Source organism: Balaenoptera acutorostrata, chromosome 20, assembly GCF_949987535.1.
Source record: "Balaenoptera acutorostrata chromosome 20, mBalAcu1.1, whole genome shotgun sequence".
In the NCBI taxonomy this organism is placed as follows: Eukaryota; Metazoa; Chordata; class Mammalia; order Artiodactyla; family Balaenopteridae; genus Balaenoptera; species Balaenoptera acutorostrata.
The window spans coordinates 36,982,480-37,517,169 of NC_080083.1; the positions used below are offsets into that span (position 1 = coordinate 36,982,480).

Sequence of the window (534,690 nt, forward strand, 5' to 3'; positions counted from 1 at the left end):
TTTAAAGAAACCTGTACAAGGAGCTATTCTGCATTTTGTATATAAATTCTCCTTCCTTTGTTCGAAGATAAACGCAGTTGATGACAGTCATTTATTTCATTATTTAAAAAAACACTAGTGGAGGGAATTCCCTGACGGTTCAGTGGTTAGGACTCAGCGCTCTCACTGCCGAGGGCCCGGGTTCAATCCCTGGTCAGGGAACTAAGATCCCACAAGCTGGGCGGTGTGGCCAAAACAAACAAAAAACACTATGGAGTTAGAAACTGTACAAACTACCTACAGACAGGTGTCAATACTCACTGAATTGTAGGCTTAAAATGTGTGAATTTTAGTGTATGTAAATTATACCTCAATAAATCTGATTGAGAACATGCAAAGAAAATGTGAATTGGGGTTTTGAATCAAGAGAGCACGGTGGGGGGGGCTTCCCTGGTGGCACAGTGGTTGAGAGTCTGCCTGCCAATGCAGGGGACACGGGTTCGAGCCCTGGTCTGGGAGGATCCCACATGCCATGGAGCAACTGGGCCCGCGAGCCACAATTACTGAGCCTGCGCGTCTGGAGCCTGTGCTCTGCAACAAGAGAGGCCGCGATAGTGAGAGGCCCGCGCACCGCGATGAAGAGTGGCCCCCGCTTGCCACAACTAGAGAAAGCCCTCGCACAGAAACGAAGACCCAACACAGCCATAAATAAATAAATTTAAAAAAAAAAAAAAAAAAGAGAGCACAGGGGCACAGAGAGGTAAGCAGGGTTTCAGGAAACCCTCACTGCTGTCCCAGCTCTGTCACTTGTTAGCTGTGTGACATTGGGTAAGTTATCCTTTGAGCTTCACTTTCCTCAGCTGAGGCTCTTTTGCTTGTTCTCCCGGAACCACCCAACTTCCTTTTCTTATCTCAAAGCATAAACTTTCTCAGTGCTCCAGTCCCTCACCCCGCTTCCCCAACCTCCAGCTACCTGGGGAACGGGGTCAAATCTGAAGTGTTGGAAGGGAGGTCTGGTTTTCTTGACACTGTATTCAACAGGGGCCCTGTTTTCTCAGCACAACTGTCCCTAGTTCCTAGGGTCTCTCAGGCCCTCTTTCCAGCCAAGGTTCCCCCACCCCACCGGAGCACACCAGGTTCTGCTCTGTGGTTTAGGGGAGGAATGGACTCCAATGCTCAGCTAGATCCCTTTCCTGCAGGCCTTTCCATGGCCACATCCTGATCCCCGCCCCGCCAGAAAGGAAGGAAGTGGGGCTGGTCTTACGGCGCCATCTTCTGGACAGACCTGTGAGAGTCGATTCTACTTGCAGGCTTTCAGAGAACCCTGAGATATTTTTTGGTTTCCAAAGTTTTTAAAAATCTCATCTGCTTCCCCATAACCAAGTTCTGAATTCTGGACTTTCCCAGAATTCTGGACTTTCCCAGCCATTTCTTAGGAGAGACTGTTCCAGGAGCCCCCTAACCTTCCGAACACAGGGCTCGACCCTCCAGAGGGGTAGGGATGATCCCTAAACCATCGAGACCCAGAAGCAGCTGAGGCCAGTCTCTTCCAATCATTCCATCAGAGAACCCATGTCTCCACATATGTTCCCATATGTCCCCAACATATCCACCCCATGAATCCCTGTCAATCACTAAGAAGCTGTTGCCTGGAGGAAGGGACATTGCCTCCATGACTTTCAGAGTTCTCTTCTACCCTCAAGTTTTCCTGGATGAGGGCTCATTGCAGCCACGAGAATAAGATACATATTTTTTTTTAATCTTTTTTTTTGGGGGGGGGGACAGTTCACATACATGTAATAAGTTCACAGTTCACACTTTTTTGGGGCTGCGTTGCGTCTTCGTTGCTGCGCGCGGGCGTTCTCTAGCGGCGAGAGGGGGCTACTCTTTGCAGTGCGCGGGCTTCTCATTGCTGTGGCTTCTCTTGCTGCAGAGCATGGACTCTAGGCACGTGGGCTTCAGCAGTTGTGACTCACGGGCTCTAGAGCGCAGGCTCAGTAGTTGTGGCGCAGGGGCTTAGTTGCTCCACGGCTCGTGGGATCTTCCAGGACCAGGGACTGAACCCGTGTCCCCTGTATTGGCAAGTGGATTCTTAACCACTGCGCCACCAGGGAAGTCCTGATACATGTTTTCAATGCCTTAAAAATCAGGTGTCTCCCTCACGCTGGTCAGAATGGCCATTACCAAAAAATCTAGAAACAATAAATGCTGGAAACGGTGTGGTGAAAAGGAAACCCTCCTGCACTGTTGGTGGGAATGTAAAGTGATACAACCACTATGGAGAACAGTATGGAGGTTCCTTAAAAAACTAAAAATAGAACTACCATATGACTCAGCAATCCCACTCCTGGGCATATACCCTGAGAATACCATAATTCAAAAAGAGACATGTACCACGATGTTCATTGCAGCACTATTTACAATAGCCAGGACACGGAACTAATCTAAATGTCCATTGACAGATGAATGGATAAAGAAGATGTGGCACATATATACAATGGAATATTACTCAGCCATAAAAAGAAATGAAATTGAGTTATTTGTAGTGAGGTGGATGGACCTAGAGTCTGTCATACAGAGTGGAGTAAGTCAGAAAGAGAAAAATAAATACCATATGCTAACACATATATATGGAATCTAAAAAAAAAGAAAAAGAAAAAAGTTACTGATGAACCTAGCTGCAGGGCAGGAATAAAGACATAGACATAGAGAATGGACTTGAGGACACGGGGTGGGAGGGGGAAGCTGGGGCGAAGTGAGAGTAGCATCAACATATCTACGCTACCGAATGTAAAATAGCTAGTGGTAAGCAGCCGCATAGCACAGGGAGATCAGTTCGGTGCTTTGCGATGACCTAGAGAGGTGGGATACGGAGGATGGGAGGGAGGCTCAAGAGGGAGGGGATATGGGGACATATGTGTACATATGGCTGATTCATTTTGCTGTACAACAGAAACTAACACAATATTGTGAAGCAATTATACTCCAATAAAGATCTTTAAAAAAAATTTTTTTTAAAAAGGGTAAATTCCACAGTGTGTGAATTATAGCTCAATAAAGCTTTTATTAAAAAGAAAATCAGGGCTTCCCTGGTGGCGCAGTGGTTGAGAATCTGCCTGCCAGTGCAGGGAACGCGGGTTCGAGCCCTGGTCTGGGAGGATCCCACATGCCGCGGAGCGGCTCGGCCCGTGAGCCACAATTGCTGAGCCTGCGCGTCTGGATGTGCTCGGCAACGGCAACGAGAGGCCGCGTTAGTGAGAGGCCCGCGCACCGCGATGAAGAGTGGCCCCCGCTTGCCACAACTGGAGAAAGGCCTCGCACAGAAACGAAGACCCAACACAGCCATACATACATACATACATAAAAAGAATGTAAGCAGACAAGAATAGCATTAAAAAAATAAAAAATTAAAAAAAGAAAAAGAAAATCAGGTGTCTGGATAAAGACAGACTGTGCGTCTGATCAGAAGGAATCAGATCTCTCTTGCCATTTCTTTTTCTTTCATTTATTTGTGTGTGTGTGTGTGTGTGTGTGTGTGTCTGTGTCTGTGTGTCTGTGTGTGTGTATTTTTAGAGTGGGTGTAGGTGAGGGTGATAAGAGGGCACCAAATATATAAGCTATAAAGTGGATTTATTACTTAAAAAGTTTTTTATTGAGGTATAGTTGATGTACAATATTATAGAAGTTGCAGGTGTACAACATAGTGATTCACAATTTTTAAAGATTATACTCCATTTACAGTTATTATAAAATATTGGCTACATTCCCTGTGCTATACAGTATATCCTTGTGGCTTATTTATTTTATACATAGTAGCTTGTACCTCTTAATCACCTACTCCTAATTTACCCCTCTCCCTTTCCCTCTCCCTACTGGAAACCACTGGTTTATCACTTTTTAACATACTTTTCAGAACATAAATGTCAAATCATTGTCCCTAACAAAGTGGTCCTTTTGGAAGCCCTGTTGTGGAATGATTCCCTGCAATTATCTGAATTAATTCAAAAGCACTAACTCTTAAACTCTGAGTAGACTTGATTTTTGCCAGCTGTTTGGTGACAAGATGCACAATCAAGCTGGATGGCACTTTTTAGATAAAGAATGGGAAGTGACTATAATGAAAATGACTGCCTTGGGACTTCCCTGGCGGTCCAGTTGTTAAGACCCCGGGCTTCCAATGCAGGGGGCGCAGGTTCGATCCCGGGTCGGGAACTAAGATCCCACATGTGGCACGGCCAATAAAATAAAAATTAAAAAAAGAAAATGACTGCCTTCTGTAGGTCTTGCGCTGACCCTAGATTGTTATTTCCCTCTTCAGTAGACATTCCACGTTGCCGGCAGAGTTCCTTGCTCAAAACACAGAGTTGATATCACTTAACTGCTAGAAAATCTTTAATGGCTCCCTATCACCTTCAGAATACAAATCAAGCTCCGTGGCTGGGGCAAAGAGCAGTGGGCACTGGAGTCAGACCAGCCTGGGATTAAATCTCACCTGTGCCCTAAGGCAGATTATTCAAATTCCTGGGCTCTCAGTTGTAAAAATAGGTCTGACAGCATCTACGTGGTTAGGTTGTTTTGAAGACAACAGTATTTCTAAGGAGCACAGACTAGTCAACTCAGTAAACGGCAGTGATTTGTTAGCATGCCATTCAACACTGGCCTTGATCCGGTCACAACCTGTTTAGGGAGAAGCTTCAAGCTTCAGCATACCCGGACCTCCCCACAGAGATACACATCCTCCATTCCAGCTACATGTACCTACCTGCAATTCCTTAGACAGAGATTCTCCGCCTCTTTGCTTTGCTTACACACTTTCTCCCTTTGTGGTGTCTTTCCCCCCAGCTTCTTACTGTGAAATACTATGTAACACCATCTCCTTTGTCAACGTTTTTAATTTCTGACACAACTTTGTTCCCAGTCAAGTTGTGATCTCCTTAGGTCAGGAACCGTGTCTTCCAGTTCATCTTAGAAGCTCCCACCAACCCCCATTAAGGTGTTTGGTGGGAGGACTTCCCTGGTGGCGCAGTGGATAAGACTCCACACTCCCAATGCAGGGGGCTCGGGTTCCATCCCTGGTCAGGGAACTAGATGCCACATGCATGCCGCAACTAAGGAGTTCACATGCCACAACCAAGGAGCTAGCATGCCACATCTAAGGAGCCTGCGAGCCGCAACTAAGACCCGGCACAACCAAATTAATTAATTAATATATATATTTTAAAGGTCTTTGGCTCAGAACAGCCAGTTAATAAATGTCTATTGAAATTTCTATTCCAAAAGAAACTTTATTTTGCTTCTACTATTATTATTTTTATCAATACTGCTTTTCTTACCAAAGAGTCTGTTTTGAGGGATGGTACTCGTCTGTATATACAATATAAAGTCCACACGTGTTTCACAATCACTCTGATTTCTGTGGATCCTCATCTAAGGTATTTTCCAGTTTTAGTTGATAAGAGATGAAGAAGAGATTAGGAGACAGATGAGGACCACACAAATGCTGACGATAGAGTAGAACTTGGCAGCCATTTGATTAATTTACTTTCTTCGTTAAGAATGACTAACCTACAGGAAAGAACACAGAGCGCAAACTGTGAATTTTTAACACCACTCAGATAAAGGACACCGTTGGATTTTTAAAGGTATTTCTACCTTGAAATATCTCTCATCCCTTCTCTCCTTTCAACCCTCCACCCCCACCCCACTGCCACCTCTGGGCCCAATCACTTGCTAATCAGTCTCCCTTTCTTTCCCTAGTGCCAGGCTCCTGGCAAACACTCAAATATTTGAGTGAATGAATGAACGAGTGAACGAACAAATGGAATGCACGAATATTGTTAAATGAATGAGACCCAGTTTGGAGGGAAAGGGAGGTCCATAGGGTTGTGTCCAAACTGCTTTGGGTAAATTATTCAATTTTGCCTACATCAGGTTCCGGAGTTAAAGGGTATCTACGGGGAATCAGGGGTAAGATTTTTTTTCTCTGTAGAGTTTAAAGGGAGGTTGTGAGCACGGAAAGTTTGAGCCTTAGGCCGGTCTCCAGATCATCCACCTACCCACTCCCCAGGGCTGTTTGGTCCCACCTTAGCCAAACTGAGCCGCGAAGCGGACACCGTCTCGGCAGCTGTCCAGTCAGCGGGGAGCCATCCATCACTGTCTGGATGCAGACCAATCCGACCAGCTCTGCCTTCCTGCCAGCCAATGGCCGGAAAGCAGGGGGCGAGAGGAGCCAGAGAGGGGGCCACCGGCTCAGAACGGTATAAAGGGGGTCCGGGGGCCTGGTGATACTACCTCTGTGTCTCTAGCCCGGTCTAGGTGTGTCTATCGTCCCCCCTGCACCCGAGCCCCGGGCCAGTGCTTCAGTGCGCGTGCGCTCTCTGGCTGGGCCCGGGCCCCTGAGGTCTCGGTTTCTGACGTGCCCCGGTCCCAATTCGGCAGGAGGAAAGGGGGCGCCCTGAAGCCCCTTCCCCACAGATACTCGAGACCCGCCGGGTCGCCCACGAGGGCAGAAAGGCGGGGAGGAGCCCCAGGGTTGAGAGCAGACGGGAAGGCAGGCCCCGGGGCCGCTCCCGCCAGTAACGGCCGACTGCCCTTCCCAAAACCTAGGCCTGGGCAGACGGCGCCCCTGCCCCGCGAGCTGCGCGCCCCAGGGAGTGGGGGGTCGGGGAGGGGCGCCGGGGCCAGCGGGCAGAGCTCGAGGCAGACGACCAGACCCGTCGTCCTGGCGGCTCCGCGGGGCTGCAGGCGCCGAGAGGGGGCTGGGGATGCAGCGGGCCCTCCGCCTCAGCCCGGGAGAGCCGGGCCTGCAAACTTGGTGTCCGTAGGAAGAGCCCGCGCCCCCACCCTGCCGGCGCTCCCCGGGAACCCCCGCGGTTCCGCGCAGCCCTCTCCCCTACGCGGGCGTGGGTCGGCTGCTTGGCTGCAGCCCCGCTCCCCAGAGTCCTTTGGCCACAAAGAGCGAGGACACCTCTCTGGTGGCCTCCCCGCATTGCCATCCCCCCTCGGCTCATTCCTCCTAACCCCGTACTGTCCCTGTGTGGGCGAGGGGTTCGGACGGCCCTTGGGAAGGGAGCGCGGGAAAGCCACCTCGCTCCAGCAGTGCCCGCTCCTGAGTCCGGCTCTGCGGAAACTGTTGTAAATACTTAAACCTTTCAGAGCCTCGGTGTGCCTCTCGGTAAAATGGGGAAGCACCGCATAGTCCACAGCATTCGGTGAGCCAGTTTGTGTGACGGCCGGGCCTTCCCATTCCAGTCCCTGCACTACTGGACTTGCAGAACCCGGGAGGGCGCGACCGGGTTGCTAGGAAGCGAATTTGCCCCTCCGGTTCTTCCGGTCGTTTAGAGGCGGTGGATGGAGCTGGGCACCGGATAAGGCCGAACATTCGCCAAAGTATTTCTGGAAAATTTCTCATTTCCCGTCGCCACAATGACCCCCGAACTCGACAGCATTTAATTGCATACTCCTTTTTTCCCTTTCGGAGTTGCATTATTTGGTGGAATGGTTGTGTACAGAGTGTTTATAATCTGTTTACATAACTGTATATTTATCATTTTCTCTAATTGCAAAAGTAGTCATGCCCATTATAAATATCCAGTTCTGGAGAATTTTATAACGTACGACGTGATAACCCGCAGGGACTGCCTCTACTAACACCCAGGGTTCGCCACTTTCTTTCATCAGCGTCACACTGAAATTCGTGAGCAATAGCTGGAGCAGAGCTCGCAGGGCGTGTCCAGCCCGCTGGTTGCTAGAGCAACGCCCTGCCTCCGCGTTTGGAGGCCAGCAATTAACTCGCGGGAGCAGGGGTCGGTCCCCTCCCTGGGGGCGGAGTTAGTAGGGGGAGCGGGACCCGGAGGGAGCGCGTTTCCCACCTATCCCTCCAGGTGGCGCTATAGGATCGTGGATAAGGTCCGCTCCCCGCGGCGGGGGGCGCCGAGGGGCGGAGCCAGGGCGGGGCGTAGACTTGCGTTGCAGCTACCTAGGGATTGGAGGGAAACGAGCTGTGCCAGGCGGAAACGTTAGACACTCTCGGGGACTTATGTACGTGACGCAGAAAGTGTATATGTCTGAGAAAGAAAGGGAGAAAGGGGAGGTTCTAGAACGGGGAGAGAAAAAGGGAGTCGTGTCCCCCGAAAGTCACTCCATCCTTCCCATTTGCCTATAGAATGCCCCTCCGCCCGTCTCCCCCTTTGGACCTGCAATTCTTCACACCCTCGAGCGCACTGGGTGCTCTGGACACAAATACAAGGCGGGAGCTGGCCGGCGCTTCATCACCCCTAGTATCTGGGCCTAGCCATGGCAAGCTTGCAGGGCTCTAGTGCCCAGGGTATATGCCAGCAGAGGAATTCCGCGGCAATTTCCCAGGCAAGCCAAGAAAAACAGGCGTGCTGTTCCTCAGTTTGTCCAGAGGAAACCTTACACCCTTCCCTCCTGGAGGCCGAGAATGGAAAAAGCGAGTCGAAGAATCCCAGCGGGGCCACCATGTGTGTACCATCTTTTGCTCTCCTTTCCCCCACAAACGCACCATTCCTCCCATTATGACTCTTTTACCCTGTCACACAATCATACCCAGCCCTCCACACCACATATACGTCCCCAGTATCAGTGTCACACCCCCTCACTGTGTTAAATTGTCTCCTCTCCATTGACCCACCCCTCTCCCCAGTCACATAACTACAAGGATACACCCTGGAACTGGGCATCCGGGAGATGAGCCCCACAGAGTGCAGAAGCCCTTATCAGAACACACACACCCACACACACACATCCCAGGTCAAGAGAGAAAGAGACCATTGGCAGGAGACAAAAGCAGGTTTATTTGGGCTCTGGGGCCAGGGATGCCTAAGGTCTGAGTTAAGGCAGCTCAGCTGGTTCTCAAGGCCCAAAGGGCAGGCCAGGACAGTGAGAAGGGGTGACTCAGTGTTGAAGCCAAACCTCTGCATCTCAGAGTCCCTGGCCGGAGACCTCGGGAGTCAGTTCTGGGAAGGCCTGGGGATATAGAGGGGTCTCTGGTGTCCCCTGGGGTCTTTGTGCTTTTGCCAGGATTGGGGGAATGGTCTGGAGGCAGGGAGCCTTGAATGCACAGCCTTCATTTCAGTAACGACCATTTAATTTGTTCCTTGGCAGACTGAAGAACCTGGGTGGGGCGGGGGTGTGGAAGGTTGAGAGAATTACTGGGGAGGAATGACAAGTACATTAACACTGCAATGAGTCGGGGGAGGGGGGTCTATAGCCCCTCTCTACATGTCCCTATAATCCCCGGTCACTAGGTGGCAGCAGCTCATCTCTGCCTGCCTTAAGTGGGGCCGGGCGGTCAAGATGGAAAGAGCAGCCGTAACTGGCTGCAGCCAACAACCAGCCCAGGCCAGAGCCTGCCCAGCTCTCCGCTCCTGCATCTGCAGCCCTGGGTGTGGCAGCAGCCCCGACTCCCCACACCATGCCATTCAAGCTCCCGCCCACAGTGCCACGTCCAGGCAGAGACGGGCCCAGGCCTGACACTTCCTGTGCCCAGACACCTCAGCAAACCCCTAGCTCTGGCTTTGGCTGGCAGTAGGTCCTCAACACCCCACCCCAACCCACTGCTGATGTGGCACAGCTGGCAAAGGGCTCCTGGGCAGACTCTGCTGAGGGTCACCTGCACTCAGATGTGTTCACTCTAACATCCTGCTGAGGAAACAGCCTCAGCCCCATGTTTACACAGATACATACGACTGTGCACATACCATGCCAACATGGTGGGCACCCCAGGTATGTCCCTCAGGTTGTCCCTCCAGCCATCAAGCCTCATTCCCTTTCGAAGAAGGTCAATCCCACACTGTATGTCCCTTCCTCCTGCCCACTACCCCTCCTCTCTCAGGGACAGCCTGGCCCTGGAGTTTTCCTGCTTCTCTCGGCAAAAATTTTTCTCCTCGTTTCATCTCCCGTTCACTACCTGCAACTTCCTCGGTTTTTTTACTCAAGAATTCCATTAAAAGTGCGGTGCCTTCATTCCTTCCCCCTTTGGAAAACAGGATCTATGCCAAGAGCTCTCCATGCATTAGCTCATCTAATTCTCAAAATAACTCTATGAGGAGTGTCCTGTGATTATGTGAGGCCCAGAGAAGTTGAGTAACTTGCCCTAGGCCACCCAGCTTGTAGATGATAAGGCACAACATACATCCTGGGATGACTCACACCAGCACTCCTGTTCTTATCTGCTCTGCTCATTGCTCCTTAACCTCTTTAGCCCTGAAAATTGCCATGCGGCTGCATTCATCTCAGCAGGGTAGGAGGAGGCACTGGGAACTGGGAAGAGGGAGAGGCAGTGTGAGCACAAAGGGCAGTCACAGGAAAGTGGGCACCACACCTGGGGCCCCACATGGGATGGTACAGGCCCATCTGAGCTTGGGCCACTACAGCAGGAGGTAGTTAGTGCCAGGGCAGGAAGCTCCATAAAAGCAGGATTAGTCTGGGCAGACAGACCTGCAGGCAGACAGAATGGAGGTCAAGCTTGACAAGCAGGAAGTTTGCACAGCTGGGAAACCAGTCAAGCCACAGATCCAGAAACCTCACCCCTGCCCCACATGCACTTCCAGATAGGACCATGCAGGGGACTGGCAGGGGTAGACTTTTCCATAGTCAGGTCACTCGGGGACATGGTGGCAAGTGGTGAGAATTAGATCCCATCATGGATTTAAGGGTCCCTTAACAATCTCAGCGTGGACCCTAAACAGCAGGGGTGAGGGTTTGGAGGAAAACTCAATTTGGTATCCTTTCTAGGTTGGGGGAAGCATCAGAGGCCTAAGCCCCCAGATTGCTTTGGGGAACAAGTGACCCAGCCATCTCCAGAGTGGGCAGGTCATCCTGGGTTTTGATCCAACTATACCAAGCCAGGAAGGAGATAAGGTGAACTGCTAGGAAGGTGTCCATCATTTATTAATACCCAGCTCCACATCACCTAGGGGACCCTGGAAGCCTCCACTGACTGTCTCCAAGAGATGGCCTGACACTGTCATCCCTTCCCTCCTGCACCCCTGACTTCTCAGCCTTGATAGCCCTACTGGGTCCCCCTGGGATGCTCTGCTCTCCTCCCACTAACCCTTTTCTGGCCAAGGCAGATGGAGGGGGCCTACCTGGGCCACACTGTGCTCAGTTAAGCCGCTGTCATCCGCCTGCAGGGAAGCAGAGTCAGGGTGGTCAGGCCAGGGCGAGGTTGTTGGGTGAAGAAAGAGAGGCGAGGGAAAGGGGCTTGGGGGTAGTGGCGGCGAACAGATGCAGTGATCAGGGGATCCAGAACTGCACATGTATCACCACTTAGTGGAAGTCCCAGAGCTTCTTGTTTGGGAGCCCAGGGCCCATCTATGGCACAAGGTGAGTGAGAGAGTGAGGGAGAATAAAGATGAGAGGGAAGGTTTCATCCAGATATGAGAAGCCAAGCTGGGCTGGGAGGTTCTATCTATACACCCCCAAGGCCAACCTCAAGGCCAAGGCAGCCACCAGGTGTCTCTGTGAGGATTTATTTATTTCCCCAGTCTGTACTTCCCACTAGGGAGGATGGTGAGGTGTCTGTGATTCTACAGGGGGAGAGGACAGAGATCTCTTTTACTAATTGACACTCCTCCAAACTGTGGCCCCCCCAACAAGTGCGTCAACCCAGTGGTTGCTTCTGCTGGAGGAGCTTGGGTTCCCACCATCGGGGTTCTGGCAGCCCAGATACAGGGAGGACAGGAGGTGGAGAGGATGGGAAGGGCAGCCTGGAGGAGATGGGAGTGAGGGGGGATTCAGGATGACTCTTACCCTAAAATTCACTTTCTGGATCACTTGCTGGGGGTCACTCTCCAGAATCACACTACAAGATGAGAGAGAAACCGGGAGGAAAGTCAGCCACATGCTTCCCTCTGCCTCCGCTCCCTGCTAAGCCCTTCCCTTCCCCGTCGTATCCTACATTCCCCCTCCAAGGTACCTTCCTGCTGATACTCCTCAAGCCAGACCTCTCCCTCACCGCGGAGCACCCTCAGCTCTGATTCTCCCACACTTCATCATCACTGGGCAAACACTTAGAGATCAGGTGAGGGCAGTCCAGTCTAGAACAATCAGGTTGTCAAAAGCAGGGACTCAAAAACTGAGACCTCTAGAAAGTTCACTTCACCTCTGGGTCTAGGGATGGATTCAGATGCAGGGAAGGAAGAGAGCCCCCCCCCCCCGGGGTCCCTATCTTGTTTCACTATTATTTTATGCCACAGGGTCATGCCATACATGAAAGAAATGGAACTCCAAAAATCAGAATCTACCTCCCCTTTTTTTTTTTTTTTTTAAAGAGAGCGGTTGCTTGAGGATAAACAGCTAGTTTGTTTTTTTTTTAATTAATTAATTAATTAATTTATTTATGGCTGTGTTGGGTCTTCGTTTCTGTGCAAGGGCTTTCTCTAGTTGTGGCAAGCGGGGGCCACTCTTCATTGCGGTGCGCGGGCCTCTCACTATCGTGGCCTCTCTTGTTGCGGAGCACAGGCTCCAGACGCGCAGGCTCAGTAATTGTGGCTCACTGGCCCAGCCGTTCCGCGGCATGTGGGATCCTCCCAGACCAGGGCTCGAACCCGTGTCCCCTGCATTGGCAGGCAGATTCTCAACCACTGCACCACCAGGGAAGCCCCTACCTTCCCTTTTGACAGACCCAGTTATGGAGGCTTTTCTCGGCTAGTTGACACTCTTTCATGATGCCCTGGGGGTGTTCTGAAGCCAGGTGTGGGTGTGTGCAGGGCTGAGAGCCAGTCACTGTGGGTAGGTTAGGGCCCATGGGGACTGAGTGACTGCTCCTCCTCACCCAGTGAGGCTCCTCCAGGGCAGAAGGAAGTGAACAAACATTTCTTGAGAGCCTCTCCCAGGCCCATCACAGGGGCACTTGCAGCCCCAGATCCCTCACCAGGGGTCCTTTAGACAGAGCATCCTAGGCCAAGGCTCCAGTTCAGGTGTTGCCTCCACTGACACTTCCCTGATTTTCATTGGAGGGAAACTGTGAGCCCCTCAGGGGGCAGAAACTGGGCCATCTAGGGGCACAGACCGGAAGCTGATAAAGCTTACACCCTCCCTTTTGAAGGTCCTTCCAAGGCCCTGCACCTCATTTTGTATTCGTAATTGTGTGTGTGTGTGTGTGTGTGTGTGTGTGTGCTTTGCTTTCCTTAAAGACAGTCTACCAAGTTGTATATACAAATTGTATATTCCACAAAACCTGGTTTTATTCCCCTCACTCTTGGGTCCTAGCAATTAGCACAAGGCCTTGCAGCAGTAGCAGCAGGCAGTCAATAGCTATAGAGGAAAGGAGGGAGGGAGGAAGGAGGGAGGAACTCCACAGTACCCCACCTCCCAGAGCCCCTGTCCCCCAGCAGTGTAGTACAGCGCTGTGGAAAGAGCACAATCTCTGGAAACATGCACATGTTTTAGATCTTGGCCCTGCCACTCCCTAGCCATGTGACCTTGGGCACTTGAATCTCTGAGCCTCTATTTCCTCATCTATTAAATGGATGGAATGACAGAGGCCTGTGGATGTCTTTCAGGTGATCCGTTTCCATTACCCTTTGCCCCAGAGCCAGAACTTCTTTTTTTCCCTGAATATTGCACCACCCCCATGGAAATTCACAAAGCAACACTTCTCATAAGAGTTCCCACCCTCCTAAGACTATAATCTTATGCCAATAGTAGGAAACATTTATTGAAGGAAAACCATGAGCTTCACTTGCATCACCTTATTTAATCCCACACCCTTTGAGGCAGTTCCCTTACTGTCTCCATTTGAAAGATGGGAAAGTAAGGAAAGTAAGTAATTGGCCCAGGTCACGCGTCTAGTTGGTGTTGGAATGAATCTCTAAGAGCAGGAGGTGTAGCAGCAGCAGGGCTTGGCCTGAAGGAAGTCTTCCCAGGAAGGGGCAAGTATCTGTGCTGCCTGCTTCTCCTGGGCACTGGAAATCAAACCATCCCCCCAAACCCTGCCTAGTCAACAGTCAGCCATAGTTGGACATCAGATTACTTTCTTGTGTGCTTCTCTTTGGCTAACATTGAAGTCAACCTCCATCCTCATGAGTGGGGTTGGGGGATGGGACACCGGGAATATGCTGGGGGAAGGGAGGGAGAAGTTGGCCAGAGAGCCAACAGTGTGCTGGGTGCAACCTAGAGCCTATGACTTTCAAGGGCACCTCCCACTGTGAGTGTCCCTGACCAGCCCCTCTTCCCTCCCCTCCTCCTCACCCGCCATCCACAATCTCGTCCAGCACCAGAAAGGCTCCGTCCATGTTCTCCAGCAACCAGCGCTTCTCCACGTTCTTCCTGAAGGCGGACACAGCTCTGGAACCTCCCCATGGCCAGGAGAAGCCGGGTCCCTGCCTAGGTGAGGCGGACCCGCTCTCTCCAAAGATTGCCTCATTTCCCACCGCCAATCCCCCGCACAAGCACAGGGAAGGAGTAAGTCAAGGGCAGTGAGGGCAGCACCTGGGCAAGGGATCCCTGCCCAGAGCACGGGTCTGCTTCCTTAAGCTCCCCTTGCCCACCACCCTCACACTTTGAGCAGGGACCCTGTGCCCACCCTTAAGCATTTCATAGCACTTCAGGTGCTATAGCCTTACTGTAGTTAATTGTGTCGACTGTGAACATTTATTTTTGGGTTATCTGCGTTTGGTTTACCCAGGCCACATTCACTGGGGTAGATGCCAGATCACTGAATGGGGGTGGAGGGAAAATCACCCTGAGCTTCAAGTCAAAAAACCTGAGTTTGAATCTCCGCTCTGATATAAATAGATTGTAACCTCAGGCAAATCACTTAGCTTCTCTAGACCTCATTTTCTGGCCATACCATTGCTTGATGAGGTAAAGGGCAGGGTCCTTGCAGGAGGATGCTCTGGCTCCAGCCTTAGTCTTGTGGGGACTTCAGGAGAAAAGCAGGGAGGAAGGGTCCCATCTCTGTGATGTACCAAGGTCTGGGGGATGGGAGCCTTGGAGGATAGAGGACCTCACTCACCTTAACACATGGTTCAGGGACTCAAACAGGCAGGTAAGAACAGACATGAGCATCAGCTGGGGGTGGGCAGATATGGGAGGAGGAAAACGAGACAGCTTGAGGTTGAGAAGGCCAAAAGGAAACCTCAGAGCCTGACTGTGTGGGCAGCTGTCCCTCTTCAGAGAGGACATGGCTGGAGCCTGACTGCAGTTTGACCTGAGAGGGCCCCTCCACTCCCCGTGTTTGGGTTGGAAGCACTGGAGTGCCTGCTCTGGGACACTGAGTACATCCTTCTCCAGTGATGTTTAAGAAAGACACAGAAGCTCTCTGCAGAGGACTCCATTTCCGGTACCCAAGGAATCTAAGGAACATCATGGATATGCACTGTTCCAGAAAGAACCATTCTGGCTGCTCCCAGTTCTCCAGAGTCTAGAAGGAGGGGTACCAATGGTGAGCCTCCCAGCTTCTACCCCAGAATCCAAGCCTCCTTGTCATTCCAACCTCCTGAATTCACCTCGTTCTCGTAGGATGAGCCCACCACATACAGGAAGAGGTCAATGCTGCTCTTGTAGACGATGGTCATGCCCCCGAAAAATGCAATCTCACCTAGAAGAGCGGCGGGGGCGGGGGGGTCTCAGTTCTGGTCACCTCTGCCTGGCCCCTCCTCCCCGTCTCTAGCTCTGCACCTCTTGCCCTATTTCCTTCTTCCCCTTCCAGAGAACCCTTGCAAAGGAAATTCCCTGGCGGTCCAGTGGTTAGGACTCCGCACTTTCACTGCCAAGGGCCCGGGTTCAATCCCTGGTCAGGGAATTAAGATCCCACAAGCTGTGAGGCCAAACAAAGAACCCTTGCAAAGACTAGCACCCTTGGAAAGACGCGCACTAGGGACACTACCATTAGGCAACTCTGTGTCCCTCCCCCCACCCTCTACTCCATTCCTAGCACCTGACTGCCTCATTCTAAGAAGTCAACAAACCTGGTTCAAGGCTGACCTTTTGCCCACCATATGCAATGCCTAAGACCAGCCCCAGGCTAGTGCGGGCCCCTTCCACTGAGAGAAGTCCAGGCATGCCGGAAGCAGGAAGAGGGGGGGTTGAGAGGGAGGGGAGTGAAGGCTCACCGGAAGAAGAGAGAACAGCTGGGAAGGAGAGGAAAAAGCACCTCTGAAGAAAAGGGAATGGCCTGTGGGTGTGTGAGGCCAACGGGGACAGATGTGTCCAGATGAAGATGACGGTGTGCATCTGAAAGTTCTGCACAAGCAAGAGGCGGACACTTACTGTCAGTCCGGCTGGTCTTGTTGAAGACGTTTTTCTCGAAGGCCATCTGCTCCTTCATGGAGGGGAATGTGTCATCATAATACTAGGTGAAAGGGAAGGAGAAAAGGTGACAGCTGTTCCACAGAGCTTGGCTTCTCCCTGGATGCGTGGCAGGGAATGGTGGGTGCTGGCCAAGCGGGACCCTGCTGCCGTGCCCCATCTTCTCTTGACTGCCCTCTAGGCCTGTCTGCTCACTGTTTCCCCATAAACACAAATTCTGAGCAAAGAAAGTCATAAAAAGTAGAGGAATTTTGAAGCCTTCTTGTGGAGTCCTGCCCTGATTTCTTGAAGGCCTTTGTACATTCTGCAGATGTGCAGCGTGCTAAAGACCGTGGTGGTCACTAGGCCACACTGTTTCTACACTAACCTGAGTCTACAGGAAAGAAGGCAGAGCCAGGGGCCCTTTAACACAATAATATCACAACAGCTACTTTATTATCCACATTATATGGATGTGGAAACTGAGGCATGAAGTCAGGTAACTTCCCTGACATCTCACAGTTGTAAGGGACAGAGCTGGGATTGAACGCCAACGATGGTCTGACTTCAGACAAGGTTATGGTGAAGATGAAATATCTAAGGGAAAGTTCCTGGCACACACTGCCTAATTAAGTCAATGCTGTTTTGTTTGGGTTTGATGAGACTCTCTCTGACTCAGTTCCTGCATCTGAACATGGATGTGATCTGCTGGGAGGAGGCCCTGGAACTTTTGGTTGCCGAGCCACCTCTGACCAGCTGCGGCAAGAGATGGTCAGCTCAGCTTTCAATTTTTTGAATGTGGATTTTGCCACTTAGTACCCCATCTGCAGGCAAATTAGCAGTCTCCCTGCTGGCCACTGCTGTGGTGAACAAGCTCATTTCAATGTCATGAAGTCAAAAAGTTTCAACCCATACAAATGAAAAATCTATAATGCATTTCATAGCTAGTTTAGGTGCCATAGCCCTACTATAGTTAATTGTGTTGATGATAGACATTTACTTTTGGATTATTCTAGTTTGGTTTATCCTGGCCATGTTCACTAGCATAGATACCAGATAGTTGAATAGTTGGTGCAGTGAAAACCACCCTCCTGAGCTTCAGATCAAAATATCTGAGTTTGGATCTGCGTTCTGATATTACTACCTGTGACCACAAGCAACTCTTTTAGCTTCTCTAGACTGCATTTTCCTCAGTTGTGAAATGAAAGAGTTGGATTATATAGTCTCTAAAATCTTGTCCGGTTCTAAATCCTTAGTGTTTACCAAGTTGTAGAAGAAAAGTGGAGGTTCAGAATTTGCGGACTAGGACTCCGGGGTCCCAGGCCAGTGGAAAAGATGGTGAGAAGACATTTTAGGGAACATTTTAGAAACAGAGGAGACAGCCTCCCCCCTTTCAGGGGCCAGCAGTCTGACAAGGCAGGAGGATGGACAGAATGGCCTTTGGAGGGGTCTCAGCTGAGCTGCTCTGAGTCGCAGAGCCCACAGTGGGGTCCCTCCTGCCAGGAGAGGCAGCTGGGTGGGGAATTCTGTTCTTGGGCCTGTGGCACAGTGTCTTCAGGGGCCCTCCGGTGAGGGTGGGAGGTTACCTTGGCCAGCAGGCGGTGTCCGTCATTATCTAGGATGAAGACAGCCTTGATGGTGTAGAGGGAAGGTTCCTGCAACTGACACGGGGTGGGGTGGGGGGGAGAGCTCTGTTGGCCCCTAACTCAGGGCAGACCCCCTGTCATTGACTCTACGGGACCTGCTGGTCCCAAGAGTCAATCCTCAGGCTCCAGCGACCCCAACCCCAAAGATCCACAGCTGGTTCCGGCCCAACCCTATGCCACATGGGCCACTCGAGTGCCCGCTCCCCTCCCAGGCAGATGGTCCACTGCAGGCCCCGGGTGGGCGCTGTGCCCACTGGGTGCGTAAGGTCCGTCCGGGCCCAAGTTCTGTCATGCACTGACTGCTCCAGAGCCCGAGTCGGAGTGTATCACAGAACCTGGGCCGGGGGGACAGCGGCGCCGAGCCTCCTCCTCCAGCGGCCAGCGGCCGAGGCTGGACCTGCGCTCTCCGCGCGCCCCCAGCCCCCGGCCCGTCGGACTCCAGAAGCACGCACGTCAGCCCGAGGCCCGGGGCGGCCCCGCGGCTCCCTAACCCTCCGGGAGAATCGCAATCCAGCCCCGCCGAGGCGTCCCCCCGCCCACGCCGACTGCTCCAGAACTTCGCCCAAGCGGACGCCAGACCGGCCTCCTCCCGAGTCCGCGCGGAGGAACTTTTCTGCCTGCGCGGGCGCCGCCCCTCCCCGGCCGGTCCGGGCGGCACCAAGTTCCCCAGCGCCCAGCGGGCGATTTGGGAGCTGGCGCCGCCCGCTCGGCCCCCAGCGCCGCCCGCTCCGTACCCGCAGCCCCGCGGGCTCCCGGCCTCGGGCGGGCGGCGCCGGGCCCCCGGCCGGGGCGGCCGCGGCCCCCTCCCCCGGGTGCGGACGTGGCCAGGCCTCCGGCCGCTGCATTCCGCTCGCCGCCTCGCGCTGACAGCGCCGCCCCACCCCGCCCCGCGCCCCCCGGGGCCGCCGCCCGCTCCTCCCCGGCAGCCGCCGGCCTCGCGTCCGCCCCTCTCTGCCCGTCTGCGCGTATCCTTCCTTTCCCCGCGGCCCTTCCCTCCTCGCCCTCCCTCCTCTCCTCTTCGTTCCCGCCCTCTCCGCCTTGCGCCCACACCCCAGCGCTCCTTCCCCCACCTGTCCTTCCCCTCGCCCTTCTCGGCTCCTCAAAGCCCAGAGCTCCCTGCATCCTCCGTTTGTCCCAGGACCGGCCCCTCTTTCCCCTCCTGCCTTCTCTCTGACTTGTGGGTTTGCTTTGCACCGACGTCCGCAGGCTGTCCTGAGGCTAGCAGAAAACACAGTCAAAGTCCAGTTTGTCTCTTGACTCCTGGTAGGTACCGTTGGGACAAATACATCAGGTCATCCTTTGGGTCGCAGAGACAGGTTCTAGCAGTGGGAGCAGATGAGGGCAGCTCTTAGAGAGACCCCTCTGCATAGAAGAGTTTCTCCCACTCCTCTCACGCGACTTGGGTTAGGGAGCCATGGCGCCCGGACGCTGTGGCAGAAGTCTCCCAAGACACAGACACGACACAATCTGAAACAAGACAGATGCCTAGCAGCACAAAGGCTCCACCAGTGAATGGCATCAGGCGTTGCCATGCTTTGGTTCCTTTGGCCTAAGTACACCAGAGGACAAGCTTTAGCTTCAGCATCCTCAAGGCCAGTGGGAAATTCACACTCCAACGGTACAGAGTTTACAGTACTTACCCATTTACCCATCACAATACCAGGCATGCATTTTACACTTAAGCACTTTCACGTACATTATCTAATATAACTTACGCCTGTGAGGTAGGTGTTCTCATCCCCATTTTAAGCAAAGGGAGACTCAGAGTTTGTGTGATCTTTCAAGATCCTTCAGCTAATCAATAGTTGAATGGAGGTGGAACCCAGAAATTCAGACTAAGAATTTCTTCTCCATTCTTCTCTTCAGGTCCTTTTATGTTGGGTACCACACTCACTCATCCCAGGTGACTGGGGAATGGGGGTTTCCTCTGCTGAATGGTATCAAGCCATCTCATTCTTCATCTCAGCTTCAATGTCATCACCAAAAGGCCCTCTCTGACAACCACCGAATCTGACTTGATAGGTCTCTGCTGTCACATTCTCTGTCTCAGCACCCTACATATTTCTTTTGTTGTACTTAATCTCCAAATACCATTTTTACTAATTTGTTTACAAATGTGTGTGGTCCTTCTCTGCATCAGGCATTGTGTACTACAAAAATAGAGATAATGTGCCTGTGGAATCCCTGGTACCCCACACAGGACACATGACAGGTCCAATTAAACCATGTTTTATGTACTATACAAATATTTATTGAGTGCTTCCTATGTGCCAGTTACTTTTTTAGTCACTGGGACGCAACAACAGGCAAAGTAAACAAAATCTTCGCTCTCATGGAGCTTATTCAAGTGTTTGTGTGTGTGTGTGTTTGTGTGTGTGTGTGTGCATGCATTTCTGCGCAAGACATAATACACAGATAAATGAATAAAATAGATATTGTTTGAATTGCTGATAAGCACTATTAAGAAAAATATATCAGGAATGTGAGGGGTTGGGGAGAGGCAGGGAAAAATGCCATTTTCATTAGGGTCGTTTGAGAAAGCCTTCAAGAAGGTGACATTTGAACAAAGAGCTGAAGGAAGTGAGGGAGCAAGCCACACATGTCTGAGGAAACGTCTACTGAACCTCTTTTTATGATGATTTAGAAGGCACATCTGAATATTCCCTGCAGGCTACCAGAGTTATAATAATGAACATTAATCAATGCTATTTGGTATAATGGAGGAAAAGACAGTATTTTAATTGTTTGGATTCCAGATCATCAGAAGTTATGTCAATGGTCATGCCGGCTCAATGTTATTAAAAATACTGATTTGGGGCTTCCCTGGTGGCACGGTGGTTAGGAATCTGCCTGCCAAGGCAGAGGAAACGGGTTCGAGCCCTGGTCTGGGAAGATCCCATGTGTCGTGGAGCAACTAGGCCCGTGGGCCACAACTACTGAGCCTGTGCTCTACAGCCTGCAAGCCACAGCTACTGAGCCCGTGTGCCACGATTACTGAGGCCCGCATGCCTGGAGCCGGTGCTCCGCAGCAAGGGAGGCCACCACAGTGAGAAGCCCACGCAGCGCAGCGAAGAGTGGCTCCCACTCGCTGCAGCTAGAGAAAGTCTGCGTGCAGAAAAGACCCAAAGCAGCCAAAAATAAATTTAAAAAAAATACTGATTTGATTATTTCGATGCTTTAATATTTCTGTGAGCTAGTCCATTATTAGCTCATATTTACAACGACAGGACCGAAAAGCCTCCAGGGGCATTTCCTAGCCTCTGTGTAGCGAATGGTACCCACAGTGGGAGAGGGTCAGCTTGCAGAAGGAGAGGAAGACCTGGGAAGACAGGGGACTTAGAGAGCAGGAGTGGCTCCGGGGAAAGGAGGGGGAGGAGTTAGTTACAGGAGAGTGGCTGAGAGGCACTGAGCAGGGCAGAGGGGCTGGGGATGAGAGAGAAGGCCAGGGAAGGACGCTTAGGAACTGCAAAATCCTCAGCACCACCACCAGGGTTGCTATTGTTATAATCATCAGGATCGCTTTACAGCTTAAGTGCCGTGGTGAATAAGTAAATCCAGAGCACTCAAGTTGAACTTTTCAAGGAAGAGATTTCCTCCTATGATGGCTCCTTCCCAAACTCCCTCAACAGAGACCCCAGGACTCCTTTCCCTCCTCAGGGTCCCCCAACCTGGGGTGCCCCTTTAATGGGGATTCTGTGTAAACATACAAGTTCAGCGTGCATGGTGTCAGGACAATGTCCCGCACAGAGCACAGCCTTACAGTGTAAGGCTGGCAGCACTTGGGAAGCCTGCAAGTGAAGCAGAAAAGAAGCTGCTGGAGAGCTTCTCAGAATGAAGAAGCCAGAGCTGGGTTCAAAAAGAAAGCCGCTTGCTGTTTCCCTGTTCCCTCCTTCCTTGGGAAGGGGCGGGGTGCCCTGGGAGGAGGTGCTGTGCACATCTCTAAGCAGCTGGGGTCTGTGGAGAAGCTGGACACACACACACACACACACACACACACACACACACACACACACACACACACACACACACACACACACACACACACACACACGTCTCTGCCCTTTGGAGTCTCCAGGAGGTTAGTGATTCAAATAGGTTCCCCTCTGGGCCTTGATGTATCTTGAAGGTGAGACCATTCCATTTCCTCTGACTCACCCTCCTGCTGCCACATTTCTGTGCTGTCTGTCCTAGGATTTCAGCATCTGTTCTTGTGTGACAAGAAGAAACAGCTCCCTTGGGTAACAGCCTTTCTCTCTCCTTCCTGCTATAATGTCAAGAGGGGGAGGTGTGTGTGCAATGTGAGGTGTGGTTGTGTGTGCTTGTGGCATCCTCCAGAGAAAACGAAAGCTTCCATGCTCTGCAGGATGAGTTTCCAGTTGACCATCCTAAAGACAGCTCTCATTTCTTCAATGTGTTTGGCTTTCTCTGGGATAACAAGGTTGTAGCGTGGGTGGAGAGAGAGTTGGGCAAGAAAGGGACCTCACGCTTAGCTCTACCCATGCATGAGTGGCTTTATACACAGGATCTGATTTTTAAACTTTGTGAATATGTATATTGTTATCTCCATTTTAGCTCAGGAGGGCCCAATGAGTAAGTTTTTGAACGCAGCTCTAAGTCCAAAACACCCACTTTTCCCACCTCACAATAGCACCTCACTGACTGTGACATGCCACACTGAGAGCTATACAAAGAAAATTACCCAACGCTGTTTGGGACAACATGGTGAGACATACAGGACCACTGAGTTCAGCTTCATAAAATGTTACACCAAGACATGAATGACCAAAGAAGCATTTTCATTGGGTAGGTCCAGGAAGAGAACACGTTAGGACTGAGAAAGAGCACATCCTAAAATCAGGTGGTGATTCTGGTCTGTGCTCATGATTACCCCTGCTGTTCTTTTTTACTCAACTTGGATTCTTGCCCCAAGCTACTGATTCTCTACTCTGGCTGCATATAAGAATCACCTAAGGAGCTTTTACAAAATCCTGATGTCCAGGGCTGCTCTGGGGGACTCTGATTTAATTGGTTAGGGGGTGGGACCTGGGCACTGATATTTTTTACAAGCCCCCCAGGTGATTCTAATGTGCAGCCAGGGTTGAGAAGCAATCTTCTAAGACAGCCATGGGAGAGGTGCACAGGGAAGAGACTGGCTTGTAGAACCTCTTTTGATGGTTTAATGGTAACAAGCTTGCTAATGATGTTTACCATGTAAGAAAGGGGGTATTGACAGGATGTAATCCTAGAATCTCTCAGAAGGGCTGTAAGGAAATCTCAGGCAGTTATTTTATCCATTCCCCTTGATTAGTTGGAAATTGGAGAGTGAGAAATATTTATATAGATTAACAACATTTAAAAACATTTTTAAAGAAAAGAAAACTAATGGGTGACCAGAATAGCAGAAAGATTGGGTTTCCCCTTAGGGGAAAAAGCAATTCCTGCTATTCCAGAAGAACTCCAAACCACAGCCAGTCTGCCTTCCCACATGCCCTTCTCCGAGGGTTTCTGGGCAGGAGTCATCATCACAGGATGTTTGGAGGATGGACGTGCCTGCCCAATGGCAGCAACAGCTTTTCCTACAGAGGAAGGTGGGTCAACGTAGATATCACTGGGACGAGTAGGGATTTCAGTGTAGTTAGCTGGCTTTTTTTTATGACCCCAAATCCCTGTGCATTAGAACTTACCAACTTCCTGGCTTCCCAGTGCCTTCTCTTCTCTCCTGAGCAGCCTGGAGCCTCCCTGGCAAGGCCTGGTTCCACTGATGGCTCTCAGCCTCTCCCTCAGGGAGCAAGTGCATGCACTCACTTTTTCCAGTGGTCTTCTCAGTCTGATTTAATGGATATACCAGGACTGATGACACATCAGCATGGAATCTTTCTTTTGCTTCTTGGGTAATTGTCCTATTAACAGCTGTTCCCGGGAAAGGAGGGGGTGTGGGGGGGGTCGGGGAGGGGGGGGCTTCCTGGGTGAAGAAGGACACACCCTGGATTTTACAATGTTAATCAGTGGGTTCTGGGAAGGAGGTTTACACCTGCTTAGACTTCATCTGGAACTCTAGACAGAGTGGAAGACGGTCTTTTGATCTCCACTCCCTACACAGAGTACTATTAAATATCCTGGGTGCCTACACCCTGCCAGGCCTCACTGCCGGCTGCTGAGATTGTCTCTACGTCTCTATTCTCCTCAGCCCTTGCAATGGGCTAGCAATTCTTTGTCTTTGCCTTTTTTCTTCCCACCTTTCTGTAACTGCTAAGCTGAAAACTTTTTCTAACTACCATCTAGTCATTCTTTAACCCAATAACACAGTTCCTGATCCAGCTCTCTCCCACTGTACACTCAAATAATTATTATACACATTTAAACATAGTACTTGAAGTTGGGAGGCAAAAGAAAGGGAACAGGATAGTGTGGGCAAAAGACCTCTCCACACCTTTCCCACCGCTTCTCTAAGGATTTTTTTTTTTAAACATCTTTATTGGAGTATAATTGCTTTACAATGGTGTGTTAGTTTCTGCTTTATAAGAAAGTGAATCAGCTATACATATACATATATCCCCATATCTCTTCCCTCTTGCATCTCCCTCCCACCCTCCCTATCCCACCCCTCTAGGTGGTCACAGAGCACCAAGCTGATCTCCCTGTGCTATGCGGCTGCTTTCCACTAGCTATAGGTTTTACATTTGGTAGTGTATATATGTCAATGCCACTCTCTCACTTTGTCCCAGCTTACCCTTCCCCCTCCCCGTGTTTCTCTAAGGATTAACATGGAGCCCCTCCTATTCTCAGTGCCTGCAACTCTCGCCACACCCAGGACCCCAGAAAGGAGAGAAAGGAAAGAAGAGGATGGGTAACAGAGCCAGCTTAACAAATTTGTGAGTCATTAAAAAGCGACCAAATGAATTTAGGCTTTCAAAGTGATGTGAGAGTATCACACATCGTTATCTCCTCAGTGTGGCTGTCCCACCCACAGCTGCCGTTACAGTGAATATTTATCTTGACTTCATGTTAGTCTTTTTTTTTTTTTTTAATTTTATAGCTACTTTATTTATTTCTTTTTATTTTTGGCTGTGTTGGGTCTTCAGTTCGTGCGAGGGCTTTCTCTAGTTACAGCAAGTGGGGGCCACTCTTCATCGCGGTGCAGGGACCGCTCTTCATCGCAGTGCGCGGGCCTTTCACTATCGCGGCCCCTCCCGTTGCGGGGCACAGGCTCCAGACGCGCAGGCTCAGTAGTTGTGGCTCACGGGCCCAGCTGCTCCGTGGCATGTGGGATCTTCCCAGACCAGGGCTCGAACCCGTGTCCCCTGCATTAGCAGGCAGATTCTCAACCACTGCGCCACCAGGGAAGCCCCATGTTAGTCTTATATGTACTACATAACTTTATTTCTCATCCCAGGCACCTGGTACCCTGCTATGCAGCTCAAAAGAAACTTGTAAAGTACAAATGGACTGTCCAAAACACTTAGTTTTGTTGGTGCTAAGGTTCCCTGACTCCCCATAGATAAAAGGTTGCCCAGTTGTTTTTTCAGAACTGTGTCAAGGTTTAAAATTGTTCTCTATTTGCTGTGTCAAACAGATGGCCACTCTCAGTATGCAATCTCTCCTTCTATCTTCTCAAAATAGTTGTGTATTTTAGCCTGGTAACTTTAGTGTAGTCTTGATATCTTTTAGTGCTATGGTTTTAAAATATTTCCTTCTCAACCCCCTTGATATATTTTGAGTTACTGATTACACCTTAATTTCTCCTCTTTTCTTATCCAACAGCAGTATTTACCTTCATGGTCTTATTCAGGGGCTGAATGGTCATCCATTTTTTAAGATAATATGCCATATCCTTCAAAACCACACCTCCTCCAAGTATTGATTTCTGCTTTTAACAGGAACTTTTAATCACAGGCCTGCTTGAGTTCCCCTTCAGTTATTCAGCAAGTATTTTTTATTTATTTATTTAGTTTAAAAATATTTTATTTCTTGTATTTTGGCGGCATGTGGGATGGTTCCCCAACCAGGGATCGAACCCTGGCCTCCGCAGTGAAAGCGCGGAATCCTAAGCACTAGCCCACCAGGGAACTTCCATAAAATATCTTACTTATTTGGTAGCACCGGGCCTTAGTTGTGGCAGGCGGGCTCCTTAGCTGTGGCTTGCCAGCTCCTTAGTTGTGGCATGTGAACTCTTAGCTGCGGCATGCATGTGGTATCTAGTTCCCTGACCAGGGATTGAACCCAGGCCCCTCTCATGGGAAGTGCAGAGTCTTAACCACTGCGGCACCACGGAAGTCCCTTATTTATTTTTTAAAGTTGAAATGTTATTTATTTATTTATTTTTGGCCATGCTGTGGGCTTGTGGGATCTCAGTTCCCCGACCAGGGGTTGAGCTCAGGCCATGGCAGTGAAAGTCTGGAATCCTAACCACTAGAACTCCCGGGAACTCCCGGCAAGTATTGAGTATCTGCTATTGCAGGCACTGTCCTAGGTTTTGAAGACTCAACAGTTAATGCACAAAATTCTGGTCCTCATGGGGTTTATATTTTAGCATTTTCTGGGTGACAAATAGTAAAACGAATAAATAAAACATGTGCTCTCTGAACCCATCTTTTTTTTGTTAATTATTTATTTTTGGCTGCGCAACGGCTCTCTCTAGTTGCGGGGAACGGGGGCTACTCTTTGTTACTGTGCGCAGGCTTCTCATTGCGGTGGCTTCTTTTGTTGCGGAGCAAGGGCTCTAGGGGCGCAGGCTTCAGTAGTTGTGGCACTTGGGCTCAGTAGCTCCGTGGCATGTGGGATCTTCCCCGACCAGGGCTCAAACCTATGTTCCCTGCATTGGCAGGCGGATTCTTAACCACTGCATCACCAGGGAAGTCCCCTTAATCTGTCTTTGAAATGAGTAACTAGTTTTCTGAGGATTCAACGCTGTATACTCCTACATGGTGAAAGTGCGTTATAATCTGTGAACCACCCAGAATTAAGCCGCCTAATTCTCCAAACACATGATGGACTGGATGTTCTCATCAAATAAATTACCAGTTGGCCTTGTCCTTGGTTGTATGAGGACCAATGGCTCGCCCACTAGATCAGCAGGATCATCCAGGGAGTCAAGAATTTGAGTCAACGCCTCTTTTGTCCCACAGCTAGGAACAACTTACTACAAATGCCAACTTAGTGACTGCCTAAAAGTGGTCTTTGCACCAGCTGTATGAAACCTACCGAGTTGTTTAATAAACGGGCGAGGTTATCAGACTGCCACCCCAGGGTAAGAATCAGAACCTCTGGTGTGGTGCCTCAAAATCTGCAAGTTTAACAACTTCCCAAGGTGATGCTGGAGGTAAACCAATGTTTGGAAATCACAAAGATGTTGGCTAGAAGAGACTGGAGAACACTAGAAACTGAGAAAAGTTCCTGAAAAGCAAAACTAACCTGCGTGGGAGGCTGGGCGGAGGGGGGTGGGGTGGCGGGGGTTGGTAAAGACAGAGGAGGTGTTTGTATTATGACAAAAATAACTAATTATGCCACATCCCTCATAACCCCAACGTCCCACCACCGTCGTGGCAAACCGTCCGCAGGGTTTGCCTGAGACAGACGGCGTAAAGATCCCTTACTGGCAAGCGGCCCAACGCGCAGTCCGCACGGAGCGGAAGCTGGGAGAGCGATTTCCGCTGCCAGCACCCAAGATGGCGGCACGAGCGTCCCCACCACGCGAAACACATGCTCTGTGCCCCACCTCAGCATTTCAGGTCTCACTGGACTTTTGCAAGTCACCGTGGGAACCCTCAAGAGGGGGACCCCGCACTCCGGCGGCGATACCACCTCCCATTCCCAGCCCTAAGCCCTTATACCCTCGCCAAAGAATGCACTGGAAGCGCTCAGCCTATTAACTTCACTCCGTGCTCAGCCTGTAATACCTCCTGCAGCCGGCGAGCGGTGGGCGCACGGCCGAGGGGTCCCGAACGCCGGGCGATAGGGCCTTCGCCCCACTTTATTGGTGGGCCCATGCCGTGGGGTGGGCCTACATGCCCATTGGGCCGTGGACCGTGTCAGTCTTGGGAAATCGGTAAAGGGGAGAAGGAGGCACACTCAGCCATTGGGTTCTCTCTGCTGTCAATCAAAGCAACATCCGGCGACGGCCACTGTCTCCGCTCGTTGATTGGAGAAACGTGTTCCGGGGGAGGACGCGGAGGGCGGGCTTCCGTATGAGGTAGAAGGAGGGGGCGGGGAGGGAAGCGGAGGCTGGCGAGCTCTAGGCCGGCCGGCGGTGGCGGCGGCAAGGCCTGGCCTCGGGCTGAGCGCCTGCTGTGGCGGCAGCGGCGGACGCCGAGATCAGCAGAGGGTATCATGCACATTTCTTTCCCTAACGGGAGGGGCGCAGCGCCGCGGGGCCGAGGCTTACGGGGTGAAGGGCGGCGGGGTGGAGCTGAGGGGCAGGAGGCGGGAGCGGGCGGCCGAGCGGAGTTCGCGTCGGGGCCGGGCCCTGGGCCTGGCAGGGAGGGGCCGAGAGGCCGTGGAGAAAGCATCTCCGGGGTGGGTTGGACTGGGGAGGGCTGAGGGCCTGAGAAGGCGTGGTGTTAGGCCCGGGCTTGGGAGCGGGGTGGGGCCATAAGGGCGGAGGGCGGGGTGGGGTTTGGCCGTCAGGGTGGGTCAAGGCCAGGAAAGTAGCACTTGTTCGCTGCTGCCCAGAAGGCTAGAAGTCGAGGCGCCAGGAGCGGCATGGCGACTTGGTCCCAGCCGGACTCGGGTATCCGGGGCAGGGTGGGACCGGGCTCAGGCCTGGCCTTACTCGATCTTTAACGGTTTCTCGAACTTAATTGGCTCTTGGGAGGTTTTTAGTAGTAAATTGCGTGAGAACTGGAGGGTAGTGTAAGCAGGAATTCTGGGTCGCAGTTATGTTTACTCCAACCAGATAAGGGTGTGTGTGTGTGTGTGTGTGTGTGTGTGTGTGTGTGTGTGTGTGTCCCTCTTTCCCGTTAGGATGAAGTTCGTAGATGGGTCACAGCAGTGAACAGGAGAGAGCTATGTCGTGGTTTATGAGGTTAATGGAAGCTCAGAAGTAGAGACTAGAAAGTGAAAGGCAGCTTTACTCCCTCCCCACTTGGCTATCTGGGTTGAAGACTTGGCCATATCCTTCTGCTTTGGATCAGAAGGTCACGTGAATGAAAATAAAACCTGCCTATTCAAATTCTGGACCGAATAATCCTGCCTCAGGGCCCCCCATCTCGTCAGTACCCCCATTTTTTAAAAAATGTGAGAGTGATAGGAAAGGGAAATCAGATTTTAAAGTTGGGAAAACAAAAGGCGTTATTTTTTTCTATGATGTGGTGGTTGTTCTCTTGTCCTTTTACTCTCTCACCCATTAATAATCTCTCCCTCCCTTTTAGAACTTGAAGGCACAAGAATTGTAGGCAGTTTTCTCCTGAGAGATGAGAAACAAACTTTCTTTTAAGATAGGAAATGGACTTCTCACGCTAAAAATAGAAGCTGGGTAGTGTGTATGGGGTGGGGGGAGGGTTGGTAAATCAGACAAGGTGTAAAATATTTTGGATGCCCTGGGCATTATCTGCTTATCCAAAATGAGCTACCTTTTAGGGTACTGCAGAATTAATATCCAGAAACTGAGATCCCTTGTGAGCAATACCTTCCTCTCATAGTTGTTCTGTCTGTAACAGGTTTTCATGTTTTGTTTTTCTTGGAGTATAATAACTGATTTATTTTTAAATAAAAAATAAAAGTGGCCTTTTAATGTGTTTCCTACCTCTGCCTTGGTCATGGCATGAAAATTATGGAATCTTATCCTGTTGCTTTTGTGATTCCCATTTCAGGTTTCTCTGGAAACCCCCCTGGTAAGTGCGGAGGAGGCGGGACACTCTGACCCAAGACAAAAGGCCTGTAGCTCCAGCCAAAGGAAATAAACCTTAGGAGAGAGAAGGAAAAAAAAATATCCATCAGCTGTTCCCGAGAACAACCTGCAGTGAAATTTACAGAGAGGACAACTAATGTGAGTGAGGAAGTGACTGTATGTGGACTGTGGAGACAGTAAGTCACGTGGGCCCTGAGGGCCTGGACTGGGTTAGGAAACAGTTGTACTTTCGGAGGTGAGGTGTCAAGAAGGGAAAAGTGAATGTGGTCTGGAGTGTGGCCTTGGCTCCAAGGGGTGTGCTTTCCTCTGAGGCCGTCAGGAAGCTCAGCCCCTGTGTTCTGCCAGGGTGGGGTACAGGGTTTGGCACTGAGGAGGGTAACTTGCTGGCTGGAGCAGCAGAGCAGTGGCCTTGATTTGTCTTTTGGAAGATTTAAAAACCAAAAAGCATAAACATTCTGGTCCTTCAGCAATGCTTTCTCTGAAGAAATACTTAACGGAAGGACTCCTCCAGTTCACCATTCTGCTGAGTTTGATCGGGGTGCGGGTGGACGTGGATACTTACCTGACCTCGCAGCTCCCCCCGCTCCGGGAGATCATCCTGGGGCCCAGTTCTGCCTATACTCAGACCCAGTTCCACAACCTGAGGAATACCTTGGATGGCTACGGTATCCACCCCAAGAGCATAGACCTGGACAATTACTTCACTGCCCGGCGGCTCCTCAGTCAGGTGAGGGCCCTGGACAGGTTCCAGGTGCCAACCACTGAGGTTAACGCCTGGCTGGTCCACCGGGATCCGGAGGGGTCTGTCTCTGGCAGCCAGCCCAGCTCGGGCCTCGCCCTCGAGAGTTCCAGTGGTCTCCAGGATGTGACAGGCCCAGACAACGGGGTGCGAGAAAGCGAAACGGAGCAGGGATTCAGTGAAGATTTGGAGGATTTGGGGGCTGTAGCCCCTCCAGTCAGTGGAGACTTAACCAAAGAGGTTAGTGGCGACGTGGAGGGGAGGGTGGGAAGGGTCTGGGGTTGGGGGGGTGGGCTGGTCCTGAAGGAGTGTAGTAATAGTAGTAAGCCCTGTAAAGAACCAGAGAGGTTCCAGGGGGTCTCAGGCATTGTTCTGGGATAGGAGTGGGCTAGATTGTCTGACTAGGATTGGGGGTTGGGAGCATTTCCTTGTGTTGAACCATTGACCCACCTCTAAATGAACTGTCAGGGCAGTGGGAGGTCCTTAGAACATGCCTGTGTGTTTACTGCTTGGATTTCAACATGACTCCTGGAGGCCCAGGGTGGGGGAGGGAGTCATGTTGTGATGGGCTTTGATGCGGTGTATGTTTGTTGCTAAGACACAAATATTTTGTGGACTGTTGCCTTGTACCTCCCCCCACATCAAAACACACATACGTATCCTGAAGTTCTCCTCCTTTGTGGTCAGGCCTGTTGTGGTGGTAAGGTCCTGATAAGTCGCCTCTCCTGGGTCTGAGCCAAGGGGTAGATTTAGATAGTTATTCTTGGCCAGGAGAGGGCCAAGGCTCCCATTCTTTGCTAAAGGCCCACTGCAGCGCGTAGGGATGGGAGGGATGGGAACTAGAAGAGAAACCGCATTCTGCTGCTGAAGGCAGCTTGCTTTGAGCTGTCAGAGGTCTGAACTGAGGAGTGGCTGACACACTGCTCTGGGCAGAAGGTGATGCAGTCGCCTCTAACCATGTTAAATGGTTTCTGCTGCCCCTCCCCCACCAATGTGATAAGACTGCTTTGAGCTCTGCGTTTGGACCTGTCTTGCCACTCAGTCTTAAGGAGCTTGGAAAAAGGTCCAGTTCAGTTGCTGGCCGTTAGGGAAGGAGGAGGCTGGATTGCACTGGGCTGGGTTTTCCAGAGCTGAGTCTTGAGGCGAGGGTGCATGGGGGGATTGTTTGAGAAGAGGGGGTGTGGAGGTATGTTAAAAGTTTTACAGATGCTGTAGAACTTGGCTCTTTCTGCCTATCAGTCAGACCAGGTTTTGCCTCCCATCCCGCGTTGAAGCCTGTTCCTGAGCTCGGTTCTCTGAGTGTTAGTGACTGTCAAATCATGTGGCTTCCTCTGGGCCAGTGGTCCTCAACTGGGGATGATTTTGTCCATCAGGGAACATGTGGCAGTGTCCAGAGACAGTTTTGGTTGTCACAACTGGAGAAGGTGCTATTGGCATCTAGTGCAGAGATGCATGGGGTGCTGCTGAACTTCCTAAAAAGCATAGGACAGCCCCTAAATAACAGATTGATCTGGCCCCAAATGTCAGTAGTGCCAGGGTTGCTCTGTGCTTAGCTGGCTCATATTGGCTCTACTTTTGAGAGAGATAAGAATTACCTGAGTATGGGAGTCATGAGCACTCCTTGCCTTGCAGTGCCTCTTTTCTGAGATTCTTACAGTGCCACCTCTCTTCTGCTGCCTCTGTTATTTCCCGTCAACTGGGCTCCAGTCTTGGCACAGTGGTCTGAAGAAGTATGCCTCCCAGCCTCCTTTTCCATCATCCCACCCACGGTAGCTCCTCAAGGGGTGGATGTAATTGGGCTTGGGAATCCTGCTGCTGGTAACCCACCAGGCATAGCTTCATTCCTCTTCCTGCAGGGACCTCTCCTGGGATGGGGTGGAATGGGATGTTTTCAATGTAATTGGATGGGTTGGGGTGGGATGGGATGGGATGGGACTTTGACCCTGGTTGCCTCCATTTCTTGATCTTCATGAAGTTTGTGCTTTCCCTGACCACAGGCCTTCACTGCTCCCTCTGGAGATTGGGGGTGGGTTAGCATTAGGGGCCCAGGCTGGGTATGGGGGAAGGGAGGATTATTGTGTGTCTAGAACATTATTTCCTCAGCAACTCAGGGATAAAAATACCCAGGTCCAGAGCATGTGACAGGCACTGCTGGAGCTGGTATTATCCCTGGGGTGGCAGCACTCCCCTGCTGCCAGGCCTATTCGATGGACAGCTATAGCCCAGGCCCTTGTCAGGGATAGGATTCCCCTCGAGGTTGGCACTCTGCCCAGAGCAGGGGGTGGCCTGTGTACAGCTCTCTGCAGGCAAGGAGGAGCACTCTGCAACCAAGGAGAACATACTGTCCCTGACCTGACCTTAGGCTCAAGGGGAGCAGCAGTGAGGATGGGAGCCAGAATTGTGACCCTGATTCTGTCAGGGGCATTCTTCCTGCTTTAGAGATGTAAGCCGGGGCTCAGGCCGAGATTGCTCTTGAACAAAGCCTGGGGTAAAGAGAAAGTGGGGGGCGGGGGGGGACATGTTTGTGTCCAGGACGTTGCGGAGCACCTGTCTCCTTCAGTGCTGGCTTTCAGGCTCCTGTCTCCCTCCTCTTGCCTGGGGCTAGGCCTGGCCAGCACTGTGACATCCCTGCATATGTGCAGATGGCTTTCCCCCTTCCTCTTGTCTGGCTTGTTGTAGGGTGACAAAGCCCCTGGTTCCCAGTGGATCTGGGTGCACTGGGTTCCTGCCCAGCCTAGCTTTGAGCCTTGGGCTTGAGGACGACTGGCCACAGCCCTCCTGAGGAACGGGAAAACTCCTTACACTTCCAGGGAAGAACTTAGATTCCCGGAGAAGCTGTGGGAGGAGTGTCTGCCCAGTCCTGAGTTCCAGTCCTGAGTGGGCTGGGTAAGCAGGATGCGACAGGAGGGAGAGTGGCACCCCTTCCCCCCAGGGCTCTCTCACTGCGCCACCCCGGCTGGCTGACTGGGCTGGGTGGGGCTGCCCGCCCCTGGGTGCGTCTCCTTGAGGAGACGGAGGCGGCCCGGGGATGGGCTGGTTCCTTGCGGCAGCTTCTCCAGCTGCCCTGGTGCAGAGATTGGCTCCCGGCTGCAGCTAGGTAACAGGCGGTGGGAGGGGATTGGCTCCTTCCGCATCTCCAGCGGAGACTTGGGGGAGGAGATTGGCTCTCGTCGCAGCCTAGGTAACGACAGTGGGAGGGGATTGGCTCTTTCCGCAGCCCAGCTGCTGACCTGGGGGAGGGGATTGGCTCTCTGCAGCCTCAGCAGTGACCTGCGGGGTGGGAGGGGGAGGGGATTGGCTCCTTGCTGCAGCCTAGGTAACAAGTTTGGGGGGCGTGGGGAGGGGGAGAGAGGGAGGAGCGGGAGGATAGGCCCAGGAGGGAGCTTGCTTTCCTCTGCAGCTTGAGCACGGAGCATGGGGTGGGAGTCCCATCTCACTGCAGCCTCTGCGGTGAGCGCAGGGTGGGGGCTGCCGGGCGCCTGAGTGGAACTGGGGTTGTGAGGTGGGAGGGGGCTGCTCCAGGATGGAGGAAGGGGGCTGGGCTGGGCCGCCCAGGCAGCAGCACGGGCGGGGCACCCTCCTTGGGCCCCTCGGAGCTAGCAAGGGGCCACCCTTCCAGCCTGGTGTGCTCCCTGCGAGCCAAGAGCTCCTTGGAGCCCCCTGTCCGGCTGCCCAGCACCAGCTGCCCTGGGGCTCATCTCGCAGACCATGACCCGCCTGGACCGCAGCTCTCACAGTGGTAGGGGCCATGCCAAAGGGAGCCGGCCCCTTAACTCTTTGGTGGCTGGTCACCGGGTGGCCCAGCCCCCCTCTGCTCCTGGGTCCAGGGCTTCTGTTCAGGTTGGTATATGTGGGGAGACTGCAGGGAGAGGTGCACCTGGGAGGTCTTAGGATTAGGGAGGTTTACTGTGGGAGAGGGATACCTGGTCAGAGCTAGGGAGGTGGGTCTAAGCTAAGGATACTGCTTTCTGGAAAGTGTCTTTTAATCTCTGATTGGAAGGCAACAGTTCAGGGTTTCTTCAACAGCAGGGGGCGGCATGTATAGGAAACCCGAACGTCTCATATTTATTGGGGTTGTACGCTGGTGGCAGTGGGGGTGGCAGTTGGAGCAGGAACTAATCGGGAGCCGCCAGCGTAGAGTGAGAGGGAGGCGTTTTGGTGCCCGAGGCGGCAGTTGTGGCTGGGCAGTGATGGGGGCTATGTCCTTGAGTGGGTTGACTGATGGGAGTCAGTGAGTCCTGGGGTGTGGTAAGGAAGTGAGAGCACTGGTTTGTGGGGACACCGTGGGGCTGGCCTTGGCAGGGGTGGGGTGTCCAGTGAGGATCATCTGACTGCCTGAGGCTCTCCGGGGATTGAGGCAGCTTGCTAGGATCAGCTGAAAGTGGGCATTCTATTCTGGTAGGGATGGATCTTGAGGTGAGCCTGGACTGAGAATTGTGGGTGTTCAGCCGTACTCCTGCCTCATCCAGGGAAGGGGGAACGGCTGTAGGAAGGGCTGGATAGCCTGTCGTTGTCATTGGTTGCATCAGGTGGTTGCAAATGCAGGGATTTTCCTCTCCAGTCCACCCCACCCCTTTATGCAAATGAAATGGCACCACAGGCTGATGCAAGGCTGGCCACTGCGAAGCAATTTTGCTTGACAGTTCACTCTTGCTTGCCATGGCCGGCTTTCTACAAACCAAGTTTTAAGGGATTCCCATTCCCGAAATGAGAAGTGTCTCCTGCTTCCCCCTTCCTTCTTAAGTAGTGGTAAGATGGCCCTGCCTTTTGGCCTGGCTGTGCCTCTGGTCCAGATCCTAAGCCTGCAGACCGGTATGGTGATGGTTGTGCTAGTGGTTTTCGCTAGCTCTTTTTTTTTTTTTTTTTTGGAGGCTGGTGTCTGGAAATGGATGAATGAAGCTGTGCTGGTACGGAGGGGACAGGGGGTAGAGTCTGGCAGGTGTAGATTGGGAGGGGCCCCACCCGGGAGTAGTTGGGGTGATGCTAGGAGGAACCTCTGAGGGGCAGGACAGGGAGGGGCCCCTGGACCCCAGAGCTAAAGTCAAGGTGCTCTGTCTTTCAGGACATAGATCTGATTGACATCCTTTGGCGACAGGATATTGACCTGGGGGCTGGGCGTGAGATTTTTGACTACAGTCATCGCCAGAAGGAGCAGGATGTGGATAAGGAACTGCGAGATGGAGCAGAGCAGGAGGACACCTGGCCAGGCGAGGGTGCAGAAGCTCTGGCACGAAACCTGCTAGTGGATGGAGAGACTGGGGAGAGCTTCCCTGCACAGGTACTCCTGCCTCTGCCCACTTCTAGAAACTTCTCTTTAGAGAAGGCAGGTTGTGTCTGTGGGATGGGCCTGAATGTATATCTCGGGTTGGGGTTTCTAAGTCACAGTGGTGGCTGAGGAAGCGGGAGTAGAAGAGCAGCCGCAGCGGAGGGGCCACGCCTTGGTAACGAACAGCACACGGGAGGCAGAGCACCTAGCGGCTTTCTGCTTGTGTCAGAACCCCCCACTCTCTTCTCCCCTGGAGTTTGGGACTCAGGGCCAGCCGACAGCCTGGGAACGGAGGGAGAGTGTAGGCCTGCAACCATGCAGGGCCTCCTTCAAGCTTCCCCTTGGAAAGGCTGGGGAAGGGGCTTCGGCCCACAGGCAGCCAAGGCCCGGGTCAGTCAGACTTAACAGTTGCTGTTGCCACAGGTGCCTGGTGGGGAGGACCAGACAGCCCTGTCCCTGGAAGAGTGCCTTAGGCTGCTGGAGGCCACCTGCCCCTTTGGGGAGAATGCTGAGGTGAGCAGGACTCCAGGGAGAGCACACTGAGTCAGCAGGGCAGCCTGCACACAGTGTGTCTCTCTGTGGCTGCCTGAGGGGCCGGCTTTTGGTGTTGGCCTTGTCCTGGCTGCTGGGGGTGAATTCAGAGGAAGGAAGAAACAGAACCTCAGGTGGTAGTCTCGGGGAGGAAAGCAGAAGGTGGTCTTTCCTCCTCCCCTGTTAAACCCTCTGTGTTTTGCCCTAGTTTCCAGCAGACATTTCCAGCATAACAGAAGCAGTGCCTAGTGAGAGTGAGCCCCCAGGTCTTCAAAACAATCTTTTGTCTCCTCTCCTGACGGGGACAGAGTCTCCATTTGATTTGGAACAGCAGTGGCAAGATCTCATGTCCATCATGGAAATGCAGGTAGGATTATCAGAACCAGGCACAAACCTATCGGACTTTGTGTGGGGTGTTTTCATACTCAGTTGCTTTTCCACTTCTGGGAAAAGAGAGAGTAACACCTTTCTGATCCATAGGAAAGTGGGGACACTGAGAGGTAACTGTCCATGTGTCAGTAGGTGGTGGAGTCAGGATTGGGGTTTGGGTTAAAGCCCCGGGGCTCAGGCTTCTAAAGCAGGCCTGGCTCCTAGGTGTGCCTCCTTCTTTCCCTTCAGGCAGATAATCACTTGGCTGGGTGTTTCCTAGGTTTAGCATTAATAAAAGCTGACATTCTTGTAGTGCTTTACAGCCATCGTCGTCTCACTTGGCCCTCACGATCATCTAGTCAGCCCTTTATTATTTTAAACGTGAGGACACTGAACCTCAAAGAGAGACTGAGTGAAATGCTCCTGGTCTTACAGCAAGTGGTGCAGCTAGGCTTTCTTACTCCAAGGCTGGGTGTACTTTTCACTGTGCTGATTTTGCAGTGTTAGGTGCTTTTTTCCTCTCCTCCATGATGGGGGAGTCTGGGCCAAACATGACCTGGAGCTGATCAGTCCTGCCTTGGGGTGGAGTCCACAGGGAGGAACCCGTCTCTGCCAGGCATGATGGATCAAGCGGGGCCAGGAGCTGATGCTGTGGGCTGTGGTTCCCTGTCTCTTGCCTTTACACCCATGCAGCTGTGCCTATGTTGGGTGCCTGCTGTCGTGAGCCCCCAGCCACACCTGGGGATGGAGTCTGCGCTAAGTGAACGGTGATGCTCTTCTCCCCTCCCAGGCCATGGAAGTGAACACATCAACAAGTGAAATCCTGTACGATGCCCCTCCAGGAGACCCACTGAGCACCAACTACAGCCTTGCCCCCAACACTCCCATCAATCAGAATGTCAGCCTGCATCAGGCGTCCCTGGGGGGCTGCAGCCAGGACTTCTCACTCTTCAGCCCTGAGGTGGAGAGCCTGCCTGTGGCCGGCAGCTCCACGCTGCTCCCGCTGGTCCCCAGCAATTCTACCAGCCTCAACTCCACCTTTGGTTCCACCAACCTGGCAGGGCTCTTCTTTCCACCCCAGCTGAATGGCACAGCCAACGACACAGCAGGCCCTGAGCTGCCTGACCCACTCGGGGGTCTGTTAGATGAAGCCATGCTAGATGAGATCAGCCTGATGGACCTGGCCATTGAAGAAGGCTTTAACCCCGTGCAGGCCTCCCAGCTCGAAGAGGAATTTGACTCTGACTCAGGCCTCTCCTTGGACTCCAGCCATAGCCCTTCCTCCCTGAGCAGCTCTGAAGGTAGTTCTTCCTCCTCCTCGTCCTCCTCCTCCTCCTCTTCTTCCTCTTCTTCTTCCTCTGCTTCTTCCTCAGCCTCTTCCTCCTTTTCTGAGGAAGGTGCAGTTGGCTACAGTTCTGACTCTGAGACCTTGGATCTGGAAGAGGCTGAGGGCGCTGTGGGCTACCAGCCCGAGTATTCCAAGTTCTGCCGCATGAGCTACCAGGACCCAGCTCAGCTCTCCTGCCTGCCCTATTTGGAGCACGTGGGCCACAACCACACATACAACATGGCACCCAGTGCCCTCGACTCCGCTGACCTGCCACCACCCAGCACCCTCAAGAAGGGCAGCAAGGAGAAGCAGGCTGACTTCCTGGACAAACAGATGAGCCGGGATGAACATCGAGCCCGAGCCATGAAGATCCCCTTCACCAACGACAAGATCATCAACCTGCCTGTGGAGGAGTTCAACGAGCTGCTGTCCAAGTACCAGCTGAGCGAGGCCCAGCTGAGCCTCATCCGTGACATCCGGCGCCGTGGCAAGAACAAGATGGCGGCGCAGAACTGCCGCAAGCGCAAGCTGGACACCATCCTGAACCTGGAGCGGGATGTGGAGGACCTGCAGCGCGATAAAGCCCGGCTGCTGCGGGAGAAGGTGGAGTTCCTCCGGTCCCTGCGGCAGATGAAGCAGAAGGTCCAGAGCTTGTACCAGGAAGTGTTTGGGCGGCTGCGGGATGAGAACGGGCGGCCCTACTCGCCCAGTCAGTATGCGCTGCAGTATGCCGGGGATGGCAGCGTCCTCCTCATTCCCCGCACCTTGGCTGACCAGCAGGCTCGGCGGCAGGAGAGGAAGCCGAAGGACCGGAGAAAGTGAGCCTGGGGAGGAAGGGGGTTGACGCTCACCGAGATGGAAACTGGAGAAGGGCTGGGCCTGGACCTGGACCTACAGCGGGGACTTTAATGCCTTCTTATCCAATAGATCTCAGATGGGATGACTGCGGGTCAGTGGACAGGAAGAGGCAGGCGCAGGCGCTGTCTGGCTCAGCTTCCCCCACTGAGGGGGGTGGAAGTGGCCAGACTGTTTGGGTGGACAGGGTCCTCACCCCTACCCCTTTCCTTTGAGGGAAGGGTGGTGCTGGCATTGCTGGAGGCCGAAAAAGGGAAAGTAAGGGACTTGAGAGAGGAGAGGAAAGTAGTAGAAAGTCTCATTCCTGGAAGGAAGGAAGGAAAACAAAAAACCCAGAAAAATCAAAGCGGGAAGAAAATCAGAGGGCAGGTTAAGTTGGCTCTGGCCAGGATTTCAGGCAGCAGGTTTTAGAGGGGACTAGATCACTGGTGTGAGTAAACCCCACTTCAACCTAGGGGAGGGGTGGAACACGGAGTAGGTTCTGGGAGGGGCCTGTGAACTCTTCCTGCTCCTGCACTTTGGCATCCCTGAAGGGGAGCTCTTGGATGATACCTCCTGTGAGGTTTCCATCATAGGGGAGCCCCTGGGACCCAACACTGGCTTGGAGGGTTAGGATCAAAGGGTAGAGTCAACAGGCGGGGGTCGTGAGGCCTCATGTTGCAGCAGCCCCAACACCAAGCATGTCACTCACTGCCCTGCCATACATCTTCCTCTGTGCCCAGTCACCCCTGAGCTGAGGCTCCCACATCTCCATCAGAGCCTGCATGCGAATGCTGTTCTCTTCCCACCCGTGCGCCCCCACCACTCACCGGCTGCCTGGAGCTCTTCTGGAGCTGGGGTGCCGGCAGTGCCCACAGGGCTGGGCCTGCAGCCTCCTGGGAGCTGCTCTGAGGCAGGGGGATGGTGTGGACAAGCCAGGCAGTATTCAGCACAACACTGGGGAATGACCCTTCCCTCAGGCCTCCCCTACCAACAACTGGGCTTTGTCACTGGAAAGACAAAAAACTACAAAACCCAGCAGCAACAACAAAAACTAGTCCTCTTAGAGTTTCTTGCGCTTTGATTTTTTTTAGGGCTTGAGCCCTGTTTCACTTATAGGGTCTAGAATGCTTGTGTTGAGTAAAAAGGAGATACCAATATTCAAAGCTGCTAAATGTTCTCTTTGCCATAAAGACTCCGTGTAACCGTGTGAACACTTGGGATTTTTCTCCTCTGTCCCAAGGTCTCTGTCTGTCTTTTTTGGGTTTCTTTCTAGGAGAATGAGAAGTGCATGTAACGGGGGCTGAGGGTACCCCTCCCTCAGGCTCTTGGCCACAGGCAGCTTCTCCACACCCCCAGTTTAGCAAGGGCTCCTGGAGGACTGCCTGGGGGAGGCAGAGAGGGGAGCGCCAAGTGGCCGGGTGGTTCCAGGACCACAGTGTCTCTAACTGTTGCCACTGCTGTCCCCACCTTGGCCTGGGTCTGGAGCATTGTCTGCCCCGGGCTAGCAGGAATGAGTTGAAGGGGGGAAGCACTGATTCTCCTCCCCGCTTAGGTGGGGAGGCATTCTAACTGAGCAGTACAGATAGAAGGCACGAACCTGGGAAGTGCTTTTATAAATTATTTTCCTTGTAGATTTTATTTTTAATTTATCTCTGTGACCTGCCAGGGAGAGGAGAGAGAGATGCTGTGAGCACATGACAAAATAAAATAAAATAAAATGGATGATTTATTCTCAAGTGCAATTTTTCCCTATTTTGAATTTAAATTGAGAGTAAAGGAAACAGGCCCCATGAGGAGAGGACTGGCCATTGTGTAGCTAAGGCAGAGCTCTTAGGGGAAAGTGGGTGGAGAGCAGCAGAGATTGACAATGAAGAATTTAGAAAGACAAAAGTCTTAAATACTGTATTAAAGCTTCCAAACAGGTGTTATGTGCCTTTTTGTAGGGTTTGCCAGCTGAATCCTTTTAGAGGAAGGATTCAGAATCCTTTTTGGCCTTTCTCCTAGGGCTAGGCTAGGTGGGTGTTGTCACCTGGCCCAGCTCCTTACCTGTCTTCCTGTGGCAGACTGCATTTTTAATATTGATTGTGCTGTTATTTCTCTGGTGGCCCCACCTACCAACGGGGTGCAGAGCTTTGGAGCGTAGTCACAGTGACGACGGTGATGGCAGAAACCCAGGAGACCTACAGGACCGGCACATGCCAAGCACTTCACTATAACAGCAGGGCCACGGAACCAGAGAACAGAAAGCTAGACCCGAGGGTTTAAGGCATTTGAAAGCTCTCCAGCTGAGGTGACCAGGATCTGTTCTCCCTCAAAGTAATACAAAAAGCCTGTGAAGAGTTGAATGCTTTAAGGTACTGGATGGTTGCTGGAACAGCCACATGCGCATCTAGGGGTAGGTACTTAACAAATGTCCAAGTAATGAATGCCCACCTGACAGTGTCTGTGAGATTACCAAATGAAGTTTAGGACTGGAAGCTGTGATCCTCCTCATGAAACCTGTGATCTTGAACTCCCCATGTACCGCTGTGTGACCTGGCTTAGCCCAGTCCTTTAATGATGCTACTAGAGTTTATCCTATGGGGTGAATAGAATTCTGGGAGTAACACTGAGTTCTTTTTTGTTTCAATTTACAATGGCTTTTGCCCCCCCATCTAGTTGGAAGGGGTTGGTCTTATCAAACAAGAGCTCTTTCCTAATTAGTAATTAACTTATGACTGTAAGCCAAATAAAATGAAGATTCTTAAAAAAAAAAAAGGCTAAAAATTAAGTCAGAAAAACTTAATTTATGCTGATAAAGAAATACAAGTTATATACAGAAAACTGACATGTAAAATTCAGAGTAATGTTTTCGTATACTTTCTAGAAATGTGTATATATGTATTTTTGTTTAGTACACAATTAGGCTATAACTTTTGTTTTGCAACTTTTCAAACAGATTTTAAAGATTTTAAGAAAAAGTCCTCTCACCTCCCCCTTTGCTAGTGTTGCCTCTGGTCTGAGAAAGTGTGTTTTGGTCACCCCTTTCCCCCATGTCCCCTTATGGAGAGATGTACAGTTGTGTCTGGGAGCTTGCTGATTAGCTGGGGCTTTGGGCCAAGTTGGTCAGCACTGCTGTGGGGCTGACCTCTTTTTGCTGTTGGCAGGTGGAGTGGGTGTTCCAGCTTCAAGGCTTTTTCTGGCAGGAAGAAGATATGAGAACTCAAGTAAGGACTGTGAAGGCTGCTACACCTGAGACAGGAAGTGAGACGAGGTCCTAGATTTCGCAGGGAGATGAGCAGACCTCAGGACCAAACTTCTGAGACCGTGCTTGGGTAGGGGTCGAAGACTTGCTTTGTCTTGACTTTAGTCCTAGGCATCATTCAAACTGATTTTCCCACACATTTTAAATCATGTAAGGCGACGGAAGTAGATCCATTGTGGTTTTTTTCTTAAGGCTGCACCACATGGCCTGTGGGATCTTAGTTCCCTGACCAGGGATCGAACCCGTGCCCCCTGCAGTGGAAGCGCAGAGTCCTAACCACTGGACCGCCAGGGAAGTCCCAGATCCACTGTTTCAATCTCTGCCCCACACACGATCTCATCAGTGAAGCCAGGGCTATTTCAGAATCAGTAAAAATAGAAAAAATATAGAACTGAGGGAAAATAGATACCTAGAGACATGCTCAGTGTCATCAAGACCTGGCCTCCACGGCTGACTCCTTGCCCTTCCTAGGGAAAGCTGAACAGCAATTAAAAACAGCCAGTGAATGAGGAGGTACTTTCCATGGAGTCCTGCCTTCCTCAGGCTGCCTTCATCCCTGCTTTGACCACCCACAGCTACACCAGACCTTGCTGCTCTTCAGATCTGTTTGGCACATAGCTGGAAAACAAGTGCCTCGCAGAAAAAAGAACATCCCCACCACCGTAGTTCTACCTCATCCAGCAGGGACTGACCTAGGGCAACAGCTTCAGAAACTCAGACTAAATATGTAGTTTTAGGGCACTACCAGCAAGAGCCCATTTCCTTGATACTATCCATGTACAAAAATGGGTACCAGGTTGGTGTCTGCCTCTCTGGAAGTCATTTTCCCAACCAAGTGTAGCAAAATCTCTAGCAAAATCCATGTGTTTGATTATTATCATGAGTGGTTAAGCCTTGTTTTCCTATTCCTGATCCATCTGGGAAGTGAAAGGGAACCATAGACCTTCAACTTGTCATTTTGTCAGTGCACCAAGAACCTCTTTCACTTTTACTTCTCCCACAGAGGTCAGTCATCCTCCTTCCGTCTAGTTCTGAACTTTATAGAGAGTGAGTATGTGGGGACTCTGGGGATACGTGTGAAGCTTAACGCGTGATTTGAGTTCTGGTCCTTTTTCTGTCTAGGATTTCTTTGAAAGTTCATGCCTGCCTGAATTAGTTGAGAATCAGAATCTAGTGTACAAGTTGTCTCCGGTGGAGTGAGAATATGGGCCTTTGTGAAGAAGTGTGTTTTCAAAATCAGTTGGATAGAAATCCTCGTCTTCCTTTTTGAGTGTGCAGAAATATCAATAAAAGTCTTAAAGCTGGTTCTTTTCCAGTCTAACTGCAGAATGGAATAGGTTGTACAGTATTTGTTACTTAATTCCAGATGCTGTTTCAACCAAGGAAGCAAAACCTAGTTCACTTGGGGAGAGGTGGAGAAAAGACCAAGAGTGGGGCTCTGCCTTTTGTTTTAAACACAAATTTAATAAGGCTAATTCAGTTGTCTTAATAAACCTTCCAATCTTCAGCTAGGGGCTGAAGCAGTAACTGAAACTGTGGGCCCATGTCCTAGAGCCAGGCCCCAAAGTAGCCCAGCCTGACCTGTGACTATGCAAACAGTAAACAGGGCAGGATTGGTCAAAGTCAACCAGGATTTAAAAATCCATGTGGGGTAAACAGTGGCTTTGGTACTATCACAAGTAGTACTTTGGTAAATCACATGCAAACCAACAAGGTCAGAATGCAGACTCAAACCTGCTGGTGAATTAACACAAGCTATTTAATATCAACAAAAACTAGTCAGCATTATATTGTAAACCTAATGTTTCAGCCTTGCCTCAGAGTTCTGCCACCTAACTGACCTAAGCAAAAAAAAAAAGCCTTAGAAACAGACTCCTTACTCTACTTGCCCTATAGGGCAGGGCCAACTATGCTTTTCATCCCAGCAGGATGATTTTATTTCACATTTCATTTGCTTTCAATATTCATCAGTTTACTCAACGGGAAGTGCCCAAGGCCAAAGTCGATTAAAAGTCATCCATACGAGAGGTAAGCAACCCTGAGCACATCGGCTAGGAAAGCAGCAACTTTTGGAGAAAACCTCATTGCTGGACAGTCAAACCAAGGTGATGTGCAGATCAGAGACTGACAAGTTGTCTGAGGATCTTAAGCTCCTATATCAAACTTCTTACCTTCTTACCATATATCAGAACACCAGGATGTCTCTACCTATTGCTAAAAGGCAAGGTGAAGGAAGCCAAGACTCCTTCCTTTAATAAGCTGAATGCTGGCCTGGTAGTGGTATTTGTATTTCAGTCAAATTCTAGCGGAGGGGACTTCCCTGGTGGTGCAGTGGTTAGGAATCTGCCTGCCAATGCAGGGGATATGGTTTCGAGCCCTGGTCCAGGAAGACCCCTCTTGCCACGGAGCAACTAAGCCTGTGCGCCACAACTACTGAGCCTACGCCCTAGAGCCTGCGTGCCACAACTACTGAGCCTGCGCACCTAGAGCCCGTGCTCCACAACAAGAGAAGCCACCACAATGAGAAGCCCGCGCACTGCAATGAAGAGTGGCCCCCGCTCGCTGCAACTAGAGAAAGCCCTCGCAGCAATGCAGCCAAAAATAAATAAATTAAAAAAAAAAATTCTAGTGGAGGGAAAACACTGAGCCTGGATTTAGTTCATTCCTATCAGTTCTGAGTTTTATTTTTTTTTTTTTTTTTTTTTTTTTTTTTAAATTCCCTTTTTTTTTTTTTTTTTTTTTAAATTATTTATTTATTTATTTATTTATTTTTGGCTGTGTTGGGTCTTCGTTTCTGTGCGTGGGCTTTCTCAAGTTGTGGCAAGTGGGGGCCACTCTTCATCGCGGTGCGCGGGCCTCTCACTGTCGCGGCCTCTCTTGTTGAGGAGCACAAGCTCCAGACGCGCGGGCTCAGTAGTTGTGGCTCACGGGCCTAGTTGCTCCGTGGCATGTGGGATCTTCCCAGACCAGGGCTCGAACCCGTGTCCCCTGCATTGGCAGGCGGATTCTCAACCACTGCGCCACCAGGGAAGCCCCAGTTCTGAGTTTTAAATGAGAACATCCTCATGATGTTCATGAGAAGGCCCAACTTGCACATCAGAACATGATGTTCACGTTCATCCTCATGAGAAGGCCCAGCTTGCACATCAGATTAGTATGACTTGATCAGATAAATTTGATCTCAAACAAACAGAACTCAGCTCCATACATAGTTCAGGATTTGGAGCCATTGCAGAAATCTGGATTTCAGAGTTCCAATTCTACCAAATTATTTTGGAGTAGCGATTTGTTCTAGCATTCCCCCTTTCTCTATGAGGAAAATAATTACCTTGTAATACAGATTCCCAATGCCACAGGCCATAGACTATAAAGATGTGCTGTGTACACATGGTCAAACATTAAATAGCCAAGGGTTAAAATCAAATTGAGCAGAGTCTGAATGAGTTCTGGAATGTAAGATTATACCGGAAAATAAGCACTTAAAAATCAACTATTAAAAATTATTTAAAATTGGTAGTCAAAACTTTCAAATGCCATTGGAAAGCAGAAACAATTATTCCTGAGCACTGTCAGTTGACGAGTGTTTCTGTATTTACTGTATTAACTTGAAACTCAACTGAAGGCAGTGAAGGAACAAGGTATTTTCTTTGACTGGCTTTGCCAGTGTAGGACAGCTGATAGTGATTGTCACCAAATTAGTAAGCTCTTGTTCTTTTGTAATGGTAACTAAGGTACCAATCTGTATCTCCTCAACTCCTGGGCTAGAGGTCTAATATGATGCAATTTTGTTGAAGGCATCTGACAGACATGTTTTTGTATTTCCTAAAGAAATGCTCTACGAATACTTTCTGAAAGGAGACTTAAGATTTGTTGTGCCTATGTGTATTTTTTTCCCTGACATTTCTGCATGCATTTGTGGCTTCAGCAATCACTTGAGAAAAATTTATCCTTAACCCTTGAATCTAGAAATGTGTGATAATTGGCTTTTAAAGATAACAGAATTGCATATCTTCACTTCAACATGCATTATCAATTTCAGTGTCTTCCAAGGGGAAGAATGATACGGTTTTAAAAGAGCTCAGGAATGCCAGCAGTGACAGTGAAATAGGTTCCAAAGGTTAAGGCTAAAGCTGAATAGCAGCCCATCTTGGACAAGCACCAAGACTGAAGGCTAATTTCAGTGCATCTGTTGATGGAGAACAGAACCAGATATATCTGCCCACCCCAACTCTCTTAACTAGCTACAGACTGCTCTGCTGCTGCCAACTACAAGGACACACTCAGACCTCTGCAGAGGAAGACCTCTCCAGCTCCATTTACGTCTCCCTAAACTCCTAGGAGGCTTTTTGAAAAAAGTGTATCTACACTCAGTTTATTTGGAACAGATGCTTTGCACTAGTGCGTAGAGCTGAACTGATCTCAGTGGAAATCCGATTTCCCCTTTTATAACTGACAAGAATCTAGTCCCATTTTGGCTCTAGAATTATAGGCAGAAAATTATGTTAAGAAAATGGATGACATTTTAATTCACTGATCAAACACAGGACCAATTCCTGAAAAGTTTGGAGAAGCTGACTTTAGCTATGGTCACACAAATCTATGAAATACCTGAGCCAGGATCTAAACCTAACCCAAAAACCTGTGTTTCCAAATGTATCATATTTTGGAAGTGCTGTCGGGTCACAGAGTGCTGAACGAACTTTGAGCAGTATGAAGACAGAATGATGTGACAATCTTTATAATCTTTGTATCAATTATAAATGCTCAGTGTCAAAGATTCACACCAGACACTAGATTTTCAAGCCTACAGTATTTAAGAAATAAAACCATTCAAGTGTGGAAGTTGTTCCCAAAGAGGCTCAATCTATAAAATAATAAAAGGCAAGGACTGTTTCTGGCAAGACAAGACAAAAATCAAGGATTATAAATCTATAGTTTTATTAAGACAAAAACTGACAGTGTTGGTATGAAGTTTAACATTTAAACAAAAGTTTTCACAGAAACCTAACACATGCCTAAAAAGATTTTACAACGGAGTTCTAGATGCAGGTCTAAATGATGTCAAGAACTGATGGATCTCATGATCCAAGACAGCATTTTGGGTTTTAGTTCATTCTTAGGATTAAAAAAATTTGTTTTGTTTTAAAGTGAACCACTGCCCCAGTATGAAAATTTAATCTTCTCCTGAGACCAGGGCTTCAGAAATCATTCAACTCTTGAAGTGACTCAGTGAACTTGTGCTGTCAGTGACTGAACCCTGCCACCAGTGGTTTCAAAGTTCAAAAAACAGAGGCTCCAAGAGTTTTCCACCCTAAGAGCACCGGCCCTTGTCTTTGCCTACTCTCCCATCTCCTATACCACCCTCTGCCCTTCCCCAAATACTTCAGCCAGTGGCTTGGATGGAGAAGCTGATATTTATAACTTCAAAATTGGAAAAGAAAGGGTCTTCTTGTCAATTTCAAGAATTAGCACCTCTAAGACAGAATGATCTGCCTGTGTATACACTCCAATAAGACTTTTCCTCACCAGTTTCCATCCTCCAAATGGCAGCTTTGGTAACTTCTTAACTGGGAAGTTAAGTTACCAAAGCTTAATGCTTTTTGGGAACAGCATTAAGCTCAGGCAGGGCACACCTTGGCTTCTAAGTTTCAGGCATTCACAGCTTTTAAACAGTCTCTCACAGTCCTCATTTAGGTTGCCAACGACATTTTTTGAAAGGATGAAATATTCTGGACACAGAACCAAATCATCATTAGTTGTTCTTTCCTTTCTTTCACCATTTCCCCCCAACAGGCCCCAAATTTTAACAAAAATGATCCTAACCCATCTCCCTTCTTTCCCACCCCATCCCTCCCACCCCAAATAATACACCAGAAATAGCCAAAAACTACATACATGCTACGCTGTAAAAATGCAGAGTTAACACTATTGGGAAGAAGGCTGTGGGTTGTGGAGATGCTCTTTGAAGATCTATAGTATCTTTTGCTCTCCCACATCCCATTCTGCAAGTTTTGTCCTTCATAGAAGGCCCTTTGCTTTTCTCAGCAAAGTTCAGAATGGGTTGCCTTGAAACACTGACCCTCCTTCCCCTCCACTGGGATGGGTGTGCAAACTATACAGCATGGAACGGCTTTAAAGCACTTGGGCTGCTGTAGGGCACAGAAACTATACTGGCTCTTCAAAGGACATCTTCTCAAGCCCCCTCTACGGTATCAAGACAAGTAGAACTCCTTCTTTCCCCACTTGAAACCCACAGTCAGATGTGACAGGGGCTGGTACTCAGGACAGTTAATTCTTGTCATCTTTTTTGTCATCATCCTCCGAGGGGTAGGAATGCCACGTCAGCCTTTCCTCATAGAAGGATATGACAACCTGTGGGCACTTGACATTGGCTTCCTTGGCAGGGACCAGGTCAGCCTCATCAGAGTTTTTCCTGCAGAACAAAGCACAAAGAGACTTTGAGACCAGGTGCTAGTGGTCTCCTAACTTGGATCACCCAAGGGCTTGGGCTTTTAAAATATTAATTCCAGGCTTCCCTGGTGGCACTGGGTGGCAGGGGACATGGGTTCGAGCCCTGGTCCAGGAAGATCCCACATGCTGCGGAGCAGCTAAGCCTGTGCGCCACAACTACTGAGCCTGCAAGCCACAAATACTGAAGCCCACATGCCTAGAGCCCGTGCTCTGCAACAAGAGAAGCCACCACAATGAGAAGCCCGCACACCGCAACGAAGAGTAGCCCCCGCTCACCACAACTAGAGAAAGCCTGCACGCAGCAACGAAGACCCAACGTGGCCAAAAATAAATTTTAAAAAAAATTTATAAAAAATAAATTAATAAAATAAAATATTAATTCCAGAAGAGCAGGCCAGGGAAGGATGATAATATGGTGTAAGCATCATTTACTAGCAGCTTTTAGTCAAGTAATATCCTCGGAGATCTTCTCCCATTGAAAATGCCCTCTAGATATCTTTGTCAAAAGCTAACTCTGAACCCCTGGGAAAGGCCACCCACACACATACAAAAACATGACTCTCAGATTCTCTGAGGGAATAAGAGAGGCTACCATACTCTTCCAAAGCCATATCCCAGCTGCTAAAAGCCCATGGAGAGATCTTGGCTTGGTAATAGGATTTAATACCATGTTGGATAATAAATACCAATTTGGCACTGACGAGAGCCAATGCAGGTGGACACTTTCTTGCTTACTCCTAATCATACTGTTTAACACTACCAAATGCCATGCTCACACAGATAGGCCACAACTCCCAGGTGCTTTGAAATGGTGCTTCAAAACTGGGAGGTAGAAAATAAAGGAACTGTTACATAATTCTCTATTTTTTCTGAATTTTAAAATGTTCTCAGAAATTGAAAACCACATAGATATTACAAGGGACTTAGGGGTAAGCTCTATCTTCAGGTCATTGGGAACATCCTAGATGGAAGCAATAGCATAGGGCAGGCAGCAGATAGATATATATGATGGGATCTCTGACGAGACACTACCCCAAACTTCCAGAACTCCAGCAACAGGTACACCAAAGCCACACAGCCCCATAGAACCAGGGAAGAGTAAGCCAGTAAGGTATGTTTTTGAACAACAGACAAGAGAATGGGAGGGAAAGGAGTATAACAGTATGGGAACCTGAAGCAGGCTGCCCCTTGTTGACAATTCAACAACAGCCTTTGAAGTAAGAGTCCAGTCTTTTCACTGCACAGAAAAATAGCTACTTTGGGAAATGAACAAGTATCTCCATTCTCCAGGAAAATCACTTTAAAGTAAACTTGGTTTGATAATCAACATCTAATCTTATCTTAACTTGCAGAGTTACATTCAGCTACAATCTTTACACACACTAGTGAGTGAACCAAAGGAATACAGTGTCAAGCAATAACGAGGTGCTACCATTACTCAAACTGGTCACATGCAGCCAGAGAAAGTGTATTCTAGTTGGATTGAATAAGTCCTGGTATTAATTCCTTTCCCCCATATGCAGCACCTTAAAAATGAACTTTTCTCCTACAGGCTAGCAAAAAATAAACTAAAAGAAGGTCAGATTCAGTAAACACCTAGGGAATGCATGGGAAAAAAAATAGAGGTTTAGCCGGTTGTGTCATAGGCTTTCAGTGTTCAAGTTAGGCCTCTCCTGCCACCTTCTAAAGGAGAGGAATTAGTACAGATATGAGTTTCCGAGAAGGTTCTAGACTGACAAAAGGACAAAGCCCCTAGAATGCTGCCTTCTTTGGCACAGGCTTAGAATTATTCACTCCTAATTTATATTTTAAGGACAATGAGTGAGCTCCACTTTGGGGGGGAGGAGAACAAGCACTTCCAACAAGCAAGAAAAAGGGAAGAAAGCCTTCCTTTTGGACAGAGAATAGAGAAATTATAGAGAATTTTGGGTTAATTACAGTTCTTAAGATTCTCAAGACAACTGCTTTCATTAAGCTGTTTCATGGAGTACTACCACCACTGGTATTTATACTTATAATGGAAAAAAGCAGGCTTCTCTATGCTTAGTATAGTAAAGGGGCCTTGCTGACCCCTGCTGGCAGATACTGCAATTGTAGAATCTGCACAAACTGGAAAGGATCTAACAGTCAAGGACAAAGGAAGAGCTACAGAAATTCTTTCCTAACCCTGAGAAGTTAACAGAATTTCTGATCCTGGGGCCAGCCCGATCTTTATTAAGGAGGTGGTGGAAGGGGAGGGTGGTTCAATCACATTTCTTTTTTTCCCCCTTTATTTACATAAGTGAAATGTGATTCCTCCCCATACCCTCTGCACTCCAGATTGTCTCCCACCTCCTAAAAAAAAATGGGCAAAGATCCGAGAATCCTAAGGGCCCCTACCTGTAACTCATGAGTCCAGGTTGGCAGTCAGGCCGAGGGTCACTATCGAAGGACTATGCCATCTTAAAGATTTCACACTTGGGCGACTGGAATTTTGAAGGTCCAGCTCTTTTCCTCTGGTATGGAACAGATGTGGAGAAGAAAAAAACAACCACACAGAGCCACTGGCAGACTCACCATTTCATCAGGAACATGAGTTCTCCACTGGAGTCTGTAGCTCCAATAATCCGCTCCGGTTCCAAACCCCGGGCAAAGCCTCGTGGCTTTTCTGACTGTAAAAACCAGAGAGATGGAACAATTTTAACTATATGGGACTGTCCTCCGGACTGGGGCCACTCCTGTTTCTCTGACAATGTAATCAAACCCTTTTGCCAATATTTCACCAAATCTTTGGCTCTAAGTCACAAGCCTTTTAGAATCCTTCTAAGTGATTATTCCATCAAGTTTTGAAGTGCTTGAGGTTTCCCCATATGTAAAAAGGGACCCACATCTCAAGCAAAATAAATGTTTACAACTGTTCTTCACCCTCAAAAGGTACCTTACTTTACAGTATTGAATAGATTAAAACCTGTAATGATTAAAACATTGACAGCCATCTCCTCACAGGAATGAATTCCCTTGCACTTACTGTTCTTGAACCTAACAAAAAATAAGAGTAGATTATGTGGCTTCATGAGATTGAGCCCTCAAATATATATATTTTTTTAAATAAACGTATTTATTTATTTATTTATTTTTGGCTGTGTTGGGTCTTCGTTTCTGTGCGAGGGCTTTCTCTAGTTGTGGCAAGTGGGGGCCACTCTTCTTCATCGTGGTGCACGGGCCTCTCACTATCGCGGCCTCTCTTGTTGCGGAGCACAGGCTCCAGACGCGCAGGCTCAGCAGTTGTGGCTCACGGGCCCAGTTGCTCCGCGGCATGTGGGATCTTCCCAGACCAGGGCTCGAACCCGTGTCCCCTGCATTGGCAGGCAGATTCTCAACCACTGCGCCACCAGGGAAGCCCCCTCAAACATTTTTAAAGCATTAGCCTATCTAACATTCCAAAAGGATTGAGAGCCAGCTGCTGAGATCTAAGGAGCAGCAGACAAAAGTGCTTAAATTATCTGGCTTTCAGCTTCTTTGACAGCAGCATGAATTCTAGGCTAGTAAAAATTCTTACTTCGAGCCTTACCTCTTCTTTCTTCTTCTTTGGTTTGCTCTCCTCCCCCTTATCTTCCGAATCAGAATCAGCTTTGCGCTTGCCTCCCTCTGATTTATCTGTCTCGTGTGCTGTTTTCTGTGACTGCAGGAACTCAGCAATGAGGTCGGGGCAATCCAGGTTTTCTTCTGGCTCCCATGTGTTGTCCTCACTGAAACCAGAGGCACACGAGTCACACTTTCCACTCAAAGTTAGCACACTCACACTAAGGAGAAGCACAGGAGGACAAGAGCTGGTGTCCTTGGAACAGAGGAGTTAATGATAAAAAAATAACTGGATTCTGTCCAAGACCAAGAACTTGACAAAGTTGACATTTCTTGGGAGGCGGTAGGGGGCTTTTTAGTACAAATTGAAAGCTTAGAAACCTGCCTCCTTCAAAAGAAAGTTACTCTCTCTTTGCAAACTTGGATCAGTGTAAAGCCACACACAAAACTGCTCATCAGCAATCAGTCTTGCATGATAGCACTTTGTACATGTAGGTCATTTTCCTAATTAAACTATAAGCCATGAACGCCAGGCCTGAGTCACAATGTATCCATCAGAGCACCCTGGGTCATGCACATTACCAGTCTCCTGAGAAATAGTTGGTGACCAAATGAATGGATTTTCCTGGGTCAATGAAACTTACTCTGAGAACCCCTTCCACTTTAGGAGGTACTCCACTTTGCCCTTTACCACTCGACGGTCGAGAACTTTTTCCACCACATATTCTTCTTCCTCTTCTTCTAGCACCTCCTCCACTTTCTTCTTGTTTTGTTTTTTCCCCATAGTGCCCGCCAGCTTTCTGGTATAAAGGGTGACGCTGCTAAAATGATAAAGGAAATAAAAAGGACATTAGGGTACACTCTTCTTAGGAGAATATTTGGATAAGAAAACCAGGGACATCATAGATGAATTTAATAGTGCACGCTTGGGACTTCCCTGGTGGTCCGGTGGTAAAGAATCTGCCTTCCAATGCAGGAGACGTGGGTTCGATCCCTGGTCAGGTGACTAAGATCCCACATGCCATGGGGCCACCAAGCCCGCGTGCCACAACTACTGAGCTCGTGCGCCTCAATTAGAGAGCCTGCGTGCCGCAAACTACAGAGCCCACACGCCCTGGAGCCTGAGTGCCACAACTAGAGACAAAACCCGCACGCCAGAACTAGAGAGAAGCCCGTGCACTGCAACGAAGAGCCCGCATGCCTCAACGAAGATCCCGCGTGCTGCAACTAAGACCCAATGCAGCCAAAAACAATAAAATAAATAAGTAATAAATAAATCTTAAAAAAAACAGTGCATTCTGCTTCAATAAATGTTATGCCTATTCATCTTCAATACCCCACAGTTTTCTATGTTCAGCTAGAAAGTTAGTTTTCTAAAACAGCCCCAACTAATCTCACAGCAAAACTTCTTTATGCTTGCATATCCACTTAAAACTTTTATACCCATTCTTTCTAAGTTAAAAAAGCTCCCAATACCCCTTTACTTAACGGTATCTAAAATATTACCATTAATTTGAAAAAAAAGCAATCCTCCTAAAAATAAGGTCTATACATCAAACCTATATACATATAATCCTCTGATCCATACTTTTCTAATTCTCTGAATGTTTTTCAATTTCATCACAGTATTGGACTTGGATTTTTACTAAGGGAAATGGCTTGTCCTATTTATTAAACATCTAGTTTAATTTTCCCTTTTGTATATGCATATATAATATAAGCAATTCTTCTGCACTGTTAAACAATCTCTTTTGAGTCCCCTTAAGGTTCTTTATGTAGTCTTTTCTGAATGCCACCATTAATTTATAATTCTCAAGTTTCTTGTGAACTTTTTATTCTACTTTTTATTTCTAAGGCTGAGAAGGATTCATAAAAATGCCAGAATGACCATGGAATTCTCTAAACGAATTTGGAAATAAGTGGGGGGAAAAAGGTGGGTATCACAGATAACAGAACCTGAATTTATTCTTTTGTAAAATATATCATCAGGCTGGGTAACCTCTAAGGGTTTTTCCAGTGCTAAAATTCCAGTCCCCTATAAATCTATTTTCTTCAGTCCTTCATACAACTCTTGACTGTTGGTAAGCGTAAAGCCTTATGATTACAAATGTGTCAGTAGGTGGCGCCATAAGATATCTATACAACAACATTGATCTACAAAACTGGCTGCAATCTACAAATTGATAGGTCAGCTGCCCAGAAGGAAATACAAAGAATCAAGAGTATGGCAGATGATCGAAGACAAGAAAGTAGTTACTACCATGTTTCATGTTTGAATTTAAGGCAATGCTAATTGGGGTTTAAACTGGTTATTCCTAGCATCCTTGGGAAAAGGAGTCAGTGAAAGTAGGCTCTTCTAAATAGTTTTAAATTGGCACGTGTAGACCGAACGTATTTTAGAAAGAGTTCATCTATAGACTATATGAAATATAACACCTTTAATAAAAGTCAGGCTCATCAATATGAATCAGTTATAGTATCTACAGATGCTTATTTAGGTTTATACTCTGAGATATTCTCATGTCTGAGTATGAGCAATGCTGACTTACTGAAACAACAAACATTTGTTTGGCTACTAGAAAATTCTGGACATTGCTGGAGACTGGAGATTCAAGAGAGTAAGTAATGGTCCGTCTTCCTGAAACCTAATGTCTGGTAAGAAAAAAGTATAGATACCTCTTCCACTAAAGGTATTCTGAACTCTTGCTGAGTGGCACACACACACACAAAGTTTTCTGAGATGCTTTCAGTGTGGCCTAAGGCAACACCCAATGCCCCTGTCCACACAGTTCAAAACACACATCTGCGCTAAGACTGTTCCTCTCCATTTACACACCAAAGATTCTGCTTTCCTTCCCTCCCCAACCCATCTTTTAGTGCCATGAGTTTTCCTTTTTTTGTTACTGAACAGACTAATCAGTGTATTGAATGTCACCTTTTGCTAATTATTGGCTAGCTTCATTGTGCCTCTGATTCAGAGCCTGTTGCTTCTTCCTGGAGGGAGATACTTTCAGGTTTTCAGAATTCTGATTGCCATGACAAGTGTTATTTTATAAGGAAAGGAAAAAAAATCTAATTTTTCTTTTGGATAAATGCAGTAGTGTTTGCTCCGAAGAACAAGTGCTACTCCTTGCTTGCTTCCTTTCACTGTCAGTTGAAGGGGTAGCAAGATTCATGGATCAGTTAATGTGCAAAGAAAAATAAATTGACAATCACCTTTCAATAACAAAGGGTACCACAACTCCCTACATTAGTTTGGACTCAGAAATTGGAAGCTACTCCCTTTCTCAACAGACAGAAAGAAAACAACGGGTTACCGACAACCCCAAACCAGTAACTGTCCCCTAATAACCCCTCTCCCAAGTAATTAAATTTAAGAAAGTAAAGGAAAGGCAGTCTATCACTCCGGCTTCAGAATTCAGAGATATTGAAGGCTCTGTGTTGTCTACATTAATAGCTATATTTGTCTTACAAAAAGAAATAATACTGAATCCTGCCCATCTGATCCTGTTACTACAAAACAAAAAGGTAGGGACAGCTTCTAGCTCATCTCTAGCTACTGCAGGCCTCCCCTCCCTTTATCGTTAGCATGGCCTCAAGGAGAAGGAGTCATAGCATAAGAATATAATCCTTTAGGTTAGGTAAAGAAAACCCCCAAATAGGGAAATCTAGAGTGAGACCGTTTGATTTTCATCTTTACTCACTTAAATTCATTGTCCTAAAAGCAACTCAAATGAGAAGTGAAGAATGTAGAAAACACACTTCCATTTCTCTCTTGAGTTTTCTTAACTGGCTCATCCCAGTATTTATTTCCAGGGATTGGATTCTCTTTATATTGGAGACTCTCAGCCAGGCTTCCCAGTGTGAGTTTTTTCCTTATTTATAGGTACTTCTCTGGGGTCCTGAATAAACCATTTGTCAAAATCAGTAGAGAAGTGGATTAAATACACAACCCACTCTTCCTATAGAATCTATTGATAGCACCTTCAGACAAGCCAAGAGCTCCCTTAAATATGACAGGCCAATTATTTGCATATAGTTTCCAAATCGATTATTTCAAGAGAGACCACCTCTCCCTGAATATGGCAATCTCCTAATACTAGCAGTGACATCTGGAAGGAGGGCTTTCAACTGGAATTGCTTGGCAAGGATATCCAAAGTAACTCAGATCAGCGTAGTAGCACAATGGAAAAATGCCTTTAGTCAATGCTATTTGCCACTCTCCCTAAATATCCTGGCAACCAAATTATGGCATAAAAAGTGCCATAATCATTGAACAAAGAGTCAAGATATATACTAGAACATCACAAGATGTACACAAGAGCGAACAGTTCTAAATTAACTCAGAAATCTTAGGGACTTCCCTGGTGGCCCAGTGGTTAAGACTCCGCGCTCCCTATGCAGGGGGCCTGGGTTTGATACCTCGTTGGGGAACTAAGATCCCACATACCGCAATGAATCCCATGCGCCACAACTACTGAGCCTACGCGCCACAACTAGAGAAGCCCTTGCACCGCAACGAAGACCCAGCGCAGCCTAAATAAATAAATAAATAGATTAAAAAAGAATCCTTGGACAAGTCTTCTTAAGGGGGCTTCCCTGGTGGCGCAGTGGTTAAGAATCCACCTGCCAAGGCAGGGGATACGGGTTCGAGCCCAGGTCCGGGAAGATCCCACATGCCGTGGAGCAGATAAGCCTGTGCACCACAACTACTGAAGCCCGCATGCCTAGAGCCCATGCACCACAACAAGAGAAGTCACCGCAATGAGAAGCCCGTGCACCGCAACAAAGAGTAGCCCCACTCACTGCAACTAGAGGAAGCCTGCACACAGCAACGAAGACCCAATGCAGCCAAAAAAAAAAAAACAACACAGTCTTCTTAAGGCTCATCAGGATGTTTCAGACAAAAAAAACCTTAACCTAGTTGGGACTTCCCTGGTGGTGCAGTGGTTAAGACTCCACGCTCCCAATGCAGGGGGCCGGGGTTCTATCCCTGGTCGGGGAGCTAGATCCCACATGCATGCTGCAACTAAGAGTTCGCATGCCACAACTAAGGAGCCTGCCTGCCACAACTAAGACCCAGCACAACCAAATAAAAATAAAATAAATTTAAAAAAAAAAACAAAAAAACCTTAACCTAGTTAAGCTGCTACAATTTTTACCTAAATATTTACCGGGTCTGCCACATTTTAAGATGCCTAGAAAAATAATACGTTACATTTGTATTGCACTTTACAGTTTACAAAGTGCTACCCATGTTATCTCATTTGATCTTTGAAACAATCCTATAAAATAAGCCATTCAGATGTTATTGACACCTCAGAGATAACACAATAGATTTACATGAAATAAATCTTCTAAGGTCACACAATTAACAAAAAATACAGCACTTCAGTATGAACATCTCCCAGCAGGGCTGGGCTAATGGCCCTGTTGCACACACAGAACTAAGAGCTAGCTACACACTTACAGGGGAAATTTCCCTCCAGCCTGTACAAGGAAAGGACTGAAAGGTCTGACTTTAGTCCTCTCTACAATTTGTCATCAGTAAATAAGGAAGTGACGGATAATGATTTTCTTTCAAAAAAGACCTTGGAATATGTATAGGTGTTTAAAAACCAATGATTTTTCATTGGTTACTGGAATATGGAAGGTATACATTGTTAATTAAATCAGCAGGCAGTGACAAAGCTCTGGTTTTTAGGGCCCAGCAGTCCTCTCAGTCTTTTAAATTGACAAGTGCTAGATGGTGCAGAAGTTTTGAATTTTTGTAGCCTAGCAAGTAGGCTACAGAGAACTACTGAGAAAATGCGAATTTTAAGAACCCCAAATTCTTCTACAGTGTCCCAATAAATCCAGAAATAGTGTAAATCTGAAGCAAGAGTCATGAACTCATAGTTCTTTTAAGAGAAAAAAAGAGCACAGTTGCAATTCTCCTGGTTACCTCCTCCACTCCTACAGTTAGGAGCTAGAAAATGGAATGGAGGAACAATGCTACTTGCAGGCAGAGGCAGTGAAGTATCAGACACAGGATTAGGCATTCTGTTTTTGAATTCAGGCATACATCCAGACCCCTGCAATAAAACGAGTCTCACAAATTTTCTGGTTTCCCAGTGCATATAAAAGTTTACACTATATTGTAGTCTACTAAGCAATAATAGAATTATGTCTAAAAAACCAATATACATACCTTAAAGAATACTGCGAAAAATGCTAACCAACATCTGAACTTTCAGCAAGTCATAACCTTTTTGCTAATGAAGGAAGGGTCTTGCCCTGATGTTGATGGCTGCAGAATGATTAGGGTGGTGCATTCTGAAAGATGGGGTAGCTGTGAGTTTACTAAAATAAGACAACAATGAAGTTCTCCACACTGACTGACTCTTCCTTTCACGAACTGATTTCTCTGTAAGATTCATGCTGTTTGATAACCTTTTACCCACATAACTTCTTTCAAAATTGGAGTCAGTCCTCTCAAACCCTGCTGCTGCTTTACCAAATGAGTTTGTATAATATTCTATATCCTTTGTTGTCATTTCAACAGCCTTCATAGCATCTCCACCAAGAGTAGATTCTGTCTCAAGAAACCACTTTTTTGGCTCAGCCATAAGAAGCAACACACCTGTTGAAGTTTTATTATGAGATTGCAGCAATTCAGTCACTCTTCATACTGTGCTTCTAATTCTAGTTCTCTTGCTATTTCCATCACATGTCTATTTCCTTCACTGAAGTCTTGAACCCCTCAAAGTCATCCATGAGGGCTGGGAATTAACTTCTTCCAAACTCCTGTTAGTGTTGATATTTTGACCTCTTCCGATGAATCACGAATGTTCTTAATGGCATCTAGAATGGTGAATCCTTTCCAGAAGGTTTTCAATTTACTTTGCCCAGATCCATCAGAGGAATCACTATCTATGGCAGCTATAGCCTTACAAATGTATTTCTTAAATAATAAGACTTGAAAGTCAAAATGACTCCTTGATCCACGGGCTGCAGAATGATGCTGTGTTTGCAGGCATGAAAACAACATTAACCTTGTACATCTCCATCAGAGTTCTTGGTGACCGAATGTTGTCAATGAGCAGTAATATTTTGAAAGGAATCTTTTTTTCTAAGCAGTAGATCTCAACGGTGGGCGTAAAATAATATAACTTTATTGTGTGCAGCAGCCCTTTTCACACCAAGTATTAGTATTTCCATGTGAAATAAGTTAAGATTTAAAATGATAAAGTTATTGTTAAGGAGGTGCATTGGGCAATAGAAAAAGCTGAAGAGAGTTTTTGTCTGAAACTGGAAAACAGAACAGTCTGGAAAAAAAGGACCACACGTGGCTAAGCCCAAAAAAGGAGCTTGGAGACCATGCTGTAAACTATGTTGTAAACAGATGTGCTGTCATCCAGGCTTTGTTGTTCCATTTACAGAACACAGTCAGAGTAGATTTAGTAGATTTTAAGGGCCCTAAGATTTCTGGAATGGTAAATGAGCACTGGCTTCAACTTAAAGTCACCAGCTGCATTAGCCCCTAACAAGAGAGTCAGCCTGTCCTTTGAAGCCAGGCATTGACTTCTCCTCTCTAGCTATGACAAAGTCCTAGATGGCATCTTCTTCCAATAGAAAGCTGCTTCGTCTACACTAAAAATCTGTCGTTTACTGTAGCCAACTTCATTATTTTAGCTGGATCTTCTGGATAACTTACTGTAGCTTCTGCATCAGCACTTGCTGCTTCACTTTGCACTTTTATGTTATGGAGATGGCTTCCTTCCTTAAATCTTATGAACCAACCTCTGCTGGCTTCAAACTTTTCTGCAGCTACCTTACCTCTTTTGGCTTTCACAGAACTGAAGAGAGTTAGGGCTTTCTCTGGATTAGACTTTGCCTTAAGGGAACGTTGTGACCGGTTTAATCTTCTATCCAGGCCATTAAAACTTTCTACATATGAGCAAGAAGGCTGTTTTGTTTTCTTATCATTTATGTGTTCACTGGAGTAGCACTTTTAATTTCCTTTAAAAACTTTTCCTTTGCATTCATAACTTGGCTAAGCAGCGCCTACCTTTTGGCCTATCTCGGTTTTCAACATGCCTTCCTCATTAAACTTAATCGTTTCTAGATTCTGATTAAAGTGAGAGACAACTTTTCCTTTCACTTGAACACTTAGAGGCCATTGCAGTGTTATTAAATGGCCTAATTTCAATATTTGTTGTATCTCAAGGAATAGGGAGGCCTGAGGAAAGGGAGAGAAACTGGGGAAGAGCTGGCAGATTAAGTTTCGCCATCTTACATGGGCATGGTTTGTGGCACCCAAAAACAATTACAATAGTAATATCAAAGATCACTGATTACAGATCACTATAACAAATATAATAGTAATGAAAAAGTCTGAAGTATTGCAATTACCAAAGCGTGACACAGAGACATAAAGTGAGCAGATGCTGCAAAAATGGCACTGATAGACTTACTCGACACAGGGTTGCCACAAACCTTCAATTTGTAAAAAAATGCAGTATCTTCAAATAAAGTGAAGTGTAATAAAACAAGGTATGCCTGTGGTTGGTCCTAGTGAAAGGATATGATAAGGATCTGAGAAGACAATGTGAGCATAGCTCCTGCTTGCCATCACATACATGAATTATAAAGGGCTACCCCAGAACTTCCATACTGATTTCTTGCCAGCTTGAAAGGTCAAATTCCAGATGTGAGGACAAGGTAACAGCTACAGACCTCTGAAACAAACCAGTAGGCCTTTTTAGGTAAACACTAAGGTGAAACATTTAGAATGCTGGTCTGGTGAGATGACCATCTGTACTAAGAAAGAATTCACAGGAAAGCAGACCTTGAGTAGAGAACTTTCACCTACATGAGAATAAGAATCACCTACGGAGTTTATAAATACAGATGCCCAGATCCAGTGAGTCAGAGTGTAGGGTGTGTGTATGTGCATTATTTAAAAAAATATTTTGTTTTTCTAATTGTAATATAATACATGTATTCACATTCAATTAGGGAATCAAAGTTCCCTGGCTCAAAACCTGTCAAAGCTGTTCTTCTATATGTAAACTGACCCAGATGCACATATGTGAAAATAGATATTATAGTTCTATAATCTGCCTTTTAATATAATGTAATGCATCTCTGACATTGTTCCATAAAGGTCTCCATTCTTAAGCTGCATAGTATTCCATCTTGTATGGACATACCATACTCTAACCATCCACCTAATGATGAAAATTTGGGTTGTTTCCAATTTTTTATTATTGCAAACACTGTTGCTTTGACCATGGCAACTGCATCTTTAAAAGCTCCTTAGGTGATCTGATGCACTCCTTGGATATAAGCCATTGCTATAAGAGGATTGGCAGAAACTACATTCCTCAGGTGAAATTACATACATTATTGCAGACATAAATCAATTCTCATAGTTAGCTAAAAGGTAAGTGAACGTTTTACTTTCTTCATAAAAATTTAGAATAAGGCTGAACAGTAATAACTGATGTTCCTGAAAACAAAACTTCTACATCACATTCAACATCATTCACTCTAGACCTTTTTTGTACTAGCAATGAACCTGGAAGAGCACTGCCTGAAGGGTCCTCACAGTTCCTTTCACCAGAAGAAAGCTAGTATGAGCACCAGAAGCATGATATCTTTGCTGTCCTTGACCTCTCAAAACTTTATGCTTATAGGTAGTTATATATATTTACTGCATAACTCAGTTTTCTCATCTGTAAAATAGGTGTAACAACTCTCATGGAATTCCTTTGAGGTGAGCTTTTATGACCTTATGGCATTCATTATCTATTTACATATTTGCATATATGTCCTACTTCATTAGATTATTTACTGCTTTAAGCGTAAGGATAACTCTCTGAAATCCAGTGCATTAGGAACTCAGTGAGAAAATACCATTTTTGTTCTATGTATATGGCTGAAATTCATGGCTAGGTTTTTCTTTCTTTCTTTCTTTTTTAAATTTATTTTGGCTGTGTTGGGTCTTCGTTGCTGCACACAGACTTTCTCTAGTTGTGGCAAGCGGGGGCTACTCCTCCTTGAGGTGCGTGGGCTTCTCATTGCGATGGCTTCTCTTGTTGTGGGGCACGGGCTCTAGGCGCACAGGCTTCAGTAGTTGCAGCACGCAGGCTTAGTAGTTGTGGAGCACGGGCTTAGTTGCTCTGCGGCATGTGGGATCTTCCTGGACCAGGGATCGAACCCGTGTCCCCTGCATTGGCAAGTGGATTCTTAACCACTGTGCCACCAGGGAAGTCCCCTGGCTAGGTTTTTCAAAACAGCAGAGCAGCTCCAGAACACACTCAAGAAGGACCCAGGTCGGACTGGTATGAATGACCAATAATTATAAAACAGAAACCAAGATCTCGTTTCCGGAAGACTGAGATAGAAGAGCTGCCAGAAACGGAGAAATCACATTTCATATACCTAAAGTGTAGGAATTTCTTATGTTCTTTCTTTTGTCTCACCCAGGCAGCAAAACAAAGTAAGAAAGCCCTTGTAGTTAAATGGCAATAGGAATCTATGTTCCTATGAAGACAGATACGATAGGTGAGAAAAAGGAAGTAAATTCTGGATACAAACAATGGAAAATTTCAACAGAATTATTTACAAAAGGAATTTTAAGATATCTGAAGAACTACATAAATACCAAAAGTCAGTTTTAATGATTCACACAGTAAAGTTCTGTAACAAACTTCAGAGGTTGTGATTTCAGGCTCTAATTTTACAGATATACTTTTTAAAAAGGCCAATCACCCAATTAAATGAATGGTCTTTCTAAGAATTCATATAGCTTTTACTGAGTTCAAGACAAAATTATGACATTTTTGATTTCTCTCCACTCAAACTCCATATCTAGTCTCTTACTAAATCCTGTTGATTTTATATCTTAAATATCTTTTAATTTATACATTTGTCTAGTCCCACTACTACCATCCTATTCCAAGCAACCACCATCTCTTGCCTGGATAACTCCCAACCCAATTCATTCTCAATACTAGCCACTGATGTAAAAATGCAGACCTCTTCATACCATTATCTGTGGGCATTTGAGCTGAAGACCACTGCACCTAACCCTATCAATCACAATTACCTTGCCCTTTGCTCCATTCTTCACTTGACCAATTCCCTTAGCTAAAAAAATGTCATCATCAGAAGCTTCCTGAAGCCCCAGACTAGGTTTAGGTTAACTCTTCCTGTGAACATGCTCCTACAGTACTCATTCATTTAACAGTTATCTATTGGGTGCCTATTATGTGTGAGACACTAGACAAATAGGGTGAACAAGACAGACAAAATCCCTGGTCTCTTAGAGTTTATATTCTAATGTGGACAAATGAGTCAGCATGAGTGCGAGTGTATGCATGCATGCATGCGTGTGCAGAGTAGGGCACAGACAAGAAGAAAACATTAGTGATAAATGCTATAAAGAAAATATCTTCAGGGGCTTCCCTGGTGGCGCAGTGGTTGAGAATCTGCCTGCTAATGCAGGGGACACGGGTTCAAGCCCTGGTCTGGGAAGATCCCACATGCTGCGGAGCAACTAGGCCCGTGAGCCACAACTACTGAGCCTGCGCGTCTGGAGCCTGTGCTCTGCAACGGGAGAGGCCGCGACAGTGAAGAGGCCCGCGCACCGCGATGAAGAGTGGCCCCCGCTTGCCGCAACTAGAGAAAGACCTCACACAGAAACGAAGACCCAACACAGCCAAAAATTTTAAAAAATATATAAAAATAAATAAATAAATAAATAAGACCCGGCACAACCAAATAAATAAATTTAAAAAAAAAATAAGAAAATATCTTCAGATTAAGTAACATTTAAACAGAGACCCAAATGACAAGGAGACAACTCGGCAAAAATCAGAAAAACATACCAAATTTAAAGAATAGTGGGTTCAAAGTCCTAGGGTGAGAAGAGCTTGCTATATCTGAAGAACAGAAGTGTAGCCAGGTAGAAAGAGCTATATTGCGGGAGCAGCAGACAAGGACCAGATGATAATTACCGTGCATTTCACTCTCCACTTCATTCCTTCATCTAGCTCCTTTTTCCATTCCCTGTTTTCCTTACCCATCTTTTGCCTCCAGCTTAGGTTTAACACCTAGTCAGTAAATGGCTATAAAAGTTTATAACTACAGCTCTACTAGTTTTTAATTACCATCTATTAAAAAACCAAATCAAATCAATAAGGATTTACTAAGAGCCTGGGTGGAATAAAGGGTGACCAATTCATCCCAGCTAAAGCACTGAAAGCTTCTGAAAGTTCCACATCGCAGGATGTGGAACCCCCTCAGACCCAGGCAAATGGAACTGTTTGGCCAGGCTAGCAGCATATGCAGATTCACAGGAAGTACAGGCTTTTGAAAATCCCACAAGGACTAGTAATAACATAATAAATTTTACTGAATACTTAACACTTAATGCATAGAAAGGCACTTAATTCAATGCTCACGACATCTCTATTAAGCCCATTTCACAAACGAGGAAACTAAGGCTTACCGAAGCAAAGAAAAATTCCCCAAGTCCCCCCCTCAAGGGTAAGACACAGAGCCAGGACTGTACGATTAAAAACATACCAAAAAGGTACAAATGCAAGTGAAGTTCATTTCAATAGAAGAAATGACAGGAGTATGTAGTAATTAGCAAAAGAAATGTAAGCAAGAAGAAGTAGCCACCAAAGCACTACCAGGGCTTGGAAGAATAAATGGCTAGGGTGATTAGAAAGGTTTTGAAAAGCTGGGATTGAGGCAAGGTTCCAATAGCATTTGAAAAACTGGACTGGAGGGAGGCGATTTAGCCCAAGGAACTATTGCTAACAAAAGCAACGGAGGTAGACAGTGTGTAAACCAGTTTGGGTGGGAGTACACGGAATAGGAAAGTGGCAGGTAACTGCTAAAAAATTTTCTACAAAGTCTCCTCCTCCTTCCTTAAAAGAAAGGCCAAACTCCACAATTTACATCTAACACCCTTTAGATCCAACCATTCCATACTCCTACTTCCCTCACAAAACCTATTCTCCTGTCAAAACAGAAAAGTACAACCTGAACATATCCTGCACATTTCCTCCATGCATGGATTTGTTCATTATTAAGAAGTGTGCTCCCGTCCAAGACTAGTAGTCAAAATCCTACCCCTCCTTCAAGAGCTAGCTCAAATGCTACTTCTTCCATGATGCCTACCCAACTTAGCTAAATATTATTTCTCTTTTTCTTGTGGTTCCCAAAGCATTTTATTTCTATTTTTACTCAGACACTCAAAGGTAGGTCTGGACCCAGTGTAAGCTGTTGAACCCTATACGGGCAATAAGAATGGATGTCTCAGATTCAGATAACCAGGGAACAGAAGTCCAAAGCTGTCAGCTTTTTAGGGAATGATGAGCAAATAAATCGGATCTGCAAAGAAGTAAGTACCCTTGCTGAGCATTAGCAACTACATACCAGTCATCAAAAGGCAGGTGAAGGCATGTGTAGTATATTCAGTTTGTAGTCCTCCTAACTCATGTTTCTAAACTGCTTTTAGTTTGTTAGCTGTGGCTGTTTGTGAGGCAAATGCTTTCCAGATGGAAAACTTTACTGAGCAGAAAACAAGAACTTGTGCCACATACCCGGTGGGCAGGAGTTTCATTTTTAAAGAAATCCCGGTCCTCAAATTCCAGGATCTAGGACTAGAATACCAGTGTCTGAATAAAATTAGAATTTTATCTGAGACGTGTCCAGAAGCTTGGCTAACTCCTTTTCATGGTGCTGATAGAAATTAAATTATAGATATAGCTTGGGTTTAGAGGCCATAGGGATCTGTAAATATTAGTAGAACACAGTGATACCTGATGCAAATATTTTAGTTTAAAATGAAATAAAAGTGATTAGAAAGCAAGACCAGAATAAGAGCAGAGACCAAAGCATTCACAGACAACAAAACAAAACCAGAGTACTGACGCTAACTTCTCAAATACCATAGTTCTGTTAGGCCCTCAGTGTGTTAGCTATTATTAAAGAAAGGCACAATTTCACAGACAAATTAGGCTGCCCCCTTTTGGTCAGTAAATCATAAAAGCTTAAAAGGCAGGAAAGATTTAACAAGTTATTCAAATACTTACAGGATCAGAATTCTGTCCTCATTCAAACAACTTCTCCAATTAACCTTGGAAAGGCTATTCAATTTTTCAGTAGACATCACCATTGAGAAATACTTATTAACTCTATACAAAGGACATAAATGATTTTTCAACATACTTATATAACAGAAAATATTCAAAGTACTATATAGCTTGCTGTTTAAACGCAGAACCTGGGTCCTCTCCTAGTACTTGCCTAAGGTATTTAAAACTGCCACTTGCACAATCTGCATAGCTTTTCTGTATTTAATACCAGGGTGAGTATATTAAAAACATAGGCTAAGACAAGCATGCCAAGGGCAACAGTTTTACTCTGCCTAATGTCATAGAATAAAAACAGGCAAATTGATTACATAAATGCACATCAGGTCATTCTACTAATACGGGATTCTCAGAAAAGATCTCAAAGCCCTATCCATTCATTCAACAATATGAATGGTCAACTATGTGTCAGACACTTGAATGAACAAGAGGCATGGCCCCATCTTATATAGGCCATCAACTAGCCATTAGCATCTTATTCCAAAAACTCTTCAGCGAAATAACCTATGATGCAAAAAAGCCATCAAATCTAATGCAAAATCTGTTATACCACGAGAGAGAGTATATGAAAAAGGAAGATTTCAATGGATAAACTACTACAAAATGACAAAAATGCATCAATTCTCTTTAAGTGGTGTGAATTCAAAAAGAAACATTTTCCTAGTCTCTAAAATGGGCACCAGAAGATATAATGGTTGCTTCCTTTCTTTAGATGATTATAAAAATATTAGTATCCTGTAGTCAAAATGCAGAAGGATAGGGTACCCTTACTTGGTCTCCTTTAATCAAGAAGCTAGAAGCACCAAGCTACACAATATTTACATTTTTAGTGAAAAACAATTTAGGTTACAGCAGCCAATGAAGAAAATGGCACCAGAGGGAAAACTGGAAATGACTGAAGATTCTGAACTGCCTTGAAGCTTTATTAAGGTGTGGCCGATTCCAACACTGCACCGTTCAGTCATGTCACTTTCCATGTAAATATCTGTAAGCACCTTGAAACACAGGCACTAATTTCCCAATTGTATTCCTGCATCCATTCCAAAACCCTGGACCTTTTAGAACTATTCCAAAATGGTGACCTGATTCATAACACATTTGAGGAGGATAGCTTACCCCTGGCCAGAGGTTCTAGTATAACTGATCTTTTTGTAAATTCCACCTCAATTGAGCTCAACCAATACATGTCTGAATATAGCAACAATCCACGAAAAATCTTCATCGGAAGTTTTGGAAAAGGGGTAAAGTACTGCTCCCTTCGTATTCAAATTTTCCAGCAAGGACAAGCTGGCTAAAAAACTTAAGAGCCCAAGGAAAAAAGAAAACTCACAATCTCATGAACTTTTTCCACTTTCTCTCTCAACCTCCCACACCGTCTCATAATCTCTCACTAAGTTAACTTCATTCCTTAAATATGAACTCATCTACACATTTCTACAATTTCACCGCAGTGAAATTGTGACCAGCAACAATCTCAGATAAAAACTTATGGAACTAATTATGAATCAAAGCAAGAGCTGCACTTGGACTTTTTAACTCCCTAAAGGAATCAAGGAGTGAAGGTAGTAGAAAACCTGGAAAAGGGAAGAAAGTGTGTTCCATCTTTTCTTCACACATTATTCTTATTGCCGATCAACCAGGAAGCAAGGGGTGGCCAATTTCCCCCTTTTCTTCTTCACACCTCACAGAAAATGCTCTCGGGACCTCCGCCCCACTTGCCCTGACAGCTTCTCCCCGCCACCCCCTCGCCCCCAACCCGAGCCAAGCTAGGCAAATACTACCCCTCCTTCTAGCCCCTTCCTCGATTTATTCAACAGATCTCTTCCCCCAGTAGCACACTCTGGGCCGCCCGGCCCACCCTTACAATTTCCTCGAAGTTACCGTTCCCCAGCCCTGCAAGCGGAATTCCTCTGGCAGCCCCGGCTGGACCCAATATTCTCAGGTTACATTTCTAAACCTCGGGTCTCGCAGTCGTCAACCCTCCCTACGCTTGTCCAAGCATCCAGGCTGCCCCGTCCGTCCCCTTCCCAATTTACCCAGTGTTTTCTCTCCAACCCAATCCCGCAGCCGCCCACCCAAGCCAAGGAGCATTGTCTTGGTCTACCCAGGCCCGAAGAGCGACCCGCAAGTGCTCGGCCCACCCAGAATCACTTCAATTTCTGGCTCAGGAGACGCCGCCCCGCCCTCTCCATCCTTCTCGCGCCAGTCGTCCTACTCACTGAGCCCGGCGGAGGGCTCGGCGCGGGAAGGGCGCGGGATTCGGGCGCGCTCCCCGCTCCCGACCTCCGCCGCGAGCGCGCGGCCCCTCATCCAGGGCTCCCGCCGCCGCCGCCGCCGCGCGCCTCCCCCCCGCTTCCCCGCCTCTAGCGGCTCTTCACCTCAGAGCAGCGCCCACGAGCCCGAGAGGAATCGGTGCCGCGCTACTGGCGCGTCTTGTCGGGCCGGCCAGGGGAGTGGCGACCAGAAAAGCAACAAGCCGGTTGACCGCGGTTGAGCCCCTCACTGAAGCGGCGTACCGCAGGCCCCGGCCAACAGCCCTCCCCTCAGCCGAACAAAAGAGCCTCGCACTCTGCGCTGCCCGCCGGCCGCATCGCGCAGGCGCGACGACCCGCCGCACAGCGCTGTGGGACTCGGAGTCCGTCCCAGACTACAAGACCCGAAGTGCTGCGCGCCTTCCACGGTGCCACGCACAGTTTGCGAGGGTTTCGAGTTTTACTTAGTTCTTCAATAGCTAGTGCCTCCGAAGCGTCTGCAGTTTAAGAAGCTGCAACCTAGAAAATTAAAACGTGTGTTTTTACAAGCGAGTCTCATGCTTGGTGTGAAAAATCAACCACTTCTGGACAGTTCACATCCTTGAAAAATTTGAATCTTATAACAGGTTTCTCACCAGATCTCTGTAAGGCTCCTACTTCTCGGCGTTGAGATTACAGTACTTCCCTTTCGAGGCCTTCCCTGACCCCTTAGGCTAGGTTAGGTCCGCCTGGTAGGTGTCATCATGGTATCTCATTGGCTGCACCAATGGGTGGCTTTAGTGCCAAAACCCCCATTATCCATGAACACCCCTCCCTCACCCAGCCTCCCCAAAGAAACACAGAAATAGGCAAAAAGACATGTTTCTTATTCTTTGAGACAAGTGTTCTAGTTCTTTTAATATCAACTAGATTGCTGTCCCCAAACCTGCTCATGTGGAAATTTGGTCTCATCGTAATATTCACCCCACTTTATTGTCATGTCTGTCTTCTCTCTTGGACTCAAAACACCACTCCAGTAAGGGCAGAAACCTTGGCCCAGTACAGCCCCTAGCATACAGTAGTCAATCCCTAGCATTACAGTAGTCAATCAACATTTGTTGACTAAATGATTAAATGAATTAATATGTTCTTCTCCTACCTGACAGAAAATGTAGGTGATCAAGAGTTCCTTCATCTCTTTTCTTCACATCAGATTTGTAGGGTTTTTCGATCTCCCCCCTTACTCTACTTTTCCTTATCCAATCAGGAACTAAATAGAACTTCTACCACCAAGGTGATGTTTTCCCCCTTACCTGGAATTCAAACATCCTAATCAGAGGGAAAGGAAAAAGGCAACTAGTCTACTGCACTCCACCCCAGAATGCAGGAGTCTGCATTTATATAACAGTTTTGCTGAGCCAGGTACTGTGCAGGATTCTGGAGAATTGCCATGTAAGAAACCCAGCCCAGCAATATCATAAAAGAGTTTTGCTAAAAGAGCTGTGAGAGCAGAGAAGAGGCAGTTCTGGAGACATTTTTGGGTTGGGTGTCCATGAAGAGGCAAAAATTCATCTATTTGTTCCCTCCTGAAGTGCCCTATTCTGTTTTTAATAATTTTAATGATGAGAAACTTAGTTGTAATACTATTAGCTACTAGCTGGGAATTTTGTTAAGTCCTTGATTAATGCTATTTAATCCTGACATCAACCCCGGAAGGTGGAATTGCTATTTCCATTTTGCAGAAAAGTCTCAGAGGCTGTGTAACCCGTCCAATGTCATTCAGCAAGAAAGTGTTGGAATCAAGATTTGATGTTATTTCTAACTCCAAAACCATATTTCTGCCTGCATAAAATGCTGTTATCCCCAGTTCCTCATACTGAGCTGAATTCTGCTTCCCCATGTAAATGCCACCTATTTCCTTACTTCTGGCTTCTGTAGCAGCACACAGTTCTCTTCTGTTAACCTAATTCCTCTTTCATATTGTACTTCTAGTATTGAAATTCCACCTTCATGTTCCTTAAGTTCCTTCATGTTCTCTTTTCTAAGCTAAATGTCACCATTTTCTTAAACTGTATATCATAGAACAACAGTTTCAGATCTAGCACATCTAGTTTGTTAAATTCTGCCTCTTATAAGCATATTTCAAAGTAGAGGGAGCCATCATGGCCCTGGTGCTCTACATCATTCTTGAATTAAGTGAGTCAAAGGTCACCTTCTCTTTTTAGGTAGCAGAGCGACACCGGTTTATGCTAATCTTCAATCAACTAAGAGCTCTCTTGTTAATCATCTGTTCTGGAATTCTGCCAGGGATGGATGTCAAACTCTCAAGCCTCCAAGTTTCTGCACTAACAAAATCTTTTTTGAAAGTCTTTTGGGATTAAATGGATTTAGTTCTTTTCTCTTCCCATAAGAATGATGACATTTTAAACTATTCAGACCTTCAGGGTTTCTTTTCTTTCTAAGGGTAATGGCAACTCAGTCATAATGATCTTGCTCAAGACAACATTCGAAGTGACATTGCTCATGCCTAACAGGAAATATGTCTGTCATATGAAGTTTCCAAAATCACAGGAATTAGGGGAAAGGAGGAAGTGTGATGTTGCAAAAAAGAACAAGGACTTGGTATCAGGCTGAACTGGATTCAATTCTGTCTCTATTATTTGCCTGCTGTGTAACTTTGGACAAGCCGCTTAACTTCTTGAGCCTCAGCAGCTTCCATGAAAATCTAAAATATGAAAGTATTATTTAAGACCTAACATGCAGCATTTCTGTAGGATTAACAGTAATGTGTAAAGGGAATGGCACATAGCTGGCCCTCAGTACACAGTAGTTATTTTAAGTACAGTAGATAGCTGCTTCTGAAATGTGATTTAAGGAGTGGAGGAAGTACAGGACTTATAAAATATTTTCCTCTGCACTGTCTGAAATTCTTTGTTTAATTTTTTCCACAATTTAAAAAATTATGGTAAAATATATAAAACATTAAAAAAAATTAGATACATTCATAATGTTGTGCAACCATTGCCACCATCCATCTCCATAACTTTTTTCATCGTGTAAAACTGAAACTATACCCATTAAACAATAACTCCTCATTCCTCCCTTCCTCCAGGCCCTGGCAATCACTATTCTGCTTTCTGTCTCATGATTTTGACTACTCTAAGTACTCATATAAGTGGAATCATACAGTATTTGTCTTTTTGTGATGGGGTTATTTCATAAGCATAATGTTCTCAAGATTCATATGGACATATGGTATAGCATACGTCAAAATTTCCTCCTTTTTAAGGCTGAAGAATGTCCCATTTAAAAAAATAATAAATTTATTTATTTTATTTTTGGCTGCGTTGGGTCTTCATTGCTGTACATGGGCTTTCTCTAGTTGCGGCGAGTAGGGCTATTCTTCGTTGCAGTGCACAGGCTTCTCATTGCACTGCCTTCTCTCGTGGAGCACGGGCTCTAGGCGCGCGGGCTTCAGTAGTTGTGGCTTGTGGGCTCTAGAGCACAGGCTCAGTAGTTGTGGCGCACGGGCTTAGTTGCTCCGCGGCACGTGGGATCTTCCCGCACCAGGGCTTGAACCCGTGTCCCCTGCATTGACAGGCGGATTCTTAACCACTGTGCCACCAGGGAAGCCCCCACCGTTTGTATATATCAAATTTTGCTTATCCATTCATCTGTTCTTAGGCACTTGGGTTGCTTCCAGGTTTTAGGTAAACATGGGTGTACAAATATCTCTTCCAGACCCTGCTTTCAATTATTTTGGTTATACACCCAGAAGTGCAATTGCTGGATCATTGGTAATTCTATTTTTAATTTTTTGAGGAAATCCATAGTTCTCCAGTGGCTGCACCATTTTACATTCCCACCAACTGTGCACAACAGTTCCAATTTCTCCATACCCTCACACGTTTGTTGTCTTGTTTTTTGTTTTGTTTGATAGCAGCCATCCTAATGGGTATGAGATTCTTTGTTTCATTTTGACTACTACTTGAGATTCTATTGTTAAAGATTTTTATTCATTTGGGGTTAACAAGCATTCTCTTTTAAAAGGCAAATATACTTAAGAGCGATCTGTCTCTCTTACCTCCCCTGGTCAGTCTGATTCTCATGTGACTTCCAGGTAGTAACTGAACTCTAATTACCTATACTTCTCAAATCATGCACCCATAGCCCTGACATTGATTGGTTTTTCTCACGTGAGTGAAGGGATCACTGCTTGGAGTGCTGTGATTTGCTAGCATTTCAAGTGCAACAAAGATGGGCCCCATTATCAAGTATTAGAAATTAATGTTGTGGGGCTTCCCTGGTGGCGCAGTGGTTGAGAGTCTGCCTGCCAATGCAGGGGACACGGGTTCGAGCCCTAGTCTGGGAAGATCCCACATGCCGCAGAGCAGCTAGGCCCGTGAGCCACAATTACTGAGCCTGTGCGTCTGGAGCCTGTGCTCCACAACAAGAGAGGCCGCGACAGTGAGAGGCCTGCGCACCGCAATGAGGAGTGGCCCCCACTTGCCACAACTAGAGAAAGCCCTCACACAGAAACGAAGACCCAACACAGCCATAAATAAAATAAATAAATAAATAAAATTAAAAAAAAAAAAAAAAAAGAAAAGAAATTAATGTTGAAAAAATGAGCCAGAGATGGGGCACTGCCTATTTGTGAAACCTATATTTCATTAAAGTTATTTAATGAATTTATTTTAAAACACTTATTGAGTCAAGCTCCAGCAGATCAGGGTACTTTCCTATTTGGCTCACTGCTTTACTTTTAATGCCTAAAATAGTGCCTAGACCGTAGAAAGGGCTCAATAAATGTTTGTTGAATGGGTGGATATATTCTACAGATATATTCTGTGGTTCTCCAAGTATAGTCCACACACTCTGGGAGTGCCTAAGTTGGCTTCAGGGAGTCTGCATGGTCAAAACTATTTTCATAATGATATTAAGACATTATTTGCTCTTTTTCATTGTGTTGGTATTTTCACTGATTGTGTAAAAGTGGATGAAACTTCTGGCATATTAGGATGAATCAAGGCAGTGTGGCACCAACTTGTACTATACTTGTTGGTTTTTTTTTAAAATTAATTAATTAATTTATTTTTGGCTGTGTTGGGTCTTCATTGCTGCGCAGGCTTTCTCTAGTTGTGGTGAGCAGGGGCTACTCTTCGCTGCGGTGTGCAGGCTCCTCATTGTGGTGGCTTCTTTCGTGGTGGAGCACAGGCTCTAGGCGCGCGGGCTTCAGTAGTTGCAGCACGCGGGCTCAGTAGTTGTGGCTCGCGGGCTCTAGAGTGCAGGCTTTTAGTAGTTGTGGTGCACAGGCTTAGTTGCTCTGTGGTATGTGGGATCTTCCGGGACCATGGCTCGAACCTGTGTCCCGTGTGTTAGCAGGCAGATTCTTAACAACTGTGCCACCAGGGAAGTCCCTGTACTTGTATTCTTCACTGCCACACCTAGGCAGTAAAAGAATTAAGAAGCCACTTTCACTTAAGACTGTCCTTTTTTAAAAAAATTAGTTGATTAATTAATTTGGTTGTGCCAGGTTTTAGTTGCGGCAGGCAGGCTCCTTAGTTGCAGCACGTGGGCACCTTAGTTGTGGCAGTCAGTCTCCTTAGTTGTGGCATGCAAACTCTTAGTTGTGGCATGCATGTGGTATCTAATTCCCTGACCAGGGATCGAACCCAGGGCCCCTGCATTGGGAGCACGGAGTCTTATCCACTGCACCACCAGGGAAGTCCCACTTAAGACTATCCTTGATGAAGCAGTACAAATGATTAGTTTTATGAAATCTTTCTCCTAGAGTATGTGTCTTTTAATGTTCTATATGATGAAATGTGACATGTACATAAAGCACTTCTGCGAATTACTGAAGTACACAGTTGTGTAATTGTCTGAGATGTATGAATTGAACTAGCTGCTTTTTTTCATAGAATACCATTTTGTGGGAAAGAATGACAAAAACTATGGTTATTCGACTTGGGTATTTGAATGAAATGAAACTGTCACTTTAAGGAAAAGAAAGTATTTCTGCCAATGATAAAATTTGAGCTTTCAAGCAAAAATTAGAATTTTAGAATATGTGCTGAAGGGGAGCAGAATATGCCACCCCTAAATATGGTACTTTGGCATGTGGATTATTTCGAGCTGAAGGCAGTAACACCCAGCAGACTTAGGAAAAACTTTTACCTGTCCCTAACTACCTAATAGAATTTAGATACAGGGTCTGTATCAGAAAAAGAGCTACGACCAGGGATAACTTTTTTATCTGAAAGACTTACAAGCATGGTTGGGCAAACTTCTAATTACCAAATATCTGCTCTTCTTCTAGTCCTGTGAATTGCCCTCCCCCTTTTGAAGCCCCAGGCCCCTATCCCAGTCTTCAGCTCAGGATGGCATATAAGTCTCAATTGCCTAACTTGCCCTTGGGTCTCATTTTTATGGAGCTCCCCTAAGTACAAAATTGTATTTTCTCCTGTTAATTTATCTTACTTCAATTTAATTAGCGGACCAGCTAAAGAACCTAGAAAAGAAGGGAAAACTTTTCTGATCCTACAGGAAAATGTGGTATCCACCAGTGAGTTTGACGGCTTCACAAGAGGGATGAGATCAGTGATGATTTTAATAAATGTGATTTTTAAAATACTGAATAGGGACTTCCCTGGTGGTCCAGTGGCTAAGACTCCATGCTCCCAATGCAGGGGGCCTGGGCTCGATCCCTGGTCAGGGAAATAGATCCCGCATGCCACAACTAAAGATCCTCCACGTGGCAACGGAAGATCCCCCATGCCGCAACTAAGACCCGACGCAGCCAAATAAATAAATATTTTTTTAAAAAAGAATCTATCATTTCTGGAGTTTTGCTAGTATCAAATAAGATTATCCAGAGGCCCTGCTTGGGTCAGCACTGAGCTGCTTTGCTTTAAAGTGGCTCAAGTAGCTCTCGCAGCTCTGGCCATCAAAACGCACTTTTGCCTAGCCATAGCATCTTGCTGTGTCTCCGCTGATGGTCGAGAATTAAGCGCTCCCCCGTGTCACGATGGAAGAAGTGAGGAAGACCGCTGTCCAGATGCAAAGCCCTATCAAGACTGAATGGAATTCCTGCTGTGTCCTTTTCACCTATTTCCAAGGGGACATTAGCAGCTAGCAGCGTAGTGGACGAACACGTCTCCAGAGCTCTGGGCAATGTCAAGAGCCCACAGGGACTGAGCTCTTCCAGCCAGAGTGGAGATGCGATCCTGAGGAATGTTAAGGAAATCTATTTCCCCCTTGATGGTGGACCTGCCAGTACCAGCCTTGCAGTTGAAAAAAGCCAGCCTCCAGAGAGAAGAAAAGATCTGTTCTTTTACTGAAAACTTCGGTGTGAGGAAGGGAATTCTTTTTTCCAAACCTGCTTATGGTTTTCTACTGTGAATCTATAGGGTCTAGAGACATCTCTTTCTGCCATGAAAGAGCGCTGAGTCCAGAGCAAGTTTCTGTTCTCCCTGAAATTCTATACTTCTCTTCCTTGGCACCTATGCCCCGCAGCAGGGTTTGTTTGTTTGTTTTTTTACAAATTTTTTATTTTATTTATTTATTTATTTATATTATTTTTTGGGGCTGCATTGGGTCTTCGTTGCAGTGCACAGGCTTCTCATTGTGGTGGCTTCTCTTGTTGCGGAGCATGGACTCCAGGCGTGTGGGCTTCAGTAGTTGTGGCACTTGGGCTCCGTAGTTGTGGCTTGCAGGCTCTAGAGAGCAGGTTCAGTAGTTGTGGTGCACGGGCTTAATTGCTCCGTGGCATGTGGGATCCTCCCAGACCAGGGCTCCAACCCGTGTCCCCTGCACTGGGAGGCGGATTCTTAACCACTGCGCCACCAGGGAAGTCCCTGGTTTTTTTTAAAACTTGTTAAGTGAATCCTGAGCATATAAGATGTTTAAAAGAGCTGCTCAGGGGTGGGGAGCATAGAGGCTCACACCCCCTGCACTGACTGCCCTCCTACTTAGAAATCAGCCACCATCAGTGGGGCCTTCCACATCAAGACTGACCTTGTGGTACCCAATGGGGTTGTCCCACTCTTCCAACTGAATAGAGATTCCAGGAACAGCCTGATGCTTTCTAGCCCTAAGCAGACAATGGCCAACTTCCCTCTTGCCTCTAACAAAAGCAAAATGGAAATGGGGTGGGCAAGACCCACTGAGAGTGGCTGGAGGCTAGACACTCCCTGCATTCTCCAAGTTTGGAAGAATGCTGAAAAGGTCTCTGGCTGGCCCTAATGAATGAGATACTTTCACTCGGAAAATTTGATCCCTCAATTCCAAAAAAGTGTTCCAAATGAAATGGCTGAGCAATCTAAGAAGTAACTTGCAAGTTAGTAAACAAACTGCCCCATCCCAAGCGGGGCCTAGAGTAAGTTCTGTATCCAGAACACTTCTTCGATGAGTTTCATGACTTCCTGGCTGCCCTCCCTCTGAGGAGGAGGACGCTGGCACCCCACACCCCACAGGTGCTCATGCTCACCTGACAGCCTTCTGCAGGGGCCCACCTGACTGCCATCACCACGGAACCTTTCCTGTAGTTCTTCCACTGTTAGTAGCATCTGGGAAATAGTAACTTTCTTTTCAGCACAGAACCATTGGGGCCACCTGTGTGGATACCCACGGCATCTCACACGAATTGGAGGTGAAAGGCATGGCTGGCTCCAAGACTTGGCAGCAGGACCTTCCCTCAGATCGTTCCAGATAAAATGACAAATTTCTCCAAACTCCTTCATCTCTCCAATCTGGTAGACAGCCTGGTGTCCAGTGTGAGCTTGTACTTACCCCTGGCAACCCGGAAGCCCCTGCCATCAACGGTCCCCATGCACACCCCACTTGCTCCCATGTAACAGCTCAGAGAGTGACTAATAATATGACATTTTTGGATTAAAAAAGAAGAGTATCCACAATTATCAGAGAAGGCTAAAGATACTTCTCCATTTTCCGGCTATGTATCTGTGCGAGACCAGATTTTCTGCATTTCTTAGTCCAAAACAACAGCATAACAGAGCGAATGGGGAAGCAAATATGAGAATCCAGCTGTCCTCTATTAAGCCAAACATAAGAGATTTGCAAAATTGTAACATAATGCCACTCTACTCAATTTTTTTTTTGGAAAGTGTAGTTATATTTCATAAAACATATTATGTTCACATGTAATGGTTAATTATTAGTTTTAGGAGAATTAATAAATGTTTTTTAATTTCTCAATTTAAATTTCTAATCCGGTGAACATCCCACATAAACAAAAGCTCTTTGGGGTCCTTAATCTTTTGTAAGAATGTAAAAGGATCCTGAGAACAACACGTTTGAGAAAAGCTGCTTTGTGGTACGTGCACCTTACCTTATGAGCTAGCTCCACCTTACAGAAGAGGAAACTAAGACATAAAGATTTAAGACCAGTTTAAGGCCATATGGTCAGTGTAGTGCTGGTTATTGTACCCCGGTCTTCTAACTCCAGAGATTGTATTTGTGACTATAACTTTTTCCTTGAAATTACCTTTGCTAAAATTATCTTTAAGCAGATAGTTAAAAGACATTTCAACAACATTAAAAAAAAGTCTTCATCATAGTCAACGGATATTTCTTTCTTATTAAGTAGCTGCACGATCCTTCCTTAGGCTTGTATCGCAAGGGAAACTAGTGATTGTTGGAACGTCCTCAGTTCGGGTTTTGTTCGGACAATCTGGTTTTCGAATCTGAGTTGGCATCCCCTTGGTAACTCCGCCGGGGAACTGGCAGCTACGGGTTCCAGTTCCCCGGGGACTCTCTCCAGACTTCGCGAGGCTTCCACTCTCAGAACCCTCCCACGCTCAGCACCATCTCTGCCCTCAGACCCACTTTAGGACCTCTAGGGACGCTTCCTGGCCGCTGATTGGCTGGGCCTGACAACAATGGGAGGGACGCGGCTCCGGATTGGACGTCAGAGCCCCTTCTCCTCCCTCGCCCGCGTTCACCGAGCAGCGTCCCAAGTGAGAGGGGGATCCCGACTGCAACCAGGGCCTGGGCGGGGTCGAGCGCTCCGCCCCGGGAGCGGGGCTGCCACTAAGAGCCCGGGCCTGCGGGGGCCGGGCGTCCTGGGCACCCGGGATTGGCTTGCCGGCAACCTTCTCCCGTCGTGCACCGGGGCGCCGGCCGCTCACCCGGAAGGAGAAGCCTAGAGTCTTACTGTATGGTGGGGCATTGGCGGTGTCGCTGTGGGGAGTGGGTGCTGCTCTCAGGTGAGGGGGCGTGGGCGCTACGCTCAAGCTGCGGGCTTGAGAGTCAGCAGTGGCGCTTGGGTTGGCGACCTCGCTGGCCATCCTAGGGAACGAGCAGTCTCACCTCCCGGGATGAAGGCGGGTGCTTACTTGGGATCCAAGGAAGGAAACCCGGCTTTTCCATTTATTTTTAAAGTATAAAGCATCTTTCCTTCCCACTCCCCAAGCTTAGTAGGCAAAGGAGAATAAGGACCATGTGGCCTTTTTGCTCCTAGTTCGTTAGGAATACGGGGTGGGGGTGTGTGTGTGTGTGTGTGTGGCCGGAGTAAAAGAGTTTGGCTACATTTACCCAAACACTAGGACTAGGAGTAATGGCAGGTATTTTACGGGGACACAGAAGGCTCTTGTGCTAGATTGTGGTTGCCTTTGTTACTTAACCTGCAAGTGGAAAGACTGGCAAGTTACACATGAACAAAAGAATGGAGCAAAGAATAGTTGAGAATAGGCAGAGCTTGGTCAGACAGGGGATCTGCTTCTACCACTTGTGGGTGTTTCGGAAGGAGAGCTTTTTGAGTTGCCATCTGGCACCACAGGGCTGAAGAATGAGTAAGAAAGGATGGGAGTCTCGGTGGCTCAATATAAAAGTTATCACCTGATTTGTTTTTTTAACATGGCTCTTTAAGTAGTTTAAATGGGAGTGAAAATGGTGGAGCTAAAGCCTTGAACTGCTGCCTTGAATTGTTGAGACATAGGAAAGCTTTACAAGGAATCTACTTTGTAAACAGCAAACAGCTGGATTTTACCCGGAGATACTGGTGCTGGTACAGGTGGAGAAAGTAAAGGAAACTTCAGATATGATTGAAAGGGCCCAGGAAATGTAGCTAGCGCTGAGTGAGTTGCATAAGTAGCTGAGAGGATCACTGACTCTATCCTTAGTTGGATGACACATAGATGCATCTCCCAGATCATACTGCTAAAATTAAGAACTTCCTCCTTCCCCTCCAAGGGCAGAAATGAGCTTCATTTCCTCCTGAGGAGTGGCATCTACAGGGAGGAAGCTGATGGAGAATAGTAGTTGCTAGAAATTATTACTTGAAGTATAGGTTTTTGTGTTTGTTCCATTGTTTTTAAGGAAAGTTACAATTGAAACTTTTTTAGTGCCCTTTAAACTTAGTTTTAAGTATATAGCATCTTGGGAGGTCCTAGGGTTTTTTTTAAAGCCAGTTTATAGCTATTTGTTTCTAAGTGGTATAAGCCCCAAAGGAAAGGAGAGGAGCTTGCTTTCAGAGCCTTAGGCAAACTCTTCTTGAGCCTGAGAATGATGACCATTTAGTTACTAAATTATTGTTCTGAATTTGGCAAACCTTTCAAGGCACTGGAGATGTGTGAGCTCTACTGAGTGTGTGGATTTCCTTGTCATCATCTCTCCTATCGTTATTTTTGTGGAAAGACACTTCAGTGTATTTGACTCTGCTCCTGTGCTGGCAATTTACCAAATGCCTGAAAAGAGAAGAGAAAAAAAAATTTTGTTTAAATCTTAGGAGGTTGATTGTTCACAGTGAGTTGGCCTGCTCTTTTTGATCACAGCCATTTGCTTACAGCCAGGATGTTATACATCAGTTGTTACGGAATTGGGATTTCCCGCCTTTCAGTTCAGGACCCCTTTGCAGTGGTGATTGCATCAGCTGAAAAATCAGAATGTCAGCAAGAATACTGTTGAAGATGGCATTGCAATCACAAAATTTCCAGTTTGCTCGACTGTGTAGCCCAATTTTGTCCTATATCATGCAGCTTCATCTCTGCGTGCAGTGTCTGTGTGTGAAGAGACCTTCTGGTGTACTGAAAAAGACTGGAAAAGCTGTGTGCTCTGCTAATTTTATGGTGTAAATGAGTTCCCCTTCTCTTGAAATGTTAGCCGTGTTAGCACAACATAAAGTAGAAGGAAACTCATTACACACTCTTCTAATGGTAAGGCAGAACTAATAAGAGAATGTGTTTAAAATTAATTGTGGGACTGTAAAAATGAGTGGGTGTGTGAATGGGCATGGGGAGAGGAGAGGGAGAGCTCAGAGATAGTCTTGTTTTCCCAGGAGCCAGCCTGGATCATTTGTTGGCAGTACATATTGGCTGAACTCAGTTTTCATTTCAAGGTAAATTGGAAAGGGATATTAAACCTTATTGTTCCACTCTTGAGAGGAGAATGGGGTGGAGGCGGCAGCCAGAGTGGATGCTGTTGGAGTGGTTCTAGGAGTAAAAAGATCAGTGCTGTATTTTAACAGAAGGTGACATCATGGGCCCCTTTGGACTTGAGTAATCCTGTGCTGCAGCCTTCATGGTCCCCTTGTTGGAGTGGGCGATGTCGCTGCACATGTAAACTGCCACACTGGGGGAAATCAGTGGCTTAGGCTTTAATGAATCTTTGCAAAGGAGTGGAAAACATCCTGAGTCGACCTGTGCAGCTGTGGGGTGCTTGGGCAGTGGTATAAACTGCATGTCGAGAGAGGAAATGATCAGAACCATTGGCTTGGGTTCTGGAGATGGGATTAGATAAGGGAAGGTCACAACTGGGCAACCCACTCAGGTGCCCCCGGAACTCCCCAACTCTGAGATCTGCCTCTGGGGCGGTGACTGTGCTTAGCAAGACAAAGAGAGACTTAGGAGCAAAGGCGTTTGTGGGGTTTTGGTTGTCTCTAAACAGCTGGGAGGGGGCAATGTTAGGCTCACTTAGAGCTGTGCTGTGTGTGCCCATGGACACTGCTGTGCCTGCAGTTCTCAGGCAGAAAGGTTTTATGACTCAGCCTGCCTGTTCTGGCTGCCTGAGGCGACAGTGTGTAGACCTGAACATGTTTTCGCTAGATGTGGCCTGGTTCAGGGTCCCCGCCATGGTCTGAGAAGGGAGGCAAATCCCCCAGGGCTTTTAGCTTGGCACCTAGCTCATGTAGCGGAATTGTTTTGCTTCCTCTTAAGTTTTACACAAGAATAAAAAAGTTGCCTGGATTTCCCCAGGGGGGTGTCGATTAAAAATTTTCAGGGTTTTGCCCTGGCCAAGAGAGATAAGAGTAGACGTATACTAACAGTGATTGATCCTGTGTCTTCTGTCCCTCATCAGATGTTTTCTTCCAATGGGCTTTTGGTGTAGAATGTTGGAGAACCAAGAGCAGGAGGTAAGCATGTGGTCCCCGGGGAACAGGTGGGTAAAAGTTTGAGGGGATTTGGGAGATTCAGATATTGCTTGGTAGTGTTCTTCTGAGAGTAATACTTTGGTGGTTCTGATGAGCTCAAGGTCAAGCCAGGAGAGGGAAATCAGTAGTAAAGGCATTACTGGGAAATGAGGTTCCATTTTCACTAACTTCCATTCGTTGGAATGTACTAGAATGTAAGCTTCATAAGGACAAGGATTTTTGTCTCTTGTTCTTGTTCTACCCCAGTGCCTTAGCACAGTGCCTGCCACATACAGGGTGGTCAATAAATATTTGCCGAATTGAATGAATAAATGAACAAATGAATGAATGAAAGTTGGTGTTGAGTGGAAAAATCTGGCAACCTGTGTGTCGAGGCCGCCTTACTGTGTGGCTGAGCTGAAGCTAAAGGAGCCTTTCTTCCCTCCAGGAGGTGATCACCGTGCGTGTTCAGGACCCCCGCGTGCAGAATGAGGGCTCCTGGAATTCTTACGTGGATTATAAGATATTCCTTCACGTAAGTGCATCCGATTTTGATATTGGGGTCAACACCCTCCAGGGCTGAGGGCCAGTCTTGAGGCAGAATCTGTTTATGGATGTTTTGACAGAAGTAAAGGAGGGAGGAGAGGAAAGAGAGCCTGGGGTTTGCCTGTGAGTTGTTTTCAGGCTGCCTGGTGGCACCTTGCTCTGCTTGGAGCCCTCGATCAGGACTGTGGCCTGGTGGCTTGGGTCCTTAGTGAGAGTGACGATGGGGAGTTCATGTGAACTTGGGCTTTTCCCACTAAAGCCTTTTCATGTGCTGCCTCCTGTAGACCAACAGCAAGGCTTTTACTGCTAAGACATCCTGTGTGCGTCGCCGCTACCGAGAGTTTGTGTGGCTGAGAAAGCAGCTACAGAGAAACGCTGGTTTAGTGTGAGTTTGCTCTTGTTTTCTTCTTGTGTCTGAGACTGGCTTTTCAGATGCTTACTTGGCAATTGGAATTTACAATGAAAAAAACTTGGCAACTTGCCAGGTACTAAGGACATTGAGAAATGTATTCTTAAATTATGTTTTCAAGTCAGTGAAAAAAGTAAGACAGCTTTCTTATTTCTAATATTTTGACCTAACAAAGCCAAATAAATCTGAAAAATATTTTTCTTTTTTAACATGCATAGGGCTAAATAGTCTAGGGCTAAAGAAAGGTACTGCTGGCTTTTTAAGTGTGCTGCACTGGTTATGAGAAGCTTTTTAGCCTCTGGAATAATTTGACAGGTGGTGTTCCCATCCATTTGATATATAAAAAATTGTGATTTTTTTTTTTTTCCTTTTTGTGTAGAGACCTCTATCCAGAGTTATAACAGACTGAGAGCCTTAGGAAAAGCAGTATTGTTCACTCCTCACCTGCGTACTTCAAATAAGTCCTAAAACTTGAGACAGTTTAGGACAGTGATTCCACCACAGTGTGGTCACTGAATGCTCTGGTGACCCTGTTGATGACGTAGCCAGTTAGTTAACATGTGGGACTGATGAGGCCATTATCATGGGTCAGGCCCTAATAAGTTAGTTGGAACTTTCTTTGAACAGACCCTGCATCTTCTAGTCTGGCCTGCCATTTTTAATTAATTTATTTAATTAATTAATTTATTTGCTGTATTGGGTCTTCGTTTCCGTGCGAGGGCTTTCTCTAGTTGCGGCAAGCGGGGGCCACTCTTTATCGCGGTGCACGGGCCTATCACTATCGCGGCCTCTCTTGTTGAGCACAGGCTCCAGACGCGCAGGCTCAGTAGTTGTGGCTCACGGGCCTAGTTGCTCCACGGCATGTGGGATCTCCCCAGACCAGGGCTCGAACCCCTGTGCTCTGCATTGGCAGGCAGATTCTCAACCACTGCACCACCAGGGAAGCCCTGGCCTGCCATTTTTAAAGCATGTGCCATGCTTCACAGGAGAGGCTAGGGAGGCTTGAAGAGTTTGTGGATGATTTGCTGCAACTCGACTACTTTTAGAAAATTCCAAGCATGTGACCTTCCAGGGCTGGAGAAGGTAGTCTTAATTTACACAGAAGGACCCATCATTCTCCATGTCTCTGTGTCCAAGTTTCTTCCTTTTTCAGTAATAGGTGATGGTGGGAATGGGCTTTGTAAACAGTGTAATCCAGCAGCATGGAGTTTTTAAGTCATAGACTTGGTTCAAATACCAACTCTGCTGCTTACTTACTAGCTGTGTGACACGGGGAAATTTACTTAACTTCTCTGTTTCTATTTCCTTACCACTAAATTGGGGACACTAATATCTTTCTCACGGGGTTTTGGGGAGTGTTAAACGAAGTAAGGTTAAATTAAAACATTTACAGGGCTTCCCTGGTGGCGCAGTGGTTGAGAATCTGCCTGCTAATGCAGGAGACACGGGTTCGAGCCCTGGTCTGGGAGGATCCCACATGCCGCGGAGCGGCTGGGCCCGTGAGCCACGGCTGCTGAGCCTGCGCTTCTGGAGCCTGTGCCCCGCGACGGGAGGGGCCGCGATAGTGAAAGGCCCGCGCACCGCGATGAAGAGTGGCCCCCACTTGCCGCAACTGGAGAAAGCCCTCGCACGAACCAAAGACCCAGCACAGCCAAAAATAAATAAATAAATAAATAAAAAAAAAAAAAAAAAAAAACATTTACAGTACCTGACACACGCATGCAGTCAGTCGGTGTTAGTCTCCTTCCCCTGCCACCTTATTAAATGCTGTTTGTATTGATTTGCGCCTCTTTTTAGGGGATTTCCTTGATCGGGGACTGGAATGACTGTCTTGGATGTTACTTATCTTGGGCGTGTTACATTATGTGATCCCACAGGCCTGTACCTGAACTTCCTGGGAAGTCAACCTTCTTTGGCAGCTCAGATGAATTCATTGAGAAGCGACGACAAGGTCTGCAGCACTTTCTCGAAAAGTGAGTGGACTTGGCGGGCTAGCACTTGCCTCCTGGGGAGGGGCTGGGGGGTGAGGTGTGTGTGCCGGGCAGGATGGCCCCTGTGAACATACAGGCACATTTGTGTCAGATGCCTTTCTTGCACCCTTGTGCCTTCAGTGCTCACTCAAGCCACAAGGCCTTCAGAGGATGGGCTGGGGAGAGCCACTGCTCGGGGTGATGCTCTGTGTTGCCCTACCTGTGTTTGCCCCAGGGTCCTGCAGAGTGTGGTCCTCCTGTCAGACAGCCAGTTACACCTCTTCCTGCAAAGCCAGCTCTCGGTGCCTGAGATAGAAGCCTGTGTCCAGGGCCGAAGCCCCATGTCCGTTTCCGATGCCATTCTTCGCTATGCTATGTCAAACTGTGGCTGGGCCCAGGAAGAGAGGCGGGGCTCCTCTCACCTGGCTAAAGGAGACCAGCCTAAGAGGTAACTGAAGTGCTCTATTTTGAGACACCAGTGGCTAGGATTATTGTAACCTGGGCCAGTGACGTGTCCATTGGTAGGGAAAGCAGTAAGGTCACAGCGTCGGTGGCCTTTCAGAAGGGCCTCGGCCTCCTTGTGCATGGTTCTTTCATTCCATGCACAAAGGTCTTGTGTCTTTACTAACGCGTCCCTGGGGAGCGTGCTCTCCTATTGGAACCTGAGGAGAAAGAAGAGAAGGCTTTCTTATTTGTTTTGTTCTCTATCCTCTCCCCCAACCCCCGTTTTCTTTTACTTTTTTTTAAAAATAAAGTGCATTGTTATTTTTTTAATTAATTAATTAATTTTAAAAATAGCGTTAGATCTCTTTTTTTTTAATTTATTAAATTTATTTATTTTTGGCTGCGTTGGGTCTTTGTTGCTGTGCACGGGCTTTCTCTAGTTGCGGCGAGCGGGGGCTACTCTTCGTTGCGGTGCGCTGGCTTCTCATTGCGGTGGCTTCTCTTATTGCGGAGCATGGGCTCTAGGCGTGCGGACTTCAGTAGTTGTGGCATGCGGGCTCAGTAGTTGTGGCTTGTGGGCTCTAGAGCGCAGGCTCAGTAGTTGTGGCACACGGGCTTCGTTGCTCCGTGGCATGTGGGATCTTCCTGGACCAGGGCTCGATCCCATGTCCCCTGCATTGGCAGGTGGATTCTTAGCCACTGTGCCACCAGGGAAGCTCTAAGTTAATTTATTTTATTTATTTATTTTTGGCTGTGTTGGGTCTTCATTACTGTGTGGGCTTTCTCTAGTTGCAGCGAGCAGGGGCTACTCTTCTTTGCAGTGCGCGGGCTTCTCACTGTGGTGGCTTCTTTTATCGTGGAGCATGGGCTTTAGGCGCACAGGCTTCAGTAGTTGTGGCGCGTGGGCTGTGGAGTGCAGGCCTAGTAGTTGTGGCACACGGGCTTGGTTGCTCCACGACATGTGGGATCTTCCCAGACCAGGTCTCGAACCCGTGTCTCCTGCATTGGCAGGCGGATTTTTAACCACTGCGCCACCAGGGAAGTCCCCCATTTTCTTTCTTTCTTTCTTTTTTTAAAAATTAATTTTTTTTTTAAATTTATTTTTTGTTTTTGGCTGCGTTGGGTCTTGCTGTGCGCGGGCTTTCTCTAGTTGCAGCGAGCGGGGACTACTCTTCGTTGCAGTGCGCGGGCTTCTCATTGCAGTGGCTTCTCTTGTTGCAGAGCATGGACTCTAGGCGTGTGGGCTTCAGTAGTTGTGGCACGTGGGCTCAGTAGTTGTGGCTCGCAGGCTCTAGAGCGCAGGCTCAGTAGTTGTGGTGCACGGGCTTAGTTGCTCCATGGGCTATGGGATCTTCCCGGACCAGGGCTCGAACCCGTGTCCCCTGCATTGGCAGGCGGATTCTTAACCACTGGACCACCAGGGAAGTCCCCCCCATTTTCTTTAAATAACAACTTTATTGAGATATATTTACATACATAAAGTTCACCCTTTTAGTGTACAATTCAGTAGTTTTAGTTTATTCACGAAGTTGTGCAGCCACCTATCACCACAGTCAATTCTAGAATGTTTTCATCACCCCCAAAGAAACCTTGTGCCCATTAGCTGTGACTCCCCATTTTCCCCAACCCCCAGCCCTTGGCAACCACTGTCTACTTTACGTGTCTATGGATTTGCATATTCTGGACATTTCACAGAAACGGAGTCAGTCATACAGTATGTGGTCTTTTGTGACTGACGTCTTTCATGTAGTACATTTTCACGGTGTGTCCGTGTTGTAGTGTGTATCAGCACTTAATTCCTTTCTACGGCCGAATAATATTTCTTTGTATGGATAGACCTCCTTTTGTTGTCCATTCATTTTTGTTTACCTGTTCATGCCCTTCGTTTCCCTTTCCCACTCTTTTCCAGTTGCTGCTTTCTCCCAAGATCGGGCAGGAGGAGCTCTCTCTCACCGCCTCCCGGGGAAGAAAAGGACAATTTCGAGGTGTGGGCTCCTGTTGTTGACTCTGAGGCTCCTTCCTTGGAGAGCCCCCCTCTCCCACCTCCTTCCTTTCCGTCATGCTGTGGTTTTGCAAGACCTGATGAGGGAATTTCTGCTCCTCAGCCTGTGAGGAGGGCCATGGGAGGGGACCATGCAGTGCGTTTGGATCCTGGTCAGTTGGAAACAGTTTTGGAAAAGTGAGCTCTGCTTGGAGCTCTGGGTTCTGCTCTGAGGCGGGTGAAGGAGATGTGGGCCGGGAGACTTGGTCGGGTGGGGCTGGGCCCAGGCCGGTGGTGGGGAGGCTGGGCTGCTTCGTGTCTTACCATGGCCTCTGCTCGCGTTGGTTGCGTGGAGGTCGGTGACAACTCGTAAAGCTTTTTCCATAGAAATAGACACTGTGCGGATGTTTATAAGTTGAGCACAAGGCCTAGGGGTTGTTGGTTCTGAACCAAACCCCATATTTACTCTCCTGGGAGCTGAATTTCTTTAGATGTTTGTAAACGGGCCTAGGAGCACTGTCTCAGGTGACTGGTTTTGGGGACCTGTAGGTGGCAGATTTTAAGCTGCCATATCGAATATTGTTCAACAGAAATGCTTGTGTCATTGTATTCCCACTGGCTCTATTTTTGCTGCAGCCCCTGGAGCACTTGGTTTCTGGGAGGCTGGCCTCTTGCCTACCTCCTTGCATGGACAGGGGGGTGAATATTCTCCCACCTCCTTGCTTTTCCTCCACTAATACCACTGAATGGAACGGTGCTGTGACTCCTGTCACTGGGGTTTCCTGCGCATCCCAGGACCTCGGCCTGGCTGTATGGGGCCAAGACCCATGAAATAGCTCGTGGCCATCCACGAAAGAGAAGGGTTTGGTCACAGCCATAGGAAAGGGACCGGTTCAGGGGCTTTGTTTTGGAAAGGATGCCCTGGGCTGTCACCGTCTCTCTGGTTATAAAGCGGAGATGCGTCTGTCTTCTCTGCAGGGTAAGCATGGGCTCCTTTCTTTTTTGAATCCTTTTCTTCTCCCTTAGTAACAGCTCCCTGCCCCCAGGCTTCAGCCACCGCGTGTCCCTCTGCTGTATTGCCGTATGTTCAATCCAGTGGGGTGCAGGGGCTTTGTTTCTGCCTGGAGAGAGGGCTCTGGGGATGGAGATGAGGAACAACACGCCTTCCTTCAGACAATGAGGCATTCTGCCCTCCTGCTGCCATAATTCTCTCCTCTGAGAGCCAGAGCTGGTATGAGATGAGTGCCGCTGGCATTCTGCCCTGCTCTGCCCTTGGGTTTGTGTGTGTGGTTCTTCCCCTTCTCGCCCACTCCTCCCTCCTCTGGCCATCGCACCCTGTCTCTGGGCTCTTTTACTACCAGCCTATGCTGTGGGACTGTCATGGCATTTAGTTCAGAGTTGAGGGGTTTTGGCCTGAAATAAAATTCAAGTATTTAAGACTGTTGTTGCAATTGGTGTCTAACAAGCTGTAGCAGTGGAGGAGGGAGTGAGGGCTGGCAGTAGTTACTTTCATAAATCATGAATTTATCAGCGTGGAAATAATGGTTCAGAGCCGTGCACTGCAGCTCTCCTGCATTGTGTGTGCAGCTCAAGTTCACCACTGGAGGAAGAATTGCCTTCCAAAGAGTCAGGATCCAGCTCCTCTCACAGTTATGGGCACGAACCTTGTTAGGTATAATTTACCTGATGCTGCTACCATCCTCGCGGCCTGTCTGAGGTGCCAGGTGCTGAAAGAGAAATAAAGTTTGTCAACAGGCAGATGCGGAGCCCTTGCTGGGACTCATTTCTCTTTCCTGCCCGCCTCCCCTGGGTCTCTCCTTTATATGATGCAGCAGAGCAAGGCGAGGATAGAAAACCTACAGAGGCAAATCCAAAATGTCAAAAGAAGTTCATTTAAAAGGGGAAAAAAACTCCATACACAAACCTCACAGAAACCCGACAGATGCTAAGCTAATGGCATCCACTCTTCCGATTGGTGGGGATGACTCATGAATATTAATGAGTCCAATGCTCCAAATGGTGCAGCTGTGAACCCAGCTGTGCTTGAAGCTCTCTGATTTCAAAACTTCCAGACAGGAGCCGGAGGTGGTCTGTGTCAATTCCCTACTCAGCCAAAAAACAGCAAGCTGGGTTGGCCTTCTTCTGTTCACTCCTTTTCTTCCTGGAGTTGGTGCTCAGCAGCTAATTCTGCCAGCAGGGTAGGCTGCTGGGACAGCAGGAGCTGCTCAAAGACACGGATGCCATTTTTCTGACTCTTGGCTTTTTTAGTGATCCATTATCAGCAGTGCATACAACAGCACCTCAGTTAATCTAAGGCCAGGCACCATCCCTGCACTGTCTTGTGCAGAGTTGAGTGTAGACCATGGAAAGAGATGTCCTGAGAGGGGAAGAGTTTTTCTATTAACATGGGCCTGGAATTACCAGAAAAACAGCAAAGATGGATTTTCCTCTTCATCTAGGCAGTGCCATCTGCCTCTCCCATTTTGCTCTGTCCCTGTGTGTACTAAGGGCTGCCACCATGGCTGATGACCTCTGTAGGGAAGATAGGGAACTACTGGGGGGAGTGGCCTACTGAGCTGTTTTGTAGAATGGAAGTATTTTTGGTTAGAATTTGGGTTTGAAGTAGGTTCTGTGCCTGACTTATAGTCACCTAATTTTTTTTTTTTTTTGGCTGTGCCATGCGTCATGTGGGATCTTAGTTCTCTGACCAGGGATTGAACCTGTGCCCCTTGCAGTGGAAGCACAGAGTCCTAACCACTGGACTGCCAGGGAATTCCCTAGTCACCTTTCTTCTGACAGCTAGTTCCGTGGTCCAAGTCTAGTCATCTCCTGTTACCCAGGATAAGTGATTCCAATCTCATGGGTTTCCTTTTGTTTGGTGGAAGTGTGTGTGTGTGTGTGTGTGTGTGTGTGTGTGTGTGTGTAGGAGGAGATGGGTTTTCTTGTGTGAACGTAATAAGTTTCATATGCATCTTTTTTTTTTTTTAAATAAATTTATTTATTTATTTTTGGCGTGTTGAGTCTTCATTGCTGTGTGCAGCCTCCTCATCGTGGTGGCTTCTCTTGTTACGGAGCACGGCCTTCAGTAGTTGTGGCTCACAGGCTCTAGAGCACGGGCTCAGTAGTTGTGGCACACGGGCTTAGTTGCTCCGCGGCATGTGGGATCTTCCCGGACCAGGGCTCAAACCCATGTCCCCTGCATTGGCAGGCGGATTCTTAAACACTGCGCCACCAGGGAAGCCCCATATGCATCATTTTATTTGACCACAGTGCCCAGTGAGGAGGGCAGGGCAAGTATGACACTCATTTTCTAGCTGAGGAAACTGAGCTGAACATGGTTTTTAAAAAGCATGTTTTTAGATGGTGGTAGAATATATTCATGTAAGAGGTACTTTCCAAGCTCTGTAAAACAAGGTGTTTTCTTCCCCCCCAAAAAAAATTAAAAAAAAAAAAAAGCTAGAATAAACCCACCACTATTCAAGGAGGAAAAAAAAAAAAATCCCCCTGCAGAGCTTTTCAGAGTTGTTCTCAGAAATCAGAGCTCCTCCACAGTCCAAGGTTTTCTAACTGCTAAGGCCTTAGAGCCACACCAAGTCCCAGGCTCCTCGTAGCCTGTCTGGTATCTTTGCTTAGGAGGTGATCGTGACTTTAACAGTCTGATAGGACATTAAGTTAGCTCCACGTTTGTGAATTTGTTTACATGCCTCAGCTCTTGCTGAATATTCTTAACACCCCAGGGGTGGGGAGGGCAGTAAGCCAGGAGGATGTGAGGTTGGAGGTAGTAATGGAAACGGACTAGCTCCTGGCCTGCCTCACAGAGGTCGCAGGAGTGTTCAGTCGGGGGCTGGAGTGGCTTCTGCGGATTTATGTGCAAGCAGCCAGGTGAGGCACAGCTAAAGGCAAGCAGATAACGACCACAGCACGAGGTCCTGACGCCCTCAGTTGCGCCTGGGCAGTGATCCTAAGCCACCTCCCTGGGCGGTCCTCTGCCAGCAGGGACTCAGCTCTGCAGGGAGAACGTCACCTGGCTCAAGGTAACCTTTCTTTGAACTGTGGATGAGTGTCCCTCTTCCTGTTCTCTTTACCAGTATACCTTCTTTCCTGACAGTTTCCTCAATCTGCTTTGGAAACCCACCTCCCCTCCCCCCGCTCCTGTCTCTCGTCTGCTCCCTGCCCCACCTCTTCTCTCTAAGGAACTGTTTTGGGCACTGCTACAAAGACCAGATATGCGTTTGGCTTACCAGCAGGGCAGCAGGAGCCAGTCCTAGCATCTTCTAGAGAAATAACTTATTGGGGAAAACCAGTTCCACCTTAGTAATGGCTGGATTTGGAGCTGGAAAGCTGGAACCTCAAATCTCAAGATAAATAAACACGGACCATTTATGTTCAAAAGGATAAAAGGTGCTACATTTTTAGGAGACAGAGTGCTCCTGACTCAGTGAGCAGAGTCAATAATTTACTTCCCTTCCATTCAGGGGAGACCTGGTCCACTTCCACAAGCAAAAGAGGAGAACAAGGGTACTGACACAGCAGTGAAAGAGGCATGAATGGTAAGTAGGGCGAGATGGTGAAGCTACAGTGTGAGGACGAAGGGACTACCTGAAAGTCTTCAAGGGTTTTTCCCCAGAAGGGCAGTGACACGAGGTGCTTCTGTAATCTTTGGATTATGGGAAGCCACCAGCCAAAATTTCTTATCATCTGTGGCTGTCAAGTCCCTCCTTCCTGTTTTCAGTCAAGCACTTTTTCCTTCAAACCGTCCTTTCGAAGGGCCCAGCTCGTTAGATCCTTTGTAAGTGCTCTAGCTCTGTGTGTGTCCCTTCCCCTGGTGGCCTTGTTGGTGTGGGAAGCCAGGCCCACCAGCTTCCTGACCTGAAGCCCTCCAGCAGAAGGCCCAGAATAGTGAGAGCCTGTGGTGGTTCGTTGGAGGCAATGCAACCTGCCTGCTATAAGCTACGAGACTTAGATATATTCTACCAATTAGGGCACATCTGTTAGCAGTGCTGAAAGGCCGGCACTGTCTCTTTAAGAGCCATCCCACTCCTCTCCTTGAGTGATGAGGGCTGGGGGCACAAGGGAGTCAGATGCTGATTAAACAGTCCTACTGCCGAGCTCTGTTAGAAAATTACTGTAATTATGATCTAGTCCCAGCAGAGGGATGAGTTCCAATCCTGCTAATAACCCTTCCAGGTGCCTCAGATTCAGGGCCCATGGGAGGCAGCATGGATAGGCTCTGGCTGGCAGCAGGGCCAGCGAAGGCCCTCCTGTCTTGCCTCTGCAGGCAGAGACAACAAAGACACTGGACCCCTCGTCCTCTCTTGGCAGTGGGTTTTGGTTGTGTTTTGTTTTATTTTTTTGATTCTTGACAGAGCTCCTGGGAGTCATTTTGTATGAGAGAACTTTCCCCTAAACTAACACGAAGGACCGGGAAAATCACAGTCGCGAGATGACTGTCCTGACTCCCCACTTCTGCCCTGATCTGCAGCTGGCACCACACCAGTCCCACGCAGAGCGCAGGGAACCAGCGCAGGCCCTTGCACCGCAGCCGCTTCTACACTGTTTCTATGAACCTGGGTTTCTTGCTCCGAAGTAGTACACAGTGTTAAACTCAGTCCTGATCGAGACTTTCAGGGCTCCCCTTTTAGATGTCTGCTACAGAAACAGGAAAAAGGATAGTTACCACAGGGACTCGCTGTGATGCAGCTCTCTAAATCGGCAAGCACTGGTTTATTCATTTGAAAACATCATTCTTGTAGTGCAAATCTGCAGCAATGCAGGCGAGCAAATCTCAGATCCCTGTGGAGCATGGCGGCTGGCTTGCTGGTTCTTAAACCCTGAGGAATTCATGACATTTATACTCTCTGTCTTCCCAACTTCATAAGCCTCTCTCTGTCACTGTAATCCGGTAGCTAAAGCCCAGACTTCTAGAAGGCAGGGCAGTTTCTCTGTACTTGGCCCTAAGCACACCCAAATGCCCTGACACAATGGTTCTTCACCAGGGGTGGTTTTGTTCCCAGGGCACGTTCGACAATATCTAGAGACATTTTTGGTTGTCAGAATGGGTGGGGGGTTTGAGGGGAGTAGTACCGGCATCTAGTGGGTAGAGGCCAGATGCAGCTGAACATCCTACAGTGCCCCAAGAACATAAAACTACCTGGCCCCAAATGTCAATAGTGCCAGGTTGAGAAGCCCTGTACTAATAGAATGAGGCAATAAGCTCTAAATCCCCCCTTCCCGCCAAACCTCCAATGCACTGCTTTGGTCGCAAATCTCCAGATGGCAGGTGCTTTCCTGGAGGTGGAATATATTAATGACAGGCTTAGCAGGGTGCCCACCGTGGGAGGCATCCAGTATATGTAGGTGGTGTGCATGTGCCACCTTGGTGATTCAGGGCAGAGCAATGCCAGTGCCTGACCGTGGTTAAAAGGGAGGTTTTGTATTCTGTTTTCTGTTCCATGATCGCATGTGGGGCATAAAAGGTGCCCAGCTGCTCACCATCAGGCTAAGAGTGTCTACAGTGGACCCAGATGCCTTCTTTGAGGACCAGCACTAGAAGACTCTTGGAGCTAACTCCCATAGCAGGAGGCAGGGAAGTGGCATACTATTGCCCAGTGCCACAGAAATGCTTCCCTCAGTGGCACTCTGCCAGGTGGCGGGTGGTGATGGGCCCCATGAGGGAACTGAACACACACAGCTGCTGATGACCAGCCAGCGCCCGAGCAGCTTGATGCCAGAGACACCAGGTCTCTTGGAACAGCCTGGGCATCAGGAAAAGAAAGCCTAGTTGGCAGGGTTTGCCTAGAAGCCAGGCCTGCAGGGGAGAGGACTTCATTAGGAGGGATGTTGCCAAGCATCAGCCAGGAGAACCAGGCTGTCTCTATCTACTGCCCACTCTCCTGGTGACTAGGCAGCCCATTTTGCCTTGTTTTCAGGGTGACCACTCATCCTGGTTTACACCTACGGCCATGGCATCCTTATTAATAATGCCCCCTTTCATTCTCAAAAGTGTCTCCATTTGGAAAATAAACTACATAGTTGCCTGTTAATTGTATTTTAGTTTCCTCTAATACTATAGTTTTTTGCGGGGCGGGGGCATCATATTTAGAAAAGATATTGGTGCAAAATAGGCTGCATCTTAAAATATATCACTAATTGAATCTCAAGAGTTGCAAAAGGGTGGTCATCAATTCATACTAACTGAAAAGAAAAAAAAAAAAACGAAAAACATGTTTTCTGAACAGTGTTTGATAGGAAAATAGGGAGAATAATTCAAATCCCTTGAAGAAGAAAAATCTCTTTAGTTTTACGTTTCAGGCTCCCTACCCGATCTGTGTAAATTCTAATGGGAAATGAAATAGCTGGGCAGGAGGGAGGGGGAAGCAAGGGACTGTGGTAATCCACAAACTAGAAAATTAGTTTGAGTCACTGGGCTGTGTAGCAGGGATAATCCTCTATGTAGACGGCTGCTTTTTCTAAAGTCAGCTCCACAGATTTTGCTGGTGCTCTGGGAATTAGCAAATCAGTGCCACTCAAGATTTATCCTTCCAGAGTTGCTCCTGGTGGAGAGACCTGCAGGGAGAGCTTCCCTTTGGTCAAAGGTTAAAGCACCTCTGTCCCTGACATTCAAGAGTTTTGTTCTCAAGATGAGAAGGAACAAAAGAAAAAAAAAAAGAAGAAGGAGGAACATACAAACATACGTTGGATTCTTTTTTTCCTTTCTTGCTTCTCTTCAACTCCCTCTTAGACTGATTTATAAAGGCAGGACTGCCCCCCCCTCCCCAGCCCACCCCCAACACAGACACATGCTTTATGACACCACTGCTTTATTGTGATGTAAGTGACTGGTGTGAAATGTGGATTTTGGAGATGTGTCACTGGAGGTGTCTCACTGCAGCAGAACTCAAGCGATTCAATAAGCAGAGCAGCAGCCTGAGATTTTCAGGAGTCCCTCATTTCATTTCCTCTTCAACAGCAGATTTTGTGTGATTTTTGTTCAAGTCACCACCTTTCAGAGCCTCAGTTTTGCCACTTGCAAAGACTAACTGATTACAAATAAGGTGGTGCAACTGAGCAAGCTAAAGTGCTAAAAAAGTTAAGGATAACTTGAAATCTAGGCTATCGCTTACATATTATGTTTAGATAAAGTATCTAACAGGAGGGAGGACATTTAGTTGGCCCCTCTTTAAATAGAGTCAAAATGTCTGGGTTTAGGGAATGAGACTTAATAGGAATTCTCTTCTCTTTCCCATTTTTATTCACCAGAGGCAAAAGATGTCATTGGTTTTGAATTAAATACAGATTTCTAAGAGACATAACAGACCATTGTGTGGGAAAATTTAATACTGAGGTAATTGTAAAACAATGTCTATGCTATTTTGCTATATGGATGACAGAGGAAACACACTGGAAAAATGTATTTTTAATGAAATGTAGCTGAAAGATTGCTTTCAGAGCATTTAGTATTCTCAGATTATCAGCTTGGATGAGGCAGGCCAAACTGTACCCACCTTAGGTCAGGTTATCCAGTGGAAGTCAGTAAGTTCTGTGTAAATTACTATTTATCTGTGAAGGGCACATATGCATTTGCTTCTTAAACATAGGATTTTAGCTTTCTTATTTTCTCTCCTTTACGTAATATCAAGGAAGGAAAAGGGCCTTCCACCTCTTAACCCTCTCCAGTTTTCATGTGCTAGAGCAATTAGTGGCTGTTAAGAAGCCATCCTACATATAATGTGGTTAGTTAAGTGGTCTAATGCCCCAGTTATCCAGTTAGTCACAGGCAGTAAGGTGGGGATTTGGTTAGTGGAGTCAAGCAGAGAAGCAGTAATCTGATTAGCCAGTTGCTTTCTGAGGCTGTTGGCTAAGATGGTGGCTGTGGAATTGAGCAGGTCTGCTGGGTGAGGTTTAGCTTCAGGCAGACTGTAGGAATCCACTACTTCCCAGAGGTCTCCTTTAGAACTTGCCCCTAACAGAGAATGCCCTTTGTCTGTAGATAGTCTCGAACTTGCACTATCTTTTCCAGCATGTTGTAAGGTCAGAAATAGCCAGATGGCTATGGACCAGATTCCCAATTAGTCCATTTGTTTATATCTTTTAGGGCCAATCTACTTTTTCCTCTTAAGTTTTACAGCTAGAATGTGAGTGTGGTGCAGTAGACTGAGGTGCCAAAAGACCTTTGCAGTTTGGCAAGTGGTTGGTTTCCTCAGGTCTGGAGGTATAGAAAGGACTATTGCACTAAGGGGGTTTTGTTTTAAATACTGGAAGCCAATGGCCATGCCACTGAGAAAGTGTTGAACTGTGCAGAGTGGAGAAGTACCTGACCTTGCTCCTTTTTCATTCCCCTTCTTACCCGGCCCCAGATACCCCCTCTTCCTCTTCTGGTTTCCCCTTTTCTGGTGTCTTAGTCATGGAGCGGTGGCACAGTGGTATTCTCTCCTGTTAGCCACCCAGCCTTCCAGACTTGGGTCCCTGAGGGTTCTCTAGGGAGGGAGCAGTTGGGCACAGAGGGGTTTCTGTTTGCTCCTTCCATTAACCACTTTAACAATGCCCATTGTCTTTACCTGTAGGCTGGGATTGGTGCAAAGTTTCCTAAAACGGAAGGCAATTGGTTCCCTTTGGTTCATCTGCTCATCTGCTGCCACCTAGTGGTTGCTTCTCCTTTGGCACCCTGTGTAAAGTGGAGGGGACGTTATGGACAGTTCTGTAGTGCCTTTTCTCTCTTTTTTTCCCCCTCCCAGACTTAAATTATCCCCTTTTGTTACTTCTTTATCCATCACATATAACAAAGCTTTCTTTTGTTTTACTCCTGGGTCAGAAAAATCTGGAAATGAATAGATGGCATAGGATCTTTTGAGAAACTTGGAATCCACTGACAACATCCCTGTTTGCTCCCAGTTTCTCTCTTTGGTGACATGAAATGGTGTCTTACTGCAGGGCTATGATATGGTTGTTAAGAGGTGAGGAAGGCTACTGCCAAGCCAGGACAGCTCTGAATAGAATAGGCAGCTTCGAAGATAAAATTTCTATAGCTGCTCAGTTGCCCATCTCTCACAATTTCTTGTGTAGAAAGTCAGGCAATAATAATACCTAAACCTTACTGAGCAGTTACTATGTGCCAAGTGGTGTTCCAGGTACATTACACGTTAACTCCTTTAATCTCCTAATGACCTGGTGAGATGAAGTATACCCCTTCTAAGGTGAGGAAATTGTGGCGTAAAAGGTCAAGTAACTTGCTCTTAGAGAACATATGTAGTATACAGGGAACTAGGACTTATTTCCAGGTTGTCTGGCCCTAAAGTTTATGTTTTTTTTTTTCTGGGCTGCACCTCGCGGCTTGGGGAATCTTAGTTCCGGCGACCAGGGATTAAACCGCCCCAGCAGTGAAAGCCTGAGTCCTAACCACTGGACCACCAGCGAATTCCCTCAAAGTTTATGTTCTTTTTTTCTTTTTTAAAGATTTTTTTTTTTTTTGGTGTGGACCATTTTCAAAGTCTATATTGAATTTGTTACAGTATTGCTTCTGTTTTATGTTTTTTGGTTTTTCGGCTGCGAGGCATGTGGGATCTCAGCTCCTTGACCAGGGATGGAACCCGCACTCTCTGCATTGGAAGGTGAAGTCTCAACCACTGGACCGACCGCCAGGGAAGTCCCAAAGTTTATGTTCTTAACCATTATGTTTTGCTGCCTCTTGAAGGCACAGATAACCCGAGTGCTAGGCACAGGCAACAGGAAAAGGAAACAGGGTCGTATAGACACAAGCCCTCCCCACAGCACTCCCTCAGCCTGCAGGACACAGTGGGGTTGTTAACTGAGGCCCAAAAGGGAACTCTCCCATGTGCTGACTCCAAGGACTCGCTTCTAGCCCTGTCTCATTTCAGACAGAGTGAACACAAAAGAAAAAATAACAAGTAGGCAATGAAAGGAAGTCTGAGAAGCCGACCAGAAACCGGGCAAGCCTGGGTTCCAGAGATGGTTCTGCTCTGAAAGACAATTGCAAGCCCTCTTCTTTGTCTGGGCTTTTGTTTTCTTTCAGGCTCTCCCTTCCCACTTTGTGGTTTTTGTTTGTTTGTTTGTTTTTGTTTGCTTTTGGCTGCGAGGCATGTGGGATCTTAGTTTCCTGACCAAGGGATTGAACCCACGTCCCTTGCATTGGGAGCGTGGAGTCTTAACCGATGGCCCGCCAGGGAAGTCCTCCCTTCCCACTTTGTTTGGAGGTGATAAGAATGCCCAGAGCCAGCATTTTTTTTTTTTTTTTTTTTTTTTTAAAGAAGCAGCACTTCTTTTATTTATTTATTTGTTTATTATTTTTGTCTGTATTGGGTCTTCGGTTCGTGCGAGGGCTTTCTCCAGTTGCGGCAAGCGGGGGCCACTCTTCATCGCGGTGCAGGGACCGCTCTTCATCGCGGTGCGCGGGCCTTTCTCTATCGCGGCCCCTCCCGTTGCGGGGCACAGGCTCCAGACGCGCAGGCTCAGCAATTGTGGCTCACGGGCCCAGTTGCTCCGTGGCATGTGGGATCTTCCCAGACCAGGGCTCGAACCCGTGTCCCCTGCATTAGCAGGCAGATTCTCAACCACTGCGCCACCAGGGAAGCCCCAGAGCCAGCATTTTGATACCAGTACAAAAAGAAACACAACACCATCACACAGGGCAAGGAACCAAATCTGAGGTTTATTCGTGCGTTTCAAACCAGCCAAAGCAACCAGCAACTTCTTCCTCCAAAGGTTTCTCTCTCTCTCTCACCTTCTCTGTGACAAGCCTGTGGAAAAGGCAGAAGTGGGTATGTGGAGATGTTTAGAGATGGGCTCAGCTATGAGGAGGCAGGTTTAGTAACAGGTCTGCTGAAGATGCCTCTTCTCACTTGTCTCATTGGTGGTTTACAGTTACTACACGGTGGGTGTCAGAGACTTGGGTCTCTTCTGTACAGGGGAGAGCCCATGATGTTGGTGGGCTGGCTGGGATAGGGAGCGGGAGCGCTTGATCATCAGTTTCTTCGTAAAGGCAGGATAGAGAGAAGGATATGTGTCCTAAAGGAGGAAAAATACATAAATTTGCTTTTATGATTCGAAATATAGAAGCTATAAAAGGGCATAGAGTAAAAAGTGCCTCCCTCCTACTCTGTGTCACAGTCATGCTGTTTCTCTGTCGTTGGAGGCAACCAGTGTTATCATCTTTTTCCTTCCAGCGGTAACTCATACGTATATAAGCAATTGGAGACTCCCTCTTTCCACAAATGGAGCGAATTAGACCTACCCTTCACTGCTTTTTTTTTTTAACTTACCAACATATCTCATAATGTATTCCATGTGTGCAGAGCACTTCCTTTTTTTTTTTTTACTGTGGCATAGTATTCAATTCCCTGAATTACTACAGTTACTTGGCGAGGTCTCTATTGAACATTTAGGTCATTTCCAATGGTTTGCTATTACAAACAACCTTGTGTGTATATCACTTTGCACGTGTGCAAGTGTAACTGTAGGATAAACTCCTAGATGTGGAATTGTTGGGTCAAAGAGAATGAGGAGATAAACAAGTTTGTCATGAAATAAATGACAGAGTGAAGTAGGGTGAATTTATTTAGATTTGACAAAAAAATTCCAAGCCTTTTGCATTCATGGGCTGGAAATGGAGTCCTCATTTGGAAAATCATAAGGTCAAACCTTGAGCGAGAGGCCCGAGCTGGTGCTTCATGATTGTACAGGGGCATCAGAGAGTAAGATCTCTCCTTATGTATTTTCCTAAATGAACCACTCAACTGCTGCTGCACACTAGAGTGGGCCCTGGTCTGAAAGATTCCAAGGCCAGTTTGTATCACTGTCACACATAACATCCTTCACCCCATCAATAAAGGCTGCTTCCATTTCAGGCCAGAAGATGGAGCTAGTGATATCATGCTAGTCTTGGTGTCCTCCATCACCATCCTAATTCTAATCCTATTGTTACCCCACCCAAAGCAAACACTCACTCCCTGTTTTAAAGTATGATGTGGTTCTTGCTGATAAAATGCAATCCATATTCTTTGTTACCTAAAAGTTAATTTGATTATGTTCCATAGGAATCCTCATACTGGATTCCTAATCTTTGCCAATCATATTGCAATACATGGGCATTTGGGGGAAATGGTGCTCTGGATTTGAGAGCTGTGCGTAAAGAAACTGAGACCCATCCTTGTGGCACAAATTCCTAATTCTCCAATATTCATTCTCCCTTTTAAATTTATTAGTTCCACCCCCACCCACCCACCCCCGGCCCTATCCTGCCCCACTCCACTTTTAAGCTGGACACAGATTCTACCTAGAAGAAAGCTTTCTTTGCAGCTTGGTGTCTCTGTATGTCCAAGTTCTGGCCAATGGGATGTAAGCAGAAGTGGTGTGTGCAACATCTGTGAAATGTCCTTAAAAGGAGAGGGTGTGCCCTTCTCCTGTCATTTTATCTGTCCTGCTGGGTAGGATACAGACATGATAGCTTGAACTGGAGCATCCATCTTGGGCCATGAGGTAACCTTGGGAATGTTGACCACACACAGTAGGGCAAAAAGAGAAAATACCTGGGACCTAGATACCTTGGATTACTTACCTCCAGATTTTTACAGAAGAGAAAAATAAATTTCTGTGTTAATTAAATCACTGTTATTTTGAGTTTTCTGTCACATGTAGTTGAACCTAATCCTGACTGACACAGTCCCCCAATTTAGGAAAAACAATTACAGCCTTATCTTCTTTCAATGGTGAATTACCAGCATCACTTTTGGAAATGAAGAAAAGCTACTTCACTGGCAACTCTCATTCTTCACAAAGAAACGAAGGTATGGCCAACAAATTCATTGGCCATAGTTCTGATACCTGGGCTTCATCTTTCTTCCACTTCAAAGGCGGTGGTGAGATACTCCTTTGGAACAATCCCAATGAGGCTGTTCAGTTCTCCAACCCACCAGCCATACATGTTATATTCCTGAAAAATGACAAGAGGATGGTTTCAGTTGGAATTTAGTCATGCTTCTGTTAATCTTTGTTAATCTGTTAAATGGTCACATGGGAGATTCTGTTGGGTGGTTTCTTTGTAGACACTGTCAGTACAACTCATTAACACCCCTGATGGGATTACTAAATTTAAAAGTTATCTAGAAGGAAGAAAAACTGCTTTTCTTTTGCCATCTTTCTGTCTGCATTGTAAATTTAGCACATTCGGTGCCATTGCTGAACCTAAAGAGCATGTCTTTCACCAAGCAGAGTGGAACGGCTCCTTTGGGGAAAGTTGGGCACACCCTAAAATGCCAGAGCACTAAAGTATTCAGGGAGTCAGGTCATAGTTCAAATCAATAATATTTACCAAGCACCTTCTATGTGTAAAGTGTTGAGTTGCCATGAGATGGATGATGAATCAGAACACTGCTTGCTCCCTGGGAGTTTACAGCATAGAGTAATTGGCTTCGGAGTCAGACAGGCTGGGATCTCGTCCCCACTTGGTCATTTAGTAGCCATGTGATCGGAGGGTCTCCTGGCTTTAACTACCTCTTCTGTAAGAGTAGGGATAATATCACCCCTCTGTTGTGGGGAATATAAGTGACGCCGCAGACATAACAACAATTCAAAGTGCCTGATACATAGTAGGTACTCTAAACATTAGATTCCTCCCCTGGAAGAGGTCAGAGGTTGACAGGTCCATCAATAAAGACAGGCAGGACGTAAGAGCCACAGGGAGGGGCAAACAAGAAAGGGAAAGAGAGGGTTTAAAAGAAGGGTTTGAGAGTGGAGCTCACAGCGTTGAGAACGGAGCTCCTTGAATACAGAAGAGCTTCTCAAAAGCACAGCAGATGTTGAACATTATAGGACTATTCCTGAAAGCACTAGAACATGTTTTCCTTCTTTTGAAGGAAGTGAAATTTAGGAATACATGGAAAATATATGTATTCCAGTTCAACTGGATTTGGGTACCATGGAGCCAACTGTCTGCCTTTTGCCCACCCGGCTGCTGAGTTCTAGGAAAAAAAAGAAAACTAGGTTGCTGACACACTAAAATTCTGGTTCAACTGGTTATCTTTTTGTTTTTTTTTTGTTAGTGTATCTCCCCTCCTCTAACTCTGCCTCTCCCCTTCCTCTCAGCAGCTGACCTCTTTTCCACCTTCAAAGAGAAAAGAGAAGCCATCAGATCTGTCAACCTTCAGCCACCCAAACAGGAACTTACCTAATGTGCACTTGTAACCCTTCTGCTTTCTTAGAGACCAGGTTCTGAGAAGTCTGACCTCTGCCTCTAATGTAAATGGCTCCTTACGTCAGCATTGAAGTGTGTTCAAGTTTTTTTCGTCTTTGAAAATAATTATTTAGTCCCTAATGCATGTCTGCTTCCCATTTTGACTAGTCTATGCTGCCAATTAACAGTCAAGTTTATTGAAAGAATTTATTTCACTTACTGCCCCAACCTCTTGCTTTCTATCCACTCTTCGAGCCACTCTAACCAGGCTTCAGCCTCCGTCATTCCACTTACGCTTCCTATAACCTCCTTATTGCTCAAATTCTATGAGCACTTTTCAATCCTTAATTTACTTGATCTCTCAGCATTGCTGGCACTATGGACCCTTCCTGAGGCATTTTCTTCTTTTAATTTCTATAATTATACTCTCCTGGTTTCCCTCCTACCTCCCTCTCTGGTTGCTTCTTTTCATTCTCCTCATCTTCCTCTATTCCTCCTTTTAATGTGGTTTTCCAGGGTTTCTGTCCTGGCCTTCTTCTGACTTGATGCACTTTCCTTGAGCAATCTCATACACCTCTGTGGTTTAGCCACCATGCCTGTGTAAATGACTCACAACCATAGCTCCAGCCCAGATCTAAGGGTTGGATCCCAGTACCCAAGTGCATGTCCATCAAGCTTCTCAAACTCACTGTGTCCTAAATTTAACCATCATCTTGCCTCTGTATCCATTCCCATTCACAAAGTATCTTGACCACCTGTGTTCTCTGTCTCAGTGAGTGGTACTGCTATGCACTCAGTTACTCAAGCCAGAAACCCAAGAGTCATTCCCAATTTCACCCTCCTCTTCCAATCAGTCCTTGAGTTCTGTCAATTTCTCTCTCCAAAATATTACTGGAATCCATCCACTTCTCTCCATTCCCACTGGCAATAGCCTAGAGTCATGTCACTGTCACCTCTCCTGAGGACTACAGAAACAACCTCCAAATTGGTTTCTGTGTCTCCATTCTTGTTCTCCTCCAATCTGTTTTTCATTCTGCAGCCAGAATCTTTCTAAAAGGCACATTGATAATATCATGGCTCTGCTTGAAACCTTAGTGAGTTCCTACAGCCTACTGTCAACTTCTTAAAAAGGTGGGCAAAGCCCTGCATGACCTAGTTCCACTCACTGCCCAGCATTGTCATTTATCCCCTAAATCTAGTGGACCCTTAGTGAAACAGAACTTGTCTTTGCTACTCCCGTGGGCCTCAGGCTCTCTCACCATGGAGCCTTTCCTCTGCATGTTTAGCCTCTACTTCCCTCCTCCCTTCCATAGGGCTGACGCCTAAGCAGCCTTCAGATTTCAATTCCTGAGTCTCTCTGGCCTGTCCAGAAGCTTCTCCTCGCCACTGTCTGTGGTCCACAGCGCTGTGCCCTGTGCTTTCCTGGAAATGAATCATCACGCTGCCTTGTATCTGCCGGCCTTTGTCTCACTGCCAATCACTGGGTGGAAAGTTCTGTGGGAGCTGGGACCTTGTTGGTTTTGTTTGCTCTTGTGTTCCCAGCAGTCAGCATGGTGCCTGGCACAGAATGGGGCCCAAAAAACTTTGTTAAATGAGGTTATGAAGAAATGAAGGGAACAGTGGGGATTTGTACTCTCAGTTGAGCAGATTTAGTTACAACCAACTCCCAAGATATTCCCTGGTGATTGAACTGGTTGTGGCAGGAAGAGAGCAATTGCCTTTGGAGACAGTTTCTCCAAATGGCTCCCTAAATACCATGAAGAGCATCTCAGATGCCATAAGAAGTGAGACTACTGAGCTTATCCTAAAAGGAACAGGGAATTACCTTTTAAAAATCTGTCATAAATAAATGAATGTGTCCGCTCCCCTCCCCCACTGTCCCCACAGCACCTTCTCATTGCCCCCGTCCCCCAGGAGGGAGGCCAGCTTCCCCCTACAGTCTGCACTGCTGTATGGGAGATTACCCAGAATTCCTCAGCCTATGCCTGTCAGGACATTTTATTTTATTCTTTTATTATTATTATTTTTTGGCCGCGCCACAAGGCTTGCAGGATCTTAGTTCCCTGACCAGGGATTGAACCCAGGGCTGGCAGTGGAAGTGCCAAGCCCTAACCACTGGACCGCTAGGGAATTCCCACGTCAGGACATTTTAAAGCTCCTCTTGGTACGAGTTACGTTACTGTCCATTTCCCAACACTGAAGTTAGGGCAGTTTCTGCCTTAAGTAAGTTTTCTGGTAGGGTTGCCTTGCATTAGTACGTCGCTGCAATGGCCATGTCGACAGGGCCTTGCTGGGCGGGGGAAACGCATACTCTATCTTAAAAACTCTAGCTTCAGCTCTTCTGCTACCTCACTGGCAGAGGGTGGGCACCATGTTGTCTGACAGTCTTTTGATTAAAGTCCGCTTGCTTACACACGTGTGAGGTGTGGTCTTCTACTGCCACATGCCGTCCTCTTCGTCACCTGAGGGGCTCAGCTAGGGCAGTCTCTCCCCAGGGACCGTTCAAGACTTCCGACTCTGACGCACGCTTGGCAGCACCCCCCTTTAGCCGTAAGGCCGGGAGCAGGGACGGAGCCTTGGGAAGGGGCTCTCTGCCAACTCGAAGAGGGTGCAGACGGAAGCAGATGAGGCACAGCAGGACACCTGCAAAGGCCGGCTCCCAGTCAGTGCGCTCTTGCTCGAGGGGAGCACTGACCCTGCCGACCGCAGATGTGGCATTCTCACCACAGCGGTGGGAACCGGGGTGCGTGCAATCAACTCTCTGCCCTTCAAAACAGAAGAGCAAGCAGAAGTGTAAGGAGGATGGCATAGTCTCAGAGACCATATGCATCCTGCTGTGGTAGCCTAGGAGCTTAATCAAAGCACCTACAGGTCTCGGGATCTGACTGTCTTTTCCAGATTTCATCCCTTGGCTGGATATCTGAAAAAGGCTACAGGGCTGAGATGTTTAAAGCATGAATGGGAAATTTCTAGCCTTTTCTTCTCCTATCACCACCCCACCATGCATTGCTCCAGCCCAGTCTGAACACCATGAGGTATTTTAAAATAATTTCTACTTTGATGAATTGCTGGGGAGTCCACAATTGCTCATAATCAAAGGGAGAAAAATGCAAATGAGATCCGGCCGAGAACTATCACCACCAAACGTTTATTTCACTGCACAGTGCCAAAAAGAATTAAAACAACATTAAACTCACAGCAATCATGTTTAAGCCCTCGTTTCCAAGTGCCAAATTGCACCACTCTGGATCATACAGATGTTCGTTAATTATGCTAATTTTTATTAAACTATTAAAATGGAGAGAGTACTGGCTCAGCCAGGCAGACCCCAGCTCTGAATGAACTCTGCTCTTGTCTAGAGGTGCTAATTTACTGCCTTTTTATTAAGTTGCGGATTCTTGGATTTTAGTTTTGGGATGGCAGAGAGAACTGAATTCCTGGTATCAACATTTTCAATAAAGTTTGACTTCTTTTTGCCCAGGTGTTTGGAAGGACTGACTGGAAAAATGTCTGAGACAGTCCCAGGAGACCTGAAATCCTCAACGCGGAAGTGTTTCTACTTTCAAGGTGGGGATGCACACCTGCAAGTGACAATGTTAGGGAATCAGAATTATACAGGCTCCCCACTCCGTAACTCTCCATTCTATACACTGTGTGTGGTAGAGCTAAGATGTTAATTATACAGAATGGGTAAGTGAAGATGATTTGGATAAGAATATAAAAAGCTATTTTAAAAAAAAACCAAACCCTTTACATCAGTGCTTGCTTCTTGCCACAAAATCTTTCAAGAAGACTTTCACTCAAAAATAGTATAATGTGTGGCTTGTTCTCGTCATAAATATTTCTGGGCTTGATCAAACATCTGTTTTCCTCAACATCAACCCTGCCCCACCTCCTTGAACCCCTCAGATGAAGGAGTCTTAAAAACGAAGGTTGGCTATTTGGACTCCGTTATCTGGTTGGAGAAGCTATTGGCCTGGATGAGCAGAGTATTGAGGGAATCTGAAATAGGCACAGCGCTCACCATCAGCAACAATCAAAAGTGTTTATGGGGGCTTGCACACTGCCATAAAAGGATTTGTGCTGCTAATCTCCATCAACGAGGAAAAAAACCCCTACCAAACCTGCCATAAAAAGAACAGCAAATTCTATAAACAAAAAGCAGTATGGCCACCAACCACGGGCTCGCCGCACAGCTTGACTCTGCCTCCAGTGGTCTCCTATTGCTGTTTATGGCTTCAAGACTATCATGGCCCTTCTCAGTGCTCCTCCTGTCACAGGGGCCTGAGTCCCTGTGTGGCTGCAAATACCCTGTCAGTAGGTGTCAGGGGATATCAGGGGGAAAACCAGCAGGCGCCTATCATAAGCCTTAAAAGAGATTAAATACACTTACTCCATGATTGCTACATATTAATTTCTCTCCTCCCTGCTGGTTCCTATTTGTTTAAGCTCTTCCATGGCTCCCCTGGAGTAGCACAGACATGACCTGGAATGACCATCCAGTCTTGGGCTGAGAATTCAATTTCTAGGCTCAGTGAATCCTAGGCTTTTCCAACAAAAGGAAATCACCATCCTCTAGGGCACAGATTCGTAAACTGGAGCCTCTGACCCATGGCCTCTCCGTGGATGGATGTGAAGGGATCTTTGAACTCCTTAAAACTGGTGTAAAATTTGTGTGCATGTGTACATGTGTTTTGTCCCTGGGGTGAGGCCCAGACCTCTCATCAGATTCTCAAAGGGTTTATGAACCCTCTACAGCTGACCAACCAGCACTTTAGGGGGAAAGTACAATGATCTTTATGGCCTGCATCTGCTCTTTGGCCCAGTGTGGCCATCTCACCCCTACCCCCACTTTTAAAAAACAGTGGAAGGAAATCAAGAATCCTGCCATTCTGGGTTTCCCAGGCTTCAGTCTTCCAGCTGCCAAGTCTATTCCTTCTTCAAAGGCTGACCAAGCTTGCTTATCCCTTCTAAGGCCATCTCTTTAACTGTGACTTAAAAGTTGTGGTGTCTTCTTATAGCTTCCATTCAAATCCACATGATGGCTTTTGGAGCAAGCTGCTTGACACTGCTGGTTCCCCTGAGAATGTTCCTAATGGAAATGTTCTCTTTTCACATTGAATTGGGCTTCGATAAGCCTCTGTGGAACAAGATTCACAGAAAATGTCTCATACTTTTATTCTTTTAACCATCAAAGTTCACTATTTCAGTGCTTGTAAACAAGAGACTACCTCTTCAAGGGAACAATCAATCAGCCCCTAACATGAAAGATCAATAAATGCTTCATATATGTATGGGAAAGGCCAATCAATCACAGAATTATTGGTTTATGATTGCTTATTTCTCTTATTAGTGCTTGTACATCATACATTATCGTTAGTAAAGATGGGAAATTTGAATTCCTAAGCAGAGTAGATTGTAATATTCCAAGGTCAGCCAAAAACATCATATTTTTACTCTGGGTTGGCCTACAATTTCTCTACTGAAATCCAGCTTTGGAAATTTAATGCTGTCTGAGGCTATCAAAAGTTATTAAGTAAATTGAGAGCTCTAACTCAGCACCCTTCCAATTGCTGAGAAAAACAGTTGCTCACCACAGACAAACAGGTGCCCGTTTTTCAGGACAAATGGTTTTAGGAAGAGATTTTACCAAAGGAGAAAGCAAGTGGTCAGTTGGGTTGACAGTGGATTAGTTCTGTTGGAACCTGTGAAAGGATCAGAGCCCAATGCTTAGCTGAAACCTTGGGTAGCTTGGCGGCCTCTCCAGGCTGTTTCACACCAGGTTTTAAGTTCTTGGCAATCATTTTCTCTTTTTTCCATTATTCAGAGTTTTGGTCTATAAATCATAATAAAAATGTATCATTAAATTTGCCTCAATTGAACTAGTTTTATTTATTGCCGCGTTTCAGGGAACCTGCTAACCTGGACATTGGTGAGACTGGAGCCGGGGCCAGGGATGGGGGGCTTTGAGTCTAAGAAAGGGGACATGGAAAGGCTGGTGGCCAGCGACAGCAGCTGCGGTGTGGGGGGGGGGCACATGGCAACAACTCCACAAAGCTCACCCCCGGCAAAGAGTTGAGTGTCCTGAGAAGAGGAATGTGTCAGCTAGATGTAGGGTCTGGGAGCCCTGAGTGCAGGGGACTATTCAGCCTCAAGTCTGAACTGATGTCGTGAACTGGGTGTGAGTGGATAATGACCAAGTCAAGGCTAGGGAGGGGTGCAGGACCCGTGCACAAACTGGACATTGTTGGTGATGGAAGTGTGGGCAAAATACAGAGTGTGCATGACAGAAAAATCATAAGCTGTGAAGGTAAGAGGGAAGGCGGAACAGGGCTGTATGGAAAAGAGAAATGAGAAACACTCAGCTTGAACTTTGACTAAAAAAGAGAGGAAGGATAAAGGGAAGGTAAACACTTTGCAGACAGGAGAAAGCAAGGTGCCAAGTGCAGAATTCAGGAACAATAGAGACAGCACCATTTCGGAGCTATTAGAATTGTGATACCATGTGAGACTGGCGTATTAATATGTATTCCATAAACTGTGCAGCTCGCAGCTCTGCACCACTCTATTTTGCTCTGACCGCAGTACCAGCCTCAGGCACCGCAACGCAATTTGGAAACAATGTGACGGAAATGTTTAATCTGCTCGGCCCATCTGTGCTGCGTATTTCTCCAGATCTCCCTGAGAGAGGCGCCTTGAATCTCCACATTGCCTTTAATATTCTCCTAAATCACCTCCCCACTGCACTTCAAGGGCCATTGCTACAATATCACAGGTTCATCTAAAGTGCAGTGGGGGTGGGGTGGGGTGGGGGGGAGGCGCAGGCCAAGGTATTTTTTATTTTAAAATAATTTCCAGAGATCGTCTTTTTTGCTTCCTTTAAAAAAAGAAGAAAAGTTATTCTACTGTTGCTGTAAGGTTATTGAGGTTGTTCGGTGCAGAACAGGGTAGGATAGAGTGGAATCATTCTCCAAAGAATTATTTTTATTAATCTCGATTCCCTCAATTGGACATGGGAGGGGGTGAGCAGATGCTCCTTTTCTCTTATGTTTTTCTCTTATCCCTGCACCTTGCTATGGTGATGTGTTCATTTGGGGCTGGTGCCTGTCTGCTTTACACTCTGCATCAGGTATCACTTTGACCCTGTCCCGCTCCAAACAAAGCCATCTTGTTCAGGACAGGTATACATTTAGTCCCTGGTCACCATGCCCTCATCAGAAAGGAACACTGTCTATATTATTAATTTTTAGCTTAAAATCTTATATTTTCTCTCTATAAGTACAGATGTTGAGCATCAGATTTCCACTGCCTTTCCTCCACTTGATTTTGTCAGATTCAGTGATTCGGGGCTAGAATGTAGGAAGCTGGGGTAGGTTTCAGAGAAAGAGGGGATGACAGACCTTAGACAAATGGAAGAGAGTTGCACATCACCAAGAAAATTAGGATTCCTTTTGCTATGTGAATTAAAGAAATGAATAATTTAATCTGTGAGATTGTTCCGGCGAGGGAAAGGCAACGTCCCAGTTGCGAGGCCTACAGCCTGTCGGTGTGTTACATCATCTGCACACATAGGCGTTTCCATGACAACCGCTTATAGCTTCATTTCCTGGATCCCTCTAGGGGGTGTCACAGCCAGATCCACCTGCTTTTCACCCTACCCTCGGTGGGGTCATGGTAAGGTCGCCAGAATAAATGAACGCGGGTACTAATGATCTGTTTACTGCTGTTTATGCTCTGTGTGTGTCAGGGGCACGCACATTTAGAGAGCTCATTATGGTTGCAATTAGAATGCACCATCGCTAGATATTTAACTCCTTTTTCTTTTAAATTAGCATTTTAATAACATTCTTTGAGCAGAGAAACAAAATGACCATTTTTCACGGACAAACTTCTAGCTGTAGGTGCAACTTTAATGGCAAAGTTGTGAAGGGAAAAGAAGGGAGAAAAAAAGGCCATTTTTACTACTTTCACCCTCCTTCTTACCAAAAGGATATTTTTATTTGCTTTCTAACACACTCGATTTCCTAAATTTGTTTGAATCCAATTATATTGGGTGGTTTAAAGTACCTCACTCTTGTTGGATAGAAATTAGCAGCTATTGAAATTAACTTTCTATGTGACCTGCAAAAGGGGAGAAAATAATTACAAGTGTGTGTAAGAGACCCTTCTCCAAAAGACCCTTGCTGTAGGATCGGACTGTGATCTGATGCTACCATTATCAAATATCTTTATATAGTAATTGCAAGGGCTATTTTCTTTAAAAAGGTGGTTGCAATTACTGTTTTTGTTTTGTAATTCTTAGGATTATCTTACAGAGGATAAATGATGACAAAAACTTGTCATTATGAACAGGATAAATAAGAAGCAGAAATAATGAAAATAATAACACAGCATCATTTGCCGTTTAAAAAGGTGAGATCTTGCGGCATCAAAAAGTAAGACAGAACAGGAAAAATACAAGGTAGAGACCCACTGGGTCAGAATGTTCCAATAGGCACTGATTGCTTTTTAGGAATCAGCGAACACCTTTGCTAGGTGTTTATAGATCCTCTGTTTGTAGAAAGTACAGTGAAAAATAACAATTTGAATGTTTCGATTATCTTTCCCAGTCTGTTCCATTTTCATTATTTATTTCCTATAAATCGGGACCTTGCTGAACATAATTCTGCAGACAAGGAGGTTGATGGGACAGCCAATGTGAACGAGGAGATAGATGGTGGTTGCGTATAAGATAGATGCTATGTGTTTATGAAAAGGAGCAGTATGTATGTCTGCATGTGAACATCCACAAAGTAGAGCAAGCAAGCGTGTAAACTATAACGGGTATTTATAGGTGGAAAAAAAGGTGCAAGGAAGATTGTATGGGAACAAGCACACTGAGCCTGAAAAGGGTTTGCTTTTTTCCTACCCTCCATGTCCAAGTTCCGCTAAGATGTCCCCTGCTTGCTGTGGCTTCTGTGAAACCTCACAAGCCTTTCCATGACAACAGATGGGGGATTTCACAGCCAGAAGACACAGGAGGTCAATAGTTGAAAAGCAAGAGTTAGAAAGAGAGATCTTTATCGACATCAAAACAATCCCCCCGAAAGATAGAAGAAGGAAAAATTTAAAGACGTAGCAGGAAAGAAAAAGAGCCTTTATAAAAATGCAGGTTAAAATGTTTAGGCTTTTGTATCAGCCTAGTTGCACCTTAGACTCTGCCATTTCATAAATAAAATGCGGATAGCATAGACTATAATCTGGTGATAGCTACCCCAGGACATATCTAGATGCACTTCTGTTATTTTAATTAAATACTGCATTATGGTTTGTGACAACTACATAGCTACAGCGTAAATGAATTTGGAATTAAAGTGTTACTTAGGCATCCAGTAATTTTTGTTTCATTCCTCAGTTTTACAAAGCAAATAGCTATAAAATCAAGATGTTTGTTCATTTACAGATGGAGCAGGATTTTTGTCGCTGTTCTTTTTCTCCTTAATCCTCCTGCACAAAAAGAAGACAGAGCTCAGAGTCTGGCTCCCAACACTCTTAGCTTATGAGACACATCACAAAGAAAAACACATCCTCTTGACTATAATGTGAAACGCTGAATATTAATTGCTGGTATTTCGCTTATCTTTCTAGCTGAGTTCTGTCTTTTAACAATTATTCTGATGGGCTGCGTCTTGCACTGCCAGGAGATTTTTCTCCTTTGCTTAATATTTAGAAACACATTTTATGTTATTTTATTTTAAAAAAGTCTTAAAGTTGATAATCCTCCTTGGAAGTTTTTAGTATCTGGAAGTCTTGCCAAATACAGAATATTAGTGGGAACAGGGAAACTCCCAAAGCTCTTTGCTGAAAAGATGAAGCACTTTCTGAATCTAAAAGAAAAAATATTTTTCATTCTAGGAATATTAATATTTCCTTAATGAAACTTGAGAGGGTATTACAATTTGATATAATCAATTGGTCAGTTTAAATGTCACTTCACTAGCGAATTATGAGAAAGAATATTCTCGTCTTATAGGCACAGACTTTCACTCAAAATTTATATGTTAAAGTAAAAGGATTTTTGTTCAAATCTGAGGATTTAATTGTATCTTGAATGTGTCATATGTCAAGATTAAAGTTTTTAAATAGTAAGTTTTCTGAAATCATTGTCTATTATTTCTAGTGTGAGAATCAATATAATCTTTTTATTAGTCTTAAATACCACAAGTCTGGCAATGTCTGCTAATTCCAGCTTTTCTGTGTTCTAACCAATTATCCCAAGCCCCCTGTAACTAATCCTATAAGCATAGAACTTACTGCTCTGTATATCTGCAATGAGGTTATAATTTGCTTCAGTATTTTGCTAGTTTGGTTGGAGAGCTGTATCCATACACTACCAAGAAACACTAGCAGACAGAGGTTTGGGGAGGCTGAGTTCCTTTTGAGAAAATAATTACACAGAAACAAAGCTTTTGTGACCCCTTTTAAATAGAGCATCTCACCGAAATGTCATCCAGCCTCTTTGGCAGATTAGTGAGGAGTTTATTACTAAATCTCTGTCTAATAAACGTGCAGTTGACTCTGGAGGAGCTGCTTGTTATAATGCTGGCAGTGGGAAATGGAGGGAATGTCACAGTTAAAGACACAAATTTTCCCCATAATATATTCGAATGGAAACCTCTGAATCCAATACTACATGGGCATATCTAATAAATTTACAATATTTCAGTCTCAACAGCCTTCACCGGTTAGTTTTAAAGATTTATGTGGTAAAAAATTACTCAGTGATGAATATGGTTTATTCTGTGCAGTATTGGAGGTATAAGGAATTAAACTACCGTCTTTAACAGTGAATTTATTATTACCTCTGTCAAAAGACGAAGCCTTTAAGAGCATTTGTTATAAATTCACCGCAAAATAAATGGCTGGAATTTTTTTACACTGGAGTTTGTAAAGCATTGGGTGATTGTGAGCATTAACCTAACCCTGCCATGGCTTATATGGTTCTAGGTAAACATTTCTGTCTGGGTCTCACAGCTAATTATCTGATCTGGGACTTTCCACCTGACTGAAAGGGGTGTGTGTGTGTGTGTGTGTGTGTGTGTGTGTGTGTAGAAAGTGAAGGATCTTGTTCAGGACAACAGTTCAGGACTAAGGAGATTAAAGTGGAAAATGCCAATTTTACTCTTTTTTTAAAAAAATGGGTTTTATAATAAATGGCCAGGGTTTAGAGAATAATGTTGATATGTAGCCGGGTCTCTTGTCTGCAGGTTTATATGCACGCATTTGCACACACACATACACGCATAAGCACACATACACACACACACACTCACAAACACCCTCTCCCTTTTGTCCTCTCTTGGAATGGGTGTCCCCTCATTTATAAAAATTACCTGGAAGGAATGAGGCTGCCAGGGTTTGTTCTAGACGATTGGTTCCTGTCTGGGGGAAAGGAATGGCCTCTACTGAATTTGACCGGTGTATGACCGTTGCCTTCCAGCTGACCCCAAATCCCATTCCCATCCTCCTAACTCTATAGCCTCCCATAGGGGTTATTAATGAGAGAAAATACCATCATCATCATCATCTTCGTCATCACAGCACAGTGTTGACCTGCTTGTTAACGTGAAATGGGGTTATGGGGACAGCTTCTGCTTCTCTTTTCGTATCATCATAAATAAGAAAAGATATTTTCTGATGGTACCCTCCCTCACCGTCCCCTTTGGTTAGGTCAGAGGTGAATGATAGCTCTTTGGCAGGCATTGATCAGTTTCATCACTATGTTTGTGCAGTCTGTGCCCCAGGCCTGTATTCTCCCCACTTCCTACCCCCAAATTACCTCCCAAATTACCCTGCCCATCCCCCAGTCAACCAAGCGGAGGGTAATGGTGCCTGAGGAAGTCCTAAATGGACACTAGATGTCACCAAACACCTCCTTTCCCTCAGAGCCCTGAAATTTAAAAAAAAAAAAAAAAAAAAAAAATCTTCATTTAAAGCAATTGAAGGAATTAACTTATCTGTTTTTATGAGGGTGTTGTCACATTCAACTAAGCACACTGAAAAGAGGAAGTACTGCTGCATTCAGATAATTTTTACAACATACAAATCTCTTCTGGAGGGGTTGGGGTCAAGGGAGGGGAAAGGTCTACATTCTTTAAGTAGTCCTTTGAGGGAGTAGGTGAAGAACACCGGGCTTTAAAAATCCCATTATAACAGACATGGTGTTATGTTAACATAGTCCAGGTGTGCCAGGGACAGGCCTGCTGCATTCGGATAACTAGGAGCTGGGTTTGGAGCCAGGACCCGGCCTGAATTTAAGTAGCTCCAATCCAGTGCCGGAAGCTAACTGTCATCCAGGATGATGAAATCGGTCCATCCTCATCCACATAAGACCCATGGCCATCTGACAGCATCATATGTTCAATGTTAAACTTGACCTTGCCTTTAAGGCTCCCTGTTTCCATACCAACTGTACCAGCAGAGAAGACAACCAAAGCATGGTGTGTTTGGGCAGTGAGAATATCTCCCCACCTTGGCTAAGCCATCATGTAAGTATAAACCTTCTGTGGTGCCCAGCTTGTTGCTCCAACGCTGCCTTCCATGGAAATAAGTAGCTGGAAGAACCTTGGAGGAGCCCAGGGCCAACTCATGAGTCACACAACATAAGCTCAAGAGATGTAGCCTATCAACTCTGTTTACCTTAAATGGTAAACAGGGACCATTTAAGGGTCATTCAGGGACCTCTTCTTCTTTCTAGACAATTGAGAAAGAGTTTCTTTCTCTCTCTCTTTAATTCGCCCTTATCTGCTGGACAGCTCATGTCACCACTATAAATTACTTCTGGAAGAGGAGGCCTAATTTTTAAATGGGCGTTTATTTAGGTTATCTCGAAGAGTAGAACAAGCACCTTTATTATTTAGAAAAAGGTTCCCTAGTGAGAGGCCTTTAAGCCAGGAAGACAGAGTCACTTCTCTGAAACATGGGATCTGTGGCTCGTCTTATCCAAATAGAGACTTCTTACCTCCCTTTCTCCTACTTACAATAAATGCTCACAGCAGTGCTGGTCCACAGAAGGGCCTTACGATCCTCAGATAAAAGGAACTAAGCCAGGGCGCAGTGTTCCTGCACCGAGGGTGATTCAGCACCTACCCTGTCATGCCTGGTGCCCAGGCTGAATGGATTTTTGGAGTACACCTGTTGTTGAACCCCTGCCAAGTACTGATGGCCACTAAACCCCAAATCACTTTTCCCCGCTGTTGATGTTTGGAATGTCAGACAGGACTGAGCAGCAGCCGGCGTGTATTTCAAACACAGCAGATGGATTTTTATATTAGCTCCTATTTCATGTTCAGGCAGAGCGACCGCCACACTAAAACCGCAGCCTCTGTGCTGCCGAGTTTGCTTCTGTGAGATTAATTTTGTGAAATTAATTGGGACAAGATTGAAAAGGAAATTAAAATGTAGCTGAGTGAATAGGCCTTTCAAACACCTTTTTCCTGCTCTATTCAAACTTGAATTCTGCGGTGGTCTCAGGCATCGTGGGAAGTAATTTACGGGAGCCATCGGTTACCTATGAGGAGACCTGCACAAGCACCACAACCTGGAGCCACTGAAGAGCGTTAAACACCCCGCCGTGGCCGGAGCTGCGTCCCTGCACCGGGTGGAAGCGAAGTTCGGTCCGTGCACCAAAAATGCTGTTCAGAAATATCTGGGCCCAAAAGGAACGCGGGAACGTCCACTGGATGCACAGATCTGCTCCATTATTAAAATCTCCTTTTAATATATTTGCGGCCCAAATTGGAACTCAGTGCATTAAGTGGGCATGCAACTTTGTGGGCCTTAGTAACGGATAGATGTGTTAGGGGAGGTGGGCGGGGTCCTGCAGACTGTGCCATTGCTTACTGTTTCAGAGCTGCGATACATGGCTCTGGCCTCTCCTCAAAGAAGTTTGAGCAATTGATCAATTTTGCCAGTGACAAACTCTCTCAGACCAGGAAAGGCACAGCGCATTTCCATGTAAGGCCTCTTCACTGGATGGCCTTCTATTTCCAAGAGAGGACTTTCTGAGCTTTCGAATATCTCCGTGAAGAGTTCTTGGCAAGACAGGCTACCTTTTTTTTCCTCTCAATTCACTAATAATTTATTGAACTCCTAGTGTGTACCCAATATTGACCCCAAAAGTTTACTCTATTGTTAGTGGAAAAGAAGGGAATATAATAATAATTATCATCCTAGATGCCAGGCGCTTCTTTACACAAATTCTCTAATGAAAGTATCACAACACCCTATAAATAGAAATTATCCCATTTTTACAGATGAGGAAACTGAGGATTAGCAAGATTAAGTGACTTTGTTCAGGGTCACATAAGTAACCCACCTGTTGACGATTTGCTTCCCTAAGAATAGGACAGGTTATGGGCATTTGGTTACCTATGGGGGTGCAGCTTTCTTACCCAGCCAGTCATCTTCTCTGGAAAAAAATTTTTAAAAGGGTAAATAGCTCTCTTTCTGGGATCATTCCTGTCCAAAGGCCCTAGACCCTAACAGACTCTCTTGGCCCTAGGATTCTAGGATTCAGGGTTGGGTCATACTTGGGCAACTATTAAGAAACAGTAGGTGTGGTGTGTGTGTGTATGTTTATATATATATATATATATATATATATATATATATATATATATATATATAAAATGAATATTATTAATCTATAAAAAAGAATGAAATAATGCCATTTGCAGCAACATGGATGGACCTAGAGATTATCATACTAAGTGTAGTAAGTCAGAGAAAGACAAATATCATATGATATCACTTATATGTGGAATCTGAAAAAAATGATACAAATGAACTTAGTATTTATAAAATAGAAATAGACTCATAGACACAGAAAACAATCTTATGGTTACCAAAGGGGAAAGGGGGAGGGAAGGATAAATTAGGAGTTTGGGATTAGCAGATACATACTACTCTATATAAAATAGATAAACAACAAAGTCCCACTGTATAGCACAAGGAACTAAATTCAATATCTTGTAATGAACTATAATGGAAAAGAATCTGAAAAAGAATATATATATATACATATACATATACATGTAAAACTGAATCACTTTGCTATACACCAGAAACTAACACAACATTGTAAATCAACTATACTTCAATTAAAAAAAAACAAATAAATACCAAAAAAAAAAAGAGAGAAAGAAACAGCAGGGAGCAGCAGGAGCCCAAGAATAAAGTTATTACCCCCCAACTCCCACCCCACTTCCCCATCCAGGGGCCACTTCTGTTCTCTACCTGCCACCCCCTGCCCCTCAGAATATTTCTCTTATACAAAGAGAGAGGGAAAAGCCGAATGCATTTATGAGGGCCCAAAACAAAAGAACTTAGAATTTTTTTGTTTGTTTAATCTGAATAAATAATTAAAGCTAAGACACATTTTTGTGTGGAATTTCTTTAGCAGATTTGCAAAGTCAGCCTCACCATGTTTATTTAGACCGGGAATGTTTGAGGTGGAAGGAACCTTAGAGATCTAACACAACTCCCTCATTTTACAGGTAAGGAAACTGCTCCAGGTAAGCTGAGCTGCACTCAGTTGCATCTTGTCTTGTGTTTCTCAGGGAAATAAACTTCTCTAGGTTCCTAAGAAGTGGGATTTTCTTGCCTGACAAAAGTTCTACTGGCTACAGAGAAAAGTAAAATGGAGATTTCTAGATACCATTTTTCTGGACTAACCTCAACTTGGGTCAGTTCTGTCCCTGCAGGTGTGAGAGGCAGGCTGCAGAGTGTAACTGACTCCAATAAAGGAAGCCAGCTGGGGCTAAATATGAATAATATGGAATAAATTTAGGATCCATATGAGAGAAAATTCCTGAGATTAGGAGTTACTGAACATCTGAATAGACATACAGCTGATAATGGCAGTGGAATCTCCTTTTCTATCTGTCTGAATTGGTTCATTTGTGCTTTTTAGAGGCAAGGGAATGGATGGGGTGGCCTTTTAAGGTTCCTTCCTGTCCAAGGACTCTTATTGAGTTACGTAATATAATAAAGGTAAATCCAATCTGAAATGCTCCCCAAGCCAACGTTAACTGGAATGAAGTTTTATGAGGGAAACTTCAGTTAAGCTTCTAGCTTCTCATTTCTTCCCTTGCCATGCAGAGATTAGCAATGTGGAGAAGGGTGGCAACTGGTGTGCTACTACCAAGGTAAGGGATGACTACGAACTCAGGACCTTCCAGGAGATGGAGAAAGATGCCCGATAGAACCAAGGCAGCAAACTATTCCCTGTGAATTAAACTCTGATATATTGGCTTTTAGTAATGGAGGAGGGGAAGGGGGGTTGGTTAAAAAAACCCAAAACAGGTTGGGGAAGGTCCCCATGTTCTTTGGTATCTCAAAATTACAACAGTCCTGGTAACCGCAGACAGCTCTATACTGCAGGGCAAGTCACCGCACAGCCCCTTCTGAATGGAGGAAAGGGACCCCCAGTGAGAAGTCATTAACAAAGGCAAAAGACGTGCAAAACAAACAGAATAATCATGACCGAGAGAGAAGGCCAGCAGACAGTCTGGCTCTGTTCTCCCCTCCTCCTGCTGCAGGCACCTCAGACAATGTAAACAGTTAATTTGTTCACCTGCAGGCTCTGGGCAAACAGAGGCCTGGTCACACCTGAGTGGATAACTCGATTACCCCAGCGTGGTAATGTACACAAATTCTATTACTCGGCAAACCTTGCTTTCGGGCATTTGAAATACCAATCAGGCCAATGTCCACTCCCTTCTTTGCTTCCAATTTATTCTTGGTGTATTGGAGCTGCACCGGAATGGCACTAGGGTGGTGCTGAATTAGGAGTCTGGAAGAAATCACTAGAAGATTGTGATCTCACCCAGCAGGGATTGCAGGCCTCCTGCTCTCTGGAAAAAGATTGGGTCTGAATTTGGTCCTAGTTCAAATGGGACTGGTTGGAACAGCTGAAAGGTACCTTCCGTCAGCCCTGGTCTGTTTCTTAAGGAGCTTGTGGTATATTTCAAACTGAGACAAACACCTGGTCAAGGTAATGACATTTACAGAACAAAGATAAATTGCAAATGATGGGTTAATAACACAATGGGTTTTCAATTTTCCTTTATGGAGTTCACATTCTAATCAATTAAAGAGCAAATTGTGCCTCTTTCAAAAATGTGTTTGTTGATATTGATTGCCTTATAGAGGGAGAACTTTTTAACAAGTTTTTTAGGGACAGAATCGATTTCCTTAGCCCATCTATACAGAATATGTGCAGTCTTTCTTTACAAGGATGGTGTTACTGATCCCTCAAACAGTAGCCCATGAGTTTTGAAGCTTCTTCACATTGGTGATGGATCTGCAATAATATATCCTTATTTTTGCCCATTTTTTTGTATCCAGCAATACCATTTGTGAGATGGTTAGCTGTGGCTAGGGGCTACCTCTGTGACTGAGGAAGAGAATGAAGTTAGCTGGCCCTTGAGTTGGATTCACTATCTTGGCCTTGTCAGCACTTGCTCAAACCAACTGAGCTAACTAGCTCTGACTCCTCCCCCCATATATAACTATGTTACAGTGTTGTTTATCTATAGATGAAATAAGAAGGCGGCTGACCCAGCTAGAATATTTTCAAGAGTATTTTACGGTAATAAATTATGTACGTGGTGATGACCTTTTAAGCACCACAAGACCCTTTTAAAAAGATCAAATTTTGATTGGCATAGTTTTAAGTATTATGTCTACTTTATTTTATTTTTAAATTTGAAAACTGGTTCCTGAATCTGAATTTTCAATTAAAAATTTCCCTGACAATTATAAAACAATTGAAGTTTACGTGTGAGGGAGCCATGTGATACACACAAGAGAAGAATATGACATGGGATAATTCTGGTTATGGTGACTACATCATCAAGAGTGAGAACATCGACTTTTGATCCAAGCCCCACACTCTAATCCTTACCTTGCTCAGAATGCGGATGAGGTCACCCCGTTGGAAGGACAGTTCGTCTGGCTGGTCACCATGGCAATCCCATAGGCCCTGATAATAATTGGCATAGTCCACTGATCAAAGAGAGGAGAAATCAAAGTTAAAAGGACCCTGTCTTTTTCTATGGAGCCCACATTTTTGCTGCAAATGGAAACCAAGGTTCTGATATTACCCCTAGGAAACCTAAGATTCAGGGGGTTTGGGATGAGACACAGCCAGACACTCAGCATGAGCAAAGGACTGTGGGAGAAGGAGATCATTAACTAACATTAAATATTTACAGTTCACCCTTAGTCAGATGCTATTCAGTAACATGATAAATATATTCGTTTATTAATAAAAGAAAATCAGGCAGGTAATTTTTCACTTGGTTTATAAGTAAGCAGCACAAAGAGATTTTCTGCCAGACTTTCTTCATCCAGGGCATCTAAACTATCCAGTGCTTCTTTTTATTACCCATCGAAGGAATGAGATAAGTCTCCGACTTCTGCCTGTTTACGAGAGAGGCCGAGTCAGCCAGCACAGATCTGCATTGCAGTCTCACAGGTTGGCCTCCTCTGTTACACAGGAACTTCATCCTGGGCACTTCCCACCCAGGTACTTACTATATGAGGTAATTACCAATAAATGTGGAAACGAATAGCCCAGTCTTTAAGTGGAACCAAGGGGGTGTCTCATCCATTACAACTAAATTCTGGGTGGGCTGGCCCTTTTCCAGCATCTCATTTGTAGACGCTGAACATGTCTGCCAAGATTTATCTGCAAGCCCCCAGGGGAACAGAAACCAAAGTGATCTGCATTAAAAATGAAAGCAACGGAAGACGAAGACGACAAACCAAGCTTTAGAAGCAGCTGAAGAGATTTACTGGGCTTCTCAGCAAGACTAGATGGCAGTGATGCCACAGGACAGTCATCGATTCTTAACAATGAAGGATTCGTATTGATCTTCTTCTACCCGGAAAGGTTAAACACTAGAGTACAAAGTGGGAGAGGATCTGGGGATTTGAATGGCAGGAGAGCGAATGCCCACTGGACCAGGGATAATGTGGCAGTGCTCCCCGTTCCTTAGGACACTATGTATGAGAGTGATATGCAAAGCACCTACAAAAGATGACATTCCTACTGATGGGAGTTAGGAGTCCTGGGTTCTAATTAAAATTCAGATGATCTGGGGGGACCTTATTCTACAGTTTCCACCTTTCCCTTCATTTGTCTTGATCCTCCCATGAAGAGTGATGGTGCTAGTTGCTGAGGATGGGAATAGACAGAGGGCAAGTGGGCAGTGGGGGGACAGAGGCCCTGGCTATATTTGCTTTTTTTCTCCTTGTTCCTAACTTATGAGCAATTCAAAGAATAAAGGCGCAGAGGAACAAAATCCCTATATGTCTCTGGAAAAGAACTTTAGTAGGAATCTTAAAGTGCACAAAAACAGAGGGGGACAGAGCTGTTTAGTTAAGATTCAGATATTGCAAACAAAAGTAAAAATGTTAACCATATAGAAACTCAAGCATGTTTTCTTTACACAGAAAATGTTTGTATATGCAGCAGACAACAGAGGGTAGCAAACAAGACAACTACACTGGAAACATTCTCACACAGACTTAAGAATATGTTTGGAAAAAAAATTCTTTAGGAAAAAATGCTAACTATTGAAAAGACAAGGCATTTTTTTTGGGGGTGGATATCAGTGCATGAAATAATAGAGAAATATCAGTTCCTGAAAAATGAAAGTAGTTTTCCCAGAGGATATAATGCTTTTTCAGTTGTAATGGAGTTGATTATTCACCCCAAGATTTTGCCTAAGTTTAGGAATGAAAAGTATATTGACATCAATATTCTTCATGGATTTATATGTGATAAAGAAAATAATTTTATAAAAATAGATTTTTTAAAAACATAACTTGATGTTTCCAAATTGTAAGACTGACAAAGTTCTCTTGGCTTTTTCTGGCCTAGCAGATGGTCACTGTGGTGTACTGCTCCCCACGTGCCTGGGTGTGGGACAGCTCCTGAGATTATGAGTACCTTTTGGGTATATATGTAAAAAGTGATTTGATATTGGGTATATAAGACACCTGGGGAGAACACCTGGAAAAAGAGCTATTCTAAAAGCACAACAGATCATAGGGAATGCAAGAAGCTAGCAGAAAAACAAAAACCTTCCAAGAAAAACTAAAGACAGAAGATGCCTTCAATTTTTCATAAGCTAAAGGCCCAAAGAAGATAGAGCTCAGGAATCCAGGAGATAGTTTAGCCTAGCCCAAGAAATGGAATCGTCAGAATCATAATAACAAGGCTGCTTTGGAAAATAAGCAGAACGAAGGGCTAAAAATGGGGAAAAGGTTGGACTTGCTATCTAAACAGAGGTATTCTGGTATTAAAGAAATCAGGGAGAGGAACGTCTTAACTGGACAAGATTGGATTCTGTATTGCAGACTCCCGGTTTAACACATGTGATTGGCTTTAGGTATATGTGTGCACACAACTTCACTACATTCATTCTTTAGCCTTCAACAGACATGTACACAGAACCTACTGTGCCAGGGACTATGCTAGATGCTGGGAATTCTGCATCAGCCACGCACACAGTCCCTGCCCTTAGGGCTGCCATCCGGCAGTGGAGGCACCTTGAAACAGTCACACAACTATTTATTTATTTATGATTGCGATATGTCTGCAAAGGAGAAGTTGAGGCTCCTGTGTATAATAGGGAATCTAACCTAGTCTGAGGGGTCAGAGAACATTTCCCTGAAGCTTTAGTTGTAAAACAAAAGCCTGATCGAACCTTGAAGAGGTGAAGAGGTAAGGCCAAGGAGGGCTTTATTCTTGAAGCTTGGCCCCAGGAAGAGCTTGAAGGCTGGGAGGTCTGCTGGGCCAGTCCAGCTTCTCCCTATGCCCAGCATGTCCTATGAACAGAGGAAGCATAAGGAGACTTTGATGTCTTTAGATCAGTAAGGAATTGGGAGCCTGAGAGGAATGATTGCCTCTGTGGGCTGGACTGAAGTTCTTTTAGGTTTACACTCCTCTGGCAGCAGTCTGAGATCAGAAATAGTGCAGCATTCTGACCATTTAATTAATTCAAAACATCTTCATTCTCATTTTGAGGACATTATTCCATCTAATTATTTTTTTCCAGTCTGTCCATTTGGAATGAAAAACAAAAGAATAAAGCTTAATGCCAGCATTTCTCAATGTCTCTCCAGAAAACGTAACTCTGCACTAAATAAAGCCTGGTAATTCAAAAGCAAAGCACTAATATATTCAGCATAAAACAGACAGAGGACCTAGAGCAATAATGACACCACTAATAACTAAAACAGTTATAACAATTAACAACAATTACAATGATAGAGAAGCTAATGGGTATGGTCACAGCATTTAAATTGCCAGCAGAGCTGAGGAGGACTTTTTCTAGAGAAAGAAAAAGGGGGGAAGCATCTTATTTTCTTTATCCCATGTAAGAGAAGCTATGCTCCCAGCAGGTAAAATGTCATAGGAAGACTAGCAGCAGACCAAGTTAAAAAATATATTGTTTTTCTCTCTTTTCTAAGTATTTATTACAAAGCATCTGTCATTCCACACCAAGTCTTTATAACCAGTGACAGTCATTTCTCCTGTAACTGAGGCAAAGTTGGTGCTACTATTGACAGAGTTAATATTTGAAAATGAGCCTCCATGACGGGGAGAGTTCTAAGGTGAAAGCAGCAGACACCATTCTGCCTTTCTCCCTCCTTAGGGACAACAGAGCCTGACTGTGTTCTTTCCAGAGTTCATATGTCACCTTGGGCTTCTGTTTGGGGGATATTGGGTAGCTCCAGAATTCAAGCTGTGACCAAGGAAAAGAGGCAAAAGGCAAGTCAGCATGTTGTTTACATTTTCTTGATAAGCAAAAGGACTGTGCCAATGTGGCCCTGGGTATAACTACTTAACAGATTATAGAAAAGAGAGACAAAAGGAGAAGACAGATAAAGCCAGTTCTTGCTAGAGCATGAGAAATGGACAAAGACGGCCAAAGCAATGCCCCATTGGAAGGGACTTGAAATGTTCTCCAGGCCAGGCCAGAAAGGCCACCATGTTCAGTCCATTAAAGCAGACTCACCTGATACCTTATTAACCATTTCAGAAAGAAAGGCATAAAAAATTTTGCCAAGCTCCACTGACTATGACACCAGAACAGGAAGAGCAACTGAACAATACTATTTGCTTGTTTTCATAGTCCTTTAGTCTTTGAGTTTTGAAATTACTATGGTCCTTAATGATGATCCTTAATGATGATAAGTATGATCTTGAAGTGGGGAACACTCACAGATTCTAATTTTCATCTCCTGTTTTCCTTTTATTAGGCCAAAGTTATAGCTGGGTGACGATCCACTCACATTTGTCTTGGGAAATAGGTTTCAAAAAGTAAGAGCTGCAAATACCTCTGTGGCTTCCCTCTGTTTCTTTTGTGTAATAGTTCACTCCATTGGCTGCCACTAAAGTGGAAAAAGTGCCTCAGAAATGGAATGCTCATCAGCAACCATTTTTCTGCCCTGCAGAAATGAGTGAACATGGGCTCCCCCTTGGCTGAGTTTGCCTACAACTTCAGGGCGAAAGCAACCTGTTTCAAGATCCTCCTTGGTCAGAGGTTTGATGTATCTAAGGATGATTTGTGCCTCCAGCTCTGCTTTTTGTTTTTCATGGCATACCCAAGCAAACGGCCAGTCGTTTTCATACAGACAGCACAGAATGAGTTTTATTTTTGGTTACCTGGACAATGCCTTCTCATGATAGGGAAGGGAGATAAGCTGTCATCACCAAAGACACTTAGTGTTAGACTGTTAGGCTGATGGGTTGGAATTCAGTGAAAATCTGAGGTGTTGAAGAGTCACTCATTAGAATAACCCTGTTACTAACAGTCAAGCTGTAAACCGAGCTCTTTATAGATTGAATAATCAATACTACAAGGCCGTGATAGATTTTCTAGGTAACAGAACAAAATAAAAGAAATTACATCTTACGGGGTCATTAACACCCAATCAGGATAAACTGAATTCCTTTTTCCCCTCTTCTGATAAGCTCTTAGTTGGGCTTTAAAAATGTAAGCAGTTCCATCAGGGAAAAGCACAGCATTCCAGGAAAAGGATCCCTGGAATAGTGAAGAAAAGTATGTGGATTTTAAAGGTGACCCTGCTAGCCATGGTATCTTTTAGGAGAAAATATTTTTCCCTCTCAAAGGGCATGTGATACCTGACTTGCCCAAGTGAACCAAGCCTGTGTAGCTTGCCTATTACAGAAGAATTCACATTATCCTGGAGCTCCCTGCCTTTTATATGCCAACCCATCCCTCGAACCTCTGTATTTTACTGTTTTAAAGCTAAGTGATGACATTTGGATGTTACATATTTGTTGCAGTTTCTATAGCTCCTTTGTAGAAAAGGCACCATATAAATTCAATAAATAAATAAGTAAACACAGATAATATAAATTCCTGCCTCAGATTCTGCAGAGAGAGGGAAAAGTCCTCCTCTGTTTTTTTAATCACTAAGTCACCAATCATTATAACTGGTGGGAGGTATAAACCGTAGAAACATATTTAGAGCTCACTACAGTTTAACAACACCTATTTCGGAGGCAGGAAGCATGAGGAACAAAGGGTTTTTTTTTTTTTTTTAAATGTACTTGAATTATAGCTGCTGGAACAGCTAAGAAATAAATCTCTCCTCACTCTTCAGATTGAACCTTATAAAGAGGGGTGGAAGGAAGAAAAGAGATGAGGGAGACGTCTGACACTGAATTTTAGGCTTTTGCCAGAAGACTGCTGCTTCCCAAGGGAGTTTAAAGTTGGCCATAGGAAGCTTCTAGTTACTCCACCCAAGCTGTCCACATGAAGTGCTTCTTTCCTGCACTAGTGAGGGAAGTTGGTTGAGAAGAGACATATGTGGGACATGGCTCGGTCAGGAAACAGATTTTTTGTTGGAATTCTGTACGGCAAGTAGAATGGTAAAAACTAAGATTCAGAATGGACTTAATCACATGTGTTAACTGTCACGAGGTCCTTACTTGAAACTACGCTAACATTCCTGTTATACTTGCCTCAGTTCTCTCTCTGGCTTTGGCACATGAATTCTGATGCTGCCTCTTTGCTGTCTTTTCTCTCCTCATGAGAAGCTGGGTGTTTATGAAGTTGGGTCCTTCACTAAACCTGTTACATATTCTCTTCCCATGGAGAATGAACCAAGGAAAGGGGCTTTGCTGAATGGATTAGGAAGAGAAGAAAAGGCACGAGGAAAGGAAAAGAGAGGAGAATAGGAAAAGGGGAGGCTGGAGAAACAGAGGGGGAGCAGGACGGGAAGAGGGAAAGAACCCCTAGGCTTAAAACTTCCATAGAATTTCTAAGAAAAAGTCAGCCAGTATCTAAATCAGGCACTTTCAGGCTCTGCTGATGGAATGAATGTCCTTGAGGTGGCCTTTGCAGCACATATTCCTTTACAGACAATGACAGACTAGGTCCTTGGTCCACTTAAGGAGGCTTTAGAGGGGCATCTGACCTTAGAAAGGATGGGCTCACTAACAGACTGAAACATGGTTAACAGTCTGGGATGAATAAGAAGTAATTTTGTATTCAACAAAGCTGTTACATATTCATTTCCAAATGTGCCTGGAATCAAACCAGGCCATCAGAAGTCAGCATAACCAAGCAATTCTATCCTTCACCCCATGTTCACTTTTCAGATCTGACACATTTCCATTCCCCTCTGAACTTGCAATCTCCGGGCCTCTCAGATAGGAGACTTTTCCATTCTTTCCATTCTCAATCCTCTGATCTCTTAGAGATGAGACAATTCTATTTTCACTGTACTGATTTAAGAAATACTGATAGGAAAAAAATAAATATCTGGTTTGGCTTCCCACCCTCTCTAAGATAAATCTTAGCAGTTCTGGGAACATTAATTAAAGTGAATGGGTGGCTGCTTTTAAAGTTAAGATATTTCCTTGTCCGGTCATCTTATTCAGGACTGTTGAGGTCGGCACACCAGTTACCCTCTTAATTAGCGAGTCTGGTAATGTTTGTAGTCAGAGAAAGGTGCTTTCTCCAGTGGGAAGCCCGAATGTCCTATCCAGCACCTGTACATTTTTGAAGCTCTCATACCTCCTTTTTGTTGTGTGCCGCTCTCATCCTCTTCTAGATCATGCTCTTCATCTGTGGGGATAAACATGATCAGCATTAGCAATTAGTGGTCAGTAGTCTGTTATTTGTACTGACGGGTCTTCTTTCTCTGAGCTCATCACACTCTCTTCTTTAAGGCAATAATTACCATTTTTTAAAAAATCATCTCTCACCTTCAACTGGCCTTCTCTTATTTCCATCTCTGTTCATTCATTCACAAACATTTTTAAGTGCTTACTGTATGCAAAACACTGCACTAGGAACTGGAGATGCAGTGATGGACAAGACTGGCCGGGTCCCCGCCCTATGGAGCTTCCAATCCACTGGATTATTTAGGTGCCTATTACTAGGCTCCTAATCCTTTTCCTCAAACCCTATTTCTCCTCCCGTTCTAGCATTCTCTTCAAAATGTATTATCTCCACATAAGCATCCAGAATTTCTGTGTGTGAAGCTAAGCACGTGTTTAAACCCTCTGTGATTAATTACTCCTTAATGTATCAAGCTTTGTTCAGCTGTCACAGAAGCTGGTCATGTACACAATTTTATGTTCTTAGTACTTGGGGCTTGTAGTTATCTTTTTTACTCTTGTTATTCAGCCTGCTTCACTCATGAGAGTGGAAGCTCCTGAGGGCAGTTGGAATGAATGGCAGGTACACAATGAATTCTAAGTCAATGCTATTTTCTAACTCCATCCAAGTGTTTATATGGTCAAAGTCACAACATGACTGGCCTAAGTTTCTTACCCTCATTAACCTGTTTCATCCCAGACTTCGTACTATCTGATAACATGGGAATTGGATCCTTATCAAGAAAGCATGAGTACCAGAATCATATTAAGCTATTTTATATGTGGGGTAAAATGCACAGAAATACACTTGCTGTTCTCCTTTTCATCATTACCGCCCTCCACACACACACACACACACACACACACACACACACACATGGAATGAATGGAGCATAAAAAGGAACATTTTGAGGGCTGAATACTCAGTTTCTTCCGGCCACATGTACTTTCCTTTCTCTCTGTGGATCTTAGGGCACTTACCTGTCTTGCTTCCCCATAGTTATGCCATTAAATGGAAACTTTGAGGCGATGGCATAGGACAGCCCTCCCCCCCCCCCTTAAATATAAGGTTTATAGGGCAACATGAGTTCTGGTATGTCAGACTAGGGGAAGTAAACTCTAAGCTCATAACTAAGAAGAAACGGCATAAAAATATATTAAAACACTACAGAGCATTAAAGAATTGCAATTGAGTTCACATACAAAATGATATAGCTCCCCTGAAAAAATTAAAATTAATATTGTTGGGATTGATACTTTGGGAAATAAGTCACGTTACCAAGATTTAAAAATATGTGGGACTTCCCTAGTGGCGCAGTGGTTAAGAATCCACCTGCTGGGCTTCCCTGGTGGTGCAGTGGTTGGGCGTCCGCCTGCCAATGCAGGGGACACGGGTTCGTGCCCCAGTCCGGGAAGATCCCACATGCCGCGGAGCGGCTGGTCCCGTGAGCCACAACTGCTGAGCCTGCGCGTCTGGAGCCTGTGCTCCGCAACGGGAGAGGCCGCGATAGTGAGAGGCCCGCGCACCGCGATGAAGAGTGGCCTGCGCTCGCTGCAACTGGAGAAAGCCCTCGCACAGAAACGAAGACCCAACACAGCCAAAAATAAATAAATTAATTAATTAATTTAAAAAAAAAAGAGAAAAGGGAAAAGGAAAACAATTAAAAAAAAAAAAAGAATCCACCTGCCAATGCAGGGGACACGGGTTCAAACCCTGGTCTGGGAAGATCCCACATGCCGCTGGAGCAACTAAGCCCATGCGCCACAACTACTGAGCCTGTGCTCTAGAGCCCGTGAGCCACAACTACTGAGCTGCGTGCCCTAGAGCCCGTGCTCCACAACAAAGAGAAGCCACCACAATGAGAAGCCTGCGCACCGCAAGGAAGAGTGGCCCCCACTCGCCGCAACTAGAGAAAGCCCGTGTGCAACAACAAAGACCCAACGCAGCCAAAAAAAAAAAAAAAAAAAAAAAGTGATATATGATATCTAGCTCTCTCTATATATAGATATAGGTAAATATATATCTGCCTTATAAGATTCTGTGGGAAAAGGACTCAACTCTACTTATCTCCATGTATGACCTTGCAGACAATTTCCTACTTACCACCTGTAGTGCTCCTCCACCTCTCCATGAGGAATAAAGATGTGAGATAATGGAGGAGTGAAATCAAATATGGGAAATAGATCACGCTGAAATAAATCATGTTAAACATCATTCTTTGCACATTGTCTTCTTATTACTTGCCCACTTCTTTCCTTCCTCTGCTATGATGCTTTTCCTTTTTGACGTGGGACCAATTTCACAGGATTGAAAACATTCAAAGAAGAGCTGGTACGTCCTCAGTTTTAGAGATACCCAATAATTTGGACAGAGAACAGCTCTTTTGCTGATATCAAACATCTTAATCACAAAGACCAGTAATTTGCTGTGCTTAGGCACTTTTGCAGAGAGGGTTTGTTCTGCCTTTGCTGTCTGTGTGCAGATGTCTCTTCCTCCCAATTCTAATCAATGTAAATTGGGTCAGATCTCCGCTGTGAATTACAAATTGGATCCGAAGTTGGAGGGTCACCGTGCCTGCTACTCCACCTCCTTCCCACCACCATTAGATGGGAAGCTACACCAAAGATCTTTTCTAAATAAATCAGACTTTATTGTAAAACGTGGCCACTGACGAGACATAACCTCATTAGCATTGATTTTAAAATAAATTATTGAAAGTGTCTTGCCTGCTTTTGCATTTGTAAAATAGGAGAATGTAAACGTATTTGCAATGATAAAAATGAAAACTAAAACTTGATTCCTTTATCCTTTCAGGCAACAGCACTTAATCCAGTCATGATACAAAAATGGAAAAAGTAAAACTCTGCTTTATTTATGCAGTTCAATTCCAGAACAGATACTCTGATTTCCATTGCGCCTGTGGAGTCACCTAGAAAGAAAGCAGACTGTTGGCCGTAGATCTTATATATCGTTTGCCACCATTACTAAGTGCTATGGTGATGGATGTGAACCGGGAAGCTCCAGTCCCTACATCTGTTCTATCTAACGTTGTCCTTCCTGGGTGGCTGAAAGTGGGCTCCAGTCAAGAAGCCTAGCTGCTGAAGTGAGAGGCTGGGTGCTGTGCCTCTGTGGCCTTTGAAAGAGCGAGTATGGGGACCATCATCTGGTGAGGAGAGTGCCCTCACAGAGTACAACTCTGAGTGAAAGGCACACCTCTCAGCACCTTCCCAGCTTCAGAGGGCACCATACACACAGAGGCATACAATTTACCTTGGATCCTTCAGTGAAATCAAACTGGTATTTTTCAAACTCCAAAATCAAGAAAACTGATTATATGGCAACAGAAAAAAAGTCTCTTTGCTCACGAAAGGGGGTTGAACAGCCAAATTTCTCTCTCTTTTTTTTCATCTGTAAGGTGAGGCTTTATTTTTTTAAAATTAATTAATTGGGCTTCCCTGGTGGCGCAGTGGTTGAGAATCTGCCTGCCAATGCAGGGGACACGGGTTCGAGCCCTGGTCTGGGAAGATCCCACATGCCGTGGAGCGACTGGGCCCGTGAGCCACAATTACTGAGCCTGCGCGTCTGGAGCCTGTGCTCCGCAACAAGAGAGGCCGCGGTAGTGAGAGGCCCGCGCACCGCGATGAAGAGTGGCCCCCACTCGCCACAACTGGAGAAAGCCCTCACACAGAAACGAAGACCCAACACAGCCAAAAAATAAAAATAATAAATAAATAATAAATAAAAAAATTTAAAAAAATTTAATTAACTATTTATTTATTTATTTATTTATGGTTGTGTTGGGTCTTCATTGCTGCACGCGGGCTTTCTCTAGTTGCAGCGAGCGGGGGCTACTCTTTGTTGCAGTGCACGGGCTTCTCATTGTGGTGGCTTCTCTCGTTGTGGAGCAAGGGCTCTAGGCTCGCAGGCTTCAGTAGTTGTGGCATGCGGGCTCAGTAGTTGTGGCGCACGGGCTCTAGAGCACAGGCTCAGTAGTTGTGGCGCACGGGCTTAGTTGCTCCGTGGCATGTGGGATCTTCCCAGACCAGGAATCGAACCCGTGTCCCCTGCATTGGCAGGCGGATTCTCAACCACTGTGCCACCAGGGAAGCCCCTGGCAGGTGGATTCTTAATCACTGTGCCACCAGGGAAGTCCTGAGGCTTTAATTTTAAAAAGATTATTTTGAAAAAAAAATTTTTTTTAGGCTAGAGAGCTTGTTGAACTTCTTTATAAGAATATTATTAGGCATTTTAGCATGACATCTATTACAATACATCTTCATTTAAGAAGGAAGTAAAATTTATGTGCTAGCTCAACTTCACACAGTAATAGATTATAATGGTCCTTGCTCCTAACAGGGCATATGGGACCCCAACCCTACATAGCCTTTAAACAAATTAACCTCTAAAGATTACTGACCACTTATTACATAAAATGCTCTACTTGATTCCCAAATATCTCATCTCAATTGGGAAAACAGTTGAGGAAGATTCTGTTAACTGTGCGAACATGTAAGAGAACCATGGGGTGTCACAAATTAGCATCACTATCCAGAGAGTTGGTTTCAATCAACACTCTTGGCACAATGTCAGGGACATTAAAGAGAGGCTGAGAGGAATAGGACACTGACTCCACCTCGGGGGCCCAGAGAGGAGCCAGCTTCCCATGACACCTGGCTCCTTTCTGAAGTGCTGCTCTTATATCAGCTGAACCAGGAATAAAATTCAAGAAATGACTAGATAAGAAAGAGGGAAGTCACTTCTCCCAAATAAAGCAAAGTGACAGAAGCTTAAAAAATGCCAAATGTATCAGTGTGCAAACAGATGTCAAGGTGCTCTGGTGACAGATGCAGCAGAAATACATGTACAAAGGGAACATGCAAAAAAATGGAAATAGAAACCACTCCACAGCACACATAGATATAAATCCATGGATGCTACAGCACCTCTTCAGACAACATGGCAAATATGAGCACGATACTAATAACCCATTTAATTCTCTGTTGCATAGCTGGTAATCTCAACTGTTACCTCAAAATATTTGCATCCTATCTCCATAGTATGGTCTTGATATACTAGATATTAAACTCAATTTGTGGTAACTGCAACACTTGGAATGCACTGAATTTAATTTCACAAATAATAATTGAGCACCTACTAATTGGAGGAGAAAGACCTGAATACAAATCCCTGTGGTAAAGGCTGAAACAGAGCTCAATTCCAGCTGAGTCTCTGGGAGGCTGTCACTGAGGAGACACAGCTGAGCAGAATGTGTTGGGTTTCGTAGACTGAGGGTGCGGATTCTAGGTAGAAGAAAATGCATGATTCCAGTTTTGGTGCTGACCAAAAGCACGGTGTGCCTAGGGCCTAGGGTGCATGGGAGTGAGAGGAAGAAAAGGCCAAGAAGCTCAGAAGGGGCCTGATGACGGCGTTGACTCTTCTTTGATGTTCCCCTCATGGAGTGTTGCTTTCCTATGAAGTTGGAAATTGTTTTTTCATAAACTTTGTATTTTAGGTGTGTGCTTTTTTTCTTTCCTTAGACCTCTTACTATCACCATTCCCCCTTCCTGTGGGTCTGGACAGCTGTATGGGGGAAAAATAATTCCAAAGGATGCTTGTTTCCAACCGACTCAAATTAAAAAAAAAAACCAGTTATATGCTTTATTATAAAGCAATCTGGTTTCTGGGTCTATAATAACCCTCCAGGGCAGTGCGGGCAGCATCAGAATGTGCATAGAAATACCCAGGGAGGACTCTTTGTCTCTCTTTCTGTTTGCTCTCCTGAAATCTCTCTAGAGAACACAGCCAGATTCTGTTGCCACCGCAGCTGCTGCGAGGCCCCAGTTACAGCTCTTCAGTGGTCTCAGGTGCCTTGCTGGATTCCAGGCTTGAGGCCCCAGACAAAGAGAAACCTGATAAAAGCTGTACTTTTATGGAATTTTGAATCATGAAACTGGGCCTGTGCTAGGCTGTAAAATGATTTTGGGGAGGGGTGAGAGAGGGTTCAGAAAAGCCTCCCATTTTCCACATATCACTTTAGTATTTCTTTGTTGGTAGTCCCCTACAGTTGAATCTACTGCAAAAGAGATCTTAAACATCAAGGGTCCCCGTATTCTTTTTTTTTTTTAATTTTTATTTATTATTTTATTTATTATGTTTATTTTTGGCTGTGTTGGGTCTTCGTTTCTGTGTGAGGGCTTTCTCCAGTTGCGGCGAGTGGGGGCCACTCTTCATCGCGGTGCGCGGGCCTCTCACTATCGCGGCCTCTCTTGTTGCGGAGCAGAGGCTCCAGACGCTCAGGCTCAGTAGTTGTGGCTCACGGGCCCAGTTGCTCCGCGGCATGTGGGATCTTCCCAGACCAGGGCTCGAACCCGTGTCCCCTGCATTGGCAGGCAGATTCTCAACCACTGCACCACCAGGGAAGCCCGGTCCCCGTATTCTTAACATGGATGTTCAGAAATCCCAGCGGATACCAACCCTGAAACCATGTTAACCGGGACTAACACTGCGGTCTTGGCTGAAAACCTCGAGTGCTCTGGTTTTCCCTCACGGGAAAGAGCGTGCTAGCCACGTAGCAAATGCAAATTTCCCATGATTAATGTGATGTTGTACATTTAATTTGATGATCCATACATTATTTTGATTAGGAAAACACATTTTTGTATTGACTTGGTATGTGTTACAGGCATTTTTCTTTCAGCTAGGAGGCCCATTGACATTATATTCTGGAAGGGAGGAGATCTCACTTACACCGCCTTCCACATAGAGACAATGAGGCTTGTATAGGCCCCATGCCAAAGAGGAAGGAGAAGCAAAATCATTTACAAAGCACATTTACCTGTTATCATGAGACACATGTTAGAGGCCCAAGTCATTTGACTATTGATGGGTATGCATTGTTAGCACAATGCAACCTTATTGTCGACTGTTCCTCCACCCAGCACCTGTCCTTGCAGTAAAAATGGGGCCTGAACAGAAGGCGTGATCCACTTTCCATCTGCTCAGGATTTTCAGTTTCACCTGCTCCACACATATTGCTGAAAATGTCCAACCGGACTGTGTCAGGTCTGGTTGGTGAAGGTGGGGAATGAGCCGATTCCCAATTCTTCAAGGAGGTAACACTTCCTATTTAAATACCACCAAATGGAGAATAGCCAGCATTTATTGAATGCTCCTTGTATGCCAGGGCTCTAAGTGCTTTACATACATCAGTTCCAGGCTTCGCAGGCATCCCTTTATGATAGCTACTATCGTTATCCCCATTTTACAGGTGGGAAAATCACACCTGAGAGACGGGGCAGATAACTTGCTCGAGGTCTCACAGCTAGCAGGTGGCAGAGCAGGTCCATCCTGACCTAGAGCCAGCACTTTTACCTGCAACACCATGCTGTGTCTTGCACGCCACTGCTCGGTGGGTGGTCTTGTGAGATGGTGGCAGAGGGGAGACAGTGTCAGGCTCCCTCACGTTCCCTCTCAATTCCTCCAGGATGGGTAGTGTGGCACATGCAAAACTAACAGCAATTTCAGCAGCAACAAGCTGAGTGGCACGGACAGGAAGCTAGCTGATGGAGACTTGTGTCTGAAATATTCATATTATAATTAAATGCCAATTTATCCCAACTTCAATGCTGTCTCTAAAAACTGTGATGGATAGAAGATTTTGGGAAAGAAACTGTTGGCTGGGTACGGCCTTGTCCTTTGGAAACTTAATAAGCAAGTTGGCTGCCGTTGCCCTAACCTGCGGAAAGAGACCCTGGTTTTCCTATGATGTGGCCTTCCTCACCTCTGAGGGACAGTTGTTGTGAGCATAGGGTAAGTGGCTTTCCTAGAGAAAGCCGACCAGTCTCCATGCCCTTGGAGTCCACTCCAATATCCAGACTGGTGTGAACTTTGGCACCGTGGGCAATGCCGCAATGGTCAAGGGTAGGATTTTACGAGGTGCGGGAAGGATGGTTGTTAAGAAGCCAATCATGCATTCATTGACCCCCCTGGGGTAAGGTGGTGGTCTCAATCCCATCATATTTTCTGAGGCCTCTTTCCCTTTACTCTCCTTTGCTCTGTGTGTCTGAGCATCAGTTCCCTCTTGCCTGCTCCTTTGAGGAGTAAACATGTTGCATGAAACAGCCCTTATTTGCTCCCCAGAGGTCTGGGTGGTTCTGTAAGGTTTTCCCAGAGCACTCTTCCACAGCTGTGACCCCAAGTGGAGTGTCACCTGGATATCTCCCCCAGACTGGACAGTAGTGAGTGGGATGTGAGCTCACCAGGAATCTGTGGCCAAGTTGGGGAGTACATCTCCTTTTAGAGAGTGTTGTGAATTAGATCCACCCTGCTGTTGCAATGGAGCAGACTGTGAAAGGGAAGATTCTCAGAGGAGCTGTGTTTTAATGTAGCAATTTGATTCAATTTTCCAGTCTATAAAATTACCCATCACTGCTCGTTGCTTTCTAACAGACACCTTCACTCTTAATTTAACAATCCTATCGAATTCTGCCAGGGAAATTGGAAAAATTTATCACCTGTGAAATTTTATTTTCCTTTGGTTGTATCTGTTTTTGTAAAACTTCATTAACGACGATGACTTGCTGAGGAAATTATCATTTTTTTTTTTAACTTCAGACACAAGAAATGGCTCGACCTCAACCAAGATATCATTTGCATAATAAAACACAACAGAAAGGCTGGGGAAGTTGGGACTAGCGGAGGCTGGAAGTGCTGGGAGAAGAAGCAGGCTCTCCTTGTCGGCTGGGTGGGTGGGTGAAGTCCCAGGAAGCAATGACATGGCTTCTCCCCCAGGGAGAGATGAATGTGGCGTTGCCAGGGTTGGACCCTCTTCTTAGGAAGCCTTGAAATGCCAGTTACTTACTGACAATGCTTTTTAGCAACAGCCCTGTCTTCAGGGGACTGAATGTTCTGTTCACCTTAGCTCCTACGTTCATCTGGGACTGAGGTTTAAATTGCTATAAATTTAGGCTTAACTTGAATTTCTCAGCAGAGCACTGAACTCCTGGCAAATTTCCACAGGAGCGATCTTCTGAATGGTCTTGAAGATTCAGCGTTCCCATGGTCTAACTAGCTCACAGTTAAAAGGCTCAGGCTTCGTTTTTTGCACAGTCTGACCCCCACTGTGCCCTGCACTGTTCAACAGCTGCTGTTACCCACACAGGAAGTGGCTGTGCGGGCGCAGTGATGACTATGCAGTTTTTGAGGTGCCGGTTATCATGCCTTTGTGAAAAAAGAAATACGTACAGTAGACCTGCTGTAATGGTGGGCAGAGGACACACGTTAGGCTTATTAGCAAGAGATGCAATTTGATTCGTGGTATATCTAAACTAGGCAACGGTGAGCTGTGCTCCATCAGGGCTTTACTGTGTTACTGAAAAGGCTTGTCAGCGTTTATCTATATTTCTTCAGTCTATATCCTTCATCATTTGAGGTGACTTTCCATTATCCTCACAATTACACAGAAAAGAAGTTCAAACTAGAGAATGCTGATGAAACTCGCAGTAAACCAATGAAAACCAACATGAGTATTCTTGACTCTTTAACCCGTTGACATTTGTAATAAATTACTTCACACGCAGAGATGAAAGGCACTCCCTGATCAATCCATCTTGCCCCCAGAGCAGGGGAGAGCTTCTGTGCCGGGAATCACAGAAGCTCCACGGAAGCTTCCCCATAGTGTCTCCTTCAGAGGTTTAGCTTCCTCTGGAGTTGTCAAAGTTATATTCTTCAACCAGGTCAAGAGTTTCTAAACTAGAGGAAGATAATTAGAAGATGAAATTTCTCACCTGGTAAGATTTCATAAATATCTTCTTCTTTCTCCTCCATGGGCTCTTTGAGCCCCACACTCCCATGCAAGATAATGGGTCTGCTTTGGGAACCAGGATTTGAGGAGTCAAAACCATCGATATCATCATATGTCTCTTCCTCTTCCTCTTCCTCTTTCTCCCCTTCTTCCTCCTCTTCCTCCTCCTCTTCACATGGAATGGTTAAGGAGCTCAGGTCTGCTGGGGCAGAGATGAGAGTGAATCAAGATAGGGAGAAAAAGAAAAGAATAAGGCAGGGAAGGAAAGAGGGAGAAGGAGGAGGAGGGATGAGAATAAAACATGTCAAAAGAAAATGAAACACTAGGTTAAGTGCTGTTATTTCTAGTGCGGGCCTTGGTGGCAGGAAATCTACAGAAAAGGCCAGACTAGCACTGCGTCAGGTTTAAACTATCAACATAAATCCTTCCTTGCGATAAAACTTGATCAGGATGAAGCAGCCCTGAAAAGTATGGGTGTGTGAATGAGCACACGAGGTGAAGGGAAGAAAATAGGCCAGAAGAGGAAATGCCAGCATGCCTCGTGCTGCTTGTCAAGTGGAAAACTGGAAGGGTGAGTGATGCCCTGGGTTCTCTGGATACACACAGAGCCTGGGAACTATGGTGGCTGCTGCAGGATACCTGAGCTATCACACGCTCGTCTCCCCCATGATCTCACTGCAGAATTTCAGAGAAGTTTGCTTGTACAGAGAAGAGTGGGCAGAAGTGGAAGAGGAAGAGAAAGTGGGATGTGGAAAAATATAACAGCAATACAAGACCAAATGGAACGGCTGAGCGATGTGGTTACCATGCCCTTTTGCAACTGTACAGTCTGGCTGACCTTAAAGTGGGTCACCGCGTAGAGGATGTTGAGCCATTACAGCGCTGGGGGGCACAGGGCGGGAGAGGGAGATTGGTTTTTTTATTTTAATGGGGAACTGGGAAGGTTCATTCTCTGACGTGTAGTGCTCTCTGAAACCCTTCTGAGGGACCTCTGCAGGATGGGCAAGAGCAGGCAGGGTGCTCTGGGGAAGGAAAGGATAGAGAGACATCCGATGTTCATTTCAAAACATAATAAAACTGCTCGGCTTGATTAGGCTTTTAATAAAGATTTTGCAACTATTTTCATCTGAATTCGGGTGCCACCTCATATGAGGAAGGGATCAAAGACACATTTGTGGCTTAAACCATATGTTATTATTTTGTTTGTTTTAAAATAAAATGGAATGAATAATTTCTTCAATGTGGGATTCTGAAAGTACCACAGGGTACAGCTCAATAAAGCTGCTTGGAGTTTTATTGAAGTTTACACACTTAAGGGTATATTACACGCATAAATCCAATGCACCTAGATGAGAGTGTACCCTGTAGTCTCGCCATCAATGTTCATGTTTGCCTAGTTCTAGTCTATTATACGTGATGCTCTTGGTAGATGCGATAGTTTGTTCTTGTGATAGCAAAGGCATAAACTGAGTAAAACAGGCAATCGTAATTAAAGCTCCGGTGCTTCCTTCTTTTTATCCAAAATAAAATCTTATAGCAGAATAAAAAACGGAGATAAAAAGGCTTGGTGTTTTTAGGTTGACATACTTCTCCCTAGGTCTTGGGGCCATGTACAAAGTTGGTGTTTCTGCCTTTCTGCAGAGGCAGGGTCCTGCCATGATGTATGTATACCATCATGAGGGTTATCTGATGCCAGGTGACAGGCTCAAGGTTGGCTACTTCTACCTGCCAGGCCACTCCCAGACAAGGCTTCCTGGGCCACTGTCACTGCTGTGCCTACAGGCTGGCCAGCAGAGGGTACTCTAAGAGAAGTCATTTAACATCTTCAGGCAGGACTCTTCCCATCCAAAGTAAGGACCATTTGATTGTGGCTTGGGAAATAGCAATTTGTTTTTAATGTCCAATGTCCTTGAAGGCCACCTAGATGAGTATATAGATTTCTACCTGACTAAAACTGAAGATTTTGGACCCTAAACCACATCTAGATGACTTTGGTATCATGAATTTCCTTTCCAGAATGTAAGGGGTTAGGAGGCACTGAATTGAGCTGAGCTGATTTTCAGCATCTCTTTTCTGGTGATTACAAATATTACAGATTTGCCTGTAGTTAGGTGGATGAGTTAGAATGATATCAGCAGTCATTTCCAGGTTGATGGTTTCTTTTCCTTCTGATTCACCCATGTTACTATTTGTTGTTATCATATGAGGGATATGATAGGGAGAATGGGCAGATAAAAATATATTGAAGCCTGTGGATTATATTTATGCAATATAACTTCAACTGCAAATGCACTCAACTACTACTTCTGTAATAATAATACTTACCCTTTAACAAGAAACTTATTTGATCCACCCAGTCTCTGGCCTCAGCTGGATTAGAAGCTGTAAACTAGAGAAAAATTAGTGAATTAATTTATCACTTTCACTAAAATTTCTGTGAATCCTTTAGGGAGGTTCAAGGGGAGGAACCTTGTGAGTTGACTTGCAGAGTCAAGTTGAAAGCTCAGGATACACTGCCTGCTTAATATTTAGCAAAAAGATCAAAATCCCACTCAAAGTGATATTTTTCCTTCAGCAATTTTGCATACCCAACGTTGACAGCTGGATTTGAATCCAGATTCATGTTCATGTGCATTCATTCATTTGATTGCCCATTCATTCATCAGGCATTTATTGAGAACAGTTTACAGGGAAAAAAAGGCAAACCCAAATTCCTGACTTCAGATCAATGCATCAGTTTTGGAGACAGCATACACCCTTGACATGGGAACACGACAAACTAAGTGCATTTGATAACAGCTGGATGTTGAGAGAAGACAGGGAGCACTTATCGTTGCCTATGGTAAGCCAGGGAGGCGTGTTGAAGTAATACTGTTTTGGTTGGATTTTTAAAAAGAGTTGGTGGAAGTTGGTGAAGGGAACTGGACGTTTCAGGTAGGGAGAACCAGCTGCCAAAGTTTAGAAATGAGACCATGATGTATAGGGAAGGTAGGCAGATCAGCTTGACTGGAGAACAGTAACAGATGAAGCTGGAGGATCAGAGAAGAGTTGATGAAAGGGCTCTGAGTATTAGGAATTCAGACTTAAAATGCAGGCAATAGGAAGCCACTGTAAATTCTAGCAAAAGGAGTGGGAGATTCTTTCAATAGTTGTGAGTAGGAGAGACTGAAATAGGGAGAAAATTAGAGACAGAAGACCAACTAGAAGGCTACTTAACTAGTCCTCTGGGTGAAGTGATAGGAACTTAACTATTGTGATGGCTGTAGGAGTAAATCAGAGGGGAAAGATCCAAAGGATATTATAGAGGAAGAATGCACAGACCATGGTAATGACTTGGAATCAATGGGCCAAAGAAAAGAAGAAGTAAACAAACTCTACATTCTGATTCACAAAACAGGCCAGTCAAGCATCAAGCTTTAGTAATTTTTTATTTTGAATGAATCAACTTGAAATGACTGTTCCTGAAAAACATTTTTATTATCTGGCCATTAGGGTAAGATAAAGACATGTACTATATAAGAAACCTAGATTCCTTGTAAACTGATATAGCCACTGTGGAGAACAGTATGGAAATTCCTTAAAAAACTAAAACTAGAACTACCATGTGACCCAGCAATCCACTACTGGGCATATACCCTGAGAAAACGATAATTCAAAAAGAGTCATGTACCACAATGTTCACTGCAGCACTATTTACAACAGCCAGGACATGGAAGCAACCTAGGTGTCCATCAACAGATGAATGGATAAAGAAGATGTGGCACATATATAAAATGGAATATTAGCCGTAAAAAGAAATGAAATTGAGTTATTTGTAGTGAGGTGGATGGACCTAGAGGAGTCTGTCATACAGAGTGAAGTAAGTCAGAAAAAGAAAAACAAATACCGTATGCTAACACATATATATGGAATCTAAAAAAAAAAAAAAGGTTCTGAAGAACCTAGGGGCAGGACAGGAATAAAGATGCAGACGTAGAGAATGGACTTGAGGACACAGGGAGGGGGAAGAGTAAGCTGGGATGAAGTGAGAGAGTGGCATTGACATATATACACTACCAAATGTAAAATAGATAGCTAGTGGGAAGAAGCTACATAGCGCAGGGAGAGCAGCTCAGTGCTTTGTGACCACCTAGAGGGAGGGTGGGAGGGAGACGCAAGAGGGAAGGGATATGGGGATATATGTATACATATAGCTGATTCACTTTGTTATACAGCAGAAAGTAACATAACATTGTAAAGCAATTATACTCCAATAAAGATGTTTAAAAAAAAGAAACCTAGATTCCTGTTTAAAACTTATTAATAGATATTGTCATTCTTGATTTCTTAAAAACACATTTCTGTAAAAAATGCCTAGGGAAATTGCTTTAGACTTATCATATAAATTTTTATCTGGATCTGGGTGAATCAAATAAGAACTTAATACTAAAAATAACTTAGATACATCTACAAAAGACTCTATAGAAAAGTTTAGTTTAACTTAAAAATTTTTTTGAAATTACATGATTAAGACCTAGGTCATCTTATCAAAATAAGGGTTATGATACTGTAGAAACATAAAAGAATGAGTGCTGAGAAAAACTTGAAGAGTCAAAGCATTACTCAATATTAACCTTAGCATGGCTTTTCTCTTTTTCTTGAGTTAGCTAAAGTTTTTCTAAATTGTTTTAGTAAAACTGTGATAAAAATAACCAACAAGGAGGAAACAATATGTGTATCTACATACACACATGTAAAAGTATATTTTTGGTGAAAATCACTATATTCCCATTGTCAGACATTTTTTGTTGCCTTAATTAATTTTATAATGCATTACCTATTATATTCCCTTTTATATTATATCAAAATATGTAAAAATGAACACCGTGAAGCATATCTTTCTCACCCCCACTCAGGTCCTCTAGTTCCTCAGTTGTCACTATTACTACTCAGTAATCATTGCTACCAGTATCTTAGAAATCCTTCCAGAGATATGCAATGCATCTACACACAGGAAGATTATATTGGATAGCAAGATGAATATGGGGAAATGAATTATTTTTCACTCTATAGTCAGATTTCTCTTTTTCTGGATTTCAAGGAAGGAAGTGAAGATAAGCAGTTGAAAAATAAAAAGAGTGGGAATTAAAGCCATGAAATTAGAGACTCTGAATAAAGAATTAGATTGTGTGCTGCAATAGACAAGATTCTCACCTACAGAGTGAGATGAGAAGGGGAGGGATGAAGAGACGGAAGCCAAGCAAAGGCAGTATCTAGGATAAAAGTGGCAACAGGAGGGTGGGCACGACATAGCAAAGGTGAGGACGTGTCAAGAGAGAAGGTCTTGGTAAGAAACGAGAGGTAACAAAGAAAAGATGGAACCCAGCACAGCAACCACCACTCACACGCAAAATGGAACAAAACTGCAACACTAATGAGGATCTCCATCGCCTCGGCTCATCCTACCTCATAGCTGCGCCTATCCTGGGAGGTCAGCTCAAAGCAGGATTCCTTCTTGGCATCTTTTCGCAGGTAGGGGGCCATCCGTACACTGTAGCCCTTAATGAGAAAGGTCCCTTTGGGCTGCTTGCCTGCAAGACAGGAAAGCTCCCTGTATCTCCAGAGAGATGCAACTGCCAAGGGAGGGCATCTTCTCTGGATGTAAAATAGAAGCACAGAAACAGCTGTTACATCCCTGAGGAACCACAATAGTCAAGGAGAGGTTATTACGGAAGCTTAAGAAGGGGCTACCGCGACAGCAAGGCAGATATCACTGCCAAGCTAGGGAAATGCAACGTGAAAGGTTACTTAGCCAAAAGAGTACAACAGAGACAGAGAATTTATTAGAATGTTAAGAGATCTATAATAACAGAAAGAAGGAATTATTAAAGCAGGGAGAGTGTGGCCGAAAACGTGAGGCTCTTGAAGGCTATTACAGAACTGAAACATTATAATCGGGGCCAGCAGAGCACATTTGAGGGGAGGGACAGCAGCGCAAGGGGGCATTATAAGTTCCCAGGCTCTCCTCCTATGGCCTATGTAGCATTTGGGCTAGAGTGCTCTCCCTCTCCTGCTGGTCAGGTGGGAATTTATGCTAGAGGGAGAATAATTAAAACTCAGTATTTTATCCCTCTTGCAAGAGGCCAAATTGGGAAGTAGCAGAGTACTGCTGAGTATCATTAGATGATGAGGAAGGAGATAAAAGGAAAAGGACCCTAAGTGAGTGAAAGGAGAGACTACTCTGCCTGTCACTCTCTTTTTTAAAAAATAAAATATTAGAAACAGAAAAAGAGAGGTTGGTTCCCAAAGATTCTCTGTCCTCATGGTGTGGTTCAGGCAGAACATGTAGAAGAATGGAACCTCCGTGTCTGGGTGATGCTTTCTGTCCTGTGTCATGTGGAATGAGTTGCTTTTTGATGATGATGAAAAGAGGGATGGCAGTGGGAAGAAAATATTAAAAGAAAAGAAAAAGAATCTGTCCTCACCTGGTTGAGCTAAAAGAAATACACAAACACTCTATACTTACTAAGAAAATGTCTTGGGCACAATAAGAAGTAACTGGCGAGAAGGGAGCCATGCAACAGTGCTTTTTGACACCAGAATCTTTTTTGTTAAAGTATCTCTCCTTGTTCTAACTGGCCACTAAAATGTTTTGTTGTTTCTTTGGTCACCAGATTTTATTTCACTCTGACGGCAAAATGGTCAATAAAAGTCTCCAAGCCTCTCGCTCTTCCTCTCCCTCCTCACCTTGAGTAGGAAGGATTCTGAATGAATGAACGTGATACCTAGTTTTATATCCAGAGATGCCAACCAAGTATTTAAATGCAAGGGAAATGATGAACATTTTTACAAGGACATATATGTTATATTAGTTTGAAGGTTTAAAATAAGAAAATAAAACCTGGTTGGCTTGTATGCCTAGAATTCAGGGGAGAAATTATAGTTGCTGGATTTGAGAGTGGGCTGGGGGTTGGAAGGATACAGGGGGCTTGTTACTCAGGTTTTGAGCTATGCTGCTATCATTTCCAAGTAGGGCTTCACACTTTACCCCTATATGGGAAAGGTTCTGATGAATTGTGATGGTAAACCCAAGATGAAGGTCAGTGATACCTGTTGCAGGCAGAGTGAGGTAACTGCCTTGAAGTCCAAGAGCAAATCTTAAGGATTCCATGTCACTTAGCAAAGCTATTCTTCCTGCTACCTTAGTCCCAAAAGTACAGGAAGTCCAAAGGCAAATGTGTAGGTATCTGATTATTCCCTTGACTGGATATGCAGGCTTTGGGAGAGGAATAAGTCCGGGAAAGAAGGAAGAGAGGAGAAACAGAAAATTATTGGAAGGACAATAAAGGATTTACTTTGGATCACGCCTCAGTAAGAAGGTGGTAGAACACAAAGAAAGCCCCCACAAGAATTGCTACTTTATTTTATCTCCCTCTTGTTTTGTAGAATTACTCCTGGGGCAGTCTAACCCTGCAGGAGGGTATCCCCTATTTGAAAGTTTGCATTCACCTATGATAACAACTTTTAGCTTGTATTTATTTGTGGCTGCCTCCAGTTTGTGCTTATATCCTCTATTCCTTCTCACGAACTAAGCAACTGTGTTAAGCATGGATGGGGGGTCTTTCAGGGATGGCTCATGAGTGCTGTGCTTGACTGAGTCAGTGGTGGCTCATTAAGAAGCTGCCTCTGGCTTGAGTCAACACTTCGCAGCTGCTGCCATCTGGCTGAAGGGTGTCTCTAGCGGACAGCAACCATTTGGGTCTCAGCACTCCATGGCTCTAGGCGTGTCCACTGGATTACGTCCCAGAACCCAGTAGGATAAAGTTTGGAGCCTGCTCTTAGAGAGTTTGGACTCAAAGGTTCTATTTCTGGGCCATTGGTAAGCTGCTAAAATCCTTCTCAGAATTATTTTTTTTCAATATTTTAACTATATTATTAATGCCTATAAAGTGTTTGAGGTTCTTTTTTTAAAAATTTATTTATTTATATTTTATTTTTGGCTGCGGTGGGTCTTCGTTACTGCATGTGGGCTTTCTCTAGTTGTGGCGAGCAGGGGCTACTCTTCGTTGCGGTGCGCGGGTTTCTCATTGCAGTGGCTTCTCTTGTTGCGGAGCATGGGCTCTAGGCACACGGGCTTCAGTAGCTGTGGCGCATGGGCTTTGTTGCTCCGTGGCATGTGGGATCCTCCCGGACCAGGGCTCGAACCCGTCTCCCCTGCATTGGCAGGTGGATTCTTAATCACTGTGCCACCAGGGAAGTCCCAGAGGTTCTGTTTTTTAAATGCCAAGGTATTCAACCTTGATAATGTGTTATTAGTCATAATAAAAGGTAACCTTTTTATATGCTGGCCACACTATCCTAGTGTTTAAAGGGGCTATAATTTCTAAATTGGCAGCTGAGTTTTTGGTGATGAGCAAGGTATTATTTACCCAGGCTTATTTCTTTCCCAAGCATATCCCTTTATAGGTGTTAGTTAAGGACTGCTAAGTTGAGATCTAAGTGCTTGAGAATTTACGAAGTGCTTGCATCCAGGAGTGAGGTGCTGCTGTGCAAATGAAGAACACTTACTTTTCTCATTAGCATAGTAGTAGAAGAGGCCTCTGCTGACAACACACCATCGCTTCTGCCACTCTGATCCAAAGAAACTATGATCTAAACAGAACAGCAGTAAGGGACATAAATTCAGGTAACTACAATCACTGAAGAGTGCGTAAAATCCAACAACACACAGTCCAGTGTGTTATTGTTTTATTTCCGAGGTTAATGGACTGTAAAACCCTCCCTTTCACTCCCACAGGTTATCCCATGTTGACACAGAGTGCAGAGGACTCACTCAGTTAAAGGTCCAAGTTCTAAACAGGTTTTGCCTGCTCTGATCCCAGCTGTTTCTCTACTTTTCCTTTATATCTTTCAGGTTCTAATCTCATCCTGTAGTTAAAAAATTCTCCATGAGATCTCTATGTGTTGCCTTTCAGCAAGCCAAAATGACACTCCAGGCCATGGGCATGAGCAAGGCTTTCTTTGTGCTAAGCCAATTTGCCTGAGTGTTAAACCTGGTATTCCAACCCTACTAGAACCTATTCTAATTAAAGAGTGAAAGCTGAAGACTGGGGCTTGTCTAAAACTTGAAAGTGGGCTGCTTCACATATGATACAAAAATTACACTCATAGCAACATAGTTTCACTCTTTATGAGAGCACACTGAGAGATGAGAACAAAAATGTAGTCATTCATTTATTCATTCAACAAGTATTTATTAAGCACCTGTTGTGTACCAGGTGAGCAAGGCAAAACCAATCCCTATCCTGATGAAGTGAAGATTTGGGGCCATCTCTCTTCAGCCTACACACAAACACCAGACTTCTTTTCTTTTCTTCCCTTCCTTTTGCCTTACCCCTGCCTAGTATAGTACTGGGCATAGAGAAGGTACCCCTTATGCTAGCCCTCTTTTTCCTCATTTCCCTTCCCCTCTTGGAATGTTCTGAGATCGGAGGGTCTAGTCAGTACCTTTGCTTTTCTTCTCTAAGTATCCTTGCTTGATGATATTATCAAGCTCTTGAGCTCCTCTTGTGATGTCTTCCATTCCTAAAAGGAACAAGAGCAAAATATTTTGTTGAAATCTGACAGAATTTTCATTTATTGGGGCTACTTGAGATAATCTACATTAATGAAGGGGTGCCGATGGGCTATTGCTTATATATGGCACAAAATAAAACAATTTCTAGATGATTGGGGGGGGAAGTAAATTTTCTTTTTCTTCTTAATTTTATCTAATGCTAAAATTGCTTAAAATTATCTAAACATAACATTAGTTTGTGCAAGGGGAGGTAGCCTAATTATGTACTGATTGGCAAGAAAAGGACTCCAGAAAATTAAGAATTTGCTTAACTAAACACACACTCACCTTTTTCTAACAAACAGAAAGCCACCTTAGTGAACATAATTTTTATTAAGTTCACACAAAGAAAGGCTATGCATAGCTGAACTTGGCAATAGCTGCCAAATTCTGGTTTTGTCAAAGTAATGGTAAGAGTCTAGGGATGGTAGAAGCCTTTACACAGAGAAGACCTGGATCTGACATCAGCCTTTAATTGTATGCTGCTAACATTCTTGGCTTTCAATTAGCCTTGTTAGGTACAAATTTATTGAGCAGTCAAGATCCTAATCTATCTTCCACCACTGGGGCTTATACTTGTTTTACAGAAGGGAGGGGCAAAGGACAGAGACAATGCGGTAGGAATTTACTCCTCAAAAAAAATAAAATGAAAAAAAAAAAATAAATAAAATGAAACAGGAACAACAACAAAAACAATTAAAAAATATAACTCTATATTTCTTAATTAGGAGAAATGAAGGGAGTGGGTTAGCATAATCCTAATTTTATTCTTTTTGGTCCCCAAAACCAAATCTCTTTTGGTTTGCCTTAACAAATTTAGAAAGCAAACAAAATATAAACCAAATTAAGGCACAACGCATATGAATCAACTGGGTCACCTATACAATATCTTGAGACTCTTGGGTGGAATCATTTTTTTCAATCACACAATAGTTTTCTTAACATCTACAATAACTAATATTCAGTGGTAGCTGTGCGTTGGCACTTTGTTCAATGCTTTGAATACTTTTTGTTTAAAAATAACATTTTAAGATGACTTAAAATGCAACTAAAATTACCTTTGCTTCTGTTTCAAGCTTAGTTTTAAATATATAGATCAGAAGAGTTTCTTTTTCAGGTGTTTAAGTGCCTGATTCTATATCCTATTTGTCCTTATTGTCAACTTCCTTGTTCATGGACTGTTTTCATTTGTGTGTTTTACAGTTAGCAAACTCTGTGGCTGCTATAAATCCTCCCAGATGGGTCTCAGGGTGCACGCATGAGATGAAGAGCAGCAAAGGAAAGTTCATTTGTCTAGGATTCTTTCATTTCTCCCACCCCTCTGAAAATTCTAATTCTCTTTGAAAATGCTCTCTAAGAAAACAGAGAAGCAGATCGTACTGAGGGTGAGGACCCTGTATGGCTGAGAAGGCCCTTTGAAGGAGAGCCCATCCTCTCTGCAGCGCTGTCAAAAAATTGCTCCTAGAGGCCTAAAAATTAAATGAAAGACACAGGGGATAAGAAAAACAGGATCCCCTAAGCCTGGAGTTTCCATCTTTTCTTCCCACCATTTTCCCCCTTTTTTAAGGTCTTGTTAAACTTAGAGACACAGCTTCTTGTTAAAGATGCCGAGAGTCTGAATCTTAAAAGACATGTTAAACGTTCTATTAGAATTCAAACCTCCTTTTTTAATGCAAATCTAAACGCCATTTTATGGAACATCTATAATTATGAAAATGGGAAGACATTGCCTTGTGTGCGGGGAGAGGCTGTGAGTATGAATATTACATTAATGTGCCCACACCAGCTCACTGATCCTGCTGGCAGGAGCATAAAAAATGCTCGAGTGAAACTTTTATTTAGATGTTAAGACTCCAGGCCCCAGCGGGGTGACAGAGACAGTCCCTGTGAGTTGCCATCAGAGAGAGAGCTTGAATTGAATTACCCAGGGGGGAAGGAAGTAGTGATGAGCACTGCTTCGCTTATTTAATTTCATTTACTTTCAGTACATTATCAGCATGAGGCTTTTCTCTCCCCACCAACTGAAACCCAAGAATGCCACCACCAAGAAAACAAAGACATAATGCAGCAGAAATGTTTGAATTCCAAGTCACTAATTTTAGGAGACTAGAGACAGCACCATCACCACCTTCTCACCCCAAAAGTCACACTTGCTTTGCTAAAATTGAGCACTGAGTTACTGAATTTCCTCTCTTGGTCATTCACCAGCAAGATTCTGAAGAGTAAGAGAGCTGGAAATACAGTATCTTGTATGCTGTATTTTTAAAAAATTAATTAATTTATTTATTTTTGGCTGCATTGGGTCTTCGTTTCTGTGCGAGGGCTTTCTTCAGTTGCGGCGAGCGGGGGCCATTCTTCATCGCGGTGCGCGGGCCTCTCACTGTCGCGGCCTCTCCCGTTGGGGAGCACAGGCTCCAGACGCGCAGGCTCAGTAGCTGTGGCTCACGGGCTTAGTTGCTCCGCGGCATGTGGGATCCTCCCAGACCAGGGCTCGAACCCGTGTCCCCTGCATTGGCAGGTGGATTCTCAACCACTGCGCCACCAGGGAAGCCCCTATGCTGTGTTTTTGTAAGGTGTGTTATGTTGCTTTTTTATTAGAGGGAATCTGTATTGATGAACTCTCTTGCCTGGATTCCCTTATGGGCAGTGGAAAAAATGGGATTATAGGTGAAGTTTGGAATAGCTATGGAAAAAAAATTAGATCAAATCAATTTTTATTCTGTTGATTGTCTTCTATGTCTAAGGCACTCTGTGGTGAGTACAATAACAGAATTGTTCTCAATGTTAAGTTGACTCTGAGTGCAATCTCATTACCTCCATGATCTATCAGATAAACCCAGATGGGATCCAGATCTATCCCAATCCAAGATGGGAAGCCACTGTGGCAATCAAGCTCTCTCCTCTTTCAGTGTCAGCTTAGGGTCCCACTGATTAAGAACTGGTGGTCCTGGGGAGGCACACGTAAGCCACAGTCCTGTGTGATGAGGCAGGAGGAGTCTTGTATGCCTGAATTCACACCTACTGGCAAGTGAACCGATCTGCAGAGCTACTTAACATGTAATAGAAGGTATGTAAATGTTTTGCAGGATGATAATAAAAATAGGAAGAAGCTACAAACAATTGCATGAGTAGCTATTTTAAGGCAAAAACATTTATATTTAAGTATACAATTTTTTAAAAAATCGAGGCTTTTTGTCCATTACCTGAAAAAAGATATCACCACCTTAATGAAAAAAAAAAAAAAGAAATGATTTATTGGGAATAAATGGCCCTTTGGATAAACCTAAGGGTGTATCACATTATATCAGCACAAAACAGAATTACATTAGTGTCATAATCTCTCTCTACCACTGCACTTAACTAAATCTCTCAGAATAGCCCATATAAAGGAAAGATTCACTTAGCTGAAGGATGTGGGGCCATAAACATAAGATCGAGAAGAGTGTTATCCAGAAGTGATGGCCACCCAACTTTCACGGCAGATGAAGATAAAAGAAATTCTCAGACATCTTTTTCTCCTCATCCAGATTCCTTTAAACCCTGTATCCCACCCATACCAGCTCTGCAGTAAAACACAACAGAGTAGGGGTCCATCTCTCAGCACTAAACGTGACTCCTCAGTCAGCCACCCACATCAACAACAATGGGGACCCTTTGGAGTGTGATACATTTCCATAAAGCAGTCAGTAAAAAAGACATGGGAGCTTACGTGAGTCACGGCCTATTTAATCAGCTGCATTCTAGCCCACTGAGAAAAGAGAATTGGAGAAGTCAGTCGGTAACACCACAGCACAACGCTAATAGCATAAGAGGCCACACAATTTCTACTGCAAAAAGGTTGCAGCTCCTGCAGAAAAAACCAGTGCCCACAAACTTTCATTCTAAGTAGCTGGTTTGGTCTCTTGCTCAATCAACGTGAAATGAAAATCAATGATTAAAAAAAAAACATCTTTTGTTCAACGCTTTCCCCTCCCTAAATGGTGGACTTCTCCTCTCCTCCCCTTTCCTTCTAATTCAAGTTCTTTTCAACTGTTTGAAAAAGGAGACCAAACCAACTCCAGCCCAGAGACTGATAGTTACCAGGGGTGAATTTCAGGCAGGGTTAAGTTTACCAGTTTCTTTCACTAAACTACCTGTGATATAGGACCTGGAGTGTTGGGTGGATGAGGTTGGAGAAAATCTAATATTTGAAGGCTGGGAATGGTCAAGTTCCATTTGTGATTTCAGTTCACTCACAGATCACTGGTGTGTGTGTGTGCATTTACACAATGACAAACATACGCTTCACAATGCCTCAAATGGACAAAATGAAAGGGGGTATTGCAGGAAGGGTGGGTGGTGTAGTATTCTCCTGTCCAGTGGTTGCTGATCCCCCATCTGTTTGTTAAATCCTCTCCTTTGTATTTGGTTTCTGAGTCCTTCTTTAATAAGTTCGTTGCTGTTTTTCCTCAGCTTCTTGCATTTCTGGGTTACTTTTTGCCTTTTTTCTCAATTTTTAGGAACCAGTCAATAAATGACTGAGGTGTCTGGCAAGAAGTGCTCATCTTCTACACATGATGATAACCGGGAAAATGGTTTCAATGACTCTTCCTTCATTAGTCCCTTGGGACAGGCTTATATAAGTCTTAAACTGCTGTGATTCCATTCAATATCTACTTGAGTTTACACTTATTCCTCACACTTTTCTGTCTTTGTGCTTCACTTATTAAGGAATGTAGGCCAACACATGTAAGGTGAAAAATTCTAAGCCATTAATAATAATAGACTTAGGATCTAAAAGTTTCAAAGACACAGAAGCCACTCAAACAAACAGCTTTAATTTCATGGAGAAATAAATTGGATAGCAGATGAAAGGAAGGGATTGAACACAAAGTACTTAACCAGGTTCTTCAACGAGCTGTGACATAAGAAGCTAAGAAACAAAACAAGTGCAGTTGGAGCTAGGCAGAAGGACGTCAGAAAATGGTAGAAATCACACGTTTGTGGTTAGCAAACCAGTGCAGGAGACAATATTCAGGAGATCTTCATGGACTCTTGTTTCCCCTCCAATTTTTTAAGGTCTTTAAAAAAAAATCTGTATATCCAGGTAACAGACCAAACTGTGTAAAAATCTGTGGAAGAAACTTGTTATACTGAGGGTACAGAAAATTCATGATAGATTCTAGGGCAGAAGTACTAAGAAAAAAAGCAGATAACTGATGTACAAAATGATTAAAACTAATATGTTTTAATAAAAAATGGTTTAAAAAGCCTAACAAGTTTTAATCTGCATTTTATCAAGCATTTTCACGTCTCATTTGAGCTCCACAGCGTCCCTGTGAGGTATGTATTAACATCATCTCCGCTTTACAGACTAGAAAAAAGGCTTACTGAAATTATGGGACTTGCTGAAGGTTGCTCAGCTGGAAAAGCCCATGCACTTTCCACCACCCTGAGCTTCAGCTGAGGAGACACCCTCGGAAGTACCTGAGGAAAGATACAGTCTTCCCACCTCACTCGCCCACGAGAGACTCCATTTAAACATGGAAGAAGAAACAGACGTGATGTGTGGTTATTCTAATACTTGATGTCAAAAATTATTTTAAGATCCTGTATTTCTTGTTTACTTTGTAAGGTACTGGCCGACTAACCTACAGAATTGCTTTCTAGGGCAGGTCTCTGTGAAATTCAAGAGATCAACAGATATGCAGAACAAAAATGAAAGAAAGTAAGAGAATGTAATAAAAGGATACACAAGGTAAAGAATATACAAGAGGAAGAAACCTGGAGCTCTCAAAAAATGCTGCTGGATCACCAAGGTTTGTAAGGCCTCTTCACAAGAGTGATCTCTAGAAAAGGGAAGCCTGTTTTAGTGTAGGGCTCATGCAGGAATCTTGGACATGATTCATTTACTCTCTAAGTAAGAGGCGTTGGTTTAAAAAGAAAGAAGATTTTTAAGTCAGATATCCAAATTGGTTTCTAGAAACCACTGATATTCATGGCATATGAAGAACCTTCTTGTTTCCACAAAGAGGCGCCACACTAATTACCACAGAGGACTGTGGTCTTCCGGGATGCTCCTCTTCCACGTCTCTGTTTTTAGTCGGATTTTACTTATAAGAAGTGAAAGTTTTAGAAAAAAGCACTTCCAACTCTACCTATGATAACTGCAACACACTAATTCTAGCATCTAAATAAATGGGAATAAACAACAGCATCTGGTAGGTAAATAGTTCATCTTAAAGAAAGACTAATTCAATATAATAATTTATTGATCCTCAATCCTGGTATCAGGATACCAGGGCGTCTTTTGATCAGTTGAAGGTGTTGATAGAAATGGCAGAGATTTTGAATAATTCACTTTAAGAATAAGAATGGATTCAAAGTTTTTCTATAATAACACCATCCATTTGCATTCAATATGCTTTCTTAAGGGGAAAAGTCAATTAAAAATAACTTATAGTGTATCTTACTTAGGCCACAGTCTATGGTGATTAAACACATCTGATGTAGTATTATAATCATGGCAATCAAGAATTCCTAGAGCTTTATTTCCTTGAAAAAAATTGTGTTTCTTCAAAATTGTGGGTGTTCCACAGAAGTGGGTTGGGCATATAAATGTTGGTGGTCATGTGTTATGGTGGGAAAAAGGTTGAGAATTCATGTAATCTGCACAAAAATGGTTTAAACCCAGGAAGCCTCTTGTGTCTTCTGATGTTATTAATGACACATATCTATAACTTAGCACCTTCAGCTTTATTTTTATCCTAAGAATCCATCCTTAATACAGAACTACAAAGATCCAAACGACCTGAAGTCTTTTTTAGCAGCCAAACCACAGTAAGTGGCAGCAGGACAAAGTGAGAATCATGACACAAATCCAGACAGTGGTGCTACAAATGGCTTTGAGATTCTAAGAAGGAGGAGGAGAGGATTTCAAACACCAAACTGTCTCTTTTACAAACCTTGAAGGATCACTGTATTTTCCTCTCATCCTGAGACAGGACACTTTTATACATGTGTCACTTGAGAGCATATCTTTAAAAATGAATGACAAAATATCATTTTCAAATCTATTTATTTACTACTCTACTGGATTGTGATAAGAATATGAAGAAAAGGAAAGAAAAAGAAAAAAGCCCCACCTGGGTTTGGAGTCACTTTTTAACTGGTTTAACTTCTACCTGTCCACCATACTATGGCCAGAAATCATCTTTCTGAAATGTATATCTGGCCATGTCACATTCCTGCTACAGCCTTTAATGGTTCTCCCTAACCTATAGGATGAAACTCAAGCTCTCCATCACATAAAAACTTTAAAACTTGGTCTCACCCTACCTTCCAGTTTCATTTTCTCCCAACCCCTTATACGTCCCAATACTCCAGCAACAACAGGTAACAGACTTTGCCTTCTGGAATATGCCGTGTACTTTACATTGCCAGGCCTTTGCTCATGCTGTTTTTCCTAGTTGGAAATTCTAATCTCTATCCCCATTTTCTGAGGTGGGAGTGCTCCTTTAAGACTGAATTTAAGGGCTTCCCTGGTGGCGCAGTGGTTGAGTATCTGCCTGCCAATGCAGGCGACACGGGTTCGAGCCCTGGTCTGGGAAGATCCCACATGCCGCGGAGCAACTAGGCCTGTGAGCCACAACTACTGAGCCTGCGCGTCTGGAGCCTGTGCTCCGCAACAAGAGAGGCCGCGATAGTGAAAGGCCCGCGCACCGCGATGAAGAGTGGCCCCCGCTTGCCGCAACCAGAGAAAGCCCTCGCACGAAACGAAGACTCAACACAGCCAAAAATAAATAAATAAATAAATAAAATAATCTTAAAAAAAAAAAAAAGACTGAATTCAAATGTCACAAACCTTCTGAATCTTTTTGTCTGTTTCCCCACATAGAAAATTATATCCTTCCTCTTCTGTGCTCTAATACCATTTTCTATAGGGTACAGTCTTGGCTCCCAGGGACCCTAAACCTTTCCCCCAATACTCTCTCTCCATTCCTGCCTCTTTGCTTTGGTTTACATAAGACCTTAGTTACTATGTAAAGCTGTTAGAAGCCTTGCATGAGGAAATAGAAAAGGGACTATTCCCAAGAAAAGGAATGTAGCTGTGGATCTGGGTAGAAGGCAATAGGGAGGATGTCCTAGCAAGGGAAGGAGGGTTAGAATAGATCTCACATTCATAGGAAGAGAGAGAGAACACTATGAAAAAAATTGAATGAACAAAACATCATAGTGCCTGGATTGAAATGGGGGAACAAAGAAGAATCCAATAGAGCTGTGCATCCAAGGAGATGGGCCAGTATTTGCACCCCGACTGTCTAGGTAAGGAGAGTAAGAATTAGATTGAGGCAGAGCTGGAACAGCTGAAACCCATCACAAGGCAGGGCTGTACTTTAATTGTTGAATTGATGTGGGATTAAGAAGGATCCTTCCCTAAAATACATCAGTAAACTCCAAGGAGTTTGGTGCTAATTATTTAACTTCTTGAAGCCTAAAGAAAACCTGCCGGTGGGAAATCTAGTCCCTTTCACAGAGGGCAGTTCAATTCATTAGTTATATACCTGTTTCTCTCTGTATCCCCAGGGGTCTCGTACACACAGTAGGTGCCTGATAAATGTTTGTTAAACTGAACTGAAACCACTTCCAGCCTTATGGGACTTGGGGTCTAAGAAGGCAATATGGGAGTGAATATTTGTTAGATAAATCATTTTCACCAAAGCCACAAACAGTAATTTTTGTTCTGCTGTATACTCACTATTTTAATCTTAGAGTTGGTACTGTGAAATAAGAAAGTAAAAAAGGGAAAGAAAGGAAGTAGTCAGAAAGCCAGGAGGAAGTAGTGGGTACAGAAGTCAGGAGGAACCACAGTGCTGAGAATGACAGGAGGATGGACAAACAGGATTTTGGGAAAAAAAAAAAAAAATTTGGGAAAAAATGCCATGGACTTCAGCTGGAGAGAACTATATCTCCCAGCCAATTTCACAGCCTCATCGAGATACCGGTTCTCTTCACCTCAGAACTTATCTATCTTCAGGAAAGCATCAAAGGATGGGGTCCAGAGGAAACCATAAATGGACAAAGACCGAGCCAAACTCAACAACTTAACAAATGGATAACTGAGTATACTTCAGAAAATGGCTGTTGATGGCAATTTCTGAGCTACAGGCCTTGAGTGGCTGAGAACTTGGCCCCTTGTCTTGCTCTTGTATTTCCCTGAAAAATGGTATTTTTCTCTTTGAACGTCATAGGTACGTTTGTTTGCATCCTGTAAGCAAACATCCTATGTGTGTCTGAGCACTTAATACTGTTGATGGTGAAAGCTGCATGAGGATTAGTGTACCAGAATCCCGGAGTCTTTATTTTAGTTACTCTCCAAACCAAAAAATTTCAGGGAGGAATCAAATGATGATAATCTTGCCTTCTCTATGTCTCTCTAGTGAAAAACATTCAGATATCATCAGAGCACTGCATCGAGAAAACCTTTAAAGCAAACAAAGCAGAAAATAAAAAAGAAGACTTAGAAACTAATTATCGTGATTCTCTGGGGGTATTTCAGGGTGGATGATCTAATGAGAACTCTCACACCCCATCGGAAAGAACTTGATGGGAATGCAGTGACCTCAGCAATGTGGCTTTGACCTGGTATGTATCATCTGCTGGACAAAGGGCCACTCCCAAGCTGGACCTTGCTCTCAGCCAGCTCCCTGGGTGTCTCTGCAGCAGTATGGGATCAGAGACAGAAAAATGATGGCTACGATAAGGAACATTTAGGGCAAAAATCACCTCCTTTTCTTTTAAGTTACACGTTTGAGATTTAAAATCTTTTGGTTCTTCTGTTTCATCTGACAAAACTCAAGCAAGTTTGAAGTAAGTCAAATTTTGCAAGGAAAAAATTAGGGAGGGGAAAATGAGGGTGATGTTTCCAGACCCAAAAGTTTCTAACCAAATCACCAAGTTTGTAATTGCAAAATAAAAACACTAAATCTCAATATCTATTTGCACAGCTCATTAACTAAGGGCTCACACTCAGCAAACGGAAAAAAAAAATAAAGGAAAAAACCTTCAGCACCAAATACCTTTGGAAAGTTACCGTGGAGACCTGTCTTTCCCTAGGATCTAAACTAGGCTGTTGTCAGATGCGTCTGTCTGTCTGTCTTTATTGCTTATTTGGGAAGCAGCAAGTTGGGATGAGGCAGAGCATCTTTTGTCAGACTGTGCTGGAGAGAAAAAGAGAACGTTCCTTTCCCCACTGAGTATTATGAACATTATGGCAGGCACTCGACCTGCTCTGCTACTGGGACAACATGATTTACAATGTGAAAAGGGAAAACCTACATCACCCAGTAATGAAAACATTAAAGTTAATGCATCACAAGTGAGGAATTTATTACCATTAACTCCAATAAACAGTTATAAAACACTCGTCCTTTCCTGTCCATGTGCAGGGACACAGACACTGTACTTCATTAAGCTCAACTTTCTTTTCTTCTTCACTAGACCAGTCACGTGTGTTGGAACCAACCACCATTTATTGGTAAGTGGGCTGGTTCATTTTCCAGGACTGAGAAAGCTGAAGGCACATCCATTTTGCTTCATGGTGCTTGGTACAGGCGGATGAAATAGCAAAGTTTAGAAGACATGCAGTTCGGTATTGCTCTATACGTTTATTTAAAAGTCCCTAAAATGTATGTCTGATAAAAGCAGAGTAGCTCTTCTGAGCAGCCTTTCTCAGAGGCAGGTATATAAGTAATAATGCCTGGCGAGGAAGGTGGCGTATTGGATGCCAGTGAACGTCAGGTGCGTTTAGCTGAATAATGTTTCCCTTGTTATTGTTCGGTATAGCACCTAAGAAACCTGAGATGGAAACCCATTTCCTTCCAACATCTTTCTCTGTCACAGGGGCATACCAGTTTATTACCTTCAGGTTGTTCATGAACAAAAGAGGCTGCACATATTGGATGGCTAAGGTAGACTGGTTCTGGAATCATTTGTTTTAGAGGAAAAAAAAAAGGGAACTAAAGTGTGTTTTTGGGAAGCCAACTCTAATCATGGAATCACCTGGGTGTTACAAAGCAGACAGGAGAGGCAGCATGAAATTCAGGCTTCCCTGACCAAACGTTCACAATAGTAACCATGATAATAGTAATACTTTACATTTGAATAGCACTTTAGTGTTTGTAAACTGTTTTCCTTTATGGAACCTCTTTGATCCTGATACAGACAGAAAGGCCTCCATAGTCTAGACTTCAGGAGTTGAAACTGAGGCTCAGAGAGGATAAAAGACTTTCTCACATAGCTGGAAGGAAGGAGAATAAGGACAAAAACTCAGTTTTTTTTTTAAAAGCTCCAAATCCAGTACATTTTTGGCTACACCGTTCTATAACAAACATTTTACATAATGAATAATGTTATAGTCATAATTACAACCTAAAGTCAAGGCAAAGAGTGTTTTAATTCTAGATTTCTCAGCCCAAATGGTTTTTAGGAACCCTCTCTGCTAAGCATGGCTACAGTACCAGTACTGCTGGATGGAGCCTGGGAATTGTCCAGGATGTTCAGCTCTGAAATGGGATCTGATTTTTGGCATTACCAGAGAAGAGGCAGGTACCTGGGTGATCCTCCTGTTTGAGGTTCATAGGGATGTTTAGCCCCACCCACTGAGTGGAATTGCTGGGCCTCTCATGGGCCAAACTGTGTAGAACATATGAAAGAAAGGGCTAGAGAGGCTCTGATGCAGAGTCTGAGCTGCGTAGCCTGCATTACCAAAGCTAAGATTTCCATAAGTAAGACCAACTGCTAAGAAGTAGCATAGTTTAAGGAGGTAGTAATATCTGTCAAAGGAATTCTTCTAAATATTATTTCATCACTACTTTAGCATCTCCATAAGGTACCCTAATGAAGAACTCTTAGATGAAGAAGTTACAGGTCTCTCCAGAGGTGATAGAGCAAATGACTCTGCCACTCATTTTGCACACAGGGAAATTAAATCCCAGCCAGCTATGATGCCACTATGTGACTCATTCAACGATACCATTATGTGACATCACCCAAGGTAACCTGACTAATTTGTCGTAGAGTTGAGAAGAGAAATAGAGTTTTCTGACTCCAATTCAACATCATATCACTCTTTTACTCCCATAGTCAGGAAATAATCCTTCTCTAACTCTGGCCTGAGGGTTTAATTTCTGTGGGGAAACTAAACAAGACAGGTCCCAAATTTTGGAAAACACAGTTCAGTCGAGAGTGGGAAGCTATCCTGAAAGCACGTGAATTAAGTAATAGTCTATGTCCTGAACACTGAGGCCCCTAGCCTCCTTTTACTGCTCAGTTCCAAAAACCCTGGTACTCATGTATAATGCTACCACCAGCAGATTCATGGATCCTTCTCTGGAAAAAAATGAATGGCCTCAGAGAAAAGACCTGCAGATACTGACATTTGGGAGACACCAAGCAAAATGGTTGGGTCTTCCCATCACTCTCAAGTTTAGGCTTTCTAGAGTGAAGCCCATCAGTGGATATGCTCTGCCTTGGCACACAGAAGTTTCAACCTGCATTTTAGTGCCTCACTTTTAAATATAAGCAAGGTCTAAAGATCACCAGACATTTGTGGAAAAGCTTCCAACATGGAAGACGAAGACTAAAACATACAACAGATAAAAAGGAACTCAGAGAAAACAATTTAGGGAGCAGAAAAGAAAATGAAAAACCAAAACAAACAAACAAGGGATCATTAATATTCCCAGAGGGATGAGAAGACACTGAATTCATGAAATACGTTGCTTAAAAAGAAACAATCAGGGAACAAGAAAGGACAGTCAGAAATTAAACATAAGGTAGCCAAAATTAAAAACAAAATCAATAGATGGGTTGGAAGATGTAATTGAGGATATCTTAAAGAAATAGGGCAAAAAGATCAAGAAAACAGAAGAGATAAAAATATTAGAACACAGAAAATAAAGGGAAGGAAATGATCAAAGAAACAATAAAATTTCTCACAATGAGGGATATAAATCTTCTAATTGAAAGGGACCTCCATACATCCAGCACATGAAGGAAAAGAGGCCCACACCTTGGTAATCACTGTGAACTATCAGAGCACAATGGATAATAAGAAGCTCGTACAAGCTTCTGAGTTGGGGGACAAATTGGCCATACACAAAGAATCAAGAATCAGACTGGCATTGAACTTCTCCACAGCAACACTAGAAGCTAAAATGAAGCAAAATTTTTCAAATTCTAAGGAAAATAATTTCCATTAGCGTTTCTACACCCAAATTATCAATCAAGTGTAAAGGTAGAATAAAGAGGTTTTCAGACATGCACATTCTCAAGAAATTTACTTCCTGGGCAGCCTTTCTCAGGATGCCACCAGACGATGTGCTCCAGAAAAGTGAGGGAGTCCACCAAGAAAGAAGGTGATGCTGGATCCGGGTGGGGCTCTGATAAAGGAAAAAGACAAAGGGAAGTCCCAGGGCAGCCAGTCCAAAGTGGGGAGGAGGACAGAGGTGTCCAGGAGAGCGGCTCCAAGAACAAAATGGACCTGATGGATCATCTGATGTGTGTGACCACTTGGAAAATAGGAATATTACAATTCTGCTACAGAGTTTGGGAAGAATTAGGGATGGTGACTTAGAAAACTAATAAAATGAAAAAAGCCAAGGCATTTTCCCACTCTGGAAAAAATAAGAAATAAAACTTAATTATAGAAGTTTATAAGGGTTGGCAGTAAATAAAATTTACATAGTTAAAATCACGTAAACCCTAAAACTAAACTAACTAAAAATTATGATATAATCATGGCGGGAAGATGAAGGGAGGAGAAATGAGGATTGGGATAAGAGTGTTAAATCCTCCTCTGCCATAATATGAAATCAATAGTTAATAGCTGAAATTGAAAAATCCAAAAAATAGCTATATAATATTATTATTTAGAAATGTGGAAGTTCACAGAAGAATTTATGAAAGAATTTAAGGGGGTTGCCTCTGGAGAGCAGTACTCAGGGACTGGGAAGGGATAACTGTTTGTAGTACTATTTGATTTTAAAAAACTATATGTCTATATTATTTTGATGAAAATAAAAAATAATTAGAAAATGGAAAAAATAGTTTTACAACTATTTTACACAAAGCCACACGTCTCCATATTTACATAATGATGTCCATTCTGAGTGGCTAAATATACAAAACTCCTAAGCTTGGTATGAAGCGTTTATGGCAAAGGAATCCAGAAAAGAAAGAAGAAATTGGTGTAGAATAAAGACAAACAATTTTGTTAAAAAACACTTACACAAAGCCACATTTGAATTAGGTACCATTTTAAGAATATTTTAATAATCTGTAGTCTCTGTGCAATTTGCAATTCTAATATTGTACTTTGTACCATAGGTTTAATTCTGCTTAAGCTCTTCCTACATTGCAAGGGTACCCACAAAAGCAGGAGGCCTTTTTCCATTGGAAATCTGTTTTATTTCACAAGTAACAAAGGGTATGCAATCCAATTATGAAATCTGGGGGTCAGAAGCCCAGAGTATAAACTTGGGCTGCAATTTACAGAATAGTTTTGTATTACTAGGCATGACCAGAATTGGATAAAGTACCTGCAGATAAAATCAAATCAGGAAAAATTTATTTGTAACCTACTGTGTGGTAGGTGTTGTGCCAGAGAGCATACAATTCCTAGAAAGACAACTTCAGATCAGTGCAAAGGCACACAGAGCACAGACATGATTTTAATTTATAGGATTGGAAAAGTACAAGGCCATAAAACAAGACACCTGTTGTCCTGCATTTATGTTAAAGGCTTTGCCTTTTTAAAAAATAATCAGAAACACATAATCATTATTCTTGACATAAATTACATATTAGATTGAGAGTGGAAATCATGTTTTAAGAATAGGAAGGGAAGGAAAAGTAAAACCAACTGCATGTAATTTTTCAAGTGGAAACAACGGCAATATGAAGATATATGGGTGTCAGACCCACTGGTAGAGGAAGGAGGCTGTGCTCTCTTACCTCTTGTGGTGTCACTCCTGTGACCTCTACCATTTGAAATGCTTTGATTCCACCTTGCCCAAGGGACCTGTGAGCAACGGGAAAAGGGATGAAGGATGCCTACGCCTGACCTCACCTTTACATTGTCTAACGACTGAAGGTATAAATCAGCTTTCCCCTTGAAGACCCGAGTGTCAGAAGCTCATGTGAAATGCTGGAAATATTAAATGATGTCCCTGAGGGTTTTATCGTTACTCAGTTTTCTCCTGTAACTGGGAGAGCTGTTCACATGAAGGATACTCTCCCTCAGGACCTCAATTTGTATACAAAATGAAGTATGAAACTCCAACAACTTCTTGCCACTTTGGAAAGAAAATAAACAATTAGTGGAGGTTGCCCTTAGCCTACTGGTCCTGCGTATATTTCAAAGATATCTCTATTCCCAGAGAGCAGTCCACACTAATGAAGGTATGATACCCTCATTACAAATCCTTATTTCCAGGGTAATAAATCTGTGATGGTTAAAAAAATCTCCATAGACAATTCAATGTGTCTTTTAGTGGGGAAAAACAAAAACTCTTCACTTTATCCTAGTTAGCAGAGGAAATGTACTAAAAATAGAGGATCAAGGGCCCCAGTGCCAAGGTTCCATTGCTAGCTCCTCACTGTGATCTTGGGTTGTATCTGAAGCTCCATTCCAAGATTCTTTCTGCAGGATTTTTTAAATCTATGGACTCTTAAACCTCCTAATACACTTTGATTCATTAATCCTCACCACTACCTCTGTAATAGGCATAATTATCTGTAATAAGAAAAATGATAATTTTTCTCTTGATGGAGAAATTAAAGTGACTTGTTCAAGTCTCTCAGTTAGTAAGTGGACAAAGCAGGAACAGAAATAAGGAATCCTCATGACAATCCTTAGCATTAATCTCTTGGCATCTCTTTTTTCCATCAAAGATTTGAAGTACTGGAACACAAAGAATATATTCCCTATTATAAAAATACCACTATATATTTGCATAGAGCTTTAAAAATTTTAGAGCATGTTCAAACCTCTTATTTAGTTCGATTTTTATAATAGCCCTATGAGGTAGGTATTCATAGACTCTGTAATGAAGGACTAAAAGTAAAAAGGAACAGCTTAAACAGCTGAGAAGAAAAGCCAGTGAAATATTAAGGATTACCTAAGACATTGTAGAATCTTAATTACACCAGGTTTGTAAGAGACAGCCAGATGTATGAATATATTGATTAGCCTGCCCTGTTTCTGTGCGATAATAGAGGACTGGTCTCTAAAAGAGCCTCTGCTCTGTGTGCTAAGATCATATTCCAGTCATGAAAGGATATTCAGAATGGTGTAATGTGCTCTTTTAACGCGCGCTCTCTTGCCATCGAACTATGGCTGAATTAGGGATGAATGACACTGCTTCTCTAGGGGGCAAGAGAAAGTGTGAGGGATGAGAGGGATTCCAAACAGCAAAGAAGGAAAAATGAAGAAATAAGGCTCTTTTTTCCCCAAAAGGCTAATCTTCTGAAGCAGGCCCAGTGATTAAAAAAAAAACTTAAAAAAAGTAGCACCAAATAGAATTGGTGCTGCTTAACTAGTGTGTGTTTAAGGGAACTGGAAAAGGGTCCCTCTTCCAAATACCTTCCCAACTGACTTCCTTAATTCCTGAAATTCCACCATTAGAAGTCCATTCCCTTAGATGAAAGCATTATTCCCTACTGAAATCCAAACGCCTCTGGGAGAGGCAGTATACTAAGTGAGGCATTCTCATCCACAGTATGATAACAAATTGGTGCATCACAGATTAATGGGAGAAGGAGACCCAGAGTGCCAGCTCTCCCAGGGACAAAGCACAGCCACTTGCAACCATGCAGCAGGCCATCGAGCAGAGATAACTGATAGAAGTATGTCCAGCACTGACTCTTATCCAGGAGGTGTGTGTGGCTGACGATACTGCATTGAGCCATTATCAGTTCTTAGCACCTCAGAGCAGTGGTTCTTAACTGCGGCTGCCCATCACAATCACCTGTCAGCCTTTCAAAAAATGTATACACCTGGGGGCTTCCCGGGTGGCGCAGTGGTTGAGAGTCTGCCTGCTAATGCAGGGGACACGGGTTCGAGCCCTGGCTTGGGAGGATCCCACATGCCGCGGAGCGGCTGGGCCCGTGAGCCACAACTGCTGAGCCTGCGCGTCTGGAGCCTGTGCTCCGCGGCGAGAGAGGCCGCGGCGGTGAGAGGCCCGCGCATCGCGATGAAGAGTGGCCCCCACTTGCCTCAACTAGAGAAAGCCCTCGCACAGAAACGAAGACCCAACACAGCCAAAATCAATCAATCAATCAATCAATCAAACATACGCATCTGATTCAAGATCCTCATTAAAAAAAAAAAAAAAAAAAAATGTATACACCTGGATTGTACCCTACATTTGCTGAGTCAGGATCATGTGGAAGTAGGGTTGAAGCATGTTTATTTTTTCAAAGCTATCTGGATCTTCTGATGCTCTGCCAGGGCTGAAAACCACAACCTCGGAGTGAAATTTGTCAACCTGATGGCTTGCTGGTGGGCCTTGGTGAGGTGGGGCCCCAGGTCGGGGGCCTGGACACTGAATACCAGAACAGGTGATGAGAGGCAAGAGAGGTTCCATAAGGACAAAGTAACAAAAGATGACATGGAAAAGAATCAGGACAACTTGTCTATATCACAATTTTGACAAACTACCTGGGAGTATTATTACCAAGATTTGAAGAAACACTAATCTATGAAAGTTAGGACTTCTGCATAACACCATTTAATAAATACCAGGGGAATGATTATCTATGTTCATGTAACTCAGGTTTATTTCATCCTTTCAAAAGGCTGAAGAAGCCTCTTGTAGTCCTTTCATTACTGTAGTATCTCTTCCCATCCCATTCGTTATAGTCATTTCCTTAAGTCTTGCCCTATTCGTCTTGTCCTTGGTTAGCCTCCAAAGAGAGTCCTTACCAGGTGAATCTGTTAGGATTAGTTTGGTCAACGTGACAGAAAACCCCAAATAATAGAGGCCTAATAAGACAGAAGATAATCTCTCACGTATAAATAAGGCTGGAGGGAGGTAGCCAGGCAATGGGAGGGCACTCCATGTGCTCATCTCCTCTATCTTGTCTCCACCACCTTTAGCATGTGATTTCTTCCACGCAGTCCAAGCTGGCTCCAGCTCCAGCCAGCAAGAAGGGGGAAAGGGGCAAGGAAGAGAGCATCACCCTCCCCCAACCTGCTAAGGACACTGTATGTGTCCCTAGAAGTTAACCCATCCCTTTCACATTCCACTGGCCAGAACTTAAGTCACATGGTTGAAGCTAGTTGTTAGGGAGTTAAGGAGGCAGGGAGCTGTTCAGGGCAGCCGTGAGCCCACTTAGAAAGGCAGAAGAAGGGGAGAATGGACACTGGGGCTAGTGAGCCGTCTCAGCCACACCGGGAACTGTGCACGCAGCTAAACAAGTACAGGCAGTCACCTTATGAACCTACAATATCCCACTGGAAAGAAAGCAAATGAGTGTGGTAAGAGAAGACTGCTTAATGTCAGGTGTTGGGTAATGCATGGTGATTAGAGGAAAGTGTTTTCCACTAATGAAGAGTGATAATTTGTTGAAAGTGGTTATCTGTGGCCCAGGAGTCATAACAGAGGCCTCAAATAAATGAAGTGTTTGGTTTGTCTTTTGAAAGCTTACGTAGCCTCTTGGAATTATGTGATTCAAAAGTCCACCTCTTGCCTAACGAAGGACTGGAATTTGGTCCTTCTTTCCGAGTCCCTGGAGTCAACTTCTGTAATCTGTCAGGAGCAGAACAGCATACCTGACCATGGATTTCCACACTAGCAGCTGGGACTCACAATGCTAACTAGGAGAAATACTAATACTTATTTCACACACAAATTCTGCTTAGATGTGCTTAAAAAAGATTCCAATCAATAAAAAGGTGTAGTTTCCCCTGACTCTAGGGTTCCAGATATGTCAGTACCTCCCAGTAAGTATTTCCCCAAAACTTCCTTTTTTTATTGCTCTCAGATCTGACAGTACAACCAGAACTATGTTGGTCTAGAAGCATGTGGTCTAAAACACAAGAAATCTGTTTAACTCTATGGCTGTGTTTGGACTGCTTCATTGTCTAGGATGGTTTAAAAGTAAAGCACTGCTTTGTTTCCCATCAGATCTCCCTAAATCATCTAATAGGCTTGTTTCCTTTCTCTGTGTTTCTCATTTGTCTGGCTGATTGACTTGTATAGCCAGTTAGCTCAGTTAGATAGGGCATGGTGATAATAAGACTAAGGTCACAGGTTTTATCCTTAGATAACACCTGTGTTTTAGAGAGGGTGTGCGGTCTCGGGACGGGTGTGCAGAGTAAAATTCTGTTCCATGTCTAGTTGATTGCTTCTCTCTCCCTGGCTAGCTCTTCGGAAAGGATGAGTGGCTTCTCAAAAGGGGGACTCAGTAAGAAAGAGGGGGTGTCTTAGCAGAATTAAGCTGTACTGTTGGAAAAACCCTGCAAAAGGCTGGACCAGAAGTATGTCTATACTAAGAGGAACACAAAGTAGTTTGGTTTATGAAATGGTCCCTCCAACAATAAGCCATCCTACTTCCAGGAGACTATGACCCAGAAGCATGGAGTTTGAACTGCGACACTGGGGATGGAAAAAGAAAGCTAGAGTGGCAAGAACATTGCCATATTCCTAGGCTAGGGTCCAGAGTTCTTGTTTCCTGCTTCCTGCTTGAGCCAGGACATTCAGACCACATTCGGTCTCCTATTTCCAACCCTACCTCAGTGTTCCCCAGCCAGTGGTGAATTGTCATAATGTTGTGGAGGAAAATTATGTCCAAAACAGGAATAAAATTTGCCACCACTTTTACTTGTTCTAGATAGAAATGTCATTTCTCACCACAGGAAGACTTTCCCCCGCTCTTATCAAAAATCTTTCCGTCTGTCCACACAACCGGGAGAACAAATGTGTTTTTGATCCCTCTGTGAACAAATGAGACTCAGCACCTGCACAGTGCTCGAGGGTGGCCAGCCTCATCCTTGCTCTGAGCCGGCTGCTGCTCTTGGGGGAGAGAAAGTAAAAATGATTGATTCAACATCTTAATTAAGATAAACAAACAAAGAGGAACATCAAATAATGGACCTGACAGTTTGAAGCAAACTGAAAGTACAGCTTAGTATTTCATAAAAGAAAAAGCGTTTGATGTGAGGATGGCAGTTTAATAATTTGTAAATATCACTGGCTTGGTATTATAGCTAATCCAAATATTTTCATTTCTCATCATAAGTTACCCTCTGCTGATGGCTTGTCCTCTTCAACTTACAGCTTTCACCCTGGAGCCTTCGACAGGGGTGGAGAGGAGAGGAAGAGAAAGGGTCACAGGTTCTCTGTGGAATGTGAATTACATCTTCAACTTCCTTTCTACTTTCTGATTCAGATATTCCCTGGAAAATATCACCAACCAGCCCCAAGGTTTTATTGCCTTTTTCTTCACTTCCCCTAAAAAAGTATCAAAATTTAATCATTATAGCTTTCCATTAGCTTCTGACTGTTTTACTAATTAAGAAGTCTGAGGTTTTCCCCATTCCTGACATGTAAAGAAATGGGGAAATGAAACCACCACACTAACTATAATGTCCATACAATACTGTTTTTATACCATAATGAAGTAGTTAGCTATATACTGAAAAGGTGTTTTGTTGCCCTAATGCCTTACAAAGAAGGGTAGCTGGGGTAAGAGTGTCCTTGTTCATGCCTGTGTCTCCCACCAAAATACCTTTGGGTGGGTGCTGAGGATAGGCAGGAAGTTGTGATGGCAATCATAAAAAGATGAATGTGGGAACCTCTATGTTGGTCAGAGCATTGTGACTTAATGCTTGTGAAAAAAATTCAGAGAAAGAGTAGGCAATTTTACCAACTTATTTGGACCATCCAAGGGTGCAAGTCAGACATAGGTCTGTGAGAGCAGAGCCGAAGGAATACCATTGGGCAGACAGAGGCTTTGGGCTTTTAAGGTACGTAAAAGGGGAAGGGTGGGATTGCAGGCCCATCAGGTCAGCCTGCACTCAGATATACCTCTGGGTTCAGGACACGACCATTCTCTCGTGCTTTTCCATTCTTTTTGCAAAGGTTCTTAACAGCAGCATTTTTCCCCCCTTTTTTAAATTGCTCTCAGATGATACCAAGCCCAGGCGGAGACCACACTGGGTGGGTGTGACAGGCAGGGTCCTGCAGAGGGGAGCTGCAGTTCTGAGAATTCTCCACAGGGAAGCAGTATGAGATCAGGGTTTGGATTAGGTGGCCCCAGCCCCACCAGCTTTCCCTGATTCTGACTGAGACTGTCCTTCTTTCCTTCCACTGTGTGCGAGATGACCAACAGGGCAAGCTCACGTTTCAAGAGAGCCCCTAGCTTTACTACCATCCTCCACATAGCCCTCCACTCCCAGGTCTGTTTCTCTGCACTTGAATAATCAGCTCCCAGAATACTGCTTTGTCCATTCCATCTCTGGCCTATGCATTATCTGAGCGATGCCATAAGGGCTCAGGATGCCCTCCTTGCTGAAATGGCCTTATTTTAGCTGCTGGGTTCACTTCACTGCCACAGAGAGGAAACCTGCAGAGGCGACCTTAGCAACATGTCAGACACATGTTTTCCTGGGCAGTATGAATTCTGGCAACCTCTGAATGGTTGGATAACTCAGCATTTCTCAAAAAGGAATTGGTTCCCGTCGTCGGCACTCTGAAGAAAATGGTGCCAACAACAACTTGATTTTGTTTGAGTTATAGAGAGTAATACACCATTATGGTCAAAATTCCTAAATAGAGAGTTTATAACTTAGGTTCTATCTTGACAATGTCCCACTGACATATTGTGTGATAACAGCAAAGCCACTACTTATCTTCCTTGTTTATAAAATAGAAATTACACCTGACATTTCTGGTAAGCCATAAGAACTATGTATTCTATGTGGACTTTACATAAAGTACCCACTACTGTGAATATTCTTTTTTTTTAAATTAATTAATTTTGGCTGTGTTGGGTCTTCATTGCTGCGCACAGGCTTTCTCTAGTTGTGGTGAGCAGTGACTACTCTTCGTTGCGGTGCGCAGGCTTCTCATTGCGATGGCTTCTCTTGTTGCAGAGCACAGGCTCTAGGCACATGGGCTTCAGTAGTTGTGCCACGTGGGCTCAGTAGTTGTGGCTCGCGGGCTCTAGAGTGCAGGCTCAGTAGTTGTGGCGCACGGGCTTAGTTGCTCTGGGGCATGTGGGATCTTCCTGGACCAGGGCTCGAACCCGTGTCCCCTGCATTGGCAGGCGGATTCTTAACCACTGCACCACCAGGGAAGCCCTGAATATTCTTTTTTTAAAACATCTTTATTGGAGTATAATTGCTTTACAATGGTGTGTTAGTTTCTGCTTTATAACAAAGTGAATCAGCTATACATATACATATATCCCCATATCTCCTCCCTCTTGCGTCTGCCTCCCACCCTCCCTATACCACCCCTCTAGGTGGTCTCAAAGCACCAAGCTGATCTCTCTGTGCTATGCAAGATAGAAAATTTTGACCTTTCTTTTTTTTTTGGCCTTACTAGTCATTTCCATCTTTATTTTACACAATGATTAATTAAACAGCTAATGAACGATATACTGAATTAGACTGAGCTGATAGAAGGGTGAGGGAATGGTGTCTGATGTGGGAAATAACTGAGTGGAGGTGAAGAGCAGCAAGGCCAAGAGAAATGGTAACGTTTAAAGGAGGCTGGAGTCATAAGTGGCATAGAGGCTCCAAGGCAGGAAGGGCAGGGCAGTGATGCAGCCCTATCCTGGTACGTTGACCTTTCTTTTGACAGACATTCTCTAAAATACATTTACTTTAGTTGACAAATTGGCAAATATTACATGTGTGAGATTTAAAACTTTCTAAGAATTTAAAATCTTGAAAGTTCTTCTAAAACAGTGAGCAGAAATCCCATTTTCAGCATTTCATGTGATGAGAGTGGAAAGGAAGGAGTAAGAAAGAACTGAGGTCTGGGTTTCCTAAAATATATGTCAGGTAACCTATCTCTTATCACACATTTTATTTCTTCACCTGAACTTCAGAACTTAAATGTTTCCGTCAAGTTTGAGAAAGGTGTGTGGTACTGACCTCACACTGATCTCATTTTTTTCTTTATAGTCTATCCAAACCATTTTCAGTCCCACCCCCTAAATCGGTTACCTTCTTTTCTAGGGACAATTAATAGAAAGCAAGCAGGAAGCTTGGAAAGGAGAGTGAGACCTGCCTTTTCAGTGGTCTTTCAGGTGACTTTGCCTCTCAGACAGGTTGATGCAAAGACAAGCAAAAGAGGAGTTTCTGGACAGTTTCTAGTAGAAATGCTCTCAAGAAGGGATCAGCTGCAATAGTGCTAGATAAAAAAGTGCAATTGGCCAGCTTCATCTCTCTGGGGCATAAGTTGGGCCAGAGAGTAGAGACTGAGACACATATAAATAAAATGGAGAACACAAATAAAATATTGATTTTTTTCCCCCCGTATTCCATCTCCAAAAGATAAGTAAACCAACTCGCAGTGGGAAGAATGCTATCCTCATAATACCAGCCATTTAAATTTTTCATAAAATGCAATAGCATGCAGTTATCAGTATAGAGTTCATGCTCTCTCTTCTGACCTAGTACGACTAGTAATTTTTATAAGTTTTAGGTGATGTTATGTCCAAATGAGTTTTAATGCCAAGGTTAGATGATACTGTTAGGGTCTGTGTCACCCATGATTTTGTGTCTGTCTAGAAAAGGTTAGGCAAAGGTAAGAGAGATATGGAGCCCATTGAAACATCTCTTATCAAAGGAAAACTTGTTAAAGAAAGATTTTAACAGCTCAAACTACCTTGGAGGCCAATAAAAGCACCAAACCTGATTATTAGACCATGATCTGAGGTTAGAAAAAGGACTCCGGTGCTGACTGATTGGAAAGCTATTGGAAATAAATAAAAAGGCTACATTATATGAAATGGAGGGTCATAGTATGGGAGCATCTTGAGAAGCCATAGGTACACTGATTACATTTATCATGACATTTAGTGACTGCTTTGTGTATGGCTTGTTTTTTTCAGGTCTTTTGTATGAGATATTTTTAGATAAACTGATTTCACAGAAGAGGAGGAAGGTAATAAGTGTCACCTTGTATTAATACACAAGCTCTCCACCTTTGGGATCAAATTTGGTGCAGGGCACAAGTGAAATGAGTTTGGTGGCCTCGAGCGAGGCCACCATTGATAGTTATCCTTAAACAAAATCACAAATCATTTGCTGGCAACAGAGATCAGAGACCTGGAGCTGAGACAGCAAGTGTCACAGGTCAGGAGGAAGACTTGGGCGGAGAATCAGCCATTACCTCTGGGTCTCCAGCCTGGCTTCAGCTCATGCCACCAACCAACGTTTCTCGTCCATAAACACTAACATTCACACTGATTTTATGACCTCTCTTTGCCTGCCAAACCCAACATCAATATTCCCAACAACATTTCATGAAACCTCCTGTTATCTATGTTCTCATCACTCAGTCAGTTCTAATAATAGCAATTTCATAGTCACTATGAAAAGGAGGCCTATTTTTAGAATGCTACTTGCCTTTAGCAAAATAATGGAACTTGTTTGTTCCAGTGAGTTCTGAGTCTAAACATTGCTGGCTTTCTCTCTACTTAGTGAAGGGCTTCTGTGCTACTCTGATGAAAACACAGAGAATTAGAAAACAATGACTGTGTGAATGACATTTACAGAGATCTCATACTGGAAAGGGCACATTTTATTGTGACTCTGTGTCAAAAGTGTAGTTTCATCAGAGGACAGGAGGCAAAAGAAACAGGCAATCAATACTTGGGCCTCTGATATCTGAACTGAGAAAGAAAATCATTATCCTGTTATTTTTATTGTGGCATGATGCTTGAAATACTGCACTTTGTTTCCATAATAATCCAATATTTTGGGGGTTGCAGATAAAAAAAACCCTCAAAGGGGTAGCCAGGTGAAATCAGAACATAAAGCATAAAAGAATATACACACATACATTTTATGGTCAGAATCTGAAGAAAGGCAGATTGAGAAAGAGAAAAGTTAACCTTCTGAAAAAGATGTAATAATCCAATTTCCTGCATCTATGTATCTAACAGCTATGTTTAATCTCTGAGTTTTCAGAATCATCAGTAAAGGTTTCCTTGTTTCCAATTTTTGGGCAAAACACACAGACTTCCAGTAGATTAGAGTCCCCTCAATACTAACAAGGTTATTTGGACAGCATTTGCACTTCTGTATTTATTGAAAATTTTGTTCCATTGTTAAGAAACTAAAAAAATCCAAGGTAGAAAGTATGTGGAGTTTGACATTTGATTTTAAAGCTAGATGCTATTCACTTCTCACTGGCAAAACACTGGTCACCGAACTTGAATTTTTGCTGACAAAAGGAGAGGAATTATCATTCACAAATCTTTCTGAAACTCCTAAGAGTCCAGCCTTAAGTACTGCACCAATTCTGCCTAACTGCTTCTAATATGACTGTTTATTGGTTGTTATTTTCAAAACACTTCAAGATATTTAACCTTTCCTTCTCAGAGGAATTATCATTCACAAATCTTTCTGAAACTCCTAAGAGTCCAGCCTTAAGTACTGCACCAATTCTGCCTAACTGCTTCTAATATGACTGTTTATTGGTTGTTATTTTCAAAACACTTCAAGATATTTAACCTTTCCTTCTCTAGATTTCAGCAGCCAGTTTTTGTTTTCATTTTTTAATTGATCTTTTTTGGAGTATAATTGCTTCAGAATACTGTGCTAGTTTCTGTTGTACAACAAAGCGACTCAACCATATGCATACACATGTCCCCATATCCCCTCCCTCTTGAGCCTTCTTCCCATCCTCCCTATCCCACCCCTCTAGGTCATCACAAAGCACCGAGCCGATCTCCCTGTGCTATGCTGCTGCTTCCCACCAGCCAACTATTTCACATTCGGTAGTGTATATATGTTGACGTTACTCTCACTTCACCCCAGCTTCGCCCTCCCACCCCATGTTCTCAAGTCCATTTTCTATGTCTATCTCTGTATTCCTGCCCTGCAACTAGGTTCATCAGCACGATAACCTTTTCTTGTTCACTAAGGACCCACTTAGCTTTCTGTGGGGCTACAACAGATTTCTGAATATATATTATGGAGAGTGGGATCATGCCAGTCATATGTACACTGCAAAAATAAGTACAGCTGTCCTCAACCTAACTTTCATACTTTTGTGGGTTAGTTATTTAAATTTTGTTTTTTTCTTTTTGAATTATTATTGATAAGATTAGCATTATATAGTCGTGAAGTCATGACCTGCTTTTCCAGGCTGTCTGTTGCAGCCCCACAGAGAGCTAAGTGGGTCCTTAATGAACAAGAAAAGGTTATCATGGCCATGGCCGCACGTGGTGTCTCCCAGTCTGCTCTGGCTAGAATCTCCAGCAGCCACAGATAACAGTTCAAAGTCATGCAAATGAGGGCTACTGGCTACCACTTTGTTCCTGTGATCCTTTGGCAAATGCACAGCAGCAGTAGGAAAAAAGGATGTTCTCAGAGACCTAATCCATCTGGGCAGCTGGTTTATTTCAAGTGAACAAACTACTACAAGCTACCCACAAGAATTGCTAAAATTGAGGAAAAAATGACAATACCAAGTGCCAGTGAGGATGGGAGCAAATGGAATTTTCACACACTGTTGGTGGGAGTGTAAGTTGGTACAAACCCTTTGAAAAACTGTTTGGCAGAATCTACCAAAGCTGAACCCTCTGACCTCTCCTAGGGATAGACCCAGCAGAAATGCCAACATAGTGTGCACCAAAAGATAGTTATAAGAATGTTTACAGCAGCTAAAACCAAGATAACCGTATGCAACAAGAATTAACTTCTATATTATGTATAAGACAATTATGTGTAATCCCACCATTTTGACAGAAATTACTATTTTGGAGCAATTCATATTGTGTAGAGAGTTTGTAACTTGCTTTTTAAAATTTAACATTGTATCATGAATATTTTCTTATGCAATTAATTTTTAAAAATATTTAGATTTAAAAGAAAAAAGGTACATAAAAATAAAATTAACAACCAAAACAAAAACACCAAAAAAAGAATATTCACAGCAGCATTATTCATAATATCTCCAAAGTAGAAACAACTCAAATGTCTACCTACAATAGAATGAAATAAAATGAATACATGAAATACTTTACAGCAACGAGAACAAAGGACCACTGCTGCATGCAAAAACAGTGATGGTCCTCACAAATACAACGCTGAAAAAAAGACTCTATACAGTCAAGAGTGTACTGTATGACTGTTCATATGAAGTTCAAGTATGGCAAAATTAGTCTGGTGATAGAAGTCAGAGTAGCAGTTATGTTGGGGGAGATAATATTAGGAAGGGGCACAGAGAGAAGCCTCTGGGGTGCTGATTATGTTCTAAAACTTGATTTGGGTGGGGATTACATGAAAGTGTTCACTTTGTTTTAAAAAAATCATTGAGCTCTATGCTTACGACTGGGCATTTTTCCGTTTACATAACATACAATAAAAAAGTTAACCAAAAAACTATCAGTGTAGTTTGTTATTAATTAATGCCTTTGTCAGCTTCTGAAATATTGATACTAGGAAACAAGAGAGGAATGACTAAGGCAGTTCCTCCTTGAGTGAAATTTACTGTAGAATTTAAAAAAAAAAAGCTCCAGAGAAAATATATGTTACATGGTTAAAAAAATTTGTATTTCTTAGCCTGGAACTCATAAGGCTAAGTGGTGATTTGGTTTATACTTATACAGTACTTGAGTACTATACAGTGCATTATATCAGAGGTTTTATAAGCAGGGTGCTAACCAGCTATTCTATTTGTGCAGCCATTTAAATGGCTTAAATTAAAACAGAAAAAATTTCAGCTGAACATTAGGAGGAATTTCTGAGCCAGGAAGTTGAATGATTATGGAATCAGAAGTGCTGGGCATCTTTAAGAAAAGAAAAACATCTGGCAGGTGGACTGATCACAAGAGCCCTTGAGATGTCTTTTAGCAACATCCTTCAGTTCAACAGTGGAATGATGGAATAGTTTAAAAATCTGTTCTTCACAGAACTTAGTATAATGCCTGGTGAGAGTAAGTGTTCAAAAATATCAGCTCCACTGTATCATTGTTAATAATACTTACAGAGAGCACTGCAAGTTTTAGGTAGGGCTGTAGCCCTAAATTTACTCAATGACAATGAAACATCCCCAAATCAGTTTCTCTCTCTGTAAATCTCTGTTGCCTGCTCCTCCTGATGATAAAGGAGGGAGAAAGCCCAACGGGTTAACATCTCTAAATTGTAGTGATTCTGTGATGAAATATGGTATGTAAATATAAAGAATTATTATTATAACAAACCTGGCCAACTGCAACATTGATAGTGCTAGAAATGTCGATTTAAATGGTAACTTGGAACTCTTAACACTGGCTCAGGATTTAAGTAGCTACAGATACCCACGGGCTTTGAGAACCAGAGGGAGTCACCAGCAGACTCTGAGGAAGCTAAGCTGGGGTAAAAGGACATGGGTCTAGAGGAAACTCCTTAGCAAATGTGATAAAATGGGTTTCTCAAGCAAATGTGAATCAGTAATAGTTTAGCTGTCATCTAGAGTTTTCTAGAAGTTTTCTTCCCATTCATTACCTTCCTCTATACTCCTACACTCTTTCTGCTGCTAAGAAAAATCATATTTCAGAGATGTAATTGAACTGCCTTTTTTTGGTAGCTGAAAAATATACTTAGCTAAAATGAAGATGCATATATAACAATTTTTTTTTAAATTGAAGTATGGCTGACTTACAATATTGTGTTAGTTTCAGGTGTACAGCCAAGTGATTCAGTTATTTTTTTCAGATTATATTCCATTACGGTTTATTACAAGATATTGAATATTATTCCCTGTGTTATACAGTAAATCCTATTGCTTATCTATTTTATGTATAGTAATTTGTATCTGTTAATCCCATACTCCTAATTTGTCTCTCCCTTCTTCCCTCTTCCCTTAGGTAACCATAAGTTTGTTTTCTATGTCTGTGAGTTTGTTTCTGTTTTGTATATAGATTAATTTGTAGTATTTTTAGATTCCACATAAAAGCGATATCATATAGTATTTATCTTTCTCTGTCTGACTTGCTTCACTAAGTATAAAATTCTCTAGGTCCATCCATGTTGCTCAAATGGCATTATTTAATTTTTTTATGGCTGAGTAATACTCCATTGTATATACATACATACCACATTAGAAGAATATTTGTAATGCTTTCTAAAATGTCCTCTTGAAAGGTATATGATTTGAAATCAAGCCCTTCAGTGTTAAATCGCCGTCAGGTTTTTAGCTTAATTCCCATGTAGTTTTGGAGATAGTGGCATTCTAAAACCTGCTGGGGTTCTTGCTTGGTAAATGGAAACTGAGTTACAGCAACTAAGGTCTGAAGAGTCAGAAGTAGACTTATGCTTCATAAAAACCTATGTAAGAGAAATAATTATGTGGAAATTTAAGGCCTTTCCAGTTTCAGGTTTCTAACTTCCCTAGAGTGGCTTTCTGGTACAACCAAGGCACTGGTGCTCAATTATAAGCAACACCACAGTTCTCTGAATTATATGACCAATTATGTGACCTTATCTTCTGGACACTTTCCTAGTTACTACTAAATTTCCACATTATATATGCTGCAATTACATACTGCACAGTATACTGTCCTTTTGGCATGTACCTATGAGCTTCTGAAAACTGAAGTGTGGGACCAGTGTCCTGTGTGAGACTGTATCTATTTAAGCCAGGCCACAGAACCACGAAGTCAGTCCAAGAACAGACACTTAGGCAAATTTCACAAATCAAGTCTAGAAGAACTATCACATACATTTGAAAACAATCAGTTAATTAAAAGTAAGCCAATTTAACCAGTTTTATGAGCTCATAGTGACCCATGGTTGACAGTTTGCTTTGAGTTATTCTCATTCACTTGAAACTTCATTGGCATGTTCTATGAGTACAAGTAGTGTGCTAGGGACAGATGGAAGGGCAGATGGCCTCTGGGAGCTGGCCACAGTGTGCTAAGCTGACTGTCTGAAATTGTAACAACACAAGAAAATACACGGGTAGGCGTCAAAATAAACATTTGAAGTTCAGAGACGGAGGTGCTCATGGACTGTGGAGGAGGCTACCTGCCACTGGACTCTGAGAGATTTTGCTGGGTGTGTGTGTGTGTGTGTGTGTGTGTGTGTGTGTGTGTGTGTGTTCTAGGAAATAAGCTTGGCATTTAATCTATGAGCTCTCACAAACTATGAAAGACTTCAAAGGTCAAGCTAAAAAGTTTCAGTAATCTAGTTTTCCTTTCAGTTATGCAGTCATTGAAAGTTTTTGGTCAGGAAATAATATCTCAAACCAGTGTTTTTCTAGCAGTGGAGATGATTTCAATGCAGTTGTTCTACAACTATTGACTGAGCTATTTCATTTTTCAAACAGAATAATAATTCTTAATAGATAAATTAGTTCTTGCCTTAGATTTTTTCTGGAACAATGTGGCATATCTAAACCTAGCAATAGTTAATGGATAAGAAATGTTATCAAATGAAAAATTTCTCCCATAATTTTCTCATAAATCTTGGGTTATTTTACCACTTTTCTACAGGTAGCCAAAAAAGAACTAGTAAACAAATATACAATGGGGATTTTTTGGAGACCACACTGATCATGCTTAGCTCAGTGGTCTATATGGGAGGAGAGGGGAGATGGGTATACTACTGGTTGAAAGTTTATATTGCATATGTATAGTATGGCGTTATTTTATGTTAGTAGAATTGTTTATATAAGGGAACCAAACACATATTTAATGAAGTTTTGCCAACTGTACTAGAACACATTTGAAAACCACTACTTTTATATAGACATATTTGAATCTATTCAATTTCAACAGATTTGAAAAGAACTATAGGGAACATTGTCTTTACCACACAGGAATTTATAATCTAATAGAGAAGGGCAGACTATGGCTTCTGGCTGATTCATGGTAAAGTGGAATAGTAGTTGTATCTCTAATACATGCATGTAAATTCTCTAAAGTAAAGTAGTATACTTTCATATGCTTCTCCCTTACTAATATTGACTTACAGTTAAGTGGGATTGAATGGGTTAATGGCTGCCCCACAGATGCTCTCTGTATTCTCAGCTCTTGACACACACAGTAGGTGCTTAATAAACATTTGATAAATCAAAGAGTTAAATGTCTTAATATAGCAGGGAGTCAGAGATTTTAGGTCCTGTTATTGATTTTGTCATACATTTATTTATCAAATAGATTTGGGAATATGTATCTGTGCTCATTTTTTCCCCTCTGTGAAATCAAGATGATAAAACTTCTTTTACAGAAATATGGTGATGCTTGAGATACCGCGTGCAAAATGATTTGTACTCCTTGGAAGAGAGGTTTCTTATAAATAGAAGGTATTGTTCAGGTTACCCACAGCATTCAAATTTAATTTGTACCACGTGGAATATGTGGAAGGTCCATGACCTCAGTAATGAAAGCTGCTGAGCCCTTGATGCCCATGGAAAAAAGCTTTTTCTCCGCGTTTTTCTGCCTGCAAGAGAGTGGCTGCTGTTTCCCCAGCCTGCCTGGTCTAACTACGATGCATTTATTTTCTTCAACCTCATCCAAATTTCTCATTATGAATACTGAAATGAGCAGATCCTATAAATTGGAGAGGGTAGAAGGTGCATAATCTGAAAGAGCCATAATAAGGGCCCTCAACTTAAGAACGAAGAGTTGAGAGAGATGGGTAAAGAACACTGACTAGGACGTGCGAGAAAAGACAGATCAATCCCAACGATTCATCATGCCAGGAGCTGTCCAAATAATCAAAGGTATCAGCCAGGGTGATGTATAGCTGATGTCACTGGTGAGACCCTTAACAAGGCAGCTAGTACAACAGCTGCTGCTGGTCAGTGAGTATCACAGCACATGCCCGGCCAGGGCAGGGGAACACAGACCATTCATCACTGACCCAACTTAATGGCTAGGCTTATTAGTAAACATTCTCTGTGGCTGACAGCCTGTAATGGTACAGGATGTTCCCCTACTGTCCCCCAAATAAACTGACCCACCTGACAGACATGTGAAGTCTGTGGTCCCCCTTCTGAATAAGTATAATTTACTCTATTTAATCGACAGAAGCAATAGTGGATCTTTAGGAAAAATAAGAGAAGCCCCCATTTAGCAAATGCATTTGTAATCAATTCTTCTCCCAAGATGGTTTTTCTCTTCTTAACGGTAAAGTGACAGTGCACATTGACATACATGCATTATTTCATAGGCACTACCGTAGGTGAATTTCATCTATATCTCTCCCTACTATGGATCAGAAATTCCCAAAGTGGAAATAAAATCACTCTCTGTACTAAAGATATCTAAGTCTACTTTAACTACATTATGTTCTTGGAGGGGATATCTTAATGGACTAAGTATGAGGTTTGAAATATCTAGACTTCCTGGAACCACAGGTTCAATTCCCAGCTGAATTGGCTCAGTCCTCCAGTCTTCACTGGTAGATAAATTAAGATACTGAGAAGCTTACTATGCACAGATCTCTTAGATGAGCTGTACTAACCCATAATCTCATCTATTTTTTAAGTGCACATTAAACTTGGTTCTGGTGTTTCTGACCTTGTTGAAAAATTCTGTATGATATGCATGGTCAGTCTAATGCTTGTCATTCAGTAGGGATGTACCATTTAGGGGAGAATGCATCCTCCCTCAAGTTTAGAACTTCTTACGCATCTGGGCTTTAAAAACGGTCAGGTTATTGCAATTCCAATTACTCCTTCCTAACTAACTCTTCACCTTTTGTTTGCCTGGACTTGAGCTGTCTTGCCTCACCTTTCAATGCATCTTCCTCTTGGCCTGACCTTGGCTTGTCTCTTTAGTTTTCGCTATTGACCTTGCTTTTAATTCTGGCACAGGCTAATTCTTCAGGTCCTGCTTAACCACTTGGATTCTGGATTTTCCCCTATTCTGACTTCCAAGATTGGAGGGACCCTCCAAGTCTTACTTCAGTTTCTGTAGATGGAAAAGGAACATGGTATAATGGAAAGAGCCTTGGCTTTTGAGAAATTAAGACAGTTTCCAGCAAGACTGTTTCCTCAACTGCCCCTATTCATTCTTGTCCTGTGCTCTAGTACCAGCTCTGCTACTAAGTGGTTCTGTAATTATTTGATCTAGCTGCATTAAAAAATTTTTTTTATTGAGTTATAATTTACATACCATACAATTCACTTGCTTTACTTGCACAATTCAATGATTTTTGGTATATTTACAGAGCTATGTAACTATCACCACAGGCATAGAATTTTTTTTTTTTTTGCTGTGCATCATGTGGGATCTTAGTTCCCCAGATCGAATTCGCGTCCTCTGCATTGGAAGCGCAGAGTCTTAACCACTGGACCGCCAGGGAAGTCCTGATCTATCTGCATTTTGATCTGTAGAATCCATGGGCTGGACCTCATGAGTACATGGCTCCTTCTCAGGTCTAAGATTCTTGGATCCTCCTTTGAGAACCCTGTCACCCAGCTCAACAGAGAAAAGGACTGGAAAACCTTTTAAAACTTAAACTTTATGCATCATCAACATCAGTAATAAATGCTGTTCGAGCATTAACACTCTGTTAAGAATTTTAGAATTTTATAGAATGCAGAGAGTATTGGCATTTTGGAAATTTATATCAAGAGAAAGGAGGCTCTATAATGTAGCCTCAGAAAATTTTATTTTTATTTTTTTATCGTGAGGAATGGAAGAAGTGAAGTTTACTAGTCAGTAAAGAGTGGTGGTGAAGAGCATGGACTCTGGAGCCAAATGGCCTTCTTTGAATCCAGGTTCTGCCACTTACTAGCTGTAAGACTTGAGCAAGTTGCTCTCTATGCCTCAGTTTTCTCATCTGCAAGATGGGGGTAATGATAATATCTACCTTATATTGTTGTTATGAGGATAAAATGAGTTACTATTTGCAAGGTGCTTTTAACTGTGTCTGACACACAAGTACTATATAAATGTTGGTTAAATAAAGACAAATACTGAACCCATAAATTCCGTCAGGCATTTCAAAGTATGTTCCTATGTGTATCCAGAGCATTAATGAGTAGCAGAGATATTATGACCCATATTTAATATCTAGAATTAAGCTGTAGGCTTATGCATACAGAAACATTGATGTGATTCAGTATCGTTAAGATTGCTGGAATCACCATCATGTAAGTAGAGTGTGTGTGTGTGTGTGTGTGTGTGTGAGAGAGAGAGAGGGGAGAGAGATCTTTCTAATCCACCAAGGAAAAGTCTGTCTGTCTCTAAAATACTTTTTTTTAAAATTTATTTATTTATTTATTTTTGCTGTGTTCGGTCTTCGTTTCTGTGCGAGGGCTTTCTCTAATTGCGGCGAGCGGGGGCCACTCTTCATCGCGGTGCGCGGGCCTCTCATTATCGCGGCCTCTCTTGTTGCGGAGCACAGGCTCCAGACGCGCAGGCTCAGTAATTGTGGCTCGCGGGCCCAGTTGCTCCGCGGCACGTGGGATCCTCCCAGACCAGGGCTCGAACCCGTGTCCCCCGCATTGGCAGGCAGATTCTCAACCACTGCGCCACCAGGGAAGCCCCTCTAAAATACTTTTTTTTCCCTAGTGTATTGTGTCTAGCTCAAGGACAGGATATAGAACATTTGTGTTGTTAATAAACCTCCCATAGAGAGCACTGACACTTGAATAGCCCTAAATGTTTTCTCACATCTGGCCAAAGCTGGTAACAGATGCTTGTATAGGTTGGTTTCTGCTTTTGGAGCATCATTCAGATATTGCTGCAGGACTGTGCTGGATTCCCAAATCGTACCCAACATATAGGTAAAAGGTAGGCATAATTTAAGCCTTGAACTAGATACTTTGCTAGAACTGGGGAAATAGCCTGGCTAACATTTATTACATTCCACTTCTGTGCGAGCTGTTATTTTAAGTGCTTTACATGTATCAACTCATTCAGTTTTTTTTTAAAAATTAACTAATTAATTAATTTATTTTTGGCTGTGTTGGGTCTTCGTTTCTGTGCGAGGGCTTTCTCTAGTTGCGGCAAGTGGGGGCCACTCTTCATCGCGATGTGCGGGCCTCTCATTATTGCGGCCTCTTTTGTTGCAGAGCACAAGCTCCAGACGCGCAGGCTCAGTAATTGTGGCTCACGGGCCTAGTTGCTCCGTGGCATGTGGGATCTTCCCAGACCAGGGCTCGAACCCGTGTCCCCTGCATTAGCAGGCAGATTCTCAACCACTGTGCCACCAGGGAAGCCCCCTCATTCAGTTTTTATAACAACCATATGAAGTAGGAACTCTCCCATTTTATAGATGAAGAAACTGAGGTACAGAAAGATTAAGTAATTTGTCTAGGTTATACAGCTAGGGAGTGCCAGAGCTCATTGTCACGCCTTTTAGCTTACTGGCTGGGGTTTAAGGCCAGATTTCAGGCTTCTTGGGAAACCAGATTAAGAACTAGGCACCACAAATCTGAGCTGAAGGAGAGGCTGTTGTGGTGGGATTCCTAATAGATCCTTTTGGCTCCTGGCCCAGGGCCTCCTACTCACAGGGAGGGTAAGGAAAGGGTAGGAAAGGAAAGGGAAGGGAGGACACCACGGTTTAACATCTGATGCTCAGCTCAAAGAGGAGGACTGGTACACTTCTCAGCACTGCCTTCACGCTGGTGACCCATCAGAGCTGTGTTCTTGTCCACGCATCCCCAAGGGCAAGGGCTGAATCTTATGTGCTTTATCCTCAACCTAGCACAGTGCCTGGTATGTTGTAGGCACCCAATAAGCATGTGGGAAGTTTGAATACTCTTTTCAGCTTCGGGAGTTCTGAAATTTTAAGATGAAAATTTTACTTTAGTTTTTATATTTATTACATAAACTTGGAAGTGAAGCAAGAGAATAATGAGCATCAGTTGTTTGGAAGGATCAACTAGGTTGGCAAAAATAAACCTTTTTTTGTTGTCATAAAACATTTCCAGTTTTTCACTCACAGGTTCAATTCGTCACCACAACTTTTTTTTGCCTTAATCTCGAGTATGTGTTTTGGCTGACGCTGAACACCAATGTTATGCTCCCCAATTAAAACACCAGGAAGACATTTTAACCTAAACACTATTCTTCAGATTAATGAAATCCAATAGCAACTCTTTCACCTCTGAGCTCTTCCAAACCAAGCGCTAATGACCACAGACCATTCCTCATCTTGTGCTTGGAATAGGGAGCTCTGAGAAATGAGTCTTGGGCTCTGTCCATTTTTTCTTGGAGAGTACACACATCACAAAACTTCATTTTAAAATTCACCTCCTTGCTGACAGTCTCTGTTGGAAGGTCAGAACATCCAGGCTCAGACTTTGAACTGAAAAATCCTTCTAACTTTTCAACAATGCCCCTGTGGGATGGGATGCAGGTCTAGCCATGGCCACTACTGGGCTGTCTGCTCAAGGGCTAAAAAAAGATGCTGATTTCCTGGAATATCTGCCCTGCAACTTTTACAGGAACAAGATTCATTAAATTAAAAATAATAAACCAAGCAATTTTCTTATCGAAACCTATTTCTTAGAACTTGCTGTTTGCATGGGAGCCTTCCAGGATGTCTCCTCAGGTCCATGCCAGGTTAGGGCATCAACAAAGCTTTGTTTTGTGTTAAACTTGAAGGTCTTTTTTCTGTAAATTCTTCCAGAACTGCTGGGTTGGGACAGGGAAGATCTTGCCCAGGAAAAGAATAATTTGTTGATTGACAACTCAAGACAAATAAACACAGTTACACAAATAAAATAATTGTTTCTTAAATTTTTTCTCTGAATGAATAAGCAGGTATGATTCCAAGACCCTAAACTTTTATTAGACAAAAATATATCAAAATGGAATAGAATAGAGGCGTAAAGAATATTCACTTGACTGAAACTTGTATAAAAATACACTTGCATAAAAAAGACATATTGTAGTCCTTTATGATAATTATTGTCTTACTTATTATCTCATGTAATCCTGATGATGGAGGGGGTAGATGTGATGTAGATGATGAGGAAAGAAGGCTCTGGCATTTAAGTTGCTTGCACAAGTCTCACGCCAGTCAGGGGACAGATGCAGGCAGGGCTTAGGTGTCTCTGTCCCAGATTCTTTAAACCATTTAGTGTTCTTGAGTTAGTGTGCACAGTGGTTTTCAGGCCAGCTACACTTGCATCACCTGGCACCTTAAAGATACACTTCCAGAGCCTCACTCCTATTCCACTGGATCTCAGGATGAATTTCTGGTTGAGGTCAATGGACATTTACATTTTTAAAACAACCTCCTCTAAATGATTCTATCATGCAACCACGTTTGAGAGGCATCTTACACACTAGTTCTTTCAGACCAATACTTATACCTTTACTTCAGAAACAACTAAATACAGTGGGGCTTACTGCAATAGCTGTCGTGAAAGCATGCACTGCAAAAAGACATGCTGAAGAATGAGGGTTGAGTGAAAAACATGAAAACTCAGGTGCGGAAGATAAAAGCAAATTAACTTAACAACTGGTACAATCTGAGGAAGGGTACCACACAAATACTTTACGTAGGTGAGAGGATTTCAGAAAATGAGTTAACCAATGAACAGTTTAAGAAGGCAAGGAATTTTAGCCTGAGACCTGATAACTGTCTCCACATATTTGAAGGGCTGTCCCATAGAAATAGGGAGTATCAGGAGAACTAGGATCTGTGAGCAGAAGCTAACGAAAGGAGGATTAGGCTCAGCATTAGAAAGATCCTTCGGACTCTGGAGAGCTGCCCAATCCCCAGCCCTGGGGAGCAATGATGGCCCTGAGGTAGGGAAGCCCACCTTACTGTAGCAGAAACTGTGTGACTTCCTGTTAATAGATTCCTACGCTAACTGGGGTGTTGGCTTTATTCTTTGTAATTCCTTATTCTCTCCATATTCCCTATTCATTCTTCTCAAAATATCCATGTAGAATAAATAAAGGTATACAGTACTGATATGGATTTTACAGCCAGAGAAATTGAATCAAGAAGCTAAGTTGCTAAAAGTGATGTGTTTGCTAGCAAAGCTGAGGACAAGTCTGTCCTTCCTGGGGCCTTCTTCCCTCTTGTCCCTCCTGCCCTACCCTATAAACCACTTAGGTGCCCCTTAGGAAGCCCTACAGCACCTTGGAATATAGCCTGAAAACTGACATTTTAGTGGCAGTTGAAACTTAAAATGCAGATTCCTGAGCATCACCTCAGATTAGCTGAATCACAGTCTGTGGGAATGGGACCCAGGAATCCGTATGCACAGCTAGGTTGGGGCACCACCATTTTAGACTTTCTTCTATCTGAAATAGAGGACAGGAAATCTGATAACCTTGTTGCACATTCTATTCTTTGTAACTGCTGATAGCTTTCTGTAACTCCAAAACCATCACCAGGTGAGTACCTTTCCATATAAATGTCTCATTGTCCTTGCTTTATATTTACATAGGCACAAATATTTATATAACAATCATAAGTTTATGTATTTACAGAAGTAGCGGATGGCTGCAAAGGTGATATGAATGTATTTGAGTCATCGGTAAGGGTTCCCTGTGTATTTACAGGCCTGGGTAAATGTCAACCTTTACCTAAATGAAAGCAGCAGAGACTGTATGGATATGGGAATAGTGCAGAGTTAGAAAAAAATTCCCTGCCCTGCCCATAAGCTCTGAGTAAGTATCCCATTGGATTAACTGGAGTCCACTTGATTGCTACAGTTTCAATAGCTTGTTCAGACATCGATCGCTGTCATGTCACTAGGAGAAAAGGATTAATAATAGGGTGCTCAGGTTGGCTCAATACTGCTGATAGTGCCTGACAAAAGACCGTTAGTAGGACTCCCATGGGGACACTGCCTGCATAGGAAAGCTGCAAGCAACATCATTCAGGATTCTGCAGAATAATGATTAACTCTAGAACTTCAGCTTACAAAACCCAACAAACAGTTTCTATTATTTCCAAATAAATGCGCTCCCTGACCTTTCTTTTCTTAGGTTCACAGATGATCTGGAGCCATATTTCATAGTGGATACCCACACCTGTGATTGTATCCTTGTATAAGTCATTGTGCTTTGATTATTTCCAAGAAATGCATTTTTGCATCCCGATCTTGGGGAACAGTAAGAAACTAGAGAAACTTGGTTTGGTGAGTGCTTCCTTGGTAAATTTTACAGAAGAAACGCTCCACCTCCACTGGGAACTCTGTAGCAATTGTGGCCAGCAGGTATCAAAATCTGGGGAGGCCATCAGTTCTGGGCAGCTCACTTAAAAGAAACCCTATTTCAGCTACAGAAAATTAAATGGCGCTACTTTGCAATGGGGTTCAGTGTTCAACTGGAATTAAGATGAAGGAGGATATTAAGAGGAAACAGGTATGACTCTTCACATCAAAAAAAGTGAAAGAACTACAATGCTAGAATGTGTGGTTTTGCTGGGCTGTGTCTTCCCTATTTCGCCAAGGTTTAGAGAAAGGGACTAGAAAGAAGGGGGAAATTCTGAATTGCAGTAAAAATAAGAACATTTTGTAATTTAAACAGATTAAATATAATACTATAAAATTTAAGTGCAACAACTTTTCTCTCTGGCTCCCCCACCTTTATGGGACAAAATTTCCAAGCTGTTTGGTTATTTGTGTTTAGTAGTGAAAGGTGTTAAGGGCATTTGCCTCCACAGCTAGCAGTTTAATCATTACATGACTTCTTATTCAAGTGCATTTAGATAATTTTCTAAGTTTTCATAACAGCTTTATTTATTTATGTTTTAATGCCTTTCCTCTCAAGAGCTCTAGATGCTGGTTATTTAACAGTATACGTCCAGATATGAGGATTAAAAAGGCATTGGGTGCCATACTGCTGTCTCCAGTGACAGCTCCACTAAAAATACCACAATTAACTTGATGTCAGCACTCAGCTTGTTCTTATATATAGGTTTCTTAAAAATATCCAGACTACTTTAATTAGAGCCACAGACTATTTTAATTATTCCTAAAAGACTAAGTATATTCCACTGACTACAGTAAATATATGAGATAGAAGACAGTTCTCCAGGAACTTACATATGCTAATGACTATGTTCTTCAGTCACTTTCCTGGGAAGACGAGCAATTGTTCAGGATGAAGTTGGCACATACATGTGGCTATACATGGACAATTGAGAAGACAACTGAAGCTCTACATGTCACCTGGCATGAGGGAAATGGCATCCAGAGCCCAAAACATCATAGAAATGCAAAATTCTGAGATTCAAGGAAAATGAGTTGTTCAGTTCAACTCCATTGTAATGAGACCTTTATTCAGCATCTGTTAGGTGTTAGGTAATGTTCGGAGAGCCCTAGGGGTACCAAGATAAATAAAAAACAAATTTAACTTTCAAGGAGTTATTTTTCTGGTAGAAAAGACCGTCAAATGAATAACACAATAGACATGATGAATAAAAAGCAAAATTATAGACATATGCATTAATACACAACAGATAAAAAAGATGAGTAGTGGTAATGATGAGGGTAGAACATGTATCAGTTTTGAAATCATGTGGACCTTGGCTTAAATCCTAGATCTGTCCATTGTTTGCCATAAAGCTTGGGAAAATATTTAAACTATTTTTAGCCTGGTTTTATGTTTTGAAAATGGAGATAACATCTACTTTGAAATGCTTTGTGAGGTTTAAGCAAGGTAAGATTTATAAAAGTATCAAATATAGTACTTGGTATGAGTTTCCTAGCAGGAGCTCAAGAAATGTTAGTTTTTTCTGTGTGTGTGTGTGTGTGTGTGTGTGTGTGTGTGTGTGTGTGTGGAATTCATAGAGTAGACAAAGACTGAACTGGGTTTAAAATGATGAATAGGATTTCTCTAAGAATAAAGGAACAATCTACAGAAAAAAAGAGAAGTAAAAAGTGGGGAATATCTGGTATCGTCGATATATAAAAGGGGGAATGAGCAGCAAAGGGAGATGAAGCTAGGGAGGTGGCGCAGATTTACAAAGAAACTGAGAAATGAGCAAAGCAAAAATGTATATACTCAGGAAGTATCACAGAATGTGTGACCAAGGAGCATCAAGCATCATGACAGCTGAAGGTCTAAAAGTAGTGGACTGTCCTAACTTGCCACATAACTATGAAGTTTGAACAGTCTCAAAAGTTAGCTTTCAGTCTTCTAGTGAGTTCATCAATGTCACTAATAGACTTCATTTAGTAGCAAACTGCAGAACAAGATCAACTAAACAAAATTCTGGAATGCAGAATGCAGTCATTTTACCCTGTGCCGAGGTAACAACAGCAGAATACCCAAGATGCTACTGTGCAATGTGTTAAATCAGGACCACAGAGATGTTAAATTGACCATGAGGCACAGCATTTAGTAGTGAAGCAAAACTAAAGATGGCTGGGAATGTTGGTGTTCACCTCCCAGATCCAACTCATAGCACTGAGGGCACATTCTTTGCAAGTGTAAAATGATATTCCATTCCCAAAATAACATCACCCAGAGGCAAGTCTCACGTGTACTTGGACCAGAAGTAAAACACACTAGAACATACTAGAAGATCTGCCTTTCTTACAACAGTCTGGTATATAGCTCAAGGGACGACACTTCCTTCCTATTTTTTTTTTTTTTTTTTGAGAAATAGCTTAGGATGATCCACTGATTTAAGAGGGAACCATCCCAGGCTTTTGGATGGAGCTGCAGACACAGTTTGAAGGATAAAATTCATGTGGGCCCACCAGAAAAGATGTTCAGCCTTTTTTAATAGTTACATTGGCATAGGATGATGGTGTCCTTTCAAAGTCAGGGACAATACAATCAACCATAGAGTTAACAAGTTGAGAATGCTTCATGATATTCCTTCATTTATTCAATAAATATACCCTGAGCACCTTCAAAGTTTTAGGTACTGGAAAGCAAAAATAAGTAAGATAACTGCCCTCAAGGAACTCCGTCTAGAGAGGAAGGGGACAGAATGTAAACAAATAGTTATAATACAAATTATCATTTGTATTAATTCTCATTTGTACCAGATTCCATGGAATCACAGAGGAGAGTAACTAAGTCTTCCCAAATCTTGAACGTTGCATTATTGTTATTGGAAGACACCCTGTGCAGAGGTTTATGCATCATGGAAGGTTCTCAATAAATATTCATTGAATTAATGAATAAAAAGTGATAAAACCTCAAGTATAAATTTATCTGTAGTATTAAGTATTTAATCACTAATTGAGATTAAATAAAGAAATTTAACTAGCACTTGGCGTGAGCTTAGCAATCTGTAAAATGCTATGGGACCATGGAAAACAGTTTGTCAATGGAGGAGGAGAGACAAATAGGGATGCTAACTGAGACTGTGAAGTTTGAGTTGAATCTTGAAGGAAGAGTAGGAATTCACCAAATATACAAGTGGAAGGAGCAGGATTCTAGGCAAGGAGCAAAGCACGTGCCAAGGTATGCAGGTATGTTTTGGTCCAGGGGACCACTTGGGTACATTTTAGTGTACCTGGAGGCATAGGGTGCTTATACAGGAGTGAGAGGAGATAAGGCCAGGAGGTCGTCATAGTAATACCTCATACTGTCAAAGTACTTACTATGTGCCAGACACTGGGCCAAGCACTTTATATGTATCTTATTATGTAATCTTCGAAACAACACTAAGAGGTTGTTAGTACTATAAGAGGTACTATTATTATCCCTATTTTACAGATAAAGGAAATTGAATTCAGTGAGGATAAGCAACTTGCCCATGATCACACAACTATGAAGTCGTGACATTGGGCTTCAAATTCAGCTCTGACTCCAGAGACCATCTACTTAACCAGTAACAGTTCTACCTTATACATTAAAAAGACGTTTGCTATGACTCAACAACTCCAGGTTCCCAAATACAATAAGAGGACATCTATAAAGTTTTCAGGACTACAGTAAAATGAGAAAAAGAAGAAGTATAAAATGATTTTTTTCCCATAAAGTTAGAAAACTATTCAGTTATTCTGAATTTGTATTCTCCCTATTTTCTGATTTCAAAATACTTCTTTTGTGAAATTATGTTGATAGAAGGTGACAGTTTCTTTTCAGAGTTAAAAACTGGCAATCCCATGACACTTCTCCAAATCTAGGAAATCACTGATCTAAGCTATGAAGCTATGCTGCCTTACGAAAGGTTGTGTAGGTCATGCTACAAGATTTAAATCTGTCCTGTAAGCAATGGGCAGTCATTTAGGTATTTTTAGCAAAAAATTATAAAATGTGCATTTAGAGGGATTATTCTTTTATTAGCATTGAGGATGGATTGGAGGGGGAATGATGATAGTGAAGACAGGGAGATTAGCTGGAAAGTGATCCTAACAGTCCAACACAGAGATGATGAGAAACTTGAAGGAAGACTAAGGCAAGAGAATGAAGAGAAGGGGATGGTTTCAAGAGACATTGAAGAGGTAGACTCAGTGGGCCTCGGTAACCAATGAGATATTGGGTGTGCAGGAGAGAGAGAATCTAGGATGATTCCCAAGTTTCCAACCTACAACCCTTTGAAGGATGGATCCTCCTGTTTAAGATTTTTTATACAAAAAGAAGAGCAGGTTGGTAAGGGGAGACACAGTAAGTTCAGTTCAGACATGTTTTGATTTCAAGGACAATCAGATGAGCATGATTTTAAAATATTGATTCTATCTTACCAAGCTTCTGAAAAAGAAAATAAAAGATTATCTAATATAGTCGTGAAATTTGACAGAGGTTTAAATACTCAAGGCCAAAAAAAATTTTGCTTCATGAAGTAAAAATTTTAGTAAATGTACAAAATTAATCCCAGGCATGGGTGTGGAGCTGTGTCACATGACTACTCTTATATTGTGAGCGCCGTCATACTTCATTGCTAAGATGAGTCAGAGAAACATTAGTAAACTGTAAATTGTTTGGGAGGTTTTTGGGGACCTATTAGAAAGACTGAAATAATGATCACAAAGTGCTTTGAGATCCTCAAATGAAAGATGCTCAGACGAAGACATTATTAATGCTGCCTATAAAGATGTAGAAAGAGGTATCTTTAGTTACCCAGAAAAGCCTGTAGATAAAAGACAATGCTCAGTGACTCGTAAGCAGAAATACCTGATATTACTTCTGAATTCCTATGAGAGTAAATAGTAACAAATCAAGTGCACCCTTTAAAAATATGAACACTTGTGACAACAGCTTCCTAAGGATGGATATTCCTTAACACAATATCCATCTGTGGACAATGAAACTCACATTCTCTCCTCACGCCACCCCAATTAAAGGGAAAGAATCTCAACCTGACAATCTGCCCTTCAGTATCTCAGACCTGGGCTGAGGGCAGATCTAGTGACCTCCTCCTGAATAAAAAAGGGAAGGGGATTGGGCAGTAAATTCTGTCCTGGCGAACATCAGCTTGGTAGTAAATCGGAATCCTCTCCGTGCCCTCTTTATTATCACATTCACAGCATGAAGTTATGAGCTTCCTCACAGCTCCTGCTATAAAAATGTGATGGATGGTAGGGAAACCTCAGGGAGTTAATCTATTCTTCCATTAAATTTTACTTTAATTGGTCTGTGAGTCAATCAGAAACTCACTAGACAGTGAGTGAATTAAGAAAGAAAAGAATGAGACAGAAAAAGAGCTTTCTTTTGCAGTTACTATATTATAATGCAGGATTATTCTTCCATTTAAAGAAAAGGGAGACCATTGGTCCATACAAATAATTCCTGGCGCTGTAAAGACAATGAGAGAAAAACAGGCAACCATGAATCCTACTCACTGGTGACATTAATGCGTATGACATTTACACACACTCACACATACCCCACCAAGAAAAAGCAGGCTTCTCAGACCCCCTCCACCACCACCACCAGTAATTAGAATGAGAGAGAGAGAGAGAGAGAGAGAATGAACCTGAATTGCTGCCTCTAGGAAAATTAATACAACGAAAAATAAGCTGTTAAGAATCTCTATCATCAGAAACATAACTCTGTAGGTACACAAGAAGGTAGATGCTAAAGACCAAGGATGGATCAGCTGAAGTTTTCATGGGTTCAGTTAGTAAAATGTTTGTGCAGTATTTAAGGCCATAATGAGCTCTGATAAAGATTCTCAGAATCTAATAATGGCCTCTCTGGACTTCTTGTCTAATTAGTGGAATAAGAAGCGAGCCAGCTTGAAACTGAGCATTGCTTGAGATGAGGAAGAGGGAAGAAAAGGCAAAGCTGAAAGAAAAATAAACCAGAGGGAAGCAGAAGAAAAACAAGAGCAGCCAGGGCTTTAAAAACTGTGCTCCTGAGCTAACAACTGAAGTTTATGCCTTGAAATATATGATAATAAGGTTTTATGGGAGTGAGCCCCAGGGACCCAAATGTCTCTCTGTAAACAACAGACTTCAGGCAAAAGCCAAGGTTTGAGTAATGTACTCAGTCTCTACTCATGATAAAAAAAGAAAATGGCAAAAAGTAGTGAAGACAGGAAATAACTCCCTTTATTCTAACTATAGAACCTTGAGTTGCAGCAAATGCCCTCTGAGGGCAAAGACGATTGACAACCAGTGTAGAAATACAGTTGTCCCATGTTAAGACAAGGAATTTAAGCTTCAGCTGCATCAAAAACCTGAGGTTGTAGGAGAAGAATCTAGTAAAGTGCTGCCTGTCCACCCCTAACACATGGGCAATACATGTCCAGAGACCGAATGGTTTATTGTGCAGTGTAGTTCCAGTGGAATTACTGGAGGGACATCAGCATGACCGAATCCTTGGAGTGTGTACTCTTTATCTCCAGTGCTGCAAAGGGTTAAGCCTTAACGTGCTGCCTGTTCCCACTGGTCCACATTTCAGGCCGGGTCACCTAGAGGGATATTACCAGCTGAACTCCATACGTAGCATGATGATTTCCTTTGGAAACCAGGGTCAGGTAAAGCTCAAAGGTAGCCTTAAGCAACAGCTAAATGATCAAAGTCCCTGGCGTACTCTGAGACTACATCAGGTTGCCTTTAAAATTCTTCATCCTCAAAGACAACAGCTCTCTCCTCTTCATATAAATATAAGGCCATGAGACAGTGAAGTGCTATTTCTATAGGCGTTAATTCCACCTTACATATTAAAAAGGTATTTGTTGTGCCCTAATCACTCAAGTCCAGAATCATAAGGGACCTTGTTTCTTGGTGGGAGGCTATAGTATGAAAGGTTACTTAGTCATCACTAGCCTCTAGCGATGCTGGAACACTACACATGGGGCTCCTCAAACAGGAAGTCAAAGCCAGGCCTGACCCCTGGATGAACTCAGTGCATTTTCAGGCAAGAGGCCTGATGAATCTCCAGGGACAGTACTGCTCTGTGCCTGTGTCTGTATGTATGTGTTTACTCCTCCGTGTGCATGTGTGGAGGTGGGTGGTACTGAAGCGAAGGAGGGTGTGAAGGTTCTGGATAATTATGAAAATTAGATCTTTTACAGCAGGCTTCAAGCTCAATTTGGGCTGACAGCTCATGAACAGATTATCTAAAGTCTTAATAGGCCAATGCTGGTTCAATAGTTGTATGGTTAAATCATGCACATTTGTGCCACAGCTGACACAGAAAGCAGACCCACATGCCTCAGAGGGATCATGTGGATGAGTCTATATTTAACATTCTTTCTCTCTGGGGAAGGCCAAACAAAGCAAAACAAAACACGTCTAAAACCATGCCTACAACTTTTGCTAGCCAAGGAAATATTTTAATATTCTTTTTGCTGCAAAACATCTAGTAGTAGAAATGATACCTGATTAATAAAGCCATTCTAAATATGTTTAATATTGATGTCTTTCCCAAGTATTTCTGAATCCAGCAGTAAGAGATATTATGTTCTAAACTGCTTATATCCAAAGCCAACTGGCTGGGTCAGGGTGGGAAATTTTTTCTACTTTCTAGTTACCTGTCCCCAAAGCACAGACTCTCCTGCTTCCCGTACTCTCGTGGTAGCTTTGTAAAATTATGTCAAGATATCCAGGTCCCTGACACATCCTGAATTCTCCAAGAATGTGTTTCCTGAACATTCCTGATAATGGGCTTAGTACTGAAGGCGTTAATGAGGTTGGGTAAAGCAGCATTTCCTGCTTAAAGGAGGAAAGAGTTCAACTTTAAAAGCATTTTCTTCTTATTTTTCCCTGTGTTTGCAGTAACAGCACCTCCCAGCTTCGCATGGGGGAAGGGATGAAGCAGTATCACTAACCTGCTTGGCATCTGGCTTCCAGCAGGGAGAGAGGCTCATCCACCTCACCCCTCAGGCTTCTTTAACTGAATTAGCCGTATTAAGTGCCTTGGTAGCCCAGGGAATGAACGTCGTCGATCAGTGCCTGGGAAGGCATGTTTGGAGGGTATAATTCTGCCGGAGGAGAATGGACTCCCCAGCACATGGGCCTAAACTGCAGAGTAACAGAGCCCTAAATCTCCAGTTGCAGATTTACAGCCTCCATTCTCCTTCTTTACTGCAAATACAATCCGGCAGTAATGGTCTAACACAGAAACACCATCACCAACTGGCTGATGGCTCGCATAAAAGCAATGTCAACCAAAAACTATGAGTTTATAAAAGGGAACAAACCCTCAACAGTGACAAGAACATGAAACCCATTAACAATTTAAACACTCTCCATTTTTTATTTCCTACCTTGGAGCTATTATTGCTGATAGAAAGCTTCTCAGTGGAGTTAACCACTGCAAGGGAAGGTTAGCAGCTAGTTTAACTCCTAAGACAAGAGGTTATGTGGTTTGAACCATTTGATGGTGTGGTTTGACCCTTTGCTAATAAGAATGCCACCTGGTAACTCGTAGCGCAAAAGAAGGTCTCAGAAAATTGCAGGTGTGATAGGATCTCCCCTGGTAGGCCTATCAAATTATTCTCAGGGATCACACTGAATAAATATGGTTGGGACTTGCTGGTCTACTGAACATGCTAAGATCTGGGCCTGTACTGTAGAAGGAATGATAGAATGTTTTGTGGAGGAACTTCTGTAAAAATCAAGGATCAAATCTTGGCTTTATGATATTCAGTGTTTATATGAGGTTTTATTTCAGTGATAGCTCTAATCCCTTGAAGGGACATTGCCACCAGAATATTTCTACTTTGTGAATTGACTATACCTGGGCTATGATGTAAAATATAACTTGTCACACACTATTACCTTCAGTCTTTAGGTAATCAGGTACAAAGATTATAAGTAATTTGCCCAACTTAACTACAGGACTCTCCCATTAAGAACATATTACTATGGAATTCTCTGAGGAAAAATGCTTGAGCAAGCCATCTTCTCCCCCGCTCCTCCCAACCAGTGAAAATGAAGATAGGACCTTAAGGAGATACATAAGCTCATCATTGGGTGATTCACCCCAAAACAAAAATTCTTCATTCTGTTCTTTAAATGACAAACCCAGTGGCAATAACAAAGTCATTCCTTTTGTAATTTTGAGCTGTGTGTGTGTGTAATTTGGTAAACAATTCATCTTTTAGAAATAGGATTGTAGCATTAAAAAGAAAAGAAACCTTGTTTTTCCAAAGAAAAAAAAAGACTATGTTGAATATGTCTACATATATTCACACAAATAGTGCCAATGAAGCTAAAGCTCTTGATTTACATATATTGTGCTGATTATTTGAGCAATTTAACATAAAATTTAATCTGTACTAATGGGCCTGGGGGAAGTATGAATAAAACTGAGGAATAATTAATTATTTTGCAGTAAAATGAATACCATCAATATATATAAAAACACCAGTTTCAGTGATGCACAAGTATTATATTGTAAGAATATTCCCATATTTTTGGCACTTTAGAAATGCATTCCCTCACAAAGGAATATCAACCTACTGCAGGCTCTCTTAACCTGGGCTAGTTCTAAGAAAGGGATCATTTCATACTGCTTTTGCTACATGTACATAGATATTGAACTGAGCAGACATTGCACCTGTTGGTCTTAAGTGTCTCCTCCTCCGAGGAAAAGAAAGAAAAGACATTGAGGAGAAGGAAAATAAGAGAAGTTAAATAAAAGACAAGAAACAAGGAACTAACAAAATAAAAGTTATTTTTTTCCCCCAGTGGGCAAGAAAATCAAGCTACATTAATTTTCATTATAATAGTGTTAGAAAATGCTTAGCCTTAATGCCTGATAATGACCAGAGCTAATATGGTTCTGCTTTCAGTTTGGGTAATGCTTAGGAAGTAGCAGGATGCATGGCAGCTTTCTGGACCTATACAATCAACCCCAATGAAGCCTTTTCTCTAGCTTGAGTCATAACCATAAATACCACCCCATCCCCACATTCCAGTAACAAAGTCCTTCCTTCCTCCCATGCCCCTAAACAAAGGGGACAACAGTGTGTTTGGTGGGAACATCTTGAAATAAGATATCACTCCCCAAATGGAAGGAAGTCACAGGGGAGATTGACGCCATAAAGGCAGTTCCATCCTATTGAAACGCCAGCAGATGGGGTCATAAACATTTCCTTCTCGCCTTGCTAACAGCCACCAAGTCAGCTTCATCTTTATCTTTATCTTTATCTTCCTGTCAGGTCATAAATACCTCTCACTCAAGCCTCACACACAGCTGGGCCATGCCAGGCAAGTTTACTTCCTGTTAAGGGTTCATTTCAGCAAACATTTAGAAGTAGGTGGGGGGAAGAAAACTGAAAACTCTGCTGATGATACAGTGCAGTATTATAGTGCAGTAAAGGAACTTGGAACCTCAAAGAAGGGTTTGGTCAGACTAAGAAATGACCAAACTGCTTAGCAATAAGCATGAAGATACACTTAGAAGATACTTTCATAGGGAAAATGGCTCAAGTAATTAGCTAAAAATTATACTTGTTACAAACAAACAGAAGAGCTGAATAGTGTCAGTGGCTTCTGCTCTTTGTTCTAGAACCTCTAAAATGCTGCATGGGTTCTTTCCATTTGTTCATGGTCTGGAATCTGGACCATAATCACACACGATGGGAATAGGAGATTTCCGGGAGTAGTAACTCAATACAAGTCCTTGCTTAGTCAGAGGTTGGAGAAAGAATACACCCCTTTTACTTACAGAAGTTGGGTACCTGGGGAAGGACTGACCTTCTAACTTTCCTTCATTCCTGGGGAGCAGTTTTATGCTTGGGAAGCAATCTGCCTGAAGGACTCTTAGCAGCTCCAAAATTGTGGAATCTAAAATGGTAGAAACCTGGGGCTTCCCTGGTGGCGCAGTGGTTGAGAATCTGCCTGCCAATGCAGGGGACACGGGTTCGAGCCCTGGTCTGGGAAGATCCCACATGCCGCGGAGCAACTAGGCCCGTGAGCCACAATTACTGAGCCTGCGCATCTGGAGCCTGTGCTCCGCAACAAGAGAGGCCGCGATAATGAGAGGCCTGCGCACCGCGATGAAGAGTGGCCCCCACTTGCCACAACTAGAGAAAGCCCTCGCACAGAAACGAAGACCCAACACAGCCATAAATAAATTAAAAAAAAAAAAAAACTTTTAAAATGGTAGAAACCTGGAAGATAGCGGGTATCTTCCTCCTCAACTTGACTGGAGCAATTGCCCCTCTTGAATTTCTGGGGTATCTGTGCTCTTCAAAAGTGACTGTCATATTTATAAAACACAACCCGCAATCTGATTTTTAAAAAGCAGCATTTTAATGAACATTTTCTGATGAAACAGTAAAGTCTTCTTAAATAAGAATGATGTTTCTTGCTCAGACTGGAGTTGGGTAAAAGTGCCTTCATTATGCTTTGAGAATGGCTGCTCTGTGTAACTTAGATACTGTATAACTTAAAGAGAGAAAAATGAAGCTAGCACTAGTAAGTTTTCTATAAGAGTTATAACAAATGGGTTTGACTCCCAGCCCTGACACTTCACTAGCTGTGTAACCTTGGGAAAGTTACTTAATCTCTCTGTGCCTCAGTTCTCTCATCTACAAAATGGGTACAATAACAGCCCCCCTCCCCCTTTTAAATTGTTGCTTTATTTTCACTGAAATCTATTTTAAAATAATATTTTAAGTTCATCTCATAAACTTCTTTCTTATACACAGAATTTCATAGCTTTCCTATTTTATTCCATTTCAGTATCTTTTCTTTCATTGTATCTACATTATTTTCCATCATATTCCCTTTCTCATTGGGTTTTACAAAGATAAACTAAGTTAACCTATGTAAATTACTTAGAACAGAACATGGCACATTGTAGGAGCTATTGTAAGTGTTAACTTGAATATGAAATGGAAGGCCTAGGTAATTTAGTCATCTGGATGGCATCTAAAGCAAAGGATATTGATTACATTCTTAAAAAGCTTCAATTAGGCTGAATATTAGGCCTCAGACTGGCATTCAAGGTTTTCCACAAATTTGGCTGATTTGCTTTACAGTTCTCTCTCTTCATCTTCCTACAAGTAAGTAACCCCTGACAGACTGGACTACTTGGTGTTTCCTGAGCACATCCTGCATTTTCCCACCCCTACACCTTTGGAGATGTAGCCCCTTCACTCTGAAGTTTGCCACTCCCACTTTTATCCTCCCCCTTCTCTACCTACTGAAATCACAGCATCGCAGAGTTTCTCTCATTCAAACGATGACTTTTCTGTTTTTCTGTCCATCCAAGACCTGACTCAAATGCAGCTACTTCCTGAATCATGGAGTTTTAGAGCTGGAGGAGCTTAGAGACCAAATGGTCTAATTTCTTTTATTAGGGCTGGAAGAGGTTAAATGATTTGCCTAAAGACACCAAGTTACAGCTCAGACTACAACTGGGGACTCCTAACTGTGCAGAGATCTCTGAGAGCAAATCACTGAGTGTCTTGTTCCTCCTCATCACTCTGATCTTTTTTTTTTTTTTTTTTTGGCGGTGCCGTGCAGCATGTGGGATCTTAGTCCCCCATCCAGGGATCAAACCTGCACCCACTGCAGCAGAAGCACAGAGTCTTAACCACTGCACCTCCAGGAAAGTCCCCTCATCTCTCTGATCTTAACCTGCCTGGTCTCCTTGGAGTTACTACAGCACCTAAGCCTTATCACATAACCTATTGAATTGCAGTTATTTGGGTACATGTCTTATCTCCCACCATGTCTCATGTACCTTTGACACCGCCATTTCTATCCCCAGAGGGCTTGAACAGAGCCTATAACTAGGAGGTACTTAGTATTTGAATTAACATATGAATGAATGCTCAAAAGGAAGGAGTTGAACAGCCTTTTCATCGCACTGACTCATCTCTCATAGTCTCAAAGTTCTTGCTAGTCCAGCTATCTGAATAGAACTATCAATTCCAGCGCACAGTAAATAAACACTTCTCTATCTGCAGAAAAGTTAGTGTAAATTGTGTCATTTTATCTTATACATATGCACTAATTCACTTGCCTGACAAAAGTTTCTGAGCATTCATGTGCATTTCACTATAAGGTATGCACAGGAGATCTTGGGCTGATAATTTACCAAAGAAGTAGGAGACCAAACTCTGCCTTCCGATTGGTTGCAATCCATTGGGAAGAACTATATATGACACAACTAGAGATCTATTAACTGAGCACCTTGAAAGCACATATGTGATAATTAAGGCAATGGCACGACAAAGAGGTACAGAAAGGCTAGGGAGTAGTAGTTAGCAGAGGAAGATGCTGATATCATGTAGCATGTCTTATGTTGTCTTTTTTATGGGCCTCCAATTTGCAAACTAAGCCCAACACTTCTGATTTGTTTCTCTTTGTCACTCATTTTCTTTACTCAGAGGTTTAGGAGTAACCTTCCTTTCCTTCCCTATAAAAGTTTTGGTTGCTGACCAAGGTTTGACTAAATACCATTACATGTGTACTTTTCCAGCTGGGAACAGTAATAGTAACAATGTGTGAACCATTAAAAAAATTTCAAAGTGCTTTTATATGTCTCTTTCCATCCTTTTTTTTTTTTTTTTCAACAAACTTAGGACGGAAGTGTCAAGTGCAAACTATATGCCATAGATGTATATGTGATGTATAGCAGCTATACATCTATTTTGCAACTTTATTCTACTTTATTTCTGGAATTTCTCTTCATGAATTTTCCCAAAGGAAGAAAGGCATATCTCTATTACAATACCCTGCTTATTTTCTTAATCACACTAATCACAATCTAATTATTTTATTTAGTGGTTTACTTCTTTATTACTAGTCTCCCCAGTAGAAAGTAAAACCCCACGAGGACAGGAATCTCATCTATCTTGTTCTTTCATTGTAGGCACTCGACAAGAAATCACTGAATAAATAAACAAATGAATGATCAACAATACTATTTCTGTTAAGGCAAATAGGTCATAATGATGAAAGAGGCCAATGAACAGACCTCTTAGTGTAGGACTGATTAGCTGTATTTTACCCATTTGTCTTCCAGGAAGGATGATGGTCTACAGAAAAACAAGTAGTTCTCTTTAGTTTTTAGTTTTGCCAATCCGCCACCAAATAATTATTGAATGTTTTCTCTGCATAGGGTACTGCATTAAGAACTGTAGGCAATAAGAAGTTTAAGATATAATCCTTGTCCCCAAGGATCCCATGTGATTACAGCAATACAATAGTAATATAAGACAGCAAAGACAAATTTGGAATAAGTGATACAGACAACATTTGTTCTCAGTCAGAGAAGGAGAAACTGCCTTAGATTGGTGTGGTCGGGAAGGGCTGCCTGGGGTGGGGGCGGATTTTGAGTTGAAGATAAATTGAGTTTCCATCAATGCAAAGGGTTCACTAGAAGGCCTTTAAAATAAAATCCTGTAACTTCAATATGCCTCAACATATCCCACAGTTAGGTATGTTTAATTAAATAATAGGAATACTTTGAGGTCCTCCAACAGACAGTAGCTTGTCAATGCAAAACAGTTCTATTCGACTGTTGGGCTGGCCCCCATAGCAGGTTTTTAATGGCTTTATGTATGTTTAATCACACTTATTTGGTCTAGTTCTCTCAGCTTCAGTCCCATTAGAATTTAAAAGGTCAAGTTTCAAAAGCCTAAAAAAGTGATTTAGAATAGAAATGCCAGCTTAACCTTAACCACAGCTAAACTAATGCTATAAAAGTATTGAAAATTGTACCTCGTATAAAATACATGAATGAAACAAGAATATTAAAACTTTTTCATTCTTTTCTGAGGTTATATTATAAAAACAGAATTTCAGTAAAATTAAAAAAAAAAACACAATTTGAATTTTACTAAAAATTATGGCTCACCGATAACTGTTGACACATATTGCTTATCTGGGAGAGCACAGAGGCCCCATAAGCGAATGAGAAAGGAGACTAGGTAGACCTAATAGCACGGAAAGGGAGCAATCTTTTGAAAATGACATAGATTTGTTATAGCTCTGAAGGGTAAGACAGGACCTGAGGAGCATTTTCTGCAGCTTGCTGGTTGGAGCTGTTGCTTTTTACCTGAAGCATCTTATCCAGAGCCTCTCACCTTCATTCACACTTCCATTTAAATATCTCTTGCCTTTTCTCACAAAAGCATTCCTTGATTACAATTTTATAATATGTTTTATATTAAAACAACTCTAAACTGTTACAATCTATTATGATTTATAATATAAACCATATTCTTTTTCCTGCCCTGGAAAGAGATGATTTTTTAAACTGACCCCTTTCACTAACAGAAAAGTCAGAAATTAGCCAAAATAAGTGATCCTCTCCTTAAAAAAAAATGGTTTTGTGGTATTATTATTCAAAATCACAGTTCTGTATTTTTATAATCATCTCTGTTATATAACTCCATCTATCAGGAATTATAGTTCCATTTCTGATATTTCCACACCTGCAGATATATAGGAGATTAAAAAGTGGATTAAGAAATGTCACCATAAAGCAAGCAAGGTCCTGAGGGAGACGGCCTGGGTGACAAGTGACTTAGTATAAACGGAAGGTGCCAAATAGTAATAAAACCAAAATGGGAAATCATGAAAATAAAATAACTGTGCATGAAAAATATATTTGGACCAGCTCCTCTGTGCTGGCGTTTTGTAATATTAACTGTTTAAACCTGCTTAAAATGAGAGCTTTGAGTTCTCAAAATCCTTTAATTTGGTTAAACATCCGCTGCCCTGAAAGGGCTCCACAGAATCCCATAAAACATTATTTATCTGTGTGCATTAACTGCACGATACTGTAATTTCCAGAATAAATGCTGGGTGTAAATTGTTGTTTATGTTGGATCCTGACTGTCTTTACGAGAAACAAAGTGAAAACGGAATTGTCATAGCTTTATTTCTTCCGTTAAAGTCTATTCTGCAGCAGGAAACATGCCTAGTGCAGTTTCTTAATGAACATTTACAAAGCCTGTTGGTTAAAACCAAGTATATAGAATCACCTCCAAGTGTATACCCTCTTTTATTCCACATTCTTTTCACTTAAATCAAGTTAAAGTGAAAGTAGCACCATTCACGTTATTATAGTTAAGGGTTGGTCAGCATTTTTATGCAAAGCCTGTTGTCAGAAGTTTATAACTTGGAAGGGACAAGGAGAAAATTTTTAAAAACCCAAAACTTTAATACAAAGGAGCTTGGCCTGGAAATGAATTTTTATTTATCTTTAATGACTTTTAAAAGTCCATCTTGGCCAAAAGATATAGACATCCTAGTAATTTAAGACATCTGGTTGGTATTTTCTTGGTTTAAAAAAAAAAAAAAAAAGAGCTTTCAAAGGCATTCCAGCTACAAAATTGATTAAAACATGAAATTGTCTATGTGCTTGAATTTTCTAAAGAATATTAAATATTAGAAATTCCACTGTATCACCTTCCCACTTCCTGCCACACACACAAAGCACAAATAGTGTCCCCCCACCCATTTTTTTTTGCAAACTCAAGCAAGGGGAAGTTAGGAGGGTTTCAAGTCAAATGGGGTAGGACTATGTAAAAATTTCAAAATTCTCTTTTTGACTCTTTCCCTGAACACTTGGTAATTTTTTCCTTCCAAAACACCGTTGCTAAATTCTAGACAAGAGCACACAGTCTTTCACTGCATTCATAAAGCATTCATTTACCATTTCTTCTGGAAAAAAAATAACTGCACAGATTTTAAGCCCAAGAATTTACTGTGCCTGTGCAGCAGCTGCTCTTACCTGATAAAACTGTGATGATTCTTTCTAAGCGATTATGACTTATCAGGTCAGTGACCAACAAACTATAAAATAGATTCTAACAGCCCCCAAAGGGTTGGCAGGGTTGGCACAGACTCTTGAGTAAATAATATATATAAGAGAGAATGGAAGAGAGAGAAAAAGAAACAGAAAGAGAGAGAGACAGAGAGAGACAGAGAGAGAGAGAAGAACGTGCTTATGAGTGACCTAGTTGGTTTGTGTAGTTGATATAGGACAGGAAGACAGGACCCTTGATTTTAATCCTGGTTTTCTCACTCAGCAGCGCTTCTTAAGACCAAAAGTCAGATAAGGAGGCGGCACTGTTTTCAGCAAGGGCAGAGGCCCCATTGCAACTCTATAGGTATATGCTATCTTGCCCTGGGTTTGATATAAGCCACAAACTATTTGTTACTTTGCCTGTATTTTTACATGTAGCTGAAAAGACAGCCACTGACTCATGGGAAAATCTACCAATCCTTATAATAAACTCTAAAAGAAGGAATATGAGAATGAGCATTATCATTTTTGTGTCTTGTTCTACTTAAGGCCTTAATGAATAGAAGAACTGCTATTCAAATAAGTTTACATTGGATTTAAAGGAAGTCAAGGAAACTTTAACAAAGAAATTAGGATATCATGATAAAATGACCAAAGCTCTAAGACAGTACGTGTGTGCAAGGGTACACATCTGTGTGTGTAAAGATCCAGCCACTTACAACCACAGCCAATATGAGGGAGGAACTTTGATTTACATACTGTACTTAAGTCAAGTTTTCCTAATTGTATCAGCTTCCTTGGAGGTCTCTGCTGCTTTATTGCTGGAGTAGATGCTACAGAACTTCTCTGTGGTTTAACAGCATGGTAAGAGTTGTATTTGCCTTTCAGACCTTGAAAACTGGGTACAAATTGTTGCTTAGGTTTTAAGACCACAAATTGAGTGGCATCATTCTGGTCCCCAGTGGGGACATATCACTCTGGTCACTCCTCACTTAAAGAAATGCAACTTGCTGCGCACCCTAACAAAGAGTAGTCCCCGCTCGCCGCAACTAGAGAAAGCCCGCACGCAGCAACGAAGACCCAATGAAGCCAAAAATAAATTAAAAAAAAAAAATGCAACTTGAAGTAAGCATGATAAGTTTCAGGTTCTGAGTTGTCCTATCACTAAAGGGAAGGCTCTGAATCTTTACCTCTCTGGAGATTTACAAGGTCAGAGAAGAAAAGAGAGGCTTGAGGCTGAAGCATGGATGATATGGTTCCTGCAAATCCAATGGGACTCTTATGAGTCTGAGTCTAAAAACTTTAAGGACTGTACTATTTTTTCTGGGACAGAACTTGAGTGTTCAAGCTGGCAAGACCAAGAATGAAAGAGCGTGGGGAGGGAAAGGGAGGAAGGAAAGATAAATGTAAGAACTAAGATGGTTTTCCAGAGATGAGTGTGGGATGTTAGCCAAACAACCAACACTGCTCTTGACTCAAGACGGTGCTAGCAGTTTTATGAGCAATGGCTTCATTTCCCTCTAAAATTACACAAGTGGCATTTCTTGGTGTGATTTTATAGAGATCATATTATGGTGGTTGTTTTCTCTAAGGGGACCCAAATTAGGGATGGGTTAGGATGGCTTCAGGAGACTTCTCTTAGGTGTAGGTGCTGGCCTCATCTCTCCCCACCTAACCGGGACCCCGCTGTGTTCTGTAACGAGTCCTCTTCTTCTAAATGACTGTGGAAGGGACCAGGGCCAGTGCTGCCTCACACCTTCCCTATCTCCCCGTGAGAGACCAAGAGATATGTTGGCTGCCACCAAAGGGAGGCAAAGGAGCCAAGTTCAGATAAACTTCTGATAAAGTGCCATAGCAAATCCCCCATCAGAAGGTAGGAAAGGTCACACAGTAAAAAAAAATAATAAGAAAATATAACTGCTTTCTTATGAGGAAAATATTATGAGTTCTTCCCCTTTTTCAGCTTTTATGGAAGGAGATTCTGCCAGTTCCTTCAGAAAAAAATAAGAAAAAGTAGTTTTAAAATGAGATTATGCACCTTCAGGGTGCCATTAGGAAGTTTTACTGTACTGAGATGACATGAAAGCTCTGGAATTAATATCCCAGAGATGCTTCAAACCTGCAATAGCAATTATTGTACTACGTGTCCCTGGATAAATAATAGGGCCATTCAACTAATTAGCTTCAATGATTTCAGCTCCCTGTAAATTCTCTCTCACTCGGCTATAAAAATAACACTAGAAAAACTTTTGGTAAGAGAAACTTCTTTCAGGAAATGTTTTCTTTTCTTTTTTTCCCCCCCCTTCAGTTCATGATGCACATTGTGTAAAGTAACTTTCATTCGTAATCACAAAGCTAGAAAGGAATATACAAAATTTGCACATTATTAATTGCCATTTGCTGCTACTGAACATACTGATTTAACTGTCTAATTCATGTGTCCCACGTAATATACAAACATTTTGAGAAATTTAAACTAGTTTCTTGATACATGGTATAAGCAATCAGGTGTGCACGAACAGTTTGAACCCTAAGTGCACATTACATATTTGTATGATTAAAGATAAAAGCAAGAATTACTTATATCCACATTTCATTATATTATCACTGTTAATTTAGAGAATTTTGACAACATCCTAGCTTTCTGATGGTGTCATGGAACATTAATTCATTTTTTCATATTTACTGAGTGCCTACTATATGTAAGACATAAAGTTCCTTCTGCACTTTTTCTTGGAAGAAAAGTAGATTTACTTAAACTTGGTATCATACATCCTTAAAGTGACAAGAGTTCCCCTATTCTTCTGTCCACTAGAAATACCAGTAAATTCCATAAATTCAAAACAATAAGAATGTGAACTTCAATAATGCAAGCAAATAATTCTAACATCATCAGCAATTGTCTGAAAAATCTATGATACGACCTCAAGAGACCTGAATTTTCTTAAAGCTTCAGGTTATGTTTCGTTTTGCTTGTTCCTTTGGGTAAGCAGTTGAGATTTCTTCTTTCCCTTTCACGGAAATTTCTATACACATTGAAATGAACCAGAAGCTCCTCCCCGGGATGGGCTGGTACTCCCCCTTCAAGTGCTGAACGTCATAATAGCAGAGGGACCTAGTGAGAGGCAGATGGTGATAAGCTTCGTCCTTGGTGAAGAAATGAAGAGGAAAAGAGTCTGAAACTTCTTCTTGGGCTTATCTTGTTTTTAATTAACAAAATATAATTAAAATTAAAGCCAGACAAAATGACTGGATCTTAAATCAGAATTATGTCTAACAGTAGAGACTGCAGTCATCTGTTTGTACTCATTAGAGGTGACCTACACTAGTTTCTGGGTCTCCCATTTTGCTCCACTACTTATAGGCAAGTTCTTTTTAATTTCTTAGCTACATAAGAAAGGTTTTTCTTCTTTCCGTACCAATACTTTCTAAATATATATATAAAGACAGATGTACTGAACATTAGGATGAAGAATACAGTAATAGATGAAAAAAATCATGACCATCCTCTGAAGCATTATGTAATTATTAAATTCAAAACAATTCCCCTAAAATTGATAATTATGTAATCTGGCAGAGACCAAACTTCCAGTCAAAAAGCTGAATATTAAAAATTTCCCTAACTTAACCAAAATGTGGCCAGAGGTTAAAGTTTTTATTATACAACTATCCCATGTTATTCATACATTCTAGTCCCCCCCTTCTCAAAGTCTACACCCTAAGAGCTACCTGGAGGTTTGTGATATCAACCCCCATAATTTTTCCTTTGAAGAGATCTGCAGCCTCTGCTTATGAGAAATGCAGTCGGTTCACCCTAGGAGAATATAAGTCATAACGTTTGTTTTGGAAATCTATTTTACCCAATATTTCTCAATGAAATAAATTGCATAAATGAAATAAAACTGACACCGCAATATTTACTAAATCTCTACCGTCTGCTCTCTTTTTAACACTCTGACTACCACTGGTTTCCCCTTGTTCAGTTTAGCAGGCAAAAGAGCAAAGGAAAAAGGCTTCTGCAAAGAATGCATTTTAAAATCAATAAATATAAGATTATAAAATAGTCAGGCTTAGCATGGTTTCCTCCTTACTTATTACTCTTATGCATTTGTCACTTTCTTCATACCCGTGTATATTCTTCAGTTTACCAAAATGTGTGTGTGTGTGTGTGTGTGTGTGTGTGTGTGTGTATGTGTTAGGAGTTCATACATGAAACTAGGTCAAGAAAGTCCAGAGTAGAGGAAGAAAGAAAAATTCAAGTAAATCAATCTTGTATAAACGATGGTCTGATATTACACGATGAAAATGAAAATAAAAACTGTAAAAATAATTAACATTCACAGTTGAAAATGACTATCAATGAGAACTGAATATTTAAAGATGAAGACACTTAGCAAAAAGAATAAAATTTTCAATATCAATTGTACACATAAAAGGAAATAAAAATATTTCAAGGTCCCATAACAGTGTATTTTTCTTTCAGTCTGTGGCATTATACAGTCATACTTTTTTTGCATTGACGATGAAGGCAACTAGACCTCCACCAGCATCCCAGGGCCCCTACTTTTCAGGACAGCTGTAAGGCAGTGTTCTCAAAGCCCCATGAAGAGAAACTTCCCTGTACTCTTTGGGGACGTTTTGATTCATGGAAGAGCAGGACTGATTTGAGTAGTCCTCAGTGCTCAGAAAGTCTTCTAAAGGACAATGCCTCTGATACAAAGGAAGGGGGGTAAAAATGGGGCAGGAGGCTCTGAGGGCTCCTTTGGCAATTGGAGATGGGGAAGGAAGGAGCCAAGCTATAAATAAAAAACATTTCTAGAAATGGTATGTGGTTGATGCATTATTAATGATTGTGAAATATATCTCAATACGGAAAGGAGAGTGGCCACATCTCAAGATGGAATAGAGCCAATATCACAAGACACTTGGTCCAAACACTGCTGGTACTCTTATGATTTAAGAAGGATTCAAAATACCACCTAAAGTCAAAGAGAGTTTTATTAAGTGTTCATAAGTCTACTTGATTAAGCACAGGGATGATAGTAAAGAACTGATATGCAATAAAGGGATGAAAAGACACTGAATGCTATTTTGATAATCTCAATTTTTTAAAGCTCCCAACAACTGTATGAAAACCTAGCATATTGCAGTTTTAAAAATATTTTACTGTATTTAAAAATCTCTATCTTAAAACATTTTAAAACAAGTCTCATTGCCTACTGAATTTGGAAAGTATCGTAGCTTGTTGCAGGTCGTAGAACTCGAGGATTCCTGATTTAACATTCCCTGTTTTAACCACTAGCTGTACTCTCTGTTAACACATTCTGGGGCTCAAAAATGTTTGCCTTTTCATATTTACTTGCACTTGCAAATATGTATCCAAACAGTATCTAGCCATGTTTTTATAAACACAAATCTTATATGTAGAGTTACGTAAGAAGTTACCATAATTAGAGCAGTAATGCAGATATGGGTAAAGATGATGAAAACAGATTACAGATGGTCACAAACTTAAGATTTATAACTTCAAAATGTAGTTTCATTTAGATGGACATATTTGTGGTACATCCATGGACATTCATAAAATTTGTTGGGAAGTCATGAGGGAAGGAGAGGAGTAGTAGGTTAATATACTCTTCGCTTTTTTTTCTTTTCTTTCTTTTTTTTTTTTGCTATCTAGATGGGAGATTTAGTCCTGCTGCCTGAATTTGAGGGTCTCTACACTGCTCATCTGAACAATCAATTTTTACTGCTGTAGAAGATAATAATGGTAATAACATTATAGAAAAAAACTACCATGACCCATAACTGTAACTTATTACAGTCTTTTTAAAAATAACTGTAGTGCATGAAGCTTCTTCATTTCTTGAAGCAGAAAAGGAGCTGACAGTTGGAGCCTCTGAGGCTGTCTATATATCCTGAATGTGTGCAAGAGGCTGATGTGCTCACAAAGGAAGGGCTGCTTTGGGTGTGGGCCCCGTGGATGAGAAAAGTGACCCAACACTAGAAATTTGCTGACGATAGTCAACTTCTGGCCTGCCTATCTTCTTACACCAAGTGCCATCAAAAAGCTCTGTCAGAGTGACATGCTAGTGCTTTATCATCCTACACCAAGAAAGCCAGGATTCTTGGCCAGTTAGAGTGATGCTCTAATGCAGTAAATCATTGGTATTCCCACCAGGACTGTCTTCTATGGTGCTTTTGATACTGAAATTTCAAAGATCTCTGTTCACCCGAGTAAAAACCATAAACAAAATCTCCTATAAAGCCCAGTATCTTCTTCTATTGCATTTATCAGAGAGGATGCAAAATATAAAGTTTTATTTCATCCTAGTGCGCTGATTTCCACATGCTTAACAAGAACTCACCTGCTTTCTATATTATGTGAAAGAATTGCCCTTGTAAGACAAATTATATTCCAGACACTTTCAAATGAAGTGGATTCACCAAGCACACCGTTTATCTTTAGATCTGGAAGCCTTCCTTAAAGCATGACTTTGCAACAAAGGAGTTTTAATGCCACTCCACTCTGTAATGCACTGCATACTAACAAGATTTATACACATTACTGGTGCCGTTAAGGAAACTTGAATGACTTGCAGTTTCTCTAGATGAGATTAAAAAAAAGTCTTAAAAAGGGTGCGCAGCATACAAATGAAATCAGATTACATTAGAAGTTGTTTAAAAGTACAAGCATAATACGGCTTGTGTACCAGCCAGGGAACACACAGCAAAGATTTGTTTTACTTCTCTTAGACAGCCATTCTACAGTCACTGAACATAAACAACCATAAAGTTACAGCTGCTTTTAAAATGTCACTTAGGGACAAACTGTATAGATGGGAAATTAGATAGTATTGAATGGTTTCAGAAAAGGACTAGCCCTATACTCAATAGCCAGCTCTGCATTCATGAGAAATAATAAAATATTCCTCATCACTAACCATATGCTTTCACATGTAGATACATACATCTACAATGTGATCCAAATGATTTCTCAGAGTAAGAATGATTAATTAACACTTTCCAAAATATTCGTAAAATTGAGTCTAGTTACCTAGTATGAAAATTGAGAAAAATGAGGTAGGTGAAGTTTGGGAGATAATTAAAAATTTAGGCTAAAATGGGAGATTCTACAGAGCATGCTGCAAAAATGACTCAAGCTAGGGTTTCCAGTTAAATACGCTAAGGACAAGGCAATATACTTTTAGTAGGCTGAATAAAATGTAGAATAACCTGCATTAAAAGAGCACATAACAGTGTCAAATCTTTAAGCTTCCATCCAGAGGATTTGCAATAAAATGAAATCATTAGGCAAAGAGTGGTCACTGCTATGATGAGAAGAAAAAATAACTCAAAATTCTCATATCTGTTATTATATTAGAAGAGTCCACTTTCTTCTCTACATAATAACATTGGGCATTAAAGAGCCATTATGCATACCTTATTATTATTTATGAAATTACAAGTACACATGGTGTCTGATAACTCATCTCTCTGTATTAAATAGGAACATACATTGTTTTTTAAAATGTCTGTCTTTTACAATGTGCTAGGTAACAGCTTTCCATAGCATAATCATGAAGGCATTATATAATGTGCTTTATAAGAAGTTATTAAAGCTTATGACTACAGCAACATAAACCTAATATAAATATGAATAAAGCATTTAGGAATGGTATTTTCACTTAGACTTCTACCTATATAATTTGTAGCAATACAATTATCGTAGGAGAAGACATACCACATTTACAGAAAAAGCCGTTTCCATGAACGTTAGTAAAAATCTTATAACGTAGCTATTTTTTTTAGCAATTTCACAAAACCCATGCCTTTAAAAACATGAGAAGAATCCACAATGCCACCTACAGCATTCTTGATGGTAATCTTGTCTTGCAGGAAAAAATCAGCCTTATTTGAAAAGCCAGGTGCATGTAAATTTCCAAACTGCAAGTAGGTGGCAGTGGAGACATTTCTGGATGATTTTTCTCAGTTGGAAATGTAAAAGGAGGAAAAAAACCTCTTTAAAAACAAGTTACAAACATACTAAAATAAATAATGTCCTGAAATGTAACCTTCCATAGCAGATCACTATTAACAGCTAATAAAATATTTGTCTTTAGGGACTCAAATCTTACCAATCCATTAATGAAGACATTCATAGCATGGAGAGAAGCAGCATGGATGACGAAATTAGGAAAAAATGGAAAAAGAGAAGGGTTGGACAATTGTCTTCCACAAATCTCTGAGTAAGAATTAGGAATTTAATGTGGACAAAAGACTCCAAGGTTTGCAGCATGAAATATATAAATTTAAAACTAGTAAGTTAGCAACTTAAGCCATTAAGAAATCTCCTGTTTGAATGTAAATTCCAGAGGAAGGCTAATGAGTTCATTAGGCTCCGGTCTTTAATGAAGAATATCAATTGAGTCCATCAAAAAACTGTTTACGACAAGAGGCTATTAAACAATGTAGACATATTTAAAGTGTGCTGAACTCTAAACAAACACCAGAAACATTAGAATAAAACCACCTGAATTGTCTTTCAAGGTTAATGAGTAGGCACTTAGATTCATTCTGTTCTCAGGTTTACCTGCAAAGACAAGCAGGGTCATTAAGTTGTATTACCAATTCAATCTAATTGCTTTGACTTGCGGAGATCATATTAGAAACTGGAAAGTGCCCAAAAATAAACTCTGGAGATGTGTGTGTGTGTGTGTGTGTGTGTGTGCACGTGTGTATGTGTGTGTGTGAATATAGATGGACAGAAACAGGTCAAAGGATTGTTAAAGGAAAAAAGAAACTTAATGATGTTATTTATATCAGAATCACAATGTGAAAAGAAAGGAAAGTAAGCTTCCAGATCAAAGCTTTTTCACACCATGGTTATCTCAAATCAGCTTTTCTCCTTGCCTTAATTGGTTAACCACGCAGTTAAGGACAAAGGCAACCAAGAAGTCAAGGGATGCAAGAAACCTGGTGAAAACAAATGTCACATTCTCAATACTACTGTTCCCCCTGCCTGGAACATTCTTCTTCTATTCATCTTTTAGGATTCAATTCAAAATCCACCTACTCCAAAATGCCTTTCAGAATCCCCCATGTAGAATTAATCTCTCTGACGCCTACAGTATTTCTTTTAAAACTTCTATTATAGCAATGACCTCATTCCAGTATTAGAATTATTACATTTGTGTTTGGGTCTGGATGACCCCCAAGTTTGCAAGTCTCAGGAGGGCAGGGGTCATTCCTTGAAAATTTTTGGAAAATTTTTGGTGCCATGCTCTCCAAGGAGAGAATGCTTCACGTGTGTTTATCTGAACTAATGGAAAGGATTACTTAAAACCATCTCTTAAAATATGACCTGTTTCAAAGCTGCGGATAGTGAGTATTCTGTGTTCTTCGGACCAAGAGAAGGGTGGCTTGCTCTGAATAGATCCTTATAAAGCTGAAGAAGAAATGTGGCACCAAGCTGTACCCTCTTCTTATATACAAAGGAGTTCTAGGAACTGCAGGCGTGAGAATCATTAATGCCCTGGCCTCACAGGAACTGTAGGGGGTGCTTTACAGCTCAGGATCCTGGTGGAGGATGTGCTCAGACTGTGTGATGGGAGGAGCCTGCAGAAAACCTAGTCATTGTTTTGGTAACCTTTTCAATGTAAGCAGCAGGGGGTGTAAGTCAGGTCTTGCAGCAGTGATCAGAGGCCTGGAGCTGAGGGTAGGGTGGGTGGGTGGGGGGATGTGAAAACTCTAAAATCAAAGGCCAGTCTGAACCCAGACTTCTCAGATTAAGGGAGAAAGTTCTGAATTAATAGGGTTTGTTAGTTAGATTTGCATCGTCAAAAGAGGTTTGGTGTGGTCCTTCTCTACCCTCTTCTATTCCTCCCTCCCTTATGACATTAGAGGTTGCTACTGTTTTACGGGGTGTGTGGGGGACCTCACACACAATGAAAGAATATTGAAAAAGTTCTGTAAAAGCTCCCCTGAGAGAACAAAATCTGTGGAAGTCATTCTTCCTCTCAATACGGTGTTGGATCAATCTCATTCTTCTCCAGATAGTGTATAAAACTCAGTGCCAGGCTACGTAAGTACAACCAAGTTTCAGTAAGGCTTTATTTCTTTCTGCCAAAGACCAGCAACTTGAATTGCCTGAAATACTGAACACATTGAGACATTAATGTTGCAAACAACTAAAAATATTAGGAGTGGCTGCATATTGCAGAGGGCTTAGCTGAGGTGTCAGAGCCTCTCACACTGGAAGGTCAAGGAGAACCATTCACCTGCAGGACAGCCCTCAATCAGTAGGTTAGAAAATCATATTTAAGAAGAAGGAATCATTGCCTGAGCTTGGCTCCAAATCAATACGTTTCAAGTAGTCTTACTAGATACAAAGAGATAATAAAGTGACCCTTCCAAAGGCATATATTAAAATTGGACCGGGATGCAGTTCTAAGAATGATAGAAAACTCTAGGAACACAGCTTCAGAATAAAAACAGCACACATTTTTTGGCTGGAAAACTGCAGTTTTGGATTACCTCAATCCATAAAATTTTGTCATGCACTCAATTGGTCAATAGTAACATTGGATTTTAGTTTATTTTATTATAAAGTATTATAGTATATTTCTGTTTGATGAGTAAAGACTTGAACAATTAAAAGAAACAAATATATTGTAATATCATTGTATGAAGATTTGATTATCCTATTCTATTGTACACTTAAATTTTCTTACCCTGTTTTAAAAAAGCCCATAAAACAGTTTTTGTGAACATATGTTTTATGGGTCAGTGCCAAAATAAGAGTGGTAAATCCCTCAATCACAGACATAATCTTTAAAAGATGACAATTATGCAGCCTGTGCATTTTCAATATTTAGATATTTCATTGTCCACAAACACTTCTTTTGGAAAATGGGCGGACAAAAGAAGTAGAAGAAATGAAACTCAAACTTGATGATTTGGATACTTCTAAGATCACTTGAAATGTGTGGGCAAGGAAAAATGTTATAGTGAAAAGATAATCAAGAATTGGTATTAAGGGGACTTCCTTGGTGGCGCAGTGGTTAAGAATCCACCTGCCAATGCAGGGGACGTGGGTTCGATTCCTGGTCTGGGAAGATCCCACATGCCGTGGAGCAACTAAGCTCGTGTGCCACAACTACTGAGGCTGCGAGCCACAACTACTGAATCCTGTGTGCCTACAGCCCATGCTCCGCAACAAGAGAAGCCACTGCAATGAGAAGCCTGCGCACAGCAACGAAGAGTAGCCCCCGCTCTCCGCAACTAGAGAAAGCCCGCGCACAGCAATGAAGACCCAACACAGCCAAAAGTAAATAAATAAAAACAAATAAATTTAAAAAAAGAATTGGTATTAAGTAAAATTAACAAAAGAAAAGGTTTCATTTTAAAACAATATTCCATGTGCAATTTTTTCTAATTCCTTTTAAAAAGTTTTGGTAAATGAATTGTGGCCCGGATGTTTCAAACTAATGCAGTAAACAGATGTTCATTTCCAAAACTTACCTACTTAAAAGCATTTAAATTTTATTTAATATTGATTTTTAGATTGATTCTTCAGGAAAGTAAGATCTTGTCATTAACTACCAGCAGGTGGTGGTATTCACAAATAGGGTACAAGAAATACTGGAAGGGCTATGAATATAACCAATATGTGGTTCAGATTTATGGATTATGGATTTTAAAACATTTTTAATGGAGTTGTCAGCACTCTGAAACCACTTCCATTCCCATCTGTTCAATATGAATGCGGAAACTTGGAAGTTACCTTAAAATATGTGCCCCTAGGAGGTTTCACATTAAGAACAACAGATTTCTTCATAAAAGAGAAAGTATTTTCTATTTTTAAATATTTAAAATTTCTATATAACAATGCACTTCAAACAAACACAAATATTCAGACTCTTCCAATATTTGGGGAATGTCCAGGTTTAGAATCTGGTTTATTGTCTGTTCAGGGCAGACATGTATCAAGAAGGACCACTGACTGTATACTTCAGCCAAACTAACCTGAGCCAATGCTGAATGGCAGGCACTGTGTATACACAGTTGCTAGGGAGAAAATATGTACGTTCTTGTCTCCAAAAATAAAACTCCCAGGTTTCAGAGGATACAGAAGCAACAAGAGGCGGTGAACTGCAGTCGAGTCAACAGCTTCAGGGGCTTTAGGAACAGGCTGAAATTATTTAGTTTTGACCGCCAGATGACCTCCATTGCTGCCCAGTCTGATGGACAGTTGGACCATTAGTTCTTTTAACACACATTCTTTTCCTGAAACACAGACACCACTCTGAATTCGCACAGAGCAAGAGAGGAGAGCAAACGAGAGCATCTGAAAGGGAAAGACAGAGATGTACATCCATAGAGAACCTTCTAAACCAGGCATGACCCTTTCACTGGCCTAAGCCTGGGGCTAGAGGAATTCATTCCGAGCAAAGAGACATCAGATCATTTTCCAGAAAAACACAACTTAAAAATTGGACTCTAGACTACAATTAGGCAAGATTACATCTAATATGTGTCTAAAACAAAGACATGGGAATGCTTAAAATTGACTTTTTGGTATTTTCTAAAGCAATTTTATTTCTACCTTGAAAATCCACACTACTACTTTTTAAATATACAGATCAGACATGAAAGTCTTACTATGTCCCCCCTAATGTTAGTTCAGGCTTAATGAAATATCATTTTCCACTATATGCTACATAGTTCTTTGTAATCCATTTAATGAGTATAATTCCCAGGCCACATCACTGTGGTGTATGAGATTCAAAATACATTTTATTTGCTTTTTGGGGGGGGTATGCATGTGTTTTGATGTGTGCGAATAAGAAATAACTTTTGATCTTATTATTCTTGCAGAACAAATCAGGAGCTAAGCTTTGCTCTCAAACAACCTATTAATCCAAAGCAAAACTGAAAAGCACAAAGATTGTATTCCAAAGAGACCCATCAAAGATCCTGAACTTTGCCAGGAAGCGGGGGAGAGAAAAGAGTTTAAAAAAAAGGAAATTTAGATGGAGGGCAAAATTCCTTATAGATGAATCTTTTTATCTTTAAATAAAGCAAAGTTTAACCTCACATTTAATCAGATTTAGGAAACACACACACATGCGTGCACACACAAATAAGCCCTCTATCTCCATTTTCTTGTGGCTTGGCTGACAGAATGGCGCTTGTCCCCAGCCTCTTCTGATTTTCCTCCTGGGATAAGTGATGAGCTATGCTGCAGTAAACGAGGAAACATCTGTTTGACTTTCTGAAGCTGGCATGGGGAGCTGAAGTCTGAATCACAAATGCCACTTTCACAAACAGGTCTCCCACAGGAACCCTAATAAAAACATGACTCTACTGGGGTGAACCATGGCTCCGGTGAGCGATGGGGAAAGCTGCTCTCCTCTCCAGCTATTTGAAACAATACATGCTCTTTATAGGATTTGCCTGTGGTGGGATTTAATGGATCCCAATCTGTTAAAGGGAAAAAGTACCTGGATCCAGTTTTCATTTGGAAAGTTAGTTCACATTGAAGCCCCAAGGACTCTAAAATGAAGTTTGCTTCTAACAAAGTGGGAGTTTTTTCTTAGCAAGAAACCTATGAAACTGTGGAGTGTGGTTACTGTTTATTCAGAAAAGGCACACAAAACCTCAAGTTATTTTTTAAGCATATTGACATGGTAGTTAAAAAAAACTCAGCACACTTTTCCCATTTTATTTAATTCTAGTGTTGTTGCCGTTAGCAGTGTGAATTACTTAGGAGCAGCAGCACTCTGGCTAGAGGTGTGTCTAGCTCACTTGGGCTACAACCTTTTCACTTTTTTTTCTCAAGCTAGGGAGTTGCATCTGCCCACAGGCAAACTCCTGTGGCGGGTGGGACATGCTGCTGGCCATACTCCCAAATGCCTCTTCCGTTCGAATCTTAGCATCTGCACATATTTTTAGATTGTCCAAGTTTCCAGTTAAACTTATTTTTTTAAAAACCTCTTTTCTTTAGTTTAGTGATTTTCCTCTTTATGAAAAATGACTGCTTGCTGTTTGATTCCTCTCTTGGGTTATTTACTTATCTCTCTGTGGAACAGGGCTCCCATTTCCTTGTTAGCACTTGATTTGGCTGACATCATAGTGGGATTATTAACCTGTGAGTGAGCTGGAAATATTTTAGGGACAATCTTAAAACAGCAAAACCAAAGACAAAACCAACCTGGTCTAGTCAACCGAAGTATTTATCAAAAATAATAGATTTTATAAGATATAATCGGATAGGTCTTAATGTAAATGTTAGACTGATGCAAACATCATGCTGCATATGTCTATTTAGCTTTCAAAGGCAGAGAGCATTTGCGTCAGAAAGGAGTTTCTTTATTATTTAAAGGTAGTTTCCACCTATCAGAACAGTGGGTGGTTGTTGCTTATGCCATGTACATCAGTAAATATAGTATTGAAACTGTTAGTGCAAGAAATCAGGCCTGTAACTGGAAATCAACTAAACTTTAAAAATTCTGGTTTCTTTTTTTTCTTTCTCTTTTCTTTCTCTTTTTAAATTCAAGAATAATATTTCTACCTTATAATTACTAGAGAGAATTCTTAAGTGGATGAAGTGGAAATGTTCAAATACACATGAAATTGTCTTTCTTCTGTGAATATGACTAACACTAAACATATAATGCTTTCCCTGCTTTGCTCTAAGGAAAGAACATAGCAGATGACAGAATTAGCACCTTGAATATTATTTTACCATGAAAAAAATGTGATGAAGAGTAATCAAATAATTATTTTTCTCAAATTTGTTTCCCACCTCTCTCCCCATACTCAGGGCCCTGAATGTGCCTATAACATCTAGGATCTTCTTTAGTTAAAATTTCAACTTTAAAAATTTGAACACTAATAAGAATTCCCTAGGATGAAATGAAATTAAGACATAAAGTAGATATATAAGATATTAGGTCTTAGAAAAAACAAAATTAGATACTTCTCAACATATGCAATTTAACCTAAACAATACCTCAATTTTACTTAGTTTTTACAATCAGAAAATAACTTGAGCATAAGAAACAGTAGTTGGAGAATTCTTCCAAAATCAATTTTAATTAAACACACACACACTTTGATGTTGAACATGCTCATTTAATCAACGATTTTGACTCTAAGTTGACATGGTCAGCATTTACACTTAGAATTACCACTTGGTACTAATAGGCATTCTGTATATGAGTCCTTAAGGTTGACACCCAAATTATTACCCTATATTAATCATTAATAACTTAGAAGATGATAATTTTCTAAACTTTGCTTATTTTTCTAAAGGATGGGTATAAACACTGCCTTAGCTTCATTTGCTATTATTAAAATGCTTTGTAATTAATTTAATATCAATTAATATAATACTAGACTGCGTACAAAATTATTTGCTCTATTTCTATCCTTTTCCCATTTGGTCTTAAGTACCAAACCATGGGAGACATTTAGGAACTCCCTTAGGGAGGGTAATTATGGAAACAAAGGCAGGGAGGACTAACAAAATAGATATTGACAGATAAATGGAGGGAAGGGAGAGGTGGAAAGGCACACCACTTCCTGAGTAATCACACAGAGACCCTTTATATGTATACTTACATTAATACCTCAGGTATGTATTATTATGCCCATTGTATAGATGAGAAAGCTTAAGATCAGAGAATTTAAATGACTTCCCTGAGATCATACAGGTAGTTAAAGTAATAATCATTCCAGGGTCTGGAATGCTTTACAAAACGAATCTCTAAAGTCCTCGAAAGACAGACATTACTCTCTAGAGTTTCAAAAAAGAAAACTTGAAGAGGTCTACTATAATAAGCCAATTATAAAAATGGGAAGAGAATGAAAAGTATATCAGTCCTGGATAGACTTTAGTTACTAACCTAATGATTAGTAGCTAAAGCTCATAACGACAGATTGAAATAATAAGATGACAAAGGACTACTTTAAAAAAACAACAAAACCTGTATTACAAAGGTGCTTAATAGTAGAAGGCCCTAAGTGTCACAGTTTTCTAATATATGAACTTTACATGAAAATATACAATCCCTGCCTTACAAACCCCTGAAACTACGTAAAATGTATATCCATTGCCACCACTGCGAGAGGGAGCCTCTGTGGAAAATACTTAGAAGACTGAAAATAATTTGTTGATACAAAGGGGAGAGATTCAAGTCAAATTTTAAATTTAATGCTATACGGACTAAAACCAAAATAAGATTTTTAAGGCACTAGATAAAAATAATTCTAAAATTTATAGGAAAAATAAAAAAGGGGAAATAGCATTTTGAAATTTTGAAAAAGGAAAGCAATGACTGACACGAACAATTATTAAAACATTACAGAGCTCCAGTAAGTCCTATGACTGGTGCAAAAATACTCAGAACAATACAACAGAATAAAGATCTTTTAGATATAATCAATTAATATATGATAAGGCACACAAGTAAAAGAAGGTGATTCAATAAATGATTTTGAGAAAGTAGCAATTTAGAATGAAACGAATTTAGATTCTTATCTTACACTAGATATCAAAATAAATTCCACCTGAATGAAATATAAGTATATAGAAGTCAAATTATAGAAAACTAAAAGAGAATTGAAGGTTTAACAAATCTCTGGAGAAAAAAAAAATATCCTAAGTTAGAAGTGATAAAATAAGTAAATAAATATTACCAGGTTAAAAAACAAAAACAAAAAATAACTTCTGTGTGTAACAACTATCAATCTATAACAGGACTAGAGAATGTTGCATAAATGGGAAGAGCTTCAGGAAGATGACCCTGAGGGATATACATGCCCAGGCAGGGTTAATCTGCTATGGGGTCATATTCTTGTCCAAAATCACCTTAACCCACACTGTCCAAATTATTGTGCTTCATTGTTCGTCTGCTTTGAATATCATTTTGAGATTCATTTATATTTTGAGAGAATAAATATGTTTTGAAGGACAATGGAGATACTAATCACTCACAAATTGGCACAAATTAATTTAATCAGCTCAGCTCCTACCTCTAGGAGATAAACCACACTAAGATAAAGTTTTGAGTGGTAGGGAGGGAAGGTAAGTGATTTGGGAGTTGCTAATGCTTTGTATTATTAAAAAAATGTTACTGTATTTTCTGAGCCCTAAAATAATAGAAACATATAGTAAATATTTAAACCATATAGAAAATATAAATAAATAAAAATCACCATTTGTGACTTTTCTTTCAGATATCTCCTTTGCATATATGCATGTGCTCACACATATACATGAAATCTTAGCAAAATCAAATTGTTCTTTACATGATGTTTTATAACATGCTTTTTCACCTTCTCAAATGTCATGACTATTTTTCCAAAATAAGTAGACTGTTATCATTGTGTTTAATGATCACATTCTATCCATAATTTGGATACATCATAACTTATTTAACAAATCCCCACTGATGGACACTTAGATTGTTTCCAATTTTTCACTATACTGTAATGATCAAGGCAGAGAGGATAAAGTATAGCAGGTTTGTTCAATTCTGGTTGTTACCTACTATTCAAGAGTAGCTCAGAATTTTGTGGTACCAACTGCACTCCCTCAAGCCAGCCAACCTACTTGGAATAGAGCTTCTGTTTGTTTCTACCTCACTTTAGAACCATTTCACTTTCTTGCCTATTCAGTCAGGACCCCAGGGTCAACCACCTTAATCCTTTGTCTCCTTGAGATCTATCACACTTACTGTGCCATTCCCAACCTCTTGCAACAATCTGAACGTTTGCTTTTCTACTCCTCTTGGGCCACAAAAGCACAACAGAAAGAAACAGAATAATTTAGGTGACTGACATCTTTAAATTTGTTTATGATTTCAACCTCAGTTAGGTTCTTAGTGTTGTTCTTCAGGAATCCTTTAATTCATTTTTTTTTTTTAACATCTTTACTGGAGTATAATTGCTTTACAATGGTGTGTTAGTTTCTACTTTACATTTTGGTTAGGTTCTATTTCTTCTTTCCTACAGGAGCTGTGCCAAACTTTTAACACTCTTTAGCTCCAACTTCATCTCCACTTCTGTATTATCTCTATTAGTGATTCTTTTTTTTTTTAAACATCTTTATTGAAGTATAATTGCCTTACAATGGTGTGTTAGCTTCTGCTTTATAACAAAGTGAATCAGTTATACATATACAATATGTTCCCATATCTCTTCCCTCTTGCATCTCCCTCCCTCCCACCCTCCCCATCCCACCCCTCTAGGTGGTCACAAAGCACCGAGCTGATCTCCCTGTGCTATGCGGCTGCTTCCCACTAGCTATCTATTTTACATTTGGTAGTGTATATATGTCCATGACACTCTCTTACCCTGTCACATCTCACCCCACCCCCTCCCCATATCCTCAAGTCCATTCTCTAGTAGGTCTGTGTCTTTATTCCCGTCTTGCCACTAGGTTCTTCATGGCCTTTTTTTTTTTTTTTCCTTAGATTCCATATATATGTGTTAGCATACTGTATTTGTTTTTCTCTTTCTGACTTACTTCACTCTGTATGACAGACTCTAACTCCATCCACCTCATTACAAATACCTCCATTTCATTTCTTTTTATGGCTGAGTAATATTCCATTGTATATATGTACCACAACTTCTTTATCCATTCGTCTGTCGATGGACATTTAGGTTGCTTCCATGTCCTGGCTATTGTAAATAGAGCTGCAATGAACATTTTGGTAGATGACTCTTTTTGAACTATGGTTTTCTCAGGGTATATGCCCAGTAGTGGGATTGCTGGGTCATATGGTAGTTCTATTTGTAGTTTTTTAAGGAACCTCCATACTGTTCTCCATAGTGGCTGTATCAATTTACATTCCCACCAACAGTGCAAGAGTGTTCCCTTTTCTCCACACCCTCTCCAGCATTTATTGTTTCTAGATTTTTTGATGATGGCCATTCTGACCGGTGTGAGATGATATCTCATTGTAGTTTTGATTTGCATTTCTCTAATGATTAATGATGTTGAGCATTCTTTCATGTGTCTGTTGGCATTCTGTATATCTTCTTTGGAGAAATGTCTATTTAGGTCTTCTGCCCATTTTTGGATTGGGTTGTTCGTTTTTTTGTTATTGAGCTGCATGAGCTGCTTGTAAATCTTGGAGATTAATCCTTTGTCAGTTGCTTCATTTGCAAATATTTTCTCCCATTCTGAGGGTTGTCTTTTGGTCTTGTTTATGGTTTCCTTTGCTGTGCAAAAGCTTTTAAGTTTCATTAGGTCCCATTTGTTTATTTGTGTTCTTATTTCCATTTCTCTGGGAGCTGGGTCAAAAAGAATCTTGCTGTGATGTATGTCATAGAGTGTTCTGCCTATGTTTTCCTCTAAGAGTTTGATAGTGTCTGGCCTTACACTTAGGTCTTTAATCCATTTTGAGTTTATTTTTGTGCATGGTGTCAGGGAGTGTTCTAATTTCATACTTTTACATGTATCTGTCCAATTTTCCCAGCACCACTTATTGAAGAGGCTGTCTTTTCTCCACTGTATATGCTTGCCTCCTTTATCAAAGATAAGGTGACCATATGTGTGTGGGTTTATCTCTGGGCTTTCTATCCTGTTCCATTGATCTATATTTCTGATTTTGTGCCAGTACCAAACTGTCTTGATTACTGTAGCTTTGTAATATAGTCTGAAGTCAGGGAGCCTGATTCCCCCAGCTCCATTTTTCGTTCTCAAGATTGCTTTGGCTATTCGGGGTCTTTTGTGTTTCCATACAAATTGTGAAATTTTTTGTTCTAGTTCTGTGAAAAATGCCAGTGGTAGTTTGATAGGGATTGCATTGAATCTGTAGATTGCTTTGGGTAGTAGAGTCTCTATTAGTGATTCTTAAATTTTAGTATGCAAAACTTTCACCTGTGGCTTGTTAATAATGCACTTTCAGGGGCCCTGCCCTCTGATATTCTGATTCACTAAGTGTAGGGTAGGCCTGAGGAATCTCCATGTTTAATACAAACTCAGATGATTTTAATCTTCATCTTACCTCTTGCAGTCTTGTCTTCAAAGAATAGGTTCAACCTCCTTCCAACGCTACCTGTTCCACCTTGCTACAATTTCCATCACCTCCCGTCTTTGCCAAGATAATACTCCATCGTTTATTCCTCTACTATCTAACATTTTCAACCTCTCCTCCTCCACTAGTTCTTCTGCTTGAAAAGGCTGTTTTTCTCTAGAGAAAAAGCCTTCTTTTAACCATAAATCCCTTGCTGCTGCTTCATCCCTTATCATATCATTAAACTTTCAGTTAAAACCGTCTATATTACTGCTTCCACTTGTCACCTCCCATTACTCCCTTAACCATAGGATTTTGCCTCCTACTGAAAAGCTATTCTAAATCTCTTCTTTCAAAGTACCCAATGACCCACTAATTGCCCATCTCAATGACTTCTTCTCAGTACATATTCTGTCTGATCTTTATGTAATTTGAGATATTTCTGACCCCCTCCTTGAAATTATTTCCTCTCTGGGTTCTCCTAACTCTCTGATATCTTTTTAGGGCATCCTTGCTATCACCTTTGTCTGCTTCTTCATGTATTGGCATCTCCCAGAGTATTATCTCTGGTCCTCTTGTCTTTTCCTCCGTAGTTTCTCCCAGGGTGATCTACCTCTTGGGCTTTAACTTTTAGCTTTAATACAAGAGAAATACAGGTTTTAATAAAACCCATCTCCATCTCTGAAAAGTCTTTCATTTAAAGTTCTGAACCTATAGTTTGAATTTCCCAGTTGCATAACTCCTTGAACTTGAATGATGAGTTTGCTTTTGGACATTGTTTGGTCATGGCTCTTAGCGGCAAGGCAGAAAGTGACTCAAGGTTGGAATCAGGGGCGCACCCAAGGGCCAGGGGACAGAAACCACAACAAAATCCCACAATGCACCAATTATAGTTGCTGCTGCTGCTTTGAATATGACCGCCAGATGTCCTCACATCTTTGTATCACTTGATCAAGATTCAAAGTCTTCAAATAGGAGTGTTCATTTGGTCAAACCCAGATCAGGTGATTGAACCCTGACAACGCCAGATTTTGTTGAAGAAAAATTTGATAGTGTAAGAGGATCACTCTTACTAATGCCACACATAATAGGTGGTAACACAAAAAGGGATAAGAGTGTTCATAGGAAGGGTGAAGAGTTGATTGCAGATGGCCAAACAATGAAACATGCCCACAACAAAATAGTAAGGTTGACTGGTTCCCCAATGTCTTACAAAATAAAGTCTAAACTATTAACAGGAGGTGATGGGAGTGGATTAAGAGAAGAGGAATATTCATATTTTTCACAAGTAACCCTAAGCTACCTCCCCAGCCATTCTCCCTATATATTCTCCAACATGCCAAGTATTTTCATACAACTTGCCTTTGTTTCCTCATATTTTTTCATTCCAAGGTATCCCTACTTTCCTTCTTTATTTGGTTAAACCTTAATCATCCTTCAAGATTCAGCTAAACGTCACCTCCTCTGTGAAGTCTTCCCTGATTCCCTTGAGCAGAATTAATTTATTTTGTTCTCCCTCCACTTAGCACCTTGATGAAAACACGAATATATCTCAATGATTAGGGTTAGCTGTACACATGTTTTCCACTGGATTATTAGTTCCTTGAAGGCAGGGACTGGGTCTTATTCATCTTTATATCTTCAGAGTCTACATCAGTAAGCACATTTTAAGGAAGAATTAGGAAGCAGAAGAGGCGATGTTGCTATAATGATGAGGTCTTCTAACTTATGGTTTACATTTTTCAGCTTAATATCTTTTGTTCCATACACTGTACTTTCCTAATAATTTCAAATGAAACAGTCTATAGAGTTCTAGGTCAACTTTCCCCTGGGTCAGGTAACTTTTCTTATTTCTTACTCTTTAACCAAAGGAAGCAGAGAGTAATGTTCCCATTGCTCTTCACAACTGAGGTGTCATCAGTACTTTCAGAGGTCTTACAAGCAATTCAATTTTGCTTAATTGACAAATGTTTCTTTCAGAAGCACAGATTGAGTTAGTTGCATGCATTTCTCTGTATCTTAGACACTGAGCTTAAAACTAAGAACATTAAAATATCTTATGCAATAAGTGCATTGAGATCTTTATGTGACAGACTTTAGACGTGATATTATCTCTGGCAAATAGTGTCTGTGGTTATGAATCAGTTTCCTTACAGTAAAAATGCTTCTATGAAATGTTTGTAAAATAATATGGTCAATAAGCATCATAGGCATAAAAGGAAATTTAAGTTTCTTTTTAAAGAATATCTCTTTCACATTATAGAAATTATCTCAGTTGCATAATATATTTTTCAAAAATTAATTAAGAGAATGCTTTTGATTACCCAAAAGTTTAGAAAATAAAATACAATCAGAAACCAAATTTTAAAGGAAACTTATTTAAATTTATCAAATGGACATTCAGTAGCAGTTGAGTATTAAAGTTGTATTCCTAGAAAACTAGATATTTCACAGCTAACCTGTGCTTTAGGCAGACCCCAAAACCTTAAAGTGATAGACCTTCTGTCATTTGTGGGTAGTCCAATTCCTCTGTACTGAAATTAAATATTAAAGAAGGTCTGAAGAAGAAGCTTCTTCATTCCTTGAAGAAGCCAGTTAACCAGACTCAAAATCTGAAGATGTTGAGTTGATTTCCTTTTAGGTTGATTCTGACCATATTCTACAATCAACAGCTTTTTTGATTTTCCAGTTCCTGGGATATATTTCAAGAAAATGAAAATTTGAGGATTTGGACTGACCACTCAAAACAAGTGGAAAGGTTTTAACAAAGATGATAGAAAAGTACTCTTCATGAACAAAAGGAAATGCTTCATCAGCTTTATTTGTTCTGAGAGAAATTATCAATAGCTAGTGGTGGTTATATTACTTCAATGATGTGGGAAACTATTAAGCACCCTCTACAACATCTCAAGGACAATTATTCTTTGGGTTTGTATTATAGTCCTGAAATACTTTCTAGCATAAAGACTCTAACTTAAAATTACACACACACACACACACACACACACACACACACACACACACACACTCCTATTTATCCTCCCAGACATAATATAGTCACTCTCATTACAAAGCTTTCTCTAATGTGCCAAACACAAAGCTAATCACTCTCTCTGCTCTATTACATTTTACCATTTTAAATCATTTTCTTGTATCTCTATCCCCCATTAGGCATTGAGCCCATCCTAGGCTGGGACCTTTTTCCTTTTGTATTCTCAGCACCTGCACTATGCCTGACACACTACATGCTCAATAAATGTTTTAGCTGAATGAATGAATAAATGAAAATGTAAATTGCATGAATAAATCCTAGTATAATAGGAGTGACATGAGGGTGGAAAAAAGGATGAAATCACAAGAAGTCTTTTTGGATGTGTTAATGATGTTGAATCCAATTCTAAGGATAACAGAAATCTTTGACTAATGGCAGCATGGTGACCTTATTAAAAGAAGCTAAGAGTGAATCTGGGGAGACCAGTTGGATGATTACTAGACGATTCCAGATGAGAAATGGTAATGGCTTGGGTTGGGCAGAGATAGTGGGGATGAAGAGTAATGGATGTATTGAAGAAACATTTAAGAGGCAGGTTGTAGGATTTGGTGAATGCTGGATGTTGTGGTGGGAAGAGCGAGAGCGATGGTCAAGGAAGACTGCACCATTTTCCAAGAGAAAGTAGAGGAGATACAGGTGTGGGGGGGAACAAAGTGTCAGGCATGTTGAATCTGAGATGCTGTTGAGACAGCCACGTGTTTACTATGAGGGAGGAACTATTCCTATCCTTCCCCCTTACACACAAGACAACTGAGGCTGAGAGAGTTTATTTAACTTGCCAACCGGTAGAGCCTGGAGTCAGCCCCAGCTCTGTCTCCAGAGTGAATGCTGTTAACTCCCGTGCCATACAGCATTATGGTCCTTTGTTTAAAGAAAGCACCAACACACAGCAAGCAGAGTTGCACTGTTGACTTTCTTCCTCCTGAGGCCAAAGTGTGTCTCAATGGAGGCAACCATGCCAGAGGGAGAAGCCACTTAACAGCCTCAAAGCAAGGCAGTGATATTCTTAAAGCCCTCCTTTCCACACATGTCTCTGCCTAAACAGATGGCAGTGAAGCCATAGGGCACTAGAGAAAGACATGGAGCAGAGAAAAAATGGGGGATCCTCAGGGCACTGGCAGCAGTGCAAAGGTCTTGTTCAGGTGAAAGGAAATGTGTAATAAAATTCACTGGTTCAGCTGAACAGGCAATTACAGAGTTAATAAAACAAGAATTCCTGACACAATAGATTCTACACTGCCGTGAGTGTCATAGTCACTAAGTGACTTTTTAGTTTGCTGATCATTGATCCACTAGACACTAACAGCTCCAATCAGATCAATGCAGGATAACATATGAGGAGGACTTTTGCATGTTAAAAATCTACTGGAAATTTTACATGAAAGAGTTCATTATCTGGGTAATGTGACCTGTGTCCAAATGATACATGTGGACCATTTGTCAGGTTTTTTAATGGCAAAAAATGAATTTTTTTCTAAAAGCTTAATTATGTGAGAAATTCCACTGCCGAGAAATTGAAGCCACTTGGGTATCATGAATGTGTAAACATGTTAATTTGAGCTGTGATACCTAAAGAGGTACTTTTCATCTCACTCTCTCAGCTTCTCTTTCCTCAACACGTCACCCCCTCCTCCTTTCTTGGGTCTTCCTCTCTCTGTAGCCTGGGTCAGCTTCATTTTCCCTGAATCCCTCTCTCCTGTGCTCACAGTTCCTTCTAGGACCTCGTCTTCTAACACCAGTATTTAACCCAGGGTCCCTCTTGCTATCTTTGTCCCCCTGGGGCTCTGTTGTTATACAGTTTTACCAGAAGAGGGTAGATAGATAATATGCATATGGCAAAGAATTCATATATCCCTTGGTTTTAGAATAAACAGAAAGACATAACCTACAGTAATAACAATAGGCTTTTTTTTTTTTTACAGAAGCCAGACAAATTAAAAAGGGTTCTGGAAAATGTATTTTATATATTTGATTTTGAATATTTTATTGAGATATAATTTACACAAAATAGAATTCTTTCAAAATGTACGATGTGATGAATTTTGAAAAAATATATTATAGGGACTTCCCTGGTGACGCAGTGGTTAAGAATCCGCCTGCCAATGCAGGGGACACGGGTTTGATCCCTGTTCCAGGAAGATCCCGCATGCTGCGAAGCAACTAAGCCCGTGAGCCACAACTACTGAGCCTGTGCTCTAGAGCCTGCGAGCCACAACTACTGAGCCCACGTGCCGCAACTATTGAAGCCTGTGAGCCTAGAGCCCATGCTCCATAACAAGAGAAGCCACTGCAATGAGAAACCCATGCACCGCAACAAAGAGCAGCCCCCGCTTGCTGCAACTAGGGAAAGCCCACGTGCAGCAACAAAAACCCAATGCAGCCAAAAAAAAAAGAAAAAATATATTATAATATATAATATCTATATTATATACATAATCATTACCAAATCAAGATACAGAATATTTCTATCACTCCAAAAAGTTTCCTTGTGCCCATTTGCAGTAATATACTCCCTCTATCCCTGGACCTGGCAACCATTGATCTTCTTTTTCTATCTATAGTTTTGACTTTTTAATAATGGTCTATAGACGAAATTGTATGGTATCTAATCTTTTATGTCTGGCTTCCTTCAATTAGCATAAAACCTCTGAGATCCATCATGTTGTTATATGTATCAGTAGCTTATCACTTTTTATTGCCAAATAGTATTCCATTATATGGATATACCAAAGTTTGTTTATTCACCAGTTGATGGATACTTGAGTTGTTTTCAGTTTTGGGATATTATGAATAAAGCTGCTATAGATACTCAAGACAGAATCTGTGTTCAGGCCAGTCATTCTAGATTCACAGCCCGAGTTTTTAAGCACTCCACTCCCCCGGTGCCCAATCAGGAACCATGAAGCTCTTTGCCAGCATCATGGTACCCCTTTCTCATGTTCCTGACTGCTCCCGGTTCCTGTGATGCTCACCAAGTAGAGGCTGTCTGCCCATATCATTTAGGCTGGTGGGCAGAAGAAGTATGACTTCAAATTGTGCTTTAAAGAAAGCCCTTTGTAATTCCAAACTAATTAAGGAATTTATTTGTAAGGAAATTCTCTAAATCAGATATCTTGAAAGGGAAGATTTAGAAAATAAGAAAATAACACTGTGGGGCTTCCCTGGTGGCGCAGTGGTTGAGAATCTGCCTACCAATTCAGGGGACGCGGGTTCGAGCCCTGGTCTGGGAAGATCCCACATGCTGCGGAGCAACTGGGCCCGTGAGCCACAACTACTGAGCCTGCGCGTCTGGAGCCTGTGCTCTGCAACAAGAGAGGCCACGATAGTGAGAGGCCCGCGCACCGCGATGAAGAGTGGCCCCCGCTTGCCACAACTAGAGAAAGCCCTAGCACAGAAACAAAGACCCAACATAGCAATCAATCAATCAATCAATCAATCAATCAATCTTAAAAAAAAAAAAAAAAGAAAATAACACTGTGGCCACCATCTAGTGGTCCACAGCTTAAATTCTAACATGGCACTTAAAACCTCTCTTACTCATAAGTATTGACCTGGTTATTTATTATCTTTGTAATAGCATAAATTTACTATAAAAACAATGTAAAATATCTGCCAGTGGTGTGACTTTTTTAATTTAGCAAAACAAAAACCAAAGACAAACTTATAAAATGAATATTACTATCCACTAGTCTATGGACAGGTAAGACAACTTTTAAAAATTTCTAGTTCATCTTAGCTATATATTTTTAGCATTGTAGTAATAAAGAAAACCTGAAGAATAGTAGCTAAATATAACTAAGAATCTATATTCTAGAACTTAAAAAATTACGTTAGCATATACTTGATTCTTTGTGCACCAAAGGATAAGAATGGCAGAAAACCCCTGGTATCCAACGATAATATGAGTTTGTCTCAGCTAACAAAATCATTTAGAAAATTCTTATGTTTGCCCAAAGTCAAACTGTGCATAATTTTTCTTTTTATGTCTTTCATTAGATTAAAAAAGTATTATAAAAAATTTCAAAAATGTACAAATGTCGAGAAAAATGGTATAATAAACCTCTTGCACCTATCACCAATTATTGTAGCTTCAACAATTATCAACTCATGGCCAATCCTATTTCCTCTATTCCCCATTCACTCCTCACTTCCACCCAAATTAATGGCTTTCTTTTTTTAAAACTTTAATATAATTTTAGATTTTCAGAAAAGTGGCTAATATGGTAGAGTTCCTATATATCCTTCACCAGCTCCCCGCAATGCAAACACATTACAAAACAAGTGTCACTGTCCACACCAAGAAACTGCTTTTATTTTTCTATAAGAAAAACTGCATAATTTTTGTGCTCCTCTGCTGCGTGTAAATCCACCCATCTGAGGGAAAATAACTCTAAAACACCATCCACCCTTAGCATTTTGTAATTCCTTGTAATTATTTTCTTAATTTGGCTAAAAAAGAGCAAGTACTTTAAGATCCCTGAAACAGCCATAAACGAATGAAATTTTTAGTTAATTTTTAGCTTGGGAGAGTCAAGTTCCTATTTTAGGGACAGAATATGATCTAATAATTATCTAAACACAGAAATACCAGTAAAGCTTTGGCTCAGACACATTGGCTATTTCTAAAATGTAGATAATTACCATGTCAAGAGACTCCTGCTCTGAGTCTCCTGTGGGATGTTCAAGAGCAAATGAGTTTCCCCCTGCCACACCAAATGCCCTTGTTAATCATGAAATATAAGTTATCCAAGCCATCAAATATTTGGGATCCTCGGTCTGAGGGCCTTGCAGGGTAAGTCTTCCTTGGCAAGGTGACTAAACCGGAACTTAAGAGCTGGTGGGTTGACATGCTGTCCCAGTTTGTAGCTCCAGTAAATAAGAGGACTATGGCAAGAAACACAGCTGAGGCCATTTTGGAGCTCACAATTTTGTCAGGGTCATCAAAACCATCACATGTCTTAAACAACTTGAGAAGAGCTCTGAGGCAGCATTAACAACAGTGGAAAATAAAAGAGCTTAGAGTCTTTAGAGAAAATACATAACTGATGAGAGAATACAGAGAAAAGTGATTGGTGTGGACTAAGAGAACTGGAGAAAGTTTCCTACAGGAAGATCTTTTTAAAATCGTATCTAAAATTTAAGTGCATATGATTAAGACCTCATAACTTAGTGGTTAAAGCCAGATTAGCTCTGGAGTCAGACTTCTTGGGTTCAAATCTCAGTTCGACTCCCTCAGTCTGTGACCTGGGTAAGTTTTTAACCCTTTCAAACTCAGCTTGACTCCAGTTGCTTATAATGACCCCTGCCATCTACAGATGCAGTAGGCTTGCGCCAAAAAGACCCACACAGAGGAGATCAAATGTTTGTTGACTTGGCTGACTGGTGATTACTGAAATCTGGGGTCAGGCAAGGGCGGGGTCTCACTGGTACCTGAGCACTCATCCACGGTTACAAGTGAGGGCTGGCTACCAGCTGCTGCGCCCTTCCATTTCCCTGGGGTGCGGAAGTAACTCAGGTGTCAGGAGGACAGTGTGCTCTCAGGCTGCCTAACTGACCCTCTGTCTGGGTTTCTTGAACCTAGTTAGTTCCCCCAGGGCAGAAGGGGGACTCCAGCTAGCCTCCTTCTCTGAGACTAGACTCTCCACTTCCTCCCTGTCCCACATGGAACTCCCTGATGAATGCCCCAGACTCTCACCATCATCCTTTGAACACCATTATTCAGTCTGCTTTTATGCTATTCCTTGCCTAGTCTTTTTATGCTGAATGCCTTGGATATAACTTTGAAATTGTTTTCCCAGCTTAAACTCATTTCACAGGAAAACCAGCTGCTCCCTCCCTCCCTTTTACATCCCTATACATTCCTATTACTCTTTCCCTGCTCCCTGCTTCTCCTTAACTAAATCCAACATGGTCCCTTCTCTTAGCGGGAGCTACCAACCTGTTAACTGGCCAATCCAACATCATTTATGGCAAGCATTTGTAGTTGTTCTGATTTTAATTAGGAGATCCTTTATAATAATTTTTTAAAAGTAGGTCATGAATAGAACTGCTAATAAAGATAAGGAATAATTTGTGGAGGTCAGTTTCTTTCAAGACATTCTACGTCAAAGAGAAATTTTATGGTGAGTTTGAAACACTGAAGCAGGTCACTGATGGGTAGTTGTCAGAACATGCAGGTAAAATTGTTTGCCACCTTAGCATAGGTTATTTATGAAACGGCATTCCTTTCAGTGTACTCAGAGGCACAGGGGCCCACGGTGAGCTCTGCCAGTTCTGGGGGTGGTGATCTGTGAAGCAGGCTTGGATGTGAGTACATAGGTGACTTCTATGTTCAGATGTATTCTATCACCATGTTCAGAAATAATTTCTGAAAAGCCCAAGTGGTACATTGTGGGAAAAAATACCCTTATATTAGATAGGTCCCTTTTCTATGAGTAACTCAAGGATTCAGATAATCTGTGACAATTTCACTATTATCTTACACTAGAGGACATGATATCTATGCTATCTATTTTAGCAGTCCTGGAAGCTTGGAAATCTTAAGGAAAACTGGACTTTAGCCAAATCTGGGAGGACCTGGCTTTCATGGACTGCCAAAGGATTTGGCACAGACATACATGATAAGACTGAAGAGCACTTGGGTTTTGTTCACAATTCAACAAAAATCTCCCATAGTAGTCATTAAACTCTGATCAAGTTACCAGATCAGTAGTTTTCAGCATCAGATGCCAGGCAGTGCACACTGAAATTCTTAGTTGCTTGAGATTTATGGAAGTCGTATTGAAAGACATGGAGGTATGGATTAGCCTACAAAGCAATTAAATGGAGAGTTCTCTCATAGTAAGTCTGAGGCCTCTTATGACTCAGAGAGAAGGCCATTTTTTTTAATGCTTTTGGTATACTCACTCTCTAAGCGCTCCAAATCTTCACAGCCATCTCTAAATATTCTTTTGGAGTATTTGCTCGATTTCAAAATGTTATTAGGGATGGGAAAAGAAGCATTTAGCAAAATATTCGAGCCATTTCTGAGTGAGCAGTGAATAAGATGGGAGAGGTGATTCTAGGAGAGGAACATAAAGCTTATTTCCACCTACTGTCCTTTTTTTCCCTTCCAGATTTATTGAGAAATAATTGACATGTAACACTGTGTAAGCTTAAGGTATACAATGTGTAGATTTTATACACTTATATATTGCAAAATGATTACCACTATAGATAGCTTTTGCTAACATCTCCATCACATCACATAATTACCATGTCTTTTTTTGTTGTAAGAACACTTAAAATCTACTCTCTTAGCAACTTTCAAGTATATAATACAGTATCATTAATTATAATCACAATGCTGTGCATTAGATACTCAGAACTTACTCATCTTCTAACTGGAATTTTGTATCCTTTGACTGACGTTGCTCCATTCCACAACCCCCCCCAGCCCCTATTTCTATGAATTCAACATCTTCAGATTCCACATGTTATTATATACTTATATATAATAAGTCTTCCTCTGTCTGACTTATTCCATTTAGCATAATGCCCTCATTTCATATGCCTATATCTATATCTATAATCTCACATCTTTTATCCATTTATCCATTGACAGACACTTAGGTTATTTCCATATCTTGGCTATTGTGGATAATGATGCAATAAACATGAGAGTACAGACACCTCTTCGTGATACTTTTTTCATTTTCTTTTGAATATATACCCAGAAGTGGGATTGCTGGATCATATGGTAGTTCTATTTTTAATTTTTTGAAAAACCTCTGTACTGTTTTCCATAGTGTCTGTACCAATTTACATTCCTACCAACAGTGCACCAGGGTTCCCTTTTCTCCACATCCTTGCCAACACTTGTTATTTGTTGTCTTTTTTAACAATAACCATTCTAATAGGTGTGAGGTAATATCTCATTGTGGTTTTGATTTGTATTTCCCTGATGATCAGTGATGTTGAGCATCTTTTCATGGACTTGTTGGCCATTTGTATGTCTGTTTTGGAAAAATGTCTGTTCAGTTCCTCTGCTTATTTTTAAATTGAATTGGTTTTTGTTGTTGTTGTTGTTATTGAGTTGTATGAGTTCTTCATATATTTTGGATGTTAACACCTTATCAGATGTATAACTGATTAACTCTAAATAAATTAAAGATAAAACATAGGGAATAAAACATAGGGAAAAGGCTCCTTGACATTGGGCTTGGCAATAATTTTTTTGGATATGACACCGAAAGCACAAGCAACAGAAGCAAAAATCAGTAAGTGGGACTACATTAAACACCTTCTCTCCTTTACACAATGCCAACTCCTTTTGCTAGTCATGCTGGGTCTAGAGAGAAAAAGGGAGCCCATATGTCAGTATTTCCCATGAGCCCTTTCGATCCTTTGGACCTAAACAAATGCTGTGTTTTTATCATTCACCTTTTTCTCCATCAGAAATGATAAAAGCAAAAGGAGTCATGTACCACAATGTTTACTGCAGCTCTATTTACAATAGCCAGGACATGGAAGCAACCTAAGTGTCCATCAACAGATGAATGGATAAAGAAGATGTGGCACATATATACAATGGAATATTACTCAGCCATAAAAAGAAACGAAACTGAGTTATTTGTAGTGAGGTGGATGGACCTAGAGTCTGTCATACAGAGTGAAGTAAGTCAGAAAGAGAAAAACAAATACCATATGCTAACACATATATATGCAATCTAAAAAAAAAAAAAAAAGGTCATGAAGAACCTAGGGGCAGGACGGAAATAAAGATGCAGACCTACTACAGAATGGACTTGTGGACACAGGGAGGGGGAAGGGTAAGCTGGGACAAAGTGAGAGAGTGGCATGTACATATACACTACCAAATGTAAAATAGATAGCTAGTGGGAAGCAGCTGCATAGCACAGGGAGATCAGCTCGGTTCTTTGTGACCACCTAGAGGGGTGGGTTAGGGAGGGTGGGAGGGAGGGAGACACAAGAGGGAAGAGATATGGGGATATATGTATATGTATAGCTGATTCACTTTGTTATAAAGCAGAAACTAACACACCATTGTAAAGCAATTATACTCCAATAAAGATGTTTAAAAAAAAAAAAAGAAATGATAAAAGCCGTTAAGAGCAAATTTATAGTGAGAATAGGAGACAGAAATTCTGAATGTTGTTCCTTACTCTGTCCATTTTCTCAGACATCTACTTTGGGAGTCAAATATAAATTAACATTCTTGCTTTGCCACAGCTGAGTAATATGGTCTTGGGGAAAATTACTTAACCTTTCTGAGTCTTAGTTTCCTCATCTGTAAAACAGTGTTGGTAATACCTAGTTTACAGAATTACCGTAAGAGTTAAAATGAGATATTATATGGAAATCAGCCAGTATAATGCCTAGCATGTACAGGGCTCTCAACAAATGGTTGCAGTTTTAATTTTTGGTAATTAGTAGTTACTTAGCTTGGGTAAAAGTCTTCGAAAAGGTTGGGAAGGCTACCTCAAATGCTTGGTGGAAGGAGACAATACATAAATGACGAATTAATTAAGAAAAAGACAAAAGGGACATCACTCATATTACCTTATAGAGAGGATTGGCTGCATGATGCTAAATTTTAGGTATTTTTGAGTGGGGGACTACTGTTAGGCCATAGTAGGGAAGTTGTTTCAATTATATAGGGAGGCATATAAGAAATGTGAAGCATGGAGTACATCACAAGACTTATTTTCATAACCTTCAATGAAAGGCATTATGCAAGTATAAATTAAACTCCTTCACTTTTATAATTATACCTAAACCACATATTCCCAGAAGATGTCATTATGTAATTCTTCAGACTTAACTTCGTTTCTTTTATAAAGCAATGTGCCATAAAAAACCCTCTGTAGGGCTTCCCTGGTGGCGCAGTGGTTGAGAATCTGCCTGCCAATGCAGGGGACACGGGTTCGAGCCCTGGTCTGGGAAGATCCCACATGCCGCGGAGCAACTGGGCCCGTGAGCCACAACTACTGAGCCTGCGCGTCTGGAGCCTGTGCTCCGCAACAAGAGAGGCCGCGATAGTGAGAGGCCGCGATGGTGAGAGGCCCGCGCACCGCGATGAAGAGTGGTCCCCACTTGCCGCAACTAGAGAAAGCCCTCGCACAGAAACGAAGACACAACACAGTCATAAATAAATAAATAAAAGAACGTGAATTTCTAAAAAAAAAAAAAAAAAAAAAAACCCTCTGTAAAAGAAATCATTGCTAATCACGTATTTACTACATAGAGAAAAAATGCTCCTCTAAACATTCATATTTATATTGCCACATTAGCTACTCTGAAATTGTTATTGGACAAAGCTAATCATCTATTCAAGGCAGGTAAAATATTTATAAATATGATTCAAATTTCCTACATTCAGAGACTTCATAAAATCTTTATCCAATAAACTTTCTTCTAAAAATTCAGAAATATATTAATAGCCATTAAATTGCTGTGCACATTGTAGGTCACTTGCCTCCAATTCTGGCTCAAAATGGAGATTACGCAAACTAGTTTTATCCCCAAATTCTCTCCATGTCCTGCTAAATTTTTATAAGAAAGTTCTCTGCAATATTGCCATTGCAATGGCATTAATATGACTTTTCAAATGGCACGTGTAGGATCTCTAAATATCTGAACTAGAAAAGCAAAGATAAAGTCTATGAATTTGGCCCAGAGGCAAACAGCTAACTAGGAATTACCAAGTGGCTCAAAGCTACATAAGCATTTAATAGGCACACAGTATTTACAACCAACATCTACAATATCCCCATAACAAACACGTACACTTGACATCTTCCTCAAGAGCAAGAATTCTTTTTGGCTTGAAATCACCTTAATAATTCCCCCTCCCCTTATAATTCCTCTTCATATAGCTCCTTTTAACTAGCTAGATAATTTTAATTACTTCATGAAAGTCACTTGGTAAATTGTACCAGTACCACAACTAGAAGAGTCTCTTACCACCTGGTTCCACATTTTCATTACCTGTAGTCAGCAACATCCCCCAAACCTACAAATTTCACAATAACAGAAAATGAAAAATATATCCAATAAGCAACTTACAGTTTAAGAGAATGGCAGGGTAGTTACATTTATTGAGTAGAAACAAAAGTAAGATTATTATATAATATTTTGTTCCAAGATTCTAACTAAAAGAGTGTACACAAGATATTAAACTTGAAGGTGTGAAGGGAAGTGATACATGATTGCTAATAACATGGAATAATGGTATAATTCAAAGCACAGACATAGTTCCTACTAGCCACAGAAATTTTTGGTAAGAGACGAAAAAAGGGAGCAGTTTCTGAAAAACAAAAATACCAATATATAGCACACTTTTATAGAAACTCCTCAGTACTCATTTTATATATTTTTAAACTATGAATTACTAAAGCATGTTTAAATTGATTAGTCTATTTCTTATCAGTTATCAGTTAGTTAAATGCTCCTCAGATTATAGGGAACATTAGCTTATCAATCAAATAACAGCCAGCTGCACATAAGGTCTCAGGCAAGAGACCAGCTTGCTTATCAACATATATACAGAAACTCAAGTGAAAAAGAAAGTTTATTTTAAAATGCATGTTCTGAATTGTCCACAATAAATATTTGACACAGCTAACCACAAAGTTTTAGCACACTCTTACACCTTAAATAGCAGCATGATAAAAGCAGGTAATAGAACAGCTCAAATTAGACAAAACTCAAAGCTATGCTGTAAATTTATATTAAAAAAAGGTAAAAAGTAAAAACGTAGACTTATGCAACAGGAACTGGTATATCTTTAATTTAATTACTATGTATTTAATTACTGTGCATTTAGTAACAGTGGTATTTAATTTGACAAATACTCAATTCTCTTACAGATTATTTGCAAGTCTGTCTGATTTCTATGAATTCCTGGGAGAGTTTAAGCCCGGAGGTAACATTTAATGGAGACATGTTCTGATTAATTATCTCTGAGTGATCTGTCCAACATAGGGTGAGTTACAAAAGTCATCAATGATTGCCCCTTATTTTTAAATACTCTATGTAAAAAGTTATATTTTATAGATTTATCAAGCTGTAGCTCTTATCAAAAACAACGAAGCACTCGCTAAGACTGTATCAAAATTGTGGCTGACTTCCAGATTGAAAATAAATTTAAACATGTTGGTACTTGAGGGAGATTGCTAAGGTGTCTTAGCCAACTTGTTATCATAACTGTGTCTACCTAAAGGCAAGCAACAGGAATGCTGGGAAATAGCACAAAACAATGATTTTAAGAAAATACAAAAATGATATATACATATAAAATGAAAGTATATAAACTTGTGCAGTGCATAGTGATATAGCTACTTGTAATATAACGTGAATAGTGTGGCTTCAGGCAACTGAATAGAGAAGTGAAGCTGAACGCCGCTATACAAACCAAATGGCAAATGTGACACCTGATAATGTAAAACAGAGGCATCCCCAGGGTGCCATGTAAAATTATTATAAAGCGGTGAAATAACAATATAAAGTTAATTTTATTAAAATTAACAATACTTTCCATCAGCATGAGACAATCTGTATTCAAAATTAAAACAGTAGGAATGTTTATCCATTTAAGCATTCTGATAGGCTAAATATTGTTGACTGTTAAAAGAAATAAAGTTTCCAAGCCTCTTTATTTTTATTATACATTCATAAATACTCATCCTTATGAGCAGCACCACATTCAAAGGGCTGAAATTAAAAACATGTTTCCTGATGAAATTTGGTATATCTGGCATGTTGCTATAGAAATGTCCCAGCCTATACTGTTTTTTAAAAAAAGAAGTTTGATGTCTTAGAAATTTAAAAAAAAGGATAAATTGGTCAAATTTTGCATGGCACTTTTCAAGCAGTACAATGAAATAGAAAAAGGTCAAATTAGTAATTTCATGGTATTATCTAAATCTTGATGCTTGCTGATTTTTACTACTTTCTATTATTTGCAGAACTGATCAGCGTACACTTACCAGCTATGAGGTTTTGTGTTAAGTAAATATATCAGTTTTTAGGCTCCTTTAGCTTTCAAAAAAATGAGTTTTTTCTTGATTATAAAAGGAATACAAGGTCGCTGTAGAAAAAGAATTAAATACAGAAACGTGCAAATAAAAGAGTAAATATTACCCCTAATGTTATATTGTAAACTGTAGCCATTATTAACACTTCGGAACACATCCTTTCAGTATTTTTTTCTATGCAGTGATAAGCACATGTACTTTTTGTAACTTTTATTTTTATTTTTAGCACATGTGCTTTTCGATTCTTAGTATTTAACCAAAAAAAAAAAAAAAAAAAACCCTGAAGACTATACCTTATTACAAAGTGAATTTTACCTTTTCTCCTAAACTAAAGGAATATTTCACAGCATATACTATGTTTCATCTAAAGAGTAGCTGCAGTTATATGATAAACTACTTCTGGTGAAGAACGGAACATTAGTTTTAAATCTAGGAATTAGTTAGTCAATAGCACCATAGAGTCGGGTGGGGGATATATTCTATGGATTAAGATGAATTTTGTCACTAGGGAACAGAAGTGTTAATTTATGAGATTCTGAAATTTCAAGGAACATCCTATGTTTTAGACACTTGGAAAATCTGTTTTATATATTTGGAAATCTAAATCCACTAAATCTACTATGATAAAGATCCCTATATGAAGCTAGGGATCTTTATCATATCTTTTTATGTCCTTTATATTTAGAAACCAGAAAACCTGGATTATATAAAGTAAAGCAAGGGAGAAATTTAGGAATTATTTATAATTAAAGATGATATGCTTTTTAATGCTACTATCAAAGGAAAGAAACCAAACCATAAAAATTTATGTATTGATAACATTATTAAATTAAATTTAAGCCAAAAAAATCTAAGCTGACCCTGAATTCATTCCAACTATTTAACTCTGGCCACTGAGCTGAGGCTATAACAGCAGGTATGTTATCAGACAAGTCACTAGAAATTTCATAAGATCGATGAAATTAGAAGATAAACAAGAATTTTCCCAGCCTCTTTTATTATTTCTAGATGGTCTCTTTTATGTATTTAAAGGGAAGAAGGAAAATCTTACACTCCTATACTCTCTGAGCACAGTCTCCCTTCCCTATTTCATTTCTCTCATATCTTATATCATATCATACCATTTATTGCTCCCCTCTCCCTGGAGGAATGTAAACTGCGTGAGAGTGGGGTTTTTACACTAATGAATCCCTAACACCTAGAACAGTACTAGCACGTAGTAAGTGCCCAATTAGTATCTGTTTAAAAAATTAATGAGTTTTCTCCAATTGGATACTTAGAATTAGCAGAAGTCAATTTAAATCTCCAAAACAAAGACTTTTTTTTTTTTTAACAAGAAATTAAAGATACTTCTTCTTCGAACTTGGATTTCTCTTACTTTGGAAACACATTTTAATAACTTTTGGCCTCCTTTATAGGGTTATTTTGATACCAGCAATTACTAGAGCCTACTTCACAAAAAAAAATGAATTTGTGAATTCATTTTAAAAAATTTCTGAAAATACCATTTATTTTGCCACTGTTGCTGGGGGGAAAAAATGACTCCCTCTGTCCTCTTTCTTGTAAAAAATGTAGTACTAACCGCACAAATCCAGGTAGCTGCCTTATCTATTCTGCCTCATCTATTCTTCTGCTAAGGAAATTCTATATCCTATATTCCTACTGAACAAGAGGACCATTCTGAAAAATTTGTATACTGGCAATCAAGCCATTTTGCAAACAGCAACACAGATTCCAATGATTAGATGAGTGAGCAGGATGCAGGCTCACCTTAAAGATCACCTGCCACACTTGTGTTTGAGGTGCTCAATGGCTGTTTACACCAAGTGCCATCTGGCTCTATAGATATAATAACAATTATTCCATCGAGGTGTGTAGCTCCCTAAATCATATTAATATACAATGATTCCACTAGTCTTATAGGAGTTGATGTCTTTGTGTGCTCCCATTTAACCTGGGTAATGTGCTAAAACAAGTCTGCCTCATCATTAAGAATTGATTTTTTATTTATGGGAATGTCACTGGCAATCCCATGATATCCCTTTGTAATTCAGTTGAACAGGACTGCATACTAGTGTTAATCTATTTTTATGGCATATCTTTAAAAATTTGCAACATCTTGCTACATTTGGATATTTATATAGAGATTTGTGCTCCCTCAGAAAGCTGTTGTTAGCTTTGGAGATCCATTTCACACGGCAATAGGGCAAGTATCTAATATACATCATTAGCTATCTTATATCAGATAAGGGTTTATTTCCTTAAATTATTTAACCTTGGTAGAACCTACTAAAATCACATAAATTACAAATACACTAATGAAAATCATTAGCTGGACTATTCAAAAACAAAACCAACAGGAATAAAATTAAAACATTCTAAAATCAGCCTCTTGGTGCATTTACCATGATCACCCATTTCTTAATGTTGTCATTGGTCACTTATTTAGACACTGACATCAATAACTTCTCTGATGTGCTAATATTTGTAAAAAATGTCACTGTTTTTTCTGGCTAATTCAAAATCTGATTTTAAAAGTCATAGTTATAATTATTTATAAATGTGCCTTAATGACTTTTGCTAATTAAAAAAATTACAATAAAAACAATAAGCAGTAATAAAGAAAAGAAAAATATTTTTAAAATACTGGGAAAAAACACTGCAAAAATTACACTTTAAATCTAGTTTTCCCGAGAGTACTTACAGGATCATTAAATAATTACCTCATGGGGAATTTCTGTCAGAACACCTTTCATATTTAGGTGCGTATTACAGACTTAGAATCTGTTTAGAAAGCAACAGTGAGCTTCTTTTAAAAATCACAGAATTTGGGGTGTGGGGAGATTATGGTATGTTATACATGAGGTTCTTGCCCATTTTATACTGTTGTTTTAAAAGCAGAATTGCTCTTATGCCACTGAGAGTTTATCATATACAATTAGTGATACAACAACTCATTAGGAAGGTGAACAAGTTTCAAGACATTCAAGAAATGAGGCAATACTTCTTCAAATCTAAAGGACTTTGCAGAAGGGTGTCACTGAAAACTATAAACTATTGTAAGATTCTTGGCCTAGAAAAGTCTCTAGTACATTTCATGGATTATCTAGACAGTTAAAAAAAAAAAAGAACACTGAGGTGAAATTCATTATTGTAGCTTGAAAAGATATGTCCTAAAACTTAATTAAGGGCTCAAACTTGAGAAAGACATTCATAAAAATCCACGTTTGAGTTAGAACTGTGAAATCAATATGGCTTCCAATGAAATCCACTAGTACCTGTAGTTCTTAAACTGCAGTTTTTACAAATATGTTTCCTGAGATCTGTGCAAATTATCTTTATATATTGTACATGTCATAAATGACAAAGAAGCAACTATGTGCTTTTGTATTCAATACATAAATACATTTAATGCTCAGATATTTTCACTAAATAGAGGTCCACGAAGAAGCTGGGGACATTTTTCTGTGCTTTTTAGAACTAAGTGTGGTGAGCAATTATCAGGAATAATATACATGTCAGTTTTTGAGTACAGTATTGCCTCTGAACATTATTAAAAAACCACTTCACAAAGATGATAAAAGGTGGATTAATCACCTAAATGCCTATAAATTGAGATGTAAGGTCAGAGATATCCCCTTCACTCACCCTGTTGTCTCACACGGGGTTGGTTGGTCACAATTCATATCCTGGCGTGCACAAGGCATACACTGTGGTTCAGAGTTAATACTGGGGACTTGGTTCACAGGGCTCACAAGTTGCTTTTAAAACATAATAATGGTGGTGTCTATGATACTATTCCAATGCTTTATTTTTGTTAAAATAATTCTTTATTTTAGGAATGAGCCAAGTAAAGAGGGAACATGGAGTCAGTTTGAAATCTACTTCAGAGCTCACCTCAATCAGTGAACGGTGAACGCTCTGACAATGACAGTCACAGTAGCATCACTGCTGGGTATTGCTATAATTTGCTCTCTATGATCGTCCCTTTAAACAAAAAGCTCTGCACTCAGCATGCAAAGAAGTTAGAAGTGGGGAAAGGAGGGGGAGCCACACATATAAGAGGAGAGAGAGGAAAAAACTGCAGATCAATCATTTATAATTAACAAAAATCCTATTGGTGCTTTAAATAGAGATCAATGTGTTCCAGGCTGCCTGGATTGTGGGGATGTATTCACCTTCTCGTAACTCTCCAAGCAAGCTGTCACACCTACAGAATCACCATTTGTTTTCTTAACAAAGCTTCAGGGGGCGCCAGGCTCTCATTGAAATTTCATTAATCTAATGGAGTAAAGTCCTATAGAAAAAAATCAAATTCTCGTTGGACGAGATGCTACCTGGGAAAGATAACCTCTGTTTGAACTCTCAGACTCCAATCGCTCTGCTATTAGTCTGAGGAAACAGACAGCAACAACGTTGATTACAGCCACCGGCCTCAACAATTTTTTTTTCTAACTAGCAATTTCGAGTGCAATGCCACAGTGTCAGCTAAAGAAACACAACTGCGGGTTTTCTGCAGAGCGAAATGGTTCTGAAATGTCACTGAATAGCTCACAAAGGACGCCAATCTACGACAACAGAGCCATAAGCATATAGGAGAAAGGGCCCACATATCCTCCTTTCAAAGGTATGTTGTTTACATGCATGTAATTTGTGAAACCCACAGCTATTCAGTTCAGGATTTCACAGAAGTCTAAACTAAAATCTGTTTGGAAAGCAGTAGTGAGAATTCTTCTAAGAGTCACAGAAGGTTGGGTGTTGGGAGATTATGATATGGTATATACATAAATAGATACACACATAGTGGATGAGAGTCTTCAGGTTTCCAAGACATCAATTATAATTGTTACTTGGTGATCATATTTCAGCAACACCTCCAAGTAATTTGATTTACAAGTGTGCAGATGTGGCCCAAATGTGCACGTGTAACAACATTTGAGAGGAGAATATGGAATGTTGATTCCTCAAAATTCCTTCTAGGAATGTCCCCATGGCTCATCTGACACTCACATGGCAAGAGTATAGGATGGTAGTCATGTACGTGGTAAAAGGGCTAATATGACTAAAGCTGCATCTATCCCAAACTAAAATAGTACTCCATACTGCTTATTTTTTCCCTACTTAAAGTCTATTTTTAAAAAGTTAAAATGACTAATAGACCAGTGGCTTTAGGTACCCTGTAGAGAGTCCAAAGAGAAAATGAAACAACCTGTAGAAAGCCCTCCGCTAGGCTCCTATGTGAACACTATGGTTTTAAAGAAGCAACTGGGCAAAAGGAAGTAGACTTCAGTCAGGCAAGATCACAGTCAAGTTCAGCACTGCTTTCTGATTCCATCAACTCCTAAATATGGAAGTGATTGTGCGAACCTTACTTGTGTTAAAGGAGAAAACTAATCTTACTTTAAAGTAAAAAAATAAATGAATAATATGGATGAAAACGACAACTTATATTTACTTTTAAAAAAAACAAGGATCTAAAAATTGTAGAATGTAATAAAGAGAAAAAAGCAATACTCTGAAAAAACAGATGACATCCTAGGTAAGCGATTGAGATAGCTGAAAAAATTTTGAGTCCATCTTTAAGATAACATTTTTATTTTACAAAAAATTTATTGTTTTTCACCTAGGTCACATAAAGCTTACTGCAGGTCAGGAAATATCTTGTTTCTAAAGTATCTCACAGGAGTGAATCACTTCCTATTACGTATTTTTTCCATTTCTCTGTTTATAGGTAGATATTTTTCTACCTGGGATAGATTTAATATTTTTTCTTCTGGTCTAAATTTATTCATAAAGACTTAGTTTGTGTTCATACAGAATTCCTTTAATTTCCTGTGTGAGATCCACCTGTAGAATTATACTTCCTGCTCTCTATAGCCTGTTTAAAGATGCCACTGAAAGTATATCAATTTTTTAATGCTATGCAATAGAAAAATGGGTAAATAACACATTGAGGTGTCTATGTGTGTGTACTGTTTAGGTAAGCATATACAATACATGCAAATCTATACACACAAAAAGTTAGTTTACCTAAGTTAAGATTATTCACATTCATCCTGGGAACAAAATAATACACCTTTTCTAGGCATTCATCCCTACTATAGAGACGGAGAAAGAAAGATTGTGAGAGGGAGACACACACATTCAGATGAGCCTTCAGGGAATTGTATGAACTTTTGAACCAGAGGCGGAGAGCCAGAGCCCAGCCTGTTCCCACTTTAATAAACATTTTTTTTCTTCAATTAATTAAGGTTTGGAAAGAAAAAAAACCACAGAAGAGAAGTAATTTAGCATGCAACGCATACTTTACAGATGGATCCTACCTTCGGATGCTTATTAAATCTATGCATGATTGCGCTAGAGAAAATTAATTGCATTGTTTCTCACTATTCAAAAGGGGGCTGCAAACAGCTGAAAAATAAAAAGGAAAATGAAGCAAGGTTGTTGTTGTTGTTGTTTAAAAAAAAAAAGCAGCAACAGTATAAAAGGAATACTTTCAAAGTCCTAAAACAAGTAATACCTGCAATTGACCTAAGAGCACAAAAAATTCCTTTAAATTTTTTTGCTGTTTCAAAATACTGTGTATGTTGCCAGAATACATATATCTACTTTAAGTTTACAAATATACTGGTCTCACTAAAATTTCCTACTCAGTGGCGTTTGAACTATTCAATTAAGTGGTGAGTTTTTGTTCAAATCCTGCTGTGAAGAAAGATTTACATGAGCAGCTGGGAGTACACACTAGAACACATTCACTGTATCTTGCTTAGTGGGTATTTTCTCCATTCCAGTCTTTGGAAAAAGTGATAAATTCCTCATTTAGGGGGTGGGGAGAAAAATATAAAATATTATTATAAAATATTAAGAATATCGGTAACATTTGCAATTTTATTCAACTTTAATTTTTAAAAAAACCCATGAGCTTCAGAAACTCAAGTAATTTTTGCCTTTATGAAGTACTGCTAGTGGAAGTTGAACTATAACCTCTCTCTTAGTCTGTCCTGAAAATGACCTTCATCAAACTTGAAAGGACTACTCTCTGTCTAAGGAGTTAGAAGAGCCATTAATTTTCCTAACTCATTCATTTCCAGATTAAAAAAAATTCCTGTGTTACTTCATTGCAGATGCTCCTTTTGATGTGACCCACTTTGTTGTTGACTTGACTAAAAACATTTCACTTAGAACTTCTAAACTTATTTGATTGCATGACCCAAATAGATGGTAGTTTTATTTTATTCTTCCCACTCCAAGTCTATAAATCAGTCTCTCTAATCCCTGGTTAATGTGTATAATTATTTTAAAGTATTTACCATGACACAAATTTGGCTAAGAGTAACAAACTAAGGATGTATCATAAATAAATGAATCTGTCCTATGTATAACAGAGTTTGTAAGATATGGGAAAAACATAGATATATTAACATTGGGATTAGTTTATACAGTGCCTTTCACCAGAAGATCTAAAACAGCAATATAAATGACCTCATAAATAATTATAGCTTTTAAATTCCTAGTTAGGAATGGGACAAAACAAGATCACATGGTGAGACAGGTAGAGCAAAACTTCTAAGACAAGTATTCAGCTTTTGTTCCCTTACTTTACGTCTTAAAATCAGATACCCTGTTAGATCATCAACCAATTAAAAGTAGGGTCTCATCAATGTTCAAAAACATCTGGTTCAGTCCAGGTACTACTCAAAAAAGAAAAATCTGTGCTGCTGTGAGAAACTCCAGTCAAAACCAAGCCAATGCCTTGTGTTACTAGAATTTTTCTTGATGTGACATAACAATGTGTAGTACCTATTTTATTGATTATTAAAGAGAACAAACAGGAATGTATCGGCTTGGACCTATAGAACTTTACCATTACAAGAGACAGTTTAACTAATGTATTAAAACAGGGCCAGATTCAGAAATTTTGTCAGTCTTACTTGAGCTAAACCACACTGATGGGTATGAAATGCCTGAATACTACAGGTGGGAAAAAGCCCAAGAAGGGAGATTTCTTAGTTCAAGGCCTCTGAAAGATCTCTTCTGTTTGCTGCACTCCAATCTTAAGCAGCAGCCCCACAGGCTGACTGCAGCCTATACCTGCACATTTGACCTGTCTCTTTATTCCAGATTCTCTCAACTGCTTCAACATTTACCTTTTAAATTTCCCCTGGAATTGACACAGTCCTTCCCACCTCAAATATGGATATTGCAAATGAAAGTACTGTATGTCATCCTTAGCTATTGGCCATCTACAGTTCTGGGACTTCCTCTATTAAAGACCCCATCACATCAGGGTACTTTATCATCTTTCTGCAAAAATTCTAGAATGAACACCAAGAAGCATCTAGTCAGCAGCTGCTGGCAGAGCAGTTTTGGTAGCATGAGTGACTCAGGGTCTCCTTGGACCAGTTCTCATTGAGTATGTGGAAGAGTTTATCAAAATCAAGATACCAAAAGCACAAAATAATTCTGGGAAAGTAGATGATTAAACTCACTTTCAAGAATCCAAGAGTTCTGAATATGTTTCAGATTTTGAGATACCCACTGTAAAAAATAAGAATAGTTAAAAGACAAAAATTTAAAACACTTAATTGACTTAGTCTTTATTTTCTATTTCTTAAAGACCTTACAGTGAATACACTATTCTCTTGGAGCAAACAGCTCACCAATGACTGGGGAATTAGATTCAGGACACTATACTTTGATTGAGCAAATCTCTGTATTCATTTATTATATGGGATCCTGTTTTCCCGAAAGAGTTAAACTCCCTCTATAAGGTAAAGAGCTTAATCATTCTGGGATGAGATATTTTTTTCTATTTTCCAATGCAATTACTCTTTGTCTTAAATCTAATTGAATTCACTTTCCATGTTGGTGGGGGAAGGGAGGTAGGTAGGAGAGATGCTGCATATATTGGAAGACAAATAGTGTAACTTGTAGACTTTTTGATATAAAGGATTTTTCAAAGACAAAATATTGTGATCTGATAAAAATGTTTTAATATTCAGTGTTGTTGGGACAGGGGGAGATTTGGCCCATTAGGAACTGGATTTCGTATATGGAGAACATTAGGGACATTGCATAAGGAGCATTCATATTTATAATTTATAAAGTACCTTGGGATTCTCTGTATGGAAAGCACCATATAAATGTGAGCATTTTCGTTTCATGTGGGCTATCACAGATTGTTGACTTCTCAGCATAAACATATTTCAGTAGTCAACAGCATATACACTCTTATGTGGATCTGGTTTTTCTGCTATTTTTTCTTCCCTGACTTGTAACATACATAGTGGAACCTGTCCTTGTTGGCTGCCTCTTTTCCCTTTTCTAAAGTTCCTGACTCTCATTTGTCTTTGTCGTGTCAGTATATAGCATTTGCCTTTGTTCTCATAAGCTATACTATTGAAGGAAGTGAACATTTATCTTGGATCTATCTGGGATAGTGTTTTCCACCTTCAGCATTTCTGGTGTCTAAGGGAGAAAAACCTCCAGATATCATGGAAGGGGGGAGAGAGAAGGAGGCAGTCACTCTGTGGCACATTAAGAAACACTGAGAACAAGAGACTGCTATTATCTCAAGGTTCTTTGGAGGTTCTTTAGGATATGACAAATACGTATATGTATAATCACATATTTTAGGGTTCAATATGACAAACTCTTATTGAATGTCTACCTCGTGCTGAAACCTGTGAGAGATACAGAAATAATGAAGACACCACTCCTGCCCTGTGGGAGCTCACAACCTGTTGGAGAAGCCAGCGCACGTTAAGTAATATAATGCAAGGCAAATGGTGGTAACAGCTATAATAAAGGTACTGATCAAGTAAAACATAAGACAGGGAGAGGATGAGGCTAACTTGGAGCAATTAGGAAGCCATGTAGAGAAGATGAGCAGAGCCTTGTAGGATCGGTGGGCTGTAGGTGGCTGGAGAGGATGCGAAAGGCATTCTAGGTGGAAGGCACAGGGCTGGGTTTGGGGACACAGTTTTGAGCCCTGGTCCAGGAAGATCCCACATGCCACGGAGCAACTAAGCCCGTGCACCACAACTACTGAGCCTGCGTGCCACAACTACTGAAGCCCGCGTGCCTAGAGCCCGTGCTCCGCAACAAGGGAAGCCACTGCAATGAGAAGCCCGCGCACCACAACAAAGAGTAGCCCCCACTCGCCGCAACTACAGAAAGCCCGCAAAGACCCAACACAGCCAAAAAAAAAAAAATCAATGACTTCCCAAACTTATCAAGTGGCTTCCTGTTTGATCCAAACATAAACCACGTTGTAAGATCTTGCATTATGCAATATGGTATATTTCTCGAGAATTTTCCCAGAAAGCTCTACAAGTGGCTGAGACACAATATATACGAAAATATAATCAGAAATTGAGCCAGTCACTGTTAATATATTGATATGATATCTTCAATAAATAGGTTTCTCTTCTGCAGAGGGTACAAAAACAAATATTCGAATCCAAACGTGTAAGGATTATCAGTGGGAATACACTTCTATATTTTCCTTGGGTGTCTTATATGGAATTTCACTAACAGCAAGTTCTCCCGTCTCTCACAAACTCCTCCATTTCACTGAGAACCTTAAGGAATAGTGAGAAACAGCTCAAGTGTCACACAACTTCTTTGACACATGTATATACTGAGGTTACCGGCCACTCCTCTGTCCTACATTGCTGCCCAGCTAATTGTAAGCAACATGAAATGCCTAAGAAAGCCAGCAAAATTGGCTTGTTACAGTTGTTTACTTGAAGCATTCCTTTAGAATGGGCCTACCCACCAAAAATGTAAAGAATCCATGGGTTCTGCACAACATTTTAATGCTTCAGTCAAAATCCATTCTCTTTGTCACTATTTGGTTCAACAGTTCAGGTCAACAAACACTCTGGGAGCACTTACCCTGCGACAGGCATTGTGCTAGTCCTTCAAGGAGCCAGAGTCCAGTGCGGGATAGAGATTTGTAAACACAGAATTCCAGTACAATGATGGCTGTGATTTGAACAAGTCAAATCACAGGGATTTTTTGTTTGTTTTGGGCAATTCTGTATTTCAAGATAAAATCCAAAGTTTATCTTAAAATATAGAATTGCCCAAATTTAAAACCTAAAATTTAAGTTTTTAAGGATCATTTAGATGTTAATAAAATAAATGAGAGCAAACTAAACGAAAAACATTGACTAGCTTACTCACTGAACAGATTCTTCTCAAAATAAAGTTCCTTAAAGGCAGTAAACATTTTTATACAACAGTAGTAGGGGCAAGGAAACATGAAAGACTCACTTCAACTAGCAACTGTACATTTGTCTTTCAGTTATGCTAAGATGTTACCAGGTGGGGGGCCATCCAGTACCACTGTCCTGTAACACTGTTTGTAGGGAAGGGGATCTCCTTGTTACAATACTGTTTTCTCTTTTTAAGGCGCTCTTTCCCTAGATATTTTCCTAGATAACGTCAAATTTTATCTCAACCCCTTCAAATAACCTATAAATAGTCTTTACATTAATGCCTATGCAATCTGTCAAATAATAATCTGGAGTCTTAGAAATATAAATAGATGAGAATTTTACTCTCAAAGAGCACTTTATTCATCTAGTCTCACTAGAGCTCTATGACCAAAGCTGTTGAGTGAGTACTCCAAGACCATACTGAACACCCATATAAGTGAGGCAAACTTTCAGGACAGACTACTTTCCTTCATGTACCTCCAATTTTGTGGCTATAGAACCATCTTATTTAGAAAAGCTCTATATGTGTGCAAAGTTCTGTGACAAAATGTCTGTAAAAGACACAAGCTTGGCAGCTCATGCAGCTCAATATCAAAAAAACAAACAACCCAATCCAAAAATGGGCAGAAGACCTAAATAGGCATTTCTCCAAAGAAGATACACAGATTGCCAACAAACACATGAAAGGATGCTCAACATCACTAATCATTAGAGAAATGCAAATCAAAACTACAATGAGGTATCACCTCACACTGGTCAGAATGACCATCATCAAAAAATCTACAAACAATAAATGCTGGAGAGGGTGTGGAGAAAAGGGAACCCTCTTGCACTGTTGGTGGGAATGTAAACCGATACAGCCACTATGGAGAACAGTATGGAGGTTCCTCAAAAAACTAAAAATAGAACTACCATACGACCCAGCAATCCCACTACTGGGCATATACCCTGAGAAAACCATAATTCAAAAACAGTCATGCACCACAATGTTCATTGCAGCTCTATTCACAATAGCCAGGACATGGAAGCAACCTAAGTATCCATCGACAGACGAATGGATAAAGAAGATGTGGCACATATATACAATGGAATATTACTCAGCCATAAAAAGAAACGAAATTGAGTTATTTGTAGCAAGGTGGGTGGACCTAGAGACTGTCATACAGAGTGAAGTAAGTCAGAAAGAGAAAAACAAATACCGTATGCTAACACATATATACGGAATCTAAAAAAAAAAAAGGTTCTGAAGAACCTAGGGGCAGGACAGGAATAAAGACACAGACATAGAGAATGGACTTGAGGACATGGGTAGGGGGAAGGGTAAGGTGGGACGAAGTGAGAGTGGCATGGACATATATACACTACCAAATGTAAAACAGCTAGCTAGTGGGAAGCAGCTGCATAGCACAGGGAGATCAGCTTGGTGCTTTGTGTCCACCTAGAGAGGTGGGATAGGGAGGGTGGGAGGGAGACGCAAGAGGGAGGAGATATGGGGTTTTATGTATATGTATAGCTGATTCACTTTGTTATACAGCAGAAACTAACACACCATTGTAAAGCAATTATACTCCAATAAAGATGTTAAAAAAAAATTTAGAAGACAAACATGAAAGAAATCTGCTATAAAATAGAACAATGAGAGGATTAAAAAAAAAAAAAAGAAAAAAAAGACACAAGCTTGGGAAAAACCTTGGAAAATTTGACTCCAATGGCCATTTCTACGAATGAAGTACAATTATCTGAATTTATCATACCTAGGACATGTACAGGGTTATTGGATAATAAGGGGATATTTTCTTGCTACCCATGAAATAAACTGTCAATGTTTGGGAAGCCGTATGGCATATAGCTCAGTAGACTACTCAGGAGTTTGAATGCTAAAGTTGTAACTGAGGATGTAGAAACATCATTATATATGAGATTTTATGTTTTTTTTTATTACATTACTTCAACAAACACTAAGGAAACAGAAGTAAACTCTAGAATGGCTATGAGTTTTAAAGTTAAAAGAAAAAATTAAAGCATTTTAAATTCACAATCAGGTTCATTATTTGATTTTAAAGGAAGAGATGATTTGTTACATCTATCATAATACCAAAGTATCATACAACTAAAGTTATGAGTTAAGCATATGGATCCTTACAAAGTACTCATTTTAGGTAATAATGACATTTATAAAAATTTTGATACATGCATCTTTTGGAAAATCAAACTCTTAAATATGGATAAGGAAAAGAGGTCTCTACCCTGTCCAGTTCCTGGTTTTATCTATCAAATAAGAGAGAGAAAGATATTTTGGAAAGGATTCCTTTGAACACTACAATAATAGCTAGGAGAATAAAAAACAATCCACATAAGTAAAGAAAAAATGCCTGGGAAAAGGATGGGAGGTTCTTACCTTCAGCTGCAGAAAGTGATGCAGAAGTTATAGGAGGTAGTGTAGAATTGTGTAGAAGACAGAGACAAGTTCATTGTTATTTCTAAAAAGTAGAGCAAGTGGGCTTCCACTGCATCATAAGGGACTCAGGCTAGATACTAGGACTACAGTCCTGATAGGAACAGCAATGAATGTCAAATAGCGTGGTAAAGGAGATAATGAAATCTGTTTCTCAAAATATCAATTAAACAAAGATAATTCTTCATCCTTCTGAGATAGTTTAGATACAGTCTTTTCCAAAGAAAAGGGATAGGTAGGCTTGTTTTCCAAGGCAGCTTTCAATTCTTTAATTACATAGTACTGAATCCAAAATGGTCACCCTACTTTTGGAGTTAGAAAGTCTTTTGAACAGTCGTAATTTTAGAGATCATCTAGCTCCATTCTTTATTCTATACATTGAGAGGCAGCATAGTGCAGTGTAGAGGTTGGCAAACTATGAACCAGGGGCCAAATCCCACCTAGCCTGTTTCTGTAGGGCCTGCTAACTTAGAAATGTTTAAAGCATTTCTAAATGACTGGGGGAAAATCAAAATAATAATATTTCATGACATATGAAAGTTATATGGAATTCAAGTTTCAGTATCTATAAAAAAAGTTTTAGGGCTTCCCTTGTGGTGCAGTGGTTAAGAATCTGCCTGCCAATGCAGGGGACACGGGTTCGAGCCCTGGTCTGGGAAGATCCCACATGCCGCGGAGCAGCTGGGCCCGTGAGCCACAACTACTGAGCCTGCGCCTCTGGAGCCTGTGCTCCGCAACGGGAGAGGCCGCGACAGTGAGAGGCCCGCGCACCGCGATGAAGAGTGGCCCCCGCTCACCGCAACTGGAGAAAGCCCTCGCACAGAAATGAAGACCCAACACAGCCAAAAATAAATATAAATAAATAAATAAATTTATTAAAAAAAAAAGTTTTAGTGGAATATAGCCACACTCGTTTATTTGTATATTATTATAGGTGCTTTTGTACTACACCAGCACAGTTGTCACTCTAGAGACTGTATGGTCTGAAAATCCTAAGATACTTACTATCTGGCCCTTTACAGAAAAAGTTTTCAGACTCCTGGTGCAGTGGATGAAGCACATAAGGTCTAAAGCTAGACTACTCGGGTGTGATCCTGGAAAAGACAGTGTGCCTCAGTTTCCTGATCTGTAAACTGGGGACAATAATGGTAGTTACCTGATAGAGTTGTGAGAATGAAATGAAAGTGCTTAGACATTAGTGCCTGGTATAAAGTAAGAATTCAGGAAATATTAGATATGTTTATTATTACATATGAAGAAATTCTGGCCCACAGAGATAAAGTGACTTCACAAGTTCACAGAATTTGCTAGAGGCAGACTGGAAGTATTTTCTGATTCTCCTTGCCTACACTATGTTGTCTTTTTAAATTTTCTATATTGCCGGACCAAGAAAAACATTTTTGTGATTTTTTTTTAAAACTACCTCAAAGCCACTCTAAATGAGAACTTCGGTTTCATCAGACTGGTGTCCCATCAATCCAGTTACCTAAAGTGACCCAAAGGCAACTTGTGGAACATTTGATTTTCAGTTTTCTACCTCAAACCTCTAGAAATTAAGATTTTTCTTTATGCTTTCTAAAAAAGGACAATAGAAGTCCCTTACAATTTAAAATTAACAAGTCTGTTCCTTTTAAAATATTTGCTGCAAAAACTTCAGAAACACATAACCGAGGCATCCATATGGACCCCAGGATTTGAAGGACAGCATATTAGTCCATGAGCATTCAAGGATATTTGTTATTTCTGGTATAATGTAGCCCCTTTTGTCTTGTCACTTTTCTTCCTTATCAACCGTTGTACATAACCAACACCATTCCAGGTTTTCCTTATTCTGTGAAATCTCTGAAACCTAGTAGAATGTTTGTTTACTAGCCCCGGACAACCACCTTTTTGGGGGCTTTGTTCATAAGAGGCCTTTCTTCGTTAAATCCACTCCCAAATGGTCACTCCATTATGCCATGCTTCCTTGTCAGTTGGTATACAATTTTAAACAATTATACATTTGTCACTGCTGTCTAACTGTTCTCCAGTTTTTCTCTTTCTAAGTAGTACATCCTATCTTGCAACAAAACTGGAATTCTTTAAGATCAGGCCACATTTTTTTTCATATGCTCCCACAGTACTTAGTTGAAGTTATTTACATAGTAGGCATTTAACAAATGTTTTTTGCAGTAATAAATGAATAGCCATAAATACATCCTATGAACAGAATTTTAGCTTTAATAATGAATAAATAATACCTTTAAACTACCACTAAGATTGTGAAAATGATAATTTGTTAGCACATGGATTTGAAGATAAATCATCAAAATGAAAACAAATCAGAAGTATGAAAGTACCTTAATTAAAGTGGAGACTACAACCCACAATAGAGAAATTAACTCTAGATCCTTAATGTTTACTCCTTTCAGATACATTAGCTCCATGACACTGGAAAATGTTATATCTGATGTGGATACTGTGGGCATTGGTAAAACTTAATGTAAGTATTTTTTTTTAATCCTGAGATCCCACACAAGAATAATTTTCATCTGCATGTATAACATACCTATAGCAACATTACTTAATATATGAGTATGTGAAGTATATTTTATTATAATAGTAGACAAGCAAACTGAATGTGTCCCAGGAAGGGGTCTTTTCCATTAACTTTTATAAAGGCTTTCATTTCAAACTTTCATTAACATCTGACAAGCAAGCTGAAAAAGCTTTGCTTAGAGCTTGGGTTAGGGGCAAAATGCATTTTGGCAAAACTATTCCAAGATTACACTGACTGGCTGTGCGAGAATATACTAATTTGTTTTGTTTTGTTTTGTTTGGAGTGTGGAGAAAAGAGAGAGAAAGGGAGAGAAGAGTCATGGACCCTACTTTATGGTTGCCATGGAGGCAAGGTCAGCCTTCCACACTTGGATCTACCAGCAGAGTTCAGACAGGTCAACGTGTGACCGGCTCAGGCCCTGGGGTTAAAAGTTCAAGCAGCGATGGAAAAACCAATATGTCCACGCAGAGTATGCTGTACAATTTATTTCAATTTACATCAAGCCATGCATATAAAATTTAGATAAATTCCATTCAAATCTGATGTTGCCTGACACACAATGTATGCAAACAGATGTCTGTGGGGCTTTTTCTGTGCTTTAGAAAACAACATTAAATTTAAAAATATGTCTCTGGGATTTCTTTATTGAATTACAAAATGAACATAATTTTAACTTAAATGTTTTCATTCTTTCTTCCAATTTTTTTTGTGGGAGTCTTAATAATTTCTCAGTTCTCAATCTACTCGATGTCATATTAAAGAGGATAATGTATATTTACAACTACTGCTTCAGTATTATTGTAGTTATAGATTCTATTTATATCCCTTACCACTTTCCACAAATATTTAGTGATTGATATTCCTGATTTATCTCTGGCTTCTTCCCTCATCTCCTTTCCTTTCTACTCAGAACAGAGCAAGGGTCCTGAAGGCTGCTGGGTTGTCTTCCAGCCACAAGGTGGCTCCCCCCTCCCCTTCTCACAAGCCAACAGGGTGTACATCTTTGCTGAGTGCTGCAGGCCAACTAGGATTCAGAGGCTAATTATGACCTATAAATACATTATTTTAATTGTGAATTGAATGGATCACAACACAGACCCTGGTACAAGATGATACAGTGAAATATTGGTCTTTAGAAAGAGGAGAAAGAAAAGACTTTCGTGTCCTGCCTAATTCCTCTTCCCCCCTCCTTTCAAGGGTACAACTGACTAACCTTAGGGCAAAATAAGGAAAATAATAAAAGACTGTAGAGGAACCTAATTTTGTTGCCAAAGAACAGACTCACAGACTAGACAGGGCCAATTTTTAAGGATAGTATATAACTTATTCTCACTCAAACTGGAACCTGCATTTGGAGTAGGAAAGGGGTTTAGATTTTCTGGTCTGATAACTTCTCCACAAGGAAGTTTTCATGAGAACTTTGAAGCACTTTCTTAGATGTCCTATACCATGTCACAGATGAAGAACAGTGATCTCTAATACTGCAGAGCTTTAAAGTTGTAGAAATAGTACATATTTACTTCTTGCTGCTTAGGAAACAAGGTCCATATTTCATAAATGTGATTTTTACAGAATACATCATAATTTTCTACAGATGAAATAGGCATAGAGAGACAAATCATTTGTCCTATTACATGGAAAATCTTTCCAAAAGTCTGAGTCCTAATTTCTCACATTTTCCACTTTCTGTTCTGGGGAAAAGCTATTTGAGCAAGTTTCATTTTCCTCATCTGTAAAATGGAGATAAAAATAGGGCCTATTCCTCACGGAATTTTGTCAGGATTAAATGAGTTAATATATGTAAAGCACTTACAAGAGTCTTTGGTACATAAGACTCATATAAATGTTTGCTATTATTATTATTTATTTGAGCTCAGTTCCTCCTTGTTTGCAAGTATTTTGTGACACAAACATTTGAGAAAAATGAACTTTCATGGATTTTGTAAAGACACGAAGAGTATAATTTTCTAGATACTTGAATGCTCTGAGCAGGCATAACTTATGATGTCTGAGCTTTTTCCTCCTCAAGAACCTAAAAAAAAAGCATTTCTTTCCATTTCATGATATTGCTTTCAGTATGACATTAAAAAAATAATGATTTTAATACTGATTTCCAACTCTCAAGCCTGTTTTAGATAATACTTTAGAAATTGCACCATTTTACTAATGCAAACAACCATAAGTGGTGGTTCTAATAACTTAGCTACAATATTCATATTGTATGAGTTTTAATTTTCTTTTTTCCCTATATCAAAAAAAATCTTCAGTATCTTACTCATGCCAGAATATAACTTTGTTAACCTTCTTGTTAAACTTAGAACATATGAGTCCCCTGCTTCTTAAGTAAATAAACATTTTGAATTCCCTTGTAAGCACTGCCTTGACAACTCTCAAACAGATTTTCTAAGGGTACAAATGATATCCTTAACTTAAGGTGACCCACAATAATTCAACCATGAGCAAAAGTTTATGTGGACATAAAATCCTGCATTCACATAAATCCTTGTTTGTATAGGAAGGATCTGTATACATAGATGTAAATATATATGTATGTGTCGGTATGTATATATACATATAGGTCCACATGTATGCCATCCACATATATTCCAAATAGATGGAAATACATATTTAGAGACCAAGCGAGATAAGCAAATCAATTTTCAATAGCCAAGGGAAGGAGTATGACATTTTTTAATACCTGCTATACTGTCACGCAACCCTTTATTCTTTATTATCTCTGTCAGCTACTACTGGGTGCCTAGTAGACAAATGCTAGTCCTAGTCCTGGTCATTTATTTCTATTTGGAATTATTTCAAGCCTAACTCTTTAGAACTGCTTGAAAATGCTGTCCTGATATGTTGGCCTTGCACCCTTGAGTGAGGGCTGGAATAGGGCGGTGGAGAGAAATCCTTTTGCAGAGACAATTTGGCACCGTTTTTGAGGGAAGACTGCCTTGGTTTTGCCCACATTTGCACAAATATAACTTTGAAAGACCCCCTTTCCATTCAGAGCAATACGCATGTGCTACCATAAGCGGTGTCTTTTGTTGCCAGAAGCAGTTTTTGCTGCATGCATCAACTTTCACTATATTCTTAGCAACACTTTCTTCCAGTTTCAGACATCAGTTCACAGAATCCCTTAAAGAACAGATGTACTGAAGAAATGCATCAATTCGTTATTTGTTACAGTTTGGGGGTGTCTGTCCTGTGGGTTTTCTAGCCAAGGGCTTATATGTTTCCCAAGAGAAATTTACTTTCATGAGAGAAGAAAATTGAGGCAAATCACTGCTGTTAGACCCTGAAGTCAGAGACACTGGTTTGTTGTCCTTCTGTACATGTGAAGAAAAAGCCCACATTTACAGAAACAGTCGTGTTTCAATCCATCTCTCATTTTCTCCCAGTGTGAAAAATTACAATTGAAACCAAATTTTTCTCTGTCAATAGAATGTGTACGATTACAGCTGTTCATATTTTCTTTCTAATGAAGGGCTGCACATTTAATTGTAAGATTTATTAGGTACTGTACATTGCTGTGTATATGCAAAACAGTTAATCGACATCTAAAATGCTGGTTGTTTATTCTGACATTAATGATCATATTTCTTAATTTGAAATAAAAAGCATTTGGGGAAAATCTATTTTTTCCCTCCAAATAAGGAATTAATAAATTCAATGTAAGAAATAAAAAGGGCTGAAGAAAAAAAATACTGATTTATGTATGTGAGGCTAGAGAAAAAAATAAAGATGCTTAAAAAAAAGTCCATAATCCCCCATTCTGCTGGAAAGAAGAGAGTTGATTGCCAGCTTTGTTTGATTTCACAGAGATCTCATACGAGGCTGGGTTCATAAACAGGTGAAATGATGGAGTTTATTGCAACGCACATCAACACTGAAACTAAATAACTGTGTTGCCATCTCAGTCCCGCTGAAAGACGGATGGTAAACTTGACCTGCCGCTGGTACTATCCGATTGCCATTTTTTATTCCCCCTTCGCCGCCCCCCCCAGGCTGAGCCATGTTGAGTAAATGCATGTGCACGGTCAGGTCAGGCCCCCGGATCGGGTGAAACTCGGTTCACATTTGCATACAGGCGGAGCCTCACAATGAAAGCCCATCTGTTCCCGTCTAGGAGTACAAATCGAATGTCACCCAACTCACTGCAAACGACAGCAGCATGGCCATTAGATGGAGGAACCCTCAGCTCAGGTTACGGATATGGAACTGCTGATTTGGGTTTAAATACCTGATAACTGAAGACTTTTCATTATATGCGAACAAAGAATGAACTTTGAACTGCTCAGGATATACCCTCTCCCTACATTGGGTACCCCTCCCTAGTTCTATCCATTATTACTAATACTTAACTGCTATATTTTACACTCTCTCTATTTTTGTATAAAAATTAGCCAGGCTGAATGTCACAATGTTCTAAATAATTGCTTTTTTTTTTCTTTTTGGAAGGGGGAAGGGTAAGAGGTGGAGCAGCAAAGGATGTTGTAAACAGAAGATGAACTCTGAACTCTATATGCCCTCAAAGGTCATTAGTACCGTGGCAGTGTTGTTCCTTGAACTTCTAAATTTTACCAGGGTGGAAATTTTAGTTGCTAGAGTTTAACCAACCTGTGAACTGCCCCAGCCCTTTATCTCTCCCTCCCAAACCGATTCAGTCAAGTGAGGCACCTATCTCCTAGAATGTTGTCCGCTCACGGGCCTGTTTATTCCAAAACAGTTTATCTCCAAATAGTTTATCAATCACGATCTGTCAGAGATTATTTTTCTGTTAAAACCTGGCGAGTATCTTAGAGTTTACAGACTGAAATCACATACATTAAAACACAAAAAAGAGAGAGTTGTTCAAGAAGACACCCCAGGATAATAAGCCCATCCAAGCATGGAACATGATAAACACAAGGAAATTCATTAGCAAGTATACAGGTAGACTTTCATCAAACACCTTCTTGTCCTGTTTTATGGCAAGAGTCTGAGGAATCTAAGGAAGAAACAAGCATCTGGGGTTTGGTGACTTGTGTCTATATTTGAAATATTTCTGTATTCTGTTACATGAATCACATTTAACATTTTAGTCATTAGCCCAGTTTGTTGGAGCCCTGGTGCATGTGCGGTTGAGATAGCTCCACTGTAGAAGAGAGAAAACAGATTGCCTAGTTTTTCTTTTACCAGTTATGCTTCTTAGTTTCCAGTCAGTAATCGTGTCACTTTATGAACTTCAAATGTAATACCTGATTGGATGGAAAAAATATTTTAAAAATATCTGCAAGAACTTTATTTGCTTTAAGCAATTATATACTTTTTTCTTGCATATATTTCTCTTTATTAAAACACTTACTAAAACAGTCTTAAAGAATTTAATGTATTGAGGTTATACATGGAATCCAAAATGTTTAAAGGCCACTGGATCTTAAAGGCTGTGTCTCTTCAGCTGGGGTTTCTTTACCACTATGTGAAACTATGTTCTTATTGTTTGTCCTTTAAAAATAATACCAGGGTAAAGAAAAGATTTGAGAGCTTTTTCCTTTTTCATCCCATGCAAGAGCTTACGGTCAACCTTAAAGGAAGTTCTACATGCATTAAAAGGGAGAATAGACCCTTTGTTTCAGAAGAATAACCAGGACAAGGGTGAATTTTGGTTCCACTTTGTCAAGTTTAAGGGGAAACTGAATCCAGGAAGAGAGAGAGAAGGAGTCAGAGAGAGAGAGAGAAGGGGGGCCCCAGACAACTTTCTTAGCTGTTTCCTCATTGCCTCCAATTTTAAACTTAAAATATTTTATTGTTATCTTGTAAACAAGTCAGGAATTTGCATTAGGGGGCACGTGGCCATATGATCTCTTGGAGATGGGCTGTTGCATTCCATGCAGCTGGATGTCTTGTGTATGATCAGCAACAAAGCAGAAGAGACCAACAAGCAAGAAATATAATACTAGAGGTATTCTTTCTGTCCACGTCAGGAGAAAATGCTCTATTAAGGAGGTGTAACGGCTTTAATTCTATATTCCTGAAAGGATATGAATGAGAATGATTCTGCTTATTTCAAAATGATAAAATAACTTGTTTAGAGAAATATTGGTTGTTTAGTTCCTTGTTATGCACTATTGGTAGGGATGTGTGAACAGGAACCGAACCTTGAACTTAATTTCCCCTTTGAACTCATGACCTTTGACAAGATTTCCCCATGCCTTCCCCTTCAGACAAATTTCATCACAATTATAGTCCCTTCCACTTGAGTTAAAGATATATAATCATTGATTTGACCTAATTACCTGATACATCCCTTTCTTTGCAAGGTGAAAGCTAAATGTGTGAACAGAAGCTGACCCGTGAAGTTCTGATAACCAATTTTTATTCTAATTATCATAAAACACTTTCAGTCTTACTCTATTTTTCTCAAGTTTTCTTTTGGCGCCTTCCCTGAACCCACTATTCCTTCAAATTCAACAATGCCCCGTAGGTTTCAAGCTGCTTGGCAACAGACCTTCAAATGCATTATGCACTACATGTTCAAAGTGACATTTTTAAACAAAAAACTAAAGACTAACTCTGCACTAGAAAGTAATCACTAATCCATGTCTTTCATGAAAAAGTCTTCTAAGGAGATAAAAGAATGGAAACTAGAAAGTTCCCACAAGATTCTGAAATTATCTGACTCCTTGTATCAACCTATTACGATTCTCACTTTCTCCTAATAATTTACAAACTTCAGGTTATAAAGCAGACACAGGCAATATCAGTAGAGTTGGTATAATCAATTTAAACTATGGGGGATTATTTTTTTTTAAAGGGAATGTGTGTGTGTATGTGGGGGGAGGTGTCCATTTAGTTAAGTTCAATAAATCCCACACAAAGACTTTAATAAGAAAGCTTAAATCATGGAATACACTAAAAAAATTAAAATATGTGATTTAAAAGGGAAACTAGAGTTAATAGAAACTGTATAAATTGACTCTAAAAAATGAATTTGTGAGTATTTCTCTCTACCTCAACTTATATTTTTAAAAGGAATAAACTGAAACCACAGAGTTTTCATTATCTTGTCTTAGACAATTGAAAAATAAAGATGAATTACAAAAAATTAAACAGCAAAGAATAAACAAAGAAGAGACTGTTTGCACTTCTTCATGTCACAGTTTATACTCAGGGGCATCATGTTTTCTCAGAATGAAATGACAGTCAATTTTCCTTTATGTCATGTTTGCATCATATCACTCCAAATATTCATTAACAGGCATTACAGATGGAAGTGGACAACAGGTCTGTAAAAAACACACCTATGATGTGGAATCACCTGTTCTTTTTGCTGGAGCAACTTGTGTCCTCTCTTACAAAAATTAAACAACACTAAAAGAAAAAGTAATCCTTCATCTGATCACCATGGTGGACCAGCATCTGAGTTTTAGTCTCAGCAATTAGTTTTGGTTTTCTTAAAACATCTTTATTGGAGTATAATTGCTTTACAATGGTGTGTTAGTTTCTGCTGTATAACAAAGTGAATCAGCTATACATATACATAAAACCCCATATCTCCTCCCTCTTGTGTCTCGCTCCCACCCTACTTATCCCACCCCTCTAGGTGGACACAAAGCACCGAGCTGATCTCCCTGTGCTATGCAGTTGCTTCCCACTAGCTAGCTATTTTACATTTGGTAGTGTATATATGTCCATGCCACTCTCACTTCGTCCCAGCTTATCCTTCCCCCTCCCCGTGTCCTCAAGTCCATTCTCTACATCTGTGTCTTTATTCCTGTCCTGCGCCTAGGTTCTTCAGAACCTTTTTTTTTTTTTTTAGATTCCATATATATGTGTTAGCATATGGTATTTGTTTTTCTCTTTCTGACTTACTTCACTCTGTATGACAGTCTATAGGTCCATCCACCTCACTACAAATAACTCAATTTCGTTTCTCTTTATGGCTAAGTAATATTCCATTGTATATATGTGCCACATCTTCTTTATCCATTCGTCTGTTGATGGACACTTAGGTTGCTTCCATGTTCTGGCTATTGTAAATAGAGCTGCAATGAACATTGTGGTGCATGACTGTTTTTGAATTATGGTTTTCTTAGGGTATATGCCCAGTAGTGGGATTGCTGGGTCGTATGGTAGTTCTATTTTAAGTTTTTTAAGGAACCTCCATACTGTTCTCCATAGTGGCTGTATCAATTTACATTCCCACCAACAGTGCAAGAGGGTTCCCTTTTCTCCACACCCTCTCTAGCATTTATTGTTTGTAGAGTTTTTGATGATGGCCATTCTGACCGGTGTGAGGTGATACCTCATTGTAGTTTTGATTTGCATTTCTCTAATGATTAGTGATGTTGAGCATCTTTTCATGTGTTTGTTGGCAATCTGTATATCTTCTTTGGAGAAATGTCTACTTAGGTCTTCTGCCCATTTTTGGATTGGGTTGTTTGTTTTTTTGATATTGAGCTGCATGAGCTGCTTGTATATTTTGGAGATTAATCCTCTGTCAGTTGCTTCATTTGCAAATATTTTCTACCATTCTGAGGGTTGTCTTTTCATCTTGTTTATGGTCTCCTTTGCTGTGCAAAAGCTTTTAAGTTTCATTAGGTCCCCTTTGGTTATTTTTGTTTTTATTTCCATTTCTCTAGGAGGTGGGTCAAAAAGGATCTTGCTGTGATTTATGTCATAGAGTGTTCTGCCTATGTTTTCCTCTAAGAGTTTTATAGTGTCTGGCCTTACATTTAGGTCTTTAGGCCATTTTGAGTTTATTTTTGTGTATGGTGTTAGGGAGTGTTCTAATTTCATTCTTTTACATTTAGCTGTCCAGTTTTCCCAGCACCACTTATTGAAGAGGCTGTCTTTTCTCCATTGTATATTCTTGCCTCCTTTATCAAAGATAAGGTGACCCTATGTGTGTGGGTTTATCTCTGGGCTTTCTATCCTGTTCCATTGATCTATATTTCTGTTTTTGTGCCAGTACCATACTGTCTTGATTACTGTAGCTTTATAGTATAGTCTGAAGTCAGGGAGACTGATTCCTCCAGCTCCGTTTTTCTTTCTCAAGATTTCAGCAATTAGTTTTAATTATACTTTGAAACCAAAGGCCTAAGCAAACAGGAAAAGAAAAAAAGTATGTGGGCAGACTTTCTAAGTACAAAATTATCATGGTGTCCACTGAGGCAAATCTTTAAAAGATTAACTTTTTATGATGTCAGGTGTAACTAGAATTGGACAGACATTACAAAATAGGCTGGAAGTTTCCCACAATTCTGGGCCATTAAGTAGCATTTCTAAAGGGAACAGCTCAAATCTGCTTCTTTATTAGAGTACAAATATTATAAAGAACTTGAGGAATACTTGAAAAATGCCTGATTTCTACATCCACTTCTGCCCAATGGCTTGAGGTATAACCAAAGAAGTACAGAAGAGTGCCACAGAACTTCCTTGATAAAAGCTATATATAAGCAGATGGCTGGGATCCATGTTAAAGTCACATCATTTACTTGTAAAAGCATTGCTTCTAATTTTTGTTTGGCTATCACAAGGACCTTCATCAATATATGCTAATATTGGCATATTAGGAGCACTTCAGGAAACAGAGAAATAGGGTACCCATGCTGTGACAGAAATAATGGATTTGGCATTATTCTGAACCTCCAGATACATAGTTCATTGTCAAAATGGATGGATAGAAAAGTATAACGAAAAGAAACTGTGCTCACTTGCAGGTCAGAATTCTAGACTTTAAGGGACTTCCGTGGTGGTCTAGTGGTTAAGAATCTGTCTTCCAATGTAGGGGACACGGGTTTATCTCTGGTCAGGGAACTAAGAACCCACATGCCGTGGGGCAACTAAGCCCCTGCACCACAACTAGAGAGCCCGTGTACCGCAACTACAGGGCCCACACGCTCTGGAGCCCGCTGGCCACAACTGGAGAGAAGCCCGTGCAATGCAATGAAGAGCCCGCGTGCCACAACTAAGACCTGAGGCAGCCAAAAAAAAAAAAAAAAAAAAGAATTCTAGACTTTGAGGGGTAAATTTAAAAATTGCACATATATTAATTTTAGAAACGACACAAACAGGGATATAAAAGGATAGAAATGCTGGAGTAGAATATTCAGAAAAAAGTACAAATGTTATATCCCTGGGGTGGTGGGGTGCTGTGAAATGATCCTTTACAGTCGAGATTCTTAATGTGGTATCTGTGAATATCCTGAAATTATATGCAAATATGCATGTGCGCTTGCCTGTGCCTGCTCATTTTTATGGCAAGAAGAACCACTGCTACACAGTGATAAAAAAGGAATAAAAGCACACAAAAAATGATTATTACATTTCCGAAGAAAAGATGTTGGAAGCCAACAACAGCCACCATCATCTCTCACTTAAAACAGTGGTTCTTATACTTTTTTTTTTTTTTTTTTTTTTTTTTTTTAAATTTTTTTTTTTTTTTTATAGCTACTTTATTTATTTATTTATTTATTTATTTTTTGGCTGTGTTGGGTCTTCGGTTCGTGCGAGGGCTTTCTCTGGTTACGGCAAGTGGGGGCCACTCTTCATCGCGATGCGCGGGCCTTTCACTGTCGCGGCCCCTCCCGTTGCGGGGCACAGGCTCCAGACGCGCAGGCTCAGTAGTTGTGGCTCACGGGCCCAGCTGCTCCGTGGCATGTGGGATCTTCCCAGACCAGGGCTCGAACCCGTGTCCCCTGCATTAGCAGGCAGATTCTCAACCACTGCGCCACCAGGGAAGCCCCGGTTCTTATACTTTTTGAAATGGGCTGCCCCAGTGTAAATTTTTTATTAGACACCAAAATATATTTATATTAATTTACAAATTATACACATATACTACCACTAATCCGTTAGTATTAGAAAACCTTAGTTTCATACACACACACACACACACACACACACACACACACACACATGCACTCCCAGCCACACATACACACCCACACACATATTCTAATACTTTTTTCCCATCTTCTGTGGATCATCTAGTACACCTCACTCTGGCCTCTCCCTTGTTCTACTCCTATGCCCCTGATAATCAATTCTACAAAGAGTAATTAGAGAAATCTTTTAGAACTATAAATTATATCATGCCAATCTCTAGTTGGAACTCACTACTTGCTTCCCATGATATGCAAAATAAAATCCAAATACCCTACTATGGCTTAAAAGGCCCTCCAGAATTTAGTTCTTTCTGCCTCTTCAACCTCACTTCCCCACTGTCTCACTCATTTAGCTCTAGCCATACAGGTTTCTTAATTATTCCTTGAACTCTCCAAATGGTTTCTGTCTCAAAGGCTTTGCACCTGCTGCTCCTTCTGCCTGGAATGCTCCTCCTTCAGATCCCTGCCCAGTCTGATATCACTTCATTCAGGTCTCTGCTCAGCGGCCCCCTCTTAGCATTGTCTCAAAGAGTCCCACTGCCACCCTTTTCTGGTCACTTTCTATCTCTGTGCCCTCTGGTCTTTTTCGGCTTTCTTTTGTTTCAGAGCATTCACCACGGCCTGACATTATACTGTATATCTCCCCTAGTAAGCTCCATGTTGTGAAGGATTTTGGCAGTTTCATCTCTGTGTGCTCAGTAACCTGGTCTAAGGTCTAGCACAAAACAGGTCCTCAACGATAAATGAATGAAGAACAGTCAAAGCAAGTGGCAGACATCCCGCCTGCTGTTCATTTGAAAATGAACCTCAAAAGAATGTTCACGAGACAGAGGCCACCACACTAAGATGAACTATCAACTAAAAATCAGCTCTCTCTTTTCTCAATTTTCCCAACACCAGAATCACAACATCCTTATGGTACCTATTACTGTTTCTTTTGTACCATGTTTATTTGCATACAGATCCTATCTCCATTAGTAGCTTTGGTGGGAAAAATCCCAATCTGACCCTTATTATCCTCCTTACTACATCCAACATGTAGCAGGTGCCCAGGTTCTGGACTATGGGTGGGGCTGACGTCACATCTAGCCATGAGAAATTGAGGTTCAGCTGCTCATGCAGGAGTGAGAGATGTCAGCCCCTTGTAGCCACCTTGAAAGATGATCCTTGACTCTACACTCAGATGGATGTTCCTGGGCATTCATCTGTTGACAAGGCTGAATGATGAAAAAAAGACTCATACTGGAAATGAATCTATGAAAAATCACCAATTTCTTGTATGATAATGGAGGAAAAAACTATTTCAATGTTGATAAAAGAACGATGAACACAAGTGGAGACTAAACTTATCAGATAACCTTCATCTTTTTTTTAGAGGTCAATTCCCAAACAGAAGTAGAAATATCACAAATGTGGCATTTAAATAATAATGCTTAGTACAAACAATGTATTGAATAAACTTAAGAAATCAAGTTATGCAATAGGAACAATTTTAAGGATGGTGAAAGTGATCAAAGTTTCAGACTAAGCAAAGCATACTTCTATACTTAGACTAGTATGCTGGTCATATAAAATGCCCATAAAAATCTCCTTTTGAAAGAAACTCAAATATACTTGGACATGAATAATTTTCATGTACGAAAAATTAGATAAAACTTGAAAACAAATGATAGTAAGCAAGTCACTTAACATTTCTGCATCTTAGTATCATTATCTGTAAACTAAAGGGACTAAAATAAATAACTTCTTCAGATCTCTTCTTATTTGAATTATAACAAGTCAAGTAAGAATCCAGTTGAGTTTTTCAGGGTGCTTATGTTAAACTCACATGAGACATTAACTTAGAAGGTATCAGAGAAGTCCGCAAAAACAGAGAGGCAATCAAACGGGGTGTAGAGTAGAGGTAGAAACTGAAGTACTTCAAGAATAAAGTGGAATTCAATCAAGAAAAATTGGCAATCAACAGGTCTGGGGAAAAAATAATCCAAAATGCCAGTATCCATAAAAAGGAAAGGTTTAGAAAACACAATACCGTTAAAGATCTCATGGCAACAGAGAAAGGCAAGTGAGCTTGCAATATGACACAGTAGCAAAAACAATGATTTTTAGATTTCATATACAGTACCATAATTCATAATGGCCTAGGAAGGCGTTCATGTTTCTACATTCTTATGTAGGAATTGCCATATTGAAACAGACCAGTGGTCCATCCCTTTTACCATGCTGCTCTGACAGTGAACAGATGTTTCAGAGGAAAGCTCTACTCTCACCAACCCAAATCCAATAATACACCTAATGATGCAATTCTATATCAAGAATATCATTTCTTTTTGACCTCAGATGGCAATTATCTTCTACCCAAAGCAGGAGGCTGGCTCACTTTGATTTCATGCTGGGTGGCCCACTTAAGAGGTCTCACTTAAAATTACATCAAAGCTGCTATCTTCATTCACTTGGCTTTTCTGACACACTAAACTACTTTCACAATTTGCTGTCTCCACTATCACTATTAGGCTCTCAGGGGTATGGAATCACATAGGTATAATAGAAATTGTTGTGTCTGTACTAGCAACTGATGATTTAAAAATCTTTGCTTTCTTAAAAATTAAGGTTTTCTATTATTAGCTTCAATGTTTTAAAAAACTTGAGTATCCTCAATTTAATATAAATGATCAACTTGAAGTGGAGACAAAAAGGAAACACAAAACTTTAACATTTGAAGGAAACCATAAATACACAGAGTGGTAACAATAACCATTTGATAGAAATTCTCTAGAACAAATGAGGCATTGGGCTTTCTTTTGATGACTCTCTGGCAAAGTGAAAAAAATATAAGTATACTGGAATGGCAAAAGGCAGGCAGGCAGGAGGCAATCAGGAGAATGAAACTACAGCTGTGTCTCAGTAGTTTCCAGTCTTCTGCAGGTTCAAATGTCCATTGCAGAATCACTTCGGTCATAAATCCCAAAGGTCCTCTCAGCTCCAGAGAATCTCTTTTGGGAAAGCTATTCACCTGCCTTTCTATAGTCCTGGAGCAGACAATTTAAGAATTAGAGCTAAAATGATATTTAAGCTAATATGAAAGAATAGGTGCAGGTTTTTCCCAACTGGGAGAATAATGACAAACTTGGAGAAGCCAATCATTTTCTCTATCAGGGTATTCGGGACATAAGAAACCATAGCAGATTATCGTGCTCTACAACTTGATCAGAACAGTTATATTAACATTCCGAATATTGCTTTTGAGATGGCTCTTCTCCTTTAATAAAAATTTGAAGCTTTGATAAGAAAGCTTATGACCAAGTGTCTAAAATATTCCTTGTGACCACCTAGAGGCATGGGATAGGGAGGGCGGGAGGGAGGGAGATGCAAGAGGGAAGAGATATGGGAACATATGTGTATGTATAACTGATTCACTTTGTTATAAAGCAGAAACTAACACACCATTGTAAAGCAATTATACTCCAATAAAGATGTTAAAAAAAATTCCTTATATGAAAACCATCCAACAAATGGACAAACAACCCAAGGTCTTCTAGTAATAAGCAAGTGAAAAAACTGAGAAGCATAAATATCAGGATATTTCATAAGATAAGAGATCCAAAGGTATACAAGATAACCCAGGAACAAAAATCAAGCCAAAAGGAAAGAAGGATGAGTTTCCTATCCCCTGGAGTTCTTTTTTTTTTTTAAGCCACGCCCAGCTTGTGGGATCTTACTTCCCTGACCAGAGATTGAACCTGGGCCCCCTGCACGTAGTCCTAACCACTGGACCACCAGGGAATTCCCATGAGTTTCCTATCGATGATGTCCATTATGTCAGGAAACAGTCTCTCATGAACCACAAATAACCAAGTAATAATTCAAGAACATATCATCAGGAAAAACTTGGCCTAAGTATGAATTAAATGAGATCTTTGTATACCTTAAAAACTTCTCAATCAATTCTGGGAGCTAAATAAATCAATACTATTACCTTAAAATTAAATTGATTTCTAGACAAGGATGTCTTTCAAAAGCAAAATTTTCCTTTACTATCCCAGAAATAAGGTTGCTATAAAAACCCATAACAGGGACTTCCCTGGTGGTGCAGTGGTTAAGACTCCACCTGCCAATGCAGGGGACATGGGTTCGAGCCCTGGTCTTGGAAGATCCCACGTACCGTGGAGCAACTAAGCCCATGCGCCACAACTACTGAGCCTGCGCTCTAGAGCCCGCAAGCCAGAACTACTGAGCCCGCGTGTCACAACTACTGAAGCCCGCACGCCTAGAGCCCGTGCTCCACAACAAGAGAAGCCACCACAATGAGAAGCCCACATACCGCAACGAAGAGTAGCCCCCGCTCGCCGCAACTAGAGAAAGCCCGCACACACCAAGACCCAACACAGCCAAAAATAAATAAATTAAATAAATAAATTTAAAAAACCCATAACATGGTAGAAACTCTTAGTGCCCAGCAAACTTATAAATGTTAAATAAAAATAAATTATTGGGGATGAACTTTGTAACTTCTAAAAATAGTAATAGTTACTGTAGTATAGAAAAGAAAGGAAACACAGAAAGGAAAAATAATGCAAACTTTCTTAGCAAAAAAGCATTTCTTCTTATCAGCAAAAATAGTAGTTAAAAGAGCAATAATAAAATGTGGTACTGTATACTTGAAAGTTGCTGAGAATCGCTCTTAGGCATTCTCACAATAACAAAAAAAAAAAAGAAAAAAAAAGAGACTGAGATTTAAGTGTGTGAGGTGATGGATGTGTTAATTACCTTGATCCTGGTAATCATTCCACAATGCATATGTATAGGAAATCATCATGTTGTACACTTTAAATATATACAATTATATTTGTCAATTATTCCCCAATAAAGTTGGGGGGGAGAGCAATAATAAATGAAATTCATAGATATTTAAAAACTTATTCAACTGTTATCATGATGGTCAGGGAGGAGTAGAAAACAGTGATTATTGAACTCATTACACATCTAATGTTTTCTATTTCTAGTGGAAATCTGTGTGTTCAGGCTTAGGCCACCCAAACCAATGGCAGGCATCAAGATAATGAGAACCTTGGCATGTAAGATCTCAGAATTTCTCCAGTTTGTTTGTTGGCTTTTTTTTTTTTTTTTGAGGATGTGATAATAATCAGTAATATAGTTAGCAGTCTACAACAGGATGGAGAGAAAAAAGCAAGGGATTTAGATAATCAATAATCCAACCAGATTGTAGAAGGAGCTACACACTTGTACATGTTTTCCATTTACCCAAAAGCAGGAACTGGTTCCTCAAGAAATCATTAGGGCCAATTCCTTATCTTCCTAGGTATAAATATGTAACTCATTCAAGATAGATGGTTAGTTAGCCACCCTATTTTAAAAGATATTCAAGGAACAATATTCAACAATGATTTTGGGGGTCTAGTTCATCCTCCTCTTTCATGATTTGTAGAGGTAAAATGCTCTCTCCAATCCATCCCTCTCCTTTCCCCCATGCCAGTGACATGGAAAGGTCCTCACCACTGTTCACCAATACCATGGCAAGAGCCTCTTAACCTTGTCTCTAATGTTCCCTTCCTCCCCAAACATAGATCTGACCATGTAAACTCATGATTAAAATTTTTTTCATAGCTGCCTGCCACCTACAAAATGAAGCTTAAACATAGTCTTCACAATCCACACCTAAATTATTTTTATAGCCTTGTCTCCTCTTGCTCCTACCTGTGCAGCACATGCTCCAGCCCAACCTCTCCACTCTACCCAAGAAAGGCTCCTTTCATATCTTTTCTCATGTATCCTCATTTGCCTAGAGTTACATTTCCTTCATTTTTAACTGCTGACTGTACTTCAAGGCTCCTTGAGGTTTCTGCAGAATTTCCCACTTAAGGTGACTCTTACACTCCTTTGTTCTCTTCCCACATTACAGAATTACCGTAGACTACCTTCAGTACATTTTCATATAAATCTATTTGTAAGCTGCTTGAGGGCAGGGATAGTCTTGTTCTCTCCCCTTTATTTCTTGGCACAGAGGTTGCACAGGAAGGCACTGAAATGTTTGCTGAATTATGCATATTTGTGTTTGCAAATGTATTTAGACCCCTTTCATTTGAAATGCGGTTCATTTGGGGGTAGGGGATGGGGAAATTAGCACAAAATCTATAATAAAGGGAAGTTCACTAATAATTACACTCAAGGTATAATAGAAAGAGTGGCCTAGACATTTATGTTCTTCTAGTCTTGCTACTTACTGGCTGTGGCCAGGGCAAGTCACAACATCCCTGTACAAATGGCTGCTACACTTCTAGGCAACAAGTCTGTATTCCAGGCAGGAAGAAGGTAAAGGGACAAAAGCAAGAGCGAAGACAAGAGGGGCAAAGGGCTTCCTCTGCTTTTTTTTTTGAAGAAACACTTTCTCTAGTGACTTCATCCTACACCTTCATGGCCAGAACTCTGTCTCCTGGCCATCTAACTGCAGGTCTGTCTATCAGGGCAAGTGTTTTCAGCTGGGTACATGGCCACTGTGGACAAAATCAGGGTTCCGCAAGTAAGAAATAAAGTGAAATGGATGCTGATACACAATAAGTAGAGCCTGTCACAACTTAGAAGAAGGAAGATAGTGAAATTGTTACATTTTCAAGCAACAGTAAAACAAAGCTACAGAAAAAGAAATCAGGTTCATGCGGACTAACAGCAGAAAAATCTCACAAGACTGCATCAATCTCTGGGCAGAAAAGCGGCAGATGAGATCCAGTGGAGCTAAGTGTTAGCTAATTTATTTCAGTACTGGGAAAGTGAACAAGAAATTTTACTCACAGATTCCAAATTATACTTAGTGGACTGTGGATATTCAACAATTAAAACCAAAGAAAAGTTTCTCACTTAGATCATTAGAAAGTGATTCTTAAAGACATTAGTCTAATGGACTGCTCTGGGCACAAAATTGGAAGTGTTATGATAGAAAGCATTGTGACCTTTATTTTTTAATTAATTTATTTTAAAATTTGTTTAACAAGCATTTATTGAGCATTCCTATGTGAAAAGTACTATGCCAGATGCTGGAGGCTAGAGGAAGAAGAACAACACAAAGTTGGATTAGGCATTATCACTACCTATATATATATGACGGCCTGGACCAAAAAGAGGGATGAGAGGGATGATGCTGAGCGAAGGCAGGTTCCAAATGGGTGTTGGGCGTCTACTGCTCTAACACTGCCCCAGGGACAGGAGGAATAGTCTTCCCAGGTCTGGTTGGCATATTTTATAGGACATCTAGCCCTTTACAAACACATGCTGTGCCTGATGTTTGCTCCTTATATATACTCAAGTTGCTGTGAACTCTTGTGTGTCCTCAGCTGTTAGTGGACGCTTGTTTAATGTCACAAATAATAGCGCACTCATTATTAAAAAAACAAATCAGTGACCTTTAATTTTAAAAAGTAACATGCTCAAGCCAGCAAACTTAAGAAATACGGAAACGTACAAAGGAGAAAACACCCATAATATCATAACCCAGAGAAAGCCACTATTAACATTTTGGTATGTGCCCTTTCCATACTGTTTTGTATCCTGCTTTTTCCCTTTCATACATCATGAATATTTTCCTATGACAACAATGACTCCTCTACTGACAACATGATTTTTAATGGTTGTACTGCAGTCCATCATATGGTGTACCGCACTTTATTAAACTAATCCCATGTAATTAGACATTTAGGTTGTTTCCAATTACTTGATGTTCTAGGAGCTATATTGGTTTATTTCCTTAGAATAAACTCCTAGAAACAAAACTTCTGGGCCTAGAGCTCTGCACATTTTCAAGATTTTTGAAAAATAACTTTCATTGTTTATTTTTAATTCTAAAAAGAATACATGTTCACTACATAAAATTTAGAAATAAAAGCATGTGAAAAATATTTTGATGAAGAACAGTATGGCCTTTTTTCTATGCACATATGGCATACATATATTTCAAAAAGTAGGAGTTTACAGTATGTGCTGTCTTATAACTTTATATTTTCACTTAAAGTATAAACTCCTTTTGATAGTCACTAAATATTCTTCTATAAACATCACTTTTAATGGTTGTATATATTCCACTGTATGGTAGCAGCTTAGATGCTTAACCTGTTTTCAATTTTGTACTTTTATAAACAAGTCTGCAATGAACATCCTTAAACATCTTTATGTACATTTATTTTCTTAAAGTACATTTAAAGTTGAATTGCTAAGTCAAAGGCATTTGTAATTATGGTTTTTGTTACATTTTCTCCCAATTTACCTCTGGAAAGATTGTACTAAGCAATTGACCCACTTGCAGTGTGTGGCCACTTCCTACACTTTTGCCCAATACTAAGTATTTTCATTTATTGCTGCACAACCCTTGTCAGCCTGATAAATTCCTATTGTTCTTTTAAGACACAATTCAGGGACTTCCCTGGTGGTCCAGTGATTAAGACTCCGTGCTCCCAGTGCAGGGGGCACAGGTTTGATCCCTGGTGGGGGAAGATCCCATATGCTGCGTGTTGTGGCCAAAAAAATAAATAAATTTAAAAAAAGACATAATTCAAATATCCTTGAGAGACCTTCCCTGAGCTCCAGTTTCCTTTCCAGGTGTAGTTGCTGCTCCCCACACTGTGCTCTCATAACACCATTTATGTTCCTCATAAAATATATATATATATATACACACATATATATATATATGATATAACGTGCTTACCACTAAGCAGTCAAATTACTCATTCAAATATCGTCTTTCCAAATAGACCGTGTGCTTCTTGGAGGGAGGGGTCGTGTCTTATTCACTGCCATAGCCCCAGTGCCGGCTGTGTATGACACACACAGGGCACCAACAAATATTTGCTGGATGAATGTCAGAACTTCCCATGTTTTCCTACAGAAAATGCTGCAAGCTTGTTTTCAGATTACAATTCTTGATATAATGTGCTGTACAAGAATCCATGGGTGTTACAAAAATGGGAAGTGTCCAGGATTTTTAAAGTATAATTTAGTGGGAAGTGTTCATTAGTAAACTTTTTTTTAAATGGGGTATGGCTGTTTTACAATGTTGTGTTAGTTTCTACTGTACAGTGAAGTGGAGTTCCCTGTGCTATACAGCAGGTTCTCATTAGTTATCTATTTTATACATATTAGTGTATATATGTCAATCCCAATCTCCCAGTTCATCCCCCACCCCCCTTTCCCCCCCTTGGTGCCCATACATTTGTGCCCTACATCTGTGTCTCAATTTCTGCCTTGCAAACAGGTTCATCTGTACCATTTTTCTAGATTCCACATATATGCGTTAATATACGGTATTTGTTTTTCTCTTTCTGACTTACTTCACTCTGTATGACAGTCTCTAGGTCCATTCACATCTCTACAAATGAGTAGAGTAATCTTTATGGAAGGAAAAACAAGTAGAATATGGGGAAATTTAAATACATTATGTTATACTAATGCTATAACACTTTGCAATCCTTTCAAGACTGTAAAGCATCAATAATTCCACCTTTATTATAAACAACCCAAAATATAAACATGTTTGTATGTACATCTTGTTCTTTCTAGAACTGTCCCAATAATGGAGGGAAATGCATTTGTTTATATTAGTATGGGTCAGACTAATTAGGATGTCTGTCAAAATCTTCCTGTCCCACATTATTCCTGAAACCTTGATAAGTGCATTTGTTTCAAAGCCAGGGCAACAAGAGATGATAAAAACAAAAGAAGATAGCGCAGTGGTTGAGAATCTGCCTGCCAATGCAGGGGACACGGGTTCGAGCCCTGGTCTGGGAAGATCCCACATGCCGTGGAGCAGCTGGGCCTGTGGGCCGCAATTGCTGAGCCTGCGCGTCTGGAGCCTGTGCTCCGCAGCAAGAGAGGCCGCGATAGTGAGAGGCCCGCGCACCGCGATGGGGAGTGGCCCCCGCTTGCCACAACTGGGGGGAGCCCTCGCACAGAAGCGAAGACCCAACACAGCCATAAATAAATAAATAAATAAATAAAATTAAAAAAAAAAAATAGGAACTATCATAGCTTGTGGGAAACTCTACAGGTCAAATGATTCAAGCTCTTCAATCTTCTGGAGCTTTAGAATTTATTGGAAATAGAGTCTGTAACTGGAATTTTAAAAAAATTTTATTTATTTATTTATTTATGGCTGCGTTGGGTCTTCGTTGCTGTGTGCAGGCTTTCTCTAGTTGCGGTGAGCAGTGGCTACTCTTCATTGCGGTGCACAGGTTTCTCATTGCAGTGGCTTCCCTTGTTGCAGAGCACGGGTTCTAGGCGCGCGGGCTTCAGTAGCTGTGGCTCATGGGCTCTAGAGCACAGGCTCAGTAGTTGTGGTGCACGGGCTTAGTTGCTCCGCAGCACGTGGGATCTTCCCGGACCACGGATCAAACCCGTGTCCCCTGCATTGGCAGGCGGATTCTTAAACACTGCGCCACCAGGGAAGTCCCATGGAAAATTTTATTTCCTGCAAACTCAGCAGGAGTTTGAGTGAAGAACTCAGACTGTGAGTGAAGAACTAATTTTGTTTTAAATGGTTTATCTAGACCAAATTTAAATACTTGGACATTACAGCTCACAGTATAAGTGCATTCCTTTTATGTTTGAAATCATTTAAAAAATTTTTGTTTTCATTCTTATATTGATTGTAGATTAGAACTCAGAGCAGGAAATTAATATGTCCAATAGTTTCTCCTCACTGTTTTTCTAGATTTTTCCTTGTTCTGATGACCATAAGCTTGAGCATTATCAAGATTTACAGAATACTAGGAACTTATTATAAAGCTCTTCAATCCAAAATGCTTTCTTTCCAAAGAAGCATTTTAAGTGATGATCACAAGGTGTGTGATAAGAAAACTGAATGGGCAAAGGGTTTATAGTCACTCAGAATGAACCATTAGGGTCAATACAAAAAAGAGCAACTACTGCTTATTTCTTCTTCCTTTTAAAAATAAATTTAACTATGTATTTTCCAAAGTGATTGCTAAATATTAAACTAATGGAACACTCTTTCAGTATAAGTACAGAAAAGCATAAAGTTCAAGAGACTAAGTGATAGACCAGAAAATAAATCATGGTTTTCAGATTGGGGTTTGACTGCATCTGCACCTTAATTTTTTCAAAAATCTTGCCCACATAAAAAATTTTCTTGTCAATCTCTTTTAATCTACATGTTGTCCTTCATCCCTTACTTTTCCTTATAATTTAATCCGTTGAAAAATCTAGGATGTTTGTTAGAATTTCCTACCATCAGCACTTTGCTAATTGTGTACTCGTGGGGCAGTTCAACATGTTCTTTTGTCCTTTTCCCTTGCAAATCGGCATTTGGACCCAAAGGCTTGATGACTCATGTTTGACTTTTTTTGTGCCTCAGTTTCTTAATTTGAAAAATGGAAACCCACACATGAAAGTATCACAGCTCACTGGGATGTCTGTATTTATCACTGCAGAAGGAGTGAAGGCTATGAACAGCCATGGAGAGAGTGCGGTCGGAGAACTCAGACTCTGCAGTTGCCCAGCTTCCAGTCTGGGTTCCAGCTCTGCTACATGTGAGATGCATGATTCCAGACAAACCTCAAGCTCAAGTTACCTCACTTATCAGACAAAGATACCACTCACCTCGAGATTGCTGTGAGGGTTAAACGGAGCAACACATTCAAACAAGATTTTTAAACTGTTAAGTGCTATAACAGTAAACAAATTAGTGTCCACATTACTCATTACAAGGGGCTTAAATACTTTTATAATAAAAAGTTTAAAATTTCTTGGAGAATTAATTTCTTAAGAAAGGTTAGGACTTCCCTGGTGGTGCAGCGGTTAAGAATCCGCTTGCCAATGCAGGGGACGCGGGTTCGATCCCTGATCCGGGAAGATCCCACATGCCACGGAGCAACTAAGCCCGTGCGCCACAGCTACTGAACCTGCCCTCTGGAGCTCGCGAGCCACAACTACTGAAGCCAACGCACCTAGAGTCCGTGCTCCACAGCAAGAGAAGCCACTGCAATGAGAAGCCCGTGCACGGCAACAAAGAATAGCCCCCGCTCACCTCAACTAAGCCCGCACACAGCAGCGAAGATCCAACGCAGCCAAAAATAAATAAATACATAAATTTATAAAAAAAAAAAAAAAGAAAGGTTAGATATGGCATTGACACAGAACAAGAAGATTTGTTGACTTAATGAATACTTGTGAAGGAATAAATGACAGCCTCCCAGCCTTGCCCGGAAACTTACAGCCCTATGACTCAGGAACTCTGAGTTCTGCAGGATGAGAGCTTGTAAGGGTCTAGCATACATAAACATCACAGCACCATTTAAGCGACTCACTCCAAAGCCACTTATCAAAATGTTGAGTAATGATTTACATCGGGTGAATACTGAAAAAAAATGCTGATTTTTATTTACCTTTCAATCTGTGCAAATCCATTAATGGATTCTAATGCTCTTCTTCAAAGCACTTTGCCAGGTCACTTCCCTTCTTCCACTCCACATCCTGTTTTCTCTGGGCTTCTCACATAAATTTACTTGAGGGTCCTTCTGCCTATTCACCTACCTCACATCTCTGACCTTCTCCTCAGCCACAGCCAATGCCTGAGCCTTCCTTTCTTCCTTCCCTTGCCCACCCAACTTATATCCAATCCATCTTTCAAGAAGTTTCTGAAATACTATTTTCAGGTTGTCTTGACTATCTGGTTAAGAAGTAGCGATTATTCTAGAGCTTCATCCTCCAATATGGTATCAACTAGCTACATGAAGCCATTTATTTATTTATTTAAAAAAATTTAAAATAAAAAAAAATTTTTTATTGGAGTATAGTTGCTTTACAATGTTGTGTTAGTTTCTGCTGTACAGTAAAGTGAACCAGTTATACATATATCCACTCTTTTTTAGATTTCCTTCCCATTTAGGTCACCACAGATCATTGAGTAGAGTTCCCTGTGCTAAACAGTAGGTTTTCATTAGTTATCTGTTTTATACATAGTGGTATATATATGTCAATTCCAATCTCCCAATCGTCCCAACCCCCCTACATGAAGCCATTTAGATTAACTAAAATATATGTATACTTTTGGCCGCGCCGCGTGGCTTGTGGGATCTTAGTTCCTAGACCAGGGATTGAACCCGCGCCCTCGGCAGTGAAAGTGCGGAGTCCTAACCACTGGACAACCAGGGAATTCCCTAACTTAGTCTCAGCCTCGCTAGCCACATTTTCAAGTACTCAGTAGTTACAAATGGTAGTGGCTATTCTAAATGCAGAGTGTAAATATTATAGAACATTTCCATCACTGCAGAAAGTTTATTGGATAGCATTGTGCTACAGCCCCTTTCCTCTCCCTCTTCTATACAATCTTGGAAGACAATGTGGAAGAAATATGAGTTTTGAAATTAGATGCCCTTTAGCTTTTGAATATTGGAATTAAAAGGTGACTGTATGAAACTGTGTAAGTGCCTAGCACAATGCCTGCCAGAGGGTAGGTGCTCAAATAATGGTAGCCATTAATACACTACTGCTTTCCCAATTAATTCCAGAATCTCCAATTTTTCCTTTTAGCAGTGTATACAAGTATCTGGAGAAGTAACTGCAAATGTTACTTCCTTTCCTGTGAGGCTGTGTGGCATACTGGAAAGATTATGGGCTTTGGATGTATATAGACTTATTCAAACCCTCCTCTGCCACTTTATTATCTTAGGACCTTGAGCAAATTAATCTCTCTGATGCTCAGTTTCTTCATCTGTAATATGGGAACAATAATACCTACACTGCACAGTAGTAATGATGATTAGAGATAATGTATGTAAAATACTATGTCTGGCATACGGTACGCATTCAATAAATTTATTATAGAAAGCAGGTACTATTAATTCACCTTGTAGAATGCCATGTATTCAGCACAGTTGCATACTAAGTGATTGTTGCTATTGGTGATGAAGGTCAGGCTAGTAAATCTTCTGTAGGATGATGTTATGCATTGTTTAAACACTTTTCCCTAAATAGGGCTTTCTCTGCTATTTGTACAATACAGCTAAACTAAAGTTTTTCTCTATGGTATTATCAATTCCACTCATAATAGTTCTCTTAAATTTATACGATATAAGGAAAAAAGAGAGTATTCACAATTCATCAGACAGGCTTTAATTTACCATTACTCAGTAGTTTTTACTACTATAAAGACATTTATGGAATGGCATGCTGGATTGGAACTGCAAAGATTGGCATAAAGAACTGTCACCATCACTGTCACCAACAAAGGCTGCAGCTTAAAATTTTGCCCAGACAGCAAGTCTGAAATTTCTGCCTCCAGAGAAAAACTTAAAAAATCACATCTTTTTAAAAAACAGAGATTAAATGCATGCATGAAAAACTGGAGGGCTGGGGGAAGGAGAAGGGAAGCATTCTGTATCCTCAGATCCTCTTACAAATTCATGCTGCCAGGAGAAGGTCAAACAAGAACTGAGTCTCTCCTGTTTCTAGTAGTTGGTACTCCCCAAGCGAGAGCACATTTCAAGGAGTTGTTCCATTTGCTTGCTATGTCATGTTCCTTCACCTGCTAGAATGCTTGTGGGTCTTTCTAAAATATCCTTGGAGGAGCTGGTGGAGAGTGGTGAATCACCAATTTAGTATCTAGTCATTCCCCGGGTTGCGGGGGTTGGGGGCGGAGAGTGACCAAGTAACCAAATAAAGAGAGCTAGGAGTTCAATAATGAGGATTATTCCAAGGCAAGGATTCTGTTATCATTGAGCACAATTCCTTTATCTCTGAGAGACAATCAACCTTCAGCCAAGGGAGTGTAACCTTAAAATGTCATAATTCAATTTAACATAGTGTTAAAGTTTGGGGGGATATTTGTCAGTGTTGGGGCTGATATAATCAGTCTGAGGGACCCTAGAACAAAGAGTGGTGGGTGAAGAGTACGTCACCTCCGTGCACATTTGTTTCCTTGATGAACAAGGAACTATTAGCTGCAGAGAAAGCATTATCTAGGTGAAGAATGATGCTGATTGTTTTAGTTGCCTCTTCCTGAAATTGTGGGGTAGAACAGAGGATCTCGGTGAGTTAAAGAGCAGGTTTTGTTACTGTGGTGCTGAAGGTTTCTTTAAAAATTAAGTTTAATTTGGGAGGGTATGTAGACACATAACTCTTCTTCAACAGCAACCAGAAATCAATTTGAGACATAGATCTCTTTTTTTTTTTTAACATCTTTATTGGAGTATAATTGCTTTACAATGGTGTGTTAGTTGTTGCTGTATAACAAAGTGAATCAGCTATACGCATACATATATCCCCATATCTCCTCCCTCTTGCGTCTCCCTCCCACCCTCCCTATCTCACCCCTCCAGGTGGACACAAAGCACTGAGCTGATCTCCCTGTGCTATGCAGCTGCTTCCCACTAGCTATCTGTTTTACATTTGGTAGTGTATATATACCATGCCACTCTCACTTCGTCCCAGCTTACCCTTCACCCTCCATGTGTCCTCAAGTCCATCCTCTACATCTGTGTGGTACATGACTCTTTTTTTTAAACATGAATTATGGTTTTCTCAGGGTACATGCCCAGTAGTGGGATTGCTGGGTCACATGGTAGTTTTATTTTTAGTTTTTTAAGAAACCTCCATACTGTTCTCCATAGTGGCTGTATCAATTTACATTCCCACCAACAGTGCAAGAGGGTTCCCTTTTCTCCACACCCTCTCCAGCATTTATTGTTTGTAGATTTTTTAATGATGGCCATTCTGACCAGTGTGAGGTAATACCTCATTGTAGTTTTGATTTGCATTTCTCTAATGATTAGTGATGTTGAGCATCTTTTCATGTGTTTGTTGGCAATCTGTATATCTTTGGAGAAATGTCTATTTAGGTCTTCTGCTCATTTTTGGATTGGGATGTTGGTTTTTTTGATATTGAGCTGCATGAGCTGCTTGTATATTTTGGAGATTAATCCTTTGTCAGTTGCTTCGTTTGCAAATATTTTCTCCCATTCTGAGGGCTGTCTTTTTGTCTTGTTTATGGTTTCCTTTGCTGTGCAAAAGCTTTTAAGTTTCATTAGGTCCCATTTGTTTATTTTTGTTTTTATTTCCATTTCTCTAGGAGGTGGGTCAAAAAGGATCTTTCTGTGATTTATGTCATAGAGTGTTCTGCTTATGTTTTCCTCTAAGAGTTTTATTGTGTCTGGCCTTACAATTTGGTCTTTAATCCATTTTGAGTTTATTTTTGTAAACACTAGCTTTTATGTAAAATTCAAGAAGAACTTGTTAATGAAACATCTGAGGAGGGAGATAATATATTCATTGAGCATGTGGCTTTTTGAGGGAGCAGGCACCATCCTCAAAATTTAATTCTCAATAAATTATAAACTTTAATTGTGAACTTCCATATAAAATATTATTTCTAAATTTATCTTCCCAATAAAATTGTTTATCACTTAACAGAGTCTCGTCACATTATGTTTTAAATTAATTATTGCTCTCATTGACTCTAAGTAGAAATGTAACCTGTAATGCACTAAAAAAACTACCTCATAATTTTAGTTTGCACTTAGAAACTACAAATATTTTAAATTACATTTGTTATTTTAAATATTTTTCTTTAATTTCACCATTAAGCAGAGTTCAGAATATTATTACATCTCTAAGTTACCGATAACATTTATAAAAGAATAACAATATTAACTCTTCTCTGAATGCAGGTTTTCTGGCTTTAGATGTAAAATTTTATTTTTATTTTTGCTGAATAAGCTTATTTTTATCATTTCTTTTTACATGTTATCTGGATATGCTGGACTATGGACTGATAATTTAAGTTAGCATCTTAGAAATCCAGGAACTTTCATACAACAAACTTATTAAAATATATTTCAGAATCTGACTCAGACAACAACATAAAATATCTGCTTTTATCATTTAAAAAATGACCAGCATATTTCATTTTAAAAGGATAGTAAAATTTTCTTAATCAAAAACTTCTCAGGGGTTTTTTACCACATGGATTTACTGCTAACCTGCTGTATCTGCCAGGCCAGTAAACCTGCCAGCCCCCTCAGTCAATATCTCACACTGAGACGCCACATTTAAAAAATCTTCCTGATCGGGTAAATATTATAGAATATATTCTTTTCTAACCCTGCGGATATAGCTTTCATGGGGACATTTATGAGAGCTGAAAGGATTGAGGGAAAAATAAAACCCATACTGCTTTTTAGAGTTTAAAAAAAGTCTTTATTGGAATTTCAATAATTCATTTAGCAGAGTGTGCAAAAAATTTTATGGAAACCTCTTTTTAATTTTATACCTTTGCCATATATTGAAAATCATACTCAATATGGTCTTATATCATTTGGACTGAAAAACGGAATGTGTTAGAATTGTTGTCAGTGATAACTTGGGTAAGAGTTTAAAGAACATTATAACTAAATCAGAACTCAGTTTTTGCCTATTCCATATAGGAAAAGTAAACCTAAAGTTGTGTAAGTTTTTACCTAGGTCTGGCCTCTGTAGTGCTAGACCAGGATCCCTGCAACACTCTGCACAGTGATTCATACTGTAACCGTTATAACAGCAACACTAGTAACAATCATAAGCGAACTGTAAAATGCGCTGTAATTACTAACTCAACTGTTAGAATTTACTTGTGCAATTCCAGCAATTTCTCCTTAACTAACTTCTTAAAACAAACAAAAAGAGTATAAGAAACAACAAAAATGCTGAAGGAAGGCCACCATCAGATATAAAATGTAAACATCCTAAAAGTTTATAAATTTATGTACCTTTGCAAGTTAGTCTGCATTTATTTTTACTATGTATATTTAGTGGAGTAACCTAGCCTTCCTAACTAAACTGGAATTAATATCAACCTTTCCAACATTTGTTCTAAGTTTCTTTGCACCCAATATGCAAAGTCATTATTCATGCATGTACCTTTCTCTCTCATTTAGATAAAGCTGGGACTTCTTATATAGCTGAAAAATGTTTTTCCACTGGTAAGACAAGCTATATATATTGTCTCGTAACACTAAACGAAACACACCTTTTAAAAAGTTAATATATATTTAGAGTTAAATTATAATTTGATAATCTGTCCATGGAACAAATATAAAAGCAGCGAGAAGTTGGTTTTTTGAAAAGCAGGATTTGAACAAGTGAAAAAAACAGTAAGAAGTTTCTTTGGCCCCTTTTTATGTCTCATCCTAAATGAAAAGGGAATTTTAAAGAATTCCAAATTAAGGGAGAAACACTTAAAGACAACACTACCAAATTTAAATAAATTTGTTATTCTTGAAGAAACAAACATGCAAAAGATTTCACATGACGAGCTCCTTGAATTGCCCTAGTGTTCCTTAGGAAATTTTTCTTTACAGCTGAAGGCACTTGCACATACAGAGTGAAAAAGCAAGGAAGAAATAAGTAATCTGTCTTACTTTCAGCTTTAATGATATGATAAGGAAAATAATAATTATTTATAATAAGACACTTAACAAGAACTCAGATGTGGCTTTCTAGGAAAATCTCTTCTATCCTATACTTTGACAATGACCATGACACTCCAGCAAACCCTGTGACACCTCCCTATAGCTACAAAGTCAAATATTTGCAAACAGTTTCTATATTATAATGTTATTAACTGTAACCATCCAAGAAATTGGTCATTTTAATCTCCCTAATTTTAATGCTAAAAGAAAGAATAAAAATCTTTAACTGATTAATAAATCTGAGTTCATAAACAATTTTTCTAAAATGAATCTTTTTCCAATAGCCAAGTAAAGACTTACCTCAAAATAAGAAAGGTACACTTGAGCTCTGTGAAAGTATATATGCTTAATTTTAAATCAATAGTCAAAGAATGTGTATCCAAGATCAGTCGCAATTTTTTGATGACCAAACCAACTGAAATACACACGTATAACTAAGGGCCATTTTCTGCATCTCTACTCACGTAAGAATGTTCCAAAGTTTTAAAGAAAGTCCACAATTTAGTCTATCTCATGAAAAGTACAGCCTTAACATGAAAAAAATCAGATCCAGCAGTTGCCTGAGAAACCTGACACAGATCAGGCAATAGGGGTGAATAAGATCACCTAATCTGATTACAGATAAATTTCAAAAATTTTATGTCAAATTACTGTTTTTTAAAAAGTGGAAAAGATAGACTCTTCCTATGAAGATCCATAAATGCTTTGTTATTAAGAGATTTCGTCTTTAGGTTTGTTAAATTTTGTCTTCAGGTGTTCAGAGGAATACCAATACTAAAAATTAATAAATAGCTGAGAATAAAATTTTATTCATACATCTTAAGGGAGAAGCACATAAAGTGAACTAATTTCCCTATTTGAAAAAAATAACCAATATCATCTCTTCAAGTGGGGGAGAAAAAAGACAATCAGTCAAAACTACCAGTTTCCTATTTAATATTTAAATCATTATGCTATTCTCACTTATTTCACCTGTGACCAACCCCTTTTCATTTTGTTCTGCTATGTCTGTGCCATTCTTCTCTTGTACTTCCTCAATTAGCATAATATTAAATATTCTCTTTTAGAAAAAAATTTAATATTAACAAAGCATGGTCTCAAATTTATTTCTAGAGTTCTCAGAATTGCTAAATAGGACCCCATTTTTTTCATTAGACTGTGACTTGAGCATAAAGGCAGTCTACCTTAACCATTACTCAAGTTTTTCAAGTAGCTTTAAAAAAAACTACTGAGGGACAGTGTCTAATTTTAATCTTTTCACCTCCTGGATTGCCATGTAAGGTATATTAATAGCAACTCTTCACTGGTTGTTGCCTATAGACCAACTATTCCAAGGCAGAACAGAAGTGTTACTTTTAGTGACCTCCTAGAAAAACAAACATAATTTTGTGCTACATGTAGAAATTTTTTCCATAGGCAATACGCATGAACTCATTTGCATGCCAGTTCAGTCTTCCCTTCATCTGTTTGCTATTTACTAGACATTTATATATATCTGAAATTCATAGAAGGAATGTTACAATAATAAATTACAAAGCTGGTAAAATTAACTTATTATAGGAGATATAGGATATCTGTTAGAAATGCTAACAATATCCATTTTTAATGGCAAAGAAAAAATACCTGCAAATTTGGTTTAAAATTCATATTCAAGCCTCCCTCATTTACCTATTTAGGAATATAAACCCCTCAAGACTATGGTTTTATTTTTCCTCCTCCTGACTTGTGTAATAAGAATATACTGAAATGATAGTTGTAAGAAAGTAATATCTTTTAGGTTTTAGGGCTTTAATAAAAGAACAGGATCTTCTCAGATCTGAGTGTGCGTATGTTCTTGGATATATATATATATATGTATATATAATTTTTATATGTAATAGTATATAATTTTTAAATTCTTGGATTCATTCCATATGCTCCCACGTTGAGAACTTACGTATCTTAGCCTTGGAAGTCAACTACAACAAAACAATCCAGAAAAGCTCAAAAGTTGTATTTTCTTTTACCACAAGAGGGGGCTAGAGAATTCTAATCTCTTCTAAGGTCTATAAAACCCTTTTAACTGCTACTTTATAGACATTCAATTACAACAGGCCATAATACATTAAGGCATTAAAATACACATATATCCCAACATATGCCAAAGCAAGCACTACACTGGCATGCCCACCAGATGATCACCAACACCAACATCAAATAAACACTTAGGCATCTTCAAGTGGTTTATATGAGATTTTACACTTTAGTGCTTCCCTCCCCAAAAGGCAGCTTTCTTGGTTAGGTGATGCCCTTGGAATGGAAAATATCAAGGAATGTGATAAAATACCCCAAAATTGGAGAGTATTACAGGGGCAAAGTGAAGTAAGGATTAAGGGAACTGAAATTTATGTAGTTTGGAAAAGTGAAGACTCTGGGGATGAATGTTCACAGTCTTTAAATACCTTCTAAAGGTAACAAAATAAAAGAATTAGGGGAATTATTCATTCTCAGAAGATGGTACAGAAAACAGCAACGGCCTGAAACTAAGGAAGGAAAAGTTTAGGTTAGACATGAAGAATAAATTAGTAATAATAGTTGGGTGGGAAATATGTCCTGCAAAGGAAGAATACAGAGCATAATGGCTATATTTGATAATTAATTAAATGAGATATTAGTAAGAATGATGTGAATTCATTAGAAGGTCTAGATTAGATAACTCAAATGATTTTTTTCCCTAAGCTGTGAAAATCTCTAGGCCCAACTATGTTCTTGGGCGTTCATAAATGTCTTACAATGATGATAATGGTCATTTGTAGAAAGGAGCACTCATGATCCCAGTTAACCCTATGCTTTTTTGATTAAAACAAAATCTGGAGTATTATTATGAAATAACATAAGTACAAAATTAACTATGACAATGATGTTTATTTCTCAGAGCATTCCATTAAAATATACCATACCACATAAGCTATATCCTAACAGCTCATAGAAATGGGTCTGCAAATAATTGGCTAAAGGCTTCTGTAAGTGAAAACTTTCCATGAAGGAACAACTCCCCTATAAATCCCAATTTTACAAGCCAGAGAAACCACTTTGTATAATCTTTCTTTCCCACTAGGCTAATGTATCTGGGTTAAAGCTACTTAGGGCCTAACATAAAAAAGACTGTCACTCAAAGTCAGAAGGGCAGTGTAGACCATAAGTGTAATTATAGCATGTGAATTCAACAATCTTCCCCTAGTAGACAATAATATTCTAGATTAACAGGTTTCAGCATTGTTTTAAGCAGCATTACTAACATTTACTTTTTGCTTGAAAAGTCAGAGTTCTATGATAAAGCAAAAGAATTTATGGCTAGTAGAAAAACAAAGATCACCAAAGCATGAAGAAATGACTAAAAAAATATATATTTACACATATATATAAAGCATAATATATATTAAGTATAAATTTATACTTATATAAATTAAGTATATGTATCTATATACTTGGCCTGAAGGTTTTATGCTTAAACAAAATTCTTTCACATTTAAGTGAATATTAAACTTTGAGATAAAAATGGTCAGTGGCTTTGGGGCTTGAAGAAGGATAGTCTGCCTCTGACTAATTTATATATCAATCAGGTAAATATACTACACTAGCAACCAAAACACTGTATATCATTTAACCACCACTGTAATGACCACACTAACAACTTCAGTAATCATATTCTAGGACTTTCATATTACCATTACACTCATTGACTAGTTTAGAATTTGGAGAGAAACAAGAATACTTGAGGCAATATGAAAAAGCTTAATCTCATCAGCCAAATCACTCACTTAAAAATCAACTATTTGCATTTAAAGACAGCCACTGTTACTTCACTACTAATTATAGTGGAAGCTCAAAAAATGTTTGACCTTTCAAAGAATGGACTTTTGCTCATACTCCCAGTCTGGAAAAGATTTCTAAAAACACTTTGGCTACAGCACAGGCCAAATCTTATCTTGACTTTCTTCCAAACTACTGCAAGTCCAACCAGTTGGTTTTTCTTCTGAAAACTCTGTCCCTGAAAATCAGCCCTTGATTATGTACCATATACTTTATAGTGGGGGTGTCTAGTCTTCTCTCTTCAGCTAGATTATTTGCTCACTAAGGAAAGGAATCACATCTTATTTCTTTTTGTATCCTCCACACAGCCTCTAAACTCATGACTGAATAAAGGTATTCAATATAGGTATTCAATAACTAACTCTTCATTGGCAGTATATTAAAATCTATAACATGGACAAAAAGGCCAAAAAAGATAACAAATTAGTTCTGTGTCAAGTCAATTCAGAAACTAATTGTATGCTATTCACAGTTATAATTGTTAGCATTTATGGGGCCCTTTGAAATTCTTTATAAAATGTAGTGCTTCCAAATCATCCTGGGAAGAAGATAAGAACATACATAGGCCAGAGAGACACACATGTCTGAAGAACTTAACTGAAACTTGTGAGAAATAGCTTAAGGTCCATGGTCAGGCAAAGCTATTTGGGTCTGCACTGAAAAGCATGCTGAGATCATGCAGGTGAGGGAAGGGGAGACCACAGCCAGGTCTTGGTTTCTGTACTGGTTCTGTCTTGCTGACCATAAGACCAGGCACTCAGCCTTTTTAAAAATGTAGTTTCCTCTTTGGTAAAACAGAGATTAGATCAGGTGATTACCAAGTCTCTTCCATCTCTAAAATGCCACGGTTTTAATGTTAAAACATGGGTTAAATTTGCAAGGAGTTTTTCCTAGTGAAAGAAGCATTATATAAGATATCCAACCATCAACACATGTGAGAGTGCTTTACTGAGCACTGGACAGAAGATTAGAGTTTAAACACGCACCAACAGCCCAACATGCTGGGCTGAAGAATGAAAAATGGGCAGTTCATAGACAGATAATTGTTATTGTTTTCTTATTCTTCACAAAACATGTATAATCCTTGGTAATCATTTGTTTAAGTTATATAAATTACTGTCAACTTTGAAACCCAGTTTGTCATCTTCATCTGTGATTAATACCAGACTATATAAACGACATGATGTCTTAGATCTAATAAGACATTTATCTTCATGAAGGAGGCCACTGCAATCCTGAGTGACAGCTTACTTACCCTTATCACAGTTAACTCACCATTGAGTCCTTAATTTCTCCCAATCATTTGAAATCTGATGGACTCACCTGAAGCCAACAGAAACTTGTTCAGAAATCTACCATGCTCATGAAAGTATGTGTTTTACAGTAGGAATTTGTTCGTTGACCCTCAAAACACAGACATGGAAACCAGTTTTGTGTTCCACAGTGTGTACTCTAAACACATGGATATAACTTCTGTTAGGGTTGACAGGAGTCATGTGCCTTTATTAAAGAAAAATATACCTGCACGCAACAAAGATGAAAGCAAGTGTCTGAAGGATAAAAAGAAAATGAGATAAATGCTTGTTTGAATGTATATATGTTTATTTACATAATCATATATGGAGAGGGACTATCTGAGTCACTTTCATTATCTTCATATAATAGAATAAAAAGGAACTAACAACTCTAAATATGTTCATATAGTTTGTGTAATTTAAGAAAAATACACACGAAGAAAGTAATGGGCTTGACCCTGTCAGTGAGAAGGAAGCAAATGGCTTGCTGTTTTTAGGCCATTAACTCTTTCAACCTACCAGGGTACCAATGACTGAGGCTGCAATAGGTTTCTAACATTCCAAGTAAAGCAGCCATAAAACACACGCATTTTCCTCCAAAGCTGTCAGCAGTATTCAGCCTAAGGTTTACCTGATCAGAGAGGTCACTTACTGCTAATCACTGCACCATTAATTCACATACCTCTGTAAACACTGTAAGAAGTACAGTTTATTTATTCTGTGAAACAATATAATTTATACAGTAAAATCAGGCCTTATACACAACTCATAGCAATGGGGTCTCAAACTGGCTTGTGAACAAACATTTTTTATCCTCATTGAATATAAAGTCTATCAGGGGTGCTATGAGTAGACTTAGATGGCAAAACTAGCTTAATTAGCAGAAGTTCTAGGGATAGGATTTCAGCTCAATAAGAGGAAACCTTTTAAATTAACTAGACCTCTTTATAAGTATCTAAAACATGGCCTTGAGAATGTAAAACAAAACAGGGAAAAATGGATAAATCTACAACTATAATTGGAGATTTTAACACAAGCCTTCCAGCAGATAAAAGGAAAGCTAGGATACAAAAGATCTGAAGAACATTATTTACAAGTATAGAAATAGTTAAGAGTGTATTCAATGAATACTTCAGGATGCACATAGCACAAAAGCATAAACTATTACTAGGCGACAAAAGAAGTCTCAATAAAGTCTAAAGAATATATTTAGGCTCTTACATAATAAAATTAGAAAAATAAAAATTAAAAAATAAAAAAAGCAGATTTAAAAATCCCTAGGAACTAAAACAAAACAAATCAAAACAAAAACCAGGAAAAAACACACAAAAACGCTTCTAAATAACACATAGGTTAAAAAGGATATCATAAAAGAAATTACAAAATACTTAGAATGGAATTATGAATTATAATGAAATTAGTACATATCAAATTTTGCACGATGCAGTTAAAGCAGTTTTTAGAGGATAATTACCTTTGAACACATTTATTTTTAAATAAACATTATATTCGGAGAAATAGAAGCAATAAGAGAATGATACATAAAGCCCATAAGAGTGGGTGTTTCAGAATTCAAACAACCAGCTAATAAGAGGTCTTCAAAAAGCAGCAGCTTTGGAATCTACTGGAATCCTACCCCCACCCACTACCTCCCATAGATTAGGCATGTCATCCTTGGCCAATTCATTTAATTTCTTTATCTGTAAAATGGGGATAACAGTTCCTTCCTCTCTGAGCTGGTTTGAGAATTAAATGAGATAATCCACGAAAAGCACTTAGTACAGCATAGTAAGTGCTCAATAAATTGTTCCTGTTACTAGATGACCATCATCTTTTCCAGCTCTCAGATTCTAAGATTCTAATTTTGGTACAAAGAAACTTAAGACAAGCATGAATTCCAGCCACAAAAATCTAATCAATAAATTAAACTTTCATTTTAATTTCACAATAATAAAAGTTTTGTTTAAAATATATTCTTCTTTCCCTTAGAGAAGATATTAAAATAATTTCTTATTCCTGTTTTTATTATTATAGAAATAAAACACACAATGATCAACAAAAGCTAGTCTGTTATTCATAATATTAAATCCAAAACTGACTTCTATTTCAGAACCAAGTTGAAAGCAGAGAAATGTTTTTATAAAGTGCTAAAAATAAAGCCATAGGGCTTCCCTGGTGGCGCAGCGGTTGAGAATCTGCCTGCTAATTCAGGGGACACGGGTTCGAGCCCTGGTCTGGGAAGATCCCACATGCCGCGAAATAACTAGGCCCGTGAGCCACAACTACTGAGCCTGCGCGTCTGGAGCTTGTGCTCCGCAACAAGAGAGGCCGCCATAGTGAGAGGCCCACGCACCGCGATGAAGAGTGGCCCCCGCTTGCCACAACTAGAGAAAGCCCTTGCACAGAAACGAAGACCCAACACAGCCAAAAATAAATAAATTTAAAAATAATAATAATAAAGCCATAAAAAACCATTTCTCTTTGTTTTCAAAATATTCTATGTTTTTTAATGTATCTTTCAGAAAAGGCCTGGAGTTGAAAATGGCCACTACTGGTACATTAACAGGTCTAAAATTTCTTTTAAATCAAGTAGCATTTAATAAATTGGTCAATAAAGGCTCTTCACTTATTACAGGTCTTTACTTTTCCAATTCTATTTTTCATTTTGCTGGAGAATAAGAACGTTTTCTAACCTTTAAACATTCCGATGTAAAAATAAATTATAAAAACATTCTCTCTCACTTCTTCCCAGACATATCTGCCCAATACCATTCATTACCTTTTCTTTAATTAGAATGTAATAATACATGATACATAATACAATATTATAGATTTTAGGTTTCTTCCCTTATAAAATAATTTTATTTTTTCCTTTTCTTTGAGAAGGAGTTACTATACCCTTATAGAACAATCATTTTCCCTAACCCATCTTTAAAAAATGTATGTACATGGGGGTTCTTCATAATACTAATGAAATAAATTTATAGACACATTAAAATATATTGTACATTTTGGACGACGAAAGCAATCAGATCTTGAGCTTCATAGTTGGCTGGCTTTTGTATAGTTATTGTATTGAATGTTTCATACTAAATTTTTTTCCTTCAATATGGTAGAAACAATGCCTTCCTAAGTCTATAAATCTAAATATTATTACTTGTTAGCAAGTTTTCACTCCTGATGATGGGGTTATGCTCTTATTTGTAGGTGTCTCTCCATAGGCTATAGCCTGACATTCTCAGACTGACAGCACTTACTAAGGAAGCAGAGAAGGAATTGTGATTAGGTAGCAACATGCTCTCATTTTTATGCATGGTTTAGCCTGTAACCTTGGTTTTTATTTTATGCAGTGCACCTGGCCAGGTTTCTATATTCTTCTAGAGCTCTTTGTAGTTTTCACAAAAGCATGACCCAAACACGACATGCACCATGGTTACTGCTTCTCATCACTGGAGTTGTGGGCAAATGGGTCAGACTGTGTGTCCTTGCATTGTTGTTCGTTTAGGACACTGCTCTGGCTAGAGGTGGAAAGCAACAAAGCTGAAATATTTTAACAGTGACCTTTCATTTTTCTAATAAAAATAAAAATTCCAAAAGTCTAAAATAATGTCACCACAAAGAAAATTTTAGAAAAATCTTTTTTTCCTAAAGGATCACCCTAGCTGTCTCATCAGCAAGTGAAGACACTGACTTTATATTTGTCCATTTGTCAACTTGTTAATAGTGTGTTTTCCCAATGAGACGGACAGCTTCATGAGGGCAGGGACTGTGTTTGACTTTTTACTGCCTATTTCACTTAACAGCTTAGCACAGTGCCTTGCTATTACCTTATAATCTCTAAATAAGTATTTGTTAAAATAATGAATAAATAGCATATCAAGTATTACTGTTCTCTATAATGGTGCAATCTAGTTAAATAGGATATAAAGTTTACTTAAAATTTTAACATCTTTATAAGCTTCTCTTTAATTTCACAGGAAATGTACATATCTTTATTTTTCAGGGGAAGGAAACAAACATCTATTGTGCCCATTATGCATCAGGCACTCAGGCACTGTGCTAGATTCAATGCTTTGCAGCAACTCATATTTAAACATTATCTCATCATCCTACAGTCAAATTTTTAACACATAAACAAGTCTATTCCTACCTCTACCATTGAGGTAGAGGTGTCACTTTGGGAATTCTGTTAACTTGTATGCACAGAACTGAACATAAAAATCTATTAGGTAAAATTTTACTATTATTAAAACACCTGGGGAACTATTATGGAACAAAGTTTCCACTATGGAATTTTCCAGGTAATAGGTTTACCTCTTTCAACACTAATTACTTTCTTTAATTTCAACTATTTTCAATGAAAATATTTTAAACATACTATGTGTATCTATACAGTCTTAACCAAAACATCTGGAATATGAATCCATCTTTTTTGATAACTCAGATAAGGATAGTGGTAAGGATAGCAGAGTGGTTATGAGCAGAGGTTCTAGAACAAGACTGTGTAGACATAAATCCTGGTAATACTACTTACTAGCTATTCGATCTTAGGTAAATTAACTTCCCTAGGTCTGTTTCCTTATCTGTAAATTGAGGATAATTCCAATATCTACCTCTTAGGGCTGTTCTGAGGATTAAATGATGATAAATGCAAAGTACTTAGAACACAAATGCAAGGCATATAGTAAGTGCTCAATAAAGGCTAACTAAAAGTTTTACCTTATTAAGGTACTGAGCTCTTAGGGGAGAGTTCGGGCCATTTCTCTCTCCAGTACAATATGGCCGCAGGCTACTATGTTTTTTTAGTTCTTACATAAATTTTGTGGGAATTCCCTGGCGGTCCAGTAGTTAGAACTGCACACTTTCACTGTCGAGGGCGCAGGTTCGATCCCTGGTCGGGGAACTAAGATCCCACAAGCCATGCGGTACGGCCAAAAAAAAAAAATTTTTTATTTATAGATTTTGTTTTCTATAACAAATTTTAATGGTTTTCGTGTTTCTTTCCTCAATGTTATTTGTTAATTGATGCCTTTACAGTACTTTTTCTTCTAATTGGATGCTTCACTCTACTGTGTGGGCTGAGAAATCAAAACATTGTAATGGTTAGACATTTGTAAGAAGAGGAATCCCCAGTGAGGGCCTCAGGGGCTTTCCCAGGAGTAAGGTACATAAATGTTAACCTGGGACTCAGGAACATCTATTTTCACTTAGAGGTCTTTCTGGCTTACTTATTGTGTTCTCAGCTGTGTTTGGGAAAGTTGGAAATACCAAATAAGTGACCTAGGCATTAATGAGGTACTATTGTTCTAATTCTGTCAAGCATTAGATTGATCAAAAACAAATGAAAGGTTGATTTTTTTAAAATGTTTTGCACTGTTAATTTTCTATAATTATTAATCAGCTACCAATGTAATTATTAAGCTTTCAATCCAAACAATGTTTTTACCTGAACCAATATACAGATCTCACATTAAGGCCCAATTTCTAAAACTTGGGTATTACTAATTGTGCTAATACACAAAGCTCAAGCAAAATACACTGTTTCTGTGTGACTGAATCCATAGTTCTCATTTGGTGGTTATCAACTCAATGAAAAGGAGAAAATATGAATCACTGAAAGGGCCAAATGAAATAAGAATTAGTGATAAATTAAAAAGAGAAGGGAAGGTAGGGATTACGAACACTTGGAAAATGCCAAAGTCGGAGGGAAATTTGGAAGAAAAATAAATAGAAAGATCACAGACTAATAAAGAAAAATAAGGAATAATTTACCAACTTTACTCCCAATCCCTAAGTGAATAATAAGCTTTCAATTTAATATTCAGTTTAGTAGAATTTCTACCTCCCCCCCACCCATACTGCAAAGGCACAAGAGAGACTTTGATAAGATAACCATGTGTATCAGTGATGATCAACCCTTCTGGTCAAGCGGCCAAATGCCAGAAGAGGCACTGTAAACCCCCCACCCCTGGAATAGCTGAGCCTGAGCCAGAAACTGGCAGCCACCACGCCAAAACTTTTATATTCATGTATCTTAAAAATTCATATATATTTTGCATTCCACTCTGTTACATACCAATGTGTTTCTAATACAATGTTTATAAGGGTTGAATTATTTAACTCTTCCCATTCCCAAATCTTCAAATAAAATTGATGCTCCAGGAAGATTTGCATTATGGTTCTTGTGGCTTTCCCTTCCCCTGAGCAACACCAATATGGTCAGAGGTATGTGAAAGCATGGGTAAAAATAATATCTTATTATAATATGATAAGCTCAAGGGTCTCAAATAATCCACAATAAATCAATAATCTAATAATCATTAAATGAAAGCTCTAGTTCTCATGAAACTCAGTGAGGCTAAAAAATCTGAAAGAATGGTAAACTGGGCTCTGCAATCTTAAAATGCCCTCTTAGCTTTTCAGCTACAGTTCTTATAGAAAGATCAATAATGATGTCTTCCTGCTCCAATATGGAATTAGTGTTTCCCTAAGTACATTAACTTCAGAACTATTGAATTACCTAGGAGGATCAGCATCATAATGAAACAAATAATTGTTCTTTGTGAACTAGTGTTTACCAATACAGAGAACCTTCTGAAGGCTGCTGGACTGAAAATGACCAAAGGCAAAAACCCCAGGACAAAAAGTATAAAAGTATGGTCATCCTAAAGCCAGAAAGATGACACTCACCCTCATCCTGATAATCTGACAAAAAAGGTGTATCTGATGTGAGAGAAGGGCCATGAGTTCCACTGTGATTATCATCGGAGCTGTCCTGTCCAAGGTAATTTTCAGCTTGGTCTCCCCCTGAGGGACAAAAAAAGAAAAAAGGTCATACTTTTGACATCTTTATAAAAGTCTTTGTAGATTCCTTCTGGTATTCACCAAAAAATATATATATTTTACTTGATGGACGTGGCCACTATCCATTAACACAAGAGAAACATAAATAAATTCAAGAACCAACCTACCTGGATGGGAAATTTTCCATTCGACTAACTAACTAGAACTTGGAAACTGTTAGCTTAAAATGAGGAGAACTTTTGCCACAGAAAGAAACTTCTCCATCACACTTAAAATGAAAACATAGCTATATAAATATCCCATTAATTACAACCTTTACCCTGAATGCCTCTATTTCCAAACGAAATAGAATAAATTACATAAAGGGTTAAACTTCTATACATAATATAATGTAGCAAGGTCAATATTCTTTCCTTCTCTGAAAAATAAGAGAAGTAAAATTAGAGAGAAGCTGGGCTATTCCAATTTAAATCGCTACTTGTTTTGCAATCTTAAGGAAGTTCTCTTTATAATTCTAGTTTACAGCCTATGCAACCAACCTCTTAGGAATTCTAAAAGCCCTATGAAGGTAATATTTGTTCTGTAAAATGGCTTCGATGAAAGGCAATATATATACAATACTGAGTTATGCAATTAAAACAATGCTAATCTCTTTTGGGTGTTTTCAACATACACTGGATTATATTTTGTAGAAGTGGCCCATGCTATTATGATACTTTAAAAGGTTTAGCAGGAAGATGTTAGCTCATTCAGAAACCAGAAGAAAAGGCTCTGCACTGCAAATGGCTTTCCTTAAAATCCCCCAAACAGAGGTACAGTCTGCTGATAAAAGGGCACCAACAGCTGCTCAGTTCATGTCACAAACTTGAAAAGAGGATTTTCAACTGAATTTAATATTATCTCAAATACTAATTTCCAAAGGAAATTGCCAGTGCTAATCTCAGTAAACACTGTAGAGTTTTGGCCCTGGATTTCAACTAGGGAGCCGTGAAACCAAACAACCTACATTGAATCTGTATTGCCTCACTTTAAAGGTTTATTTCCTACAATTAAACTAGAAGGATAGGGAATATATAAAATGATTAAAAGCGAATCACTGTAGCCTTCTCTTTCCATAAATTAGATGATCATATCTAGACTCTTCTACATACGCTCAATGGTAGGTAGATATCCATAACTGAGTTGAACACCTGCAGATATAGGACTTTAAAAATAAACCGTGGAGTTTATTGTGGAGAATAAAAGTAAAATTAAAAAAACAAACAACCTCACACAACAGTCACTGGTTGGAGCCAAAAGAAATGCTCTCCTTTACTAGGTTACTTGATCAAGACACAAAGCTTACAGTTCTGCTAAAGTACCACTGTGAAATTTCTATTATAAGCAGAAAAATTCTCAAATACTGAACGGAGGGTTAACATACTCAAATTTCTTTTTTAAACATCTTTATTTGAGTATAATTGCTTCACAATGGTGTGTTAGTTTCTGCTTTATAACAAAGTGAATCAGCCATACATATACATATATCCCCATATGTCCTCCCTCTTGCTTCTCCCTCCCCTGCTCCCTATCCCACTTAACATCACTGCAAATCTACTGAAATTATATTATCAAGACAATCTAAATGGACTGCCTGGCAGGTAACCCGAAAGTGAGCTGTGAGGTTAAAGGAATTTAAAATTTCTGAGCCAAACCAAAATCCATTAAAAAAAAGTAGTAGTTTGGGTTGCCAAGCAAAATTAAACATTTGTAGGATATACTGAGCATTATTTATCAGCTATCACTTTAGACTCAAAGTTTTCTGCATGCTTCAAAAATTTGACAAATTTACTCTTACATATTTTAGCAGTCCAGGCTTTTTTTTTTTTTAAAGCAAATAAGGAGGGGCTTTATTTTGTTTTGTTTTGTTTTAATGAACTTTTAAATTTTGAAATAGCTTTAGATTTATAGTAAGTATTGCAAAGACAGTACAAAGAGTTCCTATATACTGTTCAACCAGTTTCCCCAATGTTAACTTCTTACATAACTAGTGTATACTTGTCAAAACCAAGAAATTAGCATTGGTACATTGCTATTAACTAAACTACAGACTTTACTTGGATTTCACCAGTTTTTCTACTAATGTCCTTTTTCTGTCCCAGGATCCAATCCAGTTACATTTAGGGCTTCCATTTTTAAAGTCTTATCCAAAATACCTGCCATCTGATTTACTAACATCAGATGAAAAAGTCACTTCCATGTGATTCCTATGGTATCTAAACACATTACCCAAGGTGGGCTTTTAACAGCTACCTCTGTGCTAAATCCAAGACCATGACTCCGTAAAGTATACAACAAAGGTATCCAACTCAATGCAGCAAAAACAGAGCCTAGGTCAGTACTAAAAATGGTTGCAATGGGGGAAACATTTAAAAATAAGTTTTACATCCAAGTGTAATTAGTTCCCGATGATGGAAATGTTGCTATAAGTGTTTTCAGTGTCTTATCAAGTGGCCCAACTCCCTTGGGCACACACAGAAAAAAAGCCTGTGACACTGTATAAATAGACACTCCTGTGTAATTAAAATGATTACAGCTACTCAAGATGCATGGGTGAAAAATTTTATGGAAGAACCAGCAATTACTGTCGTCATTTTGGATTTGTTGAAGTTTAGAACATCATTTTTCCTTAAAACATAATCGCAAGTGATCTCTGGTTTCATCTACAGCTCTTATAATCGCAGTTCCAAGTGGCCACAACCATAGTCCAGTGGGATCAGACATAAATGATCACAAAATACAGTGACAGATATTTCCACTGAGCAGCTCTACAATTAGGGCTTAGAACTCCATCTGCTCTGAGTGGTTTTCTCACAAGCAAGACCCCTTGCCACTAGAGACACACTTTCCCATTGCAACTTGCTCAGAATCAATATATTTCTACCCAGATATATATCCTAACACACAATATCTCCATTAATCACATCCACTACCTCCAGTCCCTTCCTTTTGTATTTTAAACAAGAACTGGGGGAACTATATCAAGGGTTCACCTGCTATTAGCTGGTCATTTGCTCCTCTATCCTAAGTGTCATAAGAATTGGGCGCTAGATACACCCCTTAGTATATTCAGTGGCAGATTCTCCATTGAATATCATGCTGAGGGGCCTATAAGGAGGATGATTTCTCTATTGTTCTTTCCTTAGAGTCAAACTCAATTTCATTCATGCTCCATAGAGTGATAAGTTGGGAATTTCTGAGGGTTGGAGCAGAAAGATAAAGCAGCTTTGTGTCAGGTGTAAGGTAATTATTTGCTAGGGTTTCTGTGCTATTTGTTTTTATTCCCTGTGTTTTCATTAACAGCTAATGAGTTTTCTCCCTTAATTCTGAAACAATAGCTTAGCCACTAGAAGTTGGCTTTTTCTGCCATGGATTCAACCAGCTGTTGCTGCTTCATAAACTTTATGGAGAAGTGAATTAAACTGCTAAAAACTTTCATTTCCAAATTCAATTCCAAACAAAACATGGGGGAAAATGAACAATGATGATGTTCCCCTTGTAACTATTTTGACTCACAGCAAACCCATCTGATTCTGAACTTGCAGGTACTATTTAGGGACAAACACAGGCCATAATGATGATTTTACTTAGAAATGAGAAAAAAATGAAAAAAAAGACAGAAAGCAGTTTAAGCATAAAAAATAACATAAGAATAACAAATAGATAAAACATATAAATATATGTTTGCTTATTCAATATGTAAAGGATCAATGGGTTTTTTTATGTTAGTATGAAGTCATCTTTTACTTTTCTACTAATTAATTATAAGCTATATTGTAAACACTTTATTCACATCTGCAACCAACTGTTTATATGGCATGGGTGAAAATTTTCTAGGGTTTGCTATTACTTCACCAAGTTATCTTTCGATAATATAAGGGAATTTAAATTAATGTAAAATTGCCTGCTTTTTTTTGTTTTTGTTTTTATTGCTGCCATTAGAAGGGAACACATGACTTTTGACTCTATTTAATATTTAAGAACCCATGAGACACAAAGCTCCTTCTTTAAACTAATAAATCCTAAATAAAATGCTATAAATAAAGGTCCTTGATCCAAATCCAGTTAGTTTTCATGCTTGATAGCATTAACGTTGCCAGATTTTCATGGACCAATTTCCTAGTAGTGCAGTTTCCAAAGCTGAACTAAGGTAAGATTAGTAAAACTGCAGCTTATTATTCCTTATTATAACCATTCACCTAAGTTATTGAATATAACGCCAATCTAAGAAATATATTGAGTACATATGTGAAATGTTATTCACATGTAAACACAGTATGGAGCATATTTGTAACACCAAAGCTAAAGTTCTGTCAACACTTCCTTTATAAATTAGATACCATTTTGCACATATTCATGCATTAGAAAATGTACGGCGTTTCCCACAGAACATGTTAGAGGCTTCACTGATTTCTAAATATCCATTTGGATTTGCGTGGTTAGTTCTTGTGATTAATCCATGTATAGTGAAGGTCTCAAATTCTTCTCTGTTCTAGACAGTCTGACTTCTTGCCCATTTTTTTTTTGTCTCCTACACCTAGCCATAACTCAATGTATAAATATTCTTTTTTTTCCCAAGGCCCTGGCAGTGAGTATAATAGTACTGAATGTCATTAAGTCTACAGAACAAATGATGGGCCAGGTAAAGAAAGTTTCCATTTATCATTCTAAAAAGTTGCTCTAACTAGATCTTGAATGTACAAGAAATAAGTTGAGCTTATGACTCAGTTTTTTAGCTTAGGATACTGTTTACTAATTGTATAATCATGCAAAGAGTAACAGACTTCTTAAGAACCTTTAGGGATCTCATTTGCAGAGACAGCACAGTCTAAATGATAAGAAATGAAATCAAATTGATTGGATGCTTAGAGCACAATCACTACAACACCTGTGAATTCAACAACAAAAAGGGCAGCATAGTTTAATAATATTTCCAAAATGAACTACATCTGTCAGTGGTGAGTTGGACAGGAAAATGCCCAGGGGAGCCAATGGAAAAGTTCATTTTTTCTTCCTCCTTAAAAAAAAAAAAAAAAGATCATTTATGATGCAGTTTTTCATTTTGACCAGTAGGGTGGGCTGCAGTGTCTAGCATCACCCTAGTTCCTCAAAAAAGGAAAAAAAAGGTAGCCACTGTGTGAACCCTCTGCTCCTTCCCCTCCCCTCCCCGGGAAAATGCTGAGATTTTTAACCCTTCTTAAGTTTCACATAAAGGCGTAACTCCTGGACATTAACAAACTGGAGGGCTGACAGCAACAAATATAAGCCAGATAACTGTATATGTGACAACACACACTTCATAAAGCAAATTACAGCCTGTCAGCCATCATTCCGGCTTTACAGTAACACATTCCATTTACCACTGTTATTGTTCAACTGCTACTAAAATGGAACCTGCTGAGTTAGAATATTTTCAATAGTAATATGATTTTGACAGAATTCAAAACATGTAAACCTAGGTATTTGGTAGTATGTAGATAAATACACTGTAAAATGAATGCATTTATTATATGGCAACCAGGCAATCTTAACCTGGAATTATTAGTTCATCATTCTGTTTTCCCCTGTATTCTCAGTGTTTAAGTCTTACTATGAAGCTATTCAACTGAATTTTCAACATGTTTTGACTTACAGGAGAAAGCAGCTATAGTAATAATAAAAATATAATAGCTTACTAAGCTCTTACTGGTTATAGGCTTTAGGTCAAGACCCTTTATGTACTATCTCATTTAATCCTCAAAATAATCCTGTGATATATTATTAATGATATATTATTAACCCAAAGTTGCTGATAAAGAAATTGAGACACAGAGATTAAACAACTTACCCAAAGTCATACAAGTGACTCATAAGTGGCAGTGCCAGGCTTTGACCCCACCTTGTCTGATTGCTAAGCTCTTGTTCTAATCCACTGAGCTGTACAGTCTCCAAATCTGCATGCTTTATAAATGACAATCATTACTCAAAGGCAAAGCACACTGAATGACAGCCCATGACTTGAATTTATGGCATGTGCTATTAATTAGTATTTTTTTATTTCAGTAAGGTAATGAACTATAATCAAAAGTATAAATTATTATAAGTAGTAGGAATACTGTAGTCACATTAGGCATGGAACTAATAGAGAAAGTCAAACGTGGTCAGTGATTTGGTCAAGAAGGAGCTGGTCCAATTCATAGGTTCAAATGTACTGTAGTAGCATTGTTGCAGTGATTTTTTAAAAATACCACTTTTTAGCATGAATCTCATGCTAACAAAATTTAACACAACACTTTGGGTTTAGTCAGATCAATATGTTGAATTTTTTTCCAGCACCTTCTGTGTGATTTTATTGGCTCCTGGGTATTTTGATGCTGCTTCATAGAACGTGAGCCGACATGTTCTGCACCCAAATATAGCTTTGACCCGGCCTCGTTGTAGGATGCATTTCCTTTCTGGCACCACCGTGCTTAAGTCTCACAGTAGGAAAATGCTTCAAAAATATGTAATTAGCCAGGAAGGTAGCAATTTTATTCCTATTGGTTTATCTTTCTCTTCCACTCTTTTCCTTTCTCCCAAATAACAAATTGTAGTAGACCTTAGCACCCACTTCCTGTTCTGATGCATACTAGGATCTATCCTATCCCAATCAGTTTACATTACTTCTTCTTGAGAGAAACTATAAGGCCAGGTGGATTCCAATATCTTCTGCTAAAGAAGAATGGGACGACATGATCTACAGGCTACAGGTAGATATAAGAAAAGTTTTTACAAAAGACCAAGAAGTAAAAGTAAAACAACATATAATAAAGAGTGGATTATGGGTAAGATAAGCAGGCCTGAAAATGTGAAACAGCTTTTAACATACTGAAGAAAAAGTGGGTTTTCTTTGTGAGTAATATAGACCTCCAATACCACTAAAGCTGGAATGGTAAAGGGTGACAAGATTTGGCCTCCCCGTGCCCCCCCCCATAGGAACTCCTGTTCACGTATGAAAACAACACGTGTGTAACGACAACATCAACCAAAACCTCTCACCATCAACAGTTCTGTTCAATGTTGGTGCCTTTTGGAACAGAAGTTTCACATGGAAAAGTATCTCCTTATATTTAAAATTTATTTTTCCTTCTTTATTGGGGTACCACTAACAAGGAGACTGCACTAATCTTAAGGAAAGTAAGTGGTATCACTTTGTAAGTTTAGGAAAATACCTTTCAGAGATAAACTATGATCAAGAACTTTCTAAGCTGGCAAGTGTGTGTTAAGATTGGTTCTTCCACTCTTTGCCTCACAAGAGTTAGCAGTGATTGGAATCTTTATTTTACGCATCATATAAATCCCCTTGTACATAACTTAACAGTTCCTTTACTGTTTTAGTAGGACAGAGCCCGGTAAACAATAACTATTAAACAAATTTCCAAGAGAAGTATGTGTTGATGGGAAGCACAGTGAAATGCTTTATAATAGAATTGGGCTTAACCATCACCTTTTTTAGCCTCCAAATATCAAACAAATTCACTGGGTTTCAAGTCCAAGGGCTTATTCACAAAGAGTTTTAAGCAGAAGCCCCCAAAATTTTGTATTCAAATTAACCAGACATTTCTCTCAATACTTTGTGTCCAAAACATGAAAATTCATTAGAGGTACAACTCTTGAGGTAAATTAATTCTTATGCCAAGATTCTATGTCAGGAACTGTACTCTTTACCTGATTTTCTGTATTGGTCCAGGAATAATTCTATCTAAAAGAAATAGTTTATAAGTTTTTTTCCTCAACAAAAGTTTCCAGCCTAATCAAATAAACTTAAAGCAGTCATTAATTTATCAATTACTTTATTTTCTTTGCCATCTACATAATGACAAGAGTCAGAAGTTCTATGAACTTTTAATTAGCACATATGGAAAAAAGAAAGACTAAGATAGGGCAAAAAAGGTATTCTTTATCATTACCATGGGTATTATATGATGCTATTTTATTATTTATTTTAAAATTCACTTATAAGTGGTAAGTTAACTCAACACACCTATATACTACTGGTTCCCAAACACAAAACAACAGAGAATGCTGCTATTTTATATCATCATCAGGATCTTGCCTATAAATTCATATATAAAAATAAATAAGGGCTTCCCTGGTGGCGCAGTGGTTGAGAATCTGCCTGCCAATGCAGGGGACACGGGTTCGAGCCCTGGTCTGGGAAGATCCCACATGCCACGGAGCAACTGGGCCCGTGAGCCACAATTACTGAGCCTGCGCGTCTGGAGCCTGTGCTCCGCAACAAGAGAGGCCGCGATGGTGAGAGGCCTGCGCACCGCGATGAAGAGTGCTCCCCACTTGCCACAACTAGAGAAAGCCCTCGCACAGAAATGAAGACCCAACACAGTCATAAATAAATACATAAATAAATAAATAAATAAAAGAACGCGAATTTCTTTAAAAAAAAAATAAAATAAAATAAATAAGAAGGAAAAAGCATGAATGGGTATAAACTACCAAATTATGAATATACTGAAAAAAAGCTACCGGGTTAAATCAAGTTTTTTTGGTATGCTTCTTTTTCGTCCCGGTTTTATTGATATGTAATTAACGTATTTTATTAGTTTTAGATGTACAGCATAGTGATTTAATATATGTATATATTGAGAAAAATTTTTTGGATTTTCCATATCCTTTAATGAATTGAAAATATATTAACAGAAAAGACTCCCCCCTCCAAGACTGTAAGTTTAGTCAACATCCATCACCTCACATAGCTACAATTTTTTTCTTATGATGAGAACTTTTAAGATCTACTCTCTTAGCAACTTTCAAATACACAATACTATCTTGTTAACTACAGTAAGCTTTATTAAATAAAAAAGTTAAGTATGCCCAGAGCAAAAATTTCAAACATTGTAAGAAGGCATGTAATGAAAGCTCATCTTCCCTCCCTTCTCTTGGTTCTTCTCTCCAGGAGCAACCATTGTTATGTTTCTTGGGTATTCTATGAATTTTCTATCTAAATGTAAGAAGTGTCTGTGAGGGTAGTATGTCTTTTTTTTAAACAAATGGTAGCACCTGTCCTGTTCTGTATCCTGCTTTTCCTCCTAATTATTTATCTTGGAGGTTGCTTCATATCAGCACAAATAGATTTATCTCGCTTTTATTTTAACTAACTTTTAGCCAAAAAAAATAATTCATGCACATGGTGAAAATTCAAATAGTACCAAAAGATACAAATAATGAAGATTCTCTCTGTACTCACACTGATACACCCCTCAACAGGACTACCACTGTTAGATTCATGTATATCCTTCCAAAAATAGCCTATACACACAAAAAAAGCAAGCACACGTACATGCATGTGTGCACGTACACGTACATGCACAGTACACTGTCCAAGTTGCCCTCTTCATTTAACAATATGCCTTGGAGAGATCTCCATGATACACATATATATTCCTTTAATCTCTATGCAGCACTCCATTAAATGCATGTAACATACTTCATTTAACTAGTCCCCTATTGCTGAACATTTAGGCTGTTTGGAGGCTTTGCTATTCCAAACAATGCTACAAATGAACATCCTTGTGTATAATATATTGTGTAGGGAATACAGAAGGCAGCAGCATCTGATTCAAATGATTTCTTCTTTTGCCTGCATGAAAGTCAGTTCTTTTTCTTATGTCTCAAGATCTTATATCCTAGGATAGGACATTTACAAAGGACATAAAAATCTTAGAAAATTTTAATGTTAAAAAGAAAAAAAGTGAGTCTTTTTATTTAAAAAAAAATAACTCTCTTTGACAGTAGTTGCCAAACAGTGCATTAATTTAAAAATGCATCATTGCATTATTCCACTCTTAAAAAAACCCCACCAGTAGATGTATAGGAAGTAAAATATTTGAAAAGGTATCAAAGTCAGTAATTAACTTCAAAAACAATGTGTGTGTATATGTCCACCTTCTACAGATTAATTTGTATAAAATGTAGCAAATAAAGAAAGGGGGAAAAAGGTCCAAAGGAAGTCAAGTCACAAAAGCAGCTGTCAAGATTGTTGATGCTAAAAGTTTGGGCTAAAGCCAAAGGCAGGAGCATTCGTCCTGTGTACAGTTCCCCCTGTTAAATCCCCAAAAGACATGGAAAACATTCCGGAAGATTTCTTTTTAAAAAGTAGTATAGGTTAGGATATTCTAGGTTCATAACCAACACTTGTGTTTATAAAATATTAGCATTCCAGGAATAGTGATAGAAAGATACTTAACAGTAAATTACAAATATTGTAAATTCAGACTTTTTCTTACATTTGCAAACACATCATAAATTTTGGCTATGTTTCTTTGTGTAAATCCTACTTATGACTGTGCTAAAACCTTTTGGCATGAAGGCAAAGAGTATTTTCATAAATAAAAGAGTAAAATCACTGTACACTCCATTAATTCAAAAACACTTCTCTTCAACTTCAAAGGGAAACCTTTCTATCCTTTTTTTAGTGCTAAGATGGTGTTTCTTTGCTGCTTTAATGGCTTGCTTCTTGTAGTTGTCATAACTACATGCTCCAAGTATGTGATAGTCAGAGACGAGAAGGTGACATCTATGCTTCGATTCAACATGTCTCAGACATTACAGAGCAATAAGCTCATAAATCTAACCTCCGAAGTGCCTACTAATAAAAAGTTTGCACACATCCTTTAAATGCAAAATCTCACAAATATATACATGGTGAGTTAAATGGCCCTACACCAGGATTAAGCTGGAATGGATGAATTTTATGGAAAGATATGTGAAATATATATTACCCAAGTTCCACACATGGATTTGCTTGCATAGTCCTACTTTGAAACATAAACATAATACTTGCTACCACTTCAGTAAGTGCCTACCAAGTGGCAAGCACTCCTCATGAGTTCATCATCTCATTAAAATTCATTACAACGCACAATAAGTGCAAAGTAGATATTATTAGCAAGATTTTGTAGATGAGAAGGTTATGTAACTTGTCATAGCTCACAAAGCTTGTTAGTAGAAGAGCTGGGATTCGAATTCAGGTCTGATTTCAAAGCTCATGCTCTTTCTTTCACAAAACATTAAACTTGAAAAAAAAAACTTTTTTTTTTTAAATTGGGGTATAGTTGCTTTACAATGTTGTGTTAGTTTCTGTTGTCCAGCGAAGTGAATCAGCTATATGTATACATATATCCCCTTTTTCGGATTTCCTTCCCATTTAGGTCACCACAGAGCATTAAGTAGAGTTCCCTATGCTATACAGCAGGTTCTCATTAGTTATCTATTTTGTACGTATTAGTGTATATATGTCAATTCCAATCTCCCAATTCATCCCACTCCCCCTTTCCCCCCTTGGTGTCCATACGTTTCTTGTCTACGTCTGTGTCTCTATTTCTGCCTTGCAAACAGGTATCATTTTTTTAGATTCCACATAATGTGTTGAAACAAAAACTTAAAAAAAAACCCCTCACTATTCTATGTATTTTGTGTCCAAGATACATAAAGTATCTTATGCATTAATGTACCAGGTTTCATAATAGAAACAAAAGAATGTTACATTTTAAAATATCTCAACCTAGATTTTTCTTTTATCTTTGCATTATGGTGAATTTTAAAAATGTACAAAAGTAGGAAAAACAGTGCAATAAACCCCCATGTACACATTATCCAGCTTCAACAAGAGTTAATTTATGATCCATTTCATTTCGTCTACACCCCCACCCCATTTATTTCTTCCTCTCCCATATTATTTTGAATAATATGTCAGACATCTATTACTTTATCTTTAAATATCACAGCATACAAACAAACATAATGCCATTGTCACACCTAAAATATTAGCAGTAGATTCTAACATAAAATATCCAGTCAGTGTTCAAATTTCTAATTCTCTCATAGATATCATTTTTTATAGTTTGTTTGACTGAGGATGCAAATAAGGTTCACACATTAGTTGATATGCCTTTTCAGTCGCTTTTAATTTATAGTTAATGTGGCTTTATAATAACATTTTCTTTATTCACTTTGCACTATTTGCTTTTGCCAAGCTATAATTTTAGGTATCAATTTACTTTGACATGGGATATAGGCTTGCCATTTCAAAATAAGATTCTTAAGATTCACACAGTGGAAAGTTTTCATATTGAAATATACCAAATATTTTTCTCATAAACCCTTTACACCACCCATGCAGATACTCAAAGAATCTTCAAGCTGGCAAGAAATTTCACTGGCCCATATTTACCATTATCGCAAATGTAATGTGAGTGACCATTGGACAGAAAAAAATACGATTTTGTTATATATATGTATAATATTCCCATGGTCTTTCTTAAATTTTTATTTAAATATTGTGTCATTTGTTTTAGACTCTGGGTCCATGGTGGGCAATTTTTCTAATACTCATGAAGATGTTTTATAGCAATAAATTTTAAATTGTAAACACTATGCCTTGCAATCGAAATTTTTTCTAACTAAAACTGTAGTATGCTCAATGCCATCAAGTGCTATTGTTATCATATCTAAAAAGGTAAAACTAATATTGTTGTTTAGAAATTCGACCAATATCATGTTTTGAATATCTGATTGCTGAAATGGTAAAAGTTCCATGGCAAAGATTCCAATGAATTTTCTTTGTAACTTTAAGTGAATTTAAGTAGAGAAAAAGTTCTCAAAGTAAGCAGGACTTGAATTATCAAAGGAATCTCAATCTTATTAAAAAATAAAAATAAAAAGCCTTTCCCATGTTTTACAATTGTACTTGAGCCCATTAAAAGAACTCTTTCATTTATGTTCCTTCTACATTAAAGTAATAAATTATTTGGATTATATACTTTTTTCCTGTTTCATTATTTTTAAATGAACTTCATTCAGGAAGTTGACAGTAGACCAATAAGACAATTTAGGTGAAAATGTGAGGGAAAGAATTACCAATAACACAACCATAAACAGAAACTACACCATGTCCAGGTACCGTGCTAGGGCTTAAACATATTACTACTAGTCCTCATGACAACCCTGCAATGAGACAGTAAAATACAGCAATGAAGGTACTGGGCTCTGGAACTATTAATGAGCATGGAGTTTCTTATTGGGGTGATGAAAACGTTCTGAAATTAGATAATGGTGATGGTTGCACAACTCAGTGATCATACTAAAAACCACTGATGTACACTTATAAAGGGTGAATTTTTGGGCATGTGAATTATATCTCAATAAAGCTGTTATTTTTTCTAAAAAGAGTATATCCTATGAAGTCAGACTGACCAAGTTAGAATCCTTGAGGGGAATGGTCTTGAGCAGTTCTCTTAACTACTCTATGCCTCAGTACCCACATCTATCAAATGGGTATATTAACAGTACCTGTTTCATAGGGCTGTTCTAAGGGTTAAATAAGATAATGCATGTAAAGGACTTAGCACAGTGTCTGGCACATCCTCATTTTATAGATAAGGTAGCCAGGGTTCATAGAAATGAAGCAACTTACTAAGTTCACATAACCTTTAGCTAAATGGTACAGGTGAGATCTGAGCCCAGGTCTATCAGGCCTCTATGGCCATGTTCTTTCTACCATGCCCTGTTTCTTCTCCAGAACAGGGACAAAACTCTCCCTAATACTATTCAATGATCACTCCTCCATCACATTAAACCTGGGATTGAATGGAATGATGGATAAGAAACATTTTGCTGGAAATCCTTCTCTAGGTCTAGGCAGTCCCCTCTCCCAAGCATCTTTCTTTAAAGGTTACCTTTGCAGCACATTATGTCAACTCATCACTTATATAACCAGATGTTTAAATGTGTGCTAATAAAGAGATTAGTAAATAAGGGATCTTTTATAATTAAGGACTATTTTCCTTCTAGGCACCAGACTCTGGTCCAAATACCCTGAAGAACACAAATGTGTATTTTGGCAAATGAACAGAGTTATTAATAAAATTCATCCCATCATCTTCCCGCACAAGGATCCTGCCATAGATAAAAATGCTAGGAAAGTATGGGGCCACCATTTCTGTCCTTTCTCACTTCCTTCCCAATACTACCTAGTCTTCCAGGGCTCTTAAAATCCTTCTGCCATCTCTTTTCCTTCTTACATATTCCTATTCTTTTCATAATTCTAAATTGTCCTATAGTACCTTATATAGACCTGCTACTGCTCCCACCCACCCTACATTTCAAAAGCGAACAATCTGCTAAGATCTGCTCAGAAGGGCAAGGTAAAAGATACTCCTTCCTCTTCTGCCCCCAGAAAATGTCTTAGGGGGAGGAGCAAAGCTGGGGGCAAGACACATAAATATGGGTTTTACTATCTGATCTTTCCTTACATTTACTTCCAAATGAGCAAAGAATTTGCTACAGATATCCAATCATTGTCAAAAAGTAAATATAATTTTCTGCTCTAAATAAACTCTTTTCAATTGTCCCCTTGGCTGCTCTACCTCTGCTCTCTTTCTAAGAGAGAAAGACTGTGTAGAAGTTGCCCTATGATGGAAGATGACTACAATACCACTATTAAAAGAATTTGGTAAGATGTGTCCTTTGTCTTTTTAGCACCACACAGTCCCTTGTGTTAAGCTCCAAAATTATTTTCTCTTCTCAACACATTACTACTACATCTCTGACACTAATTCTTCATTTCTCCTTTAGGTAAGTAATTCTACCTTCACAGTTCCAATCATTTCTGCCAGTTCACATGCATTTTTTGCCCCCTGTGGATCTTGGTTAACATCTGTTAAACACTGAACTATAGGGCCATTCTTTGAATAGCATATTTCACATTTTGCAAAGCAAACTGCTACATTATTACATATAATTCTCCATTCTCAATCTATGTTTTCAGCCATAAATGCTTTAGGACAGTGAGATATATAGTAACACCATATCACATTATTTAAAATATTATAAATGCTATGACTTTAATTTACAATAGTTTAAAAGCTTTAAAAGTTTTTTTATTCCTTCAAATTTGCTTTTAAAGAAAACCTTATATAGACTTGAAAGTATGAGCTAGGAAAATTTAAATTTTAATAAAATTCGTATCATTACTCACAGTTTGAATTTTTTAAGGTATTACTGCTCACTGAGCCTGGATACACTGACAATGTTAAGAGAATAAAAAATGTTGGAGGACTTCCCTGATGGTGCAGTGGTTAAGAATCCGCCTGCCAATGCAGAGGACACGGGTTCGAGCCCTGGTCTGGGAAGATCCCACATGCCGCGGAGCAGCCAAGCCTATGAGCCACAACTACTGAGCCCGCGTGCCACAACTACTGAAGCCCGCACGCCTAGAGCCTGTGCTCCGCAACAAGAGAAGCCACCGCAATGAGAAGCCCACACACCACAACAAAGACCTAACGCAGCCAAAAATAAATAAATTTTAAAAAAAGAAAAAAAATGTTGGAAAAGTTTACAATTGGTTAAAAAATGTTATAGAGCAAAATAGTTCATAAAGCTATTTTAGATTTTCAAGTTTAATCTAAAACTCTCTGTGATTTTCTGAGAAGATAAAAATCTCCCATTTATAACAAGTTGAGATAATTAATATTCAGAATGATGTTTCTGACATTCTCAACCAGTGTACTAAAAATAAAGAATGCATATACTTTAAAGACAACCCCTCAAACTGAATTCAGAAAAAAATTTCAATTTTGAACCTTTTAAAAATGTGCTCTATTCTTGTCTTTTTTTTTTTCAATTTTGCACACAGCTGTCTGTTGTACTTTTTAGAATCATGCCAGATGCTGGGTTCATCCAGCAAAAGCAGGAAAACAATGGTTTGAAAGCAATTAGAAGCACTGAGGCTGCAGTGAGGCTCATATTAAAATGTGGTAACACTGTTCTAGTGGGAATTTCAACACTACTCCATCTCTGACATTTCTCTGTTGCCAGACAGGCGGCCTGTGTAGAAAAGCACTGTGATCGAGGAGGTAACATACTGGAATTTATTTCTGGAGTAAATGAAGGATTAGCTGAGTTGGGGCCCTCCCAAGGCTTTTATTATGGACTCGGCCACCATTTTATTTGGATGCCAGTGGATCCTGTTGGCATCTAACTAAGCTCAAGGAATAAAAGCATATTAAAGCTTTGGTCCTATAAAATAATCTAGCACTAATCCATTCAGCAGGCAGAAGCATCAGGGCCTCTTGTTGCTAAAAAGCAGGGCAGGGGGGGCCCAGCAGCATGAAGGTTAATTAAACACTCCACTAACTTTCCTCAGAAATGGCTAATGCCACTCTATGGAGAAGCTTATTTAGAAGATGCAGAAGTAAACAATATCATCTACAAATTTTTAGTATAAAACCATAAACGGTCAGAGAGGACTCACCTTGGGGCTGAAAATTCCAAAAGTACCTGAAATAAAAAGAAAAAGAATGGAGATAAGTCAAACTTGTATTTCTCAATCTTGGTTGGCATATGATAGCTATAGCACCCAGTCCAAAAAGCTTCCTAAATAGTCAATAATTAGCCAAAGCCACTACCTACTCTAAGAAAAACCAAGGGCTGTCCCTGAGATTTGAAAGATTCTTAAAGGCTTGAAAGGGACATTTAACTCGCTGTACCACCTTATGTAAGCTTGACTTGAGAGCTGGAAAGGTCCTAAAATGTTACCTAGCCGTGGTCCAGGGTTTCTCATAAGGAGCTCTGCAGGCTTTGAGCAGGAAAATTCCTCGTTGTGACAACCTGTCCTATGTATTACAAGACAATCAGCATCTCTGGTCCTGGGCACCAAAAACAAGTGGCACCCCCAGTTGTTATGACAACTAAAACACCCCCCCAACACATCCCCAAATACCTTCTAGCCTAAATTCTTAATTTTACAGGTGAAGCGTGACAACTGATTCAAGGTTATCTAATGTTTTAGTGTCCGAGCCAAGACTGGGGCTCTTCCAGCCCACTCTGTCATGCTATCTCCTCTTTTATTTTGGGAAATGATCGGCAAAACCGATAACCCTTAAAGTCTTAAACCAAATGAAATGGCAGTAGCATCAAGGATCGTTTTTAAGTCACTTATTTAAAATCTAAATTGCTTTCCCCCGACAGAAGCAATGCTATATACAGTGGCTACCCACAGAAGCCTATCGCACTTTGGATTCCATTTCCTCCCGCCTTCACAGGGACCTTACATTATTCTATATCGATTTTCTCTTGTATAAATTCAACCTCTTCCTCTCAGTGTGGCCCTTCCCATCAGCATTTATGCTCATAGAAAAATAAAGCAAACCTTCCCTCACCCCCTTCATATCCCTCAATCTGCTGTCCTCTTTCCCTTCACATCACCGTGAAATTTTCAAAAGTGTTGTCATAGTTTCTCCTTATTTCCTCACCTCCCACTCACTCCTCATCATACTCCAATCTTGCTTACAGTCACCACACATGAATTCTTGCTATGAACATAGTGACCTCTATGTCTCTAAATAGAAAGAAAATTTTTCTATCCTCATTTTGACTTCCCAGGGGTGTATATGTGTATAAAAGCTTTTTTTCCTAAGGAGAGAGTCCACAGCTTTTATCAAATTCTTAAAAAGATTCATAATCCATAAAAGATTAGGAAAACGGTAATACGTTGGTGATAATGGTGTGTCTTCCAGTACATACATGACTGAAATAAGGTGTGGCTACTTTAGGGAGGAGCACCAACCCAGTGAGCACCTAGGTTATTTCTTTATAAGATAAAAATTCAGAAAATGGAGAGGAAGGAGATATGCGGGGAGTGTGCTGCCATAATCCAGAGATGAATTTGTGGGAAATAAGCAGAGTTGAGGAAGAGAAGGTGAAGAAACCTTGCGATTGACTCTTCTTGTTCCTATTCTTTCTCAGAACAGTTCTGGGCTAGCAATCAGGTAAAGGAATGTAAGATGCTTGGGTTAGAGGGCAGGGAAAGTTCAGAACAGCTTTGACATCTTCAGTGGAAAAGGGGAGAGGGGATAAGAAAAACATGGGTGGGAAATGTAAAGGTGCAACATCTGGGGGAAAGGGCATTCATGTTGACTTAAGGGCATATGTAAGTTGAAACTGTCTGTAACTTAAATAACGTTTATATTAGTATGATGGGTTAATCTCCACCTAGCAGACAGTGCCGCTTCCCATTGAACCTGGCCACTGTGAAAAGTTTTCCATAAAACTCTTGTCTGTAAAACACAGCTAATCAAGCAAATTATCAAAGGGGTGAGCAATTTTCCATCTTCTGTTCCTATGTTTCCATCTTCTTTCAAGGCATTGCCTTGGCCCCTGATTCCAATCATTACCGAAACTCTAATTCAATATAAATAGAAATCAGGGTGTTAGCGTGTGCAAATTGTGCGTGTGCACTCCTCTTTCCAAAATGTTAATGATGGCAACAGAAGGAACTTTGCTAACAAATGTTGTTTTCATTTATTGACCCAGAAAAAAAACTTAGCCATGCCCTGGAAGTTAAAGGGCCAACTCATGGCAAATTGTTAAATAGATAAAATGTTACTAATGATCTCTGTCTCTTCTTTTATCTGCTCCCCCCATAATCCCCACTCCAAGTCACACACATATTTTCAGTTCCCTTCTCTACCTACTGTAAAGTGTCCTGGTTTCCTGGTTTCTCTTGTTAGTTAAGAAGATGTTATATGTTCACATATACTAAGTATTGCTTCTCCCAATAGTAGTTATATCTTAAGAAGGCTGATTACGGAGAAATAATTAAATTTAACAGATAAATTAAATTTAATCCAATAAAGTGGCAGGTCTATCTAGTTGACGTTAAATAGCAGAATCTGCTTTATTCTTGATGACACTGTAATTAAATATTTCTGTCAATAAAAATCATATGTAGAACTTGATGTGGAAATGACATGAAGTGGAATGTTAGTTCCCTTCTTCCTCAAGAGGTATAAAACTATCCTGATAACCTACCTCTTTTCCCTCTCTTCTTATTTTAACTATTAATTATGTAACAACCCTAAAGAAAGTCTGTTCGCGCAGGCGCGCGCGCGCGCACACACACACACACACACACACACACACACACCCCTCTATCCCACAGCTCACAGAGGATACTTCTAAAAAGCAAGGCCAAAAGGTGAGCAATCTCACCCCTCACTGGAGAGTGCCATGTATATTCTCTGCTGGACACATTTGAGGTCTTGATCTTGTCCTGTTAAATATATCCTATGGATGGCCTTCATCACATTCTCTGGAAAGATGATTCCACACTAGAGAATTCTACACTCTTTAGGAGGCATTAGTCAAATCCTGCCAACATCTTCTAATTCTTATCCTTCACTCTGAAAACAATTATGCCTTAACCAGAGACTCCAACAAGTCTGAAACTAGAAATTTTAAACCAAAATACAAAGACCACAATAGAATTATACAGAAGAAAAAGCATGCAAACACACACAGAGTTGTGTTTATCCTAAAAGCCTCTAAGAATTTCCTATCAGGGCTGAGCAGATAGATGAACAAACACTTCTTTAATCTTCTCTTTGAAGCTTCAGCTTCAATATGAAAGGGAAGCTATCACTCCTCTGCAATATCCATACTCAGCATCACCAGGTCCATGCAAATGATATTTGGAACTTGAAAAAGATGAGTACAGAATGAGCAGAGAGAAAATGCTGCAACCATATTGATGATGATGATCTTCACATTCAGTCAAAATAAATCCATCTTAACTTGTGCCTCCAAAAATGAAAATGGAAGAATAAGATTTCACAGCGTTTAGTCTACGGCACAGAATAAAGTCTTGAAAATTTAGGGTTACATTACATGCAAAACAAAATTTGCTATTTGTGGTTTTTTTAATTAAAGAGGTTTTAATTGAACTTTAGTTTAAGGAAAAGTGCAGCAAATATAAAATGAACCCACAATATTGAGGGAGTTTTGATGAACAGCTGCAGCTGTAGCAGCAGTAGTAATAGTATGATAATAATGCTAAGATTTTTGAAACATATTGTTGGACACTGTTTTAAGCACTTCTCTTATATTAACTCGCTTCCTCCACACTCTAACCCTATTATTATGACCATTTTATAAATGAGGAAACCAAGAGGTGAGATAACTTGCCCATGGTTTCACAGCTAGTAATCAAGGCAGACGAGTTTCTAATCCTAGGAACTAGTTGCAGAACAGGCACTCTAATAAGAAATTAAGTTTTGGGACTTCCCTGGCGGTCCAGTAGTTAAGACTCTGTGCTTCCACTGCAGCGGGGTGCGGGTTCATCCCTGGTCGGGGAACTAAGATCCCATGTGCCACGCGCGGCACAGCCAAGAAAATAAAAAATTAAAAAAATCTTTTAAAAAGAGGAAAGTTTTGAAAATACAATCTAACTTAAAAGCACTCAGCAAAATGAATTCTTTCTCTAAAGACATTTTATTACTGTAACAGAATTCAGTCACTCAGTCAACAAATATTTATTGAATGTCTTCTATATGCTTTGCTCTGGTGCCATGGATGAAATGGTGACTGAAATAGATATGGTCCATCTCAGATTATACTTCAGTATCTTTCAAATTGCAATCATACTGTTCTAGTTTGCCACTCAAGATTCACAGAATATTAGATTTCTCCTAAAAATGAGGCTACTGACTTTTTTTTGCTGTTGTTACATGTGTTTAATCTCCTCCTCCACCACTTTAAATTTATTTATTTATTTATTTATTTTTGGCTGTGTTGGGTCTTCGTTTCTGTGCGAGGGCTTTCTCTAGTTGTGGTAAGTGGGGGCCACTCTTCATCGCGGTGCACGGGCCTCTCACTATCGCGGCCTCTCTTGTTGCGGAGCACAGGCTCCAGACGCGCAGGCTCAGTAATTGTGGCTCACGGACCCAGTTGCTCCGCGGCATGTGGGATCTTCCCAGACCAGGGCTCGAACCCGTCTCCCCTGCATTAGCAGGCAGACTCTCAACCACTGCGCCACCAGGGAAGCCCCGAGGCTATTGACTTTTAATCATTAGTTTGGGGTTTGAGGGTGGGTGTCAAATTCTTGACCATGGAGCTAACCAATAAACATGGTTATTGAGATTAAAATACTCAGAGCTTTGCCCACTCAGTTAGCTAATTAGATAGATCCTGGTGAAGTAGGTAAGACAACTGTAACTATCCTCATGTTACTGGAAATATCTAAGATGGAAAAATAATTCCATTTCCAAATTATAGTAAAACAATGTATTCAGCAAGTAAGATATGCTAGGTATTGTGCTAAGTATACGTTTTACATGTATTATTTTATTTAATCTTCATCATAATCCTATGAGGTCAGTACTATTATTATCCCCATTTTACAGATGAGGAAACTAAGACTCAGGAATGTCAAACAAATTGACCAGGATCATGTAGCTATTAAGTGGCAGAACCAAGATCTGTATCCAGGACTGCTTGGTTCCAGAGCCCAAGCTCTTAAATTTCATATTAACTGCATTTCTATTGGCTGTAATATAGAAAACAAATCTAGTATTAAGAGAAGGTATAATTGTTTTGTCAGACAGCCTAGTATCAGGGAGTAATCAGTTCAGAGGTCTTTAATTTGGAGTCAACTATGGACTCAACTATTTGCGCTTGAGGAGATTCATGAACTCCCTAAAATTACGGGTAAAAAGTAATATGCTTTCTTTTCTCTTGAAAAAGAGTCAATAAACTTCATTAGATTTCCAAAAATGTGACTAACTCTCTGCCTCCAAAATGATAAGACCCTCTGGGTTAGATGCATAGGATTATAATGGCATTATAAACCTAGCTATGCAGAAAGGCCAACATCTGTAATGTTATAAATCTAGAACATCTAGATGAAAATTTTTTGCAACTAAAGCATTAAAAGTGTTATTTTACCTGTGACTTACAGAAATTTAAAACCTATCATACATTCCCTGTCTTGGTAAACCACCGGTTAAAAAAAATCAAATCTCTTCTTGATGACTTACAGATATCCACATTTGAACTTCAGTTTTTTGTACAAAAACAGCGGTGTCTTCTAAATGGATAGGCTATCTGCAATACTCAGTGTCCAGAGACCTCTATTTCCCTCTTGACCATCTCTGTTCTCTGGTAATGGCTGTCTCCAAACAGACTGCAAAGACTAAAACTGAAGTGTTATCCTGGCATTAGAAATGGAATTTTAGAATTCAAATGGACACCTGGGCTTTAACGGCACGTTAATAAGGCTAGGAAAACCCTTGTAATTGACCTTGAGCAGTGAGCCACATGGTAGAGACTGATTTATGCCCAAGGAAATGACTTTTCTGAACAATACTAATAGTCTGTACACTGGATATTTCCTATAACCTCTTCTCTCACTTGGGAAGATTCACTTGATTTCTAATTCTCTTTCTCCTACTAGTGTTCCATCTCTTACCTTGCAGAAGGAATGGGCAAGGGGCAAAGGGTAATAGGGCATGACACTCAAGAACAGAAATGGGAAAAGAGCACCATCTGGTGGAAGTCTCTGGTGGAGGCATCAGAGGACTGGGACCCAGGGGTGGGATACCAGCCTTAGAAACAGTTGGGCAAGAATGGGAAGGTCCCTGGGAGTGGTGCCGCCTGTAGTCCCTGTTCCTTCAATTCATCAGAAGTACAAGACCTAGTGTCTGCCTACAGGAAGCTTACAATCTAGTCCAAAATATGAGATACTTACATATGAAGAGATGTCAATCTAAGATAGTAAATAACAAATACTATGGTAACAACAGACAATAAGCACATAATTCAAGTAATAGAAGGACCTGTCATAAGAAAGTCCTAGGTTCTAAGTTAGTAAATAACAAATACTATGGTAACAACAGACAATAAGCACATAACTCAAGTAATAGAAGGACCTGTCATAAGAAAGTCCTGGGTTCTTTGGGGAGAGCTAATATTTCTGTGATCTTGAGTCTATATCCACAAATTTTAGAAACCCCAGAAGACAGCACCACAAAGTTCTCTTACAAGACACAATGGTCTCAAACTTTTATTAAAAAATAAACAAGCAACATTATCTGATTTGACAGTATTACCCATGACTAAAACAAATTTTTTTAGAAGTCCATTCCCAGACAATAAAAAAGAAATAATATAAAGTAAACTAATTCAATAAAACCCTATTCACCACTAGAGTCTTCTATAACACTATCACTACATGAAATCCCTGCTATGTCAATCCAACATCCACTCTGGATATTAAAAGTAAGAAATCTAGGAGCTAAATAATTATGCCCTTTCACTGAAACACTGAAACCTACATTCTAATACTTCTTCCCCTGTGTTCTAGCGTTAACACTGCAAATTGTGGTTGTTATGACTATGCAATCCCCATACACCCTACATGTAATAGACAACCAAGTATAACTTAATGAACTATTAAAGAAAAATGCTAGCCAGCTATGTTGTGGCAAAATAAAAGACCCTAAATGTCAGGTCAGAGTTGACGTTTCTTTCTCTTTGTGCAAATAAAAGGGAGCAACTGAGGGGTGAGTTGGTTTGCTTGTTTTTAAGGATAGGGTATAATGTCCATGGTGATCATATCCAGCAGAGATGTGCAGCCTGGATGGGAGAGAGCGAAGAAGGAAAGCAGTTTAGGAAGCTGCTGGAGAGCAAAAGAAGGGACAGGAGATTTGACAACAGACGTGGAGGCAGGTTGGGAATGAAGAGTCAGGAGGAAAGTCAGAGATGTCTTTTGGTTCCAAACTTGTGTATTGAGAGAAAACAAGGCAGAACTCACATACAAAGAAATCTAGCTGATTATCATATTTTAATCTGTACTATCTTTAGCTCTTGCCCTGCCATTTTTGTCACCGTTGATACTTAGAACTAATTTGTTTTTTCGTTTGTTGGTTTTATTAATTTTTATTGGAGTATGGTTGCTTTACAATGTTGTGTTAGCCTCCACTGCACAACAAAATGAATCAGCCACACACACACAGATATCCCCTCCCTTTTGGACTTCCCTCCCATGTAGGTTACCACAGTGCATTAGGTAGAGTTCCCTGTGCTATACGGTATGTACCCATCAGTTGTCTATTTTATACATAGTATCAATAATGTATATGTGTCAATCCCAGTCTCCGGATTCCTCCCACCCCACCCCTTTCCCCCTTGGTATCCATACATTTGTTCTCTATGTCTGTGTCTCTATTTCTGCTTTGTAAATAAGATCACCTCTACCATTTTTCTAGATTCCACATATATGCATTATTATATGATATTTAGTTTTTCTTTCTGACTTACTTCACTCTGTATGACACTCTCTAGGTCCATCCATGTCTCTACAAATGACCCAATTTCATTCCAGAACCTAACTTGTTTTATTTTTTGCTTGCTTCAGGTTAATAGCTACCCTTAGACCACTGAGACTCTTAGTTATCTGATTGATGAATAACTGATAACTGTATGACTCTGTGACTGAGGACCATATACTCATTGAATTTTACAGCCAGAAGGACATCGAAGGTCATTTAACCCGGCCCCTCACTTTACAGATGAGAAAAATGAAGCATGGAGAGGTTATCTGATTGCACCATAAGAGTTTAAAAATCCACATTGTGGAGCTATCACAGTTTATCTTGTGCAGAATCAGGAACAGGTTCAAAAACATGATATTCATTTGAAAATTCCTTTGATATTTTTCTTGTTATGAACATGGTCACTTTATTCACCTGAGAGCAAATGTTACACAAAATTTTTAAGCTGGACTAGTTCCTACGGCTCCTCCAGGCAGTGTGGATTTGTGAACATTAACATGTCAACATACCCTTTATATCTCAAGTTATGAATACTCTCAAACAGTAATAAATCTCCACTATTTGCCAGACACTCTGTGAGGAACTAAGAGTACAGAAAGCCTAAACTGTGGGCCAGTTTGGCTGGAATTATGCAAAATTGTGCAAAAGTGGTGTGACTGACCCAAAACACACACAAGGTAAAAATTGGGGCCAGAAGAACCCAGGTCTGGCTAATTCCAGAACCCATCTTACTGCCTAGAGATGAAAGTTGCTGGGGGTGGATCTGGGATTGGATATTGGAAGATGGCTGGTGGGGGGGAGCGGGGGGAGAAGGGTCACAGAGAGGCCAGGCCCAGGATGCAGAGGGAGGCCAGGCAGAGGGGCCAGGCCCATCAGAGCAGGTGGCAGAGGCCCAAAGCAGACATGTTTGAGGAGGGAGCAGGGCAGGATTCTGAGTGGGTTCCAACCTGAAAGTTTTTGTTTTATCTTGTGAAACAGGCTATGATGTCAAGGAAGAGTGAGAGGGGATATGATAAGGTAAAGACAGCTGAAGATTTGAGGGGGAAGAATACTGAGGAAAATTGGAAAGGTTGCTGATATGGGGCATGTGAAATAACTGCCAGGCATCATTAAGGGGTGAGCTGAGGTTGGAGACTAAGATTTACTGTGGCTGCAGTCCAATTGTGTAATTTTTCTCCAGCACTGATTATCTGCCCAGGTATAAGATCAGAAAAAGTGGACAGTTGAATTGATCCAAGGTTAGAATTTTTCTAGGCTTGTAGGATGAAAGGACAAGAGAGTAAGAGAAGACTGGAGGGGCACACCATGGAGCTCGGGCTGGCCAGGGAAGAAACCAAAGGCCAAAGACTTGACTATAACGTCTGTACACATTAAATACTTTTAACAATCAATTAAAATATTCAAAAACCGGAGATACCATTATTCTACTCTTCTCTCTCAGGACTGTTCTTTGTCCCAAAAGTCCCAAACCTCTCCTATCTCATGTTCCCTGTTTCAATGGCTGACAACTCCATCTACCCAACTGAAACTTAGGAATCATCCTTTACCTCTTTCTTTATTCTATGTACATCCCATAATTCACAAAGACCCGGAGATTCTACTCCCTTCATATATTTTTAATCTATCTCCTCTCCCTCTCTACGGGCATTGAATTCACTCTAGTCCTCAAAATGCCTCACCCAGATCAATACAACCATGTCCCAAGTGGTCTACCTGCCACCTTGGCCCTCTCTGGCCCATTCCCCCCAGTGCTGATGGAGAAAGAAGTGCAGTGACCGTGAAGAGCAAAGTCTCTGCAGGCAAGTCTGGGTTGGAGTCCCAGCATCTTCATCTTCTAGCTGTGAGACTGCATCTACAGCCTCAGTTTCCTCATCTTTAAAATATAAATAATAACCATACCTGTCTCATATGGTTCTTGGGAGGATTAACTGAGATGATACACACAAAGAACTGAGCATTAGGCCTGGCACCTGGCAGCCTTCAATACATATCAACTGTTACGTCATTATTCTAACAACCTAACAACATGCAAGCCAAGTCTTAACATTCCCCTGCGTGAAATCCTTCAGTGGCTTACCCCAGCCTGGTCCTCCCCTGCTCTGCTCACACTCCTCCTCTTACATGTCGCAGCTCTCTCTGCTGGCACACTTTCCCCTTCAGGCCCCTTCCTCTCCTAGTGAACCCTTGATGGGCCTCCAAGGCTCAGCTCAGTCTCCTGTGTTAGGTGCTCCCCCAGCACGTATGTGCACTCCCCTCAGCAGCATCTGTGTACTGCACCACAGGCTTCTTGTCTCTCTATGTCACTGAGCCCTCAAGGGGCAGTAGCACAGGGCTTGCTAAATAAGTGAGCAAAGGTGAGAAGCAGAAGGGCTGTCTGAGTTCAGCATGAGTAGAGCACAGAGTACATTTCAGGGAGGGGTGGAGACAAGGTTGGAGAGGCAGGCAGAAGGCAAGGCTCTCTAAGCAATGCTATGGAGTGTGGATTTTATCCCAAATAAGATAGGGAGAGGTACCCTCCTTTTCCTCTAAATTATTCACACAAAGGTAAGAGGGGGAAAAAAGAAATCAAAGGAAGGGAAGAAAAGGAAGAAGAGAAAGATAAAAATAAGTAAACTTCGTTAAACTAAAACCTTCATCCAAATGAAGAATTTTTCTCCCCAAAGCCTGGCTTCAAAGGCTAACTACAAAATGACCGGCAAAAGTATACTTCGAAAGATACAACCGAACACACATCACAGTGGCAAGAATCCAATATATAAATACAATCAATTTGTTTCCTCATTAAAAGCTTTCATGAAGAAAATGATTTAATACAAATGCTAAAGCTACTGACACAGATTAATTGAAAAATAACAACAGAATTCTAATTAAAGACATAATATTATTTCACTCATTCACACTGCACCAAAATTTGAATAAGTATATAAAAACAGAATCTAGAAAGCAGGCTTCTACTGGTAACCACTCTAAGAGCTACAATGCATTACTGAAGTTAAAAAAAACTCCTATCCTTAAGTGTACACTTTCTTCCAGTTAAGAACTGAGATGTACACAAAAATTCAGAAATCATTTTAAAATTATTTCACAGTTTTGCCCTCAACTTGACTTTGTTTTCTAATTGTACAAGATTCTATACTAAAATATCACTTTCCCATTTATTTCTTTGTACAGTACTTACAGCAGTCATAGTTAAACCCTTACATAAGGTATCCAATTATCCAAATCATAAAGTAGGGAAGTGATTTAGATCTAAAGGCTAATGACTATGTGACCAGTTCTACTGCTGTATCAATACAGGTCAGGGGTCACCAGCAGTTCAACCACAACAACTAGTCAATCCCAGGACAGTGGTTCTGTCCCACTTCAAGGGATTCTCCAGCATCAGAAATGTCTCCAGATGTTGCCAGGCCACAGGGAAGCACTTAAGACAGTGGGCAAACATCAGGACAAGGAAAGGACCAAGACTATTTGTTCTGACCATATCTCCATCCCTCATCCTAGAAGCTAATTAGGTTGAAATGTTGTCAGCTACTGGCTGGCCCTAAACCCTGCTGATAAGATTTTCCTGTCAGTCATCCCAGTCATATTGGGAGACCCTCCTTACCACCCAAACCAACAGCCTACTCACACTTCCCAGTCAAATCCTTCTTCCTTTGTTCCCCTGTTAAAATTCAGTTTAAAACCAAAGTAGCTACTTACCATACAAAAATAGTGTCCTCTAATAAAGATTTTTACACATATTTGTCTGATTTTAAGAATCTTCTGGAACCCTAATTGAAACACGAATTCCCCAGTGTTCACACCAGACCTACTAAATTAGCATGTCCAGGGTAGTGACCTAGAAGTCTGTATTTTTAACAAGATCCCCAGATAATTCACATGATGGGGCAAGTCTGTAGAACACTATAAAGGATATGGGTATTTTATAAATGGTTTCCTGTTAAGGGAATTATAGACAGGCAGCCCTCAGTTCAAGTATAGACTGTATTCCAAAATTCATTTCCAGTTGTTTGGACCTTGAAATGCATTTTCCTAAAGAAACAAAGTAAAAGATAGTGTTAAGTTTTCTGGATATGCTTTAAAAAAAACGATTAAATCTTGTTAATAAATCTGAGATATAGTAAATACAATCTTTAATTTACAAACCAGTCACATTTCAAAAGTTGAAGCATAAAGTCAGCCATTTAGAATGTATTTTCCCACTGACATAAATTTCTGAAAAGTGGTTAGATTATCTGGTTATCCATAAAAGCTTATGAAGCTCATAATAAACCAAAGGCAGCTATGGAATGAAGGATATAAATATGAGCTCAAAGCAAGAGATACTGGGAAGAAAGAAAGATCTGTCTTCCTTTGCTGGGCATAGAGAATAAACATAGGCAACCTATGACATTCTTATCCTGTCTCCCTTTGCAACCATCTCCTGTCTCCCAGTGGCCTCAGCCCAGGTACCCAGGACCCACATGATTATCTAAAATTCCCTATTAAAGAGTCAGCTTACCCATGCCTGTCCCATGATTTACTCTTCTCAGTTATGTACCTCTTCTCCCCAAATCCAGTTAAAACTCCCATTTCATGAGTTGGTTCCATCTTATCTCTCATTACTCCCTTATACCTAACAAACTGAATTACCCTTTGGTTCCAAACATGGCTAAACTTTTATCTCCTCGGTTTCTTTGCACATGCTATTTTTGTGTACAATATATCTGACCAAAAATCCATCCCTTTCAAACCCAAAGCCAAGACATGTTGCCATCTCATCCATGAAGGTTTCTCATAGCCCACCAACCAGAAGTAATTTCTTTTTCTGGGATCTCACAGTACAATCTTTGGGCACCTCTTCTAAAGTGTTAGCCACAATATATCTTGAACTGTAGCTATTTCTGCATACTTTTATATCTTTCCCATTGGGTTGTAAATTTCTTGGGAATATTTTTTGGGTATCTACAAGGTAACATGCCTTGTATTAGGCACTTTTTTAATGCATAACAACAATCCTACAAGGTGGGTGTATTGTATAATAACTCAGTTTATCCTGCTCAAAAATAATTTCCAGGAGGACTGGAAACTGTCATATTCACCACAAAAATGCTTTGCACACAGTGGATGCTGAATAAACATTTGTTGAATGAATGAAGTAGCATTATTCACTTGTTATGAAGAAATCGAGCCTCAGTAAGAGTGCTGGCCAAACAATCATACTGCCTGGGCTCAAATCCCAATTCCAAAACCTAACAGCTGTATAACCCTGAGCAAGTTGATTACCTCTCTGAACCTCAGTTTTCTTATCTGCTAAAATGGGGATTATTGTAGTATTCACCTCTCACCTGCTGTGAGGATTAAATGAGATAATGTGTGTAAAGCCCTTTGACACTGGGCCTGGCACAGGATAATTGGGTGATGAATGTTAGCTGTGACTGCTATTCTTCAGTTGCAGAGGCAAGAGCCTCTAAAGCCCTCATTCTTTCTGAGGAAAAGGATCCTCTGTTCACTTTATAACACTCAGTGTACCTAGCACTGTGAATTGCCCATAACAGAGGTTCAACAAAATTTCCTCAGCACAATCATCTAAGCCAAAAGTTAGAAGGAAATCATTAAATAGGGCTAGTGCACCTGAATGTACAATCAAAAACCCCTTAACCCTCCAGGTGAATTTATATTTTAAAAGAGGACTATGAGCCCAAATGAATCTCTAAATGGTGAAACTCCAGGTATGTAACAAATTGAAACCAAACATTTCAGACTGTCTAGAGAAGACACCCGTGGGCAGTGGGGTCCATGCTGGCTCTGTTCATGAGTCTGGCCACTCATTGGTCCAAGGACTTCTTGAAAAACAGGTATATATCTTCCGTGACACTGTCTTGATCACCTGGCATTATGCCCAGCAAAGAGTATACAAATAGCCAATACATATTTGTTAAGTAAATTAACTGCTTCCGGTTTGTAATCCTCACCCTGCTCTTAGTTAATTCTATTTCTCTTCACGACCAACATGAAAATCCATCATGGTGACTGATGTTTTGAGAAGGAGGAAGTGAATGGTTGACTCAAGCACCATCACTTTGGAAAGCTAGTCCCACAAATACAAATGTTTTACTAAATAGTCACAGAGTGTAGATAATCCTGTGTCAGTTCAGTGCAGCTCAGAAAGATAATATTTAAGAAATGGAAGTTGTTCCTAGTTAGTGATACCTCATCTAATGAAGACCTTGAGAATGACCTTCCTTTATTTAAAAAAAACATATTCTAGAAAAATCATCATAAATTACTCAAAGGACTGCTGTATTTCATATTGCTCAAAAATAATTTTACTTTTGTGTGTGTGTGTGTGTGTGTGTGTGTGTGTGTGTTTAGGCACAGAGTAAAAACACTCCAAATACAGCTGTTTATTTACACAGAAGTGACCCAAGGCTACAGTTAAAGCCTAATTTCCTCCTTCCGCATCTCTTTTCCCTGCAATGCCAACTCCTTTCCCACCTGGAAACAAATACTCTTTGGCTCTTAAATCCCTGCCTCTTTTTAAAAGAGGAAAGGCTCTGATATCAGTGACTTAGGATTAAATACACATTCACTGTAGAGAGTTGAAAAATACAAGTAAATAAAAAGGAGAAATTAAAAATCACTCAAACTCTACTTTCCAGAAATTACTATCATTAACATTTTGGAGTAATTTTTCAGGCATTTTTTTGAAAAAAAAAATATATACACAACCAATTTTTTCACTTACAGTATATCTTATCATTCTACATCAATACATCTTCTATAGCATAAATGATTAAATTACCTTCTTTTTTTATGTTTGCCCTTTCAACAGAATGGAGGAGCAGAATAAACTGGAACAGGGAGAAACTTGAAGCAGAGAACCAGAAAAGAGAATTTTGCAGAGCTCTGAGTAAGACTTTATGAGGGCTAAAATTTAGCCAGTGACAAAGGGAATAGAAAGGAGAAGACAGATTTAGGATGAAGAATCGATAGGCTTGTTGATGGTTTGGGGAGTGAAGAGAGAGGAGGCAAGAATGACTTCCAGGATTCTGCCTTGGGGGCCAGGACCTAGTGAAAGCAGAAATAGACTTTAGGGATGAGAAGAATATAAAATAATGAGTTCAGTTCTGGACACTCCATCAGTTAGGATTCTTCTGGCTACAAGTAACAGAAAACCTCACTGGCAGAGGCTTAAATAAGTAGTTCATTTTTCCTTCAAGACAAAATGTCTGGAGACAAGTGATTCCATGGTTGATGCAGGGGCCCAACAATGGCATGAAGGACCTAGGCCCTTCCCTTATTTCTGCTCTAACACCTTAGAGCACAGTAATGTCTTAGGTGGCTACTGCATTTCAATGTTTTTTTTTTTTTTTTTTTGGTCTCCCAAGCATAAGACTGTCCTGTGAGAGGCTATCAGAAGTTTTCTCCTTATATTTCTTTGGTCAAAACTATATCTTATGTAAACCCTAGACCAACCACTGGCAAAGCAGAATGGCTTTCAGATCATGAGTCATCCCTGGGCTGGTGGGGTTCTGTTGTCCAGGAAGAATGGAGGGTGGCTGCTGGGTAGGCATCCAGCAGGGTCTGCCCCAGCTTTGTGAAGTTTAGGGTATCAATAAGACACCCAAAAGGAGCTGTCCAATATGCTGTATGGTGCCTTGGCGAGAGAAGTGCAGTTGAGCTGTAGAATTAGGACTCATCCACGTACAGGGGAAGTTGTAGAGTTAGGGATATGCATGTAACTGCCTACAATGAATGTGGTGAGAAAAGAGGGAAGCCTGAGAGACAGCAGTGAAGAGGGCAGCGTAGAAAAACAAGCTCAAGCCAGAGCCTAAAATCAGAGTATAAATGCAAGGAAGAAGGAAAACCAGGAGAGACTATTATCATGGGGACAAACAGAGGGAGAGATATTTTGTTTGCTTTTATTGTTTTTATTTGCTTGTTTGTTTTTACTTTTTGAGGAAAAGGAAGCTATCAATAATGTCATATGCTGCAGAGAGACCAAATAAGATGAAGATCGAACAGCGTCACCTGGATGTAGCAATTAGCAAGTTACTGGTACTTTGTCAAGAATAACATGATAGGAGCAGAGACTAGATTATAGGGGACTGAAGAGCGGCCAGAGAAGAAGAGGCCAGAAATGGCTAGTCTAGGCTTCTATTTCAAGAAGTGCATCTGTAAAAAAAGAGATACAGGACAGTAGCTAGAGAGGGAATCACTGTGTAGGATGTAATGTTTTTCTTAATATTAGGAGAGATTTGAGCATATTTATCTGATGGATGGAGAGATGTAATCGGGAGACAAAAGCTAAATTTGAGAAAGAGAAGGTGTCTGGGGGGCAGTGGTAATAGTGGAGTGAAGATGACAACTGTGAGTCACAGCCTCAGTCCTCAGATAGTGTGAGGGAAGACGCTGAACTCACAAGATGACAGAGAATTGTAAAGCCATGTAGACAAATCTCAAAAGGGAAGAGGTTTGGGATAAGATTGTAGAGTAAAAGTCTAGAAGTGACAGCAAGGAGCTTGAAGGATGCCAACAGCACTTCTGGAAAATGAGCAAGTTCTACCTAAAATGACTGCAAGCAAAACAGTGTCCTGAAGAAGAACCATGTTTTACTTGGGCAGGGATGGAGAAAAGAGGTTGAGGATATCATGGAATTTGATTATAAGAGAACATGGATTCTAGGAAACACAGGGGAAAGGATTAGAAGAGAAGTCCTCAGGAAAGATGAGATGGTGGAGACAAGGAAGTGCAAAGCTTTATAGGAAGGATGATGACCAAAGGCAGAGGGCTTTCGATGGATCACGGCTGGAATGACTGGCGCCCATGCTCCAACAGAACTCCAATACATGATCAGCAGCCTTGTAACCTTATACCACAGACTGTTAGAGACATGTTATCACATGAGACGTTTGAAGAGATGGACACCGTCTTTACAAATGGCTGTGTATCCCCTAATGCTCAATAAAAAGAAAGCATCCTATTTCTGGAAAAGAATATGTGAGGTTGGCTACTGAACAGTAACTTTCATAATATAGAGGGTCTCTTGTTCTAGTGTTTAGCCTAGGACTGGAGAACATATTTATAACAGTTTTCCCCCATACATTCAACTCACGTTACTGAGCTCATATCACATACCAGTAGCATTACAGACCTTTTTTTTTTTAAATGAACATCCATGCCTTTAAGGAGTTATAATCTCCAGAAATATGTATTCTGAGTTTTAAGAAATTGAATTTAAAATGAACTTAAAAGTGGTAAGTGGTAGAGCAGTGCTTCTCAAATGTTTATGTGCATACAAATAATCTTGGGATCTTAGTAAAATGCAGATTCTGATCCAGTGGGTCTGATTCAGTGGAGCCTGAGATTCTACACTTCTAACAGCTTTCCAGGTGATGTTGATGTTGGTGGTCCATGGGCCGCTCCTGGAGTATCAAGAAGCTAAGACTCTAGCAAAGAAGATATCTTGCTTTACGTTTTCCATTTACACGGACCTATAAAGTCCTAAGAATTTTTCCTCTTTTTTTTCCTTGCTAACTCTCTTATCCATTCTTTTTTTTTTTTCCCTAATAAAAAAGGGGGTTAGGGTAGAAAACCTTACAAAAAGCTTTTTCTTCTAAGCAACTATTAGCTACACACACCGTTTTCATGAATGTGCCAAACATCTATCTCCTGATTAAATACTTTTGCGGAACCTCTACTATTTCAAACAGGGCACCTAGATATTCAGTAAAAGAATAAAGAGACTGGGAGCAGCAATTAATTCTAGTTATGCCATATGGCAGTACAGAACACTGGCTGGAACCTGAAAACTCAATTTCACAAGTCTTACTTATTCTGAATTTTAATCATTATAGGATCAGCAAACATATGCCTACCAACCTGCGCCATTTACACAAAATTCTAAAGAATAATCACACTGCATGCTCAAAAATGATTGGTTTTTCCCAAATGGACTTAAAATTTCTCTCCTACCAGATTCTCAAAATAAAGTAGCTGCTGACAGCTCCAGTTTAATCTCCCTGTTAAATAAAATCTTCAAACAGTACTTTGAATGAATAGCATTGCTTGCTTTCTTACCATTTTCATTGTCAGCTCACAATTTTGCAAAAGTATAATTTTCTCCGGTTCCAGATTCCTCAGCCCTGGGGCTGGTTCAGGTGCTGGCCCTCCTGTCCCTGTGAACTCCCTCCATCGTGTCTGTCACTGCTGAGACACCCATCCTCACCACATTCTCTCCATTTCACCTCTCTCCAGAATGGAGACATTATCATTTCAACACATACTCCATCCCCCGTCCTCTTAGAGCTAAGATACCTTCATCTCCTGTACATCTAATAATTTCAAGATAAGGACAGAAAAAGCAGTTCTTGTTCTGTGAACTTTTGTCTCTGGTGCTTGAGAGACTGTCCTAATATCCCCTGAACATGTTTTAGTGATAACATTTACTGCACCAGGGCCAAAATGATTTTCTGCCACTTTCAATTCTAGTTCAATAAAAGAATAAGAGCTTTGTTTCTAACCTCTGTCATTTTTAATACCATAAAATGATTTAAAAAATGTAAAATTGAGTTCCATTTCCTACTGGACTACCAATCTCATATTAGCTTTCCTTTTATCAAATTTATGAGAAAAGTCAGAAATTGCCTTTCCTTAAAAAAGATCAAAATTTCAGGATCTCCTGGGCAGAATGTTTGAATTGAATTTCAGCTCTCAATAATTGCTGGCCTGGAAGTTTTAAAGAAGTATAAAAGTTAGATACTTAAAGTTAGCAATGTCAGAAATAACAAACTGGAGGATTATCCCTTAGTCTACTATCATCCAGAAATAATAAAGTTATTCTTAGAAAATTATCATCCTAAAAAATCACAAACATGTTTATTACATTTCCAAATTGAGGAAGTCTATGGTTTTCTGAAACAATGGTGAATGAAGTCCATGGTTTCTGAACTGCAAAGTGAAACAAATACTGTTTTTTGAAACATCATATTATAAAATGTCTCAAATATGCATAAAAGGTGAAAGAACACCCATATATGTGTATACCCACAACCTAGACTCTATGATTCACATTTTGTTATATTTGTTTTGTCACTTATCCATCAGTCCATCTTTTTTGTTGTTGTTTATATCTATATCTATATATATTTTTAAACATCTTTATTGGAGTATAATTGTTTTACATTGTTGTGTTAGTTGTTGCTGTATAACAAAGTGAATCAGCTATACATATACATATATCCCCATATCCCCTCCCTCTTGCGTCTCCCTCCCACCCTCCCTATCCCACCCCTCTAGGTGGTCACAAAGCACTGAGCTGATCTCCCCGTGCAATGCAGCTGCTTCCCACTAGCTATCTATTTTACATTTGGTAGTGTATATATGTCAATGCCACTCTCTCACTTCATCCCAGCTTACCCTTCCCCCTCCCCGTGTCCTCAAGTCCATTCTCTACGCCTGCGTCTTTATTCCTGTCCTGCCCCTAGGTTCTTCAGAACCATTTTTTTTTTTTTAGATTCCATATATATGTGTTAGCATACAGTATTTGTTTTTCTCTTTCTGACTTACTTCACTCTGTATGACAGACTCTAGGTCCATCCACCTTACTACAAATAACTCAATTTCGTTTCTTTTTATGGCTGAGTAATATTCCACTGTATATATGTGCCACATCTTCTTTATCCATTCATCTGTCGCCATCCATCTTGTTTCTGATGCATTCCAAAATAAACTGCAGACATTGCTACACTCTAGAATGTATATATAATTAACTAAACTTCAATATTTATTTACAGTTCCTTTAAACCAATAAGCTTTTGAAAGATGCCAATTCCTTTTTTTTTTTGTAATGGCTTGGCTAAGTAAACTATGCAACCAATTAGAAATTCTACATTCTAAATCCTAATCTTTTATTAATTCTCCTACTTTGAATAATTTCTCGTATCTCAGTTCTCTCATCAACAAAAGAACAAAGGTACTTGGTCGACATGGTATAAAATCTTGATTATCAAATTGTAAAATGGACCTTGTGGTTATGGCAGAATTCACAAATGAGAGACACTAAGTAATATAACTTAGAGAAATAGCTTATTGGAGATTATCCAACTCTATGTGGGCATAAGTTTTCTGTAAATTATAATGAGAACTCAACAAGGCTCACAAACTCAGGAGGGATCTTGAGTTTGAGCATTTAATGATAATGCATCTTATATAAGCCACACTGTATCCATGATAAAACCATTTGAGGCTGGATTATTGAAGACTGAGTCACTCCAAGTGGGAATTTCATAACAAAGCACTAGCATCAAATTGGAATTTTCTTGGCTTTGCAAAGCCGTAGTATTACTGGCTTGTAAACTCCCTATTAATTAACTACAGTAAGAGCTGCCACAGGGATAGCTTTTGGAAGATTGGCCCTGGAAGGGGCATCCTTTGAAGCCTGAAGAATCAAAGCTGCTGCAAAGCACTGCTGAGAGTTTCGAAAGAAATATGAAGAAACTACATTGGACCTGGGGCGACAGGCTGAGATCTTCCCAAACAGGTCAGCAGTTGGTCTGTAAAATATTCCCATTGCCAAGGAGGCAGTGACATCTTGTGTAAATCAAAAACGAAAACCCTAAGATATCTCATTTCCATTTTAAATGCATGGGGGTTGAATATGGATATCTAGCACTCAAGAAGTTCCTGTGGGATTGATTTTTTTCCCATCTTCTCTGAGCCCTTTGCTGAGCGTGATAAGAAGGACCGCATTTCATTATCAACCCTGCTAGCGCTGCACTTCAGGGAGACTAGATGAGGCTACACAGTGGGAGAGAAGATCTGGCTTCCAGAAGAGAAATGATTCACATGGTGTGGTTATAAAAACCCACTTTAGGCCCAACTCATTTGCAACAGAATCATGAAATAAAATTAAATCCCAAGGAAATGAAATTTCCTGCATCATTTTGCAAATTAAAAAAAAGAGAGAAAAATCATAGTGATACCATAAAAGAAATCAAATAGAGGTTTCAAGGTTTGGTTGGTAATGTTTGCATTTTTGTAACGTTTGGAAAAAAAAATAATTCCAAACAACATTTTGGGGGAGGCAACTCAAAAAGAAAACACAAGATCATGGTTAGGGGAATCTTCAATTGAATCAGTCAATGTTATAGAAAAAACAGAACAAAGAGTTTGGCTCCTGACAACTGACCCAGTGCTCTTGCATTTCTCTTCCCTTTGCTCCAGTTTCAGTGTAACACAGGAAGTGGATACAGAGTGGATCTATAACAGCAATAAGAGAAAACAAGCAAATAAGAGAAAACCACAACCAGGAAGGCCTCACGCCACAAGTTTCTGGAGATCCACAAATAAGATGAATACAGAGAGGCATTTTTTTCCATTGGCTTTCTATAAGCAGAGAAAATAATACAGCACTGGGACAAAAGACTAGCTCCAGATCAAATGAGACTTAAAATCAAGGCCAAAGTAAACAGTGGTAAAATGAAGACAAGAATTTCATATAAATGATCTTTTCACACAATGTATGAATTAAGAGCCCCCATTTACAGACAGATAGAAAATCTTCTAGTATTAAAAAATTGACACTGAGGATTTTCTGAGACCTTCCAAGACAAATCCATTTTGAGTAGATAATAGGAATGTGCCCAAGTGTTAATGATGGCTATAATTCTATCAGGAGTAAAGCAAATTTCAGCAACCTAACTATATGGCTAAAGAGTAGTGCTCAGCTTATTATTCTAATGGGTCAGTCCAACCTGAAGGGTGTAAGCTCAGTTATCTGCCTGCCTCCCAGGTCTCATTTCAAAATTCCTTTCACTCTAGATAGAACATGTTATTCTGTTTAATAAGTACAGTACCGGGAATTTTTAATAAAAAGGTTTGAAAGGAACAAGCTTTTTTAAAAAAAAAAACCCACTTACTAAAAAATTATACGTCAAAGTTACTTATATAAAATATTTATTTTATGGGATGACCAAAGGGAGAGGCTTCTGCCCACTAATACCACCATAATAGCCCAGTGTAGAAGAAAACAAAAATGGATCAATTTAATCTTAAAGCTGGTACCAAATCCAAGATACCTGCATAAGTGAAAGAATAAACAAAATAATCATCATCATAAAATTAAAAGGAGAGTTACACATTTCAAGGCTGCTTTGAAAGTACAGGAGACTTGCTATGAAGGAACATATAATAAAATGATCTTCCTTTCCAGGTTAAGCCAAGAGACCAACAGCAGGTATTATTATATCAGTCTCACCTGTAGAGCATTTCAGACTAAAAGAGCAACAAATATAACCCCTCACTACCCCCAGTAAGTATATCTCCAAAAATCTTTAACACGATTGTGAAATCTCAACATGCACTCACTAAATAACAGAAAACTAGTACAGGAATTTGGCATATAATTCATCAGTTGAAAGCCCTGAAGTTGTTGAGGGTTTTTGTTTTCTTTCTTGGTTAAGGATGAGAGGCAGAGATAGGACTGAAAAAGGAAGATATGAATTTTTAACCTTCAAGATGTGGTCAAATTATTGCTATGACTTCTGAGCCTTTTCAGAGCTCTTTAAACTCAGATGGATTGCACAAGTACCTACTACTCTTTTTTTTTTTTTTTTTCTGTGTTGGCACTGAAACTCCAGTGTAGCAAAATGAACAACAGAAAGAGATGTTATAAGCAAATATTTAAACTTGTAACACAGATGTACCAACAACACATTCCACATTTCTTCTCTTCATAAGCACACTTCATTTGAATGTTTTTTGTTTGGGGCTTTTTAGCTTAATAACCAGCACTTGTGAAAAGTAACACTCTCTGTGTAATTAATGGTAATGATATTTAGTCTACCACTTCGAAAATCTTGCTCCCAAGAGTTATATTGGACTAACTCCTTGTCTTTCTTCCTACAATACAAAGACACAAGAACAATATATTCTTAAACTAAATCCTGTTTTAAAGCTAAATCCATGTTAAGCTGACAAGAAAATCTTGAAATTCCCAAAGAGAACTGGAATTATTTTTATGATATTTTTACCAGTGTATCATGTTTCATGCAGAGCTATATGCTAACCACCCACAATGAGACATGTTCGAGATATTCTTTCAGTCTGTACTTTAAAAGTCCTGGTTTTGTGGGTTTTGTGCTCTAATCCTGTTACATAGTTATTTCTTTATTTCTTTCCATTTCAATATGCTACTAATCTACCTGTCTCTTTTTGGAACTCCTTTAAATGTCACAAAAGGAAACAATACTCCCAGTTTGTTTCCATTGGCTCTGGCCTCCACTTCCAACAGTGAGCATAAATGACTAGCTGTTCCAAAACGAGCCATCAAGAGAGAATTTATTCCTACCTCCGTAATAAAAATATTCTATTTCCTTCATCCCTCCCCTGATTCTCAATGTATTCTTGCTGTCAGATGGCCTCCCATGAATCAAACATAAGAAATGCTCAACTGTTTCTGCAAATGCATAAGAACGCCATCAAACGTCTGAGTGTAGATCAAGTCTGCTTCATTCCAGGTGTCTCACAGCTGGCACTGGTACTGCAGTGACCACCGTAATAAAACAGGAGGAGCCTCTGCCTGGCTTTCATCCTAATCATTCTCTAAAGAGCTCAGTGAAAACTTGGACTCAGAATGTGAAAGCCGTTAGTTTTAGGGAGAAGGTTTAAATGAGGAGGCAGTTTGAAGAAGAGCAATGAACGTCGCAGCTCAGGACATCAAATACCACAACAGGACTTCATTTCCTTGGACTTACAGAAATCGTTATCCTTTTTTTATTTTGTCTTACATGAAAAACATTATCCTTCATTGTAGCACTTTTAAGTCCCCCCCCCCAAAAAAACCTATGAAGATAGAACTACAGATATGATTTTAAGTCTGGGAGGACAGAGAATAGTGAAGCTACCTGCACGGAAAAACAGATGAGCACTTGGAGGACATCCATGACTCGACACAACTGTCATTTCCTGGGGTCGGTCACTCTAGGCAACAGAAGGGGGGCAAATGGCACATAGCAACTGTGATGGAGTCAGATGCTTTGATTTACAGTGAGTCCACAGCCATGCAAACAGCACTGAATTCTGAGCCACCATAAAAATTAGGGCCAAACCCCTAGAATTTACCAAGAATCAGAGCCAGTGCTATTTTCACTTCTCTCAACCCTTTTCATTCTCGAGCAGCACAGTGTTGAGGAAAGAATTAAAGGAATTAAAGCGAGGACACAACAAAGATAGAGTGGAAAGTTGGGGGAGGAATGTATGTATCTATGGTATTTATATTTATCTAGTGTCTTTCCCTGATTATCCTGCTAGATTTCTTACCCACCTTCCAAATAAGCCGTAATGTGCCAAATCAATAGTTTTATACAGGTTCCTACCCTCCCCCACAAATTTACCAAACCCCTAAAATTTTATTGCTTCAATATGACTAAAGATAAAACTTTTTAAGTGACTTTAATTCTTTTGATGTTACTTGGCAACTTGCCATATACATTTAACTCTCAAGTTTGATGACTTCCAAATTTCTTTTCACACCCAGCCTCTGGGAGAGATACGACTTCCACACAAAAAAGTAAATGTGGCTGGCACTGTACCAGCTTTCAGTGCTTTCAAACCAGCTGGTATCAATACAGGCATAACATCAACCAGCCATACATGAGGCTATAGATGCAACGTGGCTGAAAAAGAGGATTCAGTAAGACAAGGGTTACATTAACGGGATGATGATTGAATGGGCAAATGTAAGACAATTTCAAACAGCTTGCCAAAGGAAAGCCTCATTTTTCCATTTTCTTGTACAGTATCTAATTTCTGGCTCCTCATTTCCTCCTGATCTGATAATTATGAAATTCTAAATAAAGTGTCATCTTCCTTGCAACAAATCAATGAACAGAAAGCTCCCATCAACAATGCAGATGTTTCCTAAAACTCCTGCTGATTATTTCCTGAATGTCTATCCCACAAACCACACAGCAAGTCCTTTGAGAACAAGGAACCCTCTCTACCTCATAACAAATACAGCTTCTATGTGTGCGAGCATGGGTATGTGTGTATGAGTGTGTGTATGCACTTAAAAAGAGGACTAAGAAGTAATATGTAAGCGATAACGGTGAGTCACCACAAAATCACCTTTTATTATCAATTTCAGATTGAAATTTAGTCCTTTCCAAGTTCTGTGGTACAAATACGGGAAAGGAGAATTCCTACTCATTGTATATTTGTCTCTACAGATGCAGTAAAATTGTTTTTACATTCCTTATCACAGATTTATACCATTAACACCATTAAATGGTATCACCATTTATACCATTAATACAACATACACAATTATATTATGGGCAACCCTCTCCCTATAATACAGTTTAAAATAATTCTACCTTTGTTCTTCGTGCCATCCTTATAATAATCCTAAAATACAGAGGTCAACTTTGTATTAAAAAAATAAAAAAATCTATAAGTTACTAACTGAGCCTTCAGGTACACAACTAAGCCTAAACTTATCTACTAATAAAGTAATATTATGGGGAAGTTTGTTTTAAACACTCTTCCAGCCTACCATAAATTATAGATATTCTCATTTTGCAAAAAGCTCCCATCTTTTGCATTCTGTTTGTTTCAATTATTCAGGGCAACCCAGGCTGATAATCACACAGTCCCCAGTTGCTGAGTAAAAGTGATGTTTAATTAGCCAGCAGGAAAGATCAATTAAGATCCAGCAGGGCATCTTGTGAGGTTCTCTCACATTCCTGGAAGGAATATATTCTGGCTGTGCCCTTTGAAAGGATAAAACTCCTTGCTTGCTTCTAAGGAGTTTCAATGAGGCTTTTAAAGTAGATGCTAAGATTGGTCAGCCACACAAATTAAATTCCAGGTATAAGGACTTTCCTGGTTTTCCAGTGGTTAAGACTCCATGCTCCCGGGCTTCCCTGGTGGCGCAGGGGATAAGAATCTGCCTGCCCATGCAGGGGACACAGGTTCGATCCCTGGTCCGGGAAGATCCCACATGCCGGGGAGCAACTAAGCCCGTGCGCCACAACTACTGAGCCTGCACTCTAGAGCCCGGGAGCCACAACTACTGAAGCCCATGTGTCTGGAGCCCGTGCTCCGCAACAGGAGAGGCCACCTCAATGGGAAGCCCACGCACCGCAATGAAGAGTAGCCACTGCTCGCTGCAGCTAGAGAAAGCTCGCATGCGGCAATGAAGACCCAACCCAGTCAAAAAAAAAACCCAAAACAACAGCAACAACAACAAAAACAAACTCCGTGCTCCCAACGCGGGGAACTAAAATCCCACACGGTGCAGCCAAAAAAACAAAAAAAACACAAATCACAGGCATACCCCTGCAGTTGCTCTCCCTTTACTAAGAGTACTCAGTTCAAACATTCTGAATCACATTGCCTCCAAGTTGGAAAAGACGTAAAGTAACACTCTCTTATCCCCAACTCTCGTTCAGTTACCACATTTCAAGCAAGAGGTGGTCGGGAAATATACTGTAAAGGAAAATTTTTATTTCTTCCACCATCAAGCAAGTGTATGCATCTGTCAGGTGCTCACATTCTAAAAGGTACAAATTAGGTCAGGGCTTTTAATTAAAAAAAAAAAAACTTAATGAGCATGATATTCCAATCAGTCTGAGACTAAGACATTCTACTATGCTCAGAGAATCAACTGGGTAAGTCCAGTTTAAGTTTTCTATTAGGAAAGGAGATGTGGGTATAAAATCAAGACCAAAAATCCTAATGAAAATTATCTCATACTGCTTATCATCTTTCCTTTCAGTAATTTGGACAAGCATAAATATTTAGCTTTTCACACATTTTGCAAAAGTGTTCAATAAAGACTAACATAACAATCCAAAGCTGAAAGCAGAATAATTTTTTTAACATACATAATTATCAAAATATTTCCATTTTGGTTAAACTACCCTAAATATGCCTGCCTACCTCCAATGCAATTCAGTACACATTTATTAAGCCTCTACCAAGTATAAAGAACTATGATAGGTGTGTCTTACTTTGCTAATTTATATACAATTAAAGTAGATTTTACTGATTATAAATTGTTTTAAAGCTTATGAAGAAGAATAATGGAACCGGTTTATACAAACCTAGCTTTGATTTGCTGCAAGCCCCGTAGAATATGGTCTCTGTTGTCCCTTGCACCAGCACTGAGGTTCTCATTCTGCAAAACTTCTCCCAGGAACTCCTCAGTATCTAAAAGAAAAGGAAAGTTGATCAATGGAAAAGAAAAAGTACTAAGGGAGAAGGAGGAAAATCTGAAGGACTAAGAAATGGGTATTATTTTCTCTTTAAAAACTTTACAGTTGCAGAACAAGGTGAATGTAATTAATGCCACAGAACTGTACACTTAATAGTGGTTAAAATGGTAAATTTTATGCTACATATATTTCACCAGAATAAAAAATAAACAAAACTTTATATATGCCTGTAAATGACATTTTCTGATAATCCAAGACCTTGCTATGAATTTAGAAAGCTAATGCATATGTTAACCATAAGAAATAACTATTTTCTAAACCATCTTACAGAAACATTTAAATATTAATTATCACCGATGGCAGAAGATGGACTGTCAGTTTCATAAACATGTAAACATTACAAATAAGTCATAGAAGGTCACAAGCCAATAGAAGCTAGAGAGAAATACCAGTAAATAGAACTGAAATTTAAAATAGAGCTTAACTGCAAAATCAAGAACAAAAAGGGCAGGCATTCAAAGAAGAAAAATTAATTAGCAGATGCATCATTAATGAAAATGACAATGCAACCAATTGAAGGAACCCACATGGAAAAGAAAAAATGTGTCCAAGAGAAGGAAACTGCAATTATGTGAGCATAATTATATATTATTTCTATACATGATAGAAATATATAATATAGAACAAATGATGTTATTTTGAAAGAAATTGGGGGGGCATTTACAAATTTTCAAAGACAAAATACACTGATAATGATTATAATTGCCAGAAGTGCTAGCTATACACTTTATTATGCATAAAAGAATTATAATGCCTAACAAGCATATAAATAACATGGTTAAAATTTTCCACTTCCAAAAAATGAAACTGTAGTATATATACTATCAAGATAATGTTATAAATTTATACAGTTGGGTTACATAAGCATACTTAAAATTTTGTTTTACATTCACACCGCTCAACAACACCAAACAAAAAAATCCTAGATAGCCATTACCAGAACTTCTGATGGGGTATAAGATGTACTTTTGATGAAGTTCTGGAAATAAAAATTTCACTGAGGACCACCATCAACTTCCAAGACCTGCATCACATCTATTGCATATGTCATTTAATAGGTTCCTCCAAGTTCCTCTAAAGGCTAAAGAATGAAAAAATGAGAAGTTTAATTAAAAGGTAAAAAATAAATGCTATCAATTAATGTAATATACCATATTAATAGGATAAAGGACAAAGACCATGTGATCATCTCAATAGATGCAGAAAAAGCATTTGACAAAATTCAACAGCCCTTCATGATAAAAAAACACTCAACAAACTAGGAATAGAAGGAAATTTCCTCAGCCTCATAAAGACCATCTACAAAAAACCCACTAACATCACAATGGTGTGTGAAAATTAATAAATAGAACCCTCATTTTAAGTAAGTCAGGATACCAGAAGAGGGAGCGCTCACGCCCTACCCATAGATGTCAATTGCAGACCCAATAGGAAGAGATGTACCTTTGTATCTCCCAATAGGAAGAGATGTACCTTTGTATCTCCAACAGGAAGAATGTTGATACTTTACTACCCAGAAGGAGGAAGGAACAATTTCTCCTTGCCCTTCAAGAGCCCAGCCAATGAGAGACTGTTACACAACTCAGCCAATGAAAAGCCATTACACTTTGAACTCCCAGTTTTCTCCAATGGACTCTTGGTTTATAATAGCCCCTCCCAACTCCTTCTTCTCTATAAAAGAAAGTTCCTCTCTTTTGTTCTCTGGATTTGCCTGTGGATCACCATAGATTGCATGTCCTGAATTGCAAGTCTTTGTTGTTCCCAAATAAACCCATTTTGCTGGTAAAATAACTGGTTGTTTGATTGTTCTAGGTCAACAAGTGAAAGACTGAATGCTTCCTCCCTGCTTCTAAGATCAGCAGCAAGACAAGCTGTCTCCTCTCACCACTTATACTTAACATTGTACTGGTGCTAGCCAGGGCAATTATGCAAGAAATGAAATTAAAAGAGTCTAGATTAGAAAGGAAGAGGTAAAACTATCTCTACTTGCAGATGACATAATCCTGTATATAGAAAACCCTACGGAATCCATTGAAAAACTATTAGGTCTAATAAATGAGTTCAGTAAGTTTGCAGGATACAAGATTAATACACAAAAATCAGTTGTAATGGGACTTCCCTGGTGGTCCAGTGGTTAAGAATCCACTTTCCAATGCAGGGGACGCGGGTTCGATCCCTGGTTGGGGAACTAAGATCCCACATGCCGCAGGGCAACTGAGCCTGCAAACCACACCTAGAGAGCCTGCGCACTCTGGAGACCGCACACCACAAATAGAGAAGCCCGGGTGCTGCAATGAAGACCCAGTGCAGCCAATAAATAAATAAATAAATATTTTAAAAAATCAGTTGTATTTCTATATAGTAGCAATGAAAAAATGAAAATTAAATTAGGAAACTTCCATTTAGGATAACATAAAACAGAATTAAATACTTAGGAATAAATTTAGCAAGAGAAGTATAAAACTTAAACTCTGAAAACTACAAAATATTATTGAAAGAAATTAAAGGCCTTAATAAATGGGAAGAATCTCATGTTCATATATGAGACTTACTGCTATTAATATGGGAATATTTCCATATTAATCTAAAGATTCAATTCAATCTCTATAAAAATCTCAGCTGGCTTTTTTGCAGAAATTGACAAGCTAATCCTATGATTCATTTGGAAATCCAAGCGACCCAGAATATCCAAAACAATTTTGAAAAAGAAGAACAAATTTGGAGGATTCACATTTTCTGATTTCAAAACTTACTACAAAGCAACAGTAATCAAGACAATACAATACTGGCATAAAAACAGACACACAGGTCAAAGGAAAAGAATTGGGAATTTAGAAGTAAACCCTCACATTTATAGTCAATAAATTTTTGATAAGGATGCAAAGACGATTCAATGGAAAATAATAGTTTTTCAACAAATGGTGCTGGAACAACTGAATATCCACATGCAAAAAAATGAAGTTGGACACGTACCTCACACAATATACAAAAATTAACTCAAAATGGATCACATTTTGAGTTAATAAAAAGTAAAAGCTAAAACTATTAGAAGAAAATAGGCATAAATCCTTGTGACCTTGGATTAGATAATAGTTTCTTAGATATGATGCCAAAAGAACAAGCAACAAAAGAAAAAACTGGACATCAAAAATGAAAAACTATTGGGGATTTCTCTGGTGGTCCTGTGGTTAAGACTTCACCTTCCAATGCAGGTGGTGTGGATTCGATCCCTGCTTGGGGCGCTAAAATCCCATATGCCTCGTAGCCAAAACACCAAAACATAAAACAGAAGCAATATTGTAACAAATTCAATAAAGACTTTAAAAAAAAAATGAAAAATATTGTGGTTCAAAGGGTGCTATCAAGAAAGTGAGAAAAATTTTGCAAATAGGAAACATATGCAGAAATATAAAAAGCTCTTACAACTCAATAATAAAAAGACAAATAACCCAATCTTAAAACAAGCGGGGGGGGGGCAAGATGGCGGAAGAGTAAGACGCGGAGATCACCTTCCTTCCCACAGATACAGTAGAAATACATATACACGTGGAACTGCTCCTACAGAACACCCACTGAACACTGGCAGAAGACGTCAGACCTCCCAAAAGGCAAGAAAATCCCCACGTACTTGGGTAGGGCAAAAGAAAAAGGAAATAACAGAGACAAAAGAATAGGGACGGGACCTGCACCAGTGGGAGGGAGCTGTGAAGGAGGAAAGGTTTCCACACACTAGGAAGCCCCTTCGTGGGCAGAGACTGCGGGTGGCAGAGGGGGGAAGCTTTGGAGCCACGGAGGAGAGCGCAGCCACAGGGGTGTGGAGGGCAAAGCGGAGAGATCCCCGCAAGGAGGATCGGTGCTGAGTAGCACTCACCAGCCCGAGAGGCTTGTCTGCTCAGCCGCCGGGGCGGGCGGGGGCTGGGAGCTGAGGCTCGGGCTTCGGTCTGATCACAGGGAGAGGACTGGGGCTGGCAGCGTGAACACAGCCTGAAGGGGTTAGCGCACCACAGCTAGCCAGGAGGGAGCCCGAGAAAAAGTCTGCAGCTGCCGAAGAGGCAAGAGACTTTTTCTTGCCTCTTTGTTTCACGGCGCGCAAGGAGAGGGGATTCAGACCGCCGCCTAAACGAACTCCAGAGGGGGGCGCAAGCTGCGGCTATCAGCGCGGATCCCACAGCAACAGGGGCACAGAGGGAAAAATGGAGAGATTCCCGCACAGAGGCTCGGCGCCGAGCAGCACTCACCAGCCCGAGAGGCTTGTCTGCTCAGCCGCCAGGGAGGGCGGGGGCTGGGAGCTGAGGCTCGGGCTTCGGTCGGATCACAGGGAGAGGACTGGGGCTGGCAGCGTGAACACAGCCTGAAGGGGTTAGCGCACCACAGCTAGCCAGGAGGGAGCCCGAGAAAAAGTCTGCAGCTGCCGAAGAGGCAAGAGACTTTTTCTTGCCTCTTTGTTTTGCGGCATGCAAGGAGAGGGGATTCAGAGCGCCGCCTAAACGAACTCCAGAGACGGGCACGAGCCGCGGCTATCAGCGCGGACCCCAGAGACGGGCAGGAGACGCTAAGGCTGCTGCTGCCACCACCAAGAAGCCTGTGTGCGAGCACAGGTCACTCTCCACACCGCCCCTCCCGGGAGCTGGTGCAGCTCGCTACTGCCAGGGTCCCGTGATCCAGGGACAACTTCCCCGGGAGAACGCACGGTGCGCCTCAGGCTGCTGTGACGTCACGCCGGCCTCTGCTGCCGCAGGCTTGTCCCACATCCGTGCCCCTCCTTCCCCCCCGGCCTGAGTGAGCCAGAGCCCCCGAAGCAGCTGCTCCTTTAACCCCGTTCTGTCGGGGCGGGGAACAGACGCCCTCAGGCGACCTACACGCAGAGGCGGGTCCAAATCCAAAGCTGAACCCCGGGAGCTGTACGAACAAAGAAGAGAAAGGGAAATCTCTCCCAGCAGCCTCAGAAGCAGCGGATTAAAGCTCCACAAATAACTTGATGTGCCTGCATCTGTTGAATACCTGAATAGGCAACGAATCATCCCAAATTCAAGAGGTGGACATTGGGAGCAGGATATATTAATTTTTCCCCTTTTCCTTTTTTTGTGAGTGTATATGTGTATGCTTCTGGGTGAGATTTTGTCGGTATAGCTTTGCTTTCACCATTAGTCCTAGGGTTAGGTCCGTCTGTTTTTTGTTTTTTTTTTTACTTAAAAAAATTTTTTTTTCCTAATAAATGTTTTCTTAATAATTTTTCCTTATTTTCTATTTTTTAGAAATTAAAAAAATTTTTAATAAGTTTTTTCATATTTTTTCTTTTAAAAAATTTTTAAAAAATTTTTCTTAATAAACTTTTTTCTTAATTTTTTCTTATTTTTTATTATAAAAAATTAATAAATCTATTTTTAAAAATTAAAAAAAAATTTTTTTCTGAATACATTTATTCTTAATACTTTTTTTCTTATTTTTTATTATAATAGCTTTATTTTATTTTATTTTATCCTCTTTCTTTCTTTCTTTCTATTTTTTTCTCCCTTTTATTCTGAGCTGTGTGGATGAAAGGCTCTTGGTGCTCCAGCCAGGCATCAGGGCTGTGCCTCTGAGGTGGGAGAGCCAACTTCAGGACACTGGTCCACAAGAGACCTCCCAGCTCCACATAATACCAAACGGCAAAAATCTCTCAGAGATCTCCATCTCAACATCAAGACCCAGCTTCACTCAACGACCAGCAAGCTACAGTGCTGGACACCCTATGCCAAACAACTAGCAAGACAGGAACACAGCCCCATCCATTAGCAGAGAGGCTGCCTAAAATCATAATAAGGCCACAGACACCCCAAAACACACCACCTGACATGGACATGCCCACCAGAAAGACAAGATCCAACCTCATCCACCAGAACACAGGCACTAGTCCCCTCCACCAGGAAGCCTACACAACCCACTGAACCAACCTTAGCCACTGGGGACAGATACCAAAAACAACGGGAACTACGAACCTGCAGCCTGTGAAAAGGAGACCCCAAACACAGTAAGATAAGCAAAATGAGAAGACAAAAAAACACACAGCAGGTGAAGGAGCAGGGTCAAAACACACCAGACCTAACAAATGAAGAGGAAATAGGCAGTCTACCTGAAAAAGAATTCAGAATAATGATAGTAAAGATGATCCAAAATCTTGGAAATAGAATAGACAAAATGCAAGAAACATTTAACAAGGACGTAGAAGAACTAAAGAGGAACCAAGCAACAATGAAAAACACAATAAATGAAATTAAAAATACTCTAGACGGGATCAATAGCAGAATAACTGAGGCAGAAGAACGGATAAGTGACCTGGAAGATAAAATAGTGGAAATAACTACTGCAGAGCAGAATAAAGAAAAAAGAATGAAAAGAACTGAGGACAGTCTCAGAGACCTCTGGGACAACATTAAACGCACCAACATTCGAATTATAGGGGTCCCAGAAGAAGAAGAGAAAAAGAAAGGGACTGAGAAAATATTTGAAGAGATTATAGTTGAAAACTTCCCTAATATGGGAAAGGAAATAGTTAATCAAGTCCTGGAAGCACAGAGAGTCCCATACAGGATAAATCCAAGGAGAAACACGCCAAGACACATATTAATCAAACTGTCAAAAATTAAATATAAAGAAAACATATTAAAAGCAGCAAGGGAAAAACAACAAATAACACACAAGGGAATCCCCATAAGGTTAACAGCTGATCTTTCAGCAGAAACTCTGCAAGCCAGAAGGGAGTGGCAGGATATACTTAAAGTCATGAAGGAGAAAAACCTACAACCAAGGTTACTCTACCCAGCAAGGATCTCATTCAGATTTGATGGAGAAATTAAAACCTTTACAGACAAGCAAAAGCTGAGAGAGTTCAGCACCACCAAACCAGCTTTACAACAAATGCTAAAGGAACTTCTCTAGGCAAGAAACACAAGAGAAGGAAAACACCTACAACAACAAACCCAAAACATTTAAGAAAATGGGACTAGGAACATACATATCGATAATTACCTTAAATGTAAATGGATTAAATGCTCCCACCAAAAGATACAGACTGGCTGAATGGATACAAAAACAAGACCCATATATATGCTGTCTACAAGAGACCCACTTCAGACCTAGAGACACATACAGACTGAAATGAGGGGATGGAAAAAGATATTCCCTGTAAATGGAAATCAAAAGAAAGCTGGAGTAGCAATTCTCATATCAGACAAAATAGACTTTAAAATAAAGACTATTACAAGAGACAAAGAAGGACACTATATAATGATCAAGGGATCGATCCAAGAGGAAGGTATAACAATTGTAAATATTTATGCACCCAACATAGGAGCACCTCAATACATAAGGCAAATACTAACAGCCATAAAAGGGGAAATTGACAGTAATGCAATCATAGTAGGGGACTTTAACACCCCACTTTCACCAATGGACAGATCATCCAAAATGAAAATAAATAAGGAAATACAAGCTTTAAATGATACATTAAACAAGATGGACTTCATTGATATTTATAGGACATTCCACCCAAAAACAACAGAATACACACTTTTCTCAAGTGCTCATGGGACATTCTCCAGGATAGATCATATCTTGGGTCACAAATCAAGCCTTGGAAAATTTAAGAAAATTGAAATCATATCAAGTATCTTTTCCGACCACAATGCTATGAGATTAGATATCAATTACAGGAAAAGATCTGTAAAAAATACAAACACATGGAGGCTACACAATACACTACTTAATAATGAAGTGATCACTGAAGAAATCAAAGGGGAAATCAAAAAATACCTAGAAACAAGTGACAATGGAGACACAACGACCCAAAACCTATGCGACGCAGCAAAAGCAGTGCTAAGAGGGAAGTTTATAGCAATACAAGCCTACATCAAGAGACAGGAAACATCTCGAATAAACAACCTAACCTTGCACCTAAAGCAATTAGAGAAAGAAGAGCAAAAAAACCCCAAAGCTAGCAGAAGGAAAGAAATCATAAAGATCAGATCAGAAATAAATGAAAAAGAAATGAAGGAAACAATAGCAAAAATCAATGAAACTAAAAGCTGGTTCTTCGAGAAGATAAACCAAATTGAAAAACCATTAGCCAGACTCATCAAGAGAAAAAGGGAGAAGACTCAAATCAATAGAATTAGAAATGAAAAAGGAGAAGTAACCACTGACACTGCAGAAATACAAACGATCATGAGAGATTACTACAAGCAACTCTATGCCAATAAAATGGACAACCTGGAAGAAATGGACAGATTCTTAGAAATGCACAACCTACCGAGACTGAACCAGGAGAAATAGAAAATATGAACAGACCAATCACAAGCACTGAAATTGAAACTGTGATTAAAAATCTTCCAACAAACAAAAGCCCAGGACCAGATGGCTTTACAGGCGAATTCTATCAAACATTTAGAGAAGAGCTAACATCTATCCTTCTCAAACTCTTCCAAAATATTGCAGAGGGAGGAACACACCCCAGCTCATTCTACGAGGCCACCATCACCCTGATACCAAAACCAGACAAAGATGTCACAAAGAAAGAAAACTACAGGCCAATATCACTGATGAACATAGATGCAAAAATCCTCAACAAAATAGTAGCAAACAGAATCCAACAGCACATTAAAAGGATTATACACCATGATCAAGTGGGGTTTATTCCAGGAATGCAAGGATTCTTCAATATACGCAAATCAATCAACGTGATACATCATATTAACAAATTGAAGGAGAAAAACCATATGATCATCTCAATAGATGCAGAGAAAGCTTTCGACAAAATTCAACACCCATTTATGATAAAAGCCCTGCAGAAAGTAGGCATAGAGGGCACTTTCCTCAACATAATAAAGGCCATATATGACAAACCCACAGCCAACATTGTCCTCAATGGTGAAAAACTGAAACCATTTCCACTAAGATCAGGAACAAGACAAGGTTGCCCACTCTCACCACTGTTATTCAACATAGTTTTGGAAGTGTTAGCCACAGCAATCAGAGAAGACAAAGAAATAAAAGGAATCCAAATCGGAAAAGAAGAAGTAAAGCTGTCACTGTTTGCAGATGACATGATACTATACATAGAGAATCCTAAAACTGCCACCAGAAAACTACTAGAGCTAATCAATGAATTTGGTAAAGTAGCAGGATACAAAATTAATGCACAGAAATCTCTTGCATTCCTATATACTAATGATGAAAAATCTGAAAGTGAAATTAAGAAAACACTCCCGTTTACCACTGCAACAAAAAGAATAAAATATCTAGGAATAAACCTACCTAAGCAGACAAAAGACCTGTATGCAGAAAACTATAAGACACTGATGAAAGAAATTAAAGATGATACAAATAGATGGAGAGATATACCATGCTCTTGGATTGGAAGAATCAACATTGTGAAAATGACTCTACTACCCAAAGCAATCTACAGATTCAATGCAATCCCTATCAAACTTCCACTGGCATTTTTCACAGAACTAGAACAAAAAATTTCACAATTTGTATGGAGACACAAAAGACCCCGAATAGCCAAAGCAATCTTGAGAAAGAAAAATGGAGCTGGAGGAATCAGGCTCCCTGACTTCAGACTATATTACAAAGCTACAGTAATCAAGACAGTTTGGTACTGGCACAAAAACAGAAATATAGATCAATGGAACAGGATAGAAAGCCCAGAGATAAACCCACGCACATATGGTCACCTTATCTTTGATAAAGGAGGCAGCATATACAGTGGAGAAAAGACAGCCTCTTCAATAAGTGGTGCTGGGAAAATTGGACAGGTACATGTAAAAGTATGAAATTAGAACACTCCCTGACACCATACACAAAAATAAACTAAAAATGGATTAAAGACCTAAGTGTAAGGCCAGACACTATCAAACTCTTAGAGGAAAACATAGGCAGAACACTCTATGACATAAATCACAGCAAGATCCTTTTTGACCCAGCTCCTAGAGAAATGGAAATAAAAACACAAATAAACAAATGGGACCTAATGAAACTTAAAAGCTTTTGCACAGCAAAGGAAACCATAAACAAGACCAAAAGACAACCCTCAGAATGGGAGAAAATATTTGCAAATGAAGCAACTGACAAAGGATTAATCTCCAAGATTTACAAGCAGCTCATGCAGCTCAATAACAAAAAAACAAACAACCCCATCCAAAAATGGGCAGAAGACCTAAACAGACATTTCTCCAAAGAAGATATACAGATGGCCAACAGACACATGAAAGAATGCTCAACATCATTAATCATTAGAGAAATGCAAATCAAAACTACAATGAGGTATCATCTCACACCGGTCAGAATGGCCATCATCAAAAAATCTAGAAACAATAAATGCTGGAGAGGGTGTGGAGAAAAGGGAACACTCTTGCACTATTGGTGGGAATGTAAATTGATACAGCCATTATGGAGAACAGTATGGAGGTTCCTTAAAAAACTAAAAATAGAACTACCATACGACCCAGCAATCCCACTCCTGGGCATATACCCTGAGAAAACCATAATTCAAAAAGAGTCATGTACCAAAATGTTCATTGCAGCTCTATTCACAATAGCCAGGACATGGAAGCAACCTAAGTGTCCATCATCGGATGAATGGATAAAGAAGATGTGGCACATATATACAATGGAATATTACTCAGCCATAAAAAGAAATGAAATGGAGGTATTTGTAATGAGGTGGATGGAGTTAGAGTCTGTCATACAGAGTGAAGTAAGTCAGAAAGAGAAAAACAAATACAGTATGTTAACACATATATATGGAATCTAAGGGAAAAAAAAAAGGTCATGAAGAACCTAGTGGCAAGACAGGAATAAAGACACAGACCTACTAGAGAATGGACTTGAGGATATGGGGAGGGGCAGGGGTGAGATGTGACAGGGTGAGAGAGTGTCATGGACATATATACACTACCAAATGTAAAATAGATAGCTAGTGGGAAGCAGCCACATAGCACAGGGAGATCAGCTCGGTGCTTTGTGACCACCTAGAGGGGTGGGATAGGGAGGGTGGGAGGGAGGGAGATGCAAGAGGGAAGAGATATGGGAACATATGTATATGTATAACTGATTCACTTTGTTATAAAGCAGAAACTAACACACCATTGTAAAGCAATTATACTTCAATAAAGATGTTAAAAAAAAAAAAAACAAGCAGAGGATCTAAATAGACATTTATCCAAGGAAGATATACAAATGACCAATAAACAAATGAAAAGATGCTCAACATCAGTTGATACCAGGAAAATGAACCACAATGAGGTACCACTTTACAACCACTAGGATGGCTACAGTGAAGAAGATGGACAATAACAAGTGCTGTCAAAGATGGAGAGAAATTAGGACCCTCATACATTGCCAGTGGGAATATAAAATGGTGCCGCCATTTTGTAAATGTCTGGCAGTTCCTCAAAAGGCTGAACAGAGAGTTACCATATGACCCAGCAATTCCACTACCAGATATTACCCAAGAGAAATGAAAACAGGTGTTCAAACAAAAACTTGTACACAAACGTTCATAGCAGCATTATTTTTTAAAACATCTTTATTGGAGTATAATTGCTTTACAATGTTGTGTTAGTTTCTGATGTATAACAAAGTGAATCAGCTATTTGTATACATATATCCCCATATCCCCTCCCTCTTGCATGTCCCTCCCACCCTCCCTATCCCACCCCTCTAGGTGGTCACAAAGCACCGAGCTGATCTCCCTGTGCCATGCAGCTGCTTCTCACTAGCTATCTATTTTACACTTGGTAGTGTATATATGTCCATGCCACTCTCTCAATTCGTACCAGCTTACCCTTCCCCCTCCCCGTGTCCTCAAGTCCATTCTCTACATCTACGTCTTTATTCCTGTCCTGCCCCTAGGTTCATCAGAACCGTTTTTTTTTTTTTTTTAGATTCCATATAAAAGTGTTAGCATACGGTATTTGTTTTTCTCTTTCTGACTTACTTCACTCTGTATGACAGATTCTAGGTCCATCCACCTCATTACAAATAACTCAATTTTGTTTCTTTTTATGGCTGAGTAATATTCCATTGTATATATGTGCCACATCTTCTTTATCCATTCATCTGTTGATGGACACTTAGCTTGCTTTCATGTCCTGGCTACTGTAAATAGTACTGCGATGAACACTGTGGTACATGTCTCTTTTTGAATTATGGTTTTCTCAGGGTATATGCCCAGGAGTGGGATTGCTGGGTCATATGGTAGTTCTATTTTTAATTTTTTAAGGAACCTCCATACTGTTCTCCATAGTGGCTGTATCAATTTCCATTCCCACCAACAGTGCAAGAGGGTTCCCTTTTCTCCACACCCTCTCCAGCATTTCTTGTTTGTAGATTTTTTGATAATGGCCATTCTGACCAGTGTGAGGTGATACCTCATTGTAGTTTTGATTTGCATTTCTCTAATGATTAGTGATGTTGAGCATCCTTTCATGTGTTTGTTGGCAATCTGTATATCTTCTTTGGAGAAATGTCTATTTAGGTCTTCTGAGCAGCATTATTCTTAATAGCCAATATGTGGACAAAACCTAAATGTCCATCGACTGATGAATAGATAAATAAAATGTGGCATATCTATACAATGGAATATTATTCAGCAATAAAAAATGAAATGCTACAATACAAATAAATCTCTGACATCATTATTTCGCCAAACAAAAGAAGCCCGTCACAAGGGCTACATATTGTATAATTCTATTTACATGAAATATACAGGATAGGCAAAAATCTATAGAAACAGAAAGTAGGTTAGCAGATGCCTAGGGCTGTGGGAGAGGTGGAGGCAGATTGGAGAATGAAAGCTAAGTGGGTTCAAGTTTTCTTTGGGGATGATGAAAATGTTCTAAAATTTATCTTGGTGATGATTGCACAACTCTGTGAATACTATACTAAAAGCCATTGGATTGTACACTTTAAATGGGTAGGGTGTATGGCATAAGAACTATACCTCAATGAAGCTGTTAAAAAATATAAATGAATGTATAAATGAACAAATTACAACATCTACACATATCCTTCTGAAATTTCAAAACTGAAGGAAAATGAAAACATTCCTCAAGCACTGACATGGAAAAAAATAAGTAGTCTACAAAATAACAGAGTCAAAATGGCCTCTCCACAAAATAAGCACTAGAAGATGAAAGTTTTACAGTGTTTTAAAGGAAAAATACTGTGCTCAAGAATTCTAAGCATAGTCAAGATGTTGGTTATATAACATGAAGGAGACCAGCAAAACATCAAACAGTTGTGGCTCTGAATTTCTACCACCTACATTCTTTCCTGAAGAAAATCTTTTCAAGGACACACTGATCAACAGAAAGAGGTGGTGATGAAATTCAAAACAGCAAAATAAGTTAAATCTAGATACTTGTGGTTAAGTATACTTTAAAACTTATTTTAAAAAGTAATTCTTAATTAAGACGTTTGTAAAAAAAAAATGTAATAAGCATCTGAATGCAGTTAGAAAAGGAATAGAGAAGAAGAAAAACATACTAAATTACTTATTTACATAGGGCTAATGGGTACTATTCCATCCTGGACAATGATAATTAAAGCAAATGGGTTTAACTATGATTTTTCAAACACTAATGTAATAAAAGTAGAACAAAAGATTTTAAAAATATTCAATATAATAAAATATAGAAAAAAGAGAAAAAGGTAGCAAAAAAGATAAAACTCATAAAATAATATTATATATCACTGATGACAATAATTGTGAAAAGTTAGACTCCCCTATTAAAAACAAGCTATAAGGATATATTGTACTGCACAGGGAATACAGCCAATATTTTATAATAAGTATAAATTGAGAAAAATGTATAAAAATTTTGAATCACTATGTCGTACACCTGAAACTAATATAATATTGTAAATCAACTATACCTCAATTAAAAAATTAAAAAGTTGGGCTTCCCTGGTGGTGCAGTGGTTGAGAATCTGCCTGCCAATGCAGGGGACACGGGTTCGAGCCCTGGTCTGGGAAGATCCCACATGCCACAGAGCAGCTGGGCCCATGAGCCACAATTACTGAGCCTGCGCATCTGGAGCTTGTGCTCCGCAACAGGGGAGGCCGTGATAGTGAGAGGCCCACGCATCGCGATGAAGAGTGGCCCCGCTTGCCACAACTGGAGAAAGCCCTCGCACAGAAACGAAGACCCAACACAGCCATAAATAATAAATAAATAAAAATTAAAAAATAAAAATAAAAATAAAAAAGTTAACAGAAACCAGTGGAAAAAAAGCAAAGTATTTTAGACTATGTCAAAAGATACAATTAACTTAACTACTATTTAAAAGATATTCACCTGAAACAAAGTGAAACTGAAGTTAAGAGACGTGTGCAAAATGTCCTAAACAAATTTTCTTAAAAAGCAAGAATAGCAGTAATTCATAACAAAGTGGAGCTCAAACAGGCCAAGTGAGTCATTTTATTTTATATAAAGTACAATCCGCAATAGAAATTACCTGTTATGTGCTAAATAGCATAGTATTAAAATATATACAGTGGGGGCTTCCCTGGTGGCGCAGTGGTTGAGAATCTGCCTGCCAATGCAGGGGACACGGGTTGAAGCCCTGGTTTGGGAAGATCCCACATGCCGCGGAGCAACTAGGCCCGTGAGCCACAACTACTGAGCCTGCGCGTCTGGAGCCTGTGCTCCGCAACAAGAGAGGCCGCGAAAGTGAAAGGTCCGCGCACCGCGATGAAGAGTGGCCCCCACTTGCCGCAACTAGAGAAAGCCCTAGCACGGAAACGAAGACCCAACGCAGTCAAAAATAGATAAATAAATAAATAAATAAAATTAAAAAAAAAAAAAGAAAGGGCTACTTTCTGACAATTCCCAACCATGGGCCCTCAGACTCCTAGGCTCCAAGGACAAGGGCTCTAGGAAATCCACCACTTTATGTTTGGTAATGGCAATCATTGTTGCTTTTGTTGTGGTCATCCATGTACAATGCTTGGTGTCAGTCTATTTATCTCTTGTAAAAATAAAATACAGTGTGTGTGAAAAAAAATAATAATAATAATCCCCTGGGGGAAACTCTATTGGCTTTCGCCATGAATCCCAGGTGCTTTCTAATTAGCTTTAAAACTTATTTTAGAAAAACTTCAAGTGGAAGACAGCTAAAGCAACCAGAAGCCACAGTTTGGGCTAATTAACTCTTCTGGTAACATCTAGTGACTAGAAACTGTGGTCGCAAATATTCTGTGATGGTGTAGCCACTCAGGATCTTATCTGCTCTTTTAACTTCTTTTAAATTAATCAGCTTTATAATGATTAACAACCCGAAGTTATTTTTAGCTCTAGTTCTTATTTATTCTTCCATTTATGTATCCTTCCCTTTCTCCCATTTAAATCCTCCAATCTCTGCTTAAAACACAGGAATTTCATGAAACCAGCATCACTCCCTCTGCTCCCCACACACGTGCAAACATACACAGAGGGGGTACATGGAGGGAATAATCTTTCTTTCACATCCTGAATTTAGCATCCTCAGAAGCAAGGGCAGACAGAAGATAGGCAAAGAAAGGGAAGAGTATTGCCAGAACTCGCACTTTGCTCCCCAGAATCTTAAGCCTTCCATCTGTAAAGGTTCTGTGATGTGTGCTCCCACCTGCCCTTCTGAAGGCCAACTGCTAGCTTCTGTGCAGATATAAGGTGGAGGAATCAGCCTCAAGGGAACCCAGATTTACACATCATAGGACCTTAAGGGGAATTTTTAAAGATACATGTTTACCACTCTTTTCTAAAATCCAGAGAGCTTGCAGGCCAATGCTGGTTATAAGACCTACATGAAACAAAATATCATTTTTCTGATACATTGATCACCAGTCAGAAGGTTAAACTGAGATTTCCTGGTAAAGCAAGAAAACAGCTCTAAAAGTTGAACTAAAATGAATAAATATGACTACAACAATAAAAATATATATATATATATATATATATATATATATACAGTGAAAACTGTGAGAAATATAAGTAGAAATTACTGAAAAAGCAATTGTAATGTCACTAGTCTCTGATAGACCAAGTGGACAAAAATATATAATTATATAGGGCAGTTATGTCCAATAGAAATAAAATAACTACACATGTAATTTAAAATTTTCCTGTAGCCTGATTTCAAAAGGCACCCCAAAAAGAGATGAAAATAATTTTAGTGATATTTATCTTACTTAACTCAATAGATTAAAAATATTATGATTTCAATATGTAATGAACACAAAAATAATTACTGAGCTACTTTACCTGTTTTTGTATTATATCTTCAAAACCCTGTGTGCATTTTATACTTAACAACACACATCAGTCCAGACTAGTCACATTCAAATGCTCAAATTTATGAAAATTGATTAAACACTGGATTACAAAAAAAACAATAATTTCTTAAAAACTCAAAATTAGAGATCTTATTTTATGACCACAAAAAAATAAAACCAGAACTTAATATTAAAAAGAGTAAACAAATCTCTCCACACTTAGACACTGAAAACACACTCCTACATATATCGTGGGTCAAAAAGGAAACACAAAACTATAATTACCACCTACTGAGAAAACAGTCTGTGTAAAATATTATAAAATGTGACCAGCATTGTACAGAGTGACAGATTTATAGACTTCAATATTTCCAATATTAAATAAAAAAGAATGAAAAGAAATACAATAAGCACCAAATTCAAAAAATCAGAAAAGAGCAATAAACCAGCCTATGGAAAGCAGGAGAAAAGAAACAATAAAGATAAAAGCAGAATTAATAAGTCGGAACAGTGGTTGTCTAACAGTGCTCTCTGGAGTCATAAGCGTCTCATAAGAAAGAGAAGGAGTTGGGGTTGGGGTGGGGTCAAGTGAGTGAAACTCTGGGAAACTCCCTTCCTTCCGCTCACCATCCCCTTTGCTTTAATCACAAGTCCTTGGCTTTTATCTATTTATACACTGGGATTTCACATAAGATTTCAATTTTGAAAAGGGTTCCATTGCACAACTTAGTGGTTACAAAACCACCGAACTTAAAAATAGTGAGAAAAAAATATATATAAATGCTAAATAAGTATAAGAGCTGGGACTTTTCAGAAGTGAGGGGGAAATCCAATAAATTGATATATCATCAGAAAATGTAATCAAGGAAAAAGGAGAGAACGCACAAATACACAGAAATGAGGCAAAATAAAAAGAAGCAATAACAAACAAAAAATTTTTTTAAAGATAATGAAATATTTGATAAAGTTGGTGAGATTTCAAGTTATTTTAATTTTCCTTTTTGTGCTTTTATATATTTAAATTTTATGATAGTGGGCATCATTTTTATCCCTTTAAAAGATTATTTCAAAAACAAAGTGCTATGTAAACAAAATAAAGCGCCGTGCAAATAAATATGAAAATCTCCGTGAAAGTTTCTGAGAAAAATATAAATTTCTAAAACTGAATTGAGAAATGGAAAACCTGAATCCTGAACAGGCTAATAACCAGGGGAAAAGAAGAAAAGGTTGCTAAATGTTTTCTTAAGTTCATATTAATATAGTCTTTTAGATGTTTTTCAAACCTTTAAGTAATGAATAATTCTTGTTCTATATAAATTATTCCAGAGCATAATTCTCAAATTATGAGAAACTTCTCAAATCATTTGGTATAACCTAGTATAACCACAGTTCTAAAAGAGCACAAAAAGGAATCAGTTTAAAGTTAATATAGAGGGAAGGGTGGGGGGCGGGGACAGTTAGGGAGTTTGCGATTGGCATGTACACACTGCTATGTTTAAAATGGATGGCCAACGGAGGACCTACTGTGTAGCATAGGGAACTCTGCTTGGTATTATGAGATGACCTAGATGGGAAGAGAATTTGAAGGGGAATGGATGCATGTGTGTGTATGGCTGAGTCACTTTGCTGTGCGCCTGAAACTAACACAGCATTGGGGGGGTTTTTTGGGTTTTTTTTTAACATCTTTATTGGAGTATAATTGCTGTACAATGTTGTTAGTTGTTGCTGTATAACAAAGTGAATCAGCTTTATGTATACATATATTCTCATATCCCCCTCCCTCTTGCGTCTCCCTCCCACCCTCCCTATCCCACCCTTCTAGGTGGTCACAAAGCACCAAGCTGATCTTCTTATGCTATGCAGAACAGGAATAACACAGCATTGTTAACCAACTATACTCCAATATAAAATTAAAAGTTTTAAAAAATTTTTAAAATAAAATTTAAAAATAAAGTTAATATAGATACAAAAATCCTAAATAAAATACTAGTAGATTACACCTAGCAGTATATTAAAAGAATAATATAGTTTATCCTGGGAATATAAAGATGTTTCAATATTATTGATGTATTATATATTTATTTAATAGGTTAAAAGAGAAGTCTATACAAACCTCTTGGCAAATGACAAAACCACCTCTGATGATATTTATTACCTATTTGTGACAAAACTATATTAAATAGAAGTAAAAGAATACCTTCTTAACCTAAGGAATATATATGTTGCAAACTAGCATCATATTTATGGCTGAAAAACTAAAGTCATTATTATTAAAGATTGTTTTTCCAGCTACTCCCACTGTCAAATAACATTGTTCTGGAGGTTGTAGACAAAAAGAAGCCTTAGAAGGAAAAAAAAGTCATTACGTGCAGATATTATAACCAAAGACATATAAGCTTAAAACTATGAAGTTGGAAAACTTTTAGAAATTGGAAGAATTCACTAGGGTAGCCAGGAAACAAATGCTTTAAAAATCGGTAGCTTTCTGGGTAATAGTAGAATAGCTTATGTTGGAATGACTTTCCCATAGATAAGAATTATCAACACTAGACAAAAAATTAAAAAGCAACTATTTTAGGGCACCAAACAGTAGCCAAAAGCAGGCAGATATTGGTGGGGATTTGATCCTTGAAAGAAAGGAACTGCAGGGTGAGACTTGTGTTTATATAGCTTTTCATCTAAAGGTACTCCCAGTCCATGTGGGGTGGAGTGGCTAGGGAGCACCCTTAGGCAAAAAGCTTAGTGGGCTGTGGGAAAACACCAAATGCCACAACTTACATATACTTGGAATCTCAGAAGGTTAAAACCAGAATAGGACAGAAAATGTACCAGAAGAAATAATCGTCAAAAATTTCCCAAATTTGATGAAAAATATTAATTTACAGATTCAAGAAGCTCAGTGGACCTCAAGTAGGATAAACATAAAGAAAACTAAATACTGGCAAATTATAGTCAAACTGCTGAAAACCTAAGATAAAAAGAAGAATTTCAAAGAAGCTAGAGAAAACGACCCATTACCCATAAGAAAATGATAGGAATGAGAGTTGACTTTCCATCAAAAATAATGGAGGCCAGAAGACACTAGAACGACACATTTAAAGTGCTGAAAAGAAAAAGGGAAAAAAACCTGTCAACCCAGAATTCTATATCCAATGACAATAGCTGTCGAAACATACAGGCAAAATAAAGACGTTTTTCAGATAAACAAAAACTGAGAAAACTTTTTGCTAACAAACCTGCTCTAAAAAAAAAATCTAAATGAAATTCATCAAGCTGAAGGGAACTGACACCAAAGGGAAATTCAGATCTACAGGGGTACCAAAATGCTAAATATGTGGGTAAATATAAAATATTATCACTTTTTTCCTCTTTCTCTTAATTTCTTCAAAAGATAACTGGCAATCTAAAGCACAGATTATAACACTGCATTGCACAGTTTATAACATATGTATATGCAAAATATGTGACAGCAATAAAACAGAGGATGGGGGAAGGGGAGTAAATGAACCCCCTTTAGTGGTATAAAATTAACTCTGAGTAGCCTGTGATAAGTTAAGGAACATATTGTAATCACTGGAACAACCCTAACAAACAAAATAAGGAGGAACAGTTTTTTAAAATAGAGAAATTAAAATGGAATACTGGCTTCCCTGGTGGCACAGTGGTTGAGAATCTGCCTGCCAATGCAGGGGACACGGGTTCGAGCCCTGGTCTGGGAAGATCCCACATGCTGCAGAGCAGCTGGGCCCGTGGGCCACAATTACTGAGCCTGCGCATCTGGAGCCTGTGCTCTGTGACAGGAGAGGCCGCGACAGTGAGAGGCCCGCGCACCACAATGAAGAGTGGCCCCCGCTTGCCACAACTAGAGAAAGCCCTCGCACAGAAACAAAGACCCAACACAGCCATAAATAAAATAAATTTTAAAAAAATGGAATACTAAAAGCATTTGATTAATTTTTGTAAAAGCAAGTGTAATAAAAAAAATGTGACAATTGCAAAACAGATAGTTAAATGGTAGACCCTAAATCCATCCATAACAATAGTTATATTAGATGTAAATGAATTAAACACTTCAATTAAAAAGCAGAGATTTTTCTAACTGAATAAAAATGCAAGACCCAATTATATGCTGTCTACAGGAGACACTTTTTTCCTTCCAGTTTTATTGAGATATAATTGACATACAGCACGATGTAAGTTTAAGATGTACAGCATAATGATTTGACTTACATATGCCATGAAATGATTACCACAGTAAGATTAGTGAATACCTATCATCTCATATAGACACAAAATTAAAGAAATAAAAAATTTTTTCTTTGTGATAAGACGTCTAAGGATTTACTCTCTTAACAACTTTCATATAAACTGTACAGCAGTGTTAATTATACTTATCATGTTGTACATTACATCCCTAGTACTTATTTATCTTATGACTGGAGATCTGTATCTTTTGACTGCCTTCATCCAGTTCCCCCTCCCTCCACCCTCCACCTTTGGCAATTGCAAATCTGATCTCTTTTTCTATGAGTTTGTTTATTTGTTTTTGAAGTATAATTGACTTACAACACTATGTTAGTTCCTGTCACACAACATAATGATTCAAAATTTCTATACATCTCAAAATGATCACCATGATAAGTCTAGTTATCTGTCAGCATACAAAGATATTACATAATTATTGGCTATATTCTCCAAACTGTACATTTCATACCTGTGACTCATTTATTTTGTAACTGGAAGTTTGTACCTCTTAATCTCCCTCACCTATTTCTTTCCTCCCGCCTCCCCACGACCCTCCCCTCTGGCTACCACCTGTTTGTTCTCTGTATCTATGACTCTGTTTCTGTTTAGTTATATTTGTTCATATTTGTTTTGTTTTTAAGATTCCACATATAAGTGAAATCATACAGTATTTGTCTTTCTCTGTCTGACTTATTTCACTTAGCATAATACCCTCAAGGGCATACTTATCTTGTTCCTGACCTTAGAGGAAATACTTTCAGCTTTTCGTCATTCCGTATGATGTTAGCTGTAGGCTTGTCACACATGGCCTTTATTATGCTGAGGTATATTCCCTCTATACCCATTTTACTGAGAGTTTTTATAATAAATGGATGCTGAAATTTGTCAAAATCTTTTTCTGCAACATATGATGATCATATAATTTTTATTCTTCAATTTGTTAATGTGGTGTATCACACTGATTGATTTGTGGATATTGAACCATCCTTGCATCCCTGGGATTAATCCCACTTGATCATGGTGTATGATCCTTTTAATGTATTATTGATTTGGTTTGCTAGTATTTTGTTGAGGATTTTTGCATCTATGTTCATCAGTGATATTGGCCTGTAATTTTCTTTTTTTTGTTATATCTTTGTCTGGTTTTGGTATCAGGGTGATGCTGGCTTCACAGAATGAGTTCAGAAGCATTCCTTCCTCTGCAATTTTTTTTGGAATAGTTGGGAAGAATAGGTGTTAACCCTTCTCTAAATGTTTGGCAGAATTCACCTGTAAAGCCATCTAGTCCTGGAATTTTGTTTCTTGGGAGTTTTTAAAATACTGATTCAATTACTGATTCAATTCATGTTTTGTATTTCTTCCTGATTCAGTCTTGAGAGATTGTACATTTCTAGGAATTTGTCCATTTCTTCTAGGTTGTCCATTTTATTGGCATATAATTGTTCAAAGTAATCTCTAAGAGACACACTTTAAATATAAAGACACAGATAGGCTGAAAAAAAAGAAAGAAATTATACAGTATGCAAAGAGTAAGCATAAGGAAGATGGAATGGGTATACTAATGTAAGACAAAGTAGACTTCAGTACATGGAGTACTACAAGAGATAAAGAGGGATATTTCATAATGATAAAAGGGCCAAGTCATCAGGAAGATAGAACAATTATAAAGTGTATGCACATAATAAAATAGCTGCAAAATACTTGAAGCTAATTCCAATGCAACAAAAGTAAGAAAAAGACATATCTACAATCATAGTTGGGGATTTTACTACCCTGTTTCAGAAACTAATAGAACAACTAGACAAATAATCAGCAAAGAGATAGAGGACCTGAACAATACTATCAACAACTTTGATCTAATTGACATTCATAGAATGCTACATCTAACAACTACAGAATACACTTTTTTTAAAGTGCATATGAAATGTTCACCAAGATATACCTTATTCTAGTCCATAAAATAAGTCTTATAAACACCAAAAGCCTAAAATCTTATAGTATGTTCTCTGACCATAAATTAAGTTAGAAATCAATAACAATGAGATATCTAAAAAGCCTCAATTCGAAGTAACATAAATCAAAGAGGAAATACTCTTCTTTGAATAAACTGAATGATTATAAAATACAACACATCCAAATTTGTAGGACGCAGTTAAATCCACATTTAAGGGAAACATACAGCTTTAAATGCTTATGGTAGAAAAGAAGAAAGGATTAAAATCAATGATCTAAGTTTTCATCTTAAGAAACTAGAAAAAGAAGAACAAATTAAACTCCAAGCAGGAAAAAGAAAATAAAGATAAGAATGGAAATCAATTAAATAGAGAGCTGAAAAAACATTGGCTGGTTCTTTTAAAAGACCAATAAATTTGATAAGTCCCTAAAGGTTTTATCAAGATTCATAAAAGGAAAAAAGAGAAAAGCCAAATTACCAATATCAGATTGAGAGGGGAAAAGGAAGAAAAGATATTTCTCACACTTTAGAAAACAAACACAAACATATTTACCTTTCCCTCTAATAAAAAAGGCATTGTTACTCACTGTAGAAACATCGGAAAATAAAGAAATTGATATAAGGAACAAAATTTGCAATCCCATCCTCTTTCAGGTTTTTGTTTTTTGTTTTTTGGCCATGCCGGGCAGCATGCGGGATCTTAATTCCCTGACCAGGGATCGAACCCGTGCTCCCTGCAGTGGAAGCATGGAGTCCTAATCACTGGACCACCAGGGAACTCCTAACTCTTTCAGTTTTTATTCTGTGCTAAAAAAAACCTTTTTATTTTCATTTACAAAAATTAGATATCAAATGTTCTGAGTTTTTTCCACTAAACCCTGGTTATTGGTTATATCATAGATCATATAATGAAATATTATATAACCAATTAAAAATAATATTCATGAAGAAAATTTAAGGAATTCAAAAATTCTCACAGTATATTTTTAACACAATACTGAATGAGAAGGAGAAGAAGAAGAGGAAGAGGAAGAAGAAAAGGAAGAGGAAGGGGGGAGGAGGAGGAGGAAGAGTAGAGGGAGGATGACAGGAGGAGAAAGAAGGAGGAACGCTGAAGGATTGACATTACTCAACTTAAAGACTTACTACTATGCTACAGTGATCAAGATAGAGTAGTATTGTTGGAAGAACAGACACAGATCAATGGAACAGAACAGAGAAGACAGAAATAGACTCACACAAACACAGTCAACTGATATTTGACAAAGATGTAAAGGCATTTCAGTGGAGAGAGGATAGTCTTTTTAACAAATTGTGCTGTGACAACTAAACATCCAAATGAAAAAAAAAAAAAGGCACAGCTCTAACTTTTCACAAAAATTAACTCAAAGTGGATCATAGACCTAAATGTAAAATGCAAAACTATAAAACCTGAGAAGATAACACAGAAGAAAATGTAGGTGGACCTTGGGTTTGGCAATGAGTTTTTAGTTACAAGACCAAAAGCATGATGAATGAAAGAAATAATTTAGGCTTCATTAAAATGGAAAACTTCTGTTCTGCAAAAGACAGCGTTAAGAGAATGAAAAGACAAGCCACAGACTGGTAGAAAATCTTTACAAAACACATATCTAATAAAGGACTTATATCCAAAATATTCAAAGAACTCTTAAAACTCAACAATAAGAAAACAAACAACCCAATTTTAAAATGGACATAAGATGTGCATTTGTCATCTGTGTACCTTCTCACCAAAGAAGATACACAGATGATAAATAAGCATATGAAAAGACACAGCATCATATGTCATTAGGGAATTGCAAATTAAAACAACAATGCGATATCACTATGTAACTATTAGAATGGATAAATTTTAAAAAATTGACAATACCGATGGCTGGCAAGGATGTAGAGCAACCAGAACTCTCATTAATTGCTGATGGGAATGTAAAATGGTATAGCCACTTTGGAAGATGGTTTGATCTCTTCCAAAGCTAAACATAGTCTTATCATAAGGTCCAGCAATCACACTCCTGAGTATTCACCCAATTGAGTTGAAAACTTATGTCCACACAAAAATCTGCACATAAATGTTTATAGCAGCTTTATTTATACTTGCTAAAATTTTGGAAGCAACCAAAGTGTCCTTCAGTAGGTGAGTGGATAAATAAATTGTGGTACATACAAACAGTGGAATACTATTCAGTGCTAACAAGAAATGAGCTCTCAAGCCATGAAAAAACATGGGGGAAGTTTAAATGCATATCACTATGTGAAAGAAGCCAATCTGAAGAGGCTACATACTGTATGATTCCAACTACATAGCATTCTGGAAAAGGCAACACTATAAAAAGATCAGGGGTTCAAGAGGAGTCAGGGAGGGATGAATAGGTAAAGCACAGGAGGCTTTTAGGGCAGTGAAACTATACTGTATGATACTTTAATAATGGTTGACACATGGCTTTATGTAATTATCAAAACCTATAGGACTTTACAACACAAAGAATGAGCCTTAATGCATGCAAATTTCAAAAAATCATTTAGCAGGTTGGGGAATCTCAGGAAAAAATGCAGACTGTAACAACATAATCTAACTGATTACAAATATATCAATTAAACTCACTGAAGAAATGGTGGAAAGGTACTGACCTAAGTAACACTGGAAATGGGTAGTCTATAAGACCAAAGGCAAAAGGAACTGCACGTGAATACTGGACCTTAGTCAATAAAGTTGTTTCCAATGGGTGTAGGGGTTATCAATTCTTATACTGCTATACATTTATACTCTAATCAAACAATAAATGGATGATGAATGGTGGGAGCCAAGTTTCTTAGTGTTGGAATGGAAAAGATAGGAGCAAGCAGCAAGAATATTAAGGAGAAAAGCTGAATAAACATTTTTCCAAAGAAGACATACAGATGGCCAACAGACACAAGAAAAGATGTTCAACATCATTATTAGGGAAATGCAAATCAACACCACAATGAGATATCACCTCATACCCCTTAGAATAACTATTATCAAAAAGGTAAGAAGTAATAAGTGCTGGAGGAGATGTGGAGAAAAAGGAACCCTCATGCACTGTTGGTAGGAGTGTAAATTGGTGCAGCCACTATGGAAAACAGTATAGAGATTACTCAAAAAATTAAGAATTAAACTAATATATGATCCAGCTGTTCCACTTCTGGGTATTTATCCAAAGAATACAAACACACTAATTCAAAAAGATATATGTACCTCTATATTCAGCACAGCATTTTTTTACAATAGTTAAGATATGGAAACAGCCATCAGTACATGAATGGATAAGGAAGAGATGGTATATATAAATACAATATATTACCATTCAGCTATAAAATGATGAAATCTTGCCATTTGTGACAACATGGATGGACCTTGAAGGTATTATGCTAAGCGAAATAAGTCAGAGGGAGAAAGACAAATACTGTATGATTTCACTCATATGTGAAATATAAAAAACAAACAAATAAAATAAATGAACAAAACAGACCAAAAAGAACAAGCACCTAGATACAGAGAACAGAGTATTGGTTATCGGGGGGGAGGGGGGGGCGGTGAAATGGGTAAAAGGGGGTCAACTGTACATGACAGATAGAAACTAAATTTTTGGTGGTGAGCACACTGTAATGTATACAGAAGTAGAAATATAATGTTGTACAAATGAAACTTATATAATGTTATAAAACAATGTGAGCTCAATTTAAAAAAAGAATAGTAAGGAGTCTAAAATGAATTAAGAGTTGAAGACATCAATAAGAACTCATGTTTAACTTTGTATAGATACAGATGGTTATGTATAGAAATTGCTTATAGATATATTTATATGTGGGGTTACCTTGCACACATATATTTCTTTGCTTTGTCAGCTAAGAAGCCCTAAAAGAAACAACATCCCAGTGACAATGAGCACACCTACTACCCAGATATTGATTTCTAATACCAATCTTCAATAAAAGGAACCAACGCTTTTTTGAGAGATGGCTGATTTTAGGACTGGGGCAGGACACATACAAGATGAGCCTGGAGCATTTTGTAGTGCCAGAAAGTAAGGAAGTGCCCAAAACACACACACACACACACACACACACAATTCATGGGGCATGTCAAAAGGAGCCCAGGAGCCAAGTAAAAGAGCGCCCAATGGCGAAAGCTAGAACAATTTGAGCAACAAAGTTAGGTAACATTGGATTATAACTCAAAGTATAAGTATTCATGAGTCCACAATGATATAAATAAGTAACTGAATACATTAATACATGGGGGCAGAAAACACAAATCTCCAGTGCAGAAGAATTCCAAATAATTTATAGAGATACTCCACCTTAAAGAAGAAGGAGCATAACTCCCAACACTTAAGTGTAGATTGCACATGGAGACTTTCTTCTGAAGAGTACAGTATTGAAAGGGGAAATAAAGAGTAACTTGACAGTGGAGAAACCTGACAATAACTATATCAGCCAGGTGATCAAAGTCAACATCAACAGTCATAAATCATGTTGATAGTATGTACCCTTGACATTTGATGAGAATGGCACTTTACTTCTGTGATCTCCTTTCCAAAAACCTGTAGCCCTAGTCTAATCATCAGAAAAACATCAGATAAATTCTAATATAGGGTGTTCTACAGTATACTTGACCAGTACTCTTCAAAACTCTCAAGGTCATCAAAAACAAGGAAAGTTTGAGAAACAGTTGCAGAGAAGAGGAGTCTAAAGAAATAAATTAAATGAGGTATCCTGGATAGGATCCTGGAAAAGAGAAAGGACATTAGGTAAAATCTAAGGAAAATGGAATAAACTACAGACTTAGTCAATAACATATCAATATTGGTTCATTAATTGTAATAAATGTATCATAGTAATGTGAAATGTTAATAATGGAGGAAACTGGGGGGAAGGGGAATAGGAGAACTCTCTGTACTACCCGCTCAATCTTTCTGTAAATCTAAAGCTATTCTAAAATCTAGTCTATTAATTTTTTAAAGTGGTATATGATATAATCTTCACATTTTACCAGAAGAAGGGGGGAGGGACTGGGTTAAATTCATTCATTAACCCAATCTTTATTGAGTCCCTCCTATAGGTCAGTCAGGTACTGTGATAAACACCAAAATATTAACAATGGTCATCTCTAGGTAGTGGAATTACAAGCCATTTTTATCATCTTCTTCATACTTTTCTATATTTTCTAAATGTTATAAAATATGTGTTTTAGAATATGAAACAATAAGTAAAATTAAAATCACTATGCAAGCATAATGTAATACTACTCTTAGCTTGGATAGACAGATTTTTTCTCCCTCCTCTTCATTTCACTCAGTGGTAGTGGGTTGTGCTGGTTCATAGCTGGGAATAGGAAAGGAAGCCACCCAAGCAGACAGAAAGTGGGGAATAGAGATCCTGTGAGAGATGGATGGTTAAAATGAATACTTCATGCCTATAGATGATAAATGTAGATATATACATATTATTTTGAACTTCTACTCTCCTTACTAAATGCTTATAAGTAAAATATCCCATGTAATTATATTTGTATATACTAAAACTGCTAAAACAGAATCAACTGGATATAATTATCCCCCAACTCATTGGGGGGATATTTGATAGTTTGATATTTTATTATGACTTTACTTTTTAAGTTTCACTTTAAATTACTTTTTTGAAGCCTTCATTTCAAAACACTTTAGAGGGCCACTTGTTAATTTAAGTACTTGTTCCTTCACCTGCAAGTGTCATCTACTCAGGGGAATAAAATGACACAAAGACAATCTCTTCCATCTGTCTCATCATTTTTTTTTTAAAAGCTGATCTAAAAATACTCCCACAACTCACTAGATGAACAAATTTATAATCATGAAAACATAAATAAGTCAAAAGCAAGAGCTATAGGAGGGATTATACATCTAGTATTTTATACACTTCCCAACTCATTTTATGAAGCCAGCATAACCCTGATATCAAAACTTGATACAGATATTAAGGAAAGAAAATTACAGACCAACATATAATACATTTGCCTTTCAATTTGCAAGATGATGCTACTTATAGTGATTATGACCTGAAGGTGCCTGAGCAACCCTGCTCAGAAACACATTACTCACCACTGAACAAGGAAGAGATTTTCACCTCCTGTATTTAACCAAGCTTACCACTCTCTCTGGGTGGGTTTTCCATTAAGCAATCAGCCTTGAACAAACAAGAACTCCTTTAATATAAACATCATGTCCTATCACATCAGGATGCCTTAGGCTCCTGCAACTGCAAAACCCAGAGTGAAAAACACCACTGAGTAAGAACACTTCTGAGGTGCCTCTGACATCACAGCACTCACTACACATAATACTTGATGTTACAGGGTCTACACCTAGTTACCTTTGACTGGTGAGTGAGCAATACCACACTGGTGTAAATGTCCTCACACCAAAGAGAGAAGACAAAATCAGAAACATACTATAAACAATGCCACTTTTTTTCTGAATGCCTTTATTCTTTAACAAATATTTATTGAGCACTTATTACATGCTAAATACTGAAAAAGTGAACAAGATAGATCTAAACTAAAAGTTTACAGTCTACCAAAGAATAAAGACTTAAATAGACAATTAGAATAAATTGTGATATGAGTTATAATAAGAAAAGCGAGGGGGGCACAGGCCTAGAGTAGATGCAACTAGTCTAGAGGGAAGTAAGTCAGGGGAGATCTCTCAGAGACCTGACCTTTCATCAGAAACCCCCAGATTAGCAGGTCAAGTATGTATGTTGGGGATGGGGAGGAGGTGGTAGAATGAGGAAAAGAATGGCATAAGCATGGGAACATTATGTGCAAAGGTCCTGAGGTGATAGATCTTAGTTCAGTTGGAGAGACTGAAAGAATTCTAACTTGGAGGGCAGAACATAAAGGTTAGGGGTGAGAGGACAGTGATGAAAGATTATTCTGGAAGGCAAGCTTGTAGCAATATACAGTATTTTGTACTAAAAGTAATATACAATGATTTTAAGTCCCATATGTAAAAGGTAAACAGCTCTGGCAAAGATGCATCTTCCTATTATAATTCACAGCTTCCCTAAAACATAGATTCCCTCAGCTTCCAGGCAACTTATGGGTATCTATTCCAGCAAACCAGAGTAGGAAAAGAAGATAGAAAAAGAAAACAAAGAAGGACAAGGGGACAGAGGGTATGTGGAACCCTGTAGACATGATATAATCATCACATCCCTGGGAGAAACCACTGCACGGCCTAAGGCCAGATGAAAAGATTCTGACTTGACAGGATGCACCCAAGATCTCTAGGTTCTGTAGCCTGGTGAAAGTCTCTGACATTCTCCCAAACCTCTGACCTTGTCCATTTACAAGGCTACTCTTCTATTTGGAGAAGAATGACATCCTATGTGTCACATTTTTCAAACTAGTGAAAAATAAAGGTTGCCTCCATCTGTTTTCTAAGTAATGCTCCTAATACACAGAAAGAACAAAATATTTAAGTTGGTGTTCTTTAACAGTTACAAATTTTTTTGTTGATATATTGTTTTAAAACTCAGAAGTTTGCTTCAATCAATCTTCTATTTGAAGGCAGGATGAATGGCCAAATGCTGCTGAAAACAATTCCACCAACCAAAAACCAATCAAAGTGTTCCTAGAGGGGATATTTTGCAAAAGTATTTGAACTACTAAAGCAGAGCTCACATTTCTGAAAAGAAGGGTGCCCTAAATTTCTGCCTATATTGGCATTACACCCAAGAAAATATTTGAGATTTTTGTCTACACGCAAAAAGTGTTGGCACAGGCTAGAATGACTCACCAAATTAATTCTATTAAGTTTAATGCTGGGCAGTATTTAGATTTTTTTAAAAAAGTCCCCAAGTACTTGCAAATACTCTTTAAACGTGAATGGTTGTCCTGGCTGGGCACAATCACAGAAATATCCATTCTCTCACTGCTGCTGCTTTGATAGTCATTATACTTCAACAACCTTCTGCTGACTTCCATCATCACTCCCCACCCCGTCTCATAGCCCCCTCCTCTTATCATAGCACGTCCAAGCCTGTTGGCAGCCACGCTCTTAATGGGAGATGGGGTTGGAAGTAAGGAGACAGGAGAGGAAGAGAGGGAGATGAGGAGAGGAAATTCTGTTCTCCTTTTGCTCTGGGTCCCTGCACTGGCTCTCACCTCCCCGCTAGGTGAGGCCCATTCCTGCTCTCATTCTGGCTCATTAAATAGTCTCCTCCCTAATCCTGGGAACCCCAACCTAGCTCCCACCCAGCTCCTCATACCTTTCCCAGTCCTGCCATCGGAGTCACTCCCCAGTCACAACACCAACATCAGAGCTTGGAGGTAGGGAACAGGGGATAAAGGGTGTGTTCCCACTAACAAAGAGGGACACAAAATGGTTTTTAAAAATGGGCTGAGGGCTTCCCTGGTGGCGCAGTGGTTGAGAATCTGCCTGCTAATGCAGGGGACACGGGTTCGAGCCCTGGCCTGGGAAGATCCCACATGCCGCAGAGCAACCAGGCCCGTGAGCCACAACTACTGAGCCTGCGCGTCTGGAGCCTGTGCTCCGCAACAAGAGAGGCCACGATAGTGAGAGGCCTGCGCACCGCGATGAAGAGTGGCCCCCGCTCGCCGCAACTAGAGAAAGCCTTCGCACAGAAACGAAGACCCAACACAGCCAAAAATAAATAAATAAATTAAAAAAAAAAAAAAAGGGCTGGCCTGGAAATCAACCTAAAGAACATGGTTCTTTTCCCCATAAAAAAAGGGGTCTAAAAGAAAATACCTAAGTAAAGGTTAGAAAACAATCTATTCACTATTTTTTAAAAAATTGTAGGAGCAGGATACTACTTCAGCCTCATCTCTTAAATTTTCAATGATACCTAGTGTTTTTTTCTAATCAAAATGTTTATCTTATAGATGCTTCACTCTGAACACTTTGAAGGAGTTAAAGCCTTAAAGATGAGACATCACCCCTCTAGGATGGAGATGGGAGCCTGTATGGAGAAAGGAGGGGTGTAGAAAATGTTTGTTGAGATTGTGGAGAAGAGAAGGGGCTATCAAAGGGAGGAGGGACTCCTCTCAGGGACCCATCCCAGGAGTCCTTTGCTTGGATTGATGCGATAGGCGGGGAGTAAAGATCTGCATCATCCTCGGGACTTCCTTGAGTAAGCCGCTAACAGTAAGACATCCTTTCCAGTAACAGACTATGCCCACCCACTTTGCCATGCCTAGCAAATCATGCCCGCCAAACCAAAACAATCTCTACCTTGGAAGTAACATAAGGCCACATTTCATTCTAGATACCTGAGTATTCTATTTGTCTGGGTATTTAATTAAATGTCACAACTATCCCTTTATGTAACGTATTGCTATTTTACAGAAAAAAACAGCCTGGTTGCAGATCCAATTTCTACAAAGTCTCATTGACAGCTTCTGGTAGAAACAAACAAAAAATAATAATTTCTGATTCCTTGTTGCAAATATGCTGAAGATATCCGACCATTAGTATTTCTGCAGTGACTCTTAAATATCTCACTAAAATCAAACCTCTGAAACTTTAGTGTTAATTTTTCTATTCTAACGATGGAAGACTTCATAGAAACCTTGTCTTGCCTAGTTTCACACCAATTAAATAAAAGTATCATAGTGGGGGAAAATGACTTTTAGTTTGCTTAGAGCTTGTTTTAAACCTTGCATTAAATTTTCGATCTGGCAATTAGTTTTAATCCTTAAGGCATATATTTTTTGCTTTCTGTTAAGAGGTAAAACTTGTTGGCAAGGCTAAAATCATACCCACCAGCTTTGTTTTGGCTTGCAGGAAGTTGTCAGCATACAATAGAGAAACTGTCAGCATGTTCTGGTTGTGGTTTGCTTCAACCTGCTGATTGTTTCTGCCCCATGACCCAAGAAATGTGTGGTGTTTATATTTTTCATTCTCTTACCTCCTGAAGGGGAAAAAAATGACAATACCTATATACTCACAGCACAGAGAAAACAAAAACCAGGAACGAAAACACAGATAGTACTTTGGATTAAGTTTTAACTACTGGCCAGTCTACAAATCTAGGATTAACACTTCTGCAATCTTCCATTTGAGAGTCTAAGAATCTATCCTATGGAAATATTTGCATATGTACACAAAGATGCAGATATGTTCTCTACAGCACTGTGGAAATACAAAAAAATCTGGAAACGATCTAAACATCCTTCAATAGGTGAATAGTTAAAAAATTTTGAAATACTGTACAGCAGTTTAAAAATGAATATATATATATGAATATATACATAGATTCATATGGAAAGGTATCCAATGGTGCAATGTTAAAAAACCAAGCAGTCTATATACTTTTTTTCATTTTTTTTTCATTGAACTATAGTTGATTTACAATATTGTGTTAGCTTCAGGTATACAGCAAAGTGATTCAGATATATATATATACTCTTCTTCAGATTCTTTTCCATTATAGGTTATTATAAGATATTGAAGATAGCTCCCTGTGCTATGGAGTAAATCCTTGTTTATCTATTTTGTATATAGTGGTGCATATCTGTTAACACCATACTCCTAATTTACACCACCCCACCTTCTCCTTTGGTAACCATAAGTTTGTTTCCTATGTCTGTGAGTCTGTTTCTGTTTTGTAAATAAGTCCATTTGTATTATTTTTTAGATTCCACATATAAGTGATATATAATATTTGTCTTTCTCTGACTTACTTCACTTAGTACAATAATCTCTAGGCCTCTCCATGTTGCTGCAAATTGCAATATTTCATTCCTTTTATAGATGAGTAATATTCCATTGTGTGTGTATGTGTGTGTGTGTGTGTGTGTGTGTGTGTGTGTGTATCACATCTTCTTTATCCATTCATCTGTTGATGGACACTTAGGTTGCTTCCATCTCTTGGCTATTGTAAATAGTGTTGCTATGAACACTGGGGTGCATATATCTTTTCAAATTAGAGCTTTTGTCTTTTCCAGATATATGCCCAAGAGTGCGATTGCTGGATCATATGGTAGTTCTATTTTTAGTTTTTTAAGGAACCTCCATACTGTTTTCCATAGTGGTTGCACCAGTTTACATTCCCACCAACAGTGTAGGAGGATTCCCTTTTCTCCACACCCTCTCCAGTATTTATTATTTGTAGACTTTTTGATGATGGCCGTTCTGACTGGTGTGAGGTGATACCTCGTTGTAGTTTTGATTTGCATTTCTCTAATAATTAGCGATGTTGAGCATCTTTTCATGTGCCTGTTGCCCATCTGGTTGTCTTCTTTGTAGAAATGTCTATTTAGTTCTTCTGCCCATTTTTCGATTGAGTTGTTTTTTTCATATTGAGTTGTATAAGCTGTTTGTATATTTTGGAAATTAAGCCCTTGTTGGTCCCACAGTTTGCAAATATTTTTTCCCATTCTGTTAGCCTTTTTGTTTTGTTTTGTTTATGGTTTCCTTTGCTGTGCAAACGCTTATAAGTCTGATTAGGACCCATTTGCTTACTTTTGCTTTTATTTCTATTGTCTTGGGAGACCGATCTAAGAAAACACTGCTACGATTTATGTCAGAGAATGTTTTGCCTATATTCTCTTCTAGGCGTCCTATGATGTCATGTCTTATATTTAAGTCTTTAAGCCATTTTGAGTTTATTTTTGTGTATGATGTGAGGGACTGTTCTAATGTACGTTATTGATTTACATGAGGCTGTCCAGCTCTCCCAACACCACTTGCTGAAGAGGCTGTCTTTTCTCCATTGTATATGCTTGCTTCCTTTGTCAAAGATTAATTGACCTTAAGTATGTGTTTCTCGGCTCTCTATTCTGTTCCATTGATCTATATGTCTGTTTTTGTGCCAATACCATGCTGTTTTTTTTTTAATAAATTTATTTATTTTATTTATTTATTTTTGGCTGTGTTGGGTCTCTGCTGCTGCGCGCAGGCTTTCTCTACTTGCGGCGAGCGGGGGCTACTCTTCGTTGTGGTGCGTGGGCTTCTCATTGTGGTGGCTTCTCTTATTGCAGAGCACAGGCTCTAGATGCACAGGCTTCAGTAGTTGTGGCACGTGGGCTGAGTAGTTGTGCCTCGTGGGCTCTAGAGCGCAGGCTCAGTAGTTGTGGCGCACAGGCTTAGTTGCTCCACAGCATGTGGGATCTTCCGGGACCAGGGCTCGAACCCGTGTCCCCTGCATTGGCAGGCAGATTCTTAACCACTGCGCCACCAGGGAAGCCCTACCATGCTGTTTTGATTACTGTAGCTTTGAATATTGTCTGAAGCCTGGGAGGGTTATGCCTCCAGCTTTGTTCTTTTTCCTCAGGATTGCTTTGGAAATTCTGGGTCTTCTGTGGTTCCATAAAAAATTTAAGATTATTTGTTCTAGTTGTGTGAAAAATGTCATGGGTAGTTTGATAGGGATCACATTAAATCTGTATGTTGCTTTGGGTAGTATGGCCATTTTAACAATATTAATTCTTCCAATCAAAGAGCATGGGATATCTTTCCATTTCTTTGAATCATTTTCAATTTCTTTTATCATTGTTTTATAGTTCTCTGCATATAGGTCTTTCACCTCCTTGGTTAGGTTTATTCCTAGGTATGTTTTTGACACAATTTTAAATGGGATTGTTTTTTCACTTTCTCTTTCTTATATTTCATTGTTAGTGTAAAAAAAATTCAACAGATTTCTGTATATTAATCTTGTAACCTGCTACCTTGTTGAATTCATTTATTAGTTCTAATAGTTTTTGTGTTGAGTCTTTAGGGTCTTCTCTATAGAGTATCATGTCATCTGCATATAATGACAATTTTACCTCTTCCCTTCCAACTTGGATACCTTTTATTTCTTTTTCTTGTCTGACTGCTGTGGCTAGGTCAAGTAGTCTATATACTTCTATGTTGTGCAAATATTCTACAATAAAAATGTATCCATAAGTTATTTTTGTAATTAAAACAATACATGGACCATAACATCTACCAGAATATCTAAAAATAAAAAGACCACAACATCAAGTGTTGGTGAGGAAATGGAGCACTTGGAATTCTCATACACTGGTGGTGGGATTGTAAAATAGGTACAATCACTTTGGGAAACTGGAGTTTCCAATAAAATTAAATGTATTCATACCCTACGACCAAGTAATTCCACTCTTAGATATTTATCCAGGAGAAATGAGTGTTTATGTTACAAAACAAGTTATACAAGAATGCTCATAGCAGCTATATTCATAATAACCCAAAACTGAACAACTCAATGTTCAAGAGAAGAAGAATGGATAAACAAACTGTGGAATATTCACACAATGGAATACTACTTAGCAAAAGGATAAGATAAATCTGATACACAGAACAACATGGATAACTCTCAAAAACATTATGCTGAGGACAGACACAAAAGAGATCATACTGATCTATGAAGTTCCAGAACTGGAAAGGAAACTTTCTAGGGAGATGGAAATGTTTACGTCTTGATGTGGGTTGTAGTCACACAGTCACACAGTCATACATACATGAAAGTCATCCAGTTGTAACACTTAACATTAGTGCATTTTATGTACGTAAATCATACCTTAATAAAGTACTGGGAAGGAAGGAAGGAAGAGAGGGAGGAATCGATGGATGAAGAGGCTCACACAAAGAGTTATCAAAAAGGAAAATTTAGGGCTTCCCTGGTGGCGCCGTGGTTGAGAATCTGCCTGCCAGTGCAGGGGACACGGGTTCGAGCCCTGGTCTGGGAAGATCCCACATGCCGCGGAGCAACTAGGCCCGTGAGCCACAATTACTGAGCCTGTGCGTCTGGAGTCTGTGCTCCGCAACAAGAGAGGCCGCGATAATGAGAGGCCCGCGCACTGCGATGAAGAGTGGCCCCCACTTGCCGCAACTAGAGAAAGCCCTCGCACAGAAACGAAGACTCAACACAGCCATAAATAAATAAATAAATAAAAACCCAAAGTTAAAAAAAAAAAAAGGTAAATTAAAAAAAAAAAAAATGAAAATTTACTTTAAAGAAAGAGTAATTTTAAGGGCGTTTATTACAATGCAGTTAAGAGAGATTTTCTGTAGCTTTCTAAGTATCCAGGATACTTCTCATACTTGATTTATAATATACAGTACCTTAATTAATTCCAACTCAACTACTATATTGGTTTAAGTATGTATAAGTATGTGCCACTGGATACCTTTTAGTAAAGCTCCTATTATGTGAATAAAAATTTTATTTCCCTATAACATACTAATATTAGAATATCAACAATGTTAAGAGGAGACCCTAGATGAGAATTTAAGTAATTCATAAATGATTTTATCAAAGCCATAAGCCTTCAGGAAAGCTTGCTCTCTGGATGCTAAGACCACTCTGTTTCTAAGCCCACGTCTGTCCTATGTTCCATGTAAAAGCTGGATAGTAAAATTAAACAGTGGAACTCAAAGACTCCAAACCTGAAAAGCCAGCTGTTATAATCACCTAACCTATAATGCAGCACTGACAAACTGGAAAAGCAAGCAATGAACTTGGAAACACAGGGGAAATAAATATGAATAAACGTAGCAGAAATTATAGGATTTCTGTACAGCGTAATGGTTTATAACATGAAAAAATTAGATCTATGATAGTTATGTTAATATGTTAAGATTATCAGATGATGGTAAAACTTGAAACTTATCTTATTTTTCCTGTATTTAAAATGATTAAAAATTGTTTAAGTATTACACTTATATAAAGAGATAAAAATGTTATTATCTTAATAGCTGGCACTAGAATTCCTCTTAGGAAGAGAATCGCCATGGTTTGGCAAAGTAATTTATTTCTCCATGTGTGGGTGTTGGTGGGAACCTAAACCACTAAACAGATAGCTAAACTGCCTTTCCATGTGGCAAGGGAAAAAAAAAATTTTTTTTTGTTTTGCTCCAGATAGGATAAAGGGAGAAAGTGCCAGTGAGAAAGCATAAGGCTGAGAACTACATCAGGTGAAAGGCCAGAGGTCACTGTCTGATGACTGGAGTGGGAAAAGGGGCTTTAGGAATAGGGATGCCTAATATTCAATTTGAAATCGTTTGCATTACTGCAGTGGAAACCCTTCCTCCCTCTCCCTGCACCCGCTGACTCTCCAGTGATGTCTTCTACACTCACAGGGACTTCATGTGCGTAGGTCTTTGTGGAAATTGAAGGCAAGGATATATGTCAAGAACATGGTTTCTCAACCTTGGCACTAATGACATTTGGGGCTGGATAATTCTTTGTTGTGGAGGCTATCCTATGCATTGTAGGAAGCTGAGCAGCATCCCTGGCCTCTACCCATTAGGTGCCAATAGCACCCTCCCCAGCTGTGACAACAAAAAATGTCTCCAAGTGTTGCCAAATGCCCCCATGGGACAAAATCACCCCATTTGGGAACCGCTAGTTTAGGCCTACAGAAAGCACACATGGAAGGAGGGGATCCTGGAAGCAAAAGTAACCTTGAGAATGCATGCCTCTTGAGAATTATCCAGATCTTGAGGAGATGTTTGGGCTTCCACAATGGGGAGTAGATCTTGCCTAGAGTTCAAAAGGCCTGGGCAGACCAGTTAACATCTAGGCTATACCCACAATGAAACTAAAATATTTCTACCAATTAAAAAAATAGTTCTGTTTATAAAAACAGAAAGGGAGAAGGGGAAGATTAAACCTTTCATTTTTTTTCAACTGACAAGTAGTACAAAAAGACTATTTTTACACAAACATACACACATACAAAGCATTCTATAACAAGGTAAGGAACACATGTCTTTCTTAAGTTAGCAGGGAAGCTAACTTCCTCTCTCTTTTCTCCAAAAAGCTTCACATAGAAATAATCACTGGACTCTGATCTAAGGAAGGAAGGAAATGAAGAAGATCCTGAAAGAACCCCTACAAACCTCCCCTAATTTGGAGTAGCAAGGATGAACCACCAACCCAAGCAAAGGGCCATGCCTAGGAGTTTTCCTGTGGAGAGGCAGCTGCAAGAGAGATCAATAGGACTTCCTCAAAGAAAAAAAAAATTTAATTTTATTTACCAAACATATGGTGTGTAATACATTCTAGATATTATTCTAAGTTCTTTTCAAATATTTAGTCCTTTATTCCTCATTTAAATTCTATGAGATAGGTACTATTATTATCCCCATTTTACAGCTAAGACCCAAAGTTAAATACTAGTAAGAAAGTGGCAGAGTCAGGATTTGAACCTAGGCAAACTTATCACAAAACAAATATACAGGACCTATGAGAAAACAAAGTTCGAAAAGAAAACTATATCTTGAAGAACTAGAGAAAATGTCTCCCTCTGAAGTAGATTCATTACTAAAGAACACAAATGTTTAGAAAATTTCTAATCATATTTTCAACAACATTCAAAAAGTCATTATGGGGCTTCCCTGGTGGTGCAGTGGTTGAGAATCTGCCTGCCAATGCAGGGGACACGGGTTCGAGCCCTGGTCTGGGAAGATCCCACATGCCGTGGAGCAACTGGGCCCGTGAGCCACAACTATTGAGCCTGCGCGTCTGGAGCCTGGGCTCTGCAACAAGAGAGGCCGCGATAGTGAGAGGCCTGCGCACCGCGATGAAGACTGGCCCCCGCTTGCCACAACTAGAGAAAGCCCTTGCACAGAAACGAAGACCCAACACAGCCAAAAATAAAAAATAAATACATAAATAAATTTATTAAAAAAAAAGTCATTATGCCTATAAGCCATATTTACAGATGTAATGAAAATGAAACAATGAGTGATGAGGAAAGAACACATGGAAATTTTTTTTAAATAAATAAATGCTGAATTTAAAACTGTAATGAAGTCACTGACGGATGAGACAATAAAAGAGATGAAACACAGAGAATAGATCAGGGTCCTAATATATTTATAATATAAATCCTAGTATGACAGAATAAAAGAGATGGAGTAGAAGCAATGACAATAGAAAAAATTTTCTCAAGTTAAAGACCTGAGTCTTTAGATCAAAAGGGTTCACTAAATACCAGGCAAAATTATTAAAAAGTCTAAAACCTTGAAGTTATCTAGTGACATTTTTGAGAGCAAAGAAAAATATCCTATAAACATCCAGGCAGGTGGTGGGAGGAATGGGTTATAAAAGAAATATATCAGGCTGGCATCAGACTTCTCCTCCACAAAATCGAAGACCAGAAGATAAGGGTAAAACTTTGAGAGTTTAAGTTGAGAGAAAGGGGAAGAAAGGGAAAGAGTGTGACCCTAGAACCTCATGCCCACAGCTAAGTTTATATGAAACTAGATAGACACATACTCAAACTTGGAGGGGCTCAGTAAGGGTACTATCAAAGTACCCTTCCTGAGAAATTCACTCAGCATTATATTCTCAATTGTCATCTAGTAGGGTTTTATGCACTGTCCAATACAGCAGGCACTGTGGCTACTGAGCAGCTGAAATGTAGCTAGTGCAATTGCGTAACTGATTTTTTTGGTTTTATTTAATTTTAGTTAATTTTTTTTTTTTTTTTGGATTTTCTTATTTATTTATTTATTTATTTATTTATTTATTTATTTATTTATTTATTTATTTTTGGCTGTGTTGGGTCTTCAGTTCGTGCGAGGGCTTTCTCCAGTTGCGGCAAGCGGGGGCCACTCTTCATCGCGGTGCGGGGACCGCTCTTCATCGCGGTGCGCGGGCCTTTCTCTATCGCAGCCCCTCCCGTCGCGGGGCACAGGCTCCAGACGCGCAGGCTCAGCAATTGTGGCTCACGGGCCCAGCTGCTCCGTGGCATGTGGGATCTTCCCAGACCAGGGCTCGAACCCGTGTTCCCTGCATTAGCAGGCAGACTCTCAACCACTGCGCCACCAGGGAAGCCCCTAATTTTAGTTAATTTAAATTTAAATAGCCACATGCGGCCAGTGGCTACCCTTCTAGCAAAGTCTAAATATCTAAGAGATGAAGAGTTTAAGAATGAAAAAGCCATGATACAAAAAGTAAGCAATGAACAAGTTAAACAGGAAGAAAAAATATTATTATAGCTATGGTTTAAAATATTATGCAAATGTCAAAAATTATTGTAATCTAATATACCCAATAAAACATTTATAATTCTCTGAATCTAAAATCCAAGATTATATCAGCAATTTCACATTTCACACAGGAGGAAAGAGCTAGAAGATATTGTTTCATTCTTAACGTTGCTAATCAGAGGGAAATGTTTTTGTTTTTGTTTTTCCCATAAAGGTAAAACTATCAGTGGAATAAAACCAGGATGTATAACTTCAAAATCACTCAAAAGAAAAAAAAGAACTTAGTGATCTAGGAAAATGCTCAGGAGACCATAGCAAATAAAAACTATCAGTGGAAAAATCAGTATACAAAACTATACACACAAAATGTCACAACTTTTAAAGCATGTACAAATAATAATAACTGAAAGAAATAAATGGAAATTTAACAATTGTTGACTATGGGTGGCTGTATATCCTTGTGTTTTCTAAATTTTCTACAGTGAGCATTATTGCTCTTATGTGTTTTCTAAATTTTCTACAATGAGCATTATTGCTCTTATAACCAAAAAATTTAACAAAAAAGAAATAGAAGTATGGTCATATACCTTTCAGAATTCAACCGAAGTAACATCACCTATCTAGAAGACAACCCAGTATCAAAAATTAAGTAAAAAAGACTCTGAGCAGCCACAGTACATGTTACAAAGTGCAGGCCTAACGGTTTGGGTACTGTGTTCATCAAGAGAGCCCTTCATACTTTCTTTCACACATATCTTAATTCCAATGAACTTAATTATCTGATGTTCCAATAGCACTGGGGATACAGATAACACTGAGAGCAGTGCAAAGTGATAGGCCTGGTCTAACAGTAGGAAAAAAAAATGACAAAAATTAAAAAGTAAAACAGACATAGACATTCACAAAGCAGTCCAGGGGCAATTATGGCAGAAAAATCCCTAAACAACTCAATATTCCCATAAAGTATGATAAATGATATTCGCTATAACAACTCTGAGTTATAGTGTTCAGAGGAGGTGCCTTTGAACACAGACTGGTTGGTTGAGGAAGTGTGAAAAGTTCCTACTGCATCTGAGAAAAAACTGATCACAAATGTTTATAATAAAAAGAGTGCTTAAAGAGAATATCTTCAGCTATCCAGCACAACTCACTCCCGCGAGTTCCACAGAGTTGGAGTTTTACTATGTTGAAAAGGATTTTATGGTTGGCTACATGGAGGACCAATACAAATCTGGAGAACAATCTGGAAGGAAATGATTAATGACTTCTTCTTTCCAAGAAAGTTTAAAAATAAGTAACCATAGGCATATTGGAATCAGCGTTAATGCAGCAACTGCTACTAAATGCAGCCGAGTTGTGGATGTTATTTTGTCTCTAATCCATATTTGAGCAGGATTTAGGTACCTTGTAGATAGTTGGGACCTATTAGCTATTAAAGTCAGTAAGCCCCATTCCATCACACAAGACAAATTGTGAACTAAAGAAATATTTATTCTCCTTCCTTCATACTTGCCTCTTGTGCTTCTGACTTCAAAAGTGGGGCTAGAAAGACAAGGAAGAAACTGATTATGTTTGTACCTGTGAAACAAAGATTATGCAAACTGCCAGCACTCCATTGTTTTTGTTTTCATCGTGGTTATCACCAAACAAAAACGAAAAGATAACTTCTACATCTGAAGCCTGATTATTTGAAAACAGACCTGAATATTTCCTTCTCTTTCAATAAGGCAGTAAATGCCCTTCACTTTACTTATCTATAAGGTACTTATTTGCTGATATGGACTAGTTACTATTTCTATATGAGAGCTTGACAGAGTCTATCTGAGGAAGATGTTTCCTGAGTTACCCTAGAAACCTCTCACTGCTTTAATATTTGCCCAAAATCCAAGAAAGCATTAAAAAAAAAAAAAAAAAATCCCCACCTTCCACACACCCTTAGAGCTACCAAGAGAAAAGCATAATCACAACCCTGGTTAATGGCCCTTTCGAACTCTGACCTCTCTAAGCTTCTTTTCGTTTTTTGTTCCTTTTCCTTTTAAATAACCTTCCAGGTTGTTTCTTCCTATTACAAAAGTAATACATGGTCACTGTCATGGTTAAAACAACATGAAGATGTATGAAATAAAATTAGTAATCTCTCCCCCACTCTCTCACTCCCCTCCCTAGGAAACCAATGTTAGGAGCTTGGTGTATATTCTTTCTTACTCCCTCCCAGGCTTACACAAACATACATAATATATGGGGTTTTGTTGCTGTTTTCAGACATAAATGGTATATTATATATACTACGGTGTACCTTGCTTTTTAGTCTTAAAAATATGTTATGGACACTTTCCAAGCCGATATATACAGATCCACCACAACCTTTTTAATGGCTGCAAAATATTCCATAAAATGAATAATCATTCATACCATCACCTGACCTTTCCTAACTCATGGACATTTACTATGGACCCTGGTACACATACTTCATGTCCTTTAATTTCAGTAACACGGATTCCTAGAAGTGGAGCTTCTTGGTCAAATGAAACACTTTCAAATGTTTAAAATTTAACAAAATTAATTTTAGACCTTCAGAATTTCTGTTCCCTTCTTCATTATGCAAAATTTGGCATAAACCTTTCACAATGCTTTGCATATTTTATTTTTCAAAGCACACATACTATGTCAAAAAATGCCCCTGTCATTTATGCTCATGTAGTTATAAATAAATAAATGCTTAAGTTAGGGCTGTGATGGCTAGTGTTAAATCACTGTGTAAATGCTTATGCCTTGGTTTATGAAAGTAGTAATTCATTGTGGAAACTCCACCCGCACGGCCTGTGGCAGCACTAAAGTGGCAGCACTCTCACCCTGTGACTCCCTCCACTGAGTGACGACATAGAGATCAGGACCTACATATTTTCTAATTGTCAACAGTTAACCTTAAAAAGTGTGTGTGTGGGGGTGGGGAGACAAACAGCAACAGACGATAAATGGATAGCCATTATGGGTTTATAATATCTACAAATTGTTTGTAGTACAATGAATAATTCTGCTGGTCTACACCAGAGTGTGTTCCATAAAAAACAAAACCTACAACCAATATGTTGCTATGATTACATGAACCTTTCAAAAGCATATTCTTCAAACACTTTTCAATAGAATTATTGGTTGAATCCCACTTTCACATTTTTCTCTCTACTTCAGATTCAGACTCTAATTGCAAACTTAAAAAAAAAAAAAGGCTTAAAGAAATATATTAACCAACAAAGCTCCTTAAAATTTAATCTCAGACTCCTCCGTATATTCTAAAGACCCGAGCACCAACAGAGACTGTTAAGACACAGCAAGTTTGATACAAAAGTATGTGACACGCAATTAATCTCCATTCATACCCTGCTCTACTTGTCAGCAAACAAAGGTTCTGCTTTAGGAGGAGATCTGAAGACTTCAATTAAAAACAGTCAGCTAACAAGAAAATAATCTAAACTAAAGGAAGGTGGCAGGTGCAGAAATGAGCTGTTTACCAAAGTGTCAGTTTTGAACAATAAAGAACTGCACATCAAAAACGTTGAAGGAGTGGATGTCATTGCAAGCTTCTGAAAATTAAAAGGAATCTTCTACCAAGGCGGCACACAAAATGGAAGTCTAGTTTAACTAGGTTGTAAAATAGGTTCCCTCTCAACAAATGACAGATACCAATAAAAAGAATCAGATTATACCTTTAACTGCCAGGGCAGAATGAAACTTTTTGCCACAGTTTCTTCTCTCCTGGAAACCAGACATGTAGAGCCTCTCTTTACACTTGGAATTATTGAACCAACAGTAGAGGGAAAGGCTGGGTTGCTTCTTCTTAGACACCCAGATGATGCTTTTACCCTGCAAATACTTTTCTATTCTGAAAGTTTAGATTCACTCGGGTCATAAGTAAAATAAATTTGGAAACTTCACCTCAGAAGAAATACCTAGTTGACGGCTTTTACAGAGAAGCAACCCAGAATGGAAACCGAGCCACAAACAGACTGAAAAGACTTGCCAAATATTTGATTAGGAGGCATTTAGACCAAAATAACAAGATAATGGAGATATAAAACCAATTAAATTGAGAGAAACTGAAAAAAAACAAAAACAAAAAACTTCTTGCCAAAAGTATGACCTGCCCAAAGCAGGCCATTTGTCACATAGATGCCAAAAGGCTTAATTCGGATGAGTTTCCTCCTGGGACCCTTATGCAAGCACAGATTCCAGGTCCCTGTCCTTCCAGGAAGATCAGTTACAGGAACAGCAAGTTACTTTCACCAGAAAAAGTGTGAGGCAAGCAGATGATCTTGTAACTCTGGAGTGTTACAGCGGGATGTGTTGAGTGTTAGTGACTGAACACACCGCAATGGGGCACTTCTGGAAAGGGAAGAGATGTAATACTAGGATCCGCCTGCCCCAGGTGCATGAGGGACCCCCGGAGCTGCAGGCGGGTGAAGGGGACCTAGGGTCTGGGTGCCCGGGCCTTGGCTGACAGGAGCCCGTGAGCCCTCACAGCCCCTTGTGAGCCTGGGGCGCTCTAAGCAGGAAGGTCAAGGCACCCTGCGAGCGGGACAGACGGAGTCAGGGCGGGAGAGGGACGAGAGCGAAACCTATAGGCGCAGGGCGTCCCGAGGAGAAAGGGACAGCTTGAAGGCCAGCACGGCGGCCCGGGGACCATGAACGCGGCCTGAACTTGCTCAGAAGCCTGGAGGCTACGTGGGAGGTGGAGACGCCTTGAGGAAAAAGAAAATGTGTTACTGAGGCGAGTGAAAGGGACCCTGGGCGGGGGATGAACACCTGGCTCTGCAGAGTCAGGACTCCGGCAGCCTCGAGGTTCTAGAAGGCGGTGGGTGAGGGAGCTGACGGGGAAGGCCGGCCTTCGGAGCCGCTGGCGTCTCGGCTGCTGCCGGGCTCGGCACGTGAGACTCCCGGCGGGGCATTACCTTCCAGGAGCCAAAGGATCTCCTCGGGGAGGGCGGCGGCGGCCTGCATGTGGCGGGCGGCGGGAGAGGGCCGGGCGGGCGGGCTGCAGCGGCACCTGGCCCTCTGTCGCCGGCGTCGCGGGGCTGAGCCGCAGGGCGGGGCGCGCTCAGGAAGCGGCGCGCCGCGGGCGGGACGCCGGGGCGGCGGCTACACCTGTGCGCCGGGCCCGCGGCCCTCACGGCGGTGCCCGAGGGAGGAGGCGGCCGCCCCGCGCCCCGCCCCGCACCCCAGCCCCCGGTCAAAACAAAGACGCGACGCCACCCCCGGGTACCCCGTCCCCGGGAGGCTCCCCATCCTAAGTCCCGGACAACGGGCCTCGGGGGCAGGTTGAAAAGCCACCGTGGCGCCGAAATGAAGCTCGAGGAGGCAGAATCCGAGGACGGGGTCAGGCCCCGCCAAGTCGGACAGCAGTCATTTCCAACCCAAATCGCTCGTCCACGCCCAGAAAACCAGGGCAGAACCGCTTGTCAGGCAAACCAGGACGTTTCAAGGGAATGACCATATGTCCCAATAAATAATCTCAAGCCACCAACTTTGGGGAGAATCAGAGCAGTCCGGCTGCAATGGACACAGGGAGCCAAAGTGTCCCTTCCTCCCTAAGTCTGAAAGGATGCAAGGAAAAGAAGGGGTAACCCAGGGAGAAAGCTGAGGGAGAGGGGGACCCAGCCCTTTCCCTCTAAGAGCTGACAAAGGGAGGAAAGTGAAGGACAAGATCACAGAAGTGTGCTTCCCTCTCATTCAAAGTAGTAGGTGTTGGGTGTCAATGTCCTGGCTGTGATATGGTCCTGTGATATTGCACGATGTTACCTGGGTAAAGAGGATAGCTCTGTATTATTTATCATAACTTCTGTGAATCTACAATTATCTTAAAGAGTGTTTTTTTTTTAAGTACAATAGGCCAAGTACCATGAAAAAAGTATAAAGCACTCGCTAAAAGGAGGGAGATGAATATAATAAGAAAAGGAGGGAAGTGCCAGTGTATGTGTGTTTAGCAGTGTGTGTGGCATTTGAGATGACTCTGAACACACCAGACTTTGAAGGGGCAGGAGGGCTTTCCAGGTGGAAGGACCAGAGTAAACAAAGATGGAAAAGCCTTCTCTTGCTTGAGGAACAGCTAATGACCCTCTTTTACTGGATGGTGTAGGGAAATTTGTCAAGAAAAATTGAGGTTCTATTGTAAAGGGACTTGAAAGTCAGAGTGAGGATTCTGAACTCAATTGAGTGGACATTGGGGAGGTGTTGACAAATTTTGAGCTGGGGAGTGAGCTAAACTGAGCCCCTGTATAGTATGTGATCTTATACACATCTCACTTCACCTCTACCAATTCCCTCTTTGTAAAAAATGGAGTTTCTATTCTCAGATTCTACCTACAGAATATGTGGGAAGCACTGGGAGTGGTAAGAGAAAGAAAACGGAGAAGACGGGTGAAGTGGCTTTTACAGCAGCATCAGGGGCAATAATGACAGAACTGTGGATATGGGGATGGGAGCAGCAAGGAGAAACTCTCCAGAAGGACTCCTGGTAGCAGTGCCTGACTCCTGGCATAGTTTCCTTCCAGAGATACAGTTTCAGGGTTGGGGGCTTGATCCTTTAAGCGGTCCAGCGGCTTTGAGCCATCTATACATCTGAGTCCTGCCATCTGAAGAGGAATGGTGCCTTGGTTTCAGGGTTACATGACGCAACCACAAGTTGCAGTAAATTGAGGTAGAAATGTGGGGGACAGGGGCTGGCAAGAGTCTCAGGGAATCCGGCTCCTGTTGCAAGGCCTTCTTGCCCTGGGAAAGTTAACAGTGGGCAGGCTGCCTCCTCTGGGCTCCAGAGCAATACCAGTTCCCTGCCGGGGCATTTTTATTTTTACCACACTCAGTGCTACTTCTACAAAATTTTAGCTGCTCTGGAATCATTTTTGAGTACTTTTGACATGTGTTAAAAGGCAAGGGAGACTATATGGGAACTCTCTGTACTACCGTTGCAATTTTTCTTAAATCTAAAACTGTTCTAAAAAACAACGAGGGAAACACGGTCCCTCCTATACGTAACCCCAGCACTTTGCCTCGCTTTCCTCTCAGCAGTGGAAGGAAATTTGACAACCTCCCCCTCTTCTTTAAGGATATTTGTCAAAGGCTGATCTAGGCTACAAGTTAAAGGGTTGTTTGATAAAAAGCAATAATTGCATGTCCTATCAGGCCTCACTGCCTGTCATAGCTTACTTATACCAAGGGAAGCAGCAGAAACTCAAGGCAAAGATATTCTACATCCATTGTGGGTTTTAGAGGGATGGGGTAGAGGGAGGTGCAGAGCTGGGTAGAGTGCAGTGACTGGCAGATTCCAATATGCCATTGTCATGTTGCATCAAGTTTCCTCTTGCAGACAGAAACCTGCCTCCACACATGAGCGCAGCCCCTCCTTAATCATCTAAGGACCCTGGTTCAGCAGTCAGCCTTACTCCTAATGACGTTCTGTTAAATGGACAAATTCCTCAGAAGCCTTGTCCTTCTTTGAAATCCAATTTTGCAGGAAGCCAAATCTGATTGGGGGTAGCCATGGAAACCACACTGAGGAGTCTTGGAGGAGGTAGAGAGAGGCAAGGCAAAACATGATAGTCAAGAGTCTTTTACTGCTCTGTCGGAAATATCAAAGGGATCTGGAGAGGTTGGCAGCAGACGAGTCCCTGCCCGGGTCCTGTTCTGTGTGGCTGGGTACCATGTGGCTGTCATGGGAGTAAGCAGCCAGCTGTCTCCACACGCAGGCAGGGGGATGGAGCAGAATACACAAGTCCCAGGTCTGTCTGCCTCCCTCTTTTTCCCCTCCCCCCAGCCCCAATTCCAGCAAGATCCTAGCATCCCCTTCTTAGCTGTCTCCCCTTTAAAGGCAAACAACAAAAGAATGACAAGGTTAAAATACAAGGCCCTCACAGATAAGAGGTCCTTTGGAGCAGAGGCCATGAAATTAATCTGAAATTCCTTGTAATTAGATAAGATAAGGGTATCTAAAGAGATGCAGAGCAGCCAGGAATGGAGTCCACAGCACGATATGCAGAAAGGATACCGCCTGGTCCACAGGGGCCCCTCACACACTGTCAGGAGACAGAAGACACAGAAAACAGAGCCCATGCCAGCCTCTGGGCTGCTTGGAGATGCCGTTTACACGTTCTCATGCCAGGTGGGCGCTCACTGAATATGCATCCATGGGGTGTCCAGAGGGCTCAATCAGGAAGAAACAAAAGCATCTGGCACCCAGAATGGCATGGGTAGGAACAACTGCTAGCAAAGCAGGAGCTGGCTGGCACTGCTCCGCCCTGGGTGAAATGGGTCTGGAGAGGGGACTGCAGAGGGCAGCTCTTGGGCTTTATTCTGAGCTGGTTATTGATCCCTGGATGCTGGGTCACGACACACGGCGGAGCTGACGTCTGCCCTGTGGATGTGCGGCCGCTGCATCTCAGCCCCTCGGTCCCAACCCCATCAACTGGGCTTATTGACTCTTTTATTGACGATGCTGGGGCCTAATGGGGACAAGAGCTGCACACTTCATTAAGGACTGTGGAAGGAGAGGTGATGCGTCCAGCCGGTGCCAAGAACCAGGCTCACTGCATGCTTGGCAAGACCCCGGAAACCAAGCCTCATGGCACCCTTGAGGCAGAGGAGCTGGACGCAAGATGCTTGCTTGGGCACATCGCTCAGTGGCCTTAAGATGCAGGGTTTCCACAGCTTGCCAGAAGCCTTGCTCTTACTAATTAGCGAATCTTTCCATTTAGGCGGGTCCTATTATACACACACTCACACAAATGCACTTCGATGGCCTCCCCTTCCAGCTCACATTTCCAGATTCTTTGCACTAATACATACAACAATATAAGCAGGTTCTCGTATCATATCAGGGAACATTCCCAAAGCAGGTTCTCAGTGAGGCGCAGTCTCAGAATAGAATGAGGGACTATTAAAACTCAAAAGAGTCTTCAAGGTGATTCAAATTTAAGATAAGGAACTGACCTAGTGCTCTGCACAGGGCCACCCACATCACCCGGGGCTGTGCTGGCGTTAGAATCCTGGTTCTCTAGTGCTGGTCCAAAACTCTTACAGAACTGAACATCTGAGATGGATAGATAATTACAGCCCAGGGATCACTGAGCAGCTCTGTGAGACAATCAGAGTTGGTCTCCCTCCATCTAAATAGTAACATTTCTTTCTTTGTTCTTTATCTCATATTTCTATCACTCCCCTTATTATTTTTCCCTAATATTTCCCACTTATTTTTTGTATCTTCTTTGCCTATCCCTTAGACCCCATTAGACATCCCTCAGGGGCACTGCTGAGTCGAACAGAGGCCCTAAAGACCAAAGAGGTTGCTGACTCTGACATTCTCTGTCTTTGATTGGTTCTCTTGGGAGTCTGAAGTGTGGGGGGGTGTGCGGGGCATGCGGAAAGTGTCAGCTGCAGCCAGATGAGGCTGTGCACTCTCTGCGTGAGACGTGCAGGCAGTCTGTGGGGTTAATCTGCATGAGAGGCAGGTGGGGCCAAGGCTAATTTTACAGGCTAGGTATTTGCAGACATGATAAATTTGGAAAACTATGGAAGCAGTAACCCTTTCTTTTAGGGGTGATTAGGGAGATTAAAAGTAAATAATAGAAGGGAAGCAACCTTACAAAGGTAGAACTGGCTTTCTTTGATTTCCTTTCATTTATTATTTCAAAAGGCAAAAGTTTAAGCTCGTAAGCCCCTTCCTTCATTTCTTCCCTTTCTTCTCCCTCACTTTACTACAGGTGTTAGAATTCAGGGTTGGGGCAGAGGGATTCAAGGTGAGAGAAGAGGCAATTATTTAGAATCTGATAGAAAGCGCTGGTCTGCACCGCACAGGTGCACACATGCTTGGAGGAATATGCACACTAAGAGGAACTGATGTAATCTGGCCAGACTCACCAGTATTTACAAATACCAACAGAAACACTACCTGGAGTCAGAAATAACACCAGCAATGGCTGATTATTTCAATACAAGAAAGTGGGTGAAAATACCCTTCCCCTAGTGGACATCCTGTCTGTAATGACCTTTAGGTCCCCGAAATATATTCTTTCCTTTCCTGCAGAATTGTGTCAATGTCCATTTTGATTTTTCCCTTTCTAGATGTCTAATCCTGAACATCCTTGTCCTAAACATCCTAAACATCCTTGGACTTCCTTTCCAGCAGCATTTTCTACCAGTGTAAACCATGCTCTTTCATATACAAGACAGCACTCTCGGTCCTTGTTGCATTGATTTTTAGACTTTACTTTGAATTGAAAAGTAATTCAATTCAGTGAATTGTCCCTTCTCTTATCTTTTCACAGAATTCATGATCCCCCCCATCTCCTACCACCTTTTAGATCGTCAGTCTCACTGTCTTTTTCATCTTCAGTCTTTCCCTCTGTCTGCTAACATCCTTGGTCTCCTCTATCCTAAAAACAAAACAAAACAAACAAAAACATTCCTTCAACCCCGCTACCTTCTCCAATCTCATCCTTTCTTCTCCTTCCTTCCCCCCATCAGATCTCATGTCCTTTGCCTGTCTTTGCACCAGTGAAGTGACTCTCCTGAGGGCATCGATGCCCTCCTTCCTTCTCACCTCTGCTTAGTCTTTACCAACCTCTCTCTGCAGCACTGGGTAGCATTGGCCACTTGCTCTTGCTTTGGGCGCCCAGCTTCCTTGGCACTGCCCTATCCCGGTCTTCTTCCTATCTTTCCTAACTATTATTTCTCTGCTTCCTTCTTTGGCTCTCTTCATTTCACCTTCTAGTCACAGGTAATCACTAGAGTTTCACACTTGCCTTTCTCCTCTTCCTCTCCTTTCTCTCCTTGTTCTCTGAGTCCCCAGTGGTTTCATTCTCCCACCACCACAACTTTCCCCTTCATGCAGATGACTCTTGTAAGTTATACCTCTGTTGTGCATTTCCACCTGGATATCTGAACAGTTCCACCAATTTATTATTTCCTCTCCCCTTAATCCTTGTAATGGCAACAAAGTTCAGTGAAAGTGGCATGGGCTTATGAGTCTAAAAGATGTGAGTCCCAATTCTGGCTCAGCCACCTGGCAGCTCTAAGCCTCTGGACAGAGCTCTACAAGCCTCAGTTTCCTCATCTGTAAATTGGATATCATAATTCCTACCTTACAGGGTAATTATGAAGCTTAAGTAAGATGGCATTTGTAAGCATATATGGTATATGCTCAACAAATTGTAACTGTTATAAAGAAATTGCTATTGTCCAGTAATCCAAACTCAAAATGTAGGACTCATCTTGGACCCTTCCTCATTCCCGTTCCAAATATCCACCAACCCTGCCAATCTTACCTCCCCACAATGGCTTTTGAATCCCTCCTTTGGATCCTGAGTGTCACCACTCTGGGTTGGGTTCTCATTATCTTTGTTGAGCTGTGATACTGAAATGGCTTTTAATCCAACCCTCAGCATCCAACCTCCCCATTATCACATGCCACTCTTCATCCATATTCAGAATACACATCCCAAAGCACAATCCTGACCCCACCAAAGAGGTGATAGAGTATAGTGGCCCTGAAGTCAGGCAGTTCTCTGCTCAAATCTGCCACTTGCCTACTGTGACCTTGGTCAAGCTACTTATCCTCTCCATACCTCAATTTCCCTATCTGTAAAATGGCAACACTATTAGTATTTTCAAGGTTGTTGTGAAGATTCAAAGAGCTAATATATATTGTGTTTATAACTGCCTGCAACATGGTAGATGTTTCACATATGTTAGCAATTATTATGATCTCTGCATTCATTCCCCGCAGCAGCTAGCCCTGGGAGGTGCTTAATGCCTATATATATACTGAATCATCCGTAATCTCTCATTTGAACCTCCTTGCTCACTAAAGATATATTTGAGGAGTGACTGGCTGAGATATGTGTGTCATTGGTCTCCAAGGATGAGAGCTTTTCCTCTTTATGAAGCAAACTTGCTTTTAAAAAGATGGAAAGAGTGGCCTTGGCTTCCTTGGCACCGGGCTGTAACGAATTGGGATAATCAGCCTGCAGATTCTCCCTGCCCACCTCCAAAGATTTCCTCCCTGCCCTATCTATTCTGGAATACTTGCAGTGCTTCCGAACCACATGGGGAAAACCTTCATCGGGAAGGCATGAGATATTAACTCCTCTTTTCACTCACTGTGGCAGAAATCAAGTTTCCACTATAAATACAGACCCCAGAAAGAACCAATCAGAAGGCAGATTATATCCCAGGAGTCGGTAGCCTCTTTAGTCTGTAGGGCTGCCAGCAGGGCTGAGCTCTACAGAAAGCAGTGTGTGTGTGTGTGTTGGGGGAGGGGGGGGCGTGGGAGGGGGTGTTTGACAGGGAGGGGTGATGGACTAGGGATAAAACAAGCAAGCAAGAACAATGGAAATGAAGAAAGTGAATGAGAAACTGGATGAAAAAGTAAAGAAATTGAGAAATAGAAAGAAAATATAAGAGAAAATAAAGAGGAAATTAAATCAAATAGATTCACTCCATTTCCCTAGTTGTAATTTCAGGATATACCATGTTCCACCCACAGGGACATTGAGAAGCTTCAGGGAGTGGCTGTAAATTCCTAAAGAAAAGTGCCTTGTGGAGAGTCAAGCTGTTATTATCCGCTGCTGTACTTTTTAGCATATGCACTATCAATACAATGACATGTCTTATTGAGTAATATGTGATATTCCACATCGTGAGACTATTGATGCAGAATTTCCTTTCTCAGAGCTCAATATTCCAGTCAAAGCCTGTTGCATCACATCATTGAGGCCATCCACTTAATGACAAGCTGTAAGATGCATATTGCAGAATATTCATGTTCATTTTATGCTCACAGTGCTTAAAATCTCCTCTAAACAGCCTCTGCTCCCAGCCTATTAAGGTGCCGGTGTTATCTACACTCCATTCAATGGTGTGGAAATAATTGTCTTGAGACTAAAGAAAAAATTGATGGTCACAAGCCGAGTCAGCACTTGTGTTCTTTTCTTACTCTGTTGAATCAGGTGTTATTTACCTCTTCCAACACCTGGGACTTCTGATAAGTCACTCCCCTGGTAGCTTTTTCCAGGACAGTGCTGTGGGGTCTTTGGAAGAAGCAGGGATCCTTCATAAATGGTATTGTTATCAGCACAATTCACACAGCTACCAGATGTGCAAAATCGAAACCACCAAGGGCACTCAGGCAGAGGGGCCTTCCCCAGCTCCATCTGGCTGCTCTGAAATGTGCTCACGACTTGGAAGTTATCAGAGAAAGAAGGGCTCTACTTAACAGCGGGCTCATGTGCCTGTGAGAAGATGCTTGTATTCTGACAAAGTCGGGATGCTTTTTGGTTCCCCCACATCTGCTATACCAGCACCACCATCCCGGAGCCCCCTCCCTGCAAACCTGGCTCTACTGCAAGCCTGCCTGTTAGAGACAGGTGGGCCCTTTTCCCCATCTCTTCCTCTTCCTCTTATCTCTTGGATGAAGCACCAGGACTCAGGCTGGTGGAGGAGAGCGATTGCCCCTGGCAGCTGATAGTTGGGCAATGGGGCCTGTGACTTTGCCTTTAAATATCAACCACACACACAGACAACACTGGCAGCATGAGAGGTTTCCATGGTGACAGAATGCAGGCCATGACCTCTGTAAATGTAATCAGAGCACTGGGATTGGTATGTGAGACAGGTTTAATTTCTCCTCCGATGGAAGCTCTGTGGTCCGGGCCATACATAGGCTTCGTACATGACAGACAACCTGTTATCTTCGCCGGGGCAGCTCTGCATATGGCAACCCCCACTGCTCCAGAGCTGCTTCCTCCACAGTCTGAGCAGGCTGCAGGATGTAAAAGGTCACTGGGGACTGGAACGGCAGTCACATCAATACCTGGCATCCCTGCCCAGTGTCCTCAGGAGGTGCGACTGTCCCTTTTACGAGGAGCCAGCTGTGGCATGGTCCCATAAGAGCCAGATTAAGGACTCGGAAGATTGGCTGAGGTTTTCATCTCTGCTCTGCCACCAACCGTGTGATTTTGGGCAAGTCATTTAACCTCCAACTTTCAACATCTTACCCCTGGGAGAAAATGCCTGAGGAAGAGAAGGCTGAGGGCTTCCAAAGTCCCCAGGAGAAGATGGTACCCAATTATGCTTAATAGGGGAGAACTCTACAATCCCCAGTGGAACCCTGGCCCAGGAAGTGAGTTTTCCATCTCACCAGTGCTAGTTACTAGGGCTTCTAACCCTAATTCTATGGTTAAAAACATGGAGTGTGAGGATCACCATTGGAGAGCCTCAACAGGACTTCCTCACCTCTATACTGATTTGGAAACAAAACCAGGATACAATTCCTTCCAAGCTGGCCCAGAGTAGGAGACCAGTTCATGCTAAACTGATGGAAAACAGAGGCTTGGAGAGAAATGTAGCAGTATCAAAGGAGGAGCCCACAGCCTCTTCCCTTGACCACCACTCAGCCTTGGCAAAGAGCTGCTCTGGCCACTTTGATGCTGGCATCCTCTGAGTCCATTTGCCAAATCATATGAGACACTGGCAGACACTGCCAGTCTTCCTGCTTTTCTGATTTCTTTCACGGTTTCAGTATAGTGCTCTGAAAAAAAACAAGCTTTGGGCTAACAAGAGATTCATAGGGCTGTATGACACATTTTTCTTTCCAAAAGGAGCTGGTTCATAAAATTCCCCTTTCAGAATCTCATCAAAGAATCTTAGATTTCAGAGCTAGACGGGACTTTAGAAACCCTGTAGCTTATAGTGAAAAACTGAGGTCCAGACTGGAGAAGGGATGTACCTGAGTTACAGCAAATTAACGAACAGCTGAACCACAAGGGTGTCAGGGCCCCATTCTGCTCAGCTGAGTACTAATTTGCTTCCTGGATGCTTTTGAACCTCAAACTGAAGCAGAGAGGAAGTGAGGGGAGGATTCAAAAGTGGTTGTTGAACATTAGAATCAGGAAATGGTGATTTGGCTGAATCTACAGATAATAGCATTACCACTTCCTATGTTAGCTGATGCCAAACGAGGGAAGATTCTGGATAAGAAAATAGTTAAGTGACAGAACCGTGGGCTTCCAAACAATTATCCCCACCCAATCCACACTGTTTCTCTCAGGCCACTGAGAGGAGCATGAGTCTGATTGTTCAGAGGGTTTATAGGTTAGCGTCCAACACAGAATCATGAAACCAAAGAATAATGGAGTTTATAGGAACTCCAAGAGAATATCTGGTTTGGCATCATGTCTTCTGGTAACTAAATCATCTAGGACAGGTAATTTGATTATCTTTTCTTTTTATTAAAGGACCCACTTCCTCAACTGTACATGAGGAAATAAGGTTCCGTTCAGCTCTAACATCCAGAATTCCATGATTTCTTTTTCAGACTCTTTTCCCTTATAGGTTATTACAGTACTTGAAATCCTTACCACGAGGGATAGCCTTAACTTTGAGTAAGGTATTGCCTCCAGAAAAGAAGCATACTCCATCTATTTCATTTAAGCAGACGTGAACTGAACACCTGGTGTGTTCCAGGAACAGTGTCAGGTAGTAAGAATTCGTAAATAAATAAGATATGAATTACCTGGCAGGGCTAACATGTTGCTCCATTCTCACTCTTTGTCCCATTGGTACACATCAGTTTATCAGATTAGTAGCTGTCTTCAGGGGCTGATATAGGATACAGGCAGGTAAATTTTGATAGGACATGAAAGCAAGAAATATCTGGGACACTCAGCATTACCCAAGAGAAGAGAATTCAGGCCTGGGTGAATATTAAAAATTAAGTATTAATATTAAAATCAACTTGAGGGATTGGGTACCAAGGAAGGATGGAGAACAAAAGGGATCTGAAGGCAAGCAATGCTTATTTCAGAATTTTTTTCCCTAGGAGCTTTGATCATTGACCTCTGGAATCTTCCATCTTTGGTCAACTTTACTAAACTCCTGGCTCAGATCTGGTCTTTCTCAGTGGCTTCTCTTTGTACTAATAAGTTTTAGTGTGGGTTCCCAGGTACTACCAGGTGAGATCACTTTAACAATTTGTCCCTAAGACCACTGGATCATAGCCCCCATCTCTCAAATGTGATGATCTCAGTCCGTCTTTCTCCTTTCTTGTGTCTTTTTGATATTTCCAGGGTTATTTCACAGATTTGCATCACTTCTGCCTCTGCCAACCCATTGGTTCTTATTTGTCCCTTGGCTCATTTTGAAAAGTGCCTACTTTTGCTATGCTGCCCATAAGGTGTGGCCTTGCTTACCCTTCACCTGACAGAGACTTCAGTACCTGCCAGGGCTGGGTCAGCAGGGCTTAAGAATAACCATATGCTGCCTTCCACTCAAAGTTTGTCACTGAGTGTGGCCCATCTGCCGACTCCATCCTTACTTTTGTGATTTTCTTTCTCTCAGCAGTCTCCTTTTCTTTCCAACAACCTGGCTTCTTTAAGAGTCCCATGGATGATTGATTGGATGAGAGAGAAACCCAAATCAAATAGCCTTAGGCAAAAAAAAAAAAGAAATTAATTGTCATCAAGATTCCAAGGAAGCCTTGAATAACTGAACATGGAAGGCAGGCCTTAAATGCAGCTTGTCTTTGGGGCCCTGGATTCCATTGTTTCTTAGGCCATAGAACGGCTCTCATTGGCCCAACCCAGGTCAGTTGTGGTCATGGGGGCAGTGTTATGTAAGAACACAGCAGTTCCTACAGAAACCACATGGGTGGAAATGAGGGAGAAGAAATTCCTAGACAACACAGATCGCTGTTTCTAAAGGTGGGTAGAGTTGTTGAACAGGTAAAGCAATCTATCCATCACAGCTCCCTACAGAGCTGCCTGAATATGCCTAAATCACAATAGAGAAGGTTCAAATTCTCTCTTACAGGACTTCTGGGCCCTTGAAAATCAGGGGTGTGGTCAGACAGGGGTTTAGATCCTTACTCTGTTCACTCACTGGAGCCTTAGTTCCAGCCTGTCTGGGACTCTGCTTTACCAGGTGTTATATTTTTTGGTTGTGATATGTTCAGGGTGGACCCAGGTTTCACAAAGATAACAACTGGCCCTTCTTAGCCAACTCTCCCTCTCCTCCCATCTTCCCCAGGTCAGTAAATGGTACTGTGGATAATCCAATCGCCCAATCTAGAAACCTGGGGGGCATTCATTCCTCTTTCTCCCTCTGCCAATTCCACCTGCTAAATATCTTTCAAACTCTCCACTTCTCTCCAGCCCTGCTGCTACCATCCTGTTCCAAGCCACCATCACCTCTCACCTTGCAGCCCCCTAGTCTTATACCCTGTCAACCTATTTTCCACATTATAGCCAGTGATCTCTTTTTAAAAAACTCTGCCTATGTCCCTCACTAATTAAAACTTTAGTAGCCTCCCAATATTATGCTTCCAAACCCCTCAATATGGCTAATATGTCCCCATCTCCCTGACCATGCTTGACCTCTTGCTTATCTCCTCTGCCAAATGGTCCTCTTACTCTCTGTCATCTTCAGTAGCAGACTTCTTTCAGTTTCTCATTGAGACACACCCACTCCCACTTTCATTTTTCCACATGTGCTGTTCCCTCCCTCTGCAACACTCTTCCCCCTACCCTTCATTCAGCTGACCCTTACTCATGCTTCAACTCTCAACTTAAACATCATTTCCTCTGGTAACCATCCTTGGCTCTCCAGGCTGGCTTGTTTCCTTCTCATATGTTCCTGTAGCACTAAGACCTACCATTCAAAACTCAGGTTCCATCTGTAACTACCTGTCTACCACCTGTCTTCCCTCCCAACCCTCCCTGAGGGTCCAGACCTTTCCTATCATGTTCACCACTGTATCCTCAGCACTTACTGTGCCTGGTGAATCGTAGGTTCTCAACAAATGCTTATTGAGGAAGTGCTGAAGGTAAGTCTCTTGGGTTTTTTTAAATACTTTTTATTTTGAATTAATTTCAAACTTACAGAAAAGTTTAGGTACCCCAGTACTACAATTCTTGTATACCATTTACCTAGACTCATCAATTGTTAGCTTTTGTCACGTTTGCTTTATTGTTTTCTATTTACGTAAATTTACATATTTTTTCCAAACCATCTGAGAGTAAATTTCAGATATCATGCTCCTTTTCCCATGAATACTTCAGTAGTATTTCCTAAGAATGAGGATATTTCCTTAGATAACACCAGTTATCAAAATGAGGAAAGTTAACAAAGATACATGAGCTCTAATTCTTTTTTTTTTTTTTTTAAGGGAAGTAGAAAGTACTGGGGAGGAGGGCAGTCCAGAATTAAGTGCATGCATCACAGGGTCACCTCCCTTTCTCCTTCCTCTCTCTCTCTGCCCTTGATCAGGAGTTTCCTCAAAAGCTGAGGCCCTGGGCTTCCCTGGTGGCACAGTGGTTGGGAGTCTGCCTGCCAATGCAGGGGATGCGGGTTCGTGCCCTGGTCTGGGAGGATCCCACATGCCGCGGAGCAACTGGGCCCGTGAGCCGCAACTGCTGAGCCTGCGCGTCTGGAGCCTGTGCTCTGCAACGGGAGGGGCCGCGATAGTGGGAGGCCCGCGCACGGCGATGAAGAGTGGCCCCCGCTTGCCACAACTGGAGAAAACCCTCGCACAGAAACGAGGACCCAACACAGCCATAAATAAATAAAAATAAATTTTAAAAAAAATTATTAAAAAAAAAAAAAAAAGCTGAGGCCCTGGTGGGGAAGGCAGTGCCCTGCTGAGTGTATCTGTTTTCCCTGCATGCCCCCACTGGCAGCAGCAACTTCTCTACACCCATGTCCATACCTCACCTTGCCCTTAGTCCTCTGTCAGGAAGCTGGAAGCCCTCTGAGCAGGATGGCTTTGTTCTACAATACAAGGTCCCGAAGGGAGGAGGAAACCCGGTCCGCTGGAAGTGGAAGTTGGAAGTAAAGGTGAGGCCTAGGAAGTGGGAAGATGGCTCCTGGGAGCCGCAATCATGTATCGGTATTTCGTGCATGCATGAAGAGGGGAAGAAGACAAGCTGCGGGGCTAGAGTAAGATTTGCCACACCTTGGGTCCTGGGACCATCCTGCTCAGCTGAGTGGAATACCAAACGAGGGTGTCTTGGAGCTGCACTTCACTTCAGCCAGGCAATCGACAGGAGAAGCAGCGAGCGAGACCGACAGACTGTCACTGGCAAAATGAACTGTCACCTCCCATTTTTCAGAGGCACGGGGGATGAATTGCAGCCTTGAACCGTGCGGCCCGCTGCTGATTGAGTTCCGCTGTCTTAGAACCCCTTCGAACAAGGCGAGTTCATTTCAGACTGACATCCCACCGCTCATCAATTTAAGAGCCAGTAAAATTAACCACTTCGGAGCTGATTTGCTCCCTTCCCCTGCTTGGATTCCGCATCCTGAAAGGTCACCAAATAAATCTCTCTGGGTCCTACTAGCATAATATGCAGCTAGGAGACAGGGTCTCAGAAGAGGAGACCGAGCCAGAGATAGCCCAGGCCTGAAAGGTTGCCGAGGCCCCCTCACAGCCACCGGTCCATGGCAGCGGTGTGACAAGACAGGCCTTTGCTAGCTCTGCCCCCACCAAATCAGCTTCTGCTCCCAAGAGATCTAGGGTTGGGTACAGTTGGGTGGGTGAGAATGGAGGTGCTACAGAAGACCCCCTAGTCTTTTGGCAGAGACCTCTGTGCACTGCTAGTCTCCCATCTGCTGTGGACTGAATGTTTGTGCCCCACACCCATTCATATGTTGGAACCCTAATCCCCAATATAATGGTATTTGGAAGTGGGCATTTGGGAGGTAATGAGGGTTAAATTAGGTCATGGGGGTAGGGCCCCGATGTTGGGATATAATGCCCTTATAAAATAGAAGAGAAGCTGAAACCTTTTTTTCTTGGCCGTGTGAGGAGGATACAGCGAGGAGACGGCAGCCATCTGTAAACCAGGAAGAGGACTCTCTCCAGGAACCTCACTATGCTGGCACCCTGCCCTTGGACTTCCAGCCTCCAGAACCGTAAGAAACAAATGTCTGTTGTTTATGCTGCCTAGTTCATGGTATTATGTTATAGCAGCCCGAACTAAGTCAACATCCTCAGGGCCTTACACATGGTAGGTGCCGGTCAAATGTCTATTAAACCAAATAAGACTTAATGGCTTTAGCATCAATAAGTAGTTTGCATGGACAGGAAAAAGGGATGTTTGCACAAGGACAACTTTACTGTCAGAGCTATTTATTGGGCCCCAGCCCATGCTAGAAACCCACTAGCATTGAAATGCAGCAGAGCAGAGTCCTCTGTCTCCGGAAGAAAAAGTGCCTTATGCTGCCCCCCCCGCCACACACACTTACCCCTCTTCTCTCACAAAGACCTGTCCAGTGAGTCTAGTTAGCAAATCTTAGGGCTTCTCCTCTCCTCTATATCTAGGGCACAAATGGTTTCATCAATACTCTTTTTTCTTGTTGTTAATATTTATGTGTTTATTTCGGCTGAGCCAGGTGTTAGCTGCTGCACTCGGGATCTTTAGCTGCGGCATCCGGGATCTTTTAGTTGCAGTATGCAGACTTTTTTTTTTTAATTAGTTAATTAATTTATGGCTGCGTTGGGTCTTCGTTGCTGCGCGCGGGTTCTCATTGCGGTGGCTTCTGTTGTTGCGGAGCACGGGCTCTAGGCACACGGGCTTCAGTAGCTGTGTCTCGAAGGCTCTAGAGCACAGGCTCAGTAGTTGTGGCGCACGGGCTTAGTTGCTCCGCGGCATGTGGGATCTTCCTGGACCAGGGCTCGAACCCGTGTCTCCTGCATTGGCAGGCGGATTCTTAACCACTGCACCACCAGGGAAGCCCTGCAGACTTCTTAGTTGTGGCACATGGACTCTTAGTTGCAGCATGCATGCGGAATCTAGTTTCCTGACCAGGGATCGAACCTGGGCCCCCTGCATGGGGAGCGTGGAGTCTTACCCACTGGACCGCCAGGGAAGTCCCTCATCAATACGCTTTTGAACCTCTTCTCACCACAGGAGATTGTGGCAGTGGTTGTTTCTGGGGATACAATTGAATCGCTCTCAGGATGATTTTAAGGTATTAAGGTGATTTTAAGGTGAAGGCCAGATGATGTCTATGCCCCAGGTTATATCCACCAATAGGCCAGATTAGTGGTCACTGCTGCCCGAAGAGAACGTGTTCACATTCCTGTTCTCATCCTAATGCTTTATTTCTGTGTTTTCACTGGGGACTTTTGGCCCTACACCTGGAGTGAGAAGACCTAGTTTTCAAATCTGGCTCTACCTTCCCTAACTAAATGACTTGAGCAAATTACTTAACTTATCTAAACCTCATATTCCTCATCTGTAAACCCACATGAGTTGTTAAATAGTTCAAGTAACATCATGTTTGTGAAAGCCCTAGTAAACTACAAAAAGTTATGTATGGATGCTGGGGTTTATTCATTTTAGTCTCAGCAGCAAAAGAAAAACCTGAGAATAAATACCATACAGTATCTCAAAATTTGATCCAGCAATTCCACTTCTAGGAATTTGTCCCACAAAAATGCTGTGCTCTGGGGCTTCCCTGGTGGCACAGTGGTTGAGAATCTGTCTGCCAATGCAGGGGACACGGGTTCGAGCCCTGGTCTGGGAAGATCCCACATGCCGCGGAGCAACTAGGCCCGTGAGCCACAACTACTGAGCTTGCGCGTCTGGAGCCTGTGCTCCGCAACAGGAGAGGCCGGGACACTGAGAGGCCCGCGCACCGCGATGAAGGGTGGCCCCTGCTCGCCGCAACTAGAGAAAGCCCTCACACAGAAACGAAGACCCAACACAGCCAAAAATAAATAAGTTAATTAATTTAAAAAAAAATTAAAAAAAAAAATGCTGTGCTCTGCAAAAGGATGTTTGTGTGAGGAATTTCACTGCAGCTTGTTGAAAAATTGGAGATAACCTAAATGTTGTCAATAGAGAATTGGGTAAATAAATTATGATGCATATATACTATGCAATACTGTGCAATAGTAAATGTAATAAGATAAAGTAAATAAAAACCTCTTACAGTTGTTATAGTCATGCAACAATGTCAACTTATATAAATTAACAGGTGTGGTTATCACATCATTAGATACTTGAACGTTCATTAGATACTTGAGTCATGTGTGATAGAAAAATATGTTCAGCTACCTTAGAGAAATAACCTAAGCTTTAAACAAAATGGGATCATCCCACATATAATACTTGCATTTCCATTTTCTATATCCTGGACATCTCCTTATGTCAGTCCATTTTTACTCTTGTAATTTTTAAAAATTTATGTAATAAAACATAGGCCTTTGATTATTAAGACAGTTCTCTGGATTAACTGTTGAGAAAAGAAAGGGACCTGTAGGTAGCTTATGTGTGTTTTCAGGAATACAAATCTATAATATTCTACTAGTGTAAGAGCAGCCTCTTGTTAGAAGTTGCAACAGCTTTAATCCAAGAATCAGGTGTCTAGCACTCTTGTCCCAGCTCTGCTATTAACTTACAGCATGACATCAACCGAATCATTTATCTGGGCCCCAGTTTCCACATCCAGAAAATGAGAAAGTACACATTCTCTAAGGTCCCTTCAAGCTGAAAATTCAGTGGTTCTATGGAATCACTTTTCAAAGATTTAATAAAGGGTGTTTATATATAATAATAGTTTCTGGTCATTTCTGCCACTAACAGGAAGACTTTAACAAGACCTTAAATACTCCATTTACTTGCAGAGCAATACACGAAGAATTTTTTTTTTTAATTTAAACAAAAAGGTTCTTGCCCTCAAGGAACCTATAATTTAAAAAAGAAAATAAGACAGTTGAATTAATACAAATACAGGAGTATCAAGTTTTACAAAAGGAATGTATAGAGTAAGATGGCTGTGGTAGATCAGTGGAACTCAAATGTATGTTCCTAGAAGCCCTAGGGTTCCTTGGAGGGATTCCGGAGCTGCTTCTGGGAGAGAGCAAGAGGCTAAGGGAGTGAGAGCTGCCTCTTCCCCACCCCTGGTTTAACCGAGTTAATTCTACCTTCCTCTGCATCATGCAGCTAGGAAATCTAAGAAAGACTTCTAAAGGAACAGGGCCACTAATGGTTCTGAAGAACCTAGGGGCAGGACAGGAATAAAGATGCAGATGTAGAGAATGGACTTGAGGACACGGGGAGGGGGAAGGGTAAGCTGGGACTAAGTGAGAGAGCAGCATGGACATATATACACTACTAAATGTAAAACAGCCAGCTAGGGCTTCCCTGGTGGCGCACTGGTTGAGAGTCTGCCTGCCAGTGCAGGGGACACGGGTTCGAGCCCTGGTCTGGGAAGATCCCACATGCCGCGGAGCAGCTGGGCCCGTGAGCCACAACTGCTGAGCCTGCGCGTCTGGAGCCTGTGCTCCGCAACAAGAGAGGCCGCGACAGTGAGAGGCCCGCGCACCGCGATGAAGAGTGGCCCCCGCTTGCCACAACTAGAGAAAGCCCTCGCACAGAAACAAAGACCCAACACAGCCATAAGTAAATAAACAAATAAATAAATAAAAATTAAAAAACAAACAAACAGCCAGCTAGTGGGAAGCAGCTGCATAGCACAGGGAGATCAGCTCCGTGCTTTGTGACCACCTAGAGGGGTGGGATAGGGAGGGTGGGAGGGAGATGCAAGAGGGAGGGGATATGGGGATATAAGTATGCATATAGCTGATTCACTCTGTTATACAGCAGAAACTAACACACCATTGTAAAGCAATTATACTCCAATAAAGATGTTTAAAAAAATAAAGAGAGAAATAAAGAAATAGGGCTGCTACAATAAAATTATGAAAACCGCTGTCCTAGATAGTTTCAAAAGGTCAGTTCTATCTAAGGTTTCACAATTTTATGATTCTAAGATGTATGTAAAGTTTTTATATTCTGCATTCAGTTTTGCATGTGCACAGGAAATTAACTTTGTAAAGGTTAATTCTCTTGTAAAACAAATAATTATTTTGTAATATGAATAATGAACCCTAGGTGTATCTGTTAAACACACTCAGATTTTCCTGTCCTGAATTTTCTGAACATGAGGCATGGTTATAATTACAAAAGAATTGGATGGGAAAGGAATTGGATGAGGCAGGCAAAAGGGTTATAAAAAAGACTGGGACACCATGGAGAAACTGTTGCTTTCATCAGTGAGACCAAAGATACTGAACTGGAGCTAGAATTCCTGGGCTCTGCCATTGAATCAGGTCATTTCTGTTTCATAGACCACATCTCAGAAACTACCTGGTAATTGACACAGTTGCTGAGTGCTTTCTATGCATATTTCATTTAATCCTCCCAACTCCATGAGATGGGTATGATTTTTCTCCCCATTTTACAAACAAGAAAACTGGAACCAGGGGTGGTCAGTACTTCGTTCAAGGTCACAGAGCCTGGGTTCAAACCCAGGGTGTGACAGCCAAGCCCACACTCTCAGCCACCACAAACTCTACTCCATGTTGCTGTTGGTGACCCACAGGCACTGGGCAAGCAGCTTACCTTCCAGCCGCCGAAGGAATCAAATGAGACTCTGCCTCCAATGCCTCTATAAATTTATTTTGCCTCATTATCCAATCACAAGGAACGTCTTTCATTTCCTTTATCAAGGCTGGCCCTAGATAAGAAGTTCGAGGTAGCTGCAGTTTGTTTCCCCTCCCTCCTCCTCTAGTGGCTCCTGCTTCACACCAGGAAGGAAAGCAATCCTGCATCCATGAAAGTTGTTCTGATGCCTCCAGGAAGAATGGCCCGCTCCTTCTTTCGTGCACACACTGAGGACATACACTGTATGTAATACTTTCTTGCTCATTTTACATTTGGTCCTCCCCTTCCCCAGCCAGACTGTATCTGCCTTAGGAACTAAGACTAATATTTATTCACCTCTGTATCCACAACACCTAACATTGTGCCTGGCATGTAATGAAGTCTTCACACACGTTTATTTGTTTGAATGAATGAACGAAGTACACTCATGCTGCCCCCATGTTTCCTACTGTGTCCCCTGTAGCACCTCACCTAGCCTTGTCCTCCCTGAGAACCCCGTCTTCAGGTCAGACTTTGTCCATCCTCCCTTTCTCTTCCAGATCTGCTCCCTGCCCTCCAAACTGATAATTAGTTAGCTAACCTCATGCCTAATGAGTGCTAATGAGGTCAGCTGGGGTTAATATGTTAATGTATTACTTCCTTTGATAATGTGTTTTCACTTAAGCTAGAAACAATTCCTTGACCTAATGGAGCCATTTCTAATGGTGAATGCACTATGCCAGCATGCCAGCATTCAGGAAGGGGGGGTAGTATTGGGAAATAGTTGACAGGAGGGTTTTAAGAACTCTTATTTCAGGAGTCCTGAAACGATGTCACCCACCCACTTGTGTAGGAGAGTCATAGAACTAAAGTGGCAAAGCACATGGATACTAACACTGAGAGTAGGTGTGTCTCCACCCTGAGCAAATGAGTTGACCAAAGAGATGAACTTTGATCTGCCTCAAGAGTTTGGGGTTCTCCCACTGACCTTCAAGCTAGGTTAGGGTCACCTGCATGGCAGACTCTTCCAGGAGAAAGGAGCCAGCACTGTGTTTGATGGCATGAGGCTAGGCTGTCAAGGGGGCAGGAGTCATCTAATAAATCCCTTTCACTGTACAGAGGAGGAAACTGAGGCCCAACAGAGAGACAGGTGAGCCATGAAACCAGACTGGGAACTAAATACTTTATTTCCTTGAGCTTACATATGGGAAACTTGCTTTTTAACTTATTTAAAGCACCATACACATTAGTTATTGTGAAGCCTGTTATTTTCTACAATGTTCAGTAGTTTAAAGGATCTGACCCAAAGCTTAAGGCTTTGGACAGCTGCAGACACCATCACCCAAATCTCAGGAAAGGGCATTTAATTATTGAAACCTAATTCACATCTAGAATCCTAACTGGAAAATGTAATATTTAGCTTTCCAGCCTCTGCAATACAAAAAAACCCACAAACAAACAAACAAACCCCCCACACACACCAGAAAGAGTAGGAATGGACCAAGTGCTATTGAGCTTATCCAGTACATTAAGTATTATATTTTTTAGAACCTTCTTAAACCTTTGTCAAGTTGAAAGAACTGGTATCTCGTCTTGATTTATATTTATTAGATTATCCGTAAAGAACTTCTAAAAATGCATCTATGGCCTTTTGTATTACTTCTTTTGTAAATTACTAGTTCTACTCCTTACCTATTTTTCTTTGTGGGTATTTGTCCTTTTTTTTTTTCCTATACTGTAGACTTTTAAGAACTCTTTATATAATAAGGGTATTAACCCATTAACCAAAGACCATTTTCAAAATGTCATATTTTGCCAGGGACCAGCCCTGATCTGATTAACCCAGCTGAGGTTCCCTTTGTTTGGCATCCCCTCAATACTGACACATTTGGTTTGTTCCATATGTATTCTGCTTTATTCAGTGCATGTATACATTCCTTTTTTTTTTTTTTTTTTCTTCTTCACACTCCCAGCAGAATTGGGTTTGTCTGTTAGGGAAATAGGACTGCTAGAGAGCTCTCAGGTCAAGGACAGACAAACAGCAGTGGTCTGGGATCTGGAGATGAAGGCGCAGATGCATGGTCTGCCTTGTTCAAGAGTATGATAAAGGTCTAAATGCTGTGAAGTCAGTTGGCAAGATGGGGTGGAGGAATCAGATCCCAGATGACAGGAGTCTGCTGTTCAGGAAGACATTTATAGTCACATCACAAGTTAACAAAACACATCTAAATGGCCTTGATCTTCTTTTATACTTCCTGCCTAGGTAGGAGGATGTGGTCTCAGGAGCTAGCACTGCAGATATGAATAAAAGGCTTTAGCTGCTTAAGGAAGTAATATATAAAGTAGCAGCTGCATTTAGGTCCCTAACTGTTATTACAGATATTTAATTATGTCTTATGTGTTACCAAATATATTTACTGCAATTAGGCAGATTCTCTAAATAGCTTACCCAATACTCACCCTTCTTTATTTCTAGCAGAGCTGCCTCTCATGATAAAGGCTGAAGGTACCAGACTCTTGCTTTCCCAGGTTCACTTGAAGCTAAAGACAGCCACATGAGCCAGTTCTGGCCAATGAGAGATAAGAGGAAGACCATACTGGGAGATGTCTGGGGACATTTTTCTTCTAGTTAAAAGGATGAGCATGCATGAGGCCCCTGTGCTTTTTTCCTTCATGGCTCTGAACACAGTTGTATGAAAACATGATTCTTCATCTATGGGAACCATGCAACAGCAAGTCTAAAGACGAAGAGCCAATGCTGAGAGTAAAGAAATAAAAGGATGAAAGAAGTCTGGTCACTTGTGGTATTTTTCAGCTGATGAACCAAAGTAGGACCTCTACACTTCTTTTGTGAGACAGTGAAAACTGCTATTGAGGCTTTTTGTTAAGTATTCTTGTTACCTGCCTCTGAAAGCATTTTGATACATTGAAAATGCAGAATGATACAGAAACTGGAATTGTAGGTATATAAAATATGTTAGTATCGGGATAAGGACCAGATAGTATAATGACTGATACCAGGACATTCTATGGAGAGGTGGGAAAAGGAGGCCCAGAGCTCAGACTTGGACATTCTGATTTAATTGGCCTGGGTTGGACCCAAACATTGTTTTTTTTTTTTTTTTAAAAAGTCTTCCAGGTGATTCTAGTATGTACAGGTTTGAGAACCTGTGATCTAGTCCAGCTCTTTATTTTACATTTGGGGAAACCGAGAATCAGGTAATATGGCTGGTAGAAACCATACTATGCAAAGGTAAGCCAAGAGAGGATTGTGCAAAAGTCTTCAGGGTCACTTCTTCCTCTTACCTCGGGCCCACTGGATATGCAGTGTCTCCTAAGTCCTGTCTACACTGAGCCCTTAAATATTGCACCCTGCAGGGCAAGGCCCTGTGTCCTTTCCTAGGCCCCTATCCTGGTCAAAACTCTCATTCCCTCAGGGATCTGCTGGGCAACTAGCAAACTAATCTTAAATGAATTCTAGCCAAGTTGTTAATGACAGATAATGGCTTAATGCATTACTCCTCCCAGATAACATTTCCATTTTAATAAAAGCCTTTAATGCCTAACCCAAAGGAAACAGTGCAGAGACTGCAAAGTGCAGAGACTGCAAGTACCTGGAACCTCTGCCCCCTCTCTGTCCCTAGAAGACATCTCCAAACTGTAACTGAGGCTTTCTGAGAAGTCCGCAGGGCTCTGGACAGCCCCTACCAACCAGTGATGGGAGTTACCTTGTAAGATGAAATCTATGTGCCAACCCTATTGTTGAACAAATATTTGTCTGGGAGCGAGGAGACTTGAATCCTACTTTGAGGCTTTGACATTACCTGGATATATGGCCTTAAACAAACTATTAAACATTTCCGGGTCTCAGTTTCCTTGTCCACAAAATGGCATCAGGATTGGTCTTCTCCAACGAGTAGTTCATGATCTGCCAGAGACTCTCAAAGCCTGAACTGATAGGTCTCCAAGCTGGTTGCTGCTACCAAGTACCTCTTCCCTTTACTCCGCACTAGGGAAGGAAATTCACCCGAAACAGGAACATCACCTTTCTAGCTCTATTTGGGGACTTTCCTGCCCCTAAAAGGCCCTGGAGAAATAACGTAAACCGGCATTTGGGGCGACTGCTAAGAGGCTAAATCTTGTGACACTGGGAGCCCAATGGCGTGGTTCAAGGAGCCCAAGAGTGGCCCAGTGGAGAGTGTTCGATCAGCCACAGGGGCAGAGCCTCTGTGCGAAAGTGTGTCGGGAATGCGTGTGACCGCTCCAGAAGACACATCAAGTGGGGAACATCAGGTGTGCAGATAACGTTTTGTAAATGCCTTTCTAATTCTCAGTCCTCCACAAAGGAATCTCAGAGATTAAATTAAGCTGTTAACCCTCTAGGCACTCCTGTCGTTTATTGTTAAGGAATTAATAGGAATGTGGGAATGCAGATGGCCTGGCTGTCAGCTCGGCGAGGCGATTTTTCTGATCTCCACGGACGTTTCCAGCATCTTTCATTAAGCGCTCATGTACCAATTTGTCATTTTAACCGAGCAGGAAAGAAACTCACTGAACTCCCTGGCTCAGGTGCTGGGAGATAAATCCTGCCACGACAAGGCCTACAGGGTTGCATCCGCAGAGGAGGCTCTGGCTCCCGGCGATGGTGAGTGGCCTCTGATGGAGGTGGGGTGGAGCGGAGCCATTCCAGGAAGGAAGTCGGGATCCCCAAACCTGGCTGTCCTGAGCACAGGTTTCAGACGATTGCAGGAGAGTCCGCTCTAGAAATACTAAACAGAGCAGAGATGTAAAGAAACTTACTTCAACTTCCTCCTCAAACGCTCCAGGACGCTGGTAGCCTGCTCAACGAGGGGAGGCGCCACCTACAGGAGACAGGAAGACCTGCAACCTGGTCTGGAGACTTCAACAGTTCGATGGCAGGGATTGAGCCGGCCCCACCCCTCCTTCTCCTCGTCGCAGCCCCTAACGTTTATCGAATGCTTTTCTCGTGCCAGACATTGTCCTAAGCGCTTGACATGTATTAACTCTTTTAAACTTGACGATAACCCTATGAGGTAGGTGTTATTGTCGTCCCTGTTCTATAGACTAGAAAGCTACAGCTCCGAGAGAGTAACTTGCCCAAAGTCACGCCGTTAAGCGGGAGGCAGGGATCCCCACCCTGAGAGTCTGGCTCAGAGCTTGGGTGCCCAACAAGCATTACCTTAAGGGGGGGTGTGGTGGAATAGAGTCGGTCCTAACTCTCCCCATGATTCACAGTGTAACTCGGGGCCAAGGATTTAACTCAGTGGGCCTTCAGTTCTGCACTTTGGCGTTCCCATATTTTTGAGACTCCCTTACGCGTCTGGAGAGGAAATTGTTGCTAAGGTAATTGTAATCTTGCGTAATAAAAAAGGGGGGTGGGGAGAGTGAGGGTGGTAGAGATTGTGTAGCTCTCATCTTCTTCAGTTTATAGATGAGAATTAGAGAGATAAGGACCCAACCATGATTACATTCTCAGTGACAGGGCAAGAACTAGAATCCAGGTCTTCTGCTTCCAGTCCTGTGCTTTCCCCCCATACAACACTCCCTCTTTAATCATCCATAGCCAGGATGGGATCTAGATTTGGAAGAAAGCTAATCACACACATTGTGGCTTCAGAGGCTCCAAGTCCACCCTCTGACCAAAATATGCTTTTTGTTTTTTTAGCCTGCTGGCTCTTATCTGAAATCCCACCATTAGTGACTCACGTCTTTCACTAAGACTTTGATCCTATACTCTCAGGACCAGTAAGGCTTTTACTGTTGGCTGTCATTTCATGCGTATGTGATTGACTTCTAAAGCAGTGCCACTGGAAGTGTGGTCCACAGATGGCAGCATCCATGTGATCTGCATATTGTTAGAATTGCAAGTCATGGGTTCCACCCTAGACCTACTGAGTCAGACCTACCTTGATTCTTAAACTTCAGTGAATGTGCTTAAGTTGTCACCTGAAAAGCTTATTAAAACACAATTTCCTGGGACAACCCCTCCCCACCCCATCCCCAAAGATTCTGATTCAGCAAGTCTGGGGGAGGGGCTCAATAATTTGCATTTCTAACAAGTTCTCAGATGATGCCTCTGCTGATGGTCTGGAGACTATACCTTGAGCAGCACTGGAAAAGTTCCTGATAGCAGATATTGAGAGGGGAGAAGAGGGAGAATAAGCACCCTGGGGTAAAAAGAGAGAGAAAGGTTATTGTCGAGGGTGAAAAGGGTACAGAATATGGAAACTTGAAGTGAAAAACTGCTGAGGGTATGGGTTCACAACTGTGCCTCTGTATTTCCACTTGAGTATGTTCAAATATGAAAAACATTAAGTGATTTAATACAATGTATAAATGTGTGTAAACTGAATGTGTCTAGCCATGGTAAAGTCTATTCTTGCCTCGCCTTTTGCTGAGCCCTGCCTCCCTCAGTTACAAATAGAAATCTTCCCAGTCCCCTCTGACCATCAGTTAGCTCTCCAATTTCATTCCAGAGTTAACTGCACTGCAGTGGCAGACAAAGCTGGCCTGACGGCAGGAATACTGTTCCCCGATGGTATCAGAACCTCTTCTGTACTTCTGTTTGCTATGCGACTGCCACTTGTATACAATCACTTAGAGACTCTGATATTAAGACTTGGGCTGCAAATCACCCCCATGGCACAGCTCTGGTGGAAAAGGAAAAGGGGCTTCAGTGGCAACCAGATATCAAACACGAATTACATTGTCCCTGTACCAAAATAGGCATCTTTAAGAAATCATGTCTTCTGGTCCTCCTTTGCTATACTTCAGGTAATATGGTACCCAGAGGAACCCAGATAGATAACAATCTCTTCTATGTGTAAAGACCACTTGTGAAGGAAACTCCATAACCTCCCAGTGGTGGAGTGTATTATTGTTCAGCAAATATTCACTCTCCTCTATGCCCTTCCACGGGGGGAGAAAACTTCCCCACTCCACGGATGATGGATTTAGCCACGTGACTTGCTTTGGCCAATGAAATGTAAGCAGAGATTTTAACTCTACTTGCTTGGCTTGGCTTTTCCATTTCTATCCTTGGCCATGAGAAGAGCAGGCCCCTGTCACTTTGGCCTGGGTCCCAGAATGAGAAGGTACACAGAGTGGACCTGAACAAGATCCACAACATGGAACAGAGGCACTGCAGACAATCTGCAAACCCGTAAGCAAGAAATAAGCTTTGTAACTGCTGAGATTTTAGGTTATTTGTTATACAGCACTATTTAGTAAAGTTGACTGATACACTCCCTCAGGCACCTTTTCCACTGAAATTTTGCCAGTAAGTTTTTCACCATGTCTAACCTGAGTCCCTCATACATTAAGGTAAAGATCCATTCCATTTGCCGTCCAAACAAGGAGTCACTAGACTACATTCTTGATTCTAAATGTCCAAGAAATGTAGCTTGATTTATTTACTATCTATTTGGGCTACAAAAATAGAGATGCCCTTGGGGAATTATTTGTTTTACAGATAGTACTTATGCTTGTTCTTATTGGAGCTATTGAAGGTGGGTTCCCAAGAAGTGATCATATCCTTCAGGAACCAGAGAGGTAGCGATGGGAGAGGTGAGAGTTTAGAGACCTGATTAAAATACTGTAGCACTCCCTTATTCTCTCCCAGCTGTTTCTTAGCACTTATCACAGTTTGCAATTATTTTATCTATTTGCCTGTTTTCTCTTTTTATTTGTTTGTCTCCCCCACTAGAAAGTGTTTCCATATGGCCAGCGACAGTGTTTATCATGCTTCCCACTTTATCATCCAGTTCTCAGCAGACTGTGGCATGTAGCAGTAGCTCAAAAAATATTTGTTGAATAAATAAATGAATTTTAATTAAGCATGTCACTAGACCAGGTAAGGGGGAAACAATTTTAAAAAGCATGGGCTCTATAGTCTAAAAATCTGGCTCCAACCTTATGTAATCTTAGACAGTTCAACGGGCACCTAATTATGAAAAAGTTTGAATGACAATAATAATAATAAGTCAGTGGGGAGCCACAGAAGAATTCTGAGCTGGGGAAGGACATGATCAAGACAGAATCTTGGGATAATGTATCTAATTGCTGTGTTCAGGGGTGGCTTTGCAGAGAGACCAGGTAGGAGGAAATTTCAGAGTAAGGTGATGAGGGCCTGGAGTACGGGCTGGCAGTGGAAGTTAAAAGGAGTGAGATTGGGATGGAAAATTCAATGACCCTCTCACCAGATAGGAAAAGGAGGCAGCAGACAGGGAGTGTCTATATAGCTGAAAGAGCAGAAACACACTTAACAGAGATATGGAAATTTGGAGACGAGGCCAACTGTGTTTGGGTGAGATGATAGGTTAATTTAGACACATAGAATTTTAGGCAGTGGCTGGTTCTCAAGTGAAAACACCCAGCCTCTGGTTCAGGACCGCATCTGGAGAGAGAGGTCAGAGCTGGAAAACCGTACACGGACGTTAGACGCATGGAGGTGACCGTGTAGGAAGAGAAAAGCCAGAGACTGAAGCCAGCCTTGAAGGCCGACTAGTTACAAGGAGCAGGAGGGTGAGGAGGGGCTGGTGAAAGGGCCAGAGCAAGCAGAATCAACAAAGGGTCTCAGAAGCCAAAGAAAGGGGGTAGAGAGTATTTTGATGTCCAGCCCTCTCTCTTGCGGGACAGCATTGGCTGTCAGACTTTGCGAGGCCTCCTTTAGGAGCAGAGGGAAACATCCTTCAACTTGACTCCCTTGCCTCTAACCACCTGGGTGGCTGGGGGCCCCAAGGCTCTTTGAGCCTTTGAAGAAAAATCCAGGGAAAGGAAAATGGAGAAATATGATCAATAACAACAAGCCTTGTTTTTTTCCACTTCATATGCAGGAAGCAATCCAGGGCTGTAGCTGGTGCTATGATGGGTGTATTCTGCATGTTCAAAAGGTCATCTGGCATGGAGACAGGCTAAATTATGGCTGGAGTGTATGAATCTGAGGAGGTTCTCCATTAACATTTATTAGGAATTGTCATCGCTTCAACCCGAATGGGCCCCAGATGTGGAAACCCCAGCTGCCCCAGACTTCTCTTCCGGGCTGCAATCTCTCCTCTGATTTATTGTTATTAAACATGACCAGATTTTGTAGAGGGGAAAATTGAAGAAAGCAACACACACATGGGGAACTGTTGGGTGGAGGCTGCCAAGAGAAACAAACCATTTTATTCTGTCTGGTGACAGTGGGAACACATGGAGACACAAACCATCGTGCCTCTTTCCTAAATCAAAAACGTGCAGGCCTGAACCTCTGGGCATCTGTTCACAGGGCAAATGTCTTCACCCTGAGGGTGAGCGAGGGGCAGTTGAAGGTAATGAGAAATGCTAAGAATAGAATTCTAGAAGCCATGGCAGGGACCCTCTTCCTCAAAATATATTACCTTCCAGGGCAGACGACTTCCTGGGAGTCAGTCACACCCTCTGGATATCATTTTTCTTATCAGTAACATTTAATCTTCCACTGTGTAGTGATTGTGAGGGATCCCAAGAAGTCAAAGTTAGAGCCCCACCTTCTGGTCGCTTATAATCTCTTTTGTTTATTCACTCATTCAGCATAATTTTATTAAGCACATACTATGTAGCAGGCATTGTCATAGGTTTTGAGGAAATATTAGTAAAGCAGAGAGATAAAGTCCAGGCTGGCAGGGCACCTACATATGTATGAGGGAACAATATCAGAAAATACCAAAACAGTAGCTAATAGACAAAGAAGTGTGTGAGAAGGAAGGCAGCATAAAGAAAGGATACTGCATTAGGAGTCAGGAAAACTGAATTCCCATCCTGGCTCTACTACCTAAGAGTCTTGTGCCCTTAGGTAAGTTATTTAACTTCTTGGAACCTCAGCTTCTTGTTCATAAAATGGCGATAAACCTGCCTCACCTCACCTCATTGGTTTCTTGTAAAATATAAATGAGGTAATGTATTTGAAGAGTTCCTTGTAAACTGCAAATTGCACTATGGTGTCAGGGGTTTTTATGATCAGTGCCAAATAAATGATACGGTGAGTGTCATGGGACAGTACGTTCCCGAGCCAGAAATCTGGGGACTCATCCTCTTCTGCTTTGTCTTGGGAAAAGGAGCAAACAGGATTATCCCCAGGTGCTGGACGTGTGTCCCTTGGGGAGTCTTTTACTCATGGAGTCTGGATATCTTGCTGATCTTACTAACAGACCAAACCTGGGAAATCCTCACTTCACTGTGCCTTTTCCTAGACCTGTGCGTGGAAATTATCCTATGCAGGAGTTGTGGCAGGTGAACATAGGTAATGAGGAAAGTCTCAAAGGCACTAGGTCCAATTACCTTTGTGTTTGCATTGTCCCTCTTTAAGATTATCTAGGTTCCAAGGAGAAGGAATTATGTTAATCCATTCCCTTGACCCATTTTCCAACTTTACATCCCTTGGCCACCGCAATGCACTTATAGCATATGTATAAGCTAGCACACATACCTGCATCATACCTGGAATTAATGGGGATATCCCTAGGGCCAGACTTTCTTATACCAGGGACTAAAGCCCCAGCTGCTTCCTCCTAACATGCAGCTAACCATGGGGTATCCTTCCTAAGCCTCACAAGCCCATGCATCCTTGACCCATAAAGAAAGAAGGCCTTGGGGGCGCAGTGTTTAAGAATCTGCCTGCCAATGCAGGGGACACGGGTTCGAGCCCTGGTCCGGGAAGATTCCACATGTTGCGGAGCAACTAAGCCCGTGCGCCACAACTACTGAGCCCGCGCTCTAGAGCCTGCGAGCCACAACTACTGAGCCCACGTCCCACAGCTACTGAAGCCCGCATGCCTAGAGCCTGTGCTCTGCAACAAGAGAAGCCCCTGCAATGAGAAGCTTGTGCACTGCAACGAAGAGAAGCCCCCACTCGCCGCAACTAGAGAAAGCCCGCGCGCAGCAACGAAGACCTAACGCAGCCAAAAATAAATAAATAAATAAATAAATTTATTAAAAAAAAAAAAAAGAAAGAAAGAAAGCAGGCTTAACCTGCTCCCTAGCACTCAACACTAGTTGAGTGAGGGTTCCCATTAATCCAGAAATGGGAGCATCTCTGGCTTATACATGTCCAGGAATGGGAGTACCACCCAAGATTTTTCTCCTGGTGGCCATCCTTCCCACACACAAACACAAGCACATTTGTTTATTCAATATTTAGGGTTTATGAACAGTTTCCAGAGCTGTGACTTCAAAAGGGCTTGCAGTAGGTGCCAGGGATGGAGCAGGGGCCTGAATTATAGCGAGGGGCCATCAGTAATGACACCCCGGCAACACCAAAAGTGCACTGGCCATCGGGTAGTTATTCTACCCAGGGGAAAATTCTAGTGGGGAGTGGGAGCATTTTCCCCCTGTCCCATCCCAGGGCTTGGCTGAAAATTTTTTCCTTTTGGGAGGTCACTGGCTTTCTCAAGCAGCTTTGACTGTAGGGGTAATGACAAGGAGAGGAAAGAAGTAGACAGAGGAGGTTGTGGGGAATTGTGAATATTCCCTAAAGGTTTCCTTCAGTGGAGAGGGCTGCCTTCAGCTGGGCGTCTGCAAACCCACCTCTTTGTAGCTTGGCATTGGGAGAGGGGGATGACAGAGAACAGAATTTGGGGTTGTTGCTAGATAACTGAGTTACAACAGAGAGTATCTGGAGAGAAGGAAAGGAAGGGGAGGTAAGAAGTGAGAAGGGAATGACTAAGGGGGTTTTTACAGCTCTGGTTTTCCTTAGGTAGACAGACCCTGCAGCTTAGGGGTTGGGATGGGTATGACTTAAGACCCTGTTACCCCAAGGGTGGTTCACAGGCCTCAACATCAGCCTCAGCTGGGATCTTAGGCCACAACCAAAACCTACTGAGTCAGAAATTGCCTTGTAATCCCTAAATGGTTAGTATGTCCATTGAAGTTTCAGAAGCATTAGCCTAGGATGCTGGGATGGGAATGACTTCTTGCAATGAGCCACCAAGGATCTGTGCTGGATGTTCTCTCTGCCTTTCCAAATCCCCTCTGCATCTTTTTACCTCCCCTGCTCTTGGTGCCGGTGCTGGGAGGTGACCTTTATGAATTGCTTCAACAGGCTCCCTTGTCCTCTGACTTCTGGTTGGGTTCAGCCAATGGTCAATGCTCAAGAAACAGTGCCTTTACCTGAAGTTTTTAAAGAGGAAGGAGGACACGTTTATATCATGCAGCAAGTCACTGGAGAAGACTGAAGGTAGGGGGAGTGGGAGATGGGGGTCCTTATTCCCCCATGTCCCTGCCAGCTGGGCCTCAGGTTGGCAGAGGCTGTGTTCCTCAACTGAAGGCCACAGCTCCTGTGGGGCACTCTCTCCTACAGCTCTTTCCAGATTCTGGGGAATGTTCCTTCCCTAACCCTTCAGGCCTAGCGTGCTAATGGTTCCCCACTCTGGCTAACTTCACCACCCTTGCATTTCTCTCAACCCTGCCCGTATGTTTATAAATATGCCTTTATTAAACTCTTCTCAAACAAACCCTGCTGGAACGTGCCATACCTTTCCCAACAGGATCCCGATCAGTACAGGACCCTGGAGAATGGACTCAGGAGTCCTTGCTCATGGTTAGGGAAGGGGACTAGATAAGCACCTCCAATTTAAGAATCTTTGAGACTGAAGGAGCCATTTTCAATCCAGCATACTATTTGTTGTGCGATTCTTGTTTCTGGAATAGAAAAATATATTACAGGAGCACTTGGCACTTTCTCCGACATGCCTTGGCTTCTGTGCTATAGTCTGTTTTCGTGCACACGTGCGAGGCACACAGAGGTAGACTGGATCTGCTTTGCGAGCACTGATTTTTAAATTTTCAAGAATTTTGCAAAACAGTTGTTTTAAAAAACTAAAATTAAATAAAGTTACAATTAAATAAGTTATATTTTTAAACCAAAATAATAAATACTAAAAACTCTTCCCTTAATTATTTTGCTAAATTTTACTGTAACTTAAACTTTTGGGGTTATGTCTGTTGTAGCTATATGGTAGAACTACTATATACTGGTGTGCTACCACACATCTCTTCCCAATTCCCATCTCTTGTCAATTCATAATGACAGCTTGAAATTAGACATGGTGGGAGTATTTACACCAAGGAAATTGGCAAATGCTACAGATCAGGACAGGACTTTTTTTTCTGGAAAGCTGTTTGCTAAACATTTTCTAGCACATCACGGGGGTTAGTTAGTCCCTATCTTTGGAGGGGTCTGGAGAGATGAGTGGGAGGAAGGGAATACTTGAGATGGTCATGGTGTTTGGACTTGGGCATTTTTAGGAGAGATCCATATGCTCGGTTTCTGTGGAGAGAGAACAAAGTGGAACAGACTTGGCACTTGACAGGAAAGGATAAACAGAGGGGGGAAATGTCCTCTTCAGCTCCACAGGGTAGGGTAGATTAAGCAGGCCTTTTAGCATGTGAGATGTGGTATTAGTAATAGCTTACTTTCACAATGGGGTTGTTTGTTTAAAAGCTCTCAAAGTACTTTACATCTATTACCTCTTTCATCTATCAAGTATTTGAGTGAGCAAGGGAGAAGCAATAGAGACATTTCTTCTTAAAGATAGAACAACTGGGGCCCAGGGAGGTTAAGTGACCTTTCTAACCTCAGAAAACTGAGGCCCAGGGGGCAACAGGGTCCAATACCCAGAGCTGGACACTGGTCAAAATCCCTCCCCTACCAGCTGCCACTCGTGTGACCTTGAGCGAGTTGTCCAAGTTTTCTGACCCTCAGTTTCTTTATCTGTGGCAAGTTACTGGACGAATAAATGAAAGAATGTGTATTAATCACCAGATGCATGTGGTCGGTGTTCCAAAAATGGTGAGTTTAATAGATGTACACCCAATGACTTTGTAGGGGTGCAAGAGGAAGAGCGTAGAGTCCACAGCACAAACAGCTTAGATGGCACAATGGGCGTCATTGTTCTGAAAACACGCACAGGTCGTTCCAACCAGTATGGAGTTTCACTCACCTCTTCACCACACCTGGTCTCTCTCTATCCTGTTGGAGCCTCACTCCCCTTCCTCTCTTTTCTCCTTCTTCCTCTCTCTCATCAGAGCAATACTCTCTCTTCTCTAAAGTTGTGGTAACATCTGCCATGTGATAAGCACATATAAAGGCATTTTCTAAGCAGAGTTTCTTTCCTAAGAGAAATTCTGTCAATGAAATGATTTACAGTGTAATTAGGTATTCCATATACATTTTATTCCATTATACATATAGAGTTCTTTGCAGAGGGTTTTCCCACCCACTTTTTCTTTGAACCTCAGAACCACCCTGTAGCAAGAATTACAATTATAACCACTTTACATTGGGGGAAACTGAGGCCTGGGGAATTGCCCAGGGTCTTGACTTGTAAGTGGCTGAGTCAGGACTTGAACCTGGCATTGTACACTGCACAACACCATGCTGGGTATGAGTCTTATTTCCTCAGCACGGGCATGTTCTAGTCTGCCTCCTAAAGGAAACTTCTAATTCTGCTCTCTCTGCCATTCAGTTAAGCCGTCTACTGAGAGCCTGTAGGGGGTAGATTCCTGAGCTCGATACCAGGTCTTGGATGAGAAGTTAGGAGACCCAGGTTGGAGCTCTGATTCCTTTCCTAACTTGCCATATGGCCTTGGGCAAGAAACAGAGTCAAGAGGCAGGAAGGTACCATGTTGTGAACAATGCTACTACATTCAGGCAACTTTACATCATTCCTTCATGTAGTCTTCGCTACCGCTCTGTGAGATAGTATCACTATTTTAATTTTCAAGATGTGGAAACTGAGCCTCAAAGAGCTTGAGAAACTTGTTCAAGGTCATCTAGGTGGTAAGTAATAGAGATGGGGCTTGAACCTGTGTCTCTCTGACTCTAAATTCCACCTTCACTTCCCATTACCACCCTGTCCCTCTAGGTCCCTGTTTTCTGAGGCAAATCCAGGCCCCTAACCTCTATGGATCGCAGCTCACACTTCCCTCAGCTGCTGGATTACGTTCCTAATCTGGCAGGGGGCGCAGGGCTGGGAAACTTTCATGCCATCATCAATCTTCTCCCCAGTTCAGAGGTTAGGGGTTCTGATTACCCCAGCCCCCCTCCTCCACCTCTGAGATGATGCCGCATTTCACTTGGGGTCAGCAGACACACCTCTCCACTTCTACAGCATTCTTCAGGGTGTGGGCTCCTCACCCACAGCTCATACCTACCCTGGGGCGAACTGTTCATTAAGGGGCAGGCGGGGCAGAGGCTAACCAAGAGAGCACAGAGATCCATCAAGGTGCCGAGCTGACAGGTGCATGCACTTGCTTCCAGCCAGAGGAGAACCTGACTCATAGGAGAGGACTTTGGAAAGGGAAGGGAGGATGAAAAAAAGAGAGAGAGGGAGGGAGGGAGAGAGAGAGATCAGATCACTCTAATTATACGGCTCTAAATCACCGGGAACCTTGGCTGAAACATCCAAGTGATGGAGGATAGATTTTTCATCTTGACTCCTGCTAATTTTCATTGATTTATGTGGCTTGAAAGCCTTTATTTTCTACTTAGAGGCAGCCTGCTCCTGCTAAGGAGGTGTGGGACTCCCCTAAATGCTCTCACCATGGAGAGGCAGGAGGCAGAGGTGGCCTTCGGGGCAAGGGCTGAGTTTCCTGCTTGGTTTCAGTTGCCGCCTGAGAGCCACAGTGCTTAATGGGAGCCGCTGGCCTTCCATAGCCGCCTCCCCACTCCCATCCCCAGAGCCCACCTGCTTCTGGTCACAGCTCCTTGAGTTTAACACTCCTGGCAGCTTAGTACTCCGGCTTTTATGTGCTGGGCCATAATATTTGGTGAGCTGTGAGATGAGGTGGGAACATTTGCAACTAGCACTTCCCTTCCGGCCCTGCCCTGTGATTCGGGCCAGTGGTGTGACAAAGTGAGGCAAGCCCTCCTCCCCACTCTGGCTCCCACCTGTGGCTATTTGGCGCCATGTCCTTCCTTCGTTTTTCTCCTCTTCCCCATGATCCCATGTCGGCTAGACTCCCATAGCTCTTGGCTTTCGAAAGAGGGTATTCAATCCGCACATTCTAGATCATGAGCTCAGTTAAACATTTTAAAGAGCAATTCTTAGTCTGCCCAGGACCACATTCCAAAAGGGGAGGGGTGTGTGTCAGGAGGAAGGCTTTCTAAATGTCATAGGCTATGTAAAAATCTTGACTGATGATGACAAACCGATGAGAAAGCCAGTGAGTCAGCCAGCGAAGGTCAAGTTTTCTTGGGGATAAGAACCATAAGAGAGCAGTGTGCAGACTTTGAGAATTCCACTTCCTCTATCAGAGGCCCATGGGGAGTCATTTGGGCACCTCTGGTCCATTTCTCCCAGTCTGTGGTCCCTGGGCTCTCCCTGCCCCTTCACCTGGCCCAGGTGAACCCACAGTTCAAACTCCTATGGGTCCCTCCAGGCATCCTCCATCTACAGTTGTCTTATTTTCTGCTTCATCTTCCCCCTACCTTGGCCTTCTGCTTGCAGCTACTTTCCAGGAATAGAGTAAGTTTTGTTATGGCAGCACGGTACAAGGAAATGGAGACGTTTATTTCTTAAGGGGTGTTGGTTTTGAGTATATATGGATCAAGAGTTCTTTAATAAAGTAATTACCAGAAGATGGCTCTGATCTAGATGCAGAGCCAGCCTTCAGATACAACAGGAACAGTGGAATCTCCTAATGTGTCTTACACATTTGGCGCTGTGGCCTAGACATAGTGGGATGAATAAGGAAATTTCTGGATTCCTGGGGAAGAAGCAAATAAATAATCAGGATGAAAGATTAAACTCTTATAATAAAGATGTCCTGGGCTTCCCTGGTGGTACAGTGGTTAAGAATCTGCCTGCCAACGCAGGGGACACGGGTTCAAGCCCTGGTCTGGGAAGATCCCACATGCCGCGGAGCAACTAAGCCCGTGCACCACAACTACTGAGCCTGCGCTATACAGCTTGCGAGCCACAGCTACTGAGCCTGGGTGCCACAACTACTTAAACCTGTGTGCCTAGAACCCGTGCTCCGCAACAAGAGAAGCCACCACAGTGAGAAGCCTGCACACCACAATGGAGAGTAGCCCCCGCTCGCCGCAACCAGAGAAAGCCCGCGCACAGCAACAAAGACCCAACACAGCCAAAAATAAATAAATAAAATAAATAAATTTATTTAAAAAAAAATAAAGATGACCCAAAATACAATGACTCAACAAGACAGAAGTTTATTTTTCTCTCTCAGAACAGTCTGATTTCCAGGTTGGCAGGAAACTCTCCTTCATGCTGTCATTCAAGGACCCAGGTTCCTTCATTCTTACTTTTCCACCATCCCCTAGGGTGGTCTTTGTCTGTCTGATCCAAACTGGTTTGAGGGTACACACATGTTCTGGGTCCCAGGAAGAATGAAAAGTGTACAAGAGGCATACCCATTTGTTAAGGTCCCAGCCCATAAGTGGTCCACATCACTTTGCTTCTATTCTTTTACCAAGAACTTAGTCACATGGCCATCCTAACTGCCAAGAAGACTGGGAAATACACATGGCCATCCTAACTGCCAAGAAGACTGGGAAATACACACACACACACACACACACACACACACACACACACACACACACACCCATATGCCCAACAGTTCAATTATTTTAGACAAAGGAAAGAATGGATTTTTTTTATAGTGTCACTACATCAACTATATGTGACCCAAACACCACCAAATAGAGAATCTTCATTTATTATAAGCAATTAGGTCAGAGTTTTTGTTAAAGCAGGAAACCGAAAAAGTGCGATTCATAGAAGACATAAATACACAGGGTCCCTCTGAGCAATGAAGCATGTCCCAGCGGCTTGAAAAGAACCTATTTGATTTGCTTTTCCAGATATGAGACTTGGGGGCAGTCAGCAGCAAGCAAGAGTGACTGATATCCAAAACATTGCTTATAAAATGCTTTATATTTGAATAATGATTTCCATCTTATGAGGATCATTTATACACATTATCTGATTGGATGTGAAAATATTCCTGATTCAGGAAAGCAAGGTTCAGAAAGGTGAAGACTCTTGCATGAAGTCACTCAACTCATAAGTTGCAACGGTGGGATCAGAACCCAAATCTTCCAAGTTCAAGTCCAGTGCCTTTGACACAACAAAATGTTGCCTATTTATATTACATCCCAGGAGGGTGACTAGTTGGACATCTTGTGGGGAATCAGGGCTATACTTTTTTACTGGACTTTACTTTTTCAGTCTCCATGTGATTTAGGTGCCATTATTAAGATATCAAGAGTCATCTGAATAATAATAGTACTGGCTCTTACTTGTCAGCCATAAATCTTATCTACTCCTCATGATGGCCCAGGAAGGGAGACATTATTATCTCTATCTTACACAGGAGGAAACTGAAGAGGTTAGGTAACTTTTCCCAACACACGGCTAATAAGTGGTTGAGCCAGGACGTAAACACAAATTGATCTATGTCTTTTCTCTCTGTTCTGGGTTGAAAGATGAAAGGCATTTGCTGCTTAGGCCTCAGGAAAGGACACACCAGCAAAGCTTGGTAATTGCAAGCCTGAGTTAGACCAAATTATTATTTTTTTTTAAAAAAAAAAAGAAGAAAAGATTTTATTTATATTCACCACACACTGCCTTATATGACTTAATAACAATATTTGTAGTGTTTTGTTAATGTCATGGAATTTTTCATCATTTTAAGGCAGTTGCACATATTCTTAATCTTTTCAAAAATTAATTTTCCTTACATTTAAATGTTTATATTTAAATTCAGTAGAAGTTCTTTTTCGAGAATATAATTACACCTCCAACATGTAGCTGAACTATGTAGCTGACTCGTTCATTCCGTTTAAAAAAAAAACAAATTTAGACCAAATTATTTAAGCTTATCCCAAACTCCTGACCTCCCATTGAGTATCTTAGAAATTGAACCTGTAGTCGGGTCTTCACTGGCCAAGACCTCCAGATGCCCTTGTCCATGCTCTTGTCCACGTTTATGGTGTCAGAACTGGAAGGAAACAAAGTTCCTCTAATCCAACATGTCCTTTTTACAGATGGTGAAACTGAGACCCGGAAGGAAAAACATAACTTGCCAGTGGTGTCAGGGCTAATTCCTAGCAAAACCAGCACATTCATTTGATTCTTTAGGCTCCAGGCCCGTGATGACTCCTGGACTAAGCACTGGCCTTGCCTACCACCTGTCAGAGCTTTCCTCAAGTGAGTAAACAGAGAGGCAGAACTCACTGGGCTCCGCGCAGCAGCGTCTAGAGCTGTCCCTTCTCCCTACTCCATCCCCACCCAGCTGGGCGAGCTTGCAGTTTTTCCAAGGCAGGGCCAGCCTGTCCCGAGCTGCAAGATGTATTAATCAATTTGATGAGGATGTTAAAGCTTTCTCTTTGCAACTAATTATGGCCTGATTTATAGGCCTGGCCTTGGTTTGATAGAGCTCTCTTCCTGACAGGGATAAATGCAATACTGGCATGGACCCCTTCATCTCTTCCATTTCTCTCTCTTCCTCCCTCCTCCCTCCCTCCCACGTCTCCTGCCTCCTGACTCTGCTCTTGGTTCCCACAGGAACACCCTAATGACATGTTGACAAGCTGGTGAAGCATAGCTCCCTCTCTGTTGCATCTGCCTCTGGCATCACCATTCCTAGTGTATTCTCGACATGGGCAGATGGAGGCCCTGGCAGGCTCCAGCCACCACTCAGGTGCTGAGCTAGAAGAAACTCTGTACACCCCTTCCTTCTGGAAACAGAATAATAAAACCATTTTGGGTTGACACAGCATCTTCCTTCCCAAACACTTCAAGAGCTTGTTGAAATGAACTTCATCGCCAACTGAACTGGGCTGAATGGAGCGTTTCAGATAAGTTTTACTCTGGTTATTTTACAGATGGGAAAACTAAGGCAGGGAGATGAACTTGCCTGTGATTCCACACACAGTAGAACAGTAAAGGTGAGAATGGATTGCTGTCCTGACTTCTAGCTCCAAGATCTTTCCACTGCAGGGGTCTTTGAGTCACCTTGCTGTACTGTTCCTAGGAACCCCTGCCTCCAGGTTGGCTTCCTGGTACCCGCAACAATTTGATAGAAGGTGAGCCCTCGCGTATACGTTGGTTTCCTAACCTTAGGCATGAGGGTTTTTGTGACTGTGGTATGCAAATAGCATATGAAATAAGATGTAAATCAGCACTTGGCACAGCTTACATACACCCGTACACACATACATACATCCGTACACACACCCATACACACGTACACACACCCATACACATGTACATACATCCGTACACACACCCATACACACGTACATACACCTGTACACACGTATGTACACCCGTACACACGTACATACACACATACATACACACGTACACACGTACATACACCCGTACACACGTACACATGGGCCAGTTTCCAGCAATCTTTATGTCACACAGAGAAATAAGGGACAACCCCAAATAATCCCCTGCCTTAGACTTGAAGGCCACAGGTTCAGCAGGGCTCTGTGGGAAGCTCCCCAGTGTTGGGTAGTTCCTTGTACTCTGTCCGCTAAGGACTACGACCGTTTCCCAAAAGTGCCAATGGAGAGACACAAAATTCACTGTATAATATTTCTACAAAACATTGGTCTCTGCAAGGTGCTAACCTAAATATAACCAAAGTAAAATTTCAAACCTAACCTGAACCTGAGCCTTAACCTTACCCCTAACCCTAAATCTAAATAACTTCCCAACCTTAACGCTAAACTAACCCTAACCTAAACTCAAACCCAACTCAAGATCTAAACATAACCTGATCCCAGACCCCAATCCTAACTCTAAACTAATCCTAACATTAACCACAATCTTTATCTTAACTCAGTGGTTCTCAACCCGAGGTGGTTTTATCCCCTCCCTTAGAGAACATTTGACAAGGTCTGGAGATATTTTCGGTTCATACCCTGGGGGCGGGAGCAGGTACCATTGGAATCGGGTGGGTAGAGGCCAGGGTTGCTGTTAAATGTCCTCACACTGTTGGTGGGAATGTAAATTGATACAGCCACTATGGAGAACAGTATGGAGGTTCCTTAAAAAACTACAAATAGAACTACCATACGACCCAGCAATCCCACTACTGGGCATATACCCTGAGAAAACCATAGTTCAAAAAGAGTCATGTACCAAAATGTTCATTGCAGCTCTATTTACAATAGCCAGGACATGGAAGCAACCAAAGTGTCCATCATCGGATGAATGGATAAAGAAGATGTGGCACATATATACAATGGAATATTACTCAGCCATAAAAAGAAATGAAATGGAGGTATTTGTAATGAGGTGGATGGAGTTAGAGTCTGTCATACAGAGTGAAGTAAGTCAGAAAGAGAAAAACAAATACAGTATGCTAACACATATATATGGAATCTAAGGGAAAAAAAAAAAAAAAAAGGCCATGAAGAACCTAGTGGCAAGACGGGAATAAAGACACAGACCTACTAGAGAATGGATTTGAGGATATGGGGAGGGGGAGGGGTGAGATGTGACAGGGTGAGAGAGTGGCATGGACATATATACACTACCAAATGTAAAATAGATAGCTAGTGGGAAGCAGCCGCATAGCACAGGGAGATCAGCTCGGTGCTTTGTGACCACCTAGATGGGTGGGATAGGGAGGGTGGGAGGGAGGGAGATGCAAGAGGGAAGAGATATGGGAACATATGTATATGTATAACTGATTCACTTTGTTATAAAGCAGAAACTAACACACCATTGTAAAGCAATTATACTCCAATAAAGATGTTTAAAAAAAAAAAAATGTCCTCACAAGCACAGGGCAGCCGCCACAACAGATTTCCCCAGCCTCAAATGTCAGTAGTGCCATGACTGAGAAACCCTGCCCTAACCTTAACCTAACCATAATTCTAAATTAAACTAATACTAACCCTAAACTTAAACCTAATTTCCCAACCCTAAACTCACTCTAACCTAAACTTGAATCCGAACTCAAAATCTGAACTTCACTGAAACCCCAACCCATAATCCTAACCTAGATCCTAGTTATGAATCAAACCCAATCCGAACCCTAACCCTAATGGCATCCAGATGGGTGCTAGGATGAGAAGCGTGAACCTAGAGCCTTGTCCTGCTGCTATTTCCCTTGTTTTTCTTCATACTCCATGAGCGATTGTTCAGACCGTTCTGGACTGTGTAGGTTCTCTATTTCTCCTGAGCTCCATTATGTCTCCTGACCTGCGTCACGGCACTGCTCATCAGCTCTCTCTCCCCGGAAGAGAAGATATTAAAGGAGATGAAATTCACACTTGGTTGAGTAGTTAGCTGTCTCAGAGGACACTGGCAAAGGAGGGTCATTTTAAAATATATGTCTTATATAATATATGATACGATTTGGGGGAAATCCTAATAGTGATGCTGTTTAGTGGCAATATTCTTTTTTTAAATATTCTTTTAAATTAAGAAAATTTTATTTATTTATTTATGGCCGCACAGCACAGCTTGCGGGATCTCCGTTCCCCGACCAGGCAGTGAACCTGGGCCACAACTATGAAAGCCCAGAATCCTAACCACTAGGCCACCAGGGAATTCCCAAGGAAAGTTTAAACCTGCTCTCCCACTTGATCTTTAAATTACCTTAAAGGTTGATGAGTCAGGCTGTATTATCCTCGCCTGATAAATAAGACACTAAAGTACAGAGATGTTAAAGGCTTTGCCCAAGACTACACAGCAAGGTAGCAGGAGAGCTTAGCCAGATGGCTTGATTCATCATCTAGTTTCTACTTTTTTACCCTGCCTGTGATCTCAACTACTATTATCTCCCATTTCCTTACATTTAGTGCAGATATCCAAGAATCCTCAACGTTTTTTTTAGAATTTGGAATAACATCAGGAGTGTGTTCAGGGTTTGAGAAGGGGAAGCAGAGCCAGTAATGAGTGTGGAATGAGGAGTATTAATCCAAATGACCAAGTGTTCAATGACAAACTCTTTTAAAAGCTCCAGCCTGAATTGGGGGAGGGGTTATGTGGAGAGATGGTAACCAGGAAGGCAGGAACAGGTGAAAGCGCTGGAGGATGGGACTTGGTGTCAGGTTGAAGAGCTGACGGTATACAATGAGAGGAACTTGTTCAGAGCCTCAGGAAGAACTAAGGACAGTCCTGATTTCCCAACATTTTTCCTTCTAGAAGGTCAATGCTACCTTTTGGGGCAAAAACTTTCCCAGGACTCTCCTTCACGTGGAACCTGGAGCCTTACATCCACAACTGCATGAGCATTACAGAGGCTTGTGACAGAGCAGAGTTTGCTCAGATGGACATTAAAAAAGAAAGCAGTGAACAGCGAGGGATGAGGGGAAACCAGGCCAAAAAGGGTGTGGCTGAGGAGGAGCAGAGTTAGTGAGTCCTGGTGAGTTGTGCTGAGTCATGCAGTCCTAGAATGTAGGGCAAACCAGACATCTAGAGATCAAATGTAGAGGAAAGAGCCCTGGGCTCAGGCCAGGAGACCTGTATTTGAATCTCCTCTTTGATGATGCAGACTTTAGACAAGCCACTTCTCACAATTTCTCCATCTGGAAAGTAAGAGGGTTGGACTAGAACTTAAAGTCCTTTTTAACTTTGACATTCTAGAATTCCTGACTTCCAAATCAAAACCACACTGTGGGGGCTTCCCTGGTGGCACAGTGGTTGAGAATCTGCCTGCTAGTGCAGGAGACACAGGTTCGCGCCCTGGTCTGGGAGGATCCCACATGCCGTGGAGCAACTAGGCCTGTGAGCCACAACTGCTGAGCCTGCGCGTCTGGAGCCTGTGCTCCGCAATAAGAGAAGCTGCGACAGTGAGAGGCCCGCGCACCGCGATGAGGAGTGGCCCCCGCTTGCCGCAACTGGAGTAAAGCCCTCGCACAGAAACGAAGACCCAACACAGCCAAAAATAAATAAATAAATAAATAAATAATAAAAATAAAGAAAAACCACATTGTGACATGGAAACAACCTAAATGTCCATCGACAGATGAATGGATACAGAAGATGTGGTACATACAAGCAGTGCAATACTATTCAGCCATGAAAAAAAAATGAAACAATGCCATTTGCAGCAACATGGGTGGACCTAGAGATTAGGATACTAAGTGAAGTAAGTCAGAAAGAGAAAGACAAATACCATATGATATCACTTATATGTGGAATCTAAAATATGACACAAATGAACTTATCTGTGAAACAGACTCACAGACATAGAGAACAGACTTGTGGTTGCCAGGGGGAGAGGGGGTGGGGGAGGGATGGCTTGGGAGTTTGGGATTAGCAGATACAAACTATTATATATAAAATAGATAAACAACAAGGTCCTACTGTACAGCACAGGGAACTCTATTCAATATCCTGTGATGAACCATAATGGAAAAGAATATAAAAAGTAATATATATATATATATGTATAAAACTGAATCACTTTGCTGTACAGCAGAAATTAACACAACATTGTAAATCAACTATACTTCAATAAAAACAAACAAAAAACCAGCCTGTGCACATCTTTTTCTAATTCTGTCTTCCCTCTGCACTCCCCACTGGACACTTATTGGATTTGTTTTCTGGTGGGTAGAAGTCCCTGGTTTCTCCCATTAGACACAAGCCTCTGAAAGACGAGGACCATCTGGAACTCCTAGCCCTTGGAGCCTCCAGTATAGTGCTTTGCTGGCAAAAGAGGCTCCATGAGGTCCACAGGCACAGATGCCTGGCTTGTCACGTGGCCTCCCCTGTGTTCCCGAAGCTGCCCTGCCCTGGCCCCAGGCCTCAGGGCTGCCTGGCCAGGAGCAGAGGATGCCAGGAGACCTCCACAACTGCCCATTAATCCTGCTGGAGTTGGAGGCCCCTCCACCCTGAGGAGCTGATGTTTCTTGATGAGAAGCCTGGCTGCCCTGAGTAGATGAAAAGCCGCTTTCACAGTGGAGTGAATTCCCTCAGACCCAAAGCAACTGTCCCTCCATGTCTCCCGAAACAAAAATCCTCATGAATAAATAATAGGGGAGAAATGGGGTTTCCCGAGAACAAAAGCAGAGTTGAAGAAGTTATCAAAAGAAGTTGGGATCTTTCATCTCGCGAAATATATCACTTACGTGTCGCCCCAGACTCGCCTTGCCAACCCCCCTCCCATTCCACTGATCTGCGGCCACATCCTGCTTCTCCCTCACGTGGAAACAGGCAGCACCTAGGAGATCATCTGCTCAGACTTGCCTTCAGAGGAAAAGAAAAACCACAAACAGCTGCCCTACAAGCCCTCCTGCCAAATTCCAGCTTAGACTGGGGATCTTGGTGACCTCATCGGTATCTGAGCTGGAACTCACTTCTCCAGAGACAGAGGGGCTGCCAGCATCGCTACAGAGTGCCTGGAAAAAGCGGAGGATACATGGTGGGTTTGCACCTGGGCCACCCATGGAGAGGTGTGCCGAGAGCTGCACCCAAGGGCTGAGCCCTGCACCAGGCCCTGCCTTGCCAGTTGGGAGGTGGAGTGAGTCCCTTCCCCTGCCTCCACCCTACCCCTTCAAAAGCTCTTTCCTTCTGCAATCAAAAGAAATCCAAGTTAGGGCCTCATTCCTGCTCATCTGGATCCCAGGGGAAATGCAAATACCCTTGGGAGAAAATGTACCTCTGTGTGAATGAACATATCAGAACCTGTCCAGAGTAGTTTTGCCGAAAGAGAAGGTATGACAGAGCAGGAGGACCCTGGTGAGGCAGTGGAGTGAAGGCGTCAGGGGTACAAAGCTCCTACAGGGTCAACACTGCAGGAGGCACCTCAGACACCACGTAGAACAAACCCCTCGTGTGGCAGGTGAGGAAACCAAGGCCCAGAGAAGAAGACTGTCTCTCCAGTGTCACACAGCAAGTTAGTAGCAGGAGCTACAACTCAAGTCTCCTGACTCTTAGCCCTGTGCCAGCCTCAGAAAAGGAAAGCCCAAGGCCTGAAAGATAAATTTTGCCTGCTTCACAGGTTTGCCAGGGGTTACCCTTTCCACATCTCCACCTTAGTAAAACTTGGTTCCACTAGGAGTGACCTCTATTCTTGGCTGGGAGCAGTTGCAAAGCAGCATGAGTGGTTAGAAGAGGGTGGATGAGACTGTGGAAGGGGCTGAAGATCTTCCTGAACAAAGGTGTTGAGAGAAGTCTGAGTCTTCAACTGCATCAGACTCTGTAAACGATGTTAAACCTTGACTTGGAGTGGGGCTACTGGCTAGCACCTCTCTGGCCCCAACTGCCCAAAGGAAAATAGTAATGCCATCATCTTTGGATGCAAAGGATGACACACTAGTAAATTATTCCTTGTTTGGATTCCTCTAAGGACACATTCCTTTCCTCCTTATCTTATAGTTGTTTCTGTAATGGAAGAAAAATGGAACCTTAGAATCAGACCTGGATATATGGCTTAAACTTTTTTTTTAATGTTTTATAGTGGGAAATATACATAACATAAAATTTACCATCTTTAAAAAAGATTTTTATTGAAGTGTAGTTGATTTACAATATTGTGTTAGTTTCAGGTGTACAGTAAAGTGATTCGGTTACACATATATATGTATATATCTACATTATTTTTTTATATTCTTTTCCATTATAATTTATTACAAGATATTGCGTATAGTTCCCTGTGCTATACTGTAAATCTTTGTTGTTAAAATTTACCATCTTAGGGAGTTCCCTGGTGGTCCAGCGGTTAGGACTTGGTGCTTTCACTGCCGTGGCCCCAGGTTCAGTCCCTGGTCTGGGAACTAAGATCCTGCAAGCCACATGGCGTGGCCAAAAACAAAAAAAAATTTACCACCTTAATCATTTCTTAAGCGTATAGTTCACCAGTGTTAAGTACATTCACATTGGTGTACAACCAATCTTCAGATCTGCTTTCATCTTGAAAACCTGAAACTCTGTACCCATTAAACAACCACCACATGCCCCCCTTCCCTCATTCCCTGGCAACCACCATTCCATTGTCTGTCTCTATGATTTTGACTACTCTGGGTACCTCATATAAGAGGAATCGTACAGTATTTGTCTTTTTGTGACTGGCTTATTTCATTTAGTATAATGTCCCTAAGGTTCATCCATGTTGTAGCATAGGAAATGCAGAATTTCCTTCCTTTTTAAGGCTGAATAATATTCCATTGTATGTGTATACCACATTGTCTTCATTCATTCATCTGTTGGTAGACCCTTGAGTTGCCTCTGCCTTTTGGCAATTGTGAATAGTGCTGCTATGAACATGGGTGGATCCATATCTCTTTGAGACCCTGCTTTTATATACCCAGAAGTGGAATTGCTGGATCATATGGTCATCCTATTTTTCATTTTTTGAGGAAATTCCATACAATTGGCTTAAACTTTGGAGGCCTTTGGTTTTCTCCATCTATAAAATAGACTCAAGGTTGTTATGAGTATTGTGAAAATAATGTACATAAAGCTCTTGGCTTGAGGCTTGGTACGTGGTAGGAATTTAAGAAATGGTTGTTCTGCATGGACTCTTGAGGGGCTGTGTTTTTTTCCGTATCCCAAGTATTTAGCACCGTGCCAGACACATAGCAGGTGTTTGATACGTGACTGTTAGTGAATGAATAAATAATCAATAAACACATCCTTGTAACTCCTGGAGTACTTAGAATAATTCCGTACATTGTAAGTACTCAATAAATGTTAGTTGAATGAATGCATGTAGTATTTCTTATAGACGCCTATTTTTCCTGTATCCCACTACATGAGAAAAGGAATTTGCTCACGTCTAAAGTTCCTGGCAGGACAGGGACTTCCCTGGTGGTCCAGTGGTAAAGAATCCGCCTTCCAATGCAGGGGACACGGGTTCCATCCCTGGTCAGGGAACCAAGGTTCCACATGCTGTGGGGCAACTAAGTCCATGCACCACAACTACTGAGCCTGCGCACACCGCAACGAGAGAGAAGCTCACGTGCTACAAACTACAGAGCCCACGCACTCTGGAGCCCGTGACCCGCAGTGAAAGATCCTGCGTGCCTCAACGAAGATCCCGTGTGCTGCAACTAAGACCTGATGCAGCCTAAAACAATAAAAAAATAAATATTCTTTTAAAAAGATAGATAGTTTAAAAAATAAAATAAAATAAAGTTCCTGGCAGGAAAATTCAGAATCAAGTATTTGGCCTACTGCCACTTATGCCAATGCTGACAAGAACTCCCACTTTCTAAGGTCCCTCCCTTTCCTTTACCCACCGCAAGTGAAGTTCATTGCACAAGGAGGGTAAAGGAGGAAGATCTCCACATGAAAGTAACCAGAGCACTTCCAGGCTGCGCTGGGCTTGCTAGGGTTTCTCTCTTCCTATCATGTTCATAGAACACTTGCCATGGGCTCCAAGGCATATTGCAAAGCCTTGTCCGTGTTGAATATGTTAGTCTATGCAACTCAGAGAATTTCAGTCACCAGGCCCAAGTCCAACAGCAATTACCAGGTCTCACCTCACAGCAGCATCTCTGTTCTGTGGCCGCCTGCTTGACCCGGGGGCTTACCTGCTTCTTACAATGGAACCCGAATCTTTTTTTCTTCCCACAAGTTTGGCTTCTACTTCTCTAAGCACTGCCCACAATACACCCAACATTGTAACTACTCAGCTCCCTAGACCTCTGTATACTGCCTTTTCTTTTTCTGAAATGTCCTTCCCATTCATAAGTATATTGGTCAAAACTTGACTGGAAGAAAGATCGAGGAAGGGAAACTCCCTCCCAGGTGTATGGATTGGGAACTCCCTTAAGACATTCTTAGCACCTTATCCAAGACCTGTCACACAGGAAGAGCTCAATAAATACATGCCGAGTGGATAAATACTGTTTTAATGCACCATATTCCTATATGATTTTCTTTAGACTATAAACTCCCCGAGCATGGGGTTAAGAAACATGTCTGTCCTCTCAGACAGGATGCCTCCTAACCCAGAGGCAAATATTTCCCTACTCTATGGGAGCCTTCTGGGTCCAAATTCTTGCCACTTCCATGTTCTGTGAGCCCCAAAACTTCACCAGGGACCTCGCTTATGATGATGACGTAAACCAGGGCTTCTCGACCTCAGCATTATTGACATTCTGGGCAGATCATTCTTCGATGTGGGGGGCTGTCCAGTGCACTGTTGGGTGTTTAGCAGCTTCCCTGGCCTCCGCTCACTAGATGCCAATAGGAACCCCTTCTCAGTTCTGACAACTGAAAACATCTCCAAACAATACCAAATATCTCTTGTGGTTTTTCTGGGGGGGAAGGAGGCAAAACCACTGGCTTAGACTGAAGCAGAAGAAGAAGCAATTTCTCTACTTTTTATTGCATTGTGGGAATGGCAAATATTTTTCTAGTAGAAGAAGAGTTACATATTTATTAAATTGAGAACTGATGAGTAATGTACTTCCAACCTCGGGGTTTCTCAGGATTGAAACTGGGAGTACCCCAGGTGAGATAATCCCTGCCTGGGACAAAATTTCCATGTCAGGTCATTGGGGCGCAGAATGAAATGACAAAAAAGGGAAGCAGAAAAGTGTGAGGGCATGCCCCACCAGAAGTTACTGGAAATGGCAGTTACTCTCTACTCCTCAGGTAGGACCTGCCAGTACCCTAAACCTGGGGTCACATACATAAAGGCCCATTCTGGTTGGACTGTACCTGCCTGCAGAAACTAGAGCCCAGAGAGACTGAACGACTATTCTGATGTTGCACAGCATATCAGAGACAAAACCAGGACTTGAACTCCCTTTGAAATTGGATGTCTGATAGACAGGGGGGACATGAGCACCCTCAGCTGCCCAAGGTCCTTTCTTTTGTCTGCCCAAATCTGACTGTAGAAGCACAGACTAGACCAGAAAGAGAGACGTATCTACATGCGATCTTGGCTTGGGGATGGGGGCGCTGTTGGGGGACAGGACTGTTCACAACAGCAGGCCGTTTCCCAAGATGCTCTGGGGTAGCTGAGCCCACTATCTCACTTTCTTGTTGCTGCGTGGAGATAAGCTATCGGCTCCTGCACAGAATCAACTGAGGAAGTCAGGAGGGAGGGGAGGCCTTGGCAGCTGGCAGGAAAGAGCTGGCAGCAAAAAAAAGCAAAGCGTCCTGGGGACAAAACTGCTGACTGGACTGTTATAAAGGAAAGAAGGCGGGAAGAAAAGGCAAGGCAAGGGGAGAAAATAAGGAGGGAAAAGCAGAGAAGGGCAGAGAGACCCACAAAAACTAGTGAGACTCAGCAAAACAGAACACCACGAAAGAGTTTTTCTGCTCTTTCTATTAAAAATGTATTTTCTCACCAAGCTGCAGACGTACCACTTTAAAATGTGCTTTTCTTCTGTCTTGGCCTTCAAAGAGTTAATGCAAACCAAATATTCTTTTTTTTTGCATTTCTTTTTCTTAAAAATTGAAGTATAGTTGATTTACAATGTTGTGTTAGTTTCAGGTGTACAACAAAGTGATTCAGTTATACATATACATATATTTTTTTTATTCAGATTCTCTTCCCTTATAGGTTATTACAGAATATTGAGTAGAGTTCCCTGTGCAATACAGTAGGTCCTTGCTGGTTATCTATTTTATATATAGTAGTGTGTATATGTTAATCCCAAACTCCTAATTTATCCCTCCCCCCCAAAACAAATATTTTTAAAACTTATTTGTGATCCAATAAAGAATCAAGTCTTCAATAGTAATTTACTGTGTGACTTCAGAAAATTCATTCAACTGTCTGAGGCTTTATGCTCCCCTCTTATTGAAAAAATGCAGAGATTACCCCACCTGCTATAAGGAGAGGCCTCATTGTCTAACTCACTAGAAGCGCTAAAGAGCTGTTCTTTCATCTGGAACTACCCAGGGAGAGATTTTCTTACCATGAGCTTTTACATCCTCATTCATTTGAATTGGCACTCTGGGAGCCAGGCAAGGAACAGGTATTTTTATCTTAGTTTAATGGATAAGCAGTGGTACAACTAGTAAAAAATCGATGTTACACTTTGTTACACTCCTCTGTGTACTATGAAAAAGGCCCTGACTTTCTCCTTTGAGCAGGATTCTAAGACTTGGCTGAGCAGACTAGATTTGGGGGAGCAGGGGTTCCTACTCTTTGGGGAGGGGAGGGACCCACAGACTAGTGGAGAGGCTGCTGGTGTCATCAAAAACCTTAAATCAAGAGCCCCTCTTCTGAACCCAACTGCCAGAGTCCCTCACAGTCATGTGGGTCCATGGTATTGGCTGCTCTGGCTTGGCTTCAACTCTGGGACTAAAACATCAGGGGACCGCATTCCATAACCCTCTGATAGAACAAGTCAGGGTTGAGTTAAGAAGCAAAATTCAAAATTAAAAATACCCAGGTCTGTACTCTTAGTGAACAAACAGAGTTACTTCCTCTTCTTGTTCTGTCTTATAAGCTCACTCCCAGTTTCTCTTTCCTCGAGGTTTCCTCTCCATTCCCATCCAACTGGTAGGTGGCAGCCCTTTCTTTATTTATACCCTTTTCCAAAGCCTACATCCTCCAGGAGGTCTACTCAGATTACACCTTCCCTTGAAGAATCCTTCCTTCACTTTGTTATTAGATCTCCAAATTTGTCTACAAGAACAAGACACTGCACACACAAAAAGACAACAGTAAATTAGGGGTGAGTTATATGTCTAGTGTAATGTATATGCTAGCGTGTAAGTTAATACCACACGGATGAAATCCAGAACTGTCCCTGGTGAGGCACTGCCTTGGGCTCTGAAATTCCCATTTTTAGGGAACTGGTTTCTGCAGAATTGAAGGGACAATGATTCCATTAGTCATGGGGCTGGTTCCGCTTGGTTGTTAGAATAACTGCATTCTTTTGCTATGTCAAACACAGCCCTGGCCCTAAGTCCCAGCTCCCCAGGACCAAGTTGGAGAGGGTACCCCATTGGATGAGGGCTTCATCCAGAACCCCCTATGATATAACTGTCCTGGCCTATCTGCTTTGAGATCCAGGACAGAAGAGTCTCCAAAAACAGAAGGCCTTCCACATGCCAAAGAGGAAGGGGAGTTTTAAGTTCAAGTCCAAGAACAGCAATAGAGAGAGGAAAGTTCATCTAGCAGGAGAACCTTTCCCTCCTCCCTGGGAGGACACAAAAACACTAAGGAGCAAAAAGATTTTCCTTCTTTCTCTACCCTAAGTGATACCCAAGACCCTCCCCAGCCCCTCTGCCTTTCCTGATCTGGTCAACCGCAGAGAGAGTTCCCTTGACCTTGTAGGAGTGCCCTGGACCAGGCTGGATCAAGCCACTACAACCTTAGGAAGCTTCCAGGACAGGGAAAGAGTGGGAACATCCTGGCCAAGGGTCCTCTCCAGCCCCTGCTGCCGCTGAATTGGGGCAGCGGTGCTGTTTCCTGACAGGATGGAGATGGTGCCTCTGCTCTTGACAAATTATTTTCAGGGACGTGCACTCGTGGCTGCATGAATGAGGGTTAGAAAGAGGGAAACGGGAGGGAGAGAAGGAGGGAGGGAAATGAGGGGGGCGTCGGGAGAGAGGCAGGGCGAGGCGGGCCGGCTGAGGTCCGCAGCCTCCGGCCGGCCGGCGCAGAGGCAGCCGCTAGGGTGCAGCTGTGGGCTGATGCGGGCGCGGGGCCGCGGGCGGAGTGGGCAGGAGATGGGCTGGCAGCGATGGCGACGAGGTTCGGGTGTTGTGTTTCCACTGTAACTATCATTAGGCGGATTCTGTGTTTATTTAGGCTGAGAGCGGTAAGATAAATGACAGCTTCGAAGATGCTTTTCAGCACTTCATAAATCACCCACCGGCCCGGGCAGTTTGCTTCTGCCACGTCTGGGTTCTTCCTCGCGCCCTCCCCCCGCCCGCACTCACCGGGGAGAGGACACACCCGGGCCTACCCAGGCGCTCCCGCCACAAAGGGCAGAAGAGCAAAGGTGTCCGTCCTTCCCAAAGCTCGCCGGCACCGGGCAGCTGCCGGGAAAGCTGTCAGGAGAGATGCTTCCTCCCAAGGTGGTCCCCGCGGCTCTGGGGGGCTCGCTTGACGGGCAGGCTTGCCCTCCTCCGGGAGAATATGGTCTCTAATCGGCTCTAACTCAAACTCTCTTCCCTGTGCCTTGCTGACACATCTGGAGATTTACAGGAAACATCTGAGAAGTATTTATAGTGCGGGGGACTTCTCTTCCCCCTCCTGTGACTGTCCGCGCCTCTCTTGGGGGCGCGGGGCGAAAGGTTCCTGTCCTTTCCCCTGGGGAGAAAGGGGTTGTGGACAGCAGGCCGTCTCCCCATGGGAGCTTGGAACTCCTTGGCTATTAAGAAGGGCAAAGACCTGGATGGCGAGGCACCCTGCCTAGTCAGGCCTGGGTCAGGTCAGTTCCCTCGGCTGGAAGAGGGAGTGGATGTGGGGAGTCAGGCATTGGGCCTATGGAGCTTTGACTAGAAGCGTGCAAACAGCGTGACCAGGCGATACCTTTGCACGCAGAGGTTTCAAGTCAAAGCAGACACTGCAGGATCTCAGGTCAGACATCAGGGCCACTGGCATGAACCCTTCTCCCAGTTTGAAAACATAGATCTGGGGAAATTGGCCTTGTGTCAAAACAGCAGGTTAACCTTTGGTAAGCAACAAGCCCCAATAATCTTCTGAGACCCGTTCTGCCAAGCCCAGGTCATTCACAGTTTGGGAAAGTCCAGCCAAGCCACCAAGGAGAGGAAGGGATTCCTGGCTCCAGACACCAAAGTAGTGAGGGGGGTGCTCTGCGACCACTGCTCTCTTCCACCGGCATAGCTCTCCCCTAATAAGGGGTCTGCGTTACACCAGAGAACAAAGGCAGCTTCCCATGCGGAACACTCTACCTACAGATATGCCAGGCGCCGCAGCCCCTGGTTTTGTAGAGCCCATCCTCACTAGGAGGGCCCTACGTGGACTGCCAGAATGCACCCAGCAAAGGAGTAACTGGGCCAGCCACTAGGCTTCAGAGATTGGAAGATTAGCTACTGACATTTCTGTTCTGTAGGGCATGAAAGAGGCTGTTCTTTCTCTGACAAGGAAACCAAACAGAAAGGACAGATGTGGTGGGTCAGGTCCCCAACTCAGGGGCTCTGAGTAGTTATGCTAGTGCTGGATAACCCTGTGAGCTCTATCAGAGCTCTGTTCAGCATTTATTAGGTACCTTCTCTGTGCCAGGCACTGTACTAGGTGGTGGAAATAAAAAGGTGAAAGACACAACCCCTTCGCCTTCTACTCTAGTGGAAGAGATGGACATAAAAACAAAGCATTACAAACAGATGTGTACAAAATAGGATGGAGACTGGTACTTAATTGATGAGACTGATTCCTTTTTCAGCAAGGGCACTCAGTTCTCCACAGTGGGATAGTGCTTAAATCTGAGTAAAGCTATGAAAATACTACGATTAAGAGCATGGACTCTGCTGTGGGACACATTGAGTTGAAATTCCAGCTCTGCCACTTACTAATTGTATGATCTTGGGCAAGTGCCTCTTCTATAAAATGGCAAAAATGATTACTGTGATTATTATTTTATTGGGCTTACCTCATAGGGTTATAGTGAAGATTGAGAGGATGCCAAATTGCCTGGAACATAGTAAGTGCTCAATAACTCTTAGCAATGATGGGGCAGGGGAAGAAAGTTGGGGAAAATACTCAGGTCCTCTGAATAAGAGAGAAGTAACTCTTGCACAGCCACTTCCATCTTCTCCATAATTTCCAAGCATTGTATGATGAATTAGAAGACTTTTGTTCTAATCCCAGCTCTTCCATTAGCTGGTGATGTGTTCTTGCTCAGTCTCTGAGCCTCAGTTCCTCACTTGTCAAAAGAAGGAGGTGAACTTCCTCCTACAATCTTTTCACCTTTGACATTTTCTGGTTCTGTTTAAGAATGCACACCAAAAAATGAACATTAATATGTATATCGATAATTTTACAAATCAATTAACAAAATTTATTGTTGCAACAGTCTCTAAGCAATACTCAATCACTGATAAAGTATCCTTTGTGGCACTCAAAATGATATATTAATAGCTGTCCTCAGTCCCGACAAATATCTTTGTAACAGTATCAACAGCACAGCAACCACACTGAAGCTGTAGCGATATCAAGGTTGAAGAGATCAAATCTCCAATCCCAGAATCATTTTGGAAGTTGACTCCAGGCCCAGGCTACTCGGAAGAACGTAGATTTGCTATTTTTCTTTCTGAGACCTGGATCTCTCTGACTGATTCATCTTTATCCTTTCAACTCTCCTTGTTCATTCAGTTTAATCAACTCTACTGAATATTTTCCATGTGCCAGACACCTTGGCTAGATGGTTAGGATAAAGACAAATGCAACTCCTTCCCTCAAGATGTTCATTGTCTTTTAAGGGGAGATACATGAAAACATATCAAATAAATGCAGTAAAATGCTGTAAGTGCTGTGACAGAAGCCTGAGTATGGGACACTGGGGATGGCAAAGAGGAAGTGGTCAATGCTCTCCCATGCCTACACAGTGCTCTACACATCTATACTTGTTGGATGAATGAATCAACCAGCAAAGAGTCTGGAGTAGAAGATTTCAGTGAGGGGAATAGCAGGAAGGGAAAGAAAGCTACCTACCTCCCAACAATGCTATGAGACACACAAACCAGTAAATTAAAGGAAGCAGTTATGGGGTTACACATCTCAGAGAACAACTCCTTGAAGCTAGAAATAGATATACCCTGAAGCTGCTACTGTCTTTCTTTCTGATCTAGCTCGTAGATTTCTACTGTCTTTCTTTCTGATCTAGCTCGTAGAAAATCCCAAGGTTGCAGATTTCCTAGCCAAAACAAGTTGAGCAGGATAAGGACAAAGGGAGGGGGGGCTTTCTTCCCCCACATACCAGAAGAGCTGAATATCCTCCTCCCCAGATTGTTATGTGGAAGCAAAATAGTCATGATGCTGGGTACTAAGGAAGTTGGACAAAGATGAACCAAGCCTCTCTAATTTTCATGTGATCAAAGGCCACATTGTATCTTGTTGTATCTGGGACTCACTGGCTCTGTAACTAAGGATCTGATGTGCTCAAAGGAAGACAAAGTTATAGGTTTATCTGTCTTATGGCCCACAGATTTCACCAGACACCAAGAAGGCTGGGTGAGAACATGTGGACAAGGCAGCACAACCAGCCATACCCAGGTAGAAGAACCCCCGAATACATGCCCTGCTCCTAGAGGGGGAGGATTGACTGCTTCCTTGGAAAACACAGTGTATTCCTTTCATTTATGTTTTGGTGTGAGGTGCTAAAGTGCAAGGAGGAGTGGAACAGCTGTCAGGTTTACTACTGGGATCCATCTTCATAGCCCAGATCTTCAGAAAATGTTTTACAATATAATAATTCAGCCCTCCTCAGAGCTTTGCTTCATTTCTGCTCTCTTGGGGAAGCAAGCAAATAAAACTGGGCATTTCCTGCTCAGCCTGTGTCGGTTTAGATGCACTGAAATCCCGTGTGGTTAACTTTAGGTTTTTCCCATTGCCAACAATCGCAGAGAAAGCCTCAAATACTAGCTGATGTTTACAAGCAGATCTCAGTTACTGTCACCCAGTAATCGCTTTCTGCTGACCCCTGCCTTCAAACTTGGCTCTTCCAATGCTCTTGACTTTTCCCACACTCTCCAAGCTTCCAGTCAAAGAAAATGCAGCAGAGCCTGTTTTCCAGTGTAAGCAAGCAAATTCCGCATTCATCAACTCCAGGCATTCACAGCTCCTGGCTTGGGCCCTCCTCAGGAGATAGATAGGCACAGACAATGGAATTTGTTTTTAAAATCTGCCATTCAGGTTGTGAAGTTGGTGTCCGTAATTCCTGTCAGGAGGACCTGTAATTTGAATGTTTCTCTAAGACTAGAAAGAGGAGTCACAAAGACCCAGAACACTCCTTCACCAGTGCACCTTGGTGATCAACAGCTGAGAGCTTGCACTAATGCTGGGTAATTCTATTTGGCTCAACAAACATTTGCTGAGTGCCTACTAAATGCCAGGCGCTGTGACAGGTGCTGGCAATTATTGCTAACAGCCTGCACTTGTGAAGCAGTTAGAGATGCTGTTAGGTGACTGGGGAAAAAAGGACTGAAGGGAGGGAGAACTGAGCTCAACATCATAGCACTCCCTCTTTCAGAGAGCATCTTACATGTGAAAAAAACAGTCAGAAGCAAAAAGGGGTCAATCTCAGGATAATTCATTTGCATTGAGTCAACTGCTTGTCTCTCCTTCTTCTGAATTCTGGCCTAGTAGACAGAGATGGGATGTGGAATCAAAAGACCTGGGTCCAAATTTCAAGTCCTGCATTTAGTTGTATAAGCCTGGGCAAGTTACTTGACCTCTGAGTCTCAGTTTCCATTGGTGTGAAATGGAAATAAAAATAGTTGCCCTGCCTACCTCATAGGTAGAAGAGAATATCAGATGAGATCATGTAATACGGACCAGGGCTTCTCAAACTTTAATGTACATGTGATTCATCTGGGGAATCTTGTTAATTTGCAGACTCAGAGTCAGTAGATCTGGGTGGGCCTGAAATTCTGCACTTCTAACAGGCTCCCAGGTGATGCTGATGGGGCTGTTCCAAGGGTCACACCGTGGGTAAAAAGCTATGGACTGTTTACCAATCAAATGGAAAGGATGATGGTACTGATGAGCATCGCCAGCTAAGTAAACATCCAAAACTCATTCAGAATTCAACAGAGCCCTACTAGGGCTGTTGTAGACAGCCACTGTGTGGCCAAGAGAAGAAATCTGTGACATGTCTTTGCTTACTAAGGTGAAACCCTTGGAGGATAATACCACTCCATCCAAACTCAGCAGCTGCGTCAGGAAAAAAGTGGAATTCTCCTCTCTCCTTCAGTTAAAAACATTTACCCTGGATGTAAAACATTGATATAAAAATCAGAAGGTCCTTCATCCTCCAAAATCATATCCTGCACATTGTAACTATCTCCTGCCAAATTCCTATGGAATCTTAAAACTGTTGGAACAGATATGCTTGAGATTAAAGACCTCATATCCTCCCCAGTCCTGGGCTTGGGTCTTACCCTAGTGTTCAGAGACCCTTTTGAGGTCATCTCAACCTGCTTCCAGACACTGACATTGTCCAGATGAAAAACATCGACCTCTTGTATCACCTCACACCAGTCAGAATGGCCATCACCAAAAAGTCTACAAGTAATACATGCTAGAGAGGGTGTAGAGAAAAGGGAATCCTCCTACACCATTGGTGGGAATGTATGCAGTCACTATGGTGGGAATTGGTGCAGTCACTATGGAAAACAGTATGGAGGTTCCTTAAAAAACTAAAAAATAGACTTACCATATGATCCAGCAATCCCACTCCTGGGCATATATCCGGAAAAGACAAAAACTCTTACCTCGCAAAGATACCTGCACCACAATGTTCATTGCTACACTATTTACAATAGTCAAGACATGGAAGCAACCTAAATGTCCATCAATAGAATGAATGGATAAAGAAGATGTGGTATATATATACAATGGAATATTACTCAGCTATAGAAAAAAAAGAATGAAATAATGCCCTTTGCAGCAACATGGATGGACCTAGAGATTATCATACTAAGTGAAGTAAGTCAGACAGAGAAGGACAAATATCACAAGATATCACTTATATGTGGAATCTAAAAAATAATACAAATGAACTTATTTACAAAACAGAAAAAGACTCACAGACATAGAAAAAAACTTATGGCTACCAAAGGGGAAAGGGCGGGAGGGATAAATTGGGAGTTGGGGATTAACAGATACACACTACTACATATGAAACAGATACACAACAAGGATCTACTGTATAACACAAGGGACTATATTCAATATCTTGTAATAACCTATAATGGAAAAGAATCTGAATCACTTTGCTGTATACCTGAAACTAACACAACATTGTAAATCAACTATACTTCAATAAACAAAGAAGAGAAACATCTACCTCTCTTTCAAATGCCTTCTGAAAAATGCTTCTCCATTTCCCTAATAAGAATGATCATTTGCTCACACCCTTAAGGATATTAATATTTCGTTAACATTTGTATAACTCTTGTGAGCTCATGGGGTGTATGGTTAGGCCATTCAAGATGGCTGTTCTCTTGCTCTTTATGCATCCCCCTGCTCCACCAGTCCCTGCTTCACTCACATGACTATCCAATCCTCTTAAGTACAGGGTTTAATTAGCCCCTGGTAACTGATGAGCCCACCTGGTGTTGATTCACCCTATAAATGGTAGCCTCCGGGCTTCCCTGGTGGCACAGTGGTTGAGAATCTGCCTGCTAATGTAGGGGACACGGGTTCGAGCCCTGGTCTGGGAAGATCCCACATGCTGCAGAGCAACTAGGCCCGTGAGCCACAACTACTGAGCCTGCGCGTCTGGAGCCTGTGCTCCGCAACAAGAGAGGCCACGATAGTGAGAGGCCCGCGCACTGCGATGAAGAGTGGCCCCCGCTTGCCGCAACTAGAGAAAGCCCTAGCACAGAAACGAAGACCCAACATAGCAATCAATCAATCAATCAATCAATCAATCTTTAAAAAAACAAAAACTCTTTAAAAAAAAATGGTAGCCTCCTTCTACCCTAGTAGCTCGCCATCGGTCGCACCTGGTGGCGTGTCGCTCCAGGACCCTTTGCATAAGATCCCCCTGTGCAATAAACCACTGATGTTTCTGTCGCTGTCCCCAGGCTCTTTCTTTGGCCTCAAGGCTGGGCAACTACAAGGGGTGCAGCCCAGCATGGGGTTATCCTAGCAGTGTGCTACAGAGAAGAAATGAGCCTGAGTCTGCTTGTCCCAATTACCTACAAAGAGATGATCCATTTCTCAGCATCTGCATGGCCAGATCTTTGAGGGCCAAAGCAAAGCATAAAATTGGGGCAATTGTTGAGATAAATAGGAGGAGAAAATATTATAATGAAATATTCCTGGTGAGAAGCAAGACTCCCAGATTTTAGTCTTATCTTTGCCACTGCCCTGCTGATCTGGGATGGGGCTCTCAACATCACTAAACAGAATTTACCTGCTTGTAATGTACAACGTACCTCTTCTGTGGCTAGAAAGAATTTATGATTCAAAGGAGAAATGAAAGGAAGAGAGTGGTAAAAAAATAAGAAAACAAAACACATTGTTTTTTGTTTGTTTGCTTGAACAACAGAAATTTATTTTCTTACAATTCTGGAGACTGGAAGTCCAAGATCAAGGTGTTGGCAGGGTTGGTTTCTTCTAAAATCTCTCTTCTTGGCTTGTGAAGCTGTCATCTCCTTGTGTCTTCACATGGTCTTCCCTCAGTAGGTCTATGTGTCCTAATCTCCTCTTCACATAAAGACTCTAGCCATATTGGATTGGGGGGGCCCACCTTAATGGCCTCATTTTACCTTAATTACCTCTTTAAAGAACATATCTGCAAATACAGTCATACTCTTGAGGTCCTGGGGATCACTTTTTTTTAAATTAATATTCCCCCAGTGGTTTTTACCTGTTATTTTTCCAACAGTTGCTAATTTCCTGCTTCTCTTTGGGCCTGGAGAGTTGGGTTCAGCTGGAGCTAAGGGAAATCAAACACAGGTCTAATTAGAGTTCCCAAGAGTCTCCATTCCCTCCAGAACTTCCCTGGAGAGCAACAGGCAGTGGGGTCCCAGCTCCTGCTCCAAGCCCGCTACTGATGCAGAGCGGGAAGTGTTTCCTGGAGAAGGGAGGGCTGGGAGGAGTAAGTGGCGACAGTTTATCTGAAGCTGGCGCTGGGTTCATTAAGAGGCCGGGTGCAGTTTATCTGCTTCTTGTCCACAAGGCTCAGCTGCTCCGAACGCTGAGTCCAGGGCCTGTCACCATCCCAGTCCTGGCGGCGTCAGGTTGGAAGAGAAGGAAACAGAGCATCCCCTCCCTACCCCACCCCAATCCTCCCTTGTCTCCAAGTGTCTGTCCTCAAGGGGTCAGATAGGAGCTGCAATTGTAGGAATGAGGCTTGAAGCCTTCGATCAATGCTTTCTGCCCCCAGACAGTGAGTTCCTGGGAGGTGATTTGGCTGCTCCAATAGAGAAGAAGCCCAGACCTCCGCAAGGAGGTACAGGGAGAACAGAGACATGGGCTTACCTTTATCAAAGCCACCTTGCCTTGAATATAGGTGACACTTATTTTAAGTGGTCCCACTTGCCCTTGTCCTTGTCACATTCTAACAACAGGGAATGGGACAAACTTCCCTGTTCCAGAAGAGAAGGTTCAGAGATGTGGAGCTTCTTTTTTTTTTTTTAATTAATTAATTTATTTATTTTTGGCTGTGTTGGGTCTTTGTTTCTGTGCGAGGGCTTTCTCTAGTTGCGGCGAGCGGGGGCCACTCCTCATCGCGGTGCGCGGGCCTCTCACCATCGCGGCCTCTCTTGTTGCGGAGCACAGGCTCCAGACGCGCAGGCTCAGTAGTTGTGGCTCACAGGCCCAGTTGCTCCGCGACATGTGGGATCTTCCCAGACCAGGGCTCGAACCCGTGTCCCCTGCATTGGCAGGCAGATTCTCAACCACTGCTCCACCAGGGAAGCCCCGGAGCCTCTTTCTTTTTTTTTTAAATAAATTTATTTATGTATTTATTTTTGGCTGAGTTGAGTCTTTGTTGCTGCGCGTGGGCTTTTCTCTAGTTGCAGCGAGCGGGGGCTACTCTTCGTTGCGGTGCGCGGGCTTCTCATTGCAGCGGCTTCTCTTGTTGCAGAGCACGGGCTCTTGGCGCGCGGGCTTCAGTAGCTGTGGCTCGCGGGCTCTAGAGCGCAGGCTCGTAGTTATGGCGCATGGGCTTAGTTGCTCCGCGGCACGTGGGATCTTCCCGGAGCAGGGTTTGAACCCGTGTGCCCTGCATTGGCAGGCGGATTCTTAACCACTGTGCCACCAGGGAAGCCCGAGGGAGCCTCTTTCTTAATGTCCCATAGCAGCTCAGTAGTGGAACAAAAAATGGAACAGAGACCTCCTGAGTCCTGGACCAGCCCTTCCTGGGACTGAGGTCCTGAGGTAAGGGGCCTCAGTCCTTCTTCTCCACTCAGCTGTAAATATTACAATCAGCTTTGAAAGTAAAGATGCACCAGACCCCTCAACAGAATTGTCTGATAGCCAGGGACGATCACACTGCACCATCCACACCCTCTTCCCTGGTTCTCCAAGATCATCAGCACAACAAGTGCGTCCGTGGGGACTTAAAGGCCCAGTTCGTGAACAGGAAGATCCTTTCTCTGGCCAGACCCAATGTTCCTCCAGTGCCGGGGAGGGTGCTGACTTGTCCAAACAACTCCAAATACCTGTCCCGGAAGGGAGGCAACACCTTCCTAGAGGGTCAGTACATTATTCAACTATTTGGAATAGATTCAGAAACTGAGATTATTAACTTCCGGCTCTATCCAAAGAGTACCACCACTGTATCTACTACTGGAATCCATATCCAAAGGGTTACTGACTTTTCCCAGGAAGGTGGAAGGCAGCAAATGGATTCATCCAAGTCAAAGGGAAGCGGTTGTTCTAGTGGAAATCTGCCTCTTCAAAACCCCCCAAAGCGGGCTTCCCTGGTGGCGCAGTGGTTAAGAATCTGCCTGCCAATGCAGGGGACAGGGGTTCAAGCCCTGATCCGGGAAGATCCCACATGCCGCGGAGCAACTAAGTCCATGTGCCACAACTGCTGAGTCTGTGCTCTAAAGCCCGTGTGCCACAACTACTGAAGCCCGCGTGCCTAGAACCTGTGCTCTGCAACAAGAGAAGCCACCACAACGAGAAGCCCGTGCACCACAACAAAGAGTAGCCCCCGCTCGCCACAACTAGAGAAAGCCCGCATGCAACAACGAAGACCCAACGCAGCCAAAAATAAGTAAATAAATTTATTAAAAAAACAAAAAAAATTTTAAAAAGCCCCAAAGCTGTCAGGAGCCCCGTGGTCCCCTGCCTCTCTCCAAATTCTGCTTCCTTGAGGGACCAATTCACACTTACCCTTTGCTACCTGCTTCCTGTAACCCACCACCTAGATTTGCTTCTTCACTCCAGGTTCAAGTCCCAGGGTTGTCACCCAGTAAAACCGGGCACCCACATTCCTAAACCCACGTCAGTGGCCACGTAACTGCAGCCTCACGCTCAGCCGCCCATAGCGTGTCTCAACTGCAGCATGGTCCTTGAGAGCTTGGGGCCCTGGAACCAACTATACTATGTTTAAATCTCAGCATTTTTTACTGGCTGTATACTTAATCTCTCTAAGCCTCTATTTCCTCCTATGTTAAATGAATGTAATAAGAGTATCTACCTCTTGGGATTTAAATGAGATCAAGTGCTTAGCGCAGGGCTTGGGCGCATGGTAAACACCCCATAAATGTTAGTTATTATCATGAATGTCTCTCTATCTTTAGGGGCTTTTAGGGTGGAGGCTTCTGCACTCTTCACACTCAACTCCATCCTTTCTGGATGCTGTGTTTGTCCCAGTGGGCCTTTCTCTACTTTGTCTGTCCCCATCCTTCATATAACAAAGTCGGCCCTGATGTTCTTTGCCCAGCAGATGTCCTTGCTCTCTTATTCTCCTGAGGTAAAAAGGGCAGATGGGTTATTTGGCTACCTATTTCCAAAATCTGTAAATAGAAAAAGAGCAAAATGCCCTGCCGCCAGATAGCTGGAATCAAGGACCACTTGACCTTCTATATAAACCCCCAGAAGCCCCTGCCCCATCCAGCCCTGCTGCCCCTTGGACTGGGATGGGGGTCTTGAGAGAGGTATGTAAGGCCTGTAAGTGGCTCTCCCCAGCTCCTCAGAAGGCTGCTTATCAGGGAGTGAAACACCGACCCAAGCTTGCCGTGACAGCAGGAGCTGCCTGAGAAGAGAGGCTGAGATAAATGAAGGATCCTTCATCCCCGTCAGCGTGGGCCAGACAGAAACCAGGTGCAAGGCAGTGAGCCTTCAACTTTTGTAAACAATCTTCCATCGACCACTGCAGCAGCTTGAGCCTGAGATGGGGATTAGAAGAACAGCTTCTGCAGGCCTGGGGCCTCTCAGCTGGACAGCCAGTTAAAGGGCACACAAGATAACTGGCTGCTGGGAAAGATGCTTGAGGAAACACAGCCATTCGTCAACAGGGGGTTCGCCTGACCTGGCAGGAGAGAATCTGATATCTAAACAGTTCCCTGTGTCCCTGAAGCGCTCTGAATGTTCTCCAGCTAAATATTTGATACCATAGCAGATAATAGCCGAAGGCTCTTCTCACCAGTGAGAGAAGGCTGCTGCTAGAGAGGAGAGAGGCCTAGCCAGCACTAGACTTGGCTGAAATCAGGCAGGACTTGAGGTGGGGGCATCCCGGATATACTGATTTTGGTGTCCTTTAACCTTGGCCAGTCCAACCAGGGGCAAAGACCTTGCCTGCCAAAAGCTGGTCCTCTGTGAATCCACGAAGAGACATGGAACCTAAATCTCTTTTGAAGGCAATTGTCCCCTCTCCACCTGCCTCCCCACTTGTTTGATAGAAGTTTCAGGTGCAGGAACTGAGAAAATAACCATGACCCCTGTGCTCAGATGGTAGACGCCAGCTTCATCCACCTGAGATTACAAAACAAAGTTAGGCGCTTGAATCCCCTCAGGGAGGTGGGGACAGACAGGTCTGGCTGAATGAAAGAGAATTTTCTGTTTACAAGTCCTATTTTTCCAGCAGTGGGAATGAGAAGGTCAATAATTCCATGTTCAGAGTTTCTTGTAAAATGCTGAGAAGGAAAGTGCATTTCAAATAGTATTACCTCAAGAGAAGGATGTTCCCCCTCTGGCTGTAAAGTAGGAAATAGGAGTTAAAAAAAAAATAGAGCTCTCAGGTCGGAGAAACCTGAGTTCATGTCTCAGCTCTAGTATTTACTCCAGTGGTTGTTGTGATCTTGGCAGGTATGATCTTGGGTGTGATCTTGGCAAGTTATGTGACCTCTCTAAGCTTCAGTTTCCTCATCTGCAAAATGGGGATAGTAGTAACTAGTCATAGGGTGGTTGTGAGGATTAAACAGTAAGACTTGTAAAGAAAGCACTTAGAGGGCTTCCCTGGCGGCGCAGTGGTTGAGAATCTGCCTGCCAATGCAGGGGACACGGGTTCGAGCCCTGGTCCGGGAAGATCCCACATGCCGCGGAGCAACTGGGCCCGCGAGCCACAACTACTGAGCCTGCGCGTCTGGAGCCTGTGCTCGGCAACAAGAGAGGCCGCGGTAGTGAGAGGCCCGCGCACCGCGATGAAGAGTGGCCCCCGCTTGCCGCAACTAGAGGAAGCCCTCGCACAGAAACAAAGACCCAACACAGCCAAAAATAATATAAAAAATATATATAAATAAAAGATTACTATTAAAGGAAAATAAAAAGCACTTAGAGTGATACAATGTAACACTCAGTAAATGGCAGCCACTATTAGTAATGAGATCTCAGCCACTGAAAGAAAACTTAGAGACAGGAAAATGAAAATTATCTAAGAAGAGTTTGGAAGGGGCAGGATTTGAGCACAGAACACAGGTTTATTCTTTTAAAAACCCCATTTTATTATAAAAATTTCAAACATATACATAAATAAAAGAATATAATGGACTCGCATATACCCAACAATACACAGCCTCACAACTAACAAACAAGGCCAATCTTCTATCATCCATACTCCCTGCATATGTATAGTCTGTTTTAAGTTAGCTATTTTGGCCACAAGTGTAGATTATTTTCTTATAGGAGAGGGAATATGGGATTTAGAGTCTAAACACATGTTCCATCCTTGATTAGCTGTATGACCTTGGGCAGGTCGCTCTCAGTTTCTTCATCTGTAAAATGAAGTTGATAATAATACTACTTGCCATGCATATTTCACAGAGCTCTTACAGAGAGGAAATAAGATATCTGTAAAAGGGCCTTGTAAAAGGAAGTGCTATGCCAATGGTATTGGTTGTTATAGCCCCACCCACCTCTCACTGTGGGTGGCACCAAGTATGTGCTCAACAAACATTTATTGAGGTCTTGTGCAGTGCTAGGTCAGGCCAACGACCTGCTCTGCAGTCTTAGGTGGCACCCCTGTGTCTAGCTGGTCACATTGCAAATGCTGTCACTAAGGCAACACCAATCACTCAGCGTGTCCCGGCCCCACCCTCAGAGAAGTATATCCCTCAGTCTACACATCCTGTTGGACCCAGAGTCACTTCTTATACCACTTGTCCTTGTTCAGTGTCAAGGCCTGGAAAATGTCACATCATGTCCACAGTCTCCAGTGCTATATCTCCGTTAAGGTTCAGAATGAGAATTACAGAGACAGTGGGTAAGACCTCAAAATTACATTTTGAAAAAGAAGCTGTCAGGAACATAACCCAAATCACCCTTTCAAAAACTATATGGGGATAGGTCTTAGATCCAGAATTTAAAGCTGCAATGGGAAACCAGAGGGTGACTCAAAGGGTGACCTTAAAGTTATTTAGGCTATAGCTGGAGAGATGCTATTTCTCTCTCGTTTTTCTTCCCTTAGAGAGAAGAGAATTTCAGAGTTTCATCCTTGCCGCAACCTCTGCATCCTGGGGGCCCACAAAAAAATATTTTCCTGCTCAGCAGGGCAAAACCTCTTATTTCCTGATGTCCTTTTCCCATCTCCTAGCTCCACACTGAAGTCCTTGCTGTAGACAGATTTCTCTAGCAAGTTATTTTCTCACCACTGAGCCCCAGCTGTTTTGCATCCCTGGAGCCCGTCAGGGCCAGAGCAGAAATGAAAGGACTGAGGCAGTGTCAGTTAGTGGGGCGTAGGTCACTAGTGATCAGATTTTTTAATGAACCTGAGGGCCAGGGACTTGAAAGGAAGGTCAGGGTTCACAGAAGGGTGATAGCAATATGCGTCTGGATTATTAAATCCTGAATGTGTAGACATCGATGTTCTTCTAATACCCACTCCTCCCAGGAGCTCCATGCTGCACTGAGCAGTCAAGTCTTTGACTTCATGCTGTCAGAGGAGCATGAAGGACATTTGACAATTGGGTTATATCCTAAGACTTTGGTTCCTACTCTGACTCTCTAGGTGGCTGACTTCTCCTTTCTCCCAGAAAGAATCCAAGACCAAGTTTTCAAAGTAGTTCAGGAGAAAGATGTGGCCTTCAGATCGGAATTCTTGCTCAACAGTCCCCTCTGGCCTGTCCCTAATGCAACTGCTTCCCTCATTCCCATTTGACTACACCTTTGAGTTTTGGAGATCTTGATTTCTTGGTTCCAAGAATGAGAGCTTTCTTAGCATTATAATCCTAAGCATCATTGGAAGGAACACATTTCTTTTTTTTTTTTGGTTGCATCAGGTCTTCGTTGCTGCTCGCGGGCTTTCTCTAGTTGCGGCGAGTGGGGGCTACTCTTCCTTGCAGTACGTGGGCGTCTCATTGTGGTGGCTTCTCTTGTTGCAGAGCACGGGCTCTAGGAGCCCAGGCTTCTGTAGTTGCAGTACATTGGCTCGGTAGTTGCGGCGTGCGGGCTTAGTTGCTCTGCGGCATGTGGGATCTTCCTGGACCAGGGCTCGAACTCGTGTCCCCTGCATTGGCAGGCGGATTCTTAACCACTGCACCACCAGGGAAGTCCCCAGAACACATTTATTGATGGGAATCAATCTTTATTTCTTTCACGTCAGAGTTGTTTTCTTTATTTGTTTCTAGGAGCAAGATACAATCCAGTCCTCCATAACGAGGTGATGCCCATCTTCAGTAGTGGTTGTGGTTAAGCCAGCCATGCAAATGTTCACAGGACATATGTTCACAGGAGATATGGGGGAAGACCCAAAGGGAATCTTAGAGTCATTGAGAGATCTCAGGGTCACCTGGTCTAGGCTCCCACCCAAGAACTTTCCCTTCAGTATCCCTGACAGATGGCCATATACTGATGCTTTAACACCTCAAGTGATAGGGAGCCGATTAAGAAGCCCAGTTCGGGCTTCCCTGGTGGCGCAGTGGTTGAGAATCTGCCTGCTAATGCAGGGGACACGGGTTCGAGCCCTGGTCTGGGAAGATCCCACATGCCACGGAGCAGCTGGGCCCGTGAGCCACAATTGCTGAGCCTGCGCGTCTGGAGCCTGTGCCCCGCGACGGGAGGGGCCGCGATAGAGAAAGGCCCGCGCACCGCGATGAAGAGCGGTCCCCGCACCGCGATGAAGAGTGGCCCCCGCTTGCCGCAACTGGAGAAAGCCCTCGCACGAACCGAAGACCCAACACAGCCAAAAATAATAAATAAATAAATAAATAAATAAGAAAATCCTTTAAAAAAAAAAAAAAAAAAGAAGCCCAGTTCAATTTTGGACAGTTTTATTATCAAAAAGTTCTTCCTAATTTCACTTATAACAGCAAAACAAGATGAATGGAAGCCCTTTCAAGAACCCCATGTGACATTCCTTCAGATCTTTGAAAATATCTATAATATCTGGCCTAAGTCTTTTCTACTCCAAGCTAAGCATTTCCAGTTACTTCAACAATACCCTCCACAGGAAAAGAACAATGAATTGGGAGTGAAAAGACCTGGGTTCAAGTCCGAGCTCCACCAGTTATCAGCTGTGTAGCATTAGGAAAGTCATTTAACTTCTCTTAAGTTCACTTTCTTCCTCTGTAAAATGGAGATTAAATATATATACCTTACTTATTGTTATGAGGATTGAATAAGATAATATAATACCACAGAAATACAAAGGATCATAAGAGACTGCTATGAACAATTATATGCCAACAAATTGGATAACCTTTAAGAAATGGATAAATTCCTAGAAACATACAACCTACCAAGACTGAATCATGAAGAAAAAGAAAATCTGAACAGACCAATAAAGTCAGGAGATTGAATCAATAATCAAAAGAAAAGCCCAGGGGACTTGCCTGGTGGCACAGTGGTTACAAATCCGCCTGCCAGTGCAGGGGACACGGGTTCCATCCCTGGTCCAGGAAGATCCCACATGCCGTGGAGCAACTAAGCCCGTGCACCACAACTACTGAGCCTGCACTCTAGAGCCCACGAGCCACAACTACTGAAGCATGCATGCTGCAACTACTGAGGCCCGTGCTCCGCAACAAGAGAAGCCACCGCACTGAGAAGCCCGCCCACCGCAACGAAGAGTAGCCCCTGCTCACTGCAACTAAAGAAAGCCCGTGCACAGCAACAAAGACCCAACGCAGCCAAAAATAAATAAATAAATAATAAATTTTAAAAAAGAAAGAAAGAAAGAAAACCCCAGGACCAGTTGGCTTCACTGGTAAATCTACCAAACATTTAAAGAAAAACTAATGCCACTCCTTCTCAAACTCTTGCAAAAAATTGAAGAGGAGAGAATACTTCCAAACTCATTTTACAAGGCCAGCATTACCCTGATACCAAAGCCAGACAAGGACACTACAAGAAAAGAAAACTTCAGCCAATATCCCTAATGAACATAGATGCAAAAATCCTCAACAGAATATTAGCAAACCAATTCAACAGCACATTAAACGGATCATACACCATGATCAAGTAGGATTTTTCCCTGGGATGCAAGGATGATTCAACATATGCAAATTAGTAAGTGTGATATACTGCATTAACAGAATAAAAGATAAAAACCATATAGTCATCTTCATAGATGCAGAAAAAGCATTTACCAAAATTCAATATCCTTTCATTATTCACAACTCTCCATAAATTAGGTATAGAAGAAATGTACCTCAACATACGAAGGCCATATATCACAAACCCACAGCTAACATCATACTCAGTGGTGAAAAGTTGAAAGCTTTTCCTCTAAGATCAAAGACATGACAAGGATGCCCACTCTCATCACTGCTATTCAACATTGTACTGGAAGATCTAGCCAGAACAATCAGGCAAGAGAAAGAAGTAAGAAGCATCCACATCAGAAAAGAAGTTAAATTCTCTCTACTTGCAGATGACAGGATCTTATATTTAGAAAACCCTAAAGACACCACCAAAACACTGTTAGTACTAATGAAATAATTCAGTATAGTTGCAAGATATAAATTGAACATACAAAAATCATTTGCATTTCTATACACTAACAATGAACTATTGAAAAGGAAATTAAGAAAACAATCCCACTTACAATAGCATCAGAAAGAATAAAATACAAGGAGGTGAAAGATCTGTATACTGAAAACTATTAGACACTGATGAAAGAAATTGAAGAGGATGCAAATAAATGGAAAGATATCACATGTTCATGAATTGGAAGAATTAATATTGTTAAAATGCTCATACTACCCGAAATGATCTACAGATTTAATGCAATCCCTATCAAAATTTCAATGGCATTTTCCACAGAAATAGAAAAAAATCCCAAAATTCATATGGAACCACAAGAGACCCTGACTAGCGAAAGCAATCTTGAGAAAGAAGAACAAACCCGGAGGAATAACAATTCTTCACTTCAAACTGCATTGTAAAGCTTTAGTAATAATAACAGTATAATACTGGCATAAAAACAGTCACATTGACCAATGGAACAGAATACAGAGCCTAGAAATAAACCCACACATATATGGTCAACTAGTCTTTGATAAGGGCACCAAGAATACACAACGTTAAGAGGTTAGTCTCTTCAATAAATAGTGCTGGGAAAATTGGATATCCACATGCAACAGAATGAATTGGAACCTATCTTATACCATACACAAAAAATAACTCAAAATGGATTAAAGATTTAAATGTAAAACCTGAAACCATATAACTGCTAGAAGAAAACATAGGGAGAACTAAACTAAAAATCTTCTGTACAGCAAAGTGAACCATCAACAAAATAAAAAGGCAAACTATGGAATAGGAGAAAATATTTGCAAACCATATCCAAAATATACAAAGAACTCATACAACTCAATGACAAAAAAATAAAAATAACGATTAACAATGGACAAAGGTCAGCTCGGTGCTTTGCAGTGACCTAAAGGGGTGGGATAAGGAGGATGGGAGGGAGGCTCAAGAGGGAAGGGATATGGGGACATGTGCATGCGTATGGCTGATTCGCTTTGTTGTGCAACAGAAACTAACACAGTATTGTGAAACAATTATACTCCAATAAAGATCTATCAAAAAAAAATGGACAAAGAACCTGAATAGACATTTTTTCAAATAAGACATACAAATGGCCAACAGGTACATGAAAAGTTGCTCACATGACTAATCATCAGGGAAATGCAAATCAAAACCACAATGAAATATCACCTCACATCTGTTAGGATGGCTAGGGTGGCTATTATCAAAAAGACAGAGATAACAAGTGTTGGTGAGGATGTGGAGAAAGGAACCATTGTACACTGTTGATGGGAATGTAAATTTGGACAACCATTATGGAAAAAAGTATTGGGGCTTCTCAAAAAATTAAAAATAGAATTATCATATGATCCAGTAATCCCTCTCCTGGATATATATCCAAAGGAAATAGAATCAGTATCTTGAAGAGATATCTGTATTCTCATGTTTGTTGCAGCATTATTTACAATAACCAAGATATGGAAACAACCTCAGTATCAATCCATTGACCGATGAATGGATAAAGAAAATGTGATACACACACACACACACACACACACACACAGAAATATTATTCAGCCATAAAAAAAGAAATCGTGCCATTTGCATCAACATGGATGAACCTGAAGGACATTAAGTGAAATAAGCCAGCCACAGAAGACAAATGTTGTGTGATCTCACTTATATGTGGAATCTAGAAACGTTGAACTCACAGAACCAAAGATTAGAATGGTGGTTGCCAGGCACTGAGATGTAGGGGATATGGGGAGATGTAGGGGATATGGGGAGATGTTGGTCAAAGGGTACAAACTTTCAGTTATAAGATGAATAAGTTCTGGGGAACTAATGTACAGCATGGTGATTATAATTAATAATAGTGTATCGTATACTCTATATTTGCTAAGAGTAGATCTTAAGAGTTCTCACCACAAAAACGAAAAACAAATAAACAAACAAACAAAACTATGTGAGGTGAGGGAATTCCCTGGTGGTCCAATGGTTAGGACTCCGTGCTTTCACGGCTGAGGACACAGGTTCAATCCCTGGTCAGGGAACTAAGATCCCGCAAGCCGTGCGGAGCGGCCAAAAAAAAAAAAACTGTGTATATTAAATCATCACATTGTACACCTTTTAAAAATCACATTGTATAACCTAAATACATACAAATTTTGTTTGTCAGTAATACTTCAACAAAGCTGGGGGGAATGAAATAATATATGCCTACATTATTTGATGATTATAAAATGTACACATGCTTTGTAGTCATCATTACTTTCCTCCCTTCTGGTTGACTTCCTCTGATCTCTCTAGTTCAGAATGTTCAGCTAAATATAACATTTGCTAATTCAATATGAATTTATGAGCCACTGTTCTAGGCACTGGGAAAACAAAGACTAACAAGATGGTCTCTGCCTTCAAGGTAATCAGAGGATTATAATGCACTGGACTAAAAGCCATAATAGAGGCACGTTCAGAGAGCCCTCTAGGAATACAGGAGTAAGGCTTCTAACTCATATAGGAGTGGAGGAAGTGACAACTGGGCTGAGTCTTGGAGGATGCATAAGAGTTATCCAAACAGAGGCAGGTAGAGGGATATTCTAGGCAGGGATGAAAACATGCAAAGCCATGAAATTTAGTTGGGATAAAGGTAAGCTATTTTGAATTCAAAAAGTCCCTGTTGCAACAAAGGACACAATCAACAGAGTGAAAGGCAACCCTCGGAATGGGAGAAAATATTTACAAATCACATGTCTGATAAGGGGTTAATACCCAGAAAATATAAAAAATTCTTACACTTCAACAACAAAAAACAAACAACTCTATCAAAAATGGGCAGGGACTTCCCTGGTGGCGCAGTGGTTAAGAATCTGCCTGACAATGCAGGGGACAAGGACTTGAACCCTGGTCCTGGAAGATCCCACATGCCGTGGAGCAACTGGGCCCGTGCACCACAACTACTGAGCCTTTACTCTAGAGCCTGAGAGCCACAACTACTGAGCCCACGTGCCACAACTACTGAGGCCCACGCGCCTAGAGCCCGTGCTCCAAAACAAGAGAGGCCACGGCAATGAGAAGCCCTCCTACCACAACGAAGAGTAGCCCCCGCTCACTGCAACCAGAGAAAGCCCACGTGCAGCAACAAAGACCCAATGCAGCCAAAAATAAATAAATTAATTAATTAATTTTTAAAAAAGGACAGAGGACTTGAATAGACATTTCTCCAAAAAAGATATACAAATGGCCAATAAGCACATGAAAGGATGCACAGCATCACTAATCATTAGAGTAAAGTAAATCAAAACCACAATGACATACCACCTCACACCCATTAGGATAGTTACCATAAAAAAAAAGGAAAGAAAGAAAATAAAAGAACAAGCATTGGCAAGGATGTGAAGAAATTAGAACTTCGAACACTGTTGGTGAGAATGTAAGATGGTGCAGCTGCTGTGGAAAACAGTATGGAGGTTCCTCAAAAAAACATTCTATGAATTATCATATAATCCAGCAATTCCACTTCTGGCTATATAACAAAAAGAAATCAGATCAGGGTCTTAAAGAGATATTTATGCATGCATGTTCACAGCAGCACTATTTACAACAGCCTAAAGGTGAAAGCAACTCAAGTGTCCATCAATAAATGAATAAATAAATAAAATGTGATATATACATACAATGGAATATATTCAGCCTTAAAAAGGAAAGAAATTCTACACTTCCCATGCTACAATGTGGATGAAACTGGATGATATTATGCTAAGTGAAATAAGCAGTCACAACAAGACAAACATTGTATGATTTCACGTACATAAGGTACCCAGAGTAGTCAAGTTCATAGAGACAGACAATGGAATGGTGGTTGTCAGGGGCTGGGGGAGAAGGGAATGAGGAGTGCTTGTTTAATAATTATAGAGTTTCAGTTTTTCAACATGAAAAGAGTTCTGGAGGGACTTCCCTGGTGGTCCAGTGGTAAAGAATCCACCTTCCAGTGCAGGGGACTTGGGTTCAATCCCTGGTCGGGGAACTAAGATCCCACATGCCACGGGGCAACTAAGCCCGCGTGCCGCAACTACTGAGTTCACGTGCCTCAACTAGAGCCCATGTGTCGCAACTAAGACCCGTTGCAACCAAATAAATAAATAAATGTTTTTAAAAAAAGAAAAAAGTTCTGCAGTTGGTTGCACGCCAGTGTGAATGTACTTTACACTAGGGCTCTGTATGCTTAAAAATTATTAAAATGGTAAATTTTATGTGATGTGTATTTTAAGATATTTTGGGAAAGTTAGAGAAGTTTGTAATGATCCGGGTATTATTGCTAAATTTTTAAAAATAAATTTATTTATATTTTTATTTATTTATTTTTGGCTGCGTTGGGTCTTCGTTGCTGCGGGGACTTTCTCTAGTTGCAGCGAGTGGGGGCTACTCTTCCTTGCGGTGCGAGTGCTTCTCCCTGCGGTGGCTTCTCTTGTTGCGGAGCATGGGCTCTAGAGCACAGTCTCAGTAGTTGTGGCGCACGGGCTTAGCTGCTCCGCAGCATGTGGGATCTTCCCAGACCAGCGATTGAATCCGTGTCCCCTGCATTGGCAGGCAGACTCTTTAAAAAAAATATTTTTTTACTTTTTTATACAGCAGGTTCTTATTAGTTATCCATTTTATACATATTAGTGTATATATGTCAATCCCAGTCTCCCAATTCATCACACCACCACCACCCCCCTGCCACTTTCCCCTCTTGGTGTCCATAGGTTTGTTCTCTACGTCTGTGTCTCTATTTCTTGGCAGGCGGACTCTTAACCACTGCACCACCAGGGAAATCCCACTAATTTTTTTAGGTGTGACAACTGGTTATATAGGACAATGACCTTTATTCTTAGGAGATGCACACTAAAAAATTTAAAGGTGAAGTGCAATCTATTTTGAAATGCATTGATGGAAGGATGGATGCATAAATAAAAAGTTATATGAAACCAACCTGACAAAATGGTAACCACTGAATTCAGGTGGTAGATGTACAGTGCTCATTGTACTATTCTTTTAATATTTTCTCAATATTTGACATTTTTCATAATAAAAATTTGGAAAAAATACCTTTTAATTCACTGTATGAATCTAGGTGGAGAAAATAAAACCAAGCCACCATATATGCAAAAAATAATTAGATGTTTCAGTATGAGTTAACTCTGGGTATGACTGCCAAAAAAAATGTCAACAAAACAAAAAAGAATAACCACGAGCTGTATTAATAGAAACATAGTATTTGTAGTGTGACTCTGTTAAATGTATTTATCCTCTATAAGTCTCAGTTCCATCGTGTGCAAAATGGGAAAAGAATTAAAGGAGACAATGTGTGTAAAGGGCTTGAAACAAAAGTCAATGTTCAACAAGTCTCCATAAGTAGCTGGTAGGACTACAAGAATGAGGAAAATGTTATCGTCCTAATGGACTTCTGTGCTGATACACCATGCAGAACAGTTTACACTTTGCTCGGGGCGTTGTCAGAGGATATTCCTCTGGTTCCTTGTGTGACACTGTCGTGTCATATAATGAGTTGCTGAAGGATAACAGGGTTTCACCTGGAGTGGGAAAGACTGAGGTAAGGAAGGCATTATGAATGTCTTCTGGTAGCTGAAGGAATAGCAATAAGAGCAAAGGGAGAAAGTTTCAGTAAAATAAATTTCATCTTAAATAAGGAAAAGCAGTCAGAGTGGTTTGAAGAGAAATTTGACCATCTCAGGAAGTTGTGAGCTCCCTGGATCTGGTGATGGGTGGGTTGCAATCAGAGGCTGGACAGCCACTTGATGAAAACATTGTCATAAAAAGGAGATTGGGCCAGATAATCTTTACGGTCCCTTCCAATCTAGGGAGTCTAAGATGCTCTTAAAATATGGCACCTGGAACTGAATGTGATGCTATAGATGTGAGTTAGTGAGACAAATACCCTCCTTAATAAAGTTATTGTTATTTAAATCTTGAAGATCTTTATGTTACATGAAGAAGATAGAAAACCAAAAACTAAATATATTTGCTATATCTATCAGCTATTAATATCATGTCACCTATGCCGAATGTTGGATCTGTCTCATCTTTACTCTTGTATTCATTCATCTTTTCAATATTCCGTATATATTTACAAGATATGTCTTTTCCCCTAGGTACTAAGGATACAAAAATGAACAGACATATAAACAAGTGATACATGCAACATAAGGGCCCAGTGGTGGAATTAAGGAGACATGGACTCCAATAAAAATTAATAAAAATTTTTTAAAAAGGAGACATGGGTAGAGCAACAAGGACAGAGATTCACTCTGTCTAGGGATGGTGGGAAGGCTTCCTTGAGGAAGTGATGTTTGAGCTGCATCTTGGGAAACAAATAAGGTTTTCCAGGCATAGAATGAGTAGAAAATCTTTCAGGAAAATGGAAGAGCTTATTAGAAGTCAAAATAGAAAGAGTGCCATGTTTTGGAGGGGAAATTAACCAGGTAAGACCGGGTCTCAAGGATATATGAAAGGCCAAGAATGTTAGGAACACGTATCACAATTCTAACAGGAGAGACAGAAGGAGAGACAGAGAGAGACTTAAGCACCCAGCCTTCTCTTTCTTCTCACTTTTAGAGATCCCCCTCCTAAAACCTGGTATATTTTCATTCTTTAAGCTGGTGACCCCATTCACACTATGCTTATCCTCCCAGTTATCCTTCAAGAGAATTTGCAGCTATAGCGATCTGGAATTAATCTCTTTCTAGTTGTACATTTCAGATTATTGAACCTTCGAAGTACACCCCACCTCCTTACTCTACCTTTCGATGGGCTTGTCTTGGATCTCCCATCAGAACCCTCTCTGCAAGTTTGTCATGTGTGGGGCACTCTCGGGTTCCTCCAATATTGCCTCCAGTTAATTGAAATTTCTTGTTCCTCCATTTCTTTAGCTAACGAGCAGGGCTGATGATGGGAAGGATGAAAGAATGGAAGAGACTCATGAAGCCTTAATTTTTTTTTAACATCTTTATTGGAGTATAATTGCTTTACAATGGCATGCTAGTTTCTGCTTTATAACAAAGTGATGAAGCCTTAATTTGACTATAAAAAGAACTCTAATTCCTGGCCCCTCATCACTGCTATTTAATAATTTTTACTGATTCTCAGCAAAAATTGATATTCCCTTTGGTCAGGGGGCTGAGTGACTATCTGCAAAGTAAGTGAAGTATGGCGTGCTTGGAGTCCCTTAGCTTGTGAAATTACCAAGACCCATTATTTCAGCATGGTTGTCTCCAGGCTGGCTCCAACACAAGAAAAAAGGACTGGTAAGATGCCTGGCTCCTGCCTTCCCATCAACTATTTAATTTGTTTGACACATCTTACTGGTAAAAGCTCAGGTGAAGGGATACTGAAGCCGGATGAGGGCTAGGATCTCTAAATATGTTGAAAATGTTATCTGTTCTTTCTCAAATATGTCTCTCCCCTTCAGGTATTTGCTCTGTGATAGCCTTTTCCCTTGGCAGCGGTTGAGTCTCTGTGCCTTGTATTTCAAAACCGATAAGGAAAGGCGAGATCCTCCTGCATTGCGGGGCACCTGGGGAAGAGAGGCCATGTGTGACTTGGGCTGCGTAGCCTCACAACCAGCGCTCACCCACCTCCCCCTTGCTGTGCATGCCTTGCTCGGCTAGAGAGCAGAAGGTAACAGAAAAGGAGAAAATAAATGGGCTTTCTCTGAGGGACTCACACATGCATTCTCTCTAGTGATCTCCTTATCTGCAGACTTCGCAAATTCTCTACAACATCTGATCAAGGAAGGGCTTTCTTGATGTTTCTGCATGTTCTCGATTTACTGCCCTGCTGCTGGGATATGATGAGATGCCCTTATCAGGAGCCCCTTCAGAGCTTTCCAGACGGGTTGCAAAGTCTGTGTATTTTTAAATAAACAGCAAACTAGTCCCGGAATGTGGCTTCTTTGGAGCTAAAGCAACATTTGCGTAAAGCAGGAGGGTAGATGCCAGACCCAAGTGATCTACTGCCCCTAATCTGACTCTGTGTTCCTCCTCTCCCCGCTTCCTGTCTCTCCCTAGACTCCCCATCATGTTAATTCTGCTGTCAGGACCATTCTATAAGTCCCCAGGGCCTGGACTGAGTTACAGGATGGGAAGCTGCTCGTGGCCTCCAGGCTTCTACCTTGCATCTGCCTTGTGCCTGGCTCTGCCAACCAGTGCCGGGAAGCTCACAGGTGGAAGGGGCTGGAGATTTGGACTTTTTGATCTGCTTACTCCTCAAAGTCTTCAAAGCTCTGGTCTATATGTCTACCATGACCAGGATCTCCAACGAAGTGGTGGGGTGGGGGAGATATAGGGGGAGGCTGATTAATGTGAGAGCAGGCGCATGAGGAAAAAAGCTGAAAGCCCCCACTTCTTGTTAAATTAATTAATTTATTTATTTTTATTGATCTATAGTTGTTTTACAATGTTGTGTTAGTTGCTACTGTACAGTGAAGTGGAGTTCCCTGTGCTATACAGCAGGTTCTCATTAGTTATCTATTTCGTACGTATTAGTGTATATATGTCAATCCCAATCTCCCAATTCATCCCACCACCCCCTTTTTCCCCCTTGGTGTCCATATGTTTGTTCTCTACATCTGTGTCTCATTTCTGCCTTGCAAACCGGTTCATCTCTACCATTTTTCTAGATTCCACATATATGCGTTAATATACGATATTTGTTTTTCTCTTTCTGACTTACTTCACTCTGTATGACAGTCTCTAGGTCCATCCATGTTTCTACAAATGACCCAGTTTCGTTCCTTTTTATGAAAGTTCCCACTTCTTATCCATCCCTGTATCATGACTCCCAGTACCTAGGAAGTCATAGCATTTGCATACCCATCATAAGAATTTGGAAAGATGTGTCCTCAAGGAGAACCCCTTCGCAAATTCATGTTAATAGCCCCCTTCCCATTGCCCCCAGGGTTGCTGTAATATGCCAAACCTGAACCCTTTCAACATCAAGATCAATCATGTTCAAAGTGCCTACATCTTTCCAAACTTGGAGAAGACCCCCCCACTTCAAGTGGAAGGTCTCTAAGGCAAGACCTCCCATAATGGCCAAACCCTGACCGTTAGAGATTTTCACAGAATCTGTGAGTCAACCCATATCTGACTTGGACAATATTTGCGGGAATTCTCAATCTTAAAGGGTTACAAAGACAGAGAGAGAGATTCCCTAGTTAAACCTGGTAATCTTGAATATTGGGGTAGTCTGCTTGATTTCTCTCCTCCAAAAGGAAAAAAGCAGTCACCTCAGACTCTAAACAATGCCTGGTGGTCTGATAGCTAAGACAGGGTTAAGAGTAGAATGAGGGGCTTCCCTGGTGGCGCAGTGGTTGAGAATCTGCCTGCCAATGCAGGGGACACGGGTTCGAGCCCTGGTCTGGGAAGATCCCACACACCGCGGAGCAACTGGGCCCGTGAGCCACAACTACTGAGCCTGCGCGTCTGGAGCCTGTTCTCTGAAACACGAGAAGCCGCGATAGTGAGAGGCCCGCGCACCGCGATGAAGAGAGGCCCCCGCTTGCCGCAACTGGAGAAAGCCCTCGCACAGAAACGAAGACCCAACACAGCCATAAATAAATGAGATCTTCTTTAAAAAAAAAAAAAAGAGTAGAATGAGGTGGAAGAGAGGCTGACATCCTAAATGCATTGCATATTCCAGATATGTGGGCTTATATATACATCCTAGAGGGCCAGAGGCACAAAAAGAAAAATGATGTGTTGCTTTTCAGATATGTGATCTTGGGTACATTATTTATTTTCTCTGAGCCTCGGGCTCCTCATATGTGAGAATAATGATCATACTAACCTCCCAGAGATGTGATGAGAAGTAAAGACTAATAGCAAAGTTCTATATAAATGTCAATAACATCAACAATGATAACAAAAATAATAACAGCTGCCACCAACAAGGGAAGTGGGAAAAGCATTGTGAAAGAAGTAGAGTTACCTGGGCAGCAATGATAAGGAGCAGGACTGGAGTAGCTGCCGTAGCCCAGGTAAATCGGCACTTCCTTCCCTTGAGATAATAGGGCCACTCCTTCTCACCTTTCACATTGCTTCTCTACTCTAATGTTCCTTTCCCTTCTCACAAATTAAACAGGCTCTGCTCAGCAAATGTTTGTTCCCCATAATAGCTGCCAATCTGGCAGCTCCCTCACAGAGCTTGGGGATTTGTGTGGATCATGGTATCAGTGACTACTGCAGCCCTAGAGGTCAAGTAGATGGACACAATTTGAAAGAGAGAAAGGATTCCTCCTATTTCTCAGCTGCCACCAGCCTGCCCTGTTGTTCTTTCCTGTGCAAGCTATCCTGCCTGTATCAACAGAAATATAGTGCCCAGATCGAGGGATATAATATTTCCACTCTACTTAGAACTGATCCAGTCACACTTTATATTTTCTGTTCAGTTCTGGACACTTTGTTTTGTAGAAAATATTGACTAAGGAAGAAAGAGCAAGATGGGGAAAGATCTGGAAATCAGGTCTTAGGAGAAACAAATTAAGGAATTGGGAATGTATATTACTCTAGGGATACACACGACAGCTGTCTTCAAATATTTGAAGGGGTAGCATGTGCGAAAGGAATTGAGTCATTCTCTTGGCTCCAGAAGGCGGCAAAGAAGTAAGATCAATGGGTGCAAGTCCCAAGAAGACGAACTCGTATTCCTTATAAAGAAGTATTTTCTAGTATTTAGAACAGTCCAACATCGGGGGAATCTCCCTTATAAATAGCAATCTTCCCATTGCTAGAGGTGTCCAAGTCCAGGATATTGTAGTAAAGATTGGGTGAGGGTATAAAGGATAAAGTCTTTACGTTCCTTCCATATCCAAGCTTTCAGTTGTCGTTTTGCTTTGATTTGTGCCACTTTCATTCTCCTAAGTCCATCTCAGGCGGGCACTAGTGAGGTTGAGAAAAGCAAGGAATTCCCAGCAGTTGTCACCTTCAGCCCTGATATGTCTTGGGAAACTCACTCACCTAAGGAGAAATAAAAAAGCTCCTGGGTTATGTTCAGGAGGTATATGGGGAAAGAGAGAAAGGAACCAAAAAGTGTTCAGCGATGCAGATTCCTCACCTCTCTCTATGAGCTAAGAAGCAGCTAGATGGCCATCAAAATATCCAAAGGCAATGTTGATTTGAAATCTGGATTAGTAGTTAATGGTATCTCATTATTGGGCAGGAATTTCTCTCCACATCTGCCAAAGTTCTGAAGAAAACACCTCTCCCTGTTGCCGGAAGCAGATTTACAAGTAACTCCCTCCTCCTCTGTCTCCATTCCCTTAAACAGTAAAATTCCTTCATTAAGCTTGCAGGGTTGTTGGGTGTGTGTGTGTGTGTGTGTGTGTGTGTGTGTGTATGTGCGTGTGTGTTGGGAGGAGAGGAAAGTCCTTTCTCTCCAGGTTCACCTACATAGAAAGACCTGCTCTTCACACCTATCAGGGACCCATGAGTTTTTCTCTCTCCTCTCTCAATCAAGGGCTTCAGACCTCAACAGAGAATGGACCCTGGGACTCAGGAGGCTGCTCTCAATTCCAGGCTGAAGTGGGAAGGGGCTCTAAGGGTGCTGAGTGAGACCCTCTGTGACTCCAAAACAACTATATACGTCTGGAGCCCTGCCTCAGTTGAAAGGAGAGGATGGAAGAGGGCTCCTGACCCCAGAGAAGAATCTGAGTTATGTCTCAGCAACTGAGCAAACATTTACACTTGTCACCAAAAATAAAACTGAAAACTAAACTTTAAAGTTCTGGGGAGGGAAAAAAAAAAGAGAGAGAGAATCCGGTCTTTTCTTGTTTCCCAAGGAGAAATCTGAGATTGGGAGCAGCTCAGCACCTGGCCAATGCAAAAGACATAAAAGCAAGAAGTTTTTGTACTGATTAAATTAAATTCAAACCCAGGACCCCTTTTTTTCCAGAGAACTGCGTGCAAGAGGGCTGGAGGAAGAGAGAAAGAGTAAAGCAAAAAATCACTTTGACTTAGAAAGAGTAGAGACGGAAGGAAGACTGCTGCAGATAAACCCCCTTTCTTATTCAAAGAGAGGAATTTTTTAAAAAACAGATATTTTTTCTCTAGTGAACTAGAGGGAGTTTTTCATAAAGGGAGGATTTTGGAACACACTCAGATTATTTTTGGTAGATTTATTGAACACACTTTTGAAACTATGTTTTTTCTTTTTTTTTCAAAATAGGATGTTGAAGAACCCAAAGTTAGTATTGGTATTGGGCACTAACTGGATGCTATTTTTCTTTTATTTTTGTATCTGTTCCTCTGTTCTTCATCATTAAATTCTAGGGATAAGCACAAGCTCTTTTTCTTTTTCCTACTTAACGTGGGAAGACTCAGGTAAAGCCTACTAAGCTCTGGGTCCAAACACCCAAATGAAAACCAGGGAAAAAATCAGCTTTCCAGATCTTTGGTATTCTGTGAAGGAAAAGTAGGAAATTAGTCACGTTTGGGATTTTTTGTTTGTTTCGTTTTCTCTTAATTTTTGCTTTCCCTCTGAGTGCGCAGCCGCACACCACCCAGCACGGAGAGATGACTCATTACTCACCTCCTTCCTTTTCATTTCCATTCTGGGAATTCTGTAGAGATGAGACTGAAGCATTTTTAGCAAAAGGCCCTCTTCCTTTTCACCTCTTTGCGGAGAACTCTTCTGTTTTCCACTCACACTTCTCAGAAGCTTCATTTGGTACCATTTAACAGTCAAAACATAAACTCCAAAGAGTGAAGAGAAACAGAACCTTTCCACGCAGGTAACAATACTTGTCTCTCCAGCCCGCTTTCTCTGGCTGTTGCAGCCACGTGTGCAGAGCTGTGTACAAGGTCAGTTTATTTGCCGGTCTGAGGCACAAGTAACAATGCTTGTTTACAGACAGGTCTGCGAACGTGTGAGGGAGGTTGGCGTGTCTCTTCTGTCTCTTCGGGGATGTGTCAAGGTGTGGATTTCAATGGGTTTTGAAATGTGCCGCTTGGTAAGGCGGGAGCCTGCAAGCATGCAGACCCTTTCAAAGGTGTCTTTGCAAGTCCCCATCCAATGCACACAAATCACTGAATTTGAATTGCTGAATACAGACCCCCTGCTGGATTAGGAATTGCCCCACCCACCCCACCCATCCTCCAAGGAAGGTGTTGCCCTCCTGCCTTCCTCTAACTCTGGGTAGTGTCCCTCCTGCCAGGCCCCGAAAGGTGGGGATTGAAAATTGAGTTCCGGAAAACGACTGAGTGTAAATTGGAGAGACAGTGGAGTAACTGGAGGCGGTGGATGGTGGAAAGAAAGCTCAGGGCTGGAGAGGAGCGTGGGACAGCTCTTTCCGCCAGCTGCCAGCCTATTTCCTCACATACACCTCAAAGGCTTTTCTTCTGCACATCTTGTTGTCCAGATTTTGCCTCTTCAGACTCCCCATCCCCCAAAACAACAGCTCCCAGCAAAGGCTGTGTCTGAAATGGGGAATCAGAGAACTCTGGCCAAATTCATCAGAGCCATGCCCAGAAGCCTTGAACCTTTGAGTTTTTTCAGGTCACTGCTGCGGAATTCCATTCCCCAACTCCGTTCTTCCTAGGGGGCCCTTGATCTGGAAATCTAATGCCAGGGAGGAACAGGAGGTGGAGGTGTCTTTTCCTTTTCCTTGACACTTTTCCCTTCCTTTTTCTTGCTTTAAATCAGGTTTCCTGTTCTGTGATCAGGATCCATGTGTGTAGGTCTGTGGCGGGAGTATGCAAGAGGATGTCATCAATTCCCAACAATTTCCGAGGATGGTAACTGACCACACCAGAATGGGTGATCTTCTCAAGCATTCTGAGAAACTTCCAACAGGTGACCATCCTTGCCCTCGAGTTCCATTAAGCATTAAAAGTAATGCTTCCTCTCGCTGTGCCCTTTCAGACCCAAACAAACCTAAGTGAATTCACTTTATTGGGCCTAGAAGGGGAAGACTTCCCAAAGGTTTTTAGAAACGGAAAACTTGGTCCATTGGCGTATAAAGGACACTGCACCCTGTGGGGCTGCATTGGGTGATGGAGAGGAGAAGGGAAGGTTTGTCTGCAGCGGCTGCACCTGCCTGGATCTCTCAACAGAAGGCTTGGCTTCTCTGTCTATTTTCTACCAACATTTCTACCAGCCTAAACATCCAGCTGGGCCTTCAAATCCTTTGCATTTCTAAAGTTGAGTCTTTTCTTGAGTTTACGGCTTGCTAAAGTAAAGGAAGTTCAAACAAAACAAACAAACAAAAATTCTATGGGTGAACCCTGGGAGCAGACTCGCCCTGAAGCTGTAAAAGAAACTTTGTCATTTGCCTGAGATAAATACCTTTAACGAATGAACTGAAAGTCAGAGAATAAGAAGATGCTTCCCAGGTCCCCTTCCATCACTTGTCCTACTTTCATTATTTTCATATGAATACACTGATCAGGTAACACTCTTGGACTAATCAAACATCTAAAACTGATGTCATTTCAGAAGACCATTTTGGGGGGTGACTGGCTTCTAGACAAGAGAAATTTGCTTCAATGTTCACTTGTCCAACAAATATTTACTGAGCATCTACTACATGCCAGGCATTGTTCAAGGCACTAGAAATGCAGCAATGAACAAAACAGAAATCTCAGCCTTCATGGATCTTATATTCTAGAAAGTTAGGAGATTAGAGACTATTTTTCATATATGGTTGCTGAGAACATGCATGTCACTTCTTTATCATATTAGCCCTTTTAGTGTCTTTGGAAAGAGAGTCCAAACTATTACAAGTTTACCAAATTTCTCTTCCATTAGACATAGTTTATGACACTAATAACATGCAGATATGTGGCCCTTTGCAGTCCTGGATGATGTTCCTAACCTGACAGTCCCATTTTAGCCAATCTCCCTACACCCCTTCCCCAAAAAGACAATCATTTCCTGAGTCGTCTCTCCTCTGGGAGGCTCAGGCACTGGTCCAGCAAGAGTGGAGAGACCAGGGCATGACCCCACGACCGGGACCCTTCCCCCGCCCTCTGGCCTCAGCAATCCCCTGGACAGGCAGCTCCTCCAGGGCTGGGGGGTGGGGGTCTGTAAGCCATTTCAGGGCTGAACTCTCCATGAACCAGGAAGGGAAGAGGGTGAGGGCTGCAGAGCAGAGCCAGCAGGAGCTGGCTGGGAGGCAAGGCTTCTGGGCAAACCTCTCCGGCTGAGTAAATCAGCTGCCTCATCTCCAAGGTGGGGTAGAAACGGAGCTGTCAGGCCAGAGTAAACTCAAGGGAGCTTCGGGCCTCTAAGGAGCAGAGGGCGCATGCTTTTTGGGACTCCCTCCCTCCTAGGTTCTCCCTTCAGGCAGAAAGGGCTACAGGGCTCAGAATTGTCTGGACCCAGGCCAGTGATCTTGAGAGCATGGAGGAAATTGACCCGGGTGGGGGGTGGGGTGGGGGGGAGAAACAGTAATTTTAATTAGCTCCAACTTGGCCAGTAGACTATGTGGGACATGATGCTTCCCCCACCCCACCCTACCACCCCCCATCCCAGACCAAGTTTAACATTCTTTTTTACTTACATCTTCTTCTATCATCAGAGGGAAGGATCAGTAAAGCTGCAGTGAGATAATGCAACTTATATTAAAGACTGGGAAAGCAGGCCCAGAGAGGTTAAGTGATTGATTCAAGGACACACAGGAGGCCCTTGGTAGAGGAAGCTCTGGTCTCCTGACTTCCTACAAAATTCTTTCTTCTCTGAAGTACCTGATCCACTTATTTCCCGATGAAGAGAATGACAGTGGCCAAGAGGTCCTACTCTGAGCTGAATAGCTGCTTGAGCCAATCTGTTCTCCCAGAAATGGGCATTAAATATTTGGCATCTCCAACTCCTGTTCCACCCAGGACCCACTCTGAGGATATCAAGCATTTAGAGAGCCTGGGAAATAGCAAAAGTTAAAGCATCTGGAATATTGTGGTTGAGTCATGTAAAGGAGGCCATGCAAGGAAGTTCTTAGAGCTAGGACTGAGCCATCAGGAAAAAATCTGGTACAGCTGCAGGGCGTGCCAACCGCATGGACCACAGTGAGAACATGCTCCCAGAGTTATGCAATGAAACTGTCCTGCCAAAAGCATGTCTCATTACGATGCTGCACTTACTATGAACTAGTATTCTGTGGAACTACCCTGAACCTTTTCATTCATAATTATTTTATTCTCTAGCAGCAAATTCCATGGTTACAGTACTAGATGAGTCTGCAGGTACAGTGCTGGAGGATGAAAGCTAGCGAATGTCTGCTTCCATCACACCAAGGCCAAGAAAAACTCAGTACAAGAAAGTAATAAAAAATGTCTTGTATGAATATATAAAACAGAAACTCTCTACTGAACACTGCCAGGCAGTGTTCTAAGCATGTCTCATATATCTCACTTATTCAACTTCCCTCATTTTACATCTGAAGAAATGGAAGCACGGGGAAATTGAATAACTGGCATAAGCTCACTCACCCAGCTGATAAGAGAGGAACCACGTTGAAAACTAACTTACACTTCAGAACCCTTGCCCTCCACCACTCTAAATCAGGAACTCAAACTGTCTGCCTTCAGGACTTCAGAGCCTTCTTCCCAATGGAGAAGGGAGGGAGAGTTCAAGAGGCCCAGGACAACTCTCCTCTTCTACAGGTGAGTGGGCTGAGACCTGAAGGAAAGGAAGGGGTCTCAGCCAGACCCACCTGGGTGTTCTCAGCTGCTAAGAAGGGAATCCCCTCTACCTGTCCTTAGCCCCAGAACCTGTCTCTGGTATCATATACCTATCAGGGATCAAACAAGATATGAATATGAGAAGTGAGAGTGTGTGTGCACCCCAAAGGGTCAAGAAGTGCCCTGGAATCAATTAGGGACTATAGATAGGGGAGAGGACATGTCCCCTTTAATAATGATAAGTATTATTATAGCGCATATTTATTTATTAGGGACTGCTCTCGAATATTTTACACATATAAACTTATTTATTAACATCCACCCTATGAAATAAGTACGATTATGATGCCCATTTTGGAGAAAATGGCCACAAGGCTGTGAGAGGCAGGGCTGGAAGGATTTGAACCCACGTATCTTGGCCTTCCTCTCAGTTTCATTTGGATCTCCACGCTCTCAGTCATCTGCAGATGCCCCCAGCCTCCCCATCTCCACCTTCTTCTACTCCGCATCCCACCAACTCCCTTCCAGCAGCCCAGTGGTATTGATGCAAAGAATGTTCATAACAAAGAAACCCACATTAAAAGTAAGAAGAACTTTAGGGTTTTTTAAATCTCTTTTCCTTGTCTCTCTTGTCCTGGAGATCAAAGGGCCTCACGTTGGGAGAACAAATGCTGAAGAAGAAAGCAAATGAAAGAGGAAAAGTTCACACCTGGGGCTGAGAAACAGATGGTGCAGAGTGTTGGGTGGAGTGGAGGCTATGTGGTGGAGGAGGGGCCGGGAGATACTCCTCAGAAACCCTGACAAACTTTCAACCTGCGAAGAATTCTCCCCCCCCATAAAGAATCAATGGGGGAAAAAAATCTCTATTTTAAGATTTTTATTTTCAAAACAGGAGACTTTTTGGAGATTTGGTAAATGGAGGTGTTGGGGTGGAGGGCTTTAAATCTTGCAGAAAATGTACTTTCAGATCTTCTGGGAAATATAATTCCCTTTGCCCCCTCAAGGGCTGTGAAAAACCCACCTATCTGAAAGGCACGGTGGAGTCTATGAGGGAAGCAGTTTGTCATCTATTCTGGAAAGTTTAACAATGTGTTTTTGTTTGTTTGATTGTTTGTTTGTTTTTACCAACCTCTCCTTTGTCATTTATGATAGGAAAATAAAGTGACCTTTTGTTTCTGCAAATAAATGCTTTCCGTGTAGACCAGTCTGAGGCCTCAGATAAGTGGGACTTTAGGAGAGCACAAAGTGGGGAACGGGTTAGGATCAAAGGAGATGGGGGGGCTCAGATGTATTGCAGATTCTTCTGAGCCTGCCCCTCTGTTAACAGAGAATTGATTTGCCCCTCATCTCTCCCTGGGGGAATCTGATAGTTCCTTCTGCTGTGGCCAAAAACCAAAGAGACCAGCCTCCCCCAGGACCTGTCAGCCCCAGTCTAAGGCCCAGCTTCACCATCCTTGGGGTCCTGCTCTAACCAAAGCTCCTTCCTCTTCCCTGATTTTCTGCCCACTGGTCCAAAGGTTGCAGGATCCAGAAATATCCCAACCAGAAGGCTCTACCAGCTTACACTGAATGGCTCCAAGCAAGCGTTTTGTTTCCACAGACACTGCTCTGTCCTCTCTGTCAAGGTGACCCCCTTGGGAAAGCCAACCTTGGTGGCAATTTTAATTAAATGCAGAAGAGCAGTTAATAGATTTTTTTTTTTTTTAAAGACAGAGGGCAAGGCATCAAGCTCTGGGAAAGCTGAGCTTCCTCTTGCAACACACTTCTCTTCCTCTCCAGCTGGGCTGTGACATTATTGATAATTTGGGCTCTCCTATAATAGCACCAATTTCATTAGGAAGCAAACGCTCGGCTTTTCTTGCACACACTCCTAGTCCTCTTCGCTCCTTGTCTTCCTCTGAAAGGTCGAGAATTCAGTAGATGGGGTGGGTAAGACGCCCCCTTTGGTCCTGCTGCCCGACCCCAGCTGTCTTGACTCCAGGGCATCGGGGGTCCCCGTTAGCAATAAACCGGTCGGGAGCGCGCTGGCCCGCGTCCTCCGGACGGCACTGCAGGGCGAGAGCGCTGGCGGTTAGGCGGCCGTCGCGGCACTGCCGGAGCCAGGCCCGCCTCCGTCTCCCCCAGCCTCCGCCGACCAAAGGGTTGTCAGTGGGACCCGCCAGGAGACAATAGCTGCCCCCGCGGGCGCGCCCTCGGCTTGTTTGGAAAGCCCGGGGGCGCTTCGAGGTAAAAAGGTCAGCGCGGGACTGAGGTTTACCTCGGCCTCCTTCGCCCACCCCGGCCCTTGTGACTCCAACCTGCCGCTCCCGCCGCAGCCCTCCCTTCCCCGCCTCCCCCTCGGCCCTTTCGCCTCGCCTCCCATGCTGTCCAACGCCGGAGACCCGGGAGTCACCGGGAGCCTGGTGGACGGCACTTCGGAGGCGGGCGGCTGCGGCCAGAGTCTCTCAGCCTCGCCGGCTCCCGAGCCCCGATGTCCCGGGTGGGTGGAAGGGCGCCAGGCTGGGAGCGGGAGTGGAGGGGTAACCTGTGTGCCAATCTGAAGTTTGTCGGGGGACCTGTCCTCTGACTTTCTCTGAGCAAGAATTGGCGGGGAGGGGGACGATGCACAGCCTCCCCAGCAAATATTTATATTTACCGAGGCACACTCTATGCCAGGCCTCGCTCTGGACGTGGGGGACGCAGAAGGGAGAAGGGGCAGTGGGCCCTTTGCCTTCCCCCGAACTTCCTCCTCTTTTCACACCCTTTTCTGTTCTCTCCAAACAGATCCGTTTTTCTTCTTTCCTGCCTTCCTTTCAGGACCCTCTCTGAACTGTATCCTCCCCAGCACCCTTTCCCTCCAGGTCTTCCCACATTCCTCCAATGACCTGAGGGCTGACGGCTGTCAGATCTGGAAACCTAGGGCCCTGTTCTGCTTAGGCCCCACCCAGTAAGTCCTTCTCTTTATCCAGCCGAGCTCTTAAAGCTCAGCTCCTTCCCGCCCAACCAGCCTGCACCTACTCTTTCCTCATCTCTCCCCCAGGGCTCTTGGAGAGAGCCTCCTTTACCCCTAGGTGGAGGAGCAGAAGAGGCGGAAGAGGGAAAAAACACAGACTTTATTGAAATGAGGCAGCTGGAGGTACAGAGAGAACCCGATTGCTTGGGGCTCAGGTTTCCAGAAAGAGTGGTGCCTCCACTGTCTCCAAGGTTCAGAGAAATGCTTGCTGCTGGTAGGAGCTCTCCCTGCACCTGGGCCTCCCTGGGCTGCGCCAGGGGTCGGGGTGGAGATGAGGAGGAGGGTCCTGGCTTTTCCAGGAGGCAATAAATAGGGGAGGAACTAGTGGGGGCGTGCCTGCGCCTTCCTGGTAGAGGCTTGCTGGGGTCCAGCCTCAAACAAAATTCCAGAAGTCTCCGAAGTACCAAGTTCCAAAATACTTTGGTAGCTTAGAGATGAGGTCGCTGGTGGGAGGGGAGGCAGGTCTCAGAAAACAACCTCTGGAGGCTGCTAGTGCAATACAAATGTGCCAGGAGGGGGTTAATAGGCTTAGATTGGGGGGGGGGTGCTTTTTGGTCTGTCGCAAGGCAGCTGGTGCTATTGTAAGGTCTGTGGTGACTAGAAAGATTAAGCATTGGTAATATGCCCGCACCCAAACACCTCCCACACAAGAAACCTCAAGGCCTTCTCTCTGTCCTGGGCCTAGAAGGGGGAGTTAGGATAAGAGTGCATGAGGAGAGTCCTCGAAGCTCAAAGGCACTGGACTGAACAAATCGAAGTTGGGAGGGAAAGGAGAATCCAGGAGGCTGGGACTTGTTCCCACCCCGCCCACATGCTGATCCCCAGATTAAAGGCAGAGGGAAGCCCTTCCCTTTACTCTTGACAGGTTGGGTGTCTCCCATGCCTCTGGTCCTCCTGTAGGGTCCCCAGCCATCAGCACCTTGCCCAGACCGGTGAAAAGGGGCCCCCATTCCTCCCAAAAGCAGCACTAAACTGGCGCCCCAGCCTTGGTGAGGATCGCCTGAGTAGTAAAGCCGAGGCCCAGGGTTAGGGAGAGCAGAGGAGAGGGCTGGACGGTGGCGCTCCGGTGCTGGGGAGCCTCGTCGGTTGCGAGGTTTAGTTCAGGAGGTGACGGAGCTGGGCGAAGCTTCCGGGGAGGTGCACGTGGACTGGTCGGAGGCGTCTCCAGCCGCCTCCTTGGGACAGCCTGAAGGGGCTGGGGGCACCCGGCCTCCCTCCCGCTCGCGCTTCTTCTGCTTCATGCGCCGGTTCTGGAACCAAATCTTGACCTGCGTCTCGTTGAGCTCCAGGGTGGCGGCGATCTCCACCCTCCGGGCCCGGCTCAGGTACTTGTTGAAATGGAACTCCTTCTCCAGCTCGGTCAGCTGCCGCGTGGTGAAGTTGGTGCGGAGGCCACCGGGCGCGCCCAGGCCCAGCTCGGACACCTTCGCTAGGGGCGGGGCGAGAGAAAGGCCACGTCAGTTCTCTCACCTCTTTCTCCTTCCCCTCCCCTCCCCCCTGGCCAGCTCTGCACCCGCATTCACCATGCTGTCCCGCTTCAGCTCTCGAAACACCAAGCACCCCTCCAGGTGATCTGGATCAGCCTCCCCTCGCTCCCATCCCCCATCCCTCCGCAGGACAGCGGGTCCTCGGCCTGAGCTGGGCACACAGATCCGGAAGTGCGGCTATGTGTGGAGACTTACTCTTAATGGCAACCGGGCACTCTCTGGGTGGGGAGACCCCACCTGACCTGAGACCGGGCAGAGTGCTCTTACCTGCCTCTACCCGGCGGCGCAGAGACAGGAACCCAGCCCAGGACACCTCAGTGCAGAAGCAGCAGAGCCGCTCTGAGCCCCAGAGAGGGGGTGGCCACGTCTGAGCCCTACCTGTCTTGGGTGGGTTCCTCTTAACCTTCATCCAGTCGAAGGTCCGGGCTGTGGGGAGGCTGGTTTCTGACGGGCAGGGCGATTCCTTGGCCTCGGAGAGGAGCTCAGCATAGGCCGGTGCAAAGTTCCCTGTCTGCTCGTTCCCGTAAGGGGGCTGCGGCGGAGGGTACGGCCCCGGGCCCGTTCCAGCGGTTCCATAGCCGTCGGACAAGGCCCCCAACTGGGCCCCATAGCTTGAAGGATGAAAATAGCCTCCATCTCCTTCCGGCTGGCCCAGAGGGTAGTACTGAGAAGGCCCGTAGCTGGGGCTGCAGGCAGCCGGGGCGTACCCCGAGGTCGCGGAGCTGGGGAAGGGCACCCCTAACGCCGAGGGCGGGTGCTGGGCCGGATAGCCTGAGTTCTGCTGGAGCGCGGGGCTGGGCAGCCCCCCACCATAGCGGGTCTCGCCTGCATAGCTGTCAACAGAGGGAGCCGAGCTGGGGGGGAAAGAGGTAGGGGCGCTGTAGGCGCTGGGTGCCCGGTTACAGAGTGGGTACTCTAAGAAGGAGTTCATCCTATTATAGTCCATGCGTCGAGGCCGCAGGAGAGTCGGCCCGTTTGGGGGAGACACCCTCTTGCCCTACAATCTTTCCGCAGTAAGTCACAGCGCCGAAGCTTGCATCCATGGCCTAACCCAGCTCGCCTGGGCCAGGGCTCCCCCAGGAAGGGGGTAGGGAGTGGGGGTGGAGGGGCGCATGTGATCTCTCCCAGACCAATGGCCGCAGCGGGCCAGAGTTTGGCAGCCCCAGCGCCCATCCATCACCCCCTGAGCATTAGCATGACAAAGACACTTCAATCACCCGCAGCCCATCCATCTGAGGGCGACGTGGAAGCGTCAAAAACATCTTTCTTCAAAGACTTTTGGAAAGAAGGGACCAGAGGGAGAGGGGGTAAAAGTTAGAGGAATATTCAGGACTTTCCTCCCCTCCCAACCCCCAAGGCCTTCAATAGGCTTCTAGGTTATTAGATTTGGACAAATTCAACCCAGCTGCCCTTCATTCTTCCCACCCCCCACCCAAAGGAGCCTTCCCCCCTCACCAAGTCTGTAGACCAGGAGATGGGGAATCCAGCCTCCTTTGCCCAGAACTCCCACTCTGAGTTTCTTTCTCCCAATTTGGGGTGATGGGCTAGGACAGCCGAGTGAGGTATGTTATTTTGGGCCAAATGGATGACTGTGAAGGAAGAGGGTGCAAAAACACCTAAGGGTGTGAGGCAGGGCCCAGAATCTAGAGGAAGAATTAAGTGAGGGGTGGGAAACTGGCATATCAAGGAGCAAGACAAGATGACAGAAATGTGGAGAGGAGGATGAGAAATGCCCCATTCCTCTCTCCATCTCTCCACATAACCACTCTCTCCTCATTCACACATGCATTTCTCTCCCTCGGCTTCTTTTTATATTCTCTCTGTCTCAATCCATCTCTCTCTTCGTCCATCTCTCTCCATATTTATATTCATTCCCTACCTATCCATCAACTCATTTCTCTGGATGTATTTATCCTCTCTCTAGCCATCCATAGCTGTAGCTGGCTCACTCACTCAGACTCAGATAACTCCCTGTATCTCTCCAGAGAGCCACAATGAGCACAGAGCTAGGTAATGTTTACTTACAGGTGAAGAGGAGGGAATTTTTATTCTCTTTCTGAAGTGTTTAAAACTAGTGTAGTGCATTCTTCTGGTTCATTCCTACCCCACAGCACACCCCCCCAAATCCCAAGCCTCAAATCCATAAATTCAATACCAATTACATCTTAAAGATGACTCAAATTTCTGATGACTTTCTAGAATAGGTCAAAGGAGTTTGCTTAGAGAATGGGAGCTTCAGGCTCAGGAGCAGAGTCTTACCCCTTTCTGCTCCGTGTGTCTGTTGGGTTAGGGTTGGGGGAGGGGAGGAGAACAGGAAGTGGCTCCTTCACTCTATGCAGACAGGGATGGAACTGGAAGGGAAGCTCTTAGGTAGAGCCCATTGATTCTCCTCCTCCAGACTCCGAGGACAAGAGCTTGGCGCAATCTAACACCCACGCTCATTTGTAACCTGTCAGGGTGTCTGCCTGGCCGGAGGCCTGGGGCCAGGGCTAGGGCAAGTCCAGGAGGGCAAGAGTTCAGGGGAGGATCTCTGTAAACAACTGAGCTGAGGAGAGGAAGGGGAAGCAGGTGGGACAGGTCCAGAGAGGACCCTCAAAACTTCTCAGGTTTCCCTGCCCCAAAAAGGGCAGGGTGAGTACTCATCCCTCTGCAAGGAGGCCCTAAGTTGTCTCTCAGTCACTGTGTCGCTCCCTCTTTCTGTTTCCCGGTCCCCTCATTTTGCCTGTCCCCTCCTACTTTCTGTCTCTATCACCAGAATCACACTGCCTTTCTCTTTTCTTAATAACTGTGAGCTTTGCTTAGCCCTCAGCTATGAAAGAGCTTAGAGCATTTCACAGGACCCCTGCCCCCCTCCCTCCTCACGTGTACTCTGCTTCAGACCCTGCTTCAGAGCAGGACAAGTTGGGGGGAGGGGACCAGCTGGCAACTCCTTTAAGAGAGATGCAATGGGGGAGGGTGAGAGAATGTTCAGTGCAAAGGGATGAGGGCAGACAAAGGAAAGGAGAATTGAGGTGGGGGGCTGGGGCGGCCTGCAGAGGGACTGAAGAGAAAAGGAGTGTTGAGGTGAGAACAAGATTTCTTTCTATTTCCCCTTTTGGGTTTGTAGATGCTCCCAACAGTTTCCTCTCACTTTAAGATGTTCTCCACAGAGGCATTTGGAGAAGAGGGAAGTAGGGAACCAGGGTTTCTCTTCAAACCCCAAATCTGAACTAGGTCTATATCTGACCTGGCTGTCTTGCTTCTGGGAGACTTGAGACTCTACTTTCCACCTTTCCTTCAACCCAGGGAGACCCTCCTCACCTCATCCCTAGCCCTCCTAATTAAGGGAACAATTTGAGGTCTAAACGGGGAAGTAAACTCCAAATCAGTTTAATAAAAGAGTAGAGGGGCTTCCCTGGTGGAGCAGTGGTTGAGAATCTGCCTGCCAATGCAGGGAACACGGGTTCGAGCCCTGGTCTGGGAAGATCCCACATGCTGCGGAGCGACTAAGCCCGTGAGCCACAACTACTGAGCCTGCGCGTCTGGAGCCTGTGCTCCACAACGGGAGAGGCCGCGATGGTGAGAGGCCCGCGCACCGCAATGAAGAGTGGCCCCTGCTCACCACAACTGGAGAAAGCCCTCGCACAGAAACGAAGATCCAACACAGCCATAAATAAATAAATAAATAAATAAATAAATAAATAAATAAATAAATTTATAAAAATAAAATAAAATAAAAGAGTAGAAATCATTCTGGGAATTGGGGAAATGCAGTCTCCCTAGTAACAGCTGAAGTCACCAATAGTCTATTATAAAGACTAGAAGGAGGGGGGCGGAGAAAATGTGCCTCAAGTTATATTGTCAAGTGCAGTGGTTGCTTTGGTCTCAGCTCTCCCAATTCACTCTGCTCTCCAATTCATCCCTGAGCCTTGCTACCTTCTCTTGTGTAGCAGAAAGAGGAAAACTTTTCAGATTTCCTGGTGGCTCTCCCAGCCCCAGCAGAAAGGACTGGGAGAAAAAGCAACATGGGTCCTTAGGTTCCCAAGTCTCTTCCTCCTTAAAAGAAACTCCACTGGCCTCTGGCCTGAGGAGAAACCCTACGGAGCCTGGATTCCTTGCTAAGCCCATAGCTGAGTGAAACACAAAACAAACAAACAAACAGTGTAATCCACATCTGAAGTAACCTATGGCCTATAGGATTATCTGGTTGACCAAATTAAAGTCACCAGAGATGGTCTGGGAAGACCCAACACCAAAGTGAAATATAGTTGATTTCCTCTTTTCTATAATCTATTTAGACATATAGGAGAGCAAGGAAAACACAGGCATGTTTAGTACTGAAATGATCTTTGAGAGATACTGATCCCTGTACCACTAAGGCAGGGAGACCATTCTAATCAGAATGGGGAAGTGTTAGAAGTTTGCACCTAATTCTGGCCTTTTCTATGGAGGAAGCTGCTTTAGCTGGGGGTTGGCGGGAACCATAGGCTATGGGTGGTGCATAATGTACTGGGAAGACTATTAGTTTTGGGGCCAGAATACTTGGGTTCAAATCCTTGCTTGGCCATTTCTTAGCATTATGGTCCTGGACAAGTTTCCTGGTTCCTCTGAATCTCAGCCTCAGAGAAGAAGAATGGGTTTAATACTGCTTACTTCACTGCATTGTTAGTAGGATTAAAGCAAACAAGAAAATATAAACCATAGAGAACTCTATAAGTGTATGATATTGACATTACATGCACATTTTGAAATAGTGTGAGTCAGTCTTCAGTTTTTTAATATAACTAGCATATTAAAATATGGAAATATGTGATAGGAAAATAGCACATGTGCTATATCTTTATGTGACATATCACCATATATTGTACAATATGTACTTTATCATATGCAAATTTCATTGAGAATTCAGAAGGCTGGCTCCATTTAGGCAAAGGATTTTCTTCTAAACTGAAGAGTTTTTTTGAAAAGTAAAGCCTAATATTTTATAATCTATAACAAATCCAAATGATTAAAACTGCAGCAGAGGGACTTCCCTGGTGGCACAGTGGTTAAGAATCCACCTGCTAATGCAGGGGACAGGGGTTTGAACCTTGGTCCGGGAAGATCCCACATGCCACGGAACAACTAAGCCCGTGCGCCACAACTACTGAGCCTGCACTCTAGAGTCTGCAAGCCACAACTACTGAGCCCTCATGCCACAACTACTGAAGCCCGCGTGCCTAGAGCCCGTGCTCCGCAACAAGAGAAGCCACCACAATGAGAAGCCCGTGCACTGCAACGAAGAGTAGCCCCTGCTCACCGCAACTAGAGAAAGCCCGCACGCAGCAACAAAGACCCAATGCAGCCAAAAATAAAATAAATAAATAAATTTGAAAAAAAAAAAACTGCAGCAGAAAGATTTGAGGTTGGGTATCAGCAAGAACTTCCTGACCTTCCAAATTTTGGAGAAAAGTTTTCTAGATGTTTTCTCTCTTCCCTTGAAGGGTTTAGCTTAGAAACTGTCCTTCCCAAGGTAGGGGTTGAACCTGACTTCTGTGATGTCAGAATAGGATGTAAACTTTCACCTGGAGGGAAAAGTAAGTCAGAGAGTCGGGATCTTTCTAAAAGGAAAGATTAGAGAAACATGAAGAATTGAAATAACTTTCTACTTTATTGGGTCTATCCAGGTATGGTGGTTGCAGCCAAAATACCCGCAGTGGAGAACTTACTGAACACCCATCAAGCTGAATTTGTATCTGAATGACTGTCCAGACTGTGATTTTTCTGTGGTGGTTGGGAATTAGAGAAGGTTTTAGGAAGGCACTTTTACTGTTGACTCTCTCCTCAGAGGAGGAAGCAGTTTGTTAGATCTCCTTCAGGCACCAAATATCTGCCTCACCACTGAGTGTGGAGAGGGATGGGGGTGGGGGAGCAGGAGGGCAGAGCTGGGCTGGAGAGGTCAGTGGAGGATTTGGGCCACACCAGCCATAGCAGGTGAAGGGAATGATGTAGGGCCCAAGAGTCTCCTTTCTGCAAACTGAGGACATGTACTTGGTAGACCATATTTCAGGAAGATGTACAGTGGGGCCAGTGAGTGTTTGTCAGAGACGTGGAGGAAAGGTGGGCAGGGGGTTCAGCAGAGCTCTTTAGGGGGACCCAGAATTTGTACCTATGCTCTGATACCCTAGCAACCAGATAAAACCTGACTACAGGGGACTTTTAAAGTCTAGTACACTGGGAATTCCCTGGAGGCCCAGTGGTTAGGACTCCATGCTTCCACTACAGAGGGCAGGGGTTCGATCCCTGGTCCTGGTCCGGAAACTAAGATCCCACATGCCTCGTGGAGTGACCAAAATAAATAAATAAACATTTAAAAAAATAAATAAAGTCTAATACACCATGACAAAGAAGTTTGGTGCCTCTTTTTGTATAAAATGTCCTACTCTTTTTCAAACAAGAGTAAACATAACCAAATGTTGGGGAAGGTGGCAGAGAATGAAAGCCAGAGGAAAACTTGGCTAGGACATTTTTTTTGTTTTGTTTTCATTTATTTTTATTTTTTTTAATTAACTGTTTTTAAAAAGAAAAGTTTAATTAGGGTTCGTTCCCCGTACTGGCCACCAAAAGAAAAAAGAAAAGTTTAATTAAAGACCAAGTTTAGTTCAGAAACAATGTTCATCAGGCAATAAATTAAGCACCCTGTATAGTGGACCAGAAATTCTATTTCTCTGCTACCTTTACAGGAGTAGCACCACAAAGGTGAAACTGGTAGCATGTAATGCTCGAGTACTTGGTTCACATCTTGCTGAGTGTTGTGTCCCCTGTGCCCAGCTCAGGGCATGTAGTGGATGCTCATTAAACACCAGGGGGAAGTGACTCTGGGGTCTTGATGGAGGAGTGAGAGTCAGCCTGCAGGATCCCGAGGCTTAAAAGGGCCGACCCTTGAAATAAAGAACACTGTCTAGCTACAGATGGTTCAGAGCTCCCTGTATGATGCTTATTCTCCTCTTTTAGCCCATCAAAATTTGCATTCTTGGTCCTCCTGCTGTGGGAAAATCCAGCATCGCTGAAGTGTTGTCCAAATACTACAAACTGCATCACATTAAATTGAAGGATGTCATTTCTGAAGCCATAGCAAAACTGGTAACACTTTTAACTACTTTATTGGGAATTTTTATATTTTTAGGACACTTCTTAATACTCATATTCATTGAATACCTGGCACCTGGCACACAGCACTACAACCAATTACATGCTTGTTGAAAAGATTTCTCTCCCTGCTTTTAAATAGTGATTGGGGCATGATTGTTTGTGTAAAGATACAAATTGAAATTTGTTAAAATGGCTGTACCAGATACTTGGGAGGTGGGCTATCATCAAACATCAAGAGTCACCACCTCCATTTAAAAGCACATGACACCAGCCATAATAAATATTTGATACATTGTTTGTGAAGTCTAATGAATATACTTTTGGCATATACTGATGCAGAGAACATTAGAGGCATTTAGTTCTTCCATTTATTTTATAGTTAGAGAAACTGAGGTCCAGAAATGGGAAGGGATTTACCCTGGCATAAGTTTAAAAAAAAAAATTTTAATGACTCATGGTTATCATGATTGCAAATAATTCCTCAATCTAACGGTCTTTTGCTTTCACCATAATATTAATGGGCCATTCTTCTTAAAAGAATGACTCACCAAGAGCAGGGCAGACTGACCAGCAGCTTTCAGTACTGCACTGAAGCCTTCCCACTCCAACCACAGGCAGTTTATAACCAGTCTGTGCTACATACCACTCAAGAGGAGTCCTGCCCCATCAGGATAGGATAAGTGAGTACAACCACCTGGCACTGCCCTCTAACCTGCCATCACTGGGGGGTCTGCTGCCTTATCTGGGAAACCATCCTCTTCTCCTTCCTTCTCCATAGCCAGGCTGGAAAACTCAGGTTAAAGAGGATGACCCTAGAGATGAAACAAGGAAAAGGAGCTAATTTGGAACACAGGCATCCTGAATCCTGGCCCCTTATGAATCCTAAATTGCCAGGCATTCCTTTGAATTTAAAATTGGTTGGGATAGAAAAGAGGAGTCATTTCCTTTTGGAAATACCTTGCCTCTTTGTTCTGCTCTGGTGGCATCAGAGATGGTGAGTTACATGAAACATGGGACAGAAGAAAGAGAGAGAGGCTGTGTGTTGCCTGTAAAAAGAGTTCTAACTCCTCTCTAATTAATAATCAATCAAGGGAAATGCTGGACCTCCTGATTCCCTGGATTGGTTGCTTCTCACTCCCAGGACACACAAAGTACCTAGATCTAAACAGGTAGATTGAGCCTTTTGTTGGGCCCCCCACTCACTTCGGCAGGAAGGATTAGGGAATGATGCAGCCTCAGGCAGGAGCTGAAATTCAGTGCCCTTTGGGCCACTGGTTTGGGTTGGGGTAGATTGGAAGGCAGTGGCCAGGTAAAGTGGGTCAAAAATTCTTAAGCATGGGAGGAAGGCAGGAAGAAAGGTGGCATTACGATCCAGCAGTACTTCTCAAACTTTAATGTGCATATAGATTACTTGGGGATCTGCTGAACTGAGATTTTGATTCAGAAGATTCGGAGTGGGGCCTAAGATTCTGCATTTCTAACTAGCCCACAGATACAGCCGATGCTGCTGGTCCATCAAGTCTCTTAGAGAACTGGAGCCTTAGAGGCCCCCGAGTACTGCAGACCAAGCCATGATTCCAGGAGGTGAATTCTCTCCAGCGGAGCAGATCCTGCATTTTTGGCAATGATCAAGGGTGCTCTCCTTTTGACCAAAGAAAGCTGGAAGGTGGGCAATCAGCAAGATCCTTCTAGTATTCTCGCTCTTTGCTATAGCTGAAAGAGCATTTTTAATTAGACCAAATTATCTAGTTTGGCTGTCCACAGAAATCAACACCCCAGCTGAAATGTCTTTATTTTGTTGGTGTAGAGATAGCCATGTGCTGTGATTTCAAAGATGTTAAACACTGTCTATGGGCATATTTTATGGAGAAATAAACACACAGCCCAATGAGATGTATAGTGTGGTTTTAATATATTATATGTTCACTTATTTATGGGGAAAATAAACACACAAGCCAATAAGCTGTGTATTATTACTTTAATATGTTGAATTTATTTCATACCTATATATTTTATGAGGGAAAATAAACTAATAAGATACATGATATCATTATTAATAACACATCTAATTGTTCTATATTAATTTATTTATGAAAGAAATAAGTGCAGTTTAACGTGGCATAACATTATTTAATGCAGGAGATGAATTCTATATTAAGACAGTTTAAGGGATTGATTAAATTCCAGCAGAATAAGATGTGTGTGCTTCCCACACTGAGGGACCAGGTTAAAAAAATATGCAAGGGCCTGTCTGGTCCTATATGTCACGACCTATGTTGGCTCCTGGCTCTTCCTGACAGTTGTTGCCTCTCGGTGCCTGGTACTCCAAGTCCCCGTCCTGCTGGTTCAGGGGAAAGTCTGGGAGGCCTGGGAAATAAACTGCTTTTCAAGAACGGCAGCATCTGCTGGGGAGGTAGCCCTGCGGTGTCTGTTTCTGAGCCCGAGAAATATTAAATAAACCTAAGGAGGATGGATGGCTTTCCAGGGCCCTTTAAATCTCCACGTTCCCCGGAACAAACCAGGAGGCAGATGGGGCGATCGATCCTTGCTTCCCGCTTACCGGGTTTGCAAGAAGCCTGGCAAGGTGCGGTGGGGGATAGGAGATAGTGTTGAGATGGCAAATGAAGTTGTGGGCAAAGACAGGTAGGTCTGCACTTGGAGAAAGCTCTGGCCGGGCATCAAATCCCAGAGCGAAGGATCAAAAGTCAGATTCGTCTAGGCAGACCCGGGCCAACAAGATCCGCCGTTCACCCCCTCCCACTCCCACCCCCTCGCGGACTCTCCGTCCATCTCGCGTCCTCAGCATCCGTTGGGCTGATTTTTTAAACAATACAAAAACCAAAAGGAGGCTCCCGGGCTCCCTTTCTTCACTGGCATCTGGATGATCCGGAAAGGCGAAGGTGGGTGCGGGGACGGTCCCCGGGACTGGACCCGCGCATCCCGAGGCGGCTGTCATGGCGGCCACAATCTCTTCACTCGCCCTCCCTGCCGCCCGGCCCCAGCGCCATTTTGAGCATCTTCCTTGCTTCCCTGTGTCCCTCCTGCGTTCCTCGCTCCTCCTTCGCTGCCTGCAGGCCAAGCGCCTCCCAACGCAGCCCGGGCTTCCCGGGGCTTGTCGCCCGGCAGCTCTTCGGCCTCTCCTCCCAACTCCAGGAGCCTTAGGGTGACTGAGGGGCCCGAAGAGCATTGGTGCCCGGCCCCCGCTACATTTTCCACCCGGTCTCCTTTCTTGTCCACTTGGAGGTCAGTTACCATCCCTGGGCACAGGCCCTGCTTCCCCAGAAAACCCCCGACCCCACTCCACTCCTTGGCCCTGCCCACGACCCCAGGAGTCGGGTCCCCAGGGGTCCTGGAAAAAGCTCCTCCACCCTGCTTGGGGCACTGAGGCGAGAAGCATAGGAAACCCTAGGACCCCTCCCAATCTAGCTGAACCTCTGCGCCTCCCACCACGACCCCGAAGCCTCTTCTGGCACCCACTTCAGTTGGCAGCGCACCCTCTCCCCCTACGTTTATTTTTAGGCAGAGCCAAAGGCTATCTGTTAGGGGGTGGCAACAAACGCCCAATCTCGTCAGAGCTGCGGGCGGAGAGGCGGGCGGCCAAATAGGGCCCCTTTTGTACCACCCGGGCTTAGTCGGCCCAGGGCCAGACAAACCTGGCGCTGGTCCTGAGGGAGTGAGGGCCGGCCTAGGGGGTGCGAGGAGGAAAGGGGCTGGGTCCCAACACAAACACTCGTTTTCGCATTATAAAGACATTTATTTAATCTATGAAAATAATGTACAATAAATACTTTTCCCTTTTCCTATTATTAAAGAATTTTAATAAATAATCTACGATCTAAAACTTAAAAAAAAAGAGGAAAATAAGTTCCTCTAGTTCCTTTTAAGAAAGCACACCCCCGCCCCCGCGCCAGAGTTTAATTATTCCTGAGATTTCGTTGGAAGGACTCTACCAAACCGACTTTTTCTGTGTGACTTTTAAAAGACGCCCGAGTGCCCAGTATTTTAAAGAGAGAAGAAAGGAAGTGGATTAAACGGTAATTCAATAATACCTGAATTTTAGCAAAACACATAAAGAAGTCTACACAGCTCGGGGAGGGGGATCCTCGGCAGCCGAGGGGGGCGGGGGTCGAGGGCCGGGAGGAGGAAGCGGGTTATTAGGAGAACTGCAGGTCGATGGCACAGAGGGTGCTGGTGAAGAAGTCCAGCTCTTCCTCGGAAAAGGGAACCGGGCTGTCGAGCGAGCCCTGGAGGCTGGGGGAGAGGCCTCCGGACAGCTGGAGACAGGAGTCGGCCGCGAAGAAGCTGAGGTCGGGGAGGAAAGGTGAATCCTGCCGCTCCGGGAAGGCGTCTTCTGGCAACGGCTCCGGCCCCAGCCCGCCCGCCCCGCGCAGCGCGCCGCCCGGCCTCCGCGCGCCCGCGTCCTCCACGCGAGCTGCCAAAGGCCGGGGGCCCGAGGCGCTCGGAGGCCCCGGCGCGACCTCGGGCGGGTGACAGCAGGCTTCCCGCGCCGCCTGCGAGGCGGTGGGGCGGCCCGGGCTGGTCACGGGCTCCTCGGCGGGCTCGCCGGTGTCCTTCGGCGCGCCGGGGTAGGCTGGCTCCTCGTCGGGCGGCTCTCGGTGCTGCGTCTGCCGCTTGTGCTTCATGCGCCTATTCTGGAACCACACTTTGACCTGTCTCTCGGTGAGGTCCAGCAAGGCCGCTATCTCCACGCGGCGCGGCCGGCACAGGTACTTGTTAAAGTGGAATTCCTTCTCCAGCTCCAGCAGCTGCGTGTTGGTGTAAGCAGTGCGCAGCCTGCGCGCCCCGCCGCCCGCGGCCTCCTGCAGTCCCGGCCCATCTGCAGGGAAAGCGGGCTGGGCGTCAACGCGGGCCGTGTCCTTAGCCCAACCTCGACTTGGTTGAAATAAAGACTACCCCATCAGCCCAAAACAATATCAGCAGCACCCCCGCCCTGACCGCTTACCAAAGCGGCTCGCTCCCAAGGCTCTTGCCTTCTTTCCCGTCCCTCTCTCGCCTCCAGACTTGGCCTGGGTCAGGGCAAAGCATTCAGAGAGCCGCCCACGAGCCACGCAGGGGGTGGTAGGAAGCGGCTCCCTTTCTCCCCCAGAACCTCAGAGCCCTCTCCCAGGTCCTCTGAGTGGACCCCTCATTTCGGCACTTTACAACTCAGCCTGGGGAAGAGGGTTCATAAAGAAAGATTGTTCCTCACCTCCTTTCCTCCCTAGCTCCCTAGCTCTCAAATTCCCCCTCTTCTCCTAGAGCTGGGGTAGATGGGACCGAATCTTTTCCTGCCTCCAGATTCGACCCCAGCCAACAACACTCCTCCACACAGATAAAGGTGAAACCTCAATCAAATCCTTTTCTTCTAGCATTAAAAAAAAAAAAATGCTCTTCCCCAACCAGCTTCCAAAATCTGCTGTAGAAAGAAAAAAAAAAAAGTGCAGGCAGCGGCCAGGCCTGAACCCCAGCGGTCTTTTCTGCTTCCTCGTCCCTGGAATCGACGGGGGCAAAGAACCCCAACAGGCTCGCCAGCTTTTCTACCTCCCCCATCGCTCCTTCTCCCCCTTTCTTTCTAGCTGCCCCTCACCCCATCCCTACCGCGCTTACCGACCTGCGGGCGATCCGACCCCGGAGGCCGGGACGGAGGAGGCGGCCGGGGGAGACGTGGCGGATTGGCTGGGTTTCTTGGCGGATTTCTTCTCTTTCATCCAGGGGAACTCAGGGGCCATGGGGGCGGCGGGGAACGGCGGCGGCGGCAGAGCGGGCCCATCTTCAGCTCGCTTTTGGCTCCCGGGTCTCTGAAGGGTGGAGGCGCCGGGCTGGAGGCTGGGGAAGGTTTGCTCGAAAGGAGGAGGAGGAGGAATTAATGTCGACTCCTTGATTGATGAAGTTTGAAATGTCTCCAAGACAGCGGGGAAGGAAGTCAGACACTCGGCGAGCGATGGCTGGCTGTTTATAAACCCAATCTCCCTCTCAAATTCAAAATTCATGGCTTTCAATGGTGGGGGAGGGGGCCTGCTGGGGGGGCGTCAGGAGGGAGGATCGGAAGGGACCCCCCCTCCTGCCCCCCCCCAGGTCTGTGTGATGGAGCGATTTTGGGAGGGGAAGATTTTGCTTTTTTTTTTTTTTTTAATTTTGGGCCTTTATAATTGTATATTGCTGATAAATACAAGCGTATGGGGACTCTCTCTATTAAACCCAGGACTCCGGCGAAATTGCAGGGAATTCATGGTCACGGGACCGGCCTTGGCCAATCGCTTGTCTGGGCCTGGTGGAAAACAGAGAGCATTATTTGCTTTAATTGATTCAAAAACTCTAGAGGACCATGACCTGGACACCATGATCTCCCCAGTCCTACACTCCCTCTCCCCATGCCTCCCTTTCTCCAGAAAAGCTAAAGGAACCTTTTCCTCATCCCCTTCAGAGGATGGGAGGTTCTGGAATCCCAGGAAACGAGAGCCTAAGGGAGAAATCGTCCTCTTCTGCAAATATTTTTAATAGAGTAAATTAAAGCTTTCTTTACAAGGCCAGCAGCATTCTCTTCCCCTCCCCTCCCCCCAAAAGGAAGCTGAGTGAGGATCTCAATGTGAGAGGAAGAGGTAGTAAAAAGAGGCTTTCGCCTTTGGGAAAGGTCGGTGTTACCGTGCAGTAAGCAAGAGATTTGCAAGCATCAGCACCACTATCCCCAACCCACCCCCCAAAAGCAACAGATAAATCTTGGGAAATCGACAAGCACTCCTAGGCTGACACAGAGGGGTGAGAGAGATAGTGAGGGGCCCTTTTGCACCTCTGGCCTACATAGCTGTGTGGTCTCAGTTGCATTCTCTGCCCAGCGTTTGCAGCACTACCCCTGCCCCTGTGTCTACCTGCCTCCTCACCTGGAGGCATCTGCACTCCTCTGTGACACCCCCAACAGACAGGGTCTAAGATGCATATGCACCCACCCACTCAAGCCTCAAGCCTGTATCTGCATCTATATCCAGCAACAGGAACAAGAACCAAGGTAGCCACCGATTTAACTTAGAGAACTCTCAAACTTCAGGTCAATGTATGGGGTGGAGGTGGGGCTTTACCCTCTAGGAATCCCCCTGCCATTTTTGCCATTGTATTAATTAATATCCCTGACAAGATAGAATTCCCTGAACATGGAGGGGGTGAAAAAATAATGACCACTGAGATGATATTCCATTTCTGGCCCCTGGGGGGAATTGTTGTTGTTTATTTCTTTTCAGAGGATCAAGATAGTATGAACTTTAGGGAGTGCTGTAATTTACTGGAGGGAAGGGATACAAGACTCAGGGCCCCAAGCAATCGGTGGGAAACTAGATCTCAAAGCAGAAAATGAAAAGTCGATCTGGGGTAAGATTTTTAAATAAGTGGGTCAGAGGGACCGAGAGGAGATGAGGCGATCAATCTTAACCCCCTGACAGCTCCCTAGGATGGCATCAAAGAATTTGGCTCTTTGGGAAAGCAGAGGGAACAGCCGAAATTCCACATCCCTTTAAAAGGCCTGGGGGTGGGGGGTGTTAGCAAAAGAGAAAGGTGATTCTGGGAGAGCAGGGAAACAGATGGGAAATGGGGACAGAGGAAGGGCGCTGGGTTGGGTGGAAAGTTTGTCTGGAGAACTCCCACGGCTCTGGCCTCCCCTCCCCCTCCTTGCTCGCTGCCTCCTAGCAAGAAGGAGAAGGCTGGTTAGCAGAGAAATGGCAACTCGGCCGGGAGCTGGAACTAGAAACTTTCTGTCAGTGTAACAGACGCGTGGGTGGTGGTGAGTATTCATCCGCGTGGGTGGTGGGTGAGTAAAAAAAGACAGAGAAATCTGAGGAAAAGTGTGGGGTGGAGGAGAGCCAGGAGGAAAAAAGGGGAGCTGGAGGCGAGGGCTGCAGGGCAGGGGGCGGCAAGCTCTGGAGGGTTCAGATCCAAGAGAGCTGCTCTGAAAAACTGGGCAAACTTGCCAGAGACGGTTAGTTGTGTCCAACTCAGCTCCAAATAAAGTAATTTTTGCTACTTGGAGGTGAGGATGGGGGTGGGGGTGGGGAGTAGGCAGAGAAGAATCTGAAGAGTAGTTGTCTGGAAGTTGTGCAGTGAGGCCTGAGAGGGTTCTTCCTCCGGCCACCCCCTTGAAAAGCCCTGCAAGTTTTTTCACAGCCTCTCCAGCTGGCTGCAGGGTTGAACGCTTCTCTCCGCAACAACTCCGGCTGTCCCTGCAGGAAATACGGCTCTCTCTAACCCTGCTGACAGATTTTATGGCCAGATTAGAGAACAGCAGAAAACTTGGGTGTTAAAAGGGACCAAGAGAACCTTCCTTCCCCGAGACACCGCTTCCCCGCCCCCTTGTTGTGCTGTGAATCTTACAGCACAGATATTTCCCCCTTGACCAGATATTTTCCCCTTCCCCCTGCTTAGCTAGGGCCTGAAATCCCTCAGAGGGAAGGGTAGGGGACACCAAGCCAAGGCAGCCCTTATTTTTCTTGTTTGCAATTACAATTTCAAGCCAAAGCTCTGTTTTTCAAACTTGAGCTAAACTCTGATTTGGCCTGCCTCTCTCCTGCTAGATAAATAATCTATCCACTCTACCCCCAGAGCCAAACATGGCGCTTCATCTAGTTACATCATTCAGAAAATGTTACTCAGGGAAGAGGAAGAGAGAGAGAAAGACAGAAAGAAAGAAAAACCCTTGAGCATTATTTGATCCCAATCAAACTTTGCACGCTCTTATGCCTTTAAATTATAGCCTGACCCAATGCTAAATTGCTTGCTGCTTGGGTGAGCCTAGTCCAGTTAAAATCCTACTTGGTGGTGGGGGGGGGGAGTGTAGAATTCAGGTTGCTTTTTTATTGTTATTTATTGTTGCATAAAGACTGTAATTACTAACCTTGGACTGCCAGGATGCAACATAAAAATGAAAATCAGCTCTCGCTTTAAGGCTGAGGGCCTGGAACGATTCTCACCGACACGCGCCCCCCCCCATCACTATCACCAAATATATGCTCCTAATTAAGCAATGCGGGCGCATCGCTTACAATTAGAATTACGCAACTCTTCAGCAAGCAGCCATCGCTTCTCTTTCAACGAATTAGCTCCATATTTCAGCCGCCCTGTCTCCTCGCTCTTATCGGCTCCAGCGACGCGGCGGTGACATTTCATCTTTGACAGACTCTCTCTATCCTCGCTCCAATGTGATAAAAGTTTTATGGAACCACGACTAAGAAATGAAGTTTTCCCAAGGATCGTGGAAACAGAGCAGCACATTAGCCTGGGGACCATTTTATTTACGCTTGGATCCAACAGCTTCTCCTACCCTCCTCCTCTCCCCTTTCCCTGGCAGTGGAAATCAAACACGCCTCCTCTCCCTCCGTCCTGAGTTTTATTTAGTGATTTAATTTCACTTTAGTTTTAAGGTTTGACCTGAGAAGTCTAGGCCTCAGATTTTTTTTTTTAGATTAATCATTTTCCTTTGTTTTCATTTTAGACCCAATGGTGGTTGGGCTTCGGGTCACGTGACGACTTCTTTGTCGCTCCGGAAGAGAACTGTGAAGTTTAGGTTGCGTGTAAGAAGCAGTAATGGGCCAAGTTTTTGTTGTTGTCCATGGGGTGGGGTGGGGTGGGGTGGGGTGGGGTGGAGGGGGTGGGGGGGGGGCGGTGAGGAGGTTGTGGCCAAAGAAGCAAAAAGACAAAAGACCAATCAATGAGAAAAACTGAGAGGCAAAGAAGCCAAACAGAAAGATGGAGAGAGAGCGCCCAAGTCTCCTTTCCCCCCAAACTTGTTACTTATATCTTAGCTAAAGAAGTTGGCAGAATGTTCCAAGCTTGTGTGAGAAAAACCAAATAAACCTGAGACACAGATGGGGGAGGTAGGGGCCTGAGCAGTAGACTAAAAAGGCCAGGATAGGGTCTTCACCATTCTTCTTCCCTTGGGGGAAATCTGGCAGTCAGCAGCCTGCTGCTCTGCTATCTAAATTGGACCACCAGGACAAGATAAAATTGATAACAGAAAGTTTATTCAAGAATTGTTTGACAGACAACCCTTTTAAGTAAGGAAAAAAGTAACTACAGAAGAACAAAGAAAGTTCCAAGAGGGAATTAACTCTAATTCTACAAATTCAGGACTATACAGTGACAATTAGGAGCTGAGTTCATGCCTTTTAGAACTAATTACAATTGCTCATAAGTACGAGTTTAACATAAATCTACAGCTCTTTTCTAGAGTACAATATAACTAAAATAGCTGGTTTTACATGACAGGGAACACAACATCCTTTATAACAAGTAAATACTAAAAAAAGTACAATTTTTTCCTTTTTCCTCATATAAATACATAAGGTAGGGGGATAAATAATACAAAAAAGAAAAATATTTTAACAGGCTATAACCAATAAATATATATGAAAATGTTCACTAGAACACACACTTTTTGAGCAATGCTGGACTCCTGCAGGCCCAGGCATCTCTCACAGTTGTTTTTATATCCATTAAAATGTAAACTCTAAGTGCAACAAAAGTGTCCTGTCCCGGTTGAGCAAGGCACACAGGCCCAGCTGCAGACCCCGCCTGGGACAGACAGTTTGTTAAAATATACCCTGTTTTCACGTTAAGTCAAGAGAGCAACGGAAGAAAAGAAAAGTGTAGAACCTCGTGTCACCGACTGCTTTCTGTGGAGAGAGGGGGATGGACCTGGAGCTGAGATGCGAAGCAGCAGAATGGGCAAACCTTCAGTCCTGACAACTTGCCTGCCCTCACCTCCCAGCTTTGCCATAAAAGAAAAATATATATATATATATATATTTATAATATAGACAGCTCTGACTTTCAGGATCTCTCACCATCCCTGAGCCCTCTGAAGACTGTAATTGATGGGGGCGGGGTATAGATATTAATGTCCTAGAGCAGGAAAAGTGTGGGACTAGAAATGGAGGCAGTGCCCAATCAACCTCAAATCGATTGACAGAAATTTGAGGATTCAGGGAAGTGGGAGGGGTACGTGCTTTGTGCCCTTGGTTTTGAAATATGTTTTAATTTTTTTTTAAAAAAAGGAGAATTGCCAGGAAAAAAAAAATCAAGATTTGGGGGAATTACCCACATAGACGGAAGGTAAGTTGGTTGGTTGGCTGGTGATGGCCTAGCCATCTTGTCTGTTTTTTTAAATGTGCTTCTCTGCCTTGTTTCCCTATCTCCTCTTTCTCTACCCCACTCTCGAGGGTGGAATTCCAATTGGGTATTGCTGGAGGCCTAGGATTGATAGGGTCATCTCCAATCTGCTGTAGATTCCTTTCCAATGGGTTGGCAGGTGGACTTAACAAGAGCTGCAGGACTTAAAAAGCAACTTCTCAGGCCAGGGGAAGGGGAAGGAACTCCAGGCCCTTTCTTCCCGGGAAGCCTGGCTGCCACCTCCCTGCCTCCTCTTTCAGACCTCCAGGCTGTCCCCCAGAATTCCACAGCCCCCGCCCTGGGTCTCCCCCACCCCAGGACCTGCCCCTCAGCCCCCCCTCTCCCATCACAGGTGTGTTAACTTGGGCGCTTCTTGGATTCTACCCTGAGGAGGCGGCGCATGGTGAGAGGAGAGGTCTGTGTAGGTGGGGTGGGGGTCGCAGGGTCCGTGGTGCTGGCTGGGGGCCATAGGGGGCGCCCCGTTGTAGTCCAGGTTCCCCGAGGGGTGGTGGGAAAGGTGGTTGAGGCCGTAGAGGGAGGGGCCGGCAGGGGGCGGCAGCGGATCCGCGTAGCCGCCCCCGCCCACGTACACCGGGCTGCCCTGCATGGTGGGCGTCCCGTAGGCGCCCCCGTTGGCTTGGAGGACATGAGGCTCGTAATCGGGCGCCGGGGTCGGGGGGTACTTCTGAGGGGCGCCGCAGCCTTTGAGGGGGGGCTGGTAGTTGGAGGGCAGCGCATAGGCATTCTGGTGGGCTTTGCCGAAGGCGGGCGGGGACGGGCTCTCGTAGTTGGGGGTCATGGAATGCAAGGCGTTCATGAAGCCGGCCGTGGACTGCATGGGCTGAGGGGGGCTGCCAGCGGGGGAGGGGCCCCCCGAAGACGAGGCCAGGCCCTTGGCCTTCTGGTCCTTCTTGTACTTCATGCGCCGGTTCTGGAACCAGATCTTGATTTGCCGCTCGCTGAGGTTCAGCAGGTTGGCCATCTCCACGCGGCGCGGCCGGCACAGGTAGCGGTTGAAGTGGAACTCCTTCTCCAGCTCCACCAGCTGCGCGCTAGTGTACGCCGTCCGCGCCCGTTTGGACGCCGCCGACCCCGGGGGGCTCTTGTCCCCTCCCCCGCCGCCGCCGCCACTGCCTCCTCCGCCGCCTCCGCCGCCGCTACCGCCGCAGCCCTCTGCTGGATCCGAGGGGGAGGGGTGGGAAGGGGAGAAAATGAAATAAAAGATAATTACTGAACACGCCGAAATTGAATGCATCGTTTCTTAATAAATCCAGGCCTGGACTCGGAGCACCCGCCGCCCTCCCCTTCGCGTCCCCGCCTCCTCCTCTCACCGCCCCCCCACCCGCCCGTCGCATTAGCGGACACTCTATAATAGTGGCATTTATTAAGAGACCTGTTCGCCTCTCGCTGCCCCAGCTTATGAAAATTTGATCATGTCACGCAGACAGAGCCGCATGGCCATTTATTTAGGGCTGAATTTTCTCGCGCACGCTTCCTCCCTTTTATCCCCAGTTCCAGGTGTGGCAGACACTCCTCCCACCCCCACCCCGCCCGGTCCTGTGGACCCGGCAGGTGCCTGAGGAGAACCCCGGGGGGAGTCTGGACATGCTGGGCAGGGCACGGAAATGTGGGGCGAAGAGGCTGTAGTGCCTGGAGGCCAGGACCCAGGGCCGCCCGAGCGACTGTGATTAATGCCCACAGTAATCATCCTTAATAATAATCAATCGTTGACGACTCTGCGTCTACTGGCAGCGTCTGACTCTGCGGCCTTGCGAAGGGCTGAGGCCGAGCACCTGGACTTCTGGACCTCTCAGAAGCTCAGGTGGAGGGGGGTGGAGGGAGAGGGTGTTGGCGGGGTCAGGGGTCATTAGGTGGTGGGGGGTACGGGGAAATGCGCCGCTGCCGCAGCCACCTGATATTGTTCCCAGGCCGCCGCCTGGGCGCCTAGGGGCTGGGTGCTAGAATAACAGTGACATTCCTGGCCCGGACAAACGCTGACGACGAGGAAGCCAGAGAGCCGGTACCTGTGCCGGGGGAGATGTTTTTCAGCTTGGACGTTTGCCTCGACTCTTTCATCCAGGGGAATATCTGTTTGGTGAGGGTGGAGTTGGAGCCGGGACCGCACTTGGGGGGGCCGCTTTTGCTGGGGCCGCCCCCGTTACTGCTGTTGCTAGTGGTACTGGTAGGTGCAGCGCTGGGCGGGGGTGAGCCCGGCGGGGCGGGCAGGGGCTCGGGGGCCAGGCCGGGCCTCATGCAGCTGCCGTTGAGCTCCTTGCTCTTGGCGTGCGGGGTGGCGTTGCCCAGGGACTGCAGCGAGCACGCTGAGCGCTGGTAGTCACCCTCCAGGTGCGTGGCGGCCTGGAAGGGGGGTTGAGGGGGACCGTCGTAGCCGAAGCCATTGCTGCCAGGGTACGGGGAGTAGCCTCCGAAGAGTGCAGCCGCGGCGTTGTCGTAGTAGGTGGCTTTCTGCATCGCTGGGCGAGGCCCGGGCGGTGGGTGGCAACTTGCAAGGGCCTGATACCCTCACGACCGGACATTGGCACCCCTGGGGTCACGTGGCTCGCCGGACCCCCCTCCCCTTTCTGCCCCCCTCCTCCCGGGGTCTGTTCGTAGCGGTTGACCTGCGGGGTGAGAGAAGAGACACAGGGGGAGAAGAGGACTGGGGCTCGAATCCATCTTAGGAACTGAAAAGGGAACTGACATCAATAGGGTTTTTCTTCTCCCCCACCCAACATCTTCACAGCAGATGCTGAGGCCACTTCCTTGACCTGAAATGGATTTTTCTTATTTCAACCCTTTAATTTTAAAAGAAAAAGCCCACCAGTTTTCATTTCCACTCAAAAAATAAGGACTCGACTCCTTTGGGGACTGCCTAGATATAGAATCTTACTATTGCAAGGGACATTGCTTCTCTCCTGCCTGCACACTAGCCCCTGACCTCTCCTCTTCCCTCTCCCTACACCCCCCCCCAATCTGGGATAGGTGTTGGGGGAGGGTTGCAGACTCCAAAATAAAAGCATCATCAACACCGTCCTCTGAGCTGAGAGGCCTCCTGCCTTTGCCTCCATCTACGTTCCTTTCATCCAGAGTCTAGCCTGGAGAAAAAACTGAGTATCTCTGAAAGAGGCAGGAGGGAGAAGCAAGTTGAGCAGGGAACCTTCTGGTTGAGGGATACTCTCTTTCCCCTCCCACCTCACGAAGACTGCAGCCTGACCTAGAAACTTCCTGAAGATTTTTAACCTCCAGAGCCAGTGGAACTGAGCCTCCTCCATGGCCTTGCTGCAGGTACCAATACCTCCAGTCTGAGTCTTTTCTAGTCTGGGACCCCACAGCCAGCAGCCCCCATGGGGCCCCCAAATGGAATAGGATTGTTTCCCCGGCGGGGCTGGTTGGTGCTGTGACCATTTGGCCCAGGTCTCCCCCCACCCTCTGTTTTTTTTTTCATCAGGCTTAATTTTTTCCCCGCCCTTTTCTTGACAGTCTGTTTCCTTTGATTTCTCTAAAGAAGAAAAGAAGAAAGAAATTGGATAACTGCTGGACTTTTCTACTGAGAGATGGGAAAGTGCTTTCTAAAACAGAAAATTTTTCCCTAGGAAAAAAGAAAGTAAACAAAGCTATTTGAACAATATTATTCTCTGGGTTGGAAACTGGGTGCCCCTGTTTACTGAAGTTCTCTGAGGCCCAAAAAAAAAAAAAAGATTATTTTAATGCAGGCTTTTAAAAATGTGCTGGAAAAATAAAGGTTCAAGCTGTCATAGGATTTTGTGTATTTCTTCTGAAACTTCTGACTGCATCCCCCATCTATCTTCCCAACCCCTCACCATCACTTTTCATAAAATGTTAAGACTGACCCTCTCTTCTGACATATGAGTTTGGACTACTTAAATCCCATTCAGCCCAGCTGGTCGACTCCAAAGAAAACTAAAAATAGGAAAATAAAACAGAAAGGAGTGCAGGTGAAGGAAATCCCTCCCACACATAAACCCCCTTCTTAATGGCACAGATTTATACTCAAAAGGGAGCTGGGTAGCCTTGAGTTCTGATTGGGTTCTGGGAAGAATTTGTTTCTGGGAAACACGCATGGGTCTGCAAAGCAGCAGATCCTTCCAGGGAGGAGGACTGGAGTTCAATTGACCAGGCTGACCCAATCCCTTTATTATTATTACCATTAGCCTCTGATGATTTAACCAAAATTAGCTTCGGAGTAGCCCTGGCTGAAGGGGGAATTAATTAACAGGCATCAGTTGAGTTTGTTATTAATAGATAGGAGAATGAAATAAAACTGTTGGAGGGGGTTGGCTGGCTGGGCCCTGGCTTTATTTAGTCTAAATGATTGTTACAGCAGTAATGATGATGATGATGATGATGATAAAACAATAATTTGACTAGACGCCTGGGGCTGAAATTCCTGTCGCTCCCCCTGCAATAAACTCGCAAACCATCGCAGGACCGAGGCCAGGCGAGTGTGGGAAGCAAGAAGCCAGAGACGTGATAGGAAAGAATGGAGATTCCGCTGGCGGCGAGAAAGGGCCGGGAAGGTTTGCGGACAGAGTTAGCCCCTGGCTGCCGCCGCCGGGCTGTCTCGGCTGCTGCTGCTGCGGTGGCTGGCGACGAGCTATGTTGGCCCAAGGAGGGGAAGAGAAAGCGTTCAGGACACGGAAACGGTTAGCAGCGGCAGGTTCCAAGCACACCCGGCCGAGGGCCGAGCCCTAGGGCGGCAGCAAGTTTGGGCGCTGGAGGTAACCGAATTAAAAGACGTCTTAGCAACTCCGCACCGGGACTTTGCCAGGCCGGACTCGGCTGGAGGGCGCAGAGGCCTGGCTGATGGGACAGTGAGAAGAGGGAAAGGTGCCAAGGGGATCCGAGATCTGGGGATCCAGGAAAAGGGGGGGTGGGGAGCAGCTCTACCAAGCCAAACATGTCTATTTCCCGTGCCTCCATGTTGGAAAAATCCAGGCTCCATATGGCTTCTCGGGAGAAAGGGAGGGAGGAAAGAGACGTGGCTCCCGGCTTCCCCGCAGGGTCTCGCTGAAGAAGGGCGGTGAGCCACCCCAAGAAACCCACCTTTCCAGGCACACCCCCGAAATCCTGGGAGAGTAACAATAGCTGGGAAGCCCTGGGAGAGGGGATAGGCCACCGTCCAGGACTTAAAAAAAAAAAAAAATAGAAGGAAGAAAAATAAAAGAACAAAAAAGGAAAAGAGAAAAAGGTTAGGCTCTTCTTAGCAGCGGGGCAAAAATTCAGCCCTGATCTGACTGCTGAAAGAAAAGAGAAAAGGAGAGAAGCAGGAAGAGAGAGGGAGAGGGAGAGAGGGAGAGAGGGAGGGAGGGAGGGAGGGAGAGAGAGAGAGAGAGAGAGGGAGAGAGGGGGAGAGAGAGAGAGAGAGAGAGAGAGAGAGAGAGAGAGAGGGAGAGAGAGAGAGTCGCTGCGTGGAAGGAAGCTTAAAGCTTGTGAACTCTTCTTGAACCGAGATTGGAGTCATATGGGCCATAAATCATTGAGACATACTCTCCGCCATTCACAAACTGATAGCCTATTTCAGTCCAGCTTACCTTAGCCACCGATGAGGGGAGAACAGGCAGACATAATATATATTCACATCGAGCCCCAGCGCGAGCGGCAGGCGAGAAATCTCCCCTCCTTGAAGGCAAAGGAAAAAAAGACCACTGTTTAAAGCGGCGTCGCCCCCCTCCCCAACAGCCACCCCGGCTGGGGAGCCTGAGGGGCAGACCGGCCAGAGGAGCCGCGCGGCGTCCGCTTCAATTCACTCGGCTTAGGAGCGGGGGTGCGCAGGAGGGAGGGGGTGGGGGAGAGGGGAAAAAAATAGAAGAAGACCAAAAGGTGCTCGGGCGGCTCAGCTCGCTGAGAATCCAGCTCCGGGCTCCGGCACGGCCAAGCCGCCACAGTGTGGTTGCCCTATAAGACTGGTACGCCCTACTCTCCGTAACAATGGCCTCTGCTTTTGCACAGGGAAAAAAACCACACAGACACACACACTCACACACTCACTCACTCACACACACACAAGCTCACACACACCCCCACCTCTCCCCCTTTAGCAAGCTTAGATGCCTGATAAGGAAGGAAGGTGATGGTGGTGATGGGAGAGGGGGGACATTTTGAAAACCCCCCCTCAGTTTAAAAGAAAAAAGAGTGAGGAAGGAAAGGAGGTAGAGGTTTTGAGTTTTGTCTTTGTTTTTTAAGGACAGGTAAATTTTTAAATTCAGATTTTGGCGGGGGAGGAAGAGGAGCGCAAAGATAAGGCAAAGCCCGTGGAGTTCACAGCTCCCCCCAGCACCACTAGTAAACCCTTCCTCTAATTGGAGAAGTAGCTTGGGAGGCCCTAGCCTGGGGGGGGGGGCGTTTCCTGGGTGTCCCTCTGCATTCATTCGCAGTGGGAACACTAGGACTTTTTTTTTTTTAAGTAGTTTCACTCTTGTGGGACTGGTGGCTGCGTCTCTGGCCCTCTGGCTCTGTCTCCCTCCTTCCGAGTCTCCCAGTCTCTGTTTCTTCTCTCCCCCACACCCTCTCTATTCCTCCTCTATCCCGGCAAATCTCCTGGCCCAGTTTCCAACCTGTGTGGGAGGGTGGGGAGCCAGACCTCTCTTTTCTTTTTAACAGACCACCCCCCCCCAATTTCTGAGAGCAGACAACAAGCGGTGAGTGATTATTTAAAGAATCCAGACCATCTTGTAGGGGGAGGGGGGTTGAGGAGAGGGTGACAAAAGGAGAACCTTGTGTTTAGCTTGAGTTCCAGACACGGCTGCCAATAGAGAGGCTGTAAGAACTGCATGAAGAAGTTTCTGTTGAGATTCTCACCTCTGGATAGGCAGAAGGGGCTAAGAGGTGATAAGGACATTTGTACTTCTAAGAAGATGAGAAGAACCAGCAAAATGGCTTAATTTTAAATGCACTGGCAGAAGAGATGGAGGATAGTTATTTATATTATTATTATTCAGAACAAACCTGTTAATATCTCTTAGCTCTACAAGATTTAGGACTCTTGGAACAGGTGAGGAAGACTACAAAAGCTCAACTTTTCTTCGGGTGTGTTTTAGAAGGGCAGGAAAAGGCGAGGAGGCCTGTAGGAGGAAGACAGGAGGCAAGAATGTAGGTGTCTGCAGATTTGGGGCGGGGGTGGGGAAGAGCCATTCCTGGCGGAGGAAAAAGACAAAAAGAGCACCAGGACTTTTCCAAAAGCAGGAGTGTCTGCAACTCCGCCGAACTGCTGACTCGGGCTTAGAGGATAAAATAGAAGGCCGACAGTCTCTCTGTTCTACAAAGGCAGCTTGGAAAACTTGTTCTCTTAACTTCTCCGTAGACAGAGCCAGCCACTACCTTGTGACCTCCTGGTTAGAATCCTTGGCTTTTGCCTTCTCCCATCTGGATGCACCAGGAGAGAAGGGACGGGGAGAACAAAGGTGAGAGATGGTTTCCAGCTGTTGTCTCCCCTCCAGGAAAGGGTGGCTGTGTCTGGCAAAGCTTCCCTCACACCCCATAGCTCCCCACTCACAGGCTTTTCTTTGGGCTGAGAAAGGGTCCTACTATCTACTCTCCTAGGGGGTGGTCCCTGGCTTCCTCCGGCCCCCACTTCTTTCAGGCCCACTAAGTCAGGCTTCGTGGGCTGGAGCAGCCAGTTTCCTGGGGCCCTGCTGAATGGGGGTGGAGGGGGGGACCCATGGCCTCCCTACCCTCCAGCAAGGAACTGCATGAAGAGTCTCCCGCTGTGATGTCCTGAGGATCCTGCCGCCTGCCTAGAGAGTTGGTGGCTGAGGGAAGTGTGGTGGGGAGGTGAAGACGGAAGATGGAAGCCATTTTCTGTATTTATTAGTTGTATCTAGAAAAGAAAATGCCCAAGCCAGACCCAGAGCTGGTGCTCAAGCCAGGACCCTCAGAGAAAGCAGTCAGGGCTACAAAGAATCTGTCCTGAGATCTCTGGATCCTGGTTAGAGACCTGCTGGATTGGACCTTATATAGCTTTGGGCCTGGTGGGTCAGGGACTTGCCCATGGCGGCTTCTAGAGGCTTTAGAGAACAGCACCTTTGGGTCTTTTCCTCCCCAAATTAAAAAGTCAAGAATGTACCTCAGACCCTCCAACTCTCCTAGCCCTTGCTACCACTAGCTAGAGAAGGTCATTGTGAAATTAAGAGACGAGGAGGACCTGTTCACTTGTGGGACTGCACAGCTTTGCCCCAAGGAATAAAAAGAGAGCCCAGGGGGCACACAACTAGCTGCGGGCCTGCAGGAGGATCGGCCTGAAGCTAAGCTGAGGGGAGAGGGGGAGAGGAGTTTTCCAGAGACAGCAGGGGACCCCTCCCCTCTCGGAGCTTCAACTCATGTGGTCCCTTCTGGCTACACAAGGAGGTGGGGTGCAGTGGGGTAGGAGCAAAAAGGAGGGCTGGAAGGAAGAGAGCTAACCTGGAGAAGATTTTCACAGCACACATACCCCCAAATGTGGTAGGAAATGGGGTGGGGGCTTCTTAAGGAATTCTGAGAGCAGAGCCTATTCGAAATGCTTGGGACGCAATTAGATCCCAGTTTGGTTTCTTTCTTGCCTTTTTTATCCCTTTCTCGGAGATTTCTGGCTGGCCAATTGCCCCTGTTTGGGGCTGGGAAGGTGGCGGGTGGATGGTAGAACTGGCAACCCCAGGACACCCATTTCGTTTGAGGTGTTGCTGCAGGCTGGGGACCTTCCAAACTTCAGGGGATAGGGCAGGGGCAGTGAGGAGCCTGGGCAGGGACCTTGGGGTGGGAAACACCAGAGGGGTCTGAGGGAAGACTTTGAGGTCTGGAAAAGGAGGAGAGAGGGATTTATCACCCCTGACAGTGAAGTCGTGATTTAGGCGCAGACTAGAGAGAGAAGAGGGAAAAATCTCTTCCTGGATTCAAGGAGGGAAACTTGAGCAACTTACCATGTGTGAGAGACAGAGAGGGAGAGAACATGAAAAAGAAAAATTGAGAGAAAGATTAAGACACAGGTAACTTAGTGTAATCTAATAAGGGCAGAAATTAATAATAAAGGCAAAAATCAGAGAAAATGTCCACCTTCCTAGATATTCTTTCCTCTCAGATTCAGTTTCTACAGAGCTAGAACACTCGCTCCCGCACTCCCCTCCCCCACTCCTAATCCGTACCCAGTACCAGGGGACCGGGCCCTTAAAACCCCCTTGAGGGATCACTGGGCGCCCATCCTTCAAGGCCTTCAGGGATCATGTCTCTCCCCCAAAAAACCATCAAAGAGCAAACGAAAATTCTCCTCTCAATAAGGACAAACTGGCTGGCTCCCTTAAAATCGATTTCTGATATCAGCCTTGGGATGACCAAGGATTCCCCCCTTCCCCAAGCCCCCAGCTCAGCCAGCCCCAAATTCGCCTGGCCCGCCGGGCTCCCTGAGAAGCCGGGACCTGGGAGTCGGGGAGGGGGGTGGCGGCAAGGCTTTTAGCGATCTCTTTCTTTCTGGTCCAGTCTGGGTTCCCAGTCCCACACTCTTCCAGCTTCACTGCCCAACTTTGTGGCCACGGCAGAGTCGTGAAAAGTTCACACACACACCCGAATCTCCATCGCTTTTAAATATTAATAAAGATTTCCAAGCTGGGTGTTGTAAAATGGGAATTGCTACTGCAAATCGCTCTTGGTATTTGGATCCCCAACTCCCACCTCTCTAAGATGCCCGAGCGGGAGGGAACAAAGGGGCTGAGGAAACGAGAAGATTCCGAGCCTGGGCGGAGGCCCGTGTAGACCCAGCTCAGTAGAAGCTGAGATTGAAAGAAGAAAACGGCCGCTAAGATTGGAAAAGAAAAATCCGAGCTGAACTCTCCCCTCACCCCAGGCGTGGGAGCGCGAAAAGGAGGCAGGACAAAACAGGGTAGCCACGAGGGTTTGCAAAGTCTGCTCGGTGACCAAGGAGGCCGCGCCAGTGGCTGATGGTGCTTAAGGCAAAGTCGGGAGTTGGGAGCTGGCGGCGCCTGGATGGGAATGAGCCTGACTGAATCGGGGGTCCCGCCTCATCTAGAAGTTCTGTCCTGCCCTGGCAAACCCCACCCCGGCGGATGTCGAGACAAAGGTGGGCAGAGTGGAGAAGGCAAGAAGGAGAGGGGAAAATCTTGGACAGCTTGGGGAAGGGTGGGAGTGGGCGTGGGGTGGGGTTTGCTGGGGAAGGAACAGAGAAGCAGACAAGAGAGGAACAGGGCCCAGCCCGCTGCGAGGGACTGCGCAGGTCTCTCCTGACAGATTGGATGTCTCTCCCAGTGACCTCTGTTCAGCAGGCAATAACTCATCGGATTAATGACCAATCAGCGGAAGGCCTCCCGAATTGCCTCCGAATATAAAAAGTCAGAATGGGATAGGGCCAGAATCTGGGCCTGCCGGCCCTTTTGGTTTTTTTCTTTCTCTCTCTCTCTCAAATAGGGTTTGGGGTGAGGCTCTAAGAAATGGATTATCTGGCCAGAGACTCTGATTTCCAGAACCCCAAAGATGAATTTGTTTCTCATCTCTTCCCACTTCCTCCACCAGAATTCATATCCTTGACCACACTTCCCAAGGCAGCCTGGAAGCCTCCCCTCCTCTGCTGGCCTCCTCATATCCCTGATCCTACAAGAAATCTCCCTTCTCACAACCATGCAACTTCCGAGAAGCCCCCATCTCTTTTGAATCTTATTTTATTTTTTCCCAGTTAGGAGAAGAGATGGAAAATAAGAGCAAGAATAGGACAGGGGTCATCCACCTTGCAGGCCTTCTCTGTCCTGGCTGCCCTGGGAGGAGACCTGGTATAGTGCTGTGGTAGCCTGTGTGTGTCCTCTCCCAAGAAGAGGGGGCCCAAAGGCCCAGGGGTCAGGATCAGGCTGGATGTAGTGGTGGTGGTGGCCTGCTTTCATAGAATCTAAATTCTGAAACCACAAATCAGTCCCTAGGCTATACTGCCAACAACTCCAGCCTCAGCTCCCATGCCTGGCGGGGAAAGTGCCTTTCTCTGAAAGGCTGAGCCCCTCCTTCCTTAGCACCCCCTCCAAATGCCAATCCCAGCCCAACCCACCCAGCTAGCCCCTCCCACTGCCTTCTATCTCCATTGCTCTAGGCCTGCGCTTCTCCTTTGCTGAGAATAAGGACACCTTCAGGAGGAGGAATGGTCCAGATTCCAATGGATTTCTTAGAGCCAGTCTGAGTAACCATGCACTGCTCTGGGCATATGCAAACTCCCTGTATATTGCAAATATGCATGCAGTGACCTATACCCAGATGCCCACAGAACTCCAAGACACAAAAGGGAGCTGCTCCTAAGCACTAGAGAGTTACTCAAGGTCAGAACTGGGAAGAACTCAGGGAGTGTCCTGTCCAACCCTGCCATTGTCAAAGATAAACTGAGGTCCAGAGCCAGGAAGTGGTTTGTCTAAAGTCATACTTGGGATAGGCTTGGAAGTCAGGAGGCTTGGATTCTAGGTGGTCCAGATTGGCTGTGTGCTCTGAAGCAGAGAATTCATTGGGCCTCAGTTGTCCCCTTCTGTAAAGACAGATCCTGTGTGGAGGGGAGGGCTTGGGCTAAATGATCTTCCAAGGTCCCTTTTTTGGGCTGCCAGTTTGTGGTTCTGTGTGTACTGATGTAAAAGTGAGTGACAATAAGCAGTAATAAACTGAGTTCAGACAGTAATGGGCACCATCTTGGCCAAAGGCAGACTATTTCCTCTTGGGATTTAAATGCTTACACCCCCGCAACTGAGTACCAGCCCCAATCCTGGTCCTCCTTGTCCCCTCAGAGGCTGGTGCACTGGTTTTTACTGCTCTTCTGTGTCAGGGGTGGGTATTCTTCAAATCAAAAGTACTATTTTTGGACACAGCAACCTGAGCAGTAAATAATTAATTTGTGTAATTAGAAGAGGAAGGCTTAAACCTGACAATTTTTAACCAGGAGTCAATGCACCCATTGTACCAGCCTGGCCTTCTCACCCGACCAACCCCCAACACTGCCCACACACCTACCAGCTTCTCCAACTGCCTCCCCCAACTGGGAGACCAGCATTCCCAAGACTGCCAGCAGGGTTCATGGAATCAGACTCTGCTCCCTCCCCAACAAAGTTCCATTCTCTGCCTTCTCCCCTACAGAAATTGGTCTGCCTGCAGCTGCCCCTCACAGCTTGCTTTCCTGACCCCCTAAAGCTGTGCTGGGCTCCAGGTCCAGGCTCTCTGCTCTTGGGACACATGTAATCTACCTCCCCTGCTCGAGATGCCCCAACAATTCAGGGAGTTTGCATTTCAAGAAACTCCCATTAATATCAATTTACTTCACTGAAACCTCGGGTTCTTCATCAAGTTGATGATTTATGATAAAATCAATTAAATTACAGCCACTTAGGGCCCAGCCGCTTCCTCTCAGATTTCATTGGTGCGGGGCCCAAGTGTCTGGTGGAAAAATGCAAGTTTAGCTGGAGGCGAGGAAAGATAATTCTGTGGCTGAGAAAATTTAATGCAAAACAATTTCCAGGCAAAGCCGGGCGTCTGGACAGAAATGCAAGAGCCACCAGTTGGCCTGCGGAAATAACTATCTGGGGGTCAAAATATTTTTCTCCCCACCTCCATCATCCTGCATGGCTCCTTTGCTCTGTTCCCCTTTGTGCTCACCCGTCCCCTCCCAAACAGACTTTGGGGGAGTTTGAGCAGTACTGGTGGCACCCAAGCCAGCCTCAAACCAACATCCCCTACCACTGCAGGCCTTTTTCTCCACTACCCTACCCTATCCTTCCCTCCCCCCTCCCTCCCCTCTTTCCCCCTCCCCCTCTCCTCCCTCCCCCCTCCCCTCCCCTCCCCTCCCCTTCTCCACCCTCCTCTCCTCCCCTCCCCTCCTCCTCCTCCTCCTCCTCCTCCTCCTCCCCACCTAGCTGTGCTCACTAATTCCTCAGTCTCCCATGGCAAAGTTAAAGGTTCAAAGTGAGGATCTGTCAGCGTGGGCAGATGGCACACAGGGGCCAGGGACCAAGCCAGGTGGGCGCTGTTGCGCGTGGCTGTGGGAGGAAAGAAAGCACAGGCTGAAGGAGCACTACTCCATGGTGAGGGCACAAGGCGGCAAAGTGTGTCCAGAGCTACCCCTTGCCAGGGTACCAAGACCTGAGAACACCGAGTCCCCCCTCTGGCTACCTGTGTGCTCACTTGTAAAGCGATGCCGTACCCAACAAACCCCAACCTGAACACAATGTGCACTCACACAATACACAAAACACATCTACGTGTGTGTGCTTTCACACTCTTCTTATACCTCACATCTTGTCCCGGCAAAGGGACAGTTCCCACCATCTCCCCACATCTGGGAAAATAAATCCCAGCGAATCAACCTGGCATTGCCTTCCACTCCAAGGAGAGAGGCTTCTCCCGCCTCTGCTCTCTTTGGTTTTTGGTTTCCAGAGCAGGCAGGGAGTAAACACATCTTCTCTGAAGCCATAAATCACCCCCTCTCCTACCTTCTCAGTGTAACACCCGGCCTCAGCGCAACCCCTTGTAGTTTCAGCTTCAAATAACCCTCGAGGTGCTAGAAGGTTCTGGCCATAGGTGGCAACTGGACTGCGGGAGCAGGGCCCAGCCATCCCCCACCCCAGCAGATGCCCCTCACATTCGCCGCACAACCCTGAGCTCCCAACTCCCGCGGAAAACCGTCTGCAGCCTCCAACCGTCTGCAGCCCTTCCTGAGCGGGAGCGCTCCCCAGGCCCTAACCGGGTGCTGTCCACACCCCACATTCCTCCACACCGCCCCGCACCCTCCGCCCGCACCGCCTCTTTAACTCGCCCCCATCTCTGTCTTCCAGTGTTGCGATCGTCCTCCTTCCCGACCCGGGGGCGGGGATTTCAGGCACCCCCTGCTCTCCACCCGGAGCCCGGCCCGGCGCCCTCTCGGCACCGACACCTACCTGTGCGGCTCCGCTAGGGCGCGGGCAGCGGCGGGGGGCCGGCCGGGCCCGGATCCCGGGGCGCCACTGGGGGCTGGGCGGCCGGCCGCATCTCGGTCCCGCCGGCCGGCGCGGGGAGAGGCCCGGAAGCGCGCCCCCAGTCCGCCGCCGCCGCCGCCGCTTTGTTCGGCCCTCGAAGCGGCGCGCGGCCGGCCCGCGTGGGGCTGCGGGAGGCGGGCGGGCCCGGCGCGGAGCGGGGTCGCGGCTTCGCCGCGCGAGCGGGCCGAGCGGCCGGGCGGGAGGAGCCGCGTCTGCTGGGGGCACCGCGAGGCGAGGCGCGGGGAGCCGGGGGCGCCATAGCGGAAGGCGGGCGCGCAGCGGCTCTTCAATGTCACCGGCGAAATGGGTTCCATATGTCCGGCTCGGCGGAGGAGGGAGGGGAAGGGAGAGCGTTGTGGGCAGGACGGGACAGGAGGATGGGGGGCGCGATGGGGAAAGCCCAGCGGCGGCCAGTGGGTGATGGGAGGATTGGAGGCGAGAAAGGTTTGCGTTTTCCATTTTCCCTGGAGTTGTCTAAAGCTGCTTAGGCTGGTGGGAACTTTCTTTCCCTTTTCCCTTTTCTTTCCAGAAAGATCGGGGAGGGAGGAGATAAGCGAGGGTAGCATCCGTTTGTTCAGACTGGGGTGGGGGTGGGGTTCAAGGGAGGAGATGTGGATTGGAGGTGAAAGGGAAAGTTCTCAGGCTGCTGGAAGATCAACTTCTTCTCCCTGTCCCGGAAGAGGGAAAGAAGAGACCAAACCCAGGAGGGGGAGAGAGGCCAAGGAAGGATTCCCTGGGTCTGGGTGTGAGAGACTGACACCAACCACCAGCCCACCCACCCAACCCCATCCCACCCCAGGGATTCAGTTTTGGGAGATTCCAACCTTTAAGTTATTGAAGATGGTGGTGGAAGAGGAGTTTGAAGTGCCCAAGACATCTTGGCCATTCCAGACACTTCAGTTCCTACCCCAGCTGCCTCACACCTGACTTAGCACCCCCCAGGGTCTACTCTAGTCCCCTTGTTTCTGGGATGGCCTCGGCTTTGGGCAGCTGCCTGTAAGAAAGCACAGAGTCTGGAGGAGCTTCCAGACCCTACAGCCCCCTCCTCAGTCTGTGCCTGCCGCCCCCCCTCCCCCCGCCGCAAGGGGATGGGCTCTTTCTCTGCATTTCTGTCTCTATTTGTTTTTCTCTCTTCTCGTCTCTTTTCCCTTCCCTTCCTTTTCTTTCCCTTTCTCTCTCTCTCTCTGCCTTTTCTAACCTTCTCTGTGGTCTCTGTCCCTTTCTCACAGTCCCTTTGTCTTCTCACACTCTGCTTCTCTCTTTGTCTTAAGTGAATTTGAATTGTGCCTTGCTAAGGACTTAGGAGTGTCTCCAGAAGTCACTTCTGGCCTCACTTATTAGGCTGCCCCTCTGGGCAGTGTGGAGCCCTTGGCCTCAGAGCCCTGTCCTTTTGGCGGGGGGTGGGGAACCCATCCTTCTGCCGTGGAGACATCTTCTTCTACAAAGAAGGGGGCAAAGTGAGTGGTTTCCTTTCCACTTCCCTTCTCACTTAACTCTGGTTTTGTGAGTGTGTTTGTGTGCCCATCCAAGTTGTGGGATGTCTTCTGCCAGGACAACCTCCCTGCCCCTCTGAGTGGCCTTTGTCTCCATTCTCCCTGTCATCCTTTCCTTGGCCTCTGCCTTGACTTCCCCCCTCAGAAAGGGATCCTGCTGCTTGTTCTCTCTCTGGGCCCTCTCTTTTTCCTTCAACCTCTCTCTCCTCATCTTTCTATCTAACTCCTCTGCTCATTAAAGCATTAGCAGCCCAGTTTCTTAAAGGCACAGGGATAAACACTATAATTATATAGAGAAAGTGGACACCAGCAGCGTCTGGGGAGAAGACAGAGTCAGCAGCTTTCCTAAAGCGCCTTCCATCAAATATATTCTACCCCATCTCCTGCACAGCAAAAAAGCAAATGGGGTGCGTGTGTGTGCAGAACTGGTAAGAAGCAGCGTGCTTCGTAGCTAAATGAACCAAATGCATATATTTTTAAAAAACAACAAACTTGCTGATTTGAAGGGTAGGCCTATATGCCTGGATGGAGGGCATCAGGCCTCACAGAGGGAGATTTAGCAAGGGGCCAGCGATTGACTAAAAGATAATGGTGGAGAGGGATGGTCTCTCTGCTTTTGTCTCCTGGGCAGAGTCTGCATGTGAGTTGGGGAAAGGGAAGAGGAGGGGGTATCCCGAGGGCCAGAAGAGACAAAGACCTGAACGGGGCTGAGAGAATGGAGAGGAAAAGCAGGGGGACCAGGCCTCCACGTCACAGGCAGAGGCAGCAGGAGGAGGGGAGATGGAGAAGGGGGGAGGAGTTGGAATCACAGGGGCAGGGGCCTGTGAGATTGGCTCCCAGCTCTCCCCACTGGCTCTGGCCTGTCCCAAGGAGCACAGCCTTCAGCCTTCCCCTGCTAGTCCCCAGCCTCCAAAACAGGTTGAATTCAGAAGCTACTAACACCCACCATTCCACCCTTCATGTCCCTTTTCCTCTCCAAGGAAGAGTTAATCCTTTCCCCCTCTCTCCGGCATTCTAAGACTTTGGCCTAAATTCTGGAGCACTGGATTGGGGGTGAACTCACCCTCTCCACATTTACCCCCCTTCACTTTCCAGGTGAGGGAGAAGGAAATCCTTGCTTCCCACACTGAGTGTGTGTGGTATTCTTCAACACCCAAGGATGGGGGGCCTGAAGGGTTTGGAGCCCGCTATCCCTCAGGTCTCTCTGCTGCCTCCTCCGGCCCTTCCCACCCACCCCGTGATCTCCAGCCCTGTCAAAGCTGCCCCTGAATCCAGACTCTCCCCAGGCCCTTTTAGTGAGGCCAGGTAATGTCCCCACCCATCCCAGCCTAGGGTCTTGGCCTTTTCCTCCTCTTTCTCCCTAAACCCTTTTCAACCCAGACTCCCAAATTAGGAGGCCTCACCTACCACCCACCCTAAAAGCTGCCTGTTAACAAGAAGAGGGCTCAGCGCCCACTTGGAGGAGAGCATGGGAGTGAGCTCCTGGACGCCACCACTGGGGCCTAAGCCGCCACTCCAGGACGCAGCTGATGCCATGAATAATTAACACCTGGGCGTGGCATCACTAATTTTCCTGCTCAAAGGTTTACACTAGCAGGCAGAGTTAAGTATCACAGATAATAGTGGCTATAAAGTCAGTTGGCCAGGCTCCAGCCAGGGAAGAAGCTAGCAGCCCTGACCGAACTTGGCAAAGGCTCTGTCCCTCATCCATAACAACTTCGGGGCGCAGCGCATAATATCCCCAAAAGCCGCCTCTGGCTTTGCTCTCTACCAGCAGACCCTCCCCTAATGGGGAGGTACTCAGACCTCCAGGTGAAATCAGAGGGGAAAGTTACCAGCTCTCCCCTTCCCAATCTGTACCCCATTTGCTCCCTTTTTGGATGGGGGTTTAGTGAGGGGAACACACCCCATGTCCTGAAACACTCTCCAACTTTCTGAGACCACCTGATTCCTGGAACATTTCTTTTCTAGAACAACTTAGAGAACTTTTCCCTCCTTTAGCCCCAGACACGTATAGTCCCTCACTGCTGAGGAAACTTTCTTTGTTTCAGGAGGTCGAAGGAAGGCTACTGGGGTGTGAATTCACTTCCTTGTTTTGTTAGACAGGAGGATGGGGAGCCAAAGCTTTCAGCTTTCCTCCCTGCCCTTCAGCCTCTGCCTTCATTGTCTCCCCCAGTTTGGGTAGCTCCTTCCCCACCCTCAGCTCCCTGTCATATATTCAATACATCAGTCCTATAGGTTAAGCTTTAATACTATAACTGAATCCCTCCAGCCCTCTCCAGTTGCAAAGGACCTCTACTTGGTCCCCATCGACTACAAAAATCTTTGCCTTCAACTTCAGTAATTTTTTCCGCTGCCTCCACCTCTCTTGCCCCCAGGTTCCTTCTGCCTTCAGAGTTGGGTTCTTTACCCACAGCCGGCGTCAGAGCAGCCAAACTCCTGGAGGGGAACCGCTGAAAAATGAAGCTCTGTCTGCTGCTGCAGGAATGTTGGCTCTATCAGGCTCACAAACATAATTTTTATATTAGGTTGTGGTCTTTGACTGGGTTTATATGCCAATGAGGCATTTCTGGTTTACCAAATTTATACAGATCTCACCTTAACTGATAATCACAGATGCTGCAATTTAAGACCTCCAGCTATAGAGCTTTCATATTAACTGCTGATATATTACTGAAAATCGTCTGAAATAACCAACTTCTGGGAGCAGAGCAGAGAGAGAGGAAGTGCCTCCGAGAGTGACTCTTTCCCGGCCACAGAAATAGCCCAGCTTCCACATCATTTTCTGTGAGAAATGATTTATCGAAGACATGGCCATAAACAACACAACTCACTCACAAACACACGCAGATGCGCGCACACACACACACACACACACACACAATGGCTGGCATGCCGGCCGAGAAGCTGACACCCATATTGCTATAAATCAAGAAAAAGGTTGGAGGAGAGGGAGAGGGAGAGAGATAGAGAAGAGGAATATTCCTAAAATCTCTATGCAATGCCTCAATGGGTATAAACACACAGAGGACCGTGTGAAGAGAAATGGCAGGAAATGAAGATGGCTATTTGTCACATTTTACGACAATAACATTAATAACAAACAATAAATTTACATGGACATATAAGACGCGGTAGGTAGTGAGAAATCCCTTCTACTTACAATACCCCAGCCCGCGGTGTGGCTCCGGCTGCGGGGCTGTTTTATTGCTGCCTCCCTCTCTTTTTCTCTCTCTCTCCCTCTCTCTCCCCCTCTCTCTTTTTTTTCTCGGGGTACAGGCTTGTTTTTCAAAGGACAGTTGAATTGCACGTCAGAAACAGGGAGACCGAGCCTGCGATTTTCCTGACGAATACATATCTATTCTGCAACCTCGGCATTAATTATTTAATGAATCACGTGACCAGGAGGGGGAAGGGGGTCTTTCGATTTCAGGCTCAAAGGACCACTATGACCTTCCCCTTCAGGAGGAGAAATTTTCCTGCAAAATAGGTTCCCCCCAACCCACAAATGGAATAGTAGCTAGTTCTCTCTCCCACATTCACATCTGTATCTGCTGTATCTACATTCCCTAACCAGCCCCCCCCAGAACACACACTTACCCACAGCCCACCTCTCCTCTCTCCCTTCTCCTCCTGCTTCTGCTTAGTTCGTGGAGGTGCAGAAGTAGTCTGCAGGGGCTTCTGGGGGGTGGGGTGGGATGGGCGCAGAGTCCTTCTCCAAGCCCCTGCATTTCTCAGCAACCAGTTCCTCTCTCTGCATCCCCCAACTCTATTCTCTCTCTCACTCCTAGGGTATTTTAGTGGGACCCACTCCCCCTCTTCCTTAAATAACCAACAAAATTTCTAAAGAGACCAGCTTCAAAAGAAGCATTTCATAAGTCCAGATTGTATATGTATAAAGACTGGGGCTTCTGGCTTTAATTCTCTTTTTAAAAAGATCTTTTGTGGTACCTTTTGAAAGGGCAGAAAAGGGACAGGGTGAAGAGATGACTCGGGAGCTTCCAGAGTTGAGAGTAACCACAAGGGGGACTTGTTTTCGTTGTGTTGTTACTATTATAGGGAACCAAATTCTACTGACTGACTGAGAATATGCTCTAGAGACAAAAGACCTGGACTAAGTTTCCTACACAAAAGAAGTGGACACTCAGTCTCTCTGTACCTATGTCACATCCTGTCTCAGCCCTTCCCCACCCCCCAACACACCAGTGAAGACAGCTGGAGATTTGAACTGGAGGGGAGGAGAGGGAAAGGGAAGAAAGAGGCTTTGAAGTTGGCCTGACAGCCCCGTCCCCATTTCCCAGGTGTTAGTACCCCTTGCTTCCAAGCAGCAGACAATGGAGACAGATCAATAGGAAAAAGATGGGGGGATTGCATATTAAAGTGTTAAACACTGGTGATGATAGGAGAAATCCAGTCCCTTGGCCTAGAGAGAGAAATGTACACAGACTTCTTCCTCTCAGATATGAACAAAACAAAACAAAACAAAGTATACTCCCAAACCTTCACATACAGCTTGGCGCCAGAAGGAGCAGACCAGTTACGACCAGAATCCCAGAACCGGAGTATTTAGCCACGGTGTGGGATGGGGTTGCAAAGGGAAGCAGGGAAGACATTCCTGAAGGAGCCCCTCGCCCACACTCCCAGCCTTATCTTCAGCAGCTCTGGGGCAGCCGCAGCGGCCGGTGGACTGGGAAGAACAGATGCGTTTTGGGGAGGGGGGCATGGGGCCGAGGGGCCGCCAGCGGTTTGTTTGGAGAGGTCTGAACCAAAAGCGACTGGATGGGGAGAAGGTTGAGGACCCAGGTGCCCTAACCACCCCCGAAGAAACCGCCACTCCCGGGTGGTGTCCGGTCCAGCGGTAGCGGCAGCGCAGCCCCTGCCTCGGGCACTGGGCCGGCCTGGTCCCCTCGGAATCCCTCTCCCAACCCTTGGGTGGGGCGCCGGCGGGCCTGGGCTCTGTAGGGGGGTGGTCAGCTTTGGTTGTGCAGATACAAAACCCAGGCTGGTATTGAATTCAGCCCCGTGCCCGGCTCCAATGAGGGCAACTCCCTGCATGGTCCTGGCCAGAAATCCATTAAAACTGGTCCCCCCAAAGAAAAGCAGTCCACTAAAGTCTAAAAGAAAAATACTAGGGCGTGGGGAGTGAGGGGGTGGGGGAGAGAAAAGAGGAGAGAGAATATGCTGGAGCATGGGAAGACAGCAATCTCTGAAACGGAGAAATTATTTTTAAGGACGAGCAAAAGAAAAGCCAGTGACACGAAGGCACGCCGGGCAGGTTCTATTAAAATGCCCACACTCTTCGGATCCTGGGAATGTCCATGTTCAAATAAACAAGCGCCCGGGTGTGAGCAGAGTGCTTTCTTGCTGCCGATAAAGCGAACGTTTATACTGTGAGAAAGGCGAGATTGATTTACGAATCTGAACGTGCCTGTTTTATTGCCGATCACAAATCCGTCAGCGCTCAACTCACGCTGGGAAACTTCCCAACTCCGCTTTCCAACCAGACCCCCCTCCCGGGCCGCCGCTTCCCAGGGAGACCCACCACGGGCGCTGGGGCTGCCCCGGCGGCGACAGGCTCTGGCAGGACCCGGCAGCCCTACTCTGCCAAGACCGGTGCAAGTAGGAGCAAGGGTGGTGAGGGCCCAGGAGCTGGAGGAAGAGAGGTCCAAAGATTCGGAGGATAGAGGTGGCCGCTAGAATTGTAGATGGTGAGCCCAAGGGGCTGGGGAGCCTGCCTGCAGCACTCAGCTCTGCAGAGGTTGGGGTCTGGGAGTGAGGGAGGGGGAAGGTCCCTCAGTTCCCACCTGTGGGGCTGAAACCCCCAAAGGAACCCCAACCTTCTCTTTCCATTGTTTCCCTCCTCTTTCCCTTTGGTGGACCTCTAATCCTCACATTGCAGAAAGCAGGTTGTAAAGACTCAGGGGACTAGATCTTTATCACCTGGGCCTATAGAGGGCTCACAACTGGTTATCTGCCCTTATGAGTTATGGGTGTACATCGCCCCAAATATTTTCATCCCAGGAGCAGTCCAGCTTGCCTTTCTGCTCGCTCCCTTTTCTTACCAAGGCCTCCAGCTCCTGCATTTATTAAACCTCCCAGGGACGAAGGAGAGGATACCAACCAACGCCAGTTATTTCTTGCCTGAGACAGTCCCCAAGACATAGGAGAAAATTTACAAAATGCAAACCAACACCCCACATACATCCCAGCAAGTTTCTTTCTCTCCTAGTCTTAACTCAAGGGAACACTTCCTTCTTCCCAGCTGGAGTCTGTCTGTGTGTCTGTCTGTCTCTCTCTTTGTCTCTATCCCCTCCTAGGAGGATGGCTGCTGGTGTAGATTTTTAAGATACAGCAAGTAGAATATAGATTTGAAAAGGCTCTGTGTTCAGAGTTCACTTCTTAGCAAATCCTCCACACATCTCTTGAAAGTTGCTGGAAACTTTGGTTAACATGGCACAGCTGTCCCTGGCAATGGTCAGAACAGCCTGCACTGACCCTTCTCCCATCTCTCTTGCTCCTCTGGTGGGGAGGTACTCCGTGGGCTCTGTGAATAGCTGGGGTGGGATTGGGGAGTGGGGAAGGGGGTGAGAGTGATTACAGAAATAGCTTCCTAAACAAAGGGACTTCAGAAAATGGGTTAAGATTTTGTGGATTTGGATAACAGACCTCGAGAGACAGTAACCACAATGGGGGCCCTCTGTCCCCTTAGGACCCAGGGGTTTGTCCCCCTAGCCCTCTGAAGCCCCTGGACCGCTCATATCTGCCTCCCTTTGTCTTTCTTCCCTCAGCTCCCTCCAACGAAACAGGAAAGAAGGAGGGATGAACTGGACATGGATGGCGGGGTGAGTCTGCCTGAGGGAAGGAGCTCTGCACAGAGAGAGACCAGCACCCTACTTTCTTCCCCCAGCTGAGCTAAAAAAATTTTTTGTTCCTTTTCTCCCCAATGGACAGTAACAGAAAAACAATCCAGAAATTTCAAGATAGCAAAGAAGGGGTTGGGGGGGCTGGTGGGGGGTGGAGAAGATGGGACATACAACAGCCCAAGGACCCCTCCCTGCGGAGGTGTGACTTTCCCTTCTGGGCAGGAGGCAAGAGCCAACACAATGTCCAGTCTCAGAGAGGTCAAGGGGCTTCCGAGGTCATTTTGTGGTTCTAATACTGAGCTAATCGCCTAGAAAACGTGGCCTCTCCATGAACTCTCTCTCCTGCCAGCCTCCTACTTCCAAAGCCTCAGTGAGCCCCAGGGAAAAAAGGCCAGCACATTCTGGTCTGAGGCAGAGCCCACTGGCTCCCTCACCCTCAGAAGCGGGGCCCCAGAGGGGAGAACAGAGCCCCCAGACCAAGAGAGCAAAAGGAAACCAAACTAAACTCTGAGCCTCCAGGAAGAAGGAAGGGAGCAGAGTGGAAGAAGAGGAAGATTCCGGCATCAACGAACCTTGCCTGTGAACAGAACAGTTTCCTGCTCCAGAGAGTTGCAAATATTTGTCTAGAATCCCAACCTAGACACAAAAAGAAAAACCGAAGACATCCACCTATACCCTGCTCTGAGGTTGGGGCATTCCATCCAAAAATTGCATTCCATTTTTCCAGGAGGTGGCAGTGACAACTGCTCACCGGTAAACAGACCTGTGGGACACCAGCCCCCAGTGTAGACAAGCAGAGTCACGGAACCCACGGGCCACATGTGCACCTCACCTCGCTACACACACACACACACACACACACACACACACACACACACACACACACGCTGGGGCTCCCAAGGCCCTCCTGCATTTTCTAAAACCAGAAAGCACTTCTGAGCTGCCTCGTAAACAACCTTTTCTGGGGGTTTTCTGGTGCCTAACACCTCAGTCCCAATCAATTCAAACACTCTCCAGGTGTCAGTCCCTGACCCAAGCATCTGTCATCATAAAAGGCATCAAACCTGACCAACCGTCCACCATAAAAACCCCGCAAAGATAGTTGAAAAAGAAAAAGAAGGAGGCGAGAGAGTGTTTCTTCTTTCCCTAGTAAAAAGAGCTCATAAAACGATTTTTTAAAAAAGCCAGCCCAGGCGGGGCTTTGTTACCTTTGAGCCTCTCGCCTCCTCTCGCCTGAACTCTGCAGATCCCATTCATGACGAACAGCTTCTTCCAAACTGAGAGAAAAAAGTTTTCAGCTTTATGGTTCCAAATTTTTTCCCCCTTGCAGATCCGGGAGTGGCGGCTAACACTTTTTTCCCCCAACAGCCGGTCTGCGGAGATTTGCTGTTGAATAATAACAAAGGAGAGAGGATACGTATTTAAAGAAAAGAAGTGATTAATGGTTTTCTGTATAATTCTCACATTTTTCTTAGCTCTTGTCTACACAGAATGGCTGTGAACTTTAAGCTCCATAGAAATCTTTTTTATTCTATTCATACCTTCCTAAGAGCAGCTTTGATTTGGTTCTATAGAGACATGGGGGGGGGGCATATGCTTTTTAAGAACTATTTTCCCCTCTAGAAGGGAAGGGCCGCCGCATCCCTTGGCAGCTAAACATCACACCGCGATTCCACCGAAAACAAAGCTCGCCACTCTCAACCTCCAGTTCCGGGCGATTTGCTACCAGTATCCCCGCAGCATTGAAACGAGCGGTTCAAACGCCCCTTCCCGCGCGGTGGACCCCAGCCCGGTCTCTCCCGGGCCCGACACAGCCTCAGACGCCCGGGAGCTGCACACCGGAAGAATGCAAAAGAAATAACAGTAAAACGCGCTGGTGGAATTGGTTATTTTTATTTTCTGAAGGGAGATGGGACCGAAAAATGACTTTTAAATGCATCTGCTCTCCCGAGCCCTGAGCTTTTGGGAGGCGGGATGGCTGTACCCGGAGCCACCACCGGACCAGAGCCCCGAGGCCGGAGCCCCCAGACCTTAGAACTTCTCTTGGGCTCAGCCCCAAAGTGGCCCAAGCCTGACAGAGCTTCTGAGGGTCACCTGCACCCCTCCCTTCCCCCACTCCATTCTAGGGGTGACTGGGACCTCAGAGACAGAAAGCTATTTGGTCCCCAGTCATACTTTCGATACTTTCTATGAGAAAGAAAATGAAAATTAATACAGGAGCAGGGCTTCACAAAAGAGGCCATTTGTCTTCTTGATTATCTATTTGCTTGTCAGAGTTTGAGCTATGGCACCGGCTAGCTCCTTTGTAATATAAAAATACTCTGAAAACCTGCAAACACCCAGAAACATCTGTGCAAAAAATTAGACTCATTAAAGCCTTAAACACCTCAGAGGAAAACGATACCTTCTTACGCGGGAGGAAAGAGGCCGGCCGCTCAGAATCCTCTCTCGGAACTTTAATAAGCAAAGAGCCGTCTGTCTAGAAGGAGACAGCTTTAACCGCATTTTATTTGCTTATGACAAATAAATCACTATATGAAAGCCTTTGTCATACTTAAGCCTCTTGTGTTCTACCATGAAACATTTTCCCCTCATTAGGGATTGGAGTCAGCCCTCCCAGTCCTTTCAATCCATTTTTGGACTAGAGGGGAAAAATTAAAAGCCCCAAACAAAACACACCCACCCCAAAAGGAAAACAAACCAGCCACCACAATTTGGAGTCCTCTGAGATACAAATTCCCATCGGATCCTTTGAAAAAATTCCTCAACCACATAAATGTGCGGTCGAATGGACTGGGGTGCCTAAAATATACTCTGGGAGGCATTTATCTGCATCTTTACATCAAGGTTTCAACAAAAACACGCCGTGCTGGTCACAAGAAACCAAACATTTATTTCTATTGTCACTCTGTACAGGACACACATTTTCACGCCAACAAAGGGTTCTAGACTCAGGCAGCCCCAGAACTAAGAAGGGTCCTGGTTTGGAATGTCAGAAAGAGCATAGGAGAGAGGACGCACATGACATAAAATAATTAATAATAATAATAATAATAATCAATGCAACAATGATAAACTATGGGAGAGGTCTCTGTAACCTCATCTCCCAGGTGGGAAGGGCATTTTATTTCCTAGTTTCACATTCACTTTCAGTCTGGAACAGGCCTCCACTGTACAACTCCAGATTGGCCAGAGGGTTGTGCCCAGCTCCCACAACGCAACTGGCCCCTCACCCCGCCAGACACGGCTTGACCTTCCAGAGGAAGGCCCTCCTGGTCTCTGGGTCCTCTCTTTCTCTTGGACTCAATTTCCCTGCCCTGCTCCTGCGTAGCCGAGGCACGCATCCCCCCACCCGCCTCCACTTGTCCCCTTCCTGTGGTCCCTACCCCAGCCCCGCAGTGGAAGGGGGTGAGCGGCCAGCGTCCCCATGAACGGGCACGGAGGGGGAGAGAGGTTGTGTGCGTGTGTTTGTTACCGTGGCCAAAACACTGCGCTATCTGGCAGTCAGAGGATGCTTTCGCTGGGTTTCAGTAATGGGGGACAAAGAAAAAAAATCCAGACTGTCTTCCAGCAGCGGCAGCAGCAGAGGCAGAGGCGGCGGCGGCGGCCGAGCCGGGCCTCATTTGTTAGCGGGGTGTCGAGGTAATGGTCGCCACCGAGGCCCGTCCTCTCCTCGGCAGAGTAAACAAGACAGATGGGCCTGGGCCTGGCGTGATTAAAGATGAAACGTGGATCCATCTTCACCAAAGCTGAAAATGAGGAGTGCAGCCTCCTCCTATTTCTCTTTTTCTTTCTTCCTTTTTTTTAAGGAAGAAAGCAAGAGACTTGAACCTTGCTTCTGGGGGGCCTCGCCCGCCTCCCTATTGTCATTTCTATAAATAAAGCTTCCCCTCCCCCCTCCTCTGCATTTATTCGTGTAAATAGACGAAGTGGGGGGAGGGCAGGTAGGCTTTTTCGGACCCAGGCCTCAGGGTCCCCTCCCGCGTCTCCCCCAACCGCCCCCCCCGCGCTCGCAACCCACCCCCGCCCCGAGGTTCGCGGCTCCCACGTGGGGGACACTAGAGCGCGGGAGGGCCTCCGTTGGGCCGGCCAGGGGGCCCTCCGGCTGCGCCTGCGGTGCCACCCGAGCGGATCTTGGTGTTGGGCAACTTGTGGTCTTTTTTCCATTTCATTCGCCGGTTCTGGAACCAAATCTTAATCTGGCGTTCAGAGAGGCAGAGCGCGTGGGCGATCTCCACCCTCCGGCGCCGCGTCAGGTAGCGGTTGTAGTGAAATTCTTTCTCCAGCTCCAAGACCTGCTGGCGAGTGTAGGCGGTCCGAGAGCGCTTGGGCTCCCCGCCGGCGTAATTGGGGTTTACTGGACACACACAAAGAGAGGGAGAAAGAGAAAGTTTTATTGCCCCGAAAGGGAGGAGGGAGAGCCCTTTCTTGCAGCTAACACAGTGTCTCCCTCCCTCCTTCTCCCGCCACCTCTTCTTCCTCCGGAGGGGGTGGGGATGAAAGAGAAAGCGGGACCCCAGGAAGAGAAAGAGACCTCTAAGTTTTGGAGAATTGTGTGGTCACGACGTTGTTGTTTGGGTGTCTGGGGGGAGTGAGGAATCTTCACAAGGTTTTAATCGCTTCTTTCTCCCCGCACGTGGCCTGGGGCCCGGGATGGGAGAATGAGGGGTGAAAGAGGGAGGGAGCTTCATTAAACCTTTCTTCTGTTAGTTCCCACCCTCTCTGCTCAGATTCCAAGCAGTGCCTGCCCCCAGTAAAAACTTTTGCCCACTTCTCAAGCCAAGGAGCCAGACTAGAGGAAAGAAAAGAAAAAAAAAAAATACAGGGAGTTGACTCAACTCTCAGCTTAAATACAGATTACCTCCTCCCCCTTCTCCTCCCCCCCTTACACCCCTCCCCAATTTCCAATTTCACTGAGACTGCATCTCCCTGGCGAAAAAGTCGCTGGTGAGAATGGCAAAGAGGATGGGGAACCGACTTCAAAGGCGCGGGGCCCACCAGGCCATAAAAATTTATGGGGGATGTAATTATGTGGCTCTGAAAACAGGCGACCGTAAATCTCCGGCAATGGCGAGTTTATAGCGGGGACAATTGGCTTCCCCTAGCTCCCCCCCCCACCCCGCTCCATGCCTCGAGGTCCCTTTGGTGTAAAGCGCCGGGGGTGGGAGGGGGAAGGGGTGCCCACGCACTCACCCGTGCTCACGTGAACTTTGCGCATCCAGGGGTAGACGACGGGCTCTTTGCACGCGGAGTGGGACGGGCTGGGGTGCAGGGGGTTCTGAGCGCAGGGAGGCGGCGGGGGGCTGCTGCTGACCGCCTCGCAGCGCTGGCCGGGCTCCGGGAGGAGGGCCCCAGAGGGCGGCGGAGCGGGAGCCCGAGGGGACAGCCCGGGCGGTGGCGGGGGCGGCGGGGGCGGTGGCGGAGGCGGCGGGGGCCCAGGGTCCCGGCAGGCCGCGTAACGCTGCACCGTGCACGCGGAGCGCCGCCCGAAGCCCGCCTCCGGCTGGAAGCTGCTCTCTCGCCTCTGGCCGCCGGCGTAGTACCCCGGCGAGTGGTCGCTGGGTAGGTAATCGCTCTGTGAATATTCCTCGCACGGAGGGAACTTGGGGTCGACATAGTTTGAGTTGATCAAAAAAGAACTCATAGCCATTAATTTCTGGGAATTGTCCACAAAATATACTAAAATTTATTCCGACCCCTGACTCGTTTTCCTGTTTCCGAAAGCCCTCCTACTTACTGTCAAGTGAACAAAGTTAGGGGCCCACGTGATCCTCGGAGCCAATGGCCGCCCCTCCTGCGATTCCCGGATAAGGAAATCTGCTCACCCGGACCCTACTCTAGCCAAAGAGGTTTATTTCCCCTTCTTCTCTTCCCCCCCCTCTCCCCACCCAACACTAGGATTTACATAGGGCTCCTGCGGGGCGACCGCCTCCTCGCTTCTCCTCACCAGGATCGGGGAGAGGGAGGGAGGGAGATGGAGAGCGAGTGAGCAGGTTGCCACCCGAGGGCCTGTTGGGGTGCTGGGCGGAGCGCAATCCCTGGATCCCCTCAGAAGCTGGGGCTCCGGGTGTGGCCCCTCCTGTCCTGCCTCACCTCCCCCAGGCCTTCCTTAGGGCCCCAGCCCCTCCTCACGACGTGGCTAGGGGGAGCCCCTGCACCCGGCGTCTGTGCAGGGGAGTTAAGTGAGGGACGGACTAGGGGCTCCGCCTGAGAGGGGAACCCACACGGGGGAGAGGCACTGAGCGTGGGCCTTTTCTCTGCAGCCGCACGGGGAGGGGTAAGGAGTGAGAGAGGAGGCATCGGAGCAACCAGGCGGGTGCACGGAGGGACTTGTCAGAGATGAATGGAACCGCGGGCGGATCGATAGGAAATTCATGCACTAATTCGGGGAGACCTCGCCTTCCAAATCGCATTTAGCTGCGCTATTAGTTTGGCTGTGTCAGTCAGTCCGTCTGTTTCCCTCTCCTATCCACTCTTCCCCTTACCCCACGCGGCCCAAGCCGGGAGAAACGACTTGGTTTCCCACACTAAACATGAGCACTGGCGTAAAAAACCTCCAACTTTTGAGAGCACGTTGAATAGAAATTTGCTAATTCCAGAAGCACCGGAGCAACGCTAACCTCGGCGTCGAGACGTTGTAATTGCCGCTAATGCGGCCGCCTGCGCAGCGAGCAGAAATCTCACATCCTTGTGATGCTGAGGATAGGAGACAGGGGTGATCCCCACACAATAACACCCCTTGGTAATCGTGTGTTTCCAGGGCATCTTGTTCTGAACCCAAACGGAAAGGCGACCTCTGCATCCGTTTGAAAAGCAAATTTCCTTTGCCTTCGCACACTGAAGACAAGTCATTTTTACCGGATTTTCAGTGAAGCCTCCCTAAGCCCAAAATAGGGAATAGGTGGGCTGGAGGGAGAGGATAAAATAAAACATCAGCAACAATATTAACCTTTTAAGAGAAGTGAAAAAGGACCAAGGCTCCCAAGGGCAGGCAGGGGGAGATTTCAGGTAGACGATTCCTCCATCTCTAAGCAGTTGAGGGAGAAAAAGAAAGAGAAAGAAGAAGGAAGGAGTCTTCGTGTGGTCAGTCACCGGATGGTCCTCATTTAGGAAAAAAAAATGAGCGGAGTGTTTATGTCAACTACATATTCCCCTAGATACGAATTTGTGACCACAAAATTCCTTACACAAATTCGGATCTACAGGGTATATACAGAAGACAGATATATCTTCTTGGCCCAGAAATTTTCCAGTTCTCCTACTTTCCACGCGTCCTTCGTTTGGGGTGTGGTTTGAGTGCTTCGATTTTATTTCGTTTTGTTCAAGTTTTGAGGTCTGGGAGCAGGAAAAGTCACTTCGGGTCCATTCCTGGGATTACAAGGTTTTCAACTCTCTTCCTCTTCTATTAGAAATAGAAGCTGCCGGTCCCGCAAAGGGACGCGAACCATGGGGCCGCTGCGCAACTCGGCGGCGCATGAATTATGAGATGTAAACATTAGCTAAGCACAAAAGGAGGAAGGGTCATCCTGAGGCTGCGGCATAGTCAGAATCAGGCCCTTCTGGGTGCCCTCGCGCCCCTCCCCTCCCCCCAGGACTTTTTTTTTTAAAAAAAAGAAACAAAACCCCAATCGGCAACTCCGTGCCCCTTGCAGCCTTTAGTTTTCGATCAAACGAATATCTAGATATTTTCCAAGGCGCCTCTCAGCAAAAGGAAGAGGGAGAGGCGGCTGGGTGTGAAGGGGGGGGGGGTCATAAAAGTCCTTTTAGAAAAATTCAATGGTAAAAAGAGAGAGAAACAGCTGTAAAGAAAAATGCTGGGAGACCAAGCAGATGGGGCCCCGGATATTTAATGATGGGCAATTCCGTTTACAACCTGAGAAAAGATCAAAGGCGTTTCATTTCCGAATGAAGGGCAATGAGGAACCATAAAAGATGCAGCCAGATGATATTCCGGCCCCTCCCAACCTCCCATACCTCCTGGGGCCAGAAAAGGAGGATAATAGGTAAAGCTGAGGAGGAACCCCATTTCCCCCACCTCCCTAGCTCCGGGCACGCTCTCTCAGTCTAAACTTGCTCATTCAGCCACCTGCTAGGGTTGCTGGCAGTGGGACCAAAATGGGGATCTGGGAAACCTGGGGGATGTGGAATTTCTGAAGGGACTTCCTGAGGCTGCCAGTAACCACTGAATTTACTAAGCTGGGAGACTGAGGATGGAGCTGAAGGGAACTGCGTCCTAGACTGTGAAAGCTGAGGGCCTTCACAGGGTGAGGAGAAGGGTTCACAGAAGCCTCTTCTGCACCCAGACTCCCCATTCATCTCTCTAGGTCTGAAGAATACTTGCATCCCTAGTGAACAAATCAGAATAATATCAATTTCTTTAACAAGTACATCAACAAAACAAAAAGCAACCCTCTAACCACCATACTCTAAAGGTCTCTGCCCATCCCTAGTCCTGGGACCCTTGCAGGTGGATAGGAGGAGAGTTTCCACCTACCAGCAGCTAAGCCCAGAGACCCTCTGATTTTCTGTCCCAAATCTAGATTACCAAGGTTGGCTTCCGGGCCTGATTTCTAACACCAACACTCTCCCAGCCAGGCTGGACTCACCTATATTTGAAAAATCACACACACACACACACACACTCACACACTACTATTGTAGTTATCTTTGCCAAGAGAGGGTCCAATAAGTAATCTCAGAACCCCATTTAGGCACCCAGGGAGACTGGCACCTGACCCTGGATCCACAGACAAAATGTGTGGATAGGACCCCCAACAGCCCCCCAGCGTCAAGCAGGGGCTTTCCCAAGTCTTGTCAAGGGCCACTTTAGTGAGGGGCTCCACGACCCTTTCCAGCTGGCCAGGCCCCTCCCCCACCCCATACCTCCTGTCCTTCTCAGCTCGCCTCCCTGAAACCCGTCCAACTCGAACGCTTTTCGGAATTTGGGGAGGGCCAATGCGCTGGCCAGCGGGGCCTCTCTGCTGCTCTACACTTTCTCAAGAGATGCGGTCCAGGTGCCCCAAGCACCCCAAGAGAGAGGGATTGGAAGCAGAGCCCGCGGGGCTGTGTGTGGCTGATTCTGGGGACAGAGCGCTGCGCGCTGAGAGCCGCCACCTGCCCATCCCACCGTGGCGCCGCACCCCCCATCCCAGCCAGTCCCACCGCGATGGGTGGAGGACTTGGTTTATCAGCGACTTCCAAGACGGGGTTCAGAGCAGGAGGCTGCCTCTCCCTCCACCCCCGAAGAGCACTAACATCAATACGCATAATAATAAGAAAGAACCAAGGCTCCGCCCGCGTTCAGAGCCACCTCCCCGGCGCTCCCGGTGGCTCGCTGGCCCGCGGGCCGCCTTTTCCCTGCAGCCACAGGTTGCTGGAGTGACCTCTCGCTGCTCAGTCCCTCCGCCGTCCCAGGCGTGCCCAGCCCGCGTCGCATCGGCTACCTTTTGTCGGCGGTGAGGGAGGGACTGAGCGAGGGAGGGAGACCCTGAGGCCGGGAGGGCGAGCCCCGGCGGCCCGCACCGCCAGCGGCGCGGAGGAGCGCCAGGCCCGGAGGGGCGCGGGCGGGAGTACTCACCGGGCCGCTCCCCGCGCCCTCCAGGCCGCCAACCCGCCCGCGGGCCCGCGCGGCCCCCGACGAGCTCGCTCTCGTCCAGTATTGTGTGTTCCGAAAACCGAACCGCGGCGGCGGGCAGAGGAGCTCCGGGCCCCCTTGGTGGCCGGAACAAGCCTTTTTTTTTTTTTTTTTTTTTTTTGGTGTGTTTTTGTTTTTGAAGCGCAAGTTTTCGTATTAATCTCATACTTTGGCAGTCTTTGTTAAACAGCTAGGCGCGTCACCAGGCTCTCGAACATTTTAATAATTTTTAGACGCCGTGACCTGCGGTTCACCCCTCTCGGGCCTCCCCCACGAGCAGGCAGTTACTATAATACGCTCGCGCAGTTCGCTCGGTCATATTGAATTTTGCGCAGGTCATTACTTGGGAGAAAAATGACAGAGCAAGGAATTTGATTCAGCTCATCCTCTCCAGCTCTTTTTGCCAGAAACTTCTCTCCCCTTCCCCAACCCCCACCCCCACCCCCAAAAAGTCCCATTCGTATAAGACTCAGCCCGGCCCCGCCTCTTCTTTGATATCCCATCATTCCTATATTTTTTGTCAGCTCTCGTTTGGGGGCCAAGAGGGAAAGGGTAGAACTCCACGGGGGTTCCCTTTTTGGCCTGTGATGGAGGCTGGCACCTGGAGAGGTGGAAATGTGGGGATCTGGGTCCCAGAGAGCAGGCCTCAGCCAGAGCCCCCTTCCCTCCTTCCTCCCCTATAAATGGCTGCACTGACAAGGCCTGTACTCCCACCCAGCTGCACACTCCATCTGCTTTGTTCTGCCCCTCAATGCCAGAGAGACCCCCATTTCTGCCAAAACTTTAGAGGCTCCAGGGCCCCAGGAATGACCCCTCTACCTCCTGGTGCTGAGATTTGGTTCATAGGCCAGCATGTTGGGGAAGATAGAATCCTGAGAGAAGGGCTGGACTGCACTGGTCAAAACTGGGGCACTGGCTTTCAGAGGCTCTAATTCTCCTTTAAAAATCAAACAGTATCCTCCCCATCTGCATTTTTATTTAAAACTACTTCTCATCTGTACAGTAACTCCTTTGCCTACCCCCAGCACCACCACAAGGAGGTTGAGGAGCAAATCAGAGAGGTGTTAAAAATACTCAAGAGATTTTCTTTGCTTTGTCCCTCCAGGATCAGAAATAGGTGACGGGCCAGCAACACATTTCCCCCTTTCTCCAGCCTCCAAGGAACCAGCAGAAGTAGATCAGGTGACTCCCCCTCCACCCAGTTCAAGTCTACGGGGAGTGTCTGCAAGGGGGTATCTCCCTAGTGCGAGGAGGCCGGAAGAGAGCATCCCAAGGTACCCAGCTTGGCCTGGGATGGCAGAGGACTCCTCTTTCTCATTCTGAGGCCCCTCCAGCTCAGGACCTTGGGCTGCTCCAGTCTATTCCACAAAACTATCAACTTGCTAACATACTGTACTGGAATGGAGGGAAAAGAGACTGAGGAGGAACAGAAAGAGATAGATTCTCCAGTTCAGGTTTTGGCCTCTACCTCCTCTGGACTCTAGGAATTCCCTGTGGCCTGACTCCCCAGAAAAACTTGCCTGAAGGCCAAGTAGAAATGAGGACCCACACCCAATTGGTTTAATTTAAAAAAAATTGGGGTCAAATTGATTTGAAATTTGACATTAAACTGCGGTCTCTTCTGGCCATATTTCAAAATGCATCTTTATAAAAACTCCCAGGTTATCTTTTTTTTCTGGCGGGACAAACACCCAGAGAGTACCTCCTATATTAAATGCTTAGAAGAGAATATGATGACATCTCATAATGCAACAAACAGTTACTTAAAGACCCCAAATAAGCATATGCCCTGGTGTTATAATTAGTCTCTCTAAGCATTTTACTTATGAGCTAAGCTTAATGCACGGATTCAAGGTTCATTTCAGGTCGCCAGTTAAAAAGATCTCTGTGAGGCCATTCAGTATTTTTCCTTCTCATTTCCCCTCCCTCCTTGAAATAGGAAGAGAGGGACTCTGGAAGAACATACAAATGTAGGTTTGGGAGAGAGTGAGAGAATTAACAAGCTACTTCCTTGTACTTTCTTTCAGTATCCAAGTGCTTAAACCCAAGCGATCGGGAAAGAGGGATGGGAGTTTTTAAACTCCCTCCAGTCCTGGCCCATGGTTACTGGACTCCAACTGCCTGGACCCCGTCTGGGGGTAATCCCTGAAAAAACAGGCCTGCCTGGAGGGAGGAGGAGCTGGGGGATCCAGCTGTTTGGCCCCTTTAGGGGAAGCCTGGTGGGGCTGATGTGGGTTGGAGTCAGGTCTTCACCTTGGAAGACATCTTTGACCCCACCAAAAGTCCTGCAAGGACGTGTGGGTAATTGGATTTTTAAAATGTGTGCGGCTGGGTAGGTTTTAATTAAATTTTATATGGTGACTCAAAGGTTGTCTTTGGGAGAGAAAATTGCGCAGAGGATTGGCCATGCCCAGAGCGCTTTCTTTTGTGCAGCTCCCCACCCCACCAGAGCCAGTCGGGGGAGAAGGGTTTCTTCCTCCCTCAGTTTCTCCTTCCCCAGATATCTGCCTCTCCCCTCTCCAGTTCCGCTCCCGCACTCCCCGAGCCCACAAGTCTTCCTTACCTCGAGCATCCCTTGCTCGCTTTCTTCTGTCTTCACACACACACACACACACACACACTGCCTCTTCCCCTCTTCCACCCCGCCCCAGCCGCTAGACGCCGCTGCGGCCGGCTCACGCACGCTGTAAACTTTTGACCCTCCAACTTCGCGACCCCTCGGGCAATAACACTGGCCTCACGGCCCAGGGTCTCATTCTGCTGCGCCGGCTGCAGAAACCCAAGCGCAAAACGTCTTCCCTGCCCTTCCTCCCCCGCCCCCACTAAGGGCCTTAGGCCTGGAGAAGAGGAGTCAGTCTTTCGATTCAATAACTCCTCCTCGGGAAAAGATGCTGACTCCACTTCCGGCTTTTTTCACCACTTCCCGCATTTTCACCGTTCTCTCATGTTTAGATGGCTGGAAGAGCTTTTGACGACCCACCCCTCTCCATTCTTGTCCCCTAGAATGGGGCCGCAGTTGCCGTTGACAGGAGTGGGGACATATGGGAAGCCATAGAATGGGCTGACCTGGAGAAGGGTGTTTCTGGGGTGAAGAGTGGAAAGAACTTGGAGCAAGTGTTCCTTGGGAGAGGAGGGGGCCATAGGCCCCCAAAAGGCTGGAGAGAGAGCTCAGCGTCCAGGCTTTGCGAGGCCCAGCGGGCCCGGGGCCACCTTGCGCGGCCGCTCGCTGGCGCCTTGGAGGCTCCAGCCTGGCTGTGAACTTGGTCTAAGGCGGACTCTACTGGCAGCTCGGGGACGTTACAGCCTCAGCCTCTGCCTCTCGGCCAGCGCAGCGGCCGCGCGGCGACCTGCGCTGTTTCGGTTTCCTTTGCTCCCAAATATCGCTTCCCAAGCCCCCACTTCTCATAGAGAAGGATTTTGTTCCTCCTTTCCTTGGGGCCCTTGGGGGTTGGAAAACAGAAAAGAGAGAGTTAGAGAGAAAAAGAGACTGGAACAAGCAGAAGCTCCGATATACAGGGATTATGCTCCATCTTGTCTCCAAGCCCCAAAGAGGAGATGTTCCCACACGCGGGGACTTTCCCCCTTCGGCTCCCCTAAACGCTTCTTTTCAGGCTGAATCCCCTCCTCTCCACCTGGCCCTCCTGGGTCATCTCTTGGCTAGGCAAGCGGTGTTCGGGCCTGCGAAGTACCTTTCCTCTCTAGACACATTCGTCCCTACCCCACTGGGCTCCGAGGTCAGGGATCGCTGCAGCCAAAGTCAGCCGCCACGCTCAAAGGCTGCAGCGAGGCCGCAGCTATGGGGGCTCAGCCCGAATCCACTCAGAGAAAAAGACCAGAGCGTGGCTGTGCAGCTAGGGAGGAAAAGCTAGAAGATGCCAAGACGAGATTTAAGGAGAGAAAAGACAGGACAGAAGACGCCTAAATCATAGAGAAAGGAGAGAGAAGGGGGAGAGAAAGGGATTAAAAGTTATAAAGGTGCTGATATTCGGGGTCCGACAGGTCCAGAACTGCCCGAAGTCCAATCCTCTCCAGTCTCCTAAATCCCCCACTTCCTCTTGGAGCCCGAAATCTGGGTCTCAATAAATTCGCCAAAAGGAGGGGAAAAATCGGTCTAAACCTGTGGGCCTGCCCCCAACCCGGCCGGGAGCGATGTAGGTGGCGGCGGTGCGGCCAGCGGCGCGTAATGTATGCGGCAGCGGCTTGGAGCCCCAAGTAGGCCGGCGCTCCGGCCCTGTCTGCTGACCTCTGCGTGATCCCGGACTCTATGAATTATTGATGAGATATGAGCGTTGATTTCCCCTTTCAGGATGCAAACTCCATTATATTGTTAAAATGGCGATTTAATCGTTGAGAATAGCTTTGGTGTGGGTTTTTTCCCCAAACTCATTTGCGCCTCCTTCCTTTTCATTTAACTCTCTTAATTAAATCCTTTAACAGATTTTAATCACTTTTTGGAGGGAGGGGTAGGAGGAAGAGGAAGGACATCACTACCACCACCAACAAACACTAAAAACAAGCCAGAAAACCATAAAAAGCTTCTACCTTGGGGAAGTTGAAAGGAAGGTGGGGAGGAGGTGTTAACCCCACTAGAAAGGTCGTGCTGGGAACAACCACCAGAGGATACATGCATCCGAGTGCTGGGGCAAACTAACTCTGACAAGGAAGTGTTGGGCCTGGGAGGTGTTTAATTCCACCCGGGAGGAGAGTTGTGTGTGGAGTCCGACTGTGGAGAGTAAGTCAGGCTTACCCTTCTTGCTGAGAAGTGGAGGGACATGGAGCTTGGGGAAGACACGTGTTTCTTGAGGGGAGCGATTCTCCAATCTGAAACCCGGGGCACGGCTTACCGAGAAATGTCCATTCGCTTTACCGCCCCCATTTCTCCCCTCCCCCACCCCAAGCAGCTCGGTTTCCAGGCGGTGTCTGGGTTAATTAATATGGATGTGTAACAGCGCTGCAGCAATCGATAAATCCCGCTGTGGGCAGATCCCAGCCTCGAAATCCGATTACTCTGAGAAACTCCAAAAAATGGAAACAGTGACCAGTGGGCTCTCCGCTAAAAGAGGGGAAAGGTTCTTGCTAAGCCCCGTTCTCCTTGGTTGGCCGGGTTGGTCCCCAAGCTGGGAAACCCATGCAGGCAAGCGCCTTCTCTGCTCTGTCCCAAAAGGGACTGAGTCTGGGGGACCGTGCTGAGCGGTTCACTTCTCCCTTGCTCTGAATTCTTGGCTTCCACCTCAGCATCCAAACCCCAAGGATAAAGGAACCAGCCCAAGAGAAGAGCTTCCACGTGGGCCTGCCCCCATACCCTGCCCCCCCAAACCCCAGTGAATACTTCTCACAGCCAGGGAAGAGTTAAGTGTCCCTGTTGCAGTTACCAAGAGGAAGCCGATGAAATATGGGCGCTTGGAACTCCAGGCCCGGCTGGCTTTCCTGTTTACATTTCTTTATACTTCCTCCTACCCCGAAGCCTCGGAGAAACAAAACAAAAAACCAAACCAAAAAAATAACCAAATAAAACAAAACAAAATTAAATTGTCCATTGAGTGGTGGTCAAGCTGGCCTCAGAGGGAAAAGGGAAAATGTAGCTTTACCCTCCCGCTGCTGACCTCCTCTGCCCTGCCCAGGTGGAGGGTGCTGATGGATGGGCTTGAGGATTTGGCTAGTGGGTTCTGGCCTGCAGCTCAGAAAGTTGGGGCCTGGACCCAGCTGGGGAGGGGAATCAGATGGGAGAGGAGAGAGAGGAACAGCTTTCCCAGAGAACGTCTTGAGGAAGACTGGAGAGGAGGACACAGGTCTGGGGCAGAGAGAGTTCCTTTGCACCAGAAACCATTGGAAAACTCTCATCCTCTCCCCCAACACGTCCTTGCTGGGGTTCAGGGGAGACAGTTGCCCAGAAAACCTAAAGTGGGGAAGAGGAAAGCCCAGCTAGGGTGGGGTCTTCTCCAGGCAGGATCTGCTCAGAGCCGGAGGAGACCCTTCAAGAGTTCTGGCTGTTGCAGCAGAAGTGGGCACCCCCGCCAGAGCCGCTCTTCACCACTCCGGAAAATCTCTCTAGATATGCTCAGCAGATGTCCCTGGGCCGCTGGCCCCAGACATTCTATATCAGAGTTTGCAGGACTGATGTGGGAGGGGGCCAAAAAATCTTTAGTGGCAGGCCTGGTGGTCTGGGGTTTCTGGGAGAGGGTGGCTGGCGGCATCAGAGTGAGACCAGGGGCACAATAGGAGTGGGGTTTCCCAGGAGACCCCAGGTCAGATTCTGTGCCCACTGCACTCTTCCTTTGCATCTCATTCACCTCATTTGTCTTGTCCAGAGTGGAAGCCTGTGGAAGTTATGCCTCCAAAATTTATTGGTATTTTAAATGGTGCTTGACATCCTTTGGGAACTGACCAGAGTCTCCTTTCCATGGGATACAAATGCCCCATCGTTTCGGGGGAGATGTATCTTCACAGTAAGGTGAGGACCCCAAGCTCTCTGTCCTCTTTGCACTCAAAGCCTGTGAAAGGTCTCCTGTAAATCAGGCCTGGGCAGGGAATGCAGAGCTCAGGGAATAGAGAGCAGCTGCAGGAGAGACAGGAAATTAGGAGAGAGTGCAGATGTTCTTTAATGTGAAATGGGGAGAATCTTGTGACCCTCTCCTTGTCCCAAAGATCAGAAGCCCCTTAAGATGCCACATGACCAATTCCAGGAACAATGGGAGCTGATGAGCTAAATCCAGAGAGGGTGGGCTGGCAAAAGCAGGAGTGACAGGGTGGTTGACCCCCCATGGGTCTTAAAATTGGGAGGTCAGTTTGGTGAGGAAGAAGCCTCCAGTTTTTAGAAGGAGGGTGACTTATCCTTAGAAAATAACGGGCCCCAGGGAGTCAAATAATAAAATCCTTCTGGTTTGTGGTGCCACAAAACAAAGGGGCCTCTGGGCTCTGGTAGGGAGAGAAGAAGGAGAAAGGAGAGGAGAGGAGAGGGAAAGAGCACCTTTCCAATTTTCTCTCCCAGCTCCTAAGTCCCTTTTTATTCTCCTGACAGTTGGGGCTCTGTGTTCTTCAGCAAGTTTTATTTTTGGAGGGATTGCCAGGGATCTGCTTAAACACCTACATCCTCTAGATAAAAAAAAGAAGCTCTATATGTTAATATAAATGTTTCAGACATTAAAAAAAAAAGAAGCTCTCCCCTTCCCCCCACTCCTGGCCAGAAATTTGAGGGAAATGCCCCCTCTGTCTGCTCCCTGCTTGGACCTCAGGACCCTACATAGAGCCAAGACAGAAGGTTGGCCTGGGACCAAAAGGCTGAAGTTGGGTGCAAAGGTGCCATGCTCCCCATCCCTGATAGCCCTAATGGGGCCATGGAGAACCAGGGGTACCCCCTTTCACGGGTTTCGAAGATCTAAAAGCCAGAGAGTGTCCCAGTGCAAGGCAGCCCACAGCAGCTGCATTAGCCTTCTCCGGACTTTTTCTCAGCTCAGATGTATCCAGATAAAAGTGCCCGGCAGCTCGCTCCCACACACCCCTGACAAATGAATGTCATAAAGTTCCTTTCCTGGGGGTGGGGAGATGGCTGTCTGAAGATACCCAGTAGTGAAGTGGCCCCCCCACACACGGGGCCCTCCCTTCAGCAGTAAACACCCCTCTTTCTTGCCCCCTAAATTTCCAAGGGCACTGAAAGAACCCACACAAGCTTTGTCCCCACAAAGACTCAGACATTCCTGCAAATAAAACCAGGCACCCCGGACTGCAAAGGCCCTATTGAACGGACCCGAGTGCCCCTCTTCAGACACCCAGCTGGTCAGAACTTGATGCAAAACCAGGCTAAATTTCCTCCACTTATCACCCCACAGTCCTGCCGGAGGCAAGGTTTCCTTCCCCCAGTTCCAAGCCCCACAATTGCGAGGGGAAAAGCAAAAACTGGAAGCGACTTACTGCGGGAGAGCTGGGCCTGGGCTGCTGCCACACCACCGCCTTCTGGGCTGGGAGAGCGCTCACCTACCTCTGCCCCCTTCCCCACCACTGCGAGCAGTTAAAGTGTCACTTAACATTCTGGAGAATGTGAAATATACCGCGCGGTGTCAACTCCCCAAAACCATAAAACTAACTTTATGGACCTCACGTGACTTTCTCGAGCCAGTGAGGGGTATCTGTCTGACTTCTCCGCGATTTTTACGATCTAACTTCAAGATAAAACCCCTATCCATTTGACATCT

At 42.7% G+C, this 534,690-nt stretch overlaps 9 protein-coding genes and 1 long non-coding RNA gene across 28 annotated transcripts; 3 read left to right on the plus strand and 7 right to left on the minus strand.

Annotated features, from left to right (window-relative positions):
* Nucleotides 1-8,771: 8,771 nt before the first annotated feature.
* Nucleotides 8,772-18,842, minus strand: COPZ2 (COPI coat complex subunit zeta 2). Of its 8 annotated transcripts, XM_057536628.1 has the most exons (10): nucleotides 18,617-18,832; nucleotides 17,823-17,897; nucleotides 16,219-16,300; nucleotides 15,456-15,547; nucleotides 14,963-15,018; nucleotides 14,798-14,869; nucleotides 14,197-14,274; nucleotides 11,755-11,806; nucleotides 11,091-11,129; nucleotides 8,772-9,115 (listed from the first exon to the last, which is right to left on the minus strand). In XM_057536628.1, exons 1-10 carry the CDS (start codon nucleotides 18,725-18,727, stop codon nucleotides 9,068-9,070), a joined length of 705 nt encoding a protein of 234 aa, XP_057392611.1. In that variant the 5' UTR covers nucleotides 18,728-18,832; the 3' UTR covers nucleotides 8,772-9,067. The 8 variants fall into 8 exon arrangements, with proteins under 8 accessions (XP_057392611.1, XP_057392612.1, XP_057392614.1 ...); XM_057536629.1 differs by lacking the exon at nucleotides 14,798-14,869 and having other exon boundaries at nucleotides 14,197-14,331; nucleotides 18,617-18,831; XM_057536631.1 differs by lacking the exon at nucleotides 14,798-14,869 and having other exon boundaries at nucleotides 18,617-18,824.
* A 9,210-nt stretch (nucleotides 18,843-28,052) lies between these two features.
* On the plus strand, nucleotides 28,053-43,347 carry NFE2L1 (NFE2 like bZIP transcription factor 1). 6 transcript variants are annotated; one of them, XM_057535470.1, is made up of 6 exons: nucleotides 28,053-28,203; nucleotides 29,690-30,706; nucleotides 35,562-35,744; nucleotides 36,156-36,245; nucleotides 36,472-36,630; nucleotides 37,423-43,347. In XM_057535470.1, exons 2-6 carry the CDS (start codon nucleotides 30,197-30,199, stop codon nucleotides 38,782-38,784), a joined length of 2,304 nt encoding a protein of 767 aa, XP_057391453.1. In that variant the 5' UTR covers nucleotides 28,053-28,203; nucleotides 29,690-30,196; the 3' UTR covers nucleotides 38,785-43,347. The 6 variants fall into 6 exon arrangements, with proteins under 6 accessions (XP_057391453.1, XP_007183734.1, XP_057391454.1 ...); XM_007183672.3 differs by having other exon boundaries at nucleotides 35,529-35,744; nucleotides 37,423-40,521; XM_007183671.2 differs by lacking the exon at nucleotides 28,053-28,203 and adding an exon at nucleotides 28,497-28,608 and having other exon boundaries at nucleotides 35,529-35,744; nucleotides 37,423-40,521.
* Nucleotides 43,348-46,959: 3,612 nt separating this feature from the next.
* On the minus strand, nucleotides 46,960-68,819 carry CBX1 (chromobox 1). The gene is made up of 5 exons (XM_007183676.2): nucleotides 68,610-68,819; nucleotides 52,720-52,896; nucleotides 52,065-52,242; nucleotides 51,071-51,165; nucleotides 46,960-48,476 (listed from the first exon to the last, which is right to left on the minus strand). Exons 2-5 carry the CDS (start codon nucleotides 52,857-52,859, stop codon nucleotides 48,332-48,334), a joined length of 558 nt encoding a protein of 185 aa, XP_007183738.2. The 5' UTR covers nucleotides 52,860-52,896; nucleotides 68,610-68,819; the 3' UTR covers nucleotides 46,960-48,331.
* Nucleotides 68,820-78,589: 9,770 nt separating this feature from the next.
* Nucleotides 78,590-88,618, plus strand: SNX11 (sorting nexin 11). 2 transcript variants are annotated; one of them, XM_007176384.2, is made up of 8 exons: nucleotides 78,590-78,691; nucleotides 80,761-80,820; nucleotides 81,780-81,834; nucleotides 82,280-82,366; nucleotides 82,662-82,762; nucleotides 84,664-84,759; nucleotides 84,992-85,204; nucleotides 87,110-88,618. In XM_007176384.2, the coding sequence occupies exons 3-8, from the start codon at nucleotides 81,793-81,795 to the stop codon at nucleotides 87,381-87,383; spliced, it is 813 nt and encodes a 270-aa protein (XP_007176446.1). In that variant the 5' UTR covers nucleotides 78,590-78,691; nucleotides 80,761-80,820; nucleotides 81,780-81,792; the 3' UTR covers nucleotides 87,384-88,618. The 2 variants fall into 2 exon arrangements, with proteins under 2 accessions (XP_007176446.1, XP_057392860.1); XM_057536877.1 differs by lacking the exon at nucleotides 80,761-80,820 and having other exon boundaries at nucleotides 78,597-78,691.
* A 10,269-nt stretch (nucleotides 88,619-98,887) lies between these two features.
* Nucleotides 98,888-385,730, minus strand: SKAP1 (src kinase associated phosphoprotein 1). Of its 2 annotated transcripts, none has more exons than XM_007176386.2 (13): nucleotides 385,664-385,730; nucleotides 340,064-340,169; nucleotides 313,121-313,146; nucleotides 296,680-296,796; nucleotides 146,847-146,924; nucleotides 145,908-145,991; nucleotides 142,806-142,930; nucleotides 139,686-139,749; nucleotides 137,344-137,559; nucleotides 127,472-127,522; nucleotides 120,313-120,413; nucleotides 101,018-101,126; nucleotides 98,888-99,202 (listed from the first exon to the last, which is right to left on the minus strand). In XM_007176386.2, the coding sequence occupies exons 1-12, from the start codon at nucleotides 385,710-385,712 to the stop codon at nucleotides 101,025-101,027; spliced, it is 1,119 nt and encodes a 372-aa protein (XP_007176448.1). In that variant the 5' UTR covers nucleotides 385,713-385,730; the 3' UTR covers nucleotides 98,888-99,202; nucleotides 101,018-101,024. The 2 variants fall into 2 exon arrangements, with proteins under 2 accessions (XP_007176448.1, XP_057392309.1); XM_057536326.1 differs by having other exon boundaries at nucleotides 137,344-137,562.
* Nucleotides 385,731-475,899: 90,169 nt separating this feature from the next.
* On the minus strand, nucleotides 475,900-477,232 carry HOXB1 (homeobox B1). The gene is made up of 2 exons (XM_007176387.1): nucleotides 476,665-477,232; nucleotides 475,900-476,228 (listed from the first exon to the last, which is right to left on the minus strand). Exons 1-2 carry the CDS (start codon nucleotides 477,230-477,232, stop codon nucleotides 475,900-475,902), a joined length of 897 nt encoding a protein of 298 aa, XP_007176449.1.
* A 9,897-nt stretch (nucleotides 477,233-487,129) lies between these two features.
* Nucleotides 487,130-489,743, minus strand: HOXB2 (homeobox B2). The gene is made up of 2 exons (XM_028165007.2): nucleotides 489,008-489,743; nucleotides 487,130-488,233 (listed from the first exon to the last, which is right to left on the minus strand). Exons 1-2 carry the CDS (start codon nucleotides 489,384-489,386, stop codon nucleotides 487,551-487,553), a joined length of 1,062 nt encoding a protein of 353 aa, XP_028020808.2. The 5' UTR covers nucleotides 489,387-489,743; the 3' UTR covers nucleotides 487,130-487,550.
* Nucleotides 489,744-490,769: 1,026 nt separating this feature from the next.
* On the plus strand, nucleotides 490,770-495,633 carry LOC103009308 (uncharacterized). Of its 3 annotated transcripts, none has more exons than XR_009006403.1 (5): nucleotides 490,770-491,164; nucleotides 492,869-492,947; nucleotides 494,430-494,487; nucleotides 494,897-494,959; nucleotides 495,518-495,633. It is a non-coding gene; the product is annotated as an uncharacterized LOC103009308 (long non-coding RNA). The 3 variants fall into 3 exon arrangements; XR_009006402.1 differs by having other exon boundaries at nucleotides 490,771-491,164; nucleotides 494,897-494,947; nucleotides 495,486-495,627; XR_009006401.1 differs by having other exon boundaries at nucleotides 490,771-491,164; nucleotides 495,486-495,616.
* Nucleotides 493,376-526,501, minus strand: HOXB3 (homeobox B3). Of its 3 annotated transcripts, XM_057536734.1 has the most exons (5): nucleotides 526,445-526,501; nucleotides 518,076-518,253; nucleotides 500,097-500,184; nucleotides 496,569-497,165; nucleotides 493,376-495,720 (listed from the first exon to the last, which is right to left on the minus strand). In XM_057536734.1, the coding sequence occupies exons 4-5, from the start codon at nucleotides 497,014-497,016 to the stop codon at nucleotides 494,891-494,893; spliced, it is 1,278 nt and encodes a 425-aa protein (XP_057392717.1). In that variant the 5' UTR covers nucleotides 497,017-497,165; nucleotides 500,097-500,184; nucleotides 518,076-518,253; nucleotides 526,445-526,501; the 3' UTR covers nucleotides 493,376-494,890. The 3 variants fall into 3 exon arrangements, with proteins under 3 accessions (XP_057392717.1, XP_057392718.1, XP_057392719.1); XM_057536735.1 differs by lacking the exons at nucleotides 518,076-518,253; nucleotides 526,445-526,501 and adding an exon at nucleotides 508,434-509,021; XM_057536736.1 differs by lacking the exons at nucleotides 518,076-518,253; nucleotides 526,445-526,501 and having other exon boundaries at nucleotides 500,097-500,506.
* On the minus strand, nucleotides 519,735-522,809 carry HOXB4 (homeobox B4). The gene is made up of 2 exons (XM_057536737.1): nucleotides 522,061-522,809; nucleotides 519,735-521,224 (listed from the first exon to the last, which is right to left on the minus strand). Exons 1-2 carry the CDS (start codon nucleotides 522,515-522,517, stop codon nucleotides 520,926-520,928), a joined length of 756 nt encoding a protein of 251 aa, XP_057392720.1. The 5' UTR covers nucleotides 522,518-522,809; the 3' UTR covers nucleotides 519,735-520,925.
* Nucleotides 526,502-534,690: the final 8,189 nt, after the last annotated feature.

Coding starts and splice junctions, on each gene's coding strand:
- SNX11 (XM_007176384.2), top strand. CDS start 81,793: ATGGGCTTTTGGTGTAGAATGTTGGAGAACCAAGAGCAGGAG. Junction 81,835..82,279: donor TGGAGAACCAAGAGCAGGAG/GTAAGCATGTGG, acceptor TCTTCCCTCCAG/GAGGTGATCACCGTGCGTGT. Junction 85,205..87,109: donor AAAGGAGACCAGCCTAAGAG/GTAACTGAAGTG, acceptor ACTCTTTTCCAG/TTGCTGCTTTCTCCCAAGAT.
- HOXB4 (XM_057536737.1), bottom strand. CDS start 522,517: ATGGCTATGAGTTCTTTTTTGATCAACTCAAACTATGTCGACCCCAAG. Junction 521,225..522,060: donor CAAAGTTCACGTGAGCACGG/GTGAGTGCGTGG, acceptor GTGTGTGTCCAG/TAAACCCCAATTACGCCGGC.
- CBX1 (XM_007183676.2), bottom strand. CDS start 52,859: ATGGGGAAAAAACAAAACAAGAAGAAAGTGGAGGAGGTGCTAGAAGAA. Junction 52,243..52,719: donor AAGTGGAAGGGGTTCTCAGA/GTAAGTTTCATT, acceptor CTCTGGTTTCAG/TGAGGACAACACATGGGAGC. Junction 51,166..52,064: donor CAAAGAAGAAGAAAGAAGAG/GTAAGGCTCGAA, acceptor TGGTTTTTACAG/TCAGAAAAGCCACGAGGCTT.
- HOXB2 (XM_028165007.2), bottom strand. CDS start 489,386: ATGAATTTTGAATTTGAGAGGGAGATTGGGTTTATAAACAGCCAGCCA. Junction 488,234..489,007: donor CGGGGTCGGATCGCCCGCAG/GTCGGTAAGCGC, acceptor CTTTCCCTGCAG/ATGGGCCGGGACTGCAGGAG.
- HOXB1 (XM_007176387.1), bottom strand. CDS start 477,232: ATGGACTATAATAGGATGAACTCCTTCTTAGAGTACCCACTCTGTAAC. Junction 476,229..476,664: donor GAGGAACCCACCCAAGACAG/GTAGGGCTCAGA, acceptor CCCCGCCCCTAG/CGAAGGTGTCCGAGCTGGGC.
- SKAP1 (XM_057536326.1), bottom strand. CDS start 385,712: ATGCAGGCCGCCGCCGCCCTCCCCGAGGAGATCCTTTGGCTCCTGGAA. Junction 340,170..385,663: donor GATCCTTTGGCTCCTGGAAG/GTAATGCCCCGC, acceptor CTTTTCTTTTAG/ATACTGAGGAGTTCCTGGGA. Junction 127,523..137,343: donor TATTTATGAAATCTTACCAG/GTGAGAAATTTC, acceptor TTATCCCCACAG/ATGAAGAGCATGATCTAGAA.
- HOXB3 (XM_057536734.1), bottom strand. CDS start 497,016: ATGCAGAAAGCCACCTACTACGACAACGCCGCGGCTGCACTCTTCGGA. Junction 495,721..496,568: donor AAACATCTCCCCCGGCACAG/GTACCGGCTCTC, acceptor CCTCGGATCCAG/CAGAGGGCTGCGGCGGTAGC.
- COPZ2 (XM_057536628.1), bottom strand. CDS start 18,727: ATGCAGCGGCCGGAGGCCTGGCCACGTCCGCACCCGGGGGAGGGGGCC. Junction 17,898..18,616: donor GGGAGCCCGCGGGGCTGCGG/GTACGGAGCGGG, acceptor ACCCCGTGTCAG/TTGCAGGAACCTTCCCTCTA. Junction 15,019..15,455: donor GCTCATCCTACGAGAACGAG/GTGAATTCAGGA, acceptor GCCCACCCCCAG/CTGATGCTCATGTCTGTTCT.
- NFE2L1 (XM_007183672.3), top strand. CDS start 30,197: ATGCTTTCTCTGAAGAAATACTTAACGGAAGGACTCCTCCAGTTCACC. Junction 35,745..36,155: donor GGGAGAGCTTCCCTGCACAG/GTACTCCTGCCT, acceptor CTGTTGCCACAG/GTGCCTGGTGGGGAGGACCA. Junction 36,246..36,471: donor CCTTTGGGGAGAATGCTGAG/GTGAGCAGGACT, acceptor GTTTTGCCCTAG/TTTCCAGCAGACATTTCCAG.